The 571,079-nt window shown below is 41.6% G+C and overlaps 3 protein-coding genes across 9 annotated transcripts in view; 2 read left to right on the plus strand and 1 right to left on the minus strand.

Moving 5' to 3' along the window:
* Positions 1-118,392: 118,392 nt before the first annotated feature.
* LOC126353928 (general transcription factor IIH subunit 2) lies at positions 118,393-224,239 on the minus strand. The gene is made up of 7 exons (XM_050003186.1): positions 224,157-224,239; positions 174,896-175,097; positions 166,351-166,479; positions 139,179-139,352; positions 122,401-122,654; positions 118,806-119,067; positions 118,393-118,588 (listed from the first exon to the last, which is right to left on the minus strand). Exons 1-7 carry the CDS (start codon positions 224,216-224,218, stop codon positions 118,427-118,429), a joined length of 1,245 nt encoding a protein of 414 aa, XP_049859143.1. The 5' UTR covers positions 224,219-224,239; the 3' UTR covers positions 118,393-118,426.
* A 228-nt stretch (positions 224,240-224,467) lies between these two features.
* Positions 224,468-367,283, plus strand: LOC126353925 (uncharacterized). 5 transcript variants are annotated; one of them, XM_050003181.1, is made up of 12 exons: positions 225,414-225,533; positions 225,975-226,079; positions 229,159-229,295; positions 238,399-238,626; positions 238,712-238,790; positions 267,272-267,522; positions 280,569-280,945; positions 284,198-284,416; positions 303,765-303,853; positions 316,082-317,280; positions 317,356-318,544; positions 365,853-367,283. In XM_050003181.1, the coding sequence occupies exons 2-12, from the start codon at positions 226,022-226,024 to the stop codon at positions 365,948-365,950; spliced, it is 3,924 nt and encodes a 1,307-aa protein (XP_049859138.1). In that variant the 5' UTR covers positions 225,414-225,533; positions 225,975-226,021; the 3' UTR covers positions 365,951-367,283. The 5 variants fall into 5 exon arrangements, with proteins under 5 accessions (XP_049859135.1, XP_049859138.1, XP_049859133.1 ...); XM_050003178.1 differs by lacking the exon at positions 225,414-225,533 and adding an exon at positions 224,468-224,621 and having other exon boundaries at positions 316,082-318,544; XM_050003176.1 differs by having other exon boundaries at positions 225,445-225,533; positions 316,082-318,544.
* Positions 367,284-521,955: 154,672 nt separating this feature from the next.
* The window catches only part of LOC126353927 (cationic amino acid transporter 3), a 356,276-nt gene continuing 307,152 nt past the window's right edge, over positions 521,956-571,079 (plus strand). The window contains exon 1 of one of the 3 annotated variants that reach the window (XM_050003182.1): positions 521,956-522,145. The gene's annotated coding sequence lies outside the window, so the exon portion shown is untranslated. Of the gene's footprint in view, positions 522,235-571,079 lie in introns of all 3 variants that reach the window. The other 2 variants (XM_050003183.1, XM_050003185.1) reach the window with 2 other exon arrangements.

Here is a 571,079-nt window from a genome sequence, read left to right on the forward strand (position 1 = left end):
GCTGTCAGATGAGTAGAGTAGAGAGGAGAGGTGGGAGTAAGGTAGGGTGTTGGGGGTGGGTAGTTAGTGACTTGGAGAGACACAGCTGGTTTGTTGGCTGGTAATTCAGGAGGAAGGTGTGGCAATTGTACGGGCTAAGAGTATGATGCACGGGTACTGAAGACAGTGGGGAGTTTGTATGATGAAGACTATATAAAGCGGGAGGGTATGGTAAGGCGTAGCAGGAGGAAACTGTTGGGTAGAGGACTAACAAAGGGTTAATGGATACATGGGAGCGAAGGAAGTGTTGCAAGGATAGCTCTCATCTCTGTGTGTGGGGGGGAGTTGGTGCTGGAGGAAAGGGTCCTGATGGTCCATGTTGTGAAGTGGCCATTTAACTCGAGCATGTTGTGCTCAGATGCATATTGTGCTATTGGATGGTCAACTTTGTTCTTGGCCACAGTTTGTCGATGGCCATTCATTTTGGCAAACAGCTGTTTCGTTTCATACCAACATAAAAAGTTGTGTAGTGACTGCAGCAGAGTTTGTATATGACACAGCTACTTTGACTGCCTCTATAAAGGGATAGGATAAGTCTGTGAGCAGACTGGTCTAGGAAGAATTGGGTAGGTGAATTGGGCAGGTTTTCCATCTGGATGTTCCACAGGGATATGTTTCCTGTCACAAGGGATTGGAAGTTTTCAATAGAGATAGATAGGGTGTTGTATAGGTTGACTGGTGATGGAATACTATTTGGAAGGAATGTCATATGGAGAGGGCTGTCTCATTTCAGGGCTTAGATGATAGGTGATAAGCTCTGGCGAAGCATATGGTTGTGGTGTTCCAATTCAGGTTGATATTTGGTATGGGGAAATCTAATTTGTACCTAATTCTTGTGTGTGTGTGTGTGGGGGGGGGGGGGGGGGGGGAGGATTACGAGTGTGTGAGGAAATGTCCATAGGAAGATTGTTTGTGGTCTGTCAAGGCCTTCATAAGACCTTCAACATACTGGGCAAGGGAGTTCTCATCACTGCAGCTGTGCTGTTCACAGGTGGAGAAGTTGCATGGGGGAGATCTTTGATGTGGAGGGGGTGACAGTTGTCGAAATTGCAGGTACTGTTGGTGGTTAGTGGGTTTATTACGGGCAGAGGTATTGATGGAGCCATCAGAGGTGTGGATGTCAACATTCAGGACAGTGGTACATTGAGCTGAGTAGGACCGGGTGAATTGGATGGGGGAGAGGCTGTTGAGGTTCTGGTGGTATGAGGATTGTGTGCCTGGCCCAGAGTCCAAATCATGAAGACGTCATCAATGAATCTGAACCGGACAAAGGGTTTGGGGTTTTGAGAAACCAGGAATGTTCCCTCTAGGTAGCCCACAAAAAGGCTAGTATGTAGTTGCTTATGACTGTGTCGCAGATTTGTTTGCACTGTGTGGTCAGTCTGAAAACTATGCAAGGGTGTAGCAGGGTAGGTTTCACTGAAAAATAATTGCAGAGGAAAAACATTTGATATGTTGTGTCGTTTCCGATTTAAGTTAGCCAATCAGGGGATCACATTGCATTATTGCCGAATGTGTTCTTAGCTTTGTTTATTCAAATCAAAAAAGAGAATGATAAAAAAAATTGGACATTCAATGGTTGGAAGGAGCCAACAGCTCAACGTCTTGTGTGCTACCATCTGTGCTGTGAGAACAGCTGACATTAATGGTACCAGTTTATGAGACAGAATTGTATCTGTTAGTTATTTGACCATATTTTTAAATCTTATTTACAGAATCGATTTTGTCGAAAGTGTTGAACATTTACCTGTGAATTTACATGGAAAAGGTGTGATATGGTGACTGAAGCAGGCTTGATGCACACTTCTCACAGTAGTGAATGTAGTGGTGACATGGTGTGTCTTTGGTATTCCTTCAAAATATGCTTATATGCATCAAGAAGCCCACAAAATTTACAATTTAAGATTTCTTAACCACGGTTAGCAGTTGATAGGAGATTAAGGGACACCATAAATTTTTGTTATTAACAGAGTTGACACTGGACGATGATACATGTGGAACATTCAGTTTGAAGAAAGAGTTTTCGATATAGCTGTTGCAAATCCTACAACCAGCTTGATGGCCATTGGTAATGCTTTGGGAGTAACTAAAGTTAATATTATTCACACACAGGCAGTTAAAACATCAATGAACTGAAACAGTTTCGTTTGCTACTTAAATCTTTGTATATCTCCTTTTGCTTATGGAAGTCACATTAAAATATGGATTTACTCTTTTTTGTGGAAAATCATACAGATGATTTACACAGCTGAAATACATGGAAAAAAGCAGATAATGTTTTTCTTCTGGATTCACCTGTATCTGGAATTTAGGCTGAATCTGTGAGCATTCTCAAAATATCTCTCTTATGTTAGCCTAACTCCCAAATATAGCTTTTGTTCATCTAGCTTAAATTTATCACTTCTAACATAGGCACATTTTAACTGCTAATGAGCATTGGAACAAATGCTAACTTATGGACTCATATTACCGCATTTTAGTGTGTGCGAGAGCTGTCTACAATTACCAGTTTTCAAAGATAATATGTTGCACTCTTCTATAGGACAAATTTTAAAGATTTCTCCTGTTCCTGAACACGTACAGTAGAAGTAATCATTTAAAAACACAAATTGCCAGTTTCAGGTACCCTCGAACCAAATGTCAATAACCCCTTGAATGTACAATCTAACTCAAATTAAAAGTAAAATGCACTTGATTTTCAATTCTGTTCTCGTGTGGCCACATCCAGTACACTAGCTGATGCAATTTGCATTGGTTGTCCTCATATGTTTCACACCACCTCTTGCTGCTTGCTTCGTTCTGCGTGTGCAATGACCTGATTGGCTAACTTCAGTGTTAATTAAATCAGAAACATTGTTACATATCAAATGTTATTCTTTAACAATTATTCATCAATGCAACCTATCCTGCCATCCCTTATCTTCCCCTCAAAGAAGTATTAGTTGTGTGTCAGGATACTGTTGATAAATCCATGTGTGGAATGAGGTGGTGGGTTTTGAGTCTGAAGGACTTCAATATCAGCAAGATCATAGACGAGGAATGTTGGTTTATATGGAGATGACATCAACAGTAACAAGTAGAGGTCCAGGAGGTGAAGGTGTGGGGATGGTGGAAAGTTGGTGAAGGAAGTGATGAGTATCTTTGATGTGAGAGGCTGGGTTCTGGGCAGTTGATTTGAGGTGCTGATCAATAAAAGCAGAAATCCTTTCAATAGGAGCACAGATATCAATTATGGTGGGACATTCAGGATTATTGGGTTTTATGGATTTCGGGAGCATCGAGAAGGTGGGCCGAGGAGGGAGATGATCTCAGGGGAGAACTTCTGGGATGTCCTAATTTTAAGTGTAGAATGATGGAAGACCTAAGAAATGGGCCAAATACTCACAATTTAGTTACTTTTATAAGGCTTCCACAGGTGATACAGAATTTGAAGTTGGTTCAAGGGAACCCACTAAGCCCATCATCCAATCCACCACCTTTTTAGGTTCCTATTCTCAATAGAAGGATAAGGAGAAAGGCAGAGCAGCACTGTTACAGTGTCATCCTCAGCCACAATTTTTTGCTCTGTGGCCTTTCCGGGTTCTGCCCAGTAGGACGTTACCTATCATCACCATTTCAGTGACCATTTTCAGTTTGGATCATCTACCAGATGAAGCAGTTCTTGAAAGGGAATTACTGAGATGGATGATCATCAATGCCCTGTCCCCCCCCCCCCCCCTACCGGCCCTGTCACCCATGAAGTCAGCATCCACATAACCTCAGTCACAAGGGTTGAGATTTGTCAATTAGAGCAAAACAGATGATAAGCTGTACAAAAGTATGAAGAGCTGTCACAAGGAGTTCTGGTAACTGCACAAGGTCTCCCGTAGTAGCTGTCCAGCATTCTACCAGCACCAAGCAACCAAGAAGAATTACATCACCACAAAGTAACCATGTAGACAGGTAAGTTGCACTTCTGATCATATACCAGGTAGTTGTACAACTTCCCAGTGTCTGATGCTAAAGATATTCCCACTGATGATGACTGTATCCAATATAGTGTGCTACAGCAACTTACAAATGAATTAAAAGTAAATACTCTCAGCTCTTCCTAAGAAGTTTGCAAGATGGTAAATTTGGCCACACTATGGGAGGTTTGAATGTGCCTCAGTTATAACAGAAGTGGTTCATTAACGTGTTGATTGCCTTGAGGCCAGTGGTGGGCACAGGAGAGCCTCACATCTGGTGCTGTGGCATGCCCTAACCTCACCTGGCAGTGAAATGTCAATCATTGTGTGTGTAACTGTGTAGGAGAAACTTAAAAGTTAATGGCTAACTGTCAGCTGGTCTAGCTTCTGTAGTATGTTTTCTTTTAGTCCTTTTTATTCCAACACTTTTCAGATACTGAGCTGAGGTTCTGGCAGATTTTAACGAAAGAATGGTGTTTAGGGTTGCCATTTCTAGCTGCGACCTCATTGGGACACTCTGAGGGGGGGGTATAGAAATGAAATAAAAAGTTTGCTTAATATAAAAACTGTTGCATTCCTTTAGTTTCAGGAAAGTACTGAACAACTAAAGTAAACATCTTTTCAGCCTTGTGCTTCGATGCATCGGTGCCTATGCCATAACATGAAACTTCTTGCAATTCTATGCATTTGGACATGGAGTGTGGTGTGAGAATATTTTTAACAGGCACTGTAGATTTGGCCCTGGCTGTAGGTTGCTTTGTGGCAACTTTGGAGCTGGGATACGGTGTGACATTCAGTTTCATGGTACGGTCAAGAGAATTGAAAGACTGCTGATGCTTGACAACTTTATAAGCTGTTCTGCAGCAGCAATGAGTAATTCTTCCTGGATATCTTCTCTAATCATGAATTTAGAAATAGGCTTTGATTTCGATGCCACTGCGAATCTATTTGTATGATGCCTCACATCTGTTTTACCTCCATGAGTTACTGAGATGAAACAGCTACAAATCTCACACTACACTTCCTGATCCATGTGTCCTTTTTTGACAAAAGGTCACACTCTTGTGTAATCATCTGAAAAATTACACTTTCTCTTTCCATCCTTAGACATTTTCATAGGCTATGATAAGTTTATTAGACAGTAAACAGTCAACAGTAACACCTGAGTCATCAAAGTACACATCACTATGTACTTCAAGCCCTATACACCCACAGTAAAACTTCAATCATTAGTAACTTGCACTCCCTGTTCATATTATGTTTAGAAAGAATCATCTTATCAGATCATTAATCAAATGGAAACTGCCCAATTGTTATGTGTGGTGCTGGTTAAATAGTTCCAGCCCTATATTACTGAAGAAGTCTGGTATTTTCTCGAATGATGGTGCTAGATTTAGAAGGTGCTTGCATTGTTGATACACATACATAACATTCAACACCATCTGTGAGACAAACTTGGCAATATAAACTTGATTACATAAATGAAACTGAGGCTGCATTTAAATGTTGTGCTAATAGATGGTGTTACTTCAGTACAGTACTGGATCAAATTTTTAATTAATTAATGTAAAGGTCACTTCATTTACTCTGTAGAAATTTTAGTCCTGGAAACTGCCATTTAAATGTAATGGATATATACTGGTGCATGCATATAATTGAAGATGAAAAGTGTATGTGTACAGGTACATTATAAAACTTACAGCAGAGAAGTATTGTCTAGAAGACATAAGCACAAGTCTGGTAGTTTTAAAGTCTATAAAAGTTTTTTAATAAAGAGATAACTTAGTGCAAAAGTTGAACTGCAGAGATAGATAGCACAACTTGGATATGTCATGGACTGCTTGCACAGCATGCTTATAAACATTTTGATGGATACAGTTACGAATTTGTGGAGTAACTTTAAAGAAATTTTCATTAACAGGGTGGCAGATGTCCAAGAAACTGGTGCTTGTAAGTGTACATTAACTCAATGAGCATGTTTTCTTTTGGATATTTTTATGTGGACTTCAATTTATATTTCTTCAATAAAGTCATAATGTATCCTTTTCTCACTGCATTAAGGATTATGAGGTGGTTTTAGATATTGGCAATGTGTGACTGGTTCTCTTGTATGAGGTGAGCTGCAAAGGTGAATTTGTTTCTTACTTTTTTTAAAAAAATAATTCTATCCTGCTTTGCATGGCATTAATGTAGTAAACGAAATGACATAATAGTGAAGGTCGAGATTTATATGCCATCAGTATGTTACTCACAGAAAGAAAGTGACGGATTTTTTTTATTATTATTATTATTATTATTGTTGTTGTTGTTGTTGTTGTTGTGTGTGTGTGTGTGTGTGTGTGTGTGTGTGTGTGTGTGTCAATTGAATTGTGTGTGGGCTTGTTTTTTTTTTTTTTTTCCAAATTTATGACAAAGTCCATCAGCTATTGTGCTGTAGTAACTGTTAGTTTGTGACTAGGAAAGTTCTTTTTCTACTTCATTAACATGTTGTAGTAGTTTAAGAAACCTAGTTACTGCAGAACAACATATGATCCTGCTCAATATACAAAAGCTTTCTTTTGTTCTGCAACAAACAGGCTCTAAAACTGCCACTACATGCTAATGAAATAGAACTTAGATGGTTATGAAACATAGCCAGAATAACAGCTACCAGCAGGATAGTTCATGAAATTTATGTCACAAAATTGAAAAACAATCAGTTGAAACAAATCAAGTTGCTACATAAAAACCAATTTGTTGTCACTTACTTTCTATGGTCAAGTATCATACAGAATCAGCAAACTTGAACACAGCAACAACAACAACAACAACATACTCATCACATATAAATCTCAAGCATCATTATTCTGTTATTCACTATTATTATTTCACACACAGCATAAACAAAATGCAAAACTTACACCAAAACAGTAGCATATATAAAATTTATTGCTCTGATTGTGTAAAACTAGCTACACTGTACAAACAAGATGGAATTTTAAAACGTGTTACAAAGAACAGAGAAATAAATGCATCTTTGCAGCTCACTTCATACAAAGGATCAGTCACACAGTGTACAATATTGAAAACAACTTCATAATTCTTTATAGAATGAATAAAGGTTCCATTATGGACTTTTTTTGAACAAACAGAAATTAACGCCCACCTAAAAAATCCAAGAGAAAACATGCTCAATGAGGAGGGCACACTTACAAGCACCAGTTTCTTGGAAATTTTCCACCCCATTATTGATATCTTCTTTAAAGTTACTAGCTGCAATTCGTAACTGTATCTAAATGACATCTAAATGTTTATGAACATGCTCTCTAAGACGTCAATGACACATCCGACATCTGCAGTTCCCTATAGTTCAACTTTTGCGGACTAAGAATATATTTCTACACTTGACTTGGATAACCTGTCCACTGCAACTGTGTTAAGATATTTATTAAAAGTCTCTAAATTATAAAACATACAAACTGGAATTTTTAAACAATGAATTCTTATAAACTCAAAGAATAATTATAACATAATGAAATATACAATGTTGAGGCACCCCTATTCTCTCTATATCATTGGACAAGCAAGAATTTAAATCTACCAGTTCTGTACTTAAATCTTTTGTACATTACTTATCTGCAATAATGTTTATAATCTATCTGTACATGTACACAATCAATTATATACATGTATATATCCATTATATTTATATGGGAGTTCCAAAACCAGCTGACAATGGCTTAATAGAAAAGCCGAAACCAGTAGTGGAGTAAATGAAGTTTCACAGAGCAACTGGGGTGGCCTTTTCATCAATTAAACAAACGGTTGTGAAGCATGAGGAGAAACTAATAATTTTTACATGATTACAGCTATACAACAGTTTCACATAGAGGTATAAGCATGGGGACAGCCTCGATTTCCCCCGAGAATGTCCTCAAGATCCATTTACTGTTTTCTATACTAGAGGTTTGGGGCACATGCGAATTTGGGGAAATGAGGTAGCAGATTTGACAACAGAGGAGGCAGCTGTTGAAAATCCCGAGACCCAATGTACTGTTGTAAATACTGTCATCTTGCCGTTGAGGTGTAGCGCCATGGATTTGTGAGTAGAAGAGTGGCTGCACAGACAAACAATAAGCTGCAGCTGATAGTTAACTACTTGACCCGGTGTACCTCTTCCTGGCTACTTGGGGACCTTCTCACTTGTCTACAGGGAAGCCAATGATGCAGTTCGTCTTACTCCAGGGAGAGTATTTTCGGTGTTCAGGTTCGTTATCAATTGGGATGAATGAGCACAGACAGAGTGTGTATACTGGCAACACACAATATTCTGTCATAGACAATGATCTACAAAATGACCATTGTGACCTCAATGCATTGTTTTAACACACATGCTTCCTGGATTGTTCTCCCAGACACCAGTTTCTCAGAACTTTGGAGGAGGGAACTGGCACTGCAATATGTCCTTGGTTCTCGCCACCCGCCTGGCCTTGATTGATATAAATTTCTTCATTCTCAGCATTTCTTCACAGGAACTATCACCTTTAAGCTCTCAGGCTTTCAAATCTCGTCTGGTGCAGTCCCCAACAACCAGTCTTTCCTTTTCATCCCACCTGGTAGTCCCTGTGATCTGGGGTTCAGGCGAATTTTCCATAATTCTCCCTATTTCCTAAACCTTGCCAGTCAATTTTCCTTAATCCTTCTTCCTTCCCCTTCCACCATTCTACCAGAAGAAGGAGCTACTGGCTCCAAATCTTACACATTTTTTAACGTTTTTGTGATTTACTCATGGGCCACTTGGTGAGTAGATCGATTAGGGGTTTAGATTTTAGTATTTTGTCAGGGTGGTTGGCTAATATAGGATTTAAGCAATCAGCAGCCACACTTTTCTGGGTTCGGCAGATTTTAGAACATACATCATTTTCACAGCCTGAGTGACTGTGGCTTCAGCTAAGTTTGTATTTTTTGCTGTTCCAAGTTTTACATGTTTTAACCATATTAGTCTGTGATTCTTTAGGAATTGTATTAATAAGCTGACAGTTACATGCCCTAATTGACATTAATGAAAAGTATTTTTCAAAAGAAATAAGCAACCGTGAGTAGTAAACTTTCAGTAAGATCTGTTAAATCTTGGACAAGGACTCTAATCTTTCCATACAGAAAAGTGCTTTGGACAGATTGTCATAAAGTATAGATTTGACAAATTTTTAATTATTGTACTTTGAAAGTTTTACTGATGAGAAAAAAGTGGTTTAAAGGTTTTTTAGGCCTTTCTTGACAAATTGTTATGTAATTGTAACTCCCAAATAAATACAAATTATGGTGAGAAATTAAATTTTCGGTCAATTATCACATTTCTTAAATAACTGTGTCTACTTCTTTCTTCATGACGATTAATCTTAAATATGGATTTTGTGGTACAGAAAGCTAAACTACATTACACAAACACTTACGTAAGTTTGAGCCATGGTCATTTAGACAAGAGTATTTGTGCACAAAGCAGGTTACTCACTGCAAGCGATGTGACATTGGAATTAAGGAATGTAATCGAAAACATTCAATCACCCTGTATAAAGTACTAAAACTGCTGCATATTTACCCTTAGAGACGGCATCTCCAAGAATTTCAGCATCTCGCAAGTTAAAATGCAAGCGTAACAACGGATTTGAGAAACAATGTCATTTACACGGTATTCAGCGTTGTTTCATCGCTGCGTTTTCTGTAGATACAGATTGAGAGTTGAATTTTCGCGGACATTGTTGGGTAGAACAGCGACTCGCGTCTTTTTTTTCGCTCCAGCGTTTATTTAAATAAGTGCGCGTTCATTACTTTAAATTTCTGTTCTTACTGGGCAATTTGTCGGCTCTATTGCGTGGTTTATTTATAACATTCACTACAATGAAGTAAGATGCATAAATGTCAGCCATATACATATGCACATGATGCGTTTTTGGAATTTGATTATATTAGCTACGTAATTAGAGTTCCGTTACTTTAACATTCGCAGCACTTAAAAAGTTATTTTTCGAAATAAATTACTGAGAAAAGAAGCACAAAACGATGGGAACAACCTGAACATCGTTCGTCTCTTCTTAGAGGGTGAATGAAATATAACATCCATTCAAAATGTTAACATGGGTATCCCCTGCACAGAATGTAACATATCCCTCGTAACTTGTGAATCAGGGTTCACTGCACTCAATACTTGAAAGAAGCAGTGATCTGAAGTAACCGACAGCCTTTACATAGTGGCTGAGAAATACCTAGATATGTAGCAACGCAAGAAAACATACTATTCGTGTTCCAAAATTAACTTCTACGTGCCGTCTGTTGGATTTAACGCTTTACCACGCCCCATCATTATATAAGGAAACGTTGTCTGTAATTTATACCACTACAAGTGACGAAGCAATGACACCAACGATCTTCCAGTTATGTTTCACTGAAACAACTCATTACCTTATCTTTTTCACAGTTGGACGTCTGGACTGCAGCACGCTTGCCGTGTAAACAATGCCACCACAGCGATACGCTTTAGAGAAATCTCGCCCAACAAGTCGCTCCTGGGTGCGTCATACGAAGGTACGCCCACTTCGAGGCTGTTGTAAGGAGATGGTCGGATGGAGGGGGAGAGTTAACGGGGCAGTCAGACATTCCTCGTTATGTAACAGAGCGCTTCCGCAGTACCTGCTGTTCCTATTAGATATAACGGATACAGGTGGGGCACTAATGAGTCAGTTCGGAATATTCGTACGTCTGCCTTACTAATGCATGTCACTACAAGTGAACAGGCCAACAAGCATATATATAAGTGACCAGTCTTCGGAGCGTAGTAACAGGTAGCGATATAATAATGAATACTTTCAAACTGCACGGAAGCGATACTACCTTGCGGGAATACACTGATGAAACGAAAAATTATGACCACATCCCACCATGAGACTGAATGCCGTTTGGTGGCGGTCTTGCTGGCTTTTGAAGCGATAATGAAAGTATACGCTGAGATGACAAGTCATTGGACAGATGGTGTTATTATCGCATACACAAGGTGTAAAATGGCAGTGGGTTGATGAAGCTGTCATTTGTGCTCAGGTGATTTATATAAACGGTTTCCTACACAGCTTACGGCCACACGACGGGAATTAGGACTCTGTACGTGGAATGGTAGTTGGAACTAGAAGCACGGGACCTTCCATTTTTGAAATCATTAGAGAATTCAATATTCCGAGATCCACAGTGTCAAGAGTGTGCCGAGAGCACCAATTCTGGCATTATCTGCCACTACGGACATCGCAGCGGCTGACGGCTTAACGACCATAAGCAGCGGCGTTTGTTTAGAGCTGTCAGTGCTGAAAGACAAGGAACACTGTGAAACAACTGCATAAATCGATGTGGAACGTATGGCGAACGTATCCGTTACGACGTGCGGCGAAATTTGGCGTTAATGGGCTATGGCAGCAGACGACCGACGCAAGTGCCTTTGTTAACAGCACAACGTCTGCTGCGCCTCTCATGGGCTCGTGACCATATCGGTTGGATCCTAGACGACTGGAAAACCGTTGCCTGGCCAGATGAGTCCCGATTTCAGTTCGTAAGAGGTGATAGCAGGGTTCGAGTGTGGCGCTGATGCCACGAAGCCATGGACCCAAGTTGTCCACAAAACACTGTGCAAGCTGATGGTGGCTCCATAAGGACGCGAGTCTACATCGAATGAATCGATCATTGACTGGAAGTGATTACAGTGGCGGTCACAGTTTAGACTGTAGTGGCGGTTCATAGATATACGTTCTTGGTGTTCACAAATTTCTAAATTCAGGTAAACATGAGAGTGCGAAATTAATAGTATCTGCTGTTTATCTAATCAAAATATTTATACAACTTCAGCCCCTTTCAATAACAATAATGATAAAATTAATAATTACAATATGCGTAACTTGTTTAAAAAAAGGAAGATTTGCTTTTTTGGAATTTTGTTGTTTCGTACATAATTAAGTACGGGCTATGGCAGGAACGAAATAATGTTTAAGCTTCCGTTACTCTCCGTTTCGCATTTTTGTGTGAGTGGAAGTTTTCTCGCTTTTTTTATTTTTTTTGGACAGATGTACAAGATCTCTGACATGTTAACGAATTAACTTCTAGGATGAAAATGAGGCATTCTTACGTTGTACCCACAAACCGACTTACGCTTATTAGACAGTTCTTTGTTAAATGTTCGCTTGTAGTCGCACTTACTTGATTTCGTCACTTTCTCAGACAATGAATCTGGTCTGGAATGGCCTAGTTTCTTTGTGGCTAACTTTTCCTGTTAATTTTCTGTTCTGTTAGTGATTAATACTGGTTCAACAGAGTTCATGTTGACTCTCCACAGGAAACCCATTCCTGCACAGTAGATAACCAACTCCAAACACAAACTGCCGTTAGCGGAAATGATTAAATTCAAGTAGTACTACCTACCAACAAGGTCACTTAACTAGAATACAAATGAGACGCAGAGAGCCATAAGGGCCAAAAGCACCCCCGTATTTAAGCGACTATCAGAGAAACCAATGAGACAGATTTTCGTGAATGTTCAAATATAATGTGCAACCTGGGCCTACATTGCAGGTAAACCATAAGATCAACAGATGTCAGAAGCACGAACAAATGCTGGTGTCTCACAATCGACGTTGATGTGCTTTATGGTTCTCAGCGCCTCAAATGGTTTATTCTATGATAAAATCCAAAAATGTATGTACCATTTCTCATCCAGAATCCCACAAAATAGGTTTTCTCTCAGTATAACTATAGTATATATTGATGTCCGATCTAATTTTAGCATATGGTGTGTGATTTCGCATATGTGAGGAGTGTGCTACCACCTGATGGCATTGACGTAAACTAGTAGTTGAATAGTAAGGGCTAGCAGTGCCCGCCATGAAACGTGCACATTGTTTATCAAATCCGTATGTATTTGGCCCATTCGACAATTACTTCAAGCCAGTGGCTCACGCTCAGAAGCTGCTTAAAACGTGCAAAACTGATGGTGTGCTACGGACCCTGATGTGAAGTTTCACCGAGTCTAGTGGAGCAATATGTTGCACAGCGCGGTTGATTTAGTGCCGTGTATTTCAGATTATCGCATCTACATTACGTTTAACAACATTCAAAGAAAAGTAATCAATAAATCCGCAAGGTGTCAAGTTAGGATGTCCACGTGCTCTTGTGCTCTTACACAGCAGCCACCACTGAGTGGTTATATTCGGCTAATAGGAGACCATCTGCAGCCATTCATGGACAATGCAGCACGTCAGTGGGCCCCAGTTGTTCGCAATTGGTTTGAATAACATTCTGGACAATTGGAGAGAATGATTTAGCCATCCAGATCGCCCAAGATCCCATCGTACATTTATAGGACATAATGGAGAAGTCAGCTAGAAAATACTGCAATGGACGGTTATAGAGGCAGCATAGCTCAATAATTCTGCTGAGGACTAACGTCGAGTTGCTATACCACGCCGCGTAAAAGGAAGTCCTAGAATATATAAGAAGGCATCCCATGACTTTTGTCTCATTGTATGAGTGGAGCAGAGATAAATAGGGAGTCATTGCAGCTATGATACGGGCCGCAAGTGGGGAAATCTACTGATATAAACCACTTTGACGAAGAGCAGGTCGTTGTGGTCTGCAATGGAGAGTGGTTGAAGGATGCCGATACCAAGAGTAAAGATGACAAGCTGTTGGACGTCCGCTCCTTCTCACAGGACATCAAGTTAGGAAGCTTGGCCGCTCTGTAAAGCAAGATATGCGACGACCTATAGTGGATTTGGCGACTGTCTACAATGCTGGTGTGGATAGTGTTTCGGTTCATATTGTTCAGCACACATTGTTGAACGTGGGGCTCCGCGGCAGACGACCCCTGCATGTTCCCATGTTGACCCAACGATAGCAGTGAACACGGGAGCATCGAGACTGGACAGTACATCAATGAAAAGTGTCGCTTGGTTGGATGAGTCGCGTTTCTTGTTACACTAGGTAAAGCTCGTGTCCCGATAACCCATCATTCAGGAGAACAGCTGCTCGAAACACCCACCTGTGATAGAAGTCGGTGTGGGCAATATTGTATTATGACTGACATTCGCCTCAACTTCCGTATGACCTGTGGTAGTAATCGAAGGCACCGTGACAGCTATGGACTACTTGAGCATTATAGCAGAAAACCTGCATCCCTTTATACGTGACGTCGTCTCCTATGGGATGTCATCTTCCAGCAAGGTAACTGTCAATGCAACATAGCCGTAATCGTGCAGCAGTAGTTTGTGGAGCATTGTAGTGAAGTGACGTTGATGTCTTGGCCACCGAATCCACATGATCTGAATGCGATGAAACACACCTTGGACGGATCGGGCGCCAGTTCTGCGTCCACAAAACACCGGTCCGTTATTTTACGAGTGTTTCGTGATCTGTGCGTCGACATATGTGCCACATAGCCCTGGAAAACTACCAAGGACTTGTCGAATCCATCCCACGCAGAATGGCTACTATATTGTGGACCAACACGCTGTTAATCAGGTTGTCATAATGTTGCGATAGTCAGTGTTTGACATGTGCAACACGCTTTTAAATAAGTTGTCGTTAGGTTTTGATAGTCAACATTTGATATATGAGAGTGTGTTCACAGTCGAGTTACTACTCCCAGGTTTGCTTGTGTGGAAGTTGACGTGCAGGCAGATTGCAACGAGTCGTTGACGAAACAATACAGGTGTGTTTACATGCGCATGCGACCGGAGCAAATACAAGAATTGATTCGATAAATTGGTAGATTTTGACTGTATCAGGAAACCGGCACGTGCGGTACGTGGGGCGTGGTGTTGACTGTTGGGTAAATAGCAGTGCGTACGTAGATGAACGACAGGATTGCGTCACGAAGTAAAAAGAGTGTAATGAGTCTATTGAAATCTAGCGCTGTAAGCCTTGCCTGTGACGTGAAAATCGCAAAGGCTGTCACGATCGCGAAAAGAAATAAGCTATATCAAAAGCAATTATTAGAATTATTGTGGAGAACTGAGGTCTTCATAGCTTATCCCAGTAGTAAGAAATCTTACTGTTAATCTTCCTATATATCTTCTCAGTCAGGCAAGAAGCAGTCAAAGGGATTTGTTTCATAAAAGTTACGTCGCCTACTGGAAAAAATTGTACCGATCCGTAGGATTAACATTCTGATTTTGTAATAAAGTGAAATATGAATACCAGGGTGTATACGACCCGGGACAACCAGGAGAACCGGGAAAAAACCGGGAATTTTTTCATCCGGAACAAACCCGAGAAGATTTTAGAATTCCGTAAATTTTTAATTGTTTTAGTTTTCAGCTAAATTTTTGTGATTTTGACTGGTAAGAACCAATACTCTAACAAAGGACTACTCCAACTCTGTATCCCGCTATTGCAGAATAATACTGCATCAACAAAACATAAACGAGAGAAGAAAAAAAACGAAAATAAAACTTAGGCTGTAAAGGAAATGCGCCGTATAGAACAACAAAACAAAGTGCTATACAAGCGTCTGCCAGCAGCAAAGTGTGTCAAAGACTTTAGGAAGACTATGCAATGCTTCCTAACAACAAATTGCCTCCGATGACAACTGTTTAAACTAGATTCGTTTGAGCAGTGGCGGGCAGGCTCTTGCGCATGCGTAGTTGATTCGCGTATGAGGAGTACCTTCTTTCGCCTCTGGTTACAGAAGTATGGCTGGGCGCAACTACTTAATATTGCCCCGGTTCGGAAATTAGTAAATCTGGCGCTGATGCCCAGAACAGTCTGACAAGGGAATGGTCAGACTTGTCATGCCGAAACATGTATTGCTTTTTTTTAGCACTGTTATTTAACTGTGCAAAAGGTCCGTATGCAAAATTAGTAGCTGCTGACATGAACTGGAAGTCACGTAAAAAAATCACGCACATGTCTGTTTCCTGCTTGGCGCTTGCAGTGACGGCTGGCCACCCCTGGAAATGGCGAGTCGCGAGCGTTGCGCGCGTGGTCGGCAAGGCGGCCGTCTTATCGCGGCGTTCACTGAAGAGGAATATCGCTGCACGGTTTTGGTGGAAAGGGGAAACGAATATTCGTTTCTGTGGCATGCACGTCCTTTTAATTTCTGGTATGTATTTCGAAACACACCGTCCTGAAACTGGTTAGAGATGTGAAAGGTGTACTGTACACGTTCATCTATACTCCGCAAGCCACTTTACGGTGAACATTCAATCTCCCCTCACAGGTGATGGCGAACCCTGTAAATGTTTTCCTGCTTGCATGGAGATACACCACAGCGGCCAAATGAAGCAATCAACAGCAAACACGCTTGAAGACTATGTGTTGTGCGACATGGTTGTTAAACTTCTAGACGAGCATGTAAATGGCGCAGACATGTGGCTAGAAACAATTGAAACACTCGATGTTGCAAACTGTGAATCTACAGACGGCGAAGACACCGACGAAAGTTGCACTCATGAAGACTCTTCGAGCCATAGTACCACGTACCATCATCAATTATCTCCGAGAGTAACACCAGCAACTAGACATCAGACAAAGAAAAAGCGGTGACGTATTGGTTGAACGAAAGCTGTAAGAAACGCCTACGTGTCAGTACTGTTCAAAATAAGTATCGCTTTGTCCGTTCTGAACGTAAATTGTATAGATGGGAAAAGGAAGTCGCTGGACGACGTAAGAGTCGACTGGAAATTGCAACGGAGATAAATGCGCGACTTTTTGAGCTATTTATCGATGCCAGACAACAGTCATTTAGTGTCAGCGATACAACTTTGCGTGATGGGCGTTAGAGATTGCCAACGCGATAGGCGCTAAAGAATGTACAGCTTCTCAAAGTTGGATTAGTCGCTTCAAAAGATCACATAAAATTGTGGCAAGAAAAATAAAATTTGTTTCGAGAAACAGGTCGGAAAATGAAGTGACACAAATCGAAATGATAGAAGCTTTTCTTACGAATGCAAAAAATAAGATCGCTAGTTTTAGTGAATCGTACGTGTATAATGCAGATGAGTCAGGTTTTCAAAAAGAAATGCGTGCGAAAAGAATACTGTCATTCAAAGGGGGGAAAAATATTGAGGCGATTGCGTTGTCCACGACTGCACTCACCCATTCGTTCACTATAATGCCCATAATTAGTCTGGCTGGTTCATTGCAGCCAGGACTATATGTGTGTCTTCAACAACCAACTGGACGTTTTGGACCACGTGTCAAAAGAGCAATGTGCTACTCAAACAATCTTGTGGTAGACGCATCGAAGTCTGGAAAAATGGGAAATGAAAACGTTACACTTTTCATGCTTCGCGCTTTTCTTCCGTTCTGCGGGAACAAATCTCTTCTCCTTCTAGATTCGTAGTCAGCTCATAAGAGGTATGATTAATTAAAAGCTGTATTTCGAGCCCACCCTGACAAAGAAGTAGAGATACTTCAGATTCCACCCGCCACGACGAACGTAATTCAACCTTTAGACAGAGAATTTTTCCGTCAGTGGAAGGCATTTTACAGAAAACTAACAGAGAAAATTATTGTGTGCAGATCACTGCAATTTCCTGTCTATCACCGTGACAATATTCTCAAGCTGCAATCAGTAGTACATTATCAATTTTCCTCCCCACGGTTTCAGAATCTGATTAAATATTCGTGGCACTCCTCGAAATATACTGATACTGGGCCTGATTCATTCCAACACCAGCCCAGTTTTGTCTACGGACATCTAACAACGTCTGTGAGTGCTTGTATGTTCATGGTGCACAAGAAACCTGTTTTGAACATTGTATCAATATTTCACATTTTTTCGGTAATTACAAGAAATAAAATTTGGACGTGTTCTAAACCGTATATCTCACAAGAGAGCGGCGCGTAGCTAACGCCACCTTGTCCCTAGATGGCGTTGGTATAAGGTAGCGAGAGAGGTCAGGGTTGTACAAGAGGCAGTTATAAGCGCGAAAACCATGCGTCAATAATGTCTTACTTCATAAAATTGTTTACAGACTTCCAGGTCATGTCAGCAGCTAAAATTCTGCATACAGACTTCTTGCAATGTTAACTCGCAGTGGTAAAAAAAAGGAACACAGGTTTCGACATGACAAGTCTGATCATTCCCTTGTGAGTTGTGGTGGGGAGATGGATCGTCTCCACGTGACCTGTGTTTACGTTCAGTGCTCTTGTTGTTTCCTCCTAGTTTATTGCTCTCACGTTAAATGATAAGAAACGGATTTTTGCGGCCGGGAGTTATCAAATGAATTAAAATACGTTCGCATAATTACGGAAGCCCAAAATATGTTATTAGTTCCAGATTTTATTTCCAACTTCCTGAGAGTCAAGCATTAATCGCCTTGCGGAACAGTGAAGTTATTTTTGTCGGTTTCCTAAAGAGATTTGGCTTTCATTAATCTTTTCTGTTTTATTTGAAACGAAGTGTTTAATTTCACACCATTGGCTAGTTTCAACCGTTCGCTGCATTTGAAGTGCACGTATGGCATTATGCCACAATAAAGAACCAAACATGAGATAATACAGTACTGGTACTCCAAGAAAATTTACATACGAATCTGGACATATGAATCTGCATTTTAAGCCGAATTATGCATTTTAGCATGGTTCACGAAGTTCCGATGCTCTTGAAGTATCCTCTGATGTCTTATTTCTGTTATGACATAATGTAAGACTGCGTCATCATAGCAAGCGCGGTGACGCCTATTATCTGGAACTCTCTTCCAACTGCTGAAACGAACCTATTTCTAACAGGTCGCAGGAAAATATTGCGAATGGTGGTTTGAAAAGCGTTACATTCAAACCAAATTTCCTTTTACGCAAGATGAACTATGTGCGAGAATGTACGATGAATTACTTAAATCACAAAACGTTTGACTCTTATAAGGACGACCATTTAGAAGAATTTCGAGCCCAGAAGATCAAACATTTACGTCGTTATGAAAAATTTTACTGGCACATTTATGTGATGTATCTTAAAGTGTAACACGCGCAAAAAAGATCAACATTATATGTGGAAGCTTAGCTTCTCTTCCAGCTTATTAATCTTAGAGACCAATATTATATGTGAATGCTATGTATATTAATTTACACCATTAACTTTTCTTATTTGCGTGTTCGCGCTACTTAACAGTGATCTTGCTATTGGCTTACTACAAATCACGTGTCCGTGCTGTCATCAGCTGGCGAGATCAGGTGACAATGAGCTATGACTAGCTTACAAAAGCGCCTCGGAATCTCAATTTCAATGCTTCGGAAAGTGACATGCGGTGTTTGGTAGAATTCAAATTTATACCTTCGTAATACGGAAATATGCACGTACATGTTGCTGCACATCGAAGGTCTTTCAAAACTTCGGTACATAAAAACATAAACATTCAAAGAATTGATGAATTTTACAGTGCGGAGGAAGAGTATACCGACACTTAACACGGAAAAAGTGTATTTTCACGCAGTAGAAAGTGTATTTTCACCCAGTAGAAAGTGTATTTTTAAACGGGAAAAATCCGGGAATTTTTTTTTCCTTGACCACGTATACACCTTGAATATGTATACATTTTCTGCAACCGTTCTTTATACAACATAACACTTTTTCCACGTATGAAACAGTTGTGGTTTCTCAGATCTAAAACCGTTGCTGAACCTAGAGCACAGTTGTAACAGCGCGTGTGTAGCCTGATTAAATGCTGGAACAGTTACGACGCACATACAGTCAACGTAAAAGATTGTAGGATAATTAGGTATTTTGGGTATGAAGCTCATCGGAGACAAATCATTGTGCTAGCAAGACCACAGATTTGAAGTTTTGACAGCAGCGCAATGTTTCACGTAAAATACAAAAAAAAAAAAAAAAAATTGGAAGTACAACATAATTGTTCTCCCCCCCCCCCCCCCCCCCCCCATGAACCATGGACATTGCTGTTGGTGGAGAGGCTTGCGTGCATCAACGATACAGATAGCCGTACCGCAGGTGCAACCACAACGGAGAGGTATCTGTTGAGAGGCCAGACAAACGTGTGGTTCCTGAAGAGGGGCAGCAGGCTTTTCAGTAGTTGCAGGGGCAACAGTCTGGATGATTGACTGATCTGGCCTTGTAACATTAACCAAAACGGCCTTGCTGTTGTGGTACTGCGAAGGGCTGAAAGCAAGGGGAAACTACAGCAGCAATTCTTCCCAAGGGTACGCAGCTTAACTGTATGATTAAATGACGATGGCGTCCTCTTGGGTAAAATATTCCAGAGATAAAATAGTCCCCCATTCGGATCTCCAGGCGGGGACTACTCAACAGGACGTCGTTATCAGGAGAAAGAAAACTGGCGTTCTACGCATCGGAGCGTGGAATGTCGGCAAGTAGGTTAGAAAATTTAAACAAGGAAATGGATAGGTTAATGCCAGATATAGTGGGAATTAGTGAAGTTCGGTGGCAGGAGAAACAAGACTTTTGGTCAGGTGAATACAGGGTTATAAATACAGAATCAAATAGGGGTAATGCAAGAGTAGGTTTAATAATGAATAAAAAAATAGGAGTGCAGGTAAGCTACTACAAACAGCATAGTGAACGCATTATTGTGGCCAAGATAGATACGAAGCCCACGCCTACTACAGTAGTATAAGTTTATATGCCAACTAGCTCTGCAGATGATGAAGAAATTGATGAAATGTATGATGAGATAAAAGAAATTATTCAGGTAGTCAAGTGAGACGAAAATTTAATAGTCATGGGTGACTGGAATTCGGTAGTAGGAAAAGGGAGAGAAGGAAATGTAGTAGGTGAATATGGATTGGGGCTAAGAAATGAAAGAGGAAGCCGCCTGGTAGAATTTTGCACAGAGCATAACTTAATCATAGCTAACACTTGGTTCAAGAATCATGAAAGAAGGTTGTATACATGGAATAACCTTGGAGATACTAAAAGGTTTCAGATAGATTATATAATGGTAAGACAGAGATGTAGCAACCAGATTTTAAATTGTAAGACATTTCCAGGGGCAGATGTGTACTCTGACCACAATCTATTGTTTATGAACTGTAGATTAAAACTGAAAAAACTGCAAAAAGGTGTGAATTTAAGGAGATGGGACCTGGATAAACTGAAAGAACCAGAGGTAGTACAGAGTTTCAGGGAGAGCATAAGGGAACAATTGACAGGAATGGGGGAAAGAAATACAGTAGACGAAGAATGGGTAGCTTTGAGGAATGAAATAGTGAAGGCAGCAGAGGATCAAGTGGGTAAAAAGACGAGGGGTAGTAGAAATCCTTGGGTAACAGAAGAGATACTGATTTTAATTGATGAATGGAGAAAATATAAAAATGCAGTAAATGAAGCAGGCAAAAAGGAATACAGACGTCTCAAAAATGAGATCGACATGAAGTGCAAAATGGCTAAGCAGGGATGGCTAGGGGACAGATGTAAGGATGTAGAGGCTTATCTCACGAGGGGTAAGATAGATACTGCGTACAGGAAAATTAAAGAGGCCTTTGGAGAAAAGAAAACCACTTGCATGAATATCAAGAGCTCAGATGGAAACCCAGTTCTAAGCAAAGAAGGGAAAGCAGAAAGGTGGAAGGAGTATATAGAGGGTCTATACATGGGCGATGTTGTTGTTCTTGGGGAAGGAGACCAGACAGCGAGGTCATCGGTGTCATCGGATTAGGGAAGCACGGGGAAGGACGTCGGCCGTGCCCTTTGAAAGGAACCATCCCGGCATTTCCCTCGAGCGGTTTAGGGAAATCACGGAAAACCTAAATCAGGATGGCCGGATGCGGAATTGAACCGTCGTCCTCCCGAATGCGAGTCCAGTGTTTAACCTCTGCGCCACCTCGCTCGGTGATGTTCTTGATGTCAATATTATGGAAATGGAAGAGGAGTTAGCTGAAGATGAAATGAGAGATCTGATACTGCGTGAAGAGTTTGACACAGCACTGAAAGACCTCAGTCGAAACAAGGCCCTCGGAGTAGACAGCATTCAATTACAACTACTGACAGCCTTGGGAGAGCCAGTCCTGACAAATCTCGACCATCTGGTGAGCAAGATGTATAAGACAGGAGAAATACCCTCAGACTTCAAGAAGAATATAGTAATTCCACACTCAAAGAAAGCAGGTGTTGACAGATGTGAAAATTACCGAACTATCAGTTTAATAAGTCACGGCTGCAAAATACTAACGCGAATTCTTTACAGACGAATGGAAAAATTGGTAGAAGCTGACCTCGGGGAAGAGCCAGTTTGGATTCCGTATAAATGTTGGAACACGTGAGGCAATACTGACCCTACGACTTATCTTAGAAGAAAGGTTAAGGAAAGGCAAACCTACATTTCTAGTATTTGTAGACTTCGACAAAGCTTTTGACAATGTTGACTGGAATACGCTTTTTCAAATTCTAAAGGTGGCAGGGGTAGAATACAGAGAGCAAAAGGCTATTTACAATTTGTACAGAAACCAGATGGCAGTTATAGGAGTCAAGGGACACGAAAGGGAAGCAGTGGTTGGGAAGGGAGTGAGACAGGGCTGTAGCCTATCCCCGATGTTATTCAATCTGTGTAAAGGAAATAAAAGAAAAGTTCGGAGATGGTATTAAAATCCATGGAGAATAAATAAATTGTAATTCTGTCAGAGACAGCAAAGGACGTGGAAGAGCAGTTGAACGGAATGGACAGTGTCTTGAAAGAAGGGTATAAGATGAGCATCAACAAAAGGAAAACGAGGATAATGGAATGTAGTCGAATTAATTTGGGCGATGCTGAGGGAATTAGATTAGGTAATGAGACACTTAAAGTAGTAAATGAGTTTTGCTATTTGGGGAACAAAATAACTGATGATGGTCGAAGTAGACATGATGTAAAATATAGACTGGCAATGGCAAGGAAAGCGTTTCTGAAGAAGAAAAATTTGTTAACATCGAGTATAGATTTAAGTGTCAGGAAGTCGTTTCTTAAAGTATTTGTATGGTGTGTATCCATGTATGGAAGTGAAAATTGGACGATAAATAGTTTAGACAAGAAGAGAATAGAAGCTTTCGAAATGTGGTGCTACATAAGAATGCTGAAGATTAGATGGGTAGCTCACATAATTAATGAGGAGGTATTGAATAGAATTGGGGAGAAGAGGAGTTTGTGGCACAACTTGACTAAAAGAAGGGACCGATTGGTAGGATATGTTCTGAGGCATCAAGGGATCACCAATTTGGTACTGGAGGGCAGCGTGTAGGGTAAAAATCGTCGAGGGACGACAAGACATGAATACACTGAGCAGATTCAGAAGGATGTAGGCTGCAATAGGTACTGGGAGATGAAGAAGCTTGCACAGGATAGAGTAGCCTGGAGAGCTGCATCAAACCAGTCTCAGGATTAAAGACCACAACAACAACAACATAATTGCTTCAAACTTTGTAAAAAAAAAAAAAGAATTGGACGTCTCTTTGCTGACCCCGGGATTTCTGCATCTTAGTTTTTAGGCTTCTTTGTTTCATGGTTATATGTAAATATACAATATCTCCAGTTTGTTTGGTCATCGGGCTTCTTACTAGTCTCATGCGGCACGCCTGAAAATCTCTCTTGTGCCAGCCTCCTCATCTCAAAGGTGGCACTTGCATCCTATGCCATAAACTATTTGTTGATGTATTGCAATCTCTGTCTTCCCCGACAGTTCCTACTATCTGCAACTCCCTCTAGTACCTCGTGAGTTATTCCTTGGTGTCTTAACCCATGCCCTACCAGCCTGTCCCTTCTTCTTGTAGATGTTTTTCACATATTTCTTTCTACGCCTATTATTCAATAGTTATTAGTTCACCCTTTGCTTCCATTTCTCTTTTCACTCCATGACAGCGTACATTCGTGCAACTTTCAGCACCTAATGTTCAGTTCCTGTACTTTATATTAGTGCGTAGCGAACACACAGTATTAATGCACCTTAGAACATTTAACGCACTTAAGAAATCTAATGTTTTCCAAGGCAGTAACGCTACACGGAGACCACGGATACTGGCAGCATAAGTTGTGACTGGTAGCAAGATACACCTTTTGCCTCATTCTGTGACAAATGCCTGTCTGTAACTTCAGAGTTTATTATTGTGTGTGTCTATATATACAAAGCCGATCTGTTTAGGATAGGCGCGCATGACGGATATTTGGCTCTGCCTTATTGGAAATCAGGGTGCGTTGAACTTCAGTAAATCGGCTAAAAACTGTTCGCGCAAGAGTGATTTATCGATAGGCCGGGGGCAGAAGAACACAACGGGGAAACAGAAATGACACTATTAGGATATATCTTCTGGTAAACCTTCCGGGATGTAAGACCGTGGTCCATGAAACTCTTCAGCTCCTAACGTTTCGTCCAGAGCTGCGCTGGACATCTTCAGAGGGGTGTTTCTCCTCCGGTGAGTCTTGCCGACTGACGGGTCGGACGTCTGAGAGCGACTTATATATCGTAGAAAGTGGGCGTGGCCAGAGTTACACGTGATATGCAGAGATAATCTTTGTCCGAGATAAAACTTAACTATCGATCGTAATCTCGTCACAGATAAAACTGTCTAGCAATTCTGTAGTTAGGAGCTGAAGAGTTTCATGGACCACGACCTTACGTCCCGGAAGGTTTACCAGAAGATATGTCATCCGGTCGTGAAAGCCTTCAAACTATTAGGAACCTTTGAAATGTGTTATTACAAGATATAGTTGAAAGTCAGATGGATTCTTCAATTAAGGAAGGAAGACGTCCTACGAGAAGCTTTAAACACACGATATAATTTTGCCTTTTTACGAGGGCAATGTGTTGTGTTGTATTGTTTAGCAGTTAAGGTTATTAACATCTACATCTATATCTACATGGATACTCTGCAAATCACATTTAAGTGCCTGGCAGAGGGTTCATCGAACCACCTTCACAATTCTCTATTATCCCAATCTCCTACAGCGCGCGGAAAGAATGAACACCTATATCTTTCCATACGAGCTCTGATTTCCCTTATTTTATCGTGGTGATCGTTCCTCCCTATGTAGGCTGGCGTCAACAAAATATTTTCGCATTCGGATTAGAAAGTTGGGGGATTGGAATTTCGTGAGAAGATTCCGTCGCAACGAAAAACGCCTTTCTTTTAAAGATGTCTCCCAAATCCTGTATCATTTCTGTGTCACACTCTCCCATATTTCGCAATAATACAAGACGTGCTGCCTGTCTTTGAACTTTTTCGATGTACTCCGTCAGTCCTATCTGGTAAGGATCCCGCACCGTGCACAGTATTCTAAAAGAGGACGGACAAGCGTAGTGTAGGCAGTCTCCTTAGTAGGCCTGTTACATTTTCTAAGTGTCCTGCCAATAAAACGCAGTCTTTGGTTAGCCTACCCCACAACATTTTTTGTGTTCCTTCCAATTTAAGTTGTTCCTAATTGCAATACCTAGGTATTTAGTTGAATTTACGGCTTTTCGATTAGACTGATTTATCGTGTAACCGAAGTTTAATGAGTTCCTTTTAGCAATCATATGGATGACCTCACACTTTTCGTTATTTAGGATCAACTGCCACTTTTCGTACCGTTCAGATATCGTTTTGCAGTTTGTTTTGATCTTCTGATGACTTTGTTAGTCGATAAACGACGGCGTCATCTGCAAACAACCGAAGACGGCTGCTCAGATTGTCTCCCAATTCGTTTACATAGATAAGGAACAGCAAAGGGCCTGTAACACACTACGAACTATGACCTCTCTGACAGGAAATCACAAATCCAGTCACATAACTGAGACGATATTCCATAAGCACGCAATTTCAGTACGAGCCGTTTGTGTGGTAGATTGTCAAAAACCTTCCGGCCGGCCAAAGTGGCCGTGCGGTTCTAGGCGCTTAAGTCTGGAACCGCGTGACCGCTACTCTCGCAGGTTCGAATCCAGCCTCGGGCATGGATGTGTGTGATGTCCTTAGGTTAGTTAGGTTTAAGTAGTTCTAAGTTCTAGGGGACTGATGACTACAGATGTTAAATCCCATAGTGCTCAGAGCCATTTGAACCAAAAGCCTTCCGGAAATCCAGAAATACGGAATCGATATGAAATACCTTGTCAATAGCGCTCAACACTTCATGTGAATAGAAAGCTAGTTGTGTTCCACAGGAACGATATTTTCTAAACTCATGTTGACTGTGTGCCAATAGACCGTTTCCTTCGAGCTAATTCATAATGTTCGATCACAATATATGTTCCAATATCCTGCTGCATATTGACGTTAACGATAGGGGCCTGTAATATAGTGAATTACTCCTACTACCTTTCTTGAATATTGAGGTGACCTGTGCAACTTTCCAGTCTTTGGGCACCGATCTTTCGTCGAGCGAACGGTTGTATATGGTTGTTAAGTATGGAGCTAATACATCCAGCATACTCCGAAAGGATCCTAATTGGTATACATTCTGTACCAGAAGACTTGCTTTTATTAAGTGATTTAAGTTGCTTCACTACACCGAGGATATTTACTTCTGTTTTTCTCAATTCGAAATTTGGAGTATTTACTTCGTCTTCTTTTGTAAAGGCATATCGGAAGGCTGTGTTTAGTAATTCTGCTTTGGTAGCACTGTCTTCGATAGTATTTCCATTGCTATCGCGCATAGAAGGCTTGATTGTTTCTTGCCGCTAACATACTTCACATACGACCAGAATCTCCTTGTATTTTCTGCCAGGTTTCGACACAAAGTTTCCTTGTGGAAACTGTTATAAGCATCTCGCACTGAAGTCCACGCATAAATTTCGAATTTATGTAAAAGATCGCCAATCTTGGGGATTTTGCATCTGTTTAAATTTGGCATGTTTGTTTCGTTCTTTCTGCAACAGTGTTCTAACCCATTCTGTGTACCAAGGAGGATCAGCTCCGCCGTTTCTTAATTTATTTGGTATAAATCTCTCAATTGCTGCCGATACTATTTCTCTGAATGCTCTACACTTATATTATTAATTAGGAATGAGTGGAGACTGGCTCTCAAGAAGGCGTCAAGTAAATTTTTATCTGCTTTTTTGAATAGGTATATCTTTTGCTTATTTTTCGAGGATTTGGGGATTACGATATTCAATCTCGCTTCGGCAACCCTGTGTTCACTAATCCCTGACTCGGTTTTGATGCTAGTTATTAACTCAGGATTATTTGTTGCCAAGAGGTGAAGTGTGTTTTCACAACCGTTTACTATTCGTGTGGGCACATGAACTAACTTCTCGAAATAATTTTCAGAGAATGCGTTTAGTACAATTTCGGGTGATATTTTATGCGTACCTCCGGAATTAAACATATACACTCCTGAAAATTAAAATAAGAACACCGTGAATTCATTGTCCCAGGAAGGGGAAACTTTATTGACACATTCCTGGGGTCACATACATCACATGATCACACTGACAGAACCACAGGCACATAGACACAGGCAACAGAGCATGCACAATGTCGGCACTAGTACAGTGTATATCCACCTTTCGCAGCAATGCAAGCTGCTATTCTCCCATGGAGACGATCGTAGAGATGCTGGATGTAGTCCTGTGGAACGGCTTGCCATGCCATTTCCACCTGGCGCCTCAGTTGGACCAGCGTTCGTGCTGGACGTGCAGACCGCGTGAGACGACGCTTCATCCAGTCCCAAACATACTCAATGGGGGACAGATCCGGAGATCTTGCTGGCTAGGGTAGTTGACTTACACCTTCTAGAGCACGTTGGGTGGCACGGGATACATGCGGACGTGCATTGTCCTGTTGGAACAGCAAGTTCCCTTGCCGGTCTAGGAATGGTAGAACGATGGGTTCGATGACGGTTTGGATGTACCGTGCACTATTCAGTGTCCCCTCGACGATCACCAGAGGTGTACGGCCAGTGTAGGAGATCGCTCCCCACACCACGATGCCGGGTGTTGGCCCTGTGTGCCTCGGTCGTATGCAGTCCTGATTGTGGCGCTCACCTGCACGGCGCCAAACACGCATACGACCATCATTGGCACCAAGGCAGAAGCGACTCTCATCGCTCAAGACGACACGTCTCCATTCGTCCCTCCATTCACGCCTGTCGCGACACCACTGGAGGCGGGCTGCACGATGTTGGGGCGTGAGCGGAAGACGGCCTAACGGTGTGCGGGACCGTAGCCCAGCTTCATGGAGACGCTTGCGAATGGTCCTCGCCGATACCCCAGGAGCAACAGTGTCCCTAATTTGCTGGGAAGTGACGGTGCGGTCCCCTACGGCACTGCGTAGGATCCTACGGTCTTGGCGTGCATCCGTGCGTCCTTGCGGTCCGGTCCCAGGTCGACGGGCACGTGCACCTTCCGCCGACCACTGGCGACAACATCGATGTACTGTGGAGACCTCACGCCCCACGTGTTGAGCAATTCGGCGGTGCGTCCACCCGGCCTCCCGCATGCCCACTATACGCCCTCGCTCAAAGTCCGTCAACTGCACATACGGTTCACGTCCACGCTGTCGCGGCATGCTACCAGTGTTAAAGACTGCGATGGAGCTCCGTATGCCACGGCAAACTGGCTGACACTGACGGCGGCGGTGCACAAATGCTGCGCAGCTAGCGCCATTCGACGGCCAACACCGTGGTTCCTGGTGTGTCCGCTGTGCCGTGCGTGTGATCATTGCTTGTACAGCCCTCTCGCAGTGTCCGGAAGCAAGTATGGTGGGTCTGACACACCGGTGTCAATGTGTTCTTTTTTCCATTTCCAGGAGTGTATTTTCGCCAACATATCGAGGTTAAATTAAAGTCACCATCAACTATTATCGTATGAGTTGGGTACGTGTTTGAAATCAAACTCAAGTTTTCTTTGAACGTTTTAGCAATGTATCATCTGAATTGGGAGGTCGGTAAAAGTATCCAATTATTATTTTATTCCGGTTGCCAACAATGACCTCTGCACATACAAACTCACAGGAAGTTTCTACATCAATTTCGCGACAGGTTAAACTACTTCTGAAAGCAACAAACACTCCACCGCCAACCGTGTTTAGCGTATCCTTTCGGAACACCGTTAGGTTCTTCGCAAAAATTTCGGCTGCGCTTGTATCCGGCTTTAGCCAGCTTTCAGTGCCCATAAAGATTTGAGTATCAGTGCTTTCTATTAGTGCTTGGAACTCTGGTACTTTCCCAACACAGCTACGACAGTTTACAAGTGCTATACCAATGGATCCTGTATCTACGTTCTTCCTATGTTCATCCTGCACCCTTTGTGACTGAAGCCCTTCTTGTGTTTTCTCGAGACCCCCTAACCTAAAAAACCGCCCAGTCCACGCCACACAGTCCCTGCTACCCGTGTAGCCGCCTCCTGTGTATAGTGGACACCTGACCTATTCAGCGGATCCTGAAACCCAACCACCCTTTGCTGTAAGTCGAGGGATCTGCAGCCTACACGGTCGTAGAATCGTCTGAACCTCTGACTCATACCCTCCACTCGGCTCTGTTCCAGAGGTCCGCAATCGGTCCTGTCGACTATGCTGCAAATGGTCAGCTCTGCTTTCATCCTCTGTTAGCCGCTCGAAACCAGAGAGAATCTCTTCTGATCCAAAGTGATGCCCATCATTGGTATCGACATGAGCAACGACCTGCAGTTGGCTGCCCCCTGTGCTCTTCATGGCCTCCGGGAGGACCCTTTCCACATCTGGAATGACTCCACCCGGTAAGCACGCGGAGTGCACATTGGTTTTCTTACCCTTCTTGTCAGCCAAGTCCCTAAGGGGCCCCATAACGTTGGAGCTCCCAACTACCAATAATCCCACCCTCTGTGATTGCCCGGATCTTGTACGCTGAATGGTTACCTCTGAAACAGGACAGGCGACAGCATCTGGCTCAGCGACAGTGTCAGCTACAGACAAGACCTGGAACTTGTTTGTCAGACAAACCGGGAAGGCCCTACGTGCAGCCGCCTGGAAAGTCTTTCGCCGCCTTCTTCGCCCTGGGGCGACCTCCCACTCGACCACAGGTGCGGGGTCAGCCTCAGTGCAAGCGTAACTGGGTTGGCCACCGGTGAGGACCGAATGGAGGACTTTGACGTGCTGGACGTCCGTTGGATCCCCACGACCGGACCACAACAGTGGTGCTTATCCACTGCAGCGTCAAGCTGTGTAACCGAAGACAACACAGCCTGAAGTGTCATCAACTCGGCTCGCATCCGCACACAACAATCGCAGTCTCAGTCTATACTAAAGAACGTGGAAAACTAAACTACGCAGAGACTATCGGCACGTGCTGCGCAACTCTACTGCAGACCCTGACGAAAACGCACGGACTGTGTCTAGTAATACGCATATATTCAAAAACCTAACTACCGAAGCACTGAGGTGAAACTAAATAAATTTCTCCTGATTAGGGACTTGTAATATGTCACAAAATCGGTTTACTTTCCAACGCAAACGAAAACGCGAGGTGCATATTAGATATTAAATTTACACGCAGAAACTCAACAAATTAAACTATTTAAGCACACAGATGTTATAATAAAATTAACTCCTGGTTACGAACTCGTAAATGTCACAAGAGTAGTTACTTCCCTGTTGTCGCACCTGTCTCGGTCGGCTGCTAATGCCTGGGAAACGTTGCGTCCCAGTCCGGAGTCATTCGACTTCCAATGTTTCCGTCGCTCGCTCCCAGAAAAGGGCCTTGTGCGTATATGAATAGTCAACAGTGAAAATAATTCAGGGGCAGGCCTACATATAAGGCTGATCGTTGATGAAAAGGATATCTGGCAAGCGACAGGACTGGAGATCTGCATCAAACTAACCTTACAGTTAAAGGACCGAGATCAACGCAACAGTTCAGATAAACATCGATTTTGAAATAGTAGGAAGTTTTCGCACTCTGCTTGAAGAAATGGCGGATAAAATGTTACGTAAATCCAGTAATAAGCACAAGGCAAGTGAAAGGTCATTCAGTAGGTTTTATGGAGAACTGAGATCACATTCGTCGGAATTTTCGAACTACACCAGTCTGTAGATCAACCGTTCTCGTATTATGTATTAGAACGCCGTTCTTCATAGTACTTAGATTTTATTTATTTTAAATATAATCGACAAAGTCGATACCCCAATGCTCTCTTTGTTGTATTCACAAACTGCAGTTCACACAGTCGATTAAAAACAACACACAAGCAGGTGGACATGCAGAACTGTATGTGTACGCCATCGACTGGTAATTTTGTGTCTCCTAACAGATTTTAAAGTATTGGTAGATTTTTCGATCGTCCATGCCCGTACTTGTACATAGCACCATTTTGGTAAAAAAAAAAAAACGGTACCGTAAATGACCGCCTGAAAAAATCGTTCGTAGTATAAGCAGGTTTGTTGGCTAGTTATGACATCAGTCTTAACAGCGTCCCTTTCGTTGCGAACCATGAATGAGTCACACACGAATTTACGTTCCATCAGTTCTCTACCTCTCTATTTTATACTGTACATGATCTGCACTGTAACCTGTAGTACTAAGCCGATTAATGCATAATACGTTTAGGATGTTAGTATTAGGTGGCACAGCTCGCCATATTGTTCTACTTACAGAAGGGATTTGTTAAATATATTTAACGCGAGTGAAAAAAGAGGAATATTTATATATCAGGCTTCCCCCACAGAATATTTTTTTAAGTGTACGTTTTACTTCTCAATTTATTGAACATTCATTGTAGAATCTTAATGTAAAGAATTTAAGTTAGCACAATGTCTCATCTCCAAATATTCAGTAAAGTGCGAACATTATAGTTAACTGCAGGAATCAGTTTTGTTGACATTAGGCTGCTAACACGTCTGAAGACAGCTTTCAAAAGAACGAATAATAAAACCTAAGGTTCCTGTTTTCCTTTAAGTGCATCGTGTTGTCGTCATTTACGACCTTTCTCTACATGACGCAACTTATTTTAAAATTCTAACTTTTGTTGCTTCGCTTCGTTAACTAACATTTCAGATCAATGAGTTTATTACCAACTTGATTCTCCTCCATACTAGCTCTGAAGCCAAAAATATGTATGTCTACATTCGTTTTACACTGACTATACAATGCCGTGAGCAGTGACGCAACGGCAATAAAGAAATAAATTTTATGATAACGCGGCGAAAACAGCTGACATTCGGGAAACGTGAAGAGGAGAAGTTACGGCTTAGGCACGCTGTTCAAGCAATGTTGTCGTAACTAGCAGAAGTATAAACGGAAATGTGTAAAACTCACAATGAACATTTCAAAATGCGTTCCTGGAGTCTCTAGTAGGAAAATGAACCCACAAATTTCCATTGCCACCAGCTTCCAACAAAAGCTATTTGGTGTAATATTGAGCGCCATGGAACATTTCATTCGATTGGCAATGAAGAACTCTCATAACAGCATCTGAAATTTAGTAGCATGAGGTCACGAATGCTCTTCCGTTCCCAAATGTACTCTCATTGGTTATTTTCGTTTCGTTAGCAGACCCATTTATCTTAGTATGGGAATTATTAATTAAATCAAATGTGTGTTTTATAAGCCACCGGATGTACATACATTAAGGGCAAAAATTAGGACCACTAAGTTAGAAAAGCTTCGTATTAACTATGTTATATTCTCACCTGGATTTCAAATTACAAATGTTTGAAATTGCAAATAAGTCCAGATATTGGTAAATAAAAGATCGTTACTAGTTGTTTTCTGTTGACAATTTACCATTATGTTAAACAAACGCATGCCATCTTCTTCAGCATTTAGCAGTTTGAAGATGTGCACGACCTGATCAGAGGTATCTTGACATCCCTGTCTAATGCGGAATTGACCACTAGATGTGACGAGAGGCAGATCAGCCAGTATAAAAGGAGGCGTGGAATAGGGAGGCATAAATAGCAAAGTGGATCGGCCACGAGTGCTCAGTTTCCTCTAACGTCGACTAGTGCCGCACATGGTAGCCGAGCGGTCTCAGGCGCCTTACACGGTTCGCGCGCGGCTCTCCCCATCGGAGGCTCGTGTCCTCCCTCAGGCATGAAGTGTGTGTCGTCCTTGCGTAAGTTAGGTTAAGTAGTGTGACCTCAGCAGTTTGGTCCCATAAGACGTCACTACAAATTTACAAAATTCCGTCGAATAGTCACTGGGTGTCACATGAGTAACAAATCCATCAGGGACATTTCAACCCCTCTGAAACTACCCAAGTCGACTGCTGGTTATGTGCTTCTGAAGTGAAAACGTAATGGGACAGCCACAGCTAGACCTCATGTACTGATGGATAGGGACTGTCGAGCACTGCGGAGGATGGTAGTAAAATAATCACATGAAACCAGGGGAAGGGATCACTTTTGGGTTCCAAGATGCTACCAGCAGTGTATCTAGCACAATGACTGTGCTTAGGGAATTAAAACGAATCGGGTACAATGGTCGAACAACTCATCATAAGCCAGGCATTTCTTTAGTCAGTGCTAAGTGACGCTGGAGGTGGTATAAGGAGCGGCATCACTGAACAGTGCATGACAGGAAAGGAATGACTTCGAGGGATGGAGTCCGCAGCTCGTGGTCCAGTGGCTAGCATTGCTGCCTCTGGATCACGGGGTCCCGGGTTCGATTCCCGGCCGGGTTGGGAATTTTCTCTGCCTGGGGACTGGGTATTTGTGTTGTCCTCATCGTGTCATCATCACTCTCATCATTCGTGATTGTGCCTGGATTGGACTGTGGACAAAATTGGACTGTGAACAAAACTGGGACTTCGTACAGGCCCTGATAACTGCACAGTAGAGCGCCCCACAAACCAAACATCATCATCATCGTCATCGAGGGATGGATCACACTATACTTGTGGCAATCCAATGGAAGGGATGCATTTGGCGAAAGCTTGGAGAACGTTACGTGCCAACGAAGAAGTACAGATGAGGTTGTGTTTCGGTATGGGAGTGTTTTTCGTCGTTAAGGTGTGGTCCCCCTTCTGCGCTTAAGTAAAAGCTAAGTGTGAAAAGAGATGAACACTTTTTGTGCATTGTGTACTGAGTACAGCAGAGGAACGGTTTGGAGAAAAAGACTTATTGTATTAGCATGACAGCAAACCATGTCATAAAGCACCATCTGCAGAGGTGAAACCGAGGGTGGGGTTAGTCTATGAGGCTGCAGCACCCCCTCCCCCAGAACTATTCCTATCCTCGCAAAAAAAAAAAGGTAGAGAAGAAGATTCTTTGCAACATAGATTTCTGATGTAAGTCCCGAAAATTTTCTCTGTATTGTAGTTGGAATTGTATTTTAATACATTAAGAAAGCACGTATAGAGAATTTGAAGGTGACACCATGACACAAAATTTCTATGAACTCAGCTCACCTCCCCAGACCAAAATCCTGGATTCGGCTCTGAGCATCTGTGAGGCAATGGTTTGTGGACAATAACATTCCCTGAAACGAACTGGCCTAGCTTGCACTGCCCGACCTAGATTTCCGACTTGAACCGAATGGTACACCTTTGGGATGAGTTAGAACGTCGACTTTGCTCAGACTACAATGTACTACGTGACTACCTTCTCTGGTTTCGACTCCTCAGGAAGAATGGGGTGCCATTCCTCCACAAACATAAAGATGCCACTGAAAGTGACCTCGGTAGAGTTCAAGCCAACAAAAAGGCGAAGGGTGGACAAATCCCGCGTTAATGTGCCCAGATACTTTTGATCTGGTAGTGCATGGTTTCTGCATTATTCATCATCATTCACGTAAGCACATGAAAACTCGGTCACGGCAAATGTTGTTTCAGCTGGCTGTGTTTTAGGAATGGTCAAAGCCTGTATCTATATTTGGAGGATCACCCTCTAAGTTTTCACTAACGGATAGTAGATAGTACTACTTGGACATGACGTTAACAATGTTTTAAAATTAGTAATTGTCAAATAAATTGCAACTCAGAAAATGGCTGAGTAGTTCGTTTACAGTGAACGAGTTTAAATACTCTTTTCCAGGTAAATGAGTTGGAGATACATTTTTGTGATTGGAAAAGAGCATATAGATGCAGCGGCCTTAACAACAACTTCATTTTCACCATATTAGTGTAAGCATAAGGAAAAATTATAATAACTGTTCAAGCATTTGTTAGTTTTCTAAATAAAATCGCTTTCTCTTGCTGCAGCTGTAATTTGTTTCGCCCAGGCGCGTTTTGCCTTTTTAACTCTAAGGCATCTTCAGTGTGATTCCAGTGAATATGCCTTAGAATGAAAAAAATAAAATAAAAAACGGCGAAACGCATCTGGAAAAAATAAGTTACAGTTGCAGCAAGAAAAGGCGTCTTTATTTACAAAACTAATATCTCTGTACTTGCTGCCGAGGATGGCCAAACAAACTTGTTATTTCTTGTTAGGTTTCTTTATTAACAACAAACATTTCTCTTTATACCTGATTACTATCTAGACACCTCGGTCCCACTACATTAATTACCAAATATACTCCTTAGAGCACACCATGGTTTCAAGTCATGGAGTAAACACAACAGATCGATTTTTACATGCACAATTTCTTGCAAATAGATAGATTCCATCGTCGTACATTTCCGAAAGGCATATTAATTTCTTTAAATGATTTCTCAGAATGTTTTTGTAGATTGTTATATGTTGTCTACAGGATGATTGAGAGACAACATGGACTTCATGTAAAAAAGTGGAACAGTGCAATATTATGCTTGATATAATTATCTTATAGTCTATGTGTATGTGCGCGCACTTGAAAGTTCATGATGCCTGCTGAAAATAAAGTGAATATTGTTATTAAAAGTGTTACATTAAGTATCTACCGGCTCCAAAACATCTCTCTCTCCTAGCTTATTCTGAGAAAAGTACACATGCATTTTGTTGTTCAAAAACGATGCTCCTTGTGGTATGCGAACGCACGGCGACTTCCTGTCAGCATACTACGGGTCACACGTAAAAATGCTCGATCTACCAGCGTAATACGCTGCTCAAAAGATGCAGCGGAACATGACTTTGGGCGTCTGCCATACACCTTTTCCGAGATAATTGAGAACCAGGTATGTTACCAAATTATACATTTATCTTTCACAAATTAAGTTCGCAAAAAGAACTGAAAGGCTCGACCGGTGTCGAAAACAATCATTCATCCCATCATGCTGGATGCTGCCTTCACGCTTATCTGAGATGAGAAGGAATTACTGTTCTTGAGTAACGGGAATGTGTCACTGTTTTATAGTGGAAGCGTACATGGGACGGCCACTGTGCTTTTTAACGCGAAATAGTGAAAATTTTTGTATAGTGAAAAAATGTGAAATGTTTATTTATTGTTAACTTGTTACTTGACTCTCAGTTATCATCAAGTGGCCAAACCTATTGCAGTCTTAGATGTCTTGAGGTACAACTGTGTTGAGTCAAATACTGCATGTTACATGCAACCTGTACTGTGGTATGCCTACATTCATGTTCTGAATCAGCGTTGTCGTATATGAGGGGCAGTGTAATGAAAACCGAGCACCTGCCACAACGGGACCATGGAATCGTTCTATTATAGTCACCACATGTATTAGGAGATTTATCGCATTGGGACAACACGAGACGATCAATTCTTGTTTCGTAGAATGGGGCCGACCACTCTTGCACTTCCTCGTCCGATCGAAACCGACGTTCATACACGTTCCTCTTCTTGTCGCCAAAGATGTAAAAATCCTGTGCTGAAAGACACAGAGGATGTTGCAATGTTTCCCAACAAAATCGCTGAAACTTGGCCTTCATCCAATTTGGAGTGTGGGGGCAGGCACTATGGTGCAACATGATGATTCCGTCCGACAGCATTCCTGGGCCTTTTGACTTATTGCGCCTCGCAATTTCTGCAATGTGTCTTCATAGCACTGAGCATTGATTGTGGTTCCACGGTCGAGGAATTCGACGAGCCCTGTTGCATTATAACGCCTGCCGCCAGACTGCCATTCGGACAAAGGCTACGCTTCGGCGATTTTGTTGGAGCGTCCTCTGTACCGCCAGGATCTTTCACCGTTTGATTTTCACATCTTTGACGACCTGAAGAAAGACTTGCGTGAACGTCGGTTTCAGTTGGACGAGAAAGCACAAGAGTGAGTGCGGTTGTGGATCAGTCAGCGGTGAATTGCGTTCTACGAAACACAAATCGCTTCTCGTCTCCCAGTGGAATAAATGTCTTAATGCGTGTGGTGACTATTTTTTAATGGAACCATTCCATTGTCCCATTGTGGCGGATGTTCGCTTTTCATTTTACTGCTCCTGATACAATAAATTGTCAAAGAAATTAGTATAGGCATGTATATTGAAATACAGAGGCACAATACGGCTCTGCGTTCGGCAACGCCTACATAAGACAAGTGTCTGGCGCATTCGTTAGATCGGTTACTGCTGCTTCAATGGCAGAGTATCAAGATTTAAGTGAGTTTGAACGTGGTATTGTAGTCAGTGCACGAGCGATGGAATATAGCATGTCCGAGGTAGCGATGAAGTGGGGATTTTCCCATACAACCATTTCACGAGTGTATCGTGAATATCAGGAATTCGGTAAAACATCAAATCTTGGACAGCGCTGCGGCTGGAAAAAGATCCTGTAAGAATGGGACCAACGATGACTGAAGAGAATCGTTCAGTGTGACAAAGTGCAACCCTTCTACAAATTGCTGCAGATGTCAATGCGGGGCTATCATCAAGAGTCATCATGCGAAACAGGCAACGAACATCATCGATATGGGCTTTCGCAGCTGAAGGCCCACTCGTGTGCCCTTGATGACTGTACGACACAAAGCTTTACGCTTCACCTGGGTCCATCAACACCGACATTGGACTGTTGATGACTGGAAACATGTTGCCTGGTCGGACGAGTCTCGTTCCAAATTGTACTGAGCGGATGGACGTGTATTTGTATAGAGACATCATCATGAATCATGGACCCTGCATGTCAGCAGGGGACTGTGCAACTGGTGGAGGCTCTGTAATAGTGTGGGACATGTGCATTTGTAGTGATATGGGAGCCTTGATATGTTTAGATACGACCCTGACAGATTTCACGTAGCGATGAAGTGGGGATTTCACGTCTGTAAGCATCCTGTCTGATCACCTGCATCCATTCATGTCCATTGTGCATTCCGAAGGACTTGGGAAATTGCAGCAGTACAATGCGACACCCTAAACGTCCAGAATTACTACAGAGTGGCTCCAGGAACACTCTTCTGAGCTTAAACAATTCCGCTGGCCACCAAACTCCCCAGACATGAACATTATTGAGCATGTCTGGGATGCCCTGCAACGTGCTGTTCAGAAGAGATCTCCACCACTGTTGTGTCCTGCGCTCGGCAGGAAAAAGAACTAACAGTCAATTTGAACACACTTTATTATAATTAAAGAAAAAAGCGTCTTCTTGGCATACACTAAGTTTTAAACACAAGAACAACAAGAAAATCCACAACTCTTGTGGTGACAAGTCAAATAAGGAAACAAGACAATGGAAGCCAAATACGGATCAAAATCTATTCTACACAATACAAAATACAACGTGCTACTACATTGCTACAGCGAGTGAATACAATGCTACGCCGACGTAAGTACTGGCCAAAGCTGTTCCTAGCGCTTGGTAAACACTGTCGGTCTAGGCGTGCTTATTCAGCCAGGTCGGCAGAGCGCTACATCGGTCATATGAGCTCCGTTTGGTGTAACACTGTCACATGTTGCCTGGCGAAGTAGTTCCGTGTTTATTCGGAAAGTCTGTTATTGTTTCTGTCCAATGGCGATGTTTCTCTCTGCGCTTCTGAAAGGGGTTTAGCAACCCATCTTGCATGTCGGCTCTGCGCGGGCCCTCTAACAATAAGGGGCCGCTACGACAACCACCTCGTACAGTTCAAATGTGTGTGAAATCTTATGGGACTTAACTGCAGAGGTTATCAGTCCCTAAGCTTATTCACTACTTAACCTAAATTATCAAAAGGACAAACACATACACCCATGCCCCAGGGAGAAGTCGAACCTCCTCCGGGACCAGCCGCACAGTCCATCACTGCAGCGGCTTAGACCGCTCGCCACCTCGTACTCTTACGGATTTATGGGCAGACCTGCAGAATAGGTAGTGTCAGTTCCCTCCACCACTACTTCAAACATTGTTAGAGTCCATGCCACGTCGTGTTGTGCACTTCTGCGTGCTTGTGGGGGCCCTACACGATATTAGGCTGGTGTACCAGTTTCTTCGGCTCCTCTGCGTAGTTTAACACATGATATGCAATACTTTCGGTTAGAACACCCTAAATATAGAACATGTGATGTGAGGGTAGATTCCTTCAATGGCTACTCGTTCGCACTTCCATGAATGATATAGCTGGTATTCTGTAATATACAGTGTTGCCTTCATGTGAATATAGAAATGTCGATGTTAATTTCCACAGAAGCAAAATTCGCTGAATAGACAGTACTATGTAACAGACAGCTATGTCCACAGGATTTGCAAGAGTAATAAATGAGGTACTATTTAGCAAATAATAGACATTTGTTTGCAGCATTATAGTATGTTAACATATGCAGTACTCACAACATCATATTTCACTATACAGGACTTGTTGTGTTGTTGTATGTTCTTCCCTTATTCAAAGGCAAATGTTGCGACCCAGTGCAGTGATTATAAAACTCAGAGAGTTGGAAGAATGTGAACACACTTGACAAGGACGATACGCAGACATGGTAACGTTATTTTCGGTGTACCGTACCTGCACTGAATAGCACAATATAAAAAAATACAGGTATAACATTATCCAGTTAATGTTTTCCTCCTGTGTAAGACAAACACTGTACTTGCAAATCGAAGCTTAATACATGTACACACAAAAAATAGTTATTAAGATCAGCCATTTGCTGCAAGATGTGATACTACCTGCTATACAACAGTGTCTCGGTTTCTTCGTTAAATGATTAATTAAAACTATAACATAGATTGTTTGCATTACATACCCATGTGTCAAACGCATTTGTTTAGGATAAGATCTACGAAATGACTCTGGTTTGCACACTCACTCATAATTCAATAATATCTGTATTTTCCAGTATCATGGTGCAAAATATGTTTCTTCCGTTGCTATAATAAAATACTTGTACCATGGCACTGACGTACTTCTTATTTACTTTTTATACATACCATCCGACTCAACCAGTAAACAGACTTCATATTAATGTCCCTCCGTAGCTTCATATTTCACCATCTCGACAAGTTCTGACAAGTTGGGACTTGCTAAAATACTTCAGTCGAGTCAGTACTTTAACACTAACCCATATAACACCAGTCTGACAGAAATGCATGTCTGCTTTTAACAGGGCAGACTGAGACTTGCAACAATGCTTAGTACGCGAGTACGGGCTTGCTGCTGTCTAATGGACATTGAAACGTCCCCTTAGAAAACTTATACATACACGACTGTGCTTAAACTGACACACAATATTTTTAGCGCAACGCAATCTGACTTTCAAAAATCCCTACGAAAGAATGGCCCTGACTAACAATAACCTATACGTCTCACAAATCACTTACCTCACAAAAATCTTCGTTACTCAAGCTACTGCAATACAGCGAGCGCCACTACTGCCAGCTAAATAAAAGATTCAAACTACTGAAGGCACTAACTACTGATAGGCATAGTTAGCAAATGAAAGATTTTAATACAGAACAAACAATGTATCTACCTTAATAGTCATAATATATATATCAGTTCGTGACACCAATTCTTACAAATTTCAAAACTCCGCCATCTCTCTCCCCACGTCCACCACTGCTGGCGGCTCACCTCCAACTGCGCAACGCTACGCGCTGTTAGCATCCAGCTGCCGCTGCCCAACACTACAATGGCAGACAACAATGCAAACCAGCCACAGACTGCACACGGCACAGCCAGTGATTTTCATACAGAGCGCTACGTGGCGGCGGCGTTACCAATAAAAAAAATCTAAACAGCCTACTTACATAGCCCCCATGCTCCCCACAAAAAATTTACAAATTGTTTTGGGCAGTGGCCAATACAGATTTGAAAATTTTTTTTCATAATTACAATGACAAAGAAATGAAATGCACACACTTATCGATACAATGTTGGTCAAAAGCTAAAATTTTCTCACAGTCCATAAAGACAGTCCTGATCATTCATCAAAGTAAAATTGCAGTGTTTTTCTCAATGTCTGAGTAGTAAAAGAAAATGCACACGGAAGTAGTGGATTTCCATGCAGTCTTGAAGAAGTAGTGTTGTCCTTCCAACGGAAAGACAGTGCTGACTCTTGACATGCAGACAGGTAATGGGCCACAACAGAGCAAACCCACAGCAGACTGCACACGGCACAGCCAGTGATTTTCATACAGAGCGCTACGTGGCGGCGGCGTTACCAATAAAAAAAACCTAAACAGCCTACTTACAACATGTCTGTCATCCCATACCGAATAAATATTAAGTCGTAGTATTAACCTCTAACAAACGCACGGCGGCAGTCAGTCTGTCTGTCTGTCTGTCTGTTGCGATTGCAAACACACAACATATATTACCCATACTCAGAACATTTGAATATTTAACGCAAATGCCCACAGAATGATGAGCGGAGACAGTCCAAAATTCAGGAGACGAGTTTCGACGTAGCAATGTTTCCATCGTGTGCTTATAGTGGGTATTTGCGTGTTAAAAAAGGATACAATTATAGCAAATTACAGAAAATGGCCAAAACTTTGCTAATAATTGTGTTAGATAAGATACAAAACTTCAAGGCCGTCATTAGTTATTAAGCATTTTATGTGTGGAAAGCATCCTGCTCACACACACATGACTAACATTTCTCTCCGTCATTTTGCACTTTAACATGTCATTATATTATACACACACTGTAATTTCGAATTATCTTACGTTAATATGTACCGCTATTTTGCAGAATATGCTATGTTGCCATTAATTTATATTAGCGAAATATCTTACGTCGTTACTTATGATATCTGAAGGCCTTTTTTTTCTTTTTTCTTCCTTCCCCCCCACCCCCCCTTTTTTACGCTGTTGCTGATGGTGTCATCCCTAAGGCGTACAACCCTCGAATGGGGAAACTCGCGTAACTAGAATGATAGAAAAATTAATTTGTCATTATTAGTTATAAGAAATACCCACACTCTGACCTTCTCACTACAGAGTACAGACCCAGAATGGAGAGGAATTTTTACCATGTCATTCTTACGAACACTTTCTAACTGATGCTTTAATTTGCTAGGTTTAATTAAACAGAAAGCAGTTTCAAACACAAAACCCACTGTGCACGCTCGTCACAGTAGTGCACGTGAAACCAAAATATAAGTAGCTAAAGTCACATTTCTATGCAGTGTTTTTTATCTTTCGTTATTGACCTCAGTAAATTCTCGGTTTTTACATCCACTTCATAAATTTAAAAACTTTTCCGTAATTTGCGCCCCTATCAGCATCATAACAATGTAACTATAGGCCTATAATAAAAACTGTTTAAAAACACAACAATCACTGCTGGTGCTTAAGTGTTATACACCATAGAACCAGTTTTGAGGTAATGACTGCTTACGCAAGCTGCCCAGTATTTAAAGTTGGATTGCTCCGACACCACACAAGTTGAAACCAGAAATGAAATCTCCCACAACTATCTTCTTTGCCACTAACTATGAAACAAATCTATGGCGCCCAAGGCAGACATTCATGGCCCACCAGGACACTGCAGGGCACAACGGTCTAGTGGCTAACCTCGGATGCTCAACGAGGCCATTGGCAGATGATGTGGTTGTCTTAGAAGACAACAACGTCAGAAAATAGAAGACCTGTAGCGGATTGATGGATGGTGTGAGGGCTGGCAGCTGACCCTGAACGTAAACCCACTGAGGTGACAAAAGTCGTTGGGTATCTCCCAATATCGTGTCGGACCTTCTTTCGTCCAGCGTAGTGCAGCAACTCGACGTGGCACGGACTCAACAAGTCTCTGGAAGTCCCCTGCAGTAATATTGAGCCATATTGCCTCAATAGCGAAAAGTGTTGCCTATTGAGGATATTGTGCACGAACTGACCTTATTATGTCGAATGAATATTTGATGGGCTACACGTCAGGCGGTTTGGAGGCCAAATCATTCCATCGAAATATCCAGAAGGCCCAATGACATGGCGCATTGTCATCCATAAAAATTCCACCATTGATTGGGAACGTGAAGTCCAAAAACTGCTGCAGTTGGTCTCCTAACAGCCGAACACAACTATTTCTATCTAGTCAGTCACCGGTTCAATTGGATCAGAGGATCCAGTCCAGGTGTGACAATAAAGTAATGAGACTGATTTTCTTCACAAGATATGGCAACCCTGCAGGCTTGTGTAGGCACAATATCTTTGACCTTGGGCTATAAGCTGCATCTAGTCCAAGAGCCCCACATCGATGCAACTGATTAGTCGTAAGCTGTGCTGTAATAAGTTAACACATGTTTGTGTCTTTTGTCACGAAAATGGAACCACATAATATTGAGCAATGGTATGCCATTTCTTTTTCCATTAAATTAGGTGAAAACGCGATGACAACTTACGGTAAGCTTCACAAGGCTTTTGGAGAGGAGGTTATGTCAAGAGCTCAAATTTTTCTTGGGCATAAAATGTTTAGTGAAGGCAGAACGAATGTTGAAGATGAAGACCACAGTGTACGACCAAGCATGATTGTGTGCTTCTTTGACTCCAAGATAATTGTTCATAAAGAGTGGTGCCTCCTGTACAAACAGTTAACCAATATTTCTACAAAGAAATTTTAGAAAGACTTCGTAAAAGAGTTCTTCGTGTCCATGCCAACATTGCTGATAATTGGATTCTGCATCAGGATAATGCGCCATCCCATGCTGCTCTGTCAGCACAGCAATTTTTAACCTCAAAACAAATTTCAGCACTACCACAGCTACCTTATTCACCAGATATTGCTCTGTGCGACATTTTTCTATTTCCAAAAGTCAATACGGCGGTCAACAGACACCATTTTCAAACAACACAAGATGTCCAAAAAGCTCTGATGAGGGTCTTGGAGGCTACTGCAGAAGATAAGTTCCAGAAACGTTAACTTCAATGGCAGAAGCGCTGGAAAAATGTGTGCAATCAGAAGGGAACTACTTTGAAGGAGAGAGCACTAAGCTTGACTAAAACGGTAAGCAACATTTTTTTCCACATCAATCTCATTACTTTATTGTCGCACCTCGTATACCATTACAGAGCCACCACCAGCTTGCACAGTGCCTCGTTGACAACTTGGATCCATGGCTTCGTGGGATCTGCGCCACACTCAAACTCTGAACTGAAATTGGGACTCATCTTACCAGGTCACGACTTTTCCATCGTCCGGGGTCCAACCGATACGGTCACAAGCCCAGGAGAGGCGCTGCAGGGGATGTCGCATTGTTAGCAAAGACAGTCGCGTCAGTTGTCTGCTGCAATAGCCCATTAACGCCACATTTCGGCGCACTGTCGTAACGAATACATTTGTACTACGCACAACATTGATTACTGGATTATCTTACGCAGTGTTACTTGTCTGTTAGCACTGACAACTTTACGGAAATGCCGCTGCTCTTGGTCGTTAAGTGAAAGTCGTCGGCCACTGCATTGTCCATGGTCAGAGGCAGTGCCTGAAATTTTGTATTCTCGGCACATTCTTCACACTGTACATCTCAGAATATTAATTTCCGAAATGGAATGTCACATGTGTCTAGCTCCAACTACCATTCCGCTTTCAAAGCCACTCAATTCCCGTCGTGCGGCAATAAGCACTTTGAAAACCTTTTCACACGAATGACCTGAGTAAAATTAACACCTCTTCCAACACTTTGTTTTTTATACCTTGTGTACACAATACTACCGCCATCTCTGTATGTGCATATCGCTATCCTAATGCTTTTGTCAGTTCAGTGAAAATGTACCGTGTTGCACATACATAGGATAATAAATCCACCACTGTACAATTAAGCTACTGGTGACAAATAGCTGGAAAAAGTAACTGCCGTAAAATACCTGGAGGGAACCGTCGGGAATGACCTAAAGTGGAATGGCCACATAAAACAAATATTACGAAAAACGGACGACAGAGTGAGATTCGTAGGCAGAAATTTAAGGAAACGTAATTCATCCACGAAAAATGTGGCTTACAAAATATTTATTCGACCCATTCTTGAGCATTTGTTATCTATCTTTTACTCTTACCAGGCTGTAGAACATCAAGGTCCAATGGAAAACGGCACGTTTCATTGCGGGATCATTTGGTCGGTGCGAGAGCGTTACAGAGATGCTCAGCAAACTCTAATGGCAGATGTTACAATAGACGCAAGAGAGGCAAGTAGTAGAACAAAGTTTGTACAAGTGCATTTTGTCATTGCAGGTTGCCTACATCAGGGGCAGGTATGCATTCAGCAACAAACCTGTTGTTCTTCTTTGACTGACAGATACTTAACATATATAAAAGGATCCCTCCTCTTGATTGACAGGCACTTAACTTATTGTTCCCCACACCCCTCAGGAAAACTCCCCCCTCACTGCTACAGATACACTTTCAGGTCTGAGATATTGAAATAGCCCCTTTCATGCTTATCAATTTGATTGTCTACAGAGGAAGGCAACGGCAAACCACCTCCACTAGGACCTTGCCTAGAACGGCGGTGAGGGTCTCCCACATCATTCCCCTATGCTCTGTCAAGTAGCATGGGACATCATCACATAACGAAATTGATCAAATAATTAACTTCTCCCTCTCTGGTAAACCCCCTCCCCTCCCACCCTCCCTCCCGGAAAATGGCAATAAAAAGACTCAGTTGATTGGTCATTTGGGGGTTATTCGATTGTAGTGTGTGGAATATTGTTTAAACAATTTAGACAGTGTATGGAATACTGTTTATTTAAACAATTTAGGGGACTCAAGGCAGTGTATGGAACATATGGAAATTGGTGGCTCTTCGATGTAGAGAAAGGATCTCATAACAGGAAATTCAAGGGAACATTGTTTATTTATAACAAATTCCGTTTGTGGAGTTGGATTTCTCTTACTCATCATTCTCTTCCGTTTGGAAACACGTACATCTTGAAAGAAGTAATTACATGGGCAAACATGTTGCATAATCTAATGTTCGGCTCTGTACTCTGGGTATTCTGCTTTTCTGTTCCATGTCTCCCACTCACGCACGCCCTCCCATTAACTATTGTACCGCTCACACCACAATGATATAAAAAATTTATGCAAATTGATTAAATCGGTTTTCTTCAAATGTATGGGGAAGTTTTTTTAATTCGCAGCATCCTATTGGTCCATGAAATCGATGGTATATAGTTTAAACAAAAGATCGCTAATCAAAAACACATCCCACCACCCGACACCGACGACAATGCTGCCGGCTCCGCACACGGCCCCAGGAGTTGGGATGCACCAGTGGCCCCTGCGAAGTGATGACGCAGCCGTCAGCTGCCAAACCATGTGCAGGTGTCGGGTACCACAAGGATGAGTCGGCGGCATCCCTTTGATACAAGACACCTGAGAAATACCTGTCGAAAAACGTGTTCACCTAGGCACCGTTGCTGGCACTATGCCTTTCTACCTGTGGATACTGACGTCACTGGTCACGCTATAGAGATCTGTTCCAATGCTTCCCAGAATAGCACAGGGTGCATTGTTCCTACCTATCCTAACGGGGCACGCGATATCCCTCCGGCCGTGTACGTGCTTACCCAGCCAACACGCATACCTGCTGGTCCAACACAGGCCTAATTGCCAAGTGTAGCTGATGCATCACCATGAAATGCACGTGTAGCTACATACCATCGCAAGTGCTTCTGTAAGTTTCTCAATGTTATACTGATTTCACATGGCTATGTAAAATGAGAGACAAGTCGTCATCTCAGAAATTGTAACAGTATCCCAGAAATAGTTAACGATCGCTTTTGTAGAGCTTTCATGATGTCTCAGCTTGTCTGCATGGAAATTCTTGCCCTAACAGAACCTGTTCACGAAAATAGCACAGAATAAAGCCGAATGCATTCTACCTCGCGGTCCTCACGTGGCACCGCATCCATCATGTGGTACTCCACCTGCTTTCAACCTATGCAAACGTTCTCACCAGTATGTAGAGAGAATCCTATGTCCCAGCACAAAGGATGTCTTGTGTATGAATGGAACATTATGATTGGCCCTAATTGAATTTATCCGCTGAATTACCGATGCCGCCGGTGTGGAAGCACTGTCTGCCTTTTTTTCTGCAGACGAGACTTCTTTCAGAAATATCTAGCGGCGGTAGCATGAGGGAGTTGCAAATACCAGTTTCATAAAAAGTTCCTTAGCCAAATCAGTTTCAAAAATTGGTAATTTTATTGTGAGGTGTAACTGCACTGTTGGTCTGGTACTAAACACTCGGCTATCACCATCTATATAAAGTGTCAAGGTATTTGTCTGGAAAAAACCACTTCATTCAGAGGTAATGCCATAGATAGATATATAAAATCAGTATAGCTTTTAACATGGATACTTGTGTGCACCTGTAGAGCCACGGCCGCTTGTAATGATAATATGGTTGTGCTTTTTTTTTTTTTTTTTTTTAACAGATAGTGGTTTGTAAGATGATTACCCCTCTGTTTCTCGGACACAGTGGTAGCACTCCCAAGAAAAATTTATGAGGCGTGTCCACCCATCTTTGATTTTCGGTCAGTATTATTTTGTAACGCCAGCAACCAGTTATTGACGAAGTATTACACTTAGTAGTAGGAGGTGCGTGATAGGTTTGCCTTGAGCATCAGGCTTATAAAGTATGTGTTTGTGTTCTGACATGTGCAAAGGAAATGACTATGACCAGTTCTAAGGAAGTTATGGATTTGACGTGGAGTACTGTGATAGTAAAGGGAAGAGTACGCCAAGTCATAATAATGGTACAGATATTTCTATTTCCAGAGCCAGATATTTCTATTTCCAAAGCCATTGCCGTCAGCAGGGTGTATTTCCGATTCTTAGCTCATTGTCAAATGTCGTTCAACTTAAACTGCAATCGTAACATTTAATTGTAAGCAAAGTGATAACATATATATGTGACCGATTTCCTAGGATGGTGATTCTGGCTATGCGTGCTTGGCGTGCAGCGACCGTGTCCTATGGCGGGAATGATTCACGTTGTCAATTAATGGCAATGTGTTGGACAGCTTTCGTGATCACGTGGAAATATGAGAAGATTCAATATGGATGTGTGTTTACGCTGGACCATTATTCCCTCCCATGTAATTTGTCCGATTAACTGCTTCTTCTAATTTCCTGTCTTTATTTGATTGAGAGGACATCAATTGTGGTGTGTGTTGAGTGCATCTAGCAGGTGAAAGTCGGGTGGAAGAGATGTTTGCTGGTTTTCTAGACATGAGAAATACCTTAGCCGAATTTGTAAACTATAAGGATGATTTGGAACCTGTTATATCACTAACATCAGTATTCACGAGTGGAAATATCAGTTTGCCCTACTTTTTCGAGTTTTCATGTGAAGGTCTTCGCTGACGAGATAAGTTTCTAGTTACTCAATGATTTACAGCACGCTCCACCTCACTAAAGTTTCAGGTTTGTAGAGAAATAATTTCCATTCTATATCTTTGGAATTACGTTGTACAAGCGATCGGTAGGATACTGCTACATGTGCTTGATATCGAGAAGTATCGCGTAAATGGTATAATGTTCTGGCAAACCATGTGAAAATACATGTTTTCTTGTAATCCCAAGGTCTCTGTGTAAAAAAGCAAGCAAGCCAGGAGGTCGGACACAGAAACAGTAACGCATTTGTGCCAAGGGGAGCTGACCTCAAATTTGTAGAACAGTTCTGAGAGTGACTCAGGACACTCTGGTCACACACCGGGAGTGGATGAGCACCCGACCTCATGGGAAATATCTAGTGCAGCGAGAAGTATACCTATGGTGCATCTGCTTCTGCTGTCTGTCTTCGTGGTATATGTACGAGTTTCTGGCAGTCGATAGCTATAAAAATTATGTAAACGAGGCGATTTTGTATGCTGCGTATGGCGATTTTGTAACACGTGATAGATGGGGTGCCACGTTAGGACCGCGAGGACGAATGCATTCGGCGTTATTCTGCGCTATTTTCGTAAACAGGTTCTGTTAGCGCAAGAATTTCCATGCATACAACCTGAGACATCACGAAAACTCTACAAAAGCTATCGTTAACTATTTCTGGGACACTATACAATTTCTGAGAGATCGACTTGGCTCTCATTTTACACAGCCATGTGACATCAGTATAACATTGAGAACCTTACAGAAGCACTTGCGATGGTGTGTAGGTACGCACACATTTTGCAGCGATGCATCAGCCACACTTGGCAGTTAGGCCTGCACTGGACCGGCAGGTATGCGTGGCGGCTGGGTAAGCACATATGCAGCCGGAGGCGTCTTGCATGCCCTGTTATGACAGCTAGGAACAATGTACCCTGTTATGTTCTGGGAAGCAGTGGAACAGATCTATATAGCGCGACCTGTGACATCAGTATCCAAGGTAGAGACGTGCCTAGGTGAACACGTATTTCGACAGGTATTTCTCAGGTGTCATGTATCAAAGGGATGCTGCCGATGCATCCTTGTGGTACCCGAAATGACACCTGCGCGTGGTTTGGCAGCTGACGGCTGCATCATGACTTCGAAGGGGTCGCCGGTGCATCCCGACTCCTAGGGGTGTGTGCGAAGCCACCAACATCGATGTCAGCATTGGGCACTGTGTGGCGGTATGTGTATTTTATTAGCTATCTTTTGTTTAAACTATATTCCATCGATTTCACCGACCAATAGGATGCTGTCAATTAAAAAAAACTACTCCATACATGTGAAGACTATCGATTTAACTAATTTGCATAATTTTTTTATATCAATGTGGTGTGAGCAGTACAACAGTTAATGGGAGAGTGTGTGTGAGTGGGTGACATGGAACAGAAAAGCAGAATACCCAGAGTACAGAGCTGAACATTAGATTATGCAACATGTTTGCCCATGTAATTACTTCTTTCAACATGTACGAGTTTCCAAACGGAAGAGAATGATGAGCAAGAGAAATCCAACTCCACAAACGGAATTTGTTATAAATAAACAATGTTCCCTTGAATTTCCTGTTATGAGATCCTTTCTCTACACCGAAGAGCCACCAATTTCCATATGTTCCATACACTGCCTTGAGTCCCCTAAATTGTTTAAATAAACAATATTCCATTCACTGTTTAAATTGTTTAAAAAATATTCCATGCACTAGAATCGAATTCCCCCCGAATGACCGACCGAGTCTTTCTATCGCCATTTTCAGGGAGGGAGGCTGGGAGGTTTACCAGTGAGGCAGAAGTTAATTAATTGATCAATTTAATCAAGTAGTCAATCAAGTTGATAAGCATGAGAGGGGCTATTCCAATAACTCAGACCTGAAAATATAACTGTAGCAGCAAGGGGGGAGGTTTCCTGTGGGGTGGGGGAGGGAGAACAATAGGTTAAGTGCCTGTCAATCAAAGGAGAACAATAGGTTTGTCCCTGAATGCACACTTGCCCCAGCACTAACCAGCACTAACAAAATGCACTTGACAAAATGCACTTGTACGAACTTTGTCCTACTACTGAGGTGTTGTGCATCACGGAGAGGGTTACAATTGAAATTCCGATAGAGTACATTCGGAAAAGAGTCGGGCAACATACTACTGCTTCCCACATAATCTGTTTCGTGAAATGACTTCAATGGGAAAATGCGAGAAATTAGGGCTAAAACAGAGGCTTACAGCTCATCTTTCTTCCCATGTGCCATACACGAATGGAGCAGGGGTGTGGAGATCAGACAGTGGTACAACAACTGCCCTCTGCTAATGGAGTATAGGTGTACATGTAGATACTGATAGTTTCTTGTGGCTGCAATACATTTAAAAATCCGTCTCCTGAATTATTGCGAACAAAAGGGATGAAGTAAAATACTCCAGAGATCGGGACTGTAAGGACACTAAACAGGATGAGATTATGGGTATTTTGGGTCTTTTATTCCTAGTTGGAGAGAAGCATGGGAATCGTGCGAGCTGCACAGAGCAATGGAAAGATGGTGGAAAAGGTATGATGGTCACAAGGGTGACATGCAATTACAAGCGCTTCCTGTTCTTGCTTCGATCAATGAAGTTTGATTATCTGTGGAGAGAGATAAGACGGGCAGGCTTGCAGCCGTCCGCAATATTTATGACAGGTTTTTGGCCAACTGTAGGAATAATCACACCCATGATGAATTCACAACAATGTCCAATATACTCCTAGTAAACTGGCCAAATATGGACTGAATTATCATGCAATATGTGACAATAAAACATGTTATACATCAAATTTCGAGGTGTGCTGTGGAAAGCAGAGGCCAGACCCTAGGGACGTATCAAATAAACCCTGCGATGTAGTTCAAGGACTTTCTTAAGATATTCAACCTTCCTACAGGAACATTACAATGGACTGCTAGAACGGTGGTGCTCGTACCACCGTTTTAAGAGAGAGTCTGCACTACCGATCTGATCATGTAAGCGTATAAAAGTTGTGAATTATTTCAAAGAGATAGTATCGACAGCAATTGAGAGATATATACCACATAAATTAATTAATGATGGTACTGATCCCCCCTAGTACACAAAATGGGTCAGATCACTGTTACATAAGCAGCGGAAAAAGCATGCCAAATTTAAAAGAACGCAAAATCCCCAAGAGTGGCGAAGTTTTGCAGAAGTTCGAAATATAGCGCTTACTTCCATGCGGGATGCTTTCGGTAATTTCCACAACGAAACTCTGTCTCGAAATCTGGCAGGAAACCCAAAGAAATTCTGGTCATACATAAAGCACACCAGCGGCAAGACGCAATCAATACCTTCACTGCGCCATAACAACGGTGAAGTCACTGAGGACAGTGCGACTAAAGCAGAGTTATTAAACACGATTTTCCAAAACTCCTTCACCAGAGAAGACGAAGTGAATATTCCTGAATTCCAATCAAGAACAACTGCCAACATGAGAAACATAAAAATAGATATCCTCGGTGTCCAAAGCACCTTAAATGACTTAATAAAAGCAAGGCTTCCGGTCCAGATTGTACACCAGTCAGGTTCCTCTCAGAGTATGCTGATACAATAGCTCCATATTTTGCAGTTATATACAACCGCTCGCTCACAGAAAGATCCGTACCTAAAGACTTAAAGATTGGAAAATTGCACAAGTCACGCCAATACCCAAAAAGGGAAGTAGGAGAAATAGGTTGAATTACAGGCCCACATTATTAACGTCGATTTGCAGTGAGGTTTTGGAACATTATGAAGTACCTCGAAGAACACAATTTATTGACACGTAGTCAGCACTGATTCAGAAAATGTCGTTCTTGTGAAACACAACTAGCTCTTTATACTCCATGAAGTAATGAGTGCTATCGACAGGGGATGTCACATTGATTGCATATTTTTAGATTTCCAGAAGGCTTTCGACACCGTTCCTCATAAGCGTCTTCTAACCAAACTGCGTGCCTATGGAATATCGCCTCAGTTGTGCTACTGGATTCGTGACTTCCTGTCAGAAGGGTCACAGTTCGTAGTAATAGACGGAAAGTCATCGAGTAAAACAGAAATAATATCCGGCGTTCCCCGAGGAAGTGTTATAGGCCCTCTATTGTTCCTGGTCTATGTTAGCGACGTAGGAGACAATCTCAGTAGCCATCTTAGATGGTTTGCAGATGATGCTGTCATTTACCCTCTTGTAAAGTCATCAGATGACCAAAACGTCTTGCAAAATGATTTAGATAAGATATCTGTATGGTGCGAAAAGTGGCAATTGACACTGAATAAAGAAAAGTGTGAAGTTATTCACAAGAATACTAAAAGAAATTCGTTAAATTTCGATTACGCGATAAGTCACACAAATCTGAAGGCTGTAAATTCAGCTAAATACTTAGGGATTACAATTACAAATACCCTAAATTGGAACGATCACATAGATAATGTTGTGGGTAGAGTCAACCGAAGATTGCGATTCGTTGGCAGAACACTTAGAAGGTGCAACATGTCTGCTAAAGAGACTGCTTACACCACGCTTGTCAGCGCAGTTCTGAAGTATTGCTGTGTGGTGTGGGATCCGCATCAGATGGGACTGATGGTTGACATCGGAAAAGTACAGAGAAAGGCAGCTCGTTTTGCATTATCGCGAAGTAGGGGAGATAGTGCCACAGACATTATACATTAATTGGAGTGGCTATCATTAAAACAAAGGCGTTTTTCGTTGGGACGGGGTCTTCTCATGAAATTTCAATCACCAATTTTGTCCTCCGATTGCGAAAACATTCTTTTAGCACCCACCTGCATAGGGAGAAATGATCATCACGATAAAATAAGAGAAATCAGGGCTCGCACAGAAAAATTTAAGTGTTCGTTTTTCCCACGGGCCGTTCGAGAGTAGAACGGTGGAGAGAGAGCTTGAAGGTGATTCATTGAACCCTCTGCCAGGCACTTATTGTGAACAGCAGAGTAATCAAGTAGATGTAGAGATGTAGGGTGCCATTAATTGATATCCTTGCTGAGAAAGGATCGACTGTAATTGGCACCCTCAAAGCCAACAAAAGAGTAATCCCTCCTGAATTTATCTCAAAATCACAGGAATTTTGGCATCTCTTTATCGGCTTCAGTACGATAAAACACTTTTTTCCATCCAGACCAAGAGAAGGAAATGTGTACTTCTTCTATCGACTATTCATGACCGCCAAGTTACCGATTAAATGACAGGTAAACCACTGATCAACACCAAATTATAATTCCACCAAGCGAGGTGTCAATACAGTCGATAAAATGTGCGTTGCTTGCTCAACTGCGCGGCAAACAAGGAGGTGACCTCTAAGAATTTTTTTCAGTTTTTTGGACCTGGCATTAATTCACAAGTGGTGTTTTTCCAAAATAACCCCAAATCCACGATACGCCGTCGCGACTTTCTCAGCGAATTGGCGCTCGAAAATAAGGGCTCTGTTTCTTGTAAAATACAGCCGCGCGGATAAGCCGAGCGGTCTAAACGCTGCAGTTATGGGCTGTGCGGCTGGTCCCGGCGGAGGTTCGAGTCCTCCCTCGGGCATGGGTGTGTGTGTTAGTCCTTAGGATAATTTAGGCTAAGTAGTGTGTAAGCTTAGGGACTGATGACCTTAGCAGTTAAGTCCCATAAGATTTCACACACATATTTTTGAACATTTTGTAAAATACAGCGAGCCACCCCAACCAATTGCAGCCCCAGATACTGCAAAAAGGAATGGACCATGTCATCGATGTGGAGGAAAAAAAGTGCAGTCATACAACTATCACATGTAATGATAGTAAACAATTTGTAAGAAACACTCACGACGTATTGCAACGTGTGAAGATTGTGATACGTCTGAAAATCCTGCATTCTAATATTTTTTATTTATCTCGATTCTCAAGAGGGAACCTTATGAACCTACAAATTATGTTCAGACCGTTAGTGATCTATTCAGTTACTGTACTCTTGCTCAATGTTGATTATTCTGATAATGTTCTCAGCGTAAGCAGCTACCTACTATTTTCCAGAATGAGATTTTCACTCTTCAGCGGAGTGTGCGCTGATATGACACTTCCTTGCAGATTAAAACTGTGTGCCGGACCGAGACTCGAACTCGGGAAGGTAGGAGACGAGGTACTGGCAGAAGTAAAGCTGTGAGGACGGGGCGTGAGTCGTGCTTGGGTAGCTCAGTTGGTAGAGCACTCGCCCGCTGAAGGCAAAGGTCCCGAGTCTCGGTCTGGCACACAGTTTTAATCTGCCAGGAAGTTTCTTACCTACTATTTTGCCTGTAAAATTCTAGTTATATTTTACTATTCGTTTGATTTGTAATCTTGTGAAATTGGCTGTATTCAAAAGGTGTTCGTACTTTCTTTCAAAAGGTTATGTTATCACCAATAACGAAATATATTTTTGCTTTAGTTACTTGCGTTTGATGTATTACAGTTTATTGAGGAACGATTTCTACACTCATGCTCATAAATTAAGGATAATGATGATACATGGTGAAACAACGCTCTGGTGGGCGGTTTGCGGCTTTAAATCACCTCGGGATATGACCATGCGGTGCATTTGACCTGCGGTCGAAGGACTGTGGCGCTGGCAGCAGCCCACATACGCAGAGGTTGTTGGTGCATGTCAGAGTACGGTGCTGCGAGTAAGTGTGCAGACGTTTTAAGACGTGCTAATGGAGACTGTGTGTTGAAAATAGCTCAAAGAACACATATTGATGATGTTATGAGGGGTAGAATATTAGGGCGACTGGAGGCTGGTCAAACACAGCAGGTCGTAGCACGGGTCCTCCATGTGCCACAAAGCATGATCTCAAGATTATGGCAATGATTCTAGCAGACAGGAAACGTGTCCAGGCGCTACAGTACAGGATGTGCACAATCTACAACACCACAAGAAGACCGATATCTCACCATTAGTGCCCGCAGACAGCCACGGAGTACTGCAGGTAGCCATGCTCGGGAACTTACCGCAGGCACTGGACCAGTTGTCTCCAGACACACAGTCTACAGACAACTGAAAAGACATGGTTTATTCGCCCAGAGACCTGCAAGGTGTATTTCACTGACCCCTGGTCACAGGAGAGTCCGTAAAGCCTGGTGTCAAGAAAACAGTACATTGTCATTGGAATAGTGGTCCCAGGTTATGTTCACGGACGAGTCCAGGTATAGTCTGAATACTGATTCTCGCCGGGTTTTCTTCTGGCGTGAACCAGGAACCAGATGTCCTTGAAAGGGGCCTGTACTGAGGTCGTGGTTTGATGGTGTGGGGTGGTGGGATTATGATCGGTGCACGTACTCTCCTGCATGTCTTTGACAGAGGAACTGTAACAGGTCAGGTGTATCCGGACGTCATTTTGCACCAGTATGTCCGCCTTTTCAGGGGTACAGCGGGTCCCACCTTCCTTCTGATGGATGACAACGCACGGCCCCACCGAGCTGCCATCGTGGAGGAGTACCGTGAAACAGAAGATATCAGGCGAATAGAGTGACTTGCCTGTTCTCGAGAACTAAACCCCGTCGAGAACGTCTGGGATGCTCTCGGTCGACCTATCGCTGCACGTCTTCAAACCCCCTACGACACTTCAGGAGCTCCGACAGGCACTGGTGCAAGAATGGGAGGCTATAACCCAGCAGCTGTTCGACAACCTGATCCCTATGTGCCTATGCTATTAGCGCCAGTTTTGTGTAGTGCCACGTTGTGTGGCACCACACTCTCAAATGGTTCAAATGGCTGTGAGCACTGTGGGACTGAACATCTGACGTCATCAGTCCCCTAGAACTTAGAACTACTAAAACCTAACTGACCTAAGGACATCACACACATCCATGCCCAAGGCAGGATTCGAACCTGCGACCGTAGTGGTAGCGCTGTTCCAGACTGAAGCGCCTAGAACCGCTCGGCCACAGCGGCCGGCGGCACCACATTCTGCAATTATCCTTAATTTACGAGCATGAGTATAGTTTACATTGAAAAAATACATTATATTGAAAGGCTGTAATATGCTCCAGAACCAAATATATAATTCAGTTCGATATCGCGATTTGTTTCTAATGATTTTCTGGTGGCAGCAGTGATTGTTGCACGCGCCCGCTCGTACGAATTTCACAGGCGCGCCCACCAGAAGATTAAAGGAAGACGTCGAAGTGATTCAGAGGCGAACTGGTAGATTCGTTGTCGGTAGGTTCGATCAGCACGGAAGTATTTCGGAAATGTCCGTGAACGCAAACTGGAATCCCTGGAGGGAATTCTGAGGGGCATTGTTGTGGAAATTTAGAGAACCGGTATTTGAGACCGACTACACATCTATACTACTGTCGTCAAGGCACATTTCGCGTAAGGGCTACGAAGATAAGACGAGAGTAATATGGGCTCGTACGCAGGCTTCTAGACAGTCGTTTTTTCCTCGTTCTATTTGCGAGTGGAACAGGAAAGGAAATGACCAGTAGTGGAACATTGTACCCTCTTCCATACACAGTACGATGGGTTGCGGAATATGTACACTACTGGCCATTAAAATTGCTACACCAAGACGAAATGCAGATGATAAACGGGTATTCATTGGACAAATATATTATACTAGAACTGGCGTGTGATTACATTTTCACGCAATTTCGATGCATAGAACCTGAGAAATCAGTATCCAGAACAACCACCTCTGGCCGTAATAGCAGCCTTGATACGTCTGGGCATTGAGTCAAACAGAGCGTGGATGGCGAGTACAGGTACAGCTGCACATGCAGCTTCAACACGATACCACTGTTCACCAAGAGTAGTGACTGGAGTATTGTGACGAGCCAGTTGCTCGACCACCATTGACCAGACGTTTTCAATTGGTGAGAGATCTGGAAAATGTGCTGGACAGGACAGCAGTCGAACATTTTCTGTATCCCGAAAGGCTGCAACATGCGGTCGTGCATTATCCTGCTGAAATGTAGGGTTTTGCAGGGATCGAATGAAGGGTAGAGCCTCGGGTCGTAACACATCTGAAATGTAACGTCCACTGTTCAAAGTGCCGTCAGTGCGAACAAGAGGTGACCAAGTCGTGTAACCAATGGCACCCCATACCATCACGCCGGGTGATACTCCAGTATGGCGATGACGAATACACGCTTCCAATGTGCGTACACCGCGATGTCGCCAAACACGAATGCGACCATCGACCATCATGATGCTGTAAACAGAACCTGGATTTATCCGAAAAAATGACGTTTTGCCATTCGTGCACCCAGGTTCGTCGTTGAGTACACCATCGCAGACGCTCCTGCCTGTGATGCAGCGTCAAGGGTAACCGCAGCCACGGTCTCCGAGCTGATAGTCCATGCTGCTGCAAATGTCGAACCGTTCGTGCAGATGGTTGTTGTCTTGCAAACGTCCCCTTGTGTTGACTCAGGGATCGAGACGTGACTACACGATACGTTACAGCCATGAGGATAAGATGCCTGTCATCTCGATTGCTATGTGTAACCGAGATCTGACGGATTTCTTTTGGTACTCATGTGGATGACCTCACACTTTTCCTTACCCAGAGTCAATTGCCACTTTTCGCACCAATCAGGTATGTCTCTACGTCATTTTGCAATTGGTTTTGATCTTCTGATAAACTTACTAGACGGTAAATCGCAGCGTCATCTGCAAACGATCTGAGATGGCTGCTCAGATTGTCTACTAAATCGTTTATACAGGTTTATATAGATTTACCTTTCGTAAAATCAGACCGATCTTCATTTAAGAAATCCTAAATTTTCTTTTGCATGTTTCTGTATATTGTTCTGATCAGCTACTTGGACGCATGATCTGCCAAGCTGACTATGTGATTATAATCGTATATACATACTTGCGATATACGGAACTGAATGGAAGATATTCTTCTGAAAGCGAGACGGTATGTCTCTAGTTTCGAGGTTTCTACACTAACTCTAATAACTATTTGATTGACATTTCTCCCAATGATTTTAGGAATTACGAAGGAAAGTTATTTTTCTTTTCCGTCTTCTTTGAGCGCAGGTTCTCTATACCGCTGACTCTTAATAATGATCCCCAATCTCTTCCAAATCGACTCTCATTTCTTCGTACATAACTAACACTATCTCATCTAGATATAACAGGAGGAGAGGGTTCTTTGTGTACTCTGAATGTTGAGGTCTTTGCTTTCAAATTCTGTGGGAATTATTTTGACTTTTCCGTATGCTGAATCTGTCCTGAAGACCATTTCCTCTTCGATTTTTAGGAAGAGATCACCCATTTTCGAGCAATATTCCAGTTCAGGTTATACTACCATTCCATTTTATATGGGGACGGCAGGAGTAATGTCATAGTTCTGCAAGAGAGCTAATTCGTTAGATGGAAAAACTGGTCATCCGTGTGCTGCAACTGTCGTTAGCTAGTCTACGCGATCCTAGATATTACACTTGCAGTTGACCACGTGTAGCAGAGGTGATATGAGAGATTTCTGTGAGTTGCGCCAGATACAGAAAAATGGGGCGCGGTTAGATGGACCGAGTGCATCAAAGACTACATAGTAATGTATTAGCTATCTCGATAAGAAATGTCCAAGATAAACGAGGTGAAAAATGATGACGGCCTTGCGGTCGAAAACCAGTTAGTGATGGAGGTCGCCGAACCGTGAATAGCATCTAATGCGGTAAAGCCAGCAACTCGAAAAACCTGTTTCTGCCATTACTATTCGGAGCCGGCAGCGTAGACAGAAAATCCGTGGGCAGATAACAACATTAAAACCTCTGATCAAGTTACACAACGCGCTGGGCTTGTGCAATCGGCGTGAAGTTCATGTAACATGGAATAGTGACGATAAGAAAGAGTAATAACGGCGTATAGTTGTTACTAATTTGATATAATGTTTTATAAAAACAGCAGTTTACGTGACCTAGAGCAAAGCTTGCGTTAAATTGCCTTCTTTTGACTTTAAACATCGAAGTAGGTGAGTGATGAAGCTGGCCTCAGATTCACAGCAAGCAAGCTGCTGATTATCCGCGTCAATGAGAACGCGAAACTGTTAGGATACAACCGGGAAACAAAAAATAGATGTCTTTTTACTGGAAACTGCTGTTTACTGTGTTTTGAAAAAAATGTTACGCGTCACGATTAAAAGCCCATGTGTTATTCGCGGCAAACGGGCATCTTATTTACAAATTTTTTCTCAAAATACTCTGTATTTCGTATTAACTGCTTTCAGATCGTTTTCGGGAAATGATCATCCAATATTTTCCGTTTTTGTCTGTTGTTCAATGTCTCCTGATGACGGTTCTAATTTTACAGAGAATCAAAACATCGGTATAGTCAAACGAATTGTATCTCGCTTACTCTAACAACAGATCAACGCGCTCAGTGCCTCTGTGCACGTGATAATGGTTTCCTCGATCAAATCGTCTTCACTGCATCCCACGTCGTGCTCCATTTCCGGTTCGTTGGCATCGCTTTTTAACCTCTTGCTGCTTTTTTTTGTCATATGCCAGAACATTTTCACAGCCAAATTTTTGTTTCACAAGATCGGTCAGACTAGTAGAAGTATCACACTCCTCACTTCTGTAACTGTCAAAGCCACATTCAGTGGATGGTTTTGCTACTTAGTTCCATAAATCAGCCATTGTTGTTATCTTCACATTGTTATTCAAGATTATGTCGATCATGTTCGGAGATTTCCAGAAACTGATCATGTCTGAACCTTCTTATTAAACTTGACATCCGACCGCTTGTTTTGTTTCACAGTCGCAACCACTCTTTGGTCCATTGGTTACATGAGTGACGTACGGTTACACAAAGTTGAAGGTAAGTCACACTAATCATTCTGTCATCCGAAACAAGTACATCATCTGCGCGATGGAAAGATGCAGGAACAGCTATTTCAGGTAAACATTTCCCCTTTAAATATGTACACATAGTAGGAACAAAAGTAGAATGGAACCAGTCTACGGTGGTACTGCCGATCCAGACTCCTTTCTAATGCATTACAAAGTAATAAGTTCGTTATTCCTTTGTATGCGCGTGGTTTTCTTCAGTTTGTGTTAACTCGTTGAATTTGCCCAGAAAAGCAAATTTAGCTTTTCCTTGCTAGGGATATTTCCGACAGCAGTTTGAGCAGCATTTTAAATCTATTCCTGGAGAAAATGGTCATGTTCAATAAAACTGAAGAATCCGTCACTAAAAGTATCGGGTGAGTCTTTATAAGCACTAAGTTTCTCGCTATGAACAGCAATTTTTCGTGTCCCATAGCAATGTTTAAATCATGCAAGCGAGGAGCCGCAGCAGTGTGACACTGTACTCTTATTCTGGAGGACAGCCAGGCTGATTTAGGTTTTCGGAGGTTTCCCTGAACTGCTTAAGAAAAATACTGTGCTGGTTCATTTGAAAAGGGCACAGTCGATTTCCTTCGTTATTGTTCCTAGTCACAGCTATGCTCTGTCTCTGGTAAGTGTAAATGCCTAATTGATAATAGTGTGGCAACAATGAGGTCGACTGATCGAAGTGCGGTGTTGTGCAACGTGATATCTTTATCTTCCTGGTGTCTTCGCATTTTGTGCTTGTAATGTGGTATTGTAATGGCGTGTCTTTCAAAATGTATTTTCTAAATAAATTGTGGTTATATTTTTATTGTATGCCACTCCATCATTTGCAGTTAGGGTAACACCACAAAAGGAATGTTACATTGCTGATGTTCCGACTATTTCATTCGGAATATTGACAAACTTATAGACAATGGATACTCCTCCAAAGACCGCTTCTGCTGCAGGTGTGGCCTAGAATTCGGCTCTCGGTTCACGTCCTGGCACGAGTACCATAACACTAAGCCTGGATGGCAAATTTGCCCCATTACCACACATACGAGGGCTGCTATATATATTTCTGGCCTAATAATGAAAATACGAATATTTATCAACGAAAATGGTTTATTGGTTTTCAAAATATTCTCCATCAAGATTTATATACTTTTGCATGCGCTCAAACCAATTTTCGAAGCACTTTTTCCACTCCGATTGAGACACCTCCAAAACATGGTTTTTGAATGCTGCAACAGCGTCTTCTGGCGACGAAAATCGTTGACCACGCATTTTTTTCTTGATGTGTGGGAATAAAAAGAAGTCATTGGGTGCCAAGTCAGGGCTGTACGGCGGATGACCCATCACTTCGACGTTTTGGCCGGTCAAAAAGGCGCTGGTTTGAGCCGATGTGTGACAGCTCGCATTGTCATGGTGCACAATGATTCGTCTTCTCTTGTTCATTTTTCGAATTTCTCCGAAGACTTCAGGCAAACAAATGGTGGTGTACCACTCAGAATTGACCGTCCTACGTTGCTCAAGCGGAACAGTCGCCACATGACCAGTTTTGCCGAAGAAACAGGCGACCATTTGCTTCGAAGTGCTTCTTCCACGAACAACTTTCGTTGGATTTGGCTCGTCTTGGAAGATCCACACGGTCGATTGCTGTTTTGTTTCGGGCTCATACACATAGATCCATGATTCGTCACCTGTGACGATCTTATAAACGTCTTTTGAAGCACCGCTATCGTATTTTTTCAGCATTTCTTTACACCAATCCACACGAGCTTTCTTTTGAGCGATTGTCAAATTGTGCGGGATCCAACGAGAACAAACCTTTTTTACGGCCAGGTGTTCATGCAATATCGAATGTATGCTGGTGGGAGAAATGCCTAGGCATGCCTCTATCTCACGGTATGTCACATGACGGTCTTGCATTATCAGTTCACGTACGGCATCGATGTTTTCTGGCACAACGGCTGCTTTGGACGACCTTCACGGAATTCGTCTTTGAGCGAGCGTCGGCCACGATTGAATTCGTTGTACCAGTTTTTCACAGTGCTATAGGATGGTGCTTCGTCGCCATACAAAGATTTAAGTTCATCGATGCACTCTTGTCGTGATAATCCACGTGGAAAGTTGTGAAAAATGATCGCACGAAAATGTTCACGAGTTAATTCCATTTTTGTGCCAAATTGATTTCTTCAAGTCCCTGTAAAAGAAAAAAAAATTGTCGTAAGTCAAAAAGTTCTGAGTACATTTATGCTAAAAAATGTCAAACTTTCCAATGGAAATGTCAGATTGCACCTGGCAACACTTAGTGTTGCCTAGGCCAGAAATATATATAGCAGCCCTCGTAGCTCTCTGAGCGCAAGGACGGAGAAGGAGGAGAAGCTGAAAAGTGCCGCTTTCAAATGACAATGCAGTCACACTGCATACGAATGGGTTTATGTGTTAAATTTTCAACAACATAGATCAAAAACAAAATAAATTTTCAGTATTATTTCATTTCTTTTGGCGCGCTGGTGACAATTTTTATCTGGTGCAAACTGCCGGCAAAGGGACCGACGCAATTACACATACTTTCGCACACAGTTTGCCACATAATCGCGTCTTATTTACTTTAATAATCGTTAGAAATTTCTATCAGGCACGTATGTTGACGAAATATTGCATCAGTTTCGCAATCTCGCAACGGAGACCTGGAAACTGTAGCTGAGGAAAGCAAAGTAGACGTCCTTGACAGTTTCAACATGAAGGAATTTACGTAATAAAATGAAACACTTGCAGCCGTGGTTTTGATGTTATTTTATTACATTGCAAACAGTTTTGGTGACTCAACACACAATCTTCAGGCCTTAACCAGCCGAAGGTGGTGTACTCAGTCAACAAAACTGGTTCCAATACAATAAAATAACATCAAAACGATGGCTGTAGGTGTTTTATTTTATTACGTAAGTGAGCTGCAGAAGTTCCGTAGAGTATCAATCACAAGGATGGACGTACAACAACTTAAAGGGATTTGTCTTTAAAGCGGGAATTACGTTGCAGATCAATCAGTTGCATTTGCCCATGCAACGGCAAAAGGTCTCGAAAACAGATATAAGACTGATTTGCAGTGTCTTCAAAACGTCCTTGTAATTATTTCAAGGCCACAACTGAATTCTTCAAAACTAATGTGTTCTTCAAGGTCAGTGATCTTAGGTAACTGAACTGTTTTTGTCAGCATAAAATACGAGGACCGCAATCCACTCCGAATGTTCTAATTTTCGTTCCTTCACTACTTTTTCTTTCATAAATCCAAAAATAGCCCATTTTAAACAAAAAAAAGCTCGTTGCAGGCATGATCATTGACTCAAACAATGTACTTTGCAGTAATACATAAAATATTTGTACTCTTCATTCAGTTACATTGATAAATGTTGCAACTTATAGTGCAATAACGCGTGCAACTTCAGAAATTTTACAATTCGTACTCCCAATTTCCCAGTGCAATGCCTGCAGAATTAGCACAAAGTGCATCTTCATGTACGGAATAATGAACGCCGCCTACCAATCGATGTCATTTTTTGCTCTTTCGTTGTCAGCTAAATCTTTAAATTCTTTCTGTATTTTATGGTAAACGATTCTGTTGAACTGAAGAGAGCTGTGCCGACCAAAAAATGCCACTCTGCAGTTCTAAATGAATTATCGCACTGTTACGGATGCTTCCGGGAAGGACGCAACAAAGCAGAGAGAGGCCGGGCCTTAGCTCGGAAGCGGCTCGTGTGCTGTTTGGCACGTAGCGACCGGCTCTGTTCTACTGCTTCAAACACTGACAGTCCTTCTATCTCTACTCCTGCCACTGCACCTCCAATCACGGATGTGCCATCAAGTTCTCACTCTGATTAGAATTGGCAAAGTGTTTTATTCTGGCTTTGCAGTCATCATATTTAGGTATAAGAAGCTCTCCTTGGAGCGGTTGAGAAGGCAGCAGTGGGAGGATGACGTAATGTGGTGGAAGGTACCGATAACAGATGGTTTGTTAGGTACGGGCATCGTGAGAAAGGCCGCCAAAATTGTGGTTCTCCTCCGCGATTGGCTGCTGCATTCGGAAATTGCGCGCCAAAATGACAATCTTCTGTTATTAATATTAGACAAACTACACAGCGTATTTACTTGAATTTCAAATTAAAACATCTCTCAAAAGCATGCCATGGTTCCATTGTTTCACAAGTATTAATAAGCAGCAGAATAATAAACAACTGCTAATCGAAAATGCAGACGAAGCACTTCGAAGGCGTTCGGATCGATCCTAACTTGGATGGTGGACGAAGTGGGTCTGCTGGCAGATCACAGCTGGTTCGGCAGTGTCGGAGGACAGAAATGTTGTCTAACGCTGTCAGTGTCAGTTAAGATTTCGTTAGTAATCCTTATTTTGTAAAAATAGAGCTGGTTGGGAAGCCTCGAATGACAGACGTGTTGTCTGCCACGGTTAGAGTAAGGCTAAGACTTTATTAGCAATGTACGGTTATATGGACGTGCAGTTCATCAATTTGTATGAAGAATAGAAATTATTTGTGAATCCAAAGTGGAATGTAACTGTGCACCTTCTCGTGTTCTCCCAATGAAAAGCGAGTGGCATGCCTTATAAACAAACTTATTGTAAATTTAATTATTTTTAAAATAACAGTTCCTCGCTAAGAGTTACAGCCTCAAGATACTGATTCACATCCTGCGAGATGCTTTCTCTGCAGTGGACAAGAACTGTGGAAGACTGGAGGTTGGTGAACATTTATTAGAACTTATGCGTTCCACTCAGGGCGATGGAAGCAAATAAGACACCTCATGTGTACTGCAATCTTCGAACAAATGAGAACAATGACACGTCATCTGTGGTAACACAGAACAGCTATGAAGGAGAGAAATATTTTTGAGGGAAGGGGTTCATACACACACATATATCACCCTCTATCTCTTACATCTCATTTTTCCAACTTGCGTAAACATTCATAATGTGAAACTCCCGCCATTCTGGTCAACAAGCAGGGAATTGTGGTTTCTTCAAGTGGAAGAGCCAAGAGAATAGTGATTTCGACAGTTGGACAATTTTCTCTTAAAAAAAATTGAGGATGTGCTACATGAACAGTTGTGAAAAATACGTTGATGGAAGTAGTGGGGATACCTTCATTCTGGGCCATTTTATTAGTGTGGGTTGCATATATCAGGGGGAAGGTATGCACTCAGGAGCGAACCAATTGTTCTCCTTTGATGGACAGGTACTTAACCTATTGTTCTGTTAAGTGCTTCTCCTTGTCACTCCCATTTCCTTTTGATTGACAGGTACTTAACCTATTGTTCTGTTAAGTGCTTTTCCATGTCACTCCGATTTCCTTTTGATTGACAGACACTTAACCTACTGTCCCCTTCGCCCCCTCCCCCAACCCACTCCCCCCTCACTGCTACAGGTACACTTTCAGGTCTGAGTTATTGGAATAGGCCTCTGTCTCAGTCTTATCAATTTGATTGACTACGTAATTAAATTGATCAATTAGTTAACCTCTCTGGTGGGAAAGTGCCACACCCCCCATGCCACAAGCCCTGGTGGGAAATTCAAATTCCATCAGGATAATGCAACCTCTACTAACCTAAGAAAATGGTGGGGAAAAAACAGAACATCCACTAACCTAAGACATCCGACCACCACCTCTTCCTGCTAATTGGTGGGAAAAAGACTCAGTTGATTGATCATTTGGAGGGTATTCGATTGTAGTGTATGGAATATTGTTTAAACAGTTTAGACATTGTGTCGAATATTGTTTATTCAAACATTTTAGAGGATTCAAGGCATTGTATGGAATATATGAAAATTGGTGGAGAGGAAGGGTCTCATAACAGGAAAGTCAAGCGTGTATTGTTTATTTATATAAAAAAATCAGTTTGTGGGGGTTGGATTTCTCTTGCTCATCATTCCCTGCTGTCTGATAAAACGTAGGTGTTGTAAGAAGTAATTACATGGAGCAAACATGATGCATAACCTAATGTTCGGCACTGTACTCTGGGTGTCTTAACATAATGTTTGGGCCTTTGTCGGCCCTTAACCTAATGTTCTGTTAAGTGGTTTTCCATGTCATCCCCACTTTCTTAAAATATTCTGCCGCCATTGATACCAAATTAAGTAATTATTTATGTCTTTCCACCATTTCTTGGAACACTTTTCGAATTTCACATGCTTTTGAACGCAATTTCTGGCGCATTCTTCTTTGCCACACACCCCCTTAAACTTTTGTACTGCATTTTACATACAAATTATGCAAATTAACCTAATGTTCTGCACTTACCCTGCTGTTGTGCTCCATGTCACCTGCTCAAGCACTCCCTCCCATTAACTACTGTACCACTAACACCACATTGATATAAAAAAATTATGCAAATTAATTAAATCGGTATTCTTCACATGTATGGGGTAGTTTTTCTTGATTCACAACATCCTATTTGTCGATGAAATCGATGGAATATAGCTTAAACAAAAGATTGCTAATAAAAAACGCATTCCGCCACTCAACACCCGCCGTCACCCCCGCCGCAGCTGCCGCTGTGAGCCACCGCCATATGCAAGTCAGTGCGAGCCATTGCTCTCACACTGCTGCAGGTGAAAGTTGGGTCTATTTTCATGTATACAGTTAGAATTCTTCGAGTGTTATACTGACATCACAGAACTCCGAGGCGCACTCACGCTGGCTCGATGACGCGTAGCTGTGGTACAGTCCAGCACCGAGAGAGACGTTCCAATGCTTTCCAGAATAGCACTGGGTGAATTTTTCCTCGTGCAACATGAGAGACATGTCTAACATTGCTTAACTGCCCAGCGCGACTGACACAACACTGCTAAGTGCGCGAATTTAGCTACAAACCTTTGCAAGCCCATCTAACAAAGTGTTCAATTTTATACTGATATCACATGACTATGTAAAAAATAAGAACAATGTCGACCTCTCAGAAATTGTATAGCATCCCAGAAATAGTTAACGCTCACTTTCTTGGTGTCTCATCTTGTATGCACAGAAATTCTTGCCCTAACAGAATCTGTTTACGAAAATAGTGCAGAATAACATCGGTTGCACTCTTCCTCAGAGACCTAACATGGTACCCAGTCTATCACATGTTACCCTTCCTGCTTTCATCACACACAAACGTTCCCTCCACTATGTAGAGGCACCTATATCCCAGCACAAAGGATGTGAATGAATCGAGCAATATGATTGACTCTTATCGAATTTACCCTTCGAAATACTGTTGCCACTGGTATCAAAGCACCTTCCGCCTTTTTTCCTTCTGCAGATGAGACTTTCAGCAGTTATTTTACACAGATCACCGTATTGCACCAGCTATTAAGTCTTACAAACTACCATACATATTGTCAAACACAGAAAGACTCTTACTCATTTACACTCCTCTCCCATCGAGCTCAGTAGCTTGAATATTAGAATGTGAAACTGAACTGTGACCCATCAATATATCACCACATACCATACATAACATCAAATATGGAAAAACTCCTACTCAATTACACTACTCTCACACCGAGGACAGGAACTTGAATATTAGAGTGCGAAAACTATCTCCAACCCAGCAGTATATCACCATGTACCATGTCGATGTAATAAACATATGAAATCACTCCTTTTATATCATTTGCACATATACCACAAAGACGGACAACACTGTATATACTCCTCACAGCACTAGATATTTTTCTGCAGCCGACGATCAGAAGTCATTTCCCCCAACGCACAACCAGAGGACCCTCAGTGGACCGAAGTCGCTCCCAGAACTGTTCTACAAATTCGGGCTCGTTTCCCCTTGGCAGAAACGCATTACTGTTTCTGGTCTGAACCTGCTTCCTTGCTTGCATGCTTTTCTACACCCATCTCCAGATTCAGGGATTACATGAACAAATATATTTTCGCATGGTTTGCCATAATATTATACCATTTTTGCAGTACTTCTCGATATCAAGTACTCGGCAGCATCCTACTGAACGCTCGCGTAATATAATTCCCAAGATATAGACTGGAAATTGTTTCTCTAGAAACCTATAACTTTAGCTAGGTGGGGCGTGCTGTAAACCACTAACTAGAAACTTGTATACAAAGACATTTCCTTGGCAACTCGAAAAAAAAAAAGAGAGAAAACTGATATTTCCACTCTCGAATACCGATGTTGGTGATGTAGTAAATTCCAAATCAGCCTATAATTTTCTCATGTCTAGAGAACTGGAAAACGTGTCTTCCACACGCACGATGCACACACCACAATCGATTTTCCCTCAATTAAATAAAGGTGTGAAATGTGCAGAATAAGTCAATGGGACAATTTACATGGGATGGAATAATGGTCCAGTGCAAACACACATCCATATTGAATCTTCTCAAATTTCCACATGATCACGAAAGCTATCCAACACATACTAAGTACTAGTTTGCTATTCGGACATCTAGAGGACAACAGTTAACTCAGCTACATTCCTACACTCCAACAGGCCTTTACATTCAGACGGCTCCAACAGGTAATGGAAACGTGAATCATTCCTGCCACAAGTTACCGGTACTCCACGCCAAGCAAGCATATATAGAATGATCCTATGAAATCGTTCACATATATATTTGATCGCTATACTTACAATTAAATATTACAATTGTAGTTTCAGTTGAATGACATTTGACAATGAGCAAAGTATCGGAAATACATCCTGCTGACGGCTTTGACTCTGGAAATAAAAATATAGGTACCCATTCTTATGACTTGATATACTCTTCCCTTTGCTATCACAGTAGTCCACATCAAATCCATACCTTCCTTACTACTGGACATAGTCATTTCCTTTGCACATGTCAGGACACAAACACATGCTTTATAAGCTTGATGCTCAAATGCGAACATATCATGCACCCCCTACTACTAAATATAATATTCCGTCAATAACTGATCGCTGGAGATACGAAATAGTACTGAGAAAAAAATCAGCTATGGGTGGACATGTCTCATAAGTTTTTCCTGTGAGTGATACCTCTGTGTCTTAAAAAGATAGGCATAATAATCTTACAAACTGCCAGATGTTAAAACATACTACTGTATGTTACTGTCATAAGCGGTCATGGTTCTATGGGTGCACGCAAGTATCCATGTTAACAGCTTTACTGGCTTTATAAATCGAGGTACAACATTACCTCTGAATGAGGTGGTTTTTTGCCCAGACAAATACCGAGATGGTGATTGCAGGAGTATATAGTATTAGACCAACACGTAGCCCATGATGCAACATCGTAATAAAATTACTCAATTTAGAAAGTGATTCGGCTAAGGGACGTGGTATGTTAGTGGTATTTGCGACTCCCTCACACCGCCCTCTGCTAGAAATGATGTCCATTATTTGAAATCGAGTCTCTTCATTCAACCACATACCTGTGTTGGATCCTATTGACAATTCCTTTAATGATTACAACCACTGCTCTGTCATATTTCTGGCACTTCCATTTCTCGAAATGGGTCACCGTTCCCAAACCTAGCTGCTACAATAAAATTCCAATGTAGTTTTAGTCACCCCCTACGCATCTTGCAACTGTTCCCATTTCTACAGCTGTCCGCATGTGACCATTCCAATTTAAGTCGGAACTGAGCAGAAGTTGGAGAAAGACATATCCACCACCTTTTGCAACCCGTGTAGAAACAGAACGACCTGAGTTAGTGTAACAGGACTATGTTTTAACCATTTGGTGGAAACGTGCGCAATGTGGTACATCTCCAAACTAGATACAGATACTACAGTGCGAAGCATATCCGCGCCCATACAAATCAATCAGCCCAACATGTTATCATCGTTATTCTATACCCCCAACAGAGAAAAATTACAAACTATAAAAGCTCCACTAACTTCATCCAATGTAGAAGACACCCAGGAACCAATGCTGGCGCGATGATACATAGCTGCGATATGGGTCTGGTGCAAAGAGAAAGTTATTGCGATGCTTCCCAGAATAGCATTCCTAATGGGACACCCAGTCCGTCGCCGAATTTACCTGTCAAACTGCTGCTGTTGCTGATGCAGGACGATCCTATTAAATATATAGCTTTTGATCCATTGAAGAGGGCATCACCCGTACTATAGGAGGATGGCCATATCCCACAGACTATACTGTAACTCGCAAGAGATGCTCCCTGTGATCTTGTCATTGTTTCAAATATTGTTTTCTGACACACTTTGTACACTGCCATACATTTTGTTTTTCTGCCATGACTTCGATGTCTATGTCAGGTCCTAAATGAAGCAACTGGAATTGTAGTTCCTCTGGCAGTTTAACTAATCACAATGCCCACAGCACTAAGTCCGGCATTACCTCTGTTGTGACCTGACCACACAGGTATCACCTCAGCTGTTAAGAGGTTCTGTCACCTAAACTCTTCTTGTAAATGATGCCCTGGATTGCATCTGCTGGCGTGTGTGAAAGGTGCTAAATTAGGAGTGCACAATTAGAAGCACGTTTGATATGCAAGGGTGGGTATAGCAACAAGTCACTAACAAGATCGGGGTGGTCATGCAAATGGTTCATCAAACAAACAAAATGAGTGCCATAATCTATGATACTGTGTATGTCTAAAAAATTGTCCACGAAGGTAAACCACATCATAGGGTTGTCTATTTGTATCAGTAGCAACTTCAGAAAATGACATGGAGACAGAGCTTGCGGCAGACTCAGTAGGGCACAGACTGCATGAGGGTTTGGAGAAGTACTTGGTTAGTTTGGGGGACAGGACCAAACAGCAAGGTCATTGGCTCCATCAGTTTAGGGAGGCACGGGAAAGTAAATCAGCCATGCCCTTTCAAAGGAATCATCCTGGCATTTGCCTGAAATGATTCAGGAAAACCATGGAAAACCTAAATCAGGATGCCAGATGTGGGTTTGAGCCATCATCCTCCCGAATGTGAGCCCAATGTGCTATCCACTGCGTCATCCCACTTGGTAAGAGAAGAAGCATCCACTGGCCTCAACTGTACAACAGTGACAGGCGCAATGTTCAAATCAATCAGCCCAACATGTTATCATCGTTATTCTATACCCCCAACAGAGAAAAATTACAAACTATAAAAGCTCCACTAACTTCATCCAATGTAGAAGACACCCAGGAACCAATGCTGGCGCGATGATACATAGCTGCGATATGGGTCCGGTGCAAAGAGAAAGTTATTGCGATGCTTCCCAGAATAGCATTCCTAATGGGACACCCAGTCCGTCGCCGAATTTACCTGTCAAACTGCTGCTGTTGCTGATGCAGGACGATCCTATTAAATATATAGCTTTTGATCCATTGAAGAGGGCATCACCCGTACTATAGGAGGATGGCCATATCCCACAGACTATACTGTAACTCGCAAGAGATGCTCCCTGTGATCTTGTCATTGTTTCAAATATTGTTTTCTGATACACTTTGTACACTGCCATACATTTTGTTTTTCTGCCATGACTTCGATGTCTATGTCAGGTCCTAAATGAAGCAACTGGAATTGTAGTTCCTCTGGCAGTTTAACTAATCACAATGCCCACAGCACTAAGTCCGGCATTACCTCTGTTGTGACCTGACCACACAGGTATCACCTCAGCTGTTAAGAGGTTCTGTCACCTAAACTCTTCTTGTAAATGATGCCCTGGATTGCATCTGCTGGCGTGTGTGAAAGGTGCTAAATTAGGAGTGCACAATTAGAAGCACGTTTGATATGCAAGGGTGGGTATAGCAACAAGTCACTAACAAGATCGGGGTGGTCATGCAAATGGTTCATCAAACAAACAAAATGAGTGCCATAATCTATGATACTGTGTATGTCTAAAAAATTGTCCACGAAGGTAAACCACATCATAGGGTTGTCTATTTGTATCAGTAGCAACTTCAGAAAATGACATGGAGACAGAGCTTGCGGCAGGCTCAGTAGGGCACAGACTGCATGAGGGTTTGGAGAAGTACTTGGTTAGTTTGGGGGACAGGACCAAACAGCAAGGTCATTGGCTCCATCAGTTTAGGGAGGCACGGGAAAGTAAATCAGCCATGCCCTTTCAAAGGAATCATCCTGGCATTTGCCTGAAATGATTCAGGAAAACCATGGAAAACCTAAATCAGGGTGCCAGATGTGGGTTTGAGCCATCATCCTCCCGAATGTGAGCCCAATGTGCTATCCACTGCGTCATCCCACTTGGTAAGAGAAGAAGCATCCACTGGCCTCAACTGTACAACAGTGACAGGCGCAATGTTCAAATCAATCAGCCCAACATGTTATCATCGTTATTCTATACCCCCAACAGAGAAAAATTACAAACTATAAAAGCTCCACTAACTTCATCCAATGTAGAAGACACCCAGGAACCAATGCTGGCGCGATGATACATAGCTGCGATATGGGTCCGGTGCAAAGAGAAAGTTATTGCGATGCTTCCCAGAATAGCATTCCTAATGGGACAGCGGTGGTCTCGCGGTTCTAGGCGCGCAGTCCGGAGCCGTGTGACTGCTACGGTGGCAGGTTCGAATCCTGCCTCGGGCATGGATGTGTGTGATGTCCTTAGGTTAGTTAGGTTTAAGTAGTTCTAAGTTCTAGGGAACTAATGACCACAGCAGTTGAGTCCCATAGTGCTCAGAGCCATTTGAACCATTTGAACCTAATGGGACACCCAGTCCGTCGCCGAATTTACCTGTCAAACTGCTGCTGTTGCTGATGCAGGACGATCCTATTAAATATATAGCTTTTGATCCATTGAAGAGGGCATCACCCGTACTATAGGAGGATGGCCATATCCCACAGACTATACTGTAACTCGCAAGAGATGCTCCCTGTGATCTTGTCATTGTTTCAAATATTGTTTTCTGATACACTTTGTACACTGCCATACATTTTGTTTTTCTGCCATGACTTCGATGTCTATGTCAGGTCCTAAATGAAGCAACTGGAATTGTAGTTCCTCTGGCAGTTTAACTAATCACAATGCCCACAGCACTAAGTCCGGCATTACCTCTGTTGTGACCTGACCACACAGGTATCACCTCAGCTGTTAAGAGGTTCTGTCACCTAAACTCTTCTTGTAAATGATGCCCTGGATTGCATCTGCTGGCGTGTGTGAAAGGTGCTAAATTAGGAGTGCACAATTAGAAGCACGTTTGATATGCAAGGGTGGGTATAGCAACAAGTCACTAACAAGATCGGGGTGGTCATGCAAATGGTTCATCAAACAAACAAAATGAGTGCCATAATCTATGATACTGTGTATGTCTAAAAAATTGTCCATGAAGGTAAACCACATCATAGGGTTGTCTATTTGTATCAGTAGCAACTTCAGCAAATGACATGGAGACAGAGCTTGCGGCAGACTCAGTAGGGCACAGACTGCATGAGGGTTTGGAGAAGTACTTGGTTAGTTTGGGGGACAGGACCAAACAGCAAGGTCATTGGCTCCATCAGTTTAGGGAGGCACGGGAAAGTAAATCAGCCATGCCCTTTCAAAGGAATCATCCTGGCATTTGCCTGAAATGATTCAGGAAAACCATGGCAAACCTAAATCAGGATGCCAGATGTGGGTTTGAGCCATCATCCTCCCGAATGTGAGCCCAATGTGCTATCCACTGCGTCATCCCACTTGGTAAGAGAAGAAGCATCCACTGGCCTCAACTGTACAACAGTGACAGGCGCAATGTTCTGATGACAGTCTGGCACTTGTGTAGGAAGGATATGATGCCCAGCACTCACAGGTCAAGTGGGCAAGGGTCCCATATGGTCACACAATGAACACAGTGCGGCCAGTGCCAAAGAATCATGAAGTGAGACAGGTGAAACGAAAGCATTGGTGCAGAGGTTGGCTGCCGGAGACCCAGCGTCTGTAGCGTGTGCAGGAGAAAACAGCACATGTCTATGAGAGAATCCCAATGTGGAACCATTGATGACTAATGTAGATGGATTCCCGAAGGGAGGCACAAAGTCACGAATGAGTGGTGAGGGGTAGAGCGGAACCAAGACTACTATGTCGCATGAGGTCTGCATGGCGCAGCATATCAGGCACATGCTGGAGTATTCTGGCGCAGCTGACTTGAGTGCCCCACCATTGGCTGGTGCGGAAGTGGGCACAATACATGGCAGAGAGTAATCGGTGAAAACATCAGCATCTAAGGAGTACAAGGTTGCGTAATGGCAGACCACACTGTGTACTGCTGAGTTGTCTGTAGTGGAGTGAGATAGGAACTCTGGAGAGAGAAAACCAGAATCTCATTTGGAAGAAACTTCCTGGGGAACATAGAATTCAGTAGCAGGCATCAGTGCATGTGTGTGCTCCACCTGGTGTGGCATGACAAAGGAGGTTGGAGTTGTCTGTTCTGGTGGAGTAAATACTGGAGAAACAAGCATGCTCGTTATATTGGTAGCATCCGTGGAAAAATGCTCTGTTTCACAATCGAAAGCCAATTCCAAGGTAGTGACATCCTGCACTGTCAGCAATGTTGGAGGTTGAGTCACTGTTTCACCTGGTGTGAAACCAGTAATAAGTAATGTACAAATAGAAGTGTTTTCACGTGACTTTGGGTCACCTGTGTAGGTCTCTATTGATGCTGACAAATTCCACTGATAGAAAAAAACCAACATTTACTGTCAAACACACTTTATTCATGCAAAATCACACGAAAAATTTTACAGCATTTTAAAACAACAAAAGTCACACCATTTCCCAAAGCTCACTGAATCCAAAGATAGAGCACTCCTCTTTCCAGAGTCATTGGCAATCAATGATCGCCGCAACTGGAACAAACTGGATATTGTCTTGAAGGGACATTATGAGATAAATCTCAACAACAGGAAAACCAGAGTAACACAGAGTAATCTGATTAAGTCTGGTGATGCTGAGGGAATCTGACATGGAAAATAACCAGCAAAAACTGTGCTATTTGGATCATGAGATAACTAAGAATTGCAGACGTGTAGGGCACATAAAATGTTGACTGACAATAGAAAGAAAGGTTTTCTGAAAAAGAGAAACATTTTAACATCTAATATAAATTTAAGTGTTGCAAAGTCTTTTGTGAAAGTATTTTCCTGGCACGTAGCCTTGCATGGAAGTGAAACATGGAAGGGAGAAAGTGCGCATTTTAATAAATTACTGTATATCTCTTTGTCAAAGATCAACTTATACTCTGTACCTCTACCAATGTTTAACAATCACTGATGTAATTTCATTTTTCAGTTTTTAAAAATAACTGAGGCACTAAGTCTCTCCACTATTGCCTTTTGTCTTCAGTCTGTATTCATGCAAGAACACATTTTCTTGTTACTCAAAGCTTTGGCAATAATAATGACAATTTTTAAGATCAACTATGCTTTTATTAAATAGACATTTGGTAAAAATATCTTTACTATTTTATTCAGAATTTATTTGTCTGTCAGCAAATTAATCATGTTGGGAAGTGATTGGTTTGGTGACGTGTCAGTTACACGCCATCAGTGTGACATCATATGCATATTTGCATTTTCTGCAAGTCACATCTTACAATCTAATTTTTTCATTATGATATCTGACTACTGTTATTGTGTTATGCAAATCATTTTGGTGCATTAAATTCCGTATTATCACATTTCACCATTACCAAGTTTTTCTGCACCCGCATGATTACTCCATACCTAACACTAAAAGAAAACATGAAAAATACATTTAAAGGAACTGTCTCTGGCCATGTAAGACTTACAGTACAATCTGACACTGAAATTCTAATTATTCATGAGTTTTAATGTGCTCATGTTGTGGTTACGGTGAACTGTATGCTTCCAACAATTAACTTTCAAAAGACAGTAAGTTCAATCATTTCACTGCAAATTCATCCTTTTTTTATATGATACATTACAGCACCGAAAGAGAAGAGAAGTGTTTGAAATGTGGTGCTACAGAAGAATCTTGGACAATAGATAGTTATATCAAGTTGTGGTGCAGCAATATGTTGATGAATAAGGAGCTGTAAGATTCATCTCAGTGGCTTTGTGCCCAACAGAAGGCATTGCCACACTTGGAGGTTGTCATTTTTCATCTCTGTGCCCAGTCATTGCAAACCCAGTCATGTGCATGTACATTTATAGATTGTTTAAATCCTGCACCAACCTGCAAATTATTGAAGTCATGTACTGTATACCAATGAAAATGAAATTTTATAGAGCATTTCAGAATAACAATAATTAACTGTTGTTTAAGTTTCAGTTCTATACTTGAAATACCGGGTGATCAAAAAGTCAGTATAAATTTGAAAACTGAATAAATCATGGAATAATGTAGATAGAGAGGTACAAATTGACACACTTTCTTGGAATGACATGGGGTTTTATTAGAACCAAAAAAAAAAACAAAAGTCCAAAAAATGTCTGACAGATGGCACTTCATCTGATCATAATAGCAATAATTAGCATAACAAAGTAAGACAAAGCAAAGATGATGTTCTTTACAGGGAATGCTCAATATGTCCGCCATCATTCCTCAACAATAGCTGTAGTCGACGAATAATGTTGTGAACAGCACTGTAAAGCATGTCCGGAGTTATGGTGAGGCATTGGCGTTGGATGTTGTCTTTCAGCATCCCTAGAGATGTCGGTCGATCACGATACACTTGTGATTTCAGGTAACCCCAAAGCCAATAATCGCACGGACTGTTGTCTGGGGACCTGGGAGGCCAGGCATGACAAAAGTGGCAGCTGTGCACACGATCATCACCAAACGACGTGCGCAAGAGATCTTTCACGTGTCTGGCAATACTTTTTTTTTCCTAATAAAACCCCATGTTATTCCAAGCATGTGTGTTAATTTTTACCTCTCTATCTACATTATTCCGTGGTTTATTAAGTTTTCAAATTTATACTGACTTTTTGATCACCCGGTACATCTACATATGTACTCCACAAACTGCCATGTGGAGTGTGGTGCAGAGAGTCCTGTACCACTACTAGTCATTTCCTTTCTTGATCCACTTGCAAATAGAGCTAGGAAACAACGACCGTATGTCTCCATACGAGCTCTAACTTCTCTTATCTTATCTTCATGCTCTTTAAGCGACAGGTATGTTGGCAACATAGAATCGAATAACTTTAGATATATTCAGAATTACTGAAAGAATTAAAATTTACAACTTTCTAGTGAAAGAACTATTCTGACATGTTAATACTTAGGTGGGTATAGTTAAACTGATTGTGTTCTGAGTGCTGCAGTGCAGGCTCTGTACATCACAGGATGCTGAAATATAATAGGTATGTTCATTAATCAGTGCTCTTGGGGAGTATGTTAAAGAAAATAATAGCCCCTCTTTCTGCTACCAGGTGAAAATAAGGTGCTGTAAGGAGTCAGATTGTGAAATATTTCCTGTTTTGATGTTAGTATGCTGTTTGCCACTTTCTGATGTGTGTTGATATTTTTTGTGAAGTGGCTGTTGATTTAAAGAATTAAGAAGGTTGAAGTTTTCCATATGAAACACAAGAAAGACAAAAAAGCAGAAGAAAGACCATGCACAACTGGTAAAGTTGTTTAATCAGAACAGCAGTACTCCATTGTGGGAATAGTGCCAACAGAGACAGCTGTGAGGAGGCCCCACATCAATAAATCAGCTAAAGAATATGATTAAGGAATTTTAAGAAACAGGTGACTTAACTGGTTACACTGGATATGCTGTGAGCATTGACCATGCTGTGCAGCATGCTGCTGGGTCAGGAGACCATACTGAACACCTGCTGCAACTTATGACCGTATCCTAATAAACACGCCAGAACTTCCATTATCAAGTGTTTGATCATTTCTCCCCTTTTGCTTCAGCCATGCCACATTCTGACTGCTTTTAGTGCCATATTTTCACCTGGTGGCAGAAATAAATGTCAGAACCATTCTTATCATGTGTTTGATTGTCCTTCCCCTTTTCCTGCATGCGTACCACATTCCGACTGCTTACAGCACCATTTTTTCACCCGTCAGCAGAAACTGGAACTATTATTGTTTTCAAGTACTCTGTGAGTGCATTAATTAACGAACATACCTGCTGTGTTTCCGCATTTTGCAATGATGTATGCAGCCCACACTGCAGCACTTGGAACACTGTCAGTTTAATTATAACCACATGGTATGTTTTGTAAATACGTCACAGGATGACTTAAACAATTCATTACTACACATGTAGTTAGACGATATTTGACTATAACAGTAAAAATTATGTAATGCTTAAGTTTTTAAACATTAATTACTATTTTCATTTGGTTTGCATTATTATTTTCGTTTGTTATGCTGTCAGAGTGAGTAAGGAGATAAGTGCAAGTTGTATGCAATGTGTGACTCTTGAAATCTGTTAATAATTATTTATGGATGAGTAAGTGAATCATACAGCAGGGGACAGTATTACCAAGTGCATATCAACTACTACATATTGTGGCTCATCTAATAAATATTCATTACTGCTTGCCAAGATTCATTAATGAATAAGCAGAAGAAGAAGGAAGGAAGGAAGTGACCAGTTTAAAGATCATAGAAACAAACTATTTACTTCTGTCCTTACAAGTAGTAAAGATGAGATCATTTTCAGTTTATCTTTCTCTTCTTCTTTTCACAGCATTACAACCCTGTATGGTTTTTAGCCTCATCAACAAATTTCCTCCATTCTGCCCTTTCCAGTGCAGTTCTCTGCCATCTTTGGACTCTGAGAGATTTTATATCTTCTTCATCATCCATACATGGTTTTTGTGGCCTTCCTCTTTGTCTTTTTCCAGTTGTTCTTCCAGTATCCATCTTGAGGACATGTCCAAGCCAGGCTATTCTTCTACTTTTAATAGTTCTTATAATGTTAACTCAGTCCAGCTCAGTATTCTTCCGAGATCTCCACAAACCATTATAATCCTGACTGCCCAGTACTCTATGTTCAAATATCCTGAGCTGCTGCTCATCAACACTCATTAGCATCCATGTTTTGCATCCATAGGTTACAACTGGCCTGATATGATGTTATACAGTTGCAGCTTCAGCTGCCTATTTAATAACCTAGAGGCCAAGAATTTCTTAAACACGTGGAAGCATCTACACTGAAGAGCCAAAGAAACTGGCACATCTGCCTAATACCGTGTAGGGCCCCAGTGTGCATGCAGCAGTGCTACAAAACGATGTGCCATGGACTCGACTAATGTCTGAAGTAGTCCTGGTGGGAACTGACACCATGAATCCTGCAGGGCTGTTCATAAATCTCTAAGAGTACGAGGGGGTGGAGATCTCTTCTGAACAACACGTTGCAAGGCATTCTAGAAATGCTCAACAGTGTTCACGTCTGGGGAGTTTGGTGACCAGTGGAAGGATTTAAACACCTGGAGTCACTGTGTTGTAATTCTGGATGTGTGTGGTGTTGTATTGTCCTGCTGGAAGTATGTACAGTGGACATGGATGGATGCAGGTGATCAGACAGGCTGCTTATGTACTTGTCATTTGTCAGCGTCATATCTAGACGTATCAGAGGTCCTGTATCACTCCAGCTGCACATGCCCCACATCATTACAGAGCCTCCACCAGCTTGAACTATCACCTGCTGGCATGCAGGGTCCATGGATTCATGAGGTTATTGCCATACCCGTATATGTCCATCTACTCAATACAATTTGTGAAATGAGACTTGCCTGACCAGGCAACATGTTTCTAGTCATCAACAGTCCAATGCCGATGTTGACAAGCCCAGGTGAGGCATAAAGCTTTCTGTCAGTCATCAAGGGTAAATGAGTCAGTCTTCGGCTCTGAAAGCCCGTATGATGTTTTGTTGAATGGTTCACACAATGTCATTTGTTGATGACCCAGCATTGAAATCTGCAGCAGTTTGCAGAAGGGTTAACGCCCGTCACACTGAACAATTCTCTTCAGTTATCATTGGTCCCATTCTTGCAGGATCTCTCTCCAGCAGCAGTGACGTCAGAGATTTGATGTTTTGCCGGATTCCTGATATTCACGGTACACTTGTGAAATGGTCATACAGGAAAATCCCCACTTCATCGCTACCTTGGAGATGCTGTGTCCCATCACTCGTGCGGCGACTATAACACCACATTCAAACCCACTTAAATCTTGATAACCTGCCATTGCAGCAGCAGTGACTGATCTAACATCTGATCTAACAGACACTTGCTGTCTTACATAGGCATTGCAGCCCGCAGTGCTGTATGCTGCCTGTTTACATCTCTCTGTATCTCAATACACATGTCTGTACCAGTTTCTTTGGTGCTTCAGTGTATTACCACTTAGGATGTGCAGTTTTATTTCAGTTGGCTTTGCTTTTCAGAAAAATTGGAAATTCAGAGAAGGGAATCGATCAAGGAGGGAAACTCAGTTACCTTTGAAAAGGTATGAATCTGATGGGCTACAGTATGTTCCAATCGATCAGAACGGAAACCGTTCACATGCTCTGGGGAAGAGAGAGAGAGATATTTTCTCATACTCATCTTGAGGTTGATAGTTCGTATGTCGTATCATTTGGAACTATTTTCAGTGAAAGCGTTGTAATTTACTATTGTTTAAAAGTAGAGTATTTTGAAGAAGACTGAGATCTGCCACAAACAATATTTCTAGAATTTTTGAGAATTTGTGACTTGCTTTTGATGTGGTAAAGAAATCCATATAGCGTACCACGCAGTCAATGTTTTGAAATTTCAGACTATTGAATATTGAAGAACTGTGTAGTGTAGAGCAAGTGTACAAAACTGACAATGATTGTGTGAACTTTCCAACTGTTTGTTATTACTTATGCTCCCTATTACTGAGAGCATGTAAATGCACTTGAAAGTGATTATGAGCAAGTATATGTTTTTATGTCACCAACTGTGAGTTAGGTCAGACTTGGTTGCAGCAAGCATAGCATAGCATAGACATTTTTGACAATATTGTGTTTTATTTAGCAGCCTCAGTCAGATGGATAAGGAACCCTCTGTGCTTCAGGAAGTAGAATATTTTATGCAACCTCCTGACATGTTTAGTCCAGCTAGTCTTTTAAAAAGTTTTTCCAGGTTAAACAACATTGCACAATCCTGCAGGGCAGGCTGTGGTTACAAACGTGAGTCATAGTAACACTGCACCACTACAAAGTAACTAATGAGGTGGTGCTGAACTGAAATCGGAAGAAAAGAGTATTATGGCATAAATTGAGTAGAAGAAAGGACAGGTTGCATCAAACTAGTCTTCAGAATGAAGACTAAAAGAACAACAGGAAACAGTAGAGTATCACATTCTCATTTGATATCTTCTTGCTAGGAAAGATGCAAGAGCGTATGTTATGTAGACTGTCAGGCGACTGATTTGCCATAAAATCAGCTTCCTCAAGTAATCAGTGACTTGAGTGTGATATGCCAGAAACAAGCCTGATGTCAAACGACTACCCTTGTGAGAACTGAGTGTGAAATTGTACAAACCATGTGTGTCCCTTAGATTCTGAGAAATGGCTGCCATTCATGTGTCAGGTATAGAAGTATGAAACCAGAATTTAGTTGGAATAACTAAATATCTGTTGCTTGAAACTGATAAACAATATTTTACTCAAAATAATCTCCATTGCTATCCATACATTTCTCCCACCTCTCCAGCAGGCTATGAATGTCATGCCAAAAAGGAGTTATTCTTTTGAAGCAAACCAGTCAGTAAGCCATTTTTGTACATTTTCATATGAATTAAAGCGTTGTTTAGCTAAAGTGTGTCTCAGTGATGCAAATAGATGATTACTGGATGGAGCCAACTCTGGACAATAAGCCACATGTCTTAGTATTTCCCAACTGAACGCCTCGATCGTTTCCCTGACCCGTTTTGCTGTATGTGATGGGGCATTATGATGGAGCAATATGACTTTGTGTTTCCTGTCTCCATATTCCTGTCATTTTTCATGTAATACTTGATTTAAATCAATCAATTGCAGTTGGTAGCGACCAGTGTTAATCGTTTCATCAGCTTTTAGCAGCTCATAATAGATGACACCTTTCTGATCCCACCAAACAAAGAGCACTGTATTCTTTCCAAAGCGATTTGGTCTTGCAGTGGATGTGGATGGTTTGCACCTGGATTCACCGATAATTTACGAGGCTTAGGATTCTCAAAACATATCCATTTTTCATCACCTGTCACTATTCGATAGAAAAACGACTTCCTTTTGAGCAACATTTCACAAGTGGCCTTTCAATTTGCTTGCTGTCATTCATTCAGTTCATGCAGAACCCATTTTCCTACTTTCTGCACCTTTCCCATAGCTTTCAATCAAAGAGAAATGGTTTTCTGCACCACAATCAATTGTACCGCGTGCTCCTGTTGAGTTTGAGAATCATCTTCATCCAATAAGTTGTGAAATTCATTGTCTGAACTTTTTTGTTGGTTTCCCACGCTCATCATTTCTCATGTCAGAATCACCACTTTTGAATTTTTTGAGACATTCAAAACACTGTGTTTTCCTAACACAGCATGTTTGCTGAAAGCATAAGCCAGCATTCAATGCGATTCTGCAGCAGTTTTCTTCAAATGACAACAGAAAACGAATGCTGCCTACAAATTGTAGTTCATAGGTAAAAAACTCAACAGGTTTATGGGTTTGAAAAGGATACCGATGTATGGAACTTGGGTTACTGTGTGTTGACATTCATCATCAGCCGTTACAGGAAGCAGATGGCACTGCAGACTTGGTCTCACAGGCCATACACTGATGGCTAGCACCATCTATAGGGAAATTCCGGTTTCATACTTCTACACCTAGTAGATGGGTCTTCCATAGGCATATGATCCTTGTGGCAAGGGGTTGGGACTGGGAGTGGCATAGGGATGGAATAGGATATTGTGGAAGTTTGGTGGGCAATGCAAGTTCACTTTAGGAGCGGTGGGAAGTATCTCGGATTCGATGTCCCTCATTTCAGGGCATGATGATAGGTAATCAAAGCACACCTGTGCTGGAAAGAAGCACACCTAAGGCCAAGTGGATATACTGTGGCCAAGGAATATCTGCTTCACTAATTTTAAAATCTGATAAAGACTTAGCTATGAAAATATGATATTGCATTGCTGTACTTCATTGACACCCTGTGTGTTTGGTAGCTAACATTGGTAACAACCAATAAGGAATGTATAGCTGTAATCCTAATAAACAAAGATGTATTTTTCAGTTCAGGCAAAGCTTATGATATGACAGTAAATTTATTAAGATTGTGGAAGGATGTGGTTCAGTTGTTCCAGTCCATGATGATACTGGGTGGCGAAGGGGACACTCCTTTGTGCATGTTTTTTAGGGGTGGTGGGAGGATTGGGGTTGTGAGGGGAAATGGCAGGGGAGATCTGTTTATGGACTATGTCTGGGGGAAAGAGCCTGTCTGTTTAGGCCTTGGTGAGACCCTTAGCATACTGAGCAAGGGAGTTTTTGTCATTGCAGATACGCCATCCCTAGGTAGCCAGGCTATATAGAGGGTTTTTTTGGTGTGAAAGGGATAACAGCTGTCAAAATGCAGATACTGTTGTTGGTTGGTGGGTTAATGTCGATGGAGGTGCAGATGGAGCCATCAGAGAGGAGGAGGTCAACATCTAGGAAGATGGCATGCTGAGTTGAGGAGGACTATCTGAAGCAGATGGGAGAGATGGTGTTGAGGTTGTGAAGGGAGGGTCCTTGGCCCTGGGTCCAGATCATGAAGATATTGTCAATGAACCTGAACCAGACTAGGGGTTGATGTTTAGGGAGGCTAGGCCTTAACATCCCCCCTGAATTCATTTCCCTCCTCACACCAATGACACCCTGCATACCCACCTTCTACATGCTACCTAAAATCCACAAACCCACCAATCCTGAACACCCCATTGTGGCTGGTAATTGTGCCCCCACTGAAAGAATTTCAGCACTCATTAACCACCTCCAATCAGCGGCTAGTAATCTAGCCTCCCATGTCGAAGACACCAACCACTTGCTTCACAGGCTCTCCACCATCCCCACCTCTTTATCTCCTGGGTCCCTACTCGGCACTGTTGATGCCACGTCCCTATACACCAAAAAAATGTTCAAATGTGTGTCACATCTTATGGGACTTAACTGCTGAGGGCATCAGTCCCTAAGGTTACACACTACTTAGCCTAAATTATCCTAAGGACAAACACACACACCCATGCCCGAGGGAGGACTCGCATCTCCGCTGGGACCAGCCGCACAGCTCATGGCTGCAGCACCTTAGACCGCTCGGCTAATCCGTGCGGCCCCTGTACACCAACATTCCTCATGTCCATAGTCTTACCACTACTGAACACCACCTTTCCCAACATTCTTCAGACTCCAAACACACTACCTCGATCCTCATACACCTTACTAACTTTATCATAACCAAATACTACTACTCATTTGAAGGGAAGGTATATAAATAAATCTGTGGCACAGCCCATGGGACCCACATGGCACCCTCCTATGACATTCTTTTTATGGGACATGCAGAGGGGACCTTCCAAGCCTCCCAAAGCTCCGAACTCCTACTCTTGTTCCAGTTCATTAATGATATCTTCATGATCCGGACCCACGGATGAGAAACCTTCTCTTTGTTCCTTCACAACCTCGACACCTTCTCTCTCATCTGCTACACGTGGTCCTCCTCAGCTCAGCATGCCACCTTCCTAGATGTTAACATCCTCCCCTCTGATGGCACCATCCACATCTCTGTCCACATTAAACCCACCAACCACCATCAGCACCTACATTTTGACAGCTGTCATCCATTTCACACCAAAAAATTCGTCCCTTTTGGCCTGGAAACCCAGGGGTGGCATATCTGAAGTGACAAAAACTCCCTTGCTCAGTATGCTGAGGATCTCACCAAGGCCTTCACAGACAGGCACTATCCCCCAGACATAATCCGCAAACAGATCTCCCGCATCATTTCCCTTCACAGCCCAATCCTCCCACCAGCCACAAAGGAGTGTCTCTTTTGTAATCTAGTACCATGTCGGACTGGAACAACTGAATCACCTACTTTGCCAGGGCTTTGATTACCAATCATCATGCCCTGAAAAGAAGGACATCCTACTCAATATACTTTCCACCACTCCACTCAATTTTAATGGGTGCTTCATTACCCGAGCCATCTGTATTCTTCCCTAAACCATGAGCTTTTCTGAACTGCGCAGATGGACGTTATTTTTATAACACATTCTAGACTCCCATAATTATCCTGGCCCCAACCTACTGTAACATACTGTCCCCATATCCTCCACCCAACAGTTTCCACCCCCTGTGTCCTACCATCTCCTCCCCATTCTCGTCTCTCGTCCTGTTTATTTGCAGCCCTCTGCCATTGCATCTACCCATCTTTCATTGCTCTACTCCTTTTTACGTCACCTCCCTGCCCCACAACCTCCTGACATTGCACCTGTTGGCAGTCTAGTCCCTGCACACTCCACCAGACAGTGTTTGTCTCTCTCCCCACCTGTACACTTCTATCCCTTCCCCTTCCTCACCCCCTCCAGATACCTGCTTGCATCCCACGTGATGTCACACTGTGGCCCGAGATGCTGGAGTTGGCGGTTTTGTGTGTGTGTGTGTGTGTGTGTGTGTGTGTGAATTCTGTGTGTGTGTGTGTGTGTGTGTGTGTGTGTATCTCTTTATTGACGAAGGCTGTGGCCAAAAGCTATATGTGAATGTCTTTTAGTCTTGCCTGCCTGCAACTTGACGTGCCTTCTTTACGGTAAGTAGCAATCTGTTTTTTCCTACACTGTTTTTAAAGACAATCTTTTGTGAGATTGTAGCAATGGATTAAGTGATATCAAAACTGTTAAAGAGATCTTTAAAGATACCTTGTCTGGAAACTTGGCATACATCAACACCAACTCTTCAGTAGTATCAAAAGCCATCACATAACTGGAAGCTGCTCGTATTCAGTTGTGTGACGCCATAGGCATTGTGCAACATGCACAGAATGAGCTGGATCAAGCTCATGCTCAAGTGACTGACAAAGTGAATAACAAATTGCAAAGTGTTCTTGAGCAGAATCCTGGGTATTCTACAATGTGCAGAATTAGTAACAGTCTTTCTTGGAATGCCACAACATTCGAATACAACAAGCCAAGGCTGGCTTACAGTGACTGCACTGCCTTCAAATATGCCCCTGTGATGTGGAGGTGAGCTTTTCATGATACAAAACTATCCTCAGTGATAGACATAGATCTTTGAAAATGGAAAACCTGAAATTGCACCTTGTGATCTAGTGCAACTCTGCAGAAATTGATGATTGGACATGTTGACTAATTTGGAATACTTTATACAAATGGTGTGAATTATTTAAAAACATGGTTTTATTGTTTGGACAGGTATCATAGATTTCATTGCACTTCATCTTTTTAGATACATGCAGAAACTTCAAAAATAAGTGGTAGTTATTTCAAACACTGAAAACAGTAAGTAATATACTCACAATTTGTCCAGAAATGAATTTTGTACTACACAGTATTAAAAAAAATCAACAAGAATGTTTTTAAATAAACTCATATAAAATCATATTTTATTATCTTAACTGAATCTTCCATCTGTTCTTGGCAGGACATTATAATAAAAGAACTGAAGAACAAAAGTAAACTAGTGCTTTTCATTTATCACATTTAATTTCTTAAGGTCACAATCCCCCCCCCCCCATGAGCCATGGACCTTGCCGTTGGTGGGGAGGCTTGTGTGCCTCAGTGATACAGATAGCCGTACTGTGGTTGCAACCACAACAGAGGGGTATCTGTTGAGAGGCCAGACAAACATGTGGTTCCTGAAGAGGGGCAGCAGCCTTTTCAGGGGGCGACAGTCTAGATGATTGACTGATCTGGCCTTGTAACACTAACCAAAACAGCCTTGCTGTGCTGGTACTGCAAACAGCTGAATGCAAGGGGAAACTACAGGCATAATTTTTCCCGAGGGCATGCAGCTTTACTGTTTGGTTTAATGATGATGGCCTCCTCATGGGTAAAATATTCCGGAAGTAAAATAGTCCCCCATTGGGATCTCTGGGCGGGGACTATTCAGGAGGACGTCATTACCAGAAGAAAGAAAACTGGCGTTCTACGGATCGGAGCGTGGAATGACAGATCCCTTACTCGGGCAGGTAGGTTAGAAAATTTAAAAAGAGAAATGGATAGGTTAAAGTTAGATATAGTGGGAATTAGTGAAGTTTGGTGGCAGGAGGAACAAGACTTCTGGTCAGGTGAATACAGGGTTATAAATACAAAATCAAATAGGGGTAATGCAGGAGTAGGTTTAATAATGAATAGGAAAATAGGAATGTAGGTAAGCTACTACAAACAGCATAGTGAACGCATTATTGTGGCCAAGATAGATACGAAGCCAACGTCTACCACAGTAGTACAAGTTTATATGCCAACTAGCTACACAGATGACGAAGAGATTGATGAAATGTATGATGAGATAAAAGAAATTATTCAGATAGTGAAGGGAGATGAAAATTTAATAGTCATGGGTGACTGGAGCTTGATAGCAGGAAAAGGAAGAGAAGGAAATGTAGTAGGTGAATATGGAATGGGGGTAAGGAATGAAAGAGGAAGCCGCCTGGTAGAATTTTGCACAGAGCATAACTTAAACATAGCTAACACTTTGTTCAAGAATCAGAAATGAAGGTTGTATACATAGAAGAAACCTGGAGATACTGGAAGGTCTGAGATAGGTTATATAATGGTAAGACAGAGATTCAGGAACCAGGTTTTAAATTGTAAGACATTTCCATGGGCAGATGTGGACTCTGACCACAATCTATTGGTTATGAACTGTAGATTATAACTGAAGAAACTGCAAGAAGGTGGGAATTTGAGGAGATGGGACCTGGATTAACTGAAAGAACAAGAGATTGACACAGCTTCAGGGAGAGCATTAGGGAATGATTGACAAGAATGGGGGAAAGAAATACAGTAGAAGAAGAATGGGTAGCTTTGAGAAATGAAAAAGTGAAGGTAGCAAAGGATATAATAGGTAAAAAGATGAGGACTAATAGAAATCCTTGGGTCACAGAAGAGATATTGAATTTAATTGATGAAAGGAGAAAATATAAAAATGCCTTAAATGAAACGAATACAAACGTCTCAAAAATGAGATCAACAGGAAGTGAGAAATGGCTAAGCAGGGATGACTAGAGGACAAATGTAAGGATGTGGAGGCATATCTCACTAGGGGTAAGATAGGTACTGCCTACAGGAAAATTAGAGAGACCTTTGGAGAAAAGAGAACCACTTGTATGAATATCAAGAGCTCAGATGGAAATCCAGTTCTAAGCAAAGAATGGAAAGCAGGAAGGTTGAAGGATTATATAGAGGGTCTATACCAGGGCGATGTACTTGAGGACAATAATATGGAAATGGAAGAGGATGTAGATGAAAATGAAATGGGAGATAGGATACTGTGTGAAGAGTTTGACAGAGCACTGAAAGTCCTGTGTTGAAACAAGGCCCCAGAAGTAGACAACATTCCATTAGAACTACTGATGGCCTTGGGAGAGCCAGTCCTGACAAAACTCTACCATCTGGTGAGCAAGATGTATGAAACAGGCGAAATACCCTCAGACTTCAAGAAGAATATATTAATTCTAATCACAAAGAAAGCAGGTGTTGACAGATGTGAAAATTACCGAACTATCAGTTTAATAAGTAACAGCTGCAAAATACTAAGGCGAATTCTTTACAGACGAATGGAAAAACTGGTAGAAGCCGACCTCGGGGAAGATCAGTTTGGATTCCATAGAAATGTTGGAACACGTCAGGCAATACTGACCTTACGACTTATCTTAGAAGAAAGATTAAGGAAAGTCAAACTTACGTTTCTAGCATTTGTAGACTTAGACATAGCTTTTGAAAATGTTGACTGGAATACTCTCTTTTAAATTCTAAAGGTGGCAGGGGTAAAATACAGGGAGCGAAAGGCTATTTACAATTTGTACAGAAACCAGATGGCAGTTATAAGAGTCGAGGGGCATGAAAGGGAAGCAGTGGTTGGGAAGGGAGTGAGACAGGGTTGTAGCCTCTCCCCAATGTTATTCAATCTGTATATTGTCAAGCAGTAAAGGGAACAAAAGAAAAGTTTGGAGTAGGTATTAAAATCCATCGAGAAGAAATAAAAACTTTGAGGTTTGCCGATGACATTGTAATTCTGTCAGAGACAGCAAAGGACTTGGTAGAGGAGTGGAATGGACCGTGTCTTGAAAGGAGGTTATAAGATGAACATCAACAAAAGCAAAACATGGATAATGGAATGTAGTCAGATTAAGTCAGGTGATGCTGAGGGAATTAGATTAGGAAATAAGACACTTAAAGTAGTAAAGGAGTTTTGCTGATTGGGGAGCAAAATAAGTGATGATGGTCAAAGTAGAGAAGATATCAAATGTAGACTGGCAATGGCAAGGAAAGCGTTTCTGAAGAAGAGAAATTTGTTAACATCGAGATAGATTTAAATGTCAGGATGTTGTTTCTGAAAGTATTTGTATGGAGTGAAGCCATTTATCGAAGTGAAACATGGATGATAAATAGTTTGGATGAGAAGAGAATAGAAGCTTTTGAAATGTGGTGCTACAGAAGAATGCTGAAGATTAGATGGGTAGATCACATAACTAATGAGGAAGTATTGAATAGAATTGGGGAGAAGAGGAGTTTGTGGTAGAACTTGACAAGAAGAAGGGACCGGTTGGTAGGACATGTTCTGAGGCATCAAGGGATCACAAATTAACATTGGAGGGCAGTGTGAAGGGTAAAAATCGTAGAGGGAGACCAAGAGATGAATACACTAAGCAGATTCAGAAGGATGTAGGTTGCAGTAGGTACTGGGAGATGAACAAGCTTGTACAGGATAGAGTAGCATGGAGAGCTGCATCAAACCAGTCTCAGGACTGAAGACCACAACAACAACAAAGGCTTCTGGAGGTAAGGTCCATGAATGTGTTGTGGGCCTGTTTAGATTCTGGATTCTTTGTGGTGGCAGGAGGGAGTTTTGGAGGGTGAGTTAAGCATAGGTGGTCTGCGAGACAGGGTTTGTCAGCTATGAGGGGATGTGGGGGAGCTTTCAAGGTTGTTGTAGGGGTGGTGGAGAGTGGTACTCTGAGGCAAGAGTAGGAAGTGAGCAGGATGCAGAGCTTTTTGAGGTGGCGTTGTGCTTGTTGCTCAAGTTCCTGCAGGGCAAGTTTTTCATTGTGTGTTATGGGTTCCAGAAATTTGGGATTGCATAGCAGAAGAATTTTGCAGATGGGGAGAAGGTACTGCAAGGAGATTTGGGATTGGTTGATATTGTTCTGCAAGACTATGTTAGTGAAGTTTAAGGATTGGCCAAATCTGAACAGGTGGAGGTTATTGTGGAAGGAGGGGTGGCTGCCAGAGACGAATAATATGATGGTATGGCCATCAGGGGGGAATCCATAAGCCAAGCAACAATGCAGGAACAGTATGTGGGGCTGAGATCTGGCTAGGAATAAGGAAACTTTTCTGTATTGACACAGATGGAAGAAGCAAGGACCCATGGTGGTGGAAAAATGCGAAAAATTACATAAATAATGTAGAATTACGTCTGAAAAATTTTTTCAGAAAAACACCTACATATGCATGAAATTCATGAAAAGGATAAAACGGATGCAAAAGGGGGAAACAAGATGAAATCTGAGGGAGTCAAAGATAGCAAAAGGCGTAAACTCACTAGAACTGGTGAGAAGTCACAAGAATCAAAGTAAGAAATAACTAATAAAAAAACATATATTACTGTGGGTAGCTGGTCGGAGGGTGGATAAGTGTGAAGAAGAGGGATGGTGGATGTGACTGGATGAGGTAGAATTAATGGGGGCAAATTGGGATATAACAAAGAAAGTGTGGGGAGTGGTTCATAGGATGGGATACAAGATTGTGTGGCACCACAAAGTTGCAGGAGTTAACATGAAAAAATATGGGAAATGAAGGAGGGAAAGTGATTAATTTGAAAGTATAGGATTAATTATATCGGTGGGAGTATTGTAGGACATAAGATGCTGCACCAACAGTCAGTGTGGTGTGTTATGTATAAATCTATCACTATTGTAAATAATATAAATAAATATGCTTTTGTTTGAACCATTTAATAAATATTGAAGTGTCTGTGTCATCTCGTTCACCTGCAGACACAACAGATATGAAGTGGAGTGATCAAAATGGCTTCATCACGAGTGAAGCAGCTGACAGACTTGTTAGGATACTGGGAAAATGCAGTCTACTAACAAAAGGAGATTGCTTACTAAATATTTCTGCAAACCATTCTAGAATAATGTGCAGTTTTGTGCAAAATGTGACTAACTGGGCATATTGAATGTATACAAAGAAGGCAAATATGAATAGTCACAGGTTTGTTTGAGTGAAATGCATGTGTCCTGAAATAATGAAAAACCAGCACTGGCAGATGACATTTATCCCACAAATGCCAACTCATGGAATTTCAAAAATCTGCACTAAGTGAGGAATCTAGAGATTGCTAGAATTTTCAACGTATGCTTGCTGCAGAGGATGCAAAGGCAATATTTGACTAATATTAGCAAACAAACAGCCATTTAAGCAGTCATCTTCATCCAATCCACTCATAATCAGGAAGAAACTCAACTAAATTGGGAAGAAATTCAAATATGAGGTACAATAAAAGTAAACCACTCTTATGTGCTTCACAGTGGTTTGCATAAGAAGGTGAACAAAGGCTATTGTTTTGAATTCACTGAATGGATTTAAAACACAGAAAGTGAACATAAAAAAAAGAAAAAGTGTGTAGGTAGTAGATAGGGGAATATCAGATGTCTCTTCAAACTGAGTTAGGTTAAAAGGGACACAAACATATTACTATGAGTAGGAGAAATAGTAAAGATAGTGGGACAGAGAAGTACAAAGTTAGTGGAGAGAGCAGAACAACTTAGCATTTAAACTCCAAAGAGATGTGAGATAGAGATTCTTGACATTTAAATGCTACAGTTGACAGACTGGAATAGAAGGGAGAACCGATAGAGGTACTCAAAGTACCCTCCGCCACATACCGTCAGGTGGTTTGCGGAGTATGGATGTAGATGTAGGTTCAAGTCATAATAACATACATTTTTCAACAACTTCTGTTAATTTTTAAAAATTTTGTAATTTCTCCTTATTTTGGCACTTAATAATGTATCTCATTAATTGCTACATACTCATGCCTGAGACTGAGTCCCAAGAAAGGCCTTTTTTCTTAACTGCAGAAATTTTCTGCTATTTCAACATTTACACCGGGGTCTCATGAGTTTCATCTATGGGGAATGCGTCCCAGGTCACAGATATGACAACCAGTGATCCATTAAATTTTGATTCATTTAGTATTACACTACTTCAGCTTACAAAATAAGTGTCCCGGCTCTAATGGTTAAAACTCAATAAAACTCATTTTCAAACATGGAGATGTAGCTGTTCTATAACCCAACAGAGTTTTCTTATCTCAAAAATTCTAAACCTATGTAGAATTGATATTTTACGGTAACAAATCTAAAGACTGCAAAAGTCCAAGTCACTGAAGAAATAATACCATGTAACAAACAATTGTGACCAGTACTTGGTGAAACGTTATGTATACTCTCACGATGTCTGACATATAACCACCTTGTCATGGTATTTAAAATAAAATAAAAGTGCAACTGGTAATGCAATTTAATGCAAATATATATTAACACATACAGTACTTACAGATTTATGTTTCCTAAAATAGAAGTTGCTATGTTGTCACCTCTTCTTCCGTTATTCAGTGTTGAAATGCAAAATGGTATTTCCATGAAGTGTTTAAAATACAGCAGAATGGAACAGTGTGCACCTTTGAAAACATATGAAGTACATCATTTTCAGTGTATCTGCATTGCAGTATTCCAGTAGCAAAAGCCACAGAGACCACATTACTCAGATCATTGCCAGGAGCTGTTCCATCTCTGGCCATGTTTAAAAGTCCACAGTCAAAGATAACACGTTGCAATGAACTAGTACATGAGATTACAGTGTTGTTATTGAACCCAAGTCCAACTGTTGACTGCCTGTACCTTCAATAGTAATTAAAGTTATGAATAAATGATTAATCATAACTGATCTCTTAGTAAACACTTTCTCATTCACTTGTTGTGTGAACATAATATACTTACTTTACAAAAAGCATTTTCTGAATCTGAGTTTTACTCTCATGCGTAGCCAGTTTACCAATCATGTTAAAATAAATAATCACTGTTAATCACACTAACAGTTTGCCATGCTAACTCTGTGCTTGTTCCCACGTTCAAGAAAGGTGGACCACTACATCCCATTATATTGCTTGCTTAGCAGTCAGGTTATGTTCTTACATGCTCTTCCAGTTGGGACAAATGTACTGAGTGACGTGGTGCAGTGGTTAGCACATTGGACTCGCATTCAGGAGGGCAATGGTACAAAGCCGCATCCGGCCATCCTGATTTAGGTTTTCTGAGAGTTCCCTAAATTGCTTCTAGTAAATGCTGAGATGGTTCCTTTGAAAGGGCACGACCGATTTCCTTCTCTATCCAATGGGACCACTGTACTCTCTGTTTGGCCACTTCCCCCAAATCAACCAACCAACAAATGCAGCCTGGAAAGCACTCAGTATTCTTTATAATTACTCAAATAAATACGTGTGCATGACTGCAAAATAAATAATCAAAATAAAAGACCGCTGCAACAACAACCCACCATAGGCTGATGCATCTTCAGCAGTTAAATAATGGATATGATCTGGACCTTATGCAGATGCTGACAACTCAACAAAATAGCAGTGATCTAGTAATAGTGTTAGTAACATACTGAATGTGGTGTGTGCCTTGATGCCTAAGGGGGAGCAGCAGGGACTCTATACATCTAAAAAGCAAATTAATGTTGTAAGATTAATAATCTATGAAATTGTGACTGATTGTGATATGTATATATAATCATTATTATACGACAGTTACAGAAAAGAAACACTGTAAATCACATTTATAATGACTGCTATTTAATATCATCTCGTAACCATTGCAATGCAGCACGAACAGTGACACAACTAAAAATTGCAGTACTTGTGAAAACTCGACTTAAAGAATTAATTCTATCAATGGAAACTCAAGGTTGAATTATCAACAATATAAGGAAAAGATAGATTGCTACTTACTGTAACTCTGACATGTTAAGTTGCAGACAGGCACAACAAAAAGACACACATTAGCTTTTGGCCACAGTTGTCGTTAGAAAAGGAAATACACACAATTCATGGTAGCAAACACACACACAACTGCCATTCTGTCAACTCAGACAGGAATACAACTGTTACATAGAATGGAAGCAGCAATCTGGAGCGGGCAGGGAATGGATGGAGAAGAGTGCTGTCTGGCAGAGGATGCAGGGACTAGACTTCCAACATGCGCAGTGTTGAGAAGGCTGTGAGGCAGGGAGGTGAGGGGGGGGGGGGGGGGGAGGACAAATGGGGAGCAAAAAAAGGAGAGGAGCAGAGAAGGGGAAAGATGGGCAAGTGTGTTAGCAGAGGGCAGTAAACAAAGAGGGTGGGAGGTGAGAGTAGGAAGGAGGTGACAGAACAGAGAAGTTGGAAACTGTTGGGTGGAGGGTATGGGGACATTAGGTTACCTTAGATTGAGGATGGGATAATTTCAGGAGCAGAGAATGTGTTAAAATTATTCCCATCTACGCAGTTCAGAAAAGCTGGTGGTGGAGGGGAGGATACAGATGGCTCGGGTAGTGAAGCAGCCTATCAAATCAAGCCATCTGCATCCTTCCCTCCACCACCAGCTTTTTTGAACTGTACAGACTGGAGTTATCCTTACAACATATTCTCCACTCCTGAAATTATCGTGGTCTCAGCCTACAGTGACCTACTGCCCCCACACCCTCCACCAAACAGTTTCCACACCCTATGTCCTATCACCTTCTCCTTATTTTCGTCTCCAAAACTGTTTGCCGGCCACCATCTGCCAATGCACCTGCCCATATTTCTCCTTCCCTGGTCCTCTCCTTTTTCACTCCCCCCCCCCCCCTCCCCCACCATTGCCCAGCACAGCCTCCTAAAAATGCACCTGTTGACATCTAGTCCGTGCATACTCTGCTGGACAGCACGCCCCCCCCCCTCCCCCCCTCCCTCTTCGCATCTACCCTGCTATCCCACTCCTTCCAGATCGTTGCTTCCATTTTATGTGACAGCTGCATTGCTTCCATTCTACATGACAGCTGCATTCCAGTCTGAGCTGCTGGAGACTGCCGTCATGTTGCATAAAGGTGCTCTTGCCTATGACTGAATGTATGTTCATTTCCTTTTCTGATGAAGGCTGTGGCTGAAACCTAGTGAGCAAGTGTCTTTTCACAGTGCCTGTCTGCAACATAATGTGTTATCTTAATAGTAAAAAAAAATGAAATGTCGTGTGACGAGGGCCTCCCGTCGGGTAGACCGTTCGCCTGGTGCAAGTCTTTCGATTTGACGCCACTTATGCAACTTGCGCGTCGATGGGAATGAAATGATGATGATTAGGACAACACAACACCCAGTCCCTGAGCGGAGAAAATCTCTGACCCAGCCAGGAATCGAACCCGGGCCCTTTGGATTGACAGTCTGTCGCACTGACCACTCAGCTACTGGGGGTAGACATGGTCTTAATGGTAATAAGCAGGATTAATTCTATAAAACTTATAATGAAATAATGTAAGCTTCATTTATATTTCAGGTTAGTATTGTTGGAAGTAAATTCCATTACATTTTTTGTGCATGTTGGCGCACTTAACACACATTTTTCATGACATAAACTAAAATTGCAAATTTTTTTTTCTTTTTTCACTTTTGTTGTTTGGGTGTGATGTCTGACTACACTAGGGATGCCTATGTGTATTGAGTTGAAGAAAAGTGATATGCATTCCTCTTTCACATGTTGAAAAACGGCCTTTCTTCTTTACAAAAAATAAACTATGAGGATTCTGATACCAGAGACCATCATCAAAATATCAGGATGTAATTGGCTGATCTCTCTTTGTAGCACAAATCAAAGACAATCTGAGAGAATGATAATCATCATGATTATCATCATCAAAGTAATCACACATTTGACATCCTCTTATAATATATCTGGGCTGTTATATTATGATGATTTCTTGTTCAGCTTTGGCCATTAATTTAATAATTAACTGACTGCAAGTGCTGATCATTTAGGGAAGTGAATGATGACTGAGTCAACTAAGTACAATGATTGTCAAGAGCTCAATGGTCTGGATGTTTTACAACAGATAAGCCAAGTACCAAATGCCACCATATGTTACCAATCACATTCACGCTGAAACTTATACAGTAACCAACTGTGGCACGAATAACAATTTTAAGAACTCATCAGCAAAACAGCATAACAATGCTGGCTACACTGCTCTGCTGCAACTAGAACACTTGTGCTCATGTCAAGTGAGAAAAATTACCATCCCATGAAAGACATTGTCTGCGATCACACATTATTACATATCTCTGACGACGGCTAGACCAGAGGTAGCTGTAATACACACTCTAAGGTGGGGTAGACTGATAACTTTGCCATTTAAATTAATAACTGATGTCAAATATCTTGCAGTTTGACGGTATCATACCCTTGCACGCTGCTGGGTAAAGGTCTATCTAGACTGTTCCATCCATTATAGTGTGGCAGCTCCTTCTATCACCTCCATCTGTAGCACCAGCTAACGGGCTGTGGAGACCAGAAACCAGCCCACAACACCTTTACTGCCAGACGGAGAACTTAAGATGGTCATGCTTACATGGGCTTGTGTCGTCGCCTGTCGCATTTTACCAGGGTATCAGCGAATGCAAAATTCTTATCCCATGTTCAGTGTGTGTTCTGTCATAATTTGTTTAACAAGAGGAGCGCTGTCACATTTTTTTCTGTGCCGCCTTCCTGAGCTGCGTCACCATGATGTGCTGCTATTGAATATAGGTGTACAAAGCCTGATGCCGGAAGCCTGGTTTGTCCTCATGGTATCAGGAATTGGAATAGTGTGTGGAATGTCATGCAAATAATGCAGTGCATGCCACTAGTACCAGCAGTGCATGCCAGGAGTACCAGGCAGATTTATTACTATTCTATTCCCCTTCCATTTTGGCACCCCTTTGCTGCCAAGTGCACCTATGAAGTGAGTTTTCTCACACTGTCAGATGTCGTACAAAGGCTGTAAGCCATTCATGATCTAGCCAGTCCATAGCCTCCACCCCAAGCCAAGGCCCTTCTTGATTAAGAGGTATTAACTTGTTGAATTTTGCTGTAGTTGTTAGCTTTGGCTTGCCAGTACGGCTCTTCCAGCATGCCTGTCATTTTTTAAAAATTAGCCCACTGCTTAGGTGTGTATGCCCATTAGGAGCATAGAAGGGAACGTAAATCATTCCTTCAATAGTCTTCAGTTATAAATATCCAAGTTGCTTCAGTATACACACTTGAAAACGTCTTTTGCATATATGATGATGGGCTAGATCTTCATCAGCAAAACTGTTATTTAGGCTGCACAGTCTGTCAAGCAGCAAATTGAACTCCAGCATTGTACTATAAAATGAAGTTCCTGTACTTATCCTGAAATTGGCATTCTGTAGGCTGGCAGTTATTTTTTTCACTGTTAATTATCTAGCCACATCACTACTTTGAAAATATTAAACTGAAAGTGGTTTATAAAAAAAGTCAGTAACCTGATGTAAAGGGTTTGTAGCTCAATAAGTAACGTGATTCACAAGGAAAGGAATGTATGAACAGGTGCAATCAATTTTTAGTTAGCATCCCACTCTCAGACAAGAACAAGGATGAAGTAGCAATATTTAGCTGCAAACCCTTTGCAACTGGTTACTGACTTTTTTTTACAAACACTTTCAGTTTAATATTTTGAAAAAAGTGATGTGACAAGATAACTTACAGCAGAAAAAAACAACTACCAGCCTACAGACTGTCAGTTTAGGATGAGTACAGGAAACTTCATCCTTTTTGTTGTTTTCATACACTGAGAATGTGCCTTCATCTTTGTGAGGATAGTGTGCACGCATTTCTACTGTTCAGTCATTTCATATCATTATGAAAAAAAACGTGCAATGGGGCCCCACTTCCCTCCAAAAGAAACATTTGCAATGAGGAAGCAACCAGTTGCCACAATTTAATTTGATCTGTAAGACATAAACCATGTCATGTGTGTATCGTGCCACAAAACAGGTTGCATTTTTTTTTAAATTCTAAATTTATAATGTAGAATTTCAAATTTGTGATAGTCGTGTCTGTACTTATTATGACCACGTGGAATTATTATTACTGATTCCATTACGTGTTATTCTTTTCACACTACAGTTTGAATAATATAATGCTGTAATTATAACATAATTTTTGATGTAATGTAGGTCGATAACACCCAAGCAGGTGAAATTAGCTAATCACTGATAATGAAATAAAGTGCTTGTTTCAAATTTAAAAAAAACAAAACAACATGAACATGTAGAAATATTAATTTTTACAAGAAATTGGTGGGCTGGCCATACCTGTATGGACAACATACTACAAGCCTTTTTAAAAAATGCTGCCTCAGAAAAACAGACTGGTAGCTTTCAACTGAGAAGAAATCAAAGAAACGAAAGGAGCTGATTTAACAATCAACCAAATTTTTGAGTTATGATACATTGAAGTTTTTACAGACAGATTGTAGTAACGAGTAAAATGGGGAAAAACAGAAGTTGCCCAGAAACTGGAGTAGAATAAGGGCATGAAGAGAGAGAAACCATAAACAGAAATGAAAAATCAGACATAACAGGAAGATATAATATTGGGAAAGAGCAAGGGAACAAATAATAAGTCATGGTAGCGCCCCTGATTACCAGCCAAGCTTACTTTCTTTATTTGTAACTATTTTTGTCTACTGGCATTAAAATTAATCAAACATAAGAATGAGAAGTGTTACTTATACATAACAAGGTGACATACGGTAAAAAAGTAAAAATTAAAAGAAAAATCACCCAACAATACTTGTTTGTTGTTGTTGTGGTCTTCAGTCCAGAGAATGGTTTGATGCAGCTCTCCATGCTACTCTATCCAGTGCAAGTTTGTTCATCTCCCAGTACCTACTGCAACCTACATCCTTTTGTATCTGTTTAGTGTATTCATCTCTTGGTCTCCCTCTACGATTTTTACCCTCCACGCTGCCCTCCAATACTCAATTGGTGGTCCCTTGATGCCTCAGAATATTCCCTACCAACCGATGCCTTCTTCTAGTCAAGTTATGCCACAAATTTCTCTTCTCTCCACTTCTGTTCAGTACCTCCTCATTAGTTATGTGATTTACCCATCTAATCTTCAGCATTCTTCTGTAGCACCACATTTCAAAAGCTTCTATTCTCTTCTTGTTTAAATTATTTATTGTCCACGTTTCACTTCTGTACATGGCCACAATCCATACAAATACAGGGTGTTTCAAAAATGACCGGTATATTTGAAACGGCAATACAAACTAAACGAGCAGCGATAGAAATACACCGTTTGTTGTAATATGCTTGGGACAACAGTACATTTTCAGGCAGACAAACTTTCGAAATTACAGTAGTTACAATTGTCAACAACAGATGGCGCTGCGGTCTGGGAAACTCTATAGTATGATATTTTCCACACATCCACCATGCGTAGCAATAATATGGCGTAGCCTCTGAATGAAATTACCCGAAACCTTTGACAACGTGTCTGGCGGAATGGCTTCACACGCAGATGAGATGTACTGCTTCAGCTGTTCAATTGTTTCCGGATTCTGGCCTTTCGAGTGTCCCCGCAGAAAGAAGTCACAGGGGTTCATGTCTGGCGAATAGGAAGGCCAATCCACGCCGCCTCCTGTATGTTTCGGATAGCCCAAAGCAATCACACGATCATCGAAATATTCATTCAGGAAATTAAAGACGTCGGCCGTGCGATGTGGCTGGGCACCATCTTGCATAAACCACGAAGTGTTCGCAGTGTAGTTTAAGGCAGTTTGTACCGCCACAAATTCACGAAGAATGTCCAGATAGCATGATGCAGTAATCGTTTCGGATCTGAGAAATGGGCCAATGATTCCTTTGGAAGAAATGGCGGCCCAGACCAGTACTTTTTGAGGATGCAGGGACGATGGGACTGCAACATGGGGCTTTTCGGTTCCCCATATGCGCCAGTTCTGTTTATTGACGAAGCTGTCCAGGTAAAAATAAGCTTCGTCAGTGAACCAAATGCTACCCACATGCATATCGCCGTCATCAATCCTGTGCACTATATCGTTAGCGAAAGTCTCTCGTGCAGAAATGGTAGCGGCGCTCAGGGGTTGCCGCGTTTGAATTTTGTATGGATAGAGGTGTAAACTCTGGCGCATGAGACGATACGTGGACGTTGGCGTCATTTGGACCGCAGGTGCAACACGGCGAATGGAAAACCGAGGCCGCTGTTGGATCACCTGCTGCACTAGCTGCGCGTTGCCCTCTGCGGTTGCAGTACGCGGTAGCCCTACCTTTCCAGCACGTTCATCCGTCACGTTCCCAGTCCGTTGAAATTTTTCAAACAGGTTCTTTATTGTATCGCTTTTCGGTCCTTTGGTTACATTAAACCTCCGTTGAAAACTTCATCTTGTTGCAACAACACTGTGTTCTAGGCGGTGGAATTCCAACACCAGAAAAATCCTCTGTTCTAAGGAATAAACCCTGTTATCCACAGCACACTTGCACGTTGTGAACAGCACACGCTTACAGCAGGAAGACGAAGTACAGAATGGTGCACCCACAGACTGCGTTGTCTTCTATATCTTTCACATCACTTGCAGCGCCATCTGTTGTTGAAAATTGTAACTACTGTAATTTTGAAAGTTTGTCTGCCTGAAAATGTACTGTTATCCCAAGCATACTGCAACAAACGGTGTATTTCTATCGCTGCTCGTTTAGTTTTTATTGCCGTTTCAAATATACCGGTCGTTTTTGAAACACCCTGTACTTTCAGAAACGACATCCTGACACTTAAATCTATACTCGATCTTAACAAATTTCTCTTCTTCAGAAACACTTTCCTTGCCATTGCCAGTCTACATTTGATATCCTCTCTACTTCGACCATCATCAGTTATTTTGCTTACCAAATAACAAAACTCCTTTACTGCTTTAAGTGTCTCATTTCCTAATCTAATTCCCGCAACATCACCTGAGTTAATTCGACTACATTCCATTATCCTCATTTTGCTTTTGTTGATGTTCATCTTATATCCTCCTTTTAAGACACTGTCCATTCCATTGAACTGCTCTTCCAAGTCCTTTGCTGTCTCTGACAGAATTACAATGTCATCGGCGAACCTCATAGTTTTTAATTCTTCTCCATGGATTTTAATACCTACTCCGAATTTTTCTTTTATTTCCTTTACTGCTTGCTCAATATACAGATTGAATGGCATCAGGGATAGGCTACAACCCTGTCTCACTCCCTTCCCAACCACTGCTTCCCTTTGATGCCGCTTGACTCTTATAAATGCCATCTGGTTTCTGTACAAATAGTAAATAGACTTTCACTTCCTGTACTTTTCCCCTGCCGCCTTCAGAATTTGAAAGAGAGTATACCAGTCAACATTTTCAAAAGCTATCTCTAAGTCTATTAATGCTAGAAACGTAAGATTGACTTTCCTTAATCTTTCTTCTAAGGTAAGTCGTTGGATCAGTATTGCCTCACGTTCCAACATTTCTATGGAATCCAAGCTGCTCTTCCCCGAGGTCAGCTTCTACCAGTTTTTCCATTTGTCTGTAAAGAATTCGCCTTAGTATTTTGCAGCTTTGCTTATTAAACTGATAGTTCGGTAATTTTCACATCTGTCAACACCTGCTTTCTTTGTGATTGGAATTATTATATTCTTTTTGAAGTCTGAGGGTATTTCGCCTGTCTCATACATCTTGCTCACTAGATTACTGAGTTTTATTAGGCCTGGCTCTTCCAAGGCTGTCAGTACTTCTAATGGAATATTGTCTACTCCTGAAGCCTTGTTTTGAATTAGGTCTTTCTGTGCTCTGTCAGACTCTTCACACAGTATCATATCTCCTATTTCATCTACATTCTCTTCCATTCCCATAATATTGGCCTCAATAACATCACCCTTGAATAAACCCTCTATATACTTCTTCCACCTCCCTGCTTTCCATTCTTTGCTTAGAACTGGGTTTCCATCTGAGCTCTTGATATTCATACAAGTGGTTCTCTTTTCTCCAAAGGTCTCTCTAATTTTCCTGTAGGCAGTACCTATCTTACCCCTAGTGATATACGCCTCTACATCCTTACATTTGTCCTCTAGCCATCCGTGCTTAGCCATTTTGCACCTCCTGTTGATCTCATTTTTGAGACGTTTGTATTCCTTTTTGTCTGCTTCATTTAAGGCATTTTTGTATTTTCTCCTTTCATCAATTAAATTCAGTATCTCTTCTGTGACCCAAGGATTTCTATTAGCTCTCGTCCTTTTACCTACTTGATTCTCTGCTGCCTTTACTATTTTTCTCTCAAAGCTGCCCATTCTTCTTCTACTGTATTTCTTTCCCCCATTCTTGTCAATCGTTCCCCAATGCTCTACCTGAAACTGTGTACAACCTCTGGTTCTTTCAGTTAATCCAGGTCCTATATCCTCAAATTCCCACCTTTTTGCAGAATCTTCAGTTTTAATCTATAGTTCATAACCAATAGATTGTGGTCAGAGTCCACATCTGCCCCTGGAAATGTCTTTCAATTTAAAACCTGGTTCCTGAATCTCTGTCATACCATTATATAATCTATCTCAGACCTTCCAGTATCTCCAGGCTTCCTCCATGTGTACAACCTTCGTTTATGATTCTTGAACCAAGTGTTAGCTATGTTTAAGTTATGCTCTGTGCAAAATTCTACCAGGCGGCTTCCTCTTTCATTCCTTAACACAATTCCATATTCACCTACTACGTTTCCTTCTCTTCCTTTTCCTACTATCGAGTTCCAGTCACCCATGAATATTAAATTTTCGTCTCCCTTAACTATATGAATAATTTCTTTTATGTCATCATACAGTTCATCAATCTCTTCGTCATCTGCAGAGATAGTTGGCATATAGACTTGTACTACTGTGGTAGGCATGGGCTTCGTATCTCTCTTGGCCACAATAATGCGTTCACTATGCTGTTTGTAGTAGCTTACCCGCATTCCTATTTTCCCATTCATTATTAAACCTACTCCTGCAATACCCCTATTCGATTTTGTATTTATAACCCTGTATTCACCTGACCAAAAGTCTTGTTCCTCCTGCCACTGAACTTCACTATTTCCCACTATATCTAACTTTAGCATATTCATTTCCCTTTGAAAATTTTCTAACCTACCTGCCCGAGTAAGGGATCTGACATTCCACGTGCACAATACTTATAGCTTGTAAAAGTCCAGTGTCGATTGCAATAATACCAATGCCCAGTGGAGGCATTGTATTTTTTTATCACCAATAAAAAGATTCCAGATTATTTGCCTATTTGGATGTACAACAGGAGGCTGCCAAAAGGAAGGTGAACATGAGAAAAAGATTGGAAATTCAATGGAAGGGGAACATTTTAGAAATTGGAATGTGTTCAGTCAAAACTTTAAATCTGGCAGGGAAACTAGAAACTCTGAAAGGAAAATGCAGGGGATGAATCTAAGAGAGGTAGGAATAAGAAAAGAGAATGGAAAGATTTTACGAGATCTGCATAAAATTCAGCAAATTATGGCAAAGACACAGTTCGAAAATCACAATAGAAGTACATATACTCGGAAAAAGGCAGGTGACACAAGAAGCTACCAGCTTCAATACGTCTTTCTGAGGCACACTCTCCAAAATCAAGTCTCGGATTGTAAAGAGAGCCCACCAGCAGAAAGAGACTGATTATAATTTGGTAACGATGAAGAGTATATACTAATAAAAGAAATATTTTTTCTCAATGATTCAGTGACTGCAGTGGACATTTTGGGAATCAAGTCATCTAGTGTGCTTAATATATTTCTTTATTTGGCTATAGCCATTATCAGATATGGAAATAAGATTAAAGGGAAGTAAGAATGAGAGCTGTTTCTTATAGGTTAAAGTCCCATGTTCTGGCCCAAGATAAGCAAACCGGAGCCCGAATGACAGCAGAGTCATCCTCTCCCAATTGCAATGGATGCGGTATGGAGGAAAATGTAAGCATATTGCCATGACAGTTGCCATCAGACCTCTCGACCTTGGAACTGCTACTAATCAGTTAAGTTGGTTCTCAGTTGACCTAATGAGGCTGAGTGCACCCTCTACCAGTTCTACCACCAAATACATATTTCTGGAGGTACGGGGGTTTATTACACATTATGGGGTTATACAAGATCATCATTAAAGAAAAGAAAATCATTCAACAAAACACAGAACCCGTAAAACAATTTCAATGTTAGTTTAAATAAAACCTATGGGTAAGCCTGCTACCAAATACCAAATCATACAAGTGGCTGCCGAGACGTGGCTGTAGTGTGGGGTACGTTGCCTTATTTTTTTTCAGGTCATGCATATAAAAAACAAGCTGTCTTTAAAATTACACATACTTCGAGTTAAATTACAAAACACAGTTTAAGTGGATATAGTTGTCACATTTTAATTTTTTTTTATTTTTCATTTTTTGTAAGCTGAAATAATAACAAACCACTCTCATTCTTACATTCCTTTAATGTCAGTCACAAATCTGATAATGGCAGCAGCCTATTAAATCACAAATAAAAAATATATTACGGGATGTAAATGGCTTTATTCACAAAAGATAAAGAATAGGCTGACTTAGTAGACTCTTCAGGAAGAATTGGTTTGCAAGGAAGTAGGATACTTAATTATTGAGTAATGAACTTATGCGTTTTAAAGTTTTCTCCATTGTAGATCGAGGAATGATGAGGTATGTTTGAAGTTCTCTAAGATTTTAGATACTGCATTAATGAACATCACATTAAACAGCTCAGTGGAAAAAGAATGGACAGTTCTGAAAATTATAACAACAAAAGTTGGACAAGTATGGGTACAATAATGGTAATGGCGAAGAAACCTTGAGAATAGAAGAATACAACTAACTGATGAAATAAGGAAACAAAAATTTTTGAAGAAAGAAAGGAATACAGCAATATGTGACTAAGGAGTGATATCAATAGGCAGAGTAAGGAAGAAAAGTGAAATGACCCCAGCAAAAATGTGGAGAAGTCGAAACAGAAACTGTCATATGGAGGGTTTTTGGGGCACAAGAGAATCAAACCCATTTTTGGTCATTTTAAACTTGTTCCAATTTTAAATACTATTTATGAAGCGGTTTCAGAACATAAAACATTTATGTACATGAGTTGTAATTAACTGCACTAGGATTGGCAACACTGTTGAGCACAAAGGGAAGCAGTCTTTTATTCAGAGCACAATGGGAATGCTGGCAGAGTTTGCATGGTTTGTTTTGTTGGTGTATGAACTTTAATTAAAGTGGACAGATGATTATGAGTGATTTGTCTGAAGATATAGAAAATAATGCATCACGAAATTATTGTACTACATCAGGTAAGCTAATAATTACTCTGTAAATTTGATAGGTGAGAATTAACTAACAAATTAATAATCAGACTGAAAATTCTGGAATAATCAGACTGAATGGCTGAGCTTAAATGTATGATAACAATATTTTATGGTACTTTCACTGTCACTGTATGTTATACTAACACATTTTGCTTTTAATGAGGAAGGAGATGCTTCTGCAGAAGTTAGCAATGACTGCAGTCAAGATGAAGCAGAGAGCAGAGGAAAATATTTTTCTCGGCATCCTGAGAAATGGAAGAGGAGTATTAGGCAATGGGAGCATGACTGTGAGCAAGAAAGAATGTAAGAGTTCTACCTACAAGCTTTGCTGCTAATGCACCTTGATGCCAGTTTTAATGCCACAATTAATTTAAAGAAAAAGAGAGAGAGAAAAGACCCATCATTCCTTCTAGGAACTTAGTGATTACAGTTGGCAAAATGTGTACCTTCAGAGGCTCGTTCAGTCAAATCTGATTACGAGGTCTCGGAAGGGGGGTTAGTTAGTTCCAGAAATCATAAGTCTTCAGCTTCAAATACGTCATAAGGAGGAGAGTAAGATCTATAATGATGTATTAAATGTACACGTAATACAATAATGTTACATGCAGACTTATGTCTGTCACTCTTTATACCAGCAACAAAGACAAAGAAACAGGAAGTTGAGGATCTACGATTGTACATTTTATCTGTGCAACATAATTTCTGTTATAAGGAAACACCATGTGCAACTGCCACAAGAGCTTCCTCAGCTTTGCAAGAACAATCAGGTGAAAGTGGAAAGTGAATACATTTGTCTTTGAATCTAAATTTCATAAGTTCTTCTTTGTAAACATTTGTTATGGGCAGATACAGGGAATAAAACTATAATTATAAGCCCAAGAAATGTATTTTCTTTCCTGTTTCCTTAATAAAACCTGAAGACTACAGTAAAGAGGGAGATACAAATACAATACATTCAATTCACAAAAGAATCAAGTCCAAAATTTTACTTTTCCATTCAAAGTAGCATATAGTAGCACTTACATTTCTCCTTCTTCATTACACAAAATCTATTCTATCATTCAAACATTTTAAAATGGTGTAAACTTTTCCCTGTAATTCATTATTCACGAAAAACTTTGTGCCTATTTTTCTCAATTCTTCTTTACTGCGACTTGATTCCCTTGTGCACTGAACATCCCGTATAGAAAAGTCAAAATAGCTTTTGGAGAGTTTACAAGCAAAAGTCAAGATTAAAGAGAGCAAAACAGATTTCATGCTTTCAATGTAGAGGAGAAACTGGATCAGTGGAAAGAGAGCACTGGGGGGCTTCTACGAAGGAAGGGAACTGTCTGATAACATGAAAGAAGGAGAAATGGATGTCAACTTGGAAAGCACATGAGGTACAATACTAGAGTCTGATTTTGCAATCAAATAAGGCAAAATGGATACATAACATTCCTGTAGAACTTCAACAATCATTAGGGGAAGTGGCAACCAAATGATTAATTGAGTTAATGAGTAGAATCTATGAGACTGGAGAAATGAAATTGGATTTTCGGAAGAATATTGTACACAAAAACCCCACAATAACAAGGGCAGATAAATGTGATAAATAATGCACAATCAATAATCATGAAATGGAGGGATTGCTACCCACCGTAAAGATGACACATTGAGTTGCAGGCAGGCACAATCAGAAGACTATTACAAACTAAGCTTTTGGTCAAGGCCTTCTTCAAGAAAGAAAGGAAAACACACAAATGTTCATACAAGCAGGCACACCTCACACACGCATGACTGCTGTCTCCAGCAGCTTTAGCAGTCTGACAGTCAAGTGTGTGCTAGTTGTGTCTGCTTGTGTGAATGTGTGAGTGTTTTTCTTTCATTTTTGAAGTAGGCTTTGACTGTAAGCTTAGTGTATAACAGTCTTTTCATTGTGCCCGTCTGTATCTCAACGTGTCACCTTTATAGTGAATAGCAATCTACAACTGTGGACATTCCAACATGGCTATTTAATGCACAATCAGATTGACAGCCCATGCTTTCTACTAGCTGTCTACAATAACATGAAAAGGGGGGGGGGGGGGATGGCAGACAATCAGTTTGGCATTGTTGTTGTTGTGGTCTTCAGTCCTGAGACTGGTTTGATGCAGCTCTCCATGCTACTCTATCCTGTGCAAGCTTCTTCATCTCCCAGTACCTACTGCAACCTACATCCTTCTGAATCTGCTTAGTGTACTCATCTCTCGGTCTCCCTCTACGATTTTTACCCTCCACACTGCCCTCCAATGCTAAATTTGTGATCCCTTGATGCCTCAAAACATGTCCCACCAACCGATCCCTTCTTCTAGTCAAGTTGTGCCACAAACTTCTCTTCTCCCCAATCCTATTCAATACCTCCTCATTAGTTACGTGATCTATCCACCTTATCTTCAGTATTCTTCTGTAGCACCACATTTCGAAAGCTTCTATTCTCTTCTTGTCCAAACTAGTTATCGTCCATGTTTCACTTCCATACATGGCTACACTCCAAACAAATATTTTCAGAAATGACTTCCTGACACTTAAATCTATATTCGATGTTAACAAATTTCTCTTCTTCAGAAACGCTTTCCTTGCCATTGCCAGTCTACATTTTATATCCTCTCTACTTCGACCATCATCAGTTATTTTACTTCCTAAATAGCAAAACTCCTTTACTACTTTAAGTGTCTCATTTCCTAATCTAATTCCCTCAGCAACACCCGATTTAATTTGACTACATTCCATTATCCTCGTTTTGCTTTTGTTGATGTTCATCTTATATCCTCCTTTCAAGACACTGTCCATTCCGTTCAACTGCTCTTCCAAGTCCTTTGCCGTCTCTGACAGAATTACAATGTCATCGGCGAACCTCAAAGTTTTTACTTCGTCTCCATGAATTTTAATACCTACTCCAAATTTTTCTTTTGTTTCCTTTACTGCTTGCTCAATATACAGATTGAATAACATCGGGGAGAGGCTACAACCCTGTCTCACTCCTTTCCCAACCACTGCTTCCCTTTCATGCCCCTCGACTTTTATGACTGCCATCTGGTTTCTGTACAAATTGTAAATAGCCTTTCGCTCCCTGTATTTTACCCCTGCCACCTTTAGAATTTGAAAAAGAGTATTCCAGTCAACATTGTCAAAAGCTTTCTCTAAGTCTACAAATGCTAGAAACGTAGGTTTGCCTTTTCTTAATCTTTCTTCTAAGATAAGTCGTAAGGTCAGTATTGCCTCACGTGTTTCAACATTTCGACGGAATCCAAACTGATCCTCCCCGAGGTCCGCATCTACCAGTTTTTCCATTCATCTGTAAAGAATTCGCGTTAGTATTTTGCAGCTGTGACTTATTAAACTGATAGTTCGGTAATTTTCACATCTGTCAGCACCTGTTTTCTTTGGGATTGGAATTATTATATTCTTCTTGAAGTCTGAGGGTATTTGGCCTGTCTCATACATCTTGCTCACCAGCTGGTAGAGTTTTATCATGACTGGCTCTCCCAAGGCCGTCAGTAGTTCTAATGGAATGTTGTCTACTCCGGGGGCCTTGTTCCGACTCAGGTCTTTCAGTGCTCTGTCAAACTCTTCACGCAATATCGTATCACCCATTTCGTCTTCATCTACATCCTCTTCCATTTCCATAATATTGTCCTCAAGTACATCACCCTTGTATAAACCTTCTATATACTCCTTCCACCTTTCTGCCTTCCCTTCTTTGCTTAGAACTGGGTTGCCATCTGAGCTCTTGATATTCATACACGTGGTTCTCCTTTCTCCAAAGGTCTCTTTAATTTTCCTGTAGGCAGTATCTATCTTACCCCTAGTGAGATAAGCCTCTACATCCTTACATTTATCCTCTAGCCATCCCTGTTTAGCCATTTTGCACTTCCTCTCGATCTCATTTTTGAGACGTTTGTATTCCTTTTTGCCTGCTTCATTTACTGCATTTTTATATTTTCTCCTTTCATCAATTAAATTCAATATTTCTTCTGTTACCCAAGGATTTCTAGCAGCCCTCGTCTTTTTACCTACTTTATCCTCTGCTGCCTTCACTACTTCATCCCTCAGAGCTACCCATTCTTCTTCTACTGTATTTCTTTCCCCTATTCCTGTCAATTGTTCCCTTATGCTCTCCCTGAAACTCTGTACAACCTCTGGTTCTTTCAGTTTATCCAGGTCCCATCTCCTTAATTTCCCACATTTTTGCAGTTTCTTCAGTTTTAATCTACAGGTCATAACCAATAGATTGTGGTCAGAGTCCACATCTGCCCCTGGAAATGTCTTACAACTTAAAACCTGGTTCCTAAATCTCTGTCTTACCATTATATAATCTATCTGATACCTTTTAGTATCTCCAGGGTTCTTCCACGTATACAACCTTCTTTCATGATTCTTAAACCAAGTGTTACCTATGACTAAGTTGTGCTCTGTGCAAAATTCTAATAGGCGGCTTCCTCTTTCATTTCTTAGCCCCAATCCATATTCACCTACTATGTTTCCTTCTCTCCCTTTTCCTACACTCAAATTACAGTCACCCATTACTATTAAATTTTCGTCTCCCTTCACTATCTGAATAATTTCTTTTATTTCATTGTACATTTCTTCAATTTCTTCGTCATCTGCAGAGCTAGTTGGCATATAAACTTGTACTACTGTAGTAGGTGTGGGCTTCGTATCTATCTTGGCCACAATAATGCGTTCACTATGCTGTTTGTAGTAGCTTACCCGCATTCCTATTTTCCTATTCATTATTAAACCTACTCCTGCATTACCCCTATTTGATTTTGTGTTTATAACCCTGTAATCACCTGACCAGAAGTCTTGTTCCTCCTGCCACCGAACTTCACTAATTCCCACTATATCTAACTTTAACCTATCCATTTCCCTTTTTAAATTTTCTAACCTACCTGCCCGATTAAGGGATCTGACATTCCACGCTCCGATCCGTAGAATGCCAGTTTTCTTTCTCCTTGGCATTAAGAGATATAATTCTGGCATAGTGGTCGATAATGAAAGCAATACTTAAGAAAAATCAAGACTCTTTCGAAGGCTTTGTCGAATGAGAAAAAGCATTTGTCAATGTAAGGTGCAGCATGATGTTCAAAATCCTTAGAAAAAACATGTACGCAGTATGGGTAATATACAATATGTACAATACAAATGGGAGCAACAATAAGAATGGAAGACCAAAGGATAGCTATCAGATTAGACAGATTAGATGTGGTGCAAGGAAGGAATGCTGTCACAGAAGCAATGAAGGGAATAAAATTAAAGGTGCAAAAGTGGAGTTAAAATGCAGGACATAAAGGTATCTATACTAATAACAAAACTATAAACCTGCTTGGCTCTCTGTTTAAACAAAATTAATACACAAATTTTAATGAGATTTTCGCAGGTAGGTTGAGCAAATTTTATCGCACCATCTAGGATTTATTTCAACAAAATAGGAACACAGGAAAAAAAGATACCCTAATTTAAAGTTTTATCTAAAATTGTCTGCTCAGCTTATTAGTTTAGATGTTTAATCATCCCAATGGAGTACACAAAAGAACCAATACATGGTGCTGTTAGTTTTTTTTACATCATTGACATGTATTTTCAGAAGTTTATGTCAGTGACAGACTTAAGTGCTTAACTATACTCATACAAACTAACATTTATTTTACTTGGCTAGGATATATGTGTTTACTGATTTCATTTTGCACAATAAAAACTTAAAAATGTTCCTTTGCTTCTTTTGATAGGTTTTATTTACATTATTTGCTGGGAAAGACAAATTTAAGGAGTTTTAATTTATTAAGTTTGCTTTGTGATTTGAGTGCCTATTCACTATATTTTGATTTCATTTTGTTTAGAAATAAAAATGCCTAGAAAATGGCCGAGTCTTTCTGAACACACAAGGATGACTGAAAGACCAAGGACTATATGATGTCAGGAATCCAAGAATAACTCTGATTGCGAGAATTTTCTCACTCCTTAAAAACCTTCACTTAGAGTTACCCTCTCCAACATAAAATCAAAGAAGCAGAAATACTGATGGGAAATGGCATGGACAAGTTACTCTTTATACCCTGAATCCTGTTTACTCCTAACAATTTACCATTTTGCTTTAAACATGTACAATTACCGGTGAGTTTATGTTAAGCCATAACCATAAACAACGCGCAGGGCCAAACGCTGCATGTTGCAGCCATAGAACTTAGTATGAGTTGCTTTTCACACGGCCACCTCTATGTGGGTCTCACCTGTGTTACTGAGGCAAACAAGCTCTTCATTCATGTTCCCAATCATCCAATGCTGAGCTTCTGTCAGCTAGTTAGTAATATGGTTTGCCAATAACAATGCTGTCCTCTGTGAAAATGAGCAAGAATTACAGGCCTATTTGAATAAGGTGAGCAGTCTATTCAACACAGAATAGTAACTGAGAATAAACCAAAGAGCAGCAGACATGAGATAAGTGAAAAACTTTAACATAAAAACTGAGGAACAACTAGCAGACAAAAAGGAGGAATTCTATTTCCCCAGAACCAAAATAAATCATTGTGCAGAGTGGATATAAGAAGGAGACTAGCACAGGAAAACATAGCATACCTTGCTAACAGAAATCTTCGACTATTATACACAGAATTAATTTGTGAAAGACATTTCAGAGAATGTACATCTGGAGCAGAGCATTGTGTGGAAGTGCATCATGGAATGTGGGACAACTGGAAAATAATGTAATCAAAGCATTTGAGACGCAGTGTTACTCATAAGAAATGTGGTTCTCTGCAGAATTGACAATGATGAGAACGTGTCAAAAACATTAACCAGAAGAAGGGTTAGGATGAGTGTACATGGTTTAACACTTGAAGGATTAACTTTCTTGGTATCCACAGAGGGTAAAAGTCAAAGGGGAAGGCATAGAAACCTTATCAAGATCTGACTCAATATTTGAGCAGATTCTCTCAGATAGTACTTCATTATAGGTAACTGCATCACCTGCAAAAAGCCTGCTTTTACTATTAATATTGTCTGCAAGGTCATCAGTATACAGCATGAACGGCAAGGGTCTCAATACATTTCTCTGGGGCACACCTGAAGTTACTTCTACATTTGACAATGACTCTCCATCCAAGAAAACACATTGTGTCCATGTGTTTTCCCTACCAAAAAGTCCTAAATCCAGTCACAAATTTCACTTGATACCCCACATGATCGAACTTTTAATAATAAGCGTAGATGTGGTGCTGAGTCAAATGCCTTTTGGAAATCAAGAAATAATGCATCTACATGATTGCCTTGATCCAAAGCTTTCAGTATGTCATGTGAGAAAAGTGCAAGATGAGTTTCACGTGATCCATGTTTTCAGAATCCATGCTCGTTGGCAATGAGGAGGTCATTCTGTTCAAGATGCCTCTTATGTTTGAGCACAAAATATGCTCTAAGATTCTACAACAAATCAATGTCAAGGATACTGGACAATAATTTTGTTAATCACTTGTACTACCTGTCTTGTAGATGGGTGTGGTCTGTGCCTTTTTCTATTAACTGGGTATGGTTTTTTGTTCTAAGGATCTTCGTAGATTGTAGTTAGAAGAGGGGCTAACTCAGCCACAGATTCAGTATAGAATCCAACAGGAATTCCATTGGGGCCTAGAGCTTTGTTCAGTTTTAATGATTTCAGCTGTTTCTCAACATCACTGACACTAATACTTATTTCATTTCTCTTTCTTGTGGTACAACTATTACATTAGGGCAATTGTCCTGAGTTTTTCTTTGTAAAGAAACATTTGAAAATGCAGTTAAGTGTTTCAGCTTTTTCTTTTTCAGTTCCTGTCTCAGTCACTAGGGACTGGACACTAACTTTGGTGCCACTAATAGCCTTCATATATTTCTTTGGGTTCTGTGGAAGATCATTTGACAGTATTCTGCAACAGTAGTCATTGAAGGTTTCATGCATTGCTCTCTTGACTGCCAAATGCATTTCATTCAGCATTACCCTACACTTTGTTTTACAGCTTTTAAGTAGTCTCTGTTTCTTTACAGTGACTGTATACCAAGGACATTCCCTTCCACTGTGAACTGTTCTACTAGGTATGCATATATCCAGTGTGTGGTCGACTATTCTTTTAAACTTGAGCCATAGGTCCTCCACGTGCACCTGCCATGTGCTGAAAGTTTAAGGTTCCTCATTGAGATACTTTACTATTGATTTTTCGTCTAGTTTATTCAACATATATATCTTACTGCTTGTTTTAGTTGTTCTTTGTACTTTGGTAATCAAGGTTGTGACAACCACATCATGGTCACTTATACCAGTTTCGATACGGACATCCTCAAAGAGGTCAGGCCTGTTCTCAAAGAAGTCAGGCCTGTTTGTTGCTATTAAATCGAAAATATTTACATTACCAGTGGGGTTCTGAAATAGGCAGTCTGTTCTAGGTAGTTTTCACACAAGGCATTTAGTAATGTTTCAAGGATTTCTTTTCACGCCCACCACTAATAAAACGGTTATTTTCCCAGTTGACTGCTGGATGATTACAAGTCTCCACTGATTATTACAGTAGGATATGGACGCTTTTTCTAAAGTACTCGGTTACATCAGGAGATGAGTCTGGTGGGCGATCGAAGGGTGCTGTTATCGTTTTATGCTCACTCTTGATGCTGAGTCCTGCCGAAACAATCTCACATGCAGCTTCAATTCCTATCGCGTTGGATTTGAGTTTCTTGTCTATAGCGACAAATACACCACCTCCGTGTCCCATTTGCCTATCCTTCTGATATTACTTAAATCTTCCCCAAAAGTCTCACTGCCATCAGTTTCAGGTTTCAACCAGCTTTCTGTATCTATTATTATTTGTGAGCATCCCTATTTTTCATGAGCCCTTTGAATTCTGATACTCTGTTGCAAATACCTCAGGATTTAACCATTAGCATTTTAATACTCTCACTTGTGGGAGGCCTTTCTTTCAATCTTACACTGATATTTCTATGTTTAGCACAGCTATTGTTTTATGGATTGAATGGAGCATCTCCTAATCTAAAAAAACCCTTGTGTGCACCACACACACAGTCAGCCACCTGATAGCAGCCTCTAATGTGTAGTGCAAACCTGATCCATTTAGGGATACTCACTGTTATCAACATTATGGCACAAGTCCAGGAATATGCAGCCTGGCTTGTCACGGAACCTTTGAAGTCTCTGGTTCAGTCCTTCTTCTCCATTCAGAACCAAAACGCCACAATCAGGTCTGGGGATATTGCTGTAACTTGTGGGCTTAGTTGAACCTCCATGCACAAGACTGGTTTTCTCAACCTTCTCTGCCAGTCGCTGGAATGACCCAAGAATGGCCTCTGAGCCCAGATGACGGGCATCATTTGTTCCAACATTTGCAACAATCTGCAGTTGGTTGCAGCCTGTTCCCTCAATTGCTGCCAGAATAGCCCCTTCAACTTGTTGAAGGAGGTCCCCAAGCACACACACAGAGTGCACATGGTCTCTTTTCCTGTCTCTGGCTACTGTTTTCCTGAGGTGTACCACCTTTGGCCATACATTTGAACTGCTGGTGATTAATAGACCCTTAACCTTTTGTGTTTGCCTCCTTCTGACCCCAGACAAACCATGTTTCCCCAGAGAGGTGAAAAAGTCCTACTGGCTCAGATTCAGTTTCAGTGAAAGGCAGCACCTCAAACTTTGTTCCCGTCCATCCTGTACAGGGCACCTAGATCTCCCAGTGACACACCACTCACAGTCAAGTGAACAGGTAATGACAGATCTTGTACTTTCTGCATAGGAGACAGGATCCATAGGAGAGGATAGTACTTGAGGCACCCCTAGTACAGATATCACAGGTACATAATTCCCGCGAGCTCTTCCAACACACTAATTTGCAGCACCTACCATTCGTTTGGCAATAGTCAGGGTGATTTCCAGGTGTTTATGAACGTCAACCAACTCATTCCGTGTTTGAGAACAACATTCACAGTGGGGCTGCATTTTGGCTGGTACAGTGAACAAATAACTTTAAATTAAATCTGCTGATTATATTTTAATCTGTTGAGCTAAAAAGTTGCTAATTCTCTATAAGAACTGAAGCAGATGCACAAAATGAGATTTCTATTACAAATTACTAGTTTCCTAAAACCTTTAGATGTTAATTATAGTTGTTAACATAATGCAGATAACATATAATATCATATATTTCTGCGAAAGTAGGAAATGGCTTTGCCTGCATGCGCCAATCATAGCTGCGTGTGCACGTCTCAGTGTGCTGACCTAACTGCTGATGCTGCCCTCAGTTGGTCTGGCAGCATGGCTCACCTGTTTGAGTTGCTGTGGTCTCTTGTCTGTCGGCATGTGGACCATAGTGCTGCTGCTGTGATATGGAATATGTATAAGTGCAGATATTTTTATATGTGGTACCTTAATATACAGGGTGTTTCAGAACTGATGGTCAATATTCAAGGATATGACAGGAATAAATCATTCGAAACAAAAAAGTCAAGTAAATATGGGGTCTAAAATGCATACCTTAAGAGCTATGAGTAATTCTTGATCTTCAATACTCTGAAACAAATCTCTTCTACTGCAGGCTCTTTGCTTTCCATATTCTGGGAAGTGGTAGTATGGACTAAAACAAGAAAAAAAAAGTCCAGTAAACATGTGCCCTAAAACACATAACAGCTATGAGCACTTGTTCATCTTTGCTATTTTGAAACACAGCTCTTCTAATGAACAGGTGCTCACAACTTCTAAGGTATGCATTTCCGAGCACATGTTTCCTGGACATTTTTTTCTTGTTTTGGTCCATACACCCACTTCTTAAAATATGGAAAGCAAAGAGCTTGTAGTAGAAGAGATTTGTTTCACAGTACTAAGAATCAAGAATTGCTCTTAGCTCTTAAGTTATGCATTTTAGAGCACATGTTTGCTGGACATTTTTTTCTTATTTTGTTCCATACTACCACTTCTCAAAATATGGTAAGCAAAGAGCTGGCAGTAGAAGAGATTTGTTTCAAAGTATTGAAGATCAAGAATTGCTCATAGCTCTTACGGTATGCATTTTAGATCCCATGTTTACCTGACTTTCTTGTTTCGAATGATCATTCCTGTTATATCCCTGAATATTGACCACAACTTCTGAAACACCCTGTATACACACATTCAGTGTATTGGTTGTTTTTTCTTTGTCAAACACTCTTCTCACAAACACGTCACAAACTTTATGACCTGATGTTGTCTGCATAGCATTAACTGCTCCAGTAAGTGGACTATGCCTGTCTGTATAGAGTAACTGTCTTGTGTCCACACTTCAACACCTGGCCTGTTGCCCAGGGAAAAAAAAGCATTAATAACTTACTCTTGCCATGTGTGCTTGGAGGTACTAACCAACATAAAAATGTGTGATGTGTAACAGCTATAATTATTAGTCCGCTAAGGACATAAATACTGATGTAACATTGTTCAGTAAACCAACAGAAATATTTGCACTTAGACCCATTACACCCTGTATGTTGTGCATGTAGCCCTTGGCACTTGGTGCTCATGTCACTACAGCAACAACTGAAAAGATTGTATATAAGACTGTGAATGCTACTGTTTGGTCTCTGGTCAATCTATTTGGGGGTATGTTCTCTGTCTGGTGTCACACTTTGCACTAATTAAAATGCGATAACAGTTGCATGTGCTCTGCTTCTGCTGCGACTTCAAACAGATGACACCACTTGTTGTCAAAGAGGACACTAGGTTTCTGGTCAAATATGTGAGCCCAGAATAAAAATTTAATACTGATACATTGGCAGAATCACTAAAACTCGGATATAAAACTTGTTGTCCCAGCTGTATTGGGGGCAGTCCAGAGAAAGAATTGTTAATATCCCTCCCCAACAAGTGTTTGTGGCAGTTTCCTTTCTGCTTAGGAAAGCAAGTTCTGTCATACTGATGGGACAGCTAAAATGAAGGCAGGCCTCTTGTTGTTCCTGATAAAATTACAGTTTAAATGTTTGGAAAGCCAGAAGTTCACTCATGTCATTTAATCTGTTATCCTACCTGTCACTTTATTCCAATGGCTTTTTTTTACTTTATATACTGTTAGTTCCACACCCTTAATTTGAATCTATTAGTTTGTTTCACATTTACTCAATTACCAATGGCACCAATTGTTTTTGTTTCAACTACACATTCAATTTTTTGTGTGTTCTGTGTTGGGCAGTGTGTGTACTGATCTTAATAAATTGTATTTGTGGACTGTAAATGAAATTTTTTATTCATAATAAAATTTGAAACCTTGTTCATACACAAACATTTTAAAAAAGATACTTGGAATCAGAAAGTACTAGACACATAAAAGATCTTATGGAGCAATTAATTGTTTCTTTGCAACAACACAGGAAAAAATGTAAACACTGCAGTGCTACTGCACTCCCCATAAATGTAATATAACACACAAATTCATACAGTGTTCATTCATGTAACCTCAGGGCCAAAAGAATGTAATAAAAAACGGTTTCAAAAATGATCTGATCAAATGAAGTAATTACATATTTAAATACCAATACGTTATAAAAACAATAACATGATTCAGACTCAGGCATCAAGTATCTCGGTCTTTATTCATATTAAATTCACAGAAAGTGAACTTCCATTATCACCACTTCCCATAAGATGGAAAGTCTGTTGATTTGTAGCACATCCTGGACACGTATGTAATGTATCATGGATAAACAAGTCACAGTCCAAACAAAACACTTGGCTGCAACGCCCACACTCATACACCTGGAAACAATGAATATACAGTCAACTGTATGTACACAACTAGTTTTTATTTGTTGAATAGTACATGGCAGTAAGTTATAATACATAACAAAAAGTTAAGTGACGGAACACACTGTACAATTATGCAAGCAGTACACTATAAATGAACAGCTCTAAAATTAACTCCACTATCTTACAATCATACATTTTTTTCTGTTAATGTAATATGATAACTCACATGTTTATCATGATCTCCATATGATCTCTGACAGGCATAACACTGTTTGTGAAGATCAAGATTCTGTTCCAGTTCAACAAAATTCTCCACAGGAAACAAATGATGGTAGGAACGGGCCAAATGAGGTGCAGACACAAGTGTGAGCCCACATGCTCGGCATTCAACAGGCAGTTCACAATATCGACTACAACACTGAGGGCAGAAGTATCCTGCTCCACTATGGCTCACACCTTTGGCTTCTGCTGCTGGTACATCTAAATGGCTGCCAACAAATGCTTTTGCTACAGTTATAATGTGAAGCGAACTAACCATTACGTTTTAACTATGATTTAAGATAATTATTATTTTAGGGTTAAAAAACATGACACAGGATAAATACAGTGCAATTTTTTTCTGATATTGTCAGACAGAAGAGTAAATGGTGTACATATCTTACGGCATGCATATGAACAAGGAACAAATACAATACTGTTATTAATAGTAAATGAAATCATGATTTTATTAAATTCCTATTTCACGGCCCAAAAAGATGGAAAAACAGGCAAAACAAAAGTAGACTAATCTGACATGTCCTTTTGTATTTTTAGCTATTCTTCTCTTTTTCACTCTTCGCTTCTCTGGAAAATATCATTACACTAAAATTTAAACAGCTAAAAGCAGCAACAACAACATTCTTTACTGAAATAAACAGACATATGAAAGTTCTCACATACAAAATCTGACATGGTAATTGAAGACAATTAATACAGAATTGTTTAGAGTCATTCTAAGTAGTGTCATGTTCCAAGTATTGTATGTAATAAATCACAAACATAGAGAAAATTTTCAGACAGATTTAAATAATGCCAGTGTTTAACTTTTGTAAAAAAGGTAAGAAGGAAGATCTACACAAATAACAATGAATTTTCCTAGAGACATCTTTTCCAAATTTTTTGACAGAGGAATGTACTCAATAACAGTATCAAACAATTCACTTAGTGCAGCAAAATACTACATGCCTTAAATAACAAAGTATCACCAGTTGTTTTTCAGTGATCTGTCCAAAGTATATGACTGAGAAGATCATGACACCCTTTTACAAAAGCTTAGATTTTATGGAATTAACAGTATTACAAACAACGCAACTGAATCAAGCTTAACACATGTAATGTAAAAAGTGGTGCTGAATATTTCAAACAATGCTGGGGAGAACATTTTAGTTACTCAAGAAAATCCTGAAACAGAGTTCAACTATGGATCCACTCATACGCTGGGACTATACTGGAGCAGTGTGGCACGACCACAGCAGCATGACATGCCAAGCTAAGCAGCACTCGCTAAACAAACCAGTGCTGCTAATGTGCACAATTATAGTGGCACTGCAAGTAGAGTGGCATGGAGCAGAGCGGCACTGAGCATATCAAACTTGTTTGTTTCTGGGAGTGGTGACCAGAGCAATTGAGTGACTCTGGCTGCATTCTGGCAACACTGACAGTGTTCAGATGTTGCTATGGGCTGCCGCATCAATACTGTTGCTGGTGTTTGTGTTTCTTTTGTTGCCAATAAAATCGCATTAGCAGACACCATAACAGTAGTTGTTTTTTCTTGGTGTCCTCTATGAGACAAGTGAGAAAAGAATCATTGCAACTGATTCATTTCGGACTAGTTATGTGATGAGATGGAGCAAAATTATACTAAAAGTACAGAATACATTTCTTTAATATCTTATTTCTTTCACTGTATAGAAATATGAAGCAATAATAAAGTTGGTAGCAGAACTGACAAACACATGACAACCATGTTTCATTCTGTGAGAAAAAGTTTGCAAAACTGTCTCTCATCTGAAGCTTTGTTAAAGTTTTGTCCTGTGTGATATGTGCCTTGCACAGAATGCTCAATTTATATTATACATTGTTCATCGACATCAGGCCTCCTCCTAGGCCAATGACAGTGTTGTATGGAAAACCTGTAAATTTCACAATATCGTCAGCAAATTGTGATGAAGTTTCTTTTGGATTCCAAAATATGTGCTCATTATTCCACAAGCACATTCATCACTTTGATCTGAAAAGGTGTTTGTTGAAATATACTTTCCCTGGATCTAAAACAGTTAACTGGATGATTTGATAAAATGCCTCAACAATGGATATGCCTTGTCTCCAATAAATAAAAAAGACAATATAACAGATGTCTTTGATAGTGGAGAGTCTGGCGGTATATTAAGCTCCCCTTCTTGAACCAACCAGAATACACTTGAAGAATGAAATCTATCACACACGCTTTCCTTCCGATATCTCCCAATATCGAATGTAATGAATTTTCTGAGAGCATCTGAAACTGCTTGTAGTACTTTTGAATGAAAATTTTTGTAACTATAAAACATTGTACCAGAATTTTCAGGGCATGTCGGACAAAAGTGTTTTCCGTCAATGTCACTGACTGCATTTGGAAAGTTCTGTAAGTTATACAAATCATTTACAGTATTTAGAAAACCATCTTCAGAAGGCACTCTCATGTAGAGTGGTTGGACACAATTCTACAACACTGATAGTTGACTTACCAACTATTACAATGGTTGTGGATCCTATTGTGCATTTCAGTCATGTCTTGAAAACTACTTCTGATTTCTAAGAACCTGTAATAATTATTTTTTCTCCAGCTGTCAATGACACTTAAAAAATTACATTTTTCCACCAAAAAAATCTGTTGTGTCATGTATATCATGCTAGATAAGGAAGTTATGTACAGAACCTTATGACAACATATTGTCCTCTTTGTGGGCTATCATTTGCCAAAATCTCATTTCGACATCTCAAATAGTTTATGAGGCATGAGGGTGTTATGAATATTTCATTTTTGCTTTAAGGTCTGGGTGCACATATTGAACAGAGTGCCCTATATACAGGCCATTATCTTGAGATAGGATCCAAACCAAGTTCAAAGAATAGTCCAATGTGTTAACTACATTTGATAAGTAGTAACATATGTCCTAATTGGCACCAAATGCAAACTCATAGTGACCTCTATTTTTCATTGCAAACTATTCGGCTTTCTTGCAGCAGCTTAATAATTTTTAAATTTCACAATAATTATGAGAATTACTGAATTGATAAGCAGTTCATCATGAAGCTGACGAAGATGCGCAAGAATCAGTTTTTTTTACTAAGTTATTACTTTGAGAAAGAATGTAGATCAGTCAGCTTGCTTGCTTTGCCGCCCTCGCAGCCAAGCGAGATGTGATGCTACTTCCTGGTCCCACTATATCTAGATGCGAAGCTGCGCTGTGGCAGCTGCCCACTATATCTAGATGTGAAGCTGCGCTGTGGCAGCTGCCTTTCGCGCAGTTCTCCTCTGTTGTGCCACTTCACTATAATCTGGTGTTCTGAACACCGGAAATTTTAATTCAACAGCAATTTTTAAAATTACTTTGCCTGGCAATAATATCTCAGTGACTAACGGTAGTACACCTCACATGAAATTAAGAAACCAAACAATCTGTAGTGAGTACACTTGCAGAAAATAACATGTATATTTCCACCACATAATAGAACATGTAACAAAGAACTGTGAGGAAACTCATCACATGCAGATGACAAATAACTGTGAGGAAACTCACCACATGCAGATGGTGAGAGGAGTTTCTTTGCCCTCTGCTGCACTGTGGTGTGGGAAGCCCATTTTAATAAGTGAAGATTCCAGGCAGGATGCAGCTGGTGGTGGCTCAACATGCATAAAAAGCTGGTCACGGTAGTGGCAGTCATCGAGAACAACACCAAACTCACCCCCAGTCTCTCGGCTTAGCCGACGACATACGTGTACTTCTGCTGCTAGGCCCACTACTGAGCACCGTACACCTTGCTTTTTCAGAGACTGCAAATAAGCAAAGTCTACATTCATTCACAGAGCTCTAAGATACAGTTAACATTCTGTTAAATAATAATTTTAATGATTTATAGGATGACATAACAAATAACAATTGCACTATAACCAACAGATTGTAACGCACTATAAATTATGCCTCCTAGCTGCACAAAGAAGACAAGGCACTACCTCTGCCACTGCTTACACATAATTTAATTGTGTGTTACTGAATGACATAAATCGCTCACCAGGGGAAAAGTGTGTGTTCACAAGAGGGGAAGGAGAGCGCACTTGGAAGAAGGCGAAGGAGAAAGGGTGTGGGGAGAGCGGGAAGGAAGAAAAGAAGATTAGGGTTTAAAGTCCTATTAGAGATGGAGTGTTTGGAATGATTCAGGGATGTGCAAACAAATCGGCTGTACCCTTTGAAAGGAGCATTCTATCATTTGCTTGAAGCAATTTAATGAAATTGTGGAAAGGGATAATCAATGGAGGGGGAGGGGAAGGTAGAGAGAGAGAGGGGCAAGGGGACAGGAAATGGTGGGGGTATAGGGAACTAGACATGAGGGGAAACAAAGTTCATGATCACGAAGGACAGCAAGAAGTGCATGCAAGCACAGAGAAAGAGAGAGAGAGAGAGAGAGAGAAATAACTCTAATGATGTTGCAACAAAGGAAAAGTCAAAGAACTAACTTTTTTTTGGACTTTGTGAACAGCAAGACTGTATGATATAAGAGAGGGAGCTTGGGCGTCAGCACCCAAATTGTATGTTTACTTGCAAGTATGACAACCACAAGTCATGAAAAGTTCATTTTAACATTGATGTCCACATTACTGTAAAATGTAATAGTATCTACCAGAATGTGAATAAAAAGTGTAAATGAGATCGTTTCTGCAGTGTACTTTCAAAGAAACAAATAATGGAAAATCCAGGATGGAATAATGACAATATTATGAAAACGATAGATTGCTACTCACAATACAGCAAAGATGTTGAGTTGCAGACAGGCACAACAAAAAGACTACTAAACACATAAGCTTTTGGCCAGAAAATCTTCAGACTTCTGAATTTGTCAACATACACATACACATTCAAGTAAACACAGCTCACACACATTTGTGATCACTGTCTCTGGCTGCCAAGGACAGACAGCCTGACCTCAGCAGCCAGAGACGGTGGTCAGGTTTGTGAGCTGTGTTTGCACGAATGTGCGTGTGTGTGTATGTTATCTGTTTCAGAAGAAGGTCTTCTGACAGAAAGCTAGTCTTTTTGCAGTGCCTATCTGCGACCCAACTTCTCCCTATTCCGTGAGTAGCAATTTATCCTTTCCATAATATTATCAAAGATATGAATGGTTACTGATAGGAAGGGCTCAATATTATACATCATTTAATTTAATACACCCTTCTTCTCCACAACAACACAAATTGTATCTTATAGTAATGTCCTAATTTCATTGCATGGAAAAAATGTATACTCAAAAAACATTTCTGGTCAGGAACACAAGGAAAGGCTATGCATTGGTATTGTGCATGCAACACTGGCTGGATGCAACCGAATGCAATAATTTTGGAAGCAAGAATCCAAATGTTAAAGAAAGGGACCTTTAGTACACTGTACAGTACAATTTATTGAAGGGAAAGTATATCTGTCAACAATTTATGACAGTGTAGTGAACAGTTACTATTCTAATATCAGCTCTGTCCTTATTTTGTACAACATATGTCCATGGTAGGGTATTGACTGACATCTAAATCATTACACCACAATGAATAAGATGACATTCTTGTACAATAGTTACATATTGCTCTATACTGTCGCTGTATCACTGTGTGCTCCACTTATTTTATGGAGGTATATTTATCGGAATGTTAAAGGTGAACTAATATGATATCATATCCCTTTATCTGAACACATACAAAGGCTGTATGAACTATGATTTGAACAAATCAACTCTCTCTCTCTCTCTCTCTCTCTCTCTCTCTCTCTCTCTCTCTCTCTCTAACACCCCTTGCAACATACTGGGGGAGTAGCATGCACTAATGAAAACCTGTCATGCCTATCAAACTATAATAACAGGAATGAATGCTGCTTTCCCACCGCAGAGCAACTGAACAACGTAAAATTTACAGATGGCTTGTCTACTGAGGTGAGCAGTTGTCCAATGTTGCATTTATGCCCTTATGAATCTCAGTCAATGAATTATGAAAACAAACACATGAACACTCCGGAAAATAATTGTTTTAATAACAATAGTTCGCATCTCAAGGTTCGTCAATATAATATCATCCCAAGTACAAACAGAATTGGTCACATTATCTGCCAGTACATAGAAAGCAGTTTCCAGGCAAATTGTGTACATGCAAATCCAAAAACGATGTTATGTAGTGCTCCCAAGATAACCTACTACTGGTATTCGGAAGCAATGAAATATATATTTCAGTCCTAATGTCCTACATGCAATACTCAGCTGACATACTTGAGCGGCACCACGCTGCATAAACGACCTTACCCGATTAGTGTCCACTGGCAAAAGATTATGAAAACCCCTCTACATCCTCCCAGCTCCACAAGTCACATGATCACTACCCTAGTCAAAATCTGTCTGCAGCCAACCACATTTCATCACAACAGTAATTTATGTTTAACATTTAGATCATATTTATTAAAATTATTATCACAAATATTAAAATATTCTTTCTTTAAACTCATTACATCGCCGGAATCCACACACTCATCACAAATCTTACTATGTTTACAGTTTCTATTTCGACACTACATTATTCAAATGTTACTTTTGTTTTTATACCAGTTTCCAACTTTCCATTCAAAACATATAGTCAAATAATATATGCATTAAAGTAGAACTGTTTCATTGTGGACAACTTGTCTTGCCACTTATTTTTTTCTAAATCACTTTTCTCTCTCTCTCTTGTCGGACATGTTCCAGCAGGCAGTGTCGCAACTGTGACATTTATTATCATGTAACATCGATGTCTGTTATCTTAGAACCTAAGTAGCACAGGAAATAGTGGATACAACATTTTTACGTGGTCTAGTGGAAGCAACTAACAAACTTGCCTGTCAGTGTTATCCTACACCAGAATTCCGCCTGTCTGCAGGGCACTAAATGATGGGTTATAATCCACATTTTAGTAACGCCTCTGGAAAAAACAATCCTTACAATGAATGCTGACTGTGGCATGCTTATTAGGCTGTTTCGTGTTGCTATAGAAGTTACTTCTGGGAGAAGAAGGTGGGACTTGTCCCAGCATCAATGTGGTATCAGAAGCTTTTACTTCCAGCATCCTTGTGATGGCTTCCTTACAGTGTGTGATTAGTACATATTCTCCTCTCTGAATCTGAAAAGAATGTATTTCATTGTGTGGAAAGAGATCTCTTTATTTATCCCGACCATATTCTTTTGTCTAGTGACATCCACCTTTTCTTTTATGTCCACTAGCTCCTGGGTGAGTATTAATTTAGTGTGTTCTCAAAATACATATTTCTTCTATTGATTGGAGAGCAGCCTCACTACATATGCCATTTAGAGACATACTATATAGAGATTGTCATGCATGTACACTTTTAGGGGGTAGAATTCTGGTGTTTAACAGGTATCTGCTAAAAGTGTCTGTTACACCAATTACCCTTCACAATATACATGTATTATCGAATTTTAGTAACTCAACACCGCCAAAGAAACCTCCATCTAAAATAAATAAATATACAATAACCATCCAGCAGACTGTCCACTCAAATAACTGTAAGCATCCTCCTTTTATGTGCAAGGTCGGAATTACTTCTCTGATATCTTTACTATTTCTGAAGCAAGCCTGATCATCATCCAGTGCCTCTTTTATCTTTTCTTTCTGTTTTCCGTGTGTTAATCAAGTCAGCAATTTCCAAAAGTGACATGTGAAATTGATAAGGCCTTTTTAATGAGTGATGTTTCATACTGATAGTCTTTTTGGTGAGTGTCATGATAAAGCCTTTTAGAAACCAAGTAGTACGCCTCGTGTTTTATATAGTTTGGACACCACATCCACTAATGATTTCTGCCAACTTTTTTCAGATCACATAATTAAATACTTTGTCAAACCTATTCAATATCATCCATTACTCCCTCTTCAGGACTACTTTTTTCTATTGCACAAGCTTTCTGTGTATTTCAGCCATCGATCTGCCCTTCTTCTGCACTTATTAGAGATTTCATATCTGCACCTTTTTGTCTGAAAATAACACTTATACCAACAGTAAACGAGAGTTGCTGCAATCACTGGAGAATGTTGTTAGCAATAAGAACTTTACAACTGATGCCGTGTCAAGGGCTACTCATACTGAGCCACACCCTTTAATCCATGAGACATCTGAGGCTAGTGATAGCTAGCTTTTACCAGGTAGTTTTCTGCTTGTCTACTCATATTGTTGATATCTAATACTTGCTAGAGAAGTATTCTGGTTGATGATACTTTGGACCTCGAGCACAATTTTACAGGGATTTGATGTGTGCTGGCTGATTACTCACTCTGACTCAGGTCGATGACGTGATTCAGCACCTTAACTAAATCAGCTTATCATTAATGCATGGTGACTGACATGGCATCCAGCTCAGCTCGCCATTAATACATGGTGAGGGACATGTTCTGGTTATTCTAACCATTCTGTGAATGGATGCACCTTCCAATATGTAGTAAATATGTTTATGACCTACCAGAACAGAGGCTACCGAGTGTTAAGGACTTCCATGCAATCGTAACATTAAAAAGTCAATTTGCATCACGAATCCTGCTATGACACTGTTAATCCAAGAGATCTCTTCAATTCATGATGCCGCATGTGTTTCCAATGTTCCAACCAGTGAAACGAGTTACACATTATGTGCTTCAAAGCACTGAAGGTAATGGGCCCCAACATTTTCAACAGCCACATTAGTAACCCAAACAATATACAGCATGCTGTTCCAAGTCAGCCCCAAGGGCCAAGGACACCCGCAGGCACTAATGGGCTTGCCTGACGAGCAGGTGCTGGGAGGAGAGTTGGGAGGGGAGGGGGGGCAGGCCACCTGAAAGGGAACATTTCACTGTGAAAACGCACTGCTGCATTACGTGCCTGTCACTTAGGTGCATCTTGTGTTTCATAGTGGGCGTAGTGATGACAAGAGTTCTTGAAGCAGCCCATTGCCAATTTTGACACATTGGGAAGAGCTGTTTTTGTTTGTTGAAAAAGATGGGTTGTCTTAGTGTCTTGTCCACCATAAAGTTGTGAATACGATGAAGAAGTACAATGTACAGGATCACCACATCTCTGTATGTGACGCAGTACGATGAGCTGGACAATAATGCAAGAAAGCAACTCACTGTCGCACTGAAGTGTAAATCTGACGAAAATAAATATAATAAATGTAATCAAACTTCCTCTATACACTCTGTATATGTACTAATTTCATTTATTACATATACAAGGTGTCCCGTTTATCTTGGCCACCCTAAATAACTGTTTATCCAGATGCAAATTACAAAATGTTTCAAGCAAATGTCAGAGGAACATCAATCAGCAAGATTGCTTTCATTGTAGCTTTGTTCTTTACAAAGGTACAAATAGCAGCATGACTTTTTTAAATGGCACCGTGAGTTTTTTATTCGGTAATTCATTTCCTGAGCGGCTGCCTGCAAGGGCGGGCAAATAATAGGACAAGGAATGTGGTGCACTATGGCTGCTTGGCACGTACCGTACCATTTCCACCTGCTCAGTGGTGAGCCGCAGGAGCCCATGCCCCAAAAGGGCAGAGTTGGAACAGCCTGCTACAGTGAACCACAAAAACTGACCGGAATTGCAGCATCACAGTCAGCAAAATCATGCCATGATTCATTGTCATCCAGCAACAAGCTTGTATTATCTGGCAGCACTTACTGTTGTTTTAACATTAGCCACACATAGAGCACAAAATCAGTCTAGTTTGTCACTGCGCCATAGCCCAAACAGGTCACCTTGTGAAACCTACTAACAACCATAAGACAGCAAGTCTTTTGTTACAAAGATTTTCAACCTTCTAACTTTTAGTACCTCACACAGATTGCAGCATCTCTGAAAGTATTTTACTGCCTCCTGCTGACTTCTTTTCTATTCATGTAACTCAATGCTGTAACAGACTAGTTCAAATACCGGATCATCCATTCCTTCCACATTAACCACACATTCCAGTACTACACTTTTGAACAGCTATTCTATGTTTCAGAAGCTTTCTCCATCCTAGTGTCATCCATATGTATATATTCTGCACTTACCACAAGTTTCAATATGTACCACTTAGGTTATTTTGTTGCTCAGCTGAAATACCAACATCAACAGCTGACCAAACATGATGCTGCTCATTGATACAATTGCACCTGTAATGGTGCTTTGTCACTGATAACAATACGATGTATGTTGAGCTGCCAACAAAACTACCGATACAAACAGCTGACCAAGGATGATGCTAGTCAATTGCACTTGTACTGGTGCCTATAATTGATAACAATACAATGTATGTTGGGCTGTTGCCCTTGCCTACTCGGATATTTAAAACTGTCAACGGCCACCAGTTATTGTTTACTTTTCTTCCTGTCTATGCTATGAACATTGAGCACTTGCAGTAAAGATGTACTAGATCATGACATTCATGATCTTAACAACTGGAATGGATATCCTTTGTGACTGGTTGTGTACTGGTTGATTACTCATCTTTGTTCAGCTCGCAGACTTATTTCACCATCTTACAAGTTCAGTTCACTGCTAATACACAATGACTGGTTGTGTGCTGGAAATTCTGAAACTTTTTAGTTCTACCAATATTTAATTGATATATAATTAGTCCTGATAGAAAAGTTATGATATTCATTTTTCATATCCCAAAAATTACATTTAATATTCCTGTCTCAGTTTATAACTACAGTATTTTTCAGTATTTACATGTATTTCTCAAATGCTCTGAGTTTCCTTCCCTGCTCTTCTTATTGACTTACTTTCTGAGTAACTTATATAGTTCATTTACAGAATTTCTTGAAATACCAATAGCATTTTTCTTCTCACTATCTTTCCTGTACCTACAGTAGCCTAATTATTTCCTTCTGTAGAACTTTCCACTGATGTATTGAAATGCTCTTACCACTCATATTTAGTCCATTGCTTTAAATAACTTCCATGTTTTATCTTTCATTATTTATTATTATTAGAATTTGGCTAACTCATGGCCACATAAAACAGTTGATTTATGCCATCATATTCTTTTCCTTTTTTGGCTTCTCAGTACTACTTAATTTTTGTGCTCTGTTGTTTTCTTCTTTCTTTGGTCCATGTCCTTCCTCTCTTCTTTTGTGTTTCTTCTGTAAACCATTGACTTTTCAAATTCATGTCTGTTTTCAATATTTTTGCCTGCTATTCCCAACTCCTACAGATCTTTCCTAACTTCTTTAAACCAAGAATTTGGGTTTTTGGATTTTCCTCAGATAAGTTGAATATTTTGTTATCTATTCTTTAAAAGTGGCCATAAAATGTAATCCTCTACTTTCTCATTTCATCAGTTATTTTCTCAGTGTTTTCATAAACCTTTCATAAATTGCTTCCCAGTTTTTAAATCCCATTCTCATACTTTGGAACCAAAATTATTAATATAAAATGTATCTATAGCTCTCTTTGATAGTATCTTGAATTTAAGCTTAATCTCTAATATGTTCTGACTCGATTTCCACTAATGGATACCCACTGTGGTCCTGTGTTTGGTTCCCAAGTCTTCTGCCTACTAATGAGGTAGTCCTGGATATATTTTACTGTAACTCCTTTTCTTTAACAGTTATACCTTCATCTCTCATTATAAACAATTGAAATATAGAAGCATGCTACTAGCAAGCCCCACTGTACCTTATATTGGGGGGGGGGGGGGGGGGGGGGGGAGAACAGCATTCACTGCCAGGTGAGTGGTATGTTGTAACTTGTTTACACTGCTCGAGGCAGAGAGTGAATCTGGGGACTAGTCACCTGGCCTCACCCATTTTACCCTGTGAGTGGACACGTGACCACACTTTCAGAGGGGTCCAAGCAGGTATATGGGGGAGGGGTTTTCTAGTTATTGGGAGCTCTTCAGGGAAGTCGTACCCACAGCTGGGAAGAAGTTCAATGTGCGCTTGGTGTGTCTACTGGGGTAGAGGGCAAGGGTAGACGGCGGAGGAGGAGGGTGCTCATATGAAATGTGGAGTGGGCACTGTCTGAGGGAATGAGATTTTCCATGATTTTATAAGAAATATTTCTGATGGATGTAGTGGACTGGTGGGAAAATCACATACTGTAGTAGCATATAAATGAACAAATGAGATGACTTTCACGTTAGTGGGAAGAATAACATTATATTCTTGAGAATTAAAATTATCTCTAGTTGGGATTATAGTTTCTTACGATTACTTTTTGTTTTTGTTTTGCTTTGTCTATAGAGGTATTCTTTTTGGGTTTTGTGTGGCACTGAGTTTGGTTGAGATGAGCCTGGTGTCACCCACAAGTGCAGCAAAGAGACACCTGCGTAATACACTGATTCAAGGAATACCAATGACCCAAACGTTCAAATACACAAGAGTGTCAGTGGCACTGAGGATTCTTTGTTCATTCATGTTAAGACCTTGTCTGTAAAACGAAATGAGAGTGAAACATCATTTAAAGAATGAAGACTAAACTAGTGTTTTGTCAGCAATCTGTTGAGTTGCCCCCTCAATAAAGTTACAAACAATTACCGAGACAAGTACTTAAGAAGAATCTGTTGGGAGTCCAGCAACGCCTACTGCATCAGAATAGTTTGACAGACATGCACTCTCGCACCTGCAGCAGCTATCAAGGGTGCAGAGTGCAGTCATCTGAAAGTCATGACTCATGTCAGCACCGATGGTGCCTGCTGTCTGGGTTCTGAGCTCAGTCTGTATGTATGACTGGTGAAAGAGACGAAGACTGCCTGCCTTTCTCGAGGGCTGCAAGAAGAGCTTACAATCTGCAGTATCTTAACAAGAACGTAATGAGTTCCTTTGGTTTTGAGCTGAGTGGACTGTCTCAATCAGAGGCACCGTTGATTCTGTGACAGTGATGGCTACTGATGTCTGGACTTGTGCTACGAAGTGGAGAACTGTGCACTACACGCAGGAAACAGATATTTGGGTAGCAGAGTGCTTCTGGGACGCATATGGTTCTTTTTATTTTAGGCTAGGCAATAGTTTGAAGTCCTTTGATATACACTTGTCACATACACAGAGAATGAAATCACATCACGTACAAAGTAAAGACGTAAACTGATACAACATTCGTAACGAAATTCCTGAATTTCCCAACCTACAGAAAATCTGTTAATCTCAAATTATAACTGGAACTGAAATCTGGATGAAGCCCAAAGTAGTAAAGCTTCAAAATATCAATAATGCATGGAATATAAATAAAAAATACTGGCTAGATGTTTTCACAGGAGGGGTGGGCGGAGCGTTCATTGTAATCAACAAAAATATTATGTCCATCAAGGTCAAAATTGAGTCTGACTGCGAAATTGTCGGGATGTGAGTACCAAGCTTAGGTGAACACAGGAATTTTTACCAGCCACCTTATTACACCACAACTGTTATAAATCATTCCAAGAAGGTATATGCTCAGTAGTGTGTAGGTATCCCTGTCATGCGATATTAATCCAAGGCAACTTTAAACCAAACGAGTGTAGACTAGGATGTCTATGGCTTCACTGCAGATGGTACAGACAGACAATCTTGTAAAATAGTTCTGAACTGAGTTCAACTCAATTAAGAACACAAAAATATCAACAGGCGCATGTCAGTAGAAATTTGTTCGTCTATGAAATGATCGAAGCACTTCCACTGTCACATGTTAGTGAAAGATCCTGTTCCGAACCCAAGAGAACATTGACCCCTCTTAAAACTGCTGAGTGAGTCAAAGGCTTCTTTTCAGTCACTCGTCAACAAGGCTGGTGCCATAACAGAAGGCAGCAAATGGACAGCTGAAGTTTAAATTCTGAATTTAAAATATCATTCATGCAGTAGGACTGCACACTCATACCATCGTCTGACCACCACAGAGGTGGGATGTAAAAATAGGGAACACTGGCATTGAGAAACAAATTAAAGAGGTGAAATTGAAAAAGATGCCAGGCCAGAAGGAATCATTTGGCAATGGTCTCTTATGGATACTTATCTTGCATTTACTGCAAATTTCCTGCCCAGTATTAATTTTAATTGATGTTTGCTATAAATAAGAAGCAGCCAACACTTTATTATATAGGTGTTACACATAATGGTAAGAAAAGCAAAAGGATATGTGAAGCACTTAATAGCTGGCAACAGTTCATAATAATACAGCACGGTAACAAGCAATAAATAATAGTACAAATATGCTACTTTTTTTCTGAAATGTAACTGCTACATAATATTCTCATTATAGATGCACTACTACACACATTATCTTCAAATCTTGGGTGCGCGTCTACTGGACATTAAGATGGCACCTATACAAACGATTAGTGTTCCACTCTTGTCAAAAATGGAAAAATTGAACTGTTCGTTATGTAAAGAATGTATAAAGACAGTGATAAAAGGAATGGGTTGCACGAAAAGTGTGCCAAAATAAACCTGAAATATACCAGTGATGATTTTTTTATGAACGTGTCTTGGCTGTTTACATTTCGAAATGTCCGAACTTGAAAAAAGCAGTGAAAACAAAAAGTGAAATTATCAAGATACTTCAAAATGATGTTGGTATGCTGAAAAGCGAAATCTCAATTTTAAAACAAGAAAACGATAAATTGTTATGAGAAAAAGAGTTCGTGTGTCGGAAAGCTGTGAAACAAAAACAAAACAACATTGGATTAATCTGTGTGCACACATCAGCAGTAAGCCAGTAAACAACAAAACAGTGACTCTAGGTAAAGAAAATAACAGGTTAGCAACAGAGAAACAGTCCAGTGTGGGTGAAAGCCGAAAATTGAAACAAAACAATACCACAAAAACCCGCACGCATGTATAAGCAGTACTAACAATCATAACTGTAGGTCTAATGTATTATATGTGCCCGGTGAATTACTGATAACCTCAGTAAGCCAAAATTCAGTACATAAATATAAATGGAAGTCTGTAAGATATACTAAAAGGAAAGGCAGTGGCTCAAGTGTACAAAGAAATGAAAATGAATTTCTACTGGTAGGCGATTTGTTACTGAAAAATGTCGCTGTTCCAGGATGCAAAATTGATGTGTGACCTGGAATTAGAATACAACACCTAAACAATCATCTAAAAAAACATCTAAAAAATATGGAAACAGCAAAACGACATATTGTAGAAAACGAACTTAAGTATAACTATACACGTTGGGAAGATTTCAATAAAAATTAGCAGTGAAGAAGAAATCACCAATGACTCAAGAAACTTAATTAATTTAGCTAGAAGTGGCTATCTATGTTCCCAGCTCAAAACCGGTGGAATAATAAAAAGAAAATCTGTAAGTGGTAAATATGTCTGCAAAATAAAAAGTGCCACAAAAGAACAGTGTGATAGACTTCGAGCAGTGTTCCTAGATCCAAATAAATTCCTAAATGAAAACTGCCTAGGAAAGGATGGACTGAACTTAAATAAAAAACAATGGAACTAAAATCCCTTGATGGGGGTGAAAATGTGGATGAACCAGCAAAAAAATCCAAAAATAAGTATCATCTAAAAACCGAAGGAGAGTAGAATACAGACCTGACAATTGGTCTTTTAAACATCCAAGATCTGAAAGACAAGAAATTATTGTGTTTAAGGAGAACATTGGGCCACTGATGATATAAACTGGGATTTCATCATAGTTTATCAAATTGTTTATCCATTGACTCACTGCATGAATAGTGTTTATCAGAGGGATACTTTCCAGGGGAGCTGAAATTATCTAGGGTGGTTCTTGTGTATAAAAAGGATGACAAAGACAACCCTGCGAGTTTCAGGCCAATATCAATAGTTCCAGTCATGGCCAAAATAATACAATACATCGTCTACCATCAGTTGCCTGCTCTTTCTGCAAAACTTGGAATATTTAATGTAGCACAATATGGATTTAGAACAAAGTTATCAACAGGAGACGCAATAGACTCCGTAATTAAATTTGTTCTTAAAGTGTTCAAGGAGAAGGGATTTGCTCAAGTCATGTTCTGTGACCTGGATAAAACATTTGACTGTGTAGGACATGACACATTTTTATGGCATCAGGGAGAACATCCTAAAACTACTAGTCTTATCTCCAAAACAGTAGGCAAGTTGTGTGTACTGCCGCAGAAAAGTCTACCAAGGAACAAACTAATGTGGGAGTTCCGCAGGGATCTGTAGTGGGACTATTTTTGTTTTTGGTAATGATCAATGACCAACCCTCCTATAAGTTCCAATACACTGCTATATGCAGATGACACTATCTTTCTAAACTACGACAATGATCTAAATAAGTTAAAAGATTTTTCTGACAATACACTCGTCCAAGTGTCATATTGGTTCAGGTCAAATGGGTTTGTTCTGAACTGGAGCATTCGTGTTAAATTATCCACAGTAATCTACTTTTTAAGATGTATTGTGAAATGTGTACCAGAAGCTTATGTTAAAACATCTTTTTTTGCGCTTTTTCATAGTACTAAATTATATGGACTTATTCTCTGGGGAAACTCAAGCCATGTTCAAAACATTACTTCTGCTGAAGAAAGCAATCAGAATCATTACGAGCTTTCGGCAGAAAGCACACTGTAAGTCTTTGTTCTCTGAATGTAAAATAATGACTGTTATAAATCTGTATATATACCAATCTATACAAAAAAGAAGCTACATGAAGCAAAACATACAAATAACAATCATGGTCACAACACAAGAATTAATAATTCCATACATATGTCATACCATAGATTATCAATAGCTATCCACAAAGTATTTAATAAGCTTCTGCAGAGGGTACAAGACCTTCCAGAGTGTGAATTTAGGAAAACATCAAATAAATGGCTTGTTGCCAACCCCTCCTTTGAATTAAAAGAATTTGTTGACTATAACATGGAATTGTAAGCAACAACTGACATGGCCAAGTAATTCTATTTGCTAATGTAATGATTATGTTATACATATAAAAAAATGGTCTATTGCTACAAAGGCCTAATGACAATAAAATTATCTTATCTTATATTACTACTATCTGACTAATTGTTAATGGACAGAACACAAGCTCTCTGCGGGAATAAGACACTCTGCTACAAGTGTAGGTTATAATAGCTTAAAAATTGCATGATGATTTTCTAAGCTGTCATATCTTATGATGGATGACTGTGGTACCAGTGGGATAGTGATCCTTTAAATTTCTTAGTCTTTTGCACGGAGTGACCTACTGGCTGTGATACTGCTTACACAAAAAGAATAGCCAATTTAAATCACCATCTAATGGGCATTAGGTGCCATCTATCACTCATTCAATCTGTAAACCATGATCTTTTGCGAGGATTAAGCTTCAGGGCAGTGGTCACCAAACGTATGAAGCTTCTGAGCTACCATACCGTTTTCCTAGTGTGAGGTACCGAAAGAAACTGAGAAAGAAATAAGATTTTTTTAAAAAAGCTTCCATTTGGTTATTGTCTGTTGACTTACAGTTCTAGAAAATTTGAAAAGAATTTTAATTAAACTGTATATAAGAAATATAAATTGAAATTGAATTGTTCATAAGAAAGAAACGGAACTGCAGTTAGTAACAAATTAAAAATGCAAGATCATTTTTTATTAGTCTTCATAACTTTAATAGAAGCCTGGTGCTCTTCTTTACCACAAACAAGTTGCTTAGTCATGAAAAAGTAACTGTGGCTGCCATTCAGATACAGTTGTCCAAGTGTTTACCAATCAGTCTTTTTCTGTACTTTTTTTATACATATAAATTTCACAGTGGAAGAAGAAACCTCACATGCATGTGTAGAGCTGCACATTGTCTTTTGAGACCAACAGGGACCAAAACCAGGTATTTTTCTTCCGAAATAAGAGGACAACTGTTTTAAGAGCTCAAAGAAAGTGATTTTTAAAGATCAATCATTTTGAAAGTCGAACAGTTCCAACAGCATTACAGTACTGAAAACCAACGCGCTTCATAACACAAGTAGAGAATTCTTCAACATAAGTCTCACTAAAAAGTGATATGACAAACTGAGCAACAATTGAAATGCTTTTGAAATCTTGAAAGCATTTTTGTTGAATTGACTTTTTAGAATTTGAACATATTGTTTGCTTATGGTTTAAATAATGAAAGCTGCACCAATTACTTATGTTTTGATGCTTAGCACAATGTGTTTTGAGAATTTATTCTCATTTTCAGATTCAGTCTTGAAATACTTTGTACTAAGCAGTAAGACATATGTAACTGGTGCAGTTTTCATTATTTAAACCCTGGGTGACACTGTTGCACACTTTCCTGAAACATCTAATATGATGAACGAAATTAAGTTACTGTCAGTTGTTGTAAGGGGCCGTTCAAGAGCCTTGCTTGTCAAGTGTTTGTTTCAATCAGGCAAAGTGTTTGTATTCACTTTGGATGATATTTTCTCCTCTCAGTTCCAGATTCTTTGAAAGTGAAGCAACATCGGAAATTATTCTGCCAATACCTTTATCCTTACTTTGAAGCTGCAAGTTAAGAATATTTAACATTTTGGTAATGTCTGTGAGAAAAGCAAAATTCTGCAGCCAAACCGGTACATCTAGTTCACTGAAGGATTTGCCTCATCCCTTCAAAAATTCTTCTCTGGGTCTGGCCTAGGCAGCCAGAGACTGCAGTTATGTATGTGAGTTGCATTTGCATGGGCGTGTCGTGTACATTGTCCGTTCTGATGAAGGGCTGTTTCGCCGAAAGCTTACTTTGATAGTCTTTTTTTTTTTTTTTTTTTGTTCCTACCTATGACTCAGGACCTCCGCAGCAACTTTTCTGTTTGTAATATTTTCTGATAGATCTTCATTTCCCCTCTTTGTCCAGTTGTTATCTTTGTTCTTTTGTGGTCCTAAAATTGTTCTGAGTATATTCCTTTCTTTCTTTTCCAGTTCTTCTTGTTAACCCCTTTTATTCAGTGTGAGGCATTCAGAAACGTAAAGTGCTTCAAATTTAATTACTGTTGTGTATTGTTTGATTTTTGCCTGGAATAATAATGATACTGTATTATATTGGCTTTGAGTGAATTTGTTTGCTAATTCCATTTTCTTTTATCTTTCTTTACTTGTGGTGTTATCTAACTCACTTAGATTGTATCCATTCTCCCAAATACTTCAACTTATCATTCTTCTGCCATTTCCATTCTGTGTTTGGATACATTTTTCTCTGTTGTGTATACTTTTAATGTATCCCATTTTCTCACATGATATTTATAATCTGGTTTTTGCTGACATTTTGTGAAGTCTTTCTATCATTTCAAAAATTCTATTAAGGCAGGAAGCAACTCTTTAAAATGATCTACTAAGCCAACAACAAACTTCTGCATGCAGCAGTATATGACCATACCGGCAATCTAGTTCATCGGTCAGTATATGTTCAGTTTTGAGGCTGACAATGTAGTACTCTTAGCCGACAATGGCAATTGCACAGGAGAAACAAGCAGTCGCTGTGAATGCAGTCTCGGCTCAGTGGAGCAATACAGAGTAGCAAATAAGAGTTTTACTGCAATCTACCAAAAACGTCCTTGTGAGCTACTAGTAGCTCAGCTACTAGTAGCTCACAATTGACTGTTTGCTGATCACTGATGTAGTGTACAGAACTGGCAGCCTGTGTTGCACCGTGTTCCTTCCCACCACAAGTGCCTGTTTTGAATTGTATCATTTGTAAACAGGTCCATGTAGTCTCTGTGTTAAATACTTTGCTATGTTGGTATCCAGAGAGAGTTCACTGAAGTTCCATACACCTGTAGTTCAACTACCTTCTATATCAAGTTCAAAGTTGAATATTACTGTCTCTCTGTGCAAGTGGCTTATTGAAAGACCACACTATGCTTAACAAGCAGATATATTCAAGATCTAGTTCAGTCCTAAAGGCCTGATGAACAGGACAGCAAGCATGACAGCCACTGACTTTAGCATAAATACTTTTCTTGGCAGACTCCTCCTGATCAGCTCCACTCAGGAATCAAACCAGTCAATTAGCTTACCTTCAATAAGTAAAAGTAATTTTGAGAATATTTTTGAGGCTGCAGTAACAAAATTTCATGTCTTTGGTGCAGTGTTGCTGTCTGCAACCCTTTGACACTGACCATTTTCTGATGCCTGGAGCAAGACGGAACTCTGATTTGTTATCTACTCTCCTGCCCTATCTCCATTAGCATGATGAACAGGCTATTATTTAATAAGAATTGATGTTCTCTAACTCAGATGTCAGGCTTACTAAAACTGCATCCTTATTGCTGCAATAATCGACAATACAGAAAAGATACTTGTTATTAATAGTATGCTTCTCTTGCTGTTCTGAGCATGGAAGAATTTTACTATTTAGATTCTATAATACTTTACCTCTATGGTGACTGTTATATCTCCAGGATCACAAGTAGTAAGGCTACCAAATATAACAAGGACTTCTCTGCTTGCATGGGATGGTAGAAGACGCAAAGACCTCAGAGACAGTTCTAGAGCATTTTGAAGAGAAGGTTCCCCACTGCATGTTGCTTCTGCAAGTTGTCTTACCGCCTGAAAATTAAGGAATGGTACAGTCATTCAGATGCAAGTACTCAAATAAAAGATGCGGAATACAGTCTTGTCATCACTACATATACATTGTGCCCAATAATGCAAGTGGAAAGTTCTTGAAGTGCTTTTACGTCATCAATGGGTGACATGTAAGGACAGACCTAGAATGCATGGAGAAGTTTCAGCCATACTCAATGCACATACCTAGGAACAAAACACAATATGGATAGACGGCACTAGCACTGTTAGAAGTAGGGGTGGAAATAGGAAGGAAGCAACACAAAAAAGTAATTGAAAATGACAGGAAGCAACACGAAAAAGTAATTGAAAATGACAGATAATGTCAAATCCATAGTTTTTGGTGCTGCTAGGCTGACTGCTGATAATATTGACAAAATTTCATCCTTAAGAGTGTGAGTGGCAGATGGAAAGGGAGTGTGTTGTAAACATAATAAAAATGAACTGACATTAGTCAATATAATTCATATTTTGAGAGGCAAGCTATGAAGAAATGGTTGCTTCTGCAGTATTGTTCATACGTAGGGTTCTGACTCATCCCAGTTTTTCTGGGACAAGCCTGATTATTATGAAAATGCCTTAGAGTCAACAAATCTTATCTGGTGATAGCAAAAAAGCCTAAGTTTTAATCTTACATAGCATGGCTATTTTTCCTTTCTAAACTAATTACCTGTCCTGATACAATGATTTGTTCGCCGGAAGCTACTGAATGATGGCATTATGGTCCACTCACGCGAAAAAAACCGCACTGGCTGTAAAGTTTACTATAATATTGCAAGTCTTTTGGAAACTTGATGGTACTGTGATCTTGTAAATACTGCACACGTTCTAACTTTGGTGTGTCATACAATAGTTTAATGTTTCCAGTGCTCACGGCAGTAACTTTGATAAACTATATCTAAATATTTATTACCTGTGTTAATGACAGGAAATTGCAAACTAAGCAACACGATGCTGCTGGAATTCTTGTTTATCAAGGGAAATGGTGAGAATGCTGAGAGTGAGTTTGTCGTGTGAAATTTAGTACTAGACATGGAGGACGCACCAACATAGTGGCCCATATGAAGTCCAGCAAATATAAAGCTGTGCTTCAGGTTAACTCTTTAAGAACAAAAATTGATAACTACTTATTGGTAAAGATAGTTGCAGACATGGATAAGCTACTTTCAGAACACACTTGCGTATCACAGAGTCATGTACAAACAGAATTTCTAGCCATGGACTAAAAACAGCTAAAATTATTCCATTACTTTGCTGGAGAAGAATACAAGAAACTTTTAGGCCGTGTAAAGCTAAATGGTTTATCTCTTCTACCAGCCACTGAAGGAGTCACTGATTTTTTGGAGCATTAAAATTCTACTTTCTGTCCCTTGACAAGTCTTCTTCCACACTGAAGAATTTTTTCAAAAATCTGCTCTCCTTCAATACTTTTCAGCTCTTTTCAAGCAAATTAAGCATTTCCTCCAACAGTATTCAGCACACTGAAATAGAAAATGTAACTGTAACTGAAATTGCAGACAAATGTTTCTAGAAGCCTTAAAAGTCTAAAGACTTTTTGACATATGCAGTAAAACAGCACCTACATGAGTTGGAAAATGAGAGACTAGTGACACTTTATCAGTTTAATGATACCACCATAGCTTTCCATGATACCTGCATTGGATATATTCACAAATGGTGTGAACCAATTGTGGGAGCTCTTCTGTCAATGGAGTTGATCACAGTAAATACAGCCATCAGCTGGATTAGTGTTCCAAGAATTGTATAGTTTTGCAAAATAATAGTGTCTCGGACTTCACTGTGGATGAGGGAACATTGTTTCATGAGTAATGTTGCGTGAGTAAATACACTGAAGTTAAACTGCTGGACTGGAATATTAAATGAAAAATCAGTGTCAGTGAAAAATGACAGTTAAGTTTTACTTGTTTTCATGAAGAGTACGTACGTTTAAAACATATTAGAAGCTTGGTTGGACTCAAAAAATGGTTCAAATGGCTCTAAGCACTATGGGACTTAACATCTGAGGCCATCAGTCCCCTAGACTTAGAACTACTTAAACCTAACTAACCCAAGAACATCACACACATCCATGCCCGATGCAGGATTCAAACCTGCGAAGGTAGCGGCACTGTGGTTCTGGACTGAAGTGCATAGGAACCACTCGGCCACAGCAGCCGGCTTTGGTTGGACTTTCACTACTGTTTCAGGTGCTAACATGTCTACCGAAACAGTGTGTTCACTAATTAGAACTTTCTAGACAGATGGAAAAACAGACTCGTGTTAAAAACAGTGAAAGGGAGAGTTCCCACCTGCACAATTCGGAAAAGCTGGTGTTAGTAGAAAGGATTCAAATGGCACAGACTGTGATGCAGTCATTAAAATGAAGAACGTTGTGATGAACAGTATGCTCAGCAACTGGGTGGCCCAGCTGTTTTCTGGCCACAGTTTGTTGGTGGTCATTCATGTGGACAGATAGCTTGTTGGCTGTCACGCCCACATAAAAGTCTTTGATTGGATGCGTGATGCTTGTGACTGGACTGCGCTAGGTGGTGATGGGAAGATTTATGGGACAGGTCTTGCACCCAGGTCTATTAGAGGGTTATGAGCCATGAGGGAAGGGGTTGGGAGCAGGGGTTGTGTAGGGTTGGACGAGGATATTGTGTATGTTTGGTGGGTGGCAGACAATCACTGTGGGAGGGGTGGGGAGGAAAGTGGGTAGGGTATTCCTCTATTTCAGGGCAAGATGAGAGGTAGCCGAAACCCTGGCAGTGAACGTGATTCAGTTGCTCCACTCCTGGGTGGTACTGAGTCACGAGAGATATGCTCTTCCATGGCCGGGAGATATATGCTCTTCCATGGCTGGATGGTGGGACTTTGGGAGGTGGTGAGTGTCTTCAGAGATAAGGCACTGGAGATCTGTTTCTTACAAGGCTGGGAGGGTATTTACAGTCTGTGAAGACCTTAACGAGACCCTTGGTGTATTTTGAGAGGAACTGCTCGTCACTACAGATGTGGCAGCCAGGTGGGCTAGACTGTATGGAAAAGACTTCTTGGTCTGGAGTGGGTGGCAGCTGTTGAAGTGGAAGTATTGCTGGAGGTTGGTAGGTTTGATAGGGACAGAGAAGAAGGCCTTTTGGTTGAAAACTTATGTGTTTAGTAGTCTTTTTCTTGTGTCTGACTATACTCAACATCTCCGCTATATGGTGAGCAGCAATCTATCCTTTTCATAACACTGTCGTTATTCCATCCTAGATTTTCTATTCTTCTTCTTTTAGTGTTGCAGCAGAGCATTCCTCTCTTCTGTCTGCCTTCCTCTTCATTTCCACGTAAGTGTTACATCCAATGTCATTCTGTTGCATGTATGATATCCTCGGTCGCCTCTGCCGATTCCTTCCCACAATAGCTCCTTCTGCTATTGTTCCAATGATGTTGTGTCAAAGGATGCACCCTACAAGTTTGTCTCTTCTTGTTTGGATGTGCCTCCACAGAGATGTGGTTTCCTGTACTCTTCTAAGCACCTCTTCATTTGTTACTTTGTCTCTCCAGCTGATCATCATCATCCTTCTATAGAACCACATCTCCAGGGCCGCTAGCCGTCTTCTCTCTCCTCTTCCAATTGTCCAAGTTTCACATCCGTATAGGGCCACACTCCAAACAAAACCTTTCATGATACGTTCCCTTATTTTCAGACTGATGTTGTTGCTGGGAGTAAGTTCTCTCCAATTAAATGCAATTTTGGCCTTTTGTATTCTGGTAACAATTTCTTTCCGGCTTATACCATCTCTTGTGATTTTGCTTCCCAGGTAAGTAAATTCCTCTATCACTTCCTGCTCCTCTCTTCCAATTCTCATTCTCATAGTTTCATATTCTGCTCCTGTACTGCATACCATCGGTTTAGTCTTTTCTTGTTTATTCTCATTCCATACTGATTGCATAGAATTTTTTCCAGTGTTCTGAGGACTTCATCTATATCTTCTTTTGTCCCTGTGACTACAGCAACATAATCTGCGCAATGTATCATGTCTATCTTCTGCCCATTAATTTTGATCCCCACCTAAGTAGTTTCTCAAACTTGGTCTATAGCTTCCTGGATGCAAGCATTGAATATAAAAGGAGAGAGAGCACATCCTTGCCTTACCCCTTTTCCAATATTTGCTTCTTGTTCCTGGTGACAGTTCCTATCACTGACACCTCATTCTTATAGAAACTGAGTATCACATGGATGTCTTCATACTTTATTCCACTTTTCCTCAGCATTCTGAACATCTCTTGCCAGATAACGTTATCAAATGCCTTTTCCATGTCTACAAAGGCAATATAAGTTAGTTTATTTTTCTGTAATTGCTTTTCAATAACGAATCTCAGTGCCAGAATTGCCTCTCTTGTTCCCAAGTCCCTTCTGAAACCAAACTGATCTTCACCCAGCATATCCCCCACCTTCTCTTCAGAACTATTTTTATGAGAATTTTTGATGCATGTGATATTAGGCTTAGAGTTCGGTACTGTTCACATTTTGTAGCTGCTGCCTTCTTTGGTATAGGAACAATGATACATTTCTGGAAGTCTATTGGTATCTCTCCGGTGTTATAGATGGACCTAATAAGTTCAAGCAGCATCATTTTCATTCTGTCACCAGCATTCTTTATTAGTTCTGCAAGGATGTCATCAATACCTGTTGCTTTGTTGTCTCGTAGTTCTTTCAGAGCTCTGTCAAATTCTTCTTGCAGAATGTCTTGTCATCTTCGTCTACTTGCTCTTCTCTTCCTATTACTTCCTCTGAAAGAAGTGTTCCGGCATACAACTCCTCTACATATTCTTTCCATCTCTTCGCCGTGTCTTCACCAAACACCATTTTCCCCTCTGTTTTCTATTGTGCCTGAGTGTTGTTTTACGTTTGTTAAAAAATTAATTTTCTGTTCTGTAGGCTAAATCAGTTCTTCCGTTTTGCATATTTTCTTCAATTTCTCTGCACATTTCTTCAAGAAAATTTTCTTTTGCTTTCCTAGCTTCTCTATTACCTACATTTCTTAGTCTTCTGTATTCAGCTTTTCCTTGTTCATCAGTTGCATTTTTGTATTATCTCCTGTTTTCTACAAGCTCAATAATATCTGCTGTAATAAATTTCCTCTTGTTTTTGGGTGCAGTTCTTCCAACTACTTTTCTGCTGCTTTGTGTGTACCAGATTTAATTTGATCCCAGTCTTCATTTGCTCCAATATGTTGAAAATTCTTAGGTAGGTTGTCTGTTTCATGAGCATAGCGCTTTGCCAGTCCCTCAGTTTTCAGTTTTCCTAGTTCCCATTTAAGTTTTACTGGCTTCTTCTTCAAACATCTGAATCTCAGGGAACTTTTCATCAGCCTAGGTTATGATTACTGCCTATGTCTGCAGATTTTCTATTATTACGTCTATATTGATGGTAATTCTTTACCTGAATTTTTGTGTGTTGCTTTGAAAACATCCTGAACTTGGTTAAAAATAACGGGGGGCAGTCAACTCCTACATGTACCATCAAACAGGGTGATTTTGGATAGCTTTGTCGTTATTTTGATTGTAACTTTCATATATATTGTTAGATTAAATTGATTGTTGTGGAAGTGGTAGGGTATACGTGTGACAAACAAAATATCCCAGAACCAGAAAGTGTATATGTAGGTATATTTATCTGAGGCAGTTAAATAAAGTGTCCAGATTCACCCTGTCGATTGGGGTGATTTCGGACATGTGTTTCTTAAATCTCTGTCCGAAGTTACAGTATATAGAGGGCGAGTTCGGACAGTTACTGCCTTTTTTTTTTTTTTTTTTTTTTTTTTTAAATTCTGCATGTTCTTTATTTGATTTTGGTGACATTTTACACACTTTAAGGCAGCCCTTTGTTACGAATAAGTGATATGGAATGATATAATGAATTTTATATATTACAGATAAGTTTTTATTTTGCAAGAATTTAAATAAACAGTCTCTTTGTTCACTTCTGCACGAGCTCATTTAATATTTTCGCTTAAGTGAACGGAAAGATCTTCTGACTGTCATTTGAGGAACAAATGCACCCATTCTTCTCCTGGCAAATTATTACGAATTTTCTTCTCTTTTGGCTAGATTTATTCAGGTAACCATTAACTAAATATCTAATATCCAATTTAGTGAAGGGAAATCCCCAATGTGCAGCCCTCAAGATAACTTTCTTCAACATTTCTTCTTCTTCTTTATTTAGCACTGGTTGTCCTCCCATTTTTTTCAGCTGTGCTTCCTGCACTTTATTTTGTAGGGTTGATTTAGGTATACCATTGCACGAGAAACTCAACAAACTTGTACAGAAATTGTCTCAATGCTGTTAGCTACTGAGCATGTCAACAATTACAGTTGCTGTCAGCTACTGAGCATGTCAACAATTACAGTTACAATAACTTCCCACTTGGCGCAACAATAGAAAGTTTCCACTTTACGATAATGCATAGATTTTTAACACTTGAGACTGTTTGTCAATTATTCACCTAGGGAAACTATTGACGCAAAATAAAAGTTGTGGAAAGTGATAAATGCAATCTTGCGCTTAAGATAAGTGGCACACGGATGTTAACCCATTAGCGCCAGAATTAATTTATTCATGATTTTAAAAAAAAATTGTGTTATTATGTCTGTAAAAGGCATAAATTACACAACAGAGTTGTTTTCACGAAAGTCATTACTGCCATTAGCGAGATATTTGATGTTGCCATATGGCAACGCTAGGCGCTTTCACTACCTAAATTTATATGCATTACAACTTCAACTAAAATAAGTAGGTTATTGAAATTTCTTATTACATATACAAGTTTTGTGCAAATTTATTATTCAGTCTTCATCATACAATTGAAACTTTATAACACAGTACAATTAATAATCAAAAATCAAACCTCGAACTCGGCATTATTTTACATGAAATGGAATAAAACAGTCCATACACAATCCAACATTACACTTTGAACACATTGTTCTCACAATAGATTTACAGTCCTTGTGTGCACACATTTTCTTCTTCTTTCCTTTTGTGTGCTGGACGAGGTAGTCAGTCTTGTCAAACCTATTTGAATCTGATATGCAGCTGTCGGAACATGCCCTTGATGCAGATGATCTCCCGGCTCCTTCTGGTAAAGCTTGGTGTTTTTGCACATACACTGTTGCTACTTCTCTCTTGAAACCAAGGTGAGAAAAAGTTTGGTTTCTTGCTTTATTATACAAAATCCAATTGTTTTGTATGGCGACATCTAACATCCATGTAAAGAGACACCAGTACCATTTCTTGCTTCTTACTGCAATGCGATAGTATGCTAGATTCTGGTCCATCTGATCAGTACCTCCCATATATGTATTATATATATGGCTACCAGTTTTGGTCTGGGAATCATTATATTTCGCTTTTTTAGTTGCAAGAATCTCTTGCCTTGGCCAACTTCTTGTGCACCACATGAAGAAGAGATCATTGTGATAACTGAGTTGTCCAGCCACCGCACATATAATAATCCATCATTCTTCTCTATTCGGATCTGGGGGCTCAACAAACACATCACCTTCAATATCGTCATTATAAAGAATCTCCAGTGCTTCAGCAAGCGAGAAACCTTTTCAAAAACAAAAAAGAGAAAATTCGTCCTTTTACTGAGTACAAGCGCCTAGCATTGCCATATTGCAACACCGACGTTCAAACGGCCTAAATGAATGTAATTTATTTCACAGCAAGCAGTAAACTCCAACAAATATATATTTGAGTATTTAAAGCACTACCATACTAAAAAACCAAATGATATATCGTAAGTTACTGTGTAAAACATACTTACTCGAACTTATACTCGCTTTTTCTTCGCCATTCAGCAAACGACGACTTCCAACACTGCTTATGCCGCAGAATTTAAATGTATTATTAAAACTGTTACATTGTAGTGATCTTTACAGTCTTGCGGAACAGAATCCTGTGCTGCCAACACTCTTGCTTCGTTGATGTCGTGGAATCAACGATTTTAAAAAAGTGTTACAAATGTTGCCATATGGCAACGCATGGCGCTAATGGGTTAAAATAAGTAACTCTTTGTTACTATGCAGTAACAAAGAGCAAATAAGCCATACTGTCCGAATTCGTCGTGGTCTCCAAAATCACCCCATCTGACGGTATGTCCCTTCAGATCAGTTAGAAATGTAACTGCAAGGTAATAAATTGTGCTGGCAAATGAACACTAATGATCTTAACACTTATTATCTGACTCAAAATTTCATATATACAAAGTATTTTATGTGTTGAAAACTGTTGTTTTTAGCTTTACCTCTTTTACGATCATGAATGCTTTCGCTCAATGTCCTATAGCTGTGAAGACTGGTACATAATAAGACAGAAGACGAGACCATTGAAACTATGCATGAGAGCATTCATTACCCATGGAATCACCTATTGCATGTTACATAGGTCATTTACCTTACATAAAGTACACAGCACCAGACCAGCCACAGTCTCCTTATGCACACTGCCTAAGCTCTCCTGACTTCTCCCCATCAGTTAAAACTCTATACGATGAACCTTACTCTTCATGGACTACATATATGGATGCCTTTATGAACAGTACAAGTATTTTCCTTCCTATCTTCCTCCTCTCATTAGCTGCTGTTTTTGTATCATGGATGGTATGTAATGGGTGCTTTTGGTCTTACCAAAGTTCTGCAGTGTCACAGTTTTGCTCTGCTCGATAATAACTTTTTGTTTTCATAATTCTATTCTTATTCCCTTCTCTGTCCTGCCACCTAACTATCCACATTCTCAAATTTCTGAATATGTCTAACTTTTTTATTATTTTATGCAAATTTGTCCTCCAGCTTGTTCTCAGGATCAAACGGAGTGTCCTTCTAATATTAAATTTTTTGTCTGTTTTCTAAGCTATTTCTTGTAGCCAAAGCAACAAGCTTTGTGTTTCATATGTATAAAATAGTTGCCACACCACAGTGCTCACAGAATCTATCAGTGATATTATTTGTATGATCTAACATACATATTACACAATGAAGATATTATGGGAAATATGTGTCAGATTTTTTTTTTTTTTTTGCTGTAGGTGTAATTTACATTGTGACAATGGCCATCAATTAGCTACATCTAAACAAAACATACTAATAACAAGTTGTTTTCTAGAAACAGATTTTGTAGTGAAGTTCTGATAGAATGTAAATACTTGGATAATAAAGGAAATCACTCACAGAGAAGCACAAGCACTGATACTGATTTGTAGGGGGGGGGGGGGGGGGGGGGAAACTTGCTAGCTTTCAGAACAATCATTTCTAGAGCATGCAGCACTTGCCGCCCCCCCCCCCCCCCCCCCCCCCCACACACACACACAAAGGTTCTGCTTTTCCATGTGTGGTCTCCTTTAAACCTAGAGTTTCTAGAAACAGAGATATCTGTGACAGTGCTTCAGTAATATAAATTTTGTTGGTACAATAGTTGATTATTAAGTTAGCATTTAGCTTCCATTACACAATAAACTATAGCATCTCATAGCAAGAAGAAAATAAAACTAACATTATGGGCTACAGGGTGTTACAAATTAACTGAGGCAATGAGGACCATAGAACCTAAAGAACATTGAATTTGCGATTGTAGTGTGTATGCATACTCCTGACATTTGTTGATCTTATAGTGAACCAGCTTCATCTGTATTGGTAGCTCCACACTGTATATGAGAACATTCCCGAGAAGCTGTCTTACCAATTTCTCAAATATTCATTTTCATATGGGTCCAAAGCACAAGGGATAATTATGTTGCACTGTGCTGCTTAATTGTTATCTATGGATGATAATTTAACGTCTACATCAGGTATGGAGTAACATTACTTCACAATCAGAAGTGTTATCAGCAGTTTTATCTGAATGTCAAGCCACTGAATACTCTTAATGAAAATGGTGATAACGAGGACCATAAATTTTTGAAATAGGTTGTAAATATATGTGTGTGTGGTGCAGTTAGAAGCTGTTCTTTATGTTATAGTTTCACATTGATTACAAACTTTATTTACACCTATCAAAAGACACTACTAAGCTCTGAGCACTATGGGACTTAAGATCTATGATCATCAGTCAAAAGACACTACTGTCACTAGCTTACATGTGGTAATTTTGTGCGTTAACATTATAAATAAATATACAGTACAACCCCTGTAATCTATCACCTTTGGGACTGGGGTATGTGTCGGAATGCAGGAAACATCGGATTAACAGAAAGTACAGAAAAATGTTGATTTACTTTAAAATAAGTGCCTTCAGTGCGAAGACTGGCTTGATGCAGCTCTCCACACTAGTCTATTCTGTGCATGCCTCTTTACCTCTACATTACTACTGCAACCTACATCCTTTTAAACATTCTTACTGTATTCATACCTTAGTCTCCCTCCAACTTTCACCCTCCACATGTCCTTCCAATACCAAATTGAGAGTTCCTTGATACCTTGAAACTTGTCATATTAAGCAATCCCTTCTTTTAGTGAAGTTGTGCCACAAATTTCTTTTCGCCCCAATTCAATGACGTAGCATCTCATCGATTACACTTTCTACCCGTCTAATCTTCAGCACTCTTCTTTAGCAGCACATTCAATAACTTCTATTTTCTTCTTGTCTTATCAGACACTTTTCACTTCTGCACGAGACCACTGAATAGACAAATACGTTCAGAAAAGGCTTTGTAACACTTTAATTTATATCCTATGTTAGCAATAGTCCCTTTTTTGGAAATGTTTCTCTTGCTATAACCAAGTTACATTTTATGTTGTCTCTAATTCATCTCTGATCAATTATTTTGCTGGCCAAGTAGAAAACAATTATCTACTACTTTCATCGTCCCATTTCCTGTCTCATTCCTTCAGCTTCACCTGATTTATTTTGATTACATGATATTACTTTTGTTTTCATTTTTTGGATATTCATCTGCTTTTCAAGAAACTGTACATTATATTGAGTGTACTATCCGAAAATTACCTCGAGCAATTAAACAGAGAACCGACTCGTGGAGATAACATCTTGGACCTACTCATAACAAACAGACCTGAACTTTTCAACTATGTAAGTGCAGAACAGGAAATTGTTATAACCTTTAATCACAATAATTGCGTGGATATTCACACTCTCTCTTAGAAACAATAGCTGATCACATGATTACAACTCAGTCTCTCGTATTCGACTGACGTGCCGTGACATGCGGCCGGCGCCGTTCGTAGCTAGGTGGCGCTCCCGCGCTCAGCCGATTTGCGGAGCGCCTCTATCGCCGTTTGTGCGTACTGTCGTGGCGGCACTGTTAAATGTCGTGGCACTATCACAACAGAAATCAGTGATCATAAGGCCGTTGCAGCATCCCTGAATATGGAAGTTAATAGGAATATAAAAAAGGGAGCAAGGTTTATCTGTTTAGCAAGAGTAATAGAAGGCAGATTTCAGACTACCTAACAGATCAAAATGAAAATTTCGGTTCTGACACTGACAATGTTGAGTGTTTATGGAAAAAGTTTAAGGCAATTGTAAAATGCATTTTAGACAGGTACGTGCCGAGTAAAACTGCGAGTGACGGGAAAAACCCACCGTGGTTCAACAACAAAGTTAGGAAACTACTGCGGAAGCAAAGACAGCTTCACTCCAAGTTTAAATGCAGCCAAAACCTCTCAGACAAACAGAACCTAAACGGTGTCAAAGTTAGCGTAAGGAGGGCTATGCGTGAAGCGTTCAGTGAATTCAAAAGTAAAATTCTATGTACCGACTTGACAGAAAATCCTAGGAAGTTCTAGTCTTACATTAAATCAGTAAGTGGCTCGAAACAGCATATCCAGACACTCCGGGATGATGATGGCTTTGAAACAGAGGATGACACGCGTAAAGCTGAAATACTAAACACCTTTTTCCAAAGCTGTTTCACAGAGAAAGACCGCACTGCAGTTCCTTCTCTAAATCCTCGCACAAATGAAAAAATGGCTGGCATCAAAATATGTGACCAAGGAGTAGAAAAGCAACTGAAATCACTCAACAGAGGAAAGTCCACTGGACCTGATGGAATACCAATTCGATTCTACACAGAGTACGCGAAAGAATTTGCCCCCCTTCTAACAGCTGCGTACCGCAAGTCTCTAGAGGAACGAAAGGTTTCAAATGATTGGAAAAGAGCACAGGTAGTCCCAGTCTTCAAAAAGGGTCGTCGAGCAGATGCGCAAAACTATAGACCTTTATCTCTGACATCGATCTGTTGTAGAATTTTAGAACATGTTTTTTGCTCGAGTATCATGTCATTTTTGGAAACCCAGAATCTACTCTGTAGGAATCAACATGGATTCCAGAAACAGCGATCGTGTGAGCCCCTACTCGCTTTATTTGTTCATGAGACGCAGAAAATATTAGATACAGGCTCCCAGGTAGATGCTATTTTCCTAGACTTTCGGAAGGCGTTCGATACAGTTCCGCACTGTCGCCTGATAAACAAGGTAAGAGCCTACGGAATATCAGACCAGCTGTGTGGCTGGATTGAAGAGTTTTTAGCAAACAGAACACAGCATGTTGTTATCCATGGAGAGACGTCTACAGACGTTAAAGTAACCTCTGGCGTTCCACAGGGGAGTGTGGAACCATATATGACCCAGTAGATAGTGTCGGAAGTTCCATGCGGCTTTTCGCGGATGATATGACGCTGTAGTTGCAGCATTAGAAAATTGTAGCGAAATGCAGGAAGATCTGCAGCGGATAGACACTTGGTGTAGGGAGTGGCAACTGACCCTTAACATAGACAAATGTAATGTATTGCGAATACATAGAAAGAAGGATCCTTTATTGTATGATTATATGATAGCGGAACAAACACTGGTAGCAGTTACTTCTGTTAAATATCTGGGAGTATGCGTGCGGAATGATTTGAAATGGAATGATCATATAAAATTAATTGTTGGTAAGGCGGGTACCAGGTTGAGATTCATTGGGAGAGTCCTTAGAAAATGTAGTCCATCAACAAAGGAGGTGGCTTACAAAACACTCGTTCGACCTATACTTCAGTATTGCTCATCAGTGTGGGATCCGTACCAGATCAGGTTGACGGAGGAGATAGAGAAGATCCAAAGAAGAGCGGCGCGTTTCGTCACAGGGTTATTTGGTAACCATGATAGCGTTACGGAGATGTTTAGCAAACCCAAGTGGCAGACTCTGCAAGAGAGGCGCTCTGCATCGCGGTGTAGCTTGCTCCCCAGGTTTCGAGAGGGTGCGTTTCTGGATGAGGTATCGAATATACAGCTTTCCCCTACTTATACCTCCCGTGGAGATCACGAATGTAAAATTAGAGAGATTCGAGCGTGCATGGAGGCTTTCAGACAGTCGTTCTTCCCGCGAACCATACGCGACTGGAACAGAAAAGGGAGGTAATGACAGTGGCACGTAAAGTGCCCTCCGCCACACACCGTTGGGTGCTTTGCGGAGTATGAATGTAGATGTAGAAACTGTCCATGTAGTTCAACTGCTGTTTAAAGTCCTTTGCTGCTTCCTGAGACAATAACGACCTCAACCACAAACCTCAAAATTTTTATTTATTCTCTCTGGACTTAATTGCCTCTCCATATTTCTCCTTGAATAACACCAGGAATAGGCTAGAAACCTGTCTCACTCCCTTCTCAACCACTGATACCCTTCTATGTGCTTTGACACTTATAACTGCCATCTGGTTTCTGTAAATATTGTAAATAGCCTTTCACTGTAAAAGTTCAAAATGGCCTTTCATTCTCTATTTTTCTCCCTGCTACGTTCTTTCAGAATTTCAGGGAATGTACTTCAGTCAACAATCTCAAAAGCTTTCTCTAAGTTTACAAATGCTACAAAAATAGGTTTGCTTTACTTTAATTTATCTTCTGAGATAAGTCGTAGGACCAATATTGCATGTTCCTACATTTCTCTGGAATATAAACTTATCTCCATGGTCAGCTTCTACCAGATTTTCCAGTCTTCTGGAAGAATCTCTGTTAGTATTTTACAACCATGAATTATTACAGTAATAGATTGATAATATTCAAACCTGTCAGCATCTGTTTTGTTTAGAATTGGAATTATTACATTCTTTTTGAGTCTCAGGGTGTTTTGCATCTCTCATATACCTGTATCTTGCTCACTATGTGAAATAGTATTGTCATGGCTGGTTCTCCTAAAGCTCAGTAATTTCTGATGGAACGTCGCTTATTCCAGGGGCTTCATTTCCACTTAGATCTTTCAGTGCTCTGTCAATTTTTTTCTTCACAGCATCATATCTACTTCTTTTCTCTTTCTAAAATACTGTCTTCAAGTGCATTTCTGTTGTGAAGCCCCCTACATGTTTCTTCGCCATTCAGCTTTAAACTTCTTTGCTTAGTACTGGTTTGTCACCTGACTTTTGATATCCACACAGTTGCTTCCCTTTCCTCAAAAGTCTCTTTAATCTTTGTCATCTACCCATTTTTGCATTTTTTTGCCAGTCACATGTTTTTAGACATGTAAATTCCCTTTTGCCTGCTTCATATGCTGCATTTTTATATTTTCTGCTTTCATAAATTAAATTCAGAATATCCTGTGTTATTCATCAATTTCTACTAGGCCTTGTCTTTTTACCTCTTTGATTCTGTGCTGCATCCACTATTTCATCTCTCTATGTAATACATTTGTCTTCCACTGTATGCCCTTCCCCTTTTTTTCAGTCAAACATTGTGTAATGCTGCCTTTGAAACACACAGTAATCTTTAACACTGGGATCGATGACCTCACTGTTTGGTCCCCTCCTCCCCACAATCAAATAATCAACCAATCTACAGTTCTTTCAACTTAATTAAGTCACTTCTCCTTAATTTCCTTCCTTCTTCCAATTTCTGAAGTTTTAACTTACATTTAATAATCAATAAATCATGGTCAGAGCCATTTGCCACTGGAAATGTCTTATAGTTTATAATTAAATCACACACTGAGAAAAATTACATCAGACAGCTTCCTCTTAACTTTCTCCCCCCCCCCCCCCCCCCACGTCCATATTGGTTGGTTGATTTGGAGAAGTGGACCAATTAGTGCGAATCAATCAGTGAGGTCATCAGTCCCATCAGATTAGGGAAAGATGGAGGAAGGAAGTTGGTAGCGCCATTTCAAAAAAACCATCCCAGCATTTGCCTGAAGTGATTTAAGGAAATCATGGAAAACTTAAATAAGGATGGCCCGATGCAGCTTTGGACCGTCATCCTCCAAATGCAAGTCCAGTGTGCTAACCACTGCATCACCTCACTTGGTCCCTGTCCATATTCTCCTACTAGTTTTCTGTGTCTTCCTTTTCCTACTATCAAATTCTAGTCCCCTATAATAACTAAATTTTCATAATCCTTAACTATCTGAATAATTTTTTCTCTCTTCATTAATTTTTTTTCAATCTCTTCAACATCAGTGGAGGTAAATGGCATTCAATCTTGTACAGCTATGGTGGATGCTGACTTCCTTCTACCTCGGTTACAATAATGCAATCACTACACTGTTCATGGTAGCTTCCTCATTTACCTATTTTTCTTATTCCTTATTAGACCTACTCTAACAAGAGCGCCATTTTGTTTTGTTTATAGCCCTGAACTCACTTGCCCAGTAGTCCTGTTTTTCGTTACCACCGCATTTCGCTAATTCCCACTATATCTAACATCAACCTATCCATTTCCCTTTCCAAATCCTCCAAACTCCCTACCCGATTAAGGGATCTAACATTTCAGGTTTCAACTTCTAGAATGCCGATCTATTTTTCCTGATAACTATATCTTTCTGAGTAGCCCCACCTGGAGGTCTGAATGAGAGACTTTTTTTACCTATGGAATATTTTACCCCAGAAAATGTCACCATCATTCAAGCATACAGAACATCTATATGACCCTCAGGAAAAATCACAGCTGTAGTTTCTCCTTACTTTCAGCCATTCACAATACCAGCCTGGTCAGTTAATCACTACTGCCCCTGAAAATACTGAAAAGGGTGCTGCCCTCTTCAGGAATCACGTTTGTACTTTCTCCACTGTGGCTGCACCATCACCAAGGCACTCAAGCTACCTCACCTCATTAAAGTCCATCCTCGGATCAGTCAAAAGATGAACCCCAAATGTCTACTGCAGTCAACAGTTGCTACTCTTGGTGACAGATTTGAAGAACAATAGAAATGTTCAAAGTTGGAATTTATGGCGCCTATACCAAATATCTATTAGGAAATAAAACAAAATGCAGAATAAGTAAATAGAACACAACAGAAGAAGCTAAATTTCATATGGAAAAGTGACTGCTGGTCATTTAACACTGGAGCAAATGTACAATGCGAGTACATGCTGCTAGCCGGAATTGGTCTGAAGAATCAAGAACGAGGACACGAGAAGAAAGGGGCTGTTGAGTAACAGGACATTATGCACCAATCCCATTGGTAAAAAGAACTTTTCGGTACTTTAAAACTGATCCTCTACGGCAGGGGCGGGCAGGAATCCTGCACGTGTGCGATGCACTTTCACGTGTGCAGTTAACAAGTGTTCTGCGTGCACACAGGGGCAAGCTGGCCACCCTCTTCTCTCCACTCCCCACCATACCGTCTCTCCGCTTCTTCCCCTGTAATGCATTTTGTTTCCTGGTCTGCTTCATTGAATGAAGGAATAAGATTAGTAGGAGTGCTTGAAAGAAATCGTGGTTTGAAAGAGTATCTATTACCTACGATACATTTTATTTAATTATCACAGGTGGAGTTTACAATACATTTAACGCCTGGAACAAAATTTCTACATACAGACAAACGCAAACAGTTATGTAAATTTTCATTACTGATGTTTGCTCTTAACCGAGACTTATTAATTTTCACAACAGAAAAAGTCTCTCACAAATATATGTCGAGCCAAACATTCACATTATCATCGAGGCTTCACGATGGAGACGAGGAAACTCTTGCTGTGGAAAGTCGTGATAAAAATCTATTATACATCTAGCCAAAAGGAACTTGTCTCTCAGACAAGAATTATGCTGTAGAATCTACAGTGCAGATCTATTAATTCCATTTGCAAACTGGGATCAATATCATCTACAGAAACAGCAAATTGTCTCGAGAACTATTCAAAACCTTGAGATAAGTGTGATATATCCCCAAATCGCTTGAGGAATTCCTCTTTCATTGCACTAAGTACGGGAACAAATTGAAATTTATTATAATGGCGGTCAATATTAAACTTCCGCTGACCAGCGAGAATACTATCACATATTATACATTTCAAATTTTCACATTTTTGCACAAAGAAAAAATGATTCTCCCATTCCTTTTTAAAAGATAGTAGATCTCCACTTCTCCATTTCCTTGATTCACTCTGCATTTTCCGGTTCTTGAAATACAATGTTCACTACGTAGTGGTCGCTTCGCTTCAACGTCTGCAGCTTAGACTGGTACTACACTGCCGCAACCTGCCGGCTGTCGTCACTGTCCCTTTTGACGATTGCACGCGAGCAGCACACGTGCAGCGCTGTGCGCTCATAAGCCCCGTGCAACGTTTGCCCGCCCCTGCTCTACGGCAATGCCAATTAAAAATACGAAACAACGTGGATTACAATTTTCACAGATTATTTCATCTGATATTATATGGAATACAAACTTCTGTTAATACTGGAAGCTTCAGAGACAGTTGCACATTTTGTGGAGGCCTCTTTCCTCTTGCAAATAATATTACTATAACAACGAAAACAATCTGTTATTGATAAAATTATTTAATTGGAGACAAAAAATATACTCGCCAAGTGACGGCAGAACACACACATAAAAGATTTTGTGATAGGTAAGCTTACGGAGTGAGTGGCTCCTTCTTCAGGCAGAAGAGTTGAAGGGGAAGGAAGAAGGGTAAAGGAAAAGGACTGGAGGTGTCTAGGAAAAGGATTAGACTTTGGGAAATACACCCAGAACCACGTGTTAGGGGTGACTTACCATATGGGACGAGAAGGAAAGACTGGTTGTTGGGGACTGCATTGGATAAAATTTAAAAACCTGAGAGCTTTAAGGTAGAAGACAGGGTAATATGCAAGACAGAGATTATTACTCAAACATCATGCACAAGTTAATAAGAGCGAGAAGCTAAGTGCATTGTATGTGACAAGAGGTAGGAGGAGACGGTGAAAAATAGATGGGAAAGAAAATGATAGATGTGTAAGAGAAAACTAAAACTGAGTGAAGCAAAGAGTAGTTACAGTGAAGAAAATCTGAGACGGAAGAAATTAAAGTAAATTAAGGCCAGATGTGTGCCGAGAGCCAAGGACATGTTGTAATGCTAGTTCCCACCTACGGAGTGCTGAGAAACTGGTGTCTGGGCAGAAGAATCCAGATGGTGTGTGTGGTGAAACAGGCACTGAGGTCACGAAAGTTATGTTGTAGAGCATGCTCCGGAACAGGATATTGCGAGTTGCCAATATATACACTCTGCCTATGCCCATTCATCGTAATTGATAATTTGCTGGTAGTCATGCTGATGTAGAAGGCTGAACAATGTTTACATAATAGCTGGCATATGACGTGTTGTTTTGTAGATGGCTCTGCCTTTGGTAGTATATGTTTTGTCAGTTACAGGGCTATTATAGTTGGTGGTAGGAGGGTGAATAGGGCAAGTCTTGCAGCAGGGATGGTCACAGGGGTAGGAGCCATAGGGTAGGGAGAGGGGTGCGGAAAGCTATTCTAGGTGTGGTGGGCAAAATTTCAGACAGAATGGGTCTCATTTCAGGGGATGGTTTTAGGAAGTCATGGCCTAGTTGAAGTAGCTGATTAACACATTCCAGAGCAGGATAATACTGAGTTGCCAATGGAGTGCTCCAGAGCTGTTTTGTGGAGGGATCAGCAGTACCAGGATTCGATGTGATGGCACGGGAAATCTGCTTTTTAATTAGGCTGGAGGGGTAATTATGAGCAGTGAAGGCTGAGGTGAGAATGGTGGTGTACTGCTGTAAAGAGTCTGCACCTGAACAAATACGTTTGCCTCAGATGGAAGGGCTGTGTGGGAGGGATGTTTGACATGGAAAGGAAGGCAACTGTCAAAATGTAAGTACTGTTGTTTGTTTGTTGGTTTAATGTGGACAAAAGTGTGTAGCTGGCCTTTGGTGGGGACGAGATCAACATCAAGGAAAGTGGCATGGGATTCGGAATAGAACCATGTGAAATTTAATTGGGTGAAGGTATTCAGAGATTTCAGGAATTTTAGCAGGTGAGCCTCACCATGAGTCCACGTAATTGCCCCACCGCCTAGTTAAAAAAACGGCTTTCCCAGGCCATCACATTCAACGTGGTACTGCTGATTCCTCCACAAAACAGCTTCGGAGCACTCCATTGGTAGCTTAGTACTATCCTGGTCTGGAATGTGTTAATCAGCTACTTCAACAGAGCCATGACTTCGTAAAATCATGCTCTGAAATGAGATCCATTGTCTGAAATTTTGCCCACCACACCTAGAATAGCTGCCCATTGCCCTCCCAATCTCCACAACATTCTTGTCAGACCCTATGCTCCTTCTGCACCCATGCTCCTTCTGCACCCATCCACCTACCCTATGGCTCCCACCCCTGTGACCATCCCTGTTGCAAGACTTGCCCTATGCACCCTCCTACCACCACCTATAATAGCCCTGTAACTGACAAAACATGTACAATCAAAGGGAGAGCCACCTGCGAAGCGACACGTTGTATGCCAGCTATTATGTAAACACTGTTTAGCCTTCTACATCAGCATGACTACCATCAAATTCCAATTGGGATATGAATGGGCATAGGTAGAGGGTATATACTGGAAACTGGGGGACAGCTAATAAGACAAGGTTTTCTTTGGGTGGCGTAAAGAAGTAGACAAATGACTGGCTGCTTACAAGAGCAGCAGGTTGCGCAGCTTGCTCTACAACATGACATTCATGACCCCGATGCCTGTTTCACCACACATGCTATCTGGATTCTTCCTCCAGACACCAGTTTCTCAGCACTCTGCAGGTGGGAACTAGCATTACAACATGTCCTTGGTTCTCGCCACCCACCTGGTCTTAATTTACATTACTTTCTTCAGTCTCACCTTTTCTACACTTTTCTCGATTCACTCTGTTTTAGTTTTGTACATCATCCGTTGTCTTTCCCATCTATTTTTCACCGTCCCTCCCAACTCTTGTCACGTACAATGCTTTTAGCTTCTCACTCTTGTTAACTTCTGCACGATGTTTTAGTAGTAATCTCCATCTTGCATATTACCCTGTCTTCCACCTTTAAGCTCTCAGGTTTTCAAATCTCATCTGATGCAGTCCCCAACAATCAGTCTTTCCTCCTCATCCTGTACGGTAAGTTTCCCTTGACCCGTGATTCTGGGTGACTTTCCCAAAATCTAACCATTTTCCTAGACCTCTCGAGTCCTTTTCCTTCACCCTTCTTCCTTTCCCTGAAGAAGGAGCCACTGGAACCAAAAGCTTACCTGTAACAACAGTCTTATGTGTGTATTTGTTGCAGCTTGGTGAGTAGATTTTTGCCCATCCAATTACATAATATATCTAAAAACAAAGATGATGTGACTTACCAAACGAAAGTGCTGGCATGTCAATAGAAACACAAACATACACACAAAATTCAAGCTTAAATAGGGGTTTCCCTATGAAATCCCCAAACCACCTTCCCTACCCTCTGGCTCCTACCCTTGTAACCTGCCCCCGGGGTAAAACCTGTTCCATGCACCCTCCCACCACCACCTACTACACTCCTGTAACCCGGAAGGTGTACACAATCAAAGGCAGAGCCACGTGTGAAAGCACCCACGTGGTTTACCACCTGACCTGCCTACACTGTGAAGCTTTATATGTGGGAATGACCAAACTGTCCATTCGCATGAATGGACACAGGCAGACAGTGTTTTTTGGTAATGAGGATCACCCTGTAGCTAAACATGCCTTGGTGCACGGGCAGCACATCTTGGCACAGTGTTACACCGTCCGGGTTATCTGGATACTTCCCAATAGCACCAACCTGTCAGAACTCCGGAGATGGGAACTTGCCCTTCAGTACATCCTCTCTTCTCATTACCCACCAGGCCTCAACCTCCGCTAATTTCAAGTTGCCGCCGCTCATACCTCACCTGTCATTCAACAACATCTTTGCCTCTGTACTTCCGCCTCGACTGACATCTCTGCCCAAACTCTTTGCCTTTACAAATGTCTGCTTGTGTCTGTGTATGTACGGATGGATATGTGTGTGTGTGTGTGTGTGCGCGCGAGTGTATACCTGTCCTTTTTTCCCCCTAAGGTAAGTTTTTCCGCTCCCGGGATTGGAATGACTCCTTACCGTCTCCCTTAAAACCCACATCCTTACTTCTTTCCCTCTCCTTCCCTCTTTCCTGACGAAGCAACCGTTGGTTGCGAAAGCTTGAATTTTGTGTGTATGTTTGTGTGTCTATTGACATGCCAGCACTTTCGTTTGGTAAGTCACATCATCTTTGTTTTTAGATATATTTTTCCCACGTGGAACGTTTACCTCAATTACATAATATTACTGAATACTTTAATATACATACAGAATGTTCACCATTAAATATTTGACTATGTTTGAAGCTTCCATTATTCACACTAATTTTTATTCTGTATACATACCAAGTGATATAATGTATGCAAATTTTAACACTCCTAAATGAGAATTTTGTGGTTTTAATGTCGACAAAAATTGCATAAACCAACCTGCATCTCAGGTGAGATAATCCATGCAAATTTTAACACACACACACACACACACACACACACACACACACACACACGTTCCTAATCAGATTTATGTGGTTTTCAAGTTGACAAAAACTGCCTAGACCAACCATTAATAAAAACCAAGAAATTTCATCTGGTGATCTGACTATGTTTAAAACTTAGACATAAGTATGTCGTGAAAATTGTGCAAGATATCAGCATGGTGATTTCAGTCCATTTATAATGTTAGTCTGTCACAAAAATGATATTTTAGAACATACTGAGTTTTCTAGAGAGTATGGAATGTTACATGTTTTTGGTAAGAATCTGAAGATTTTTATACCTTCTTCCAAGTTGAAGTTCTACCTTACAACGACCCTGGAGCTCCATGGGTGTTCCATCATTGTGAGAATAAGAAAGAATGCAACAAAAATAAGACCAATGGGGGACAGCTAATAAGACAAGGTTTTCTTTGGGTGGCGTAAAGAAGTAGACAAATGACTGGCTGCTTACAAGAGCAGGCAACTGACGTTAATGACTGGAGTTTGCAGGCCACTAATTCATTTATGTTTATTATACCACAGTTAAGGTACTACATCAAACTGATTTACTGAATAATAAGTGAATATGTACCTTAACGGTCTGACTGAGCTGAGAAAGTAAATGCAGCTGTATGTAGTGAATGTTTCCAACATGCTCACCGTTTCTCGGCTTTTTACTGTTCCAGGCTTTGGACAGGCACTGGGATAGTTATGAGTATTTGTTTATGATATTCACAGTGCTTGCTGCAGTCTGTAACAACAATACAGTATCACAGCAAAGCACAAAAACACAGATGCAACAGAAATTATTAGATGTACATTGTAACGTCATTTGCTGGTTTCACAAAGTCATATACTGCAAACTGAAATGCCATCTGTATGGTCTGCTCAAAATCACTAAAATAAAACTAAAACAGTCATATGGTCATATTCAGTAAATGAAACACTATCTTTTAGGTTAACATGAAACGATGAAGTGTAGTGCGAATTTGCCAGGACCACTGTAATCAAATAGACCTCAAAGTCTCTCATAGTTCAATGATAAACAAGCATATGCCTCAAAACTTCTACAGCACTAGACTGCACCATTGGCATGTTGACACTGAGCTGATGTAGGTGTCAATACCACATCTAGAGCATAGAGCAATTTGAATGATGTCAAAGGATTAACCGGGAAATAAATAATCCAGACTTACAGAGTAATCAGTAGTCATAAGAAATATTGTGAACATGGCTGCTGTTCAAGTGTAAAGTCAATATTGCGAACATGGCTGCTGTTCAAGTGTAAAGTCAGAGGCTGACAATCACAGGAACGTTACAAGTCCGTGACACATTGCTCAAACAATTTCAAGATATAACCGGCAGAAGTCAAACACAATGTGTGTGCCATATGTTGCAATAATGGAACATATAAGATGGTGTCCAAAAATTCCTGAAATATATCAATCAAAATCATTACATCTGAGAATGAAATTTTCACTCTGCAACTTCCTGCCAGATTAAAACTGTGTGCCGGACCGAGACTTGAACTCAAGACCTTTGCCTTTGCAGGGAAGTGCTCTACCAATTGAGCTATACAAGCATGACTCATGACCCATCCCCAATGCCTAACTTCCACCAGTACCTTGTCTCCTACCATCCACAATTCACAGAAAATCTGCGAAACTTGCACGATTAGAACTCCTGGAAGGAAGGATATTGGGAGACGTGGGATATACATGTTCCCAGCATGAAATTTTATCATATGCAACTTCTTGGGAGATTAATACTGTATGCCAGACCAAGACTCAAACTCATGATCTTTGGTTTTCGCAGGCCAGTGCTCTGCTGACTGAACTACCCTAGCATGACTCACAATGCCCCTCCTCCCCTCCAGTCCCCCACCTTTACTTCTGTCAGTATCCCATCTCCTGTCTTCCAATCCTTTTAATCTGTCAATTAAGTTCCATATCAGCACACACTGCTGCAAAGTGAAAATTTCATTCTGGAAACATCCCCCACGCTGTGGCTAAGCCATGTCTCTACAATATACTTTTTTCCTCCAGGAGTGCTTGTCTTGCAAGTTTCACAGGAGAACTTCTGTGGAGTTAAGAAGGTATGAGCAAGGTATTGATGGAAGTACAGCTGTAGGGACAGGTCATGAATCGTGTTTGGGTACCTCAGTTGGTAGAGCAGTTGCCTGTGAAAGGCAATGGTCCTGATTTGGAGTATCGGTCTAGCACACAGTTTTAATCTGCCAGGAAGTTTCTTAGTATGTCTTTCTTAGACCTTTTTCTGCACCATAACCTTCAAAACAGTGCCTTTGGGAGAGAATACATTGATGCCAATTTTTGAGGCGTGTCCTGGAATCTTTTGTTGTAAGTGTGTTTAGAACCATCTGTGGTGCTGATCGAATTACTTCCAATGTGCAATACCTTTGACCATTCAACTTGGGTTTCATCTTGAGGAAGAAGTCACATGTAGCTATGTGAAGTGAGTACGGCAGATGGGGGACAACTGTCATCTTGTTTCCAGTCGAAAATTCCTGAAAAACGTAGGCTGCATGCGATCATGCATTGTCGTGATGAAGTAACCAATCATGTGTATGCGCCATCTGTGGACATTTTCACCTTATGTCCACATCATGATAGACCACTTTACTGTCTGTCTGAATAGGAGGACAAACTCATTATAAACAACCATGTCAATATAAAAAAATAAACAAACATGGACATAAAGTTGTTCTCCACTTTTTGAGCTTTTTTTGGCCGAAGGGAAGAAATGCTCTTCTACTGCAATGATTGCCTCTTAGTTTCAAGGTCAGAACCATAAATCCAACACTTGTCACCACTGACAACCTTTGAAAGAAATTTTGGATCATCTCGAAGTTACTGTTTAAGTTTCTGGCAGACTCTTCTGTAGTATGTTGAAACACTTGCGCCACAAACTTCACCAAAAGCCTTTTTATCTTCAGTTCTCCTGACATAACACATTCACAGCTTATTCCTACGGTTTTGCAGGAGTCCTGAATGGTCTGTCTACAATTCTGCACAACTAGATCCCTCAGTTCCTAAACTTTTCTGGTGGGATACCAGGTGGCAGTCAACAACAATGGTGCCATCATCAGTGTTCACTCTTTTCTGTAATGCTTCACATTCTTGCTCTCAGTCACACTGTAATGTAATACAGATTCTTCAGCTTGAAGTAAAGGAGGTCTTCAATCTGAAGCCTATTACAACCACATTATTTCACAGAATACAGCAGATTCTAAAAGATTTAGGCATATCTGACAGAATTTGTTTTCCTCTACTAACAGGTTTTGTAGCTGAATAAACACTGGATCAATCTGGACACATACTAAGGTTGTAGGTACTACCATCCTAGTTAATCATCATGTTAACTGCAATCAATGTTCACTAAAGAGCCTGGTAAGCACTAAAAAGTTGGCATTTTCGACAGCTAAGTAATGGTATGTTTTGTTTCAATAACACACGGCATACTCAGAAAAGTACAAAATTACAGTAACTAGTTGCTTATGAATAAGGGACAAGTTTGCAGACATCTGTTCACAGCTTAGCATTTTTTTGTAAAAATATAAAACAAATCCTGAAGTATTCAGCTATAATTAGAATAAATGATATTGTTTAGAACAGATTACAGTTCATGTGAATAATTTTTTACACTGGAAGATAATGCAGGCCTCAATTCACACATTGGACATACCTCTAACATTTCATCTTCAGGTAACTGTGGAGATTCTAACCTTGTAATGCCTGCTGACGAGATTAATTCAATATTTCTGCATAGCCCTACTCTAGGAGCTAAAGGTTGATAATTTCAAACCTGTTGTTTCTGGAGATTAATGCATAAGCAACACAGTGGGGTTTCAAATGTGAAAACTGCAATGTTTAATAAATACAGTAAACAGCTTTGTTTTAAAACATACACTCTATACACCATCTGCAACTTGGCATTTTTTAAACTATTATTTCATCTTTGAAGCTATTAGTTTTGCCTCTTGAGTGAAGCTGGGACATGTTTTGAAAGTGTTGAGCATGTGTACTGCCATAAAAAACAGAATGGTCTGTGTTAAAGCAACTTCCAGAGAATTTAACAACACTCACATAGTGCTTGTGCAAAAATGTGTTAAATTTGAAAGGCATCTTTGTCACATTTCATGTTCTACTGATTTCATGAATGTTTCTGCGAAAGTCAAAAACAAGAAATGTATCATAAGTTTCCAATGAAAAATTTGATGTTGATCTTAGTGCATAAAACCAGCAATGAGTACAAAATGGGGGCCCAGGTCAAAAGCAAGGAAATTTGTAAGAGCCATCTAAAGGTGGATCTGTAATCAATATGAAACCAGTAATGTATTAAAAACAAAGGTTAGATTTTAATATATTTTAATATATTTTTCCCATGTGGAAGTTTCTTTCTTTCTTATTGAAACCAGTAAAGGTTTGATTTAAATAAACTTCTGGTTACTATCTAAATTATAAACCTTAAAAAGAAATGTTTGTGTATTTTGGATTATTCATGTTGTCTTGGGTCTGCATTATCTTGGATTTAGTGGTCATAAGTAACTTGAAATTACTGAAGTTTACAAATTTAGGAACTCACAACACAACCTCACACAGAAAATTTATGTTATATTTTTCTTATTAAATGAACTGCATTTTTGTTAATGCTCCTTCTTTGGTACATTTTAAATTGACATGGTATTAGTTTGCGCTGCATTTTAGTACCAAGCACTAATGATCTTTCTTACATTACAACATGTGTAGATTTCTTTGGTGTCTATTTCAAAGTGAGCAAATACTCTTCTACAAAACAAAGTAATAAATCCTGAACACAAAAAATAGCAAGAGATAATAAGAAATCAAACAACTGTTAATACAAAGAAGTTGAAATAATCAAATTTCTGTCAAATGCAGCTTATTATTTACTCTTACTCTCCTCTTTGTTCTCTGGTTCTATTTTTTAGCATTTTTTTCCAACTTTAAATAATCTTACAATATGAAGTCAATATTTTCTTTTCTGTTTTACTTTAAACTTCAAATATTCAATCAAGTGGAATTTATTAATAACCTTTATGTTGAGCTGTTATCCATACCATAAAAATTAAATTTATGTGTATTAAATAACGTAATAATGCTAATAAAACAACCAGTTGACTGCAGTAATTTTATTGAAATGTATTTCTTTTATCTTCTTTCCCAATAGCTAAACTATAAAGTACTGTACCTTTATATGTTTTCTTGGATTGCCTGCAAGTTCAGTAATTTTTTCAGCTCGCTTGTTCCTTGTTATGATTATACCAAGCTGACTAATTGGATTTTGGTCAAAAAATTCATCGATGAATGATTCTAAAAGCTGCAAACAAAGCATTAGATTGTAATACACACATATATGACTGAAGTAACTTGATAACATTCCTTCCTTCTAACAACTAGTCTTAACATTTATCCTAAAATGTGAAGGACATTGTCTTATCACACAACATTTTTTGCATGAATATGCATTACAACACATTTTTAATTAAAAACACCACAAACAGAATTCAGTGAGATGTTCCTGCTAAATCAAGCACTTCCTCATATAAAATTTCACCATGAATAAAACAACACACTATTCTTCTACTTAATTCTTTGTCTAAAGCAGATATGCAAGCAGCATAATATATCTACATATACTTGTAAAAATCATATGTTACACATCACGTCCTAAACCACTAGATCAATTTCAAGCAAACTTGGTAAACATATCACTTACGATATGGAACGAAGCATCTTTCTATAATGCCCAAAGTAATTTCAACCAAATTTAGACATATAGATGACTCATTATTTGTACAAATATACAAAATATTCCACAGGAGGGGCTCCCTTATCTCTCTAACAAGAGAAAATGCCAAGTTTTTACAAATGTACTTCACAGAAGACAAAGACTTGGAGCTAGATCAAAGTTGTCATTCTGTGGCAGGTGTAAGGCATGATGTAGTACTGAACCTTCAAAGAAAGTTTCATGAACAGAGTGAGCCCATCTGTTTCTGAAGTATTGTTTGCAACATGAAATAAATGTTGCTTTCAAAACTACTTGACTTTCTTTTCAATCCACAGTCTTAAGACGAAGGTAAAAAAAAAAAAAAAGGGTCAGTGAATTTGAAGATAGAAATGAGAAGAAGTAACTATCTTATTAAAGGGTTAACAAGTATTCTATTTTCACACAAAAAGTTGAATCATTGTCCGTGGCTTCTTGCATACTTCCCACCTACATAGAATAACAAGTTTCCTCAAGATTCTGATGAAACTGCAGGATGAAATTTGCTGCAGATTCTGGTGTGTGTGTGTGTGTGTGTGTGTGTGTGTGTGTGTGTGTGTGTGTGTGTGTGTACATGCGTGCGCTCAAGGCTTTATGGCCATGGCTGGGATGATTCTGGGAGCAGAGAATTTGTTATAGGGATCACTCGTCTGCAAGATCTCAGCCTCAATCTACAGTAATTCACTATCCTTGTACCCTCCACCCAACACTTTCTACTCCCTCTCTCCTATGATCTCCTTCCAATTCATATCCTCTCAACCTCCTTGTGCGCCGCCTCCCAGCCAGTGCGCACACCGTCTCTTCCCCCTCTCTGCTCCTCTCCTTTATCCGCTCCCCATTCTCCCACTTCCTCCCCCACAGCCTTCCAACATTGCAACTGGCAGCCTTGTCCTGCTACCATGTAGTCCCTGCACATTCCACCAGGCAGTGCTTACTTCTCTCCTTCCCACATCAACACTGGACATCGGCACAGTGGCACATCGCTGCATGGTCTTATGAATCTCAATACCTTTTTCATCTTGCTGATGGCAGGGTGCAAATTCATTGTCTTTCAGGGGAATAGCTCCTTGACAACACTACTGCAGGACAGAGACAAGCTGGGAGTGGTTCCATTATGCTCTGGGGAACATTTACATGGGCATCCATGTGTCCAGTGGAGCTCCCACAAGGTACCATGATGGCCAAGGAGTATCGTACACTGGTTGCAGACCACATACACCCCTTGATGACAATCATATTTCCACAACAGCAGTAGCATTTTCAACAAGATGATGCGCCATGTCGCAAGGCCAGGGGTGTGATGAGTGGTTTGAGGAACTCAGTGGGAAGTTACAATTGGTGTTCTGGCCCTCCAACTCACCAGATCTGAACCCAATCGAACACATCTGGGATGTGGTTGAACGTGGTGTCAGAGCTCATCGATTGCCTCCCTGCAATTCACAGGAATTTGGTGACTTGTGCTTGCAGATGTGGTGCCATCTCTCCCTTCCAGCAACCTACCTAGGCCTCATTGCTGCCATAACATGTCGCCGCTGTTATCCATGCCATCTATTAGGTAGGTGGCCATAATGTTCTGGCTGATCGATATATACATGTTATGGACTGAGACCAGTGTCCCAGACCACCTCCAAGATAGAGATATGTTACACCCTGTTAAAGGCAACATAGGTCTTCCAGGTTCCTGACATGTATGGTGTTCCTTGTGAATGTGGTAGTATTTACAGAGGTCAAGCCATACCCTCTGTTGCCAAGCACTGTGCAGAGTATTCACAACACATCGAACAACGATAACTTGAGATGGCTGTGGCTGAACACTGCTTACAAAATGGGAACCAGGTTTTAAATTGTAAGACATTTCCAGGGGCAGATGTGGACTCTGACCACAATCTATTAGTTATGACCTGTAGATTAAAACTGAAGAAACTGCAAAAAGGTGGGAATTTAAGGAGATGGGACCTGGATAAACTGAAAGAACAAGAGGTTGTAAAGAGTTTCAGGGAGAGCATAAGAGAACAATTGACAGGAATGGGGGAAAGAAATACAGTAGAAGAAGAATGGGTAGCTTTGAGGGATGAAGTAGTCAAGGCAGCAGAGGATCAAGTAGGTAAAAAGACGAGGGCTAGTAGAAATCCTTGGGTAACAGAAGAAATATTTAATTTAATTGATGAAAGGAGAAAATATATAAATGCAGTAAATGAAGCAGGCAAAAAGGAATACAAACATCTCAAAAATGAGATCGACAGGAAGTGCAAAATGGCTAAGCAGGGATGGCTAGAGGACAAATGTAAGGATGTAGAGGCTTATCTCACTAGGGGTAAGATAGATACTACCTACAGGAAAAATTAAAAGAGACCTTTGGAGATAAGAGAACTACTTGTATGAACATCAAGAGCTCAGATGGAAACTCAGTTCTAAGCAAAGAAGGGAAAGCAGAAAGGTGGAAGGAGTGTATAGAGGGTCTATACAAGCGTGATGTACTTGAGGAGAATATTATGGAAATGGAAGAGGATGTAGATGAAGATGAAATGGGAAATACGATACTGCGTGAAGAGTTTGACAGAGCACTGAAAGACCTGAGTCGAAACAAGGCCCTGGAGTAGACAACATTCCATTAGAACTACTGACGGCCTTGGGAGAGCCAGTACTGACAAAACTCTACCATCTGGTGAGCAAGATGTATGAAACAGGCGAAATACCCTCAGACTTCAAGAAGAATATAATAATTCCAATCCCAAAGAAAGCAGGTGTTGACAGATGTGAAAATTACTGAACAATCTGTTTAATAAGCCACAGCTGCAAAATACTAACACGAAATCTTTACAGACGAATGGAAAAACTAGTAGAAGCCGACCTCGGGGAAGATAAGTTTGGATTCCGTAGAAACACTGGAACACGTGAGGCAATACTGACCTTACGACTTATCTTAGAAAAAAGATTAAGGAAAGGCAAACCTACGTTTATAGCATTTGTAGACTTAGGGAAAGCTTTTGACAATGTTGACTGGAATACTCTCTTTCAAATTCTAAAGGTGGCAGAGGTAAAATACAGGGAGCGAAAGGCTATTTACAATTTGTACAGAATCCAGATGGCAGTTATAAGACTCGAAGGCAATGAAAGGGAAGCAGTGGTTGGGAAGCGAGTGAGACAGGGTTGTAGCCTATTCCCGACGTTATTCAATCTGTATATTGAGCAAGCAGTGAAGGAAACAAAAGAAAAATTCGGAGTAGGTATTAAAATCCATGGAAAAGAAATAAAAAACTTTGAGGTACGCCGATGACATGGTAATTCTGTCAGTGACAGTAAAGGACGTGGAAGAGCAAATGAATGGAATGGACAGTGTATTGAAAGGAGGATATAAGATGAACATCAACGAAAGCAAAACAGGGATAACGGAATGTAGTCGAATTAAGTCGGGTGATGCTGAGGGAATTAGATTAGGAGATGAGACACTTAAAGTAGTAAAGGAGTTTTGCTATTTGGGGAGCAAAATAACTGATGATGTTCGAAGTAGAGAGGGTATAAAATGTAGACTGGCAATGGCAAGGAAAGCGTTTCTGAAGAAGAGAAATTTGTTAACATCGAGTATAGATTTAAGTGCCAGGAAGTCATTTCTGAAAGTATTTGTATGGAGTGTAGCCATGTATGGAAGTGAAACATGGACAATAAATAGTTTGGACAAGAAGAGAATAGAAGCTTTCGAAGTGTGGCGCTACAGAAGAATGCTGAAGATTAGACGGGTAGATCACATAACTAATGAGGAAGTATTGAATAGGATTGGAGAGAAGAGAAGTTTGTGGCTCAACTTGACCAGAAGAAGGGATCGGTTGGTAGGACATATTCTGAGGCATCAAGGGATCACCAATTTAGTATTGGAGGGCAGCGTGGAGGGTAAAAATCGTAGAGGGAGACCAAGAGATGAACACACTAAGCAGATTCAGAAGGATGTAGGTTGCAGTAGGTACTGGGAGATGAAGAAGCTTGCACAGGATAGAGTAGCATGGAGAGCTGTATCAAACCAGTCTCAGGATTGAAGACCACAACAACAACAATCTCCTATGTCCTACATCATTCGCACTGCAAACAGACTTGTTTAGGCACTGTAGCAGTTCGTTAGTATGTTACTCTCAACTGAATTTATTTTCAAGTTGTAATCTCAAGAATTTTACACTCTTAACTTCTCCTATTTCCATGTCACCATATTTTATACACACACCAGAAGCAAATCTCTTGGAAGTTCTGAACTGCATATAGTGGGTTTTTGCAAAGTTTAATGACAGTGAATTGGCTATGAATAACTTATTTATGTCAGTAAAAATTTGATTAGCTGCCCTTTCTAATTTTATATTTGATTTACTACACTCCTGGAAATGGAAAAAAGAACACATTGACACCGGTGTGTCAGACCCACCATACTTGCTCCGGACACTGCGAGAGGGCTGTACAAGCAATGATCACACGCACGGCACAGCGGACACACCAGGAACCACGGTGTTGGCCGTCGAATGGCGCTAGCTGCGCAGCATTTGTGCACCGCCGCCGTCAGTGTCAGCCAGTTTGCCGTGGCATACGGAGCTCCATCGCAGTCTTTAACACTGGTAGCATGCCGCGACAGCGTGGACGTGAACCGTATGTGCAGTTGACGGACTTTGAGCAAGGGCGTATAGTGGGCATGCGGGAGGCCGGGTGGACATACCGCCGAATTGCTCAACACGTGGGGCGTGAGGTCTCCACAGTACATCGATGTTGTCGCCAGTGGTCGGCGGAAGGTGCACGTGCCCGTCGACCTGGGACCGGACCACAGCGATGTACGGATGCACGCCAAGACCGTAGGATCCTAAGCAGTGCCGTAGAGGACCGCACCGCTACTTCCCAGCAAATTAGGGACACTGTTGCTCCTGGGGTATCGGCGAGGACCATTCGCAACCGTCTCCATGAAGCTGGGCTACGGTCCCGCACACCGTTAGGCCATCTTCCGCTCACGCCCCAACATCGTGCAGCCCACCTCCAGTGGTGTCGCGACAGGCGTGAATGGAGGGACGAATTGAGACGTGTCGTCTTCAGCGATGAAAGTCGCTTCTGCCTTGGTGCCAATGATGGTCGTATGCGTGTTTGGCGCCGTGAAGGTGAGTGGCACAATCAGGACTGCATACGACCGAGGCACACAGGGCCAACACCCGGCATCATGGTGTGGGGAGCGATCTCCTACACTGGCCGTACACCTCTGGTGATCGTCGAGGGGACACTGAATAGTGCACGGTACATCCAAACCGTCATCGAACCCATCGTTCTACCATTCCTAGACCGGCAAGGGAACTTGCTGTTCCAACAGGACAATGCACGTCCGCATGTATCCCGTGCCACCCAACGTGCTCTAGAAGGTGTAAGTCAACTACCCTGGCCAGCAAGATCTCCGGATCTGTCCCCCATTGAGCATGTTTGGGACTGGATGAAGCGTCGTCTCACGCGGTCTGCACGTCCAGCACGAACGCTGGTCCAACTGAGGCGCCAGGTGGAAATGGCATGGCAAGCCGTTCCACAGGACTACATCCAGCATCTCTACGATCGTCTCCATGGGAGAATAGCAGCCTGCATTGCTGCGAAAGGTGGATATACACTGTACTAGTGCCGACATTGTGCATGCTCTGTTGCCTGTGTCTATGTGCCTGTGGTTCTGTCAGTGTGATCATGTGATGTATCTGACCCCAGGAATGTGTCAATAAAGTTTCCCCTTCCTAGGACAATGAATTCACGGTGTTCTTATTTCAATTTCCAGGAGTGTATTTATGGCAATGTTTGTATCATCTGTTATGGGCCCTCTGGTGTTCCTGATATACATAAATGATACAGAAGACGAAGTGAGCAGTCCTCTTGGATGGTTTGTGGCTGATGCTGTCATTTACGAGTCATCAGATGATCAAAACAAATTGCAAAACGATTAAGACAAGATATGTGTATGATGCAGAAAGTGACAACTGACTCTAAATAATGATGTGCTGGTGCTGAACTACACAGGGAGGAATGACCATCATAATAAAGTAAGAGAAATCAGAGCTCGCGCAAAATAATAGAGAAATAAATTGAAAGTGATTTAATGAACCCTCTGCTAGGCACTTAATAGTGAATTACACAGTAATCATGTAGATGTAGACTTTGTTAATGTCATTTTTTTGATTTTTTCCTAAATGTGAGTCATACTGTATGTCACGAAGGTGGTTTGAAAAGTTCTCTGAATGGAATGGAAAAAAAGTACTTACATCACTTAAAGTTTTTTTTATTTTTTATTTTTCACTGTAGTCTCCTTGTAGATTAATGAACTTGGTTCAATGGTGTTCCAGTGCCTTAATCCCATCTCGAAAATGAGTTTCTTCCAGGCCTGCAAAATAGTTGTCAACTCCAGCTATCAATTCTTCATCTGAAGTGAATCTTTGTCCACCAAGAAAAAGTTTCAGTTTTGGAAAGAGATGGAAGTGTGACGGAACCATATCAAATGAATAAGGCAGGTGTGGCAACAATTCATACCTTAGTTCGTGTAATTTTTTTATGGTAATGGCATGTGTGTGGGCGTGCGTCAAGAGTAGCAGCACCCATCTTTCGGATAAGTTTTTCATTTCTAATTCTTCAGTTAAAATGTGATACACCCTTTCAGATAACATCTGGCAAGCATGAGCAATTTCACGCACTTTCACAATTATTTCTGGAGTAGTGACATATCTTGGCTATCCATTGCGCAGTTCTCCCAGCCAAATTTAAATTCATTTATACACTTGGCAACAGCTGAATATGAAGAAGCAGAGTCCCCCAGTGAATTCTGGAAATTGGCATGACTGTTCTTTGTTTTTGTATCTTTCTTTACGAAGTACTTAATCACGGCTCGAATCTTGATTTTTTCCATCTTCACAAATCACTAGGTGGGAGCCACGTCACCCCCACAGCTCTCTTCCCGAAAGAATAACGTGGCACGTGTTTACACGCAACAGTCCAATGAATATCACATGAACAACTCGTTGCATTAGGGCTGACCTCTCTTGGTGATTCTGAGAACTTTTCAAACAACCCTTGTACACCCCTTATTTGGATTGTTTTTGACTTAGCAGTGTAATTTCACTTTTACAGATCAAAATTTTTTTTTCGTTAAGGTAATCTGCCATAAGGCTCATTATTTTCCATCACTATTATGTGCAACAAATGTGAGCTACCAATAGCAAATAAAAATGAATACTGCTACATATGACAGCGTTTTACTGGCAGGACACTTAGAAAATGTAACAGATCTGCTAAGCAGACTACACTGTGCTTGTCCATCCTCTTTCAGAACACTGCTGCATGGTGTGGGATTCTTACTAGGTAGGATTGATGGAGTACATTGTAAAAGTTCGAAGGAGGGCAGCATATTTACTATTATTGCAAAAAATATGGGAGAGAGTGTCACTGAAATGATACAGGATTTGGGCTGGACATAATTAAAACAAAGGTGTTTTTCATTGCAACGGAATCTTCTCAAGAAATTCCAATCACCAACTTTCTCCTCTGAACACGAAAATATTTTGTTGACACCGACCTTGCTACTTTGTCTCCAGAATCCTGTTAGATTTAGATATACAATTAGAGGCAGTAGGCAAAGGGCTGCTTACATATCTGATACTCCTAGTACTCCAATGCTTTAGAAATATATCCATGATTTTCTTTCTCTTTTCAGCAACGATAGTAATCTTCATATAGTATCACACACACAAATTTCCAAACTTTCTGCATGGTAACATAGTTATGCAGGTCTACTGAATTTACTCTTTTGAAAAGTTTCTCACGGAGATATCTATGTCTGTCTTTTTCCATTTACTGGGTACGTACTTCATAAATGCTATTAAAAATACTCCTTTTTTTAAAAAAAAAATGTAGTGACCAAAATTTGTCATTGTACAATGGCTCTTACTGTGTGATATACCATACATACACAAAACTATTAACTAACCTTAACAGAACAAAGATGTCTTGTTGGTTTCAGATCTTGATTTGACATTGCTTCTGAAAAGTCAACAATTAGGTAGAGATGTCTCATCATACCAAGACGAATATTTCCACGCCTGTCTGCCTGTCTTCGTCTCTTTGCTCTTTGGATGATATCCGCAACAGATCCTTCAAGAAGACCTTCCTCATCTTCCTTGATTGCTTCCCTGAGAAATGAAATAAACCAATAGCATTTACAAAGTGTTTTTCTGAAATAAAGGGCAAAAAAAATTCAGAACAAACCCAGTATGGTATAGAGGGTTCTCATATCAACATATGTGAAGCACAGATTTCTGGATATAAATGTTTTTCCATGAGGAAAGATTGTTGTTGAGTTGTAATACTCATGGGAAATATAGGAACAGAAATATTACATAGGCTGAGTAACTTAACTTTTCAGTAAAAGGCACTGCATAATAAAAGGTTACTATTGACTGCAATGTCCATGAACATCACATGGCTCTTACGAAAATAAACATCAGAAAACATTACATTAGATTACATTGAGAGTCTGCAACCTCCAACTGTCAACCATAGCCATTTACATCTTTTTGCACTGTCCATTCGCTCTTTCATTCACGCATTGTGTTCCATAAATCTCATTGTGAATGTAAGCCTTTGAGGATTTGAGGACATGGTATGAGTCAAATAGAGGCAGCCGCCACAGGCAACGTCTGTGAAGTCTAATGGAAACATATTATGTAGTGCTAGTCAATTCACACTGATAATTATGGGAATTATTGTGTAATTGTGTATGGACGTAGGAGAAAAGCAGCTACTTTGACGAAAGTCACTTCTTCTCTTCCAATAATCACCTACAATATTAGTTTATTTCCAAATATCTTGATGTTTAGAATTTGCCCATCTGTTGTTATGCTGGCAACCTGCACAGGAACTTTTGCACAGGAACATGAAACTCAAGCTGAAACCTAGACAAGAATTCACAGGCAATATGGAAATTATTTTTATAGTTGCAGTTGTGGAGTTTATGTTTCATTCTGAAATCACACTTCTTATCAATCACAAAATACCACTGCGGTGTAGATGTAATGAATGGCACAGAGGAGTAAGAAATCCTAGGATTCAGTAAGGCTTTTGCAAGACGTCTGATTTTCAACTTACCATAATACTATTGTTGTATGCATCTGTAGAAAAAATACTTTCTACCTTAGGTGAATTACAGCAGAAAATTATGCCACTGGACAGTAATGAAAGAAAATATGCAAAGTACATGACTGAAATTGTCCGAGGATCATAATAATTAGAGAGGAAGCAGAAAAAACTGAACTTTTTGCTTGAATTACCACACACTGGTCCTGAATCAGTTCATTATGTATCTGAATGCCTAGTTAAGTCCACACATGGAGTCTCATCCAGTGTGAGCCCACTGATCTGTATTTCTGGTACCTACAAGTCATTTTTATGTGTTTGAAACAGCACAATATGAACCTTTGTAAGATAAAGCATTTAACTGTTAGCAGGGAACTATTTCCACACTTATTCCACTATTCTCCTGATTGTGTATGGTATGGATATGTTTGGGCACTTTGTGCTGGTGTCAGCAAATACAATGGATTTTGGTGGGCTCTCGAATGTGCCTAGTAAATCATTTAATTAGGGCAGGAACAGGAGTGGACCAAGCAAAAAACCTTGCTGTGTACCATGTTTAATTCCAGAAACTCTGCAGCAGAGTGTGTGTTGATCTGAAGCTTCCTGGCAGACTAAAACTACATCCTGGACTGAGATTTGAAGTCAGGACTTTTGCCTTTTCACAGGCAAGTGCTCTACTGACTGAGCTACCCATGCACAACTCATGAGCTGTCCTGACAACTTTACTCCTGCCAGTATCTTATCCAAGCTTCACAGAAGCTCTCTTACAAAACCTGAATGACTAGCAATATTGGAAGAAAGGATGTTGCAGAAGTACGGCTTAACCACAGCCCGGGGGATGTCTCCAGAATGACATTTTCACTCTGCAGCAGAGTGTGTGCTGATATGAAACTTCCTGGCAGACTAAGGTAGGACATGAGGTACTGGTGGAAGTAAAGCTTTCAGAATAGGTTGTGAGTCGTGCTTGGGTAGCTCAGTTGGTACAGCACTTGCCCATGAAAGGCAAAGGTTCCATGTCTGAGTCTCAGTGTGGCACACAGTTTTAAAGTTTAAAGCTAAGTAGAAAATCTTGGACAATACATGAGATATTAAGGAGGAAATACGAAGATGTAGTAAAGGAAGTCAACAAAAGGGAATAAAGACATCTAAAAAATGAGTTTGACAGAGAGTGCAAAATGGCTGGAAGGGAAATGCAAAGATGTAAAAGCATGCATAAGGAAAAGATAGGTGACACCTGTAGGAAAATTGGACAGACCTTCAGAAAAAAAGAGAAGCCGCTGTATGGAGATCAAGAGCTGGGATAGCAAGACAATATTAAGCACAAGGATTGAAAGGATGAATTCCTGTTGGTTGTCATAGTATTCCTAGTTCTATTCTTGGGGCTAATCTCATGGAAAGCTGAAAATTGGAAAGAATATACACCAGGGTTATACAAGCAAATTGAACATATGAACTTAATATTGCAGAAAGGCACACAGGCAAGTGGATGAAGATGAGGGGGTGATATGATTCTGTGAGAAACATTTCACAGAACTCTTGAAAGATGTATGTCAAAACACACCCCATGGAGCAGATGATACTGAATTATAGAGATCCTTGGGAGACCCAGCCATGTTAAAACGATTCTTTCTGGTAGGCAAGGTATACGAGACAGGCAAAATACGTTCATACTTCCAGAAAAATGTAGTAATTTCAATTCCAAAGCAAGCAGGCACTATAAGTGTAAATATTACCGAATCATCGGTTTAAGAAACAATGCTTGCAAAACCGTGACAAATTATATACAGAAGAAGGGAAAAACTGGTGGAATCTGACCTCAGGGTAGATCAGTTTGGATTCTGGAGAAATGTAGGAACATATGAGGCAACACGGGCCCTACAATTTCTATTAGAAGATCGATTACGAGAAGGCAAAGACATGTTTATAGCATCTGAAAATTTAGAGAAAATGTTTGACAGTGTTGACTGGAATACATTCTTTGAAATTCTGAAGGCAGCTGGGATAAAATACATGATGGAAAGATTATTTTCAATTTGTACACAAACCAGATTGCAGTTGTTAAGTGTCAAAGGACATGACAAGGAAGCAGTGGTTGAGAAGGGAGTCACAAGAATGGGACCCACAATGACTGAAGAGGATCATTCAACATGACAGAAGTGCAGCCAAACCACAAATTGTGCAGATTTCAATGCTGGGCCATCAACAAGTGTCAGCAGCCAAACCATTCAACAAAACATCATCAATATTGGCTTTCGGAGCCGAGGCCCACTCACGTACTCTTGATGACTGCACGACACAAAGATTTCCGTCTCACCTCTGCCTGACAACACCGACATTGGAAACATGTTACCAGATTGGATGAGTCTCGTTTCAAATTGTGTCGAGCAGATGGACATGTACAGGTGTGGAGACAACCTCATGAACCCATGGACCCAGCATGCCAGCAGGGACTGTTTAAGCTGGTAGAGGCTCTGCAATGGTGTCAGGAGTGTGCAGTTGGAGTCATATCATACCCCCGATACGTCTACATACAACTTTGACAGGTGACACGTACATAATCATCCTGTCTGATTACCTGCATACATTCAAGTCCATTGTGCATTCTGGCAGACTTGGGTAATTCCAGCACGAGAATGCACGCCCCACATGTCCAGAATTGTTACAGAGTGGTTCCAGAAACACTCTTTTGATTTTAAACACTTCCGCTGGCCCCCAAATTCCTCAGAAATGAACATTATTGTGCATGTCTGGGATGCCTTGCAACACATGTTGTTCAGAAGAAATCTCCACCCTTCGTAATCTTAAGGATTTATGGACAACCCTGCAGGATTCATAGTGTCCATTCCCTCCAGCATTACTTCAGACATTAGTCGAGTCCATGCCATGTCATGTTGCGGCACTTCTGCGTGCTCAAGGGGGTCCTACACGAAATTAGGCAGGTCTACTAATTTTGTTGGCTCTTTGAATCTATACATAATGAAAGCAGTAAAGGAAACCAAGGAGAACCTTGGAGAGGGAATTAAAGTTCAGGGAGAAGAAATAAAAACTCCGAGATTTGCTTATGACATTGTAAGCCTTGCAGAAACAGCAAAGGACTTGGTAGAGCAGTTGAACTGAATAGATAGCATCTTGAAAAGAGATTGTAAGATGAGCACCAACAAAAGTAAAGTAAGGTTAATGGAATGTAGCCATGTTAAATATGGTGGTGTTGTAGGAATTAGATAAGGAAATGGGACCCTAATAGTAGTATGATGCCCTTTGCTATTTGGGCAGCAAAATGACTGATGATGGCTGAAGCAAAGAGAGTGTAAAATTCATGCTGGATGTAACAAGGGAATCACTTCCGGAAAGGAAACAAACAATGGAAACTCCACGTTGGAATGTCAACAACGTACGAAAAGATAGATTGCTACTAACTGTAAAGAAGACACGGTACGTTGCAGACAGGCACAATAAAAAATAACTTAAACCACTCCGGACTGGAACAACTGAATCACATCCTTTGTCAGGACTTTGATTACCTGTCATTGCGCCCTGAAATGAGGGACATACTACCTGAGACCCTTCCCACAACTCCTAAACTCTGTTGTCCACCCAACCTCCACAACATCCTAATCCTAGTCCATCCCTATGTGACTCCCAATTCCAACCCTTTGCCGCAAGAATCATAGCCCATGGAAGACCCAAGTGCAAGACCTGCCCAATCCAGTCACCCAGCACTTATAAGGTGTTGATCTTGTGATTAGCTCGCTCTTAGAAATTTTTGACTGAATTAATTTGTGTTTTGGGTCTACATCTGCATCTACTGTGTTAACCAAGAAGTGTCCTTTTTTTGGTCAAGATGGCACTGACTTTCACAAGCCTACACCATTTCATTATGGTAAAAGTCTACTTAAGTCAATGAAATAAATATCATTTCTGAACAAAGAGGTTTTAAAACTTAGAAGTGGACTCAACTTTACAGAAGATGCCCAAATCTGCTCACATCATAAAGTCCTGCTGATGACAAAATTTCAATTTCTGCAAAATACCTGCTGCAATACCCTAGGAAAAATAAAAAGGAAGTTAAGAAGGATTTATATCTAAATGAAAGTGTTGAAAAGCTGAAACTGTTGACTAACGAAGTTTTCACACCTGACCAGAAGCATTGCATCAGATGTACACAAGATATGTTCAACTACAGCCTTAAGACAAACAAGAGTTAATGGCTGCTGATTGTATGGGCACATGTGACACTTGCTACACAGTCAGTCTTGTGGAGATTGATCTTTAAAGCTTCAATGAATCACCAAAAAGCTTCAATGAATTACCAAAATAGGTTGCGTAATGCAGAGAGTTTACAAAGCACGAGATTGCTAATTTCCACAGATGTTGTGGAAATACAAATGGTGAAACAATGCCAGAAAGCCAAGTGTATGGATATTTTAATTAATGAACTAAAACTTAAAGTCATCATTCAAATCATTTCACCTAAGTTCAAATTTTGACCCTGCCTTAAAGCAGCTAGAGTACACAAGAAAGAGCAAAATAATTCAGCATTTCTGTGAGAATGGTGAAGCAAGAAAGGAAACTGAAGATGGCAACTGGCATCTTGGCAGTACCTGTAAGATGGGAGAGGGAGAGAAGAAAATAAAAATAAATAAAAATAAAAAATAACCTATGATAAAATCATAAATAACGTTCTCAGTTCTTTGAAGGTGATGAATTTCTTTGGCCGTGCCTAGGCACCTATGGTTACATAGCAATAAGAGTGGATGGTGAAAAAATTCATAAGCAGAAACGCCTCCGACTCTAACTTGAAACAAACGTCCAGCCTATTGTTTCAAGCAATGACAGTGAATTAAGCTTCTCAAAATTTTGTGAACTAATGGCAAAGCGGTTTATTACAGTCAGTGCCGCTGGTGCGCGGTCAGTTTGTGTATGTGTAACACATCAAAATGCCAAACTGATGTTGATGGCATACAAGGAACTAATCAAGGAAACTATGTGCTGTTTAGAATAACAAGACTGCATGCTGCAAACAATGTCATGGGAAACCTGAGCTGAAAGCTTACTTGGTAGAGGTTTTCAAAGAATACAACTCAAAAGAAATGATCAGAATAGAAACAGTGGGTTCATACTAACGTGGATACAGAAGAGACATCATCATGTAAAAGTAGAAGAGTTTGTAGAGGAGCTGGCAATGGCCTTGCTGCAGGCGAAACACCGGTTCCGCAAGATCACTGAAGTTAAGCACTGTCGGGTGTGGCTGGCACTTGGATGAGTGACCATCCAGCTGCCATGCGCTGTTGCCAGTTTTTGGGGTGCACTCAGCCTTGTGATGCCAACTGAGGAGCTACTCAACCGAATAGTAGCGGCTCCGGCCAAAGAAAAAAATCATAACGACCGGGAGAGCGATGTGCTGACCAAATGTCATTCCTATTCGCATCCTCAACTGAGGATGACACAGCAGTCTGATGGTTCCGATGGGCCGCGTGTGGCCTGAAGACGGATTGCTTTTGTAGAGTTCCAAGACTTACCAAGCGGGAAAGCGCCGGCAGACAGGCACATGAACAAAACACACAAACACACACACAGAATTACGAGCTTTCGCAACTGGCAGTTGCTTCGTCAGGAAGGAAGGAAGGAGAGGGAAAAATGAAAGGATGTGGGTTTTAAGGGAGAGGGTAAGGAGTCATTCCAATCCCGGGAGCGGAAAGACTTCCCTTAGGGGAAAAAAAGGACAGTGTACACTCGCACACACACACACACACACACACACACACACACACACACACACACAGGTGTTGATATACAGCAACGGGGACAGTTGAAAATGTGTGGCCCGACCAGGACACGAACCCGCATGTGCGGATGGATATGTGTGTGTGTGTGTGTGTGTGTGTGTGTGTGTGTGTGTGTACATCTGTCCTTTTTTTCCCCTAAGGGAAGTCTTTCCGCTCCCGGGATTGGAATGACTCCTTACCCTCTCCCTTAAAACCCACATCCTTTCATTTTTCCATCTCCTTCCTTCCTTCCTGACGAAGCAACTGCCAGTTGCGAAAGCTAGTAATTCTGTGTGTGTGTTTGTGTGTTTTGTTCATTGTGCCTGTCTGCCGGCACTTTCCCGCTTGGTAAGTCTTGGAATCTTTGTTTTTAATATATTTTTCCCATGTGGAAGTTTATATATATATATATATATATAAGGAGATGGTATCTGTTCTCTCGCACAGGTCCGAAAGAACAGATACCATCTCCATATACTTAAGGCTAACCAGCCATTGATCTTCTTCTGTGGATGCATACGAAATGCCCAAACTCTTACAGGACTCGGTAAGATTGGTTGCCACAAGTAATGGGTGCAATGGGCAGGGGCACTGCGAATGTAGTGTGTGGACATTGAGTTGGGAATGTGGGTCTCACGAGGAGCGTGCAAGGGTTAAGTCACCGCAGTCGCACTATGCTCTGTGCCCTCGGTGGCTCAGAGAGATATAGCGGCTGCCAGGTAAGCAGGAGATAGAGGGTTCGTGTCCTGGTCAGGCCACACATTTTCAACTGTCCCCGTTGCTGTATATCAACACCTGTCGACAGCATAGGGTCTTGATTTAATTATCATTTCACCATCTCATTACATTGTTCCATGTCAAATGGGCTAAGGGCCCCCACTTGACCCTCTCCAATACCAATGAAATTTTTACAGGATGTAAAATTACATGAAGCACTGCCAAATTACAGCTCTGTAAGTAGTATGGTTGGGCCGCTAGCCAACTTTTTGCAAAGGCCAGTTTTTTGATATTATGAATTAAAGGAATAAATCATCAACTTTGTTTTACCATTTCTCAGGACTTAAAAGACGTATCATGCTGAAACTTTGTGACTTTGTTCAATTTTTGGGGTATAACAGCTTAGTTGTAGAACTAAAGGTCAAATTATGGTAAGTTCATCATAATGTGCTATCAAAGTGGTTCATAATCCTTGTTGTAACAAACTTTGATTATACTTTATCGGCTTGTATCTACTGAAAGAATAACTTTCTGGGAGGTGATTCTCAACTCATCTGCAGCCTGTCAGCATGTCAAAACGCTCTTCCAAATGTTACCTAGATTGCTCAAATAATACTAAGTTACCTAAATTCAAAGTCTACTCAAAAATTTAATTAGTCAATTTTCGGTCATTTTCAAGAGGTCATATTTCAAAAGCGATCACTCAAATCTGATTTTTATTGCCACCATTGGAAAGAGTTCACTTTGTTTCATCAGAAGAAGTTGTTTTTATTTTTGAGACAGACATGTTTAGTGGTAACAATGGAGTTTAAAAACATGCTTCAACAATGATACTGAAGCACACTGTTGTGAAGCGAAGAATGTTCAGATTCAATGTGAAGTCTGTTGTCATTACTACATAAATATATTTTTCTGTAAGAACAAATTATTTCAAGGTATTTGACTTTTTAGTAATGTTTATCTGGTCATTTAATTTTTTGGTCATTTAATTTTTTCCCAAATTCTCTACAAAAGTTTTCATTATCTATGACTTTAATTTTTTTCCAGTTGGAAACATATGGACTTCTACATTATCAAAATTGAAAGCAACAGCAACTGGTAGCATAAAATGAATTGTAGTTTATCAGAGTGGTCAACACACTTGTCTGCACAAAATGTGAGAATTTTTTTTAGGAAGACCTAGCACTACTCTCAAGATAAAAAAAACCATGGACAATTAAATATTTATATTAATTGCTGAATTTAAGTATGTGTCAAGCATAACTGATATTTCTGAATTAAAACAATTACTTTATAATGTTATAAGTGAGTAGGAAACAATTCATAATTTTGTATGAAAGAATTTATAACAAGAATATTTTTCTTTTTATGATATTATTCACAAATTATTATTGTCTTCCAACACGATTTAACTTCTTCATGACTTTCCATGAATTAAAATTGTCTACAATGTAACAATCAACACAGCACTGTCGAAAAAGATTCATTTTTTCCCCATCTGCTTCTCACTGAACTGGTATGCCTGAGCCGAATTTGCACACAAAGAAGGATGATCCAGAGCAGTACTTGAGAAATGGGAACTGCACACTGATCTTTTGACGATGGCCATCTGAAAGTATTAGCAAGACCATAAGGTGTCATAAAGGAGCCGGTTATATCTTGCAGCTCATAAGAGACACTTATTATCTGTCCCACTCACCACTGATTGTCATGCGCATAAGAAATGAAGTGGTTCACTACAAAGTCTCCAAATGTATACAGTGGTCTTTGCATTTCAGTACAGTAACAGGCTGCACTTCATAGAGAAATTTTCTTGCAACATATGTGCCACTCTGGGATGCAACCCAGTAGTGACTTGATTGAATTCCTACCCCGGACTTCACAGCAGGCCACCATTCTATGGTTCTAACAGAATTCCCTTGATGCACTTTCATTTCGAATTAAGAGTTTCAAGTTTCTTACTAATGTTGATATGATGTGTACAAATCAGTAACCTCTCTTACACCATCACCATCAACAGCTTCATGCTGGAGATTAAATATTGTTGCAAAACGTTTACGGAGAACTCCTACCTAATCACTTGCACTTCTTCCGTGACCTGTTGCTGAAAATATCCATTTTTGCCTTAATACCTGTAGTAAAGTGTTGACCAAGCTCATAAAGCCGAAAGTGATTTTTAAAATGAGATGCTGCACCATCAGTCACATACACATGTTTACATGTTATGCCATCAATTATCATGCTGATGGTGTAGCACACGTGTACATTGTCATGATGAGATTAACACTGATAATAACAAAATAGTGCGATGTTCCAAGGAAGTAAGCAACACATGTGAATACTGATACTTGTGATGTGTGCCAGTCGCGACTTTGAATTTTTTTTCTCCAAAGCAACAAACCAGTTCTCAGCTACGTTGAAATGAAGAACTAATGTGACAGTATTCTGGGCTGTGGCTGATTTTACTTCTGCTATGGCCTGTCTCTGAATCCTCAGGATATGATGGTTAGCTATTCCTTTCATGACAGAATGTCTAACCTCTGTAACAAACTTCTCTGGCTCTACTGTCTTCTTCACCATCTCCCCCCCCCCCCCCCCCTCCCCTCCCACAATGCATAGATTATGTCATTATTAGTATCCTGAACGTGCAATGCTTCAACAATCATCACTTCAGCATCAGGACACATTGCACACTCCTGTAAACAACATTTACCCTGTGTCTCTTGACATACACACAAAAGCATCGGGTCCATCTTTGTGTACTTCTTTTCTGTGACACTGCTTATGGAAAAACAAATAAGATTCACTGGCAGGTATTTTACCCCAGGGTTGCCACAAGTTTCCCCAAGTGAAATTCCACGATTTTTCCTTGAAGAAAGCAGATGGCGCTTCCAGATGTGAGCAAAAATCAACATCTTTTGTAATGAACTGTTTTTAGATAGAGAAAGCAAGCCAAATGGTATACGTGTTTCATTAAAACCAATTATGTTATTTTATTTCGACAAAACAAAACACGTTTGGTGACAAAAATACACACTTCCTTGCAGTCACAAGATGGATTTAAAATACCTTCACAGATTTCAAAAATGACCTATAAAAATAGTAGGTCTCTTGAAACAAGTGTATAATGCGGGGAAGAATTGTGTACAAGAACACTGTAGGTGAACACCAATAAAATGTTGCTTCCGCTATGTTAGTTATCGTCGGTTAATACCTACTGCGTTAAGTCTATTATTTTACAGGTACTGTGTGATTTTTCTTTTGAGAAATGTGTGAATATAAAGCGTACAAACTGCCAGCAACTGACACAATTTTCTTCTTCTTATCGTCCATACTTTCTAACATACACTACTGAATGATAAAAGCAGCTCACTGCAGGATAGGTAGCAGCTCGCTTCAAAGATGATTGCTGAGCCACAGACAGGCACGTGGAAAAGACAATCACACTCTCACAACTAAATTTTCAGTCATAGCTTTTGTTAGGAAATGAGCACACACAAGCATTTACACAATCACTCAGACACAACTCACGGACACATGACCACCATCTCAGGCCACTGCGTCCAAAGTCTCTGAGAATCAAATCAAAACAAACAACTCCTCGCACCTCCCTGCCTCTCATTGGCAGCTGCTAGCCTAGTGGCAAGAAGTGGTGGCAGTACTGACTGCAACCTGAAGGGAATGGTAGGAAGGGGAGAAGCAGTAGGAATGAGGGAAAAGCGAATTGGCGCACATACTCAGCTGTGCCCATCCAGCGACAATGAATGATACATCAGTAAACAAACCATTTCATCTACTGAGACAAAAATGAGAGTTTCCCTGTCTTTTTTTCCAGATTTCCCTGACATGTTTGAAATTTCCTGATTTTCAGAACTTGTGGCGACCCTGTCCGATTTTGGCCACAAGGAGCACAATTTTGTGAAACCAGTTTTTAAAATCGGGTTTTCCTTTTTCATTACAAAATACACTTCTCTTAGTGATCTTGCCACATACATTTTTTTGCCTTTTTAACTTTTTCACCATTTTCACTAAGAGAGATGACATCAGCCTGGTTAGGTCTTTGCCTGCTGCAATCTTTGTCATTACCCAGCAATCTTTGTCATCACCCAGCTGATATTACAGAGCAACAGTAAGTGTATAATATTTATTGTCTTCCAATGGATGCCCACAGTAAGAATCCAGGCATGCCCAAATAATTTTCTCATTCTTTATTTTATGAGCTTTTGAAATCAAATAATGTGAGGAAGTGGGTATCTATTTCTGTATCTGCTGCTTAGAATAGCTACCTGATATCAATGTCAGTAACTGCACCTTCTCAGTATAGGTGGCTGCTGACATAGCAGTATTTAAGTTTTGGAACACACACACACACACACACACACACACACACACACACACACACATCACATTTTGTGCACATATCACTAGCTCCAGGCTCCAGGTTCTGCATGAAGTGTATCTACATTACACACTTCACAAAGTTTTGACAAAGTTGCTTGTGTGAAACTTGTTTCAATCTCTTCCACTTTTCTTTTTACACACTATTTTCTTTTTGAGCTTCTCACCTTTAATAGACATTTAAGGGGTGGATATAGTAGGGGCTACAGAAGAAATGCTAATATTCAATGCACCAAGAACTTCATACCCTGGAATATAAACATCTGCACTGTCTTCTTTAGTTTCACATTCGGGTGATTGTGATCACTCAGGTGGGTTGTGACCAAATTTCTTCTTGTAGTGAGTGTAGCAATTCCTGCGCAAGGGATGTGATTTTAAGACCATTACTTGAGGACCAAGATATTTCTGCAGTACCTCTGACAGATTTCCAACAACTGTGAAATGTTTTTCACTTTTCTTAAACACCACCTTCTTGTGTCTTTTTCCATAGAGCACACACCTCACTCATTCACTACTGTATTTACACACTGACACTGTATCTAACAAAAAGTTCAAACCTAACACAAACTCGATGCAGAATGGTTTATGTGCAAATTCTCACTCATTCGTTATAAACAGAAGAGCACTGGAAATGATGCTACCAACATGCATATTTTACAATAGAAATTCAGAGACACGAGATATGGAAAACATCGAAAAATTTTTAACATTTTACACAGAAAAATACTGCCCACTGTGTTTTCACTGACTACTGGCATCTTAACCAAACAATATTTTGTGTAAATCTCAAAAGTTTTTGGTAGGGGTTTTTTGATTAAATAATTTGTAAAAACTTGTAAAAATGCATTTTTTTTTACATTTTTAGCAATAAATATTTACATAATACAGACAGCTGCAGCAGAAAAGATACTGTTTATAATTACATCAGTAGTATCTGGTAATACGACAGAAAAGATAATGTTCTCTGACTTTCTAAATCATAAAATAATAATTATAATAAATACAAAAATAAAAATGTGGAAAATTAACTTAAATTTCATATTTTTGTCTTAAATTTGTAAGATAAAGGAAACTCCTAAGTGTGTGGGTATCAACTAAATTTCGACACACTAAGAGGGAGCTTTATCACAAAATGTGTGCAGGTTATTTACAAAATATACATGTTAGAAAGGGCTGAAATATTTACAATGGACCTGCACATTCTTTCTAATGGCCAGTAAGGCACAATGTTTGTTGGATTCTATTAACAACACATTTCAGCAACTGAATTACTGAGAACTGAAATATCACGGCATGGGAACCATAAAGAGTAAGTCGGTAGTGGCAAATCCACCATGGACCAACTCTAGACTGTACGACTGTGTATTTTTTCATGTAATAAAAACAACTTTTTTTGATCTAACAAAGTGAGTTCTTTTCAGTGGTGTCCAGAAAAATAAAATTTAAGTGATCCCTTTTGAGCAATCTGGGAGCCATTAGCTGGGCTTTTTGACATGCTCACAGGCAAAGGATGAGTAACGAACCAGCTTCAGAAAGTTATTCTTCCAGTAGATACAAGCCATTACAATATAGTCAAAATTTGTTCTGACAAGATTCATGAGCCATTTTGATAGCACATTATGATGAATTTACCATAGTTTAACCTTTAGTTATACACCTGAGCTACTGTACTAAAAAAGTTGAAAAGGATCACAAAGTTTCAGCAGGACAGGTCTCTTAGATACTGAGCAATGGTAAAACAAAGTTGATGATTTATCCATTTAAGTCGCAATGTCAAAAAACTAGCCTTTATGAAAAGATGGCTACTGGCCCAACCATACTACTTATGGAACAGTAATTTGGCACTGCTTCATTTGAGTCCTATATGTAAATCCTGTAAAGATTTAATCAAAATTGGAGATGGTTGAGTGGGGAGCTTATCTAAATATAGGCCACTCAACATGGAATGATCCCATTTCGAAACACTAAAGTTTGCATCTGAGGCACCTGAACGAAAGTCTTGCAGAGGATAAAGTAATAATTTTGATGGATTTTATTAAGAACTAGTCATTTCTCATTCAAGATAGGCCTACTGTTCCAAGAGTTTCATCGGATGAACAGGAAAGCCACATTTCATCCTTTACTTTGGTGGTAGAGAACTACAGCATATTAGTCTCCATATTATTAGTGACTGCCTTTGTTGTGATACAATTTCAATTCGTACATTCATAATGAGGCTGATAAAATATATGAGGACAATGATAAGCAAAATCAAGATGTTCATTACTTCAGTGATGGATCTCCAGCCCAATACAAGAATTTCAAGAATTTTATCAATTTGTGCCTGCATGAAAAGGATTTCAGCATCTCTTCCTGGTAGAATTCCTTTGGACGGAGCTATGAAAAATCTCCTTAAGATGGAACTGAAGGAACAACTGAAAGACTGGCAGCTTATGCTAGTTTGCAGAGGCCTTGAGATAGCCAAATATTGATGCCTCTTGATCTGTTTAAGTTTTGCAATGACAGCATTTCAGACATAATTTGTTTGTTACACAGAAAGAAAATGGACAAATTCTGTTTGATTGGGAAATAAGGTACACCAAAGGACACACAATTGCCAGAGCGAGAGGAAAAGCACCAGACCAGAGTAAGCACAGTTTCCAATGATGCAACAGCATTCACAGTTAACGCATTTAAAAGATCTGGAGAAATGTCAGCAACTGCAACCCAGGCAGTATGTTGCTTGTATGTATGACACAGCTTGGTGGGTGGAAAATTTAATTTAAGTTTTATCAGAACAAAAATGTGGTGTCACCGCCAGACACCACACTTGCTAGGTGGTAGCCTTTAAATCGGCCGCGGTCCGGTAGTGTACGTCGGACCTGCGTGTCACCACTATCAGTGATTGCAGACCGAGCGCCACCACGCTCCTCTTGCAGTATCACTACGATATCTTGTATCGGTCCACTGCTAAGCATGGAAATGCCGATGTGTTGTCCCGCTTGCCTGTTGATAAGGATAGGACATTCGATTCCTCCGAACTTGCTTGCATGTTCATTGATGCGGAAACCTATGACGTGGTCGAATCATTTCCGATTGATTTTCGTCGTGTAGCTACAGCCACAGCTGCCGACCCTGTCCTTGCTCCCATTCTGCGTTTTTTTGCTACGCAATGGCCCTTGTCAAAGTCACGGATCGGGGACCCGTTGGTTCGCCGATTTTTTGCTCACAAGGAAAGACTTTTTGTACAACGTGGTGTTTTGCTGTTGCGTTCTGATAATGATCAGTCCAGGGTCGTGGTACCACGTCCGTTACAGTCCTCTGTCTTACAGCTTCTCCACCAAGGACATTGGGGTATAGTGAGAATGAAACAACTTGCTTGTCAGCACTGTACTTGGTTCGGAATCGATGCCGCGATTACGAATATGTGCTCTTCTTGCATTGTGTATGCCGAACAACAATCAGCACCACCGCGGAAATTCTTTGCATGGCCAAAACCCACTTCCCCTTGGCAACACTTACACATCAATTTTGCTGGTCCATTCTGGAATGCTCGATGGTTGGTTGTGGTAGATTCATTCAGTAATTTTCCTTTTGTTGTCCGGATGTCTTCCACGAAGACATCTGCCACCATCCAAGCGTCATCCACTATCTTTTGCATTCAAGATCTTCCACAGAGTATTGTTTCCGACAATGGCCCACAATTCATGTCCGCAGAATTTCAGTCATTCTGCAAGGCCAATGGTATTCAACATCTGACGTCCGCACCATTTTCACCACAGTCAAACGGTGCTGCTGAACGATTGGTCAGGACTTTCAAGTCACAGATGTTGAAGTTGAAAGAGTCGCAATCTCGGGAGGACTCGTTATTGCTCTTTTTGTCCTCGTATCGCTCTCAGCCCCGAGATGGTTGCTCGCCGGCTGAGTTGCCCCACGGTCGTCATCATCGAACCTTGATGTCTTTGCCACATCCGCCGCATCAGGTTCCTGTGCAGCGGCAGACACCTGCTTTTGCTCCAGGCGACACTGTCTACTATCGCCACTATCGAGGTTGGTGGCGTTGGATCGAACGGCGCATTCTTCGCTGCCTCGGCAGCGCTATGTATCTGGTTTCGGGGGTCTCTGGTAAGGTGCGTCGGCATCTCAATCAGCTGCGCCTCTGTCATCGCACGGGATCTGCCGCTCGCCATCTGCTTTCAGCGACGCTGCCGTCCGGTCAGCGCCCCGTGGACCCATCTACTGGCTCACCTCAGCCCCAGGTGGCTGCCTTCCATTTTGCCCCATGGCGACGCGCCGCCACCACCGCCGCCCCCGCCTTTTCTCCCACCGGTGACACCCGCAGTGGACGCACCGCTGCAACCGCCAGGCGCCTCCCTGGGTCACGCACCGCCGATCGCTTCCCGAGACCAGTTGTCCTCCGACATGGAACTCTTGCCAGCTCCGGACCATATGTCGTCTTCGTCTGTCGGGTGCCCCGGAGCGATGTAGGTCGACCCTTCGGCCCCTCCTGTCTCTCTACGGGCGCATACACCGCATATTGGCGTGCACCCTGGAGCAGGTTTTCAGGCGTTTCCTAGCTCCCCGCGGTCCGAATCGTAGGGTGCAGGTGGCACAGCCTCGCCTGTTGTTAGGCTCCCCAACCTCGTCGCATACGTCAACATGGGGTCCTCCCCACGGCGGGCAGAAGCCTTATGCCACAACCGTACGCCGATTTGCGGGGGAGGAATGTGGTATCACCGCCAGACACCACACTTGCTAGGTGGTAGCCTTTAAATCGGCCGCGGTCCGGTAGTATACGTCGGACCCGCGTGTCGCCACTATCAGTGATTGCAGACCGAGCGCCGCCACACGACAGGTCTATAAAGACTTCCTAGTACTCGCCCCAGTTGTACAGCCAACTTTGCTAGCGATGGATCACTGACTAAATTACACTCTCATTTGCCGAGGCTATAGTTAGCATAGCCTTCAGCTACGTTATTTGCTACGACCTAGCAAGGCGCCGTTATCAGTTACTATTGATATTGTGAACTATATACCATCAAAACCGACATTCATCATTAATGGATTAAAGTTAAGTATTCCACCAGTTCAACAATCTCGTGGACGGATATGTAAAAAGTTTCAGCTCGATATCTGCTTTTGTACCATTTCTACAGCCCTTCATAGATAGGGGTCTCAAGTTTTCACCAGCTACACACATGCTAAACTGTCAGTACCAGATAACTTTTATGACAGACACACTTAACTTACAAGCTCCTGCTTTTGTATACTTAAACAATTTTTTGTACTTTTTAGTGAGTAGTTGTTTAAATGCATCTGATGACAGATGTATTTCTTCAAAAATGGCAGACAGTTCATTGTTCGACTTAGAGAGCCCGCCTTTAACTATCCATATATTGTTATTTTGTGGATGGATTCAATCAAGAGTTGGTTGTAAGACACACAGCCATGCTGTCTTTCTTGTGCTTGTTGTTTCTAAATTCTAATTTCCTTGTCCTGTTCCAACCCTCACGCCAGCCTGTGTTAGCTAAATCGCGTGCCTTTCGGCCTCCTCTAGTGACACGGTGTTGGCTCTCCTGCCAACCACAACAAAAAAGATATCTTAGTTAGCCTTACACATCCCCATGGTTCTTCCACTGGCCATCTACTAAAGATACTTGATGGGTTCCATAAGAAAATACATTTAAAAATTATAAAATCATCACCACACCAGGAAGGCAATATATTTATAAGATAGTATTGGCAATTTATTCATTCTGAAGTGGGAAAGAGTTGTTCTGATTGTACAGTGTGTTTAAAGTTATAATTTTCAGGATTTTGATTTGTTTTATTGCATGAAGTTATTTGTATGTAGCTACAATTGTATTTTTTGATGCAAAATCAGTTTTCACTGATTTTACTTGTGTTCACTCATTAATGTCACATTCAAGCGCATACATTTTGTATCAAAAGTCATAGCTTTGATGTTTTTCAGCTACAAGCAAGCATGGGTAAAAAATTAAACTTTACATCTTCTGAAGCTTGAATAATTATCTTTCTAGATAAAGTACAATGACAAAAATTGTCACACCGTTAAGATATGAGCCTCCAAGACTACCCAAAATTTAGCACCCAAAACGTTTGCATCAACTTTGCAGGTGCATATACTTTGATAGAGAAGAAACTATTGGACAAAAAGCACAAGAAAGACAGCATGGCTGTGTGTCTTACAACCAACTCTTGATTGAATCTGTCCACAAAATAACAATATATGGATAGTTAAAGGCGGGCTCTCTAAGTCAAACAATGAACTGTCTGCCATTTTTGGAGAAATACATCTGTCATCAGATGCATTTAAACAACTACTCACTAAAAAGTACAAAAAATTGTTTAAGTATACAAAAGCAAGAGCTTGTAAGTTAAGTGTGTCTGTCATAAAAGTTATCTGGTACTGACCGTTTAGCAAGTGTGTAGGTGGTGAAAACTTGAGACCCCTATCTATGAAGGGCTGTAGAAATGGTACAAAAGCAGATATCGAGCTGAAACTTTTTACATATCCGTCCACGAGATTGTTGAACTTTCATTGGATTCGGAAACGATCAATTGGAGGCCATCTCTAAAACTGGGCCACTTGATGTGGAACGACTTCGAAAATAAAATACTAGTCCATGAGCTGTAGGTATATGTCCCTATCACAGAAGATCAAATCCATATCAAAGCTGAACACCCAGAAGCTCCTGAGTGTGGAGTTTTGGGATACACAATGTGTACTTATAACTGACTTTGGAGTGTTGTGGAAGCATCAATGTGAACACATATTGTGACACTTTAGAAAAACTGAACTGTCCTAAGAAAAACAAGCAATATGCTGATGTCACTGAGGTCAGGGGTGCATTACAGAAGTCACTAATGCTCTTGTGCGGTTATATAACGTTTCATGGTATGTGACTTAAGTGTTTGGAGACAGTAGAATAACTGTGGAAATGTAATATAATTTCTGAAAAAGAAAGATGGCATAGTAAATAGCTACAAAAACATCTGAAAGGAAAAATTTGGTATATGCTGCTGACTGCAATTAGAAAGACAAAAATGAATAAAAAAGTAAAAACTATGTACTTACCCCTAAAATTTCAGATATGACACCTCTAACAGACAGTTATTGAGTAAGTCACAATCCAAGCCACAGACTGCTCTATCATTGTCAAACTTTGTGCATTCTTTCAATATGTGACACACTCAGATCTGCACCCCATACGTAGGCCTATCATACCCATTAATGGGTCTTCCCACTGGAGGAGGAAACCGTACGTCAGTAGACAGTGTACAATTCTGAGGTGTGTAATGATGATTTTGTGAAAGAAGTCATGTCACTATCAATCTGTTTCACTGACCACAACTTATATCTCTCTCTTTCAACCAATCTGACACCCACTGGCACAAGATCTTGTGCCTCAAGAATGAAGTGGCCTGATGGCAAACAGGGGGAATCCCACACCGTGTCACTATATTTCTGTTGAAGGCACTCTTAGTGTTAAATCAGCCAGTTCATTTTGCTGAATCCTTATGTCCCCTGCTTTGAAGTGAAACACATTTATATGCAAAGCAATATAAAGTACCATCGATACAAACTTGTGAACGCAGGTAGTTTTGCTGGTCATCAGTTCCTTGTGCGAAAAATGACAGCTTCTTATGATAAAGAGACATGGATGTTTTGAATTTATTTCACTAATGGGTAACTTACCGAAATAAATCCAAAATATCCAGAGCTGTTTATCTTAAGAAGCTGTAATTGGTAAACCCCCCCCCCCCCCCCAATAAAGCCTGGACCTTGTTGTTGGTGGGGAGGCTTGCATACCTCAGCAATAAGATAGCCGTACCGTAGGTGCAACCACAATGGAGGGTTAACTGTTGAGAGGTCAGACAAAACGTGGTTCCTGAAGAGGGGCCACGGCCTTTTCAGCAGTTGCCTTGTAACATTAACCAAAACGGCCTTGCTGTGTGGTACTGCGAATGGCTGAAAGCAAGGAGAAACTACAGCCATGATTTTTCCAGAGAGCATACAGCTTTACTGTATGGTTAAATGATGACGACGTCCCCTTGAGTAAAATACTCTGGAGGCAAAATGGCCCTCATTTGGATATCCGGGTGGGGACTACTCAGGAGGATGTCATTATCAGGAGAAACAAAGCGGGCGTTCTGCGGATCGGATTGTGGCATGTCAGATCCCTTAATTGGGCAGGTAGGTTAGGAAATTTAAAAATGGAAATGGATAGATTAAAGTTCGATATCATGGGAATAGGAGGAGCAACATGTCTGGTTGGGTGAATAAAGGGTTATCAATACAAAATCAAATAGGGGTAATGCATGCGTAGGTTTAATAATGAAGAAAAAAGTAGGAATGCAGGTAAGCTACTACAAACAGCATAGTGAACGCATTATTGTAGTCAAAATAGACACAAACCCCACGACTACCACAGTAGTGCCAACTAGCACCGCAGATGAAGAAGAGATTGAAAAAAAATGTATGATAGATAAAAGAAATTATTCCCGTAGTGAAGGGAGATGATAATTTAATAGTCATGGAGGACTGGAATTCAATAGTAGGAAAAGGAAGAGAAAGAAAAGTAGTAGGTGAATATGGAATGGGGGTAAGAGTTGAAAAGAGGAAACTGCCTGGTATAATTTTGCACAGAGCATAACTTAATCATAGCTAACACTTAGTTTAAGAATCATGAAAGAAGATTATATATGTGGAAGAGGCCTGGAGACATTGGAAGGTTTCAGATAGATTATATAATGGGAAGATAGAGATTTAGCAACCAGGTTTTAAATTGTAAGACATTTCCAGGGGCAGATGTGGCCTCTGACCACAATCTTTTGTTTATGAACTGTACATTAAAACTGAAGAAACTGCCAAAAGGTAGTAATTTAAGGAGATGGAACCTGAATAAACTGAAAGGTCCAGAGGTTGTGGAGAGTTTCAGGGAGAGCATTAGGGAACGATTGACAAGAACGGGGAAAAGAAATACAGTAGAAAAAGAATGGGTAGATGTGAGAGATGAAATAGTGAAGGCAGAGGAGGATTAAGTAGGTAAAAGGACGAGGGCTAGTAGAAATCCTTGGGTAATAGAAGAGATATTAAACTTAATTGATGAAAGGAGAAAATATAAAAAATGCAGTAAATGAAGCAGGCAAAAAGGAATACAAACATCTCAAAAATGAAATAAATAGGAAGTGCAAAATGGCTACGCGGGGATGGCTACAGGAAAAATGTCAGAATGCAGGGGTATACATCACTAGGGGTAAGATCCTCTCCGGGGGACACCACCTTGACTAAGCACTGTCCGTGCGGGTGGAGAGGCTTGCATATCCGCGTGAAGCTGAGGGCTATGCTGAAGGTAGAGTTTGGTTTAAAGGTGGAAGAAAGGACCAAACTACGAAGTCATCGGTCCCTTGTTCCTAATAAGACAATGCCGCAAGTGTGAGAATAAATCGGACGAAACATATAACACAAAACGGAAAGAAACGAAACGCCACAAGAAAGAAGGGAAGGCAACAAACACTAAAAGGAACAGAAGAGGACAAGAAAACAACAGAGAGACACTAGAAACATAAGAGAGTAAAACATGAAAGTAGATTACAGTGGCTGACCAACCACGAGAATAAAATGGGAAAGCCAGGCACTCTGCAACGCATTAAAACCTCCACCATAAAAGCACTAGGGTGGAGGACACAGAGGGGCAAAGGACATGCGCTAAAACCTACACAGAAGTATAAAACCAACTCTCATGGATAAAATGTAAAACTACAGCTGCTGTGGAGGCATTGTCGCCCAACACCGAAGGCAGAGTGCTGGGAAAGTAAAAAGGCTGCTGCAGAGTGGCTAAAAGTGGGCAGTCCAGCAAGAGGTGGACGACTGTCATTTGGGAGCCACAGCGACACTGAGGCGGGTCCTCGTAACGGAGTATGTAACCATGCATTAGCCACCCAAGGCCAATGTGGAGCTGGCAAAGGAACATTCATAGTCTCCTTAATGACATGCAGTTTGTTGTGCATGCTGTTATGCCATTCCGTCTTCCAAAGCTGGAAAACCCTGCTGTGTAAGACAGAACGCAGGTCAGCTTCAGAGATGCCTATTTCCATAAGCAGTTTCCGCGTCGCCTGTTTGGCCAGCCTGTCGACAAGTTCGTTGCCAGGGATTCTGATGTGTCCGGGGGCCCACACAAATTCCACGGAATGGTGGGACTGTTTCAGGGCATAGATGGACTCCTGAGTGGATGCTACCAGAGGGTGGCAAGGGTAGCACTGGTTGAAAGCTTGTTGGCTGCTCAATGAGTCAATACACAGGAGAAATGACTCGCCAGGGCATGAGCGGATGTACTAAACAGCACGAGATGTGGACGCCAGCTAAGCCTACATGACCATCAGCCATTGAGCCGTCGGCATAAACCGCATCAGTGCCCCAGAACACGTCAAGAATCGACAGAAGTGACAGCGAAGAGCGGCAGGATTAACAGTGTCCTTAGGACCATGCGAAAGGTCCAGACAAAGCTGCGGCCGAAGCGTACACCATGGAGGTGTTAGTGAATGGACTGCAAGTAGAGGTGGTAAAAGGGAAGGACTCCAGTTCAGAGAGAAGGGACTGCACGGAAACAGCAATCGTGAGCCTGATCGGGGCCACCAATGCGGGAGATGGATTGCTGCGGGTGGAAAAAGGAGACGTTAATTCAGACGATCAGGAAAACTATGAATGTGTGCTGCGTAACTGGCGAGCAGTTAGGCACGTTTGGTTTGCAGTGGAGGGACACCAACCTCCCACCACTACGCTGGTGACCGGACTCGTCCTAAAAGCTCCTGTTGCTAATCGAACCCCACAGTGGTGCACAGGGTTGAGTAAATGCAATGCTGAAGGCACTGCCAAACCATAAACCACACTCCCATAATCAATTAGGGATAGGAAAAGTGCTCTGTAGAGCTGCAGCAGTGTACAGCGATCTGCCTCCCAATTGGTTTTGATCAGGCAACGGAGGGTATTGAGGTGCTGCCAGCACTTCTGCTTAAGGTGAAGAAGATGAGGGAGCCTAGTCAATCAAGTGTCGAAAACCAGTCCTAGGAATTGATATGTCTCCACTATAGTGAGCGGATCATCATTAAGATAAAGTGTGGGTTCTGGATGAACAGTACGACACTGATAGAAGTGCACGACACACAACTTTGCGACTGAAAACTGGAAGCCGTGGGCTAGAGCCCATGACTGCACCTAATGGATGGCTCCCTGGAGGCACCACTCAGCAACAACAGTTCTGGAGCAGCAGAACGAAATGCAGAAGTCATCTGCATACAGAGAAGGTGAGACGGAGGGTCCGACAGCTGCTGCTAGACCGTTAATGGCCACTTAAAATAGAGAGACACTCAACACAGAGCCCTGCGGGACTCCATTCTCCTAGATATAGATGAAAGTATGAGAGTCTCAAACTTGGACAAGGAAAGTTTGGAGAGACAGAAAATTTTGGATCAAAATCGGGAGTGGTCCACGGAGACCCCACTTCTACAATGTGGCAAGGATATGATGTCGCCAAGTTGTGTCATATGCTTTACATAAAGTCAAATAAGACGGCAATCAGGTGTTTCCGTCTGGTAAAGGCTGTTCGGATGGCAGACTCGATATACACAAGATTATCAGTGGTAGAGCGACCCTGGCGAAAACCTCCCTGACATGGAGCCAGCAAGCCATGTGACTCCAGGACCCAACCCGATCGCCAACATGCCATATGTTCCAGCAGCTTACAAATAATGTTGGTGAGGCTGATGAGCCGATAGCTATACACATCAAGTGGGTTTTTACCGGGTTTGAGCACCAGCATGATGGTGCTCTCCCGCCATTGCAATGGAAAGATGCCATCGCACCAGATCCGGTTGAAGATGACTAGAAGATGTCGCTTGTAGTCAGATGAGAGATGTTTAATCATCTGGCTGTAGATGCGATCAGGTCCAGGAGCTGTGTCGGGGCAATGTGCAAGGGCACTGAGGAGCTCCCACTCTGTAAATAGGACGTTATAGGATTCACTGCACCGTGTAATGAAAGACAGGATGTTCCCCTCCAGCCACCGTTTGAGTGTGCGAAAGGCTAGGGGTAATTCTCCGATACAGAGGCTCGAGCAAAGTGCTCGGCAATCGCGTTTGCGTCGGTACATAACTCGTCATTTATGGTAACACTGGGGACAGCTGTTGGGGCCTGGTAACCGTAAAGATGTTTGATCTTTGCCCAGACATGGGAAGGTGATGTGTGGCACCCAATGGTGGAGACGTATCTCTCCCAACACTCCTTCTTCCGTTGTTTGATAAGGTAGTGAGCATGGGCACGGAGCCATCTAAAGGTTCCAGGGAAGGGTGATGCTTATGCCACTGTAGAGCTCGCCAACGCTCCTCAATTGCTGCAACGACGTCCGGCGACCACCAAGGAACTGTCTTACGCCTTGGGCACCCTAAAGAGCGAGGGATCACGTTTTCTGCCGCAAACACAATTGTGCTAGTCACCTTCTCACCCATCACAACGATGTTACCGTGTGGGGGAAATTCAATGGTGACAACAGAGGTGAAAGTTCCTCAGTCTACCTTGTTCAAAGCCCATCTGGGCAGGCGTCCGTGTGCCTGATGCTGGGACAGTGACAGGAAGATGGGGAAGTGCTTACTACCACACAGGTTGTCATGTGCTCTACAGCGGATGGATGGGAGAAGTCCTGGGCTGCAAATTGATAAATCAATAGCCGAGTAACTACCATGAGCCACACTGAAATGTGTGGTGGCCCCAGTATTTAAGAGACAGAGGTCGAATTGCAACAGTAAGGTTTTGACATCTCTGCCGCGGCCAGTAAGCATGGTACCACCCCACAAGGAGTTATGGGCATTAAAATCTCCCAGAAGTAGGAAAGGTTTAGTGAGTTGATCAATCAGTGTAGCTAATACATTCCGGGGTACTGCACCATCTGGAGGAAGATATACATTGCAGTCAGTTATTTCCTGTGTCATCCTTATTCTGACAGCCACAGCTTCAAGAGGGGTTTGAAAGTGCACATGTTCACGACAGACCGAGTTCAGGACATAAACGCAAACTCCACCTGACACTCAATTACAGTCAGTAAGGTTCCTGTAATATCCCTTATAACTGTGGAGGGCAGAGCTCCACAATGCTGGGAACCAGGTTTTCTGGGGGGCAATGCAGAACGCAGGTGCAAAGCTTAACAGTTGCCATAGCTCAAGCCAGGCGGTGGAAAAAACCGCCGCTATTCCACTGTAGGATGACATCTTGAGACTGGGAAGGCATGGAACATTCAATGAGGCAGTTTGCACCTCAGAGTCACCTGCTGCCACCGATTTATTGCCTGAGCAGTCTATATCCATTGTGTGTGAGGGTCGAAGGCGAGATCTAGGTCCTCAGCGGACGCCAAAATCTCCACCCCATCCTCAGCTGCAGAGCTTGGAAGGTAGCAGTGGTGTGGGTGCCACCACAATTTTCTTTGTCTAATGGGTTTTCTTTTTGGATTTCTCATGGGTTTTCTTTTTGGATTTCTCTCGCTGCTCCTTGGGTTTCCATGGCTGGGAGGACTTCACTGGCTCAGTCTCCGGAATTGAGCTGGCCCTACGACCAGCTGCTTTTGGGCTCTTCAGCCACTGGCGGGTGTCATCTTTCCTACTAGAAGATACCTGGGAAGGGAGTGACCCAAGGAACCCCTTACTAGCAAGAAAAGCCCAAGAAGACTTACGCTTCTCCGGCTTAGAAGTGGGGATGGATGTCCCCGATGGTTGCGGGGGGGGGGGGGGGGGGGGGGGAGGGAGGTGTTGCTCCTGAAGTAGGTGGTGCAGGGAGGGAAACACCCCCACCATCATGGAGGGAGGTATAGTCCTCCGGCTCTGAGAGATGACTTGGGTTGGCAGAGCTGATGGTGCCAGAACTCTTGTAGCGGCGGCGTAAGACGATGTCATAAGCACAGGATGCAGGCGTTCAAATTTTCTCTTAGCCTCAGTGTAGGTCAATCGGTCCAGGGTCTTGCACTCCATGATTTTCCTATCTTTCTGGAGAAATCCTGCAGTCAGGCGAGCAAGGCGAATGGTGCTCTCTGCAGTTGACACAGATGGGGGGCGGAGCACATGGAATATTGGGATGTGATTGGCATCTACAACCTCAGCTTGTGACACTGGAAGCACAGAGGAAAGACACATGGCCAAACTTCCAGCATTTAAAGCACCACATTGGGGGAGGGATATATGGCTTTACATCCCTCCGGTAGACCATCACCTTGACATTCTTGGGCAATGTATCAACCTCTAAGGCCAAGATGAAGGCACTGGTGGCAACCTGATTATCCTTCGAACCCCGGTGGACACGACGGATGAATTGTACGCCTTGCTGCTCTAAATTGGCACGCAGCTCATCGTCGGGCTGCAAAAGAAGGTCTCTGTGAAATATGATATCCTGGACCATATTTAAGCTCTTATGGGGCATGATGGTTACAGAAACATCCCCCAGCTTGTCAAAAGCTAGTAACTCCCGTGACTGGGCAGAGGATGCTGTTTTGATCAAGACTGACCCAGATCGTGTTTTGGACAAGCCCTCCACCTCCCAGAACTTGTCCTCTAGATGCTCAACAAAGAACTGAGGCTTCATCGTCATGAAAGATTCCCCATCAGCTCTCGAACATACAAGGTACCGGGGCGAATAAGATCCGCTGCCTTCCTTAGCCTGATGTTCCTACCATGGTGCGGCCAGAGGGGGTGGGAGAGGGGGGGGGGGGGGGACCAATTTGGGGTCGTACTTCTGTGCATTGAATTGAGCTCATGATCGCTTAGAGACTGCTGGTGTTTCACCACCAGCAAGAGATGATGGACTACGTTTCATCGTGTGTCATCTGCCCTGATGCCACGCACTCCGACCAGAGGCCCTTCTCACGGGCGCCACCCAGCCACAGCAACAACCTGGCAGAATGGCCATTGCCAGGAGTCCTGATGCTCCAGGGGGATGGGCATCTACCCCTTGGCATAAATGGGGTGTTAACGGCGCAGGCACCAGCAAAGTGATCCCTGTGTGGTCAGGGGGCTACAACCAACAGGGTACATGGTGGCCCCACCACAACAAGCTGGTTACCATGCTGAATATCAGGAGCAAAGGAGTCCATGGTCATCGTCGACGCAGAAATTGACATTGCATGATGGAAAACGCTCCCAGGAAGGTGCCCTTGCCCAAGAGATGGAGAATGGGTGGGACTGCTATGCAACGACGAGAAAGTGGGCTAAAGATCTCAATGAAAGATGGACACGACGCACCTTGTAAGGCATCCTTCCACAATTGGCAAGCTCTTCGGGAAAATTTTGAAGGATGGAGATCAAACCCTACAGGGGGCCATCACATAAAGGCCAAAATAAGTAAAACTCCTTTTAGTTGCCCAGACCTGCAGGGGGAGAAGGTAGGGGACCTACAGCCCGAAAGGCCTTAGCTGATGGATCAGACTAAGAGTGTACCACAACGTTGTATCTTCCTTATCCACTCCTAGTCCTTACCCAATCCCCTTTCCCAGGGTATTCGTGGTGTGGACCATGTAGATCCCCATATCTCATGGGACTAAGATGGACACGCCTAAAGAAAATTAATTAAAACAAACTGAGGGGCAAACTGGGACCTCAGACATCCAAACATCAAGATCAGGAATGATGGAATGCATTCCCACTACTGAATCAGGCTGCAGACCTGAGCCAGAAGTGGGAACTGTAATGAGAAGTTGGACCAGATCAAGATTAAAGCCTTGTCTGGGGCCCAGTGAAGGGCACTCCTCAGGGAACAGAGATAAAAGGAAGGGAAAGAATGACTTCCCAAAGACAAGTGGAGGGAACTAAAAGGGCTTGAGCCCAGACCCCCAAGAAAAAACTGTCTCAGGTTGAAGGGGATACCCAGCCCCCACAATATCGAAGACAGGCAGCAAGAGCATAAGGGAGGAATCTAAGACTCCCTCCTCCCTGGATAAGTGAGCCCAAAAAAAAACCGAGGCAAGAAATAGGGAAACAGACCTATAGTACTGCAGTCTCGGTTTTTAAGATGGCAGTTATCCGGAAGGCTAACCACTGGTAGCCATCACCTCATGGCAGGAGGAATTGCATAGATTGCCCTCTTCGGAAAGATTGTGGGGGACACTGATTTAGGACCCAACTTCAGGGGGGTCCATCTAGATCGTGGTGCCCTCATTTTTGTCTGTGAGGGGGTGCACATGGTGGAATGGCTTAAGGACAAGGTGCCCATGATATCCCCATGGAAGGATGCGAAGCTGTTCGTCAAGACAGCAGTGGATGTTCTTAAGTTTACAAAGGTATCAATATGGGAACCACAGATGCTTAAGGACGTCTCTCCTAAGACTCTGTTAGAGAAAATAGGGGTCCAGAACTCAAAACTCTCGACAGAGGACTGGAGAGTAATTAACCGGTAGGTTGTACTGGAAGGACGAAACTGGTGGTGGAGGTTGGAGAGAAGAAGATGATGTGAGAGCAAGACCTGAAATCGTTTTTAGGGTTCTCACAGGTCACCAACAGGGTTATCAAAGACCTCAAAGGCAATGATGGCAGCAAGACAGAGACTGGAGGTGCTTCAGATTAATCTGCAGCACAATAAAGGGGCCTCACAGTAAAGGGGGCTTTGCTGTCCTGAGCCACTGCCTTGGGAGACAGGAAGTGGATGTGGCCCTGATACAAAAACCATAAAAGGGAAGTATCTCGTCTTGGTGACACTGGAAGTAAGCTGATTTATGCTAGAAATCTAAGAAACTCCAGATCATGCATCTATGTAAGAAATGGAGTTTCTTTCATGCCAATGATGGATTTCTGCTCCAGGGACCTAGTGACCATCAGAATGCAGGAATGTGAAGAAGGTATCATGCGGGAAATTGTTTTGGCCTCAGCATACCTTCCTTACGAAGACAGCTCTCCTCCTTTGGAGGTCAGGAGACTGATAGAAGCTTGCCATTGGCAAGGTGACCAACTGTTGGTTGAATGTAACACCAATTTCCACAACCCAGTGTGGGGCAGCAAGGACACTAACAGTAAAGGTTGAGTACCTTCTTGAATTTCTTTTAGCTAACAACTTGGAGGTCCTTAATAGGGGTAATGAACCTACATTCAGGAACAGCAGAAGGGAAGAAGTACTTGACATAACCTTTGGTTCCACGATGATGGGCAGCTATGTCAAACAATGGCATGTGGGGTTACAGCCATCCTCATCAGACCACATGTAAATTAAATTCAAGGTTGAAATGGGAATCAGGCAGACCACGACCTATTTGAAACTCAGGAAAACAGACTGGGAGACATATAGGAGGGACCTTGACTTAAGGTTATTGGAAATTAAAGCCTCAATAAGGAATCCAGTAGAGTTTGAGGAAGTAGCAGAAGCTGTTACCTCTGCCATAGTGACCCCTTATAAGGACAACTGCACAATCATCAAGGGGTGCACAAACAGGAGTGTGCCTTGGTGGAATAATAACTTGTAAACGCAAAGAAAACAGGTATGAAGACTGTTTAACCTTGTGAGAAGTAAAGGACAATGGGCAAAATATTGTGAGGCCCTTGTCAACTACAACCTTGCAAACAGAAAAGCAAAGGAGCCATCCTGAAAGGCATTCTCTGAGGAAGGGGAGAGCACGGCTGCTCAAGCCACACTTCACAGAATCGTCACTAGAGTACCAACCAATCCAGGAGGCACGCTGAGGAAAGATGATGGGGAATATACAAAGACAGCACATGAGATACTGGAACTGCTCCTCAAAAGTCACTTTTCTCAATATGCTCTGCCGGACAACACGGACCAGAATGTGATCCCGGAGAGACAATGGTTCTCAGGCACTTGAAGAGAGGGCTGGGAGTTGGCCAAGGAATGTGTGGACTTCAATAAAATCCAATGGGTAATGGGAACATTCCAAATGTTCAAGTCACCTGGCCCAGATGGAATCTTTCCAGCTGGCCTGCAACAGGGAGGAGAGAATCTCATGAGTCCCATGCAGGTTATTCAGGGTTAGCCTAGCATTCCCAATGCCCGGAGGGCAGTGAAGGTTGTCTTCATTCGAAAGCCAGGGAGAACTGATCATACCAATGCCAAGGTCTGTCCTCCTGCTTTCTCAGAACACTGGAAAAACTGGTTAATGTATACATTGGGGAGAGAAGGATAATTAGGGCTCCTCTACATTCAAACCATAATGCATATCAACCAGGTAAATCATGTGAGACAGCTCTCCATCAACTCATTAGGAGGTGGAGAAAGCACTTCACTTCGAAAAGATAGCTCTCTGCACTTTCCTGAACATCGAGGGACCTTCAGTAACACAACCTTCAATTCCATGGGAAGGGCAGCAGAGGTCCACAGGATAGGGACCATTATATGCAAGTGGACCAGGGCCTTGCTTAGTGGAAGAAAGGTAGAGGCTACCAAGATGAATGAAAAGGTGGTAATTAAAACCACAAGAGTTTGCCCTCAAGGAGGAGTTCTGTCCCCTTTATTGTGGAATCTAGTGATGAACAAACTCATTGAGGAACTAAATTCCAGACAATGCTTTTGCCAAGGATACGCAGATGACCATGTCATAGTAATACTTGGCAAATTTACTGACACAGTTAGAAATATGGTACAAGGTGCACTGGACATTGTGCAAGACTGGTGCATTAAACAGGATCTAAGGGTTAATCCTAAGAAGAGTATTGAGGTGCCATTCATGAAGAGTCATGTCCAACACTCAAATTAGAATCTAAAGGTCTTTCTACATCTACATCTACATCCATACTCCGCAAGCCACCTGACGGTGTGTGGCGGAGGGTACCCTGAGTACCTCTATCGGTTCTCCCTTCTATTCCAGTCTTGTATTGTTCGTGGAAAGAAGGATTATCGGTATGCTTCTGTGTGGGCTCTAATCTCTCTGCTTTTATCATCATGGAGATATACATAGGAGGGAGCAATATACTGCTTGACTATTCGGTGAAGGTATGTTCTCGAAACTTTAACAAAAGCCCGTACCGAGCTACTGAGCATCTCTCCTGCAGAGTCTTCCACTGGAGTTTATCTATCATCACCGTAACGCTTTCGCGATTACTAAATGATCCTGTAATGAAGCGCGCTGCTCTCCGTTGGATCTTCTCTATCTCTTCTATCAACCCTATCTGGTACGGATCCCACACTGTTGAGCAGTATTCAAGCAGTGGGCGAACAAGCGTACTGTAACCTACTTCCTTTGTTTTTGGATTGCATTTCCTTAGGATTCTTCCAATGAATCTCAGTCTGGCATCTGCTTTACCGACGATCAACTTTATATGATCATTCCATTTTAAATCACTCCTAACGCGTACTACCAGATAATTTATGGAATTAACTACTTCCAGTTGCTGACCTGCTATTTTGTAGCTAAATGATAAGGGATCTATCTTTCTATGTATTCGCAGCACATTACACTTGTCTACATTGAGATTCAGTTGCCATTCCCTGCACCATGCGTCAATTCGCTGCAGATCCTCCTGCATTTCAGTACAATTTTTCATTGTTGCAACCTCTCAATACACCACAGCATCATCTGCAAAAAGCCTCAGCGAACTTCTGATGTCATCCACCTTCATCTTTGATGAAACTATACCTGTGAAGTGGATAGTGGCATAGCCTATCTAGGAGTAACATTAGATGAGAAACTAACATGGACCCCTCACATTAAGGGCATCTGATCCAAAGCAAAAGGTACACTAGTGGGTACCAGAAAGGCTTGTGGTAAAAACTGGGGGCTCAGGCCCAGCAGTATGCACTGGATATACACCATGCTGGTTAGATCTAGGATTTCCTTTGGGGCCATAGTGTAGTGGAAGAAGGTAGAACAGCACGTTGCAGCTAAGGAGCTAGCTTGCTAAGGTGCAGAGACTGGCCTCCTTAGCCATAACTGGTGGAATTAGCAGCACATCAACCACTGGGATGGAAGCCATGATGGATGAGCCCACTACACCTTTGGGTCAAGATGGAGGCAGCAGCTAGAGCATACAGACTTAAAACTGGTAAAAACTGGATCTCATTGGAATATCCAGAAACACACACTAAGATAGTGAGTGAGGTAAATACAGGAATGGCTGGGGAAATGCATGCCAACTATATAATAACTCCCAACTGCTTCAACAAGCCTTAAAATATAATAATTGGAAGCAGGAAGCAGAGGGGGGGGGGGGGGGAATAAAAAAAAATCGAGACTGTACAGAGGGCATTGTTTGGTTCCTGAGGGGGTTGAAATCAGACCAAGGCACTGGGGCAGGGATGTATGGTGTTCAGCCAAGACTGGAGGGCACTATCTCTTTAGGAAAACTGGCCTTGGTATTCCAAGCTGAAATTACTGCAATCAGGGCTTGTATGGAGGAGAATATGCGTAGGTGCTACAAGGACCATAGCATCTACATATATTCAGACAGACAGGCAGTCCTGAAATCACTGGCTGCAATGAGATCTAAGATCGTTGCAAAGTGCCACAGGGCTTTGGTGGAGCTAGGGGGAAGCAATAGGGTAAGCCTAGTGTGGGTCCCTACCCACTCAGGGATCTGTGGCAATGAACAAGCTGACAGATTGGTCAGGACGGGGGCAATGACTCCATTTATTGGATCGGAACCTGTTCAGACAATAACCAAGGCTATGATCAAACTAGAACTACGGTATTGGTTTAAGAAACAACACATAGAATATTGGACCAAGGTCAATAAACCAAAACATGGTAAGGTAATGATGCCTAAGCCATGTTCTAAAAGAAGCTCTGTAATCCTGGGATTGAACAGGAAAGAGATTAAACTCATGACTAGACTGATGACCGGCCATGGGAATTTCAATAAACACTTACGCACAATGGGTATAACAGAAGAAGAGCCTAAATATAGGATCTGTGATGAGGGTGAAGAAACTGCATCACACCTAATCTTCGAATGCATGGCACTGGATAGCAAAAGATACAGAATCTTTGGGACAACTAGACCTGAAGAAATTGTGTCTAGCAAAAGACTGGTAAAGGGACTACTTGCACTATTTAAGAGTATTGGTTGGCTTTATTAGATATACAGGGAGTGACACCCCACAATAAACTTGGGTTCGGTGCGGGCAGTGGCAGGTTAGACCAAAGCTGTCTTTGCTTCCCTGTCAAAATCAAATCAAATCAGCGGTAAGATAGATACTGCCCACAGGAAAATAAAAGAGACATTTGGAGAAAAGAGAACCGCTTGTATGAATATCAGGAGCTCAGATGGAAATCCAGTTCTAACCAAAGACGGGAAAGCAGAAAGGTGGAAGGAGTGTATAGACGGTCTATACAAGGGCAATGTACTTGAGGGCAATATTATGGAGATGAAAGAGAAAGTAGATGAAGATGAAATAGGAGATACGATACTGTGTGAAGAGTTTGACAGAGCACTGAAAGACCTGAGTCGAAACAAGGCCCTGGGAGTAGACAACATTCCATTAGAACTACTGATAGCCTTGGGAGAGCCAGGCCCGACGAAACTCTACCATCTGGTGAGCAGGAGGTATGAGACAGGCGAAATTCCTTCAGACTTCCAGAAGAATATAATAATTAGAATCCCAAAGAAAGCAGGTGTTGACAGATGTCAAAAGTACCGAACTATCAGTTTAATAAGTCACAGCTGCAGAATACTACCACAAATTCTTCACACACGATACGAAAAACTGGTAGAAGCCAACCTCGGGGAAGACCAGTTTGGATTCCGTAGAAATGTTGGAACACGTGAGGCAATACTGACCCTATGACTTATCTTAGAAAATAGATAAGGAAAGGCAAACCTACGTTTCTAGCATTTGTAGACTTAGGGAAAGCTTTTGACATTGTTGACTGGTATACTCTCTTGCAAATTCTAAAGGTGGCAGGGGTAAAATACAGGGAGCGAAAGGCTATTTACAATTTGTACAATAACCAGATGGCAGTTATAAGAGTCAAGGGGCATGAAAGGGAAGCAGTGGTTGGGTAGCGAGTGAGACAGGGTTGTAGCCTATCCCCGATGTTATTCAATCTGTATATTGAGCAAGCAGTAAAGGAAACAAAAGAAAAATTCGGAGTAGGAATTAAAGTCCACGGAGAAGAAATAAAAACTTTGAGGTTCACCGATGACATTGTAATTCTGTCAGAGACAGCAAAGGACTTGGAAGAGCAGTTGAACGGAATGGACAGTGGGTCATTCCATGTCAAGTCACCCAGGCCTTGACACCAACCATGTCAGATTTTGATGAAACTTGGTACAATTATTTCTTTTATCATCCTGAAAGCACTTGTAAATTTTTTTTTGCTCTATCTCTTATAGTTTTTTTAAAATAAATTTTTAAAGTTTTTAGATTTGGCGTTGTTTCAGCAGTCGGAAATCGTAACTTAAACGTGTCCTCACAACTAAAAAAATTTGTTTATTATATCTAAATGTTAAAAAAAATTACCATAAGTATATATTAAAATCTTCCAAATGAAAAACAATTACAATTATTGTTTTTATTTTTATTATTTTTTTAAAGCTAATGGATGTTTAGTTTTACAAAAACTGCAATATCTAAAGTCTCAGATCTGATAGAAAGCTCAAATTTGTTTTAAAATACTCTTAATTGTATACGCTATTAGATAAAAGAAGAATTATGTTGGCTTTTTAACCTGTTTAATAGTTATCTAATTTTTAAAATAATATTAATTATATTTTAAAAATAAAAAGTACCAAGTGACTTAGACACCGAAAATAAGTTTTTGTCTTCTTGGAGTAACAATGTACACTTGGATTTTGTTTTGTTACTCCTGTGTTTTGTAGTAAAAAAGTTATTACAGTGTTAAATAGTGCTTGGATAGTATTTTATTAAGTTTATTCAAACTTTCAGTAAGTACTGTTACTTAGTTTACAGAGATTCTTTTCTAATATCCTATAAAAGTAACCAGAACAGTAATCAGACCAAAAGTGAAATCAGTATGTCAGATATTCAAACCTGTAGCGTAGGGTTATTTAAAAAATCTGACTGTTTCTAAACAACCTACACACCTTCAAAAAAGTTACAACCGGTATCTGAACTGAGTGAGGAAGAAAAAGATTTGATCCACTTACGATCTGGAATTAATCTGTGTGAATTTAATAATATATGTTCACACCACAGCTGCTACTTTTTAAATGTTTTTGAAAAGTATCAAACAACATGTGTAGGCCCACTAAAAAAACACAAAAAGCCCATCAAAAAATCTTTGAGAAGTGTAGGCTTGGATCTTTCTAAACAATTACTGACAAAAAATATTAACATAAAACTTGGACAAAAGCTTTGCTCAACATGCCGTAACTTTTGTGAGGAAAAGTTAAGAGTTGAAGTCAATGAAAGTGAAACAGATGATGAAGTCATGGTTGAATTAGAATCATTGGAATCCAGAAATGAATCCCTCGTACAAACAAACATTGCTCTTGATAATTTAGGTTTAACACTGATAAAGCTTCATGGCTTGTCAGAACAAAGTAAAGGGCCTTATTTTGAAAGGAAGGTTAGCAGTATTGAAAAGACTGCAAAAAAGGCGGTTTCAAAAGCATTAAAATATGATGCACCAAGTTCTGATGATGACGAAGAAGATACAAGTGTGGTTGACAAAGCAAAGGATTTTGATGTAACGATTTCTCTTATGAAAGAGAAGATTTCATCTGTTGGGAGGTCTAGAAAAATCCAGATTCTGACCTTGGCTCCAGATTCGTGGAGTCGAAATAAAGTGATGAAAGAATTTAATGTAAGTGAGTACATGGTGTAACAAGCTAGAAAGCTAAAATCTGAAAAAGGTATTTTGGAAACTCCTGGACCAGAAAAAGGTAAAACTCTTTCAGTCAGTAAGACTTGTAACAGATTTTTATGAAAAGGATGAAAGTTCCAGAGTGCTACCTGGAACAAAGGACAAAGTAAGTGTTCAAACAAATGTGTACATGCAAAAAAGACTCATTTTGTGTAACTTGACAGAACTCTATTATTATTTCAAATGGGAGAATCCCGAGGTTCTTTTAAATGGAGAATCCCGAGGTAGAAGTAGGATTTTCAAAATTTTGTTTCTTGAGATCTACATGGTGTATCCTTGCTGGGGCTGCATGCACACACACTGTATGTGTATACAGTATCCACCAGAATGTTAAACTATTACTGGATGCTGTGAAAATTGAAGAATCTTATAAAGACCTAATTAAGATGCTTGTGTGCAACACAGAAAACCAAAACTGCATGCTACATCACTGTGACAGCTGTCCTTCAAATGCTGCACTAACTGAGTACTTAACTGAGAAACTAAGTGAAGATTATGATTTAGAAGAAGAAATTGTAATCAGATGGTGGGTTAACACAGACAGGGCAGAAATGATCAAACAGTCTATCAGTGTTGAAGACTACATTTCTTTATTGGTTAGGTCATTGGAATAGCTAACCCCTTACTCGTTTATAGCAAAATCCCAATAAGCAGCCTTTAAAAGATTGAAAGAAGACCCACCACCCAAAACAGCAATTATTGTGATGGATTTCAGTGAAAATTATTCCTTTGTTATACAAAATGGGATCCAAAGTTACCACTGGAATTGAGGTGGTTGTACTCTACACCCAGTTGGAGTTTTTTTCTAAGAAATGAGGAAAACAATGTTTTTGTTTCCAACCACTGTTTTATTAGTGATGACCAAGAACATGACACTGGTTTTGTTAACTTTGTACAAAAAGAAATTGCAAAGTGGCTGTCATTACATCATACTGACATTGACTCAGTTCACTACTTTACAGATGGTTGTGCTGGGCAGTACAAAAATAGAAACAGTTTTAAAAATTTGACTGAACACGTGAGAGACTTTAATTTGAAGGCCCAACACTCTTTTTTGCAACAAGCCATGGGAAGTCAATTTGTGATGGCCTAGGAGGAACTATTAAAAGAATTTTGAGGAAAGCCAGTCTACAACTTTCAGATGAAGAACAAATAATGACAGCCATCGATGTGTACAAGTTTTGTGAAAAAAATATTGAAAACATTCATTTTCACTTTATTGACAAAAAAGAAGCTGATTTCCTATGGTTAAAACTAGAAAAACATTTTTCAGCAACCCGAACCATTCCTGGAACAAGAAGTTTTCATAGCTTCAAACCACTTCCAACAAACAACCTTGAAATTAGAAGGACTACAGATAGTGTAAAACCCTCCTTAGTCTTTTCTTTCCATTCTTCTTCTGATTGGGTTCGTGTTGAAGCATCCATAAATAGCTATGTGGCTGTAAATTATGATGGTAACTGGTAAGGTGCAGGCTCTAGTTTTGGCCACTAACCCACTTATGGCCACCTTGATCTCAAAGGTTAATTTTTAAGCTTCTCTGGAATACCAGCCAGTTCTACTATAGATTATTATAAACTGTGAAAGGCTCTATTTATTTGTATACATAATCATTATTTTGTCTATTATTGTTTGGAGACACCATTTTGTGAAATTATCAGTGTTGCAGAAGTTGGGTTTTGCAGAAATTTTCTTTAAGCAACACATGATCTGTTTTTTTTTATTATTATTTTTTACATGTTTAAATAAAACATCAGAAGAGACTTAATCTGTTCAGAGGTAAGATAAGACATTATATTTTCATTTCTTTTAAGTTTTATATCACTCAGCCTAAAAACATGTTATCACAAGTATGCGGCCATTAACAGATCCATATTTAGCCCTGGTTCCGTGTTATGGCCATGCATGTGGCCGTAAGTGGAGACATATATATGTCATGTTTTGGCCACTTCTAAAAACTGGTACAAAAACATCAATATTAGTGTTCTGTCCTACATTACACTAGGCTAATTTTATTTAAATAGGCTTATTAAAATATTTTGGGTATTTTTATATCAATATATACCTCATTGTTAGTATTGTGTTGGCATATCATACTAATTTACCTATGCTTGTAAGATACAAAATATGCAATAGGCACTATTCAAATATGCAACATTCTTTAACTCCATCTTTGTGCATTATTTATAGGAAAAATGAGTCAACCGCAGAATAAGAAGTTTCAGTATTCTCCCAGCAAAGTTAAAGATGCTCTAAAGGCTATTGATGAGGGAATGAAGGTTGCTACTGCAAGCAAGTTGTACAAAGTTCCAAGGACAACATTAAGAAACAAAATTTCTGGTGTATCTCCAAAACAATCTACAGGGCACTGTGGTCCACATTCTGTCTTAGGAGAAAAAATTGAAAAAAAATTGGTGGACTGGGTTTTGGACTGTTCTAGCATGGGATTTCCAGTTACTAAAGAAAATCTCTGTGCATCTGTGCAAAAACTTATTGAGAGTGCAGATATGGAAAGTTGTAAGGCTACATTTACTAACAATCGACCTGGAAAAAAAAGTGGTATTATGGATTTCTTAAGAGACACAAGGGTCTGTCACAAAAACATGCAGAATATGTCAATAGGGCTAGAGGTTCTGTTACAGAAGAGAAAATAAGAAACTGGTTTCACGAAGTATCCAACACTTTAAATGATGTGGATGTGCTAAATGACCCAAATAGAATTTTTAATATGGATGAAACTTCTTTTTTCTGGCTCCTTAAGGGGAATTAATCATAGGTCCTCGTGGCCATCATGTTTATGATGAGTCATGTAACTCTGACAAAGATAACGTTACTACATTGTTTGCTGTGAATGCTGTTGGAAAATTTGCTCCTCCCTTAACACTGTTCAAATATCCAAGGATTCCAGCATCATTGGTGAAAGCAGTTCCTCCAAACTGGGGCATTGGAAAAACAGAAAATGGGTGGATGACAGGTGAAAGTTTTTTTGAGTGTATAACAAATGTATTTGATCCGTTCTTGAAAGAAGCTGAAATTCCCCGGCCTGTAGTAATATTTTTAGATGGGCACTGCTCTCATTTATTTTTCAATATTTTTTTCTGCTTTTGTTAAATAACTTAGAATATTTGTTTTTACATGGTTGTAATTTGTAGACTTTGAAGCAATAGATAAGATTTTTTGAAGTAATTTGCATACTTTCTTCTTATACTAAAAATGTTATGTATCTCGAATTGCCCTTAATAATAAATAACTGGGGCCTCGACCCTACTTTGGACTGGTAAAAACAATATTCAATGATGAAGAAGATGCAGAAATTCTGTTTCTACATCCTTCTGGACCAGGTGTATCATTTTATTGGCCTGAAAGAGAAGATTCTTGCATAGTGCTTTTGGAGCACATAGTCTGTGTGGTAGACACACCTCAATCAAGCAGCATTGGAAGAATTTATTACTTCAAAAAAGACTGTATCAAAAGAACTGAAAGCTCTTGGATGACGTGGAAAACCAGTTTCAATAAGCATTAATGTTTATTAAAAAGCCAAAATTACTCAAAAAATTCAATGTTTCAAGCAATCAGTTGGGTTATACATAAGTGTCCTAAGTACACTATCTTTGTACATAATTCTAAAGTAAACTACTATTATTAATAAACATGTTAAAAAGCCATTATTATTTTGTTTTATCAAGAGGCCTATATTTTTAAGAGTAAAGTAAAACAAATTTCAGCACTCTATCAGATCTGAGACTCTAGATATTGCAATTCTTATAAAAAAAAACATTTGGGGGGGAAAAATATTACATAAGCCTATATATTCTTTTCATAGAAAATATTAATATATTTTAATAGTATCATTTTTATCTTCAAATGTGTATAATAAATAAACTTGCTGCAAAAATTCATGATGTTATCTAAAAGAGTTTTTAAGATAAGCAATTTTAAAGTTTTGAATACAAATGAAATTTACCATTTCCGAAGGTTCGGAAAACGCAAAACATAAAAACTTTAAAAATTTATAAAAAAAACCTATAAGAGATACAGCAAAAAAAATTTGCAGGTGTTGTCAGGATGGTATTAGAACCATTTGAGCCAAATTTCACGAAAATCTAAGGAGGTGGGTGTAAAATTTACTTTTTATTGGGTGATTTGATATGGAATGACCCCAGTGTCTTGTAAGGAGGATATAAGATTAATATCAACAAAAACAAATCGAGGATAATGGAATGTAGTCTAATTAAGTCGGGTGATGGTGAGAGAACTAGATTAGGAAATGAGACACTAAAAGTAGAAGATGAACTCTGCTATTTGGGGAGCTAAACAACTGATGATGGTCGAAGTAGAGAGGATATAAAATGTAGATTGGCAATGGCAAATAAAGCGTTTCTGAAGAAGAGAAATTTGTTAAGATCGAATATAGATTTAAGTGTGAGGAAGTCTTTTCTGAAAGTATTTGTATGGAGTGTAGCCATGTATGGAAGTGAAACATGGACAATAAATAGTTTGGACCTGAAGAGAATAGAAGCTTTCAAAAAGTGGTGCTACAGAAGAATGCTGAAGATTAGATGGGTAGATCACATAACTAATGAGGAGGTATTGAATAGAATTGGGGAGGAGTTTGTGGCACAACTTGACAAGAAGAAGGGACCAGTTGGTAGGACATGTTCTGAGGCAAACTTCTCAAAAATGAGATCGACAGGAAGTGCAAAATGGCTAAGCTGGGATGGCTAGAGGACAAATGGATGTAGAGGCTTATCTCACTAGGGGTAAGATAGATACTCCCTACAGGGAAATTAAAGAGACTTTAGGAAAAAAGAGAACCGCTTGTGTGAATATCAAGAGCTCAGATGGAAACCCAGTTATAAGCAAAGAAGAGAAAGCAGAAAGGTGGAAGGCGTATATAGAGGGTCTATAAAAGGGTGATGTACTTGAGGGCAATATTATAAAAATGGAAGAGGATGTAGATGAAGATGAAATTGGAGATATGATACTGCGTGAAGAGTTTGACAGAGCACTGAAAGACCTAAGCCAAAACAAGGCCCTGGGAGTAGACAATGTTCCATAAGAACTACTGATAGCCTTGGGAGAGCCAGTCCTGACTAAACTCTACCATCTGGTGAGCAAGATGTATGAGACAGGCGAAATTCCCTCAGACTTCAAGGAGAATATAATAAATCCAATTCCAAAGAAAGCAGGAGTTGACTGATGTGAAAATTACCGAACTATCAGTTTAATAAGTCACGGCTGTAAAATTCTGACACAAATTCTTTACAGATGAATGGAAAAACTGGTAGAAGTCCAGATCAGGGAAGATCAGTTCGGTTCTGTAGAAATGCCGGAACACGTAAAGCAATAGTGACCCTTACAAGTTAGGTTAACGAAAGGCAAACCCACATTGCTAGCATTTGTAGACTTACAGAAAGCTTTTGACAATGTTGACTGGGATACTCTCTTTCAAATTCTGAATGTGGCAGGAGTCAAATACAAGGAGCAAAAGACTATTTACAATTTGTACAGATACCAGATGGTAATATAAGAGTTGGGGGGGCATGAAAGGGAAGCAAAAAGAAAAATTTGGAGTAGGAATAAAAATCTATGCAGAAGAAATAAAAACTTTGAGGTTTGCCGATGACACTGTAATTCTGTCAGAGACAGCAAAGGACTTGGAAGAGCAGCTGAACGGAATGGTCAGTGTCTTGAAAAGCGGGTATAAGATGAACATCAACAGAAGCAAAATGAGGATAATGGAAGGTGCTACTGACGGAATTATGATAGGAAAAGAGACACTTAAAATAGAAGATGAATTTTGCTACTTGGGGAGCTAAACAACTGATGATGGTCGAAGTATAGAGGACATAAAATGTAGACTGGCTATGGCAAGGAAAGTGTTTCTGAATAACAGAAGTTTGTTAACATCGAGTATAGATTAAATGGCAGGAAGTATTCCCTAAAAGTATTTGTATGGAGTGTAGCCATGCATGGCAGTGAAACATGGACGATAAATAGTTCAGACACAAAGAGAATTGATGTTCTCAAAATGTGGTGCTACAGAAGAATGCTTAAGATTAGATGGGTAGATCACGTAACTTATGAGGAGGTACTGAATAGAAATAGTGAGAAGATGAATTTGTGGTGCAACTTGACTAGAAGAAGGGATCGGCTGGTAGGATACGTTCTGAGGCATCAAGGGATCAGCAGTGTAGTAATGTAGAGAAGCATGAAGGGTAAAAACTGTAAAAGGAGACCAAGAGCCGAATACATTAACCAGATTCAGAAGGATGTAGGTTGTAGTCATTACTCGGATATGAAGAGGCTTGCACAGGATAGAGTAGCTTGGAGAGCTGCATCAAACCAGTCTTTGGACCGAAGGCCACATCAAGAACAACAGCATTCAGGGAATTCCTCGGAAAAGTTCCAGGGCCCCCAAAATTTCATGCAGCACTAAGTGAACTTCGGCAGCACACCAGCTAAAACAGCTGGGCAGATTCAGGAATCAGCAGTGCAGATCCAAAAATGTGTACAACATGACAGTAACGCTAACATAAAATTAAAGTAAGCTGAGATTTAAAAAACTGTTCAGGAGTATTTTTCATTCAGTACTCTACAACTGTTAACAAAAAATCTGGATCTCCTCAACAACCACCAAGGCAATGAATGGTTACACTCGTAGTTAAGAGAAGGCATTTTATCCAAACCTTACTGCAATTATTCATGCATTCCATGGATCCCGAGTAGTCTTGTAAATTACATATAACTCACAAAATATCAGCCATTTTGGGGGTGGGCAATGGTATGAAAAGCTGATGGCTAAGGGGATGACATGATGCTGTCTGCTTGGTGCATTAAGAAGAGAAGCCATATGATGGCCTATGGTGGCTTATCAGCTTTGGCACACAAAGACTGGGAATAACACTGGCCTTAAAAGCTGCTGTTGCCAGCCTAATACCTTAATGCTCAAAAGCGTCAATACTTTTCATGTAAGATTGTTGAGCTGAAGGATAAAGTGCTTTCGCCAGAAAGACAAGAATAAAATAGAAAAAAATTGAGATCATGAAGAGTAGACCTATAGCAGACAGGTCTCAATTACTGCAATTAGCTATTGCATTCCTTGGTAAAAGTAAAATTACGATTTCGAAATGTTCTTTGGCATTTAACCATATGGTGTGATATTTTGGCAAATTAATGTATTACTAACCCCAGGCAGTCCTGAAGGCTGACTATTTTCTACTCAAGGTCAGCACATGACATTCAATCATTGAAGTTGCCTGAGTATGGCAACAAGAGAGCTTTCCAAAATATCACACCAATGCCTGGATGAATACCTGGCAATAAATCAAAATCATGAGATGCAGACAGGAAAACAAGAAACTTCTTTATGAGCACTAAACTCTGACAATATGCAGAAATTGTAGGATTTACATATGGGGGAAAAAAAAGACACACTGAATTTGGGAAAGGTATCTGTAATATAATTAGATAAAAATGGAAGAACCATCTAATACTCTAAAGCAATTGTGTATACAAAAGGAAAATTGTTGTTCATGGAAGACCTGCAGAAAAAAGGTGTTGAAAGAAAAAATGGTGAAAAAATCCAAGATGAAACTGGAAGAAGGAGCAGTATGAGAGCACAGTATGATTTCAACCACTATACAAAAAAAAAAAAAAGAGTAATTTGCCAAACACATGAAGGTGAGGAAAAGTGAACTGACCAAGAAGGATACAACATGTTTCACAATAAGATACTAAAGGCAACACCTTGTTTATTCAGCCATCCTTCTATGTCCGATGCCCACTGTACCATTTGGATGTGGTGTGTAGTTCATTCCACTGGTAATATGGCTATTCTGGAAGTGCCTTGATTTTTCAACGGTATTTTTCCCACTAAGATGATTTTTATGAAGCTGCTATGCCAAGTTAGGCACCCAACTAATTAATTTTTTGTTTATGCATCATGTTAATCAGCACCCTTTTCTCTTTAATTTCTTTTAGTATTTGGTCATTACATTTTATTTCAGCCCACACATTTTTATGGTTCTTCTCCGATCAATAGCTCTAACACTTTTAATTTTTTTGTTTCTTGTTTTTCCAGCATCCAATCTTCACAATCATAGCCTAAAATGCTACAAATAAATAAACTGAATTTCTTTCTGGTTTCTACGCCAAGATGGTTGTTTGTTAATACATACTCTTACTTCTGAAGGCTTGTTAAGTCTTGCGTGTTTTTTTAACATTCATTATTCTTCTGTTGTCATTTGTTATTATATTTCCCAAGTAGCGATATTAATACACTTGCATTCACATGCTTAACACACTGACAACTATACAGCCCAGTTACAGGGTCAAATATTCAATAAGTTGTGTGCTGTGGTACAGCCAACAGCAGTTCTTTCTAGAGTGCCACATCCTTGGTGTATTGCTTGTTTTGTTGGTATCTGCAGAGCCTTGTCAAGTGTGGCTGGCTGCACACATTGGCACACTGGTAACATCACCTGGCCCCCTTCCATCACTTGTCATCCACAGAATTATTATATTCCAGTTAGAAATTTGACGAGCATTCACTCATTACTAATTTGCAACTGAAATAAACTTGGAAATAATGTCAGGAACAAGAAAGAGGACATAGATGAAAATCATAGAGATGTGATTATACAATGTGAAGAATTTGACAGAATACTGGAAGGTCTAAATCAAAACAAAGCATCTAGAAAGACAATAGTACTTCAGCATTACTGTGATCTTTGGGAGAACCACCCATCACATCATTATTCCACTTGGTATGTAACCTACATGAGACAGGTGAAACACCCTGACAAATGTGTATATTACAAAACTATCAATTTAATAAGTCACGGTTGCAAAAAACTAACACAAATTATTCACAAAAGAATGTAGAAATTTAGGCAAAAAAAATAAGTAAATAAAAACTCTAAGATTTGCCAACAATACTGTATTTCTGTCGCACACAGCAAAGGGTGTGGAAGATCAGTTGAATGTATTGGATAGCATCTTGATAGGAGTACACAATGCTGTGCTTACACTGCATTCGGAACATGCGTTGCAACAAACCTTGAAACATTTTCTGTAGTTGCTGCTGGACTATCAAAGTATACAACATGCTGCAAACACAAAAACTGCTATCTGTGGCTGTGCAAATGAACAGGTAAAAGGAAACATTATTTTGTATGACTCTACTGTTCATGTTTTGTCACACATTCTGTAGTAGAGCGTAGACATTGTATTGCCTAAACAATTGAGGGGACAAGACAAGAAGATGTCTGAAGTTATCACTTTTTGTAAGTAGAGAAGTGCCTCTAGAACATGTGAAGTGTTAACTATAAAAATGCCACATTAAAGATGAAAAGCATTGCTGTGCTTAACACCAGCAGCAGTGTTGTAGAAAATAAACTGAGGTATCTGTTGACACAGTATAAGCAAATCGTATCAGCTTCTCTTTGAGGGACTGTTGGATTTATCATCAATGAGTGAGAATATGGACTGGGACTAAGAACTGTACATTCCACTGTCACATTCATTAGTACCGATGTCCGATGGGATGAACAACACAAGCAGATAAAGTCACCAACTATGAGGGCTAGCCTATTCATCATAAAAATGCCATGTTGAGCTGCAGACAGGCACACTGAAAAGGCTGTTACACACTAAACTTTCGCTCAAGCCCTTCTTCAGACAAGAAAGGAAGACATGCACATATGCACATGTGTTTTACTTTTGATGTGTAACTGTCTTTTCATTGAGTCTGACTGCAGCTCAATATATCATCTTTAGGTGAGCATCAATCTATCCTTTTCATAACTGTTGATATTTCAACCAGTACTTTCCATAGTCAGAGCAAATAATCAGTGAAAAAGTAAATCCTGAAGACTATAATGCTGAGAAAACATCAGCTGAAAGAAAGTTGGTGGGCATCGTAAGCAGTGGAAACACAGAGTTCCATTGAAAACTTTGAGATTCAGAACACTTATCTTTATTTAAAGTCAGTCATTTTGTATTGAGAGAGAGAGAGAGAGAGAGAGAGAGAGAGAGAGAGAGAGAGAGAGAGAGAAGGCTAAATATTTTGAGACACAGAAGGAGAAAGAGAAATTTAGGGATGGAAAGTCATTCTACACATAGATTTTGCAGCAATATAACAAGATGAAATCCAGTCTGCAGACTGAATCCACAAGCGAATAAGCATTTTCCACAGTTGTCTGTGGCATAACCAAAACTGAAAGCTTTTGTATGATGCCTAACCTTCACCACTGCTAAGCTAAGCAACATACAACAGCCTACTTTTAAATATGTCTATCTGCTGCTCAATGCCTCCTCTATGTGATGAGCAGCAATCAATCCATATTCAAGCACTGAAAAATTCAGAGTGGTATAACAACAACCAGCTCAACGGAAACATCCAATTACACTCGTCCGCTTTGACATGTGACGTAATGGTGTTGTGGTGTGTGACGTCAGTATGGTGCAGAGTTTTTGAGTTGCTTGTGTTTGTAGATGAGATGCTGTTGCATTTGATGGTTCCCCCACATGGTGTATGTGCTGAGTGTAACACTTTGTATTCGGTTTATTTGAAGTTTAGTTGTGACAGTTGTAACATCACTGATGGTTGTTGGTTGGTTTACGGGTGGTAGAAGTGGATAGTTTAGTAGTTTTCTGTGTGTGTGTGTGTGTGTGTGTGTGTGTGTGTGTGTGTGTGTGTGTGTGTGTGGTGGCCATTCTAGATCGTATTGATGGATGCTGCTGTTAGTAAGTAATTTTTGTTTTGTGTTTATTCTACAGTAATTATGATTTTTTGTGCATTATGGTACGTTGAGTGCATTTTAACTGATGTGATGTATGATTTTTGGGTTGTTGAGGTGTTAGGGTTTTGGTCCAACTTTTCGTAGTTGGTATCTGCTTTTGGTTTGACAATTGTGGGTGAACTATATAGATCACGAGAAATGTTCAATTCCATTTTTTGCAGTTGTAGATGTTGGTTTTTTGATAACAACAGCTGCAGTAAAGGTATATAGATCAATGGAAATGTCTAATTCCATAGCTCAGTTGAACTATATAGGTCAGGGAAACGTCTGATTTCTGTGGTTTTTGTTGGTGTAGCGGAATGCTGAAATTTTGATTTTTTTTGGGGGATATTGTTTGTTTTGGGATCATGTGGTAATTTTTATTGTTGTACATTCAGCTTGCCCCCGCCCTAGACCCCCCAATTTCCTGCAGTTGTCCCATTAGTTTAATTTTATTTTTGGAGAGAGATGTTACTGTGTCATTTATATATGTGTTTTCGCATTTGTTGGCGTGTTTATGTAGTGACGTCATAGTCAACATATTGGAAAAGCTGAAATTAGCGCTTTCTGCCATGTTGATGATATTATGGATCAAAGCGGGTGGGTAGAATCAGACACATTACAGAATACCCAACAACCCACAATGGTATTGTGCCAACCATCCAACCTAAGCAATATCACTGTCTGTTCGTATTCCGTCTCTGCTACTAACCTCCTGCTTAATGGCTCACATTCCTTTAAAGGAGGGCATACTTATCGTAGAGCCAGTGAAAGAAAATCCTGACAGCTGGCAGTGGTTTTGCAAAGCGCAAATGGCTCCAGGCAACATAATAATCATCTATAGAACTGTGACAACAATGATGCATTGCCACAGAGACATAACTTACACAAAATCGCATTACATGATTGGCTGAAGTACATACAAACAAAGCAGCTGTGCCAAACCACTGCAACCATCACTGATACTCTTTTGCTGATGCTGATCCTACTACAGATGCCAATCTGTCCTGTGTCTCCACCCACTGTCATGTACTCCAGTCATGTCGCAGACACTTCCAACCTCTCATGGTTAGGACCATTTGTGAAAGCACCCATGTGGTCTACCAACTTAATTGCAGCCACTGTGCGGCATTCTACTTCAGTAAGACCACTAACAAGCTGCCTGGCAGCACGAGTGGCCACCAGCACACTGGGAAAAAATATGCAGCCCACCCAGCCGCCAAGTGCACCAAGCAACACGGTGTTCTTAACTTCAACAACTGTCTCACAGCTTGTGGCACCTGAATTCGTCCCAATGCATGCTTTTATCAACTGCACAGGTGGGAGCTCTCCTTGCAACTGTTCCTTAGTTCCTCTAAGCCCCTGGCCTCAACTTGCACTAGTTCCTGTTCTCTACCTTTGTCTATACCCTTCCCTGCTCCCACTACACCAACCGTTCTGTCACCTTAGTGCAACAACACAGTTATTTCCCTTTCTCTGCCCCCCCCCTCTTCAGTTTTCCTGATGTTGCACCTAGCAGCCCATTTATTTACTCAATTTGTCCTACCACATCTCTGCACATTCCTACAGGCAGCTCTACAGCACCTGCCCCCCACCCCTTCTCTGCTATCCCTCCCCCTCTCCACCCTTTCTACATTACCATTGTCCTCCTAGACTGGGACCACTACTTACTTCAGTTGGGCCTCAGCCCCTGGGGATGATAGTGGCAAAGCATGGTGGGCATTTATGAATGTGTGTGTGTGCTTTTCTAGATGTGGGAAAAGAGTATGTATGGTAGCTGTGTTTACTTTTAAGGGTACATGGCTGCTGCTCAGTGACTCTCCATCCATATTCACACTGTTTTTTATTTTTATTTATTTATTTTTTTAAAAAATATAGAAAACAGCTTCATAAGATGTGTGTCAACAGGTTCCTAAAATAATCACCGTTTCCCAGTGACTATACACTCATAATGAGATATGGTATGATGATTTATCTAAGTGGATTTATAAATTAGGCCAACACTAACTTTAAAGCATGGTTTAAGTTTATTAACTGATACTTATGATCTCATTCACTTAATTTAGTTATTCATCCAATGGATTTAATTTGTGTTCCTAATAGTAGGCCTATTGCGTTTATGACTTAATTGTTTTCAGAATGTAATGATTGATTACAATCATAGCAGAGTACATGTCATTGTGTGGCAATTATCTGATTACAATCATGCAGAGTGCACGTCATTGCGTGGCAGTTCTCAGTAAACTTGGTTGTTCAAATAGGTGTCTACAAGAAGTCTGAACTGCACATCAAAATATTTTTCCTTACAGTATGTTCTCCTGCTGTGAATACTTTGTTTTTGTGTAGAGAACTACGCCAGTGTGTGTATTCTCTGTGTCATTAACCCAATTAATAATGATATAGGCTACAAAGAAGAACAACAGTGTGATCCGGTACTCTAAATGGATAAACTGATATTTAATTTAAAAACCGAAGCTACGGTAGTTAGTCCCAAGTGGTGAACTTACTATTTGTTTACAATGGCTCTGTATGTAGTTCCTTAGATAACTACAGCACAAGATATGCAATTAAAGTAACAAACCCTATTTAAACAACTTTGGGTATCTTTACGTTTTGTTATAATGTCGCCGAAATAAGAAAACAATATACTTTACCAAGTCTTTTCATATCCCGTTTCCCATCGATATTCCTTTCCGGTTTCTTCTTCTTCAGCCATCTCACAATGTACTATTATTGGCGTTCCAAATCTAACTCCTTTCGGTGCACCAATCACTGAAAAACTTTTGATGCAGCATACGCACAAGCATCACTACACACGAAACGATCCGCACTGATCCGCTACTGATTCGGTAACAACCGTGTGTAATTCTTCCTCTTGGCGAAGCGGAGTTGCACTTCTCACTAACAATGAACAACCAACACGACAACGCAATAAGTACTGAGCATAGCCACTTTGGCGGAAAAGAACACAAAGCGCATATCGAACCTCAGGGCGGCTCGCTTTGCTTCGAGCAATGTCTGTAGGTTGCGGTAGTGCTATTAATGTTATATCACAGGTGTCCCTCAGAAGTGACTGAAGCGACGCATTTCGGAAATAACTGGTATTGCATTATAAGGGCGTAAGTCTGCAATACAATATTCAAGATTTATATAATTTTGTCTTTCACCTTATTGGTTGAAACTTATGCAGTTACCTCTTAGTATGAGTTTCCCAACCCAATATTTACATAGTTTTCCTTGTAATAAAGATTTTTAACGGATGTTATTTTATAACTCGAGAGCATAACGTACTAGTGAATTGCACCCTGATCATTATTGTGTTCACACGATAGGTGTCAGAAGGTATATATTGTGTTACCATTTCTTCCGGTAGGTAGTACGAGTAGCTTATAATTCAGCTGGACGTGTACTTTGTATCACTGTCTCTCAAAAAGCTTTTACGTGATATTGTGGCACAAACATTTTAAAAAATGCCTTGGTACAGGGAATTAAGAATTTCAGGATTTTTTTATTTTATGTTTCATAATATTATACAGTAAACCTGAAGGAAAATTGGAGTTTTCATAATGAACTTAACGTTCTGTTACAAATGCTTTACAGCACTGCCTCAACAAATCCCTGAACACGGACTCGGGACTATTTGGCACGATACAAGATGGTTGGTGTGGCTCTATCTAGCGTCTGGCCACGCGAAACTCTTGACTCGAATAACAAGAAATTTAACAATCGATATATTAGATTATCGTCTTTCTTTCGCCATTAGGTCACCAAGGCTTAATTGTGGTGTTTGATAGAATGACTTTTTTCACTAACTACCTTTGACTTCTTATAATATGGCTGCTAAATTAATAATTTGCCTAAAATCGCCGTCTAAATTGCTTCCCGCCAAACGATACGATGGCGCTGCAGTCGGTGCGACGCGATCGCAGTATCAAATGTTCAGGAATACGAAGTGATGTTCAATTAAAAATGGGGATTGTTTGTCGATTTTAAATAATTAACTTGGATTGACCGTTTGTGGCAATATTGTAGTAAGTGATTTTCCATATAAATGCTAATTTATATTCAGTTGGATGTGTAATTGTGCTCGAAGAATTTGAGGTCGTTATACTGCGTTTTGCCATCTTGTCTCCCCTGCGTTGCATTGGCAGTGATGTTCCTATCTTCAATAGTGTGTACGAATAAGGTTTGAAATATTTTGAAAAGAACTTTGTGTGTTTCACAGAAGATGAAAACATGGTGACTGTTTTGTTGTTTGTGTTGCTGTTTATCATTATGAGAGAAAAGCTTTTTGTGACTGAAATACATCAGAGCCTTTATATATCTCTCTTCAGGAAATGCTGTGTTTGAAGTGGCAATTTTAAACGTCGGTGGTGTTGTGTACTGTGTAATAGTTACATATTTGTTACACTCTGTCAGTGCTCCATTATTTAAATAACGTCATAAATAACGAAATTTAATATACATTGCAGAATTGCGTAAGTTTTGAAGATCTGTTTAGTGTCTACATATACATGAGATGGAAGTGGACGGAGGAGATCCGGCGGGAGTAAACAAAAACCCGAAACTTATCAGAGGTACGTACAATTTTTTATGATGTTCAAAGAATTTTATTTAATTTAAATTATTTTCCAATGACGACATTGTACTGTCAGTTCCTCGTTACTATTTACAATATTTATGTCAAATTTAATAGTTGTTAAAACACAAATTTGTGTATGTATTTGAGAAATTCACACAAAACATAGTTATAATGTTAATATTGAAAATAATCAGTACTGTTCTTATAATCATACCCAATCTATGCGTAAAATAATGTGGTCTATAGTAACAGATGCTTCCATTTTCATTGCTTTGCATTTTTAAACTTTTTAAAAAATTGCACATGCTTCTAGTTATGTATACTTCTTCTCATATTTATTATCTGTCTCCCTTAGTAGTCATGGTACTTAATGGATCTCGTTGCATATATGAGATATTCTTTGAACAAAAATTAACAGTACTTTATTATTGCCCTATTAGCGATTTCCCATAGTGACAATATTCTTTCATCATGTATATTAATCAAGAACCGTCACATATTATATTCTTGATTGAGTTTTTTTATGCTTTGCGCTTTATCCTTTCTTTCATCCAGACTTCTTGCACTGTTTCCTGTGTGGTTTAGATGTCTTCTTTCTAGTGAGAAGCAAGACATCAGAGTCCCACATTAAATAATCATATATTACTGCAAAGCTGCAACATACTTCATAATAGTATTGATAATGTCAATTCTAGACCTGTTGTCACGGTGTTTCTTCATGGAAAGGGGGGCGGGGGGAGATACTGCCCCTATCCCTTTGTTATTAATAGTTCACATGAAGTCTCAGACCGGTTTAAAGGTAGATAAATTGTTCCCAAGTAACAATCTTAGCTTAAAGCATCTCAGGTTAACTACATTCATTATCTTGTATGCAGATGGAATTCCTACTGGTTATTTCATGAATTGTCATCCTAAACTTAGGATAAGAGCTAATTCATAACTTGTAATTATTTTTACTTTGGTTATGGCGAATGAGAATGTGTGTTTCATTAATTTTTACAGCCTAATAAACATGTTCATAACTCAATTCAGAACACTAGCTAGAAACTGTGTGTTACTGGGACACTCAGTATCCAGGTCACGTTCTACATCTACATGGATACTCTGCAACTCACATTTAAGTGCCTGGCATAGGGTTCATTAAACCACCTTCACAATTCTGTATTATTCAAATCTTGTATAGCGCGCGGAAAGAATGAACACCTATATCTTTCTGTACAAGCTCTGATTTCCCTTATTTTATCGTGGTGATCGTTCCTCCCTATGTAGGTCGGTGTCAACAAAATATTTTCGCATTTGGAGGAGAAAGTTAGTGACTGGAATTTCGTGAGAAGATACCGTCGCAACAAAAATGCCTTTCTTTTAACAATTTCCAGCCCAAATCCTGTATCATTTCTGTGACACTCTCTCCCATATTTTGCGATAATACAAAAGATGCTGCCTTTCTTTGAACTTTTTCAACGTACTCTGTCAGTCCTATCTGGTAAGGATCCCACACCGCGCAGCAGTATTCTAAAAGAGGACTGACAAGTGTAGTGTAGGCAGTCTCCTTAGTAGGTCTGTTACATTTTCTAAGTGTCCTGCCAATAAAACGCAGCCTTTGGTTAGCCTCCCTCACAACATTTTCTATGTGTTCCTTCCAATTTAAGTTGTTCGTAATTGTAATACCTAGGTATTTAGTTGAATTTACGGCTTTTAGATTAGACTGATTTATTGTGTAACCAAAGTTTAACGAGTTCCTTTTAGCACTCATGTGGATGACCTCACACTTTTCCTTATTTAGGGTCAACAGCCATTTTTTGCACCATTCAGATATTTTTTCTAAATCATTTTGGAGTTTGTTTTGATCTTCTGATGACTTTATTATTTGATAAACGACAGCATCATCTGCAAACAACTGAGGACGGCTGCTCAGATTGTCTCCCAAATCATTTATGTAGATAAGGAACAGCAAAGGGCCTATAACACTAGTTTGGGGAACACCAGGAATCACTTCTGTTTTACTCGATGACTTTCCGTCAGTTATTATGAACTGTGAACTCTCGGACAGCAAATCAAAAATTCAGTCACATAACTGAGACGATGTTTCATAAGGGTGGTTTGGAGTTAGCAAAGCCAGTGATTTTTAATGCGAAATAAAGATTGTGGTAACATACTGATACTAATTGGTAGTGTAGTTCGATGACCAAGTTTGCACCATATTTAATCGACATTTAGTTATAAGAAGAACATTTGCAAGATAAATTTAAAATATCTGCATTAGATAACGGATGAGCCTCTGATGAGTATTTTGGTACATATTACAAACATATATTGAACATTAATTACAAAAAATATAAATTTTACCCTGTAAAATTTATATCATTTTCAAAGAGATTGAATTCTCTTGTGTTCTTTCTGCTTTTAGTGTTGGAGTCTTATCACTCAACTTTTATTTTGGGATGATGTGAGTCTGTGAGCAAGTCCTTCTAGAATCTATGTAATGTTCCTTTGTTGACAGCGTCATTACATTGATTTTAAAAAAACTCACTCATAGTCAGTGTGTAAGTAAGTCACTAATACTGTAAGATACAGTGTGGTGTGCCTCACAGGGGTGTTTCATTATAAGAAACCTGTCTTTAGTGAACATTCCATGAATTATAGAAATATTAACTCAAGAATTGAAAGAAATGGGATGTTAATGTGAATTGCCATCTCATTGTCAGTGTGTAATATGTGACAACATTGAGAAATACAAAGGTAAGGTTGAATTAAATAAACAAATTTCAACTCATTGCTTTTTCTGAGGCAATGAACATCATTCTCAAATTTTACACATTAGCTATACCCAATTAGTGAACCAGTTAAAGGATGGTGTAGCAAATTGTTTTGTGGCCATCACTTCAGTTTTATTTCAATGAGATGTGATGTTATTGGACTGCCATATTTGATTTTATGCAATTGTGTTATTGTTCTGTTTATTTGAATGGTTGGCACAATTTCAAGAAACAGTCCCACAATCATAATCCTTTTTTGAGCATGTCAAAGTGTTATGCTATGTAGCATAATAATTATTTTTTGTTGGACACTTTCAGCGGCACAGGATGACATTTCAAAGTTAGATGTATTAGTATGTGGATCATGCCACCACGTTTTTCATTTTATTGAAGAATTTCAACAACACAAGGAGAATCAAGAATGTGAGAATCCCACATTTAAGGCAAATTTATCGGTAAGCTATGAATACTTATGTGTACAAATAACCATAATATTTTGCCAGTTGATTGTATGTGGTTGCTTTGCTTGGTACAGTTGCTGAAATAAAATATAAAAATGTCACTTTTTGTTAATCATGGGAGTGAAATACAAGAATGGGAGTAGACCTTTATAGAGTTGTGGTTCAGATCAAAACAACTTAAACATGAGTAGATAACTTTTTTAATCATTGAAGCAGAAAAATTAAGTACTGCTGCAAATAGGCAACTTCTAATGATTCAAAAGTGGTTGTTGCAGCATATTACTATGTATTTTGTGTAGTAGTGTGATTTTGAATGCTGCTTAGTAGTAGATTTTGATTTCATAGGTGTGCAAAAAATGTGCACTTTTGAAGCAACTTTCTCCATTTTGGTTGTTGTTTTTGTTTTTATTTCATAATAGAGGTTTTTCCTCATGAAGCATACTCTTTAATTTTCTGAATTTTTTTCTGAAGATGTTCTTATTTCATAATAGAGGTTTTTCTTCATGAAGCATATTGTTTCATTTTGCGCCCTTCTCCCCTCAACCCCATAAAGGTTTGTAGATATGCAGGTGATACAGAACTGTTTTTGATCTGTTTATGTTTGGTCCAGAAGGTTGATGAGAACTGGAAAAAAAAATTGCACCATTTGCTTTGAATTTATGTGGACTGAGTGCTAAGATGAGACAGTACCAGTAAAAGAGTCTTGTAGTAAGTATTTGGTAGGGGAAGAGGTAGTGTTTGCCACAGCAATAATAATTTAATTTTAATTTTGCTATATAAAATCTTTTTTGAAACAAGTCTTTTATGTCAGTTGTTCTATAGGCTACATACTAATATTGGTGCAGGGAAATGATACTATTAAATAGCATAAATTCTTAAAGGAGTTATTTGTGTATTTTTGCTGAAACATTGACTGTAAAAGTCATCAGAATCCTTACTTTTAGAAACTCATTTGATCTTTATACCCAGAAATGGAGTCTTCACAGAAAGTTTCATGGCACATTAAATCTGTGTGATGGATTGAGACGCAAACTTGGAACCTTGCCTTTCATGGACAGTGCACATATCCTTCTGTGTGTTCAGAGTTTAGAATAGACCTGAGGAGGTATTCGTGCCTGTCATAAGGGGTGACTAAAAGGAGTCTGAAACATTTTGGCCTTTTATGATGGTCCCCTGTAGGCTAGTATTTGACCTCCATTCTCCAGAATTCTTTCAAAGAACGAGCGAGTTGGGGAAGGGCGCTTTACATGGTGCATAATGTCCATCGTGCACTGAGACCTTCAGCATTTGTTATCGCCCTGGCTTTGCAATTTTTCTCATTCTCCAGCAATTGGGCGACGACATATTACTGGGTGCGTTTTCCACCATCCACTGTGCAGTGTTGTTTTCTGCACATACGATGACCATGGACTTCTTCGCACGTCATATCCAGCACAGTAGCCAGTCTGTCGTGGTAGGGCTGCCATGTACGCTATTGGTTGTAGCCTCCTGACTGCTGATGCTTACTTCTTTAACTCCCCATGTATGCCAGGGAGTAGATGCCCATCTCTCCTTGGGGCACCCATGCGAGCCAACCGCAGGGAATCAGTCGTCCTTTGTCGGCTCCGCATTGGCCTCACCCGACTCACGCACAGTTATTTACTGTGTTGTGAGGATCCTCCGCGTTGTCGTTGTGGGGTGTCCTTGACGGTGGTCCATATTCTGTTGGAGTGCGCCCTTTTAACTGTGCTCAGGCAGACTTTTGCACTGCCTGATACGCTCTCTGCGCTTTTATCTGACAACTCTTCCATAGCGGACATAGTTCTGCGTTTTGTTCGTCCAGGGGGATTTTATCGCTTAATGTAAGTGTGTCTTTTTGTGTTTATTCTGGCCTATGGCCTACGATTTGTCTGATTTTTTTTTTTTTCCGGTGGTTGGCTTTTCCCTTTTTGTTTGTATGGTCGGCCAACAACCGTCACACTGTGTGATTTTAGTTCGTCTTGTCTGGTCTTTGTCTACGTTTCTCTTGTTCTGTGTCGTCTGTCTTATCGTCTGTTGCTCGTTTTTATTCTCTGTGGGTGTTTTTAGTATTTGGAAAAAGGGACCGATGACCGTGGCAGTCTGGTCCCTTTAACCCCCACAAACCAACCAACCAACCAACCAACCAACCTTGGGGCACCGGGACTCCTGGCAGTGGCCATCCTGCCAGGTGGCCTTTGCTGAGGCTGGGTGGTGCCCGTCGGGAGGGCTTTTGGTTGGAGTGGGCTGCATCAGGGTGGGCAACAGGCCATGTAGCGTACTATGTCATCTCTTGCTGGTGTTCCAACACCAGCAGTCTCTAAGTAGTAGAAGTCTAACTTTAATGCGAAGAGGAATGACACCAGATCGTTGCCCTCCCTGGTCATACCATGGGATGAACGCCAGGCTAAGGATGGGAGTGGACCTTATTCGCCTCAGTACCTTGTACGTACGAGAGCTAATGGGGTATCCTTCACGTTGATGAAGCCTCAGTTTTTTGTGGACCATGTAGATGACAAGTTTGGTGAGGCGGAGGGATTGTCCAAAATGCAATCTGGGCTAATTGTGATAAAAACAGCATCCTCTGCCCAGTACAGGTATTACTTGCCTGTGACAAGCTGGGGGATGTTTCTGTTTCCATCACACACCATAAGAGCTTAAATATGGTCTAGGGTATTATATTCCACAGGGACTTCTTTTGCAGTGAGATGACAAGCTGCATGCCAACTTAGAGTGACGAGGTGCTTATTTTGTCCAGTGTGTCCATGGGGTCCAAAGGATTATCAGGCAGCCACTGGTGCCTTCATCTTGGCCTTTGAGGGTGATACATTACTCAAGACAGTCAAGGTGATGGTATACCACTGTGATGTGAAGCCATATATCCCTCTCCCGATCCGGTGCTTTAAGTGCTGGAAGTTCAGGCATATGTATTCCAGAATCATATGTCGCAACTGTGGACGTCCATCACATCCCAATACTTCATGTGCCTCACCTCTCATCTGTGTCAACTGTGGCGAAAAACATTCCTCGTGTTTGCCGTTTTGCAGGATTCTACAGAAAGAAAGGAAACTCGTGGAATACAAGACCCTGGGCCGACTGACCTACACTGGGGCTAAGAGGAAATTTGAACAGCTCCATACTGTGCGCATAACATCGTCTAATGCTGCCGCTACGACAATGTTTCCAGCTCCATCCGTTCTGCCATTGACAGTTGGCCCTCAGGGCCGAAAGACTACACCCGCCCCCTTGATGGTGGGGGCACTCCTATCCCTGTTGCTCCCGCACTACCTACTTCGGGAGCAGTGTCCCCCCCCCAACAGTTGGGAACATTAGTCCCCAGTTCTCAGCCAGAGAAGTGTCCGTCATCTTTGGTTATTCTCACTAGGAAAGGGTCCCTTGTGCCCCTCCCTCCCCAGTTTCCCACCAGTGGGAAAGAGGACACCTGCCAGTGAATGAAGAGCCCAAAAGCAGCTAGTCATAGGGCTTTCAGATCCTCATCAGCCCAGGAGACAGTGTAAGTGAAGCCCTCCCAGTCAGAGTAACCCAAGGGAGCTGCGAGAGAAATCTAAAAAGGAAGACCCCCCAAGAACAAGGAAATTGAGGTAGCACCCACACCACCACTACCTACAAGCTGTGTATCTGAGGATGAAGTGGATATTCTCGTGTCCGCTGAGGGCATAGATCTCGCCGGACCCTCAGAGAGAATGGATATAGAATGCTCTGGTGGACTTAGCCGGTGGCAGCAGATGACCATGAGGCGTAAACTGCCTCCTTTATCACTTCATGCCTTCACAATCTCACCATGACGTCATCCTCCAGTGGTATTGCGGTGGTTTTTTCCACCACCTAACTGAGCTACGACAACTGTTAAGCTTTGCATTGCCCTCCAGGAAACCTGGTGCCTGGCGATGCAGATCCCGCCCTGTGCGGCAATTGGGGATATTACAAGAACCGTAATGAATATAATAGTGTGTCATGTGGAACTTGCGTTTATGTCCAGAACTTAGTGTGTCATGAACCTGTGCCCCTTCAAACTCCTCATGAAGCTGTGTCTGTCAGGATAAGGACGACACAGGAAATAACCGTCTGCAATGTATCTTCCCCCAGGTGGTGCAGTACTTCTGAACATACTGGCTGCACTAATTCTTAAGCTCCCTAAACCTTTCCTATGTGTGGGAGATTTTAATGCCCATACCCCTTGTGGGGTGGCACCATGCTTACTGGCCGCAGTATAGAGATGTCAAAAATTTGCTGTCTCATCTCGACCTCTGCCTTGTAAATACTGATGCTCTGCAAACATTTCAGTGTGGCTCATAGTGCTTACTTGCCCATTAATATAACACTTTGCAGTCCAGGACTTGTCCCATCTGTCCACTGGAGAGCGCACGATGACTTGTGTGGTAGTGACCATTTCTACATCTTCCTGTCACTCCTCTGGCGTCATTTGCCCGGATGTCTACCCAGATGAGCTTTAAACAAGGCAGACTGGGAAGCTGTCACCTCTGCCCTCACCGTTGAATCTCTCCCATATGGTAACATCAATGTGGTCATTGAACAGGTCACTAGAATGATCATTTCAGCAGCGGAAAAGGCGATCCCTTTTTCCTTAGGGTGCCCGTGTCGAAAGACAGGACCTTGGCACTCTCCGGAAATCGCTGAGGCTATTAAAGAGTGTAGGCGGGCCCTACAGCAGCATAACGGCACCCTTCTCTGGAGCACCTAATAGCTGTTAAAAGGCTCTATGCCCCGTTCGCCAACTTATAAAAAGATGGAAACATGAGTGTTGGGAGAGGTACGTCTCAACCATTGGGTACCATACGCCGGTCGCCTTCGCAAGTCTGAATGAAGATCAGGTGTGTCTTTGGATACCAGATACTGATATGTCTCCCTGGCATTCACGTAAATGGAGTGTTATCTACCAACCCAAATGCACTTGCCAAGCACTTTACTGTGCACTATGCTCGGACCTCTGCATCGGAGAATTAACCCCCCCCCCCCCCCCCCCCCCCCCAGCCTTTCGTACCCTCAAATGGCAGAAGGAAGGGAAACTCCTCTCATTCACTACACGCCACTGTGAACTGTATAACGCTCTGTTTACTGAGCGGGAGCTCCTTATCGCCTTGACACAGCTCTTGGTCTGGGCCAGATCTGACCCAAACTCACATAATGAAACATGTCTTGTCAGACTACCAGCAGCACATCCTCATTATCTTCAACCGGATCTGGAGCGATTGCGTATTTCGTCTCAGTTGTGGGAGAGCATCATCATTCCTGTGCTGAGACCTGACAAAAACCCACTTGTTGTTGTGGCCCATCAGCCTGACCAACATTCTTTGTAAGGCGCTAGAACATACGGTGAGTCAGTGGTTGTATTGGCTCTTGGTGTCACAAGGCCTACTGGCTCCATGCCAGGGCAGTTTCCACCAGGGTCGCTTTACTGCTGATAATCTACTATTCTTCAAGTCTAACAGCCTTATCCAGACGCCAATTCCTGGTTGCCATCTTTTTTGATTTACGAAAAGCCTACAACACGACCTGGTGACATCATATCCTTATCACATTACTTGAGTGTGGGGTCTCCTAGGCCTGCTCCATATTCTTATCCAAAATTTCCTGTCACTCCGTACTTCGTCTCCAAGTTGGTGCCTCCCATAGTCCCCCCCCCCCCCCCCTCCTCCCCCCATATTTGTGGGGTCCTGTAAGGTTCTATATTGAGTGTGTCTCTTTAATGGCCATTAACGATCTAGCAGCAGCTGTGGGGCCGTCCGTCTCATCTTCTCTGTATGTAGATGACTTCTGCATTTCCTACTGCTCCTCTAGTACCGTTGTTGTTGAGTAGTACCTAGTACCTACAGGGAGCCATCCACAAGGCACAGTCATGGGCTCTAGCGCATGGCTTCCAGTTTTCAGCTGCAAAATCGTGTGTCATGCACTTCACTCGGCATCATACCACTCATCCATAACCAGAACTTTACCTTGATGATGAGCCACTCACTGTAGTGGAGACATATCGATTCTAAGGACTGATTTTCTTTGCCCTTTTGACTTGGCTTCCTCACCTTCATCAGGTTAAGCAGGAGTGCTGACAGCACCTCAATGACCTTTGCTGTGTGAGCAGCACCAACTGGGCTGCAGATTGCTCTAAACTGCTGCAACTCTACAGAGCCCTTGTTCAGTTTTGCCTTGACTGTGGGCGTCTGGTTTATGGTTCAGCGGCACCCTCAACATTGTGGTTGCTACACCCAGTGCACCACTGTGGAATTTGACTAGCAGCGAGAGCTTTTAGGACGAGTCCGGTGAACAGCGTACTGGTGTAGGCTGGAGTCCCTCCATTGCAGGTTAGGCATGCACAACTGCTCGCCAGTTACATCACACACATTCACAGCTCTCCTGAGCATTCCAGTTACCATCTCCTTTTTCCAGCCATGGCGGCTAATCTCCCAGGTCAGGGCTTACGATCGCAGTTTGCATCCGATGCCTTCTGTGTGAACTAGATTACTTCCCTTTACCATCTCCCCTTGGGGTCCATTCGCATATACCTCCATCGTGTATATCTAGGCCACAGCTTCGTCTGGACCTTTCGCATTGCCCTAAGGACTCTGTTCCTTCCGTGGCTCTCTGCTGTCACTTCCTCTTAATTCTTGACGTGTTCTGGGGCTGTGAAGTTGTTTACACCAATGGCTCAGTGGCTGATGGTCGTATTGGGTTTGCCTATGTTCCCAAGAGGCCATATTGAACAGCACTCCTTGCCAGATGGCTACAGTGTTTTCACTGGAGAGCTGGTTGCTATATCTTGTGTTCTTGAATACATCCGTTCATGCTCTGGAAAGCCATTCCTTATCTGTAGTGACTCCTTGAGCAGCCTAAAAGCTATTGACCAGTGCCACCTGTGCCATCATTTGGTAGCAACTGTCCAGGAGTCCATCTATGCCTGGAACAGCCCAGTTGTTCAGTGGTGTTTTTCTGGACCCTAGGACACAGCATTCCAGGCAATGAGCTACTGGCAGGCTGGGCAAACTAGCTATGCGGAAACCGCTTTTGGAGATTGGATTCTCTGAAACTGACCTGCATTCAGTATTAGTGCGCAAGGTTTTTCGGCTTTGGGAGATTGAATGGCATAACCTCGGTCCGAACAACTAACTGTGTGCCATTAAAGAGACTATGAATGTGTGGAAATCCTCCATGCGGGCCTCTCGCCGGGACTCTGTGGCTCTCTACCAGCTCTGTATTGCTGATACTTGGGTGACCCATGGCTGTGCCATGCACCATGAAGATCCCTCTTGGTGTCGGTGCGGTGCCCGGTTGACTGTGGTCCGTATTCTGTTGTGCTGTCATGCTGGGATTGCCCTGCAACAAATCTTCAGCTACTAGACTCATTACTGTAAATTTTCATTGAAAACATCTCATTTAGCTTTTCGTTTTATATGTGAGGGTGGGTTTTAGCACATGTCCCTTATCATTTGTTCTCTAGCCTAGTGCTTTTAGATCGGAGGTTTTAATGTGTCTCAGAGTGACTGGCTTATCTTTTTTATTCTCGTGATCAACCAAACACAGCTGTCTGCTCTCTTGTTTCAATCCCTTCTAACTGTGTCTTGCATCTCTCTGTGCTTTTCTTGTCCTATTTTGTCCATTCTAGTGTGTGTTGCCCTTAAGTCGTTCTTGTGTTTTTTTGTTTTGTTTTTTTCTCTCTCCCGGTAATGTGGTCTCGTTTGTTTTATTCTTTCCCTTGTGGGATTGTTTTAATAGGAACAAGGGACCAGTGAGCAGGCAGTTTTGTCCCTTCTGCCTCAGGCAGCAATATCTATTAAAGGTGTTAATATTAGGCAAAAATAACAGGTCCATCATGTTGACCTGAATGCTATGTAAGTAACAATCGCTATTTGTGATTAAGATATGTCAACAATTGTAGCTAAGTGTACATCACTAACACCACTTGCTATTGTGGTGACATGCCTGGAAAGCCAAGCTTGTTAAAGTGCTACTCCCAGGACATGGGGAGGCGAACATGCCATGAATTGAATCCACCGTGCTGATTAATGATGATGGTTGGTAAGCTGGCCAACTTGATTGTGGTTCTTTGGTGATTTCCCATACCCGGCTAGGTAAATACTGGGCTGGTATCCATACCCTACACAAACATTTAGGGACACATGTTTACAATGGAACATAGATTTGCCTAAAGTGCAGACAGTTGGGTACGCAGATTCTGTCCCACTGGAAGTGGAAGCTTCAAGAAGCGCATCTTGCCACCAACCACCACTAAGATTGCCTCAATCCCTACCCTATAGAAAGAACAAGAAAAGGCACAAGAAGAAGAAAGAACAGTAAATAGACAGTGAGTTCCATTATACATTAGATACTGACAAGAGTATTGGTTTTGGATCACAATAACTGAACAGACCCTTAAGATCAAATCAGTGCCAGCGGTACAAGATTTGGTGATTTAGCTACAATAATTTTGTGTTTTTGCCCTTACTGCAACAGCTAATGGAGATGAATCACTCTTGATGCTGATGTAGTTCAGATCTAATGGTATACCACACATGTTCTCTGGTTGTGTTAAATTTGGTAAGACTTGTTCACAATTGCCATCATTCTCACTGCTCTGCAACTGTTTTTTTTTCTGATGTGCATTCCTTCAAACATGTAGCACAATTTTTTATTTAACTGCCCCTGTAATCACCCTGCTTTCCATGCTATTTCTGTGAGAAATTTTTGTTCTTGTCTGTGAAAAAAAAAGAGAGAGAGAAAGAAAAACATCCTGTACTGTACCCACATCTTCATAGTTGCAGTATTTTAGAATTTCACATTAAAAACTTCAGCAGTGAAACAGGTCGTTAATTGATGTCTCCGTATTATTTATAGTTTTCGCTTTTTTTTATTTTGGATTGCTGTTAAGTTCTGATGTTTGTTGTATGTCTTCTAAATGATGTATCCACAATCAACATTTCACAGCAATATTTTATCCATTTGTTACTACCTTTTTGTTTTTTTTCATAAAGAAATTCAAGGATTTAAGCATTAACTTTATTATTATTATTATTATTATTATTATTATTATTATTATTATTATTATTATTATTATTATTATTTGTACTAGGAAACAAAGCCACAGGTATGGGCATTTTTGCTTTGGAAGAGTGCAGTAGTTGCACAACAAAGACCAGAAGATAGCAAAGAAAATCTTAATTCATGGAAACTGTATCAAAAATGGTGCAAGATGAAAGAAAGTGTTCGAAATTCTTGGGTTGCAGCAGGAAAAACAATCCAGAGTTTTTCAGTACTCTCGAATGCCAAGCTGCAAGAGATCCATAAAAGTTCCCCTGATGTAAGTTCCTTCTGTTTTTAACTAAAGCTACTGAAAATAACCTGTCATAAATACTGCTTTAATGCTTGTAACTGTATTTTTCCAGGGTAAGGGCAAAACAGTAAATTTAAAGCCAGCTGAAAATGATGAAAATGATGTGCTTAAAACATCAGATGATTTAAAAAGTAAGTTGAAGTGTTTATATAATCTTTATACCCTTTGATAACTTCGAATATTATTTATTATTTTATAATATGTTGTGAGGTTGGTGTGTGTCTTACAAGGGAACATTCCCAAGTGCCAATAAATGATCTTGATGAGACATAGTGGGTGTGTGGAGGGGACAAAACAGTGCAACACATATTTTTTTTTTTTTTGTGTGCCCAATTTCACCTTTAAGGGATAAACACACCACAAATGGTAATTGAGCAATTTAGGATTAGAGGGAATACCTTTGAAATGATGATTTTTTTTTTAAAGAAAAGAAATTCTATGTAAAAGTTGATCTGTAATTAATGTTCTTGAAAACGGTGCAATTGAAATTTGTAAGAATTTAAAATTTTGCAAAATACCTCACCACCATTAATTAATTTTGAAAAAATGAAACTTTAGTTACAACATACATAGGAAACTTTCGAACCACAAACATCCCTGCATAATAAAGCTGGTTTCTGAAATATTATTTTTGAAAAACAAGCTGTACACAATGTGCTGTCGGGGTATTTTCAGCATACCTAATTAAAATATCTAAACATTCATTACTATTCTAAATATTTATTTTACTTATATTTGTTTTAGGTCTTAAATTGTTGTTTTATGTTTTACATTAATGGTATTTTTGTTTTTAAGTTTACCGTTTCACACATAATAAGTAACTATTTATTATGATAAAAAATAATTACCGCAATGACAGTCTGTAAAGAAATTCCTAAAACATAATGTTATTTTACACCATGCACATAAAATTTCTTCATGTAATATAGGAGGAAAGAAAGCCGGAATTACATTACCATGGGTGTAGCTTGTGTAGTACTCATTTCTGCCACATGGTGTGTGTAGCACAACTCATTGACCAGTCAGTGCCACCTGTATTGTTGACCTGACTTGTTCTGTTCATCGTCAGTGATTGTTTTTGCTAATGCTGTTTTGTTCTTGTTTCGTTTTTTGTGTTGTTTTCTACGTGGAAAAAATGTTGCTGAAACTGTTTTAATGCTGAAAACAGATTACTAAGATGACACTGTTGGAAAAACTCAAGTGTGCGAGTGATTTGCTTGATTTAAAATTGGCAACATGTTGATTGATCAACATCAAAACAATGCCGATTTGCTTTTAGATGCATAAGGCGTAGTTCATGCAGAGTTTGTTCCCACAGGTCAGACCATTGATCAGACACCCCCCCCCCCCCCTTTTTTAATAAGATTGTGCAACAGTGTCAGTCAAAAAGGACCTGATTTGTGGCAGACAGGACACTGGTTCTTCCACCAAAACAACGCAGCTGCACACACAGCCATCTCCATTAGACAGTTTTTTTGGCTAAAAATGGCATGGTTCTACTGCCCCATGCACCTTATTTGTCTGAGCTGGCTCCATGTGACTTACTATAATTTCCACACATGAAAAGGGACTTGAAAGGACACCGATTGGATGATCAAAACAGTTTTTTTCACACCGACCACCCACCTTTCCACAGTTATAACAGAAACAAAAGGTGAGTTTCGACCGAGAATTTCTTTTTAAAGCCCCAAATGTGGTTGTGACAGCTTCAAAATCTGGTAAACAAATGTGTGACCACATCAAAAGATATTTGAAAGATTTTTCTTTCCCAGCGAGGGAGAAATACCTGTATTATTGTTAGATGTTTGCGGTGCTTGGTGTGAAAGGACCATTTAGAGTATCGTAGTTGAGGACAGGGAACTTGTTCATCTGGTAATTCCAAAAGGCTCGTTGGCACAGGTACAGCCATGAGGATTGTGGCGATGTTCACGCTGCTTTATTTCTTCGTTGATTATTCTTGGTGGACATACTGGCTGTAAAAATAAGAGGTGGAAGTGCAGTACTGTCTACTATAAATGATGAAGCCGACAGGTGCACATTTGCGTTCCTCAGTCATTTACTTTCACTTTTCACAACCCCCGTACACACATTTAATATGGCTAGTGCACTGTTGTTTAACTTTTCATAAGAATCATTAATAGTTTGCTGGTGAACATCCACATACTGCTACAGTAGTTTACTGTTGAACATTTATGAGCAGTAAAACCTAACTACAAAGTTTACAGTTCTTGAAGAATAATCAGGTGTGTGATGAAACTTTGTTGTTGTAATCGACACAGGTTTCTCATCTGAAACTCGGCCGTGGACTGACTGTCTCAGGATAAAAAATCGGGCCCTTATGTATCATCACAATAATAGGTGCTGAAACTATACATTGTTCAAAGTTTAATTTACAGAAGTTACAATTAAAACTTAACTCATTAAATTAACTGAATACATAAAAAATCGGTTCTTTTTAACAGTTTCTTCTACTACAAGGGATAAGTCGAATTATTTGTTTAAATCACGAATTTAACAAATATAAGTATGCAAACAATACTTGGGACAAAACTGTTAATTACTTCAGAACTAATTAAGAGCTAGCTTTGCTAACATGTTTTCGGATAGAGCCAAATCGATCCTCTAAGAATGCTGTTAATTGTTCCTCCTAATGTTGATAGTTAGTACAGAACTTATATCTAGTTATATGTCAATGACAAAGTTTAAGTCGCGAAACAATAACTGATTTCATCCTTTAATGAAAGATACTAATTAGGAATAGTCAAAATAAATTAGAAAATCAATTACATACGTAAAACTAAGCACAAATATATTAAAAACAAAGATTCCAATACTTACCAAGCGGGAAAGCGCCGGCAGACAGGCACATGAACAAAACACACAAACACACACACAGAATTGCTAGCTTTCGCAACCGATGGTTGCTTCTTCAGGAAGGAGAGGGAAAGACGAAAGGATGTGGGTTTTAAGGGAGAGGGTAAGGAGTCATTCCAATCCCGGGAGCGGAAAGACTTCCCTTAGGGGAAAAAAAGGACAGATGTACACTCGCACACACACACACACACACACACACACACACACACACACACACACACACACACACACACACACACACACACATCCATCCGCATGTGCGGATGGATATGTGTGTGTGTGTGTGTGTGTGTGTGTGTGTGTGTGTGTGCGAGTGTACATCTGTCCTTTTTTTCCCCTAAGGGAAGTCTTTCCGCTCCCGGGATTGGAATGACTCCTTACCCTCTCCCTTAAAACCCACATCCTTTCGTCTTTCCCTCTCCTTCCTGAAGAAGCAACCATCGGTTGCGAAAGCTAGCAATTCTGTGTGTGTGTTTTGTTCATGTGCCTGTCTGCCGGCGCTTTCCCGCTTGGTAAGTCTTGGAATCTTTGTTTTTAATATATTTTTCCCATGTGGAAGTTTCTTTCTATTTTATTTACAAACTAAGCACAAAATTAGATCTGGTGTTATATTCTTTAAAACTGAGGGCCAACCTTTCTCTTTTATCAAAATGCAGATTATACTCACATATGTTAATGGTAATTAGTTAAGAGCAAAATGAATTTTAAGGAGGCAGATGGCAAAACAAGATGGGATGTAAAATTATCCCAGCCTGCTTCGTCACAGGGTTTATGGCTTTCAATGTTGGAAGAACCTTAGAGAAGATTTTCAGATCTAGTTCTGTTGAATGACTGACTTATACTTTTATGAAAAGGATAGTTGCTACTCTCCATATAGTGGAGATGATGAGTTGCAGATTGGCACAGCAAACAGACTGTCGAAATTGGACGACACACACACACACACACACACACACACACACACACACACACACGTAGACGCAACTCGTACACACATGAAAACAGTCTCTGGCAGCTGAAGCCAGGCTATGAGCAACAGCACATGATGGGAGAGGCAACTGGGTGGGATAAGGAGGACTCTGGGACAATGAGGGGAAGATATTACAGGGTAGGGGTGGGGGATGGTAAAGTGCTGCAAGTGGGGGCTTGCAGGGATGATATGGAGAGAGGGTAGGGCAGCTAGGTCCAGTCAGGAGATTAAACAGGGGGAGGAGGGGTTGTAGAAAAGGAGACAATTAAAAAAGACTGGGGGTGTTATCGGACTAGGTGGCCTGTGTAGTGCTGGAATGGGAACAAGGAAGGGCCTGGATGGGTAGGACGACGACTAACATAAGTTTGAGACCAGGAGGGTTACGTTAATATAGAACATATTGCAGGGAGAGTTCCCACCTGCGCAATGCAGAAAATATGGTCAGGTATTGCGTTTAGTCTTTTACTGGGATATGGCCATGAGGCAAGAGATTGGGAGCAGTGGTTGTGTAGGGATGGACAAGGATATTGCGTAGGTTTGTTGGGTGCCGGAATACTGCTGTGGGAGGGGTGGGAAGCATAGTGGGTAGGACATTTCTCATTTCAGGGCACGATGAGTAGAATCAGTCCTTTCCAAAGTCTGTTTCCCCATTACCATATTTAGTCGAGCAGGACTTATTAAAGACCTTTTCTCCTTCTTCTGGTCCCTACCGTGGAAACATTTTTTCACCGCTAACCCTACCAATCAGACTCAGCCAAAATCCAGTATTAAAACCTGCCTGACTCAGTTCACTCCTTCATCCAACTGTGATCAATCCCCACTGCCCCCAAATCACCCTATTAACTTTCCAGAATTTCCTAACCTCAAACCTTGCCTCACCATCATTCCCCAAATCTTTCAACATGCAAACTAGCTTTACATATGCAGAAAAAACTACAATCCTGACCTTATAATCCTACCTGATGACAAAGGCACAACCACTGTCGTTTTGAACTGCAAGAATTACCTGCCAGAAGGACTCCACCAGCTGTCACATTCATCACCTACAAACCCTGCCACAGCGAACCCATTCCATAAATCCAGCAGGATCTCCAGTCTCTCCTCTCATAGTCACCTCGCCCACAGTTACGTTTCCTTTGAAGGCATTACCTACAAACAAATTCAGAGTGTGGCTATGGGCACCCACATGCCGCCATTCTATGCAATCCTATTCATGGGACATCTAGAGGAATTCTTCCTAAACACTGGGAATCCCAAACTCATCACCTGGTTCAGATTCATTGACGTCATCTTTCGTGATCAGTATCGAGGTTGAGGACACCCAATCCACACTCCTCCAGGACATCAACACCTTCTCTCTCATTCGCTTAACCTGATCCGACTCTACCCGGAAAGCCACCTTCCTCGATGTTGACCTCCACCTCAAAGATGGCTACATCAGTACCTTTGTCCGTATCAAACATGCCAACCGTCAGCAGTACCTTCACTTCGACAGCTGGCACCCACTCTGTACCAAGAAATCCCTTCCACACAGCCTCTCAAAATATACCAAGGGTCTCATCGAGGCCTTTGCAGACCGTAATTACCCTTCCAATCTTGAACAAAAACAGATATCCCATGCCTTATCTTCCCAGCCACTCACCATCTCCCACAGTCCCACCATCTGGCCACAGAGGGGTATTTCTGTCATGGCTTGGTACCACCTCTCATTGTGCCCTGAAATGAGAAATGCCCAACCCACTATCATTCCCACCCCTACCATGGTGGTATTCTGGTGCCCACCAAACCTACACAATATCCTCATCCATCCCTACACAATCCTTGCTCTCAACACTTTGCCTCATGGCTCATATCCCTGTAATAGACCAAGATGCAAGACCTGCCCCATACATCATCCCATCACCACCTACTCCAGTCCAGTCACATACATCGCCTATCTCATCAAAGGCAGGGCTAGCTGTGAACCAAGTTATGTGATCTACAAGCTAAGCTGCAATCGCCGTGCTGCATTCTGAGTTGGCATGACAACCAATGATCTGTCTGTCTGTCTGCTTGAATGGCCACCAACAAACTGGCCAAGAAACAACTGGTTGACCCTGTTGCTAATCTCGCTGCCCAATACAATGTTCTGCAATTCAGTGACTCCTTCACAGCCTATGTCATATGCATCCTTGCCACCAACACCAGCTTTTGTGAATTGCGCATGTGGGAACTCCCGTTGCAATGTGTCCTACATTAACATAACCCTCCTGACCTCAAACTTCATTAGTCATTGTCCTGTCCATCCAGCCCCTTCCTTGTTCCCATTTCAGCACTACACAGCCTTGTATGCCGCAAACACATTCAGTCTTTTTTACTTCTCTCCTCTCCCCCCCCTCCCCCCTCCTCTCTCTCTCTCTCTCTCTCTCTCTCTCTCTCTCTCTCTGCCCCACACTCCATCTAACCTCCTGACTGGACCAAGCCTCCCTACCCTCTCTCCACATAATCCCTGCCTGCTCCCACCAGTAGCATTTTACTATCCCCCACCCATAATCTCCTATCCCTCGCCCGCCTTGTCCCAGCCTCTCCCTGATCCCCACCCAGTTGCCTCTCATCATGTACTGCAGCTCGCAGGAGCTCGAAATTTTGCGTGTGTGTTTGTGTGTTATTTTATTGTGCCTGTCTACCGGCGCTTTCCCGCTTGGTAAGTCTTGGAATCTTTGTTTTTAATATATTTTTCCCATGTAGAAGTTTCTTTCTATTTTATTTACAATGTATTTATCTTTACGTTTCTTAGAGTTCAGCTTACGAAACTGAGTACTCACAAACATTGTTTGGAGTATTTGCTTGTGCTTTTTCTGTGGTGCCTTATGCATTATTTTGTCTCCACACTTTTTACATTAATTCGGGGCAGTGGGTTTTGGTTGACTGACTGAAGTTGTGAGGCAAAATCAGTGTTGACAGGTAAGGTGACCAGGTGGCTGTGTTGCTGGACGCATTCCTTAGCTGCAAAAACAATAGCCAGGACAACATGTAGGTTGTATTTGCATATATGATTTTATGTGCAGTTACTAATTGCAATACAGCAGCTCGGGAAACTCTATAGAGCTATCTAGTATACTGGGAAATCATAGTTATTTGCAATGATTCACAATAATGCAAGCTGTTTTCACAGTGTTGTCAAAACATTCACATTTTTTTCATTTTCATTGCTAAATATTTCCATTTTTTCTAGTTATATAATGAGGAACAGAAGGATTTATCAGTATGTTGATATTTGTAAATAGGAGAAAGTACATTATGATGATCAGTCAGTGGCATGTCATCTTATAAATTCCTCAGTGTGTTGCAATTACACAAACAGAACAACAGCATTCACCTTACTGTCAGAATCTAGTTTCGAATGGTTTTCTACTGCATGGTTTGAGGTATCACTGCTCACTCCCAGATTTTTTTCCGCACAGTGTTCCCCAGTATGATTTTGACTACCTGACTAATGATGCTTCAGTGCTGTTCACAATTTTTGTCCAGTTCTCACTAGTCACTTAATTGACAGCTTCTGCAAGGAAGTTCTCTAGCTCAGAGGTGATGAATTTTTATTATTTACAGCAATGTAATTTTTATTTGCATCCATAGCCTTTCTATGTCACTGAAGGAAGCCAATTGATTTCATGCCCATGCCTTTTAGAAATTTCATCAATGATTTATGTTGGAAATTGTGATTTCTTTTGACCCAAAAGTTGTATCAATTCAGCCTTCAGATCATCTCTGGGATCTACATCTCATCTTCTAACCATGGAATATCATCATCTTTCCTTGTTGCGAGGTTGATGTCTTATCCTGAGCAAATAAGTGATAAGGGGTGTTACCTGTAACAATAACTTACGTCTTTGTCAAATTTGCGTAAGTGATGTCTCATATCTCATCTGAAAAAACTCAACTGTTCATGTCTTCATGATTATCGCCAAATTTTTGTGAATAAAATTTTAACCGATCGTTTGGTACATCCTCATCTGATGTACCCGCACCTAAAACAACAACACTAGTTAACAAATTTAAACTTTTTTCCGAATTTGGTTTGTAAATGGGTGGATTTACCTAATTTTGGGCTGCTGAATACACTGGTAAAATCATTTTTTCTGTATGATGTCACATTTCCTGGGTACAAAGCAGAATAAAAAATGGTAATCGCGAAAATTGTCGCATAAGTCAAGCAAAAATACACATTCAGAATGTTTGAGGTCAATACTATTTTGCATGTATATATGAGCATGATGCCAATAAAAGGTCCAAATTAGTTCAGAATATATTTTCACCTATAATCGTCTTTGATTGTTGAAAAATGCGATGATGGAGCTCTTCTTTTGTTTGCCATTTCATCACTCTCCCTAACGAGACTTCAGCAGTAGTCACCCATCATTGAAGGGTTCCAGTGGCCTCATTAACTTTGTTCCATGGTAAGAAAGTCTTGGTGAAAGCGTTCACCATGCTCATCGCTTATGGCCCAGAAATTTTCCGGAAAGAAATCAAGATGAGAATGTAAAAAGTTAATTTTAAGCGACATTCTACATCCCATGTTCTTATAATTGTTCAACATATCATTCACAATGGTAACATAATTTTTGTCATTTCTGTTACCCAAAAAGCCCTTCAAAATTGCTTAAAAAGAAGACCAAGCAGCTAATTGGATATCTGTGAGATTGGTATAAAAGGTTGGATATTTCAGCAGTTCTCTTATTTGTGGTCCATCAAATATACCCTCTTTCAGATTTGCCTCACTTAATTTGGGAAACTTTTTTTTAAAGTGATTGAAGGCCTCACCTTCTTTATCCAGAACTTATACAAACTTCTTGGTAGGGCCGAGTTCGATATGAAGGGGAGGCAAAATGATTTTATGGATCTCAACCAATGGGGTATTGTTCACATTTCCAAATTGCTCAATTCCTTTTGATTAAACAGCTGTAGCGAAGTGTCATGATATTGAGGGTAGTAATCTTCTATATATTCAATACTTTCTGATTCACTTGACATGATGTCTGGTTCCATGGCTTTCAGGTTAAAGACGGGAACAGGCAACCCCTCATCATGGGGCACAGGCACTGGAGATACATTTTGATACTTTATTTTGTATCTAACTTCGCTTGAATGTCCTGAAATATTTGCAAGACAGAAGTAACAGTCTGAATAATGGTCTTTAGCTCACACCTCACCATTGGAACAGCAAATGGCATGGCTTGGCATTGGCATTGCTTGGTTGTACCATAGGTTATTCAGGCAATATGGGGTGCAAAATTTTTGTCTTGGTCACCAACAGGACAATCAAAATAAAATTTATATGCCTTCTTAACCAAATTAGTGACTGGTTTTCTTTGGACATTTTGAGTGAATTTCCCACACACAAACCAAAAGTTATCGGGGTGGTTCAGACAGCAACAACATACTAGTTGCCATTTTTCTTAATGTAAGTATTAAACATAAAAAGTTTGCTCTAACTTTCACAGGAAACACTCACTGAGGATCTCTTTCACAACACTGGATTACCACACCAACCATTTACTGATTATTTGTAGATCTTCTAGCTCCCCTCTGCAAATCAAACACAAACAATTAAACATCAAAACAAAAGAACAGCAAAAAGTGAAATACTAAAGACGAAAAATAAAAATAAAACCTTTGAAAACTCAAAAATGGTATGTGTTAGAACATTTTGAAAGGCACATTTAGATTCAACACACCAAAATACATACTAGTTGATGTATCACATCCCAGATGTAAAATGGCTGTTGACGAGTGTAATTTGCCCCTCTTTTTCCAACAGGGACTGCCATTGTCCCCTTAAGGTTTCATCACTCCAGTCTCTAAACATCATGTATTCCTAGCACCTTTAAAAAGATTGTTTCTTCAGAAGTGACACAAGCAGTTTCATTAGTGTGGGATGTTCCATTCTATAAAATATAACTAGACTTCTAGTTAAACAAAGTGACACAGCTGCACCAGTTAACATAATACACTCTTTGGTACGTTTAAGGCATGCTACCTTCTCAAGTACAGCCCTTCATTGGCTGGCTTCCTGTGGTCATTTAGCAACAAAATGATGAGACTGAGCTGTTAGTATGAAAGACTTGTCTACCGGACTGTCATCAGTAAAGCCAGTACTGTAAACCTGGCATCTAACAAAGTGGACACTGCAACTATGTTGTTACACCCATCATTTGTATAGTTCCTCCTTCAAATGGGTCAGAAGAAACAAATACATTGCATGTATACGTATAATACTCTGACTAATTTAAGCATCTGTGTCCAATAGGTTGCAAGATGGAACTCAAAAACTAGGGGAATGGTGCAAATTCACATTTCTGTTGGTGAATTATAACCTGTTAAAACATTAATAAGTTCCAGCTTGTAACAGTTGTGCAATGGGCACAACTCGTTGTTGTTGTTGTTGTTGTTGTTGTTGTTGTTGTGGTCTTCAGAGTCCAGAGACTGGTTTGATGCAGCTCTCCCTGCTATTCTATCCTGTGCAAGCTTCTTCATCTCCCAGTACCTACTGCAACCTACATCCTTCTGAATCTGCTTAGTGTATTCATCTCTTGGTCTCCCTCTACAATTTTTACCCTCCACGCTGCCATCCAATACTAAATTGGTGATCCCTTGATGCCTCAGAACATGTCCTACCAACCGATCCCTTCTTCTAGTCAAGGTGTGCCACAAATTTCTCTTCTCCCTAATTCTATTCAATACCTCCTCCTTAGTTATATAATCTACCCATCTAATCTTCAGCATTCTTCTGTATCAACACATTTCGAAAGCTTCTATTCTCTTCTTGTCCAAACTATTTATCGTCCATGTTTCACTTCCATACATGGCTAAACTCCATACAAATACTTTGAGAAACAACTTCCAGACACTTAAATCAATACTCGATGTTAACAAATTTCTCTTCTCCAGAAACACTTCCTTACCATTGCCAGTCTACATTTTATATCCTCTTTACTTCGACCATCACCAGTTATTTTGCTCCCCAAATAGCAAAACTCATTTACTACTTTAATTGTCTCATTTCCTAATCTAATTCCCTCAGCATCACCCGACTTAATTCGACTACATTCCATTATCCTCGATTTGCTTTTGTTGATGTTCATCTTATACTCTCCTTTCAAGACACTATCCATTCCATTCAACTGCTGTTCCACAGTCCTTTGCTGTCTCTGACAGAATTACAATGTCATCGGCGAACCTCCAAGTTTTTATTTCTTCTCCATGGATTTTAATACCTCCTCTGAATTTTTCGTTTGTTTTCTTTACTGCTTGCTCAATATACAGATAGAATAACATTGGGGTTAGGCTACAACCCTGCCTCACTCCCTTCTCAACAACTGCTTCCCTTTCATGTCTCTCGACTCTTATAACTGCCATCTGGTTTCTGTACAAATTGTAAATAGCCTTTCGCTCCCTGTATTTTACCCCTGCCACCTTCAGAATTTGAAAGAGAGTATCCCAGTCAACAATGTCAAAAGCTTTCTCTAAGTCTACAAATGCTAGAAACATAGGTTTGCCTTTCCTTAATCTATTTTCTAAGATAAGTCATAGGGTCAATATTGCCTCACGTGTTCCAACATTTCTACTGAATCCAAACTGATCTTCCCCGAGGTCGGCTTCTACCAGTTTTTCCATTCGTGTGTGAAGAATTTGTGGTAGTATTCTGCAGCTGTGACTTATTAAACTGATAGTTCGGTACTTTTGACATCTGTCAACACCTGCTTTCTTTGGGATTGGAATTATTATATTCTCCTTGAAGTCTGAGGGAATTTCGCCTGTCTCATACCTCCTGCTCACCAGATGATAAGAGTTTTGTCGGGACTGGCTCTCCCAAGGCTATCAGTAGTTCTAATGGAATGTTGTCTACTCCCGGGGCCTTGTTTCGACTCAGGTCTTTCAGTGCTCTGTCAAACTCTTCACACTGTATCATATCTCCCATTTCATCTTCATCTACATCCTCTTCCATTTCTATAATATTGCCCTCAAGTACATCACCCTTTTACAGGCCCTCTATATATGCCTTCCACCTTTCTGCTTTCTCTTCTTTGCTTATAACTGGGTTTCCACCTGAGCTCTTGATATTCACACAAGCAGTTCTCTTTTCTTCAAAAGTCTCTTTAATTTCCCTGTAGGGAGTATCTATCTTACCCCTAGTGAGATATGCCTCTACATCCATTTGTCCTCTACCCGTCCCAGCTTAGCCATTTTGCACTTCCCTGTGGATCTCATTTTTGAGAAGTTTGTATTCCTTTTTGCCTGCTTCATTCACTGCATTTTTATTTTTCTCCTTTCATCAATTAAATTCAATATACACTATTGGCCATTAAAATTGCTACACCAAGAAGAAATGATGGTGATAAATGGGTATTCATTGGACAAATATATTATACTAGAACTGACATGTAATTACATTTTCATGCAATTTGGGTGCGTAGATCCTGAGAAATCAGTAGCCAGAACAACCACCTGTGGTCGTAATAAACGGCCTTGATACACCTGGGCATTGAGTCAAACAGAGCTTGGATGGCGTGTACAGGTACAGCTGCCCATGCAGCTCAACACAATACCACAGTTCATCAAGAGTAGCGACTGGCGTAGTGTGACGAACCAGTTGCTCGGCCACCATTGACCAGACGTTTTCAATTGGTGAGAGATCTGGAGAATGTGCTGACCAGGGCAGCAGTCGAACATTTTCTGTATCCAGAAAGGCCTGTACAGGACCTGCAACAAGCAGTCCTTCATGATCCTGCTGAAATGTTGGATTTTGCAGGGATTGAATGAAGGGTAGAGCCACCGGTCGTAACACATCTGAAATGTAACGTCCACTGTTCAAAGTGCCGTCAGTGCGAACAAGAGGTGACCAAGTCGTGTAACCAATGGCACCCCTTACCACCACGCCAGGTGATATGCCAGTATGGCAATGACGAATACACGCTTCCAATGTGCGTTCACTGTGATGTCGCCAAACATGGATGCGACCATCATGATGCTGCAAACAGAACCTGGATTCATCCGAAAAAATGATGTTTTGCCATTAGTGCACCCTCGTGCGTCATTGAATACACCATCACAGGCCCTCCTGTCTGTAATGCATCGTCAAGGGTAACCGCAGCCGTGGTCTCCGAGCTGGTAGTCCGTTCTACTGCAAACATCGTCTAACTGTTCGTGCAGATGTTTGTTGTCCTGCAAATGTCCCTATCTGTTGACTCAGGAATCAAGACGTTGCTGCACGATCCGTTACAGCCATGCGGATAAGATGCTGGTCATCTCGACTGCTAGTGATATGAGGCCGTTGGGATCCAGCACAGCATTTCGTATTACCCTCCTGAACCCACCGTTTCTATATTCTGCCAACAGTCATTGGATTTTGACCAAGGCGAGCAGCAATGTCGCGATACAATAAACCGCAGTCGCAGTAGGCTACAATCCGACCTTTATCAAAGTCAGAAACGTGATAGTTCGCATCTCTCCTCCTTACACGAGGCATCACAACGACGTTTCACCAGGCAATGCTGGTCAGCTGCTGTTTGTGTATGAGAAATCGGTTGGAAACTTTCCTCATGTTGTCACGTTGTAGGTGTCGCCACCAGTGCCAAACTTGTGTGAATGCTCTGAAAAGCTAATCATTTGCATATCACAGCATCTTCTTCCTGTCGGTTAAATTTCAAGTCTGTAGGACGTCATATTCGTGGTGTAGCAATTTTGATGGCCTGAAGTGTATCTTCTGTTACCCAAGGATTTCTACTAGCCCTCGTCTTTTTACCTACTTGATCCTCTGCTGCCTTCACTACTTCATCCCTCAAAGCTACCCAGTCTTCCTCTGCTTTATTTCTTTTCCCAATTCCTGTCGGTTGTTCCCTAATGTTCTCCCTGAAACTCTCTACAACCTCTGGTTCTGTCAGTTTATCCACATCCCATCCTCTTAAATTCCCACCTGTTTGCAGTTTCTTCAGTTTTAATCTACAGTTCATAACCAATAGATTGTGGTCTTAGTCCACATCTGCCCCTGAAAATGTCTTGCAGTTTAAAACCTGGTTCCTAAATCTCTGTCTTGCCATTATATAACCTCTCTGAAAACTTAGAGTATCTCCAGGCCTCTTCCATGCATACAACCTTCTTTTATGATTCTTGAACAAAGTGTTAGCTATGAATAAGTTATGCTCTGTGCAAAATTCTGCCAAGCGGCTTCCTCTTTCATTCCTTACTTCCATTCCATATTCACCTACCACGTTTCCTTCTCTTCCTTTTCCTCCTATCGAGTTCCAATCACCCATGACTATCAAATTTTCATCTCCCTTCACTATCTGAATAATTTCTTTTACCTCATCATACATTTCATCAATCTCTTCGTCATCTGCGGAGCTAGTTGGCATATAAACTTGTACTATTGTGGTAGACGTGGGCTTCATATCTGTCTTGGCAACAGTAATGCATTCACTATGCTGTTTGTAGTAGCTTACCAGCATTCCTATTTTCCTATTCATTATTAAACCTTCTCTTGCATTACCCCTATTTGATTTTGTGTTTATAACCCTGTATTCGCCTGACAAGAAGTCTTGTTCCTCCTGCCACCAAACTTCACTAATTCCCACTATATCTAACTTAAACCTATCCATTTCCATTTTTTAATTTTCTAACCTACCTTCCTGATTAAGGGATCTGGCATTCCATGCTCCAACCCGTAGAATGCGTTTTCTTTCTCCTGATGACAACGTCCTACTGAGTAGTCCCCGCCTGGAGATCCGAATGTGGGACTATTTTACCTCCGGAATATTTTACTCAAGAGGACGCCATTAGCATTTAACCATATGGTAAAGCTGCATGCCCTGGGAAAAATTACGGCTGTAGTTTCCCCTTGCTTTCAGCTGTTCACAGTACCAGCACAGCAAGGCCGTTTTGGTTGGTGTTACAAGGCCAGATCAGTCAAATCAGCCAGACTGTTGCCTCTGCAACTACTGAAAAGGCTGCTGCCCCTCTTCAGGAACCACATGTTTGTCTGCCCTCTCAGCAGATACCCCACCGTTGTGGTTGCACCTACGGTACAGCTATCTGTATCTCTGCGGCAGGCAAGCCTCCCCACCAATGCCAAAGTCCATGGCTCATTGGGGGGGTGGGCACGACTCATTAACATATTCATTTCAAGAGTTAAACGAAATTCGGACCCATCATTATGTGACAAAAAATTAAGAAGTAAGTCTTTGACTTATTTCCTCTTGTCTTTGAAGGCTTTCTGTTATCAATTTGAAAAGTAGAGACCAACAGTGTTTTCTGTGTGAATGTTCTTTTCCAGCTGTTCCTTCTGAGCTGATAAGTATGAAGTATTGTTAATATGAATTCATTGGAAAATGGGTGGTCCGGTATTTGGACTCGTCCTGGATGTGAGTCCTTGTTGTGGGATGGGCGTAACGATACAAGGTTTTGCTAAAAAAAAAAACTGGTATGAGATGTCTTTAATTTTATTCCTTCGTAACTTTTACATTATCCCCTTTGAAATTCTTCCTACCACATTCCTTACAAAATTCCATGCAAATTTCCCAATGCTTCAAAGCAGTGTTTGAAGTTATTTTCTGAAAGCATGTTCATGGTCTCTGTAGCTTTTTCTTTCACAGCTTCATCTTCCCAACTCTTTCATTTCAGTACAGAGTTCATATTTTAGGGGGTAAAAAAGTCACACTGAGCAAGAACTGGTGAATAGGGTGGATTTTTCCAATACAGGGAATCCCATGCCTAGCCAAAAACATCTTGACAACCAATGTAGTATGACCTGGAGAATTAACACTGATGCAGAATCCACGAGTTGTTTATCCACAGCTCATGTTGCTATCTTCCTACTAGTTCTTGCGAGTGTAGATAGGACTTCAAGATAATATTCCTTATTTGCAGTTCGACTTTCAGACTCTCGATTCATATATACAGTGCAATGGATATTGAAAAACACAATTGTTGCTGCTTTGCATTTTCGGGGTGTATATGACCCAGGACGATTGGGACTTCCGCGTAAAACCCCGATAATTTACTAAAATTCCGGAAATTTTTTGTTGTTTTAGTTTTCAGTTAAATTTTTGTAATTTTGAATGGTAAGAATTGATACTCTAACAAAGGATATTCTGTATCCCGCTACCGCAGAATAATACTGCAACAATAAAACGTTAATGTGGAAAAAAAATAAAAAAAAACATAAATTGCAAAGGAAATGTGCCATATACAACAACAAAATACAGCGCTCATACAAGCATTTGCCAGCAGCAAAATGTGTCAAACACTTCAGGGAGACTATGCAATGCTTCATAACAACAAATTGCACCCGATGAGCGTGACGTCACAACTGTTTACATTAAGCCTAATTTACAGGACGACACTAGGTTGCAGGCAACTGCACTACCGGCCACTGAACATGTGCGCCACGTGTTTGCATAACTCGTTGGTGAAACTAAACACTTTCGGTGTGTTCCAACTTTGGCGACACTAATTACGTGAGTGTTGAGGTTGTGTGTGATCGTAGAGTGTAGACAAACTCAAATATGAAGTGGGGAACTTAGGATAATGTTTGCTTTTTGGATGTCTATGGTTTGCATAGGTGTGTGTCGGATTTCAGTGATGCTGATTACAAAAATAGCAACATATTGCTGCTGCTGAGACCATGTGCGATCATAACATAGATGGTTTGACTCTGTATGAGCTGCAGGGAAAAATTTATTCAGTTAGAAGCACATATACAACTGAATTAAGAAACATACAAGCAAGTGTAATTCTAGCCATGGCAGTGCTCTCGCCTACAAGACTAAACTCCCATCATTTCGAATTCGCCAACTCTTTGTTAAGGAATATTGTTGACAGGAGGGAAGGCTATACAGATTCAAGAAGCTGCATTCTTTATTCAATATTCGTTTTTTAAAACATAGCCATAGTGCTCCCCATTCAAATATGTTAGAATTTTGATATATTGCTACTGTACAGATCTGTCTTCAAGATAGTAGTTTGTAAACCATTCTCTTCTTAATGTGGCCTGCTTCAAATAATTATTGTTGTGAATGTTAATAATTATTACTGTTATCGTAAATAATTATTGGTGTTAATGAAAAAGTGTCATCACCAACCAAAACCGTATCTTATAGCATGCCAAGTGTTCTTGATTGTAATGCATGCAATGTGATATCTAATTTCAGTTCTGGTGACAGTGCTTCATTGCATTATAGTACCTATATTCCTTATTGCACAATTAACTCTATTTAGATAAAACGTGAACAGTTCTGGTTACATTTTAAGATAATTAAAAGAACTTCTTCGATCTTCCGTTATAAATAATTTCAGCAAGGATGCTGAGCAACCGAGCTGACGTCTTTTTTTTCATCCAGTCACGAATCAAAACAAGTTTCTTATTATTATTTTTTTTTCTTATGCAGTGATTCCATGCAGCAAGTATTAACTCCACCACAACTCGTGCGTTACGCAGCTGCCAAAACTTTCATTTCAGACACGACTCAGGGACCCACAAAACGATGAAACTGAAGTGCATACCGGTGTTGCCATGTCTACAGTCATATATGAAACCACTTGCATTCAACTCATTCCACACAACGAGTGGCACAACCCAATGCCATAGTGTAAACTAGGCTTTAGATTCGTTTTAGCAGCTAGGAGCGGGCTCATGCGTGTGAGCAGTTGAGTGGCGTATGAGTAATACCTTCTCCTGTTTCTGGCTACAGAAATGTGGCTGTTGGCTGTGTAAGCAGCCACAGCAAACAGCCAGATGGAACCGAAAAAAATTTAACTGCTGCGCTGAAGCTGCCAGATTCACGCATGCGCAGCGAGCCCATTAGGGAGTGGGGGGGGGGGGGGGGACTGCCAAATTCATATTCTTGAGGAGAAAAAAAACCTTGTTTCACGAAGCTCCCAGCATCCAGCTCACATTGGTCTATCAATTACTCGTATAATTTTGATGTGCATCCATGTTGGTTTTTGAACACACTCTGTAAATTGATTTCTGAATGAATCATAAGCCGCACGGGTAGCCGTGTAGTCCGAGGCAACTTGTCACGGTAACGCGCAGCTCCCCCCGTCGGAAGTTCGAATCCTCCCTTGGGTATGGGTGTATGTGTTGTCCTTAGCATAAGTTAGATTAAGTAGTGTATAAGCTTAGGGACCGATGACATTAGCAGTTTGGCCCCATGGAAGAAAAAAGCATAAATTAATTTTCGAATGGGTGCATAGTGTATGTGATGTCTCTGTCAGGGGAACCTCGTCGCACCTAAAAATAAACTTTGCAGCAGGCAAAAGGGGACCAGGATATATAAGCTGAACGAGTGAATGCCAATTGCTGTCCGATTATGTTGTTTGGGTTTCCGAATGATCAGCATTGTTATAATTACGAGGGAAATCCATAGATTCAGACTACCAGAGTGAAAATGAACGACTAACAGGAATAAAAGGAAGGAAGATTACATATTATCTGGTGTATCCAGGAAAATAAAAATTTGTCAGAAAATTTTTGGCTAGATAGCTACACTAGTAACGACCAGTGATCCAGTCCCCGTCTAGCAGCCACTTAAGTTCTATTCTCGAAGAGCACGGAAAATGTTTGGTACGAACATAACAACGCCTAGCTAGAGAATAATCAGGGATAACTAAACCAGTGATTCTGGCAGCAGGGTTAGTGAAGTTAATCAGCGAATAAGTTTTGACAAAGGCAGAAATAATTCCAGAATTAGTCATGACAAGATGGTTTTTTGGAACGAGGAAGGAGAAGAAATGGGGACATCACACAAATTAGGGAAGAATATGACAATTCAAAATTCATATAAAAATCTTGTACTACTGCTTTTCAATCTCATGCTCGAGAAACTGGAGCGTTTGAATGAAATGTGAAACTATTTTCTAACATAAAGCTTTTTGCTTGTAGTAGGCCTAATAGGCAGTTTATGTTAGTCTTTGTGAATTATATTCTGTCTTGTTATAAAAATGACCATTTGTGCCAGAACAGTCTCGTTTATTTGGTGTGTGTTACAATTTCTGCAATGTTAGAAAGTCCTATTGTGTTTTATCTAGCAGGCAGTGGCAAAGTAGATGTAATCAGATCGAGAAACTACACCAGTCTTGGGTACTATTTGTATTAACAGCTTACACAGTATCAGACAACGATATTTCTATTTGTCAGGTAGCAAAACGTTTGATGGACTTCGATGAGGTAATAGATTATGTCGCAGGAAGGAAAGCATGCCACGTAAAGCTGTAGCGCGATTAGACAGAAACAATGCTAGGACTGTGTGGAAGATTGAAGTAATATGTACTCTCTTGCTTGTCTCTTCTACTGGTTTCATGTATCATACATTTAATTTTATGTCCCCCAAAACAGAAAGTTATTAGTTAACAGGCAATAAAGAGTGCAAATTTTCTGAAGAGTTCTTGTTCTCCCAGTGAAAAATAATCCCAACCAGTATTAATTGCAAGTTTTTTTATTTTTTTATATTATTAAAAGAAGGGCAGGATGTCAAACCGGTCGACTGGGAGCAGGAGAGACACCACAGGACATTTTAATTTCCACTGTCCTGAATATAGTTTGCTGACATCCAGTACAAAATATACACGTTTCAATTCCACGGAGCGAAATACAGTGATGTGCAACAGAAGAATGCTGTGTGAAGAGGGGTGGCACTGCACTATGGCACACTTAAGACAAATAACATGTCTTAAATTTCCTCGAACATATATGTTTTATGTATCGGACTCTTCAGAAAGATGTGCGCTACAAAATGAAAATATTTTTGAAAATTCGATTTTTTAATATTTTTGACGTCTTAGTATTGCCCCAGTTCGGAAATATCGTAGATCAGAGGCTGATGTGCAGAGCAGCCTGACAATGAGTTATAGTGGGAAAGTGTGTAGTCTCCACGTGACCCATGTTTACATTTAGTTATTTTGCTGTTTCCTCTTTGTTTACTGTTCTCACGTCAAATGAACACAAAATGGATTTCTGTGGCCGGGAGCTATCAAGTGAATTAAAATACATTCACATAATTACGGAAGGCTAACATACATTATTAGTTTCAGATTTTATTTTATTTCCACGTTTCTGACAGCCATGCATTAATTGCCATGTAGAAGAATGAAGCTATTTTTGTTGGTTTGCCAAAGAAATTTGGTTTTTATTAATGTATTTGCCGAGACAGTCAATGTGTTTGAATCAAAGTGTATAATTCCACACTGTTGGCTAATTTTAACTGCTCGCTGCATTTCAAGTGCATGTTTTCACCTAGCACGTATGGCATTATGCCATAATGAAGAATAAAAAATGATGTAATACAGTACTTGTATTCCAAGAAAATTTACATCCCGAAACCCACACTGAAAAGCGAAATTCCGATGCTCTTGGAGTATCCTCTGATGTCTTTTTTTCTTTTATGACGTAATGTAAGATCTTTTAATGTTTTACACGTAACGAACATACAGGCTTCCTGCGTCATAGCAGCTGCCAAAGCACGGTGGCGCCTGTTATCTGGTGATCTCTGACGAGTATTGAAATGAACCTATTTCTAACAGGTCGTGGGAAAATATTGCATTACTTTCAAAGTAAATTTCTGTTTATGTAAGCTGAACTATGTGCGAGAATGTACGATGAATTTCTTAAATCACAGAGCGTTTGATGACGAGCCATTTAGAAGTATTTCGAGCCCAGAAGTTCAGACATTCATGTCGTTATTATGAGCAAATTTATGTAGTGCTACAGGAAGCTCTCTCTCCTCTGCAGTAGCTAATTTGTTTGTGGAAGCTCTCTCTCCTCTGCAGTAGCTAATTTGTTTGTGGAAAGGTTTGAGGACAAATCACTGGACTCAGCTAAAAATTTTACTGTCACATTTGTGTGATATATCTTAAAGTGTAACTCGCGCAAAAATATCAACATTATATGTGAAAGCTTAGCTTCTCTTGCAGCTTATTAGCCTCAGAGACCAATATTATATGTGCAAGCTTTGCTTTTTTTGTAGCAGCACTATGTATATTAATTTAAAACATTAACTATTCCTGTTGGTGTATCTGTGCTACTTAACAATTATGTTGGTATTAGCTGACTACATCACGTGTCCTGTGGTCTGAATATCCGCTGTCATCGGCTGGTGGGATCACGTGACATGAGCTATGACTGTCTTAAAAAGTGCTTCACAATCTCGATTACAATGGTTTGGAAAGTAACATGCGGTATTTGGTGGAATTTGGATTTATACTTTCGTAATACGAAAATATGCAGCGTACATGTTGCTTAACATCAAAAAATTTTCCAAAAAGAGTTTCCTTCCCTGAGTTTCGTTTTCTAAAGTGCTGAGAAATTCTACGCCCATGCATAAAAACATAACCATTCAAAGGATTGATACGTTTTACAGTTCTGAGGGAAAATATACTGTCGCTTAATTACACGGAAAAATTGTGTTTCATTAAGGAGAAAGTGTATTTTTAACCGGGAAAAATTCGGGAATTTTTCTTTCGTTGTCCGCGTATACACCCTGATTTTGATTTTGATATTCGAGCCTTCTTTTTGGTGAATTGAGGCTCTTCCAGTGCAGTGGAGTTGTAGAATATTGCTCAAGTATGTGCAGCCAATACCAGGTAGTACTAACAGGGATATTGAACATATACAGAGAAGGAAAATTGCTTCTCCCTATACAGTGGAGATGCTGACTCGCAGATAGGCACAATAAAATGATTGTCTTAAATAAGCTTTCGGCCAGTATGGCGTCCATCAAAAATAGACAAAAAGCACACACTCTCTGCAGTCTCTGGCATCTTAAGCCAGAGTGTGACTTTAGTTGCTAGAGACTCCAGAGAGAGAGAGAGAGAGAGAGAGAGAGAGAGAGAGAGTGCGCGCCATATATTTTTGTCAAAGGCCATACTGTCCAAAAGCTTATTTGTGACATTCTTTTTGTTGTGCCTACCTGTGAGACACCATCTCCGCTATATGGTGAGTAGCAACTTTCCTTTTCATAATATTGTTACATTCCATCCTCGATTTTCCATTGTTTGATGTACAGAGAAGAGCAACATGAATGGTCACATGTTTGTTTAATCTGTGAGATAGTTTTGTGAAGATACTGAAGGAACTGAATTAGAATACTCTTGAAGATAGACATAAACTATCTCAAGAAAGTCTGTTAACAACGTTGCAAAAACTGGCTTTAAATGATTACTCTAGAAGTATGCTACAATCCCGTAGGGATTATGAGAATAAGATTTAAAAAATTACTGTGCACATAGAGGCATTCAGACAATTATTCGTCCCACATTCCGTACATCCATGTAACAGGAAGGAACCTTAATAACTGGTACAGTGGGACGTACCATGTACCATGCACCTCATGGTGTTGTGCCGAGTATATATGTAGATCAAAAACTTGACACTTAGTTTTCGAATCATTAATGATAAACCACAATTCATCAATTTTTAAAGAAATTTAGTGTGTCAGTAGTAATGTTCATTTGAGAGGCTTTTTGTTCGGGTACCAGGCTTTTGAATAAACCTTCCTCAAGTACTCATATAAATTCTGCCAAACTGTTTCTTGCAGATTCTTGCAATACAAGCAACTGCATGAATATTCAACTGAAGGTCATTTTGGATTAAATATGCAAACTTTCAGTGTCTTCATCCATTGTTGACATTGAGGGTCGCCCTGGACAAGGCTCAATGTTATTCGTCCCTCTTTGAGCTGCTTAAGCAGCTCAAAAACTTGAGTGCATAAAAGACTCTCATCAGTGTCGACATGTTTCACGGGAATGGGCCTTTGTGGTGGATTTTACAGTTCTAGTAAAAAATTCATATTACTTCATTACCCTTTCAGAACACTAAGCGTTTTTTGGACCGACATTGTGTATCTGTTAACAAATCAGTTGCTTTAGTTTGTAGGCAGACTTGATATTGTTGTTGTTGTTGTTGTCTTCAGTCCTGAGACTGGTTTGATGCAGCTCTCCATGCTACTCTATCCTGTGCAAGCTGCTTCATCTCCCAGTACCTACTGCAACCTACATCCTTCTGAATCTGCTTAGTGTACTCATCTCTCGGTCTCCCTCTACGATTTTTACCCTCCACGCTGCCCTCCAATGCTAAATTTGTGATCCCTTGATGCCTCAAAACATGTCCTACCAACCGATCCCTTCTTCTAGTCAAGTTGTGCCACAAACTTCTCTTCTCCCCAATCCTATTCAATACCTCCTCATTAGTTACGTGATCTATCCACCTTATCTTCAGTATTCTTCTGTAGCACCACATTTCGAAAGCTTCTATTCTCTTCTTGTCCAAACTAGTTATCGTCCATGTTTCACTTCCATACATGGCTACACTCCAAACAAATACTTTCAGAAACGACTTCCTGATACATAAATCTATATTCGATGTTAACAAATTTCTCTTCTTCAGAAATGCTTTCCTTGCCATTGCCAGTCTACATTTTATATCCTCTCTACTTCGACCATCATCAGTTATTTTACTTCCTAATTAGCAAAACTCCTTTACTACTTTAAGTGTCTCATTTCCTAATCTAATTCCCTCAGCATCACCCGATTTAATTTGACTACATTCCATTATCCTCGTTTTGCTTTTGTTGATGTTCATCTTATGTCCTCCTTTCAAGACACTGTCCATTCCGTTCAACTGCTCTTCCAAGTCCTTTGCCGTCTCTGACAGAATTACAATGTCATCGGCGAACCTCAAAGTTTTTACTTCGTCTCCATGAATTTTAATACCTACTCCAAATTTTTCTTTTGTTTCCTTTACTGCTTGCTCAATATACAGATTGAATAACATCGGGGAGAGGCTACAACCCTGTCTCACTCCTTTCCCAACCACTGCTTCCCTTTCATGCCCCTCGACTCTTATTACTGCCATCTGGTTTCTGTACAAATTGTAAATAGCCTTTCGCTCCCTGTATTTTACCCCTGCCACCTTTAGAATTTGAAAAAGAGTATTCCAGTCAACATTGTCAAAAGCTTTCTCTAAGTCTACAAATGCTATAAACGTAGGTTTGCCTTTTCTTAATCTTTCTTCTAAGATAAGTCGTAAGGTCAGTATAGCCTCACGTGTTCCAACATTTCGACGGAATCCAAACTGATCCTCCCCGAGGTCTGCATCTACCAGTTTTTCCATTCGTCTGTAAAGAATTCGCGTTAGTATTTTGCAGACGTGGCTTATTAAACTGATAGTTCGGTAATTTTCACATCTGTCAGCACCTGCTTTCTTTGGGATTGGAATTATTATATTCTTCTTGAAGTCTGAGGGTATTTCGCCTGTCTCATACATCTTGCTGACCAGCTGGTAGAGTTTTGTCATGACTGGCTCTCCCAAGGCCGTCAGTAGTTCTAATGGAATGTTGTCTACTCCGGGGGCCTTGTTTCGACTCAGGTCTTTCAGTGCTCTGTCAAACTCTTCACGCAGTATCGTATCTCCCATTTCGTCTTCATCTACATCCTCTTCCATTTCCATAATATTGTCCTCAAGTACATCACCCTTGTATAAACCTTCTATATTCTCCTTCCACCTTTCTGCCTTCCCTTCTTTGCTTAGAACTGGGTTGCCATCTGAGCTCTTGGTATTCATACACGTGGTTCTCTTCTCTCCAAAGGTTTCTTTAATTTTCCTGTAGGCAGTATCTATCTTACCCCTAGTGAGATAAGCTTCTACATCCTTACATTTGTCCTCTAGCCATCCCTGTTTAGCCATTTTGCACTTCCTTTCGATCTCATTTTTGAGACGTTTGTATTCCTTTTTGCCTGCTTCATTTACTGCATTTTTATATTTTCTCCTTTCATCAATTAAATTCAATATTTCTTCTGTTACCCAAGGATTTCTAGCAGCCCTCGTCTTTGTACCTACTTTATCCTCTGCTGCCTTCACTACTATATCCCTCAGAGCTACCCATTCTTCTTCTACTGTATTTCTTTCCCCTATTCCTGTCAATTGTTCCCTTATGCTCTCTCTGAAACTCTGTACAACCTCTGGTTCTTTCAGTTTATCCAGGTCCCATCTCCTTAATTTCCCACATTTTTGCAGTTTCTTCAGTTTTAATCTACAGGTCATAACCAATAGATTGTGGTCAGAGTCCACATCTGCCCCTGGAAATGTCTTACAACTTAAAACCTGGTTCCTAAATCTCTGTCTTACCATTATATAATCTATCTGATAACTTTTAGTATCTCCAGGGTTCTTCCACGTATACAACCTTCTTTCATGATTCTTAAACCAATTTTAGTACAAGGAAATGGTTGTGGTAGAATGTGATCACACAAAGTTTGACATTGGCATCAGAAGGAAGGCCTGTATTCTTGCAGATTTCAAGCATTTTCACAATTTTTTCTTATTGTGTTTTTGTGACTTTTTTATTTATGTAACCTGATGAGATTAGTATTTTAAAGCCTTCTCTTACATTGGACCAGAGTTTGACACATACACTACTTTCTTTGCATCATACTTAGCTAAGAAGTAACATTAATTATATAATAGGAGAAATGATAATAAAATTATTTGAGTGTATTTAGAGATAATGAGAGTAAATAGTGCTGACTAAGGACCAGTAAAATTAATACCAGCTGTACTTTTACTACTGCTTCCACTAATAATGATAACAACAATGATAGTGGCAGATGTAAAAAGAATTCGTAGGCCTTTTTTGGTTTAGCAAGTCCTGGGGAAAAGAAAGTTAAGGTTACTGCACCAGCCAAGAAACTGGGAAATCGGGAAAATGTGGTTGGATAAAAGACTGTAAATGTGTAATGAGTGCATACAGGGGCAAAGATGATCATGATTGTTTCTTCAATATTGAAAAGGATATTTGCTACTCACCATACAGCGGAGAAGCTGAGTCGCAGATAGGCACAACAAAAAGACTGTCAGAAAGTGAGCTTGTATCCAACAAGGCCTTTCTGCTCATCGTCTAGTGGCTAGCGTTACTGCCACTGGATCACGTGATCCTGGGTTCAATTCCCGGCCGGGTTGGGGATTTACTCTGCCCAGGGATTGGGTGTTTGTGTTGTCGTCATCATCATCATCATTCGTAATAGTAATAGATTGGACTGTGTACACAATTGTACCGTGAAAAAATTGGGACTTTGTATGGGTGCTGATGACTGCCCAGTCGAGTGCCCCACAAACGAAACACCACCTCCACAACCACACTGACAAAGAGTGTAGGATCTAAAACTAAAAACTAAGGTTTGCCTGATAGTATCTATGCCCATTGTGACTTTTTGATGCTAGACACGATGCATTGCTGGTGAGATGTCAGGTATGGGCAATACCATTGCACTCCATTTGGGAAGAAATAGGTTTCGTGTAGTAAGAAAAGTTTTTAATCAATAAAGTTTTCTCTTGAACACAGATATTTTAGTAATTCCTTTTTCGATGAAGATAATGGCATATAGTTATATAGTTACATTGATATAGATTTCCACTGCAAAAGGTATCCTGCATTTCAAGTTAAGAATTTGTCAATACTCCGTGTGTATTTTAAGAGGGATGTGCAGAACCGCCATTGTGACAAGTAAATTTTTATGTATTTTTTACCATAATGGATGTTCAAGCACATTTATCCTCTGTACAGAATTACTTTAGGATTGATACTTCAGCAGGAGCACATATAGGGGTGGAACATAATTACTACATCCTGCACTGTGATCACACATGTAATCTTGTATTTTATTCAGCCTGCTCACACTGGTAAACTGTTCAGTGTACAGAGATACAACTGGCTTTTTTGTTTTGAAAGAGGGGAGCTGTGACTTCATTTTGCTTTTATTTGTGGCAATGAAATGAAATGAAATGTCGTGTGACGAGGGCCTCCCGTCGGGTAGACTGTTTGCCTGCTGCAAGTCTTTCGATTTGACACCACTTCAGCGACTTGCGCGTCGATGGGGATGAAATGATGATGATTAGAACAACACAACACCCAGTACCTGAGTGGAGAAAATCTCCGACCCAGCCGGGAATCGAACCCGGGCCCTTTGGATTGACAGTCTGTTGCGCTGACCACTCAGCTACCGGGGCGGACCATTTGTGGCAATAAATGTTTAATAAGTTATATGGGGAGTTCACAGAAATGTGTTTCCTGGTAATGCTATCCAACCTTTGATGCACAAGAAAGTTTTTTGTTGTTGAATTTAGATCACAGTTCCCCCAAATTTTTATCCCGTCAACCCCTTCATAGAATATTTACCTTCTTATCGACCCCCAGATTAAGTATTTAACAAAAACATTAAATATTTTTTTTTTTAATTTCTGATGTTACGACCTCCAGAATAATTATTTAGCAAAAATATTAAATAATTGATTTTCATTTCTGATGTTAAGCAATAAGGAGACCAGCATAACAATCCAACAAACGAATTTATAATTTCCATACCTTACAAAATCCACCCAATAAGTTTAACAGAGAGAAGATAAACTCCAGTGTTGTTATAATCTTAAAAAGTAATAGTAAAATAATGTAAATATGGAAATTTGCCTATAGTTCTTAAACCATACACGTCATAATATGTAAAACCCACAATTATATTTGGAAATTAAGTTATACTGAATGAAGAAGCCTCTTACTACCTTTTTTTGACTACTGTATACTTTAAAAATATTAATGTAGCTTTGTATCAAAGTAATTTATATTAGTGGATGGATGTATCTGAAGAGAATCAGCAAGATTATTGATATTCACTTGAAAATTCGTAAGTTTTAATTGCAGATCACCACGTTTTTTCCAAGTTCAGTTTGTTCCCGTTTCATCAAATTTCTGTTTGTATGGCTAAAACCAGCTACAACCACAAATGAAGTTAGGAATGCAAGTAAGACAGATTCAACTTGTGCTCTGAGCTTGCAATATTTCTTGCAGCAGAATTGTTATTGCACCAAAATTCCCTGAGGTTTTTATTTTCAAGCAATGCTTAAGCTTCGAAATCTGCAAATATTTCAATTAGTTCATTTCTAAGCCAGGTTCACTACCTTCATTATCTATTTTTGCATCAAGTGGAATAGCAAACCATTCTGGAACAAGCATATTCCCCAAGTCTTCTAAACGTGCTTTAAAATCCTTTCTTAATTTATCTAGATGTTTAATGTATATCTCCAAATCACAGTCAGAAATATTTTCATTTTCGTGTAGTGCTCACAAGATTGAAAAGGTAACAGTTGGATCATGCTGTGAAGATATAAATTGCTCCATTTTTACTGGAATGGCCACTGTCATTGTTAGAGCTTGAACAACTATAAAGTTTTTTTTTTCCTTGCAAATGCTTGTTTACTTCATTAAATTTCAAATAAAGGTCTGCCAAAGAGAACAGATTGTTCTTCCACTGTTTTAACACATGATATAGTGATAGATCCAGATTCCTATGGAATTCTGCAGTAGAGTCGTACAAGTCAACAACCCTGTGAAACCTATTGGCAACCATCTTTCGTTTCATCACATTCTTCGCATCACTTTGCAAACAATTGGAAATTGAGAGGGTAACCTTTAATTTTATTTAGTGACCTTGTGCCCACTTTTAGAGTATCACGTTCACAGTTTCGCCATTTAGTTTAGGCAGGTGCTCACTTTCAGGTTTGTTATCATATACTCTTCACAGTTTTTCACAATAAAAGGGGGGGGGGGGGGGAGGTCGGGGTTTAGAGGTATTAAAGTATTCTGTACCACGCACTGTAAAATGGCCTTCAGAATATTGCTTAGATGTATGCATACATATCACTTACAGTAACGAACAATGTTCTATAAAATAATCAACAAATGTTGACAGAAAACCAGGAAAAAAAGGCTGCAAGAAAAACCTTACATCCTGTTGACAAGAATGGCAGCATCAAAGATATTAAACAGGTACAGAATAAGGACATCAAATCATTCACTTCAAAGAATGACATACCTTGTGCTGATGAAACTGAGAAGGCCCCAGAAATGCAATTAGAGTTGAAGGAGAGCCCTCCCATTAAGGAGAAGGGAGGTGATAGCCCAGAAATCGTGAAAAATACTGAGAAAAAATTGGATGAACAGGTAAATACAGCAGCTGTTTTTTAACTATAGCAGATATTTTGATATTTTTTCTTTGTAACATTTTATGATACTTCATTGTCTTCTTCATTTTGTACATGTTGTCGTGTCATTGCGTGCTTTATTCTAATACCTATCTATTTTAAAATATATCACAAACAACAATTGTGTTTCTTTTGCACGTTCATTGAATTACTTGTACCATGGAAACAGAAACGACCCACTCCTTGTGCATTAAAATTTTTTTCCTCTTTCTTGAAGGAAAGAAATGCTAATTGAAGATAAATTCCTGTTTGCTAAGCAAGTGACCATGTTTCATTAACCATCTGAAAATAATGTAGCAATTTCAGAAATAAATATTCCTAAATAAATACCACATGTGTCAGCTTCACTTGAAATTTGAACAGAACTGTACTGTACTGGGCATTGTCATTCTGCATTGTTTTTAGCAGCCTGGTCCCTCCAGTCCCACACACCAACCAACCTACATTGTTTTTCATAGAGCTTTTTTCTTTATCCATGAGTAAATATGTGTATTAACTCACTTCTTTAGTTTTACCGAGAAAGATTCTAATTTATATCCTTTCTCTTTAACAATTACTCCTAATTTATTGAATGAATATGAATTGTGTTAAACGATTACACAATTATTGATTTCTTGCAGTTCTTGTTCTAACATATTGGGGAACATTTGACATGGTTGGGTAAGAGTGTGTGTGGGTAAAGTTGTAACCGTCCTTGTATATCCTAATTAGGTGAGCACCACATGTTGCCGAGGTATGTATTTATCCCAATCTTCTATTAGTTCTTCTCCTGCTTCCACCTCTTCCTGTTCATCTCCTCTCCTTTCCTTTGTGTGTCCCCTCCATGCTCCTCTCTCTTCACTTTCTCTGTCCATTTTGTCATCCCCCTTTGCCTTTTCATCTCCTCGTCCACCATCTCTCTGCCTGTGTTTTCCTCTCCCTGCCTCTATCCATCTCCTCCTCTTTCCTTTCTCTGTCCATCTCTTCCTCCTGCCTACGTCCATCTCCTCCTTCCCCATTGCTGTCTGTCCTCATCCTCCATTCTTTCTCCACTTCATCACACATACACCAATAGGAGGTTGGTGGTTCTTACCACTACAGTATTTCTTTCCAGATTGTAACTAATGTGCGTAACAACTTTGATTGGGATCATTCCAGGGGTTTAGGCTGAGCTTTTCACATGCGGCTTTGGTCACATATGCACATGTCAGATATACTTCACATGTATTTTAAATATTTCACACACATCTGTACACATATTTCACCTGTATTTTTACTAAATTTCACCCTGCAGTTTCATTTTCATGCAACTCTCTGTTTATGACATCATATCTTTCGAAATACGTACTGTACGATGACATATGTTCACAGGTACATCTAGTGGTGTATGTGCCTGCTGTCTGCGAAATGTGTTGCGAAATGAGTTACTGGTACAGAAGTAATAAATTAAAATGCCATGCATGATGTGGCAGTTTTTTCTCACGTTTCAGTATTTGACAGCATTTCTCCTGAACTGTGTGTCAGGCAGTGATGTAATTTTTCTGGTACATTCAGTGCCATTTGTGGATACTATCTGAAAACTGATTTGAATAAAATTAGTAGGAATCTCCGCTATATGGTGATAAGTAACAGCCATCCTTTTCATAGTATTATTACATTCCATCCTGGATTTTCCATTGTTGAACACATCGTAAGCTAAGTGTCGCACAGTGATGTAACTTTCCTGGTACATTCAGTGTCGTGTGAATTCAGTCTAAAAAATGTGTTATGAATATAATTAGTAGTAAGAGGTAATAAATTTATGTATAAAATAGTTTGTTGCAAGTCATCAATTTTTCTGGGCCTCAAATATTGGATGACTAAAGTATGAATATTCTCCTGTTGTGGTCTACACTACTTTTTCATCCACGCCCCTTTCATAGGAGGGTGGTTTTTATCTTCACAGTGATTATTTCCAAATAGCAAATGATATTGTACCAAGTTTGGTTGAAATCGGTCCAGTGGCTTAGGAGGAGATGTGAAATGTAGATATATTTTTATAATTTATATGGATTAACACATAATTTTAATCAGCACTTCACATCTTGGAACTGAGTTCCTTCAATCAAAGCTCTCAGCTTTATATGGGCAGTGCCCACAGTTGCCAATGAGCCACAGCAAAGCATCAGTTCATTTTCATTATTCAAGTAGTTCACGCTAGCTGTCACACTTGGGAGGGAACCAACACTGTTTCTGATCTTCGCCTACCACGGTGGACAATAGTTCATTTTGGCATCGCAAGACAGCCGACTCATTGTTTTATTGAGCCTTAAGTTAGGGCAGTTGACATTCTTTGGGAAAACACTGCAATGGCAGTGAGGTGACAGATTTACATTGGTCTATATGCTTCATTTGTTGATTTTAGGGGAACGAAAAGGAAGATACATGTCTAGAATCTGGTTCATTCTTTCATTCTCTGCCCATAAACAGATGTTCCATTTCCTATCTGCGCATACCCCCATCCCTGAAAACACACACACACACACACACACACACACACACACACTCTCTCTCTCTCTCTCTCTCTCTCTCTCTCTGTGTGTGTGTGTGTGTGTGTGTGTGTGTGTGTGTGTGTGTGTGGCTACATTCCTCGTCAGCCACAATGGGGTGACCTATGCATTACTCAGCGTCAACCCGAACATCACAATTGGCCAATGCTTCTCTTGTAGTGCCCTGAAATGAGGCATATTCACCTTACTATTCTTCCCTCACCTCCCATAGTCACATTTCATTGCATTAAAGGTACATATTGTCTTGGTTAGTCGCAGTGGTCGTCATGCTCTCAATCACCTGTAAGTCCTACATCATAAGCCTGTGGAACATTCAGCTTCAAGGCCAGCCCTATATATCCTACAATACTGCAGTTCTGCTCAGCACCTCTTTTGTTTTGTAAACAACAATCTAACCCATTTACTTAGTTTTTTTAGTCCTGTATTTTCGTTTAATGAGAGCAGCCACTTTGGCTGTACACTAGTATATTAATCTACATTTATTTCTATACTCTGCAAACCACCGTGATGTGCATGGGAGAGGGTATGACCCATAGTACCAGTTACTATTTTTTCCTCCATTCCATTCACGTATGGAGTGTGGAAAGAATGATTGTTTGAATGCCTCTGTGCATGCAGTAATTACTCTAATCTTATTATTGTGACCCCCATGTCAGGAAAATGTAGGGGATTGTAATATATTCTTAAAGTCATTATTTAAAGTGGGTTGTTCGAACTTTGTTAATAGACTTTCTTGGTATAGTTTACATCTATCATCAATAGTTTTCCAGTTCAGTTTGCTTCAGTAACTCTGTGTCACTCTCCAATGGACCAAACAGATGCGTAATCATTAATGCTGTCCTCTGTATACATTTGGTATCCTTCGTTAGTCCAGTTTGGTATGGGTCCTACCTACTTGAGCAATATTCTAGAACAGGTTGCATGAGTGATTTGTAAGCAATCTCCTTTGTAGGCTTATTACACTTCCCTAGTATTTTACCAATAAACTGCAGTGTACCAGTCTGCTTTACCCACAACTGAGCCTAGCTGACAATTACATTTCATGTCCCTACAAAGTGTTACACCCAGGTATTTTTATGAGCTGGCCGATAACAACAGTGACTCATTGATATCATAGCCATAGGGTACTACATTTTTTTGGTTCTATGAAGTGTACAGTTCTACAATCCTGAACAGTTAAAGCTAGTTACCAATATTTGCACCATTTTGAAATCTTCTGAAGCTCTGTCTGAATACTTATTCAGCTTCTATAATTGCATCATTTGCAAAAAGCCTGAGGTTACTGTTGATACTGTAAAAACGTCATTAATATACATCATTGGGGCACATGTGAAGTTATTTCTACATCTGATAATGACTCTCCATCTAACATAATATTCTGCATCCTCCATACCAAAAAGTCTCCAATCCAGTCACAAATTTCACTTGATACCCCATATATTTATACTTCTAAAAATAAGCTCAGGTGTGCTACTGTGTCAAATGCATTTTGGAAATCAAGAAATACTGCACCTACCTGACTGCCTTGAGTGAAAGCTTTCAGTATGTCTTGTGAGAAAAGTGTGGGTTGGGCTTTACATGATTGATGTTTTCGGAATCTGTACTGATTGGCTTGGAGGAGATAATTCTGTTAGACATATTTGAGCTCAGAATATGTTCCAAGATTCTACAACAAATCAATGTCAAGAGATACTGGACATTAGTTTTGTGGATTACTTCTACTACCCTTCTTGTTGATTGGTAAGACGAGTGGTTTTTTATTCCAAGAATTGGGCACAGTTTTTTGTTTGAGGGATCTATGGCAGATTATAGATAGAAGAAGGATTAATTTAGCCACGAATTATGTATAGAATCTGATAGTAATTCCATCGGGCCCTGGCGCTTTATCCAGTTTTAACAATTCAGCTGTTTCTCAACACTGCTGACACTAATACTTCATCTTTTCAGTTGTATGAAGATGAAATTGGAGCAATTCTCCTGGGTTATGTCAGCTTTTGCTTTGAAACGCTCAATTTCAGTTCCTGTGTCATTCATTAGGGATTGGACACTAACTTGGATATCACTAATAGCCGTTACATACGACCGGAATTTCTTTGGGTTCTGTGAAATAACATTTAACAGTATTCCTCTACATTAGTCATTGAAGGCTTCACACATTGCTCTCATCAGCTAAATGCATTTCATTCAGCATCTTTCTATCTATAGTCCTATGCTTTGTTTTACACCTATTTTGCAGTAGTTTCTGTTTGTTTACAGTGAATCAATATCATGGAGGGTCCCTCCCTTTGTTAACTGTTCTACTGAATGTGTATCTATCCAGGACATGGTCAATTATTATTTTAATGTTGAGATATGGCCCTACTGATTTTTTACCTAACATAAAGAGTGTGTGTGTGTGTGTGTGTGAGTGTGTGTGTGTGTGTGTGTGTGTGTGTGTGTGTGTGTCATACAGAATCATGAAAGAAGGTTGTATACATGGAAGAACCCTGGAGATACTAAAAGGTTTCAGATAGATTATATAATGGTAAGACAGAGATTTAGGAACCAGATTTTAAATTGTAAGACATTTCCAGGGGCAGATGTGGACTCTGACCACAATCTATTGGTTATGAACTGTAGAGCAAAACTGAAGAAACTGCAAAAAGGTGGGAATTTAAGGACATGGGACCTGGATAAACTGAAAGAACCAGAGGTTGTACAAAGTTTCAGGGAGAGCATAATTGACAGAAATAGGGGAAAGAAATACAGTAGAAGAAGAAGAATGGGTAGATTTGAGGAATGAAATAGGAAGGCAGCAGAGGATCAAATAGGTAAAAAGACGAGGGCTAGTAGAAATCCTTGGGTAACAGAAGAGATATTGTAGTTAATTGATGAAAGGAAAAAATACAAAAATTTAGTAAGTGAAGCAGCCAAAAAGGAATACAAAAGCCTCAAAAATGAGATCAACAGGAAGTGCAAAATGGCTAAGCAGGGATGGCTAGAGGACAAATGCAAAGATGTAGAGGCTTATCTCATGAGGGGTAAGATAGATACTACCTACAGGAAAATTAAAGAGACCTTCGGAGAAAAGAGAACCACTTGCATTGATATCAAGAGCTCAGATGGAAACCCAGTTCTAAGCAAAGAAGGGAAAGCAGAAAGGTGGAAGGAGTATATAGAGGGTCTATACAAGGGTGATGTACTTGAGAGCAATATTATGGAAATGGAAGAGGATGTAGATGAAGATGAAATGGGAGATCTGATACTGCATGAAGAGTTTAGACAGAGCACTGAAAGACTTCAGTCGAAACAAGGCCCCAGGAGTAGACAACATTCCATTAGAACTACTGACAGCCTTGGAAGAGCCAGTCCTGACAAAACTCTACCATCTGGTGAGCAAGGTGTATGAGACAGGCGAAATTCCCTCAGACTTCAAGAAGAAAATAATAATTCCAATCCCAAAGAAAGCAGATGTTGACAGATATGAAAATTTCCGAACTACCAGTTTAATAAGTCACAGCTGCAAAATACAAACGCAAATTCTTTACAGACTAATGGAAAAACTAGTAGAAGCTGACCTCGGGGCAAGATCAGTTTTGATTCCGTAGAAATGTTGGAACACGTGAGTCAGTATTGACCCTACGACTTATCTTAAAAGAAAGATTAAGGAAAGTCAAGCCTACATTTCTAGCATTTGTAGATTTAGAGAAAGCTTTTGACAATTTTGACTGGAATACTCTCTTTCAAATTCTAAAGGTGGCAGGGGTAAAATACAGGGAGCGAAAGGCTATTTACAATTTGTACAGAAACCAGATGGCAGTTATAAGAGTCGAGGGACACGAAAGGGAAGCAGTGGTTGGCAAGGGAGTGAGACAGGGTTGTAGCCTATCCCCAATGTTATTCTATCTGTATATTGAGCAAGCAGTAAAGGAAACAAAAGAAAAGTTTGGAGTAGGTATTAAAATCCATGGAGAAGAAATAAAAACTTGGAGGTTCGTCGATGACATTGTAATTCTGTCAGAGACAGCAAAGGACTGTGGAACAGCAGTTGAATGGAATGGATAGTATCTTGAAAGGAGGGTATAAGATGAAAATCAACAAAAGCAAATCGAGGATAATGGAATGTAGTCGAATTAAGTCGGGTGATGCTGAGGGAATTAGATTAGGAAATGAGACAATTAAAGTAGTAAATGAGTTTTGCTATTTGGGGAGCAAAATAACTGGTGATGGTCGAAGTAAAGAGGATATAAAATGTAGACTGGCAATGGTAAGGAAAGTGTTTCTGAAGAAGAGAAATTTGTTAACATCGAGTATTGATTTAAGTGTCTGAAAGTCGTTTCTTAAAGTATTTGTATGGAGTGTAGCCATGTATGGAAGTGAAACATGGATGATAAATAGTTTAGACAAGAAGAGAATAGAAGCTTTCGAAATGTGTTGATACAGAAGAATGCTGAAGATTAGATGGGTAGATCACATAACTAATGAAGAGGTATTGAATAGAATTGGGGAGAAGAGGAGTTTGTGGCACAACTTGACTAGAAGAAAGGATCGGTTGGTAGGACATGTTCTGAGGCATCAGGGGTCACCAATTTGGTACTGTAGGGCAGCGTGGAGGGTAAAAATCGTAGAGGGAGACCAAGAGATGAATACACTAAGCAGAGTCAGAAGGATGTAGTTTGCAGTAGGTACTGGGAGATGAAGAATCTTGCACAGGATAGAGTAGCATGGAGAGCTGCATCAAACCAGTCTCTGGACTGAAGACCACTATATCAAAGATTCCAAGACTTACCAAGCGGGAAAGCACCAGTAGATAGGCACAATGAATAAAACACACACACAGAATTTGAGCTTTCGCAACCGGCGGCTGCTTCGTCAGGAAAGAGGGAAGGAGAGGGAAAGACGAAAGGATGTGGGTTTTAAAGGAGAGGGTAAGGAGTCATTCCAATCCCTGGAGTGGAAAGGCTTACCTCGCGCGCGCACACACACACACACACACACACACACACACACACACACACACACACACACACACACACACATATCCATCCATACATACACAGACACAAGCAGATATATGCGCGAGACATGTCTGCTTGTGTCTGTGTATGTGCGGATGGATATGTGTGCGAGTGTACACCTGTCCTTTTTTCCCCCTATGGTATGTCTTTCCACTCCCAGGATTGGAAACTCTCTTTACCCTCTCCCTTAAAACCCACATCCTTTTTGTCTTTCCCTCTCCTTCCCTCTTTCTTGAAGAAGCAACTGTTGGTTGCGAAAGCTAGAAATTCTGTGTGTGTTTTATTCATTGTGCCTATCTACCGGCGCTTTCCCGCTTGGTAAGTCTTGGAATCTTTGTTTTTAATATATTTTTCCCATGTGGAAGTTTCTTTCAATTTTATTTATATCATCATATATATCCACATATCCATCCACACGTGTGTGTGTGTGTGTGTGTGTGTGTGTGTGTGTGTGTGTGTGTGTTTGTGTTTGTGTTTGTGTTTGTGTTTGTGTTTGTGTGTGCGCGCGCGCCTGCTCGTGCGCGCGAGTATATACCCGTCCTTTCTCCCCCCTAAGGTCTTTCCGCTCCCGGAATTGGAATGACTCCTTACCCTCTCCCTTAAAACCCACATCCTTTCATCTTTCCCTGTCGTTCCCTCTTTCCTGACAAAGCAACCGTTGGTTGCGAAAGCTTGAAATTTTGTGTGTGTGTTTGTGTGTCTTTTTTTGTGTCTGTCTACCAGCGCTTTCCCAAAAACCCGGGAATTTTTTCATCCGGGAGAATGCCGGGAAAAACCCGTGAATTTTTGGAATTCTGGGAATTTTTCATTGTTTTAGCTTTCAGTCAAATTTTTGGAATTTTGACTGCAGAATTGATTCTCTAGCAAAGAATGTTATTGTATCCTGCTACTGGAGAGTGATACTGCAGCAATAAAAGATAAACAAGAGGGAAAAAAATAAAACTTTAGTGGCAAAGGAAGTGTGCAATTTACAACAACAAAACACTGTGCACGCACAAGCGTCTGCAAATAGCAAAAATATGTCAACGTAACAATAAACTGCTTGCTATGAGCATGACTTCACAACTGTTCACATTAGGTTCGTTTGACCAGTTGCCAGCAGTCTGTTGCGAATGCGTGTTTGACTCGCGTATAAGTAGTACCTTCTCCCGCTTCCCGCTTCCCGCTTCTAGAAGTTTGGCTGTTAGCGTTGGTAGTAGCAGCAGCAAGCAGCCAGAGAAAAATTTCCCGCTACTAGAAGTTTGGCTGTTTGCTGCATCGGTAGTAGGAGCAGCAGCAAGCAGCCAGAGAAAAATTTTTCTCGCGAGCCCTCGCTGCCAGATTCGCGCTTGCACAGAGTTGTCTGAGTTGTAGGTAACCCGTGTTTATGTTAAGTGATTTCGCTGCTTCTCTTCGTGTACAGCTGCCACGTCAAAATGAAAACAAAACGGATTTCTGTGGCTGGGAGCTATCAAGTGAATTAAAATACATTCACATAATTACAGAGGGCAAAAATATATTATTAATTTCAGTTTTCTGATTTTATTTTATTTCCAAGTTAGCAGTCAAGCATTAATCGCCTTGAAGAACAATGAAGTTATTTTTGCAAGTTTGCTTAAGAAATTTGGCTTTATTAATCTTTCCGCTGAGGCAATCATTTTATTTGAAATGAAGTGTTTCATTATACAGTAGTGGCTAGTTCCAACTGTTCGCTGAATTTCAAGTGCACGTTATCATCTTCTGCCACGTATGGCATTATGCCATAATAAGGAACCAAAAATGAGATCGTAGAGTACTGGTACTCCGAGAAAATTTACATCTTAAAAACCACACTGAAAAGCTTAATATCAGCTAGGACCTACTTCATTGTGAATCTGGAAAAAGCCAGTTTGCACTTCAAGCCGAATTATGCATTTTAGTATAGTTTGCAAAATTCCGCTGCTCTTTGGAGTATCCTCTGATGCCCTGTTTCTTTTATGGTGTAATGTAAGCTCTCTTAGTGCTTTATACACACAAACATGCGGGCTCCCTACACCACTGCAGTTGCACACACACAATAATGTCTGTTTTCTGGCGCTCTCTGGCAACTGGAAAATCGAACCTATTTCTAACACTCTCCGGATAGTATTGCGAACGGTGGTTAGAAAAGCGTTACTTACAAAGTAAATTTCTTTTTGCGCAAGATGAAATTTGTTACGTGTGAGAAAGTGTGATGCATATCTAAATCACAGAGCGTTCGAAACTGAACAGTTTGAGGACCAGCCACATACAATAATTTCGAGCCGAGACATTTATATCATAATTTTACATATACTGACACATTTGTGTGATGTATCTTAAAGTATAACACACGCAAAAAAAGATCAATATTACATGTGAAAGCTTAACTTCTGGTGTAGCGTGTTAATCCTAGAGACCAAAATTATAAGTGAAAGCTTAGCTGTACTGTGCACATTAATGTAAACCGTTAACTTTTCCTCTTGTTTGTTCGCTCTATGTAACCAGCGATATTGCTATTGGCTGACTATAACACGTGTCCTTTGCTCTGAATAGCTGCTGTCATCGATCATTGGCTGATGAGATCTCGTGGCTTGAGATATGACTCGCCTACAAAATGTTTCAACACTCTGGAAACTAACGCGCTGTGTTTGGTGTAATTCGAATTTATACTTTCATAATACAAAAATATGCAGCGTATATGTTGCTGCAAATCAAAGGTCTTTCCAAAACTTTTTTTTTTCCTTAAAAAAAAAAAAGGTTTCTCCTTAACTTCTTTGCCCCGTCTTTTCTTTTTTTTCCAGGAAGTTCTATTGTGATTGTATAAAACGTTAACCATTCAAAGGATTGATAAGTTCTACAGTTCCGAGGGGACAATCTACGGAAAACCTACTGTCACTTAGCACAGAAAAAGTGTATTTTCACCCGGGAAAAAAACATATTTTTTAAACAGGATAGCTGGGAGAATTCCGGGAATAGTCCGGAATTTTTTTTTCCCTTGTCCCCCGTATACACCCTGGTTTGGTAATCATTGTTGCCACTATGGTCACTAATACCAGTTTCTATGTGAAAATCCTCAAAGATGTCAGGTTTGCTGCCATTAGATTCAATATATTTCCATCGTGATTGGGGTTCCTAACTGTTTGTTCTAGGTAGTTTTTAGAGAAGGCATTTAGTTAAGTTTCACAGATTGTCTATCATGCCATCACTAACGAAACTGTAATTTTCCCGATTAATTGTTGGATGATTAATGTCTCCTCTGATGGTTACAGTATGACTGGTTTCAATCAGCTTTTTGTACCTAGTAGTATGTGAGCTTCACTGCTTCTCATGAGCTTTTCAGACTCTGGCACTTTGTTGCGAATGCTTTGGCAGTTAACCATTAGGATTTTAACACTCTCATCTATGGGAGGCATATCTTTCTACCTTACAATGATATGATCTGGATTGGGTGGAGAGTTGCGTAATACAAAAAACACACGTGTACACCCCATACACAGTCGGCTACCTGAGTAGCAGCCTCTTTGATGTGTAGTGCACACTTGACTGATTTAGGGGGACACTGCAGTTCTCAACTGTATGGTGCAAGTCAAGGAAGTTGCAGCCTAGCATGTCACAAAACCTTTGAAGTCTCTGGTTTAGTCCTTCCACTCTACTCAGAATCAAAGGGCTCTGATCAGTTCTGGGAACAGTGCTGCAAATTGTGAACCTTGTTGAAATTCCCGGTGCAAAGCTGGTCTTCTCTACCTTCACTGCCAGTTACTGGAATGACCCAGATGTAACTTCTGAGCCTAGATGACACACACAGTTTGTCCCAATGTGTGCCACACACTGCCGTTGGTTGCACTGTGTCCCCCTCAGTGGCTGCTGGAATAGCCTCTTCAACATGTTAAATGAGGCCCCCCTCATTTTTGTCCCTTGCTGCTATTTCCCCGAGGGATACCGTCATTTGCCATACTTTGGAATCACCAACAATTAATAGACCCATATCCATTTGTGTCTGCCTCTTTATGACACCAGACAAAACAGGTGAAGTGAGTCCCTCTGGCTCATATTCAGCTTCAATGATAGACAGCACCTCAAACTTGTAGATTAGGGGTCGGTACTACACCCTGAGTCCTGTCTGGTCGCTGTCCACTCTGCATGGGATGCCTTGACCAACCATTAATACACCACTCTCAGTTAAGTGGACGAGTAATAACGGATCCCGTACTTTCTGCAGAGGAGACAGGCTCCACAGGAGAGGATAGTACTTGAGGTTTCTGTGGTACCAGTATCACAGGTACAAGACTCTTGAAACCTCTTCCAACACATCGATTCGCAGCAGCAGGCAGTTGTTTGACAATAGTCAGTTGATTTTGTGACATCTCGTCTTACTAACTGACTTTGATACAACTGTTCACATAACAACAGCACAACAATTGTTGTTGATATCCAATTCAAGCTGCGACCTGTATTTCATTCTGAATTTTTCCGGTGCACTTAAAGAGAGAATTACAAGCTGGTGTAAAGCTGTGCATGTGTAGTAGATTCTTTCATTGTCTCCAAAAGAGCTAGGTGACACACCTCGTGAACTTCCTGGCAGATTAGAACTGTGTGCCCGACTGAGACTCGAACTCGGGACCTTTGCCTTTCGCGGGCAAGTGCTCTACCATCTGAGTCTCGGTCGGGCACACAGTTTTAATCTGCCAGGAAGTTTCATATCAGCGCACACTCCGCTGCAGAGTGAAAATCTCATTCTGGCAAGTAAACATTGTTTATTTTTGAAAGAAATTTGTCGCATTTGTTATGTAAGAAGTGAGGGAAGTGGGTGGGGGATGTCAGACTACACTCCTAGGCACCTGTTTTCATTCCTGAGTTCTGTCTATCATTTCTTCTATCAGTAATGTTCCGTTCACTTCAGGCAGTGATTATTTTATAAACATCAAGTTGCACTATGATTCTGATTTTACATTAAGTGGCAGGTTTCCCTGCAAGTCATTTCACAAGTTATAGGATGCCATAAGACTTCCAGTACGACTATCCCTATAGCTGAGATGGTGTAACAAGAGCCCTGGCAGTTCACAGCACTGTTGCCAGCTTTGAACTGTGAAACGCTTATGGCTGCAGGCGAAAAAAGCAACTATCTACAGAGCAGTCACAACAATGAGGCGTTGCTATAGAGATGTTTACAAAATTGTGTCACATTATTGGCTGAGATAGGCTCACAAATATGCCATGTTGTAACTGTCGGCAATCAGTTTACGACGACTCAACTATAGTAAAGCACTGCTGTGTTCAAACCAATCTTTGGGCTGATGATAGCTGTACTTTACCTGTTTTGTCCTTTGTCTTTGTAAACAGTCGATTTGCCGAGGGGAAAATAGGGGAAAATTCTGGAGTGGAAGAGAGAGAAAATTGGCTTCTTCTGGAAATTTATAATTTTTCATAAAAATGTTACAGAATTAATATGACTCCCAAATTTTAGTGTGTACGTATCATAAGAATATTTTTCTTTCTCTTAGGAGAAGATGGAGTCAGAGGAAGTGCAAGGGGAGGTAATGGATAAAAAGTCATCACTACAACCAATTGAAACAATTGAAATAAAAGAAGAAAAACTCAGTGAAGCGGAAGAAGAAATTGTGGAAGAGGATGCAAGTTTAAAAGTTCCTTGTGTTGAATCAACTACTCTACCAGAGCTTGAGCAGAAATCCGATCCAAACAAGAAGATGGAAAATGTAATTAAAAGTGTTGCTGGAAAGGGTATGCGTCCAAATATAAACAAAGGGGCAGATGAAGGCTCAAGTGAAGATGAATATGTAGTAGAGAAAATTCTTGCAAAAAGATTCAATCCAAGAAGAAAGTACTATGAATATTTGCTGAAATGGGAAGGCTATCCACAGTGAGTATTCTGTTTTATCCTCTTTTTAACTTTCCTTTCAGCTATGATTGTACATTCAGTCATAAGCAGTTGAATTAGATACACCTAACTCAACAGCATATAGCATCCTGTTTCACATTGATTATAGTGGTGATGAATTGTACTTTGACCTTAACAGGACACTGAAAGCATGGTGGAGCCATCTTAATCCATAAGTATTCATCTGTTGCCTGCAACTCACGGAGATTGGACAGAACTTGGACCAGAATGCTCACACTTCTGTCATTGATGTTACAGTTATGCTTGAAATGTCAGATGACTTGAAGAGCTATGTAACATTGTGATGAAATTTGGGTGTATCGGGAGGTGTTTTTCTCTGATGAAAGTACAGTTTAGCAGTAAGATGCTGCAGCTGTACATATATGTATGATAAGACAGTAGATGTCTGTATTGGTAGCCAGTGAGAGATGGTGGCAGGCAGCTGGTGGTCTTGTTTTGTCCCGTGTAAATATCTCCTACATAAGAGTACCTCCACCACCTGCCTGATAGGTGCCCTGCTTGTGAGCAAGATGCATCACTTCATTTGCTGTTATAATCTACAATAGTCAGTGATAACATCTGTCATCAATATGTTATTGCCCTTAGAGCTGACTGTGGTGGTGGCAGTTTACTGCATATCGAGGTGCTTACAGTACAGGTTTGACGTGGTGTGTGATGGAATATGCCGAGTACCAAGTAGCCGCAATCAAACTGCATTTTGAACTGTCACATTGACAGCTGGTACTAAGTCTAATTGGCATGTCAGTCACTCACATTACATTTCGTATTGTTCCTTTTACCATGACAACAGTAACACACCCTCCCAAACACTTCAGTTATCTTCAGTTCAATTGTTCATGTGTGTATTACTCCACTTTCATTCATTACTAACTACCCTAAAACTTAAAAGTATTTAATGTCAAATGATTATCTATCCTGCCTATCACATGTGGCCTATAACAACATTGAGTTACATAAATTTTGATGAATGTGCTTTAAATGCCCTTGTAGATGCCAGTATTATGCGACCATAGGTTTAATGAGTCATTGTTGCAAAATACTGGCGTAAATTACCTACAAAAGATTGGAAGAACTGGTAGAAATTAATCCATTGGAAGATTAATGTGGGTTCTGCAGAAATGTAGGCACATGCACGGCAATACTGTGACTTATGACTAATCTTAGAAGATAGATTTAAGAAAGACAAATCTACATTTATATAAGATATATAAGATTCCTAAATTTAAAAAAGCTTTTGAATGGAATATGCTCTGAAACAATGAAGTTTATGAGGAACAAAGTAGAGGGAGCAAAAAGTGATCTACAACATGTACAGAGACAAGTTGTAAGACTCAAAGGACATGAAAGGGAAGCATTAGTTGAGAAGGAGTGAGCCAGACCTGTAACCTATCCCTATATTTTTCAGTCTGTACCTTGAGCAAGCACTAAAGCAAACTAAGGAGACTTTTGGACACAAGAAGAAAAAATAAATATTGTTAACATTTCCCTAGTGATGATACAAATCTGGCAAGAGGCAGCAAAGAACTTGGAAGATAAGATTAATGAAATGGCTAGTGCCTTGCAATTATCAGGCAAACCTCAACAAAAGCAAAGTAAGAGTAAGAGCATGTAGTCAAATTACATCAGGTGATGTTGAATAATAATATCTACATCCGTACTCAAGCCACTATGTGGTGTATTACCGAGGTTACCATGTACTACTACTAGTCATTCCCTTTCCTATTTGACTTATATCCATCTGCACAAAACTTAATTTCTCTCATATTGTCTTTGTGATCATTTAGAGAAATGTACGTTGGCGCCAGAATAATCATTCTGCAGTCAGCTGCAAATTCCTTTTTTTAAATTGTCGTCTTTCCTCCAGGGATTCCCACTTGAGTTTGCGAAGCATCTCTGTAACATTCTCATGTTAATTGAACCTACCAGTAACTAATCTAACAGCACGCACCTGAATTGATGTGTTCCTTTAATTCAACCTGGTGGGGATCCCGAACACTCGAGCAGTACTCAAGCATGAGTTGTACTTGTGTCCTGTAAGTGGTCCCCTTTACAGATAGAACCCACTTTTCTAAATTTCTTCCACTGATCCAAAGTTGGCTAATCGCTTTCCCTGCTACTGTCCTTACTGGTTGTTCTATTTCATATTGTTTTGCAATTTTGCATCTTGACATTTAATTGACATGACTGTGACAAGTAGTACACCACTAACACTGTATTAGAACATTATAGTTCCTAGTCAACTGCATTAACTCACATGTTCTTCATTTGGAGCAAGTTGCCATTCATCACACCAAACAGAAGTTCTAAGTCATCCTGTATCCTTCTACAGCCGCTCAACGATCATACTCTACAGTATACTGTAGCATTCTCACCAAAAGTTGCACACTGCTGCTCATCCTGTCTGTCAAATCATTTGTGTATGTATAGGACAAGAGTGGTGTTCATCACACTTCCCTGGGGCATTCTCTCTGATGAACAATTACTGTCGAGTTCAATGTACTAGGTTCTATTACTTATGAAGTCTCTGAGCCACTCACCTATCTTGAGCCACTCACATATCTAGTAACCTATTCCATATGCTATATGCTCATACCTTCATTGACAGCCTGAAAGGGGTCAGATCTGCATGTGAATGTGTTAATGGGGGGAGGGGAAGAGAGGGGGAGCAGTTCATTTATTGGAATCTGCTCAAATAGATCATGTATCAGAAGGTGTTAGAGTTCGGAATCTGCAGTTATAAATCTTGTGTCAGTCTTAATACAGCCAACTCCAAATCATTAGGTTCATCATTAGATAATGATAGAGGTGAATTTTATTACTTGTGATTAAAGTTTTGTTAAATATCTAGAACACTTTAAATGTTTGTTGTTTCAATTCATCCATGTGTTGTAGCAATGTTATTGCCATAGTTAAACATGATTCCTCTCAATTTCTTAAAAATTGCAGTAAAGCTTCTATGATTAACTAAGTGAACTAGAAATTGTGACTGTGTACTTAATATCATATTTCTTGGTACAGCAATGTTTTTCTTTTATTTTGAATCTTGTTTTCTTTTCCTCCTGAAGCAGTAGTTTTCCATATCATATGCAAATGAGAGCCAATATTGTTTTATTATAAGTACAGTAGATGTCATATTTTAATAAAATATTTCCTTAAATGTGCAATTTAGGTGATTTTAAAATTTGTGTTCAAACTGGTGTGTTGCTGTCACAGTGATCAAAATACATGGGAACCGGTGCATAATATGGCAGCTTGTGACAAATTGGTTGAGACATTTGAAAGAAATTTAGCAAGGCAGAAAGCAGCTCAACAACAGGGAAAGATAATGTCAGCTGCTACACCAAATCAAAAGCCTGTGTCAAGGACGCCAAAACCCCAGGTGAAGAGTATAGAGCCACCAGTTGAACCAGGAAACAGTGGTGGCATTGAAAGGTAAGACAAGTAACCGTGTATTGTGTCTCCCTCCATTGAGCCCCCTCTCCCCCTCCCTTTGGGAGGGCAGTGGTTCAGGGAGGGCAGTGGTTCAAATTCCTGTCTATCCATGAAGACTTAGATTTTCTACAATTTCCTTAAATTACTTAAGATGAATGCTGGTATGGTTTGTTTGAGAGGTCACGGCTAATTTCCATCTCCATCTTTCCTTCCCCAAAATATGTGTATGCTCCATCTCTAGAGACTATTGTTGAGTGTCCTAGGTCTGCTAAAGTGAAATGAACACACTATATTACACTGTAGGGATGGATGCACTGTTATCACCTGAAAGTTCACAAAAACAGTCTCACAACAGTTCGTCATGAAAGTGTAGACACACCAAGATAACAATATAAAGATTCTCTGCAGCCATGTAAGTCTGTCAGCATTCATTTATTCACAATCCAGAGAGTTGTCCAGATTAGTTCCAATTAGCAGACCATTCACATATGCACAGCATCAGTGATATAGATACTGTACTAGAATCATGACACTGCAGCCAGCAGTTGCTGGCGTTCTGTTCTCTGTATGCCTTCTGGTAGTCATTGGTGCAGCAAGTGGGAAGAGATGCCTCTCCCTGGTGGACCTACATTGATGTCACTGGACCTGTGGTTGTTGGACTGCCTCTGTCTGGCATCTTAAAGTTGTAGAGAGATGAACTCCGTCCTGGCTTGAGGTGGAAGCTGCTAGGCGTAGACACAGCTGGTTTGCATGCTGTATCAGCAAGGTGCCATTGGGTGAACATTGGTTGTCCACAGCCAAGTTGGATGATGCCTGGTAGCTCTGCTGGATCTTTCCCTAAGATGTGATCCCATATCTCCATGTCCATAGAGTAGTGGGGGCGATGTTTGGTCTAGCATGTGTTGTTGGCAGAAGGTTCCAGAGTGTCCAGTGTCGGAGATCGTGCAACAGTTTCACTGAAGTGTGTGCCTCGATTGTTTTGGTTGTGAACTAGGTTGAGACCTCAGCTTTGGATTTTTACCCTAAAAGATGTGACGGACTGCCCTGCTTCAGCATTGGAGACAGAGAGAAATGCTGCTGTTGTCTGTTGCGTTATGCCATTCTGAAAGCAGAATCCTGAAACATACTAAGTGAGCTTCGGGGGCCATTGTCCATTATTGTCTTGGGGCCTCTTCAATGGTGAATATTTTCTTCAATCCATTGCTGAGGTATTCCTCGTTCATATGACGAGGGGGGAGGGGGAGATTTGGAGCATGTGCCAATGATAACGAGTCTATTTCTCACAGGAATAGGCAAGAAAAGTCGACATCTACACACCTCCTATGGTGCCACAGTATCTACCAGGCTTGGAATCTTCGACAGGTTGCTGACTTAAGTTAAGAAGCGGGAGGATTGCTTGATGTTGGGCCTGATAGATGTATCACATTCTCAATGCTTCCATGTGCATCGCCCCCAGTGATCAGAAGTGCAGATAAGTTATGGTTGCCTGGATAGCCGAGTGTGTTAACACACCGATTCCTGGATTGCGGGGGACAAATCTGACCTGGGTAGGATCCATTTTGTGGATAGACAATGAGGGCTGGTGAATGTAACCTGGAAGTAGTTTTCATACAGTTCCCCATGTCCCACTAGGTAAATGCAGAACTAGTATCCACATCTCACCTAAGGTATGAGCTACACAAATGTTTAGAAAATGTTCCCACCCTTGTGCGTATGCTTAACTGTAGATATGGACAGCTAGTACGGTAACTCGCTCTACAGAAGTGGACTACGTGCTGGAGGAAATGGACCAAGATGGCCATTGTAGGGCATAATCCTGTTGCAACAGCTTGCTTGCTGTGTGAGTATGCCACTCGTCTCGTCATGTGAATATGCTGGCTAGTAGCGTTTCCCACAGCTGATATAAATACAGTTGCCCAGTGAATGGTCGGTTACCTCTGTACTTGCATGTGATATAATCAATTGCTATAATCTCTGTTCAATAAAAAGCTCACTTGACAGTGGTCTTTCTTTCGGGTCGCGATTTGGAGTCTCTCTCTTTTTGCTCTTGGCCTGTTGACACTGGAGTTGGAGTGTCTCTCTCTCTCTTTGCTCTTGGCCTGTTGACACTGGTGTGGCTAAGGTTTCCTCTTTGCACTTCATTATTTACATAGCTTGCCTTGGTCTTGTCATATCTGTGGCCTGTCCACCATCAGTGAGCCACATTTAGCTCAGCTACCACTTGATGTCATGCTCTCTTCCACAGAAGGCCTCTCTGCCTTATGCCTTCAGTTGTTTTTCTGTTGGGTTATGATACTTCCAGCTAATCATGGATATAACATTGTTTTTTTAAGTAGCTTGGATGCCAAATTGGCTTGCATGCTGGAGAAACAGCAACAGGTAATGCAACAGCAGCTGCTTCAGTTAGACGTGTCACAACAGTCACTTTAGCTTCAGGCAGACAAACTCTGAGCGCACGAGGTCACTTTGCTGTAGGCCTCAGAGTCCCCTGCAGTCGATGCCCCCAATTATACTTTGTCATGTGCCCCTTTGAGTGACACTATTGAGGACTGGATCACATATTTGCATCAGCTGAAGCAACATTTCACAGTGTATTGAGTCACAGATGATTCATTGCAGCAATTGTTATTTCTGTCTTGCATGTTGCTGGACGTATTTTTTATGCCCCACAAATTAGCACAGCTGTCTGATCTCATTTCACTCTTCTTTCAAGAGCTATGTGCTCTGTTTGCTAATTAGTATTCCCAGAGGTATCATGTGGTTGCCTCCAGGCTTGAGTTTCCCCAATACCCTAAACAGCCTTGGACAGTGGTACTGCTACTGGTTCACTTGACTTGCCACAGTCTCAGCCGAAAATGCAATTGCACATGCAGTGATCAAGTCTACAAGGCTTTGTATGCAAACTGCTTGTTTTTTGATGCTGTTGTTCAGCTGGAACCTGATTCTGATGTCCGCACAGCAGCCTTGAAACTAGATAACCCATTGATGGAGGACATCTTGTGAATTACACACTCGTTCAAGCTTGCACAGGCTGCTCTCGCTAAAGACTCATGACAAGGCCACAAGTTTGTGTGCTTAACATGGTTCCGTGCAGTCCACCCCAGCATTGCAGGCCTAGGATGACGCCCAGGTTGCAGCAGCATTGTGATTCGTCATTGTCCGATGTCTCTATGGCATCTGAGTCTCAGGTCAACTATCATTAACTGTCATGCTTCGTGCCCTCGGTGTTTACTGCCCACTCCCGAGCAGATTGTCCAGGTTGCTGGGGGTTGTGCATGTGCTGTGGCAAAGAGGACCATCTCTGCTCAATGTGTCAGAACCGAGAAAATCACCCCATCCTGCGTCATGAGTGCACCAGGACACCATATGTGCACTGCAGCCAGTGGACCCCACCCCCAAAACACCTTCTCACAGAAAATGTTTCTCACTGTTGGCATTGCTTACCAGGACACCCATTTCCAGAAAGACACAGAGGACACCGTTTCCTAATAATTCAGGCATCATAAGCATGATGAGGCTCCTCTAAGTTGTCCCTGCCCCCACACTGTTTGTTGGCCTACAGGGATGGTTCTTTTCCTGTTCATGGGCGGGTCTTGACCCTATGGCCTATAAAAGCATTACACAGCTCATCACATTATTTTTTGTCAACCACCCATCTGCTGCCAACATTTTTATCCTCGACGGCTTTACATCATTTGGGTTTTGTATTTCTGGTGAAGTCAGTATTCAGGGTGTATACGCCCCGGGAGATCTGTTTACATTAAATTCATTTTAGAGTTACGAGTGGGCTTGTGCACATGCACAGTTGAATTGTGTTTGAGTTGCAGATTCTCCCACTTCTGGTTACAGGAATGTGGCTGTTGGCTGTGTAAGTAGTCGCAGCAAGCAGCTAGATGCTACCGGGAAAAGGGGGTGCCAAATTAATATTCTTGAGGAAAAGAACTTGTTTCACAAAGTGCCTAGCATCCAGCGCACGTTTGTCTATCGACAAATGGTTTTGAAACGCTTCCCTGTTGGTTTTTGAACATTTTGGAACACATTTTAAGTTGATTTCTGACTGAATGCTATTTTGATTTTTGAATGCGTGATGTCTCTGTCAGGAGAATCCTCGTCGCATCTAGAAATAAACTTTCCGCAGACAAAGGGGGACGGGGCTTTACGAGCTGAATGGAGTAAAGCCGAATGGATGAATGCCAATCGCTGTCTGATTATGTGGTTGATTGGGTTTGTGAATGACCAGCGTTGTTATAATTACTAGCAAAATCTATAGATTCAGACTACCAAAATGGAAATAAACAACTGACAGGAATAACAGGTGCGAAAGATTACGTATTATCTTCTCGGTATATCCAAGAAAATGAAATTTTGACAGAAAATTTTTGGTCAGATTGCTATACTAGTAAGGACAAGTTATACAGTCCCTGTATTGCAGCTGAAGTTCTATTTTAGAAGTAATGCAGAAAAAGTGTTGTACGAACACGTAATAGTGCCTAACCAGAAAATAATCACGGGATAACTAAACCTGTGATTCTGGCAGTGTTAGTGAAGTTAATCGGCAAACAAATTTTAACAATGGCATGAATGCACAAATTATAGAAGAATAAGATGATTCCAAAATTATAAAAAAAAATTTGTAATACTACTTTTCGATCTCGTGCTTGAGAAACTCATGCGTATGAATGAAATGTGAAACTATTTCCTAACATAAAGCTTTTTGCTTGTAGTAGGTCTAATGGGCAATATTGGTACTTCATGAATTATATTTTGTCTTGTTATAAAAATGGCCATTTATGCCAAAACAGTCTCGTTTATTTGGTGTGTGTTACAAAACTGCTGCAATACTAGAAAGGCCTATGTTGTTTTGATAATGGCTTTTCGATTTTTCATGTAGCAAAACGACTGACAAACTTTGATGAGGTAATACATTTTTTCTCAGAAAAGAAAGCACGCCATGCAAAGCTGTAGCAAGACTAGAGAGAGGAAAAAATGCTAGGAGCTAAGGATTGATGAAATGTGTAATTTCTTGCTTATCTCTTGTCTTTATTGGTTTTATGTATCCTATATTTAATTTTGTATGACACAAAACAGCAAGTTATTAGCTAATAGACAATAAAGAGTGCAAATTTTCTGAAGAGTTCCATTTCAATTTCCACTGTCCTGAATATAGTTTGAAGGTATCCGTTACAAATATACATGTTTCAATTCCACAGAGTGAAATACAGTGATGTGTGGAGAAGAATGCTTTATGAAGTGGCGTGGCGCTGCACTTTGGCACACTAAGTCTAAATAATATATCTTAACATTTCCTCGAACACATGTGTTTTATGTTTCAGACTTTTCAGAAAGATATGCACCACAAGAGGGACATATTTTTGAAAATTCAATTTTTTTAGTATTGACCCGGTTCACAAATATCGTGGATCCCGGGCTGATGTGCAGAACAGTCTGAGTTATAGTGGGTAGTCTCCACATGACCCATGTTTACATTTAGTGATTTTGCAGTTTCCCCCTCATTTACTCTCACAGCAAATGAAAACAAAATGGATATCTGTGGCAGGGAGCTATCAAGTGAATTAAAATGCATTCAAATAATTACAGAAGGCTAAAATATGTCATTAGTTTCAGATTGTATTGTATTTCCACTTTCTGACAGTCAAGCATTAATCGCCCTGCAGAACAATGAAGTTACTTTTGTCTGTTTGCTAAAGAAATTTGACTTTTATAAACTTTTTCCGCAGAGGCAGTCAATGTATTTGAAACAAAATGTTTAATTCCACAGTAGTGGCTAGTTTCAACTGTTCGCTGCATTTCAAGTGCATGTTTTCATCTTGTAGCACATTTGGCATTTTGCCATAATACAGAACCAAGCATGATATAATACAATACTGGTGCTCCAAGAAAACTTAAATCCCAAAAACCACACCGAAAAGCTTAATATCAGGTCGAGGTCTACTTCATTGGGAATCTGGACATAAGAATGTGCACTTAAGTATGCTCTTTAAATGTGCACATTTTAGTATGGTTCACGAAATCCCAATGCTCTTGGAATAACCTCTGATTTCTTCTTTCTTTTATGTCATAATGTATGATCTTTTAATATTTTACACATACGTATATACCGGCTTCCTAAGTCATGATAGCTGCGCAAGCGCGGTGTTGCCTGTTATCTGCACTCTCTGGCAACTGCTGAAACGTGCCTGTTTCTAACAGGTCGTGGGAAAATATTGCAAATGGTGGTTTAAAATGTGTTACTTTCAAAGTAAATATCCTTTTTGTAAGTTGAACTATATGCGAGAATGTACCATGAATTTATTAAATCACAGGGCGTTTGACTCTCATTTAAAAATCAACGGGCCATTTAGAAAAATTTTGAACCCTGAAGATCAGACATTTATGTTATTATTAAAAATTTTACTGGCACATTTGTGTGAACAATGGACCTTGCTGTTGGTTCGGAGGCTTGCGTGCCTCAGCGATACAGATGGCCATACTGCAGGTGCAACCACAACGGAGGGGTATCTGTTGAGAGGCCAGACAAACATGTGGTTGCTGAAGAGGGGCAACAGCCTTTTCAGTAGTTGCAGGGGCAACAGTCTGGATGATTCACTGATCTGGCCTTGTAACACTAACCAAAACGGCCTTGTTGTGCTGGTACTGCGAACGGCTGAAAGCAAGGGAAACTACAGCTGTAATTTCTCCTGAAGGCATGCAGCTTTACTGTATGATTAAATGATGATGGTGTCCTCTTGGATAAAATATTCCGGAGGTAAAATAGTCCCCCATTCGGATCTCTGGGCGGGGACTACTCAAGAGGACATCGTTATCAGGAGAAAGAAAATTGACCCTTGCCTCGTGCCATTTTCTTCCATTCACCCTACTGTTGTGGCAGCCAGTACATATGCCTGTGGCATTGGGGCAGTGTTGGTGCCTAGGAAGGGGCGGCTCTGAATTAAGTTGCCTATATCATACTTGTCAAAGACGTGCAGCAATTCCCAACTCAAAAAGGAAGCACTAGCAGTAGTGGTTGCCATTAAAAAAAAAATTAATGTCTACCTTTTTTGGGACAGTTCTCCCTAATTACTGATCATAAACTGTTGTTGGCGTTATTTGGGCCACTCCAGCCTTCTAGAGTGAACGCTTCCAATGCTTGTTCTTGAGAGCATACAATTATACCATATTGTACAAGCCCATAGCACAGCATTCTAATGTCAGTGCATTGTCGTGTCTACCCACTGGGCCAAACCTTGATTTCACCTAACAGGAGGTCCTCTACTTGAACATTGATACCAAGTGGCAACTTGCATTGGACCATTTACCCATTACGGCCATACGGGTCACCACCGTCATGTGCCAGGACCTCATTTTGCAGCAGGTTCTCAGCTACATGAGCATTGGCAGGTTAGCTTACCTCACCTGAGGGTCAGAAAATAAATTCAGCTCCTGGAAACATTTCTCAGATTCTCTCAGTTGTTGATGCTGTCATTCTTTTGGACACTTTAAGATAGGTGCACAAGAAACGGTTCTCCCAGTAAACTTAACGCCAGTGGGTGGTGAGCTATCATCACCGAGAACATTGGGGTATGTCCTGCATAAGGTGCTAGCTCGCATGTATACTGGCCAGGAATCGATGGTGAAATAAAAGCAATGGTCCATGGCTGCATGGCGTGTGCATGGCATCAGGCAGCGTATGAACACTCCCTGGTCTACACTCACCTGGTCTGAGACCACACCCATCTCGATTTTGTGGGCCCGTTTTTGGACTCGGAATGGTTACTCATTGTGAATGCTTACTCAGAAGTACCCAAATCTTGTGCACCTGCTGTCCTCCATGACAGATGCTACCCTCACTGCCTTGGCTTAGGATCTGTCCATCAAACGGTTACCTCACACATTGGTCTCAGATAGAGGGCCAAAATTCACAACATCTGCCTTCAAAGATTTCTGGGCAGCCAATGGGGTAAAACATATTTGCAGCCCTCCAGGCCTTCATTCCTCAGATGGTGAAGTTGAATGTAACATTTGGACCTCTAAGCAGCAAATGATAAAAGCCATCAAGTCTTCTGCCACTATATTGGTCGCCACCCTGTTATTGAGCAGGTTTCGAACCACACCAATTTCCAACTGTAGATGCGCTGTGCATCTCTATAGGCAGCAGCCACAGACCCTACTTCGTTGCTGCCCTATACAGAATCCCACGCCCACCCCTCCCAACATTATGCGCCTGTCATGGCTGTATGGGCCTGATCGAACGGGAGTAATGGGGCTTGGAAACAGGCAATAATAGTGAAGACCCATGGGCAGTGTGTTACATCGATCCAAACAACCAGCTGTGCTCTCAACCATAGTTGTTGCATTTGCTGCCACTTCCTTCAGTGCCTTACCCAGTGACAATGTTGCCACATGGCCGGCTCCCCCATCCGCTGCCTTCGACTCCGCACAGTTGCACCAGCGATCGCTCCTGCATCCACATGGTTTGGTGGAACCCCCTTTTCCATTGCCAGCGATGTCCTGATGTATGCCGCTGAACATCCTCTCTTCCCATAGCCGGCAGGTGAAGGAACCGGGTCTTCGCCTATGCATCCATTCTACCCTCCACATTACCATCCTGGGCAATACCACCAACATGGGCTGGGTTGGGGAGGGAGAGATATTCAGTTCCGCAGAAGTTAAATCTCCGCTGGAGGACACAGACTTAGATGGCCATTAGGTGGCACAGTCCTGCTGCAGCACTGCACTTGCAGCGGAAGCATGCCACTTGTGTTGCCATATGAATACATGGGCCATTAGTATTCCTTGTGGCCTATGTAAATATGGCTGTCCAGCAGTCATTCAGTTCTGTACTTGTGTCTGATATTACCGATTATTTTCATCACTATACAAAGGACTATTTTATAACAATCTCACTTGGCACTTAGTCTTTCTCTTGGTCACAGATTGCATTTTCTCTCTCTTTGCTGTTGGCCTGTTGATTCCATTGCGGTGAAGGTTTCTGCTTTGCACTTTGTTGTTTATATAGGTTGCTTTGCTTTTGTCCTTGTCTGATCCTGTCTGCCATCATTCAGCCTTGTTTAGTTTGGCTACCACTAGGTCTTGTGTTCTCTTCTGTAGGCAGCCCTTCCACCATGGGACATCAGTTGTGTCTCTCCTGGGTTATGATTTGAGTGCTGATATCTCGCTATTCATGGATATAGCAGATGGGGTGCATAGATTCTGCACAGGTGGAGGATGTGCTTGAATAAGAGACTGATGACCTTAGATGTTCAGTCTCTTAAAATCTCTAATTGGCAGCAGCAGCAGCAGGTTTATGACAGGCTGACACTGTGGCACTGGGATGATCGTCTGGCTGTCTGTCATCAGTGTCAGTTCTCCAAATTCTATGTAGGACCCCATTTTTGAGAGAAAAGTAGGTGCGTACTCGTAAACAGGAGTGGGGGTGGGAGGTATTTCAACCAACCATGGTGAATATATCCCATAATTTCTGTTAGAAGAGTGTCCTCAGCCAATGTGCTGCAATGCAGTTAAGTTAGACAGCAAATTTACAGTCTAGCTGGGTAATATTGCTGATGTTGCAGGTATTTACTGACATATTGCCAATGGGTGACTGGTATTCTCCACAAAGACATAGCATTTGAAAATCCCCCCCCCCCCCCACACACACACACAACTGCTGGCTGTTACCATTGGGACGATTGCCCCTTGGTTTCAGTGTCAGACCTGTGTACATATTTTTTGTCACGTATTATAACCTTCTTTGAAGTTATGGATCGTTGTCAGCTTCGTTCACCAATTCCTGAATGATTTCTACACAACATGGTTTTTGGTTGAAATTCAACAGTTGCAGAACAAACTTATCTGGTTCGTGTTTCGTGCCCAGAACACCAGCAAAAGAATATCCTCACATCATCAGCAACCTCTCTGATGGTGATTTGGCGGATTTCCAAAACCATGTATTTACTTCTTCCACATTGCCATTAGTAATTGATGTGCTAGGGCATCCACGGTGATCGTCATCTTTAACATGTTCTCAACCCTCTTCGAAATGTTTATACCACTCGCTAATGTCTGTGTTACTCAAAGAAGATACATCAAAAGCAACAATCAATATTTTGAGTATAGTGATGCACATTATTCCATTTTTTGAGCAAAATTTAATTCAAGTTCTTTGATCTATCTATTTTGTAAGTAAAAATTTACTGAACACTCAATAACACATATGAACTTTTCAACTGTCAATGATAATTTTTGAAAATTGGATGTATTAAGCATACAAAACTGAAAAATTCCCTTAACTTTTTATTACACATTGTATAATCAGTAGTATGCTGTTTTATGGTCCATGTAAACACACTTTTAGGAAGAGGCCCCACTGTTGGAGGCATTGGGTCTTCGCCCTCCCACCCCCTTCTCTCTCCCTCTCCCTCTTCAGGGAGGCAGTAATGAGGTGACATTTCATGCTGTAAAGAACATTGACTTTCTGAGTGCCAAATGTGGTCACAAGGACTTCTTTTGCAATTTTAGGATAGTGTGTTTGGACTAAAGTTAGCTCCCCCTTATAACATTTCAGCTCCTCAACACCAAATTAAAACGTTGCATTAGGAGGTGTCTGCTTCGTGCAAAAGGTCTTGAGTTCATATTGACGACAACTAGTAATTCTTCATTACAGACGTTTATTTACAAACAGAACTGACAGACTTCACAGACTCAACAACTGACTCTCCGAGCCAACCACACTGCACATCCGAACTGGCAACTGACAACCCCTAGGTGTACTAATATCCTTCCAAACAATGAGAGTCTTTGACAATGCTTTGTTCACAATACGATAGCAATTCACGGCTTAAAACCAAATCAGACATTACAGAATTTTAGTACAGATTAAAGTAAGTAAAAGGATCAGTACATATAAATTCTTACAAGCATAATTTCCAAATAGATTTTATAACATTTTTCTACCAGCTTCTGGATAACCTTCACCAGATTTGTACCGATGTTTCCAGAAATATCTTGATATTTGATTCTGGATATTTCTTGAGTGATTTAGAACAACTATTTATATGTAAAATGATTTAAATCGTGTTTCAAAACGTAAATAAATCTTTTTAGCAATATTTCTTGATACAAATCATCTTTCGAAATTAGGTTATGAAACAGAAAGTTCCAGAAGTGTGCATTAAACGTTCATTTACAGACTTTCTCTTTAGCTGGTGAGTTTTTTAAAAGTATCTTGTCCATATTATACGAAATAATTTAGCTCAAAACTGATAAATTATATGATTAATCAGAGCTACAGCAAACAGTGAGTCTTTCTTTTGCAAAATGAAATATAATTACAAAATTGAATGAAAATAGGTTACTAACACTAATATATATTTACATTAATTCTATTTTTGTTCTTTCTGTGCAAAATGTCCTAATATTGACACAGTACAATATTTAAACATCACCAAAATTTCCCTTTACATTTTGCATATCTGTATCGACATCCCCTAAAAGTCTACAGTATCTAATACTTCAATATGTCCTGTAATGTTACACCCTGCGGGTTCGGGGGTTAGAATAGGCCCGCGGTATTCTTGCCTGTCGTAAGAGGTGACTAAAAGGAGTCTCAAATGTTTCGGGCTTATGTGATGGTCCCCTCTTGGCTTTGACCTCCATTTTTCCAAATTTCCGTTGTTAGTGCGTGTCAGGGATCGCACTACAGATGCCAGAGCTGTTTCCTCCCCATGCATGCGAAGGAGTATGTGCCCATCTTGTCTGGGGCACAGGGACTCCGGGCAACCGGATATCGGCCAGGTACCCATTGCTTTGGCTGGGTGGCGCCCTTGGGGAGAACCCTCGTTCGGAGTAGGTGGCATCTGGGCGGATGTGGCGCAATGAAGCGCAATAAATCACACCAAGCTGGTGGTCGCAAGGCCACCAGCGTCTCTAAGCGAGGCAGAATTGAATTTGATGCTGCGCAATATGACCCTCCGTCGTTCCCCTCGTTGGCTGCGCCGTGGGAGGGACGAAGATCTAGTGCCAAGCCAGAGCCTTACGTACCACAATACCTTGTCTGCAGCAGGACTGATGGTGACTCCTTTCTTACAACAAAGCCTCTGTTTTTTGTGGAACACCTGGAGGATAAGTTTGGGGAAGTGGCGGGGTTGTCTAAAATGAGGAATTGGTCCATCCTCCTCAAGACGTCCTCCCTAGCCCAGTCACGAGCGTTACTCTTGTGTGATAAGCTGGGTGACGTCCCTGTTACTGTCACTCCCCACAGTAGCTTAAATATGGTCCAGGGGATGATTTACCATCGTGACCTATTGTTGCAATTTGACGACTAGCTGAGAGCCGAGTTGGAACGACGTGGTGTACATTTTGTCCATCGTGTACATAGAGGACCCAAGACTAACAGGGTGGCCACCGGTGCCTTTATCTTGGCCCTCGAGGTTGCTGTATTGCCTGAGAAGGTCAAGGTAATGGTTTACCGTTGTGACGTCAAGCCATACATCCCTCCCCCGATGCGGTGCTTCCAGTGCTGGAAGTTTGGGCATATGTCCTCCCGTTGCCCATCCAGCGCCACATGTCGAGATTGCGGACGCCCCTCTCATCACGATTCTCCATGTGCACCTCCGCTTGTATGTGTCAACTGTGAGGAACACCACTCTCCATGCTAGCCGGATTGCCCCGTTCTTCATAAGGGGCGGAAGATAATGGAGTTTAAGACCCTGGACCGGCTTACTTATCGCAAGGCAAAACTGAAATTTGAAAGGTTGTATCCTGTTCCCCTTCGAACATCCTATGCTGCAGCCACGTTATCGTGCCCTCGCGGGCGGCAGTTGTCACCTCATCTGTGCCACCTTCAGTGGACGCTCAGGGCCGTGCATCTCTTGTCTGCCCCTCCTATTGTCTGGGGGCAAGCCTTCCTCTGTTGCCCCTTAGCAGTTGGGGGCAAACCCTCTTCTGTCACTCCCCCCACGCTTATTTCGGGGGTGACACGTGCTCAAAAACCGGGGGGCTCGATCCCTCCCCCTCCTTCTCCACCGGCGTTGCCTCTGTCGGTTCCTCTCTTGCGGAAGGGGTCCCTCGAGGCTCTCCCTTCCTCCGTTTCTTCTCCTACCCAGCCGGATGTCAGCCAGTGGCTGAAGGTTCCGCCACCTGCTGGTCGTAGGGCTTCTGCGTTGTCAGCCTCCGACGCTCCTTCAGACAAGCTCTCCTAGCCCTCTAACCCAAATGATAGACGCGAGAAGAATGAATGGAACGTGTCCAAGAAGAAGGACGTTCCGGCGGTTTCAGTACCGCCTGCTGTACATAGTTCTGGCTCCGGGGATGAGGTGGAGATCCTCGCCCCTGCCGCGGATCTCGCCCTCACGGAACCCTCGGGGGCCTTTCCTATGGACGCAGCTGACTCTCCCCCGGTGGCGGCCATTGGCTCTGAGGCGCCTTCTGCCTCTTAGTTGCCTCCACGCCCTCCCAGTCCCTTCCTGCTTCCATTCTCCAGTGGAATTGCGGCGGTTATTTCCGCAACCTGCCTGAGCTCCGGATGCTCCTTAGTGTTTCCCCTGTTCTCTGCAATGCTCTTCAGGAAACTTGGTTTCTAGCAATGCGAACCCCCCGCCCTTCGCGGTTATCTGGGATACTATAAGAACCGCGCTGCCTGTCAAGGAGCGTCAGGTGGAGTTTGCCTCTTTGTTCACCACTCTGTCTGTAGCTCACCCGTACCCCTTCTGATGCCTTTAGAGGCCGTCGCTGTCAGGGTTGAGCTCTCGCTGGCTATTACTGTTTGCTCTGTTTACATTCCTCTGGATGGGGAGCTCCCCCGACATGTCTTGGCTGCGCTGCTGGCTCAACTCCCGCCGCCATTGCTGCTTCTGGGCGATTTCAATGCCCACAACCGTCTATGGGGTGGGGCTGTCTCCGATGACTGCGTCATGCCGTGGAGCATGTGTTGGCTCAGCTTGACCGTAGCCTCTTGAACACCGGTGCTCCCATGCATTTCAGTGTGGCCCATGGCTCGTTCTCGGCCATCGATCTCTCTCTTTGCAGCCCCGGACTTGTCCCATCCCTCCACTGGAGAGTGCATCCTGATCTGTGTGTTAGTGACCATTTTCCCATCTATTTGTCACTGCCCCAGTGTCATTCTTCTGGGCGCCTTCCCCGCTGGGCTCTCAACAGGGCTGACTGGCCGGCTTTTACTTCCGCTGCCACCATTGAGTCTCCCCCACAGGGTGACATTGACAAGGTGGTTCACGTCTTGACCATGTCAATCTTTTCTGTGGCCGAGGCTGCCATCCCCATCTCTTCTGGACTCCCTCGGAGGAAGGCTGTACCCTGGTGGTCGCTGGAGATTGCTGAGGCTATTCGCGACCGTAGACGGGCTCTCCAGCGTCATAGGCGGCAGCCGTCTCTGGAGACCCTCATTGTCTTTAAGAGGCTCCGTGCCTTGGCCTGTTGTCTTATTGCACGGCGAAAGCAGGAGTGCTAGGAGAGGTATGTCTCATCCTTGGCTCCCGTGTCTCCCCCTCGCTCCTGTGGTCCCGGATCCGGCGGATTTATGGATACCAGACCCCTATGGGTGTCCCTGGGATCTCCCTGGACGGCACTGTCTGCACGAACGCTGCCACCATTGCTGACCACCTTGCCGCGCACTTTGCTACGAGCTCTGCTCTCATCCTGAACTTTACCTCGACAGCCACCTACTTGAAGTGGTGGACACTAGCCGCTTCCTAGGACTCGTCTTTGATGCCTGGCTCACATGGGTTCCTCATATTACTCAGCTGAAGCAAAAGTGCTGGCGGCACCTCAATGCCCTCTGCACCCCAAGATGCGTGGCTCAGGTAGCGGATCGCTGCACGCTGTTGAGATTGTACAGAGCCCTTGTGCAGTCCAGGCTTGATTATGGGAGCCTGGCCTATGGGTCTGCATCACCCTCCGTCTTGACGTTGTTGGACCCCATACACCACTGTGGGGTTTGGCTTGCAACTGGCGCTTTCCGTACGAGCCCCGTGGATAGTCTAATGGTGGAGGCTGGGTTTCCCCCGCTGCGGATTCGCCGCCACTGACTGCTCGCCGGGCCATCCCAGTCATCGCCTGTTTTTCCCTACCATGGTCCTCCATCTGCCCAAACGGTGACCTAGGTCTGGGCTTTACATTGCTGTCCGTGTCCAGTCCTTGCTTTCGGAACTGGGGTCATTCCCTCTTCTGCCTCCCTTCCGGGTCTGTGCACCTACGCCTCCCTGGTTTCTGCCCCAGCCGTTCGTCTGTCTGGACTTAGCACAGGGCCCCAAGGAATCGGTTCCGCCTGTGACCCTCCTCGCCTCATTTTCGGGCTGTGAGAATGTCTACACTGATGGTTCCCTGGTTGATGGTCGTACTGCCTACGCTTTTGCTCACACTGCCCACGTTGAACAGCGCTCCTTGCCAGCTGGCTGCAGTATTTTTACTGCAGAGCTGGTGGCCATATTATGTGCTCTTGATCATATACGCTCCTGCTCAGGTACGTCCATCGTCATGTGCAGTGACTCCCTGAGCAGCCTCCAGGCTATCGACCGCTGCTATGCCTCTTCTCCTCTGGTATCGTTTATTCAGGAGTCTGTTTCTGCCATTACCCGCTCTGGTCGTTCGGTGGTCTTTGTTTTGGACACCAGGTCACGTTGGCATCCCGGGGACCGAAAGTGTCGACAGGCTGGCCAAAGGGGCGATCAACGCCCCAGCTTTGGAGATCGGCCTCCCGGCTCGTGATCTGCAGTTGTTGTTGCGCCGTAAGGTGCTTGGGATGTGGTTTGATGAGTAGCGTAGCCTGACATCGCCGAGTAAACTGTGGGCTGTTAAGGAGACGACCGATGTGTGGCGGTCCTCCCTGCGGGCCTCTCGCAGGGACTCTGCCGTCCTGTGTCGGCTGCGCATCGGCCGTACCTACCTGACGCACGGCCATCTTTTGCGTCAGGAAGATCCCCCCCTGTGTCGGTGTGGGTCCCGGCTGACGGTCACCCACATTTTGTTGGAGTGTCCCCGACTGCGTACCCTCCGGCAGTCTTTTAATCTCCCGGGCACTTTGCCTTTGGTTTTATTTGACGATGCCTCCATGGCTGACGACATTTTAAATTTTATCCGTGGTAGTCCTTTTTATGGTTCCATTTAGGGAGGTCCTGCACCTTTCCCTTTCTGTGTCTCTTGTTCTCGAGTCTCTCATAATTGGTTGCAGATTTTAGTGTGTGTTCGGATGGTTGACTCTATCCCTTTTTTGGTCTCGTGGCCAGTCAACCAGTCTCCGGCCATCAGGACAGCCTAAATGCCATGTCATAGATTGTTCCGCAAAGAATGGACTTAAGATATTGCTTTTACTTTTGAAGAGCCTCCTTATAATGCTGTCACCATTCATTTTGGTTTTTAATTTTTTTTTACATAAATTATTAAAAGTTCTGCTGATCTATGTGGCATTTGGCATAGTATTTGATTTTACCAAGAAAATCCCCCCCCCCCCCCCCCCCTTGCCCCTATCCAGCTACCCACTCACCCACCTGCCTGTCCCCTGCCCCACCCTCCCTCCCCTACCCCCCCCCACCGCTACCCATTTCCACTCTTGCTTTCCCTCCCCCTTCACTCTTTCCTATCCCTTAACTCTCCCAACATTTTTTCTGCAGCACATCTCATCGTTTCTTTACAAATCCAGTGTTGCTTATAATCTTCCCTATCTTTCCTCTTTATTCCTTCCTCTCCGCCTTCCCTTCCTCCCTCATATAAATGGGGTTATTTAAACCCAGTCAAGAATCTGTGGGACCACCTCTATTGGGCCGTTCGTGCCATGGATTCTCAACCAAGAAACCTAGTGCAGCTGGTCATGGCACTGGATGAGACATGTTTCCACATCCCTGCTGGTATCTTCCAAAATCTCACTACTTTGTTTTTGCATGTGCCACAGCAGATGGTTATTCAGGCTTTTAACAGGTGTCCACATTAATGTGACTGGCAAGTGTAATAAATTATAAATGCTTCTTTGATCTGAGTTATTTACAAACCAGCAAAGAAAACACACAACAAAGGAAAATTCACTGTTTTATTTCGTTTTATTTAAACAAAACCCATTGGGTTTTGATGAAGTGAACCCCTTTAGAATTCATATAGGCTGTGTCTGTTGTCAGTCAGTAGATACTTTATTGTTGTTGGTAAAAGACTGTGCTGTGTGTGGAATTGTTGGGTATGAAATGCCGGCTACCAGTCACTGCTAAACACGTCGAGCATGCCAACTGTGCTCTCTTGTCACTGTTCTGAACTATACTTCTCATAGGCTGACCTAAAAACTTGATATACAGAAAGTGCACGCAAAGTGCCTGTATGCAGCTCTGACTCCCAACTTTTAAATCTTCATTGCTCAAGATTTTCCAAAATTCAGTTTCCAAACAATATATTTTGCGTTTAATATTGAGCTACCTCAAGATTTTCCAAAATTCAGTTTCTAGACAATATCTTTTGCATTTAATATTGAGCCTACATATCACAGAACAATCATTATTAATGTTTGTTCTTATTGCCAAATTTTTTATGGCACTTGTTAATTAGTGTTGCTATGAAAAATCCACTCTTCTGTGAGTGTAATATTAACTATTTTAAAATTATTTGAAGTTCAGTGGTAATTCTTCAGCTGTGTGAACATTAAGTGCACTTAACTGACAACACTTAATCACAGAATTTCGTTGTCACTTCAGAGTAGTCATGTTAATTCTTTATAGAATGGAACAGTTTTATAATAAATTCCAAGTGATCACAAAGTCTTTAATTTTTATGTTTTGCAGTTCCTCACCTTCATCACTGTACTGCAGCTCTTCCATTCATGATGATACTGTCTGAATTATTTAAATTTTTGCTGATTCATTCATCATGGTCTATTGAAAGTTGTGGAATATTCTCAAATAGGGGGAAGCAAAGTCAAAATTTCCTGAAGTTTTAAAACTGTATAGTTTTGTCCAAGTCAAACATCTTCACTTTTCTTCTGTTGTCATTCTACTACTTACATCAGATTTTCTTTCCAGAATGAATTTTCACTCTGAAGTAGAGCATGCACTGATATGAAACTTCCTCGCAGATTAAAATTGTGTGCTGGTCCTGAACTCGTACCTGGGACCTTTCCTTCTGATCTGATCTTGATTGCTGTTTTGGTTTTTGGGCAAGAATTGATGGAGATAGCAGTGACAAAATGTAATAAGTGGAAACTGGTCAGAAATGTTTTACCCTTAATGTAAGGAATATGTTGTGAATAATGAAAATTGGTGTCAGATCAAACCTCAGATCTTGTGCTTCTCATAAGCCATCACGAAACCCGTTTAGATTCTTTTGAAAATGGTCTGATAATTCTAACAGTTGAGTTTTCACATCTACTTTGGACATTATTCAACAAAAGAAGTATTCATCTTGCATGGAGCTTTCCTGCAATTAATTCTGCATTTAAAATGTAATGTTCTTTTTCTTCCTATATGCCTATGGCATTGATGGTTTCATACACATTTAACTGCTTATCTCCCATTATTGCATTATAGTCTTTTTTCCCTTCTGCTATCAGTTGTAGGGCATCCTTCATACGGATCCGCTTCAAGAGAAGCACATTCGTGATTGAATTCAGCCACTCCCTTCTTAATAGTTAAAAATGAAGTAGCAAACTGTTCATAAGCTTACACCAACATTAGATGAATTTTGAGTTGCGATATAGTGTGCAAAACAAAATGTATTGTGATTGCATAGTACTTCAGTGTTCCCATTTGACTGAAACATAACTACTTAAAGGAGTTCCTCTTTTTCACTATATTCCATTTTGAAAATTTGTTGCAAATAATTACGTCCATGGAAAAAAATTTACTATTTCTTTACATGTCGAATTCACTGGTTGTGGCCTGAGGATACTAATTCCATTAATATTGTGCACAACAAATTTGCATCATATTATCTTTTTGTTGCATATGTTTGCATTTGTAGCTACAGCATAGTTTACTTTTTCTGTGTGAAATTACTTGTACCACTAGGTTTGTACCTTCATTTAATATTAACATAATTTATGCAACACTTTCCCCATTTTATACAAAACTAGAAATGTTTTATGATAAGTATTATAAATTTAAGTGCAGTTTTTCATTACCTTTTTAATATTATGATTAAAAAGTTAGACATGGGACTAAGAGATGAGGGGATTCCTCCCATAATCATTTGTGGAGTGCACAACTTCAGAGGAGGCAGTATACAAAGTGAAAATAAAATTATAGGAATGTAGTATTTTGTATGAATGAAATTTTGTCTTGAGTTAACAACAGAGTACTACATTTTTTTCATGAAATATAAGTCATAAAATTGCTGCACCACATAACTACAATACTTTTTACAGCCGCCCTGTGCGAAGTAGCAAGAAAAAAGCATTAGCGCAAGTGAAGTCTTGGTGTGGTTCTATGGCAAAGAAGTCTGATTCAGAACTGGGTATGCATCAAAGAATTTTAAATAAATATTAGTTATTAATTTAATCTTAATCTTGTTGCTGTGTAAGCTTGAGAACTAACTCTGTAACGGAAATAAGCTATCTCTAAACATACTCTATGTTATTGTCTGTTACCAATTATTGCCACCTACGGAGTTGCTGGAACGAACTATTTTTTTGGGAAAATCTAGCTAACAGTTATCCACTTTATTTATTCTGTGTACTGTTTTGATGTAATAGAATACTGTGCCCTGTGCATTCCAAAGATCCTCAGTTGCAATCATGTCTCCTTTTGTCACCCCATTCAAGTGAAAATTTCCCCTTGAAGCACTGTCTAGTACAAAGTTATTTGAAGGTGAGTCCTGCCATTTGTGGAAAAGGAAACAATGGCATCAACATATTCAGAACAGGAAAATACTGGAATACTGCATACACAAATTTGCAGTTGTTTCATATGTAATTATTTTGATTGTCTTGTTAAAAACAAAGATGTACTAATTAGGGCTTTATGAGGAACTACCCTGCCCATTTTTCATAATGGTGAATTTCAGTTGACACAACATGCTGTGTGGCTTGGCCACAGCATTCCCAGGGGTAGAATCATTGAGACACTTGTTCATTTAGAGAACATATCAGTGGTTTTCCACACCCCCAGTTCCTTTAAACAATGAAATTCCACGTATAAAACAGTTACGTTTTAAGAAAAGCTAGTTTTTCATGCATCTCAATGTTTATGGCATCATACCTCCTGAACTGTGTTTCATGCAGAGATATAATTTGCATGTATGTTCAGTGGTATATGTGGATACTGTCTGCAAAATGTGTTGCAAATAGAGTTAGTGGCAAAGAATTAGTAGATTAAAATGCCATGCATGTTGCTGATGGTTTGCTGCATGAATATTGAAACTAGCAAGAAAGAGAGATTTTTCCGCTCATTATTTTGTGGGAGTGTCAGTGAGAAAAGATTTCAAAAATGTCTGAAAGTATGTGTAAAGTTTTTCGGAACTCACTTAAGTGCTTTCATTCTCAAACACTGGATGAACTTACATCTACATCTAAATCTATATCCACACTCTGCAAACCACTGTGAAGTGTGTTGCAGAGGATATGTCTCATGGTACCAGTCATTAGGTTTTCTTCCTGTTCCATTCATGTATGGAGTGCAGGAAGGATGATTGTTTGAGTGCGTCTGTGCATGATACATAGGGGTTATGTAGTCCTAGAGTCATTGTTTAAATCTGATTGTTGAAACTTCGTTAGTAGACCTCGAGATAGTTAACATACCTTCAAGACTCTTTCAGTTCAGTTCCTTCAGTATATCTGACAATCTCCCAGGGATCACACACACCTGTGACCATTCATGCCGCCCTTGTGTGTATATATGTTCAATATTCCCCGGAAGTCCTATTTGGTATGGGTCCCACACACTCGAGCAATATTCTAGAACCAGTCACACAAAGGATTTGTAAGCAATCTCCCATGTAGACTAATTGCAGTTCCCCAGTATTCTAACAATACACTGAAGTCTACCACCTGCTCTAGATACGATTGAGCCTATGGTATCATTTCATTTTATGTTCCTACAAAGTGTTACACTCGGGTAGTCATGTGAATACAGCCAGATTGTTGTATGAGTTGGCCGATTTCAATTGTGATTATCTGGCTTAAGTAGCCAGGGACTGTGTCGTGTGTGTGAATTGAGTTCACATGAGTGTGTTTGTGTGTATGTTGTCTATTTCTGATGAAGGCCTTGTTAGCTGAAAGCTTACTTTATGGCAGTCTTTTTGTTGTGCCTACCTTTGAGTCAGCATCTCTGCTGTATGGTGAGTAGCAACTACCCTTTTCATAATATTGTCATTTATATTATAGTCATAGGACATTAAGTTTCTTCATTTTGTGAAGTGCACCATTTTTGTACATTTAAAGCAAGTTGATAATCTTCGCACTACATCAAAATCTTTTCAGGATCTGATTAAATATTTATGTAGCCTCTTTCAGAAAGTATTTTGTTATAGATAAATGCATTATGTGCAAAGCCTGATTTTACTATTGATATTGTCTGCAAGGTTATTACTGTACATCGTGAATAGCAAGGGTCCCACCTGAAGTTATTTCTACATCTGACAATAACTCTTCATCCAAGATAACATGCTGTGTCATCTCTACCAAAAAGTCCTCAATCCAATTCACAAATTTCACTTGATACTCCATATGATCGTACTTTTGGCAATAAGTGTTCATGTGGTACTGAGTCAAATGCTGTTTGAAAGTCAAGAAATACTGCTCTACCTCTCTTCATTGTTCTAAAGCCTTTAAGTAAGTCTTGTGAGAAAAGTGTGAGTTGGGTTTTTTATGATAGATGTTTTCGGAATCCTTGCTGATTGGCATGGAGGAGATCATTCTCTTAGAGATATTTGAACTCAGAATATGTTCCAAGATTCTACAACAAATCAATGCTAGGGATATTGGACATTAGTTTTGTGAATTACTTCTACTACCCATCTTGTTGGTGGGTATTACCTGTGCTTTTTTTTTCCCCAAGAATGGTGCATGATTTTTTGTTCGAGGGATCTATGATAGATAGGAGGAGGACTGACTCAGTCACAAATTCAGTATAGAATCCGATGATAATTCCATCAGGCCCTGGAGCTACATCCAGTTTTAACAATTCAGCTGTTTCTTAACACCACTGACACTAATACTTCATCTCTTCAGTGGTATGGGGATGAAACTGGAGCAATTCTCCTGGGTTATGTCAGCTTTGGCTTGCAAACGCTCAATTTCAGTTCCTGTGTCATTCACTAGGAATTGGACACTAACTTTGATATCACTAATAGCCGTTACATACAACCGGAATTTCTTTGGGTTCTGTGAAAGAACATTTAACAGTATTCCTCTACATTAGTCATTGAAGGCTTCACACGTTGCTCTCATAAGCTGAATGCATTTCATTCAGCATCTCTCTGTCTATAGTTCTATGCTTTATTTTACACCTATTATCTATTATGCTGTAGCTTTTGCTTGTTTATAAGTTTATTTACAGTGACTGTATACCATGGAGGCTCCCTCCCTTGTGAACTGTTCAACTGGATACATTTTTACCCAGTGCTTGGTCAATTATTATTTTAAGTTTAATAATTAATAGGAAAATAGGAATGTGGGTAAGCTACTACAAACAGCATAGTGAACACATTATTGTGGCCAAGATAGATACGAAGCCCACACCTACTACAGTAGTACAAGTTTATATGCCAACTAGCTCTGCAGATGACGAAGAAATTGAAGAAATGAATGATCAAATAAAAGAAATTATTCAGATAATGAAGTCATGGGTGACTGGAATTCGGTAGTAGGAAAAGGGAGAGAAGGAAACGTAGTAGGTGAGTATGGACTGGGGCAAAGAAATGAAAGAAGAAGCCACCTGGTAGAATTTTGCACAGAGCACAACTTAATCATAGCTAACACTTGGTTCAAGAATCATAAAAGAAGGCTGTATACATGGAAGAAGCCTGGAGATACTGACACGTTTCAGACAGATTATATAATGGTAAGACAGAGATTTAGGAACAAGGTTTTAAATTGTAAGACATTTCCAGGGGCAGATGTGGACTCTGACCACAATCTATTGGTTATGACCTGTAGATTAAAACTAAAGAAACTGCAAAAAGGTGTGAATTTAAGGAGATGGGACCTGGATAAACTAAAAAAACCAGAGGTTGTACAGAGTTTCGTGGAGAGCATAAGGGAGCAATTGACAGGAATGGGGGAAGGAAATACGGTAGAAGAAGAGTGGGTAGCTTTGAGGGATGAAGTAGTGAAGGGAGCAGAGGATCAGGTAGGTAAAAAGACAAGGGCTAGTAGAAATCCTTGGGTAACAGAAGAAATATTGAATTTAATTGATGAAAGGAGAAAATATATAAATGCAGTAAATGAAGCAGGCAAAAAGGAATACAAACGTCTCAAAAATGAGATAGACAGGAAGTGCAAAATGGCTAAGCAGGGATGGCTAGAGGACAAATGTAAGGATGTAGAGGCGTATCTCACTAGAGGTAAGGTAGATACTGCCTACAGGAAAATTAAAGAGACCTTTGGAGATAAGAGAACCTCTTGTATGAACATCAAGAGCTCAGATGGAAACCCAGTTCTAAGCAAAGAAGGGAAAGCAGAAAGGTGGAAGGGGTATATAGAGGGTCTATACAAGGGCGATGTACTTGAGGGCAATATTATGGAAATGGAAGAGGATGTAGATGAAGATGAAATGGGAGATACGATACTGCGTGAAGAGTTTGACAGAGCACTGAAAGACCTGAGTCGAAACAAGGCCCCCGGAGTAGACAACATTCCATTGGAACTACTGACGGCCTTGGGAGAGCCAGTCCTGACAAAACTCTACCATCTGGTGAGCAAGGTGTATGAGACAGGCGAAATGCCCTCAGACTTCAAGAAGAATGTAATAATTCCAATCCCAAAGAAAGCAGGTGTTGACAGATGTGAAAATTACCGAACTATCAGTTTAATAAGTCACAGTTGCAAAATACTAACGCGAATTCTCTACAGACGAATGGAAAAACTAGTAGAAGCTGACCTCGGGGAAGATCAGTTTGTATTCCGTAGAAATGTTGGAACACGTGAGGCAATACTGACCTCATGACTTATCTTAGAAGCTAGATTAAGGAAGGGCAAACCAACGTTTCTAGCATTTGTAGACTTAGAGAAAGCTTTTGACAATGTTGATTGGAATACTCTCTTTCAAATTCTGAAGTTAGCAGGGGTAAAATACAGGGAGCGAAAGGCTATTTACAATTTGTACAGAAACCAGATGGCAGTTATAAGAGTCGAGAGACGAGAAAGGGAAGCAGTTGTTGAGAAAGGAGTGAGGCAGGGTTGTAGTCTCTCCCCGATGTTATTCCATCTGTAGATTGAGCAAGCAGTGAAGGAAACAAAAGAAAAATTCGGAGTAGGTATTAAAATCCATGGAGAAGAAATAAAAATGTTGAGGTTCGCAGATGACATCGTAATTCTGTCAGAGACAGCAAAGGACTTGGAAGAGCATTTGAACGGAATGGATAGTGTCTTGAAAGGAGGATATAAGATGAACATCAACAAAACCAAAACGAGGATATTTGAATGTGGTCGAATTAAGTCGGGTGATGCTGAGGGAATTAGATTAGGAAATGGGACACTTAAAGTAGTAAAGGAGTTTTGCAATTTGGGGAGCAAAATAACTGATGATGGTCGAAGTAGAGAGGATATAAAATGTAGACTGGCAATGGCAAGGAAAGCGTTTCTGAAGAAGAGAAATTTGTTAACATCGGGTATAGATTTAAGTGTCAGGAAGTCATTTCTGAAAGTATTTGTTTGGAGTGTAGCCATGTATGTAAGTGAAACATGGACGATAAATAGTTTGGACAAGAAGAGAATAGAAGCTTTCGAAATGTGGTGCTACAGAAGAATGCTGAAGATTAGATGGATAGATCGCATAACTAATGTGGAAGTATTGAATAGGATTGGGGAGAAGAGAAGTTTGTGGCACAACTTGACCAGAAGAAGGGATCGGTTGGTAGGACATGTTCTGAGGCATCAAGAGATCACCAATTTAGTATTGGAGGGCAGCGTGGAGGCTAAAAATCGTAGAGAGAAGATTACACTAAGCAGATTCAGAAAGATGTAGGTTGCAGTAGTTACTGGGAGATGAAGGAGCTTGCATTAGATAGAGTAGCATGGAGAGCTGCATCCAACCAGCCTCAGGACTGAAGACCACAACAACAACAACAACAGCTAATTAACAGAGAGAGAGAATCTCTTTTTGCTTATTTTAGTTTTCTTTTACAGTTTGGTAATCATTGTTGCCACCATGGTCACTGATACCAGTTTCGATGTGGACATCCTCAAAAAGGTCAACTTTATTTGCTTTCATTAGATATATCCATCGTGAGTGGGGTTCCTTTTGGTCTAGGTAGTTTTCAGAGAAAGTGTTTAGTAAAGTTTTGCAGGTTATCTTATCACGCCACCGCCAGCAAAAATTGTTGGATGATTGAAGTCTCCACTGATGGTTACAATATGATTGGGGAACTCATGTGTGAGTGAAATGAGGTTTTCTCTAAAGGATTCAATTACATCAGGAGTTTCCTGAGCCCTTCAAACACTGATTCTTTGTTGTGAATGCGGCTTTTCACGGATGATGCTGTAGTATACAGAGAAGTTGCAGCATTAGAAAATTGCAGCGAAATGAAGGAAGATCTGCAGCGGATAGGCACTTGGTGCAGGGAGTGGCAACTGACCCTTAACGTAGACAAATGTAATGGTTTGCGAATACATAGAATGAAGGATCCTTTATTGTATGATTATATGATAGCGGAACAAACACTGGTAGCAGCTACTTCTGTTAAATATCTGGGAGTATGTGTGCGGAACAATTTGAAGTGGAATGATCATATAAAATTAATTGTTGGTAAGGCTGGTGCCAGGTTGAGATTCATTGGAGAGTCCTTAGAAAATGTAGTCCATCAACAAAGGAGGTGGCTTACAAAACACTCGTTCGACCTATACTTGAGTATTGCTCATCAGTGTGGGATCCGTACCAGGTCGGGTTGACAGAGGAGGTAGAGAAGATCCCAAAGAAGAGCGGCGCATTTTGTCTCGGGGTGATTTGGTAAGTGTGATAGCGTTTCGGAGATGTTTAGCAAACTCAAGTGGCAGACTCTGCAAGAGAGGCGCTCTGCATGGCGGTGTAGCTTGCTGTCCAGGTTTCGAGAGGGTGCGTTTCTGGATGAAGTATCAAATATATTGCTTCCCCCTACTTATACCTCCTAAGGAGATCATGAATGTAAAATTAGAGAGATTCGAGCACGCACGGAGGCTTTCAGACAGTCGTTCTTCCCGCGAACCATACGTGACTGGAACAGGAAAGGGAGGTAATGACAATGGCACGTAAAGTGCCGTCCGCCACACACCATTGGGTGTCTTGCGGAGTATAAATGTAGATATAGATGTAGATCCAATCATCATTTTATGCTCAACCCTGATGCTTAGTCTTGCTGATACAATCTCACGTGCAGATTCAATTTCTATCTCGGTACATTTGAGTTTCTTGTCTACTGTGACAAATGCATCACCTATTTTTCTCATTTTGCCTATCCTCTCAAAATCACTTAAATTGTCTCCAAAAATCTCACTGCTATCAATTTCAGGTTTCAACCATCTTTCTGTACCTAGTATTATGTAAGCCACACTGCTTTTCCTAAGCCCTTCAAACACTGATCCTTTTTTGCGAATGCGTTTGGCAGGTAACCATTAGGAATTTACTATTCTCACCTATCTGAGACATTTCTTTCTATCTTACTCTGATACTTCTGGGTTTTCAAAAGCTATCATTATCTGGATTGGGTAGAGAGTTGCCTAATATAAAAAAAAAACCTTGTGTGCACCCGATACAGCATCGGCTACCTGAGTAGCAGCCTCCGATGTGTAGTGGATACCTGACCAATTTAGGGGGACACTACAGTTTCTCAGAAAGCAGTAATTGAACAAAAAGAAAGTATGTTTGAGGAGGAGGATCATAGGATCATATTAGCCTTGTGATCCACCAAATAGCCAAAACCATCTTACCAAAGTCTAGCAACTGCCCTGGAAGAAAGCTTGTACCTCGACAGGATAAAGTAAGTCACTCAGCGATCAATGCTATGTGTGTGGCTTTGTGGAAGTTCACAGTATCAGTGAAAATCTTCCAGTTTTCCAAATTGTGAGGGCATTGGACCAGCCCAGTTTTGAGTTTGTATACGGAGGGTATTCACCCATTCTCTAAATCAGGCAGTGACTCCTTCACTGTGAGACAGGACCTGGAAATATTATCTTTTCCTCAGTCATTGGCAAGTAGTGTGTTCCACTGTCCAAACTTTGAGCAAATTTTCTGGAATTAGTTGCATAACACTGCCATTCAGGATTTTAGTTGCATTACACTGCCATTCAGGATCTGTGTTAAAGAATGTCTTAGGCATCAGATTTCAGAATAAGGAATGCCTTCATAGTGTCTTTAGAGACCTCAAATAAGCTAGACAGAGAGCGAGAAATGTACTTCAGATACAATTTTAAAAGTTTGTTTTCTTCAGTTTTAAGACTGCATCAAAATTTTATTATTTATATTGATGGATCTAAACAATTTTTCAACTATTTTCCATGATAGTGTCTTTCAGAGTTCGCCTCCTAAAACAGCTAACAAATTGTGAGGCTGATGTACAGTTCTAAAGGCATTGGAGCAGGTGGGAAGCCGTCACACTATAAAGTTTCTCGTCTGCTCTGACTCTCTCAGTGCACTGGAATCTGTAAAACAAATTTATAGAGTAGAAAAAAACTATTTTGATTGCCCAAGATGCTTTATAACAGATATAAAACTGAAGCAAAGAGGTGGTATTTTGCTGGATACTGAGACACATTGGGATACAGAAAAATGATACAGCTGACAAAACAATCAAAGAAGAGCAGGTGTTATGTTTTGGTGTACTGTCATCCTACACACTTATCATCTAATTGCCCGACAGGAAGATTGTGCATCGCTGGGAAATAAAGTGCTTAGAGGTGGTAAGCAACAAACTGTGTTCAGTCAAATCAGCCACTTGGGTGTGCCAGCCACATCGCGGGAAGGAAGTGATGCCCACTAGGTCATTATTCGGGTATTACCAATGGACACAAAGTTTCCTCCTCCTGTTCGATGATCCACGAGTATGTGAAGCTTGTGTATTACCACTGTCAGTGCAAAAGATTTCAGATGCTGGCATAATGGCAATGTTCAATATGGCTGGGTGCCTGTCCATCATCCGAGCTGTAGGGAAGCAGCCTACTCACACCGTATAAAATTCACAGCAGTCTTTCCATTGTGTGCCAGTCCATCCGCTGTAACTAGCTCTGACGTCATAAATGTTGCGCAATACTTTAAAAATCAAGTAAATAACTTGAAACGTTTCTAGCATGTCAGGAGTAATACTAAATCAGTATGTATGGAATATCAGTTCAGTAACTTTAACCACTTTCAAAATTTGGACGTTTTTCTGTAAAAGTCATTGGTGCAACAGAAAAGAGCTAGAAACTTAAAAATTTATATTTAGATTCCTTTTGCATAACAATTTAGTAGAAACAGTATTCTGGGTCTCATAAATTAAAATTTTAGTTGAAATTCATGATTTTCTGTTTTTGTCTTAAAAATTAAGGAAGCAAGATAGATTAAGTAGGAGAAAAAATAAAGCTAGGATGTTTAAATTTAAGTAGAATGGAGATTCGCTATAATCATAGAGATGTGTAAAGTTTCAACTGAATAACTATAAAACTATAGTGATGGCGTATCTCTAAAGGGCAAGTTCAGACCTCGTCTACTGCGTGTAGTGTAATTAAATTAATTCTCTCGCCCAAAATATTGGACTTAGCCATGTCAGACTTTTATTATGATTACTTACCTGTGTGCTGATTGCACATTTAAATTGAGAGCTTCATTGGCCATCAGCAAAGGAAGCAGTGATTTATTCGATAACTTGAAGTGGTGCATTACTAGCCCAGTGGCTAGTCGGGACAGTGGAATTAATCAGGCGTTCCCTTAGTCGTCCACACCGCAGCTTTATATTTAAGAATGCTGCGTGAGGAAAGAAGGCCCCAGTTCTCTCCAGACGCTGATCTGCGCACCACCTGTGCCGGGAGTCGCGTCGCATCAGTATCGTTGCTATAAACAGCCTCGGATGCCGTAATAAGTTACTCGGGATACGCGTAGCCAAGAAATGGTTTTCGAGTGAAGTGTTAATTCTGGGATGACTTTAAATATCTATATTCAGTTTGTGTACGTCGTATTTTCACGTGCTGCCGCGGGACAGACATTCTACCATTATTTAGCGTGACGTTTGATGAACATTATCATCAAATTATGGCAAGCATTCACTTAAACATTTAATTGGAACAGTTATAGTTGCATCAGTGCATTAGACTCTGAACTGCTCTGGTAGTTGGATTGTGTGGATTCTTTTTGGTCTTTGACTTTCAGAATATAGTGAACCTTTTAGAGTGAATCGTTTTTGATTATGAATCCCAGACAATCACCTAATTCCTCAGAGCTATAAGCAGTGGCTATAAGTGTATTTCTCAGTTGAAGTGGGCACTAGGAATTCTAATTACAGGCTTCACGTTTTGCTAATCACTTTCTGGTTGCCAATATTGTAGTTAGAGAGCCAGTGTTGAGAACGGCAAACAACAGCATTAATTAAATCATAGGAACACTTCAGTAACAATAAATTCCATACGCTGCCCCACATATGGTGCATTGTTGGGAAAGACATTCCACATCATTTTTCATTCAACAATTATTCCATACACCGCCCCACATATGGTGCATCGGCCGGGAAAGACATTCTACATTCAATCATATAAATTTCCGTACACCGCCTCACAAAGCTGATAACAGCAACAGTGTAAAATGTATTTGAAATTTTGTGAAGCACCAGGCCCCCCTATTGAAAGTGTTGGGAAAATATTTCAGTGAGTTTAGAGTGAATGGCATGGCTCATGCTTTTTATTAAGTGGTCAGCCATCAGCACGTAACAGTCAGTTCCAGCAGTTTTATTCAGCTGTTTTTCTTCTCATGAATGCAGCAATGAGGAATGTTAATCAAATTTTCCTCAGCTACCTCAGCAGATTTTGAAGAAACTGCAAACAATTGCAGCATCTGATGACCTCTGAAAATGCCTTCCCTACAGATATTAAAATCCTTTTAGTAATAGTAGACACGAAAGTGTATAAACTCCTATACCAATGCCCAAAACCCATTAAAAAAGGGGGTCAGCATCAATTCAGTTTTATTCAGCTACAAAGATAATAGTGTGAGCAGACAGTCTAATAGTCTCATGGAATTTTTTTCTTTACCCCCCCACATTCTACGCAATGTTTTAAGCACATTGGCTAAATTTTGAAAAGAAAAATTGTGTTTCGTAAGAGTGTTTCTCCAAACAGTTTTAATACTTTGTAAGATATCGATAAAGCAGTCATATCAGTGACGAAACATTCATTTATGTTGACATAGCCAGAAATTCTGCAGGAAGTTGCTACTGCGTATTCCTGGGGAATTGTCGCAGCAGTTTCACTCATGATAGCAGCTATATGTTGACACCCAGCAAGGGATGGATGATACTGTGGAGTGCCGTAAGTTCGGTATCATCATCATCATTGTTTGTGGTATCCTGTAATTTAGCACTTTACCAGCAAATTTTGTGTAGGCAAATTGTGAATAATAATTTGTCCAGCATTAAAATTGTTTAAGTATTCTGTTCTTGCCTTCTGATTGGTAAGTAGGACACAAGTAAATATGGTATGTTGCTAGTTGGATGTTTCCCCATTTAAACATCTTTGTACTTCAAACATACCTGCAAACACTTTTGGTAAATTATTTTTATTATATCACAGTGAAAAATACTCATTACATGAACATTCACAGTCAAAATAGCGACATACAAGGCAGTCAACATATGAAGTTACTCTATTTGAATAAAATCCTGCTTAGCCACTAGTTTTTAATTTTTACAAACCAGATCTGAATGAACAAAAGCCTTGATCAGTTTGGATGACGATAGAAAAAAGTAATATTTAAAGCTCTGTCCGAATACACCTTGTTGCAAGTTAATGTGTCATTTCCTGTACTACACTGTCTGGGGGAGGGGGGTGAGGGCAAGGACAATTTTACTACTGCTGCTTAATTGTCCAAAATCACTTTGCACCATAAATGTTTTACACAATTTATGTATTTAGTTTGTGTATGTTTATTTTATTTATTTATTTACAAGTCACACTGAAGTGGATATTTTTATAATGGACATGATTTTTTTCTCTATAATTCTCATTTTGGTTTTATTTTTAAAGCTAATAGTTTTGAATTAATGAAGACTGTGGAAATTTGTTCCCCCTAAAATGTTGCCGGCCTGCTGCCTTTTCCAAACTGCGAAAGAAGTGTGAGCCTCCCACAAGATATGTTTGGACAGTGATATCAATACAACCTTTGTCTGCCATCATCAAAATTGATCAAGGACTGTGTTCATTCAGAATTATTTTTATAAAAAACAAAAAGTCGTTCTCCAAGTAGGATGTAATTCAAAAGTGTAGTTCCATATGCTGGGGGGAAAAAAGAAAAAAAAGACTGCAAAGTAAAACTGATGAAAACCAACCCAGTTAACTACTAGTACATAAATATAATCTCTGTGTTGCAGGAGGCAAGAGGAAAGCTGGTGAGGACAGTGACACAGATGATGATGATGAATTGTCCTTGCCAGAAAAGAAGGTGAAATTAGAACCACTAGATGATGATGACTGGAGCAGTGGAGATGCTGGAGCTTCCAGTGCTTCATCAATTCATGATGACCATGAGAAGCAGCAGCACCGCAATTCTGCAAATTTTTCAGGAAAGCTGTTGGCAGTTCCCAAAAGCAAAGAACAGTATCTTATGGGACCAACAGTTAAAAGGTCTCCTGGAAGACCTAGAAAGATACGGCCACAAGAAAATACTTTGAATGGTGTTACAATTGTTCAGAATAAAAAGGATGATGCAGATGAATTGGCAGTGAAACTAGGATTAGAATCTGATTCATCTCCAGAACATAAAACAAAACTTTCTCAATCAAATGCAAACAAAGATTCAAATGCATCTCAGCCACCTGTATTGGTTGCAAACTCTAAAGGTGTTATAAAAGTTGATCCGCGGCAAGTGCCAAATCTCACTTCAGGAGTATACATAGTATCCAATAAGTCAGGAGTAGTAAAACTGGAATCTGTTTCAGGATCTCCGGCTGTGGGTAAAGCAGTAACATCGAGCCAGTCTGTAAATAATGGAAGTGGTGAGACTAAAACTATTGTGACCCAGTCAGGTATTATAAGAAAACCCGTGCAGTCATCTGGTATTTCTCGTGTTGCTCAGGGCCCTGGTCAGGTAAAATTGTTAAGCAAAACTGCTGGTTCGGTTCGTCCCCAAGGCCTGTCTCCAGGACTAGTACGAGTTTCACCAACTGGTCCGCACCTGAAGAATTTCACACCTCGATTGGCATCACCTGGGCAGAGACCACCATTAACATCACCTCGTGTACTGGGTCCGAGGCTGCAGTCGGGAACCAGACCTGTTTCTGTGTTGGCTGCTCGGCCGGGACTCGCCAATCCTGTAAGACCAGTACTATCTCCTAGAATACCAGGAATGTTACGTGCTCCTCTTAATGCCAAAAAGTCATCTATTGGTATACCTGGTGTCCAAACAAAAATAATGAGGGCAGTTAGCCCAAGAGTGCCAGTACAAGGAGGAAAGATAATGTCTTCGCTGTCTGCCCAGACACGAAGTGGTGTGAAACCAATACAAGCTATGCTTGGGAAAGCTGTTCAAGGAAACAATCCCGTGTCATCTCTTGCTACAGCAAAAATGAAGGTAGGTGAAGATGGAAATTCAAATGTATCAGTGAAATCCGTGACTCAACTAACACCATCTGGGGCTTCATTACAGGGCAGAGGAAATTTTGATGATGACGACGACGAAGAAGATGAAGAGGAAGAAGAAGATGATGACGATGATGAAGATTATTTGAATGAGGAAGAGGAAAGACCGGGGCGGAGCGTTGGAAGAGGACGAGGACGTCGTAATGCGGAAACGTCAAAAGTTGGTGACTCAGATGGCAACAAGCAGCGAGATAGTAAACTAGTGGACACAGATGGTGTTCATATGGAATTCCATGAGGTTACTACAAGTGAAAGTGAGTCTGACGATTCTCTTCCAGAACTGCCTATGGGGGACCTTCCATCTCTTGAACCAGATAGTCCACCAAGACCTTTCACTCTTTGTCCAGAAACAGGAAAGATCTTGGGACGTGCGGAAGGGGAACCCACTCCTCCACCCAGCCCAGAGACGAAATCATCAGGCCAATCTGAATCTTTGCCTGGTGATTCAGGGCCCCCACAAGAGCAAGAACCTGAAGAAATCTTACCTGACCCTAGACCTTCCTCTCCTCTCAATAAAGAAACTCTGTTGAAAGTTGAAATGAGCCCAGGTGGAACAACCGGAACAGTCGTGGAGGGTAATGAGAATGAAAATAGTAATAACTATGTGGATCCCTTGAGGACAGAGCAGGGATTGACAGTGACAAAAATTGCTGACTCTGCAGCAAAAAATTCACAGCAGGGAGTGAATACGACTCAGGTAGTGACACAGACAGGGAAGGGTGGATCTGGTATTTCAGTGCCTGCGAGAAAACTTTATGTTGATGGTGCTTCAGGTAAAATGAGTGGGGATATAGTGACTGTGACTGGTGAAGATGGTGTTGTGTATCAAATATCAACAGATGGTCAGCAGGTTTCAGATGAGTCAGGACAACAGTGTGTTTATGTTTCGACTGAAGGGGGTGAGGGAAGTGAAGAAGGTGCAGTGCTTACACTTGATACAGCAGTAGCTGAAGCTGTCGCACAGCTGATGCCAGAACAAGTGAACGTTATCGGCGGTGCTGGTTGTTCCCAGTTCTTTATAAAGGGTGAAGATGGGACTGTGGTAAATCAGGAGGGACAGGAACGCCAGCAAGAACAGAGTCAAGAGGAACAGCAGCTGGTGATGACCTCAATGGTTGACCAGCAGGCAGCCGATGAATCACAAGCACAAGTAGTGGCACATGTTGTCCAAGAAGGAGAGCTTGACCCAGTCACAGGTAAACAGAATACTCTGTTATTCTTACAGAAAAAGTAAATGTTAATTAATATTTAATTTTACTTTTGGTGAGTGCTATATTAGATTGTACTCAGGCGTGTTGCTCACTAAATAATTGCAGGAGCAGAATTATAGCAATAGATAAACTTGATAAAGGACCTTGTGAGTTAGATTTTTTTCAGTTTCCTCTAAGTTCCATTTTTCTAAATTAAAACAAGTAAAAGTTACATTTGCTTACAGTAGATAGTGTCTAGTGCCTAACACAGTTCTTGTGTTTTAATCCATATACTACTGAAATATCATTGCCAAACTCGGTAAGTTCTTATGTATTATTAAAACTCACTCAACATAATTTGTTATATTGTTGTATATATTTCTCTCTTCTGGTTGGATTAATTAGAACTATGATCTTTTGTATTGTGTTTTGGAATTGCAGGAGATACGAAACATTTACATGAAACATTTTCTACATTCACAAGCAATGATTAAACTATTCATCTGTTTGGTGCTGTGCTAGTGTTGCAAGCATCTGAAAGCAATGTGAAACTACATCCGTTACTTTTTCTGAGAGCATGCAGCTCGACTGTATGGTTATATGATAATGGCATCCTCTTGGGTAAAATATTCGAGAGAGAAAATAGTCCCCAATTTGCATCTCTAGGCGGGAACTATGCAAGAGTGTGTTGTCATCAGGAAAAACTGAAATGATATTCTACGGTTTAAATCATGGAATGTTAGGTGCCACGATCAGGTAGTAGGCTATCAAATTTAAAATGGTCAATAGGGTGGTTGATGTTAGATGTATGGGGCATTATTGAAGTTCGGTTGCTGCATGAACAGGACTTCTGTTCAGGTGTGTACAGGATTATCAGCACAGAATAATAATAAGGTAACACAGGAGTAAGTCTAATAATGAATAAGAAAATAGAAATTTGAGTAAGCTACTGTGAACAGCATAGTGATCAAACTATCATAGCCAAGATAGACAGAAAGTTATCACTCCTACAGTAGTACAAATTATGTGCCAGCTAGCTCTGCAAATGATAAAGAGTGAAAGAATGTGTGATGAGATTAAAAAAAAAAAAATTATTCACATAGATGGTTAATGGAGAGGAAAATTTAAGTGTGTCGGAGGAGAGGAATTTGATGGAAGAAAAGGAAGAGAGAGAAAAATAGTGGAATAAGTACTGGGGCAAAGGGATGCAAGAGGAAGATGCCATGTAGAATCTTGTGCAAAACATAATTCGATCATCGTCATCAGTTGGTTTAAGAATCGTGAAAGAAGGTTGTGTACGTGGAAGACATCTTTAAGGCACAGGAAGATTATAGAGTGAATTATATTACAGAAATTTTGGAACCAGATTTTAAACTGTAAGACATTTCCGGGTGCAAATGTTTACTTCGACAATAATTTATTGTATATTAAATGTATTTGCAGTTCTGAATATGGATAACCATCAGCTGTATAATGGAATGATGCGAATGATCGGTATTGTAATTGTAAACTGTCGAAGCTGCATTGGTAAAGTACCAGAACTTCAAGCGCTGATAGAAAGCACCGAAGCTGAAATCGTTATAGGTACAAAAAGCTGGCTGAAGCCAGAGATAAATTCAGCCGAAATTTTTACAAAGGCTCAGACGGTGTTTAGAAAGGTTTATCTGTTTAGCAAGAGTAATAGATTGCAGATTTCAGACTACCTAACAGATCAAAACGAAAATTTCTGTTGAGTGTTTATGGAAAGAGTTTAAGGCAATTGTAAAATGCGTTTTAGACAGGTAGTGCCGAGTAAAACTGTGAGGGACGGGAAAAACCCACCGTGGTTCAACAACAAAGTTAGGAAACTACTGAGGAAGCAAAGAGAGCTTCACTCCCAAGTTTAAACGCAGCCAAAACCTCTCGAACAAACAGAACCTAAACGATGTCAAAGTTAGTGTAAGGAGGGTTATGCGTGAAGCGTTCAGTGAATTTGAAAGTAAAATTCTATGTACCGACTTGACAAAAAGCCTAGGAAGTTCTAGTCCTAGTCCTAGCAGTTCGATTCTACACAGAGTACGCGAAAGAACTTGCCCCCTTCTAACAGCCGTTTACCGCAAGTCTCTAGAGGAACGGAAGGTTCCAAATGATTGGAAAAGAGCACAGGTAGTCCCAGTCTTCAAAAAGGGTCGTCGAGCAGATGCGCAAAACTATAGACCTATATCTCTGATGTCGATCTGTTGTAGAATTTTAGAACATGTTTTTTGCTCGAATATCATGTCGTTTTTGGAAGCCCAGAATCTACTCTGTAGGAATCAACATGGATTCCGGAAACAGCGATCGTGTGAGACCCAACTCACTTTATTTGTTCATGAGACCCATAAATTATTAGATACAGGCTCCCAGGTAGATGCTATTTTCCTAGACTTCCGGAAGGCGTTCGATACAATTCCGCACTGTCGCCTGATAAATAAAGTAAGAGCCTATGGTATATCGGACCAGCTGTGTGGTTGGATTGAAGAGTTTTTAGCAAACAGAACACAGCATGTTGTTATCAATGGAGAGATGCTGTAGTATACAGAGAAGTTGCGGCATTAGAAAATTGTAGCAAAATGCAGGAAGATCTGCAGCGGATAGGCACCGGTGCAGGGAGTGGCAACTGACCCTTAACATAGACAAATGTAATGTATTGCGAATACATAGAAAGAAGGATCCTTTATTGTATGATTAGATGATAGCGGAACAAACACTGGTAGCAGTTACTTCTGTTAAATTTCTGGGAGTATGCGTGCAGAACGATTTGAAATTGAATGATCATATAAAATTAATTGTTGGTAAGGCGGGTACCAGGTTGAGATTCATTGGGAGAGTCCTTAGAAAATGTAGTCCATCAACAAAGGAGGTGGCTTACAAAACACTCGTTCGACCTATACTTGAGTATTGCTCATCAGTGTGGGATCCATACCAGATCGGGTTGATGGAGGAGATAGAGAAGATCCAAAGAAGAGCGGCGCGTTTCGTCACAGGGTTATTTGGTAACCGTGATAGCGTTACGGAGATGTTTAGCAAACTCAAGTGGCAGACTCTGCAAGAGAGGCGCTCTGCATCGCGGTGTAGCTTGCTCGCCAGGTTTCGAGAGAGTGCGTTTCTGGATGAGGTATCGAATATACTGCTTCCCCCTACTTATACCTCCCGTGGAGATCACGAATGTAAAATTAGAGAGATTCGAGCACGCACGGAGGCTTTCAGACAGTCGTTCTTCCCGCGAACCATATGCGACTGGTACAGAAAAGGGAGATAATGACAGTGGCACGTAAAGTGCCCACCGCCACACACCGTTGGGTGGCTTGCGGAGTATGAATGTAGATGTAGATGTAGATGAAAATTTGTGCTGGACAGGGTGTCGAACCTGGAGGGGGAAGCGGGAATTCCAGGTTCGAGTCCTGGTCTGGCACAAATTTTCATTGTCGTCATTCCATGATAGAGCTGACGGTTGTCCATATTTGCAACTGCGATTACATTTAATGTATTTCATAATGGCTGTAATTACCGCCGTGCCTGTTCCTTTGGACATGCATGCATGACCCAAGGAACCTTACCTCATAAATCGGAATGACAAAGGCACTGCAATATCGTACATAATTTGTTGGTTATGAACTGTAGATTAAAGCTTAAGAAGTTGGAAGAAGGTAGGATATTAAGGAAATGTTACCCAGATGAGCTGAAAGAACCATAGGTTAATGAGAACTTCAAAGGGAGCAACAGTTGACTGAAACAGAAGACAGTAGAATATGAATGGGTAGCTTTGGGAGATGAAATAGTGAGAGCTAGCTTTGGGAGATGAAATAGTGAGAGCTAGCTTTGGGAGATGAAATAGTGAGAGCAGCTGAGAATCAAACAGATGAAAAGACAAGACCTAGTAGAAATCCTTGGATTTCACTGGAGATACTGAACTTAATTGATGAAAAGAGACACTATAAAAATGAAGCAGGCAAAATGGAATAGGGACAGCTATTGGGGTGGTGCCTAAGTTAGTAGCATTTTTCCATAAGTTTAATAAACACAAGAGACACAGGTAACAGATACTTTAGTCATCACTAATACATTCTTCTTCACTATTTGCAACACTCTGCAAATGATGGGCTAACCTTTTAGTTCTGTGACTGTTGAAATCATGTGTTTTGAGGTGAAGAACTCGTCGAGGCTTGTTCGAAGTGCATTTTCATCCGCAAAGGAGGTTCCGTGAAGGTTGTTTAATAGAGAACAGAAAAGGTGAAAATCGGAATGTGCAAGAGCGTTATCAGGGAGCGGCAACACTTCATGCAGTCTTTGTGGTCATTCTTGGATTGCAGCTGTAAGATGCCTCAGCTGTTGGCAATAAATGCCAGCAGTGATGGTTACACTTCGCGGAAGCAGTTTGTAATACACCATACTGTTGCTGTTCCACCAGATGCATGACATTTTTGTGGATGCGCACAGGTCTTTCTGTGGGGAGTAGCGGCTTTGTTTGGCCTCAGCCATTCCTTCCTTTTCCATATGTAAGCGTAGAGACACCATTTCTCATCACTATTAACGATACAGCATAAGAATGACCAGTGTTGTTCATCAGCCTGTTGATGACAAGCAAGCAAAGATGCACATATGTCCACCCGCTTATCTTTGAGATTTTGGCTTAGAGCATTATTATGAGCGTATGGCCTTGGTGGCCAGGAGACCCCTCGAGGGGTGGTTCGGCCGGCTTAGAGCATGTGGTAATTGCGCACCCTATTTTTGAACCTTCACTATGATACAATGATCATTGTTAATCACATTTGCCAGTTCTCGAGTACAATGTCATGGTTCATTGTGGATTAATGCATTTAAATGATCTTCATCAAACCCCAAATATCTTCTTGAAGGTGGAGAGTTACTAACGTCAAAATGATTCTCCCTAAAATGAGAAAACAATTTTCTTGTTGTGCTCTGTCCAGTGGCATTATCCTCATATACTGCACAAATATTTCAATCTGTGCTGCTGTCCCTGCTCCATTGATCCCAAACGAAAGAATGTGTCAGAAATGTTCTACTAACTCCTCTTCATCACTACATTTTCTGGGATTCACAGCTCCCTCTCACCATCTCCAAATGACAAAATGATGAAACTTAAACTCAAATAGCAATAATGAACTACAAATAAAAAATGACAGTTGATAAATAAACACGTAGTAACCAGAATACCAGCATGCAAAACAAAAATGCTATGAACTTATTGCACCAACTTAATAAAAAAACGAGATTGACAGAAAGCGCAACAGGACTAATCAGGAATGGCTAGAGGACAGATTCAAGGCTGTAGAAGCATGTGTAACTAGCAGAAGGATGGATGCTGCCTGTAACAAAATTAAAGATGCCTTTGGAGAAAGGAGAAGCAAATACATGAAAAATCAAGAACTCTAGCGGAAAACTGGTAGTAAGTAAAGAAGGGACCTTGAGCTTTGAAAAGTTTTCATTTATTGGAGCTGTAATTTTAAGTAAGCTTGATATCCGGGCAAAAGTCACAAATGCAAATATGCACATTGGCATAAATGTAGCCTTCATTCCGAAGCCAAGCTTCAACCAAATTGAAGCAGTGTCCAAGTAACTAAACAAACAGATGTACATAAAACAAACCGAAGACTATGACTGAAACTATTTATATTCTAACACATGTATTGTCCCAATTGACAATTGGGTTACGAATTGTAAATTATACGATTATATTTCAGTGTAAAGCACCATAAAGTGATGGCCGTTGAGAAGATGGAGGGCAGCTTGGTGTGTGGCAGAAAGCAAATGGTCTCCCCAACCACTCCACCCAATCCTAATTTCAGTTACTGCAGTTAAAATTTGATAGGTTTTGAACTGTATTAGTTTATAAAATTCTACAAGGGATATAAACACTTTTTCTTTGTTCTTGTAATTAGTTATAAAACCTCTTGAATTGGAGGGCACCAGTCAGATTATTATTGTTGTTATTAATTTTTGTTTAATATTTGTTTGTTATTTTGTTTGATGATTGTGAAATTTAGTGGTCACACTGGGAGTCAGGAACATATAACAAAGTCTGTTGATTGAATTGCAAGTGAACAATTTTTTTGCAAGAATATACTGTGTCATGAACATTGATGATCCTTATAAAAAATAGTACTTGTATTAACTGACTGTTCTGTACTCTCTAGGTTGAATGGTTGATACTTAATGAAGAAAACCATATGGTGCTGGTGTAATATTTTAAGATATTTATTATTTTAGAAACCAGTTTTTGGCTGTTGTGTAAAAAGATGAGTATATATATATATATAACTTACCAAGCGGGAAAGCGCCGGCAGACAGGCACGTGAACAAAACACACAAACACACACACACACACAGAATTACGAGCTTTCGCAACTGGCAGTTGCTTCGTCAGGAAAGAGGGAAGGAGAGGGAAAAATGAAAGGATGTGGGTTTTAAGGGAGAGGGTAAGGAGTCATTCCAATCCCGGGAGCGGAAAGACTTCCCTTAGGGGAAAAAAAGGACAGGTGTACACTCGCGCACACACACACACACACATATCCATCCGCACATACACAGACACCTTTTTCCCATGTGGAAGTTTCTTTCTAAAGAAACTTCCACATGGGAAAAATATATTAAAAACAAAGATTCCAAGACTTACCAAGCGGGAAAGCGCCGGCAGACAGGCACATGAACAAAACACACAAACACACACATAGAATTACTAGCTTTCGCAACCGATGGTTGCTTCTTCAGGAAGGAGAGGGAAAGACGAAAGGATGTGGGTTTTAAGGGAGAGGGTAAGGAGTCATTCCAATCCCGGGAGCAGAAAGACTTCCCTTAGGGGGAAAAAAGGACAGTGTACACTCGCGCGCACACACACACACACACACACACACACACACACACACACACACACACACACACACATCCATCCGCACATACACAGACACAAGCATACATATTTGAAATATGTCTGCTTGTGTCTGTGTATGTGCGGATGGATATGTGTGTGTGTGTGTGTGTGTGTGTGTGTGTGTGTGTGTGTGCGCGTGCGAGTGTACACCTGCCCTTTTTTTCCCCTAAGGGAAGTCTTTCCGCTCCCGGGATTGGAATGACTCCTTACCCTCTCCCTTCAAACCCACATCCTTTCGTCTTTCCCTCTCCTTCCTGAAGAAGCAACCATCGGTTGCGAAAGCTAGTAATTCTGTGTGTGTGTTTGTGTGTTTTGTTCATGTGCCTGTCTGCCGGCGCTTTCCCGCTTGGTAAGTCTTGGAATCTTTGTTTTTAATATAAACTAGTCCATCTAAAGAGTATCTTGGCTGGTTTTCAAATGTGACAGTTGTTAATGTTAGATATCGGACTAAGGAAAGGGGATTTATTTCAGTAAAATGAAATGTAAAATTATTTAGCTTAGATAAAATATGTAACACACTGAATAATGAACTGCATGACAAATTACAGTACTTGTTCTGAGAAGAAAAATAAGTTGAACAATGTAGTAAACTTCGGTGGGATCGTTCAAAGTGTGTAACTGAACAAGTAATCTTGTCCTTGTAACTACAGTATTAACAGTTAAGGTGAAACTACAGAAACTGAAATAAAAGAAAAATGGTGCATATGAGTAGGATGGCTAACTTGCCAACAGTGTAAAGTGTATGGAAACAACATAATCAGTGAAGGTAAAGTATGCCAATGGTACATTATGTTTAAAAGTAGCCTAACTAATGTTCATGATGAAGAACGAGGTGGGTGACAGCATTGTGACTGATTGACTGGTTCGCAAAAGTCGATGAGAAGATTAAAGGAAACCACTGATTCAAAATAACTGAGTCCTCATTTAATTTTACACAAATTTCGCGAAGTTTGTTGCATGAACTCCTTGCACGGAAGCTAGTCTATCATAAATTTTTTGTAAGATGGCTACCCAAAGTCTTGACAGAAAACTACAAGAATCAGCGTATGGCTATGTCATGGTCATTTCTTGGTTCTTTCAAAAAAGCTGTGATGAAACCATTATTGGAGGTGGGATTTCGGTCATAAATGTGAACTGGAAGACCTAATTCCATTCTTGATGAGAAGTTCCCAAAAAACCAAGAAGATCCCTGCAAACATTACCTGCAAGAAAGCTTATGGCGACTGTTTTTGTTACAGGAAAGGTGTGCTTGTTGTTGATTTATTTGAATTTGATTACCGATCGGGTTGGAGATTTTACGTGCTCGGGGTCTGGATGGTGTTTTGTCCTCCTCATCATTGATACGCCAAAATGGCATCTGATAAAAAGACTTGCACTGGTGGCCAAACAACCCCAGGTGTCTGCTAGTCAATAATGCTATCTGTCCTACAGTCTGTATCTTGCATTCAGTAGTTACCATCTGTTTTAAACGTTGAAGACATTGCTTGCAACACAGCAGTTTGACATCCATGTGGAACTGCAGGATGCCGTGTCTAACTGGTTGAAGTGTAAGGAGCCAGAATTCATGAGAATTGAATTTCAAAGCACATATGCCATTAAGGTAATGCCTAAATTCGTGTGAACTGAATTTTATGAGAACAGAATTTCAAAGCTTGTTTGTGACTATGAAAAATGCCTTAATTTGTGTGGAGACTATGTTGGAAAGTAGTATTTAATTGTAAAACATCAGTTTTCCTATACTTTTTTTAATACCAAAATGTAATCTATTTTCTAGATAACCCTCTTGTTTGACTCTGATACCTACTTTCTCCCCAACATGAATCCTATAGCTCCCAGACATTTTTATGGCCTTAGTGTATTCTCATCTCTGTGTTGCCATTTAGCCAGAGAGTTAAATAACTTGTCCAAAATCAGGACCAAGTTTAGACATGGTCATGGTATTATTAATTCAGTTGACATAGTGAACGATATTCAACAATTCAGTTGACATAGTGAACGATATTCAACAACACGAACTTACGTAACGCAAAAAATTATTTCTGTTTCAATGCCAAGATGTACAAACAGTTAAATGGTCTAGTTATGGGGTGCCCTCTCAGCCCAGTCCTAGCAGAAATTTTCATAGAAATTTTGAAAAACATTTCGTGGAAAATAACCTACTCTCTTACAAGATTGGGTGCTGGTTTTCATGTTGAGCTTTTGGGTGGGTACTATGACAACTTAAGTATTCCACAAATATCTAAATTCTAAGCATAATAATATCAAATTCGCAGTGGAGTTTGGGGATAACTCCATAACTCTTTCAACCCTGAAACTTTTTTCATGAACATCTATTTTTAATATGAGTTATAGCCTACAGTTAGAGCATAAAAATACTAAAAAATATCTTTTTTCATTAACTTTACAAGAAAAGGTACCCACACGATCATATGGAAAGGGGTTCATGTATGTAGTGTATGCTGTATCCGTTGAAGGACATTAGACTCTGATTGACCGATAAACTGCGTATTTATCTCGTACAAAAACATTTACATACTTCATTATTTATTATCTACATCTACATAGATACTCTTCAAGCTATCACAGTATGCGTGGCAGAGGGTACCCTGCTAGTCATTTCCTTTCTTGTTCCATTCAGCAAATTGAGCGAGGGAAAAACGATCGTCTGTATGCCTCCGTATAAACCCTGATTTCTCATATCTTATCCTTGTGGCCCTCACACGAAATGCATGTTGGTGGCATTAGGATCATTCAACAGTCAACTTCAAATGCTGGTTGTCTAAATTTTCTCAACAGTGTTGCTTGAAAAGCAAGTCACCCTCCCTCCAGGGAATCCCATTTGAGTTACCGAAGCATCTGTAACACTTACATGTTGTTCAAACCTATCCGTAACAAATCTAGCAGCCGTCCTCTGAAATGCTTCGATGCCTTCCTTTAATCTAACCTCGTGCAGATCCTAAACACTCCCTAGTAGTACTCAAAAATAGGTTGCACCAGTGTCCTGTATGCGGTATCCTTTACAGGTGAACAACACTTAACTAAAATTCACCCAATAAACCGAAGTCGACTGTCCGCCTTCAAAGTCGACTGTCCGCCTTCTCTATCGCAGTCCTCACTAACTTGTTTCATTTCTTATAGCTTTGCAACATTGCACACAGATATTTAAATGACTTAATTGTGTCAGGCAGGACACTACTAATGCTGACCTGAACATTTTTCCTACTCATCTGCATTTACTTGCATTTTTCTACATTTAAAGGTAGCTGCCATGCATAGTACCGACTAGAAATTTTGTCCGAGTCATCTTCTCTATAGTCACCTTTGACACCTTAATGTACACCAAATCATCGGCAAACAACCACAGGCTGCTGCCCACCTTGTCTGCCAATGTATATAGAGAATAATAGCGGTCCTGTCACATTTTCTCGAGGTACTTCTGGTAGTTGTCTAGTCTCTGATGAACACCGCTGACGAGGACAACATAGTGGATTTTATAACATAAAAAGTCTTCAAGCCACACATGTATCTGTAACCTATTCCATATGCTCATACCTTCGTTAACTGCCTGCAGTGGGGCACCATGTCAGATGCTTCCTGGAAATATAGAAATATGCAATCTGCCTGTTGCCCTCCATTCAGAGTTCACTGTATATCATGTGAGTTAAGGTAAGCTGAGTTTCACATGAGCGATGCTTGCTAAAGCCATGCTGATTCGTGGACATAAGCTTCTCAGTCTCAGAAAAATTTATTATATTTGAATTGAGAATATGTTCAAGGATTCTGCAGCAAATTGAAGTTAGGAATATTAGTCTGTAATTTTGCAGGTCCATTCTTTTATCCTTCTCATGTGCTTTTTTCCAGTCAGTTGGGACTTCATGCTGGGCAGAGATTGTTGATGAATGCAAGCTAGGTAAGGGGCCAGTGCTGTTGAGTACTCTCTGTAAAATGGATTTGGGATTCTGCCCAGATCGGGTGACTTATTTTCTTTCAAATTTTTTAGTTGTCTCTCTGACCAAAGATGCTTATTACTTTGTCGTCTTTATGGGAGTCTGTTTGGTGGTCAAATGACAGTACATTTGTACAATTGTCCTGCATGAAAGATTTGTTGAACGTGAAATTTGTGTGTGTACTTGAATATACAGATAAATAATGAATTGAGAACTCATTAGTAATGTACTGTACTAATACAGTATGCTCCATTTATTTGGTGACTGCACTAATGGTGCAGTAGACGGCAAGCATCGAGTGCTCCATTGTCTGATGAATCAGATGCTGTCATATGTCTACTACCACATTAATGAATTTAAAATGTATGCAAATAAATTGTGTGCTGAACCATGCCATGGAAGCAGATGCTGGAACTGTACCTGTAATGTGTGTGGATTTGTTGTGGACACATTATCCTTTAGTGCTCTCCACGAATAGAAATCCCATGGGGTTTAATCGGGACTTTGAACAGGCCAGATATTGTTCCTAATGAGTCTGTCGTGGAACGCATCGTGTATTGTGTGCAAAGAAACATTGGCTGTATGAGCCCTTGCAAATCCTGTTGAAAAAAATGCAAAGCTTCATTCTCATCCACTCAGTTTATTAAAAGACTGTTGCAAAATGTTTTGCACATATCTTTCATTGCTCACTGTCCATTTAAAAAATTAGGCCTTTTATTCTGTCACCACTAACTGCACACCACACTCCTATTTTCTGATTATGAAGGGGACCCACATGAAGCAGAACAGGTCTGTCAGTACTACACTGCACAGTTTTTGAAATTAACATACCTGTGTAAATGAAACAAAGCATCATCTGAAAACAGATGAGATAAGGATCCATTTCACTGCCGTGCACTTGTTTCAGAACCCATTCTCAAAATCTAACCCTGTGCACTGGAATTTAGAAACATAATTTTATGTGCACAACACTATTCGACACATTTTCCCTAATGGTAGAGACAGCACATCAGTCTTGGATTGGAGTGGAGTGGAATATACAAAATCACCTGTAATTATGGCAAATGCTGATTAGGCAAGTCTGGCAGGGCAATATCCATCTGTTTGAAGAAATACTATAAAAGCTGATGGCTTAGAAAAGCAGATTTTACTTTTGTGGATGACCTTCTTAAAGTAGGCATACATACAAGATACAACATGCAGTCTTACATAACGTCCACAAATGGAGGAAGACAAACTGCCTTGAAGTAGCTAAAGTTAATAAACATGTGTCCACTTGCCTGAGCTTAATAATGAATGATCAGATTTGATTCTCTTACACACCACTTGTAACTGCTGATACTGCTAATAATCCCATCCAGAGCACTCTATAAGTTACCCATCATATTCATATGCCCCATTTTTCCTTTATTTCAGTTGCTGTAGTTTCACTTTCCCTGTCAAAATTGTAGCTAGTATACTACCGGTTTAGTCTCACTTGTAATATTTTATCAGTTTTTAATATTGGACTTTCAAGGACAAGATTATCTTGTTCAGTTACACCCTTGGAACATTTTACCAAAGTTTTCTAAATTGTTCAACTTATTTTTCTTCTCAGAACAAGTGTTGTAATTTATCATGCAGTTCATTATTCAGTGTGTTACGTAATTTATCAAAACTAAATAGTTTTACATTTCATTTTACTGAAATAATTCCTCATGCTTTAGTCCGTATCAAACATTAACAATTGCCACATTTGAAAACCAACCAAGATACTCTTTAGATGGACTACTTTAAAATTGTTGGCTACAAAAAAATTTCACAGCCATATGTATTCATCTTTTTATATGAACAGAGGCGTAACAGCCAAAAACTGGTTTCTAAAATAACAAATATTGTAGAATATTACACCAGTGTTGTGTGTTTCTTCATTCTTAAATTATGCTGGTAATGGCAGCTTTAAAACAACCACCACCTTTTCAGGTTTTCCATGTTAAGAGAATAAGTGTACATAGTACCTGTTTTAATTACTAAACCACGACTTCACATCAAAACCAGTTAAAATTTATATGTACCAGAAACATTTATGAGTTTCAGTCAAATTAAAGAGCACGCAATATTTTTATGGCTGTCCATCCACATTGACAATTCTGTTCTCATGCACAATGTTAGGACGATTTGCTGTGATCTTTTCATTACACTGACAGTATAATGGTCTACATCAGGGATGCTCAGGCTGTAGCCCACGGGCCACGTGCCACTTGCCACTGATCTGATGGTAGTCCGCCCCTCAACATTTGTTCTTGTAATTTCATTTTTTGTTGTTCCCCAAAGTGGAGACAGCAGGCCCTTGTAGAACTTCGTTCTTTTGAGCCCAGTTCAGCTGGCATTGGGGCAGAGATTCCTAATTTCGAATAAAAACTTGTATCATGGTACAATATTTTTGAATTTGCGGCCCTCATGTAGTCACAGTAAGGGGTTTGCACCTATTTTACTAGCAAGTCTGTACACCACTGGCCTAAATTGTGCTTGCTGCTTATACTGCAACCAGATTGTAAAGTATTGTTGATGCTGTTTTGTTGTGTATCCACAAGTTTACCTCTTAGTGCTCTTTGTGTTATTTTATGACCTCTTTTTTTAAAAAAAGAAAAAGAAAAAAGATGATACGTGTTCTGTCATACAAGGAAACTTACATCCATTAAATATTTCTGACTCAGGTGCAGGAGACACCCAGCGTTATCCGACTAATATATTCCAAGCTTTGCCTATAGTGGAACATCTGTCATCCTTTGTGAGGGTCCCAACCAACACCTTCATTTTGATAGACTCTCAAATTGTGCCAGACCAGAAATGTGGGATGAAGACCACAATAATGTTCTTATCATTTATAACTTCTTGATTATAGCTTTGTTCCCTACATAGTTTGTGAGCAGCTGAATTGCATGACTGCTTCAGTTTGTGGTCTGTTGGAAATTCGCCATGAAAATTTTAGAGCACTTAACAGTGTGCCATCACTTAGATTTGACATTTGCAAGGGATGAACAGCACGTGGGAGATTTATAAGAGATTTTTTTTTTTTTAGGCAATACTACAGTCTTAAATTCACATTTTTGTCTATGTCAAGGGGACTTACACTCTGTTACATGACATTTCTATTTAGGTTGTTAGTAAAACTGAGAAAGGTAATCACTCTCCTCAGTGCACAGGTCTTATCAAATGGCATTATTAACTGTTACTTTACAATAACATCCATGACATATACAAGGAGGGCATTCCTGAAAGATAAATAGTTAGTAATTTTAGAACATTAATGTTAGCTAACAAAATAACTGCAGCAGATTCTAAATATGTGGGAAAGTGCAAACTTCACATTTGTTTCTCTGACCACTTTGCAAACTATTAAAGTGATTTATAAATATGGATATTGCAGTCAGGTTTGATGTGGACTCTCTTTTCTTGGAGTTCTCTTCTGAGTCCTTTGATGTAGTGAGAAGTTTGATAAGTTTTTTACTGAACTACTCAGGAACACATTCACTTCATCTCGTTTCCTTTGTCATATCAAATGTAATACTACAAACAAATGAAATGATGATGGGTAGCTCAGTAACAGTATTTGTATCAGTAGGGCACAGGAAAGATTTTGTGGATATACCTGAATCAAACTAACAAAGTGATTGATAGTCACGCATGGTAGGGAGTGATGTCAGTACATGTTTGACTGCACAGATGATATGGCTGTAGTAATAGCAACTGTTTACAGAGTCATGGTAGTCTTCTCACTTTTCCAGAGACTTTCCCATCCAGTTGAGAACTTTCTGTCACATAAAGAAACAAGCTGCACTGACAAACAGTGAAAACGGTGAACATAGTTTAATACTGTTATGTTGCTACCCACATGAGACATCTGTGGCAACTGGTATCTGAGGTAGCAGAATGATATGAGAACAATGGATAGAATAGAAGGTGTGTCGAAGCTTATTCTCTGATTGAAGGGCTTTTGCTGTTGTATCTGTCATTTAAACAGCTAACTGTCAAACATTTTGTTATTTATACCCAGGTATAAGACATTGGAATTAGCTAAACTGAAACAAATGTGTTTTTATTGATGTGTGGACATAATGTTAGAGGTGTGACTATACAGAAATTGAACAAAAATTCTGGAAATGCTTAAATTCTGACCAGCCTAAAGTAAAATTTTCAAATTAGTTACCAGAAGTGCAGTCAGAGTTTAATGATGATATATGGCAAGACTAGTATTGTACTGCAGGCATTTGTTTTATAGAACAGCATAAATAAGGAATTTATCAAAATTGTTGTCAAGAAACCTAATTAATGGGCATTAATGGGTAATTAAAGTAAGTCTGGGCTCATTGCAACCACTGTATTAAGATCTCACAAATCAGTTCGTGCTTCTGTGATGGAATCTCGAAGATGATGTATTTTTAGAGCAGGGCACTGCAGGCACAAAATAACAGATGCATTTGAAAGAGCATAATAAGTACCAGGGGTATAAATTGTGGAACTCAAACAACACCCCAGGTCTAATTGCAACCTTGGTAGCAAGCAAACAACCTTTGCTTACCGAACATTAACACTTCGAGAAAACCTCATAAATAATAAGTTTGATTGTTTATGAGTTCTTGCTTGACAGATTTGCCATTCAAGATTGTTCTTTTTTATGAAATCCATTATTGCACTTGTATCGAAGCATGGAGAGCTTATGTGTAGAATCATGGAAAAATGCACCATCCAGTACTTGATGATTTTGTGACTGAGGGTGGTAGAATTGTAATCAGTTTTCATATCCCCTTGACAAACTTTTATTCTTACTTTAATGTATTTTTCATTTCTAGTATTGCATAGATTTAAAAAAACTGGAACCTTCCAATGCCACCACCTGTTCTTAATTTTTGTTGTTTATGTATAAATGCCACCTTTTTTAGTCCCAAAAAAATGTTGCTGTCCAGTGTTGCAGATTTGGTCATGTAGAAATCACAGAAGTTTTCTACCTTTCAGCATGTTTCCTTAGTTTCCAATGTGCTTTGCTTACATAACATAGACTTTCTTTTTCTACATCATTTTTGCAAACTGAATTATTTCCCAATCAAGTCATAGTTCATATTATTGCAGTGGGTTCATGGGAAAGTTTACAAGTTCCAACTTTTTACTGGCTGGTCTTGAAAATGTCTAAATGGTTTGTAGCAGATATCCTATGATGGACGCAAAGAAGCTTGTAATATATTCTTGCTATAAGTGCACCACATGGCGAATAATTTAGAATACACATGCGTCTCTGTTGTCTTACAACAGCTGCCAAAAACTGACTTATCACGGATGAAGGGTTTGTATTTTATACACAAAGCCACAATAATCCATGAGCGCATTTCTGCCTCCTACTCTCCCTCCCCCTCTCCCTCTCTCTCTCCCTCTCCCCCCTCTCCCCCTCTCCCCCCCTCTCCCCCTCTCTCTCCCCCTCTCTCTCCCCCCTCTCTCCCCCCTCTCTCCCCCCTCTCTCCCCCCTCTCTCCCCCCTCTCTCCCCCCTCTCTCCCTCCTCTCTCCCCCCTCTCTCCCCCCTCTCTCCCCCCTCTCTCCCCCCTCTCTCCCCCCTCTCCCCCTCTCTCCCTCTCTCTTTTTTGTGAAACCTCTCAGATGGCTTTCCAGAAGATAGTTTAACGTGAAACAAAGACATTAAATATTTCACATCAGTTTTATCAAGAAAGTTTGTATGTAACAAAATCTGTTCTTTTTTGCACCAAGAAAAGTTTTGATATTCCATGTAGCAGTAATCAATGTTTGTTCTCAATTTCTGTTTCTTTATTGAGTAACCTACTGCAACTTGTACACACTCCAAACTAAACTGTGTCTTACAGTCTTTAACATACTTTTTTGTATACCTTTGTCAAATTTAGTGGGCAACATCCTAAATAAACCTCCCCAAATATTGATGTATGGCTGTTTCCAGGTAGTTATGCCTTTTTGTAAAAATAAGTGTTACCCTTTTGTTACCAGCAGAAAAAATATGAACCTGGAGACTTCCAGTGTCATTTGAAACCTTGCCTTCACTATCCTTCATTGGCCTCAATTTCACATGGGAAAAAATGATTAGTGTGAAATAGTTTGAAGATGATCTCATCATGCCAAAGTGGCACGCACTGATCAGAGAGTCAATTTCTGCAGGTTAAATGTGTGAGATCCAACACTTGGAACTGCTGTAGTATTGGGACTGTTACTGAGGGGCACTTGCACTGTCAGTTTGTCCAAAGAGCAAAACAACCTGCTTTGCTTTTATTATTACAAAAGTAATGTAGTTTTCTCCTGTGGTTATTGCTGCTGATATGCATTAGAGTTATTAGTGACCACCGTTCGTCGTATATTTTGGAACAAGGTTGATACTTCATATTTCTTTTACTAACACATCTAGGAGACATTCGCTGATAAGGCAGTCTGTGACCTGTGAATGCATCTGTGGTTGTAAATAAATGTAAAAGAAGACAGATTTTTATTGTCTTATCGAAAACACAGGCTTTAAATTCCATGTGGTACTTGTGAGACACACAGTTATCGACTCCGTATCAGTGGCTAACAAAAGATAACAAATAAATGGTCGATCTATGTAAATAAAATACATCTTCGTTCCCTATTGTAAGTGCAGACACTTGCAGTGCACTTAGGAGTCTCCTTATTCCAGGTTTTTTGTACTACATTAACGTTTCCTGCATTTTTCTTGAGTGGGTATAAAAATAGATTCACCATTGTAATACAGTCGCACATTGTCGTAATGTAAGTCTAGACGAGATTTTTTTGTGCCATTTCACTTTTAGGCCATATTTCAGAACATGAAGAAATCTTTACAGCACAGCTTCTTTTGAAATGTCGTTATTGGGTACCCAATTAATCATTCTGTGTGGTTAGTTACAGACAGTGAGGCGATGCCAAAGTTTTTGCAGTCAGTTTAAACTTTTTTTTGCTAAATGTAGGCAAGATTAGTGTGGTTTGAATCCACTACAGCTAAGCAATAAAAACACATAAAACTAAGAACTCTTGTAGCAGCTTAGTGTTCCAGGGCATGTCAGTAGACTGATGCAGCAGTCTACTGCACATCTAAGTATATTTACTTAAAATGGTGGGTCAAATCACCTAGGTCATGTCTCCCGCCATCTCAGATTTTCATGAAACGTTATACATTTGCTTGACACTGCTGGCCCATGTGGGTGAAGAAAAATTAGTTTGCCATCTCCATCATCATAACGTTCTTGATGAAGGCAAAGAATCACCTGTCATCATTTACAGCTGCCAAAAAGATTTTTGTTGAGTGTGGGTGCATGTCCATTGTGGGACATTTTCATTGAATGAGAAAATAAATTAAGCCTTTTCAGAACATGTTACTCTTCTAATTTCTAATGACTTACAGAAAGCATTTTGTAATTGTGAAAATTCCTGGAACCAGGTACTCTGCTGATTGTCAAAAATCTGTTCTTGAGGTTCTTGCATAGGAAATTTTCGTTGATTTTTCTCTTAAGAAGGGGAAAAGCATTTGCCATTGTTAGCCTTGTGTAAACTGTAGATATCATATACAATTGGTATTTGTACATCAACCTCAAGTTAAAGCCTAGCTTTCCTCAATAGATGTTTCACAGTTCCTTTCAGTCAATCACACACACGCATTTAGCTTCGTTAGTCACAGAAAAGGATTGTTCAGTGTTGATTGAAAAATCTTTTCTGTGTTCACACAAGTTTTTAAAGGTTTTCTGTTTTTATATTGAGTGGTTATACATCAGCGAAGTCGTGCAGTTTCTTGACTCGTGGGTAGTGTTCAGTCCATAGTTACAAATCCCACATTATGATCCATGTCATCACTTATCTAGCAGTGGTTTACTATTATTTATTGATTTTTCTCATTTATCACATAAATACAAAGAGGATTGTTTGTACAGTTACTTAGTGTTGTGGATTTCATTCTAAATTACAAAGCTGTAGTTTTCAGCAAACATCATTAGCCTTCAAATGGGCACTGCTGCATATAAAGTGTAGAGTCTTGTATCATAAGGAAGCAAGGGAGAGGATGTAGAGTAGAGTACTTGTGTTGTGGTACAAGCTCATCAGTAATGCTCCTCTTGCAGACAATATCGGCGATCTTGCTATAGTCACAAATCTGGTCGCTGTGTACTGTCGTAACCTGGGATGTGAACTGAGCCCGCTCTGCGATTGAACTGTCAGGTGCCAGACTCGAAGATGAGTCAGTGTGGCCTTCCGTTGGCAGTGGCGGCCTAATACATCTAGGCGTTGGTGGCCTCTTGCTTGTGTATGTGTCTCTGGCGTCCCTCGTGATAGGTGTGCTTGATCCTGTGCCAACTGTTGATCTTAATGCTTCATCTTTGCCAACCATTGTGTTGGCGACAGCTTATGCCAACACATCCCCCACCTGCCTTCCAAAATATATATATATATGGTGCACCATTGTAATGTAGGAGGGTGCGGTGTTCAGTGCACTGGACATAGTGATGAGCCAGGAGCTGTGACTGTGGAGGACGACATACTCCTGACTGTATCCCGCCATCTGGCTTGTGAGGCATCAGTAATATCCTCTAGAAAACAGCTACCAGGTCACACATCCAGGTTTGAGACTATGCCCTGGGATGATGATGGCAGTGATGGGTCCATGTCCATTGGGTCGGCAAGCGGGGATGGCAGGGCGAGGGCACATCATCCATCCATTTCTCTTGGGGTGCCCTAGTGACACCAGCAGGTGGCTGCGAAGGCCGCACAGTCCAATGAGGCAGTGAATCTGGGGCAAGAAAAGCAATAGAATCACAGGCCAATGAGACGTACGAATTTGGTTCTGGTGGCGGCACTGCAAATCATCGGGAACTGCAATTAAGTACATAAAAGAACCAGTAAGTTCCTAGATTACGCCTCTTTCCCACTGCCCATGGTTGCCATAAACCCTGAAAGGAACTTCATCGCACGGTTCAAAGCTAAACTTAGCACACCATTGGCAGTGCTGGATGCTGCGGTGGGTGTAGCAAGTGTAGCAGTGTCCAATTACAGTGGTCATGCAGAAGTTCCCCCGGTGATAGTCCGTCTCTTGGGTGGCGAGAAAGAGATGCAGCACCTTTTTCCGTGTGTGGGTGGTGCGAAGCTGGGCCAACTGTTGTTTAACTGAAAGTTCACACAGCGGTCACCAGCTCATAATGAGGCAAATAGTTTGTTAGAACATGGTTGCACAACATTAGGGCAAGAAAGAGGCACAACCATTATATTACTTTTGTCAGAGCTGTTGAAAACACAGCATTCACTGCACATGCACGAGCCTCATTTTCCTGGGAGCTGGCAAAACTGGCATTTTTGTGTCATTGCAAACAAACTGCTGGGACATGGCCTTTCTTTCCACACGTGTAATGCATTGCGTTATGTGATGGGCAGTCCTGTCTTCTATGGCGAGCAAAACATCCAGGGCAAGACTTCGCTAAATTCACAGGCCTCTTTATGTGTCTACATGGTTGTCTGAACGGCTGTGTATGCTCTCGTTGTTGTGGCTGTTTGGGGCAGTTGCGAACAAGGGGCGACTTGACCCACAAATTGGGGCCTGATCAAACTTATTGGCTGCTGTGGCACCCGAATCATAATGCACTAAGATTTGCAGTACTTGAGGAAGTGATGGATTAGATTACTTTATCATCTGTTCCCGTATTCTGCTATCTGGGTCACTGGATGTTATTGTGTCCCTAATCGTTAAATCACTGTACTTTCATTTGTCCTGTTAAAATTGTTGCTAGTATACTTTTGGGCTCAAGCAGAAAATTCCATGCATTAAGTTGTATTTGAAGGATGATCTTTCTTGCATCTTCTCTAGTATGTTAGTGATGCATGTTTACATGCTTTCCTTTAGCAACAACATTTCTACTTCAGATACATTCTGATAAGACTTATGATATTGCAACGATAGTAAATGGGATTACACCGTAGCTCTTTTATTGAATCATCGTGTGCTTTCAAATATGTTTGTTGCTAGTATGTGATTCCATCATTTTTGAGATTTCAGCACCCTCAAGGCGAAAAAACTAATTTCAATAAACTGTTAGCATGAACTTGTTTGAACTCATACTTCAGTTTCTTTTCATTTGTTCTTTTTACGTTTGTTGTTAGTTACACAGTGGCACGAACTGCATGTGTTCTTTTACTTGACTATCTGCACAGTTACAGGTTTTCTTTATTGATGTGGTTAATGAGTTTTCTGCCTTTATTCCAATGCTTAAAAGTGAAAGACCTGCCGAATGTAAGAATTTGTCAAGTTCAGCTGTGCTTTTGACTGACTGACTTTCACTTGATGTGTTCGTAGCATCTAAATGGACTATACATGTACTGAATCTTGTAAATGGACAGAACAGAAATGCCGTAATTAGGAGCTCTAAACCGTGTCTTAAAAAGAAGCTGATTACAGGCATTAACTCCATAACACTAGGTAACGGAACATTGGCAAAGAGCATACATTACCAACAAAGTCACTAGAACAGAGTAAACAGAACATGTAGAAAACATACAAGAACGTGAAAGATACATTACACCTGGCAGCTGGTGTGGATCTTCTCAGACAGCTGTGATTCACTTGTTGAGAATACTAAACTGCAGTGTACACTATGCAACACCGAACTTCATGTTAGCGCATGGCGGCTGATGTGTTGGTGCTTACATCAACCCCATGGGCAGAAGAAACGGTTTGGCATCAAGAAATCATGCTGGGAAGTGCACCTGTTGGCCAGAGTGAATTGTTCGCTCGGAGGAGGGTCTGTGTCTGCAGGCTGATGCTTCAGTGTCAACACTTGGGACATAGCATCTTGATCCAAGATGGGCGATCACCTCGGTTTAGGCGTTGTCATTGGTGTTTTTTGCAAGATATACACTGGTTTAACACATTTCAATGAGACACTTATAGCCTGACCATTCGTCAAAGTGTTCATTGTTTGTGTATGGAGAACTTAATACGGGCTGGAACATTGGACTTGGAGTGGTGGTGTAACGACTTCTTTGCGAGCATAACATTTACAGTGCTTGAGATCTTAGTGATGACGGAGGGTAGTATGCCGTGGTGCGAAGCTTTTGGGAGATGGATCCCGGTAACATGCGCTCTCAACTGACACAAAAGTTCAGCCGATCTTCCGTGACTATCTTTATTGCATCCATGTCAACAAAATCATCGGACAGGTGCAGCATCTGAGTAGCATGACTGGTAATGCTGATGACCAGGTTTATTCATGGCACGTTAGTGCTGCCTTCAAACAACGGTGCCAGTGTCTCTCGCCATTCGTTTGCTGGGTACAGGTTTTGTGACACTGGGTTTCCTGAGCTGGAGACTGGTGTGCACCGCAAGTCTGAGCAAGCTTCAGCTACCACAGTGCAGCTTGACAGTGGAACATTGTGTGTCACAAGGAATGGGGATCTTCGCTTAAAGGTACTGTCTCTGGCCTGCAGAAGCATGATCTTCGAGAATTTTTTCTCGGGGTGTGCTATAGATATCAATGTCAGATTTGGTCAGAATTTTTATCAATATTTCCTGTACAAACTGGAATTTTCTCAACTGGAAATGTCAAAGAGCAAAGGTGGAAGTGCCATCGGAATGAAACAAAATTATGATGTAGACCTCAATGCGCGGTATGTCACAGGTCAGCTGGCTCGTATGAAATCAAAATTGATTTGACGTTAGTGAAGTATATAAGAGTCTTTAGGAGTTGTAACTCTCTTAAGTTATTTGGACCACAGGAAACAAAATGGCGGCCATTTGGAAAAAAGGGGGGGGGGGGGTGTTTCATAGATTCTTCGACTTCGTCGGCCAAGTAAAAATATTTTAATTGAAGGATTGGAATAAAAGTGATACAACTCGTAGATGATTTAGTTGCCATCGTCGCAAACAAAGAATCATGCCAATTGGTTCAGTAGATTAAAAAAAGCCATTTCGAGAAAAACTCGTTTGAAGTTTTGACTACATATGAATGCAATATTATGCAACTTACTTTTAATCTGCTATTCTGGGTCCATGAACTAGTCCTTCCTCTTCCTCATAGAGTGCATTCTGCTCGATCTGGGCCATCATGTGCTCCTCCAGAGCCGCTCGTACAGCCGGTGACAATCAGTTTTCGGCTGCTTGAATCCGGTGGTCGTCCGAATGCTTGGCAAACTGCGTCAAATAGAGCCACAGGGTGATGTCCATCTTTGTCATGGTCTTCAGAATTGCTGAATACCCTTCGTTGAAGCTGCTCACTGCCAGGTAAGTCGCAGTCTCCACAATCTTTGCACCAGAATGCAAATGCTTGGGGGCTAACTTCCAAACACACATATTCAAACTGTCATTTGAATTTTGTGTGTTTCCTCCCAAGCACTGGTACAATAACTCGTCCTCAGAAAGGTCCTCATAGATCGGAGAATCGCTTTTTGAATTTCTTTGGAGAGCAGCTGGTCGTGTTGATATTCGTCCAAATGTCTGGTAGCCTCTGCAATGCACCTCTTGCACAACTAGTTTCCCCAGCTGGACAATTTTTGTGTTGTGGGTGGTCATCTGTTGAACACTTCTGGAAATACGTTGCCCAAATTGCCTTCTTTATCTGTTCCACTGAATTGGAATGCCTTCGGATTGCCAATTCGTAGTATGTCGTAAGCTCCTTGATCACTTTATCAGTTTTAATCATGGGGAAGCACATAGAATAATTTTTTGCGGCTATAAAATTGAAATTTACAGGCGAGGGGAGGGGGGGGGGGGGACTGGTGTGTGAAAAAGGCAGATTTCAGGCTTGTGCACTTTTTTTTTGTTCGACCGTGAATGACAAACATTTCCATTCTGTATTTGGAAAAACCATTTCAGGGGTGATTCTAAACACTATTATGAATCCAAAAATGAAATTTAAAGAAATGGATTTTTTGAACCAAATGATAGTAAATCTCCCCTTCACCAGTCGGATCATGAGGATGGTAAACCTTTATTAAAAAAAACTCTCAATCTCAAGGCGTGCTGCATGCCGATAAGATGCATGGCTGTTAAGGAGGAACAGTCATTAGCGGGCAACTCTGGGGGACCTGCCACACCTGTTGTATACTGCTTATTCAGGTATCCAAGGCCTAGTCTGAATGGATCCTTATTTCCCTAGCTGTTCATGGGACCGAGATGGAACCCTCGAAATCTCCTTTTACTCCCAAATGTACTGCCTGGAAATACTCATACAAATTCATCTGAGCGTATGAGAGAGGCCTCCTCATAATTGGAATAAGTTGGACTAGAGTAACAAGGCTCAAGCAAAGTCAAAATGTTTTTCCAGTGATAAAGCAAATGGAGGGAACATTAGAAAAAATGTCCCCCTTCTAATCCATAAAGGCTTAGGAGGAGGAGGAGGAAGAGGAGGATTTCTGGCACCTTAAAGTCTATTAAATGTTTGCGTAATGGTTCCTCGTTCATCGAAACTAACAAGTCAAAACAGGTGGTATGATATGATTGATGAGGTGTGTGTCTCTCATGTGCTGTAATGTCATGGACATGGATGTAAGAGAGCTGAAGTAAGAGTGGATAGGGGATAGTGGATGTGGAGAAGCAAATCTGAAGGAATAATGGAGAAATTGAGAACACCTCTACTTTCATTTTCATTGTCACCTTTAATTCTCCATTGCTTCCTGGACATATTATGGCAGGGTTCCTCCAACTTACAGCAGGTCTTACATACCTAATCTTATGTGGTGCTATAAATGGCAGTGTTTTGCCCATAGACCGATGAGTTGTAGAGATGAATTGACCTGTGGAAGTATGGAAAGGTGGCCTATGGCGCTGGGACTGCCTGCCTGTCTCCGGCAGGCTGCATCAACTGCTCTGGGAGACACTCAGTCTGGAGCCGAGACTGTCTTGTTTATGCTGAGGAAGGCAAAATTCAGGAAATAAAAGTGTCCAAGCAGGTCCTGTATACTAAAGACAATAAAGAATATAAAGCAACAAAACCCCTGCCTTTGCCACTTTGTATTCTTTTGTGGTGCAGAAATCTGTTCCCAAGATGGACGATGGATGCTTCAGTGCAGACAACGTCCAGCATACCAATATCGACCACAAGCACCTGTACTTGTACATGCCCAAAGCAAAGCAAGTAAGAACATATTAATCCAGGAAGCAAGAACATAAGAGACCAGCAGCAGTTCCACCGTGAGCATTAACATGGCACCCAAAAGCAGAGTGTCTCTCTACACCCCCTTTTCCCATCATCCTGTTAAGGGAATGGGAACTGGAACAGTCATGTTTGTGTCGAAACCTTTCCCGAGCACCAGCAGACTTTGTTCTGTCACGTCTGACTGGTGAGGAGGACATCATGCAGTCAGGCACCTCGCCACCAGACCCAGACAGCCCCTCCACTCCCCAGCGCTCTAGAAGTGCCTCACCTTCCTGGTGCAAAGAAATCGGCAAATTAAAACCACACTGGTGAAATAGTACCTGTACTACAGTGAAACCTGAATAGGTTCAGGACTCGAGGAGGAACTGAAACTCCTAGCACAGGAACACCCCCAATGCTTGTGTTTGCAGGAATTTTGAAGCATCTGATGCCATTTTACTAAGGGAGCTAGATGTTCATGTTACAAGGATGACGTGATGAGGAAAAGTGCCAAGTTAGGGGTCCCTGTGTTTGTCAGTAATGTGCACCACTCCTTTGCTCTCCCCTGGTTACTGACCTGCAAGCAGTTGCAGTTGAAATTCATGTGTGTTGAAGGGTCACTGTTTGCTCACTGTATTTACCTCCTCAATATGCAGCAGACTCTGAGGCTGTCATAGAATTTACAGAAAAACTCGTGATACAATTAATAATAATAATAATAATAACAATAATAATAATAATAATAATGCTTCGGCAGAAATACCTTGCCTACTAATCCCTAAATGTGTGGCCGACTCTTGTATTGCCCATTGTATCACTATTCCTTATCATCATATACACTTGGTCAATTTCTGTGGTAGATCCAAAACTATTTCATCCTCATTTGAACTGTAGCTGGACTCATCCTAGCCTAAATATATGTGTATTGCTGTGGAAACCTCATCACTGCTTGTAATCACTCGCAAACCATCTACCATTTGTTGCTAATAATGTTTAACCCAATCGTTTTCAGGTAGGCATCAGCTACCTAGCAATGCAAAGTGTGCTATTGCCCCCTGAGGTTCCTCTGTTTCTGATGAAACTTTTTGATATCAACATTATACAATCCATTGCTCTGTCCTGTCTTTGAGTTGGACACCTCCACAGCACTAGGATGAGCCAGTCTAATCATCCTATACGGAACCTCATGCATATCATGGAACTTCTTGGTTTCTGAATCAATTTTTGAGGACCTTGGTCTTGACTTAATTAGCACCATTTCACCAACTTGGTACGATACCTGTCTGAATTGCTGATCATGTTTGCTCTTACATTTAACCGTATTTTCCTTTATCCTCTTTAATGCCAGGTCTCTTTTGTCCTGGGTAGATGATTAATCTCTGGGTGGAAAGCTAGCTATTTACTTGATAATACTGGGCACCCTTTCTTCTGTCATCAATTCCTGTGGAGGTAGTTCTGTGGTCGATTGAGGCAACTCGATGATTATTCTTTCAAACTTTTCAATATATTCTACCCATGTATAATGTTTCTTAGCACAATAGGTTCTAAATAATCTATTGAGCTCTCTCATTGAGGATGGTAGTCTGAAATGTACATGGATTTTATATCTAAGTCATTCAACATTTGCTTCCTGTACGCAGAGGTGAACAGCTTTCCGTTATCGCTAATGATTCTCTTGGGTTTGCCTACCTTGGTAACATAATCATTCTTTATTTTGTCTGTTACTACTTAACAGTTGCCTTTCTCAACAGATACAGTTTCACATGCTTTGACAACATGTCCAACACCACAAATAGATATTTATATCATCCTCATGGTGTTGGAAGGGGGGCATATGAATCCATGCAGACCCTTTCTAATACGTTGGTCGGGATCATGTTATGCATTTCCATTCTATTGCTAGAATTAGGTGCCTTGATCTTTTGTCATCAAATGCCTGCTTTCAATAATACCCTGGCCTTCTTTTCAATATTGCTGAAGTAGCAGTTTTCCTTTATCTTAACTGCTACTGATACTGTGTTTCGGCCAATAGACCTTCCACTGCTTTTTCTCAGAATTTGCTCTCCTTTATAAGTCCCTTTTATATATCATGTAATATTTCCTGATTTTACTGGATAAGCTTAATATCATGTTCCCTTTTTAGGTTTTGTAGGCTGACTCAAATTTTGTCCTCATTCTTTGCTTGTGTGAGGTACATAATTGATACCTCCTTTGCCCTGAATCATTTAAGTCTGCTTTGTCCATTCCAACACGTAACCTAGATAAGGTGTCTGCCATTATGTTATTTTATCAAGGCAAGTACTCAATAGTAAAATTATACCCCTATAGAGCAATGGCCCATCTGGTCAATCTGTTGTGGCTCAGTCTGCAATCCATAAGGAAAGATAATTCTTCATGATCCATGTAAACCTGAGCTTTACTACCCATGACATAATATTTGAATTTGTTGAAAGCAAAGACTACTGCCAAAGCCTCCTTTTCTGTGGCGTATTCTGAACTGTCAGCAAAAATGCAGAATGGCTCATTTAAATTCAGATTGGCTAACATGATGCTGTTACACTATTCGTCTTTGATTTTTTAAATCTCTTCCCCGCACTCTTTAGTCCACACCCAAGTGGCATACTTTTTAGTTAAGCCCAACAACACCTGATCATCGAGTGCCTGATTGTTCGCAAATTTGTGATAGAATCCGGTGAGCCCTAAAAATCTGCCATTTTGTCTTAGCTTGTGGGACATTTCTAATGGCTTCGAGTTTGTGAGTATCAGGGTTGATGCCTTCTGTCGCGTCCCAAGCGTGGGTTTTGCGAGGGATTGAGCGACACGGTTCGTAAATGGGAATTAGCCGGTTGACCTAATTGAGAGGGAGACTTTTGATCTGGCTAAGATGTTAAATTCCCTGGTGTGAAGGTACAAGGCTAGGATGTTGGTAGAAGTAAACTCGTATGGACGTTATAAAAGTTCTAATTTATTCCTAAAGAATACAGATCACCCTAACTGCGTAATGATTGTACCAAAGAATAGCCAAGCCCATTACAGAGACGGTGACTGACTTCCACCGTTCTGGCTGTCTGATAGAACTTTCCAGCACTTTGCTGCCCACACTAGCACCCTACGTCAGAGTCCCGCGGTCGCTGCCTAAACGCTCATCGGCGACTATCTCCAACTGTCTGGCTGCAGCCCGCCCTCAGCCCAAGTCGGCTGCTACTCACGCTGACTACCGTCGTTGCCTAAACCCGAGAGAGAGAGAGATCTCTGGAGCGGCGTGCCTCCGAGTTTTGTTAGCTCTTCCCCTTCGACCCCGCCAGCGCTTGGCATGACGTAGCGTCGAGTGCAACTTTTCCTTATTAGGGATTGTTTTAGTATTAACTTCAGTACTTTTCTTCAGAAGCTGGGTGGAGGGGTAGAGGGGCCTCTCCCTATATGGTCACGCACTGCGTCCTGAGCCCTTCATTGGCTCCTCATGACGTAGTGCGGTCCCCACCTAGGGCCCTCTTTCTTTCTCTCTCCGCTCCCAGACTTCTCCCTCTAGCCAAGAGTGTTGATACTGCAAGTTATTGTTTATTAAGGGACCTGCCCAGAGCGCCCTGTTTATCTTAATAGCTGAGTCTGCTTCCTTGCTTATCACGCGCAGCTGCCTGGGCGCTTGGAGCACCGCCTCGGCTATCTGGCTGCGTCGTTATCTTTTGTGACCCCTCTGACACGCCTGGCGTCCCCTGTTAACTCTCTCTCCCCGTATGATTTCTGGTGTATCGTCTGAGAACAACTGCATTTAGACTTGGCTTTTCTGCGGTTACAACACCTCCCCCGCCAGGGAAATTGGCGTTACTCCTCAGAGTAGCGTCAATTGTGACTCTATTATTTTTTTTTCCATTACATGCTTAACAGATTTGTTTATTACATTAGCATCTGATATGTTATATTTTTCATTTTCATTTAGTAAAGTCAAATTCATTAAACACACAATAATACAATTACATTATACATGCCTAACATTCAGTTATGTCAAAAGCATTTGCATTAAAATCAAAAGACACTTTCATTGATACATACATTCACATTTCAATTAGAATTACATTTCAAATACAGTTACATTTCAATTACATATTTCAAATACAGTTACTTAACGTCTGTTTCTGAAAGCGACCGTATCACCTTGGTCTTTTCCACATCTTTCATAAATTACTATCTCTTCAGTTTCTTTATTACTGTGTCTTCTAGCTGAACTAGTCTCTGGGTATTGGTTCACTATGGTATTTCTTATACATACTTTTCCACAACAATCACTGTCTTCAAAATATTTCCATATACTTTTAAAACAGTCTTTACAACATTTACAGTTTTTACAACAGCATGTTATTATGATTAGAATAACTATTGATATGGCTACATACGTAGTTATGGAGTAATGTGTGAAGTACCTGGAGTACTTCATTTCCTCCTCTTGTCTCTCTACCATCTTCTGGACATCATCCAGTCTTTTTCCTGCGACTTTCAAGTCGTCTAACTGTGTTATTACCTGGTCCAATGGCAAATCTAATGCTAACATTGAGACATTCCTTTTTTCCTTGTTTACCACGCAACAATCGAATTCTAGATTGATCTGCGGAACTATGTCTTTCTTCGTCACATTACTCTGGATCACTCTATCTGTTTGTATGAACACTCTAGTGCCATACCCCTTACATTTACTGTAAAAACTAATTTTTCCTACCCCTTTTATTACTAGGTCCTTTGGTGGTTCCCTTCCACACAATACTGTTAAGCCTTCTTCCTTCGGTGCTACATATAGCCATTCGTTACTGTTTAGATGAGTCCAAAGGCTCTGATTCAGTGCGACTATTTTTCGCACACAGTCTTCCGGAATTTCTCTTACCGGTTGCAACAATTTGGCTTCGCACTCTTCGTCGTCGAATGTTGACAGCAAGGCGAATGATTGTTTGCACAGTCTCCTATTTTTACTTAGCTCCTTGCATTTTAGTTCCTCCGCAGAAAGTTTTGCGTACTGCCTTTTGGATTCATCTATTAGTAAGAATTCTTTCTCTGGCTGTATTTACACATATTTACCTTTCATGTTTGGAATTTCTTTTGGTAGTGGGAGTACTCTATACAAATTGAAATTGTTATTATTTATTAATGGAATATTAATTACATATTCTAGTATGCTACCCGAGATGAAAACATCTAAATCAATTATTCTTAACAATAGATAACCTGAGGACTCCGTAAGAGGAACAGGAAACTTTACATCTTTTAGTTCTTCCCGTATTAAACTTAGGTATTTTACAATTTGGACTGGATTAATTATATGAGGCTGTAGTATTCCCTTCTGAGCATTTACAATGGCATTTATCATTTGTTCGTATTCCTCTTCGATCTGACCAAACACTGCCGATAGTTGTAATACTTGCTCTGTTACTGTGGCAAAGGACGCTTCACGTTTAAACCCTATATCGGTTTCCTTCACGTATTCCTTCATGAATCGTTCTAGTCTTTGCATACCTGTCTTCAGAACGTGCTCATTTGACTCTAGTGTATATACCGTCCTGTTTACTCCCGCCAATGTGGCTCTTACCACTGCCACCTGTTCCTTTGTTAGCCTCAACAACCCTTCTGAGTTTTTCTCCATAGCGTCTATTCTTTCCTTATAGTATGCTGCATCTGCTTCGTCCAACGTCCCGAACAGTATTTTACTTACCTGCCCGACGAAGTTGAATACTCCTCTCTTCCTTCTGGTCTCGTGTTTCGTTAGCTGCTGTACTAAAAGTTGCAATCCTGTGATTTTTTCCACATGATGGGTTACTTGTTGGTCTAGTACCCTGCATTCTATTAATCCTACATTTAATTGTGTTAGTGTTTCTCGGCACCTTTGTACCGCTGCCCTACCATACCTCTCTGCATTCTGAAACCTTTCTGTTATTATATCTAGATTTACGTATGTGACTATTCTCCATGTGGTACTGTATATTTCTACCTGTCCTCTATTATCGTAATATAGTCCTGACGAACTCGGAAATGGCGTCACTTGGTACTCATTTGTTGCATGCTCTGATGCAGTGATGTAGTATGCTGTTATCACTATGACGAATTTCACGACCTGCCACTTGAGTGCCATACCTGAAATTTAAAAGAATTGTTTCAGCCTGTTGGCATGTACTTTTGTTTCCTTATTTCTTTTAATTTTTATTACTACGTTAGGACCTTCCACTTTTACTACTTCAAATGGACCTCTCCATTGTGAATCTAATTTCCGAGATCTACCCCGTCTCACCGACTCATCGTGCAGTAATACTTTATCTCCTACCTTGAAGTTTTTTGGATTTTGTTTCATGTTATACTGTTCCTTACTGATTTTCTTACTTCTTATAATCGAGTCTCTGGCCACTCTGTGGGCTTCCTGCATTCTCGCTCTTAGTTTATTTACATACATTTCATAATTGTAACTTACCTGCTGTGTTTCTTGCTGCAGTACTCCTGGTATGTTAACCTTTCTTCCGTATAGTAATTCAAATGGTGTGTATCCTCTGCTGCTGTGTGGTGTAGTGTTGAACACAAAAATTGCATACGGTACCCATTTGTCCCAAGAACTTTGATCTCCTGTTACAAAGTGTCTGAGATACTCTACAATAGTTCTATGACTTCTTTCTAGTGCACCATTTGATTCCGGGTGGTACGCTGTAGTATTTATACGCTTTACCTTCAACAATTTACATACACTTTTAAATACATCACTCAGAAAGTTAGACCCTTGATCTGTTAATAATACTGATGGAATTCCATACCTTAATACTACGTTTTCCACAAATGCCTCAGCTACTGTTTCGGCATCTTGTTTGTCAATTGGGATTGCTAAGGTAAATTTACTCAGATCGTCTTGGAATGTTAACATGTACCTTTTTCCTGTATTAGATACATCTAGTGGACCCACTATATCCATCGCACACTTTCCGAATACTGTTTCTGCTGTGTCTGTAATTTCTAAGGGCATCCTAGTTTTCATTTGCGTGTTTTTATTCTTGTGACACGATGGGCATTTCCTAATGTAATTTTCAATGTCACGCTTCATTCCGCGCCACTGCTTGTATGCTTTAATTCTTTCGAGTGTCCTGTGAATTCCTTGGTGACCTCCCAAGGGATTGTCATGCATTTCCTTTAGTATATTTTCTTTTTCTTCGGGACTAATTTCCTCACCACTATCCGTTTCCTGTTCTATTTCACTCGACACTTGTGCTTGCCGCACGTTTACGGAACTTTCTTCCCCATTTGCTTTTGCTGCCAAGATCTCTGTCTCCACCTTCTGCTTCGCATCTATCTCTTCCTTCCCTTCATGCCTTATTCTACTCAGCGCATCCGCATTACTATTTAACTTTCCTGGCTTGTATATTACTTCATAATCATACTCCTCGAGTTTCAGTCTCCACTTCAGGAGTCTCGAACTCGGATCTTTGACACTAAATATCCACGTTAGTGGCTTATGGTCTGTCACTACAGTGAACTTTCTGCCATATACATATGGTCTGAACTGTTTTACTGCGTAAACTATAGCCAACAACTCTTTTTCCGTTGTGCTATAATTTAGTTCGGTTTTGTTCAATGCTCTGGATGCATATGCGATGGGCAAGTCTTCGCCAATCTTCTTACCTTGCGATAACACTGCACCCAAGGCTGCGTTACTCGCATCCATTGTAATGATGAACGGTTTCGTAAAGTCAGGGTACTGAAGTAACGGAGGGTTTATTAATTTCTCTTTTAGTTCTTCGAACGCATTGTTCTGACGTTTGCTCCATCGGTACTCCACTCCCTTTTTTAAGAGCTCATGGAGAGGTTTCGCAATCTTGCTGAAGTTAGCAATGAAACGGCGGTAGTAACCTATCAATCCGAGAAACCCCTTTAGTTCCTTAGTTGTCTTTGGCTGTGGGAAGAACTTCACCTTCTCCACCTTCGCCATATCTGGTGATATTCCTTTGTCAGTGATGCAATGACCTAGGAAGATTACTTCCTTCCTCAGGAATTCACACTTGTCTGGTTGCAGCTTCAAATTGTGCTCTCGCAACCTGTCAAATATTTCCCGGAGCTTTTCGTTATGCTCCTGCAGGTTTTTCCCATAGCATACTATGTCGTCTAGATATACAAAGCATTTCACTCCTTGTAAACCTGCCAAGACTGTATTCATCAGTCTCTGAAAACATCCTGGGGCTCCCTTCAGTCCCATCGGCATTCGTTTGTATTCGTAATGCTGATAGTTTGAGCTAAATGCCGTTTTCTCACTGTCCTTCTCGTCCGTCAATATTTGATGGTACCCGCTTGCGAGGTCAAGCGTCGAGAAGTACTTAGCTTGCCCTAACTGATCCAGTATCTCGGAGATATTCGGTAGTGGAAATGCATCGCCTACAGTGATATCATTTAATCGTCTGTAGTCCACTACGATTCTCCATTTCTGTTTGCCACTAGCGTCTAGCTTCTTTGGAACTAACAGTAACGGTGCGTTCCAAGCGCTCTTACTCTCGACAATTATGTCATCTCTTAGCATCTGCTCTATTTGCTTCCTTAGCACTTCCTTTTGCGCTTCCGGGATCCTGTAAGGTCTAGCGTTTACTACCTTTCCCGCGTGTTCCGGTGCAATCGGTATTCTGTGCTTCACTGCGGAAGTATAGGACAGGTTGTCCCCTGGTAGATGAAATACATCTCCGTATTCCGCGCAAACCTCTGCTAGAGCGCTTTTCTCTTCAGCGTTCAAATGATCCATTCTTAATTGCCTTCGCAACACACTAGTACGACTTTCTGTCTTTCCTATGACATTAGTACAACATTTTACTTCGCGTATTTTCCCTACTTTTTCTAATTCTTCCGTCATTAACCTGACGTTTCCTAACTGCACTCTGTCTTCTGACAAGTTTAATGCACTTACTATGCATTTCCCATTTCGCACTTTTACTAACGCTTCAGGTACATGTACCCCTTGTGCAATCTCCTGCCTAGGAATAATCATTTCCTTTTCGATTCCCCTTTTTACATTTCCTTCCACCTTTAATAACATTATTTTTTCCTCTCGGGGCCCTATTTCCCCGCCTACTTCTGAATCTTGTTCGTTCTCATGTCCCTTTGGCTCTTCCTCTACTACTAAGGGTATATCTCGCCCTTTTAGTCTCACTATTTTACCTGCATAGTCTAACTTAACTCTATGCTCTGTCAAGAAATTTCTGCCTATCAGTCCGTCGTACGGAATATCTAATCCTCTCCCGTACACGTGAAATTTTTGCCCTACTTGCTCAGAACCGTCCACACTTAAGTGTACCTGTACCGCACCTATTGTGCTGACGGCCTCACTGGTTACACCTTTTAGCCGAAGCCTTTCCGCTTCATTAATTGCAAGTGTACTATTTATCGGAATACTCGTTCTCTTGAGCAGACACAACTGTGCTCCAGTGTCTATTAGCAACTTCAAATATCTTTTTAATTCTGTGCAGTATAAAACCAAAACGTCATTTTCTGTTGCACAGTCGATTACCCTAACTGAGGGTTTACCTATCGCAACAAGGCCCGACTGTGCGGCCTTGCCGCCTCTTAGTTTCCCTGCACCACTTTACCGGTTTTGCTCGATACTGGCACCCTGCCTTTTCTCCATGCGTGCCAGGGCCCTGCGTGACAATCTTTCGCGTAATGTCCCGGCCGCTTACACTTGAAACAAGCAACGTCTTTTACCCTCGTACACAGAACTCCACAGTTCCCTGGTAGATTACATTGTGGGCACCTCCACTCTCGTAACCCTCCATCAGCTTCCCTATGATTTCCTCTAAAGTCTCTTGTATCTATCGGCTGAATTTTTCTTAATCTTACCCGGCATTCCGCGTCTGTATGTCCTGGCTTGTCGCACCCGTAACAAAAATTCGTAAACTCTTTGCCCGTCATTATCCGTACTCTTCCCTCTGGCCTATTCTTTCTACACTTGCTTGCCATGTGCCCTCTCAATCCACAATTGAAACATTTCAAATCTCTAATATCTCTGGTATTCTTCACCGTTTCCTTTTCCCGGTTGAAAGTTACTCTTGGGGCTAGTCCCCACTCTTTCATTGACAGTATTGCACTTTCTTCTTGCAATGCTAGTTCCACGGCCGCTGCTAGCGTGATTTCATCGCCTCTACTTCTTACTATCGTCTGTATTCTATCATTGCTTAACCCTTGTATAAAGCATGCTCTTCCTAGTGAATCAACCAGTTCTATTGCGCCCTTTAAGTTCTCCCTAGCCGTAACTCTGCTTACTGCTTCCCTGAAATCCCTTTGCATTTCATCTATTCGGCTTGCCCATGTCGCAATTGGCTCTCCTTGTCCCTGTCTCGATTGAAATATCTTGCACGCGTAGTAGTCAATGGTACGCTTACTCGCATAATTTTCCTCTAGAACATGTTTTACTTCCTGCCATGTCCCCGTGCGTTCCCTTACTTGCAGCCTCGATCTGGCCTCTCCGGTTATTTTGGCTTTAACAAACTTCAGTAACGTTTCGTGTTCCTGCGGTTTCACAAGTTCAAATGCAGCGTCTACATTTTCAATAAACTCCCTAAGATCTCTCTTATTTCCTCCGAACACTTTTGGAACTATACACAAGGCTTCTTTCACTGATATCTTACCGCTACTGGAGGATGACGGAACTTCGTTAGTTTGGGCCATCTTACCAACTTAACTATGTTAGCACTTTACAATACAAGATACAAAATTCTTAATATAATTTTATATGTACCGCTTCTCTTGTGGTGCGCCGTCTGTTCCGCTGATCCGCGTTGTGCTGCGCTGCTCCGCGCTGTCTCTGTGCTCTCTATGCCCGCGCTGCCGCGATGCGTCGGCCGCCGCTCTGCTGGGCTGTGCCGACCCCGTCGCTCGCCTCGGCTGCCGCTGCTACGGCTGCTGCCGCTGCTCGGCCCGGACCCCCGGTCTCGAACGCTGGCTGCTTAGGCACCTCTGTGCCTCGTCGCTCCGCGTCGTGCTGCCGCTATCCTGCGTTGCCCTGCACCCGCGAGGACTACTTCTCTGGACTCTGTCGTAGTGGGGCTACTAATGCTGAAAGTTGCTAGTCGCCACAACTTCCTGCTAATTGCCACAGTCGCTGTAGCAAAATCTACTGGCTCCTATCTCCGTTTTGCCTATATGCCTTTGTGGTACCCCACATCTGACACCAAAACTTTTATTTATGTCGCGTCCCAAGCGTGGGTTTTGCAAGGGATTGAGTGACACGGTTCGTAAACGGGAATTAGCCGGTTGACCTAATTGAGAGGGAGACTTTTGATCTGGCTAAGATGTTAAATTCCCTGGTGTGAAGGTACAAGGCTAGGATGTTGGTAGAAGTAAACTCGTATGGACGTTATAAAAGTTCTAATTTATTCATAAAGAATACAGATCACCCTAACTGCGTAATGATTGTACCTACAGAATAGCCAAGCCCATTACAGAGACGGTGACTGACTTCCACCGTTCTGGCTGTCTGATAGAACTTTCCAGCACTTTGCTGCCCACACTAGCACCCTACGTCAGAGTCCCGCAGTCGCTGCCTAAACGCTCATCGGCGACTATCTCCAACTGTCTGCCTGCAGCCCGCCCTCAGCCCAAGTCGGCTGCTACTCACGCTGACTACCGTCGTTGCCTAAACCCGAGAGAGAGAGAGATCTCTGGAGCGGCGTGCCTCCGAGTTTTGTTAGCTCTTCCCCTTCGACCCTGCCAGCGCTTGGCATGACGTAGCGTCGAGTGCAACTTTTCCTTATTAGGGATTGTTTTAGTATTAACTTCAGTACTTTTCTTCAGAAGCTGGGTGGAGGGGTAGAGGGGCCTCTCCCTATATGGTCACGCACTGCGTCCTGAGCCCTTCATTGGCTCCTCATGACGTAGTGCGGTCCCCACCTAGGGCCCTCTTTCTTTCTCTCTCCGCTCCCAGACTTCTCCCTCTAGCCAAGAGTGTTGATACTGCAAGTTATTGTTTATTAAGGGACCTGCCCAGAGCGCCCTGTTTATCTTAATAGCTGAGTCTGCTTCCTTGCTTATCACGCGCAGCTGCCTGGGCACTTGGAGCGCCGCCTCGGCTATCTGGCTGCGTCGTTATCTTTTGTGACCCCTCTGACACGCCTGGCGTCCCCTGTTAACTCTATCTCCCCGTATGATTTCTGGTGTATCGTCTGAGAACAACTGCATTTAGACTTGGCTTTTCTGCGGTTACAACACTTCCACTGAAATGACATGCCCTAAAAATTTTATTTCACATTTTCTGAATTTAGACTTGTTTGGGTTGGCGCTAATGTTGTTGTTCTCAAATTGATCAAGAACCTGTTTCAATGTTTCATTATGTTCCTCCCAACTTTTGGCAGTAATTAGAATGTCATCTATGTAGACTGTGATTTTGTCTAACAGCTGTTCTCCTAGCACTTTGCCCAACGTACTTGAGAAGGCTGATGTTGATATTTTGAGACCAAATGGCAACACTCGGAAATGATAACTTATTCGTCCATATACAAATGCAGTATATTTTCTACATTTCTGAGCTAGAGGAGTTTGCCAGAAACTGGCTGTCAAGTATATGCTTGTCAATATCTTGACGCCATAAAACTTCTTCAGCAATTCCTCCAACATTTCAGCCAATCCATTTGTGGTTCTATTATTTTGTACAAAGCCTGGACATTGAGCATAATTCTAACTGAGGTATCCTTCTTTGTTACAATGATGAGAGGGCTACTAAGTGGGTTGTACCAAAAGTAAGGTTCTCATATTTTTTACGAATAGAAAACATCATTTAAAGTTGTTAATTTGTACATAGTTAAAAAGCTTACACTTTCTTCTATTTTTTCCAGTTTTTGTATTCCTAAGTCGAAGAAGTCTCCCGCCAACCTGTTGAGAGAGCGTGTGACCTCTGCTTGGACTTCATCGTCACTCTTGAATCATTTGCCACCTAAGTGTTCCTTTAGCTTGGGGAAGAGGTGATAATCACTGGGGCTAAGTCCAGGCTGTATGTCAGATGAGGAGGCATAATAGTCCACCCAATCTTCTTCAAAAGCTCCAGTCCTTGACACGCAGTGTGGGGTAAAGCATTGTCGTGAAGAAGTTCTACTCCCTCCTTCAGTCGTCCTCTCTGGTGATTCTGGATTGCTCACCGGGGATTGGTCAGTGTCTCACAATATCTGTCTGAGTTGATTGCCGTTCCAGGTTGAATGAAATCAATGAGTACCCCCTTCCAATCCCAAAGCACAGTCGCTATAACCTTTCTTGCTGACTGCGTTTGTTTGAATTTCTTTGGTGGTTGTGAACTGGAGTGACGCCATTGACGAGATTGTTGCTTTGATCTGGGGAGGGTTAATGAAACACCCACATTTCATCTCCCGTGATGATAGTCCAACAACTTCTCCTTGTTGCCTCCCCCCTCACATTGTTGAAGAAACTTGCGAGCACAGTCAAGGTGTGTCTCCTTGTGTCAATCAGTCAGCATCCGGGGGACCCAGCAAGCACACATCTTGCGATAACCTAACGTTTCTGTTACAGTTCTTGCAGATGTGCCGTGGGAAGCTTCAGGAATGCATTCAACAAGTTCACGGACAGTGACTCTCCGGTCTTTGAGGAGCTCACTGTTGATCTTCTGGACAATCACTTCTGAAACCAGTAATTTCCCATTCCATTCTTCATCGTTAACGTCTGTGCGACCCTCAGCAAAAGCTCTGCACCATTTGTGGATGTGCTGAATAGACATGCGCTCTTCACCATAATCCTCAGTCAGTTGCCAATGAATCTTCACGGGTGCTAATTTGCTTGCGTGGAGAAACAAGATTACTGCTTGAACCTCACTCTTGGTGGGAGCTATCAACACTTCTATATCTGACAGCTGCCAAGCTAATACCAAGCGATATAGTGAATTGCGGGTGGGCGGGCTCAAGAGTGGGGACACCACTGCGCACGGCACTGTTGTCGGATTTAGCCTAGCACCTTCCCTTGAAGCTGTAGCTCATTGGGAATCTTACTTTTGGTACAACCCTTGTATAATTACTTTGGGAGCACTCTATTACCTTGATTCAATTATATTTTTAATTTCTTTGCCCACCGCTTCTGTTTTTGCCAGTTGAATGGAATAGAGCTTAAACCTAAGGGGGTCATGTGCCTTTACTTGAAAACAATAATGTAGTGCTTCATGCACCTTGGTTTCTTTGAAAATTGCTCTTTTGTGCTGTAGTAGTATGTATTCTAACTTATAGGCTTGTTGCACAGTTAAACCCTTAATGCTTGTGATCTTTTCTTTGATCCTAATCTCGATATTTACCTCCTCCTGTGACTCTACTGTTGTAAAGAAATTAAGGATTTCTCGCAGTTTGAGACCTCAACTCATTTTTTCCCTGAGTATTTGTATTCTGGCATTACTTTCATCACGCTGTGGTCCCAGGTTCCCTACAAATTTTATTACATTTTCCTCCTTTCCCTGTTTCATTTTCATTACACCTTCAGTAAAATTTAGCATTTCTCTATTAGCAATTAACCAATGTGCTCCCAGGATTAAATTGACTTACAGGCCGATCACTGCCATGGCATTAACTGTGAATGTCTCTTCCTGCAGTGTAAGTTCCAATAACATCAGCTTCCTTATAACCTTACTTCGAGCCCCAAAGGCAGGAACTATTGTTACTCCTTGTACAGATAGCTCTGGTACTTGCACAGTTTTCTTTATTCTCTTGTCACTTGAGGTTGCACTAACTTCGCTACGCGAGTCCAGAATCACAACTGTCTTAATGTTTTGCACTTCAATTTCTACAGCTGATTGGTAAGTTTTCTCTACCTCTGGCCTATCCTCTTCCATAATTGCATCTTTACTGTTATCCCTCTCCTCATATTCCAAGAATCTCATTAGTGGACCACATGTTTCGGCCATTCACAATTGGACCATGTCCAAACCGCTTATGCGTTTTCATACTCCCCTTGATTTTTTTCCTTCTCCGGAATACGATCTCTGCCTGGAACTAATCATTATTACTATAACATTCCCGGCTAGCGTTTTAGTTATTTCCTCCCCTAAATTCTTTTCGAAATCCACCTCTTCCCCTTCTAGATGGACTACAGTTACTATCGTGAGGTCTGTCTTGCTCCATTCAACCATGCTTGCTGTTACTGTTTGACATGTTATTCCTGTTTTGAGTTGTAGTGGCGGAGGTCTGTATGCCACCTGTTTTTACGCCAGCCTTCCAGCACTTGCCTGTTGCCGAAAAGCGCGTACAGTTGTTCTAATACATACAGGAAGTTGTTAACCTCACTCTTCTTGACATGAATTATTTCTACTAAGTCAGATTAATGTAAAGGGTCAGTTCAATACCTGTTATTTTCTCAGTAGTACTGAAAGAACTCCGTATAACTATTGCAGCCACTGTTTTCAAAGCTCGTAGCTTCAAATATTTCTGATTTTATACTGTTTTGTGTACTTGTGGACCAGTATTGATTTAAGAATGCTTTAATAAATTCTTGGTATATTTTACATGTGTTTCTGACTCCTGTTCCCCATGATATTGCGTCTCCTTTAAAATGACTGGCTACAAACTTTATTTTCTGTTGTTCTGTCATGTTGTCAAGTATGATGCCCTGAGACTGATGAATGAAAGCAATAGGATGTATACTACATTTGCTAGAAAAGTTATGAAATTTGTAAGCATTGGTATTACTGATTACTTCATGAATAAGAACAACACCCTTACATTTTTGCTGTTCAATTCACGTTTCGAGTTTGTGTTTTAACGCAACTTCCATGGCACCTATGTTTTTACTCATCTCACTTACTTGACCTGTTTATTCTACTTTCTGTTCAGTTTCTCTCAAACGACCCTGAATCGTATTTGTATTACCATTACAAACAGATTCTATTCATGATACTTAATGGCTAAGGACTGCATTTTTGTCCTTTAAGTCTATGACCTGTTTGCTTTGCCTTTCATAGGTATCTTTGCAAGTTTTGTGTATTTTACACTGATCATTGTAAGTTAATGACTTCATTCCTAACTGACAATACAAAAGTATCTTGAGTTTGCATGAGATCATTTATTTTCACTACTTCATCATCAATCTTATGATTAACTGCTTGCTTACGCTTATCTAATTTTTGGCCCCATTCTTTACTCTCATCCTCAATTCTTAATTCTTCTTCTTCTTTTCTCTCTCTCTCTCTCTCTCTCTCTCTCTCTCTCTCTCTCTCTCTCTCTCTCTCTCTCTCTTTTTTTTCCCAAGCACCTATTCTAGCTTCATGAGAATCGACCTATGTCTCTAAATGTTTAAACTTACGATTAATTTTTGATATCTCCTCGTTTGTTGTTTCTAATTCATCTACAAGTAATTTTTGCCCTTTCTTTAATTCACTTGTATCCTGTATTATTTTCTTTATTGTTTGTAACTCCATTAACATTTAAATCACACTTTTGTTTTTATCTTGTGTAGGACACGTATCAGCTGATGCTGTTCTATGGCGTAACATTTGTTCTACTTGTTGATACATTAGCAGTGTTGTAGTATCGTTACACATACATTTCTCAAAACAAGTGAAATTTAAAGGGTAACCATGGGAATTTGTCATACTGAAAACTGGGTTAAATACAATGAAAAGTTTATAAATAATTAATAAGAAAAGTTTGCCTTTTTGACACCTAACACTCGAATATGCTGACCAATCAGAAGCAAGTTCAGTACAATTGGCAGACTATCCCATAGGAATAGTACTTACTGTACCATCTGCTGCTTGTACCTCACTCCACTTTTGTACCATACACTACTGCTTGTGTATCAAGCTGCATCAAGATGAGCTTGTACGGTGATAAAATACTGGTGGCCGTAGCCAGGAATATCACACCAGGTGTAACACTTTTCACTTTCTCTGTTATCTTGAGGCATATGAGATAGAGTGAATGTGTGATTGAATCAGAGTGAAATGGGAATGAGTGTATGAGTGTTGTTTTGTGGATTTCATTCTTCCTTTATGCATCAATTTATAATTTTGTCGACATTCATTCCTTTTAAAATTGTCAGGGTGCTGATAACCTGCTGTTGAGGGCCCATAGTAAAAACACACACACACACACTCCTCTGTTGACATTTCCCACTCAAGGAGCTGCAATAGTTCTGTATGTCACTCGTGCAGTTATAGTATGCAGTGCCCTGCTTAACTGCTGTAAGTTACCTAAAGAATGGATTGTTGTTCCTAAAAATGATTTCTATTTCGTAGTTTCTTTGAAAATGTGAGAAGTCAACAGTAACTCTCAGTTTTATAAATTTAAGTTCTGTAAATACATGACAGTGCATCATTTTGTTCTTCATTGCTGAATTTAATTGCTTATGTCCTTGGGATTCCTTCATTATGTACAAAAGCCTTTTTCCGTCACTGGTATAAAAATGACTTCCTGTCCATAATTATAATTTATACAGTAGCTTATTCTAAAAAAAACTTTGATATTCAGTTGAAACAATAGTGTGCACGTACGCGCACACTGTGTGTGTGTGTGTATGTGCGTGTGTGTGTGTGTGTGTGTGTGTGTGTGATTCAGTATTACCAAGCACAACTACCAAGAACTAGAAGTATCAGGATTGATAAAGTATTAAGTTGTGGTTGTTCATTAGATTACGAGGACTTTGCTAGCTTGACCGTAATACTGATGCAATCAAATATTTTTCTCTGTTTTGACTGTGTGTGTGTAAGATTTTCAAAGGATCCATTTCATTTTCTAATAACATCCGCTGGCGAACCTTTCCAATGTGGCTGCAAAGATTGGTTACATTACCATGTTCTGAGCTGTTTGTTGCAGAGTTTGCATGTGGCGGAAGTATTAGAGTTCTTTTTGAAATATCTACAGACTTTGCTTTTCAATTTAGATGGTGGCATTTTATCAACTAAGAAAATATTTTATCATACTAAGTAGATGAAGTGTGAAAGGTGTTTAAAGCTGGTTTTCTAGATGGGCGCTTACCACTATCCCATGTTGGCTGACTTGCGTGAAAATTCCAACTAGATGCTGTCACGATTGGTGTGTTATACTGAAAGCACATAGTTGCTTTCAAATGTTATTCTTATATGTAGCAAAGACTGTGAAAGTAAATTTAAGATTTTGTTAGATGACACAATGAGAGGAAGAAAAAAAAATAGCTACTATAAAGTCACAACCATCAGGTCTTTGAAGTCAGCAGTAGTTGAAAACAGAAGACAATCAACAAGTGTTCCTAATCATGCCAATAAGGCACAAAAACAACTTCGGTGCCATTGGACGGCTTGTAGTGTGGTGTAACATGTTCATTTTACAGTTACCGTTTTACATAGGTGGACTGCCAATTGTTGATGTGTTCTATTGTTGGTTGTTTCGAATGATGCACGAGTAACGTAAACATGTTCAATATAAGTGGAACATGATTCTTGAACTGTGAGTGCAACTTATAGAACAAACCCAAAAATACATTTCAATAATACAGTTATTACAGAAAATCACAGGAAATGAAAAATAGAGAAATAAAACTTGCTTTATGATCTAATAATTTACATGTGCCTGTAGCAGATAAAAATATATTCACTGTTAGCTTATGCTATAGAAAAGCGTAGGAAATAAAAATAAAACAATACTGCTGTTTTACGATCTAATAACTTCAGCTGAATGTGTAGCAGGTGAAAATACATTAGCTATTAATACATTCTTCTGGATAAAAACATGAGAAATGAAAATAAAATAAAACCTTTGTTTTGTGAACTAATAACTGAGATAAGTGTGCAACAAATAAATCAAATATAAAACTGCATGATTACACTGAAACTCATAGGAAAATAAAACTTGTTTTACAATCAGTGATCTCAGCTTTGGCTTCATTGACATTGCTCATGACGTTAAGAACTCTTTATTACAATCATTGCTACTGCCTCTACTGCTATTTTTGTAGCTCATATGAGCCATGTTAGTAAACAATTTCGCTATTCTTCATGACAGAATTGAACCATGTTCATTAAAAACGTTGGCCATCCATTTCAGCATATTGTTAACTATAGGCAGCAGTAATAATGTGCTATCAACATTAATGTGACTGTACAATATCATGCCATGTGCATCATTCATGTATTGCCGGATGCCTTTAGGTTACGTCCTTAGGCTGCGTTCACAGTGCCACTGGCAATGGTCATCAGATGCTGTCACCAGAGATTGCCCAATATCATCATTCGTTGTGCATCCTATCTCATTCATCAGTTTTTGATGGGATTGAGGTGGTTATGTATGCATTGAGTTAGATTTTAACCTCCGAGGACGGGATACATGCCGTGATGCCTCTGTGTTTGGAGATGGTGCCATAGTGCGGTGTTTGGTATTAAGAAGATTCTGACTGCAAGTAAATAAGCTATATCTGTCTCGAAAAGAACATGGCAAGTTCTGTATATCTTGTCCTCAGTTACTGGAATTACCAGACGAGTTTTATGAACGTATGAAATGGAGGGAGAAACACCATGCCACATTTGTTAAAAACACTTTAACTTTGTGACGCCACCTCACCAGCGATTAGCATCAGAAGGGACCACCACCTCAGATATTAATAGGCCGAAATTGATATTTTTCATGTTTATACACATGTCCCGTCAGATCACCAAAGTTATTTTCTGTCGGGCTGGGCTAGCAGTTGGATGGGTGACTGTCCGGTCTGCCGAGCGCTGTGGGCAAGCGGGGTGCACTGAGAGCCCTTGTGAGGCAAATTGAGGAGCTACTTGATTGAGAAGTGGTGGCTCCCGTCTGGTAAACAGACAACGCACTGGAGAATCTTATGCTGACCACATGCCCCTCTATATCCACACCCAGTGATGCCTGTGGGCTGAGAATGACAGCAGCCAATCAGTACTCTTGGGTGTTCATGGCCTGTACGGGCAGAGTTTAGTTTAGTTTTTATCACGAAAATATGTAGTTTCAGTGATACATTGCACTAATGATCTCTCCAAAACACGTTATTCAGAGTGGTTTATTGTGCTGCAGTGGCAGGATGTATGTCATCGGTATGTAAAGTTTTTGCCAATGAGGTTATGAGCACATAATGGTTAATTTACACGATAAAAGTGCATGTTTCTGTTGTACATTAAAAACAAAGATTCCAAGACTTACCAAGCGGGAAAGCGCCGGTAGACAGGCACAATAAAATAACACACAAACACCACACACACAAAATTTCGAGCTTTCACAACCGGCGGCTGCTTCGTCAGGAAAGAGGGAAGGAAAAGGAAAGATGAAAGGATGTGGGTTTTAAGGGAGAGGGTAAGGAGTCATTCCAATCCTGGGAGCGGAAAGACTTACCTTAGGGGGAAAAAAAGGATAGGTATATACTTGTGTGTGTGCGCGCGCGCGCGCCCGCACACACACACACACACACACACACACACACACACACAAGCAGACATATTTAAAGGCAAAGAGTTTGGGCAGAGATGTCAGTCGAGGCGGAAGTGTGGAGGCAAAGATGATGTTGAATGACAGGTGAGGTACGAGTGGCGGCAAAACACTGTGCCAAGATGTGCTGGCCGTGCACCAAGGCATGTTTAGCCACAGGGTGATCCTCATTACCAACAAACACTGTCTGCCTGTGTCCATTCATGCGAATGGACAGTTTTTTGCTGGTCATTCCCACATAGAAAGCGTCACAGTGTAGGCAGGTCAGTTGGTAAATCACGTGGGTGCTTTCACACGTGGCTCTGCCTTTGATTGTGTACACCTTCCGGATTACAGGACTGGAGTAGGTGTTTCTGTTGTATGATACATAGATAAAATAATTGCATAAGAAAAAAATGTCTTATTTAATTGATGAAAGGTAGATTTGTGGTTTCACAGCAGCTCACTTTATTCTGAAAATGGTGAACATAAATGCAGTGCTGGCAGAACATTCAGGTAATCAGATTCTAGTATACTTCACTGCTCTCTAAACACCCAGTGGATCTGACAAAGGAAGTGACAATATTCCTGGGGCAGTGTTATTTCAGATTGAAGGTTGCTTTTAATAAGAAAATTGACAATATTCCAGTGTCTTACAGCGCACTTGCACAGCTCCAAAAGTCGATATAGGACAAATTAAAAATTTCGTAGTACAGGTATTTGAGATGCAGAAATGTTGTTCTGCAGGCTAACGTCAATTAACCTTCAGTGACAGTCACTCTGTATATGTGTGAAGGGTAAACATGAATTTTAATATAAGATATTCTGAATGCGTAAAACACTGAAAAGTGGAAATAATTACATCACCGCCTATGGAAACCAGTTCAGGTAACAGAATCACCATCCTATTGCCATAAAGACAATGCCAGTAAGCAGCAACAATAATTTGTTGACAGCTGATGTCCACCTACCAGAACCCAAAAAGATCCACTACAGCAACTTTAAGTAAAAGATAAGCCAACCTTGTCATTTGAATAAATTATTTTTCCAGGTTTAATCCACACTTAAAATTTCTGATAAAGATTTTGCCCACTTGTGGTTTCCAATAAACCTGCAGTTTCAGTCCATAGATTCCGAACTCTATCCTGGTTATGATATTTTTTATGCTGAGGATGCCACAAACTCCATCTTTGACTAAAATTATCAATTTTTCCGAGTTCTTGTGTTGTGTTGGACATTATGACTGAAATCTTTTCCCTTTTGGTTCGCTTCTTTCGTTTTCTCTTTCGGTGTGGTTCCCCGTTAGTTTTTTGCTCTTTTAATTTCTCCAACTCCTTTTGGGAATTGTTTTATCTTGAAACTTGTTTGCCTGAGGAAAAAGGAACTGATGACCCTGTAGTTTGGTCCCTTTATACCCCAAACCAACCAACCACACATAAGGAAAAAACTGATTTGAATTTCACTGGTTGTGTCCGATACATACGTTTGGACGATGAGGTCGGCTACATTGTGACATTACACGTAATGGCATATCTTTGGCCCATGTCAGTCGTTGGCGGAATGCATTGGTATCGTTCCTCATTCTGCCATCGGCAATTTTAACTAGTCTATATGAATTAGCTCAGTTGATTGTTTGAAAAACAACACCGGAGTGGACAAGCTTGTATTAACGACTACTGGCATTGATAAACATGCCTGAGTGAACCTTGCTTTAGTCTCTTATCTTGATAATATTATAAATGTTAAAACTTAAATGTTTGTATATGCGTCATTGAGTCAGACTTAAGTGGCTGAATAGAATTGGATGGAATTTGACAGGCCGTGAATGGGACTGGATAGTATTTTTATTATGTATGGCCAGTGTTATTCATAATCTTTTCATAATCCATGATGAACTGTAGCAGAAAATTTTTTCAGAATAATAGCCAAAAAATTGTTATTGTGTATTAAACATAATGTCCCCATTTGTGATGAACTGACATTGTTGTATGATATTTCAGGAAAGAGGAGGGTGGTTCTTCTGCTACCAGACGGTAATTTAATGATGACGGACGTTGATGAAGAGCAGTATGCGGCACTGAATCTTGAAGAAAAGTGATTTAAAAACTTAAAATTGAGGTACAAGTTAAAGCACTGTCAAGTGATAGAAACGAAAGTGGGGGCATATGTGATAATACTATATCCTGTAATTTATTTTAGCAGATGACACAGTATTTATGTGTATAACTTTCATTTCGGAAAGTTGTCGTGCTTTTTCATTTGAAGCAGGCTCCAGGAAGAAAATGTTAGATCTAATATCTTTAATTTGTAACCTAGGATTTTTTTCCTTTTATTTAGCCAAACCGACAGTTTGACAGATCAGTTCAACTCAACAATTTATCTAAATAGTGTGTATATGTGTACATAAAAATTATATTTTTATATAAGGTTTAAAACTATGCAAATATGTTGTACAATTAATTATTTTTATGTAATTTGTGGAGTGTAGCAGCACTTGTTTTAATATTCCCTTCCAATAGTTGAGGGACAGCCCACAAAAGTAAAATAGATTACTGGAATGTGGTGTGTGAAGTCACATACTTGCCTTCAGTTTCTTGGTGTTTCTTCTCTTTTTAAGTTTTGTAAAAAGTGTATTGGCTGCCATAAATGTGATGGCTTCTTGCAGTGTAATTACAACATATGTAAATGAAATCTTGTTACAATTGCTGTAAGTTTGTACAAAAGACCATTTTGTAGCATAAATGTAGTTGTTTCAGAGATGTTTACGTATAGTGTCCCCAGATTTCTTCAGAAACCTTTTAATTTGATTTGTACAAAGTAGAAATACTCACCTCACATGATCATTGTTCACATATTTCATGCTCATTACACTCACAAATAAGAGACATTTTACATTTATTGATCTCTTTTACAAAATAGTTCTGTCATTCTAAAAATTAGTACCTATCCCTTATGTTATGACACTTCATTTGTGTTATATGCAAGATATCCTGTATATTATTGATTGCAATACATTATGAGTGGCATGTTTGTAATATACTTGTTTGTTACATAATGAAATTGTATAGTATTTCATACAGAGTGATATTGTGCACGAAATAAAATCTATTTGTAAATATTAAAGTTATTTTTAAAACAAAGATGTGATTCAAATTAATTTATGTGAATAGATTATTTGATTACGAAGCTTCACTCTTAAGTGTATCTTAAAGAAAATAGCAATAAATATGTACTGACTTTCTCTGTTTGCCTGTTGACATTGACTGTTGGCTCGTAGCGAGGTTCAGATATTTATGTTTTGTATGATATGTATGTGAACACATTCTGCAATTTGTTGTTGCCCAGATACCCATCATATTTGCAGTAATTGCTGCCTAATAGTATTAGTAAAGAAAAGTGAAACTGAAATTAAAATTGAAGTGTTAAATATATGGAGTGTCCATGTTTTGTCAAGACTGCCCATGAAAATTAGTTATTGGAGCATTTCACTCTTTTCATTCAACCCTCGTAATGAATATATAATTTCATTATTTAATTTTGTTTAAAAAATTCACTTTACTAATCTTCATTTTAAACTGCTGTATATTGCTTTTAGATGGGCTGAGTGGTTTAGTGATAGCCTACTTTCATTGCAGTCTGTAAAGATCAGTGTATTTCATGCACAGGGCAGTTGTCATAAAAAAAACTACCAGGAGCATTGCTATTAATACTCAGGTAAAAGTCTAATAAATGCTGTCTGAAAATCACATAGGATTCAGTGACTGTAATCAAAACTCACTTTTGATGCACTAGAAAAGAAATTCCTTGTAAATAATAGCTTACCAATAGACATAAATGGTTTGCACTGTCTGTTATCAAATTTTTGTGCATGCACACTGGGCAAGCATTTGTTTTCATTCACCCTGTACTTTCCTATGGAATTTTCCTGTGGGGCTGCACAGGTAAGATCAAAGAAATAGTCTATAAAAACGTGGAGTTGTAATTTGAGGGGTGGTCAAAAAGTTTCTAGCGAAGATAGTTACTGTAATGTTTCACACAAACACCACCACCTACTTTTATGGTGACCCTTTGTGGGTATGCAAGTCAAATTTCGCAGCTCCAGCTTCGTTAGTTTTGCCACCAGGATGCATTGTATACCGTAGTGGAAACAAAATGGCGAATATCGAGAACAGGGCTGTGAGTGAATATCTTCATTTGAAGAGAACGACACCCAAGGAAATTGCGGAGGACGTGCAGAATACACTTGAGGACAGTGCTCTGTCTTATGCAACAGTGAAAAACTGGTTGTCCAACTTCAAACATGGAAGAACGAGTGTGGAAGATGTGCCAAGGAGCAGAAAACCTGTCACTGTTGCCACTGATGAAACATTGACTGCAATTCACGATACGATTTTGCAGGATCCCCGAACAACGTTGTAGAATATTGTAGAATTCGATATAAGCCGATGTACATGCCCTTATTTAGGGTTTAAATTGGAGTTTTGTATTCTGGTGCAAAAGTCTGTAACATGTTGGCAGTGACAATTTACAAGAAAAGAAAAAGGGGGGAAATAATATCTCATTAACCACTCATATAATTTTTGAGAATATATATTTTCAATAATGAAAGTATGCATAACTCAAATGCTTGCTTTAAACAGGTCGTGACTTCATCAGTATGTAGAGAGCTGATAGTGGTTTGTGTAAAGTTAAATAAATTCTTTGAAGTATCTCATAAAAAACAGCAATTGAGTTGTGGAGTAGGGGTTTGTTTTTTCCTAATGTACATATGCAGGAAGGGCAAAAGAAAACTGACCCAGAAAATACAGTATTTATAAGACTGACACACAACAGACCCTTGTTAACGAACTGGAGTAATGCCCATCACTGTAAATACGGGAACTGTGATTTCAGTGCAGCAGTTGATTACTTACTTCACATCTGCCCACACGCTCATCTCTTGGTTGCTCCGTTCAGAGTACTTAACTTTGTCAATAAGTCTGACAGTGTGAGAGGTGCAGATGTTTTTAGTGAATGCAACATAAAATAGTGCTTGTGATTAAACAGTGTGGATTCATTGTAGAGTGTTATGCTAAGCACAAATTGTGGACCAAGCGTGTGGAACTGACTCTGCAAGAGTTTAAGACTGGAAGTGCAAAACTTCATGGAAGAATTGCATGAAACTGTAGCAGATAAAAATCACAATTATCCAAAGAATTCTTGTGAATACACTGGTATGCAAAACTCAAGGAAGAAATTAACTGTTATATCATGTCATGTCTCATGACAAGTAACATAGCATGAAGAAACATGGGCCGTTAATGGAAAGAACTGCTACAGTATAGCAGAGAAGTTAACTGAAAGAAATACACAATGTTCTGAACAAAGACAAAAATTACAGTTAAATCATTGTGATTTATGATGGTTTGCTGGACAGTACAAAAGGCAGGACTTGGTTCTTACAGGGACCAAAGACCTAAGCAGTTTGAGCCCATAAGATCTTACAACAAATTTTGCTTGGTTATTAATAAGGTGTGTGATAACTACAAATGCCAGTGGGTGCTCTGCAGTGTGCTCACTTGCTACCCATAAGGTTGGTGGGCTGTTCCATTCCCCACCAGTGCCGTTAACAACTGCTGGATGGCTGTTAGTGCTTTGAATGTGTTGCAGTATGTCTGTCCAACACCTTCAATATGTGTTCAATGGGATTTAAGTCTGAGGAGAATGGGCAGGTCAGTCCATTCGCCAAATATTCTCTTGTTCCAAGAGCTGCTTCAACTGTGTTTATTCGATACAGTCACACATTATCATCTATGAAAACAAAGCCAGGTCTGAATGCGCCTCTGAAAAGTATCACATGGGAAAGGAGTACAGTGTCACAGTAATGTTGACTGGTGAATGTACTGTGTTCAAAGATTTGAAGGTCAGTGCGCCCATCTCACATTGTGCCTCCCCACATCATAACACCTGGACCATCAAAATAATAATGTCTGACAATGCTAAACGTACCCTAATGTGCTAAGAGGTGCGGACACATAATGCACATGATCGCTATGATGGTACACTTGGGATGTTGAGAGGCATATTGTTGTGTGGGAATACTGGCCTCCAAATCTTTGAGCACAGTACATTCACCAGTCAACTGTTGTGACACTGCACTGCTTGCCCATTTGCATCCTTTCAGGGAGGCATTTGACATTGACTTCATTGTTATAGATGACAATGTGTGAGTGCATCCAACAGTGGAAGTGGAGGAGCTCATGGAACGAGTGGCTATTTGTCGAATGGACTGGCCTGCCTGTTCCCGTGACATTTCCCATCAACCACATGTGGGATGCATCCAGGAGACATACTGCAGCACATTCACATCCACTAATGACCATCCAGCAGTTATCAGCAACTATGGTGGAGGAACAGAATGTCCTGTCAGAAGAACTCTTTACCAATTTTGTGACCAGCTGGCAGCGTGTTGAAAACCATGTATTTTTGTCTGAGGTGTTTACGCACCGATTTAGGAACCATTTCCTGCCTTTTACAATGACCAGGGGACCATCATAAATCAATGGTTGCAGTATAACTGTTGTATTTGAATAAAAGTGTCATTTATTTTTGTCTCATTGTGTATTTTTTCCAGTTATGTTTCATACTATATTCTAGAAGTTTTTTCTATGAATAGTCTAAGTTCTGTCAAGTTATGTACTTGGCAGTGACACATCATGCAAAATGAATACTGGGATGGTTTCTTAAACAGTCTGTGTCTGAGAATTTGCAGAATGTTATTCTCTCTTTCTTTCTATGAAGGTGTAGTTACTATAGTTAGAAGCTCTGTATTTCTTACTAACAGTAAAAGCCTGGGCAAAAAAATCTGTTTTTATCACTAATCAGAAACACTGCAGTCAACTGATATTGATTCATCAGGCTCTTTTATTGAAAAAGGGGGCACTTTTTTTGTCATGTCTGTTGGCCCAGTTTTTGCAGGATTGATGTTCTCATACTTGTTTGGTCCTCGTAATTTTGTAGTTTCCCTGAAACGTCTTTTGCAAATGTCATGATGGTTCCTTTGCAAAGGCAATGATCAGAAAATCTCTGTTGGTGACCCTACTCTTAAGATTGACAAATGAAATGTGGAACTCTGTGTCAATTCTGGGACTGATGAGTTTATCTGGGTAAAAGAAAAGTATGTGGAGGATTCTCTCTATTCCCAACAGCACTACTTCTCCACAAGGTAATTTTTCAAACTAGAACAAGCAACCATATGATTATTGTTCACTGGTTTTGTGATTGATTTATTTTCTCAGGATGATGATAAGTGGTTAGTGCGCAATTTAAAGTGCCCTGATTCAGAAACACTTTGCTATTATCCCTTAATTCTATGGCCTCCTCCACTCCCATCTGCCCTTCTCTATTGTTGGGTGAGAAGTGAAGTAGTTAGTTAAATGGACATCCACAGCTTCAATAAAATTTGCACAGGAACCTTATAAATATCTTATGCAGAGTACTTATGAAGTTACTTTAATGCGCTGCATACTAATACCGTTTAGGTTCAGTATTTCTACTGGCAGGCAGCTAAAGATAGCAATATTCGATTTGTAAAAAGAGAATATATATATAGAGGGAAACATTCCATGTGGGAAAAATATATCTAAAAACAAAGTTGATGTGACTTACCAAACAAAAGTGCTGGCAGGTCAATAGACACACAAAATTCGAGCTTTCGCAACCGGCGGTTGCTTCGTCAGGAAAGAGGGAAAGATGAAAGGATGTGGGTTTTAAAGGAGAGGGTAAGGAGTCATTCCAATCCCGGGAGTGGAAAGACTTACCTTAGGGGGAAAAAAGGATAGGTATACTCTCACACACACACCCATCTAACACTTTTAGCATACAATTTCCTAATCCAATTCTCTTGGCATTGCCTGATTTAATGTGACTATGCTCCAATGCTCGTTTCACTTTTGTTGATGTTCACTGTTACAATCAACAAAAATTGGCAAGGGAAGAGCATAGATGATAATGATAACATGAACAACTTGTGGCCTGTAACCGAGATGACAGTGTCAATAAATATTGATTACCTGCCTCCTTACTAAATATTCTGCACCTGCAAGCACTTGCACAGCATTAGTACTTTGATTAGGCTACATCAGATTAGATTTACTTCCATTCCAATTGATACGTAGTGAGGAGGTTCTCCAGGATGTAGAACATCTCAGAAAAACAATAATACATGACAAATATTTACAACTAAAACAAATAAGCTAAGTGGAATGATCGTCCTTTCTCTTTTTTATTTTGTTTTTTCAATCAGTATCTCATGAGATATTGCTGTGCAGGTTACTTAAATTACTGGCATGAGTACGTTCAATTAAAATACTTCTTTCACTATCAAACAAACATTATTTAGTGTTTAGTAGTGATATGACTGTTCTGCAATTACCCTTGACTGGCATTAGCAGGAATTATGTATCTTCTTGGTGGTTTCTGCACTACAATTGGTTTTAACAAAATAGTAACATAAACAATTCAAAAGCTGTTCACTATCCTCATAACTAAAATAGTTTGTGGTTTTTAAATCAGAAACCACTTCCTCAAAACTTCTCGAGAAATCACTATGTACAAGCACCTGTTTATTGGAAGTAAAAGTAAACCTGCTTATTACTGCAGTTCAGTGATGCGCACTGTGTCTCCAGTCTTGAAAGAGACAATGTGGCTTATCCACACTTTCCAGTCTGCCAAAATATCTTGAAGGGTCATTTCAAACTTAGACCGGAACTTGGCAGTAAGAAGGGTTGCCAGTATGTGACATTACCAGACAAAGTGGCACCCAACACCAATTCCATTCTAACTATTGTGAGGCACAAAAAATTGATAATCTTCCTCTTAGTGGCCACTCACAGTCAACAACATAAGTCAATGACTGTTGTTGCTTGCAGGTAGCTGGTTTGCAATGCATGGTTCTCTTGGTCTAAACGTGGAGATACTCTTTTTTTTTTTTTTTTTGGGAACCCCAAGTAGAATTCATAGAACTGTGTGATGCGTTTTTGGAAGGAACTTGTAGGGCTATGTCCATCCAGGCAGTATACAGTCATCTGCTCCAAACATCCCCCACTTCCCAGTACCATGGTGCATGAATATGAGGCACCAGAACTCCTGGAATGTATCGCAGATCATTGACATCAGGTTCATTTTGATGTCAAATGCAGAAATTGTCTGACTCTCGATGATCGTTTAGAGCAGTGTGCAGGTGGCCTGGCCCAGTGCCACCAAGCGAGGTGGCGCATTCTGTGCTTTCACCAAATCACTCCAACTAAATGCCGGGACGGTTCCTTCGAAAAGGCACCACCGATGCCCTTGTCCATCCCTAAGACAATCCGAGCTTGAGCTCCATCTCTAATGACCTCGATGTCGAAGGGACGTTAAACTCAATCTTCCTTTTTCCTTTCTGGCCCAGTGCCAATGTATATCACAGGCATTTGGTTCCACAGGTGCAGCAGAGAGGAGTGTCAGTCATTTGGGCTTGCATCATGTTCTGATGTTGGATTCTTTCATCACTGTTGAAAGTAGTTTGAGGATTGTCGATCTTCAGGACAAGGTCCTACAACCTACTGTCCAACTTTACTTTCAACATTTCAGCAATCGTTTTGTCTTTCAGGAATGAATTTTGATCGATGACAATTCCTTGATTTGCCAAATAGTCGCCCCAGCGTTATTGACCCGATAAATACACTCCTGGAAATTGAAATAAGAACACCGTGAATTCATTGTCCCAGGAAGGGGAAACTTTATTGACACATTCCTGGGGTCAGATACATCAGATGATCACACTGACAGAACCACAGGCACATAGACACAGGCAACAGAGCATGCACAATGTCGGCACTAGTACAGTGTATATCCACCTTTCGCAGCAATGCAAGCTGCTATTCTCCCATGGGGACGATCGAAGAGATGCTGTATGTAGTCCTGTGGAACGGCTTACCATGCCATTTCCACCTGGCGCCTCAGTTGGACCAGCGTTCGTGCTGGACGTGCAGACCGCGTGAGACGACGCTTCATCCAGTCCCAAACATACTCAATGGGGGACAGATCCGGAGATCTTGCTGGCCAGGGTAGTTGACTTACACCTCCTAGAGCACGTTGGGTGGCATGGGATACATGCGGACGTGCATTGTCCTGTTGCAACAGCAAGTTCCCTTGCTGGTCTAGGAATGGTAGAACGATGGGTTCGATGACGGTTTGGATGTACTGTGCACTATTCAGTGTCCCCTCGACGATCACCAGAGGTGTACGGCCAGTGTAGGAGATCGTTACCCACACCATGATGCCGGGTGTTGGCCCTGTGTGCCTCGGTCGTATGCAGTCCTGATTGTGACGCTCACCTGCACGGCGCCAAACACGCATACGACCATCATTGGCACCAAGGCAGAAGCGACTCTCATCGCTGAAGACGACACGTCTCCATTCGTCCCTCCATTCAGCCTGTCGCGACACCACTGGAGGCGGGCTGCACGATGTTGGGGCGTGAGCGGAAGACGGCCTAACGGTGTGCGGGACCGTAGCCCAGCTTCATGGAGACGGTTGCGAATGGTCCTTGCCGATACCCCAGAAGCAACAGTGTCCATAATTTGCTGGGAAGTGGCGGTGCGGTCCCCTACGGCACTGCGTAGGATCCTACGGTCTTGGCGTGCATCTGTGCGTTGCTGCGGTCCGGTCCCAGGTCGACGGGCACGTGCACCTTCCGCCGACCACTGGCGACAACATCGATGTACTGTGGAGACCTCACGGCCCACGTGTTGAGCAATTCGGCAGTACATCCACCCGGCCTCCCGCATGCCCACTATACCCCTTCGCTCAAAGTTCGTCAACTGCACATACGGTTCACGTCCACACTGTCGCGGCATGCTACCAGTGTTAAAGACTGCGATGGAGCTCCGTATGCCACGGCAAACTGGCGGCGGTGCACAAATGCTGCGCAGCTAGCGCCATTCGACGGCCAACACCGCGGTTCTTGGTGTGTCCGGTGTGCCGTGCGTGTGATCATTGCTTGTACAGCCCTCTCGCAGTGTCCGGAGCAAGTATGGTGGGTCTGACACACCGGTGTCAATGTGTTTTTTTTTCCATTTCCAGGAGTGTTAGATGACACTGGAATTGGTAAAAATACGGGAAGCACTAGGACTGCCGAAACCAAGTGAACTTCTGTTTCAGATAAGAGAATCTTAAGCAAAGTCGTTGTTGGCTGCCCTCCTTGTAGGAAATTTCTTTGATGTTAGTGGCAAGAAATTGTCACATAGTTCCATATTCGACGTAATTAGTTGAAGGTATGCCCATCATAAAAAATTAGACTAGTCTCAGAGAAGATACACAAGAAAAACGTGCGTAACCATTAAAGATTGCACACGAATCACTCTATGAAGGAAGCCATTTGCAGGCAAGTGACAGAGACAGTTTTGAGTGGATTAAAGGAAGCCCTCTGTCACCAACGAAGGAGACATGAAATTCGTGATAAGAGATTGGAACTCGGACTAGAAGCAGACAGTGAGTATAAAAGTCTCCAATTCGCTGTTTCAAACTTGTATGCCACTGAATAGTAGCGAGAACTCTGTTGAAGATCAAAGTAATGATTTTAACTTCTGATCACTGAGAATTTCTGTTTCGTATCTTATCCATTCAAAAAGTTGCGAGACTGAACTTAAGAAAGATAGAGAAAAATTAAGATGGTGGCTTTAATGCTTCAGGTGTTCTGCAAAATGTTCCTTCACTTGAGTACAACGCACAGAACGTTCGTACAACCATATGAAACAGACAGAAAAGACCTTCTTTAAAAAAATTAACTGTGAAAATACCGTGCTACATTTTATACGCTGATCTTGAATCTACCATAGCGATATTTAGAAACAAAGTAAAAGTTTATCAGATTAGGAATAATTACGAGTAGATTAAATTCACGAGGAATCGATTTATGTACTTGTGCGGTTTGGCTGTTAAAGTGGTTCCAATTTGTGTATGAGAATAGAGTGTGAACAGAGCATCCCTCTGAAAGAACAATTTTCAGGATATGGTTGACGTTACAGGAGCTGTATTACTTTGATTAGTACAGTAGCATCCATTTCTTCCTTGTCGAACTTTTGTATTGTACTGGAAAACATAATAATTTCTGCTAATGAAGTGCCACAGATTAAGAAGTAGGCTGCGTTGCATCTTCTGAAAGGTGGTTTAACCACGGTCGGTAACACAAATTTCCCTATCGCCTATGTGAGCGATATCGAGAAGAAGTGAAACAGGGAGGAGACTAAAAAATAACAGCAGCAGATACCGTTCCTTGTGGTGAATGTTTACTGTTAGTTCCCGACGTTCCCGCTAGGCCACATATGCAAATGAGTTATTCCAACATTCATCATGGAGTCTTATAATGATGCAGAGTGTACACAGTGTTGTTTATAGTTTCATGAATCCAAATCCGGTGCTACATTTCAGAGACAATTCATGACTAATGTCGGCACTACCTCAAAGACAAATGTTATTAATTAGTACAGTCGTTTCATCAAAACTGGCTGTGTATTATGAAGTTGTCGCCTATCTCCGTTCGAATGTGATGACTTGCACTGGACGTGGTAGAATAATATCCTGGACTCCACGATCACCTCATTTAACTCCAATTGACAGCTGTGTATAAGGTTACATTAAAGGCAGAGTGTTTGCTCCTCTGCTTCCAGGAAACATCGACGAGCTCCGACAACGAAAAACACAAGCTGTTGCCACCACACAGCAAGACTTGCTGTATAGGATTTGGCAGGAAACTGATTACAGATGGGAAATTTGTTGTGTTACAGGAGGTAGCCACACTAAACATCTGTAAATAAAACTTGAAGATATATTGTGTTCAGTGCTGTATTAAACATTGTGGCGGATGCACATATAAACCGAAGATCGATTGTGAACTGGCCAGCCGGTGTGGCCGTGCGGTTCTAGGCGCTTCACTCTGGAACCGCGTGACCGCTACGGTCGCAGGTTCGAATCCTGCCTCGGGCATGGATGTGTGTGATGTCTTTAGGTTAGTTAGGTTTAAGTAGTTCTAAGTTCTAGGGGACTGATGACCAAAGATGTTAAGTCCCATAGTGATCAGAGCCATTTTTTTGATTGTGAACTTGCATGCTGGATGCACCGGTATCGACGATTGTAATCTCTTTGGTTCTTTTTTGTCTAACGTTTCTTCACCAAAAAGTTTGTGAAGTTGTGCTCTGCATATGTGGTTATTTATGTAATTGTGAATAATAAAGGTGCTGACATCAGAAAGTGTGTGTTAGACGATCATTGAATATTGTTCTCCAAAGTGGTGGCTCCGTACTGAACGGATATTTCTCATTTTCTCCAAGGTGATGCACTCCATTCACAAATGAATCTCGCCAACGTGAAGAAGGAAGATAAGTTTTCCCATCCGCTTCTAGTATTGTACAGGTGTCTGTTGCTCCTGCATACGTCAACAACGGTAACAGATTTTCAGACATTAAAATTCCGCCCTTCTGGCCCACACGAGCACAACTTCGGCTTACGCAAGTGGAAGCCATTTTCACGCTGCATGGCTTTGCTTCAGATAGTGACAGATTTACTTTGATTATTTCTCAACTGAATCTGAGTGTTACTGAATAACTGGGCGGTATTTTGAACTAATTGTATGCATTGTTCAGAGAAACTGTGCTACAGTGTTTCCTTTTACCGGCAGAGGCGCGGTTGCAGCGTATTGTTGAAATAGGGTTTGTGTTAGTGATTCCCCGTCCCAAGTGCTGCGTTCGTTGCACGTGTTGGAGGGAAACTAACTGTTGCTTCAAAATGTACTGGCTATCCTCTGCTTTCTCTGACCTCTGTCTGGATGAAATCGCGCGCAAAGCTGATGCTGTGGCAATTGCTAGTTCAATTAATAATTACTGTGCTGTGATGAGCACGGCTATGGACAGCGGCCCTGAATCGCGCATGCTAGCGCTGTCATCTGCCCCCTATCCCTGTATTTCACAGTGCTCAGTCAATTCCGCGGCTCTGGAGCCATCTATGAACAAACTGCTCAAGGAATTGGCTGAGCGTACAGCTTGCGAGAAAGGATAGCAACAGTAGCAACGCTCGTGACTCCACCGCACTTCGTAATTCTTGGTGTTGGTAGCAAAGGTGTTTCGGAAAAGCTGAAAGACAGTGGCCCCGTCCTTGCAACTACCCAAATGCTGTCGACGAGAGCCAGTAGGCGCACGCACTCGTCTGGATTACTCACAGCGTCCACCTCATACACTGAATGCTAACGTGTTGGCAGTAGACTGATCTGCAATATTATTCATTACTGACAGAACTTCGGGGATTCATTTTCTTGTGGATTCTGGCTCAGAGAGTAGTGTTGTTCCAGGAGAGGAAGATGACCCCCAACAGTCCTGCGATCCACTTACAGTTCCGGTTTTGATAGCGGCAAATAATTTGCACATTCCTACATTTGAGGAAAAGACTTTAAAAGTTGACATTTGACGACAACTTTTGCCCTACGTGGACGTTTGTAGTTGCTGATGCTTCAGGCCCGATATTAGGAGCAGATTTTCTCAAGCACTTTTCTTTGGCACCTGATTTGGTACATCGCTGCCTGTTGGGTATATCTGTGTCTTCTAAGCTGGCGACCGTCCCGGGCCGCTGACTGCGTGATGCCACCGATTTCGGCTGCATGAAGAGTTTCGGGTCGTCCGCTCCTACCGCTGCGCATGAGTTGTTACCGCCTCCGTTTTCACCTGGACTTGCCACTGGCAGACAGCGACCTCTGTCATCTGCTTCTGCGAGAGTTCCAGGCATGCTTCCGCGAGAGTTTCCAGCACTGACAGCTCCTGTTATGGCCCAGTGTAAAGGGAGGCACTCTGCTATGTACCACATACACACCACTCCTGGCACGTCAATGGCTAGTAGGCCTAGGCACTTAGCTCCTGAAAAATTACACGCTGCTAAAGATGCATTTGGTGATGGGATGGTGTCTAGATCACACAGTGCTTGGGCATCGCCATTGCAAATGGTGAAAAAGGAAAATGGATCATGGCGCATTTGTGGGGATTACAGGGACCTCAATAATCGCTCTATGCCTGACAGATACCCAGTTCCCTTTGTGTCTGATTTCAACAATGTCTTGAGTGGTGCTAGTTTTTTTTAGTATAACTGATTGTGGTACGGCTTGTGCACAGATTCCGGTGGCAGATCGAGACAAACATAAGACAACTGCGACATCGGCATTTCGTCTTTTCCAAATGTTATGCCTTTCGGCCTTCGAAATGTGGCCCAAACTTGGCAGCGTTTCATAGATGAGCCATTGCGTGGGCTGCCTTTCATTTTCTGTTATGTTGACGACACGCTGGTTTTTTTCTCATACAATGGAGGAGTATATCAAGCTTTGTGTGGAGTACTGTCAAGACTGGACAAGTATGGAATCAAGATAAATATAGACAAGTGTGTCTTTGGAAAACAGAAGATTGAGTTCCTTGGTTACATTGTCACAAAGTCTGGCATTTCTCCCAAACCAGGTAAGGTAGTAGGTAGCATGTAGATTCCACTTTATATAAACTTTGAAGGCCTGCACCGATTTCTTGGAATGCTCAATTATTTCTGCCAACATTTATCACATTTAGCTAAGACGAAAGGCCCTATTAATGAAATGATTAAGGACAAGGAAGCAGCATAGTCCCTTGCAATCTGGGGACCATTAAAGCTTACGAGGCTTCGAAAATAGCTTTAGTGGACGCCACACTGCTTGCTCACCCTGTCCCTGGGGCTCCCATCGCCTTGATGGTAGAAGCGAGTCTGACGACTGTGAATGCTGTGTTACAGCAAATGGTTTCGTCCACATGGCAGCCTTTGGCATGTTTTACTTGGAACCTGTCAGAGAAACAGAAGTGTTGAAGTGCTAGTGACTGGGAATTCTTGGCCATTTACTTGTCAGTTAAACACTTTAGGCCTTAGGTCATGATTGGAGAGCCAAGTGTTCAAGATTTACACAGATCACAAATCCCTGGTTGGCATTTTCAGACATGTTACTGAGCTCAACTCATCCCGCCAGGTATGTCAAGCTGATTTCATCGTGCAATTCTCTATGGCTATCCAACACATTCCAGCACAGCAGAATGTGGTAGGTGACTGTGTATCTCGTAACTGCCCCGCCACCTGTTATTGACTGGAGAGCAATGGCTGCTGAACAAGAGGCTGACCCTTTCCTCCTGAATTGGCAATCAAACCATGTTTCCAATGGACTGCATCTTGAGCAAGTGCCACTACAGGCATCTGGTATGACATGTCCCACTAGGTTGGTACAATGCTGTTTTCTATTCATTCCACAATTTATCACATCCAGGGATCAGGGCATCCACAAAGTTCATATCAGATAAAGTTGTGTGACCAGGGCTGTAGAAAGATTGTTATCGTTGGGCATGAAGCTGCTTTCAACGTCAGAAGTGTAAGATCGCCCAACACATATCTGCCGCTGTAGAAGCTTCTCCTACACCATCAGCAAGATTTGCTCACCTTCATGTAGATACTGTTGGTCCCCTATCCGCTCAGAGGGCTTTTGTTTCTTGGTTACTATGGTGTAGCAATCCTCTAGACGGGCTGAGGCAGTTCCTGTTACCCAGATCTCAGCTGTTTCAGGTGCATGTGCTATTGTTACCTCTTGGTTTTTCCATTTTTGTATTCCTCATTTGTTACCATCAGATAGAGGCAGGCAGTTTGATTGTCAGCTGTTTGAGGAACTCTTGCGTTTGTGTGGATGTAAGTATCTCGAAACTATGAGCTACTCCCCCTGTCAGTAATGGGATGGTGGAGCACATGCGCCGGCCGGTGTGGCCGTGCGGTTCTAGGCGCTACAGTTTGGAACCACGTGGCCGCAACGGTCGCAGGTTCGAATCCTGCCTTGGGCATGGATGTGTGTGATGTCCTTAGGTTAGTTAGATTTAAGTAGTTCTAAGTTCTAGGGGACTGATGACCTCAGAAGTTAAGTCTCATAGTGCTCAGAGGCATTTTGGAGCACATGCACCACACTTTAAAGGCTGCTCTGTCATGCCAGGCAGAGTCTAAGGACTGTTGTCAAGGTCGATTTGGGATGTTCCTCCACCCAGCTGGTGTACGGCGAGGCTCTGAGAGTACCTAATGAATTTTTTCCCCTACCCCTCATTCATTTTGTGGTTGGAGAATATTTCGAATTTTTGCAACACTTCCAAACTCGCATGCATAGCCTTCAGCGTATACATTCCAGCCGACATGGTACTACGCTAGTTTTCTACCACAGGGACCTCTTTACTTGTAAATTCGTTTGGGTCAAAGATGATATGGTCAAGCCACCCCTTGCCTTCCCCCTCCCCCAGTATGTGGATCTCTTTAGGGTGATTGATAGAAAGAAATTTTTTTTGGCATTGATAGGAATGAAAAGTGGGATACGATATTCGTTGACTGCCTTAAAATAGCATATATTGAGGATGAACAGCCTACCCTTGAGCATGAGTTTTTGTCTGCCCCTAGCCATAGGGATCCCTTGAGATTTCGATATTTCTTTCTTTCCACAAGCTATCTCATAAGAAAGACGTTTCCATGGACTTCTGGTGCGTCTGGATTTTCATGCCAGATGAACAAGCAATTCCTGTGCTTTCCTGTAGGCTGCAGGATATATATATTACTTAAGTGGCTATGTTGTTTGTTTCAGTGTGTGTTTTCTTGTGTCAACAGTTTCTTGGTCATTATGCTTTTATCTGCTATTACCTTGTTCTCGCAATATGTTCATCTTTTCTTGTATTGTGCATTGTTTTGCATTTATAATACTTATTGCTCCACAACACTGTAATATTATGTTACTGTTTTTATGCCTACCATTATGAACGTTTAGCAAATATGGCCAAGCTACAGCTCTCCCAAGAAAGGGGGAGGGGGTGGGCTGATATGGTGGATGCACACATAAATCGAAATCGATTGTGAACTTACGTAGCATGCTGGATGCACTGGTATAGACGACTGAAATCTCTCTGATTCCTCTTTGTCTAATGTTTGTTCAGCAAAAAGTTTGTGAATTTTTGCTCTACATATGTGGGTATATATATATATATATATAACTGTGAATAATAAAGATGCTCACATCAGAAAGTGTTTGTTAGAGGATCACTGAATATTGTTCTCCAAATCATTACTGTAACTTATTTACCATTTTCACAGTTGAAAGTTACTTTTGGATAACTAATCTATAAACACCCCATGTTCTGGCAGCCAGGCTGCTTACAAGCATCACTATTACAACATTATGAGGACTGCATCCGCCATTGAACCACATTGCACAGAATTCCTGTGGCAGCTATATGTCAGTAGTAGGGAAAAGCTGAGATCAGCACAGTTTGTTAGTGCAGGTCGCCTGCTTCAGGCGCAAGTATACATTCAGGGGCATACTTATTGTTTTCTTTTGATTGACAGATGGTTAAACTATTGTTTTGCCAAGTGGATTATGACCCCCTGTCGATAATCTGTCCTTCTAAGAAACCCACAACCCTTCTACTCCTCCCCCTCCACCTTCTCCTCTACCCCTCTTCCTCCCCCACCCCTCTCAGAACTCCCCTCACCAATACAAGCAGACTTTTTATATCAACTTGATTGACTAATAAATTAAATCGATCAATTAATTAACCCCTCGCCATCTGGGAATTCTCCTAGCCCTCCGCCTCCCCCCCTCACCTGGGAATTGGTGGGAAAAAGACTTTGTTTATTGGCCATTTGGCGGGAAACCGATTGCAGTGTGTGGAATATTTAAACAATTGCGCCTCTTTTTCGCTCCAATTGTGTAAGGAAACACATATTTACACTATCACAGATTGCTTAAATGCATCTCATAAACGTTCTTCTGTCTTGCCACCTGCACAGGCTGTGCAGAGCCGTGATGAGCCAGAGTGACTTGGGACCACCATTGTCCATGCCGGCTGCAATAAGTAGCAGCAAGCTAATCCCTGGGCACAAAAGCACATTTCCCATCAGTGTTGTCTGCCATCTCAAATGGTCTGTATGCGTGAATCAACGTGTCAGATGCCAGCAAATGCGGGAGACACCTTCCTTCCAAAGCAAATACCTGACTGTGGATTGATCCATAAATACTGCTAAAGTCAATAAATAATTAATTTCTGGTCACATGATTGTGATGTAGGGTATATAAGGCAGATTCAGTAGCTATTTCACACACACACACACACACACACACACACACACACACAAATTGATGATGTCACAAAACTGATGGCAGGCTGACTCGAAATACACTTAAAAAGGAAAAAAAATTGCATACAAAGAGCACAATGGAGAGAGAGCTGTAGTTTGCTTTTCAGATGACACAGGAACTAGCTTGGTATATCTAAAAAAACTGTGGCGCTTTTTCATTCTGCTATGGAATCTAAACTGCCCAAACATTCCTGGCACATTTTCTTGCAGTACACTTCACAAACTTCTTCTGGTATGGATATCATATCTTGAAGATATCACAAATGTTGCGCTTCAGATATGGCACAGAAAATATTAAATAAATCGTTAATACAGGAGTTTAAACAATTTACTTCAAACACACACACAATTTAAAAATACTCAAAATAAAAAAAAGATCAACACTGCACATTAGTCTGCACGCATAAACAATAATGTTATGTTTTTGTCAAGAAATTTCATTAAATAGTCCAAACCATTTATTATTTGACATAACAGTTGGAAACAGTGATGTGTGAAATGATAGCTAGAATTTCAAATTTCGATGTGATTTATGTGGTTTCACCGCCAGACACCACACTTGCTAGGTGGTAGCCTAGCATGTCGCCACTATCAGTGATTGCAGACCGGGCGCCGCCACACGGCAGGTCTAGAGAGACTTCCTAGCACTCGCCCCAGTTGTACAGCCGACTTTGCTAGCGATGGTTCACTGACTTCTACGCTCTCATTTGCCGAGACGATAGTTAGCATAGTCTTCAGCTACGTTATTTGCTACGACCTAGCAAGGCGCCAGTATCCGTATTATTGATATTGTGAATCATGTACCATAAAGAGCGACGTTCTCCATTGTTGTTGTTGTTGTCTTCAGTCCTGAGACTGGTTTGATGCATCTCTCCATGCTACTCTATCCTGTGCAAGCTTCTTCATCTCCCAGTACCTACTGCAACCTACATCCTTCTGAATCTGCTTAGTGTACTCGTCTCTCGGTCTCCCTCTACGATTTTTACCCTCCACACTGCCGTCCAATGCTAAGTTTGTGATCCCTTGATGCCTCAAAACATGTCCTACTAACCGATCCCTTCTTCTAGTCAAGTTGTGCCACAAACTTCTCTTCTCCCCAATCCTATTCAATACCTCCTCATTAGTTAAGTGATCTATCCACCTTATCTTCAGTATTCTTCTGTAGCACCACATTTCGAAAGCTTCTATTCTCTTCTTGTCCAAACTAGTTATCGTCCATGTTTCACTTCCATACATGGCTACACTCCAAACAAATACTTTCAGAAACGACTTCCTGATACATAAATCTATATTCGATGTTAACAAACTTCTCTTCTTCAGAAACGCTTTCCTTGTCATTGCCAGTCTACATTTTATATCCTCTCTACTTCGACCATCATCAGTTATTTTACTTCCTAAATAGCAAAACTCCTTTGCTAATTTAAGTGTCTCATTTCCTAATCTAATTACCTCAGCATCACCCGATTTAATTTGACTACAGTCCATTATCCTCGTTTTGCTTTTGTTGATGTTCATCTTATATCCTCCTTTCAAGACACTGTCCATTCCGTTCAACTGCTCTTCCAAGTCCTTTGCTGTCTCTGACAGAATTACAATGTCATCGGCGAACCTCAAAGTTTTTACTTCTTCTCCATGAATTTTAATGCCTACTCCAAATTTTTCTTTTGTTTCCTTTACTGCTTCCTCAATATACAGATTGAAAAACATCGGGGAGAGGCTACAACCCTGTCTCACTCCTTTCCCAACCACTGCTTCCCTTTCATGCCCCTCGACTCTAATAACTGCCATCTGGTTTCTGTACAAATTGTAAATAGCCTTTCGCTCCCTGTATTTTAACCCTGCCACCTTCAGAATTTGAAAGAGAGTATTCCAGTCAACATTGTCAAAAGCTTTCTCTAAGTCTACAAATGCTACAAACGTAGGTTTGCCTTTTCTTAATCTTTCTTCTAAGATAAGTCGTAAGGTCAGTATTGCCTCACGTGTTCCATCATTTCTACGGAATCCAAACTGATCCTCCCCGAGGTCCGCATCTACCAGTTTTTCCATTCGTCTGTAAAGAATTCGCGTTAGTATTTTGCAGCTGTGACTTATTAAACTGATAGTTCGGTAATTTTCACATCTGTCAGCACCTGCTTTCTTTGGGATTGGAATTATTATATTCTTCTTGAAGTCTGAGGGTATTTCGCCTGTTTCATACATCTTGCTCACCAGCTGGTAGAGTTTTGTCATTACTGACTCTCCCAAGGCCGTCAGTAGTTCTAATGGAATGTTTTCTACTCCGGGGGCCTTGTTTCGACTCAGGTCTTTTAGTGCTCTGTCAAACTCTTCACGCAGTATCGTATCTCCCATTTCGTCTTCATCTACAATCTCTTCCATTTCCATAATATTGTCCTCAAGTATATCGCCCTTGTATAAACCTTCTATATACTCCTTCCACCTTTCTGCCTTCCCTTCTTTGCTTAGAACTGGGTTGCCATCTGAGCTCTTGATATTCATACACGTGGTTCTCTTCTCTCCAAAGGTCTCTTTAATTTTCCTGTAGGCAGTATCTATCTTACCCCTAGTGAGATAAGCTTCTACATCCTTACATTTGTCCTCTAGCCATCCCTGCTTAGCCATTTTGCACTTCCTGTCGATCTCATTTTTGAGACGTTTGTATTCCTTTTTGCCTGCTTCATTTACTGCATTTTTATATTTTCTCCTTTCATCAATTAAATTCAATATTTCTTCTGTTGCCCAAGGATTCCTAGCAGCCCTCGTCTTTTTACCTACTTTATCCTCTGTTGCCTTCACTACTTCATCCCTCAGAGCTACCCATTCTTCTTCTACCGTATTTCCTTCCCCTATTCCTGTCAATTGTTCCCTTATGCTCACCCTGAAACTCTGTACAACCTCAGGTTCTTTCAGTTTATCCAGGTCCCATCTCCTTAATTTCCCACATTTTTGCAGTTTCTTCAGTTTTAATCTACAGGTCATAACCAATAGATTGTGGTCATAGTCCACATCTGCCCCTGGAAATGTCTTACAACTTAAAACCTGGTTCCTAAATCTCTGTCTTACCATTATATAATCTATCTGATACCTTTTAGTATCTCCATTAATGGATTAAAGTTAAGTATTCCACCAGCTACGACCGTTTTTCTCAATTCTAATTCCCTTGTCATGTTCCAGACCTCACGCCAGCCTGCGTGAGCTAAAACGCGTGCATTTCGGCCTCCTTTAACCATACGGTTGGCTCTCCTGCCAACCACAACATTGGCGACGAGAGTGAAAGTGTTCTTATCTAAATTACCCTGATTTACTTGTGTAATGGCTTCGTCACAATCTCCAGATGTATTGTCCGAATTTTATCGCTTACAGAATCAGCAGACGCAGGCCTTACTGGATGCCCTTGGACAGCTCGTCCAGGGTCAACGTGCGATGCAAAACGATGCGGCTGCAGCCGCTTCACCGCTAAAGCAGCCACAACACGCTGATGCACCTACTTTTCGACCTTTTGATGCTGCACTGGAAAGCTGGACGGAGTGGTCACGCCAATTTGGATTCCATCTCGCCGCCTACAGAATTCAAGGTAACGAGCGGCAGCCTTTTCTCCTTTCTTCAGTAGGTTTGACCATGTACCGTGTGATAGTCAAATTATTTCCCCGATGCGACGTAGCAACTCTGTCCTACAAAGAAATTTTGTCTGTATTAGATGCATATTTCAAAGAATCAGTCAATGTAGTTGCGAAAAGGTATACCTTCTTTCGTACAAAACGTACGGCAGGTGAGACTAATCGGGAGTGGGTTGCAACCTTGCAAGGTCTTAGTAGGGATTGTTCTTTCGAGTGTCAATGTGGACTCCGTTATTCAGATACTATGGTACGTGATGCAATTGCACAGAACGTTTCTGATGTTCGTATAAGGGAACCGATTTTGAAACTGGTAAATACCTCCCTTCAACAAGTGATGGACATATTGGATCGGCAGGACACAGTTGACTTTGCTCAGGAATCATTTGAAACTTCGCCGGCCGTGTGTCAGATTCACCGGCCCGCCGGGCGAGCTGCACGGAGCAGTAAACAGCCCTCGCGCCCGGCCGCGCCGCTGCCGCCAGGCTCTCAGCCACGTGTGTCGCGCCGGCAAGCAAATGCAGTGATCAAATCATCCCGCGGTGTGCTACTAAACATTCGCCTGAGAATTGCCCGTCACGCCAAGCTATTTGCTTTTATTGTAATAAAACAGGACATGTTCAGAGTGTTTGCCAGAAGAAGCTCAGATCAGAAGCTCAAAACCATTCCAGGCCCTTTGCTTCGCGCCGGATTCGGAATAGAACCAAGGATACTCAAGCTCGCGAAACTTCGCCCATGGAAATTCATGTAGTTCATTCCACTCCGCCCAGTGCCACTCTCTCTAACAGTGACTGTGTTCGTCCCAAAAATAGTGTGCGTCGACATCGCAGGAAATCCCGTCAGGTTGCACGTGATTATGTACCAGTGTTAGTTCACGTTGCACGAGACAATCGCTCTTGTCGTCAGCAGGACAATAAACTTTTTGTAGACTTGGACATTAACGGCAAAGTGATCCCATTCCAGCTCGATACGGGAGCTGCTGTTTCACTGATCAATCAAGACACTTACAAACTGCTGGGCACACCTCCGTTGCATGCCGCAAATGTTAAATTAAGTAGTTATTCCGGTCAAGATATCCCTGTGTTAGGACAGTGCAGCCTTCTTGCAACATACAAAGGACAAACAAAACTTGTGTCATTTTACGTCCTTCGTTCTTCTTCTGCGGTGAACTTGTTTGGTTTCGATTTATTTCAGTTGTTTAACTTGTCTATAGTAAATCAGGTTCTCTCAGTGAACCAGACTGTGCCTTCAGACAGTGTTTCTCGTCTATGTGAAGAGTTTTCAGACATTTTTGCACCGCGCCTCGGTTGCGCTAAGAACTATAAAGCACATTTGGAACTGAAAGTCAACGCGCAACCGAAATTTTTCAGAGCGCGCAATGTTCCCCACGCATTGCGTGATGAGGTCGCAAAAATATTACACGATTTGGAATCACAAGGTGTAATTGAACGTGTGCAGGCTTCTCTCTGGGCATCACCCTTAGTAATTTTGCCTAAACCTTCCGGAAAATTGAGACTTTGTGTAGACTTCAAGGCAACAGTGAATCCACAACTAGTCATTGCCACTTTTCCTTTACCCCGCCCGGAAGATCTTTTTAACAAACTGTACCCAGGTAAATATTTTTCGAAGTTGGACCTAGCAGATGCGTACTTCCAAATACCGGTGGACGAAGAATCCCAGTGCATTTTGGTGGTTAACACGCATCTTTGGTTGTATCAATTCAAACGACTGCCATTCGGGTGTGCATCCGCCCCTGCATTGTTTCAGCAATATCTACAAACTGTTTGTGCGTCGGTCCCAACTGCAGCAAATTATCTGGACGATATTGTAATCTCTGGAAAGACGGAAGAAGAACATTTGGCCAATCTCCGAACTTTATTTCAGGTCTTGCGCCGAAATGGTCTTCGCTTGCGGAAGGACAAATGTGTGTTTTTTGCTCGGGACTTGCCATACCTGGGACATGTAATCAATGCCCAAGGCATACATCCCAGTCCCACGCACCTTCGTGCCATACACGACTTGCCTTCGCCGCAGAATTTGAAGCAGCTACAGAGTGTGCTGGGAAAAATAAATTATTACCATCGCTATGTGCCGCATGCCTCTTCCATTTCAGCACCGCTTCATCGCTTACGCCGTAAAGGTGTTCCGTTCGTCTGGACGACGGAATGCGAACGCGCCTTTCGCCAGTTGAAATCGGCGTTGCTTTCCAATACTTACCTTACACCATTCGATCCCCAGACGCCCCTTTTGTTGGTGGTGGATGCATCGGATTTCGGGATCGGTGCTGTGCTTGCTCACAAAGATGGATCGCACGATCGCCCTATTGCCTTTGCGTCCAAATTGCTCTCGTCTGCGCAAACAAATTATTCACAGATCGAGAAAGAAGCATTGGCTCTCGTATTTGGTGTTACAAAGTATCATGATTTCTTGTGTGGTCGTCACTTTACCATAATCACAGACCACAATCCATTGACATCGCTTTTTCATCCGACCAAGCCTGTACATCCACGTACAGCTCAGAAATTCATTCGCTGGTCTATTTTTCTCTCGCAGTACTGCTACGATATCTTGTATCGGTCCACTGCTAAGCACGGAAACGCCGATGCGTTGTCCCTCTTGCCTGTTGCTGAGGACAGGGCATTCGATTCCTCCGAACTTGCTTGCATGTTCATTGATGCGGATACCGATGACGTGGTCTAATCGTTTCCGATTGATTTTCGTCGTGTAGCTACAGCCACAGCTGCCGACCCTGTCCTTTCTCCCGTTCTGCGTTTTGTTGCTACGCAATGGCCCTTGTCAAAGTCACGGATCGGGGACCCGTTGGTTCGCCGTTTTTTTGCTCACAAGGAGAGACTTTTTGTTCGACGTGGTGTTTTGCTGTTGCGTTCTGATAATGATCAGTCCAGGGTCGTGGTCCCGCGTTCGTTACAGTCCTCTGTCTTACAGCTTCTCCACCAAGGACATTGGGGTATAGTGAGAACGAAACAACTTGCTCGTCAGCACTGTACTTGGTTCGGAATCGGTGCCGCGATTACGAATATGCGTTCTTCTTGCATGGTGTGTGGCGAACAACAATCAGCACCACCGCGGAAATTCTTTGCATGGCCAAAAGCCACGTCCCCTTGGCAACGCTTACACATCGATTTTGCTGGTCCATTCTGGAATGCTCGATGGTTAGTTGTGGTAGATTCATTCAGTAATTTTCCTTTTGTTGTCCGGATGTCTTCCACGACGTCATCTGCCACCATCAAGCGTTATCCGCTATCTTTTGCATTGAAGGCCTTCCACAGACTATTGTTTCCGACAATGGCCCACAGTTCATGTCCGCAGAACTTCAGTCATTCTGCAAGGCCAATGGTATTCAACATCTGACGTCCGCGCCGTTTTTGCCACTGTCAAACGGTGCCGCTAAACGATTCGTCAGGACTTTCAAGTCACAGATGTTGAAGTTGAAAGAGTCGCATTCTCGGGAGGACGCGTTATTGCTCTTTTTGTCCTCGTATCGCTCTCAGCCCCGAGATGGTCGTTCGCCGGCTGAGTTGCTTCACGGTCGCCCTCATCGAACCTTGATGTCTTTGCTGCATTCGCCGCATCAGGTTCCTGTGCAGCGGCAGACACCTGTTTTTGCTCCAGGCGATGTTGTTTACTATCGCCACTGTCGAGGTTCACGGCGTTGGCTCGAAGGGCGCATTCTTCGCTGCCTCGGACGCGCTGTGTATCTGGTTTTGGGGGCCTCTGGTGAGGTGCGTCGGCATCTCAATCAGCTGCACCTTTGTCGTCGCACGGGATCTGCCGCTCGCCGTCTGCTTTCAGCGACGGTGCCGTCCGGTCAGTGTCCCGGGGACCCATCTACTGGCTCGCCTCAGCCCCAGGTGTTACCGACGCTGCCTTCCATTTTGCCCCATGGCGATGCGCCGCCGTCACCGCCGCCGCCGCCTGTTCTCCCGCTGGCGACACCCGCAGTGGACGCGTTGCTGCAACCGCCGGGCGCCTTCCTGGGTCACGCGCCGCCGATCGCTTCCCGTGACCAGTTGTCCTCCGACATGGAACTCTTGCCAGCTCCGAACCATGTGTCGTCTTCGCCCGTCGGGTGCCCCGGCCCGATGGAGGTCGACCCTTCGGCCTCTCCTGTCTCTCTACGGGCGCATACACCGCATGTTGGCGTGCACCCTGGAGCAGGTTTTCAGGCGTTTCCTCGCTCCCCGCGGTCCGAATGGCAGGGTGCGGGTGGCCCCCACCTCGTCGCATACGTCAACATGCGGTCCTCCAAACGGCGGGCGGAAGCCTTATTCCACAACCGTACGCCGATTTGCGGGGGAGGACTGTGGTGTCACCGCCAGACAACACACTTGCTAGGTGGTAGCGTTTAAATCGGCCGCTGTCCGGTAGTATACGTCGGACCCGCGTGTCGCTACTATCAGTGATTGCAGACCGAGCGCCGCCACACGGCAAGTCTAGAGAGACTTCCTAGCACTCGCCCCAGTTGTACAGCCGACTTTGCTAGCGATGGTTCACTGACTTCTACACTCTCATTTGCCGAGACGATAGTTAGCATAGCCTTCAGCTACGTTATTTGCTACGACCCAGCAAGGCGCCAGTATCCGTATTATTGATATTGTGAATCATGTACCATAAAGAGCGACGTTCTCCATTAATGGATTAAAGTTAAGTATTCCACTAGCTACGTCCGTTTTTCTCAATTCTAATTCCCTTGTCATGTTCCAGACCTCACGCCAGCCTGCGTGAGCTAAAACGCGTGCATTTCGGCCTCCTTTAACCATACGGTTGGCTCTCCTGCCAACCACAACAATTGATACTTTCATTGTTATGGAGTTCCCAACCACTTCAGGTCTGCAAAATTTATTTTCTTTTTTAAGAGTACTGTAGAGCTGATGACATGTGAGGAAAAATGGGGTAACCCTCAAATGTAAAAGCTTAGAGATAAGTATTGCCGTCTGTTGCTGGATACAAGAACAATCAAAATTGACATCGAGCTCACACCTAAGTGATATGTAGGTGTGATATCAATATCAATTTTGATACAGGGAGAGGAAGGAGGGCTGGCCGGAGTGGCAGAGTGGTTCTAGGCGCTACAGTCTGGAACCGCGTGACTGCTGCGGTCGCAGGTTCGATTCCTGCCTCGGGCATGGATGTGTCTGATGTCCTTAGTTACGTTTAAGTAGTTCCAAGTTCTAGGGGACTGATGACCTCAGAAGTTAAGTCCCATTGTGCTCAGAGCCATTTGAACTATTTTTGAGGAAGGAGGGACGAAATGGTCTACGATGTCATACGATAGTAACAACAATGAACATCACTGCAATATGTTGAGAAACATGATCCATTTACAGCTAGATGCCCGAGGTCGCTAAAAACACTCTTACATCCCATGTACTCATCTTCCAGGTGTCCACATGCAGTGCACTGTGCTTACAGCCAATGCTCAGAGATTGGAGAAAACTACCACAATAAATGTGGCCCATGGCTGCAGCCACAGGAGCATGTGTCAGCCAGAGGGAGGTCTGCCAGCTCTGGAGGGTCTCCCTAGGAGGCCCTGAGTGGTAGGAATTCGAATGCTGTGAATACTCCCATCGCCAACACATTGAATCTCCTAAGATCTCCATGGAATATACTTGCAATACACGTGGGCCCAAGATGGCTCAATGCTGACTGGGTATTAGTTCACTATTCACCCATCCAGGGAGAGCCGTGAGCCAAATCACCCTAAGCCGTGACAGACCGGAAGCTTTCTCAGACCTCCGAACTGGTGTATGAAGGATGGGCCAACCCCAGGCCAGAACAAAGGCGTCCACTGAGATACTGTTTCCTGCACTGACCTGCTTACATGCTGTTGTGCTTTCTACGGCCGTCTTCAGACTCACAAGAAAGTTGGGAACCAGGCACATATGTATGAGTGTAATTGCAATTAAATATTACAATTACTGCTGCAGTCTGACACTGAGTGAGGTACAGGAAATGGATCCTCTTGATGGCTGTTGTTCTGGGATGAATTTCAAGTTGAAATATCAGTATCTGTAGTGCACATAATTTTCCGTGTAAAATTCCTCTCACACTCTTAAAGCTATTGATGTTATGAATATATATCGCCCTTACGACTGGATAAAACTTTTTTAATTATTTTTTTTTGCACATGTTGGAACAAAAGCCACAGTAACTTTACACTGCAACATATACACATTTCATGCAGGCAGTGTAGTTGTCGTTTATATGTGTACAGCATCTGCAAAAATTATTGTATGCCCACACTCACACTGGCTAGGTGTCTCGATTCTTATAAGTTATAGGCCGCTATTTGACGTTTAAGTCCTCCAGTTAGCGCCTCTGGAAGATGCTACATTATGCCAAGACTCTCTCAAACAATTGTTGTAACGCACAGGCGTCCAGCATTATGTCATAATCAACAGCGCTCCCATGGATGAAAGGTTTGGATAGACATCACTGATACAGGTTGATGTACTGTAATAACAGTCGATAGTGCAACAAAGGAAACGTGAGGTTCTGCTTAGGGGAGCCGATGAGGGGACGTTCTGTGTATCCATTTTTCCCGGCTTGTTTGTACACTACAGCAGATCCAGTTGAACCCTTGCATTGCTATGTTGCGCAGCTGTTTAAAAAATGAACCTAACACCTCTTATGTCAGTATGTACTCCTCAATGTGTTGAAATCACCATTCACCATTTCAAATCTATCCACCTCTTATGACCAGACATAAATAATTTTTTTGTGTGAATGATAGTCTGATTACTTTCCACAAACATCTGGTGATTTGTTGGAACATCAGCCACAGTATCTTTACATTCAAACAGCATAACATTTCTGACTATCTTTTTCACGTGTATAAAAAAAATCATGTTATGGAAAGAAACTTCCTGCCATTACACATTTATTTGATGAATAAACCTATGTAATTACAGTTTTAAAAAGCCCTAGCGTCTTTTTTAATTTTATCAATTCCACCACTTTCATTAAACCTTTTGGTATTTTTGACACTTGTAAATCCAGCCAACATACCGTGGTGTCTTACATATGTTCAACCACCAAGTTGGGATTCCATGCATAGCTGTGATAGACCTACCTGTCACGCAGATCATACAAATTTCCCTTGACTAAGAAATCTCTGCGAGTGTAGTACATACTAGAGTATGGCCATTGTAAGTTAATTTTCAGGGGCCACGCAGATGGATGGAGAAATCGCAAAACTGCTCTGTATCGAGTCTAAGCACAATTGCTGCTGCTAAGCACTGTACCTATTCAACACTTTGGATCAGGAGGAGGATCACTGTGTAATGGATCTGCTGTTGCAACTGGCAAAATTGAGTTTGAACAAAAAAAGCAAAAGATCCTGTTAGAGTGTCATAGAGAGATATTGTTTGTTACATGTGCAAGAAATGCGACTTGATGATACATACTGTAGAATCTAGCACCATAGAAATAAAGGGAGAGGATGTTGTTTGATGACCAATATCCTCTTTCTACAACACAACCACATAAATCTATTAAGAGGCTTCTTTAGTTACATAAGTAGGAAGCTACTTATTTTTAAGAGAGTCTATCTGTTGTGGTACTAGCTGTTCCATAACAGTCCACATTAGCCTCGCTGCTGGTAAAGTACAAGTCTCACCATGTGATGACTGACAGGCGCCAAACCAGAGTGCGAGTTGGTGCGTCAGTGACTGTGCTAGTGACTGAGCGACTGTGCTAGTGACGGACTGACTGAGCACTCCGGTCCACAGCAGCGACCTAAGTACTTGTGGTCGAGGGGGAGTTGGCGGCATGTTTCTTGTGAGTGTGTCTTTGGCGTCTTGAGATAGGCGCAGTTGATGCAGTGCCTACTATCGATCTTCTTGCTACATCTTTGCTGACTGATGTGCTGTCCATTGGGTCGGCGAGCAGGGACAGCGGGTGTAAGGGTGCATCGTCAATCCACTCCTCCTGTGCCCCAGTGGCACCAGTGGGCAGCTGCGTAGACCACATGGTCCCGTGAGACCGTGAACCTGGGTGAAGAAAAGCAGCAGAATCACAGGGGAAATGACACACACGAATTTGGTTCTGAGGGCGGCGCTACAAAGTGCTAGGACTTGCAATCAAGTACGTAAAACAGAAAGTGTGTTCCTTGATCACACCTCTTTATCGGCGCCCACGGTTGCCCTAAACCCTTACAAGAACAAGATGGTGCATCACAAAACGATTCTTGCGGACCATTGGCGGCGGCGGATGCTGTGGTGGGTGTAGCAAGTGTAGCAGCATCCAATGGGAGCGGCCATGCGAAAGTTACGCTAGTGATGGTCCGTCTTGTGGGTGAGAGCGTTAGGAGGCGAGAGAGAGTTGCAGTGACTGTTTCTGGGTGTGCATGGTGTGAAATTGCGTACGAAGAGTTCTGAATCTCTGTTGGACTGGGGGTGAAACAGAGCACTTGTTACTTGACGGATACCATTTCGTTCACAGAACTGTTTAAAATCACATGAAGTGAACGGTGGTCCATTGTCCAACACAAGTTCTTCTGGCATATCTTCTATGCAAAATATGGAGGGCAATGCGTAAATGGTGGTACGGGATGTGGTAGAGTTCATAGGCACTGCGAATGGGTACCTACTAAAAGAGTCTTCCACTATGAGCCAACGAGTGTTCCAAAATGGCACGCAAAGTCAATGTGCACTCATTGTCATGGCGATTGAGTCTTAGGCCAAGCTGAAAATATCTGTGGTGGAGCGGCTTGGTTTTCCACGCAGGCGCGACACTGTGGCGCCATCTATTCAATGTGGGCGTCCACGCCCTGCCAAGTACAGTGCCGTCGCGCTAATTGTTTAGTGCAGACATCTCCCCAATGTCCCTGGTGGAGCAATCGCAAAACATCCTTTTGCAACACTTTGGGAATAAGCATATGCGATTGTCCACTGTCATTTTCAACTGTAAGGTTATGCCGACGTGCAAAATATTGGCGTGCAACTGATTCCTAGATACTGGCCGGCCGGCGTGCCCGAGCGGTTCCAGGCGCTACAGTCTGGAACCGCGCGACCGCTTTGGTCGCAGGTTCGAATCCTGCCTCGGGCATGGATGTTTGTGATGTCTCTAGGTGAGTTAGGTTTAAGTAGCTCTAAGTTCTAGGGGACTGATGACCTCAGAAGTTAAGTCCCATCGTGCTCAGAGCCATTTTGAACCTGGATACTGTTCAGAGAACGAGGCCAAGATGTGCGAATGTAATGCAACAAAATCTTGAGATCATGGTCTGCTTCCGTGGCCTGTGCAATTTTTCTGTAGTGCAAGGGAAAAGATTCCAGCAATTCAGAGTTCTGCGCATCTATTTGGCAACAAGATGCGGCAGATTCAACAAAATCAGATTCTAGGTCAATCGGAAGACGAAACAGGGCATCTGCATTGCCATGCTTTACGGTAGGTCCGCACACAATTTCATTATAATACTGCGAAAGCAACAAAGCCCATCGTTGCAATTTTTGAGCAGTGCGTGTAGCAACCGTCTGTGACGGATGAAAGAAGGACTGCAAAGGCTTGTGATCTGTCAGTAAATAGGACTTGCGACCATATAAATAGTGATGGACTTTTGTCACACCATACATAATAGCGAAAGCTTCTTTTTCAATTTGTGAATGATTGCACTGAGTTGGAGTTAGCAACTTTTTGGCAAAGCAATAGGTTAGTGTTGTGCACCAATTTTGTGTGAAAGCACAGCTCCGATTCCATAGGAAGAAGCGTCAACTTGCAAAACCACTGGCTCGGCAGGGTCAAAATGTACTAAACATCTGTCACTGAGGAAGGCATCTTTGAGTCTTGACACTCTTTAGTCCACATAAAAGGCACAATGGAGCTGTGATCTGAGCAGCATTACGTGTGAACCGAATGTCATCTTTCCTGGTACTGACTGCAGTTTAGACACATTGCGAGGAACAGGCTGGTCACGAATTGAAAGCAAATGAGATCGGAGGGGGTGTACACCCTGACTGTTTGTCACGACCTAAGTACTGTAGTTCAGTTTGACAAAGGTTACACTTTTCGAGACGACACTTCGAGTCCTGCGTCTAACAACACTCGGAAAGATTACGCAAATTGGCAACGTGTGCCTCTGGCGAACGACCTGAGACGATACTATCGTCAAGGTATTTTGAACAAAATGGCACTTTTGCAATCAGCTATTCCAGGTAACGTTTTAGAATGGCCGCAGCACTGCCTAAGGGCAAACGAAAATAATTGTACAGTCCTAAACGTGTATTTATAACAAACATTTCCTGTGGTTCTTTATTCAACGGAATTTGCAAGTAGGCACCACGCAGGTCTATCTTAGAAAAGTAACGTCATGCACCAAGCCTTTCCATGAGTTCCTCAGAGCGAGGTAACGGATAAGTGTCAACTACTGTCTGTGGGTTGACTGTAGACTTGAAGTCAACATAAATGTGAATGCGACCAGAAGGTTTAGGCAACAAAACGAGAGGATTCGCCCTTGACTAGCTTGAATGGGAGCGATTACACCTTTATCTTGCAATTCTTTCAATTCATAGGCTACTTTGGCTCTTGGAACGGGGCGAGCCCGGAAAATTAGACTGTGCAATGTCTTTCAATGTAACATGCGCTATAAAGTTAGTAGCTTTTCCCATTTCTTCTGAAGATAGTTCAGGAAATTCTTTAAGCAAACTAGCTACAATGTCTTTGGGACAAAAGCTGATACTGAAAGTGCATTGTCTTGGATGCTAAGTCCAATCAAATCAAAGGCATCTAAACCGAATATGTTCTCACTGTCTCTCGATTTCAAGAGAGTAAAATTCACTGTCCTAGTGTGAGATTTGTAAGTGGCAGGCAAACTACACTGTCCAAGTACTAGAAAAAAAATCTTCAAATGTGTGTGAAATCTTATGGGACTTAACTGCTAAGGTCATCAGTCCCTAAGCTTACACACTACTTAACCCAAATTATCCTAAGGACAAACACACACACCCATGCCCGAGGGAGGACTCGAACCTCCCCCGGGACCAGCCGCACTGTCAAGCACTAGAGTTTCCTGTCCATTGTAAGCAGTGAGGTGCTTGCTAGACTTAGAAAGGCATGGTGAGCTTAACTGTTCGTATGTGACACGATTAAATAAAGTTACTAAGGCATTTGCGTCCAAATGAAAGATCACACGACGGCCACGAGCCAAATAGTTTGTTAGAACATCGTGGCACAGCACGAGGGCGAGACAGTGTCACAACCTTAGTCTTACTTTTGTCAGAACCTATTGTATGTTTTGAAACCACAGCATTCACTGCATATGCACGAGCCTCTTTTCGCTGGGAGCGGGCATAATTCGTGATTTTATGCTGTTGCAAACAAACTGCTTGGACATGGTCTTTTTTCCATATGTGTAACACATTGCGTTACATGACGGGCAGTCCTGTCTATTATGGCAAGAAAAAACATCTAGGGCAAAACTTTGCTAAATTCACAGGCCTGTTTAGATGTCTACATGGCTGCCCATGCGGATGTGTATTCGCTCGTTATTGCAGCTGTTTGGGGTGGTCGCGAACAAGGAGCGACTCAACCCGGCAAACCGGGGCATGGTCAAACTTACCGGCACCAGAATCATATTGCTCTAAGATTAGCAATACTTGGGGAAGTGATGGATCACAGTACTTTAAGATATGTTCCCGTATTCTACTATCTGGTACACTGAATGTTATTGCGTCCATAATCATTGTATCACTGTAAAAGTTGCCACAACTACACGTAAATTTACACTTCCTAGTCACGCTCATTAATTTTGTGTACCACTGGCGGTACGTCTGTTCGGGCTCTTTCCGCAAGTGAAAAAATATTGGAGCTATTTGGATTTGTTGGTCATAATATTGAGTTAAGGCAGCGATTACTTGGTCTTGCTGAGTTCGTCGGAAGACGCGGTTGGAAATAGTTTTTGTATTAAGCTCAACACTGGGGACCCCACAATCGAAAGGAAGTATTGTTACCTCGAAATGATGAACTTGACTATGTGCTTGGAACATGCGGCACTTGTTGGGCTGGTTGATTGGTCGGTTGTGGTTATGCGGCCGACGCAGCATGTGCAGCCAGAAGTTGTTTACCATCGTTAGTAGGGTAGTAGTTTGTTGGTTGTGAAACTGAAAAACTTGCGTTAGATCCATTGAATTGGCCATCTGCAGCTGAGCGGGGGTAGGGGGTGGAGGGGGCGGGGAATTCGTGGTTTACACAAATACTTTATAGCAAAAAAGTAGGCAAAGCATCTGAGAAGGGAAATTTGATTATTTCTGTGGCTCCCCTCCTGGAATATATGCAAGAACCCAACAATAAATTAGTAAACACCTGAACTTGAGCACCCCTGTAAGCTTAAACACAAGGGAAGCAAGCAAAATCTTTGGTCAAATTGATTAACTTCGATAGTTACTGACTTATCCTTGTCACTACTGTAGAGTCTTGCACCGTAGGAATCAAGCGAGAGGATGTTGTTTGATGGCTGGTATCCTCTTTCTACAACACAACTGCACACGGGTATTAACAGGTTTCTTTATTTACATAAACATGAAGCTACTCACCTTTAAGAGAGTCCATGTGCTGTGGTGCAAGCTCTTTCATAATAGTCCACGTTAGCCTCACCATTGCCGGCGGTGTGGCCGTGCGGTTCTAGGCGCTTCATTTTGGAACCGCGTGACCGCTACGGTCGCCGTTGGTGAAGTACAAGTCCAGCTATGTGATGAATGCCAAATGCCAAAGTAGAGTGCTAGTTGATGCGTCAGTGACTGTGTTAGTGACTGAGCAACTATGCTAGTGACTGAGACTGAGTCCTCCAGTTGCGGTCGAGAGGGTGTTGGCGGCGCGTTTCTTGCAAGTCTGTCTTTGGCCTCTCTCCTGATAGGCGTTCTTGATGCAGCGCCTTCTATCCATCTTCTAGCTACATCTGTGTCGACTGGTGTGCTGGTGACAGCTTACGCCACCACACTACACGTTTAGATACTATAACATGTGTGTATGGGAGCTGAAATTTCGAAAAGGAGTACCATGTTATGCAGAAACCTCCTGCAAACTAGAATGCAAAGAATACTTTATTCCAAGCGTACAATAGACTACTGTTTGTCCCTTTTAGCCAACCAACTGTATGTAACTGAATAATCACTATGAATCGATCGTCCTTCAGTTATTCAACTTCAAGTGTGTGCAGGATATCTCTGAATGAGGTAATACCATAGTTCTAATAGTGAATTTGAATAGTGTTAGTAAGTGTGTTGTGCAAAGTATGGTCATGCTTTAGTTATCGTTGTTAAAAGGGGGTAGTGACTACAGAACTCGGCTTATTCAAGGACACAGCTGTACCCATACATTCGGAAAAAATATTCTAGAGCTCTTACCTTCCTCAACATGTTATGACAGTTAACCTTGAGAACTATGGATTCATTGGGGAAAGAGAATGTTAGCACTTATGACTTATTTTAGGGAGTTAAATCAAGAAATGTGTGTAATGTGCTCTCGGATATTGATATGAAACTGATTAAGAGTCATTGCTATGTGGACACTCTTGATTACTACTCGTTCCTTACACAACTTGTGGCACTACTATGTGATATGTATTGCACAGATTGTATTTGGTACCTGACGTGTTTAAAAGGGATGAACTCATTTCAAAGTATGAGCCCTGCTTTAAGCACTATGACTTGAATGCACGATGCCAGATTGGTGGGCAACCACCAGTAAAAATGTATTGTATTTGGCGTACAGCTAAAAAGATCAATAATAGTAATATAATGTGTATTCTGTAGACAAGTAAGATGATACTACTTTTTAATGACATATTTCTTTACTTCATGGTTTCTCTGATGCTGAGCATAGACAGTACATGTTTAAAGATGCATTTGTAGTGTACACAAAAGATTTTGGCTCAGTTGAGATATTCTCAGCAAACATTGCATCACTGAGGTCTTTCAAGAATGTGAAATGAGCTAAAATAGAGAAGAGTGGAAGGTGGTTAACGCATTCTACCATAGATTTCACTGGAATGAGCCTGGCATACACTATTTAGGCTATGGTGACGGCGCTTCGATTATTCGACCACACGCTTACCATCATCTACGTGAAGAGGAAGGAGAAGATCGCGTGGATGTGTCGAATCTTCAATGTTGCGGCTATTCAAGACCTGGAATTCGACTGGTGTCCTACTCCCCATCGACTCCCAGAGGAAAATGTATGAAAATACAATCTGTGTACTTTTTCTTCACACCTCGATAGTCTAGATTGTATGTCTACAGTTATCTTCAAGCACAGGCGATATCATTTTAGACATGCTTGCTATATGTATTGGAAGAGGACACTATCATGTGCCTCATGCTTCCACAACTCAATAACCGCTGCATTATAGGCATAATTCCATGCAACCATTCTATATATTGTGTTATCTATCGTCTTAAACTTCACTTCCCTGATAACACATCTTCAGAAAAAGTGTCCTGCATAGCCTTTATATAAATACATAATGCAATAAGGGATAGATTACCCATACGTAACAATTACAAAGACGTATGGTAATAAATTTTTCCTTTTATTCAGTTCACATGGATACAATACAATCCTGAGAGTACAACTCAGTCTTTGACAAACAAATCAATTCTAGAGATTAGGATTCAGTTCTTGAGGTACAGTTTAGTTCTTGAGGTACAGTTCACTTCTTTAGGTATAATATACGCTACTGGCCATTAAAATTGCTACACCACGAAGATGACGTGCTACAGACGCGAAATTTAACCGACAGGAAGAAGATGCTGTGATATGCAAATGATCAGCTTTTCAGAGCACTCACACAAGGTTGGCGACGGTGGCGACACCTACAACGTGCTGACACGAGGGAAAGTTTCCAACCGATTTCTCATATACAAACAGCAGTTGACCGGCGTTGCCTGGCGAACTGTTGTTGTGATGCCTCGTGTAAGATGGAGAAATGCGTACCATCACGTTTCCGACTTTGATAAAGGTCAGATTGTAGCCTATCGCGATTGCGGTTTATCGTATCGCGACATTGTTGCTCGCGTTGGTCGAGATCCAATGACTGTTAGCAGAATATGGAGTCGGTTGGTTCAGGAGGGTAATACGGAACACCGTGCTGGATCCCAACGGCCTCGTATCACTAGCAGTCGAGATGACAGGTATCTTATTCGCATGTCTGTAACGGCTGCACGCAGCCACGTCTCGATCCCTGAGTCAACAGATGGGGACTTTTGCAAGAGATCAACCATCTGCATGAACAGTTCGACGACGTTTGCAGCAGCATGGATTATCACCTCGGAGACCATGGCTGTGGTTACTCTTGACGCTGCATCACAGACAGGAGCGCCTGTGATGGTGTACTCAACGACGAACGTGGGTGCACGAATGGCAAAACGTCATTTTTTCGGATGAATCCAGGTTCTGTTTACAGCATCATGATGGTCGCATCCGTGTTTGTCGACATCGCGGTGAACGCACTTTGGAAGCGTGTATTCGTCATCGCCTTACTGGCGTATCACCTGGTGTGATGGTATGGAGTGCCATTGGTTACACGTCTCGGTCACCTCTTGTTGGTGCTGAAAGCACTTTGAACAGTGGATGTTACATTTCAGATGTGTTACGACCCGTGGCTCTACCCTTCATTCGATCCCTGCGAAACCCTACATTTCATCAGGATAATGCACGATGTTGCAGGTCCTGTACGGGCCTTTGTGGGTACCGGAAATGGTCGACTGCTGCCCTGGTCAGCACATTCTCCTGGTCTCTTACCAATTGAAAACGTCTGGTCAATGGTGGCCGAGCAACTGGCCCGTCACAATACGCCAGTCACTACTATTGATGAACTGTGATATCGCGTTGAAGCTGCTTGGGCAGGTGTACGTGTACACGCCATCCAAGCTCTGTTTGACTCAATGCCCAGGCGTGTCAAGGTCGTTATTATGGCCAGAGGTGGTTGTTCTGGATACTGATTTGTCAGGATATATGCACCCAAACTGCGTGAAAATGTAATCACATGTCAGTTCTAGTATAATATATTTGTCCAATGAATACCCGTTTATCATCTGCATTTCTTCTTGGTGTAGCAGTTTTAATGGCCAGTACTGTACTTCTTGAGCTACAGTCTGGAACCGTGCAACCACTACAGTCGCATGTTTGAATCCTGCCTGAGGTATTGACGTGTGTGATGTCCTTAGGTTGGTTAGGTTTAAGTCGTTCTAAGTTCTAGGGGACTAATGACGTCAGATGTTAAGTCCCATAGTGCGCAGAGACATTTGAATTCTTGAGATACAGTTTGCCTCTGATATTTCAATGCAGAGATGCTATTAACATACATGCCACAACAGTAACACTGGTTGAGAATATTTTTATAATTTTTTTCCAGTGGCAGCGGATAAGAATGTTTTTGCACTTTTTTTAAAATCTACGCTAAGGACAAATGCAGAGATACTTTTTTTTTACTACTAAAACTTAATTCCACGGTCACAGTAGCATAGCTTTTACAGTAATTCTGATGGTCTGTGTACACTTAGAAACTAATTTCCACAGCCCCAATATCAACGGTTTTTTATAATAATTCCGATGGACTGTGTAAATTTAAACTAATCTGACTCAGATGTCTAGCAGCAGATGAGGAGCTTAAGATATATATACAGGGTGGAGAGAAATTGTGTCACAAAATTTTAACCCTGGATAGCTGACGCCATTAGGAACCAAAAATAGGAATGTTGCGTAGGTCGACAACGCGTCATTGTTAAACGACAGAAACTTGGCGCCACGCGCGGCGACTGCCCTTGGGATTTCCCTTCTACCGTTCGTCGGTTGACGTGCAGAGCTATGGTTGTCAGTTCACACATAGAAACGTGCCTCGCACTGTCACTGCCCCAACGTGATACGACACATGTCGAACAGGTCTTGCTGTTTGTCTCCACCTCACGTCACAGGCATTCATTCACACGTAAGCTTCGCTTTGGAGCACATACACGTCAACCGCGATTTAGTCATACAGTAAGCGTGGTGGCACAGTATTCGTTAGAAGAAAAACGAGATATGGTTTTTGTTTATGGACTAGCTGACGATAATGCATATGAAGCTCGACGGTTGTATGAGGTACGGTACCCAGCAAGACGCCACCCACACCCGCAAACGTTTACAGCAATTCGCTGGCGACATGGCGGAACAGGCTCGTTAGCGGCATATCATGGTGATACTGGAAGATCTCGAACACGATAGGATGCTGCCATTTGAAGAGACTGTTCTCGAGATTTTCAAGGAAGCACCTACGACAAGTACTCGAGCAGTTGGGCACATGGTGGTCATTATCAGTTAGTCTGGGAGGTTTCGAGGGATGATGGCCAGCATCCATTTAGTTTCCACCCTATCCAAGGCCTAAATTCTGTGGCGGACTATGAACAGAGGCAAGGGTTTTGCCGATGGTTTCTGCCACGTGTTGCACGATATCCCAGCTTCCCCGCCATTGTGTTGTTTACCGACGAGTGCACCTTCCATCGGGATGGCCTTTACAACACTCGAAACGTTCATTACTGGGCAAGGAGAAATCCTCATGTCACGTACGTCTATGGACACCAGGAACGATTTTCGCTCAACATTTGGGCAGGCATTGTGGGTGACCATCTGATTGAGCCGGTCCATCTACCTCCTCGATTTACCGGGGCAAATTACCTTCACCTTTTGCCAGAAACTCTACCCAGCCTGCTGGAAGATGTTTCCCTGGACATACAGATATGCATGTGGTTGCAGCATCATGGGGCGCCCTCACATAACAGTTGTGCTGTATGTGGATATTTAGACGAACTCTTTGAGAGCCAGGCAATTGGCAGAGATGATCGTAGGACATGACACCTGCAATCACCAGGTGAAACTACAATTGATGTGTTGGGACCCTGGCAGATTCGCTCCCAGGCCCCCACAGTGGAAGGATGGCGTGCTCGCACTGAGCATGCGGCCGCCTTGGACACATCGCAATCTCCGGCAGGCAAAGGATTCGCTGTCATGCGTTATTTAGAGCATCCAGCAACAGGGAAACCCCTCGGCCAATCGGAGCACGTGGCGCCTAGTTTCGGTAGTTTAAAAATTGTGCGTTGTCAACCTATACAACATTATTAATTTTGGTTTCTGCCGGCATCAGCTATCCAGGGTTAAAATTTCGTGGCACAATTTTTCTCCACACTGTATAAAGTTAAAAAATACCGAATATATATATATATATATATATATATATATATATATATATATATATATATATATATATATATGTTTTTATCTTTTTTTCAGACCATGCGTGTATATTTACACATGTACGTAGTACATATAAATAAATATTTACATCACACACACACACACACACACAAACACACAAAACTACTTACACTACGCTAAAAGGGTGATACTGCTACTCTGCAGACTCTTTCTCTTGCTCTGTCTCTCTCGCTCTTTCTCATTCTCCCTCTCTCACTCGATCAGAGTCCCCCACCCCTTCTCTCGCTACTAGTGTGAGTACGGGAGAGTTTCAATCCCATCATCACAAATGGCCGTTTTATCATCGTGAGGCAACAGGTCGATTTTTGGCTACAGCACAATGTGTACCTAGTAACCTATCAATCGAATACTCATTTGCTGTACCATTTGTGGCATCTTTGGTGCACCAGGCACCAGAAATAGTCTGTGGTAGAGAGAGCTCTTGATGCCATATGATGCATACCCTTAGTCTACCTCTGTGTGGCACTTTACAATGTGTGATGCACATACATTTTTGATTGCAGACCTACAAGCTCCACAATTGGCTGTCCATATGCCTTAACTTTGTTGTTCTGTGGAAAAATACCGTAAGGAATAAGGCCGTCCATAAGAACGTGTCGAATTCATTACTGTGGTACCTCATTACTTCACATGGACTGCAGATCTTCACTCAACAGATGAAGCTATCTCCAACCATATAAAGCCATATTCTGCGAAATGAGTTTTTGCAAACTCAAAATGAAAGCAGTACTGTGGAGTCTGGACAGGTCTAGAATGCATGTCCCCACATAAATAGGTTTGGTAAACTCTACTGAAGTTTTCGCCATTTCCACAACAGCAAAGGTCTTATTGAATATGGTGACCTGTTTAAAATTTGGTCTGGCAATGCATATTCTTACGCCATAACAACCATCCCATTCGTTTACAATCAAAATTTCACATCGTTCCCTGGAATTCTTCATAGTTTTGTCGAAAACGGCATTATTTATTAATTTATAAAAATTTCTCTCGAAGTCATACTTCACAGATGCTCTCTGTCTTGTATTCAAATCAATATACTCCTTCAACCAGTGGGACTGCTAGAAGGAGACAGCGCAAGTGATTCTAACCAGCTCCATCCTGAAGCTGAGACGCTGCTGGAGATTACGATAATGTATAATGTGTCTCTGCTTATTCCCCAGTATTGCCATCAGTTTTGGGGTGGAGCCTCCTTGCGGAACTAGTTGCTCTGGAAACAGTGGGAAATTGGAGTGCTCAGCATGTAAGGTGGTGTGGTCTCCTGACCTTCATTTCTTACATATTCCGACCTCACCATCGTATTATGCTTATCACGATGTTTCATTCAAGCCCAAACTCGATAGGGAAGAGTCAATTTTACATATTTCCATTTAATCAACATGCAAATCTAACAAATAAATTGCAAGTGCGCACCGAGATTAAAAAGTCGAGGCTGGCGTACACAAACATTCAAGACACGAAGGCCACAGGAGTTTTTGTTCGGTGGAGGCAACCAGCAAGCTGCAAAGTCCGTAGGAGGGTGAGTTAGCATGCAGCTGCTCTGGCCAACCGACCGCCCAGGGACCAAAACAGATTTTTGCCAGAGAAAACGGATAATGGCCTGTGTGTTCACCTTAAAAGCAAAAGTCGCTGTATTGTTTGGGAGAGTCCCAGCATACACATTATTGACGGACCTAGCGCACAGTTTCAGAGCTCTCACAGGTGGAAAGAAAACGCCTAAAGCAGATGCTATATATTTCGGGATTAGTCGGTTTAAACGGATTGTCATTCTCCCATTTGTAAGAGTAACGCAGATTGGCGGACTATTTCTTACGTAATGAGCTGGAGGCGTGAGGGAAAGAGAATGGGTGATATACCCCTTTGCTTTTGGCATGGAGAGGGGTCGCTCCAGAGTTGCTCTTGAAGTGGGAACACATAGCAGGAACGAGTGTGCTCGTGCGTGTATGCAGAGAGGAAGGAACAAAGTCTCTACTCAGTACTGCACTGAGAGAGCACCTCTATCGCTAGCGAATCAGACTGATACTCTATATTGAGTCGCTCGTGATTAAGCGTTTGTTCACTGTGTTGGCAGCGACACTTAATGTGCGGAGTGAACACAGAATATTAGTTAGCGCCTGCCAGCGAAGATTGAGTGGCATCGCAGTGGACTGGTTATCTGACCGGTGTACCACGCCGATAGTTACACTAGGGGCAGAGAGGAGTCCTTGACTTCATCAAGGAGTAGTGAGAGTTCGATTGGCGAAGGTCAATCCAGATAGAAAGAGATAGTTTTGTTATTTTTCAGTGGCAAACAACGCAGGCAACAGTTGGCACAGCTCACAGCATTGTGCGCTACAGTGTAGGCGAGCCCCATCTTTCCTCCACTAGAAATAACATACTTCATTCACATCATTCCACTACATTTCTCATGCAACAGCCTTGACCACACTTAGAAAAATTCAATTGGATAATTATTCACGTTGAGTAGGCGCAGCTCTCAACCATTCTGCCGAGTAAATAATATTCTTATAGAAAAGGCATAAAAGAGCTTTCCCACACTTTCATTAAAAGGATTCCTATACATAAGAGGTAACCTCCTATTCCGGAAAGAGCCCAGAAATTTGTGTATCAGTTTATAAATAATAGTTTCACTTGATTTTCTCAGCTTTTGCGATAAATAATATTTTCTGTTCGTTTAATGTTTTTCATACACTAACTACCAATACTGCAGTACCCAAGTATCCCACTAGTTACATAAGAAAATAAAATATTTTTGTGTCTTTCTTGCAGTGGACGACTCCAGAATATATTTATTGCTGAAAGTTTTTCAGGCCTTTCTTTTTGGTATGTTAGGAGCATCTGTCTGACTTCTGTAGTAGTGTGGGGTGGAAATTCCTTCTTGCAGGAGCCAGAGGGTACTTGTTAGATTAATCTGTTGCACAACCCATCAACATAACACCCACATACTGACAGAAAATGGCGACCCTGCCAGGGTAGGTAATATAGGTAGGTTACCAATATAGGACAGTGTCAGAATAGGTGACAGATGATAGTTAGGTACAACAGTTTGAAATCTTAGTAAAAAATTTTTTGCGTGTGTTACAGAAAGTTTGTTGATATTTATGCAATGTTAAGTTAAGTGAGAAGCAAATAATTTAATTTGTTTTGGAAAAAAGAAATTTAGTTAATTTGAGAAAAAATTTCTATGTTAGGGTGCATTATCACTTTGAAAAAATTTCTTTCATATCTTAATGTGTTATTTGCAAAGATTCAGTATTAGAATAGATACAAGTAGCATGGAAAGCAGAATTGTAGTGAAAAGGTCTTGTGTTATTGTGTTGGAATTTTTTTGGATTTCTACGATTTTTGAGTAGCTGTTAGGGTATAGGATTTTCAGGTGATAGGCACAGACGCAGAGTGATGGAGAGACGCAGAGTGACGCAGTATCAAATAAGTTAGAATTAAGAAGTAACAGTTTTACTCCCTTTACAAGCAAACAGGTGGAGATGGAGACTGTAGCAGAGCAGACAGAACAGTAGCCGAGAATTCACGACGTTATTGTTGTTGGTTTAACCAACTGGTAAGTGGTCGTACTGTTTTGTAGATAGGGTTGTGGTGTGTTGAAAGATCTTCCATGTTAAAGAGAGCACAAGCCAAAAGGTTACATTATAGACAGCAAGTAGACAAGATGGGGGAGAATCAACCAGATAAACAGCAAGTAAATGAGCTCGATGAGAATAGGACAGACGCTGAACCAGAGAATAGGACAGTCGGTGAGCTGCAGAATCAGTAGGCTCAGATAGATCTGAATAGAACTGAGACAGATCAGACAGATGGGAATCAAAAGGACTAGAACACCGAATTTTCAGAATACGAAATTCCGTGTAGGGCACATTCTGAGCCAGAAGTAGACAGCCCACGCAGGAAATGGCAAAAATTAGCAGCGAAATGAGCTCAGGAAACAGAGTAACAGACAGGATGAGTTTCTAATTACTCAATGGTTTACAGCACGCTCCACCTGGCTAAAGTTTCGGGTTTATAGAGAAATAATTTCCAGTCTATATTTCCAGAATTATGTTACGATCGGTAGGATACTGGTATGTGTTTGATATCGAGAAGTACTGCGAAAATGGTATGATATTCCGGCAAACCATGCGAAATTACATATGTTCTTGTAATCCCAGATTCTGGTAATGGTTGATGAAAATCGAGCAAGCAAGCAGGCTGGGGTCAGAAGCAGTGCCGCTTTTGTGCCGAAGGGAGCCGACCCCGAATTTGTAGAACAATTCTGAGAATGACTTCGGACTGCTAAGAGTGCTCTGGTCATGTGTCAGTAGTGGATGACCACCCAACCTCGTGGTAAATATCTAGTGCAGCGAGGAGTATACCTACAGTGCATGTGCTTATGCTGTCTGTCTTTGCAGTATATGTACAACTGTCTGGCGTCTGATAGCTACACCAATTATGTAGAAACAGCTGCACAATATAGCAATGCAAATGTTCAACTGGTTCTTCTTTAGTGTACAAACAGGATGGGCAATATGGCTGTAACAATATGTCCCCTCATCGGCAACCCCAAGCGGTATTCATTAATGCCGTATGCCTGTCATTCATAACACTTGTTTGGGAGAATCTTGGCAGGATGCAGCACTTTCCAGAACTGCTGATTCGAAGACTTTGTCAGGTAATTTCCTAAGACTCAAGAGAATCGAGACATATAGCTGGTGTGTGTGTAGGTATACCATAACTTTTTCGGATGCTGTACACATGTAAAAGATAACTGCACTGTTTGTGTAAAATGTGTATGTATTGTGGTGTAATGTTGTGGCATGACCAAACAAAATGAGTGTGTGTCCTATCATGAAGGATGTATAGATTCAGCACAGAGAGAGACTTTTATGTGGAAATTATGTGTGCTATAGATACTGAGATTCATTCCAGGACCACAGCCATAAAGAAGAGACATTACCTGTTCATCGATTGGTATCAGACTGCAGCAGCAATTGTAATATTTAATTGTAGTTACACTGGTAAATATTTTCCTGGTTCCCAACATTCTTGTGAGTCTTACATGTATTTGATGATCTGTAGACAACTTTTGCGGGGTTTAACTGCTGGCGCAATATGGCTATGCATACAAAATAACTTTTGACACTGAAAGTCTCATCTGCAGAAAAAAGAAGGCCTTGCAATGCTTCCACACGGGCATGAGCTGCAGCTTAACAAGTAAATTCAGTGATGGATTGATGTCCCTTTAGGATTGCTAGAAAGAATGCACCCTGTGCTTTTCTGGGAAGCATTGCAACATCTCTCTTAGCACTGGACCCGCATTGCAGCTATGTGTCATTGAGCTAGCAACGCTGCCTAGGAGAACATGTATTTTGACAGGAATTCCTCAGGTGTCAAGTATGAAAGAGATGCCACCTTTTCATCCTTGTGGGACCCAAACTGACACCTATGCATTACTTGGCAGCTGACAGTCGTGTTGTCAGTTCGTGGGGACTGCCAGTGCATGCCGACTCCTGGGGGCGTGTGCGGAGTCGGCGTCAGACATAAAATGACAGGATGTGTTTTTTTATTAGTGATCTTTTGTTTAAACTATATTAAATCGATTTCACCAACCAATAGGATGCTGTGAATTAAGGAAAAAAACTACCCCATACATGTGAAGAACATCAATTTAATTAATTTGCATAAATTCTTTACATCAACATGGGGTTGGCAGTACAACAGTTAAGGGGAGGGTGTGCACGAGTGGGTGCCATGGAGCAGAACAGCAGGTTAAGTGCAGAACAATAGGTTAATATGCATAATTTTTATTTAAAGTACAGTACAGTAGTTTTATGGGACGGCTGACAAAGGAGAATACCTCATAAATGGCGTTCTAAAGTGAGTGAAATTCGAAAAGTGTTCTACAAAATGGTGGGAGTACATAACTACTTACTTAATTTGATATCAAAGGCAGGAGAATAGATTAAGGAAATGTGGCTCACATGGAACACCACTTAATAGAGCAATAGATAGGGGCCAAACGTTAGGTTAAGACTTCCAGAGTACAGTGCCAAACATCAGATTATGCAATATCTTTGTCTCATGTAATTGCTTCCTACAAAACCTACATGTTTCCAAACAGCAGACAATGATGAGTAAGAGAAATCCAACCCCTGCAAATTGATTTCTTTTATATAAATAAAGAACACAACCTTGACTTTTCTGTTATGAGAGCCTTCCTCTCCACCAATTTCCATATATTCCATACACCGCCTTGAATCCCCTAAATTGTTTAAATAAACAATATTCCACACAATGTCTAAATTGTTTAAACAATATCCCACACACTACAATCGAGTGGCCTGCAAATGATCTGTCAACTGAGTCTTTTTCCCACCAATTTCTGGGAGGTAGTGTGGGAGAGGAGGGGGTTTACCATAGGGAGAGGTTAATTAATTGATCAATTTAATTAAGTAGTCAATCAAATTGATAAGAGTGAGAAGGGCTATTTCAATAACTCAGACCTGAAAGTGGGCCTGCAGCAGGAAGGGGGCAGGGGGAGGTGTAGGGGGCAAGGGAACTATAGGTTAACTGCCTGTCAATTATAAGGAAGGATCCTTTTAGCATTAACAATAGGATAAATACCTGTCAATCAAAGGAGAACAATAGATTAACTACCTGTCAATCAAAGGAGAACAATAGGTTTGTCCCTGAGTGCAAACCTGCCCCCGATGAAGGCAACCTGCACTAACAAAATGTGCTGGCGTCCTTGTTGCCCCACTACTGTGGCAAAGCACTGCGAATGCCACCGTACAGATGAAACATCCCCTTAGAAAAATTATACAAGTCTATGCTTAAACTAACACACAATATTTTTAGCGCAACGCAATCTGGCTTTCACAAATCCCTAGGAAAGAATGGTCCTGACTAACATTAACCTATACGTTTCACAAATAACTTACCTCACAAAAATCTTCGTTACTCAAGCTATTGCAATACAGCGAGCGCCACTACTGCCAACTAAATAAAAGATTCAAATTACTGAAGGCACTAACTACTGATAGGCATAGTTAGCAAATTAAAGATTTTGATAGAGAACAAACAATGTATTTACTTTAATAGTCATAATGAATATAGCAGTTCATGACATCCAGTCTTACAAATTCCAAAACTCCACCATCTCTCTCCCCACGTCCACCACTGCTGGCGGCTCACCTCCAACTGCGCAATGCTACGCGCTGTTAGCATCCAGCTGCCACTGCCCAACACTACAATGGCATACAACAATGCAAAGCAGCCACAGACTGCACACGACACAGCCAGTGATTTTCATACAGAGCGCTAAGTGGCGGCGGCGTTACCAATAAAAAAACCTAAACAGCCTGCTCACATAGCCCCCATGCTCCCCACAAAAAATTTACATATTGTTTTGGGCAGTGGCCAATACAGATTTGAAATTTTTTTTCATAATTACAATAACAAAGAAATGAAATGCACACACTTATCGATACTTATCGATACAATGTTGGTCAAAACCTAAAGTTTTCTCACAGTCCATCAAGACAGTCCTGATCGTTCATCACCAGTATCTTTACAAGTAATGAGGGTGTCGTATTTGCAATGCTTTCTTCACAGGAATGTCAATAGCGAGGATAATGCCCTCTTTTTTTCCACCAAATGGCTTTCTTTTGTCAGACGACTACCTCTCAGCTGGGCGCCCAAAACGCCAGTTTCCGCTACAGTGAGAGTCTCATATAAAAATATTTCACAGGTCAAGAATTTGCGTTACTAATGTGTAGAAAGAAATTCTATAAATACACTCCTGGAAATGGAAAAAAGAACACATTGACACCGGTGTGTCAGACCCACCATACTTACTCCGGACACTGCGAGAGGGCTGTACAAGCAATGATCACACGCACGGCACAGCGGACACACCAGGAACCGCGGTGTTGGCCGTCGAATGGCGCTAGCTGCGCAGCATTTGTGCACCGCCGCCAGTTTGCCGTGGCATACGGAGCTCCATCGCAGTCTTTAACACTGGTAACATGCCGCGACAGCGTGGACGTGAACCGTATGTGCAGTTGACAGACTTTGAGCGAGGGCGTCTTGTGGGCATGCAGGAGGCTGGGTGGATGTACTGCCGAATTGCTCAACACGTGGGGCGTGACGTCTCCACAGTACATCGATGTTGTCGCCAGTGGTCGGCGGAAGGTGCACGTGCCCGTCGACCTGGGACCGGACCACAGCGACACACGGATGCACGCCAAGACCGTAGGATCCTACGCAGTGCCGTAGGGGACCGCACCGCCACTTCCCAGCAAATTAGGGACACTGTTGCTCCTAGGGTATCGGCGAGGACCATTCGCAACCGTCTCCATGAAGCTGGGCTACGGTCCCCCACACCGTTAGGCCGTCTTCCGCTCACGCCCCAACATCGTGCAGCCCGCTTCCAGTGGTGTCGCGACAGGCGTGAATGGAGGGACGAATGGAGACGTGTCGTCTTCAGCGATGAGAGTCGCTTCTGCCTTGGTGCCAATGATGGTCGTATGCGTGTTTGGCGCCGTGCAGGTGAGCGCCACAATCAGGACTGCATACGACCGTGCCACACAGGGCCAACACCCGGCATCATGGTGTGGGGAGCGATCTCCTACACTGGCTGTACACCTCTGGCGATCGCCAAGGGGACACTGAATAGTGCACGGTACATCCAAACCGTCATCGAACCCATCGTTCTACCATTCCTAGACCGGCAAGGGAACTTGCTGTTCCAACAGGACAATGCACGTCCGCATGTATCCCGTGCCACCCAACGTGCTCTAGAAGGTGTAAGTCAACTACCCTGGCCAGCAAGATCTCCGGATCTGTCCCCCATTGAACATGTTTGGGACTGGATGAAGCGTCGTCTCACGCGGTCTGCACGTCCAGCTCGAACGCTGGTCCAACTGAGGCGCCAGGTGGAAATGGCATGGCAAGCCGTTCCACAGGACTACATCCAACATCTCTACGATCGTCTCCATGGGAGAATAGCAGCCTGCATTGCTGCGAAAGGTGGATATAAACTGTACTAGTGCCGACATTGTGCATGCTCTGTTGCCTGTGTCTATGTGCCTGTGGTTCTGTCAGTGTGATCATGTGATGTATCTGACCCCAGGAATGTGTCAATAAAGTTTCCCCTTCGTGGGACAATGAATTCACAGTGTTCTTATTTCAATTTCCAGGAGTGTATAAGAGCGTCCAAAAAAATTTTTTTCCTGGCATTGTGATACAGTCACGCATGTACATACATTTCATAACTCTTAAAAGTACGATTCTCGGTTTATAACATTCTTTTTCACAAACCAGAGTCCCTAACCGCTACTCAGTATTCCTTGCTTTATTACACATATACATATTCATAGACAATTCTTCAATAATTCATCATAATAAATACGTAGCATAATCAAATTCCTCATATAGCATCAGCTTATTGATCAAAAACATACCGCAACAGCGTAATACATATCGTCATCATAACATCATAACACCTCAGACAAATCTCAAAATCGTAGTAGCTTCCTCCATTGATTCCAAAACCTAAAAAAATTCTCTACTCATGTCAAATGTGTCATCTGCCTGAAACGTACTTTAAAAATCATGATCCCATACCAAATACATCATGCAAAGCTCTCATAGTATCACAATGGTTCCGAAAAATATGAAGGGTTCACAAAGTACAGACAAAATACAATTTCATAAGTGTGAAATTATCCAACTGTCTAATTGCGTAAATATCTGTCACTGACGTAGCAAAAAAAAAGTTTGTTTCTCTGTTAAATAACCAGGTAGCTGTGTAATTCTGTGTTGGAGAAATATGGTACCGATGTGTAATGTTGTATAAGCAAATACCATATTAGCTAGGGCTCCTTGTGGTTACCAGACACATGGTACACAAAGTAAGCGTGTACCCCCCTGAGGATTAACGTAATTATATCCTCAGATGTTACAGATTACAGCAATGGAATGAAATGTATCATGAAAAACTTTCTTTGTAATTCAAATATGTTGAAAAATAAATGTTTTAAGTACAAAATTAATCACTCAAATACGTGTACTGTAGCGCTAAACTGTGCGTCTTGCTGTAAGACAATCTCTGTGGAAGTGTCGTAGTTATTGTCCTCCGAAAGCTAAGTTCTGCAGAAGTCAATGTACTTACCTCATGATAAACGAAAGTGAAATGCTTTGGGTATAGGTATCTTAGTTATTACGTTTACTGCCGTGATGAAGTAAGTACTGTATTGTAACGTATTGTCGTGCTACAGAAAAGGCTGTCTCATTGTAGCTATACCACAAAAGTTACCACTAAAACATGTTTTACTTTCCAGAATAATTCAGAAAAACTGTGCAGAAATAAAACAGATACACCGCAAAAGCACAATGTAAATTGTCTCACACATCAGTAGCGTCGTGATATAATCGTGTAGCTATCAAAGAAACCAAATGCTAAGTCATCTTTAATCTCACAGAAAGTACTTCACATAAAGAATGTCTTTTCAAGTAAACCCGAATGTTGCATTAAAATCTCATTAACAGTATATGTTCTAAGTATGTAAGTCTTATAGTCGTTACGTAATCGTGCAACTAACAAGCAAGAATGTTCCAATAACAACACTGTGTCGTCTGTTCACTATAACAATGCATTCGTAATTTCTGTTTAAAAATGTTCCCTAAGTTCTAGACTGGACATTTAACTTCAAACATTGTTGCATAGTAACAGTTTCTTAAGTCTGACAAAGCATACTAGTAACGTGAAGTGAAAAATTTTATGGCAGAGACCAAGTTATAAAGCAATCTTTCACCCTTTATAGTACTCAAAGTTTCAGCTTGAACGCAATTATCATGCGATATACGTCGGTAAAGAATACTGGAACTTTTCTCAAGGTTAGCGTCTATGTTATTTTCGCTAAGCCAGCCGGCGTATGCGGCTGCCTGCGGTGCGAGTCATTGTCTGCCTCTTTGTTGGCGTGCGTCGTTATTGGGATTAGGAGACCTAACTTCTACAAATTCACCTTGACGAGAGGGCCCTGCTCTGTTTGAATCTCGCCAGTTCTGATGCAATTCAGGTCTGTCGTTACGATCATATCGTCTGTCGTCATGTCGGTGATTTCTGTAATTTCTTTCTTGTCGGTTAAGTGGTGGAGAATTTCTCCATGAATTATCACTGCGCGGTGGACCCTTGCGTCTGAAATTATTCTGTCTCCCTTGATAATAATTATTTTGGTTCTCATATTGTCTGTTACTTTGATTGTCTCTGTGATAGTCACTAGAGCAGAGAGGTGATCTTTCCCTGTAATTATTACTACACTGCCAACAGTTGTCATACGGGTGGAGTCTGTTTTGGCCACGATTTGTATTGTGAGAATAGCTTTGTCGAGCCCAGTTATTATTTCTTTCATCGCGGAATTGTGACGGATGTGACCTGTAATTGTTGTGTTCCTGTTTTTGCGTTCCGCGATTGTCAGTGTCAATTTCCAATTCTTGTAACTGTCCCTGAAAAGCTTCAATGTCCTCTTTGCAACGTCCTGCCAAAATAATACGTCGTAAATGTTCAGGCAATTTGATTAAGCAAATGCGGAAGAGTTCTGAGGGGCTGTATGGGTTTGACAGGTACTGATTCTTGCGCAACATGTCTTCAAAATTTTTCACAAGACTGGAAAATTCAGATTGTTCGAAATGTTTCGTCATTATGATGCTATGTTTTATTCGGTCTTGTGTAGCTTGGGACCAATATGCTGAGAGGAAGGCATGATAAAATTCTCCTTCACTGTGACAATCGTGAATGACCGATCGCATTCTTACAGCTGGTTCATTCTCCAAGTAGCCACACATAAATTCTAATCTGTGCTCTAATGACCAGTTGGGAGGAAAACAATGAGAGAATTGATGAAGCCACGCTTGTGGATGAATGTCGTTGCCAGAATTCTTAAATGTTTTGAATTTATGTGTAGTAATGAACAACTTATAGTCAAAATCATCATGTCGGCGAGTCGATGTCGGTCATTGTTACATCGTTTCGGCGGTTCCATCTCAAAATTCAATGCGCCTTGCCAATTTCTTTCATAATTTCCGAAGTGTCATGTGTTATTATTTTGTGGTTGTTCTGTATTTCTATGTCCCTCTTCCCGTATTGGAGCGCGAGTGTCCTCTGAAATATGTAATTCTTGTATTACTTGAGCCAACTGATCTTGTACTTCCCGCGTTTCTCTTTTGTACTGTGTGTTGATTTGATGTTGATTTTGTTTGAATTTTCTAATTTGTTCATACTCTTCAGTGTCAGTGAAGGCTACAGGTTTTGTGTCATTCAGATCATCATCTACCTTTGTGGATAAGTTAGTGAACTGATCTGAAAGTTCGGCTACTTTATCCGATAGCGAAATTATTTCCTCTATGTGTTTTTCTTCACCAAGTTTCAGAGTGTCCATTCGTGTTAAAATCGTATCTACTGTGTCCTTTAAGTTTTCCTGAGTTTTTGCAAGTTGCGTAACCGAATCGGTAGATGCAACTGAGTCAATTTTAGCTTGCAAGGTCTTATGATTTTCATGAACAATAGCTTGCAGTTCTTTTATGGCTGCTTCCTGTTTCTGTAATGCATTTTCATGCCGCGAAAAAATAGGTTGAAAATGCTCACAAATTTGTGTTTTTACGTCATTACAGACTTTTTGGCATTTCGATTCAATGTTATGTAACTCATTAGTTAAATCTTCACGTGTTTGTTCAAGTGTGGTGTCTAACTTTTGAAGCTTTTACTGTGTTTGCCTCTGATTTTGTTCCATTGTGTCTAACTTTTGAAGATTTTGTCCCATTTGTTGCATTAATTGTAATAACAATGCACTGGTGTCTGAAACATGTTCCTCAGTGCTATTCGGCAATGCATTTGAACCGCCAATATTCGCAGTTTGAAAAACAGAAAATGTGTCTTGACTTATTTGAGAAGACGGTGAGGACGCAAAACCTGAATCTACAGTATTTGCAAGATTGTGTCCTGTCATTTCGGAATCCTGAGGCGAGCTGTTGCCGACCGATCGATCGATAATGCTTCCCTGTTCACTAATTGTTTCACTGTCTACACCAATATTTGCAACCCACTCCATTTCCCTATGCACAATTACCAAATTACTACTTTCAACATTAGTTAATTCATTACACGGTGGCGCTAACACACTGCTTTCATCTTCACTGTCATTTCTCAGTTTACTTTGGAGCCTAGCATTACGTTTTTCACACGCCATTATTGTCACAATATTTCACACGATAACACAGAGAAGCACAATTTGAAGAGCAAAAATAAGAAAACACATTAATATAGCACTGAAAATAATATCTAGTTAATTGCAAGCGCAGATGCGAAATACTTGGTGCAAATCTACATGCATACCAAAACTGTTTTACGGTACAACAATGAAAGACTGCAACTACAGAGGAAATTCTCTCTACAATTACGCGCTAGCAATAAACAAAGGCTACACTAACTACACAAACTACAAGAAAAAATCAGAAGATTCCAGTGAGGTATCCTCGGCTAAGGGTCGACATATGAAACGTCCCCTTAGAAAAATTTATACACGACTGTGCTTAAACTGACACACAATAGTTTTAGCGCAACGCAATCTGGCTTTCAAAAATCCCTACGAAAGAATGGCCCTGACTAACATTAACCTATACGTTTCACAATACACTTACCTCACAAAAATCTTCGTTACTGAAGCTATTGCAATACAGCGAGCGCCACTACTGCCAACTAAATAAAAGATTTCAAACTACTGAAGGCACTAACTACTGATAGGCATAGTTAGCAAATGAAAGATTTTGATAGAGAACAAACAATGTATTTACCTTAATAGTCATAATGTATATAGCAGTTCATGACATCCAGTCTTACAAATTTCAAAACTCCGCCGTCTCTCTCCCCACGTCCACCACTGCTGGCGGCTCACCTCCAACTGCGCAACGCTACGCGCTGTTAGCATCCAGCTGCCACTGCCCAACACTACAATGGCAGACAACAATGCAAACCAGCCACAGTCTGCACACGGCACAGCCAGTGATTTTCATACAGAGCGCGGCGGCGTTACCAATAAAAAAACCTAAACAGCCTACTTACACAGACAGTGCAAGTAATCTTTGGCAGTGGCGACTTGTGATGCTGCATGTCGCACACCCTTAGCTTGCCTCAGGGTGGTTCCATCTGTTTTACGATATGCATACATTTTGGGCCATAGACCCATGAACTCCACAATCGAAATTTCATGAAACTGGTAAGCTTCTTGTTCTAAACAACAATACTGTAACGATAATCAGCTGCCTATCCTGATGCGTCGAATTGATTACCATGATGTCTATTACTTGATATGGATCGCAGTTGTTCACCCAACCAGCTATCTATACCCATATAAAGTAACTTTGGTTTCACGAAATGAGTTTTTAGCAAGTTCATAGGTGGAAGCAGTACATGTGGAGTTTGGAGTTGACCAGTATACACATACCCAAATACATATGTTTTGTGAAGTCTACTGAAACCTTCGAATTCTACACACCAACAAAGTTTTCATTGAAAATAGTCTCCTGCTTAAAATTTGGTCTGGCGACACTCTTTCTTACACCACAGTGCCCATCCCATTCGGTCCTAATCAAAATATTTTACTCGTTAATTACATTCTTCATGGTTCTACCGAAAATGGAATTATTCATTAATTTATAAAAATCTTCTTTGAAGTCACTAGTCATTTCCTTTCTGTTTTCATTATTTGATTCAATAAAATCCATCAACCAGGGGGACTGATTGAAGGAGATAGCCTAGGTGGTTCTGCCTAGCTCCACCTAAGCTGAGGCACTGCTGGAGTTTATGATAATGAACTGTGTACCTCTGCTTGTGTCCACCACATACCTACATCAGAATCAGCCACCGGACCAAATATTTTTCCATTTAATCTCCTTCACTTTCAGGCACCCACTGCAACCAAACACCTGGCAGAGGCTGCATTATGGTGTGCCTATAACATAGAATATAAGTTGAATTGAAGGATGCATTGAACCTTGTACCCATATGTGGATTATTTGCATAGGTGTGTCCATGAACACACTGGCAAAGTCCTCCATCCATCCTGCGCTCAGAGAAAATCAGCATAAGTAAAAAGTTCAATGTTGCACCTCGTTTTCTTGAACATTGCATCCCAGGACAGCCCAAGTGCCATGTAATAAAAGACAGGCTCCAGAGAGTATATGGCAATGCATACACTTTGGAACCTTTCAAAAACATTTGCAAACAAGCACATGTCAGTGTCCACGCATAGTCTTGTTTATTCACCCAAATTGTAAATGTTTCGAGTCCCACCAGACATTAATGGCATGCTCATAATCTGCACTATTATGGCATCACTTGTGAGACTACTGGTAAATGTATATATGTCAGGTAGCCTGGTTTCGACTTTCTATTCAGATACTCATAAGGAAAAGCTCCTTTCCTAGTCACAAGCTGAAACTTTTCCTCATCGAGGTATGCAGACTGGGTGATTTTCTTATCCTTCCGAGGCAGAGTTTCAACGAGTTTCTGAAGTGGCTCCTGCATAAAACATAATATGTCAAAGAAACAGAGCATAATTTGTAGCGTCTTTCGTTTGGAGAATGAAAAATATTTCTCAATACTCTTGGGCAGGACACTGACCTGATTTTTCTCCCAGTCGGACTCAACCAACAGCTCAATTAGAAAGTGAGCATCATACCCACTTAAATTATGGAAGAATACGGGTATGTGCCTTGGTAACTGGTATTTCAAATTGCATGTATTGTGAGCTACACGTAAACCTTCCCTGTGAGATGACAATTATCTCTACAGGAGTTTCAGCTATTCTATCTAATGGCAGCCCACAGATATGACAGTTAACCACATCATTGTATATTTTTTTTATTTTACTCTGGTTCAGTCATGGGATGTTGGCGCTGTAAAGCCTATCAGCATCCCATGAGAGTTTTTCAAGCTCAGGCTTCCATGCTATAGAAAATTTCCCTTAGTGGGATTTGGTATTTCTCATCTCCACAACAATGCAAGTTAGTTTCTTGTTGGTTGTTATTCTTGATATTCACAACAATCGGTTTACTTTCAGAAGAAGTGATTGAAGATGTCAATCAGCTGTTATTTATCTTGTAAACTTGCAGTGAGTTAGTGTAGTTCCCAGTAGTCCTACAGTAGCTTTGGTGTCCTACACAACAAAAATGAAGCCAAGTAAGAACTTACAGTTGTTGTCAACAATGCACCAAGATAAAGGCACTGTTGGAGGAGAGAAGAATAAAATCGAGATAAATGTATATTATAATTCCACTAAAGGTGGAATTGATACCATTGATCAAATGGCGCGTATGTACACCTGCAAGAGGCGAACGAAGAGGTGACCTCTATCTGTATTTTACTCTCTCATCGACATTTGTGCTATCAATGTAACCACCTTATTCATCCAGCTACATCCAAGATGGAATGAAAAGAGGCAAAACAAACGGAAACTTTATCTTCTGCAAGCTGGGATGGAACTAGTGAAATTGCAGGTAGAATAAAGAAGTGCCGATGCAAGAGGGTTATCTAACTAAATTGTTCAATCAATGGAGACTATTCTACAAAAGAAAATCAAAGAAGTGACAACAGAAGCACGACAGCCTGCTGCAGGGAAAGGTCGGTGCCATGTTTGTGTAAGAAAAGCTGAAACAAAGAAGCAGAAGTACAACAATCTAAGTAAATCAAAACAGTATTGTGGACAGTGTCATAAACATGTGTGTAACACACATTCAGAAAAAATTGTGAAGTGTGTCTCTTGCCTTGAAGTTGAGGAGTCAGATTAGTCTATTGTACATGAACACATTTGTATTTTGTACTGTAATATGTCAATTTTTTATTCACTCAATCCAATATTCATAACAATTAACAACAATTATAAACTGATGCCTTAGTTAAAATACATAAACCATTTTGAAAGTTATAATTTTTCGTCAGTAAACTTATTTAATACCTGTGGGCTCGCCGAACCCTCCCCCCCCCCCCTCCCCGCATTAGGCATCCAAGTTAGAAAAAAAGGCTTGGGCGTCCCAGGATTAATGCATGCCTTCCTATCAGCTATATACTTTGGGAGTTTCATATAACTGGACCTTTCAGTTAACAGATCATAGAGATGAATATGGATGTCGAGGTGTTGTATTTGACTGAGTGCTTTAGGTGACCCTCTTGGAAAACTGAGCCAGTATAGCACCCAAGGTGGAATCATGACACCACTCGGCAATTGATGTACCCTGAGATATAAGGTCATTATCACCGCACATGTAGTGTAGGATTTTCTCCTCAGCAGCTCCCTCATCTTTGTGGGAGTGGGGGGGGGGGGGGGGGGGAGGTGAGTCAACTGGCAGTGGAGCACTGCAATACATTTAATGGTATCATATCTTCGATCATCTTGGGCTTGAGGAACTCTCCCTCCAGCACCAGGAGGCATGCTTCTAGAACCTCCAGCTAGATTCTGAATTATAATGAACGAGATATGCTCCTCAAAGGCTCTAGCGACCACCACATATTTAAGAGGGGTCATGACGCTGCTAATCTGATGGCCTCCACTATCAGGATGGGATAGAGCACTGCCACTAGCCACAGGTTCATTATCATTAACACTACAACTAGGAGACGATTGCTCCCGTGGCAGCTGCCACACGTTTGGCCGTTTTCCATCACCACTGCCGCTGGCATCGCTACTGGCTGGCCAATTCATGTTGTGAGAATCGCATGGACACAACTAAGCACTGTCAAAGACTGGTGATCATTGTGGTGAGCTTTGGGCTTTGCATACCTTCAGACTCGACCCTATATTTTGCAGATGTCTGACAGGAAATCAGAATGCCATACCAGCAAGTTATGACCTGCCTTATTTTTTCTTCAAGCAGGCTGAAGGAGGCTTGGTGCAATTTGCTACTTCGGGGGTGAAAAAAATTCTGGGACAAGCAGACAGGGGAGCTATCGAAAACATCCTATGTTTGCTGGCAAGTGGCTGCATGTGGCTGGAAAAATGGATGAAGCTGCTACATTTAGAAAAACTCTCTTTGTTCACTCTGGGACAAACAGACGCCTGACATTTGTGATGTCAGCTACATCCCTCGAAATACATGTTGTTGTTTGTTAGTGTACAGCCTTGGGAGGAAGATGCCAAACTTCAAAAGCAAATGTATCGTTTGTGGTAGAGGCACACCGCCATGTGGGGGCAGCTCATATTACAGCCATCTGCTGGTTTCTCTTTGACCTCTGGCCAGTCTCTCCAAGCACTCCCTATGGCGCTATGCACTGGTGGAGGGCAAGAAGTCTGGGCAGGAGGTGGAAGGCGGGTACGGTAACGTCAGGCATGGAGAAGCAGCTGCAGCAGCCATCACGAATGCAGCACAGTTGAGGCAGACTGAGCCCCCAAGGTGGCGCAGGGCAGTTGCAGCCTGATGAGGGGTGGGTGGCACAGAGCAGGAGGAGGGGAAGGGGGTGGAGCCAACCACACCAGTGGCAGGAGGGGGGAAACGTAGGAGGGGGCTGCTGACATGCAGTTAGTAGGGTCTGCACTGTGAGAAGGTCTGTTCACACACGAATACCAGCACTAGGCACACACAGTCAGCATGCTACTTTCTGTTGCGCTTGCATCCAGCAGTGCATCATGAAGCATCTTAATGACTTCACGATTATAGTATACGATGTGATCAGAAGTAAAACAAGAGTATAACTGTCCTATGAAACGCAAATTATGTCCTCTGCAGTGCATAATTCCCCCATTTCCGTTATCTGACTTTTTTTGTTTCTAGCGCCTATTCCCATATTATAACAGTCTCCGTTAATATCACGTCCTCTGAATTGACAATTGGATTTTACAGTGTAAATTTGAAACTCCCGCCGAAATTCGCAATTCCCGCCAATAAGGTAGGTGTGGTAGGGGGATGTGGAGGAATGGGGAGGGGAAGGGAGTGGGGACCCAAGTGCTGGCTGAGGAAAACGGACGATGTCATCTGGGGCTGGGGGTTGCGGTTAGTGAGGTAGGGGGGGGGGGTTGGTTGGAGTGATGGTGAGGGGGTAATAAATTGTTCAGTTTAATTAATTTGCATATGAATTTGATATCAAAAGTGTCCTGGGAGCACCAGTACCCTACTACTGTTATTATATATGATGTGTACAATAAAAATTTATTTTACTGTCTGTGTGTTCAATTGTCTCCCTGTTTGTGAAGGGAGAGATAAGGCCAGAGACAGTTAGTTCACGATCAGCAGTAGAAAGAAACATGCCTCTTGAATGAACTCTCCCATTTATTGTTATCCACCATTATATATGGCTAAATTATTTCTACACTACATGACGTAATTATCTGGAATTATTTCATAGAGAAGTGTATGAATAGAGCATTATCAGACTCAGTTTTTGATGTTGCTGAGCAACAGTCATACAATAATTTTTAAATGAACACACCGCCATTTGACTTTACTGTTGATTGTTTAATTACGACCCAGGTTTCGGTCTTTTATGCCATTTCCAGGTGGCATAAACTCAGTCACTTGAAAATGGCATAAAAGGCCGAAATCTGGGCCGTAACTAAATAAACAACAATACAGTCAAATGGCAGCACGTTCATAAAAAAAAAAGATTATCAGACTGTTCTGCTCGAAGCAAAATAAATAGGAAAAGGTAAAGAAAATCCCGGTTGCCTCTATCTTCAGTATTTTATCATTTAAAATAAATTTTAAGATCCTAGAACACTGTTCAAAGAGGACAAAAAGTAAAAGAAACTTTTTACAATATTCTCTCGACCTGAAAAAAGACGATGCAGTCAATTGTCAAAAACTTGGACTCTAGTTAAAGATATAAGTAATCCAATCAAATAATTAATGTAATTCTGGCAGGGGATGATATATGATGGTCAAAAATTTGATAAACTTCTGGAAATGGTTGCCCCTTTATTTGTTCTTAGAGTCGTACATTTCGATGTATTCTAATATGAATGATCTTTCTTCTTGTTTTGAACTAGTTTTAGTAGATAACCACAACAGTAAATACAAAGAGGCATAGAGTCCGAAAAGCTTATGTCCACGAATCAGCACGATTTTAGAAAGTATAGCTTGTTTGAAACTCAGTTTGCCCTTTCCTCACAAGATACACTGTGTTGTCCTCGACAACGACTGTTCATCAGAGGTAAGGTATCGTCAGGAATGTGCCAGGGAATGTCATAGGACCGCTATTATTTTCTAAAAACAAAATTGATCTGGCAGACATGGGGGAGGGGGGCGGCAGTAATCTGTGGTTGTTAGCTGATAACACTGTGATGTATGGGTAGGTGTCGAAGATCAGCGACCGTAGGACGGTATGAGATGACTCAAACAAAATTTCTAGTGGTGTGATGAACGGCAGCTGGCTCTAAGTGTAAAAAGATGTAAGTTAATGTGGATAAGTAGGAAAAAACTGTAACAATGGCTTTGAGCACTATGGAACTCAACTGCTGTGGTCATTAGTCCCCTAGAACTTAGAACTACTTCAACCTAACTAACCTAAGGACATCACACACATCCATGCCCGAGGCAGGATTCGAACCTGCGACCGTAGCAGTCGCACGGTTCCGGACTGCGCGCCTAGAACCGCGAGACCACCGCGGCCGGCGAAAAAACTGTAATTTAGGATAGTAGTGTCGTGCTTAACGCAGTCACATCGTTTAAATGTCCGGGTGCATAGTTGCAAAGCGATATGAAATGGAACGAGTACGTGAGGACTGTGATAAAAAAGGCGATTGGTTGATAAATAAGGCGAATGGTCGATTTCAGTTTATTGTGAAAATTTTAAGGAAGTGTGGTTCATCTGTAAAGGAGACTGCATGTAGAACACTAATGTGACCTATTCTTGAGTACTGTTCCAGTGTTTGGGATCCGCACCAGATCAAAATAGATGAAGGCATCGAAGTAATTCAAAGGCACGCTACTAGATTTCTTACAGGTAGGTTCGAACAATATGCAAGTGTTACGGAGATGTTTTGGGAACTCAAATGGAAATCCCTGAATGGAAGGCGACGTCCTTTTCAAGGAACACTATGGAGAAAATTTAGAGAATTTGCATTGCAAGATGACTGCATAACGATCCTACAGCTGCCAACATAAACTTCGCGTGGGAACCATGAAGATAAGATTCGAGAAATTAGGGCACTTACGGAGATATATAGACAGTCATCTTTCCCTCTCTCTGTCGGCACGTGGAACAGGAAAGGAAACGACTGGTAGTGGTACAAGGTACCCTCCACCACGGACCGTACTGTGGCTTGCGGAGTATGTATGTATCCGTAGATGTACTTCCACGAAGCACGCGAGCGCGTGGCTGCGATATTGTCAGTTCTATGCACAGACAGCACAATAGATCCCAGCACAACATATACACTGATCAGCCAGAACATAATGAGCACCTACCTAATAGCCGGTATATCTATCTTTGGCACGGGTAACAGCGGCGACGCTTGTTGACTTGGAAGCAGTGTGATCTAGGTAGGTCACTGGAGGGATTTGGCATCACGTCTACACACATAAGTCACCTAATTCCAATAAATTCCGTGGAGGGAGGGCGATGAGCTCTGACACTACGTTCAATCAAATCACAGATGTGTTCTATCGGATTCAGATCTGGCAAGTTGGCGGGGGTGGGGGGGGGGGGGGGCTGCAACACAATTGGAACTCGCACTATGTTCCACGAACCGTCCATCACGATCCTCACCCTGTGACAGGGCGCATTATCTTGTTGAAAAATTCCACTGCTGATCGCCATGAAGGGGTGTACGCGGTCTGCAGCTAGTGTACGATGGAGCCACTGCTCGCTTGTCTCCATCCCGCAGTACAGGTGTCAAGGAGTTGTTCCACTTGACAATGACGTATTCGCACCCCATCAGCATAACGAGGAAGGCATGGGATTCATCAGACCATGAAACGCTCTGTCACTACGCCAGCGTCCAGTGCCATTTCAGTCATAGTTGCCAATGTAGATGTGTTAATATTGGCACATGCATGGGTGGTCGGCTTCGGAGGCCCATCGTTAGGAGTGTTCGGTGCACTGTGTGTTCAGACACACGTGTACTCTGCCCACCTTCAGCACTATTGCAGAATCGGAAAGCGATAGCAGTTTGCCGATGGTTGTAGGAAGGAGAACACCATTACGTATGAAAAAATTCCCAAGAACACTTAGAAAGTGCTTCATCAGTCGCTGAGTAATTTTCGTCTCAGACTGTAAGGTTGAGACTTTTTTTCGACATTGTTAATAGTTACCCATTGAGTTACTACGTCACTAATTGTATTGCCTGGAAGGGTTAATGTCGGAGTACACATCCAAAGGTCTACGACTCAATCCTCATACGGTCCTAGGATTTTTTTCTGTCAATTGCCGCTTCTTTCGTCTTTAGTAATGACCTGCATCTGTAAAAAATGTCAACTTTCATCGTGTTTCAGAGTCTAGATTAAACTACTGGCCTTCTATAATGGTTATATACGTCAGTCGCAAAAGCCAAAGAAAGGCAAGAACATATCACTTTCATAAGAGAATTCTTAATAAAGCACAGCGGTGTTGACTCTAGTCCCTTTTAGCTATTTTCCTGCTGCTGCGATAAGGTGTCATGGCATTTGGATTACGGTGCAGTACAGTGATCTGTCGATTCTTGCCCTGATCAATTAATGCTTGTCATGGTGTTTGGTTTGCTGTGTCATTGCTCGTTTGAACCAGAGGTCATCTAAAATCTTTTAAAATTTTGTATGTCTGTAACGTTGATACCATGTGATTGCCTACTTTTATTTATTTATTGGTTCAACAGTGTTCTGGCTGTTCCCCCGCGACCCATCCCAAATTCGACTCCGGTGTGAACCTCATCGAAGATTAGCACTTACATCCAATGCCTTCAATTATTTATTTGATTTTATTCCAATCTCTCTCTTCATAAAAAATGCCACAATCGGATTAGGTATTGTTCAAGTTAAAACTCTAATATATTCCTCCTTCCTAACATGTAAGGTAATTAAGTCGTGGTGACACAGTTTGTGGACTTTGGTTAATACGATACCGCACTGCACTCGACATATCATGTCCAAGATGTAATAAAATATCATTTATCTTAGTGGAATTCAGTGATTGTCATTCGACGGCTTTAAGTTTAATAATCGTGGAATTCAAGATCCACAGGAAACTATTATTCTGACAGGCTCCGATCATATTCGTCCCCCTCGGCGTTTCAGATACTACTGTACATTGCAGCAAATATACAGGGCAACGTACTACAAAGACTGCTAGTAAGTATTAATCGTCACTACCATATTACGTAGCCCTGGCAAAATAGCACCAAAAGAAAGTTACCTGATACTCTTAAAATGTGTGTTATAATTCCACCCCAACTGGCCTACATAACAGGTATTCCAAAACGAACGATATAGTCTGTAGATTTATGTCGTCTTACAACTATGTCTTACAACTATCATTGTGGTTATATGTGACAAATCGAAACTGTATGCTGAATGAGGATTATATCCCGGATGCCATCTCTTTTACGGGCAGTGCCCTACCAATCACTTCATTCTAGCATAAACTTACAGATTGTCCTTTAAGCTGAACGACGTTATAAACCGCAATCAGAATAACTATGTTCCCAATGCATTAATATTAGGTTTGTGCATAAATTCGTAACGTTTTTTCATAAGTTTAGCAAGCAACCACTGCTGACATTTATAGTCTTGCAGGCGCAACCCAAGAACGACGACCTGGGTTAGCGAACTGCTCTCCTAAAGTGTAACCATCACTGCTGACATTTATTGTCTTGTAGGCGTAAGACGACAACCAGGAAGACCCTGGGCGTCGTTCTTCGATTGCGTCTGCAAGACTATAAATATCAGCAGCGATGGTTACACTTTGGGGGAGCAATTCGCCGCTCTTCCATCAGATGCAAAACATTATCTTTTGTGGGTGAGCGGAGATCTTTGTACGGGTAGTTGCTGCTTTGTTCGGGTACAGGCATTCCTTTCTTTTCCTAGTTTTAGTATAAAGACACAATTTTTCTTCAGCAGTAACGATACGGGATAAGAATGGTTAGGTTTTTGTATTTCCATCCTTGTGAGTGGAGGTCTGGGGTACCGCAGCCGTTCGCTAGTATAAGAAAATGAAACACTCAGAGTCGTCCTTATGATGTCATTTACTGTGTAGCTTTCAGTTTCAGTGCTTCAATGCACCATCTTCGCGCTTTAGTTGATGCTGAAGGGGTTATCACCACCCGTTTATACGATGCTCAGCGGCCAACATAACTGCTTTACTCAGGCTACCTATATCTGTGATGTCGTCTCTCCAACCTTCAACTGTCAACTAGTCTGCGTAAATCAGTTATGTTCGCCACTGGTGCATATGGATGGTGATAACCCGTTAAGTATCAGCTAAGACCTGAAGATGGTGCACTGAAGCGCCGAAACTGGTAGCTACACAATAAATGACATCATAAGGACGGCTGTAGGTGTATCATTTTCTTACAGTAAGGAATGGTCAGTGTTGTTCAAGCACCAATTGATAACGAGCAAGTAGAGATGAATATGTGGTCAGCCACTGATTTTTGAGATTTTGGCTTAGAGCATGCGGTATCCCTAAACTCGATTTTTGAACCTTCCCCACTCCGTGCAAATGTCGCACAATAATGGAATTATCATAGTTCATCACATTTAACAGTTATCGAGTGCGCTGACGTGGATCGTTGTGGATTAATGCGTTTAAACGATCTTCGTCAAACTCCAAAGGTCTTCCTAAAGGTGAGAGTAACTAATTTCTAAACAGTCCTTAAAACGAGAAAACCATTTTCTTGCCGTAATTTGTTCAAAATGTTCAAATGTGTGTGAAATCTTATGGGACTTAACTGCTAAGGTCATCAGTCCCTAAGCTTACTCACTACTTAACCTAAGTTATCCTAAGGACAAACACACACACCCATGCCCGAAGGAGGACTCGAACCTCCGCCGGGAATAGCTGCACAGTCCATGACTGTAGCGCCATAGACCGCACGGCTAATCCGGCGCGGCGCCGTAATTTATACACTGAACGCTATTCCCACACGTGACGCTAATTTTTCTGGCTGCCTCCGCTGCTTTCACTCATCTACTGAACTCAAACAGAAGAATATGCCGGAAACGTACCGATTTCTCCATTTGGCACTCAGTTTTCTAACGTCCACAGTTCCATTCACTATCTCCAAGTGGCAAAATGACAATATGTAAATTCAAACAGCAACAGTCAACTAAAAAAAAAAGGCAGGCGATGAACAAACCTGTATCAACCGGAATACCAGGATACAAAACAAAAACTTTACGAACTTATGCACCAATCTAATAGCTACTCCGACAATACACGGGTCCAAACTTTCTTTTCAATGTCTTGTGGATCTGTCTGGTGCAGAAACTGAAGATGTCAAACATAAAGCAGAAATATTAAATTCCGCATTAAAAAAATTATTTACTTAAGAAAATACGTCTGGCAACCGCATTGACCGATGCATGAGTAATGTCGATATTACCAATCCCAGCATTGGCAAACAGTGAAGACTTTTTAATGCGAACAAGGCATTAAGACCTGCAGTTAGAATTTACAGTGGAAATTCTAGTAATTAGCTTCTTTTCTAGCTCATGTTTATCAAGCATCTCTCGATCCATAATTAGTCCCGCTTGAATGTAAAAGAACAAAGATCACTTCTGTTTACAAAAACGTTGGGTGAAAATTTGGAAACATCGCGCGAAATGCTTGCTTGAACATAAATGCAGACGCCAGCCAGGCCTGCAGGCTGCGCTGTTGTATTTGACTACGAATGACACCTGCGCAACGTCCTCAATAGGCTGCGACTCTCAGTCGTGGTCTGAACTGTGTCCTGTGTAGATGTCAGCGCATTATATCGGAGCCAGGTGAATTAGAACACGGGCAAACTGTTGGTGCTAGTATGGTGTATGCTTATGTAACCAGGATAGCCGAAGTGTTTGGTGCTTGAAGAGGCACCGTACCGACGATTTATAGCGCTTACAGGGAAAGAGGAGAAACATCATCCACTAAGTCACAATGCTGTTGAATAATCGTGACAGACGGTCATTGCAGAAGATTGTGACGACAAGTAAGAGAACGACAGCTGCAAGAGAAACTGCAGAGTCAAACTGGTCCAGCTGTCGTCCTCGCGAACCCTGTCAGCACCGAAAGAACACGGTGGGAAATACATAAGCAGGGATCCGGAGGTCGAGTTGGAATTCCAAGACCAGTCATCAGTGATGCAAATGCCCGTAACAGAAAAGCGTGATGCCGAAGCCATAAAACCTGGACTATGGAGCAACGGAAGAAAGTCATTGGGGCGGGTGAGCCTTGTTTCACACTGTTTCCAACTTATGGTCGAATTTACGTCCCAAGCCAAGAGAGAAACATGGCGGGGGATCGGTGACGATTTCGGCAGCCACATCGTAGTATTGCATGAGCCCCATAGGTACTCTGCAAGGTCACATTAGTGATAAAAATTATGTGACCATTTTGGCTGAGCAGCTCCATCCCATGGTACAGTAATTGTTACCCAGTGCCGGCACTGTGTTCCAACACGACAGGGTCCCTGTTCATGCAGCTCGCATCGTTCAGGTTGATGAACTGTCGCATCTCCCTTGGCTACCATATACGGCAGATCTCAATGTTATTGAGCCTCTGTGGTCTGCTTTGTAGAGACCGATGCGTGTCGCTGTACCCCTCCGTCGTCCCTACCTGAACATCCCGTTATTTTGCAGCAAGAATGGTACAAAATTCCCTTGAAAACCATAGAGGACATGTAGTTATCCATTCAGAAAAGACTGGAAGCTATTTGGAATGCCAAAGAGTTCCTTACACCACATTATTGGTTCAAATGGCTCTGAGCACTATGGGACTTAACATCTGAGGTCATCAGTCCCCTAGAACTTAGAACTACTTAAACCTAACTAACCTAAGGACATCACACACATCCGTTCCCGAGGCAGGATTCGAACCTGCGACCGTAGCGGTCGCGCGTTTCCAGACTGAAGCGCCTAGAACCGTTCTGCCACACTGGCCGGCACACCGTATTGGACATGATAATGTGTGATGTTTTTGGTGTTTCCATATTTTCGTTCATCACCGTGTACATCAGGTATTAATCAGATAGGATCAGCACCACTATAAGATACCAGAATGAAGTTTTCACTCTGTAGCGGAGTGTGCGCCGATATGAAACTTCATATCAAATTAAAACTGTGTGCCGGACCGAAAATCGAACTCAGAACCCTTGCCCCTCGCGAGCAAATGCTCTACCAACCGCGAAGTGCAAAGGTCCTGATTTCGAGTCTCGGTCTGGCACACAGACACACAGTTTTAATCTGCCAGGAAGTTTCATATCAGCGCACACTCCGCCGCAGAGTGAAAATTTCGTTCTGGAAACCTCCCCCAGGCTGTGGCTAAGCCACGTCTCTATAATAGTCTTTCTTCCGGCAGTGATAGTTCTGCAATTTTCGCAGGAGAGCTTCTGAGAAGTTTGGAAGTTAGGAGACGAGGTACTGCAAAGCTGTGAGGACGGAGCCTGAGTCGTGCTTGCGTAGCTCAGCCGGTAGAGCACTCGCCCTCGAAGGACAAAGGTCCTGAATTCGAGACTCGGTCCGGCACACAGTTTTAATCTGCCAGGAAGTTTCACTATGAGATTGTTCGCCTTGGAAGTAAATCGGCGTAGAAAACCTTTATTTGAAGAAGACTTTGCGACCATTTATTTGCTGCGTAGGGATCGTGGGAACAAGGTAAGATGGATTATTTGATCTGTTCCATAGCTTTGACAAGTTTTAGAAATGACATCGTGTAACACCTTAAGCTGCTGTTCAAATTATGCTTTAATAAGCGAACGGTTTCGGTCAAAGGCAATGTTTCAGCACTGCTTCGATTAACAACAAGAGTTGCACTGGAGTACAACGATGTCAAGAAAAAGGAGCAAAATGTTAAATCGTCAACTGAGAGCTGTAGAGACGAGCGTTTTTTCTCCCTACACAGTTCCCAATGGACTTTCTGACAATGTGCCCGTCTTTTGGCGTCATTAAACGCCAATTCAACTCTTGCTTTTAATCCAAGCAGTGCTGTAAAATAGTCTTTACCGAAACTGTCGCTTATTAACGTATGCTTTTAACAGTAGCTTACAGTGTTACTTGTTGTCATTTCTAAAATATTTCTGTATTTTTTTTATTTATCCTGACCAGATTAGGGCCTTCAGACACTGTCTTACATCGGATCATGAACTAGACATCACATGAAAATGTTATAAAGCATTCTCAGTTCCGGTGCGTGATTGGGCCCCACTTATATAAATCTGAAAATTATTACGAGCATAATCATAAATGCCAACACAAATAATAATAACATTCGCAATAGTTAAGAACAACAGGAATAATAGTAATTAGTTTAGCTGTTTCGAAGCCGTGTTAATATCATCATAAACGAAAGGGATGATAGTTGAAATGCCAGTAACAGTAACTGTTAAGAAACAGCAGACCTTTTCAATAGAGTACTCAGTAGACAAGGGAATGGGAAAGTTTTTGGAGAGGGGGACTGGGTGGGGGTGGGGGGTGTGTGGAGGGAGGAGTGAGGGTGACTAGAGTGGAAAAGAAAGCTATTACGATATGGCGTTTGAAAGAAGTTTAATTGCTCTGGTATTTTGGGGAAGTTCCTTCCAAAGTCGAGTTCGCGATACAGAAAATGATCTTTAGAAGGTAGTTGCGTTACGTTGTGGTACAGAGATGATTTTGCGTTTTTTAAGGACGAGTATTTCCCCTCTGCTGTTCAGACAGTAGTGCTAGAGTTGAAGATAAATAAGAGAGAGTGCAATGAGGCTGACCAGACGGTAGAGCAAACAGAGGGTATGATAGTCTCCCCGCTTATCTGCTCGTATCCACGATAATTGTTCGTAGGCAGGAGTGATACGGTCGAAAAAACAGACGTCGCAAATGTAGCGGCCATAAGCGTCCATCACCAGTTGCATCTGGCATGAGCTCTCACATAAAACTACTTGAAAGTCTTTGAAGAATAGCGTACCATAATTGAGAACTGGAAGTAATAGTGATTCAAAGAGTTTATTTTTTAAGCTCGAAAGTAAATTTTTGACATTTCTCTACCGAAGTCCTTTTTACAGACTTCAGTTGTGTGTTCAGTCCAGGCTACCTGGTGGTCCAAAAGTATAGCCAAATGCTTCGCAGGAGGAGAAAAAGCTATTTTTGGATTGTTGGGAAAAGGCCTGAAAGTGATTCTCTGAACTGAGAGGTAATAAGTCTTTTGCGGGTGACTAATACTACTTGCGTATGAGATGAATTAAGTTCAAGACTTACATTCCGTGGCCACTGTGATAAGGCAAGCAAAGCGGCATTTGCGTTCCGGATAGTAGTGCTAAGGTTTGTTGGACTTGCACTTACAAGGGGAGGCCGCCAATTGTGAAATTCAGATTCGATTCATACTGCGCATAATAAAAGCTCATGGCCAGAGGTGTAATGTGGCAAAACACCAAGATGCACTTCTCAGCCGTTGTCGAGAAAATCGACAGTTAAAAGAAACCGTTGTGGTGAAATGCTCTCTACGATTAACAATTTTCTACAGCGTCGTGGCGCAGCGGTAAGCGCTCGAGTTCGTAATCCGAAGATCTCCTGATCGAATCTCGCGCCCTGCAAATTTATTTTTTTGTAATTCAAATATATATATATATATATATATATATATATATATATATATATATATATATATATATATACTATTAATGAATTGCTGATGCATGTTGGTGAAGGCGGATCGCTCTCCAATTGTACCGCCTCCATTTTTCCGTTTGTTTAACAAGGTGTAGCAAAGCTCTCCCGTCCGCACTGATTTTCGACGATGTTATAAGTTGCGCTAGGGACCACATCTACCTTCTTTCGAAGTTAACAGGCAACTACGCTGTTATGCGGCAGCTCTTTTCGGCCCATTCAACATCTGTCCTTCAAGTGTAACGAGCGAGTAACGGAGTTTATATTTCATACCTGCCACAGCAAATTTGTGTTCGTGGGGTCTCTATTCTAATTCGAACGTTTGACTTACGCTATACGTATTCGTTTTGGAATATCGTTTCTACGTCTTCCCTTAACTATACGTGGTTAACATTATGAAGAAAGTTAATAACATTTGTGAGATACAACTTTGTTTACGGAAAACATAATGATGTTCGAAGTCTCCAGTTTTTCCACGACAAACTACTTTCAACAACTTATTATATGCATAATTGCTGCAATTGATTGCCGGGAATTACACACACACACACACACACACATATATATATATATATATATATATATATATATATATATATATATATATATATATTTGAATTACAAAAAACAAAAGGTTGCGTGGCTCGAGATTCGATCCGGTGACCTTCGGATTACGAACCCGAGCGCTTACCGCTGCACCACGAAGCTGTTGCAAATTATTATTCGTAGAGAGTATTTCACAGCAACGGTTTCTTTTAACTGTCGATTTTCTCGACAACGGCTGAGAAGAGCATCTTGGTGCTTCGCCACATTACACCTCTGGCCATGAGTTTTTATTATGCGCAACATGAATCGAATCTGAATTTCACAATTGCTTGGTTGGTTGTTTGGGGGAAGAGACCAAACTGCGAGGTCATCGGTCTCAGCGGATTACGGAAGGACGGCAAGGAAGTCGGCCGTGCCCTTTCGAAGGAACCACTCCGGCATTTGCCTGGAGAGATTTAGGGAAATCACGGAAAACCTAAATCAGGATGGTCGGACGCGGGATTGAACCATCGTCCTCCCGAATGCGAGTCCAGTGTGCTAACCACTGCACCACCTCGCTCGGTATTTCACAATTGGCGGCCTCCCCTTGTTAGATATAATTGAAGTTCATCGGCGTATAGAGGATACTTGCGATAGGAGCGGACAGTTGGCACGTTATTTACGTAAAATGACGATAGTAATGGACCTAGCACTGATACTTGCAGGACTTCTGATACTACGTCCTCCCAGTGCTACTTCTTGCTCCTATCATTATACACTGTTGTCATCAATACACATTGTTGGTGGGATGTAAGGTGTGATTGGAACTATTTCACAGTACTGTAAGAAAGATTTTAGCTTGTGAGTTTTGCCAGTGGAATGTCAGAGTCGACTGTCTCGAAAGCTTTGGTGAAGTCCAAAAGCACATAACAGTCGCCCTTTTTTGTCTACAGCAATTCTAATAGTTTTAATTCATACGTTAGTTCTGATTAAGGGAGCTGTCGTGCTGCAATTTTTGCTGAAAACTGGCTGGCATTCGTCTAAAAGTTATCTGTGGTTAAGTAATCGGTAAGTTTATCGTCAATCATGTATTATAAAGCCTTAGATAATTATAACAGAACGCAAATGGGCCTGTGGTCAGAGGCTTCTTTGGGTGACACTTTCTCGCGTAGTGGTTTTATAAGTTCCTGCTTCTAGGCAGTTGAAAATATGCTGGAGATCAGAGAGCAGTTAAAGATATCAGTTATTTTGGTCAGCGGTGGATCGACAATGAATTTGATCACTTGCATTGTAAAATCATCATTTCTTGCAGTTTCCAAATAAATTCGAGCAACTGGTTTCCTGACAGTACGCGCTAACAAAGAAAATGTTGTCCTTTGTCCCAATCGCTGATTATTTCAGGATTGTGCTCTTGCGGGTTGGTCTTTGCGTGACGATACGGAGGCATACGGACAGAGAGTTCTCTCTCACTTAATACTTGAATAGAATAGAGGAAAAAATGGATAATATTGATACGATGTACTCTCCGCCATGTACTGTCAGTGGCTTGATGACTACATACGGGGTGACAATTATTGAACTATATGAAAAAACGGAAATTAATTACAAACTGTGGCGTGTACAGACTTTATTTAACATGTAAACGTCACTACAGATATCCGCTTTTAGGTTATGACACGCTCGATATGCCTACCATCATTGGCGATAATGTGGCTCAGACGAATGGCGAAATTTTGCATGACCCGCTGAAGAGTCGGAACGTCGATGCTACTCCTGAACTGCTGTTTTCAGCTCAGCAATCGTTTAGAGGTTATTGCTGTACACCGTGTCGTTAATATAGCCTACAAAAAGGAGTCGCATGTTTTCAGATCCGGAGAGGGTGCCAATCAAGGCTCAAGCCAGTGGGTACCCAGGGCCACTGCCACGGGCTTCTGGGTACCCCAGAGCCAGAATGCGATCCCCAAAGTGCTCCCCCAGGACATCAAACACTCTCCTGCTTCGGTGGAGTCGAGCTCTGTCTTGCGTGAACCACATCTTGTCGAAATCAGGGTCACTTTGGATAGTGGGGATGAAATCATCTTCCAAAACCTTCACATACCGTTCGGTAGTCACCGTGCCATCAAGGAAAATCGCACCTATTATTCCATGACTGGACATTGCACACCACACAGTCACTCTATGAGGGTGAAGAGACTTCTCGATCGCGGAGTGTGGTTTCTCAGTGCCCCAAATGCGCCAATTTTGCTTATCGAAGAACCCATCCAAATGATAGTCGACTTCGTCGCTAAACCAAACCGCGCATGCGCACACTAATTCATGTACCGCGGCCAACCGTGCAGTTTGAACGCCCTAACCCAAATCGTTCAGAAATTATGACTATTTTATTTCATATAGTTCAATGACTGTCATCCTGTATGTAGATGTAGACGACAGTTCCTTCTCCAATACGATCGCAAACCCACATATTGGAAATGTGGCCCCTAGTTATCTGAGAGAGTAAGGCTAAGTTCTAAAAGAACACGTCCCCGCTTTTCATTTTCTCGTCTGTATACATAGTGTAAAAACACTATGAATACAAGATTATTGTATGTGTAGTGGAGATAAAAAGAAACACTTCTTTATGTGACAAGAACGTTACAGGTGAACTGTTTCCTCGCTAGGCGGCCAGCCATAAAGGTTCTGACAATAGTGATATACAGAGATTGTTCGAACTACAGTCTGACGAATATTGTTTTAGAGATGTTGCTGCAACGGTTGTCCGTTTACATCAATGCACAACTGTCATCAGCGTACTAGTGATTGTCTCATACATTGAAAACAACCAGATATTTCACGAACAATGACTGCTACCTCAGCCAAATGGACGACCAGCTCTTCTGCAGCATCCCCCAAAAAAGAAATCCATTGAGGGTCAACAACGTATCTAAAACAATGTTCATCGCACGGCACTATGAACATCGCCCCTGAACATCACTAAACATGGATCCCTAGCGGGGAAACGGCGCACCTGTGACACTTTTATCACATAAGAAAAGTGTTTCTATTTATCGACTGTAAATACTTTAAAATTTTGTATACGTAGTTTTCTTTTACACCCTGTATAGCAAATGATACAACTAATACGTAATACACGAAATCTCTAGCTGGAAAGTCGAAAGTCATCAGCGTGAACAGAACATATCTGCTAACAATTCCGAACAGAAAATGGTGTTCTCAATTGCGATTCCAACCCAGTCGTCGCCGAGAGTTTTTGTCGGGCAAAACACTGTACATATACAATACCAATACAAATATTGCACCTATGTATACACTCGATACTTATGTTTTATTGCACTTGCAACTTACTTTGAATGCAAGTGATGACTACTGCGTCGCGAATACAGGCAAACATATCGTTGGTCACTGAAAGCAAATAGTCACTATTCGCAACCGGGCATTCCATTACAGAATCACAAAGATGGTGTTGCTTTTTACGATCGGCTGTCTTCTAAATCTATACGACCACCCTGCAATTCACACTTAAGGGTTTTTAAGAGGGGTCATAGGACAGCTTTCAGACTGTTTCATGACCGTTCCACTCTCGAGTAGCGGGTGGGAAAAATGAACTAATTCTTTCCGTGAAAGCTCTGTTTTCTCTTATTTCATTACGGTGGTCATTTCTCCATGTATATGTGAGAGTGAACAAAATACTTTCGTGTTCGGAGGAGGATGTTGATTGATACTCTGTGTAAAGATCTCGCCGCGACGAAAACTGTTTTGTTTTAATGACAGACGCCCTGACTGGCGTATAACGTCCGTGACATTCACGTCCCCGTATCCCGAGATAACACAAAACTTTTTCGATACCCCTAGTCAGTCTGTCTGGTAAAGATCTCGCACAGTGCTGCAATACTCCAGAAGAAGACGGCTAAGAGCCGAGTAGGCAGTTTCTCTACGAGTTCCGCCAATAAAACGCAGTCTTTGGTTCGCCTTCCCCACAACATTATCTGTGTTATGTTTCGAGTTTAAATTGTTCGTAATTGTAATCACTAGGTTTTTAGTTGAATCGACAGCCTATAAATTTGGTCAATTTATCGTGTAACCATAATTTTACGGTTTTTGTAGTGCTCATGTTGAGGAGCTCAAATCTTTTTTTGTTTAGTGTCAACTGCCACTTTTTGCGTCATATACAGGGTGGTCCATTGATCATGACCGGGCCAAATATCTCACGAAATAAGCGTCAAACGAAAAAACTACAAAGAGCGAAACTTGTCTAGCTTGAAAGGGGAAACCAGTTGGCCCTATGGTTGGCCCGCTAGATGGCGCTTCCATAGGTCAAACGGATATCAACTGCGTTTTTTAAAATAGGAACCCCCATTTTTTTACGTATTCGTGTAATACGTAAAGAAATATGCATGTTTTAGTTGGACCACTTTTTTCGCTTTGTGATAGATGGAGATGATATAGTCACAAACATATGGCTCACATTTTTGGACGAACAGTTGGTAACAGGTAGGTTTTCTAAATTAAAATACAGAACGTAGGTACGTTTGATTTTGGTTGTTCCAACGTGATACAGGTACCTTTGTGAACTTATCATTTCTGAGAACGCATGCTGTTACAGCGTGATTACCTGTAAATAACATATTAATGCAATAAATGCTCAAAATGATGTCCACCAACCTCAATGCATTTGGCAATACGTGTAACGACATTCCTCTCAATAGCGAGTAGTTCGCCTTCCGTAATGTTCGTACATGCATTGACAATGCGTTGACGCATGTTGTCAGGCGTTGTCGGTGGATCACAATAGTAAACATCCTTCAACATACCCCACAGAAAGAAATCCGGGGACGTCAGATCCGGTGAAAATGCGGGCCATGGTATGGTGCTTCGACGACCAATCCACCTATCATGAAATATGCTATTCAATACCGCTACAACCGCACGCGAGCTATATGCCGGACGTCCATCATGTTGGAAGTACATCGACATTCTGTCATGCGGTGAAACATCTTGTAGTAACATCGGTAGAACATTACGTAGGAAATCAGCATACATTGCACCATTTAGATTGCCATCGATAAAATGAGAGCCAATTATCCTTCTTCTCATAATGCCGCACCATACATTAACCCGCCAAAGTCGCTGATGTTCCACTTGTCGCAGCCTCGTGGATTTTCCGTTGCCCAATAGTGCATATTACGCCGATTTACGTTACAGCTGTTGGTGAATGACGCTTTGTCGCTAAATAGAACGCGTGCAAAAAATCTGTCATCGCCCCGTAATTTCTCTTGTGCCCAGTGGCAGGACTGTACACGACGTTCAAAGTCGTCGCCGTGCAATCCCTGGTGCATAGAAATATGGTTTGGGTGCAATCGATGTTGACGTAGCATTCTCAACACCGACGTTTTTGAGATTCCCGATTCTCGCCCAATTTGTCTGCTACTGATGTGCGGATTAGCCGCAACAGCAGCTAAAACACCTACTTGGGCATCATCATTTGTTGCAGGTCGTTGTTGACGTTTCACATGTGGCGGAACACTTCCTGTTTCCTTAAATAACGTAACTATCCGACGAACGGTCCGGACACTTGGATGATGTCGTCCAGGATACCGAGCAGCATAAATAGCACACGCTCGTTGCGCATTTTGATCACAATAGCCATACACCAAAACGATATCGACCTTTTCCGCAATTGGTATCACGAAGCAAATACCATCCGCACTGGCGGAATGTTACGTGATACCACGTACTTATACGTTTGTGGCTATTACAGCGCCATCTATCACAAAGCGAAAAAAGTGGTCCAACTAAAACATTCATATGTAATAAAAATGAGGGTTCCTATTTTTAAAAAGGCAGTTGATATCCGTTTGACCTATGACAGCGCCATCTAGCGGGCCAACCATAGCGCCATCTGGTTTCCCCCTTCAAGCTAGACGAGTTTCGTTCTTTGTAGTTTTTTTCGTTTGATGCTTATTTCGTGAGATATTTGGCCAGGTACTATCAATGGACCACCCTGTATATAACTTACCTAAATCATTTTGCAGTTAATTTTGATTTTCTGATGACTGTGCTAGGCGTTAACATCTGCAGACAATTTAAGAGGACTGCTCAGATTGTCTCTTAAATCGGTCACATAGACGTTACCTCGTATGTTCCAAAAACCCGTTGCAGATCGGTGTGAATGATATGGATCTATAATTCAGCGGATTACTTCTATTTTCTTTCTTATGTACTGGCGTGAATTGTTCAGCTTTCATGTATTTAGATACCGGTAAGTATCTTTCGTCGAGTGCACAGTTGTATATGACTACTGAAAATGGAGCAACTTCACCAGCTTACTCTGAAGAACTTAGTTGGTATATAATCTAGACCAGAAGATTTGCCTTTATTGGGCGATTTAAATTGTTTCTCCACACTAGAGTTACTACTTCTAACTTACTCATGTTGGCAGCTGTTTCTGATTCTAATTCTAGAACATTTATTGCATGCTTTTTGGTGAAGGAATGTCGAAAAACCGTGGTTAGTGCTCCGTGTTAGTCGCGAAATGGTGTTGCTTGTGTTTGGCAGCTGGTATACTTTACATACGACCAGAATCTCTTTTATTTGCTCCCAAATTTGTGGATAGAGTTTCGCTGTGGAAATTATTAAAAGCATCTCCTACTGAAGTCCACGTTCAGTTTCAAGCCTCTGTAAACCACCGCCAGTCTAGGAGATTTTGCTTTCTTTTAAATCTGGCGCGTTTTCTTCGTTGCTTCTGCAACGGAGTCCTGATTTTTTTTTGCGTACTATGGGGGACATTCAACTGCCCGCAGCTCACACCTGGTCAACATTTACATAATTAGTTTGGAAGGACTGGAGATAGATTATTAGGAAGACGTCAAACGAATTTGTATCTGCTGCTTTGAATAGATACATTTTGCTTTTATTTTCGGTGTATTTAGATGTTACAGTATTAAATCTCGCTATAACGACCTTATGGTTATTAATTCCCTTGTCTTGCAGGACGCTCTCTGTTTGCTCAGGACTGTTTGCCGCTAAGATATCTAGTACGCTGTAGTAAATATTTTCACTTCGTGTGGACTGATGAACTAAATGCTTAAAATAATATTCGAAGAAAGCATTTAGTATAATTTCGGATGAGGTTTACAATCAGTAGAATAGCCGTCTTAGGTTATTTGCAGATGAGGCTGTCGTTTATCGTCTAATAAAGTAATCAGAATGTCAAAACAAATTGCATAATGATTTAGAAAAGATATCTGTATGCTGTGTAAATTTGCAGTTGACCATAAATAATGAAAAGTATGAGGCCACCCACATAGGTGCTAAAAGGAATGCGTCAAATATCGGTTACGCGATAAATCAATGAAATCTAAAGGCCATAAATTCAACCAAATACCTAGGAATTGTAATTACGAACAACTTAAATTGGCAAGAACCCATAGAAAATGTGGTGCAACAGGGGAAGGAAAGACTGTGATTTTCTGGCAGAACACATAAAAGATGCAATAGATCTACTGAAGAGAGTCCCTACACTACACTTGTCCGTCCTCTTTTGGAGTACTGCTACACGGTGTGAGGTCCTTCCCAGATAAGATTAACGGAGTATATCGAGAAAGTTCAGAGAAGAGTAGCACGTTTGGCATTATCAAGAAATAGCGGAGAGGGTGTCACGAATGTGATACAGGATTTGGGGTGAACGTAACTAAAACAAAGGCGTTTCTCGTTGCGGTGGAATCTTCTCACGAAATTTCAATCACCAGCCTTCTCCTTCGAATACGAAAATATTTTGTTGACGCCGGCTTTCGTAGGATGAAATGATCATCATAATAAAATAGGGGAAATCAGAACTTATACAGAAAGATGTAGGTATTCGTTTTTTCCGAGTAATAGAGGGTGGTTGTGAAGGTGGTTCGGTGTACTCTCCACAAGGCACTTGAGTTTGGTTTGCGGAGTATTCCTGTAGATGTAGATCTAGATTCATCAGCCAACGTCTCCAGCTCAGCGCCAGGTTGGTGGCGCCCGCACCAAATCAATTTGCGGCGAAAAGTGAGCTGCGGGCGCGGAAGAAATTTTCGTCACCAATAGCACACAGACTTGAAGAGCGGGGTTGCCGCTGAGCAGAGCCTGATCTCCATACTTTCCACAACTGCCCCGGCTTTCTCTCGACGGTATCCTTCGGAATAAAGGTACGGGTGGCGTTCTGCGGGGTGGGACGTTAAGCCTGGTGGATACTTTGGTGTTACTGAAGAGAAGTAGGCTATGTGCTGGCGACATGTTTTCCTGTCATCCTTTTTTAATTCCCATCTTCTTTTCTTCAATTCCCATCCCTCATCTACTTCTACATGGATACTCTGCAAACCACATTTAAGTGCCTGGCAGAGAACCACCTTCACAATTCTCTATTATTCCAATCTCGTACAGCGCGCGGAGAAAACCAACACCTATACTTTCCGTGCGAGCTGTGATTTCCCTTATTTTATTGTGGTGATCGTTTCTCCCTATGTAGGTCGGCGGCAACACAATATTTTCACATTCGGAGGAGGAAGATAGTGATTGGAATTTCGTGAGAAGATCCCTCCGCAACGAGAAATGCCTTTTTTTTAATGATGTCCACCGAAAATGCTGTATCGTTTCAGTGACAATCTCTCCTCTATTTCGCGGTAATACAAAACGTGTTGCTCTTCTATGAACTTTTTCGATGTACTCCGTCAGTCCTATCTCGTAAGGATTCCACACACCGCAGCAGTATTCTAAAAGAGGATGGACAAGCGTAGTGTAGGCAGTCTGTTCAGTAGATCTGTTACATTTTCTAAGTCCCCATGCCAATAAAACGCAGTCTTTGGTTAGCCTTCCCACATCATTTTATGTGTGTTCCTTCCAATGTAAATTGTTCGTAATTGTAATTACCAGGTATTTCGTTGAATTTACGGCCTTTAGATTAGACTGATTTATCGTGTAACCGAAGTTTAACGGATTCCTTTTAGCACTCACGTGGGTGATCTCACACTTTTCGTTATTTAAGGTCAATTACCAATTTTCGCACAATACCGCTATCTTTTCCAAATTGTTTTGCAATTTGTTTCGATCTTCTGATGATTTTACTAGTGGATAAACGGCAGCGTCACCTGCAGACAACCTAAGACGGCTGCTCCAATTGTCTCCCAAATCGTTTATATAGATAAGGAACAGCAAAGGGCCTATAACACTACCTACGGGAACGCCAGAAATCACTTCTGTTTTACTCGATGACTTTCCATCAGTTACTACGAACAGTGACCCCTCTGACAGGAAATCACTAATCCAGTCACATAACTGAGACGATATTCCATAAGCACGCAATTACACTACAAGCCGCTTGTGTGGTACAGTGTCAAAGGCCTTCCGGAAATCCAAAACTACGGAATCAATTTGAAATCCGTTGTCAGTAGCACTCAACACTTCGTGCGAATAAAGAGCTAGTTGTGTTTCACAAGAACGATGTTTTCTAAATCCTTGTTGAGTGTGTGTCAATAAATCCTGATCCTTAACAACGCATCCTAACACTATATTACATAAGCATTCATGACAGTCAAACTCGAAATATCAGTACGCGCTTGACACATGCTAAGGAACGAGACAAACTGTCCATTCCAAGTCGAGATTATAAAAGACGGAGCACAAACTCGGAAGGGATCATTCAGCTTACTGATTTACAGAAAACACGAAAAATTTAGGTCTGGGTGACCAGTTCCTTCCGAATACTATGTTGTTGTGGTCTTCAGTCCTGAGACTGGTTTGATGCAGCTCTCCATGCTACTCTGTCCTGTGCAAGCTTCTTCATCTCCCAGTACCTACTGCAACCTACATCCTTCTGAATCTGCTTAGTGTGTTCATCTCTTGGTCTCCCTCTACGATTTTTACCCTCCACGCTGCCCTCCAAGGCTAAATTTGTGATCCCTTGATGCCTCAAAACATTTCCTACAAACCGATCCCTTCTTCTAGTCAAGTTGGGTCACAAACTTCTCTTCTCCCCAATCCTGTTCAATACCTCCTCATTAGTTACGTCATCTATCCACCTTATCTTCAGCATTCTTCTGTAACACCACATTTTGAAAGCTTCTATTCTCTTCTTGTCCAAACTAGTTATCGTCCATGTTTCACTTCCATACATGGCTACACTCCATACAAATACTTTCAGAAACGACTTCCTGATACATAAATCTATACTCGATGTTAACAAATTTCTCTTCTTCAGAAACGCTTTCCTTGCCATTGCCAGTCTACATTTTATATCCTCTCTACTTCGACCATCGTCAGCTATTTTACTTCCTAAATAGCAAAACTCCTTTATTACTTTAAGTGTCTCATTTCCTAATCTAATTCCCTCAGCATCACCCGATTTAATTTGACTACATTCCATTATCGTCGTTTTGCTTTTGTTGATGTTCATCTTATATCCTCCTTTCAAGACACTGTCCATTCCGTTCAACTGCTCTTCCAGGTCCTTTGCTGTCTCTGACAGAATTACAATGTCATCGGCGAACCTCAAAGTTTTTACTTCTTCTCCATGAATTTTAATACCTACTCCGAATTTTTCTTTTGTTTCCTTTACTGCTTGCTCAATATACAGATTGAATAACATCGGGGAGAGGCTACAACCCTGTCTCACTCCTTTCCCAACCACTGCTTCCCTTTCATGAGCCTCGACTCTTATGACTGCCATCTGGTTTCTGTACAAATTGTAAATAGCCTTTCGCTCCCTGTACTTTACCCCTACCACCTTCAGAATTTGAAAGAGAGTATTCTAGTCAACATTGTCAAAAGCTTTCTCCAAGTCTACAAATGCTAGAAACGTAGGTTTCCCTTTTCTTAATCTTTCTTTTAAGATAAGTCGTAAGGTCAGTATTGCCTCACGTGTTCCAACATTTCTACGGAATCCAAACTGATCCTCCCCGAGGTCCGCATCTACCAGTTTTTCCATTCGTCTGTAAAGAATTCGCGTTAGGTCCAGTGTTTTAATTAGTGAGGTAACACGAACTGTAAGAAGGGCTTTATTCAGTACTTTTGGTATTTCTCACGAGTACCCCTGAAAAATGGTCAAAACCTTAACACCATCAGTTTTATATAACACCTAGACGGGCAGAACGTTGATGAAGATGTGTGATTTTCACCACTCACGTCGTGTAAGTTACGAATAAGACGTTACTTTCTCACTCTTGACAAATACGATTCTAGTGATCCATTTCGTATAGTAGTACTCAGAATTTGTAATTACACAGTGTGTTTCAGGAGGATGTGTCCACATTTTAGGATGTTGTAAAATAGTCTGGTTACCGGTAAAAAGTTCTGTTATTAATCTAAGGCCATATTAGTCTCTAATTGGATTCATTTTGGACTCCGCAAGACCTAATGTTACTGCTTGCCTTATAAACACTCCACTGTCTAGGGAGCTTAATCTACCTCTTCGACAGATGTTCCACGTGTCATCGAGATTTCTCTGCTCTGTGCTCTGAGGTGAATCAACACTATTTCTTTTACGATGTGAGGATGAGTGCACTCTACTAGGGAAGATATAAGTTCTGGCATTTGTCCGTGAATACTCCGGCAGATTGTCTGTCTTCGAATTTGCTGTCAGGACAGACACAGGAGCAGCAGATAATGACTCCAAGGTCAACGCCGCGTTCCTTGACTTCCAGAAGACGATCGATGAAGAAAATACGCCCGTACAGAATACTACCTCAGCTGTGTGACTGGATTGAAGAGTCTCTAGCAGACAGAACACAGTATACCATTCTCAATGGGGACAGAGCTTCAGACGTAAAACGCAATTTCGTGTTTACCTCAAGTGGGCGCTATAAAGACTATACTGCTCTACAGAAATAAATGATCATTTTTTTGAAACCCTGTAATTGTCGCTCTTTGCGACGCATAAGTTTGAAATTTGGCTCGAAGATGCCTACAAACTTCCTCTGTAATGGTGCAAAAGCGTCACCCTCGGGTTCCACGGCATTTCAGATAGTAAAGACTGACACATGCGAAATATAGGCCACAGCTGAGAAGTTCACGTGAAGTGTAAAGTGAGTTGATGAGATCACACTAGAGCCGAATATCGCCACAATTCACCCAACGCCAACTTTGGACTTGTCACACGATAGGAACGTCGTCGCAGCCCCTGTTACCCTCATTTCACCCCTCCTTTTGAAGCCTGAACGTTGGGTGTCAGAACCGCGACGCACAGTGTTTAAATTGCACAGTTTTCATATGAGTGGCCGAGGAAAAACGTTTGAGACAAACAGTCGCCCAGAATCGGCACGAAAAAGCCTTGGGGTATTGTATAGAGGGCGTAATTAAAACCACGACTTTCCTTGGGACGTTGATTCCCACACATTCTACAGTCTAAAACGACAGTTTGCAGCGCGATGAGCAACAAGAAGACGTTCTTGACAATCTTTGATACTGCTGACATCTCTCTGATGCTCCAACACTTCTCTAAGGACACAAGGCCTAGCAAACCCCTTGAACGTGATCTCACCACTTTGGAACGCATTGCTCCCCCAATGTTTGTTCTGGTGTACAGGGTGGAACCATTAGGGACTGACGAAAACCATTCGACGAAATTTGAGCGTGATCCGAAACAGTAATTGGTTCTTATGCTTTTTCAGTGCCCCTGTTTCACGCCCTCCGGTTGCGTGATCACGGAGGAGTGTGACAGTGAAAAGTGCCTGAATGCAACGGCAAAGGGTCCTTCTAAGGTCCCCAGCTCGGCAATAGACTCGGTGGAAGCTGCTCACATTTACTGAGAATTTTAAAAATGTGCCTTTGCAGAGGAAACGTGCATATTATGCGTAGTCTTATATGCCTGCTGGTAGGCAACTGGCGTCAGAGATGTTTGAATCAGTTGCCTGGCTGCAGACACATAGGGCTACTTCGCAGGTTTAATCTTGTGAAGATACAGCCATTAGTGATACACAATTTTTTTCTCTTTTTTCTAGCGTATGTTTCGCTTCTTACGCTATGTGATCAAAAGTATCCGGACACCTGGCTGAAAATGACTTACAAGTTCGTGGTGCCCTTCATCGGTAATGTTGAAGCCTTGATGTCAGTTTCTACTCTCGCAGGCACAGGCCTACGTTCAATCAGGTGCTGAAAGAATGAGATTTTCACTCTGCAGCGGAGTGTGCGATGATATGAAACTTCCTGGCAGATTAAACCTGTGTGCCCGACCGAGACTCGAACTCTGGACCTTTGCCTTTCGCGAGCAAGTGCTCTACCATCTGAGCCACCGAAGCACGACTCACGCCCGGTCTCACAGCTTCACTTCTGCCAGTATCTCGTCTCCTACCTTCCAAACTTTACAGAAGCTCTCCTGCGAACCTTGCAGAACTAGCACTTCTGAAAGAAAGGATACTGCGGAGACATGGCTTAGCCACAGCCTGGGGGATGTTTCCAGAATGAAATTTTCACTCTGCAGCGGAGTGTGCGCTGATATGAAACTTCCTGGCAGATTAAAACTGTGTGCCCGACTGAGACTTGAACTCGGGACCTTTGCCTTTCGCGGGCATGTGCTCCACCATCTTTTTTTTAAGTTCCATTTTGTTCTCTTTAGTTCGTTGCATCTGCTCTGGGCGGACGTCGTAAGACATCCATTTAAGTTCGTTGTTGATCTGTTAACTCAGTTTTTTTTAATTGCAGAGAGCACGTTACCCTCTGTCCGAACACGCTGACCTACCGTGCCGGCACTATCTGAGCTACCGAAGCACGACTCACGCCCGGTCTCACAGCTTTACTTAGGCCCATTCTTCATGGAGTGCTGCACTGAGGAGAGGTATCGATGTTGGCCGGTGAGGCCTGACACGAAGTCGGCGTTCAAAAACATCCCAAAGGTGTTCTATAGAATTCAGGTCAGGACTCTGTGCAGGCCAGTCTATTACAGGGATGTTATTGTCGTGTAACCACTCCGCCACAGGCCGTGCATTATGAACAGGTGCTCGATCGTGTTGGAAGATACAATTGCCATCCCCAAATTGCTCTTCAACAGTGGAAAGCAAAAAGGTGCTTAAAACATCAATGTAGGCCTGTGCTGTGATAGTGCCACGCAAAACATGGGGTGGAAGCACCCTCCATGAGAAAACAACACCACACCATAACATCACCACCTCCGTATTTTCTGTTGACACTACGCACGCCGGCAGATGACGTTCACCGGGGATTCGCTATACCCGTACCCTGCCATCGGATCGCCACATTGTGTACCGTGATTCTTCACACCATACAACGTTTTTCCACTGTTCAGTCGTCCACAGTTTACGCTCCCCACACCAAGTGACGCGTCGATTGGCATTTACCGGCTTGATGTACGGCTTATGATCATTAAATTCAAGTTTTCTCACCTCCCGCCTAACTGTCATAGCAGTTTCAGTGGATGCTGATGCAGTCTGGAATTCCTGTGTGATCGTCTGGATAGATGTCTGCCTATTGCACATTACAACCCTCCGGCGTTCTCTGTCAGTCAACAGACGAGGTCGGCCTGTACGCTTTTGTGCTGTACTTTCCCTTCACGTTTCCACTTCACTATCACATCGGAAACAGTGGACCTAGGGATGTTTAGGAGTGTGGAAATCTCGCGTACAGACGTGTAACACAAGTGACATCCAATCACCTGACCACGCTCGAAATCCGTGACTTCCGCAGAGTTCCCCATTCTGCTCTCTCACGGTGTCCAATGACTACTGAGGTCGCTGATACGGAGCAGTAAGTGGCAGCGCAATGCACCTACTATGAAAAATCTATGTTTGGGGGGCTGTCCGGATACTTTTGATGACATAGCGTTTCTTTTATGGTGGAACTTAGCTGTATTCGGTGATCATGTAGAGAAGTAATTGCAATTTACTTCTTTTTGTCTAACGGGTGAATATGTTTTCTTAATATTATTTGAATATGGAAAGTCTTTAAATTCTTTTATTTTTATCTGCATTTGTAATATTAACTGAGACGTGAAGAATTTCTATGTAAATCGTAGACATGAAAGCACATAGAGTGATATCGAAAGCACAACTGAGCAGTGATATGCAGTGAGGGAGTGCCAGTCAGTGTGTGTGTGTGTGTGTGTGTGTGTGTGTGTGTGTGTGTGTGCGTGTGTGTTTGTGTGTGGCTGTATGACGGGACGATCGTTGGTGTTTTGAGATGTAAAAGCTTCTTGATACAGTGAATTGTGGAAGTATATGACTGACGATTCGGATTTACCTTGCAGTGGAGTGCGTAGTGAAATTTGAAGTGATCGTTATCGAGAGAAAGATCTTACGGTTTGAGTAATACTAAATAGACTCTGTCACAACCTGGTACTGACAATGCTTTCACGAGCAGACATGGTAATTATTGCTACCATGTGAGTGAAACTGCTTTTACGGTTAACCGCATCGCGAGACCCAAGGCTCCATAAAATTGTGTAATAAATTTGTCTTTTTAGTGAAGAGCCGAGTGTTTGAAGCCGTAACTTTTGCGGTGAACATAATTATAACTGTGGAGCAGGTATAACAACGGTTTTAGTGACTGTGAATTTGCGATCGCGGTAGTCGTATGTAAATGCGACGAACAGTTATAACGCGCGGAAGGAAATTATCACGACCAGTGTATGAAGTACTGAAACGAGGTCTAGACGTGCATAACGACGTGCAGATGCCAAACCTGTAGAATCACCAACGATTAAGTCTATTCAGGCACTGCGGATGACTTTGCAGCCTAACCAAGAAAATACTTCACCTACATAATTCGCTGGGGAAACAACAGACGGAGATGCTACAATAACTTCGTGTGCAACATCACGAACCGGCGCCGTCAGCTCAACACGCCGCCACAGGTCTCCAACAACGAACAGAAAAGCTGTGCCCTCGCCCCAGTTGAAGATTTCAGCAGTTCAGATTGTAAATCATTTGTTTCATTATAAAACTATTTTGCTACGTGAATAAAATTGCTTGAAATGGATGATTAACTTTCAGTGTAGCTTTGTTGCCCCACCATCAGTCGTAAGTATTTTGCTTTTATTTAAACTATCTCTTTCTTTTAAATTAATGTTGCTGCAGTGGTATGTGTATTGTGTGCTTTTGAGGGCTTGTGCTACAAACGCGTGTGCAGTGTTATCTTCAGAGTGAGTTGGCATCCCTTATGTTTCAGAGGCCGCGCGCGAAAATCGTGGCGTCCACCGTTAGTTTCTGGACCTCGACCAGTAGAATTAAAGCTACTTATTCGCTATTGGTCTAAGCTTCGCAGCGAGGGTAAACTGAATGTTACAACTGTCAAACCACGCAGGTTATGTTTAAATCGTACTTAGAGTCATGTTATCATACTTTCACGAGTGATAACTTGGTTATCGAAGGTTGCGGATATAGGTCAACAGATGTATAGTCTAATGCAGGGCCGCACAAGGTGCATGCACCGGTGCATCGCACAGTGCAGAGTGCAGAAGACGGCTGCGCTATGTTGACGACGGTGCAGACCCCCCACTGTTCGGCTTTGCGCACCAGCGCTGCCTCTCACTTCCTTAGCTCGTGTCGCTCGCGCCGCCTGTCTCGACCTGTTTCAAAGCTTTTACCCTGTTGTCTTCGTCATTGCCGAATACTAAAGTACGCTAGGTGGAGTGCTTAGTTTGGTGTACCGGTACAAAAGAGATTTATATAATAACTGTAATGGTAACAATTTTAAATGTGGTTTCAACACAAATGTATCTTCCTATGTGCTCTTTATTTTATTTGCAATTATGCTACTAAGATCTGGAACAAGAGATTGGCTGACTGGCTGACAGCAATTCTGTAAGAATTTTTTTAAATTACAATTAGAAATACTCTCACGCAATCTAGTTTTTGTACAAGACAAAACAGAAAAAAACCTTTCACATACGCAAGTGGAACCAAACATAGGAATAATCTTCGCTGCTTCACTGTGTAACTTGGGCAATTCTTCCTTCGGCAAATCCTGGTAGAATAGGAGCAAACCTTTTGTATTGTAAAACACATCCTTTCTGTGAATATCGTTTTGCAAATCAGTTGGTTTGAAATGTAAATCTGAAGGCGCACTTTCAATATCCATCGAAAAAGGTTTCACAAAACATCGAGAACTGGCTGCAGGTAAGTAATTTCCTGAAACAATAACTAAGCCAATGTTACTAAATGAAAGTAATGTAAGCCGTTGTTTCGAAGTACTAAAATGAGATAGATTTTAATAAACATGTAATGTGTACTATTGGTTTTAATGTAATGTTACACTTGCATATGTAACGCAATCTCCTTTATTTAGGTGTATGTCATATACCGGCACATTACCTGGAATCGGTCGTTAAACGCATTTTCAAGGGATTGTAGCACCTCGACGTATTTTTCAAAGCGCGCTCCTTCCTACACAGATGATGTCAAACAAAAACATAGTACCGTTTTGATTAGAGCGGCTATAAAAACCAGGCTGTTTTAATAAAGGTACAATTTATATCTCGCTTACCTAGTTTAGGAAACTGTTGCGTATTTTTTTCTGAAAGGTCGTTTTTGAGGAGCTTCAGTTTATACTGGAAAGCGTTTATTTTGCTGATCATATCGTTGATGAGATTGTTTTCTTTTTGTAGTTTCAGCCTTAAAGCATTTAGAAGAGCCATAATGTCTGCTAAAAATCCTAAATCAGCTACCCATTCAGGTTCATAAAAAAGTGGCTCCGGACGTCCTTTGCTCTCCAAAAACTGAGTCACAGTGTGGCGTAGTCGAAAAATTCGGGAAATCACTTTCCCTTTGCTCAGCCAGCGCACCTCAACGTGGTAAGGAATATCTGGATACTCCAAAGGAAATCAAAAATTCTTTGAATTGACGATGAGTGAGTCCATGAAAACGAATGTAGTTCACGATACGCACCACTACCCTCATTACATCTTGAAGACAGATAACTTTCGCACAAAGAGCCTCTTGGTGTGCAAAACAATGAACGGAAGATAAATTCGGCATGTGAAGTTTTTTCCGCAGTAGGCCAATAAACCCCTTTGCTTTAGCGCACATTGCTGGTGCCCCGTCTGTGGTTACGGAAAACAGCTTTCCCCAAGGGAGTCCCATTCCTTCAGCTGCCATTTCAACAGCTGCTAAAATATCCCCCCTGTAACAGTGTCCTTCAACGAAATCAAATCCAGGAGCTCTTCCACGCAAAAATATTGCTAACTGAGCCGTGTCGTTAATATCCGTGGACTCATCAAGTGCGATGGAGTACGCTAGGAAGTTTTCAATTTTGGCTGCCAGTTGTTCATGCAAATTCTCAGCAATGTCGTTGATTCTCCGATATATTGTCATTCTGGAATGTGGTGTTCTGCTGTACGCGGGAGCTAATGTGGGATTCATTGTCTCTAATACGTCCAACATAATGTTTTTTATTAATGGTCCGTCCATAAATGGCCTCCCAGCTCTTGCTAAACGTAGAGCAACTTTGTAACTAGCTCTGAGAGTCATTTCGCCACACCCCTCACCTTCTTCACCCTAAAGTAGAGAAAAAAGATGTGTTAGAAACAATTTATGCGAAAACGAAAACTAAGGAATCTAAACAAATTTTATTTCGTTTCGCATGACCTTTAACCAAATTATGCATGCTAAAGTACTTGCAACAAACCTCGTTTGTAGACACAGAATTCTCTTCTGCAAGAGTTTGCAACTTCCGTAATTCTTCCTCTCTGGCATCCCCTGTTATATCACTATACTTTTCTGAATGCAATTTGCTGTAGTGCCTTTCAGTAGACGATTTTCTGACACACGTAATTAGTGTACCGCAGATTAGACATTTGGCTTTAACGTCACAACGCACAAAAAACTTTAAATTGACTTTCGGCAATTTTCCCTTTTTTTGGAGCAGATGGTTCCATTATTCCGGTAATTGTCTTGCGCTTACGTATTCCAATGTTGACTCAGCCGTCTGGCAGCGCATTCGGCAGCGCACAGCGTCGGCCTCACCTAGCAAGTAGCCCGCATCTCGTGGTCGTGCGGTAGCGTTCTCGCTTCCCGCGCCCGGGTTCCCGGGTTCGATTCCCGGCGGGGTCAGGGATTTTCCCTGCCTCGTGATGGCTGGGTGTTGTGTGTTGTCCTTAGGTTAGTTAGGTTTAAGTAGTTCTAAGTTCTAGGGGACTGATGTCCATAGATGTTAAGTCCCACAGTGCTCGGAGCCAGTTGAACCATTTTTTCACTTAGCAAGCAGAGTTGAGGCGAAGTATGCCGAGTTGAACCGATGCACAGTGCACGCACTCGCTGCAACTCGCTTTGCACGCGTTGTTTGTAGAATTAGTAACAGAACTGTGTGTGATTTACATAATTTGGTATCTAGACGGAATCTACGTCAACACAATCCGCTAGAAAAATGAATTCTTATGCCGCGCGGGATTAGCCGAGCGGTCTGGGCCGCTGCAGTGCCTCAGTAACTTTCTTTAATCGTGTCACATATACGAACAGTTAAGCTCACCGTGCCTTTCTAAGTCTAGCAAGCACGTCACAGGACAGGAAACTCTAGTGCTTGACTGTGCGGCTGGTCCCCGTGGAGGTTCGAGTCCTCCCTCGGGCATGGGTGTGTGTGTTTGTCCTTAGGATAATTTAGGTTAACTAGTGTGTAAGCTTAGGGGCTGAATACCTTAGTAGTTAAGTCCCATAAGATTTCACACACATTTGAGCATTTTTTTTAAAATTCTTCTAGGGCGAAACGATCAGACATCAACTCAGGTTATTTCTAACAAAACTCCGTATAAATACATGTTCTGTAAGCTCACGAAGTACGCCGGTGAAATCCATTTTCTGTACGCTCTGTAAAGGTACATTTTTTAATTCTCAATAAATATAGGCGGCTGTCACCGAGGAGGATGCCGAACCGGGGCCTTAGAGGAACCCTTTGCCGTTGTATTTACGCGTGTGTCAATGTCGCGCACCTTCGTGATCATGCCACCGGAGGCCGTGAAACACGGGCACTGAAACGCATAAGAACCCTTTGCTCCTTCGGATTACATTCAGATTTCCTCGAATGGTTTTGAACGGTCCTTTGCGGTTCCATCCTAAACACCAGAGCAAAATTGGCGGTCGCTCTGCACTCCAAAGGGGTGAATTCACGTACGAAGGGGATGCTAGACCAAGGTGTTCTTAAGAATGGTCTAAGCGTCAGAGAGCTGTCAACAGCATCAAAGGTTGTCAAAAACGTCTTCCATTTACTCATCGCACTGAAAGCTCTCGAATTCGACTGAAAACTGTGAAGGGGTCAACGTCCCAAGAAAAGAGGTCGTTTCAGTCAGAGGCGAGCAGCGAGCCTGCGCGGCCCTCCATGACTGCGCGTCGACCCTCGACTCGCGCTGCCAGGTGGTCAGAACGAGAGACCTGCCGGACACCCTTGCGGCTCAGCTGCTCGTAACGTCGCGCCAACGACAGACACCACACCGCCGCGGGCGCAACACGAAATCTCTCCGGCCCGTATGCTAGCAGTTTTTTGCTTCGCACAGTATTTACCGATTCAGTACTTAACCTCCGGGGTTGCATTAAGACAGCTGATGGTTGTAACACCAGGAACAAGATGGGTACACAAATCTCCACCATTGCTTTTAATTGTTAAATCAGCTTATTGTTAGGTTCTTATAAAAAGCTCTATACCTTACGATGCAGTTAATTTTATTAAAGGTCGCCCTGTTAATTACCGAATTTTTGTGATACTACACTCCTGGAAATTGAAATAAGAACACCGTGAATTCATTGTCCCAGGAAGGGGAAACTTTATTGACACATTCCTGGGGTCAGATACATCACATGATCACACTGACGGAACCACAGGCACATAGACACAAGCAACAGAGCATGCACAATGTCGGCACTAGTACAGTGTATATCCACCTTTCGCAGCAATGCAGGCTGATATTCTCCCATGGAGACGATCGTAGAGATGCTGGATGTAGTCCTGTGGAACGGCTTGCCATGTCATTTCCACTTGGCGCCTCAGTTGGACCAGCGTTCGTGCTGGACGTGCAGACCGCGTGAGACGACGCTTCATCCAGTCCCAAACATGCTCAATGGGGGACAGATCCGGAGATCTTGCTGGCCAGGGTAGTTGACTTACACCTTCTAGAGCACGTTGGGTGGCACGGGATACATGCGGACGTGCATTGTCCTGTTGGAACAGCAAGTTCCCTTGCCGGTCTAGGAATGGTAGAAAGATGGGTTCGATGACGGTTTGGATGTACCGTGCACTATTCAGTGTCCCCTCGACGATCACCAGAGGTGTACGGCCAGTGTAGGAGGTCGCTCCACACACCACGATGCCGGGTGTTGGCCCTGTGTGCCTCGGTCGTATGCAGTCCTGATTGTGGCGCTCACCTGCACGGCGCCAAACACGCATACGACCATCATTGGCACCAAGGCAGAAGCGACTCTCATCGCTGAAGACGACACGTCTCCATTCGTCCCTCCATTCACGCCTGTCGCGACACCAGTGGAGGCGGGCTGCACGATGTTGGGGCGTGAGCGGAAGACGGCCTAACGGTGTGCGGGACCGTAGCCCAGCTTCATGGAGACGGTTGCGAATGGTCCTCGCCGATACCCCAGGAGCAACAGTGTCCCTAATTTGCTGGGAAGTGGCGGTGCGGTCCCCTACGGCACTACGTAGGATCCTACGGTCTTGGCGTGCATCCGTGCGTCGCTGCGGTCCGGTCCCAGGTCGACGGGCACGTGCACCTTCCGCCGACCACTGACGACAACATCGATGTACTGTGGAGACCTCACGCCCCACGTATTGAGCAATTCGGCGGTACGTCCACCCAGCCTCCCGCATGCCCACTATACGCCCTCGCTCAAAGTCAGTCAACTGCACATACGGTTCACGTCCACACTGTCGCGGCATGCTACCAGTGTTAAAGACTGCGATGGAGCTCCGTATGCCACGGCAAACTGGCTGACACTGACGGCGGCGGTGCAAAAATGCTGTGCAGCTAGCGTCATTCGACGGCCAACACCGCGGTTCCTGGTGTGTCCGCTGTGCCTTGCGTGTGATCATTGCTTGTACAGCCCTCTCGCAGTGTCCGGAGCAAGTATGGTGGGTCTGACACACCGGTGTCAATGTGTTCTTTTTTCCATTTCCAGGAGTGTATATGAGGAAATGTCAAGTATCTAAAAGTTTTTGTCGACGCACACTGAAGTTAGAAGGTTCTATCACGGCACAATTGTTCTCACATTGCACACCCTTTCCACGTTTCGGGTGTGTCGGCACTGAGGCTGCGTTATCTGTATGACTTTTTCCAAAAAATACATCACACCAGCATCGAGGACAAATATGTTACATCGCGTTACTGTTAATGAATTTGGTGCATTGTTCACATTAATTTACGTCTTTTCACTATTGTATGACGAAACATCGAGGACGTCAGTATTGGCAAAATATTTACTAAGTATAGCTAAATAACATTACAAACAGAAGCTAAACGATGTCAAACTTAGTGTAAGGAGGGCTATGCGTGAAGCGTTCAGTGAATTCGAAAGTGAAATTCTATGTACCGACTTGACAGAAAATCCTAGGAAGTTCTGGTCTTACGTTAAATCAGTAAGTGGATCGAAACAGCATATCCAGACACTCTGGGGTGATAATGGAATTGAAACAGAGGATGACACGCGTAAAACTGAAATACTAAACACTTCTTCTCTAAATCCTGGCACAAACGAAAAAATCGCTGACATCGAAATAAGTGTCCAAGGAATAGAAAAGCAACTGAAATCACTCAACAGAGGAGAGTCCACTGGACCTGATGGGATACCAATTCGATTGTACACAGAGTACGCGAAAGAACTTGCCCCCTTCTAACATCCGCGTACCGCAAGTCTCTACAGGAACGGAAGGTTCCAAATGGTTGGAAAAGAGCACAGGTAGTCCCAGTCTTCAAGAAGGGTCGTCGAGGATATGCGCAAAACTATAGGCCTATATCTCTGACATCGATCTCTTGTAGAATTTTAGAACATGATTTTTGCTCGAGTGTCATGTCGTTTTTGGAAACCCAGAATCTACTCTGTAGGAATCAAAATGGATTCCGGAAACAGCGATCGTGAGAGATCCAACTCGCTTTATTTCTTCATGAGACCCAGAAAATAGTTATAGGCTCCCAGATAGATGCTATTTTCCTTGACTTCCGGAAGGCGTTCGATACAATTCCGCACTGTCGCCTGATAAATAAAGTAAGAGCCTATGGAATATCAGACCAGCTGTGTGACTGGATTGAAGAGTTTTTAGCAAACAGAACACAGCATGTTGTTATCAATGGAGAGACGTCTACAGACGTTAAAGTAACCTCTGGCGTACCACAGGGGAGTGTTATGGGACCATTGCTTTTCACAATATATATAAATGACCTAGTAGATAGTGTCGGAAGTTCCATGCGCCTTTTCGCGGATGATGCTGTAGTATACAGAGACGTTGCAGCATTAGAAAATTGTAGCGAAATGCAGGAAGATCTGCAGCGGATAGGCACTTGGTGCAGGGAGTGGCAACTGATCCTTAACATAGACAAATGTAATGTATTGCGAATACATAGAAAGAAGGATCCTTTATTGTATGATTATATGACAGCGGAACAAACACTGGTAGCAGTTACTTCTGTAAAATATCTGGGAGTATGCGTGCGGAACGATTTGAAATTGAATGATCATATAAAATTAATTGTTGGTAAGGCGGGTACCAGGTTGAGATACATTAGGAGAGTCCTTAGAAAATGTAGTCCATCAACAAAGGAGGTGGCTTACAAAACACTCGTTAGACCTATACTTGAGTATTGCTCATCAGTGTGGGATCCGTACCAGATCGGGTTGACAGAGGAGATAGAGAAGAGCCAAAGAAGAGCTGTGCGTTTCGTCACAGGGTTATTTGGTAATTGTGATAGTGTTACGAAGATGTTTAGCAAACTCAAGTGGCAGACCCTGCAAGAGAGGCGCTCTGCATCGCGGTGTAGCTTGCTGTCCAGGTTTCGAGAGGTTGCGTTTCTGGATGAAGTATCGGATATATTGCTTTCCCCTACTTATACCTCCCGAGGAGCTCACGAATGTAAAATTAGAGAGATTCGAGCGCGCACAGAGGCTTTCCGGCTGTCGTTCTTTTCGCGAACCACGCGCGACCGGAACAGGAAAGGGAGGTAACGAAGTAACACGTAAAGTACCCTCATCCACACACCGTTGGGTGGCTTGCGAAGTATACATGTAGATGTAGACGTAGATTTAACTCATAGTGCACCACATCTGGAACGTGATGCCGCATAAACTCTCTGTCACCCAACCATCGAGAACTGTTTCAGATTACGTACCTATGGTACTAGAAATACTGCAAGCAAACCCATTGACTTTGTTTCCATTTTCTCCCTTAAGAGGTTTCGCGTCCTTGCTTTCAGCAGTGCTGCTTCCCGAAAATGTTTGACAGTATTGAAGCACCACCGTCTGCTTCAAACACGACCTTATATCCAATTATGAGTGTTTAAAATATTTAAAGAAAATATAAATTTCATTTATAAATGCGTCGTCTTACACATACGGGAGTTCTTACCTCACTGTCCGCTGCACTCTGAGCACAGTGTTCCTGTCGCTGGCACACCCATTGCACAAGCAACTGCGACGTCGAATCACTGTCGGCTTCCATAACCTTGGTATCCCTCTGGATAAAAATTAATCTGTCAGCTACCTGGTCATTTCAGTTCCCAAACTAGCGTATTTTTTTCGAAATCAAGTATAACCTCAGCAATTTGTTCATGATGCATAAACACGGATTTTTGCGTGACACACAACGTATTCCAGCGGGTCTCAACGTGCTGGTTCACGGTAAATTACAACCGTGAATCTATCATATGACCACTACTTTTTAAGTAAGTTACGGAATATTTCCTTGATTCCAACGGTAGGTAAGGATTACGACAATATTGCTTTAACCTTTTTTCCTCAAAGGTGTGGCGAAGAAAAGTGCTGAAGGAGTGGTTGTTGTACGGAAGGAGGCACCAGTTCTCTAGGAACTTTCTCATATTTGTCCCCTGATCGGTGACGAACGTAACGTACACGAGATGGATCGCAAATATGCTAACTTCCTTACACCAATCAAAATTAGTTTTGCATCACCTCGGTCCCCAGAGTTCCGGAACCTGCACAGAAAATTGGACTATAGATCAACATAAACATCATTTCCGCCCTTTTTATTGCTCATGAAAACCACACATTGCATGTTGTACCACCATACAGCGAGACCTTCAGATGTTGTGATCAGATTGCTGAACACACTGGTACCTCTAAAACCCAGTAGCACGTCCTCTTGCATTGATGCATTCCTGTATCCGTCGCAGCACACTATCCACAAGTTTATCAAGGCACTGTTGGTCCAGATTGTCTCACTTCTCAACGGCGATTCAGCGTAGATCCCTCAGAGTGGCTAGTTGGTCACGTCGTCCATAAACGGCCCTTTTAATCTATCCCAGACATGTTCTATAGGGTTCATGTCTGGAGAACATGCTCGCCTCTCTAGTTGTTATTCTGAAGGAAGTAATTCACAACATGTGCATGATATGAGCGCGAATTGTGTCCATGAAGACGAATGCTTCGCCAATATGCTGCCGATAAGGTTGAACTATCGGTCGGAGGATAGCCTTCACGTATTGTACAGCCATTACGAGGCCTTCCATGACCACCAGTAGCGTACGTCGGACCCACATACTGCCACCCCAAAACAGCAGGGAACCTCCACCTTGTTACACTCATTGGACAGTTTATCAAAGTCGTTCAGCCAGACCGGATTGCCTCCAAACACGTCTCCAACGACTGTCTGGTTGAAGTCATATGCGACACCCATCGGTGAAGAGAATGTGATGCCAGTCCTAAGCGGTCCATTTGGCCTGTTGTTAGGCTCATCTGTACCGCCTAGCGTGGTATTGTGGTTGAAAAGATGGACCTCGCCACGGACTTCAGGACTGAAGTTGCACATCATGTGGCCTATTGCACAAAGTTTGAGTCATAACACGACGTCCTGTGGCTGCACAAAAAGCATGATTCAACATGGTGGCGTTGCTGTCAGGATTCCTCCAAGCCATAATCCATTCAAAGCGGTCATCCACTGTAGTAGTAGCCCTTGGGCTTCGTGAGCGAGGGTGTCATCAACAGTTCCTGTCTCTCTGTAACTCCGAACAACATCGCTTTGGTTCACTTCGAACGCCTGGACACTTCCCTTGTTGAGAGACCTTCCTGGCACAAAGTAACAATGTGGACCCGATGGAATTGCAGTATGGGCAGCCGTTATGCCCGAGCGGTTCTAGGCGCTTCAGTCTGGAACTGAGCGACTGCTATGGTCGCAGGTTCAAATCCTGCCTTGGCCATGGATGTGTGTGATGTCCTTAGGTTAGTTAGGTTTAAGTAGTTCTAAGTTCTAGGGGACTGATGACCTCAGAAGTTAAGTCCCATAGTGCTCAGAGCCATGGCATGCGTGAACTACAGACAACATAAGCTGTGTACCTCCTTCCTAGTGGAATGATTGGAAATGTTCGGCTGTCTGACCTCCTCTTTCTAATAGACGCTGCTCATCCATGGTTGTTTACATCTATAGGTGGATAGTGACATCACTGAACAGTCAAAGCGCCTGTGACTGTGATACAATATCCACAATAAACATCTATCTTCAGGAGTTCTGGGAGCCAGGGTGAGTATTGGGGCAAAGAGGGTTCTGCCCCACAGGGTGCCCCAGAGATTCTGTCATTATGTCATCCAAGATGACGGCGATGACCTCATCAATTGATGTCAGCTGATGATGTCATCCAAGATTCTGCCCCACAGGGTGTCCCAACAGTTACATCACAGTGATGTTTATTTATTTATTTATTTACTCGTCAAGTTCCGTAGGACCAAATTGAGGAACAAATCTCCAAGGTCATGGAACTTGTCAGTACATATACTTACAACATAAAAGTAATAACAGATAAAAATAAATGTTCATGAATCTGCAAGAAAATCAGTCCATAAGTTTAAGCAAACGCTATCAGCTACACAATGAGAATCAGCTTAATTGTTCAAGGAACTCCTCGACAGAATAGAAGGAGTGACCCATGAGGAAACTCTTCAGTTTCGATTTGAAATCGCGTGAATTACTGCTTAGATTTTTCAATTCGAGAGGCAGCTTATTGAAAATGGATGCAGCAGTATGCTGCACACCTTTTTGCACAAGAGTTAAGGAAGTCCGATCTAAATGGAGGTTTGATTTCTGCCGAGTATTAACCGAGTGAAAGCTGCTTATTGTTGGAAATAAACTAATATTGGTAACAAGAAACGACAATAAGGAATATACATATTGAGAGGCGAATGTGAACTCGTGAACAGAGGTCGACAAGAGGTTCGTGAACTCACACCACTTATTGCCCGAACCGCCCATTTCTGAGCCAAAAATATCCATCTAGATTGGGAAGAGTTACCCAAAAACATAATACCATACGACATAAGTGAATGAAAATAAGCAAAGTAGACTAATTTACGTGTCGAAGGATCACTCACTTTCGATACCATTCGAACAGTGAAAATGGCAATATTAAGTCTTTGAACAAGATCCTGAATGTGGGCTTTCCACAACAGCTTACTATCTATCTGAGCACCTAGGAATTTGAACTGTTCAGTTTCACTAATCATATGCCCATTCTGTGAGATTAAAACGTCAGGTTTTGTTGAATTGTTTGTTAGAAACTGTAAAAACTGAGTCTTACTGTGATTTAACGTTACTTTATTTTCTACAAGCCAGGAACTGAGGTCATGTACTGCACTACTTGAAACCGAGTCAATGTTCACACAACATCCTTTACTACCAATTTAGTGTCATCACCATACAGAAATATTTTAGAGTTGCCCATAATACTAGAGGGCATATCATTTATATAAATAACGAACAGGAGCGGTCCCAACACTGATCCCTGGGGCACCCCCCACTTGACAGTACCACACTCAGATCCCACATCACAGCCGTTATCAACATTGTGAATAATGACCTTTTGCTGCATGTTGCCAAAATAAGAGGTGAACCAATTATGAGCTACTGCCCTTATTCCGTAATGGTCCAACTTCTAGAGCAATATTGTGGGATCAACACAGTCAAATGCCTTTGTTAAATCAAAATATACGCCAAGCTTTCCAAACTTTTTGTTTAGCCCATCCAATACCTCACAGAGAAAAGAGAATATCGCATTTTCAGTTGTCAAGCGACTTATAAAGCTGAACTGTACATTTGATAGCAAATCGTGTGATATAGAATGACCAATTAACCTTACATACACAGCCTTTTCGATAACTTTTGCAAACACTGATGGCATAGAAATAGGTCTAAAATTATCTACATTATCCCTTTCTCCTTCTTTATAAAGCGGCTTTACTACAGAGTATTTTAATCGCTCAGGAAACTGACCATTCCTAAAGGAAAAATTACAAATATGGCTAAATACAGGGCTAAGATGTGCAGCACAGTACTTTAATATTCTACTAGACACTCCATTATAACCATGAGAGTCCTTAGTCTTCAGTGATTTGATTATTGTCTCAATCTCCCTCTTGTCTGTATCACAGAGGAGTATTTCAGACGTCAATCTCGGAAAGGCATTCGCTAAGAAATTTATATGATTTCCTGTAGAAACCAAATGTCACTCAATATGGCGGTGAAAACGTCTCCCCAATCCAGGAGAGTTCTACTCCACAGGTGCCCCAACAATTCCGTCATACAGCATGGCGGCCAAGACGTCATTCAAGATGGCGGATTTTGGCGAAAGTTTGAATTTTGGTGGGAAGGTAGGTCACTTGGGCTACCGCCACTAACCTAACTCCCTCACCCAGAAAGGGCGAGAAGTTCAAATTCCGTCAGGACATTGCAACACAACTCTACTAACATAAGAAAGTGGTGGGAAGATAGGTCAATTGGGCTACCTCCACTAACCCAATTCATCCACCTGCCACCTCGTCCTAGGAAATGGCAGGGAGAGGACTTGACCTGTGCTAGACGTAAGTGTTTATTATTTTGCATGCACTATTTATTTAAACAATTTGATGCAGTACAGCCATCTGGTCTGTTCACTATGAGGTCTGGACTCCAACAGAACTAGTAAACAGTACCACCGCCAGAGGGCGCTCCTATCTCTGACGTAATCCAAGATGGCCTCCATGACGTCAACTGATGGTGCAAGTACCATTATCCAAGATGGCGTGAAGAAGTGTGTTTGCCACGAGGCCCAGGTCTAGTGCACAGTACCACCACCAGAGAGCGCTGTCGTCCATTCCACGATGTAATCCAAGATGGCGGTCTGGAGGTGAAGAGGAAGGGTCTCACACCAGGAAATTCAAGGTTATATTGCTTATTTATAAAAAAAAAATCTGTTTGTGGTGGGTGGATTTCTCTTGCTCAACATTCTCTGCTGTTTGGAAACACGTAGGTCTTGTAAGAAGTAATTACATAGAGCAAACATGTTGCATAACCTAATGCCTGGCTCTGTATTCTGGGTGTCTTAACCTAATGTTCGTCCCTTTGTCATCACTTAACCTATATTTCTGTTCAGTAGTTTTCCATGTCACCCCCAGTTCCTTAAACTACTCCACCGCCATTGATACCAAATTAAATAATTAGTAACGTCCTCCTACCATTTTCTGGTACACTTTCCGAATTTCACATGCTTTTGAACGCCTTTTCTGATGCATTCTTCTTTGTCACCCATCCTCTTAAACTATTGCAATGCGTTTCACATAAAAATTATGCAAATTAACCTAGTGTTCTGATCTTAGCCAGCCGTTCTGCTCCATGTCACCCACTCAAGCACACTTTCCCCTGAACTATTGTACCCCTAACACCACGTTGAAATAAAAATTTATGCAAATTTATTAAATCGTTATTTTTTACATGTATGGGGTACCATTTTTTTAATTTGCAGCGTCCTATTGGTCGGTGAAATCGATGGAATACAGTTTAAACAAAAGTTCGCCAATAGAAAACACATCCTGCCACTCGACGCCCGATGCTGCCACCACTCCCGTTGCCACCGCAGCCACTGCCGTAACTGTTCCTGGCTCCAACCCCACCCCAGCCGTTGCTGCCACAGCACTGTTCTGGCGTCCAAGTACTGCCCTCCCTGAGGCTAGCGGGTTAGGGCTACAGCATCCAGGCTGCTCACAGCGGCCCGATTCTGCAGTGTCTTCTCCTCCACCGTCACATCCTCGCCGATCACGTGAGGTACAGCACACACCCCTGTCCACCTCGACACAGAACTCCAAGGCACGCTCACACTGATCCCATATGCGAAACACCTCTGGGCAGCATGTGTGTTTACTGTTGCTGACGCTATACCTAGAGAGCCCTAGAGAGCCTAATGGGTCATATGACTGCGTCCAGCCTTGCTTACCTGCCCCCCCCCCCCCCCCCCCCCCGTTACTGACGCCACGTTTAGTTGTAAGTACAGCGATAAAATATATTAAAATATATGTATATATGTGTGAACGATTTCGTAGGATGATTCTGTCTATGTATGGTCTGTGGTGGGCCTAATTCAGGTTTCCCATCAATGGCAGGAACCGTCTGAACACAAAGGTCTGTCGGAATGCAGGAATGTAGCTGAGTTAACTGTGTTGTCCTCCAGACGGGAGAATAACGAACGAATACTTAGTATGTGTTGAGCAGCTTTCATGATCGCATGAAAATTTGAGAAGATTGAATAGGGACGTGTGTTGGCACTGGACCGTTATTCCCTCCGATGTAGATTGTTTGGTTGACTGCTTCTGCACATTTCGCGCCTTCATTTTGTTGAGGAAGCATGGATTGTGGTGTGTGCATCTAGCAGGTGAAAATTTCGCCCCTTTATTTAGTTGAGGGAACATCGACTATGGTGTGTGTATATATCAGGTGAAAGATACATTTGCCGGTTCTCGAGACATGAGAAACACCTTTGTTAACTTTGTAAATTATAGGGATGATTTGGAATCTATTACATCACCAACGTCGGTATTTGCAAGTAGAAATATCATTTTCCTCTATTTGTTTCGAGTTCTCACGTAAAGGACTTCGCAGATGGGACAAGTTTCTAGTTACTCAGTTGCCTAGAGTACACTCCACCTCGCTAAGGTTTGGGGTTTGACGAGAAATACTTTCCAGTCTTTATCTGGGGAATTATGTTGTGCGAGCGATCGGTAGGATGCTGCTGTGTGCTTGATATCGAGAAGTACTGCGAAGATGGTATAATATTATGGCAAACCATGTTAAAATACATGTCTTCAAGTAGTCCCTGAGTCTGGAGATTGGTGTAGAAAAGCGACCAAGCAAGCAGGTACAGACCAGAAACAGTAACTTGTTTGTGCTGAGCCGAAATGTGCCCGAATTTGTAGAACAGTTCTGAGAGTGACTTCGGTACGCTGAGTGTGCCCTGGTCAACCATCGGGGCTGGAGGACCGTTGATCTCACATGGGAATTTCTAGTTCTGCAAGGAGTGTATAGTGTGCTGCCTGTCTTCTGGCATATGTACGAATGATGTAAGAGGGATGATTTTGTACGGTACAGGATAGGAAATGTATGTTTACTACATCGGCACAGCATGCGATGATATATTGCCACGTTGGAGACCAGTTTCATGCTCTAATATTCAAGCTCTTGTCCTCAGTGGGAGAGCACTGTAATTGAGTAAGAGTCTTTCTGTATCTGACGATATGTAGGAGCCCTTGCAGCGCATAATTGTCGGTGCAGTATGGCTATCTGTGTAAAATAGTTTCTTTGCCACTGAAAGTCTCATCAGCAGAAAGAAAGAAAAGGTGGATGGTGCTTCCATACTGGCTGCATCAGTAATTTGGAGGGTAAATGCGCTAAGAGCCAATCATAATCCCCCATTCATTCACACAACATCCTTTTTGCTGGGGTATAGGAGTCTCTACATAGCGATAAGAACATTTGCATACTTTGAGAGCAGGAAGGGTAGCATGTGATGGACGGGGTGCCACATTAGGACTGTGAGGAAGAATGCATTCAAGGTTATTCTGAGCTATTTTCGTGAACAGGTCCTGTTAAGACATGAATTTACATGCGGAGAAGGTGAGACATCATAAAAGCTCCTATAAAAGCGACCATCAACTAATTCTGGGACATACTACAGTTTCCGAGAGGTCAATTCGGTTCTTATTTCACATAGCCATGTGACGTCAGTATAACATTGAGAACCTTTTAGATGAAGAGTCGCCATGCAGGAGTTTCGCGGCGAGGCATCAGTCACGGTGGGGCAGGTAAGCAAGGCTGGACGCAACTTGTATGGCCTGTTAGGATCGCTAGGGTGAAAGCTGTGCTATACTGTAACATATTTCTATAGCATAGTCTGTGACATCAGTATACACAGGTATAGCGTCAGCAACGGTAAACACATGTGCTGCCCTGAGGCATTTTGCTTATGGGATTGGTGTGAGCATGTCTTGGAGTTCTGTGTCAAGGTGGACAGGGGTGTATGCTGTACCTCACATGATCGGCGAGGATGTGACGGGGGAGGAGGAGACACTGCAGAATCGCGTCTCTGTGAGCAGCCTGGATGCTGTAGCCCTAACCCGCTAGCCTGAGGGAGGGCAGCCCATGGACACTAGCACAGTGGTGTGGTGGCCGTGGCCAGCTTTGTGTCGGGGCCTGGGGCAGCTGTCGCAGCGGCAGTCGGCGGCAGGGGCAGCAGTGGTGTCGAGCATCGAGTGGTGAGATGTGTTTTTTTATTAGCGATCTTTTGTTTAAACTGTATTTCATCGATTTCACCGACCAATATGATGCTGCAAATTGAAAAAAAAGGTACCCCATACACGTGAAGAACATCGATATAATTAATTTGCATAATTTTTTATATCAATGTGGTGTTAGCAGTACATTAATTAAGGGGAGGGTGTGTGTGAGTGGGTGACATGGAGCAGAACGGCAGGCTAAGTGCAGAACACTAGGTTAATTTGCATAATTTTTATGTAAAACGCAGTGCAATAGTTTAAGGGGATTGGTGGCAAAGAAGAATGCACCAGAAATGGCATTCAAAAGCATGTGAAATTCGAAAAGTGTACCAGAAAATGGTGGGAGGACGTTACTAATTATTTAATTTGGAATCAATGGCGGTGTGGTTCCTGGTGTGGGTTCCTGTAGTCATGTCCTAGTTCATGAACCACAGGCAACGTATGAGTGGCCAAGTAGGTGGTCCCGACAGTCAGGATACCATTCGATGAGATTTCGGGATTGCAGCCGGATCACGTTGACTTCTTGCCACGATATTTCGGCTGGCAATCGTCCAGCCATCTTCAGGTGAGTGTGCGTCACTGGAGACTGCAAGTTCCGGGAGTCAGCTTTATAGCAAAAAATTGGCGCGAAAACGCATGCGCATTGGCCACCGTCACAGGAGCGTCCTCTGTCGAAGTCCGCGCCCTCTGGAGCTACTGTTCTATCTTTGGAGCGCAGGCACATGCGTAAAGGTGAAAACTACATGTCCGCCCTCTGTCGGAATGCGCGCCCGCGTCGCTAAAAACAGACGTCAGATGTCGCTAGACGTGTCATTTAGAATAAACCGTCTTCTCTCAGAGGAAATTAGAGAGATCACCGGGTCCCAAGCCTTGTCCAGTTGAAAACCGCCGTCACGATTTATAAGATTTTGCGCTAGGCGTATCTCCACAGATTCTTTAATAACGGAATCCCAAAAAGTTTTCGCTGGGGCCAAGATTTTCGTGGCCGAAAATTCCATAGCGTGTCCTGTGGTAATACAATGCTCAGCTACGGCCGACTTACTGGGCTGCAAAAGGCGAGTGTGGCGTTCGTGTTCAACGCACCTTTCATGTACTGTGCGCGTCGTCTGACCGATGTAAGCTTTGCCACACTGGCAAGGAATTTTATAGATTCCGGCCTTCTGCAGACCCTGCATTTTATCCAGACCGCCGCTGCAAAATTCATTACACGAAAGGCGAGCTTGGCATTAGTGAAGGAGAGGATCCGGTTTACTCGGCGTGAACTGGACGCCATATCGAAACAGCTGTTTCATCTGCATATGGAGATTGCATCCAGCCTGCCATCACTTTCCTGGGCATGGGTCGATGGCGTGACCTGGGCTAAATCGGACTGGGTTCATAAAGAATCTACATCAAGACAGGTTTCGAAGTTCACCCGGCTGTCAGCAACGTTACCGCAAGAAGATGCTTTACGACGCTCCGTGGTCAATTTAACGGATAAAGTTTTGGACAACGTAACACTGTCTGTGCTTGGGAAAGGCCTGAACTTCGCTCCTACGCCGAGGACCCTGCCTTTAACTGATTTTATTAGTGCTGTTGAGGAAGCTGTAAGACCTCTTCCTAGTGATGCTGCAGAAGAAATTAGACGTGAAACCTGCCGTGCACTCACGAAAGCTCCACGTCAGAAGAGCAACATTTCTGCCATGGAAAGGGCCGCATTACGAAAGCTACGAGAAGATCCTCATACAGTGATCTTACCAGCGGATAAGGGAAACGCTACAGTGCTTTTGCCACGTGAGGTCTATAATCAGAAGATTTACAACTTGCTGAATGAACCAATGTATCGGAAGATTGGCAAAGACCCCACAGCGAAAGTGGAAAGGAAAACATCAGCACTGCTGAATTCTTCTTCTATTCCGCAAGAAGTGGCGAAAAGACTAAGACCTCACAGTTCTGTGCCACCCAGGTTATACGGTCTTCCGAAGATCCATAAGAAAGAGGTTCCTTTACGGCCGATCGTCAGTAATATCGACGCCCCCACGTATGATTTGGCGACACATCTCGCCTCTCTACTGAGACCTTTTGTGGGGAAGTGTGCGCATCATGTTCGCAATTCGGCTGACTTTATTAGTAGACTAAAGTCACTTCGGCTCAGTGAAACTGACTTACTAGTCAGCTTCGACGTCATCTCACTTTTCACTAAGGTTCCTCTTATGGACTCTTTGTCTCTCATCAGCAATAAGTTCACGGCCGACATAACAGCACTTTTCCATCACGTCCTTTCCTCAACCTACTTTTTATTTAATAACGAGTATTTTGAGCAGACTGACGGTGTTGCCATGGGAAGTCCTCTCTCGCCTTTGGTAGCAAACTTTTTTATGGAAGACTTTGAGGAAAGGGCACTAGATTCAGCAGAACTTAAACCGAGTGTATTCTGGCGGTACGTAGATGACACTTTTGTAGTGTGGCCCCATGGTGAAGAAGAACTGTCACGGTTCTTGCAGCATCTGAATGCAATCCACAATAACATCCAGTTCACGATGGAAATAGAGAAGGATGGTTGCTTGCCGTTTTTGGACGTCTTGGTTACCAAGAGAGTGGACGGGTCATTAGGGCATTCTGTCTACCGTAAGCCCACACATACGGACCTCTACCTGCAAGCGTCGAGTTGTCATCATCCTTCACAAACTACTGGTGTCCTTAGAACGTTGGTGCACCGGGCTCATGTTGTTTCTGATGGAGACAGCCTTACAAAGGAGCTGGAACATTTAGAGTCGGTGTTCAGAGGTAATGGTTACTCTCCACATCAGATTAGAGCAGCGCTAAGAAGGAAGAAACGTGACCACTCACATCAAGAAGATAAGGAGCTTTTCAGGTCCAGGGCGTTCCTTCCATACGCCGGCAACCTTTCATCTAAAATAGGCAGGATCCTAAGGAAACATCAAGTAAAAGTAATCTTCCGGCCACCGGCGAAGATTAGTGCCCTTCTCGGTTCGGTAAAGGACGATCTGGGTCTGCGGAAGGCCAGAATCTATAAAATTCCTTGCCAGTGTGGCAAAGCTTACATCGGTCAGACGACGCGCACAGTACATGAAAGGTGCGTTGAACACGAACGCCACACTCGCCTTTTGCAGCCCAATAAGTCGGCCGTAGCTGAGCATTGTATTACCACAGGACACGCTATGGAATTTTCGGCCACGAAAATCTTGGCCCCAGCGAAAACTTTTTGGGATTCCGTTATTAAAGAATCTGTGGAGATACGCCTAGCGCAAAATCTTATAAATCGTGACGGCGGTTTTCAACTGGACAAGGCTTGGGACCCGGTGATCTCTCTAATTTCCTCTGAGAGAAGACGGTTTATTCTAAATGACACGTCTAGCGACATCTGACGTCTGTTTTTAGCGACGCGGGCGCGCATTCCGACAGAGGGCCGACATGTAGTTTTCACCTTTACGCATGTGCCTGCGCTCCAAAGATAGAACAGCAGCTCCAGAGGGCGTGGACTTCGACAGAGGACGCTCCTGTGACGGTGGCCAATGCGCATGCGTTTTCGCGCCAATTTTTTGCTATAAAGCTGACTCCCGGAACTTGCAGTCTCCAGTGACGCACACTCACCTGAAGATGGCTGGACGATTGCCAGCCGAAATATCGTGGCAAGAAGTCAACGTGATCCGGCTGCAATCCCGAAATCTCATCGAATACTCAGTACGCCGGGAAAACTTCAAGAATCACAGTCAGGATACCAGTTACTTTGGAATAAGGCTGGGCATCTCGGACATATTCTGAGTCGTGGTCACCTTTGTGCTCATACAGCAAAGACTACCAAATCCACCGGTTAGTCCCTCAACCGTTAGGGGTAAAACTCAATGGGACTCGGGGCAAGTAAGACTAGCAACCTGCTTCCCCGATACTTTAAATATGATGCTGGCAACAATCAGAGCAAAATGCCTCGGACCTTTGGAGGTGACGGTGTCCCACCTCTAACTGACAAACCAGGGACTCCTAAGATACGACTTGGCAAACACATGGTAATGAGATGGGGAGCTATTAATATCAATGGGGGCTACTCTGGGAAGAAGGTAGAACTGGGTAGAGCTGGCAGAGGCTGCAAGTAAGATGGGGCAGGACGTTTTAGCTGTTAGTGACATTCCGGTAAGGGGTGAGAAAGAAGAGGAAGTGGGAGAATACAAAATCTACCTGTCAGGAGTCAAAGCAGGAATAGCACAATGGGGCGTAGGGCTTTACATCAGGAAAGAAATGGAACCCAGCGTAGTTGCAGTAAGGTATGTAAACGAATGACTGATGTGGATAGATTTGACAGTGTCTAGCAAGAAAATTAGGATTGTGTCAGTATATTCGCATTGTGAAGGGACAGATCAAGATAAGATGGATAGTTTTTATGAGGCACTCAGTGATGTAGTTGTTAGAGTAAAGGACAAGGACAGAGTTCTGCTCATAGGTGATTTTAATGCCAGGATTGGAAATCAGACAGAAGGGTATGAAAAGGTTATGAGTAAATTTGGAGAGGATATGGAGGCCAATAGGAGCAGGAGACAACTTTTGGATTTCTGGGCCAGTATGGGCTTAGTAATCACAAACTCCTTTTTTAAACATAAGAACATTCGCTAGTATACTTGGGAAGGCAGGGGAACCAGATCTGTCATTGACTATATAATAACAGATCAGGAATTCAGGAAGGCTGTGAGGGACACATGTGTATTCAGGGGATTCTTTGATGACACTGATCATTATTTAATCTGCAGTGAAATTGGGATTGTGAGGCCGAAAGTGCAGGAGGTCAGGTCCATATGTAAGAGGATAAGAGTGGAGAAACTTCAGGATAAGGAAATCAGGCACAAGTACATAACAGCGATCTCAGAAAGGTACCAGTTAGTTGAATGTAGTCAATTACAGCCATTGGAAAAGGAATGGACAAGGTACAGGGACACAGTACTAGAAGTGGCTAAAGAATATCTTGGAACAGTAGTGTGTAAAAGTAGGATGAAGCAAACAGCTTGGTGGAATGACACAGTCAAGGCAGCCTGTAAAAGGAAAAAGAAGGCGTATCAAAAATGGCTGCATACTAGAACTCAGGTAGACAGAGGAAGTTATGTTGAAGAAAGAAACAAAGCCAAACAGATAATTGCAGCATCCAAGAAGAAATCTTTGGAAGACTTTGGAAACAGGTTGGAGACTATGGGTCAAGCTACTGGAAAACCATTCTGGAGTGTAATTAGCAGTCTTCAAAAGGTAGGTAAGAAGGAAATGACAAGTATTTTGGACAGGTCAGGAAACTGCTGGTGAATCCTGTGGATACCATGGGCAGATGGGGGGAATATTTTGAAGAGTTGCTCAATGTAGGTGAAAATACGATCAGCAGTGTTTCAGATTTCGAGGTAGAATGGGATAGGAATGATGATGGAAATAGGATCACATTTGAGGAAGTGGAGAAAATGGTCAATAGATTGCAGTGCAATAAAGCAGCTGGGGTGGATGAAATTAAGTCAGAACTCATCAAATACAGTGGAACGTCAGGTCTTAAATGGCTACACAGGATAATTGAAATGGCCTGGGATTCGGGACAGGTTCCATCATACTGGACAAAAGCAGTAATCGCACCAATCTTTAAACATGGAAACAGAAAAGATTGTAACAACTACAGGAGTATCTCTTTAATCAGCGTTGTGGGTAAAATCTTCTCAGGTATTGTTGAAAGGAAAGTGTGAGTATTAGTTGAGGACCAATTGGATGAAAATCAGTGTGGGTTTAGGCCTCTTAGAGGTTGTCAGGGCCAGATCTTTAGCTTACGGCAAATAATGGAGAAGTGTTATGAGTGGAACAGGGAATTGTATCTATGCTTTATAGATCTAGAAAAGGTATATGATAGGGTTCCTAGGAGGAAGTTATTGTCTGTTCTACGAGATTATGGAATAGGAGGCAAACTTTTGCAAGCAATTAAAGGTCTTTACATGGATAGTCAGGCAGCAGTTAGAGTTGACAGTAAATTGAGTTCATGGTTCAGAGTAGTTTCAGGGGTAAGACAAGGCTGCAACCTGTCTCCACTGTTGTTCATATTATTTATGGATCATATGTTGAAAACAATAGACTGGCTGGGTGAGATTAAGATATGTGAACACAAAATAAGCAGTCTTGCATATGCGGATGACTTAGTTGTGATGGCAGATTCGATTGAAAGTTTGCAAAGTAATATTGCAGAGCTAGATCAGAAATGTAAGGACTATGGTATGAAGATTAGCATCTCCAAAACGAAATTAATGTCCGTGGGAAAGAAATATAAACGGATTGAGTGCCAAATAGGAGGAACAAAGTTAGAACAGGTGGGCGGTTTCAAGTACTTAGGATGCATATTCTCACAGGATGGTAACATAGTGAAAGAACTGGAAGCGATGTGTTGCAAAGCTAATGCAGTGAACGCTCAGCTAAGATCTACTCTCTTCTGCATGAAGAAAGTCAGTACCAAGACTAAGTTATCTGTGCACAGTGCAATCTTTCGACCAACCTTGTTGTATGGGAGCGAAAGCTGGGTGGATTCAGGTTGCCTTATCAATAAGGTTGAGGTTACGGATATGAAACTAGCTAGGATGATTGCAGGTACTAGTAGATGGGAACAGTGGCAGAAGGGTGTCCACAATGAGGAAATCAAAGAAAAACTGGGAATGAACTCTGTAGATTTAGCAGTCAGGGCGAACAGGCTCAGATGGTGGGGTCATGTTACATGCATGGGAGAAGCAAGGTTACCCAAGAGACTCATGGGTTCAGCAGTAGAGTGTAGGAGGAGTCGGGGCAGACCAAGGAGAAGGTACCTGGATTCGGTTAAGAAAGATTTTGAAGTAATAGGTTTAACATCAGAAGAGGCACCAATGTTAGCACTGAATAGGGGATCATGGAGGAATTTTATAAGGGGGCTATGCTCCAGACTGAACGCTGAAAGGCATAATCAGTCTTAAATGATGAGGATGATCAATGGCGGTGTAGTAGTTTAAGGAACTGAGGGTGACATGGAAAACTACTTAACAGAAATATAGGTTAAGTGATGACAAAGGGCCAAACATTAGGTTAAGACACCCAGAATACAGTGCCAGACATTAGGTTATGCAACATGTTTGCTCTATGTAATTACTTCTTACAAGACCTACGTGTTTCCAAACAGCTGAGAATGTTGAGCAAGAGAAATCCATTCCCCACAAAAACTGTATGCTTTTTTTTTACTTATAAGCGATATACCCTTGAATTTCCTGTTATGAGTCACTTCCTCTCCACTACCAGTCCGCCATCTTGGATTATGTCACGAAATGGACGACAGCACTCTCTCATGGTGGTACTGTGTTCTATAAAAGAAAGAAATGTGTGTGAAATCTTATGGGACTTAACTTCTATGTGTACTAGACCCAGACCTCATGGCGAACACACTGTTTCGCGCCATCTTGGATATTAGTGCTTGTGTCATCAGCTGATATCATGGCTGCCAGCTTGCATTACATCATGAATGAGAGCACCCTCTGGCAGTGGTACTGTGTACTTTGTCAGTTGGAATCTGGACCTCATGCTGAACACACCAGATGGCTGTACTGCATCAAATTGTTTAAATAAACAGTGCATGCAAAATAATAAAGACTTATGTCTAACACAGTTCGAGTCCTCTCCCTGCCATTTCCTAGGACGAGGTGTCGGTCGGATGACTTGGGTTAGTGGAGGTAGCCCAATTGACCTATCTTCCCATAAAAATTCATACTTCCCGCCAAAATCCGCCATCTTGAATGACGTCATGGCCGCCATTTTGGTTGAATTGAATTTTTGGGGCCCCTATGGGGTAGAACTCTCTTGGGGTGGAAATGATGTCATCGCCGCCATCTTGGATGATGTCATTGTGATGTAACTTTAAGGACACCCTGTGGGACTGAACTCACTTGGGGTGGCGGTAAAATTATCGCCTGCCATCTTGGATGAGTTTAGCGTGATGGAACTTTTCGGGCACCCTCTGGGGCTTAATCTTGGATGACATCATCAGCTGATGTCAGTTGATGACGTCATTGTGGCCTTCTAGGATGATGTCATCATGACGGAAGTTTTAGAGCACCCTGTGGGGCAGAAAGCTCTTTGCCCAATACTGTGGTGATGCAAAACTTTTTATGTGTTTATATTAGTTACTGTTTCGTCCTGTAAATATATAGCACTTCCCTTCATCAAACAGGATCTCTGCAACAAACAGGACGTGAGTTTCACATAGCAACTCTTACGATATTGATTGCGTAATAAGAGCAAAATAATGCCTTTCAGTGTACACGTCTGTCCAGCGTGTCAGTTGTACAAGTGCAAGCACCACCTTCCATATCCTGCAACACTTCAGGAGGCCACTGCCACACGGTATTCGTCTGCTATTTCTTTGTCATGGCGAAAAATTAGTGGTGGGTGAGGAGGCACATCTCTTGCAGTTGCAGTAGGATACGGCGCTTCCACTTCAGGCAGTGTCTGTGAAAGATCTAGAAAGCATTCTCCTGCCTCTCTGATGAAGGGCCACAGATCTCTTTGTGTGTTACACACTTCTTCAGGTCAAAGGGTTTTGCCGACGCCGGAAGGTTACCAATACCACTGATCTGACTATTACGAGAAGCTTTGCAGTTATTCAAGTGTCGCAACAGGGTCCAAGAATTTTCTTGCACGTGGCAGCAAGTTCTAGTTGCTTTCAATGTCGTGAAGGAGTAGACCACTGATGACATCGAAAAACTATAAAATCGTACCACAAAAGATATTGTTGTGGAAAATCATCCGAGGACATTGTAGGAAGAAGAACATAAAAAGTAGAGTGTATGAAGAGAGCGTTGAAACATTTTTAGGCGAGATACGACTGTAGACCTAGGTGTAATAGAAACTTAAATACAAAATCTAAGATCAAGTTTCATAAAAGAGCTCAGAAAGGTAGAGGTTTTAGAAAGAAGCGGAGAAAAGAAAAGATGAATTGCATAAAGTAATGAAAATTAGGTTGCACTATGTTCATTACTGTATTGCGCATTAATGTGTTACATCCTTTATTTTACATTAAGAGTTATTTTTCTTCGCAAAGGCTCAAGAGTAGCCTCTTCCTAGCATATCAAACCTTCAGTGTTCTCAGAGGAGGGCAAGCGATTCAGAAAGCTATTCTGCACGCATGTGGTCCGTCATTGCCGTTTTCCCAGCGCTTTCCATTTCCCTGTTGCACCAACCCCTGTTAACACCCGGGCCCGACAGGGTAACCGGATGAGCCGCGGGCGTCGTCGCCGCATCGCGGCGCGCGCACTCTGCTCCCGATGAGTTAGGCCTGAATGCTCAGGGTGCGGGCGCTCCAGGCGGTCTCAGGTGGGCTCGGGCGGGTAAACGTGTCGCGATGCATGGCTCTGTCAGTCACGCCCTTTATGCCTCCCCGGAGGCCTTTTCGTGTCGAATCTAAGCGGCGGCGTGTATAAAATGTTTTGCTCAGACGCTCATCTGAAAACCGAGTAATTTCAAAGCTGTGCGTCGCAGTTGTGACCACCGTTACTGAAGGCGCGGGGTCAAATGTGGGTAAGAGGATCTTCGATGACGTTCCCATTGCGTGACGCGCTCGCGTTGCGATGGCCCGAACTGTGGTGAAGTTAGGCTCCAGTGTGACATCATTAACTCACTTCAAACATCACATGAACTTCGGAGCACTGGCCTTTCCTTTGTATGTGTCGGCGTCTTTCTATTCGAAGAGTCGTCGAGACTCCGGGTGACATCACAGGGCGTCACGCATTCGCACCCCAAAAGAGGAACGTTCATGGCACTTTCGAGACAAATCTGGAGACATTTACGTGGTTTCGAAAAAGAGATCGTTTATTTCTGATGAGCGTATATATACACCGAAACACCAAAGAGACAGGTATAGGAATGCGTACCCAAATGCAGAGACATACAAACAGGCCGAATATGGCGCTGCAGTCGAGAACGCCTATATAAGGCAACAAGTGTCTGGCGCAGTTGTCATATCGGTTACTGTTCCTACAATGGCCGGTTATCCAGATTTATGTGGGTTTGAACGTGGTGTTACAGTCGGCGCAAGAGCGGTGGGATACGGTATCTCCGAGGTAGCGATAAAGGGGGGATTTTCCCGTATGACCATTTCACGAGTCTACCGTGAATATCAGGAATCCAGTAAAACATCAAATCTCCGACATCGCTGCGGCCAGAAAAACATCCTGCAAGAACGGGACCAACAACGACTGAAGACAATCGTTCAACGTGTCAGAAGTATAACCCTTCTGCAAATTGCTGCAGATTTCAATGCTCCGCAATCATCAAGTTTCAGCGTGCGAACCGTTCAACGAAACATCATTGATATTTGCTTTGGGAGCCGAAGGCCCACTTGTGTACCCTTGGATAACTGCACATCATAAAGCTTTACGCTTCGCCTGAGCCTGTCAAAACCGACATTGGACTATTGATGAATGGAAACATGTTCCCTCATCGGATGAGTCTCGTTTCAAATTTTACCGAGTGGGTGGACGTGTACTGGTATGGAGACAACGTCATGAATCCATGGACTCTACATGTCATTGGGGGACTGTTCTAACTGGTGGAGGCTCTGTGATTGTGTGGGGCGTGTGCAGTGATATGGGACCCCTGATATGTCTAAATACCACTCTGACAGGTGACACGTACGTAACCATCATGTCCGAACACCTGCGTCCATTCATGTCCATTGTAGATGCCGACGTACTTGGGTAATTCCAGCAGGACAATGCGACACCCCACACGTCCAGAATTGCTTCAGAGTGGCTCCAGAACACTCTTCTGAGTTTAAATACTTCCACCGGCTACCAACCTCGCTTGACGTGAACATTTTGAGCGTATCTGGAATGCCTTGCAACATGCTGTTCAGAAGAGATCTCCACCCCGTCGTATCCTTATGGATTTATGGACAGCCCTGCAGGATTCACGGTGCTAGTTCTCTCCAGCAATACTTTAGACATTAGTCGAGTCCATGCCACCGTGTGTTGTGGTACTTCTGCGCGCTTGCAGGGGCTCTACACGATATGAGGTAGGTATATCAGTTTCTTTGACTCTTTAGTATATAAATAAGTTTTCCATCACCCCGTTCCCCAGAACTCCTGAAGACAGGCGTTTACTGTGGATATTGTATCACCGACACAGTCGCTTTGACTGTTCAGAGATGTCACTAAACCCGCCCAAAGTTGTAAACAACCACGCACGAGCAGCGTCTATTAGACAGAGGGGGTCCGATAGCCGATCAGTTCCAGTCCTCACTGTTACTTTGTGCCAGGAAGGGCTCTGAATAAGGGAAGTGTCCAGGAGTCTCGGAATGAACCAAAACGAAGTTCTTCGGACATGGAGGAGATACAGAGAGACAGGAACTATCGATGACATACCTGGCTCACGTCGCCCAAGGACTACTACTGCAGCGGATGACCGCTACCTACGGATTATGGCTCGGAGGAACCCTGACAGCAACGCCACCGAGTTAAACAACGCTTTTCGGTAGCCACAAGACGTCGTGTTACGACTTAAACTGTGCGCAGTAGGCTGCATGATGTGCAACTTCACTCCCGACGTCCATGGCGGGGTACATCCTTGCAACCAAGACACCATGCAGCGTGGTACAGATGGGCCCCACAACATGCTAAATGAATCGCTCGGGATTGACATCACATTCTCTTCACCGATGTGTGTCGCATATGACTCCCTTCAGGATAACGACATCTCTCGACTAGAGTCGCCAGAATGCTCTCCAGACATGAGCCTTATCGGACATGCCTGGGTAGGTTGAAAACGGCTGTTAACGGACAACGTGACCCACCAACACTCTGAGGCATCTAAGCTGAAACGCCGTTGTGAAGTAGGACAATCTGTGTGTCGCATATGACTCCCTTCAGGATAACGACATCTCTCGACTAGAGTCGCCAGAATGCTCTCCAGACATGAGCCTTATCGGACATGCCTGGGATAGGTTGAAAACGGCTGTTAACGGACAACGTGACCCACCAACACTCTGAGGCATCTAAGCTGAAACGCCGTTGTGAAGTAGGACAATCTGGACCGACAGTGTCTTGATGAACTTGTGGATAGTATGCCGCGACGAATACAGGCATGTACCAAATCAAGAGGACGTGCTACTGGGCATGTGCTACTGGGCACAGCAATCTGGACCAGCAGCTACGAAGGTCTCGCTGTATGGTGGTACAACATGCAATGTGTGGTTTTCACGAGCAAAACGAAGGGCGGAAATGTTGATCTGCATTCCAACTTTCTGTACATGTTCCGGAACTCTCGGAACCGAAGTGACGCAAAACTTGAAGCGAAATGCAAGGACACCTGCAGAGGATCGACGCTTGGTTGGTGCGGCAATTGTCCTTTAATCGTCAACATAAACAAATGTAACGTTTTGCGCATAAATAGGCAGAATTTCCTATTATTGTATGATTACACGATTGCAGAAAATTAACTGGAAGCAGTCACATATACAAAATGTCTACATCTACATCTACATGACTACTCTGCAATTCACATTTAAGTGCTTGGCAGAGGGTTCATCGAACCATAATCGTACTATCTCTCTACCAATCCACTCCCGAACAGCGCGCGGGAAAATGAACACCTAAACCTTTCTGTTCGAACTCTGATTTCTCTTATTTTATTTTGATGATCATTCCTACCTATGTAGGTTGGGTTCAACAAAATATTTTCGCATTCGGAAGAGAAAGTTGGTGACTGAAATTTCGTAAATAGATCTGGCCGCGACGAAAAACGTCTTTGCGTTAATGACTTCCATCCCAACTCGCGTATCATATCTGCCACACTCTCTCCCCTATTACGTGATAATACAAAAAGAGCTGCCCTTTTTTGCACCCTTTCGATGTTTTCCGTCAATCCCACCTGGTAAGGATCCCACACCGCGCAGCAATATTCTAACAGAGGACGAACGAGTGTAGCGTAAGCTGTCTCTTTAGTGGACTTGTTGCATCTTCTAAGTGTCCTGCGAATGAAACGCAACCTTTGGCTCGCCTTCTCCACAATATTATCTATGTGGTCTTTCCAACTGAAGATGTTCGTAATTTTAACACCCAGGTACTTAGTTGAATTGACAGCCTTGAGAATTGTACTATTTATCGAGTAATCGAATTCCAATGGATTTCTTTTGGAACTCATGTGGATCACCTTACACTTTTCGTTATTTAGCGTCAGCTGCCACCTGCCACACCATACAACAATCTTTTCTAAATCGCTTTACAACTGTTACTGGTCTTCGGATGACCTTACTAGACGGTAAATTACAGCATCATCTGCGAACAACCTAAGAGAACTGCTCAGATTGTCACCCAGGTCATTTATATAGATCAGGAACAGCAGAGGTCCCAGGACGCTTCCCTGGGGAACGCCTGATATCACTTCAGTTTTACTCGATGATTTGCCGTCTATTACTACGAACTGCGACGTTCCTGTCAGGAAATCACGAATCCAGTCGCACAACTGAGACGATACCCCATAGGCCCGAAGCTTGATTAGAAGTCGCTTGTGAGGAACGGTGTCAAAAGCTTTCCGGAAATCTAGAAATACGGAATCAACTTGAGATCCCCTGTCGATAGCAGCCATTACTTCGTGCGAATAAAGAGCTAGCTGCGTTGCACAAGAACGATGTTTTCTGAAACCATGCTGATTACTTATCAATAGATCGTTCCCTTCGAGGTGATTAATAATGTTTGAATACAGTATATGCTAAAAGTATACATACGGAGTGATGTAAAGTGAGACTATGTGAGCGATTTAAATGAGCACGTAAAACTAACCTTAAGTACAGCAGACGCCAGACATGAAATGCCCCCTTAGAAAAATTATACATGACTGTGCTTAAACTAACACACAATATTTTTAGCGCAACGCAATCTGACTTTCCCTACAAAAGATTGGCCCTGACTAACATTAACCTATACCTTTCACAAATCACTTACCTCACAAAAATCTTCGTCACTCAAGCTACTGCAATACAGCGAGTGCCACTACTGCCAACTAAATAAAAGATTCAAACTACTGAAGGCACTAACTACTGATAGGCATAGTTATCGATGGAAGATTTTGATAGAGAACAAACAATGTATTTACCTTAATAGTAATAATATATATAGCAGTTCGTGACATCCAGTCTTACAAATTTCAAAACTCCGCCATCTCTCTCCCCACGTCCACCACTGCTGGCGGCTCACCTCCAACTGCGCAACGTTACGCGCTATTAGCATCCAGTTGCTGCTGCCCAACACTACAATGGCAGACAACAATGCAAACCAGCCACAGACTGCACACGGCACAGCCAGTGATTTTCATACAGAACACTAGGTGGCTGCGGCGTTACCAATAAAAAAACCTAAACAGCCTACTTACAAGAGATTCGTTGAGAGAATCTTCATAGAGTGTAGGCCACCCAAAAAGAAAGAAGCTTACAAAAACCTTGTTTGGCCAATATTTGAATATCGCTCGTCAATCTTCGATACATACCAGACAGGCTTTATAGAGGAAACAGAGAAGATCTAAGGAAGGACAGTGAATTTAGGTACAGGTTCATTTAGAAAGTGTGATAGCGTCACGGTGATGCTTAGTCGACTCCAGTGGCAGACGCTGAAAGTGAAATTCTTCCATCACGATGTAGTTTAAAGTTAAATGTTACGAGAGTGTACGTTCCTAGAAGAGTGGATCGTCCAAGGCATATCTCGCGGAAATACCACGAAAGTAAAATAAGAGAGATTCGAGCTCACACAGAGTATGACTGACAGTCGTTCTTTCTGTTGTCCATTCGCGACTTTAAAAGGAGGAGGGAAAAGCGACAGTGCAACACAGAGTACCCTCAACGACACTCAACGTCCGCTGGCTTGCGGACTTTTAGATGTAGAAGCAGTCACAGGAATTGCTTAATGTTATGTTAGTTAGTTAGTTACATTTTCCACAGATCATTTTAACGATTGCTTTATCGAAAGCATGTGGAATGAGTCACTTTACAGGTATACATCATACGTGACTAATTTAATACTAATCACGACATTGTTTTAGCCCTATTTTTGCCACTACACTTAGAAACCAGTTTTCTTTCTTTTTACAGATTACCGGTGTCAAATTGAAATTCATCCGTGGAACAGAAGGAGTTGTCCAGAGAAATGACTTTAGGTTTGATTTAAAACTTGCTTTGGTGCCTTTCAGACGCGGTACTCCTTTCTGAGCCACTGACAGCCTTAATAATAGTAACGAATGTCATTTTTTTCGTCCAGTGTTTCAGGTGTGGATATCACTATTCCTCTCAAATTGTGATGGATTACTTACGATGAATTTCACTAACGAATATATGTACTGTAACGGTGCAGTTAAAATGTCAAACTCCTTGATGAAGTACCTACATGACGAACGCAGGTGAAGATCACAAATTACTCTTATTGCTCAATGCTGAGTTATCAATACTTTCTTCCTGAGTTACCCCAGGAAATTATTCCATAAGACATTACTGATTGGAACCTTAGTAATACACTTCCTCCAGTTCAAGTTCCCATCAATACGTACATCCAAAAATTTGGAGCATTCTAAAGTATTTACTGCTCTTGTTCATGAGCTGGATCGATTGTTAGTATGACTATTTGTTGTACAGAATCGAATGTAGTGTGTTTTCACACAATTTAGGAAGCGTCTATTTTCAGGGAAGCACTCACTAATTCTTTGAAAAACATCATTAATAATCTGTTCCGTTGCCTTCCCTCTAACGAATTTATGGAATTTATTATAGCACTAGTACATCTGCAGATGTATACATTCTACTTGTTGGATGTTAAAGCACAGGAGTAGACCCAAAATTTTAAAAAGCGTTCCTCAGTTACTGTCGTGGTTGCTTCTAGCATATATTGCGCACCTGACTAAACGCAGGGCGACTTTACAGGAGTCCACCCAGTAGCGTAAGCCGAGGAACCGGCTGTCGAGCATCTCACAGAATGGACGAAGGCTCTGGTTTAGGCGTTTAGGCCGTTCGTTCATTTCCATTCCAGGGGGCACGATGAGCCCGCGGAACGATTCTGCATATCGGCTCCTGTACTGAGCCCTGCAACCACACGGCCTACCCGCGTGTCCCGCACGCGACTGCATACGCCTGCGCTCACTTACGCATATCCTGCTGGAATTGTCCAAGCCCGTCGAAATGCACAAAGGACATGAATGGATGCAGGTGATCTGACAGGGTGCTTACGTACGTGCCACCTGCCACAGTCGTATCTAGACCTATCATAGGTCCCAGTCACTCCAAATGCACACGCCCCACACGATTACAGAGCCTCCGCCAACTTGAACAGTCGCCCGCTGACTTGTAGGGTCCATGGATCCGCGAAGTTGTCTCCATTGTCTCCATACCAGTACACGCCCATTCGCTCGATACAATTTGAAACGAGACTCGTCCGACCAAGCAACACGTTTTCCACTCATCAACAGTCCGATGTCGGCCCCAGGCGAGGCGTAAGTCTTTGTGTCGTGCAGTCATCAAGGGTACACAAGTGGGCCTTCGGCTCAGAAAGCCCATGTCCATGATGTTTCGTTATGTAGTTCGCACGCTGACACTTGTTGATGACCCAGCATCGAAATCTGCAGCAATTTGCGGACGGGTTGCAGTTCTGTGACGTTGAACGATTCACTTCAGCCGTCGTTGGTCCCGTTCTTTTTTTTTTCCGGTCTCAGCGATGTCGGGGATTTTACGTTTTATCGGATTCCTAATATTCACGGCACACTTTGAAAATGGCCGTACGGGAAAATCCCCCCTTCATCGCTACCTCGGAGATGCCGTGTCCCATCTATCGTGCGCCGGCTGTAAAACCACGTTCATACTCACTTAAATTGTGATAACCTGCCATTGTAGCAGCAGTAACTGATTTAACGACTGCGCCAGACACTTGTCTTATATAGGGGTACCATGACTGTCGGTAGTTTGTAGGAACTGGGAGAGTTTCCAGTTCTCAAGGGGCGAACGTATGTCTTCAAATTTATAGCTCTTTCTGGCACAATATTTTGTAAAACAGAGCATGCATTTATTATTTTGAGAATACATTGAGAAAAGAAAAATTCTCCGTTCTCCATTTATTTGCCAGAGTGCCAAAAGTGCAGTCTACACTGAAGAGCCAAAGAAACTGGTACACTTACCTAACATCGTATAGGGCCCCGCGAGCAAGCAGAAGTGCCGCAGCGAAACGTGGCATTGGCTCGACTAATGTCTGAAATAGTGCTGAAGTGAACTGACATAATTAATCATGCAGGGCTGTTCATAAATCCGTAAGAGAACGAGGGGGTGGAGATCTTTTCTGAACAGCACGTTGCAAGGAATCCCAGATATACTCAATAATGTTCATGTGTGGGAAGTTTGGTGGCCAGAGGCAGTGTTTAAATTCAGAGGAGCGTTTCTGGAGCCACTCTGTAGCAATTCTGGTCATGTAGGGTGTTGCATTGTCCTGCTGAAATTACCCAAATCCGTTGGAATGCGCAATGGACACGAACGGATGCAGGTGATCAGACAGGATGCTTACGTATGTGTCACATGTCAGAGTCGTATCCGGACGTATCATGCGTCCCATATCACTCCAACGAACATGCACCACACGATTACAGAGTCTCCACAAGCTTGAACAGTCCCCTGCTGACATGGAGGCTCCATGGATTCACGACGTTGGCCCCATACCTGTGGAAGTCCATCAGTTCGATACAATTTGAAACGAGACTCGTCCGACCAGGCAACATGTTATCGCTCATCAACTGTCTAATGTCGGTGATGATTTGTCCAGGCAAGGCGTAAAGCTTTATGTCGTGCAGTCCTCAACAGTATATGAGCGGGCCTTCGTCTCCGAAAGTCCATATCGATGATGTATCGTTGAACGGTTCACACGCTGACACTTGTTGATGGCCTAGCACTGAAATCTACTGCATTTTGCGGAAGGTTTGCACTTCTGTCACACTGGACGATTCTCTTCAGTCATTGTTAGTCCCGTTCTTGCAGGATGTTTTCCCGGTCACAGCGATGTCGGAGATTTGATGTTTTACCGGATTCCTGATATTCACGGTACACTCGTGATATGGTCGTACGGGAAAATCCCCCCTTCATCGCTACCTCAGAGATGCTGTGTCCCATCGCTCCTGCGCCGACTGTAACAACACTTTCAAACTCACGTAACTCTTGATAACCTGCCATTGTAGCAACAGTAACCGATCTAGCAGCTGCGCCAGACACTTGTTGTCTTACATAGCCGTTTCCGACCTCAGCGCCGTCATCTGCCTGGTTTCTTGTATTTGAATACGCATGCCTATACGAGTTTCTCTGGCACTTCCGTGTATAAACCGCCCAGTCCGAGACAGTCTGTTTTTGAAAGTTCCTTTATTGTTTGTTAAACCCCTTCCTACATAAGGACGCATTAAATTTTCAGATATTCCAAATGCCTCGTCTCCGACAATGGAGCACGGTATCGGTACTCTCTAGTTAGTATGGAGCTTTTGTCCGATGTTCGTAAATTTTTACTAACGACATTTTCATGAAAAATTAATTGCGTAAGAATATTGCAAATTTATTTTTCGTGTGCTGCAACATCTGTGACTGTCAGGTGTCTGTCTACATTGGCTGCTTAACACTGCGGCTGCTTTGTGCTTTATAGCTCAAAGTGGGTGAAAACCATTCGCATGATTCCGCGTGTGCGTGACGTAGCCGAGCGGCGCTCACGCGGATGCAGTGCTTTACTGTTAGTGAGATTAGCTATCTACACCACTCCAGAAAGGACCGGGAACGGTATCGTGAAGTCGTTTGTCTCGACGTAAGATGCAATTTACAGCTAACTGCATTCTGTTCTCTGAGTTGCTTCAATGATTGACCATCTGGTGCACAATTGCTCCCACGGTAGACGCCAAGTGCACATTAAAGAGTAGTTACCCTTTCGTGACGCAGGTTCCCTTAACAGGAGCCATGAGATGGCCAACATTTGACCTGCCTACAAGTTCTTTTTCCTCGGTAGTTGCCCGTACCTCTACAGAGAAGAGATCGTTGCTCGAGGATTAAAGACTGCTTTACAATGGAGTGAACACAGGCGAACCATCAGTCAACCAACAGTCATTCCACTGTAAATGGTAGGCGAGCACAAGCAAACATTTGGTTATATGTTTTTTTCAATTTTTTGTGGAGGATAGAATATTACATCATCTTCTGGGCGTGCCTGCGACATAGCAATATTTCTTATTCCGATATTTCGGGTGATAATCTTCAAATCGACTCAATGACAGAATTAAAACCTTTTGACAAAATGATGACCGTGGAGCAGCAAAAAGCTAAAGAATGTCTTTACGATTATATGAGAAGAAGAAATACTTCTGACCTTGATGCGCATCCAAGTGTTGGTGGAAAAATAACAATCAGTTGTGTTTGGTTCACATTCACAGGTGATTACTCGCGTTCTGCTGGTTGTCGGTATTTCAGAGAACCATGAAAAAACGTGGCATGCTCCGCTTCGGCGTTCGCAGCACAGAGCTGTGCACAATCTACTGTGGTTCCATTCTTGACATGAGTTGCGAGTGCGATAAAGTGTTCAGAATAGAAAGTAATGCTGCTGACAGAAGCATGTACATATCATAAATGCTTCTAGAATCCAAGAGTTCCACACTGAAAACGCCGATCAAAAAGAAATATGTTTGGTAAAAAATTGCTGAAGCACTCAAATGTCCTACAGAGGACTTGGAAGACGATAAATTCATTATAGTTCCTCTGTCAAGCGGGAACTGAGTAAAAACGCACATGCTTTATTATTTCTTTTTATTAAAAGAAAAAAGCACAATAAATTTATCCAAAAGAAAATAAACTCAAATATGTATCTATTGTACTGATTAATCTAAGATAAAAAAATTGAACACCTCATTATTCTCGTGGCTTGCTTTCAAGGTAGCTGTAATTACATCACAGAACGTCACTTTTATTTTATTTAGGAACTTTCGTCATAATAACCGAAAGAATAAAACTGGCTCTTCCCGCAATCACGCTATCCCCCGCCCTCCCTCCTCCTACATACCGGATAGCAGATTTTATCAGGAACCCTATGTGACAGGTGGATTGTGTGTTTGACATTACATTACTCGTACTGTTATTTTTTTAAAAAAATTAAAAATATTTACAGCATATTTTAACTGTCTTGATCACAAAAATTTGTGATACAATCGACTGTGGTTTCGGTTACTAAGTAACCATCTTCCGATCATTCAACGGCATTGTGTCTATACGTACTGATGATCCAAAACATTATGACCACTGTCCACCGCGAGGCTGTAAGCTGCTTGGTGGCGCTGAGGGCAACTGTGCGGTAAGAGAAGTATATGAGTGGAGCAGAGACGAACGAGGAATCATTCTAGCAAATAAGGAAATCTACCTGGTTGTTGTGGGCCAATGCCTGGGAGCGAGCATCTCGCGAAGCTGGTCGGCTGTTGGCGTTCTGCTGTTGTGAGCGTCTATGGAAAGTGGTTGAAGAATGCTGAAACCACGAGTATGCGACAAGGAGTTGGACGTCCTTACCTCTTCGCAGAACATGAGGATTGCCCGTCCTCTAAAGTAGGGTAGGCGCCGATCCTTGGCAGATCTGACGTCAGAGTACAGCGCTGGTGCAGGTACAAGTGTTTTGGTGCACACCGTTAAGCGCACGGTGTTGAACATGGCAGTCCTCAGCAGAGGATGACCCAAGAACATCGTCAGTTCTGATTACATTGGGAACAGGATCATCGAGATAGGACCACGGATCAATGGAATTGTTACTTAAGAAGAAACAGTTACGATCGCAAACATCATTTATTTAAAATGGCCGGTTTCGGCACATACATTAGGCAATCTTCAGACTGGTTGCACCATTTGATGGAGCTGGCGACTTTCTGAGCCGCTGTATGTTGTCAGGCCGATAGCTGCTCACATACAGTAAGCCATCCTCAGACTGATTGCACGATTTTCTGGATTTAGCGACTTGCTGAACAGCTGCATGTTGTCAACAGCATAACTGCTTGACAACGCGCAGCTGCTCAGCAAGTCGACTACTCCAGAAAATGGTGCAATCAATTTGAGAATGGTTTGCTGTATGTACCGAAACCATAGAGTAAATGCCTCTGGAGTGAGCATTGCGTTCTGCGCATGTTGTCAACATTAAACCGGGATTGTCACGTGTTTTCCGGACTTCGCTGTGCGTGTGTGCTTTCCGCAGAGTTTGAAGTTTATGATATCAAGAGTTTTTGTTGTGTTTTCACCGTTTGTTGATAGTGTAATAGCGATGGTGAATTATTGTTGTTGCTACAGATGCAAAGAAAAATGTATGAAAGGAGGGATAGTAACTTTTCATGGGTACTATGTTTAAAAATTTCGAGACGCATTATAATCAAGGCTTGATTCTGTGGACCTATTTTTCTACGATTTTATGACTATATAATAGACATTACGGCTCGTACAAAAGCTTACAAACAATCGCTTCCTCTCGTAAACTTGCTAGTGGAACAGGAAAGAGAATGGTTAGTTGTTTCATTAAATACTATTCTCCATGCATTTATCAGGGACTTGTCGATTATGTATATAGATTTGAAAGACGGGAGAAAGATAAATTCAATGGCGCGGGAGTCTGCAATTGTCTTCGTATAATATGTGTGTCCAAACCTTTTTGTTTACTATAACGTTACAGCAGAAGACCATGTTAAGTGTGTCTAGGACATGGAGAATGATTATGTGTGATTTATATTTTAGTTTCCCGAAGGATGAACAACGAGTAGAGATGTGACTCCAGAAAATAAGGAAGAGTAATTTTGTCCCCACAAAATATTCCAAAGTATGTTCAAAACACTTTGAAGAGGAATGTTTAGACAGAGAAAAATTTGGACGTGTGTGGCTGAGGGCAGATGTTATACCAACTATTTTTAATTTTTCACAGCACCCACTACCAATTTCTGCATTCAGCTTAAATATATTTTCTGCACAAATCAAATAAAAAACACAATAGTGTAGCTAATCAAAGTACACATTCATCTTCTTTGGTGTATTTTGCCTTCAATTTATTTTCTTCACCGTTTGATTAAGAAGCGTAAAATATTATTAAAGATGTCCCCAAACTCTTTCATTTGTGTCACTTTCCATTTCCCTTAATGGTGTTGTATGGGTTCTGTTACATGACCAACTGTACTTGCTTTACAGTACATTTATTCTCCGATCACCTTTTTCCCCCTTCTTACTCACTCTACTAATTATTTAATAAACTGGGAGCAAGTCCGTAAAAAGCGTTAAAGAAACACTTCAAAGTGTCACCAGTAAGAAAAATTGTGCTTTAGGTCGTAGAAACGAGAAAATAAATACGCAGAAATAGCAGAAAAAAAGGACGAATTAGTAGGGATATAATCGCTAATGTGTGGCAAATTCGGTATATTTCGGACACTTGCGAAAGTACTAGCGTACTGTCAAGACGTTTTGCGAGAATATTACTGCAAAAATGCACGTCAGGCTCTGTAATACTATAAAGTGCTGTACCATACCGACAACTATTAAAAATCGAGTGCATCTGAACTGTGACACCTGTCGGAAAGAAACAGAGTGCAGTATCACTTGCCCTTAAAAGTTACGTAGCTGGTTTATTCCCGGTATCAAATGGATACTGTTAAAATGTCTGCGCAACATATATAAATAATCCAAGACACGTACGAAAAGAATCCGTCCCTACTAGAGATGTAGTAACATTCGAAACATACAGGGCGCTATGGGGACAAACACACGACGTCCCGAGAACACGTGACCAGGCCGGCAATATACACTCCTGGAAATGGAAAAAAGAACACATTGACACCGGTGTGTCAGACCCACCATACTTGTTCCGGACACTGCGAGAGGGCTGTACAAGCAATGATCACACGCACGGCACAGCGGACCAGGAACCGCGGTGTTGGCCGTCGAATGGCGCTAGCTGCACAGCATTTGTGCACCGCCGCCGTCAGTGTCAGACAGTTTGCCGTGGCATCCGGAGCTCCATCGCAATCTTTAACACTGGTAGCATGCCGCGACAGCGTGGACGTGAACCGTATGTGCAGTTGACGGACTTTGAGCGAGGGCATATAGTGGGCATGCGGGAGGCCGAATTGCTCAACACGTGGGGCGTGAGGTCTCCACAGTACATCGATGTTGTCGCCAGTGGTCGGCGGAAGGTGCACGTGCCCGTGGACCTGGGACCGGACCGCAGCGACGCACGGATGCACGCCAAGACCGTAGGATCCTACGTAGTGCCGTAGGGGACCGCACCGCCACTTCCCAGCAAATTAGGGACACTGTTGCTCCTGGGGTATCGGCGAGGACCATTCGCAACCGTCTCCATGAAGCTGGGCTACGGTCCCGCACACCGTTAGGCCGTCTTCCGCTCACGCCCCAACATCGTGCAGCCCGCCTCCAGTGGTGTCACGACAGGCGTGAATGGAGGGACGAATGGAGACGTGTCGTCTTCAGCGATGAGAGTCGCTTCTGCCTTGGTGCCAATGATGGTCGTATGCGTGTTTGGCGCCGTGCAGGTGAGCGCCACAATCGGACTGCATACGACCGAGGCACACAGGGCCAACACCAGGCATCATTGTGTGGGGAGCGATCTCCTACACTGACCGTACACCTCTGGTGATCGTCGAGGGGACACTGAATAGTGCACGGTACATCCAAACCGTCATCGAACCCATCGTTCTACCATTCCTAGACCGGCAAGGGAACTTGCTGTTCCAACAGGACAATGCACGTCCGCATGTATCCCGTGCCACCCAACGTGCTCTAGAAGGTGTAAGTCAACTACCCTGGCCGGCAAGATCTCCGGATCTGTCCCCCATTGAGCATGTTTGGGACTGGATGAAGCGTCGTCTCACGCGGTCTGCACGTCCAGCACGAACGCTGGTCCAACTGAGGCGCCAGGTGGAAATGGCATGGCAAGCCGTTCCACAGGACTACATCCAGCATCTCTACGATCGTCTCCATGGGAGAATAGCAGCCTGCATTGCTGCGAAAGGTGGATATACACTGTACTAGTGCCGACGTTGTGCATGCTCTGTTGCCTGTGTCTATGTGCCTGTGGTTCTGTCAGTGTGATCATATGATGTATCTGACCCCAGGAATGTGTCAATAAAGTTTCTCCTTCCTGGGGCAATGAATTCACGGTGTTCTTATTTCAATTTCCAGGAGTGTATGTTGACAACACAAAATCTGTTCTGCGCAAGTGAATGCTCACTCCAGAGATATATACTCTATGGCCGAAACCAGTGATTTTAAACAAATGATATTTTGCGATCGTGACTGCTTCTTCATAAGCAGTCATCACAAGTAAGATCACTGACACTCTCAACTATGTTTGATATATTCAACAATGGAATCGTGTCGCCTGGTCGGATGAATCTCGTTCAATTGTTAAACCAGGTCGATGGCCATGTTCAGATAAGCCGTCATCCAGGAGAAAGGCTACTCGTCACGGACGCAGGCTCGTGGGAGCAGTATTATGTGACGGGGAACATTCGCCTGGGTCTCCATGGGACCTGTGGTAGTAATCGAACGCACCATGACAGCTGTGCACTACGGTAATATTATTAGGGACCACTTGTAACCCCTTATGCTTGATGTCTTCGTCAACAGCGTTGGCATTTACAGCAGGATAACTGTCCATGCCACAGGGCCGGAATCGCAATGGTTTTAAGAGCATGATAGTGAACTCGCGTTAGCGCCTTGGCCATTAAATTCACGTCATCTGAATCCGATGAAACCCAACTGGGACGCTAAGGGGAGTATTGTTCGCACTCAAAAACCAACAGCCCGTGAATTACTGGAAGTGTGCGATCTGTGCGGCATTTGGTGCCACTAACTTCTGGAAACCTATCAAGTACTTGTCGAATCCATGGCGCGCATTCCAGATGTGGACGAAAACGGTTGTAAATAGATGGTCACAACGTTTTGGCCCATCAGTGTACACTGTGGACTAGAACGCTATGGTCTGATATCATATATGGGTACATGGTCATTAATGAGCCAAGTTCCAGTACACTGCTGATGTTCTAAAAGCTTCAAATGGGGACAAACAAGCTTGATCAATTTTGCATTCCGTTGTGTGTGTGCGTGTGTGTGAAATCTTATGGGACTTAACTGATAAGGTCATCAGTCCCTCTGCTTACACACTACTTAACCTAAATTATCCTAAGGACAAACACACGCACCCATGCCCGAGGGAAGACTGGAACTTCCGCCGGGACCAGCTGCAGCATTCTTTTGTATTTCATGTTCTTGTTATTGAAATCTATGTGTCTTAACGAGGATGTGTAAACCTTTTACTAAGCCTCACTTCTTAAATACCGTGTTTCAAAGATGTACTCTATAACTTCCTTGGTATAACCAGCAGAGTAATGAAACTTGGCTCATTAAATGAGCATGCTACAAGAAAGGCCAATGATTTCAGATGATGGTGTTCTAATTGTTGGATGTGAGGTCCGCCAGTTACGCAAAATACCGCTTTCCAAGTTCCTAAACATGTTTCCTCACTTCTGTGCCATGATCAGTGGATTTCTATTTTATTTAATCTTTAATGTGAACATTTTTACTAAAGGATTACAAAATTACAGGAATATTTAGTTCAAGACTACGGTGTATTTAACGCAGTGTCTTTACCACGAACGATCTGAAGATTGTTGTTCAGCAGCGGAAACTAGTAATAAATTGTAAAGTAACAATTTTTACGATCAAGATAAGTAAAAGATGACGAAAAACGTTTTAAAAATGTATAAAATCGCTTTCCTTCATCACCTGTGTTGTCGTTAGTTTCCTTACACAAACTTTAATAAAATCTTCGAGGGCTTCGTATATGTAATTGCAGTTATCAGGAATTACCTGAGATATAATATCTGTTGGAATGCGAAAGAATTACTACAGTAACTATCTCCAATTGTTAGCAGCAGGAGTGCAAATGCTAGCCTTTCTTTAGGTTATGTTTCTCGTTTGTAATTAGTATCCTAATGTTACATTCCTCCCCGAAAAACAAAAGCGAGGTGAAAGCGACAACCAACACATATGCAAGGTTTGGAATAACGGTAAGAAAGACTGCAATTCAGTTATAAGTGTACTACCACTGCAAGTTTCAAGCTCGTGTAAAAATTCCTATAGCATTTTGCTTGTTTCATGATAAACAACCCGCTCTCAGTGTAAAAGAATCCTGTAAGAATATCACTGTTCTGCATCCAGCTATAGCTGGCGTTGGCACGAGTCGATTTTCAGTGTCAAAAAGAACAATAGTATAGTGTTTGTTGCGTTTGGAACGCTAGTCTCGTTCTCTTACGTTCCGTCTAGTTTGAACGCTTATTCACAGGTACATGGGATAGATAGTGAACACTGGCGAATTTTGTACGAACGTTCGTTCGCTTTCGGTCGCTTGTCTTCGTTCCCGTGTGAACAGGGCTGTTGAGTTAACCGCAAGCCCCACGACGAGTCTACAACACCCATAACGATGCTGCAACGGCCACGATACATTCTGGTAAACCTGGTCCTACAAAGGACGAAAAGAAGTGAAGACATTATGTAAATAACAGTTCTTGCTAACTTCCAACAAGAAGAATGTAAAAAATTTAAACTACGCGCGATGAACAAACTCTGAAGTGCAACTGCTGTGAACGTCGCTGTTGGACAGCAATGCTGATCTGGAGCGCTATGTAAATGTGTGTTGTGCTGACAGAGTCGTAAACATAATAACTCGAAGCAGCTACCTGTGGACATAGCACGAGTCGCGTTCTGAGCATCAAAACGCTGTGTTTATAAACATCGTATTTGACATCTGGTAAAAGTACAGCACCAGGGAAAGCTCTGACAAAGAGAAATGCCTTAACATCGAAAATACATTGAAGTGTTACTTCTTTACTTTACGCTATCAGACCCGGAGAACCGCGCACAGATGCGAGGCTCGTCTTTGAATGTATTCTGTTTTCTGCATTCTGACGCTAATCACCCTCTAAGCCGACCTGCAGCATGTCGTGGATACCATCCCTCCCCCTTTTCTTCCGTCTGCCCAGCGGTCTTCTTCCGGGAGACATGCCCTGCCCATACAAGCTGTTTGGTTCCCGTTAGACCTACAATATTTGGTCTGTTGTAGATTTCATCCAGCCCACAATTATGCCGTATCCTCCATTCCACAGTGATCGTATTTTGTAGTGGCCCATAGGTCTTTCTTAAGACTTCCCGCTCGAAAACGAGAAAATATTTTTCCCGGGTACTCCCAGTTTCACAGCCATGCAGCCAAATGAGTTGGATCAGTGTTTTGTACAGCTAGAGCTTGAAATTCCTTGAGAGAGTGCGTGATTTAAAAATATTGACTCAGACCTAAGTAGATCAGTTTGCGGCTTGGATCCTCCCTTTGACTTCTGTTTCACACGAAGTGACCTCTGTAAAGGGTAACGACGGATATTGGGTATTCCAAACTCGGTTAGGCAATTCGTTCTGCTTACAATGTGGCTACAGTTGTATGCCTTCTTAAAAGATATGAAGAGACACGAAATTCTTCGCCCTATTTTCTCGTCATCTTGGTGAGCTGTCGCACTACATAGAGGTTGTCACAGTCGAACGGCCCTGTCTGAAACCCACCAATCATTTCTTCTGCAAACGGCTGGACTCTCTCCAGTGGACGTTCAGAAGGGCGATTTCTCTCTAGGTGGTGCAGTGTTAAAAATATTTTTATTGTATTTATATGAAGAAGTAAAATATCAACGATAAACAGCACAGACAAAAAGGGTACGGAATCTTTTGAAGCGTGGTGTTGATGAGATGGGTAGATAGGACAACCAATGAAGATGTACGGAATCGAGTGAGGAGAAACTAAAAAAAAAAAAAAAAAATCTAGAAAATGCGATTGGCTGACAGAATATATCCTGAGACATTAAGGAATGGCTATTATTGCAGTGTTGGTGTGCGTAGAGCGAGATCAAAGTTGTTTTCGTCTTGATTCTTGCAACAACTAGTATTTTGTTGGTTAAATAAATGGCTCTGAGCACTATGGAACTTAACTTCTAAGGTCACCAGTCCCCTAGAACTTGAAACTGCTTAAGCCTAGCTAACCTAAGGACATCACACACATCCATGCCCGAAGCAGAATTCGAACCTGCAACCGTAGCGGGTCGCGCGGTTCCAGACTGTAGCGCCTAGAACCGCTCTGCCACCACGGCCGGCGTCAAATAAATAAATCACTGTACATATCCTCTCTATTTCTGCCACTGTCAGTTATTTTCCTGCCCAAATATCAAAAATCGTATCTAACTTTTAGCGTTTCATGTCCTGATATTGGCTTGCCCATAAGTTCTGGAGTTTTTTTTTAATTATTGAATTTTAGATTTCCATGAAAATAAACAATAAATTAACAACAAATTAATCAATAACACATTATTCGTTGTTGTTCACAGCTTCTTCCCTACGTTCAAGAAGCCATTCACTGCCTCGATGGTAGAAATCATCTGGTTTCCACTCAAAGAAATCGTCCAGGCAAGACTTGAATTCCATGTCGTTACTGAGCGGGACGCCACCCATTGCGTTCGAGAGAGATCTGACCAGATGGAAATCCGAAGGCGCCAAATCGGCAACATGAAGGCACTGACGTGTTGCAGAAGAACGGCTTGTCGCCGATCAGGTCGTTTTTACTGGATAGCATTGTTGAGTCGTTGCATTTGGGGGACGCAAAGTTCCGTATTCACTGTTTGATTCCGATCGGGAATTTCGTGGTGGAGTATGCGTGACTTTGGGGTCGAAATTGCTGTCTTCGAATCACTTAAACCAATTTTGAGCCGTGGTGGTGTATGCGTGACTTTGAGTTGTTGGAAATGTCGACCTGACACACCATTTTAATGACTTGGTTTTTGAATTTAATCGAGGTTCCAAGGGCATAGGCGCTGCTCGAGAAATTCGTTAAGTGTGTGGTCCACTTCAGTGACGTGAAATTTGGGGCTGGTTCTTCTGATAATGCGAGCATAGTCCACTGGAAGAAAAACTCGTTAAATCTTCCTCAAACGCTTTTGTATGTTACCGAAGACTCTGTTGCATGGCATAAAGCTGTGACCCGGTTCTGGGAATTGATGAACGATCTTCGTAAAGCGACCACTTTACGCAAGGTAAAAGAGGTACTGCGTTAACTAATGATTTTTATTTTGTCAGACACAGTTATTGGAAAATAGGTAAAGTATTTTGGCATCGTCTGTTAGAACGTGGATGATGTAGTGATGTATAAAACTTATTGGTGCATTGGGCGGGCGTCTTTTCTCCGATGGTTTCATCGTTAGACATAAAAATGAGGTTTACCAGACGAAATCGCAAAGCTATTGCTCCATAACTGGCATTTATAAAATGCGTCCCCAGAAGGAACTAGTTAGACCGAGCCCCCACGTTCAATGGCAGGAAAATATATAGATTTGTTACAATCAACACTCAGCTTGATTGAGCGGCCCAGAGATGTGGCTGGTCTCAATGGTTGGCTACGTCTTTCGTCATTGGGTACCAGCACACACATGTCATAAACTTAATTTTCAAGCTGAAATAAAACATAAAAAAACAACGCAGGCAGGTATTGCGGTGAAATTTAAAAATATATTGAAGTAGTTTATTTCTATTTTTTCACGAATAGTCTTCATATATTGACTAAACACTTAAAATGCAGTCTAAGGGGCTTTAACCAAATGGCGGCCGTTAATAACTGATGCTACAACACTTCACTATAAAATTCATATGTCGCGATCACGGCACTCGACGGTCTGTTCACAGTTCACAAAATACACTGTTGTCTGCTGACCTAAAGCACCACATTGCGCTCAACCTGATCGTTTTCGAACATGGCTACCAACCCACTACTACCCCCAGATGGGCGGCACATCCGGCTTTCATCAAAAAAGGCCGCCCAATGCACCATCGAAACGACTGCCTAACTCAAAACAATGATGTTGTTGTTGTTGTGGTCTTCAGTCCTGAGACTGGTTTGATGCAGCTCTCCATGCTACTCTATACTGTGCAAGCTTCTTCATCTCCCAGTACCTACTGCAACCTACATCGTTCTGAATCTGCTTTGTGTATTCATCTCTTGGTCTCCCTCTATGATTTTTACCCTCCACGCTGCCCTCCAATACTAAATTGGTGATCCCTTGATGCCTCAGAAGATGTCCTACCAATCGATCCCTTCTTCTAGTCAAGTTGTGCCACAAACTCCTCTTCTCCCCAATTCTATTAAATACCTCCTCATTAGTTATGTGATCTACCCATCTAATCTTCAGCATTCTTCTGTACCTCCACATTTTATAAAACATCTATTCTCTTCTTGTCTAAACTATTTATCGTCCATGTTTCACTTCCATACATGGCTACACTCCAAACAAATACTTTAAGAAACGACTTCTATACTCGATGTTAACAAATTTCTCTTCTTCAGAAACGCTTTCCTTGCCATTGCCAGACTACATTTTACATTCTCTCTACTTCGACCATCATCAGTTATTTTGCTCCCCAAACAGCAAAACTCCTTTACTACTTCAAGTGTCTCATTTCCTGATCCAATACCCTCTGCATCACCCGACTTAATTCGACTACATTCCATTATCCTCGTTTTGCTTTTGTTGATGTTCATCTTATATCCTCCTTTCAAGACACTGTCCATTCAGTTCAACTGCTCTTCCAAGTCCTTTGCTGTCTCTGACAGAATTACAATGTCATCGGCGAACCTCAAAGTTTTTATTTCTTCTCCATGGATCGGAATACCTACTCCGAATTTTTCTTTTGTTTCCTTCATTGCTTGCTCAATATACAGATTATATAACATCGTGAACAGGCTACAACCCTGTCTCACTCCCTTCCCAACCACTGCTTCCCTTTCATGCCCCTCAACTCTTATAACTGCCATTTGGTTTCTATACAAATTGTAAATAGCCTTTCGCTCCCTGTATTTTACCCCTGCCACCTTAATAATTTGAAAGAGAGTATTCCAGTCAACATTGTCAAAAGCTTTCTCTAAGTCTACAAATGCTAGAAACGTAGGTTTGCTTTTCCTTAATCTAGCTTCTAAGATAAGTCGTAGGGTCAGTATTGCCTCACGTGTTCCAATATTTCTACGGAATCCAAACTGATCTTCCCCGAGGTCGGCTTCTACTAGTTTTTCCATTCGTCTGTAAAGAATTTGCATTAGTATTTTGCAGCCGTGACTTATCAAACTGATAGTTCGATAATTGGTACATCTGTCTACACCTGCTTTCTTTTGGATTGGAATTATTATATTCTTCTTGAAGTCTGAGGGTATTTCGCCTCTCTCATACATCTTGCTCACCAGATGGTAGAGTTTTGTCAGGTCTGGCTCTCCCAAGGCCGTCAGTAGTTCTAATGGAATGTTATCTACTCCCGGGGCCTTGTTTCGACTCAGGTCTTTCAGTGCTCTGTCAAACTCTTCACGCAGTTTCATTCTTCATCTTCATCTACATCCTGTTCCATTTCCATAATATTGTCCTCAAGTACATCGCCCTTGTATAGACCCTCTATATACTCCTTCCACCTTTCTGCTTTCTCTTCTTTGCTTAGAACTGGGTTTCCATCTGAGCTTTTGATGTTCATACAAGTGGTTCTCTTTTCTCCAAAGATCTCTTTAATTTTGCTGTAGGCAGTATCTATCTTACCCCTAGTAAGACGAGCCTCTACATCCTTACATTTCTCCTCTAGCCATCCCTGCTTAACCATTTTGAACTTCCTGTCGATCTCATTTTTGAGACGTTTGTATTCCTTTTTGCCTGCTTCATTTACTGCATTTTTATATTTTCTCCTTTCATCAATTAAATTCATTATTTCTTCTGTTACCCAAGGAGTTGTACTAGCCCTCGTCTTTTTACCTACTTGATCCTCTGCTGCCTTCACTACTTCATCCCTCAAAGCTACCCATTCTTCTTCTACTGTATTTCTTTCCCCCATTCCTGTCAATTGTTCCCTTGTGCTCTCCCTGAAACTCTGTACAACCTCTGGTTCTTTCAGTTTATCCAGGTCCCATCTCCTTAAATTCCCACCTTTTTGCAGTTTCTTCAGTTTTAATCTACAGTTCATAACCAATAGATTGTGGTCAGAGCCCACATCTGCCCCTGGAAATGGGCATTATATAATTTATGTGAAACCTTTTAGTATCTCCAGGGTTCTTCCATGTATACAACTTTCTTTTATGATTCTTGAACCAAGTGTTAGCTATGATTAAGTTGTGCGCTGTGCAGAATTCTACCAGGCGGCTTCCTCTTTCATTTCTTACCCCCAATCCATATTCACCTACTACGTTTCCTTCTCTCCCTTTTCCTACTACTGAACTCCAGTCACCCATGACTATTAAATTTTCGTCTCCCTTCACGATCTCAATAATTTCTTTTATTTCATCATACATTTCTTCAATTTCTTCATCATCTGCAGAACTAGTTTGCATATAAACTTGGACTACTGTAGTAGGCGTAGGCTTCGTGTCTATCTTGGCCACAATAATGCGTTCACTATGCTGTTTGTAGTAGCTTACCCGCATTCCTATTTTTTTATTCATTATTAAACCTACTCGTGCATTATCCCTATTTGACTTTGTATTTATAACCCTGTATTCGTCTGGCCAGAAGTCTTGCTTCTCCTGCCACCGAACTTCACTAATTTCCACTATATCTAACTTCAACCTATCCATTTCCCTTTTTAAATTTTCTAACCTACCTACCCGATTAAGAGATCTGACATTCCACGCTCCGATCCGTAGAACGCCAGTTTTCTCTCTCCTGATAACTACGTCCTCCTGAGTAGTCCCCGCCCGGAGATCCGAATGGGAGACTATTTTACCTCCGGAATATTTTACCCAAGAGGACGCCACCACCATTAACCATACAGTAAAGCTGCAAGCCCTCGGGAAAAATTACGGCTGTAGTTTCCCCTTGCTTTCAGCCGTTCGCAGTACCAGCACAGCAAGGCCGTTTTGGTTAGTGTTACAAGGCCAGATCAGTCAATCATCCAGACTGTTGCCCCTGCAACTACTGAAAAGGCTGCTGCCCTTCTTCAGGAACCACACGTTTGTCTGGCCTCTCAACAGATACCCCTCCGCTGAGGTTGCACCTACGGTACGGCTGTCTATATCGCTGAGGCGCGCCAGCCTCCCCACCAACGGCAAGGTCCATGGTTCATGGGGGGAAGCTCAAAACAATGTTTGACAAAAAAAACAATGTTTGACAAAAAAAATTACGAATATTCTAAAATAAACACCAAAACACACATGACGCATTGAAAAATTTGGAAATTTTCCGGGCAATAACAATCTAAAGTGCAACTTTTTTATCTGCCGCCGTTTTTTCACAAATAATGTTCTCGTGGCTTGACTTTCTTTTCCCAGATTTTTGATACTAAACATAAATAAACAAAAAAATACATACTTAATTATTCACCTACATCTTTAAACTTTAAAATGCTGCCGCTAGTTTCGTCTCTTTAAATTTATTTATTACCAAAAACACAGTTTCTCTCAGTCGAATCCCATATTCTGATCTCTCGTTCAAAGATGGTACATATTCTCATAAATTGGCTATGAATCCTCGATGCAGCTCTACTAACTGCATCCTTAAACACTTTGTTCACATTAATCGACCAAAGCATTGCCGGGATATTAGCTTTTGAAGGTTAATAAATTTACAATTTTTAAGACAACAAGAACTTTTAAACTATTATATACACACATCAATAAAAGTTTTGCATCATCCTGGTTCCCAGAACTCCTGAAAATGGACGTTGGCTGTGGACATTGTATCACACACACAATCCCTTTGACTTTTCAGAGATGTCACTAAACCCGCACAAAGATGTAAACAACCATACACCCGATGAACCCTATCGAACATGCCTGGGATAGATTGAAAAGGGCTGTTTATGGACGACGTGACCAACCAACCACTCGCAGCGCCTATTAGACGGAGGGGGTCCGACAGCCGATCAGTTCCAGTTATTCCACCAGGAAGGAGGTACACGGCTCGTGTTGTCTGCAGTTCAACCATGCCGAGACGGTCAATACCGCGGTTCGATCGCTTTCGCATTGTTACTTTGTGCCAGGAGCGCTCTCAACAAGGGAAGTGTCCAGGCGTCTCAGAGTGAACCAAAGCAATGTTGTTTGGACAGAGAGGAGTACAGAGAGATAGGAACAGTCGATGATATGCCTCACTCAAGCCGCCCAATGGGATGACCGCTAAGAGGAACCCTGACAGCAACACCACCATGTTGAATAATGCTTCTCATGCTGCCACAGGGCGCCGTGTTACGACTCAAAATGTGCGAAATAGGCTGAATGATGTGCAATGTCACTCCAGACGGCCATGGCGAGGTCCGTTTTTGCAGCAACGACACCATGCAGTGCAGTACATATGGGCCCAGCAACATGCCGAATGGACCGCTCAGGACTGGCATCACGTTCTCTTCCCCAATGAGTGTCGCATGCGCCTTGAACCCGACAATCGTTGGAGACGTGTTTGGAGGCAACCTGATCAGGTTGAACGCCGTATACACACTGCCCAGCGAGTGCAGCAAGGAGGAGGTTCCTTGCTGTTTTGTGGTGACATTATGTGGGGCAACGTATGCCACTGATCGTCATGGAAGGCCTGCAGTGGCTGTACGATATGTGAATGACATAGTCTGACCGATAGTGCAACCATATCGGCAGCATATTGGCGATGCATTCTTCTTCATGGACGACAATTTTCGTCTACATCGTGTACATCTTGTGAATGACTTCTTTCAGGATAATAACATCGCTCGACTAGAGTGGCCAGCACGTTCTCCAGACATAAACCCTATCCAACATGCCTGGAATAGATTGAAAAGGGCTGTTTATGGACGACGTGACCCACCAAAGACTCTGAGGGATCTACGCCGAATCGCCATTGAGGAGTAGGACAATCTGGATCAACAGTGCCTTGATAAACTTGTGGATAGTATGCCACGACGAATACAGGCGTGTATCAATGGAAGAGAATGTGGTGCTGGATATTAGAGGTACTGGTGTGTACAGCAATCTGGACCACCACCTCTGAAGGTCTCGCTGTATGGTGGTACAACATGCAATGTGTGGTTTTCACGAGGAATAAAAAGAGAGGTAATGATGTTTATATTGATCTCTATTCCAATTTTCTGTACAGGTTCCAGAACTCTCAGAATTGAGGCGATGCAAAACTTTTTTTGATGTGTGTATTTAGTGGCGCTTGTAGATGATTTAGCTTTACATATTTTTCTGTCCATGAGTGCCAACTCGCTTGTCTGTATCACTCTTACTTTTGTTTTTATCAATTTTTCTCTGGAATATAAATTCCTTCAAGTTCGCAAACACGTCATATGCCCTCCTGCCTAGCTCCCCATTCGGGTTTTCCAAGGCTGCGTAAATGGTAATCGCTCGCCATGGTCCCATAGCAACCACCAGCCATGTGCTTTGCCGCGGAAAACTGCCGCTCTAATCTCCCACCACAGCTTGTACACTCACACTGGACAAATTTTGTTGGCAGTCGAAGCATAACACCTCGGTGTCAGTATTACGTTGTGCAAGTGCCGTCTTGTCTTTAATATCTTGATAAAAAGAATCCACCCGACTTTGATGAAATATCTTAAAAGACATCATGTTTATGCCAGTGCCTGTTAAACTATTTATTTCCACTATTGCAATTTCAGCCTTAGGCCATTATCAAGTGCACAAGTTTTGGCTTTAAGCCATGTCTACTTTATACAAGCTGACACATTTATATGTCGTTGTCGTTTGTTGTTATATACATTCGTAACGCTTGACATCCTGGAGCTCTTTACGTCTCTAATCTGAGGTAGAAGTGGCATTGAGTTCCTTTTGTATGTTGGCACACTTTTGATATGTGTCCGATCTTGGGTGCTTGAATCTGATGTTGAAAAAGTGGCTCTGAGCACTACAGGACTTAACTTCTGAGGTCATCAGTCCTCTATAACTTAGAACTACTTAAAGCTAACTAACCTGCCCGAGGCAGGATCCGAACCTGCGACCGTAACTGTAGCGCGGTTCCAGACTGTAGCGCCTAGAACCGCTCGGTCACTCCGGCCGGCTCTGATGTTCAAGTGTGTCTTGAAGTACCAAAAGTAAAGGTCATATTCTATTGGAGATTCTGAGTGCTTCTCTACATACAAATGATGCATTTATTTGATAATGAGGTCGGCAGGTAAGTATTGTCTATTGCCATTGTCTCGTCGACTGTAATGTGTTTCTCGCCTAGGAAAACTGTCAGTGTGACAATGAACCATTTATACAGTTTCATCTGGAATTTTGTTGGTTCTTGTTTTATACTTTCCCCTGCCATCTGCCATCTTCCATGAAAAGGAAGTTGCTTTGCGATGTTCTCCACTCGCTTTCTGGACATACCATGCATTGACGCAAACGCTTTTTTACAGACTCTTGCATTGCTGTCACCGAACAGTACAAACATTTGAAAACGCCCTGGGCTTTCCTGTTCCACTTTATGGCCTATTTCTTTTAACAGGTAAACCTTTAATGCAACCAGCCAAATACACATCATGGGTATGTTTCGCCGTTAGGCCATTAAAAGCATTAATAATACGATGCCCTGCTTCAACATCGAATTCAGTAAAACACTTGTATTTGCAACTGCAATTATTACCTGTAGTCCGGCGAGACCTGTTTTTCTTCCACTCGTGCTCTTGTAGAGGTTTCCATCAACCTTACGCTGTTTTCTAATGTTCCGTCTCCATTGTTCCTTGTGCGATCCTTTTTTTTTCTCTTCAGTGGTCCAACTGTGTCTCTGTTTCTTGAATCTTCTTATGAGTCAGTAGATGTGTCCTCTGGCTCATAGTTTTCTGAAGAGTCACAGTTAAATAGTTCTTCCTCTTCTGGTTGACTTATACTGACGTTACAAAAACATAGCCGGCCGCGGTGGTCTCGCCGTTCTAGGCGCGCAGTCTGGAACCGCGCGACTGCTACGGTCGCAGGTTCGAATCCTGCCTCGGGCATAGATGTGTGTGATGTCCTTAGGTTAGTTAGGCTTAAGTAGTTCTAAGTTCTAGGGGACTAATGACCACAGCAGCTGAGTCCCATAGTGCTCAGAGCCATTTGAACAAAAACATATCCTAAACCTGGTAAAAAATGTCCCTCACAGAGAACGCACAGTGTCTACACCAGTCTGCTGAACACTACATAACATAACCTCCTTACTGCAGTCGTTTGGAGGGAAAAAAGAGGCAACTCCCGGAGCTGCCTCCGTTTTCATGCAAACTCTGAGTACAGGCAGTTCCATCTGTAGGATTTCTCTGGAACCAGCGGGTGGAGCTGCCTCCACTTTGCTCCAAACGAAGCGGCTTTTTTTTTTTTTTGTATGTGATAAGATGTTCAACTCGGTAGAGGCAAAAAGTGGAGCTGCCTCCTTCTTGCACCTAATCCTTCAATTGCGAAAGTGTTGCTGATGAAAGATCTCCTGCACGAACGGACGTCTTGATTATGTCCCATAAATGTTCGATGGGATTCCTGCTGGGCAATCTGGATGGCCAAATCATTCACTCGAATTGTCCATGATCATCTTCAGACCAGACGATCCACAAAACTTCTATCGTTGTTTGGAAACATGAAGCCCATGAATGGCTGAAAATGATCACTGATCGGTTCAACTGGACCAGAGGACCCAGTCCATTCCATGTAAACACAGGCCACACCATTATGGAGACACAACCATCTTGCACAGCGCCTTGTTGACAACTTGGATCTATGGTTTCGTGGGGTCTGCGCCACACGCGAAACGTACCATCAGTTCTTACCAGCTGGAATCGGGACTCATCTTACCAGACAACGTTCTCCAGTCGTCTAGGTTCCAATGGATATGGCTAGCTGCTGGTGATGTTGTGCTGTTAGCGAAGGCACTCGCGTCGCTCGTCTGCTGCCCATTAACGACAAATTTCGCCGTACTGTCCTAACGGAAACGTTCGTCGTATGTCCCTTACTGATTTCTGCAGTTATTTCACGCAGTGTTGCTTGTGTGTCAACACTGACAACTGTAGCAAACGCCACTGCTCTCGGTCGTTAAATAAAGGCTGTCGGCCACTGCATTGTAGTGAGAGGTAATGCCTGAAATGGAAATGTCGTGTTCCCGGCGCACCATTGACACTGTGGATCTCGGAACATTGAATTCCCTAACGATTTCCGAACTGGAATGTACCATGCGTCTAGCTCCAGCTACCATTCTGCGTTCAAAGTCTGTTAATTCCCGCCGTGAGGCCATAATCGTGTTAGACACCTTTCCACACGAATCACCTGAGTACAAAAGAAAGCTCCTCCAATGCACTGCCCTTTTATACCTTGTATATGCGATTCTACCACCATCTGCATATATGCATACCTCTATCCCATGAATTTTGTCACCTCAGTTATCCTGAGACATTAGGGAATGATTAATTTGATAATGGAGTAAAGTATGGTGGTAAAAACTGTAAAGGGGGGTCAAGGCTCAGCTATAGTGAGCAGGTTGAAATGGATGTATGCTGCAACAGTTATGCGGACATGAAAAGGACTGCACTGGACACACTAGCGTGGAGAGCTGCTCCAAACCAGTTTTCGAATTGAGAACCACAATAATAACAACAAGAGTGATCTGTTGTTCCCAGCATCATATGTTCCAGACATCCCTAGAAGGTGTCAATAGGTACAACACGAAGGAAATCGTTTTGAGGCTAGGTGTGAGATGTTATCTGGGTATTATTGTTGATGCTGGTTCTTCAAGGAACCTGTGAAGTCCATCATCCTGGTTTTGGATGGCAGTGGTTGCACCGAGAGAGCAGCCACTGTCGATTGTAAGGCAGCTGAGGCAGAAATTAGGACCCACATTGCACCCAGAGCATCAGCTAGACCAATGAAGAAGCGTTTCTTAGAAGCTAGGCCAGTAATAAAATCATCGTTCGCCAAACTTATTATCACATGTCGTCCGCATGTTGGCCAACTCCGATGGTGTAGCTGAAGACTGGTGTCACTGATGGCTGTTTACAAAGTATGGCGTCCACGAGGAAAGCAGCAGCTACCTATGAGGCAGCGGCACGAAGGCTAGCTTCTCCCATCTTCATATTGAGGTGGTTGGCGTATTGTGGAGGATGGAGTGGAGAAAATAACGGACACCCTAACACCTCTCTTAATTTTTTATTGAAGATACGTAGAGCACTGCAGGACCTGTCCAGAATATCACTTTGTCCAGAGTGACATGCTCCACGCCTCTGGGTAAGGGGTAAAATGATCTGATAATGATCCTATAAGAGATCGAAACCCATCATCAGATGAAATAAAAAATAACTTATTTGTCATCAAGACTGATTTTATTAAAATAATTTTATTATAGCTTTATCTATCGCCTTTTTTCGACAGGAAACCTTCCAAAAATGCATAATGGGCATTCATTTGTTGATTCTGAGCCAACACGTTCTTCGAGAGCTTACTAGGCCACTGACCAGTACCGTTACCATATTGCGCATAATGAGCTTGAATGGAGCACAGTGGTCAGCCTTTGGTTGAATCTGAACCAATGCGTTCTCCCAGAGCTTATATGGCCACTGATAGTTACCATTACCAGACTGTCAGTATCAGGCATGGGCAAGCTTTGATGAACAGTTCTTTGTTGAGGCTGACCCAGTGCTTTCATCAAGAACTTACCTGGCCCCTAACCAGTACCATCACCAGACTGTCGGCAGTGAGCATGGGTAAAGCACAATGGACATTCATTGGTTTTTCCTCGACCTAAGCGTTCTTCCACAGCTCAACTGGCTCCTGACCAGCACCACCAACAGATAGGCTTTTATTACTGCTACTTCTTCCAGCCAACTGCAACAACAGATCAGATGGAAGTAGTGTAGCACATTATCTCCCATGATAGCAGCTGTATAGCTTTACACACGATTAGAATCTGCGTTATAGCTTTCGTAAGCTATACAACAAATGTTTTGTCTAAAGCCTATTCATAGATATGTTACCCTGCGATTACAATAATTTGTGGAGAACGAGCTCTGCTATGCGCGAATAAAACTTCATTAACTCACATAATAATAATGGCGTGTGACGAGGGCCTCCCGTAGGGTAGACCGCTCGCCTGGTGCAAGTCTTTCGATTTGACGCCACTTCGGCGACTTGCGCGTCGATGACTTCATTTTTTCAAGGTGTTCATTTTTCATTTTCCGTTAGTGCGTACAGTAAAAACAAAAGTTCCTTCTGCTAGATAGCTATGTTCTTGTCGCATGAATAATGAAAATAAATGAGCCAGTTTAACTCTATAACACGCTTCCTCAGTGTTGACTATTTACCTGATTTTATTTTACATTAATCTCAAGCTGCTTTCAATATTTTTTTTTTGTATAGTAACTTATACCTTTGTTCACCCTCACGCACATATTATTATCTTACACTTTCAAAAATTCTTCTGTGAAGTGGAGGAAGATTTCAAGCAAATTTAATTTCATTTTGTATTAATTTTATTACGTGTTGGTATATTCATATCATTGGCTAACTAGTCAAAGGATTTTATGGCTGAACACCTCAGGCTGTTCTGTGCCACAACAAGGCTTAGTGCTGGATTCTGTAAGTCGTTTCTCCTCATAGCGTTACCTTTATGAATGTTCGGCCGTCCTCAAAGGCAGCTGCCAACGAGTAACTCGTTTGTGACGTGAGTTGACAACATCTCGCTCGAGAGTCACTTCATGTGCGATTCAATGGAATGCCGCACACGGCGCTACCAGTTAGAAACCCATAGGTAACCGGTTTGTGATCAGTTCACGGCGAGTCACAGTGATGGTTGCCAGTGACTGCAGTTTCACAGTTTCGAGAATTCAAACGCATTTTCACCGTGCCAAGAGAAAGTTTTTTTAAATAATGAAGTTCTCTGACGCGCTCCCAAACGCGCATAGAACCCTTTCCTTAAAATAAAAAAAAATGTTATCATTATCCAGAGTTTATTTGGCGAACAGTTTCGTTAATAGCGTGATAAAGTGAAAGTTATGTACGCTATAAAATAATGTGGAAAACTGCTATCATTCTAATTGTACATTAATATCCATAGACTTGCATGCATTATATAGCGTTTAATTGCTAAAAGAGTGAAATATTCATCCATCACTGTATCTTCCAGCATACCTGGTCTCCATTATAGTAAGTAATCCATCAGCACCGCAACATGGCTTTAAATAACAGAGTGGTATGATTTGCAATTGGAGAATGTTGAACCACTATCCACCAGATTTTCATTCAGACATGCACGCCACTCAGTGCACCAGTGTCCTTCACATGAGTCCATAACAGGCCAAAACATTTGGCAATCTTATTCCAGTCCTCTACATTCCCTTTAGTGCATCCCAAAATGGTTTAAATGGCTCTAAGCACTATGGGACTTAACATCTGAGGTCATCAGTCCCCTAGACTTAGAACTACTTAAGCCTAACTAACCTAAGGACAGCACACACATCCACGGCCGAGGCAGGATTCGAACCTGCGACCGTAGCAGCAGCGCGGTTCCGGACTGAAGCGCCTAGAACCGCTCGGCCACATCGGCTGGGCACCCCAAAATATTTTTGTTTTCCGTTACGATACATTTTGTCCTCCTACAAAATGCTACGAAAATGAAACTAACGCACAGTCTGTGGCCACCTATCTGCAAATGAAACACATTTGCATAGGCTTATACTACCCAGTTATATCGTAATTAGTTGTTTTTCCATTATTAGTTCTGATGACTGAGCTCATATCTTTGCTCGAATCCAAGGAATAAAGAAACACTTACGAACTGGCTTTTTTTCTTAATAAGAAAGTTGCACTATTTTACTGCGTGTAAAAATTGAATCAACATCTTTTTGCCGCAGAGTAAGTAAGTAGTAAGACATCCTCTCATGTTCGCGTTGCACAGTTTTATCAACTCTGTTAAAGCACTGTACCACTATTTAGACAGTTTACAAAAAGAATCAAAACATTCAAGTACCAGGGGTCAATATTGTTGAATAAATTGAGATAGAGGAGGAAAGTCGACAAAAAGTAATAAATGCGGACCGGATGTACTATATTTTACACCATCAATACATGTCACGCAGTCTATCCCTGGAAAACAGCGACGGTATATGTTGTATACTTGTGAGTCATGGGTAACTACACAGACAATGGAAGAGAGCATCCGTGCATATGAAAGGAAGATTTTAAGAAAATTTATGGTCCGCTATACAGTTCAGGAACTGGAAGATGGGAAAGAAGGGACAATGAAGCTCTGTCTTGGCGGTTTAAGAAAGCTATATTGAGAGTGATTGCAAGAAAAAGACTACAGCGGGCAGAACATGTTCTCTGAGCAGAGGGTACCCTCCCTAACAAAATATTAGTACATCAGCCAACTGGTAGACTTCCAAGAGGTCGTCCGCGAACGAGGTGGAAAGACAGAATTTCATGACATTGTAAGAAGCAGATCCAATAGTCAGCATTGAGGATGCTCGAGACAGAAGTAAATGGGCAAAAATATAATGTCAATTTTTGTGATGCTGAATTTCTGCTTATTAATGATTCGTGGACAGGGTATGTTGATCATTTCGTTAAGTTTAACGTTTATGTATTTTTTTCTTCTTTTGCTATGAGCCTAGATGGCCTGTTTATGTGCACTAAATGTTGTTGTTGTTGTTGATGATGATGATTTAGCCTCTGTCTTGTGCAGCTCCTTCGCTTCTACAAATAGCCTGCAGCTTACTTTTTTCTGCATGTATGGATGTCAACAAACTAACAAACTTCATAGACGGGTAAATGTATTGTGATGCTTTTGTTAGTTTGCCCATTCTTTAAACAGCTGTTTACGAGATATCCTAGAGTAACCACCAAATGTAATAATTATTACAATCGTTCTACAACAAAAACTTCCCTTCTGATGTTTTCGTATCCTAGAATATAACATTGCTCAATGGAAATAAGTCAACATTCTGACTTTTCTATCTCCCAAGTCTGCTAATATCCTTAAAGCAAAAGTAGTAGAGCATACACGTTTCAGAAGATCTGTGACATATGCTTTACAGTTCAAAGTCTTATTAACAGCCGGTCGAGTCACATCAGTGTGACCACCAGTCAGAATCCCGAATAACACCTCTTGCAACATGGACGTGCTGGAACAAAATCAATGATGTTCTGGAAGGTACCAACCGGCATCTGGAGCCAGGCCAATCCCATTGCCGTGGCCGGCTTCATTACGTTTTTCGGTTGAGGACCCATGGCGTGAACAGCGTGATCTGTGTGGTCCCATATATTCTCGATTAGGCTTAAAACCGGGAAGGGGGGTGGAGGGGGGGGGGTGAGATTGGTGGTGGTCAGGGAGCAACGGTGCTTTCGCGTTCTCGTCAGTACGGTACCAGAACGTTTAAGTTCTACCACTGTAAAGCCGGAAGATCCGTGATTCGAAATGTCAGAACTGTGCAGTAAGTAGCGGCAGGAACGCAACGACAAAATTACGTAGCAATAACACTCCAAACTATCGACTCTCGGAGAGAGATTTTAATCGTGTTCAGCATAATGGTAAAGTATCGAACTATTTTTCTTCGAATCATACAGTTTGTGGGGAAAGCAGTGAGAATAATTACTTTTGGAAACCTTTTATCAGACAAAGCCTGTTATAACAATAAACTGTTTCGTTTAATAAAACGGCTGCCAGCCCAAATCGGGCACAGTGTCTACACAAAAAGATGAAGTCAATTTTCGGCACTGAATAAATAACTACTTTCACTTACTACGTAATTTAAACACAACCACCTAATTTCCATTTACTACGGTCACTTGGCAGTAAGTACTATTAATTCCACTTTCTGTTACTTACGGAATTTATCACTAAACTTCAGTAATTATTTAAAGAAGACACACATATGTTTCAACAAGGATAAAAAAAAATTAAACTTATAGCTACCATTCATATGACTAAAACTATTATTTAACACGACTAAATTTCATTTCTTTAGGACTGTTATTGGTTAACGTATTACTAACACCAATATTTGCCTGGCTTTCTTTGACATGGAGAAGCAACACGAACAATTACTGTTAAGATTGTTGCAGTTAAACAATTATGTTACTTTACTTTCAGAAATGGTATTGAAAACCTATCCCCATGGTCACTCAAAGCGGTGGCCCTTAAACCGATACGTGCAAGCTTCAGTATTTAATAATGATTTTCGGAATTTACTACCAAAAAAGTAATATTACCAGTAATTTACTATTATTCAAGCTTCAATAAACATCAGGATTCTTGGAATAAATTCGTTTAGGTAAGGACCCTACTGAAGTAAATGAAAGAGGAAAATTGCGGTTCAACACAAAGGTACATTTAACACTTACAGGGTGTTTAAAAAATGACCGGTATATTTGAAACGGCAATAAAAACTAAACGAGCAGCGATAGAAATACACCGTTTGTTGCAATATGCTTGGGACAACAGTACATTTTCAGGCGGACAAACTTTCGAAATTACAGTAGTTACAATTTTCAACAACAGTTGGCGCTGAAAGTGATGTGAAAGATATAGAAGACATCGCAGTCTGTGGGTGCGCCATTCTGTATGTCGTCTTTCTGCTGTAAGCGTGTGCTGTTCACAACGTGCAAGTGTGCTGTGGACAACATGGTTTATTCCTTAGAACAGAGGATTTTTCTGGTGTTGGAATTCCACCGCCTAGAACACAGTGTTGTTGCAACAAGACGAAGTTTTCAACGGAGGTTTAATGTAACCAAAGGACCGAAAAACGGTACAATAAAGGATCTGTTTGAAAAATTTCAATGGACTGGGAACGTGACGGATGAACGTGCTGGAAAGGTAGGGCGACCGCGTACGGCAACCACAGAGGGCAACTCGCAGCTAGTGCAGCAGGTGATCCAACAGCGGCCTCGGGTTTCCGTTCGCCCTGTTGCAGGTGCGGTCCAAATGACGCCAACGTCCACGTATCGTCTCATGCGCCAGAGTTCACACCTCTATCCATACAAAATTCAAACGCGGCAACCCCTCAGCGCCGCTACCATTGCTGCACGAGACACATTCGCTAACGATATAGTGCACAGGATTGATGACGGCGATATGCTTGAGGGCAGCATTTGGTTTACTGACGAAGCTTATTTTTACCTGAACGGCTTCGTCAATAAACAGAACTGGCGCATATGGGGAACTGAAAAGCCCCATGTTGCAGTCCCATCGTCCCTGCATCCTCAAAAAGTACTGGTCTGGGCCGCCATTTCTTCCAAAGGAATCATTGGCCATTTTTCAGATCCGAAATGATTACTGCATCACGCTATCTGGACATTCTTCGTGAATTTGTGGCGGTACAAACTGCCTTAGACTACAGTGCGAACACCTCGTGGTTTATCCAAGATGGTGCCCGGCCACATCGCACGGCCGACGTCTTTAATTTCCTGAATGAATATTTCGATGATCGTGTGATTGCTTTGGGCTATCCGAAACATACAGGAGGCGGCGTGGATTGGCCTCCCTATTCGCCAGACATGAACCCCTGTGACTTCTTTCTGCGGGGACACTTGAAAGACCAGGTGTACCGCCAGAATCCAGAAACAATTGAACAGCTGAAGCAGTGCATCTCATCTGCATGTGAAGCCATTCCGCCAGACACGTTGTCAAAGGTTTCGGGTAATTTCATTCAGAGACTACGCCATATTATTGCTACGCATGGTGGATATGTGAAAAATATCGTACTATAGAGTTTCCCAGACCGCAGCGCCATCTGTTGTTGACAATTGTAACTACTGTAATTTCGAAAGTTTGTCTGCCTGAAAATGTACTGTTGTCCCAAGCATATTGCAACAAACGGTGTATTTCTATCGCTGCTCGTTTAGTTTGTATTGCCGTTTCAAATATACCGGTCATTTTTGAAACACCCTGTATATTCCACTGATTGAAGATGGATGGTTCATACTGTGATGCACTTCTAAATAAAGTACTTTGCCTGTTACTGACGTCGAAGGTGGCGTGAGGCGGGGCTGCGTAATAACATTGCGCAGGTACGGCTCTTGATATACATAGCTCTGTCTTCCTCTTGGTGGCGACGATAAAATTGCGAATTTCTGAGCTATTAATTTATTGCCGTACTGCGCCAATCAGATAGAACACGTCCGAGGCCAAAACCCTGTCTTGCAGGTAAATTCGGGATCTCTAGCGCTTGACCAACGTAATACGTGTTCACCACTTGCAGGGCAGCTACCGACTGACAGAGCCACTTGAGAGCCAATTCTCACTCGCGCGGCCCACCACCTTTTCCATTCCACCACAGAACGGAGTTCCGTTCTACCTATGATCCCTACACCTTTTCAGTTTACACTTCTGCTTACAAAAAACCCTAAGTATGAACCATCTACAATTGCATGACAGCATATACATACAAAATTGACATAATTAATTACCATTGTACTTGAAGTATTACATAATTATTTACAAAATATGTTTTAATACATTTATTCCACCTACGTCAAAGAGGCTATTTTAAACAGATAAACGTCACTTAACGAAAGCTTACTCTCGTTATAGTATTTGCTTAATTTTTGAAAATTATTACGGAACAAAATTTTTTAAAATATACAGATTAATGGCAGTATTATATTTACAATAGCATTACAAGGGCAGTACGGCAAATTCATCCTGGTGTTCTTCGAACTACGCACAAACACTACGGGCTGTGTGACAGATTGCGTTGTCCTACTGATAGTTTCCATCATGCCGCGGAAAAATAAACTGCATGTATGAGGGTATATGATCGCCAGCGATAGACTGAAACTTGGCTTGATCCATTGTGCCTTTGAGAACGACGAGATTAGTCAGGGAAAGCCAAGAAAACATCCCCCAAACCGTAACGTTCCCTCCTCCGGTCTGTATCCTTGTGACGATTGCTGCAGGGCAGTACAGGCCAAACAAAGGTTCTCTGTCCGATGGAGCATAAAACGTGATCATCTGGAAAGGCCACCTGTCGGCATGTCCAGTTGGAGTACTGGCACGCTTGTTCTAGCCTCGTCAGCGATGAACAGCCGTCAGAATGGGTGTGTGGAACAGGCACCTGCTGCGGAGGCCCATACGCGGCAACGTTCGCTGAACGATCGTTGAGGAGAGACTACCGGTAGCCCCTTGACTCACCTGAGCGGTCAGTTGATCAACAGTTGCACGCCTATTCGCCCTTACTCATCTCCACAGCCGTCGTTCCCCCCTGTCATCTGTGGCCCGTGGTGCACCGCAGTTGCCTTGGAGCCGATTTTGGATAGCGCCATTTTGCAATGTACGGTATACTTTAAGCACGGCGGCACGCGAACAGTTTACAAACTTAGCCGCTTCGGAAATGCTTCCAGCCTTGGCACAAACGCCAGTGATCAGGCCCTTTTGGGCGTCAAATAAATCGCTCCATTTCTGCATTACGACAACAACTGAACTGTTATCCGCCAGGATAGCCGAGAGTGCTAACGCGCTGCTTCCTGGACTCAGGTAGGAGCGCCGACCCTGGATCGAATCCGTCCGGCGGATTAACGACGACGCCCGGTGTGGATGTGGTTTTTAGGCGGTTTTCCACATCCTACTGGTTAATACTGGGTTGGTCCCCACGCCCCGCCTCATTACACGACTCGCAGACATTTGCAACACATTCACACTATTTCACGATTTACACTAGACACGAACAGCTGGGGTACACTAATTCCGTCCCAGCGGGAGGGGGGGGGGGGGGGGTGAGTATGGGGTGGCGGCAGCGAGAGCATCATCAGGCCACCCCTTAAAATTAACCATGCCAAATCCGTACTTAACCCTGCTGACACTGAGCACGATGCGGGATAAAGGCAGTAACAAAAAAAAAAAAAAAAAAAGAAAGAAAGAATCCGCGTTCCCCCTACACGATTTTTATACTCTCCATTGCTAGTGCTACCACCTGCCGTACGTGAGTGGTTATTACACGTTGACTCTGAACGTAGACGGTGGTCGTATTATTGTGAGCCGCGCGGGATTAGCCGAGCGGTCTTAGGCGCTGCAGTCATGGACTGTGCGGCTGGTCCTGGCGGAGGTTCGAGGCCTCCCTCGGGCATGGGTGTTTGTGTTTGTCCTTAGGGACTGATGACCTTAGCAGTTAAATCTAATAAGATTTGACACATATTTAAGTTTAAATTTATTATTGTGACTGGATCGTGTATAAGCATATAATAATTTAAATTTTTCTGAGTCTTTTTTGTATTTTGCCTCATTAATTTTTTCTGACTGTCTTGTCAAGCTCTCTGTAGGATAGAACTGAGTGTTTTATCTTTGTTCAATGTCGGTTTATTTTGCAGTGGAATAATTTAGTAATTATTCCAAGAAATTGTTTCTACATTTAAGTGTTGGAGTCCCAGTTGCTTATCGTCATATGCTTCTTAGCTGTACGAGGATAGATCATTTAAATATGCACTAGTCAGCAAGAACATTATGACCACCTACCCAATAGGCGTTATTTCCACCTTTGGCACGGATGACAGCGGCGACGCGTCGTGGCATCGAACCAATGAGGTCTTGGTATGTCTCTGGAGGGAGTTGGCACCACATTTACACACACAAATCACCTGGTAAATTCCGGGGAGGGCGGGGGGGGGGGGGGCGATGAGCTCTGACGCCACGTTCAATCACGCTCCAGATGTGTTCAAATCTGGCCGGTTGGCAGCGCATTCTTCAATTGGAAATCGCCACTGTGCTCCTTGAACCACTCCTTCATATTCCTGGCTTTGTGACATGGTGCATTATCTTGTTGAAAAATACCACTGCCATCGGCAAACATGACCGTCATGAAGAGCTGTGCGATAGTCCTTGAATGTGATTTTGCCTTGCGCGAGCGCCACTGGACCCCAAGATGCCCACGTGGATGTTCCCCAGAGTATAATGGAGTCGCCAGTTTGTCTTCGTCCCATGCTGCAGGTGTCAAGTAGCTGTTCCCCTGGAAGACGACGGATTCGCGCCCTCCCATCGGCATGATGAAGAAGGTATCGGGATTCATCAGACCATGCACCGTACTGCCACTGCACTAATGTCCAGCGCCGATGGTCACGTGCCCACTTCGGTCTGTTCGGCTCACTGTGTGTTCAGTCACACTTGTGTTCCGCCCAGTATTAAAATCTGCTGGCCGCAGTGGCCGAGCGGTTCTAGGCGCTTCAATCCGGAACCGCGCCTGCTCGACCTGTTCAGGAGGTTTCGTTGGCCAGTTGATTGGTCACTTCTAGTCCCGTCATACCGCACATGTGGTCGATTGGAGACGAGTCCGGAGATCGTGTTGGTCAGAAAAACTGTTGCACGTCTTGCAGAGACGTTGAGTTTCATGGGCAGTGTGTGGGTGAACATTATCCTTTTGGAACAACGTCACCTTCCTGTTGCAAGCCGTCCGTGGAGGCCGAGCGGTTCTAGGCGCGTCAGGCCGGAACCGCGCTGCTGCTACGGTCGCAGGTTCGAATCCTGCCTCGGGCATGGATGTGTGTGATGTCCTTAGGCTAGTTAGGTTTAAGTAGTTCTAAGTTCTAGGGGACTGATGACCTCAGATGTTAAGTCCCATAGTACTCATAGTCGTTTGAACCATTTTGAACCATTAAAATCTGATGTTATTCCGCCACAGTCTGTCCTGCTTTACCAGTCAGTATGGCGTACGACGTCTGACATCTGTGATGAGTGGTGGCCTCCCAACCCCAAGACATTTGGACTTGATTTCATCTCGGTTTATCCACGTGCTGAAGACGTTCGCCACAGCACTCCTCGAACAATCGACGAGTTGTGGAGTTTCCGAAATGCTCACGCCGAGGCTCCGGGCCATCACAACCTGCCCTCGGCCAAACTCGGAAAGACCGCACACCTTGACGCTGCTATCACCTGGACGGGTTTACATCGCTAACAGGTCGGTGTTCATAATGTCTGGCTGATTAGTGTACATGGTGTGTTGTAATTTATATCGGAAACTGATGGTTGAGAGTATCTGACTATAGAAGAGATAACATTCCAGTAAACGTGGCTCTACTAATGAGACGTTTGTGAGATAACTGCAAATGTGTGGTTACGAGGCGTCACTGAATTCAGTATGAAGTATTGGTCTAGTTAGAGCAAACGTATTTGAAATGTAAATAATTCCTGTTTGCTGTGCTCCAATTTCAATAGTGATCTATGGTTGGGGCATGATGGTTCACTGGCGCAGTTTGTTGCTAATGTAATGCGGTCCGAGATGGGCAGTTCGGGTAGGCCTGTAGCATAGCTTCCAAGATCACTTCACCTCTGCATTTTTCTGTCTCGAGGTCATCTCATAAATGAAATGTAGAGCACTCTCCTTAATAAGGTGGAAGAACTGGATCAGCTAGTGGTACAGCCGTTCCAAGATTTACAGGATGGTCAGGGGTTGCTTGAGAGACTTAATAATTCGCTACAGAGTCGAGCCCAGGTGTTGATGTTCAGTAAATATGCTGAGGTAACATTGTATTTTTCCTAAGGTAGCCCGTGGGCGACACTTGTGCCAAGTTAGATTGGAAGTTGCCTACCTAATGGCTTCCAGGGGCAAAAGGAATTTTATTTTCAGTATTTCATACATCATAAATAGTCACGAAACATAAAAAAATAATACCCTGACATAATTTATGAAATGTTCATCACAATGAGACAGGTATTACAGTTATAAAATGTGTGTATGAAGCGTGGCTATAAAATAACGGGACTGGTGCTGTCACAGAATAAGTACGCATGTTGAAATGTTCAAATGTGTGTGAAATCTTATGGGACTTAACTGCTAAGGTCATCAGTCCATAAGCTTACACACTACTTAACCTAAATTATCCTAAGGACAAACACACACACCCATGCCCGAGGGAGGACTCGAACCTCCGCCGGGACCAGCCGCACAGTCAGTGACTGCAGCGCCTTAGACCGAAGTACGCTTGCTCCAAAGTGAACTGCCAATAGCTGTAAAGCGTAGAGCCTTCTCAGTTTCCCTGGTGTCTGTAGTCAAATCAGTGATCAGCATGGTCGTGGCCTTTAGTTGTGTAGGAGCTGTTATCTCGTTTTGAAAAAAATAAAAAATAAAAAAAAGATACGTGTAACGATAGTCGCAACGAAGTGCAGTGAAGTTTCACGTGAAACCTGAAAATCTACCACTGAAACCTATCTTTTGTTGAAAGAAGTGTATGGCAAAAACTGTTTATCATCTATGCGTGGGTTTTGACTGGTTCGTGTGTTTCAGGATGACCGAAAATATGTTGATGGCGATTCACGCCCGTGACGTCCTTCAACATCAAAAACAGATGAAAATATCGAAAAAGTAGATAATCTGATTCGATCTGACCAACGGTCGAGTATTCGATCGATTGCTCAAACTGCAGGTATTGACAAAGAAAGTGTAAGGCAAATTTTACATAACCAATTCAACATGGAAAATTGTGGGAGAAACTGGTGCCGCAAATTCTCACGGTCGAGCAAAAACAAATTCACGAAAATGTTTCTACTGGCACTTTGAATATCACAAAAATGATCCAAATTTCTTGGAACGAGTGATAGGGCATGAAAAATCTTGGTTTTTCACTAATAATCCAAAGACTAAACTCCAATCCATGCACTGAAAGGGTCCAACTTCACCGAGAGCAAAAAAAGCTTGAATGAGCAGATCAAGATTCAAAGAGATGATGATTGCTTTTCGCGATGTTCGTGGAATTTTGTGTCTTTACTGGGTTCTTGGAGGCCAGATTATTAATCTACATTCATACATTGAGGTTCTTGCTCAACTCCATGAGAAAATAAGGAAAAAACTACCCGAATTGTGGAACAACAATACATGGGTTCTGCACCAAGCCAACGCACCGGCTCACGCCGCATTGTCTGGTAATAGATTTCTAGTGAAGTACCGCATCCCAGTGTTAGACCATCCATCTTATTCGCTTGACCCAGCATGCAGCAACATCTGCATGGAAAGGAACGAATGGCCGCGCGGAATTAGCCGAGCGGTCTTAGGCGCTGCAGTCATGGACTGTGCGGCTGGTCCCGGCGTAGGTTCGAGTCCTCCCTCGGGCATGGGTGTGTGTGTTTGTCCTTAGGATAATTTAGGTTAAGTAGTGTGTAAGCTTAGGAACTGATGACCATAGCAGTTAAGTTCCATAAGATTTCACACACATTTGAACATTTTGAAATACAATTCTTTACAGCAATACTCACTTCATCTTATAACCGCACCTCGTACGCACTGAGGCGGCATAGCTGAACGTGTGCAAATACTCAGACAGCATTCATCCAGTATTTGAGAAGGAGAGCACTTTCTGATTTGCAACAAACTTTACACAGAATTTCAAACCTTTACTTAATTTTTTCTCTGTGACAGCGACCTCAAAATGAAAGGAAAAAGATTTATCACTTACTACGTTTTCGCTGTTCATGCAATAAGACTGCCGCATCAGTCATGGCGTTCAGTTCTTTTTTCTTACTAACTATATTTGCGACACATTATGCAGGCAGTGTCCACATGTAGCCGGCCGCAGTGGCCGAGCGGTTCTAGGCGCTACAGTCTGGAACCGCGTGACCACTAAGGTCGCAGGTTCGAATCCTGCCTCGGGCATGGATGTGTGTGATGTCCTTAGGTTAGTTAGGTTTAAGTAGTTCTAAGTTCTAGGGGACTGATGACCTCCGATGTTAAGTCCCATAGTGCTCAGAGCCATTTTGTCCACATGTAGCACTCAATGTGCTTGCAAAACTATATCAGTATACGACACTTCATGAGACGTAGTGTCATAAACACTGAGCTCGTGAAAAACTAGCTTCTGCTTAAAACGTAACGCCTGTTACAGAGTGTATACTCACCCAGTGCTTTATAATGAGAGCGCTTAGCGACTTCCAATAAACTGTAAACAAGATTTTCTTTCTCGCTTACATGCGTAACGTCAAATATGCGATACGTAACTCACGTGTAGTAATCGGAAATTTAAGGCTCCTTTATATGTGGAAATCCGATTCTTTAAAGAATTAGGTGTTTACTGGTGAAATATCCGCTTAGAAAAATTTATGAATTACTGTGCTGGTAAACCCTTTACGTTATTTGATTTTCAAACAGCTGAGCAAAACTGAACGTACTCAGACATTACTCCCTTTACTTATTCTGATCAACACTAAACTGACACACAATATTTTTAGCGCAACGCAATCTGGCTTTCAATAATCCCTACAAAAGAATTGCCCTCACTAACAATAATCTATACCTTTCATGAATCACTTACCTCACAAAAATATTAATTACTCGAACTACTGCAATACAGGGAGCGCCATTACTGCCGCTAAATAAAAGATTCTAACATACTGAAGGCACTAACTACTGATCGGCATAGTTAGCAAATGAAAGATTTTGATAGAGAACAAACAATGTATTTACGTTAATAATATTCAAAAAAATATATATCATATATATAAGTTCATGATATCAAGTATTACAAATTTACTCTTTCTGATGGACACACGTCCAGATCGTCCGCTCTCAAAATTCTGCTCTCTCCCCACAACCACCACTGCTGGCGGCTCTAATCGGAAAGTTATAGCTGCTTTATACGTAAAAGTCCGATTCTTTAAAGAATTAGGTGTTTTCTGGTTTGTACTAACTAGGACAATATGTCACGCTGAGATGTGAGACTACAGGTAACCACACTTTCGCAGCTGCCTCGCGGACCCATGTTTAATGGGATGGCTTTTTTTTTGTTTTACCGTACATTTGTACCCGCGTCAGTTTTCATTGTTAATTAAGATACGCCTAGTATGACAGGAAGAACGGTGGATACAATATTTCCTGTGTTACACCTGTAACTCTGCCACCTTCTTACAGAATGGAACGATTTTCGACAAAGCGATTGCAAGACTATGCAAAGGCGTGAAATCTGGCACGCCGCTGAACACTCTCACAGGACGTGAGTCGGCGTAGGCGTGAAACCGTGTGGTGAACGGCTGTGGCCGCCGATGGTGGCAGGGAATGCCCCGAAGAGAACGTCACAACGGCGACAGTAGCGCCGCCACCCCGAGGCGGACGCGCGTCGAAGCGGCCGACTGTGTTCGGCGCTGTCCTCGCGAACAGTGCGGTTGTGGCTCGTGCACCTGTCTGTTGTCCCGTGCCATCCTGTGAGCGTGTGCAGCGGCCGCCGACGCAGCCACAGCCGGAACCAGCAACAGGTGGGTACCCTACCCACCACCCGAGACGCCGCCGCAGCAGTACGGCTGGCGCTTCCCGGAACCCGCCGATCGCGAGCAGTCGGCCACCGGTAGGTGGACGCGTTTGCAACTGTAAACTGGGAGATGCAAAGTGTTTACTCGTAGGTGTCGACCAGTCCCTCTTACAGTGTGACCGCGCCGTCTTCCCTCCCCTGGTTGCGGTGACAGACTGATCTGTAGTCTACTCCTTGGTCTAGGTTGCAAAGTTACGCTTTGGTTGCGAGTTGGCGAACCGAACGAATGCGATTAAGAAATAAAGATTTTGGTAACAGATGAATGTGTTTCGTACCCCGATGCACACGTTCGTCGCAGGTGAAATTTGCTCTAATTTAGTACACGTGATTTTGACGAAACGTGAACTCTGGTTTGTGACTGGCTCAGCAATTGTAGATTTCATTAGCAATATATCACAACCAAAATTCGCTCAAATTTTGATTTCTTCTACGTAAATTCTTAAAATGCATGGTAAATTAAGAATTGATGTATTACGTAATTGATAAATAGTATTTTGGTGCATACTACGCACCTGTACCGTACTTAAACTATGGAAACAAGGGAAAAGGTGGTCACTATTTAACTTATACCTAGTGCTTTATCCTTTTATCTGCACTCGAAAACTGAATCCAAAATTCTGTTTTGAATGTGGGCCACAGAAAGTTTCCTAGCCCTCACGTATTCCTTCGTCTGCCTTAGCGACGTGTGACGTCCAATTTACCAAACGTAACATCCTAGTATTTTTGCCACCACTATGTTTCAGGTCTGCTTTTTTAGGTGTATTTCTGCCTCAGGGCTCTCAAATGGTATCATTACCGGTTTCGACTTATTACAATGTTGTCAACATCAGATCTGTTCCAAAAGGAGGAAAAGGTGGCAGCAAACTACTAGGAAACTAAATACTGTACAGAACTACACGTACCTGAAGACATCTGATAAATCGGTAACAAATTGAAATTGGTAATTATACTACTGACTGGAGATTAAAGGAAAAAAGAAAAAAAATCGATGTTTAGTTTAAGGCAATATGCCTACTGGGTGTAAGGTCATGGTTTGTATTTATCATTATTTGATGGTTGTATTTAACTTCACAATTACTTCATTCCATGTGTAAGAGATTATAATATGATTAACCTGTAACAAGGAAGAATATAAATAAGCACTAGTCTCCTGCATTTGTTGACAGTTGGATAGAACCTCAAAGCGTTACATAGACATTCTTGTCAGAGTTTATGAACTCTTATAAAATATTGCGTCATCTGTTTTCTGGAAAGAAATTCTACATACATGGGAATCGTTCCATGCAAATTCGATAAGTGACGTAGTTACAGTAACACATGTAACACCAGTGATTGCGAAACGCTTTTTAACGAATCCGTTAAGAAATCATTCCAGAAGTCCTCTTAGGATGTGGAAATGTTCTTAATATAATTTTTTCGTTCTTTCGCTTGTTTCGAGCTGTTAATTTAAAAAAAATCCTAGTACGCAGCGTTGATGATGGATATACTAAAGCTAATCCTAGATAGCGTTTACTCCGGCGCTCCACCCGCTTATACTTTTCAAAACTTTTGCACATGGTAAATACGTATCGATACTGGCCGTGTGTAAACAATGGAACAATCAGATCGCCAACTACCTAGCGCTTTTTGTTTCTAAACACTGCTCTTCACATTGAATGTGTTGTTGTTCTGCAAACATAAATGATACATACATAAAACGTTATACTAATAAGAGTGACCATTTTTCATTGTTTGCGGTAACTGGGCTTACGACTGGCCCCACTCAAACTGAGCTAATGTGGAATTTTTTTCTTTGTCATTTATTCACCCAGATTCGATATGTGAATTCTATCGTAAGCTCTATAGAGTTTCTCAGACAATCTAAAAAGATTTTGTAGTCAAGTTAATATATGTGAAGAATAAGACGTTTCATTTTTAATGTTAATGATTGGAAACAGAGAACGTTCTAGTGGATAAAATGTGTACTTTGTTTATTGGAATTGGGATAAGAATAAGGGTGTGCCTTGGAAGAAGATTGTGTATTAACGAAATCACGTGGTGGAGGAAAGGCCCCCAAGAAATTAATTCGGCAGTGACATCAGAAAATAGTGCATAATAGTTTTGTTTCTGAGTTCGACTATAGGGAGTTACTGAACGATGTCCTTTCTGTCAGTGTGTTAAACAATAGGCGTCTTATAAAAAGAATTGCCGATTCAGTGTATATTTTACTTTGGTCACAAGCGTTACTGAAAATAATGGTACCAGATTGTAAGAATACATGCACATTATGCGTATTTGGACTTCGACCTAATAGGACAATAGCCTGATTTATGACACAAGTGAAACTTTGGTGACAGATTACGGGCCGGAGTTCTGGGCAAGAACGTCGTTAGACACACACAGCTTTCGTGTCTCACGCTAGTGTGAAAAACTACTTCTATTAAAGTTACTTTGACTTTGCCAACGTTAACATTAGCTCAGAATTTTCACATATTATGCAGTTTTTGAGTTATTTATGTATCCTGTATATAGTTTCATAAAAAAACTTTATGAAGTGGAGCGTATAAATTAAACAAACCTTCGTTTTAATATAATTACATACAGATAGTATGGGTATGTTAACTGCTACAGAATTCTATGGCTTAGAGTATTATACTAAGAAGATATGGCTATTTTGTTAGAGAAGGAAGGGCATCGCCTGCTACAAAGGCGGGCCCTCTAAATGCAGACGAAACGTAAAATTCTAATAGCACTCCGTACAGTTTCACTGTTAGGAAACTAAAAATCGTAATTTATCCACAAAAAAGATGGCCAGACAGCCGCTTGTAGCAGCTGTGAAAGAATACTTAAATTGCTTCTGTAGGGAGACGGCGATTACAAGTTTTATACGTACTGCAGAACCTCAGACACTGAGGAAGTTCTGAACTGATAGGCCCTGGAGGAGATTTATTTACAAATTTCTGATAACCAATTTGTTAAAACGTTATCATTGGAGTGCAGTGATAAAGACACTGTTTGTATATAAAAAAATAAAGGTTGCAAAAAGAAATTGCGATCAAGACGGAAATAATTTTTTGTAATACAACTAGTTTCAGCGTGAAATACAGGAGTTGCAGTGTGATATACAGGAGTTGGTCTGTTCCGTACATTCTTGAGCCCCACCAGTCTTCCACCCTCCATAGTGACGTAAAAGTAAGAATTTTTTTCCGTCGTGTCAATCGATGGTCCTGCGTTCCACCCGGGAAGCACCATGATGCAATCACTGGCCATTAGCGCTGTGTACATGCGGACTACAGGGTGAGTATCCTTTTAAAGACCTTAGCGCCGCGTAAGGTTTAAATTTCCGTAGGATTCAGTTGATACGACGAAAAACATCAATAGAAAAGGACTTTATTCAGTAACATTCTTTAACACCCGCGCAGCAATTTCATTCAGACATGTTTAGAGTTGTACTCAGTATACGATGTGAATCTAGATTTGGTTATCAGTTTTAATTGGCAGGGAAGGTCTGTGGATACTACTTTGTTTTTTGAGTTTTATATTTCTTGTTAATAACTTCGTAAGAAGTATTCTGTGAATACTACTACTGTTTTATTGAGTTGCATATTTTAGAATAACTGCTTGACACATTCGGCACAACTCAATGATAGCCTGCCTCTATTATTTCCACATCAAGTAATAAGACATATTCGGTGAGTGCACTAAATTGACATAGAGAGGGTACCAAATATGTACACACATTACAGAAAATAAACTGTGTTAATATGACGACATTTCTGGAATGTCGTGATTACTGGTGGCCTTATAAATTTACTGCAGCCTCTTCGACCGCTCCAGATAATCTCCTGCACTTCAGATTTTGGCGAACGGGCACATTTTGTCAGTGACCTCACTACAATAACTCCATAAACGGTTTAAATTTTTTCTTGAAGCTCTGTCGGTGTGCTTGGTGCCATACGGTATGTAAGAGTGGTAGTCGAACCACGGACCGCATGCGGCCGGAATAAAGTATTCGTGCGACCCGCGGTTCTCAGTATTGTGATAGCTAACATCTAACAGCCGAAGTAGACAAAACCATGAACTGATCTTAAGAAGTTCTTAAGAGCGTAATTTTCCTGTTTAGTAACAAAAAACTACTCGGAGACAGTATTTTAAGATGTACTTAATTGTAATTGATCGTGTACGCCGCCGTGAGCTAAGTAAATTTGACCTCTTACCTCAGAGGCAGATGGTAAGCAATCGCGCCCATCGCGGAATTAGATGTGAGACGGGGATTGTTCTTACTGTTCAGACAACTCAGCTGTATGGGATAGTTGCTGTGGTATAAATTTCGGATGGGAGTAACTCGGGTTCGTGAGTGCGCATTGTAGAAAAGTTCATTTTCAAATGCGCAGTGCTGCGTGTTAGAGTGCATGCAGTATGGTGTAGTTATCGGCACTCGTTGTTGACGTAAGTCACCATTCCAAGTCCAACTACCAGCAGTTATGTTGTTCAGTGTTTTTGAAATACGTTAAGTTTGTATTTTCTGCAACTTTAGATGTTTGTAAAAATAGTTGACTCTCCATCCAGGAAGTCAATTCTCTTCCGGCCGTACGTTGGCGTTAGTGAAGAGCGTGCTTTCAGTGCTAAGTGCTGCACTTCACTGGCAACCCTGCTATTGGATCTGGGCTTCACTGCGGTGTCAACGTGAGATGGAATATGGAACTGAATTAAGGCTGTTGTAATAAATACAACGCTGTGAGTAGACGAGAAATGACATTCAAAACATTTAATAAAAATTTGTGTGCTTGTCTCATCATGCATAGTCCATTTAAATACAAATACAATTACTGGTATTAATCAGTTAAACATCCTCTCACGCAGGTAAAACAGCAGCACTTCGTCAGTCGATGACAGTCGCACCGCTTTGGGATCGCTGAGGTCGGCAGCAATCTGAAACAGAGAAAAATAGACATAGTGCCCAGTTGATGCTAACTCTCAACGATCAGTAGCTATTTAGGCGCCAGCGACCATCTATTCACGCCATTACCGTAGGTAGTCTATTGGGAACTCATAACATACTAATGTAGGTAGGTTAAAATTGAGATCGGTACCTATATGGTCACGGTTTCCGCACCGTAATATCAGTATTGGCTCTTAAGCAAAGCTGTTCGATGACCACTAGTATAAAACTTTCATTACTGTTCCAGACAGCTAACTGTACTCAGTCGACAGAATGTTGCCCAAACACAAGCGCAACTTCTCGTCTCAGCTGGGGTCTTGGAAAATACTTACAGATCTACACTGATCAACCAGAACATTATGACCACCTACTATGGACATAAATCCGTCCAGGTGGCAGCAGCGTCATCTGGCGAGGAATGGCTGCTTGTCAGACACATGCACAGTACATGTAGTGTCCATTAAGCGGGTTGACCGTGTGTAGGATGGGATGGCCCGATTTCAGTTCTACCGAGGGCAACTTGTGATGGACCGGAGACTCAGCATGAGCTTCTCGGAAACTGCACGACTTGACAAGTACTCCAGCAGTGCTGTGATGAGTGTCTTCAACACGTGGCGAAAACTTAGTGAAACCGCGTCCAGACTTTGCAGACTGTGCCCCCCTCCCCACTACAGATGTCGGAGGCTGGGCAACTTGGGAAACAGGACAGGCGGCGAACTTCGGCCGAAATAACATTTAACATCAGACTGTAAAGCTGGGCAGAGTACTCGCACAAGTGTGTGTGTGTGTGTGTGTGTGTGTGTGTGTGTAAACACACACGGTGCACCAAATACTCTTAACGATGGGCGTCCGTAGCCAATGGCCCATGCATGTGCCAGTGTTAACATTACGACATCGGAAACTACGAATGAGCACGTGACCATCGGCCCTGGACATTGGCGCAATGGCAGAGCGTTTCGGCGTCTGATGAATTCCTGTATTTCATCATTCGAATGGAAGGGTGCAAATCCATCTTCCAAGGGAACAACTCCTTGTCACCTGTACTGCGGGATGGAGACAAGGTGGCGGTGGCTACATTATGCTCTGTGGAACATTCACGTGGTAATCCTCGAGTCCAGTTGACCTCGAGCAAGACACAGCGCCCTTCAAGGAATATCGTACATTGGTTGCAGACCAAAGCCAGGATTGTGATGGAGTGGTTCGAGAAACACTGTGACGAGTTCCAATTGATGTGCTGATCCCCCAGCTCGCCAGATCTGAACCCGATTGAACACATCGGGGATGTGATTGAATTTACGGAAATTAGGTGACTTGTGCGAACTCCGTCAAAGTGATCTACCAAGGCCTCACTGCTTCTATGGCATGACGCGTCGCCGCTGTTGTCCATGCCAAAGGTGGACATAGCGGCTGTTAGGTAGGTGTTCACAATGTTCTGGTTGATCAGTGTACATTAGCACCTCAACTGTAATGTCGTGGTACGGAGTCTGCAGACTGTGCTCCATCCAATTAGAAGGAAAACTATGCATCCCCACAAAGCCTATTTACTGTTCCCTCTAAAAGAACGGTCCGATTAAACACCCAGATGACAGTCCTAAACAGACAACAAATTCTCATCAGCTGAGTTGCTTTTTTTTTTTTAAGATCTAGTGGCACACATGTACATAGTACATGTTGAGGAAGCCATCGAATTTCTCTTGCATACATAAGTACTCGAACGATTTTGGCTCTGTCGCAGACTCCCAGAAAATTATTATAGTGGCAATCCCCAGTCCTGAGTGAGTCAAATACCACAACTGGAACCCCCTCCCACTACAACCCACTATCAGATTTCGAACAGCCCATCTTTGCTTCATGCCATTGAAAATACGTATAACACGCACACTGAGTGTTTGACCATACATAGGAAGGAGGGCGTGTGGAGAAGAATGATAAAGCAAATAACCTAATAAACATAGGTCTGTAAAGCAACTGTTTCCCCGATACGGCCAAACTTCCTATCTGTATGGTTGTATGTACCTTTATTTCCTGCAGCGCAATCTAGTCGTCGATTTGGATGATCTTTATGGTACATGCATGATGGTGTACCGGCTGTTCGGGAATACGCAGCACGAATCTTAAAAAGCAAGTGCATTGGTCGTTAATCGTAAATACCGTGGAGTGGCAGGTCCCCCGACTTGAATGTCGGATTTAAAAGAAAAACAAAACCTTTCGTTTCATTTTGGGTGGTTTTCAATGCTTTTGGAACGCGCCTGGCAGTCTTAAACGTGTACGGGTAGAGATGAGATGTAGTGAAACCCGATTTCACACGAATGGTGGTGTCAGTTTCATTTTCGTAATATGTAGTTGGATATCCCGGACAAAAAAGTTTGCTTTGTGTCGACGGAAGGCGTCTGTTTTCCGTTGCACACAAAATGATTTTTAAAGCGGAATTTTACATACCCATTCGATAGACCGGTCCCATATTAACATAGAGCGACATTATTTTTATCGTTACGTACTAAGGATGCCTAAATTTTTTGTAACGTGGATATCTAAGGTTGGGGGGGGGGGGGGGGGGTCGGTGAACCCACTAGTATTAAAATGGTCTATCGATAAAAAGTTAACTTTCAAAACGTTTATGTATTTTAATTAAGGCGGTCACCTATAAATGTGGGTAATAGTTACAAATATTACGATGAGTCAAAATTGGTATATTACTCTACGAAATATGCGTTGATGTATTACACAAATTACTGAGTTCTCAACTTCAAGGCAGTTCTTTGTGAATGTGTGTTACGTACATCATTTACACTTTCCTCAGTATTGTTTTGATTTACTCGCATTGTTGTACTTATGGTTCTTTGTTTCAGGTTCTTTCTCCTCCCGTCTTTGATTTTCTTTTACAGAATACAATCATTGACGGAACAATTAGGTTAGTAATTCTACTACCAGTGGTTTCACTAGTTCCAACTTAACTCGCAGAAGAAAAAGTTTCCGTTTGTTTCTTCCCATTCCATCTTGGATGTTGCTGGGTGAATTTTATGGTTACATTGATAGCACAGATATCGGAGAGACTGAAATACTGATAGAGGCCATCTTTTCTTTACTCTCTTAGCAGATGTATACAGGAGTCATTTGATCAATGGTACCAATTCCACCTTTAGTGGAATCATAATATGCATTTATTTGGGTTTTATTCTTCTCTTCCTTCAGTGCCTTTATCTTAATGCATTGTTGATCAATCAGGGAGTTTACTGGGTTTTGTTTTACTATGTAAGATACCAAAGTAACTAGTGGCCCACCTGTTGATCAATCTGTGAACAGAACGTTGACAATATAGCTCCCGATTCTTCATTATGTCTGAAATGTAGTTCCTGTTTGACTGAAGATTTCCTTCTTGTAGTCCTAGTTTTACTTCTCCGCCTATGTGTAGTATCATTTCATAGAAACATTTCGACCAGTATTTTCACAGCCACTACCAGATGTTTCACGACAGCTGCTAAACCTCGTTTTTCCTTAGACAAACTCTGTACTTTACCTGCATAGGGCTCCATATTCATTGCATCTGACATCATGCATACAAGAATGCTGTTACAGCCCAGTTTCTCCTTCATGTGTATACTCTAAGCAAGCTGAGACTCTCATGTTTTATACAGTAATTGTTTTGTCATTACACCTAATGATTCCAGTAAGTTCCTTGAAACGTTCTCTTGCTATAATAGCCTTGTAAACACCCCGACGCGTCAGGTGTGACCAGATACCGTGTACACTGAGGAATTGTCCTTATTTGCACCCACAAGTATCTTTATTCCTATAAAGCCACACAATTGTTTCTCGTTAGTTGAAGTAACATTTATCCTAACTGCCTCTTCATTTGAATTTTTTACTATAACATGACAGGTGTAAAAAGTAACTCAGACTTACCCAGGAGAATGGCAAACACCGCTTGGAGTTACTTTTGCCCCCCCCCTCTCCCTTACTTTATTTGCAATAAACCACCTAGGTACTCTCGGCTCTGTGATTATATACTTTCTTCCAGACTTGGCCACAATCACATCCTGATGGTCACTACCTGAAGCTACATTATCTTCATCTTTAACATCCACATCACTTTCACGACCTGAATCATACTCCATAACATCCTCATTTTGACTTTCACTCCCTGACTTAGAACCGTCTGAAATTTCATTCAGAATTCTTTTGAATGATTTTACGTATTCTGAGATATTTGAGTCTCGATGTAAACAGCAGGGAACTAAACTAACTCACAGGAAGTATACAAGACGACGATAGCTGAATATCAACAACAATCGCTTCCTCTGAAAATAAAATGATTGTTGAGAATATCAAGAACCCCATTCAACATGCAACATACTTACACTGCTATGGAGGTGGGAATAAAAAAACGTCACATAGAAAATTTTTCTGCAGCATGGAAACGTAAGGGGGAGGGGCGGTACTGAACCCGTATTAGAAGTTTCACCTTTTGTTCATTTCAAAGGTGCAGCTTTCTATAAAATTTATTAACACTAAGATTTCAGGCAACATTCAATAAACAATAACGCAAAGGGGAAAATGTTGTATGACCTTCATGCGGTCAGAGACTAAGGAACATAAATAGTTATGGTTCAACGAACCTGTACTCCCCTCCCCCCTCCCTCCTTCCTCACCTCCCCCCTTCCCTCCTCCCCCGCTTAGGCGTCATAGGGTTAACAGGGACAATAAAACACGAAGAACAACCAGTACTACCGCAGCGACGCCCTGACGTGCAATACCACACGAACTCCTCTCCTGTGCTAACCCGTCTACTGCCGCACCTGGTGCCACAGAAGTTATTCGCTGATGTCTTAACGTATGCCCGATCATCCTGTCCTTTCTTCTTGTAAATGTTTCCAATATCTTCTTTTCCTCGCCGCTTCTGCGGGATAACCACCCCATCGGTCCATCTAATTCATGCTTCCTGTGTTACTGTTCCCGTTAACGTACATCGATAAAACGACTATCGCAATACTCTAAAATGGGACCGCTCTATCTAATGGACTCGTAAAATCCCGCTTTAGAAATCATTTTGTTTCTAATGGGAAACAAATGGACGCTTTCCGTCAACGGACATCGTAGGTAAGGCGTGATAAGCAGTGTTCGTTTGAGCTCAATAATAATAATAATAATAATAATAATAATAATAATAATAATAATGTGTGTTTTTATTTTTCTGTCAACTTACCACTTCGTTCAACTCTGAAATGTTTGTTAATGTGCAAAAATAGCACTATTTTCCGTATTTTGAATTTTCCCTTAACTGTTAAGAGCCCAGTAACTGCCTGAGTAAGGCAGTTCAGATCGGAGAAAGGGAAGGCATATCACTGCCATGCCTAGTAGTCCACTGTGCTGTTCAAACTAATCTTAAACGTATGATGGTTTTCAGATACAATGAACTTAAACTGCCAGTCCAGATGAAACCGTTATCCATACGAAGAAATGCTCTTGTAACACGTTCCTAAACTGCCTATACTCTTACAGTACAGCGGCCTTTGCTCGAGCTACCTTCAACACTATCTGATTGAGAGCACTGGCACTGAGTCGCACAACTCTTCCGCTATTTTATTTGCGGAGTCAAGTCTTCCGCACGCACTCGCACTCGTTATTGCGCTGGGAAATAAAGACTGTACTTTAGTACGTCGCGCTAATAACCCCCTTGTAGGGGTACTCGCGATATTCGGGTTTGAAACCGAGGCGTCAGCAGGAGTTTCGCATGCGTACAGCCATTACTCAGACTTGCTTTGCCGAAGACGGGGCCGTCCGCGCGTGTGTGGTCTCCACAATGGGGCTCGGCGTAGCCACAGATAGCACAGCCGTCGTGCACATTTCTTATCGCCTGCTTTTGTCGACCAGCCTGTTACACACGAACCGAAAGTACTTCGGGGACTGACTGGATAAAGGTTTTTCTGTTTGGCTTGTTCACTGCTTCTACCAGGGAACAAACCTCGGTTAGACTGCAAATAAAATACCGGAACAAGTGACGCGAATTTATTACAAAAGCCGCAAAACTACTCCTTCGTATTACATCTCCACATAGAAACTATACAGATTGCAGCATTTCCGTATTTCTTAACGAACTGAGAGATTCTTCCTGCCTAAAATATTGCCGCCTGTGACTGGTGACAGCGTATTACGTTTACGTTTATTTATTGTTGACTACATGAGTAACTGAATTGACCGTTATTAATATTACATTTTTGTAACAAGTAGCTCTACACCACCCGGTTAGCCGTGCGGTCTAAACGCATTGGTTTCTGGGCGAGAAGGCGTGCCGGTCCCCAGCACGAATCCACCAGCGGATTAGTGTCGAGGTCAGGTGTACCAGCCAGCCTGAGGATGGTTTTTAAGGCGGTTTTCCTTCTACTTGGGCGAATGCGGGCTGGTTCCCCTTATCCCGCCTCAGTTACACTGTGTCAGCGGTTGGTGCGCAAACACTTTCTGCACGTACATGTACACCATAATTACATTGGGGTTATACTAGTCTAGTGTGGGACGTTCCCGGGCGGTCCACTGGGGGCCGAACCGTACAATAACCCGGGGTTCGCTGTGGGACAGCGTTGGGGTGAGTGGACTGCTGTAGCCTGTTGTGGAGTTGTGTACCACTGCGGGCTACGGCAGGGACGAAGCCTCTTCATCGTTTCTAGGTCCCTAGTTCCGTACAATACAAGCAGCATAAAACCATTGTTAATTCTTAAAACACTTATTGTGTTTTGGCCACCTTAAGAAATTAATAAAAACTTAGAAATAACTTTAGATTGAGCAAGTCGAAGTTTAAGATTATTTGGTTAGGAAGCGAACAAGAAAGAAAATGACAAAATGTGTAACATTCCTCGATGAGTGCCACTGTCGATACTAGGGCATAACTAGTACACTTCGAGCCACTCGCCTCTGGGTGGGATATTGACTTTTAATTCTACTGGTTGACTGACCGTAGGGAAGCATCTGAAACTTAACGTGAAAACGCTGCCTTTAATCTACCACGCTGTTCTAATTTCTGTTTTGTTCTAATTTCTAGTCTGTTCTGATGTAATCTAAGTCTATGCATTCTCTGGTAGCCAAGTCACTTTTCTCACTTGCATGAAAAGATGCAAAGTACTTGAAGCGAAGTCTGGGTTAGAAGACAGACGTTCCAAAAGGTCCCATTTCAATTGACGCAGCAGTTCTCATTAGCTGGGCAGTGAGCGTCAAAACGTTGTCGTTAACAACACGACACCGATATGAATGGCTCTTTCAGTTTCATAATGTCTCATCTCATTAGATTGCGGGTGACTGTTCCATACACCAAAACATCCACAAAAAGGACGTCGTACTGCTTTCTTGACTGTGAGATCCCGAGGGGTCGTTCAGCTGCCTAATTGGAAAGGGTTCAGTGTCAGTACATCCACCAACCGCTAACTTATTGTTGGTTGGTATGTTTTCTTATAACATATCTTCTAATGCAGCCACGAAATACTCAGAATGTCACCCTCTGACAAAAGAGCGGAGGGGCTTTTCTTCCGCCACAGTGGCGTATTTCCACACTGTATGAAAGGTTTCTTGTGTGTGTGTGTGTGTGTGTGTGTGTGTGTGTGTGTGTGAGTGAAAGAGAGATTTTGGCTTTGATGGCCGGGAGATCATCTGGGATTGTTCGGGCACCTAGTGAAAGTCTTTTTAGTTGACGCCGCTTCGGCGAGTTGCTTGTCGATGATGATGATGATGATGATGATGATGATGATGATGATGATGATGATGATACACCCAGCCCTCGAGCGAATAAAATTTGACCCGGCCGGGAATGGAGACTGGAGCCGCTACGTGACAGTCGGCTACGCTGATCACTCAACTACGGAGGCGGACGGCTTCAACATAGGAAACCCGTAATGGTCACGAGCTGTCAGTACCATGTATCTCCTTCTGCGTCGTAACGGGAACAAAGGCAAGAGAAGCACCGATCTGTTGAGTTTTGTTGTTCTCGGGAGTGACTTTGGAAACATAACGAGGACAGAACTTGTGGTATCCTAATTCTTTGGTTACTGTCTCATTCAAAACACTGACAGAAAAGTGGGGAAACTTGTCAGACAGTTGAGATATCGTGGCACGGTAATTTTCGTGACTTTTTCTTCCATTTTATGTACCATCCAGCTGCTGACTAAAGGCGGAGTGCCACTTCCGTCACTGTCGGGAGCACGTATCCTTCCACTCTTAAACAAACGATACACCATTTACGCACGCCACCGCACGTCACATTCAGCTTATATTCAACAAAAATGTCGCGACAGATTTCGCAATGACTGCCAACGGTTTTGAATTTTTTTGCCACTAAAAACCATATTAATGGATGCATTTCACGATTGGCAGTATTTTCAATATTTAACTTTTAGGGGGTACGAGAAATAATGTTGCTTTCTCGCTGTTGCACCTCTACGCACACTGGCCTGCTGCTTGCCACAGTTCCGTTTACCCATAAATTCTTGCTACCATTAAAAAAAAAAAATCATTGCTTGGAAACTTTTAGGAGCATTGTGATTTGATGATGGCTGTTTAGCAACTCTGTTATTTTGTTAGGCCATAAATAAATGTTTGGCCGCCTTCTTTCGCTCGTAGAAGTTCTTCCCACGTATGGATCAGCATTGCAGTATCAACAGTTTTATCTGCTTCATTGATTCGTGAATGAAGTGTAACCACTCGTTAATCAGTCTGTAGCATTATAAGACAGTAAAAGGAAAGCTGAAGTTTTAAGTTTCGCGTTTAACAAATCATTCGCACAGTAGAGTCGTAATGCTTCCTGAACTCAAATGGGGGTGCCTCGAGAAATCGACGTTCTTCTTTCGAAAAGCTATCTGTCGCCAATGTAAATTTCACGTAAGGGCCATGAAGTTAAGAGAAGTTATGGCTCATACGAAGGTCGTTTTTCTCTCGCTCTATTTACGAGTAAAACAGGTAAGGAAATGACTAGTAATTGTGTGTGTGTGTGTGTGTGTGTGTGTGTGTGTGTGTGTGTGTGTGTGTGTGTGTGGCCCGCACACTTCTTAAATAATAGAACCCTGTACGTTGTCCTCGACGGCGACTGTTCTTTAGAGACGAGGCTATCGTTGGAGTCCCCCAAGAAAATGTGATAGGACCGGTAGGCTGTCGAAGTTGAGTGACTGTAGGAAGATAAAAGAAGACTTAGTCAAAATTTCCAGTTAGTGTGATGAATTCTACTAAGTTAATGCGGATGAGTACGAGGGGTCAAACCTGTAATGTTCGGATACAGTACCACTAGTGTCCTGCTTGACAGTCACGTCGTTTAAATATCTGGGCGTGAAGTTGCAAAGCGATACGAGGTGGAATGAGCATGTGAGAATTATGGTAGGAAAGGCGAATGTTGTTGTTACAGTCTTCAGTCCTGAGACTGGTTTGATGCAGCTTTCCAAGCTACCCTATCCTGTGCAAGCTTCTTTATCTCCCAGTACCTACTCCAACCTACATCCTTCTGAATCTGCTTAGTGTATTCATCTCTTGGTCTCCCTCTGCGATTTTTACCCTCGACGCTGCCCTCCAATGCTAAATTGGCGATCCCTCGATGGCTCAGAACATGTCCTACTAACCGGACCCTTCTTTTTGTCAAGTTGTGCCACATACTCCTCCCCAATTCTATTCAATACTTCATTTGTTACGTGATCTACCCATCTAATCTTCAGCATTCTTCTGTAGCACCACATTTCGAAAGTTTCTATTCTCTTCTTGTCTAAATTATTTATCGTCCACGCTTCACTTCCATACATGGCTACACTCCATACAAATACTTTCAGAAATGACTTCCTGACACTTAAATCTATACTCGATGTTAACAAATTTCTCTTCTTCAGAAACGCTTTCCTTGCCATTACCAGTCTACATTTTATATCCTGTCTACTTCGTCCATCAGTTATTTTGCTCCCCAAATAGCAAAACTCCTTTACCACTTAAGTGTCTCATTTCCTAATCTAATTCCCTCAGCATCACCCGACTTCATTCGACCACATTCCATTATCCTCGTTTTGCTTTTGTTGAAAGGCGAATGGTCGACTTAAATTTATTGGGAGAATTTTAGGCAACTGTGGTTCATCGGTAAAGGATACGGCATATAGGACGCTTGTGCAACGTATTCTTGAATAATGCTCGAGCGTTTGGGATCCGTACCGGGTCGGATTGAAGGAAGGCAATTCAGAGGCGCGGGCTGCTAGATTTGTTACCAGTAGGTTCGAACAACACGTAAGTGTTACATAGATGCTTTGGTAACTCAAATGGGAATTCGTGAAGGCGACGCTCTTTTCCATAAACACTTTTGAGGAAATTTAGAGAACTTATGTCTGAAACTGACTGCCGAAGGAGTCTACTGCCGCCAACATACATTGTCCTTAAGGACCACGAAGATATGAGAAATTAGGGTTCATATGGAGGTATATAGACAGTTGTTTCCCTCGCTCTGTTTGCGAGTGAGCAGGAAAGGAAGTGGCAAGCATTGGTACAGGGTACCCTCCGCCACACACCGTACGGTGGCCTGCGAGGTAACCATGCAGGTGTAGACGTTGCTCATGACCCATCCACCTCTCAGATGTTATTCAGCACATCCGCACATTCAAACTGCAATGTGGAGGTGTACTACCATGCTGGAAAATAGACGGCTGCAGCTCTTCGATCTATGGTAACAGGCATTATTGACCGTGTTCAGGTAAAAATCCCCTTTATGGTTTTCTCTGCGAAGTACAATGTGCCTGTCACCGTCTCGTGCGTTAGGTCTCGCCGAACATTAATGCTACAGGCAATAAAGGCTGTGTTAATTTGTGTTGTGGGGACTTCGGGAGTCCTAGACCAAATGTTGTGGCGTTTCACACGTCCTGAAATGTGGAACATTGCTTGGTATGATAACAGGCGCCTTTTCAGAAACACACTGTCGCCATCTACGCAGGCCAGTATGGAACACGCGAATGCATACGGCAGAGGACGATCATTTGACTGCAGTGCTTCGAGCATTTGAAGTTTGTACGCAAAAAGGCATAACCACTCGCGTAACACTTTATGGACAATTGATCTCTTATCTGAAGTTCCTGTGATGCGTGACGAATAGACTTTTAACTTTTAGGGGCTACGATGGAATGCAGTGTGCACTCTCAAAATGTGCTCGAGACACAGAAAGCCGTCCGTTTCGAGAGTGACTGTCTCTTTAGGGTTTTTGAAATAGGTCATGCTTCTTTCGCTAGTGGTGCCCTTCCATATTGGTGGCAATAAGTTCATCAGCACTGTTGTCACAGATTTTTATTTGCGTAGGATATGGCATACTGTGCTTTCTGCTGCTTTGATACACTCGAAGACACAGATCAAAGGAAAAATACTTTGAGAGCTGCTAAACGTTTAACAAGCCACGATTCTCTCTATAGTTCCAAGTTACGATTTTTAGACACCCTGTACTTCCCATGCTACACGAATACTGAGGTATTATTCTCGGATAGCTTTCATCTGTGCCTGTTGTAATGATGCGAATCGGGGATTCGTAATCTGCACACTAACAGAATTGCTAAAATGTTCAGTAATGTGTATAGCTCAGGATAATCTCTAATTCAGACAACACTCTTAAGGAGTATTTATCACAATCTACCAGGTGTAAGCACTTCACTCAATCCTTAACACAGCTACAAGCTATTTAATTTTTGTTCAATTTCATTTAGATAATGAGCTGTTTCGTGCGTCGCTATACTGATTTTGTAAAGAGTAGCTCAAAAACTCCGAAATAATAAAAAGGAAAAACAGCTAATACAGATTGTTCAAAGCAGGTGACAGTTGTAACTGATGAGTATCCCTATAAAGATTAAAACCGTATTATACTGAACATGTAAACACAATCAAATAATTACACAGTAGGCATACTTGTCACTACTACAGTAGTTGTTGCATTTGTTTTCAAATCTATATCCGTTCTAAATCTTGAAAATACTGTCTCGGACAGACGGAACTCATTTGGATAATGTCGAAATCAGTATAGGAATGTATGATTTGCTTGAGCTCGACTTTCAGTAGCGTCTTTAAATTTAAGTAAAAATTCTGAGTTAGTAAGTTACAACCATTTCCTAATTCGTATCCTAAAATCTTGAAATTACGTATAATTTCTTTTAATTTTTTTTCGATGGATGTTATCTCTCAAACTTACGCCCAAGCAAATCTATTTACTTCCAATGGCGTAACACTCAGTGGGAGTACTTCTGAAGAGCTGTAACCTCACTGTTGACATAACTAGTCTAGTAACTTATTTACTTTAAAACAGTCAACATTTTCTTTAATGTAAGTTTCAAGGTTACTGTTCTGTGTTTCGTATGCTTAAATCGCGTTGGTACATAAAGGCCGGCCGTTGTGAACGAGCGGTTCTAGGCGCTTCAGTCTGGAACCCCGCTGCAGCTACCGTCGCAGGTTCGAATCCTGCTTCGGGCATGGCTGTGCGTGATGTCCTTAGGTTAGTTAGGTTTAAGTAGTTCTAAGTCTAGGGGACTGATGACCTCAGATGTTAAGTCCCATAGTGCTTAGAGCCATTTGATCCACAGTGACTGTCTTTTATTATTCAAATCACGTTGAAAACACCAGAGACAACTATCTCGCAACAACTGTTTCAGAGATAATACCGATATTTGCCAATCCACTGAGGTGCCGTAAATGCATTAATACTCTTTTAAAAATAGTTATTAAGCAAAATGTGAATTGTTAATATTTTGTAAGACTCTCAGCATTTGATCATTAGGTTTTAATAACGTTGAAGTAGCTCTTTTTTCTTTTTAATACTCCATACCTCGAAATTCATTTGTTGTTTCCTCTCAAAGCAGTATCAGTATTTTTGAGATCACTTACTTCTGTATCAATTTGCTAACAGAAGGTAGCTCTTAATGACTAAATACTGGAATTCATCCTTCGTGAAATACAAATAGGATTATTAAACCTTCTCTAGTGACTTTTAATGGATATCTGTTCACCATAAAATCGGCAATTATCCTTTAATATAGATATAAATAAAAAACTATAATTTTCTTTTGTCTTCCACTTTGCCTTTTTCTTTTCGAGCTCTTTATTGATTAGGTGCTTTCCTTTAGATACAGCCTATATAAACAGTAGCTTTATGGGCGTATCATAAATCTTAATGTCCCCAAATCTAAGCATAGACCTCGCCTATCCAAAAATAAAAATCTGGCGCCATCGCCTTTTTTATCGTAAAGTTAATTACAGTAGCAGAAACTCTGCCTCTTCGGGCGTTGACTCCCTGTCTATAACAGACCATAGTAGTGTCATTTTTTAAGTAAAACAGAGCTATCAATGTTAGTGGTCATGTTTTGTGGACGTTCTGGCTTATTTTCCCGTATAGTTCCCAACACTGTTAATTTCCTTTTTAGGAGCTGTTGTGCTAAATTATATGAAGAAAAAAAATTGGTCGCAAGTGATATTCCAATCTCGCAGGTCAGAAGTAAGGGCAGCAACAATTTACCCTCATTCCCTGATTTTATTTTGGTACCTCTATCTCCTTCTCGGTAAAAATTTGGGCTAGCAGTACGTATGAAGATATGTCATATTGTCCACATTTTGATCCAATTTTTTTCTCGCTTTACTTGCGATGCACTGCCTGAATGGACAGCAATCTCCAAATGTCACTAACTGCTCATCAATAGCTGTCGAGTATTTACTCGTGGATTAGAGTTCAGGAACGACTTTTACTTGCCGTATGCCACAAATTGCAGCAAGTTTATCAGTACGTCGTCTTTCCTCTCTAGTGGATTTGTTATGAAATCACTAGAAACTTACCTTACAGAATGTTTCATTGGACATTATTCAGAGTAACATGTTCCGTCCAGCATCCTTATCCCACAAACTTTCTGTAGATTCCCCATGTGACAGATATTCAACCGCAAGGAATAGGAAAGAGTCCTAATTATGCGTCAAAAGCAGCATAGTCAATGTATGTCATTTGTTCACCGTGAACTTGCTGCCCCTCAGTGTTTGACACGTATGAATTTATTCTGACGTGCTGCACAAGATATTACTTGAAATGATTTTCTGCTAGTTGCATACCTGGTAACTCCTGGGCTACTTCTGGTTACATTCGAAGTTAATAGGTGGCCATGTGGTGATGGTAGGGGTAATTGCCACTCGACATTCCCACTTTTACATAGAAAAGACTGTACACTATTTTGTACAGGCTGTGGACTGTGATCACTATCAAAAGAACTGCTTTCAGATGCATTGCTGACATGATCTTAAAGTGCGGAAGTGTTCCTTCATCTGTCGAGTAATTTAACTCTTCCAACTCAACATCAGACAGATCTAATTGCCTTGGTGTCACAACACAAACTGAGCAAAAACAATAAAGATTCAGATAATTGAGAAGTGCTAACATTTTTTGGAAAATTCAAGAAACGAGCCCATTGTTTAAAGTGCAGTGGGTTTGTTGATTATTCAGAGTTTAGTCGGAGCGATAAAAATCAATACCATAACGTATAATAGAAAACTACAAAATATTTGACATTGCGGTAACCATATTTATCTCGAGTGATGACCCGAACGTAATGGTTCTTACTATAAAGGGTTATGGCCAAACTACTTAAAATAATTCGAAATACTTTCATACATACGTTTTCAAAGTCGCAGAATTCATGAAGTTATCTTGGTATTTAAATCGTGAGAAAGGAAGTATGTAACCAATTTGTTTCATATGTACTTGAACAGAATAGGGTTAAATGTTTTAGTACAATGAGAGAAATATTAGTTATAAACTGTGTATTACCTTAGTCTTAAGGTAGTGTAGCTTACTACGCGGAAATTGTCCCGGCTATATTCATCCAGTATTTGAGAATGAGAGCATTTAGCGACTTCCAACTACTTTCAAACACGATTTCAAACCTTTTGTAAACTTTTTCTTGCTTACGTGGTTAGTGCCAAATATTTAACACATTGACTTATTTGTAAAGTCACGTGTTTTATGCTTGTAAATTAGTTACATTCTTCAATGGATCTGCTGTTTACTGGTTTGGCCTAATGAAGCAAAGAGTTAGACCGTGCTCTATGAAGCAGCGTATCCAAACAACGTAAGGCTGGCGGCAGTTGCTCAGTGCGATGCACGAGTTAACTTTCTATGGTGTGCAGAGACACTGGGGCACCACAAATAGTAACGCTAGACACGCACACAGAGCAAAGATGTGCACTGGCTGGTCCATTGGGCTCGCATTAGAGCGGGCTGCATATCCATCCAGCATTAGGTTCCCCTTATTTAAAAATAAAACATCAGACAATAGGCTCTTTTTCCTATGTTAAAAGTAAGGTTCTGATTGCTGTTATTCTGATCATACCATTCAAGCCACATTTTCGGTCAATATTCTTACCAAAATGTTGGTTATTTGTATGTAATTAAAGAAAAAAAATAGTTAAGGGTTTCAAGATTTGGTTATGTGATAGAAAACGTTTTTATTGGTTGAAGCTCTGGTGGCGACACAGGCTAGAAGTAGACGAAACTGCATGTGCTATAGGAGTGTTAGCTGAAGTTACTAGCCCGCTTCTGTACTTTTTGTGCAAATAGTGTAGTCATTTAGCGATGGAAAAAGCTTTTACAACTTTTAAATAACAATGGAAAAGAATTTTGTGAAGCCCGATTGTGGAAACCTTCCCAAAGCTGATGCTTTCATGGTCTCTTCGTTCATCACAAAGAACCCAGATGATGTTCCGGAAATAAGAACTGTGAAAACTGCGTTTCTTGGCATCTGTGCCGCAACAATAAGTTGCAGAAATGTCTTAAAACTGAGAGAATCTGGAACTGGATTACTTGCTCGGACTGTGCGGAAAGATTTTCAGGGCAACTTGTGAAAGCCAGCACAACAAAACACAGTGGAAACTTTATCATTTAGAAGATAATTCTGACTGTTAATTTCTGTGGCTGTGGCCGGAACTACTACTGTTTTCCAGGCACTTATTTTTCTCAATTTTCAAATTCCTAGAAAGCGTTATAACACTAGTGGGGAACTGCAGAGTATCATCGTGATTGTTTCAACAAGTTTACACAAAACAGTTTTTCTGTTCTTCCAGTTCTTTAACTTAGAACACCGGAAAATTATGTCTGTAACATATGCAGTTAACGCAGCAGAACCTTACAGTATCCTCTGTACAACTACATACATAACTGTTGCTGAAACGTTGATTTAAAAGTTCTTCGGAATGGCCAAATTTCATTTTGTCGTGACACTTGTCTTATATTTCATCGTAGGCTCCAAGCAGTGTTACGGTTTTGTCTTCGTCATAATCATACATCTTTACAACAGGCTCACTGGAGAGAGTTGGAATTGGCAAGTTACAGTCTTTGACAACTTGTCCGGGTAGAATAATGCGATCGGAATTTGTTAAATGGTATCTTAGATTCTTCAGAATTCGAGCTTTATCAGGCATGAAATACAATTTCTTAACACCACCCTCCCCCCGTGAACCATGAACCTTAACGTGGGTGGGGAGGCTTGCTTGCCTCAGCGATACAGACAGCCGTATCGCAGGTGCAACCACAACGGAGGGATATCTGTTGAGAGACCAAACATGTTTCCTGAAGAGGGACAGCAGCTTTTTCAGTAGTTTCAGACGCAACAGTCTGGATGATTGACTGATCTGGCCTTGTAACATCAATCAAAACGCCTTGCTGTGATGGTACTGCGAACGGCTAAAAGCAAGGGAAACTACAGCCGTAATTTTTCCCGAGGGCATGCAGCTTTACTGTATGGTTTAATGATGATGGCTTCCTCTTGGGTAAAATATTAGAGAGGTAAAATAGTCCCCCATTCAGACCTCAGGGTGAGGACTACTCAGGACGACGTTGTTATCAGGAGAAGGGAAACTAGCGTTGCACCGATCGGAGTGTGAAATGCCCGATCTCTTAATCGGGCAGGTAGGATAGAAAATTTAAAAAGGGAAATGGATAGGTTAAAGTTATAGTAGGAATTAATAAAGTTCAGTGCCTGCCGGCCGGAGTGGCCGTGCGGTTCGGTTCTAGGCGCTACAGTCTGGAACCGAGCGAAGTTAAATCGCATAGTGCTCAGAGCCATTTTGAAGTTCAGTGGCAGGACGAACAAGACTTCTTGTCAGGTGAATACAGGGTTATAAATACAAAATCAAATAGCGGTAATGCAGGAGTATGTATAATAATGAATAAAAAATAGGAGCACGGGTAAGCTATTACAACAGCACAGTGAACCATTATTGTAGCAAAGATAGACATGAAGCACACGCCTACCACAGTAGTACAAGTTTATATGCCAACTAGCTCCGCAGATGAAGAAGAGACTGATGAAATGTATAATGAGATAAAATAAATTATTCAAATAGTGAAGTGAGACGAAAATTTAATAGCCTTGGAGAACTGGAATTAGATGGTAGGAAAAGGAAAAGAAGGAAACGTAGTAGGTGAATATGGAATGGGGGTAAGGCATGAAAGAGGAAGCCGCCTGGTGGAATTTTGCACAGAGCGTAACTTAATCATAGCTAACACTTGGTTCACGAATCATGAAAGGAGTTTGTATATATGCAAGAGGTCTGCAGAGACTGGAAGGTATCAGATTATATAATGGTAAGACAGAGATTTAAGAACCAGGTTTTAAATTGTAAGAAATTTCCAGGGGTAGATGTGGACTCTGACTACAATCTATTGGTTATGAACTGTAGATTAAAACCGAAGAAACTGCAAAAAGGTGCGAATTTAAAGAGATGGGACCTGGATAAACTGAAAGAACCAGAGGTTGTACAGAGTTACAGGGAGAGCTTAAGGGAACAATTGACAGGAATGGGGGAAAATAAATACAGGAGAAGAAGAATGGGTAGCTTTGAGTGATGAAGTAGTGAAGGCAGCAGAGGATCAAGTAGGTAAAAAGATGAGGGCTAGTAGAAATCCTCGGGTAACAGAAGAGATAATGAATTTAATTGATGAAAGGAGAAAATACAAAAATGCCTTAAATGAAGCAGGCGAAAAGGAATACAAACGTCTCAAAAATGAGATCGACAGGAAGTGCAAAATTGCTAAGCAGGGGTGGCTAGAGGACAAATGTAAGGACGTAGAGGGATATATCATTAGGGGGTAAGGTAGATACTGCCAACAGGAAAATTAAAGAGACCTTTGGAGAAAAGAGAACCTCTGATATGAATATCAAAAGCTCAGTTGGAAAACCAGTTCTAAGCAAAGAAGGGAAGGCAGAAAAGTGGAAGGAGTATATAGAGTGACTATACAAGGGCGACGTATTTTAGGGCAATATTGCGGAGATGAAAAAGAGGACGTAAATTAAGATGAAATAGGAGATACGATACTGCGTGAAGAGTTTAACAGAACATTGAAAGACGTAAGAAGAAACAAGGCCCCGTGAGTGGACAGCATTCCATTAGAACTTTTGATAGCCTTGGGAGAGCCAGCCATGACAAAACTCTACCAAGGTGAGATAATTACCGAACTTTAATAAGTCACGGCTGCAAATACTACCACAAATTCTTTGCAGACGGATGGAAAAACTGGTAGAAGCCGACTTCGGGGAAGACCAGTTTGGATTCCGTAGAAATGTTGGAACATGTGAGGCAATACTGACTAAACGATTTATCTTAGAAGATAGGGTAAGGAAAGGCAAACCTACATTTCTAGCATTTGTAGATTTAGAGGAACATTTTGAAAATGTTGACTGGGATACTCTTCTTTCAAATTGTGAAGGTGGCAGGGGTCAAATACAGGGAGTGAAAGGCTATTTGGAGAGCAAAAACTAATGGTCGAAGTAGAGAGGAAATAAAATGTAGACTGGCTATAGCAAGGAAAGCGTTTCTGAAGAAGAGAAATCTGTTATCAAGTATAGATTTAAGTGTCAGGAAGTCTTTTCTGAAAGTATTTGTATGGAGCGTAGCCCAAGTATGGAAGTGAAAAATGGACGATAAATATTTATGACAAGAAGAGAATAGAAGCTTCCGAAATGTGGTGCTACAGAAGAATCCTGACGATTAGATGGGTAGATCACGTAACTAATGAGCAGGCACTCAATAGAACTGGGGAGAAGAGGAATTTGTGGTACAACTTGATTAGAAGAAGAGATTGGTTGGTAGGACATGTTCTGAGGCATCAACGGATCACCAATTTAGTACTGGAGGGCAGCGTGGAGGGTAAAAGTCGGAGAGGGAGACCAAGAGATGAATACACGAAGCCGATCCAGAAGGATATAGGTTGCTAGGTTGCAGTAGGTACTTGGAGATGTTTGCACGGGGTAGAGGAGCATGGAGAGCTGCGTCAAACTAATCTCTGTACTGACTACGACGACGACGACGACGACGATAAGACCTTTGTGATTCATGTCAAACTGATCAGGTGTAAATGAAACTAATAAATTACTATAAAATTTAATGTGATATAGAAGTAAAGCTCTTAAACAACTGCTGTTCAAATAAAGTAAAGGCGACAGTAGTATTAAGTGAAGAGAACAGGAAGGAAAAAGAGAAAAAAAACTTGTTCCGAATGAGGATCGATCTTGAAAACATTGTTGGAAGAATGAGATTTCACGCTGCAGCGGAGTGTGCGCTGATACGAAACTTCCTGGCAGATCAAAACTGTGTGCCCGACCGAGACTCGAACTCGGGACCTTTGCCTTTCGCGGGCAATTGCTCTACCAACTTAACTACCCAAGCACGACTCAAGCCCCGTCCTCACAGCTTTACTTCTGCCAGTACCTCGTCTCCTACCTTCCGAACTTTACAGAAGCTCTCCTCCGAAGACTGTGGCTAAGCCATGTCTCCGCAATATCCTTTCTTTCAGGAGTGCTAGTTTTGCAAGCTTCGCAGGAGAGCTTCTGTAAATTTTGGGAGGTAGGAGACGAGGTACTGGCAGAAGTAAAGCTGTGAGGACGGGCCGTGAGTCGTGCTTGGGTAGCTCAGATGGTAGAGCACTTGCCCGCGAAAGGCAAAGGTCCCGAGTTCGAGTCTCGGTACGGCACCCAGTTTTAATCTGAAAGGAAGTTTCATTGTGTTAAAAGTCCAGCACACTAGCTATTACTCTACAACAGACAGTGCATTCGTATGGAATGTTTACTTACACCAAAATGGAAATACGCATGTAATGGCCGCTGTCTCATTAGGAAGTCTGCGAGCGGGTTGTAATCATTTTTCATATGTCTTCTCTTCTTTGATACCCTTAAATAATTTTTCATTTTTTTTATGCACTTGTGCGGTGGGGTACTACAAATTATTTATAACCCATTTTCCGAATCGTAAATTCCAAAACAAGACTATACTATGAATGAGCTTTACGACAGTAGAGGCAGCATGTTAGCCAGTGACGGCACAGGCAATGATTCAAATTATTTGAATTTCATTTTTGTTACTTAGAAAGTCATGAGAAGAAAACAGTTTGAGCATAAAAAGCATTTAACATGCTTTCCCGAAAAGAATTACATAATTCCGGTGGTGTTCCTTCAAAAAGGCGTTCAGTAATTTGTCCTTGTTCAATCTGAACATGGGGTCAGTCTACCGACATCGATGACGGTTACACCCTAAACTTATTCAGTGAAGAAACACAGAGATCATTTTCCTTAAGAGGAGAACAGTGTGTTTCCTTAATAAAATGTACTATACTTGCACGATAAATTAATGCTGCACTCGAAATTTCATTTGTCGGTAAAGTTGCTCAGTGGTAGCCAAGACCGACGAGGAAAGTTAAACTAGAGCTTAGAAAGCTGACTGCTTATTACTGCCTGTTTAAAAAGCGCAGATAAGTTACAGATAAGCGGCTTTTTGCTTCTGTCACGCTTCTACATCACACATTTCCACCACATACCAGTATCGCAGTGGCAGACTGATGGTGTGCGCTGGAATAAAGGTTGGCTTACACTCATCATCCATAACCATTCTTTCGTGCTCAAAACTACAGAAACTGATCCTTCAGTCTGTTGCATAATGTGGACGTAGGTGCTCGTCGCCATAGAGCTCAGGTGATAATTTTTCCGTCTTTGCTGTCGTTTGAGACGTTATTCGGTAGTACTGTACAGTTTGATAACACAAGCATGTAACGTGTGTAGAAATATTAAAGTAACAAGAAAAGATAAAGATTTTAATATTTACATTCAGGCAACTAATGCTACAAATTAACTTCCAAGCTTTTCAACCATTCTTCGGAGTGGTCTGTTGACTTACGCAGTCCGCTATTCAATCACTTTAAAACCAACTCCTGCACAGGCTGTTCTCATCGCCTACACTTCGCCACAGTTACATGTTGTACTTAAGCGAGGGGCCACATCACCATCTGCCAGCTGCATCTCCCCTCGTCAATTCGAAGAATGTTTAACGTGGTCAGCGTTTGTCTGAGTAGCACAAACCTGGGTAATTGATCAGTCCCATCATCAATCATCACGTACTTTTCGCATCTTCTTATCTGCCAATATCTCTCGAAAGTCTTCGTAACAGGGTATAGATCTATGAAAAGACACTAGATTTGAAGCGACTTCTTTGCTGCAGAAGTAGTAAATGGGGATTTTTATGAATAGTCTGTTTTATTCTCCGCGATTTTTGTAGGTGTCTGATATGTGGACATGCTGCTGCTAGGAAAAGGATTTCAGAGCTTCATCGGATCGCCTCGTTGTGCTGTATGTAAATCTTAATGTGTAGGTAGTCAGCTGCGCTATGTCTTTGCATGTCCATCCTTCTGACTGGAGGATTGAGGGACTTCGGCCGTTCACTTATGCAATAAAATGGAACACTCACAGCCGTCCATTCGATGTTATCTATTACATTGCTACCAATTTCGGTGCTTAGTACACCATCTTCAGGCCTTAACTGACGCTGAGGGGCTAAGTCCAACTGTACACAGAATTCCACTAGTGGCCAACATCTATGAACTGAAATGACCCAATCTGAGTCTTCACTGGTCTTACATGATTTTAAGTACATAGACTGAAGCGGCGAGTGAAAATTTGTACCAACGCCGGGAATCTAAGCTGGATCTCCTGCTTGCTAGGCAGGTGCGTTAGCCACTGAGTCACCTTGGAACAGCCTATCACACAACTACACGGATTACCCTGGCACGCCTTCCTCCTTGATCCAAATCGTCATTGCCAGCCGAGTCTACATTTTAAAATTTCCGCTTACACACGAACAGAATTTCCGAGGCTCTATATGTTCTGGGATAGCACATCAGCATCGTAAACCTACAGGGATTCAGCCCAAAACCCAGGTGCAGGTACTTATCCAAATGAAATGACGCAGTTTCACACTTCTTATGGTCTCATACAGATATTTTACATGGAGAGCCTCAGAAATTCTGTTCGTGAGTAAGGGAATTTTAAACGGTAGACTGGGGCGGCAATGAGGGTCTGGATCGAGAAGGGAGGCGTGTCAGAGTAATCCGTGCAATTATGTAAACCGCTGTGCCAAGGTGGTAGTTATAGAAACGTCATCTTTGTTACAGATAGTATACGAGAACCAGTTCATATATGTTGGGCACTGATGGAATCGAGTATACGATTGGAGTTAATCCCTTCAGCCTCAGTTATGGCCTGAAGGTGGTGTGCTAAATCATCGAAACTGGTTACCATATAAGAAATAACATCGAAAGGAAAGATGTCGTTGTTCCACTTTATTACATAAGCTACATAATATATCCTAATTATGTAGACAAAGAAAAAGACTGAGTTCTCAAAGTGTCAGTATCAGTGCCCCACATCATCTCTGCAAGTTTATTTAAATTACTTCAGATTTTTCATTTTTTCTGTGTATATTTTGCATGATACCTATGCAACGGTGGGGAATCTAGTTTAACCACCCCGGTAAGGAGGAGCTGAAACATAATTAATTGGTTGATCCTTGATTCTATATTTAAGGCTACAACGAATTTTCCTGTGCATCATTGAACACATCGTCAGAGCCGAATTTAGCGCTAGCAGTCATCCTTTTCAGTACCGTGAGCAGTATATTTTCCATTCTTTCAAATGTTGCCTGTGCTGCGATCAGATCGTCGGCAACGTTAAACGCCTGATATATACAGATTGTGGAGCCTAACCGTCAGTACTGTCCCCTCGGATGTATCGTTTATTAATAACTTACCTTGCTGCTCTTGCCGTTCAAATTTACTGTAAATTTGGTTTCTCTTAAATTTGTGAAATGTGTGTTCTGAAGTTTACCCATATTGTATTAAATGTCGAGGTGCATCAAAATCGTGGAATAGTGGTTATGGTTAGTACCTGCTTGCAGCACCTTTATACAACAGCTGTCTCGCACCATCTTTGACTAAATGGTTCCAGACTACACAATATAGCTCTCTCAAAGAAAAATGTTGTACACAGAGAAGTGGGTCTCTAATTTTCCTGACTTTAGATAGCTTTTCCAGTTTTTGTATAGCAATGATTTTAGACTCCTTAAAGTTATTTGACGATTTACATGTTTTTATCTCTGTGAACAGCTGTTGTTAACCGGACTAAGCCATTTAGGGCTTACACTTATCAAGAATAGCAAGAGAGTTTGCATATCCCTGCTGGTATCCTTGTTTAGGTTTGTTTCAGTATCTTAGACATCTGAGACAATATTTTACATGTGCCTCCTTAGCACAAAGTTTTAGTGATTTCTCTCTTTTCATTGGTCACTTTTCCTTCTGGGCTGTCGCCTCGGATCTGGTTACACGTAACGGAGCTCAGTTTTCTTCTTTTGGTATGAGTGTAGTCCAGTTTTTTTCCAAAAGACCCCATCTTTTCCGATTGGAGCATTCGGAGTATTGGTTCTCTGCTCTTTCGTGTCATGTCTTTGTAAGTCACATGTTTAGATGGATTGTGCTTAATTATTATGATTATGGATTCTCAAATCATATTTACCTGTCCTGTGCAGTCCTTTGACCAACACGAGTGCATTTGTTGTAAACCCCTAGTGAGACGACATTAGCGGTCATGTTGTGAGGAGACATGTAACACTTCCAGAACTATGGGGAGTTGAATGATATTCATTTTATCTCTGTCTGGAGTCTAAATAACAGTACCCAAATTTTGTTCCTATGGTTCCAACGAAATATAAGTTAGTTCTCCATGACACTCTTTTTAAAGCCAAGCTTGGTGACTGTGCTATGTCCACTGTTTGGTGGCCTTGTTAAAACTCTTGTATTTCCTGGGTGCCTGCTGCCTCCCCATTACGATAAGACAGGTCACACGTGTACGAAATTCCACGGGTTCGTGCATGGAAGCATGAATGATGCTTCCCATCGTAAACTGAGTGCCTCTTTGTTAGCTTCCACCCAGAAATTCAAACTTGGTGAGAGATCTCGAATGGGACCTCCGTTCCAATAAGCATGGATCCTGATCCCAACTCGTTCTTTTCTCACGTGATACCCTGAAATTTAGAGATCAATGGGGGCAAATACAGTATTTATTGACTTGACGTACGCAGCAGGTGGTAGGTCGTTCTTTTGTGATTTAAGGAGCATATTGATTATTTTGTTGTTTTCCAGACTCCTAGATCGATCAGCTGTCACTCCTATCGAACACATTTAGGCTGCTTGGAGCGTCAGTTCTGAACTCAGAAAGTAGCCCGTAGTAATCTACAGGAACTGCCTTTATATTTATGACCACCTGTAGCAATTTTCCAATAACTTTAGGACACACTGGCATTAAAATGTTAGTACTTTCCTCGGAGAAATGTGGGCCAACATACTATTACGTAAGGGGACGTTATAATCTGGCAGAACAGATGATATAGTATATGAAATTAAAGACATGAGAAGTAGTGTCATCAAACAGGAGTCATGAATCTCTGTCTGTCTGTGCGTCTGCTGTTGTTTTCTCCAATGGAGTGAGGGTAAATGATTGTTTATTGCCTTGGTACACGTCCTGATTAGTTGATCTGTTACCTTAGGCTGCAGTCTTAGTTGCACCGACATCGATCTCATCTAATGCAATCTCTTTGCTGTTACGAACGACCTACATAATCCAGTAAACGCCTGTTAATATTGTTACTCAGCGGATACACTGATACTGATGGAATCAATTTGTTTCGATAAATTTGTGAAATGCTTTTGTATTGTACGTTTAACTTTTGAATTTACCAGCAAAATGGAAGCCTATTTTTCCATATGGAAAATGGCAAGCACGACACGAAGAAAAATCTAAAATGTAACAAATTTCACAAACTTATCACAACACACTGGTTTCCTTGGCACTAACGTATGCTCTGCAGTTGCTCAGACCTGTGAATAATTTTTATAGTAATGTCGTTACCAGACGTTTACTGCATGCTGTATCCATGTGCAATAACAGAGGAATACGTCCGCGTTAGTTTACTGTACTCTATAGGTCGCTCGTAATAGCAAAAAGCTTGCAGAAGAAATGTTTCACAGTAGCGAAGATAGAAAAAAGCTCATAGCTCTTACGGTATGCATTTTAGAGCCGACGTATATAGGAATTTCTTGTTCTAGTGCATACTACAACCTCTCAGAATATGGAATACATTTTTAGCACCACACCATGTACGCAAATTTTACAGATATAACGGACGTTGTCATACAACTAAAAAATATACTCACAGGAATACATGAAACAAAGTAAACGAATTTTTATGTACACCGATACACAATGAAAACGGTTGACAACGAACAGTTTGGTGCAGTGATAAAGCACTGGACTCGTGTTCGTCTGAGGGCGGTTCAGATCCCTGTCTGGCCGTCCACATTTATAGGCTGTCCTTGATTAAAAGAAAGATAGCGACCCACTAGGCTCCACTTTGAAATTGTACTTTATTAAGCACTAACAGTTTCGAGCGTTGCTAATTCCCAAGTGCATCTTTAACAGACGCGGGTACATCATCCTCGTCAAACAGAAATCGTGCGCTGTGCGTAGTTAGCATACCGCGATCGGCAAGGTTCAGAATCTCGCGAAGCATAACTATAAGGCACAGCCGCAGCTGTTGTGTCTCTGTGTCTTGGGGCTATGTGTCGCGAGATCGTGTACATTGCCGACTGTGATATGCATGCACGCATAAGTAAATAATCACTCAACTGACATTGAAAATGATTAAAACACACGATCGAATGTTAATGACAGCCACTGTTGGATTCCTCTTTTTTCCATGCATCTTTTAAGACACATGCAGGCAGAGTTTCTTTAAGAAAGGACTCGGACTGTTTCCTTTGTCATCCTGTTACACCCCGAGCTTTTGCTTCGGCTCTAGTGATCTCGTTGTCGATAAAACGTTACAACCCTTACAGTCGTCTCTAAACACTGAGGGCCATCAGAGGTGAGCAGATACAGCGCAGCCTGCAGTTCGTGGTTGTCTTCTTGTGGCTTGGTATACTGAATTAAATATTAAATCTTAGGAAGCGACGGCTGTAGACATAATCCATTTCAGTAATAGTTCGTAGTAATAGACGGAAAAATCTTCGCTAAAATAGAAGTAATATGTGGCGTTCCGTAAGCAAGTGTTACAAGCTTTCTGCTGTTCCTGATATAAATAAAAGGTTTAGGAGGCTATCGGACCAGATCTCAGCTGGTTTTGCAGATGATGCTGTCATTTACCTTCCAGTAAAGTCATCAATAGATAAAAACCAGTTGCAAAATGACTGACACGATTTATGTATGGTGCCAAAAGTGGCAACTGACTGTATATAACGAAAAGTGTGCTGTCATCCACATCAGTACTAAAAGGAATCCACTGAATTTCTGTTAATACGATAAATCGCACAACTCCAATGGCTGTAAAAACAACTAATTACTTGGGTTAACAATTACGAGCAAATTAAGAGAATGGAACAGGTCTGCTAAAGAGACTGCCTACTCTGTTTGTCCGTCCTCCTTTTGGAGTAGTGCTGCGCGGTGTGGGATCCGCATTAGGTAGTTTTGGCAGAGGTCGTCCAAAAAGTTCAAAGAAGGGCGGCTCGTTTTGTACGAGGGGTGTTCAATAACTTATGCAACACATTTCTTCCTCGACCAGTTTCGGTCGAAAAATGCTGAATATGTTGTGGGAGATGGAGGAATATTCTTGCTTCAGCCTCTGTAGTTCCACGAAGTTCTGATAGGCGGTGGCACTATACGTAGCTTTCAATGTGGCATCTGTAACGAAGGTGCGTCCTAAGCAGCGACCTGTCATTTTCTATTTGCAGAGCATCAGAGCATCGCAGGTGTTCACATTCACTTGCGGAATGTCTACCGAGACTTTGCAGTGAGCAAAAGCACGGTGAGCTGTTGCCGGAGGCGTCTATCATTACCGCAACAAGGTCGCGCAATCCTGTCAGATCTCCCGCGTGCCGACCGGCGGCACTCAGCTTTGACCAGCGACCGCTCAGGATTGACATCACGTTCTCTTCAACCGGACAATAGTCGAAGATGTGTTTGGAGGCAACCCGGTCAGGCTGGACGCCTTAGACATAAGGTCCAGCGAGTGCAGCAGGGTGGACGTTCCCTGCTGTTTTGGGATGGCATTATGCTGGGCCAACGTATGCCGTTGGTGGTCATGGAAGGCGCCGTAACGACTATACGAAACGTGAATGCCATCCTCCGACCGATAGTGCAACCATATCGGCAGCATATTGGCGAGGCATTCGCCTTCATGGAAGGCAATTCGCGCCCCCATCGTGTACATATTGTGAATGACTTTCTTCAGGAAAAGACATCGCTCAACTAGAGTGGCCAGCATGTTCTCCTGACATGAACCCTATCGAACATGCCTGGGATAGATTGAAAAGGGCAGTTTATAGAAGACGTGACCCACCAACCGCTCTGAGGGATCTAAGCCGAATCGCCGTTGAGGAGTGGGACAGTCTGGATCAACAGTGCCTTGATGAACTTGTGTATTGTATGCCACGACAAATACAGGCATGCATCAGTGCAAGAGGATGTGTACAATATTCTCCACCACCATCCATGAAGGTCTTGCTATGTGATGGTACAACAAACAATGTGTAGTTTTCATGAGCAAAAAAAGAGCTGAAATGATGTTTGTTGATCTTTACTCCAATTTTCCGTACAGTTTAAGGAACTCTCGGAACCGAGATGATGCAAAACTTTTTTGATATGTTTTTCTGTGCTTGCTGAGGAGGATGGTTACGCAAACTGTTACAAATATTTAATATTTTCCCTCGCGCTTTACGAGTGTGGAATGGTAGAGAGATAGTGTGAAGGTGGTTCGATGAATAATGAGCCAGGCACTTAATAGTGAATTGCAGAGTAGTCATGCAGATGAAGCTGCTACTTAGGATCAGCGCCTCTGAAATGGCTATTTGCTGAAATCGAGTCTTTTTTTCTCTCCACCTTCGTTCAATCTTTCTTTCGTTCCTTTCTACCCTCCTTCCCTTATGTCTCCTTCCTTCCAGTGACAGCTTAGTCGATGAGACCAGACGGTCCTACATTGAACACTGTCTGCGTGGGAGCAGTGTCAGTACAGTAGCACCAGCGGTGCTGGCCGGTAGGGCGCCGCTGGCGCTGCCGCTGCTTCCGTGCCCGGCTGGCTGTGAGCGTCGCGGTTCCCAGGCGCAGAACACGCCGCCCAGCCCAGCAGTTGCGTCAGCCGCGAGGTTTCTCTCTCAGAGAAAGGCGTCCGCTGCCTTTGACTGGCAGAAATGCCGCATAGCCTCCACTTCACACTCCCGGCTGCTGTTCGCAATCAATACAACCACAATCCTTAGCCGAGTCATGGCTGAGGATTGCGTTACGTGTCGTATTCGGAAAGTAAGGGCTGTCGGAACATATAAAGACGAAATGATGCTTAATTTAAATAAGGTACTGCGAATCTCTTACCCAGCGGACAGTTCAAAGCAACAGTAAAAAAGCGCTGATGAATCACGTATGTAAGAACAGTAAAAGAATGCACCAGAAAAATTACAGACTGATATACTTAACATCGGTTTGATGCAGAATTTACGGGCATTTGCATCCACATGACTACTCTGCAGTTAAGTGCTGGTAGATGGTTCTTAGAACCACCAACAGATTTAGAAACTTCCAGCATGCTGGAGTAATAGCAGGTCAGTAACTTCTGTTAACCAGTACAACATGAAACCAGCCAAAGTAGCAAATTTCGCTTTTATTTACTCCATATGTAGTTTTGGTCCGGTCCCATTTTCAAATCATCGTGTCAGTCAGTCAAAATGATATTTCGAAAAATAAAAAAACCATATCAAATATGTATGTATTATGAAGGGTAAATTGTAAGGCGGGGCTATCATTTTTATTTCTTAGTTATCGATGTGCACATCAGAGAGAGAGAGAGAGAGAGAGAGAGAGAGAGAGAGAGTGAGTGTGTGTGTGTGTGTGTGTGTGTGTGTGTGACTGTTAAACAATCTTCCATTTTATTGTGCGACAGTCTTTGCTCTGCGTAGTCTGATACATTCTCAGTTGAAGTGTGGCAGGCAATAGACGTATTCAGTAGTGCTGTGTTGACTTGTTTGTTTCTTTTAGATAAAGAAAGACCTCTTGTAAAGGACTCCAGGGATGAATATGGTGTGCGTATTGGAAGGCGAAAAGAATATAAATTTTGAATTACGTTATTGATTTTTGAAGGAAGGTAGTATGAGGTAAGACTGAAGCACTGCGCAGCTAGTCGGAATTATTGTCAGCTAGTTAACTTGCTCAGAGCTGAGTGAAGGACCACCCCACTTCCCTGAACCATGCGTTAACAAATATATCAACTAATTATGTTGTTTAGTGTTTGTAGAAATTCTGTTAACATTGTACCCTTTTCAAATCATTGTTCACTTTAAGCATAGTGATGTTCAGACCAATGTTATGTGGGATCATGCGAAGCCATACTGTCTTTTTGAGTACATACTTCATTCGCAACTCCTTGTCTTGGAATATCATTTCATAGGAATAGTTGTTGTCTCTATGCCCACTGTTTAAAGAAAGTTTATCATTACGCATGACCACATTGCACCATATGGTATGCAACAGTTAAAATGTTGTTCGGAATATTAAAAAAAATAGAAACCTAGCTTAACCGTTGCCTGCTTGCTGTTATGCTTTCGAAAAATCTGCAACAATGTTGGTCAAGAGACGAGGCAACTAGAAGTAGATTAGAGCCAGATAATTGTTTCATTTCACTTGCGCCTGACTGATACGTTGATTTGAAAATGGATCCCAGCCAGAAACTAGTGAGAGAGTAAACAAAAAGTGAAACATGCAACTTCGGCTGGTTTTTCGTTGTACTCACTTTCAGACTATTTCCCTACATTTTCATTCTCTAACGGCGCGTGGGAAAAATGAACTCTTAAATGATTGTGTACAAGCTCTGATCTCTCTTTTATTACGTTTATCATTTCTTCCTTTGTAGGATGGTGACAATAAAATACTTTTACATTCAAGAGTAAGTTGATGATTGAAATTTAGGAAAAGATCCTGCCGATACGAAAAACACCTTTGTTTTAATGACTGTAATCCCAACTCGCTTATCATATCAGAGACACACTCTCCCGTATTTCGCAATAATACAAAGCGCTGTCATCCTATCTGGTAAGGGTCCCATACGGCATAGCAATGCTCTAACAGACGACGAACAAGCGTAGTGTAGGCAGTCTCTTCAGTAGACCTGCTGCATCTTCTAACCAGTCCGCCAATAAAACGTAGTCTTTGGTTTGTCGTCCCCACAACATAATTTATGTGATCGTGTCAAATTAAATTGTTTTTATTTGCAATATCTAGGTATTTAGTCGGACTGACAGCCTTTAAATTTGTGTGATTTATCGTGAAGCAGAAATTTAACGGATTTCTGTTTATACTCAAGTGGATGACCTCACTCTTCTCCTTACTCAGACCCAATTTCCACTTTTACCACCATACAGATATCGTATCTGAGTCATTTTCCAATTGGTTTAGATCTACTGATGATTTCACTAGAATGTAAATGACAGCATAGTCTGCAAACAGTCGGAGATCTGCTCAGATGTCTCCTAAATCGTTTATGTACTGTAGGAACAGAAGCGAGCCTCTAACACTTCCTTGGGGAACGCTAGATATCACTTCTTTTTTAGTCGACGATTTCCCGTTAATTACTACATGTCACCAAGTAAAACAGATTGATGAAAGTTGGACCAAACATAGAAATGCTGTGGTATAGTAAACAAAGTAACTGAACGAAATAAACAATGAGACGAACAGAAATGACACTTTTATTCAAAGACAATAATGACACTGAAATCATGGCGATTTATGATGGTTCCATGGACATTACAAAAAGGGGGACATGGTTCAACGTGCTACCCTGCTGGCCATGAGATTGGTAAAGAGTGCTTGTGGTAGGTCGTTCCCGCCCCCCACCAGCGCGGGTGATAATTTCTGGACGGTACATACATCTCCCCAACACATCCTAGACGTGCTCGATGGGCTTTAACTCGGTGATCCGGCAGGCCAGTCCATTCGCCGAATAGCCTCTCGTTAAAGGGCTGCTCCACATGCGCAGTTAGATGTCGAAAGCACGCCTGAAAGGTCGCTCATGGGGAAGAACAATGTTAAAATAACATTGACTGGTGAGAGCACCATGTTCAGAGATTCGTGAGTCAGTATGCTCACGCATCATTATGCCTCCCCACCTCATAAGACCCGGCCTACCAAAATTACAATCAGGTAAGGTCGGTTGTAGGGATAGTGAATGGTAGGCTTAGTTTTCGTGGAAAAATTCTGGGAAAGCGTAGCTCACCTACAAAGCAGATCACTTATGTGCCCCATTCTTAAGTATTGCTGGTGTGTTCGTGATCCCCACCAGATCAGATTAAATCGAATCAATTAAGAGACTTGTTGCTAGATTTATTACCGGTAGGTTCGACCAACACAAGAATATTACGGAATTGATACGTCGACAGCGGATCCCTGGAGATAGGAAGACTTCTTTTGGCGAAGTTGGCGATTAAATCTAATACAGAGCTCTCAAAGATAGTCACCTAAAAGACGCATCATTCCGTGTAAAAGAGAGTTCTCTATAGTTCCCAAAACAGTTCAGTAATGCCCTAAGTCGCCAAATATTAAACCAGTGGGGAATCGTGAAGATGAACTCTATAGAAATACCAACAGTACTACAATCCAATCAAAATATGTGAGAAGTTGAAGGAAGAAGAGGAACCAGTTTGGGCCTGTGTAGTTCTGGCTTCAAATATTCTACCCGAATTCAAGAACAAGTATATTGTGACCGAGTAGTAAATAATCCAAAATTTTAAGCTGTGGAATACTGAGACATTATTAATGAAAATATGTTCTTATTGTGTTACTTACGAAATTATTTGCCACACTCTACGTCTATGAAGAGGTTCCTCTGTTCATTTATTAAAGTTTCATTAGTTTGTTGTACACACTGTTGACCCATCACATTACGGCCATCTTAATATAGTATTGGTTCACCTTTCGAACGCAGTCCAGCAGCGATTCCGCCTGGCACGGATTTAGCAAGAAGTGCAAGGTTTCCACGCGCAAGTCACGCAATTCTCGAAAATTAGTGCAGGCGACATGTCGAGACGCAGCTAGCGTTCGATAGCTTCACAGGTGCATTCCCTCGGGTACAGATCAGGCGAATCTGGGGACGAAGGCATCGACGTGAGTTCACTGTCACGCTCCTCAAACCACTATTTCAAGTTTCTGATCTTGTGACGCTGTCAGTTATCTTGTTGGAAGATCCCTCCGCCGTCGGGAACGTCGTCAAGCATTAATGGATGCGTGCAGGTGGTCCGCAACAATGTTCATGTAGTCCACATCTGTCGTGCGCTTCGGTTACGACCACAGGTCCCACTGAGGCCCAGGTGAATGTCTGCCGTAGCCTAATACTGACAAGGCCAGCCTGCGTGTGTGGCGCAGTGGATGTTTCGAGTAACTGTTTGCGTATATGGTGCTGTATCCGGATACGAGCGTCCAGTAGAGTTGCCAACGTTCTTTGTCAAAATAATGGAGGCCTTGACACTACAAAATGAACAGGCCTAATGAACATCTTTTAAAATCTTAAAACAGGTTTATTGCGTCAACCAAAATGCCGCATTATTCTGATTAGGAGGAACTAAAACTAGTATCACCAAATTCTAACAAGTAAATGGCTACGTGGGTCGCGACACCATGTTAAACATTTTGTGTTCGCTACGTAGCCATGTAGTCGTATTCATATTACTTCGCCATATCGATTAATCGATGTTGTAATTAAATCCAGCCGGCCAGTGTGGCCGAGCGGTTCTAGACGCTTCAGTCTGGAACTGCTCGACCGCTACGGTCGCAGGTTCGAATCCTGCCTCGGGCATGAATGTGCGATGTCCTTAGGTTCATTAGGTTTAAGCAGTTCTAAGTTCTAGGATACTGATGACCTGAGATGTTAAGTCCCATAGTGCGCTGAGCCAATTAAATCCAGAAACGAGATTTGAAAAATATGTGGCAGATTAATCGGTGTCGTTTTCTAGATACGGGAAATACAATCGCCCGGATAAAATAAAATCGAGAGGCAGGTTTTGATTTACAAATACAGAAGAATACGAGACTTCCGGTATAATACTGGAGAGTGGAAACCTCTATCGATCTGGTGTAACAAGAAACGTGATTTATCCGAGCAGTAGATACGTTTCCATTGATCCATGGTCCACTCTGTGATTCCGTGTTAGCAGCAATGGTAGTTAACGATTTCGCTGGGTCCACATTAGAAGTTTAGAGCTCTTTTTGCATCCGAGCCTCATTTTCAACAATGTGCGATGAACGGAGTGCTCCCACGCCAGCATTGTCCTGTCGTCAGATCTTCCACAGATCGCCGCATATCCTGCTTTAGAGAGAGTGCAGGCTTCGAGGCGTGTATGTCCAACGCCTTGTCGCCTACTCTTGGTTGGTCACCGCCCTTCACCGATTTTCCATAAATTTTCACAACACGCGAACGGCTGACCAATTTCGATGTTACCGAGAAGCTCGTTCCCAGGCTGACTTATCAGTCGTTCATGCAGTTGAATTTCCCCATTTTCGGACCGCGTCGTCGCTAGAATGATTCCCCATTAGTCTCTTTCCGCTGATAAACTTTCCTAGTCGCGTTACGTGCCCGCAACGGGACCAGGTGGCAAGCAGTGACAGTGGACAGTGGTCCTAATGTTACGGCTCATCGGTGTCTACATTCGGAAAAGGATTTTTCTCACGTAATAGCAGTCACCCTACGTAGAAAGTCGCCGCCTAGTTAATTGAACTAGTTGACAACGGCTGTCTTGTTTCCTAGTTTTTATCAAATAGTTGTTCATCGAGCTATCGTTTCCAGTGCAAGAAGAGTAACAGTCGCTGGGTGCGAGGTCGGTACTGTAGGGTAAGCGGTAGAAAAGTTTCAAACGGAAATGCTAAAACTTATCACTGATACAAGCAGCGGAGTGTGTGTACTTGTTCTCCTGGATCAGTACTTTACCGGAAAACGGTTTCCAGTGCCGTCGATTTTAGTTAACATGTCCGTTTGGTGAACTTTTCACAGTATCCTTCAGATGTAATTGCTGACAGCCGTTCCATGAAATCAACCAGAAACCCAAAGTCATACTTCTGCTAAGAAATGTTATACTTCTGGCTATATTTAACAAGGGGAATACCTACACCTTACAGTCTTTCGCCTCATAATGTCACGTAGACTTCCTTCTACTAATAAACTATGTAAGTATTGTCTGTTCTGTCGGACATGCGATATGTGAAAATATATGCCGGACAGAGATACGAACCAGGATTTTCCGCTTCACGTGAGCGGTCACCTTAACCGCATTGGCGATCGATGGTAGTGCGCGGGATAGAGAGATTTGGGTGGACGGGAGATGATAGGATAGCCGAAGCGGTTAAGGCGACGACTCACGTAAGTCGGGAAATTCGTGTTGGAGTCCCTGCCCGGCACATACCGGGTGATCAAAAAGTAAGTATAAACTTGAAAACTGAATAAATCACGGAATAATGTAGATAGAGAGGTAGAAATTGACACACATGCTTGGAATGACATGGGGTTTTATTAGAACCAAAAAACACAAATGTTCAAAAAATGTCCAACAGATGGCGCTTCATCTGATCAGAATAGCAATAATTAGCATAACAAAGTAAGACAAAGCAAATATGATGATATTTACAGGAAATGCTCAATATGTCCACCATTCTTAAACAATAGTTGTAGTCGAGGAATAATGTTGTGAACAGCACTGTAAGGCATGTCAGGAGTTACGGTGAGGCATTGACATCGTATGTTGTCTTTCAGCATCCCTAGAGATGTCGGTCGCTCACAATACACTTGCGACTTCAGGTAACCATCAAAGCCAATAATCGCACGGATTGAGGTCTGGGGACCTGGGAGGCCAAGCATGATGAAAGTGGCGGCTGAGCACACGATCACTACCAAACGACGCGCGCAAGACACGCGTCTAGCAATATGGGGTGGAGGGCCGTCCTGCATAAACATCGTACGTTCCAGCAGGTGTTCATCAGCCAGGCTGGGGATGATGCGATTCTGTAACATATCGGCGTACCTCTCACCCGTCACGGTAGCAGTTTTACTGTCCAGCGCCATCTGTCGGACATTTGGTGAACGTTGTTTTTTTGGTTCTAATAAAACCCCATGTCATTCCAAGCATGTGAGTCAATTTGTACCTCGCTATCTACATTATTCCGTGGTTTATAAAGTTTCAAATTTATACTGACTTTTTGATCACCCTGTATTTTTATCTGTCGCCATTGAGTTACTTCAGTGCCCCAATGCACAGAACGTTCATACAACCCGGTGAAACTATAAGAAGATTCCTTCTGTGAAACTTCCTGGCAGATTAAAACTGTGTCCCCGACCGAGACTCGAACTCAGGACCTTTGCCTTTCGCGGGCAAGTGCTCTACCAACTGAGCTACCGAAACACGACTCACGCCCGGTACTCACAGCTTTAGTTCTGCCAGTACCTAGTCTCCTACCTTCCAAACTTCTGATTCCTTCTGTGGTTTGTCGTTCAACCCGTGCCTAACATTGCCTTCAATGTCGGTTATCTCGTCAAGGCGTTGGCCCTGATGCAAGTATCTGCACTTTGTCGTTTTGTGGTACGTTATTATTGATAACACCAGTTTTTGCCACCAGTGACAAACTTTTGTAAATGACTTATCCGCGTTTTCGCATTTCAAATTACTCATCTTTTCTCTGTACTCTCAAAAGCGTACAAATAAATGTATTCAGTGGAAAAAGTTGTACAAGACGTCCCAGATGCCATAATTGCATCTTCGAAATCAAAGGAAACGTCTGGTGTGTTTCGGCACACGGAAGAACATGAGAAAACGATGGAGTCAAGGATGTGTGCTCAAATGCCATGATTTTGTGAGTGCTAACGTCCTGCCCCCCCCCCCCCCCCAAAGTATCCTGTTACCTCGCTGTCGTGCAGAAGGATCACGAGTCGCTGGGGATACGAGTAATTGAAAGAAGTACAAGCTTTGGCCAGCAAAATAAGTAAGATGGCGATGGTTGATCTCTTGCCAACCATTCTGATTGAGGAAAATGACGCTCGCTTAACAGGCTAAGAGCAGCACTACCAATTGACACAGAGCCTCCTCTTCTCGTAAGACGATCAACCAGCAACAGCTTTTGAATGTTGTGGGTACTTATTGCGATATAACAGATATCGTTAAAATATGTTTCATTTGTTAAGGGGGCAGTTCTCTCCTTTTCTGGAATCTTCCTCCGAAATTTACACAAATATAGCAGATTTCTTAAAACTTTCTGAAGGTATCCATCTTGTTCGTTAGTGTTTGAAGGGAAGACTCTCCGAATGGCTAGATCTTTTCCTATTTTGTAATTACCACGCACTCAGCAACACACATTTTCCTTCCTAAGATTTAAAGCTCTATAGTAGCAATAGGAGGTCCTGCAAGCTGTTGATAACAAGGCTTGCAGCTTTGGAAGAAACAATAATGGTTAAAAGTGGCAATTGGTCGCTACACTGGATAACTACTAAAACTTTTCGAGAACCCGTTTGCTCGTATTTGTATCTTAAGCATCGGTGTATTCTTTTGCAATCTAAAGTGATTACTTACTCTCTAAGATTCTATACTAGTCCCTCGCTAGGTAGCAACGAAAGAGTTAGCGCTCTTCACATTTGTTAAGAACATTCAGGGAGTTTTAAAATTTCAACGTGCGCTTCTTTCGCTTTTACCGACACGGTAGCTCTGCGTGTTCGGTTAGGAGGCTGGGTGGCCTCTGTAATAAAAAAAACTGAGTGGAAGGACCAACATACGAACTTGACCGGATGTCATGTGACGTCCGCAACGACCACACACAACGATAAAAAACGATCAAAATGCAAAAAAGTGCTGAAAATTTCCCTTTCGTTTCCGCAAGATCTGCGTCTCTAGCGTCATCTGGCTAAATTAAACTTTCTACTCAGTGTTGATAACGGGTAGTAGTTACCACTTTTCAGTTAGTGCTGTTAAGGGCTTCTTTCGCTTTTCTCAATATTTGCCGCTCCTCAGCTTAGATTTTGAAATTTATTCTCCTTGTATTCTTTCGGTAAACCGTCCTGTAGATTGTATCTCATCTTGAGGAACCGAGGAAAGAAATTCTCCGTCCGTTTTCCTTCAGTTTCGTCATGTGTTTCCGGCCAGCCACCTTTCCGATTTCGTAAGTCATGATGTCTCACATGTAGTTAGTGCAGGACGCTACAAGGCATGCTCAGCGGCGACCTTAGGAGGTTGTTTTTGTTCCCATGCATCAATTAGGCGAACTCGTGCAGCCTTGAGTGACACCACGTGAAGGTCAGACTCGACAGCTACTGCCCGGCCAAAAAAAAAATAGCAGCAGCAACTAAAATTGCGTAAACTGTCAAGTGGGCTGTTTTATTGTAAATGTGTCCTGGTTTAATCATCCACGTATGGCATGAGTCGTGACTCCTAGTGCAGGTACGGTTAATGAATGGGGGACATCTGATGCTCTAGTTCGAACTCGTACTTCTGTACTTACCGTCAGTAACGCTCGTTTTTTGCTAAGAGTTTTCTGACTGGTTTAATGCGGCCCTCCACAAATTCCTCTCCTGTGTCGATCTTTTCATCTGAGAGTAGCATTTGCAAGCTACATCCTCAATTTCTTGCTTCAGTGCTAGGTATGCGTACATTTAAAGGAAAGGAAATGGGATTTTCCTGGCCTCCACGTAATTCAGACCCATGATCTGCCAATAGCCGGCCGCTTCAGTCCGGAACCGCGCTGCTGCTACGGTCGCAGGTTCGAATCCTGCCTCTGGCATGGATATGTGAGATGTCCTTAGGTTAGTTAGGTTTAAGTAGTTATAAGACTAGGGGACTGATGACCTCAGATGTTAGGTCCCATAGTGCTTAGAGCAATTTAATACATTTCAATCTGCCAACATTGTGGACGAAGCTGTTTTGTCGGTTCGGCCATACGGCAATACGCTGTCACATTGTGTGGTCCTTCGTCGCTGTGTACGACCCTATTTTTATCCACTGATTCCCCCAGGCAACACCGTTGATGCATTGTGGCCTGAAGAGCTACAACGTTAAAGCGCAACAAACCCCTTGCCCCAAGACTGATCATTCTGTCCCGTTTAGTGACAACCTCAAAATTATCAATAACAGGAACTGCTTCACAAAAGCCGGGGAGCCTGGAAATTTATTTTGGAATCGGCATATTGTGCTACAGAGTAATGTACGAGGGTCAGTCAAAAAGTAATGCCTCCTATTTTTTTTCTACGTTTAATTGTCAGGAAATTTAAATGCAATTACATAGGTTGAAAACCACAACATTGAGGATCATTTTGTCATTTTTCAATGTAATCTCCGCCCATCTCTACAGTTTTGGTCCATCTTTGAACAAGGGCATGTATCCCAGCACGGTAAAAATCACAGCTCTGCTTCCTGAGCCATTGACGCACGGATGTTTTGACGGCCTCCTCATCTTCAAAATGAATCCCACGATGAGCTTCTTTTAGTGGCCCGAACAGATGGAAGCCTGATGGTGCCAGGTCAGGGCTGTATGGGGGATGAGGCAAAACTTCCCATCCAATTTTGACAATCTCGTCAGAGGTGTGACGACTGGTGTGTGGTCTTGCATTGTCATGCAAAAGAACAACATCTGCCATTGATTTTGTTGGGCGAACTCGCTGAAGACGTGCTTTAAGTTTTTTGAGGGTTGTGACGTACGATTGAACAGAATTTATTGTGCATCCCTGCTCCAAAAAATCAACCAGAATCACACACTCTGTATCCCAGAAAACTGTTGCCATAACTTTCCCTGCCGATCGCAGAGTTTTGAATTTTTTCTTCCTCGGCGAGCTTGTGTGACGCCACTCCATTGACTGCCTCTTTGATTCGGGTTCAAAAAAATGCACCCATGTTTCGTCCCCAGTCACAATTTTTTTCAGAAACTCATCTCCCTCCAAACGGAAGCGCTGCAAGTATTGGGAGGCTATTGTTTTCCTTGCCTCTTTATTCTGATCGGTTAACATTCTTGGAACCCACCGTGCACAAACTTTTGAGTACCCCAATTGTTTTATAATCGTGATCACACTGCCTTTACTAAGAGAAATAATGCGACACACTTCATCTGCAGTCACCCGACGGTCACCACGAATGATGTCATCAACTTGCTGAATGTTGTGTGGAGTCACTGCACTCACCGGCCTGCCGCTCCGCTTTTCGTCAGTCAACGGTGTTTGCCCTTCAGCTTCCTTACAACGACGAACCCATCGTCTAACAGTGCTGACATCCACTGTCACAACACCATACACCTTCTTCAGTCTTTCATGAATGCATATGGGCGTTTCACCTTCTGCATTCAAAAATTCAATCACACAACGCTGTCTCAAACGAACATAGATGTCGGCCATCTTACAAACTTCTGCTGTGCTGCCACCTGTTGACACAGAAAGTTACTACTGCAGTGGATTGCAGAAGAAGGTTTGAGGAATGGCGCCAAATTCAAATTTTTCACTTAATTTTTTTAAGTAGAAAAAAAATGGGAGGCATTACTTTGACCGACCCTCGTAATAAGTATGCTCTAATCTCAATAGGAGCATACAATAATTCATTATAAATCTGCTATGGCTCTGAGCACTATGGGACTCATAAGTCCCCTAGAACTTAGAACTACTTAAACCTAACTAACCTAAGGACAACACACACATCCATGCCCGAGGCAGGATTCGAACCTGCGACCGTAGCGGTCGCGCGGTTCCAGACTGTAGCGCCAGAACCGCTCGGCCACCAGCGGCCGGCATAAATCTGCTATAGTTTTAAACAATGATATATAATTGCTACAAATACAATGCAATGACCTTGAAGTGATTTTCAGTGTTATCGAGAGGCGTTTCCTTGAAAGTGTATTTTTTGACAGAATGTACTGCTCAGAATAGAGCTGAATTGTTAGGAAGGTTATAGCTATAAAATTCCTAACAGGAAACGTTTTATAACTTGTACTTGCCCATTGAAGTTCCTTTGAGTGTGTCCAAATGATTCCTTTCTTTTCCGCCGAGCAGCTGTGAGAGAAAACACACATGCAGTAGTTGCGGTGCTACTAGAACACCAAAGAAAAGGTCGCAAATCTTCAAAATTTCGGAAAATGTTTCGACATTTTGACGCTTTTTAAACAAAGAACACGACTGTTGTCCCAATGCTGTTTTCACCCTGCATTGAGGAGCTGTCACAATTCATGATATTGCAGAACTGATCAAACAGTTCCGAATCATTATTTTTACACCTTTGGTTTGTAACTACTGAACACATGGGAGTTTGTCTTCAAAGCAAAGGCCGTTAAAATCTTTGAGTTAAGCCATTTGAAGACTTGAATTCTTCCATTGACTGCTTCCATTATTAAAGGTATTCAGTATACGCTTCTTAGAAACAAGATACATAGACTCACTTCCTTGACGCTCGCTAGATTCCAATTTCACTTGTCACTTCTCCCCTGCGATTACACAGTACCTTGTTTGCTCTGAGGTCTTCAGTCCGATCACTTTCCTCGCCGATAGCACCCTTGTATCCCATATTAACTAACAAATAATGTAACTATACAAATGTGTATGAATTCCTAAGGGACCAAACTGTTGAAGTCATCGGTCCCTAGACTTACTCACTACTTAAACTAACTTACGTTAAGAACAACATACACACCCATGCCCGAGGGAGGAATCAAAACTCCGGCGGGAAGGGCCGCGCAATCCGTGGCATGACGCCGCAAACCTCACGGCCTCTCCTCGCGGCTAATATAATTGTCACGCATTTCGTATTTAACTTCACTTTAATTTAGTCCAAATACAAAGCATAGGTATTTTCCTTTTAATTTGTCTGAGAAATTGAACTGGCTTTTAATTAGGAGGATGCAATCGTGTAAGCGACAGTGCTTCACTAAAATTCTCAATAAAATCTCAATTATTAACACGATAACCCCTACGAAAGTTCCAACTTGAAATGATTTATTAACGAACTTTTGTTTCATAGCGTGGAAATATTCTGACAACGCTTGACAAACTAAAATATCTCGAATCGAGATATCGTACACATTGACTACCAATACAACGTTCTACCAATAATTATACCATTGGTAGTGAAAAGATAGCAACACGCGTGCAGTTTTTAAATATATCTAATTACATTATACTGAAATTTGTTAGGTGATGAAATACATCTTAGTTACCAGAAAAGTCACATTTTCCACAAAACAAAAATGCAGGCCAGACATTAAAGAAACCGTCAAAAAGCCGGGTATGTCCGGAAAAAAGCCGAACCGTTGGTAACTCTAGTCCTGTACGAACTCATACTTTGAACTCACTCACACTTTGAAGTCATCAGGGCATACCGGTACGTGGCTGCAAGATTCCACCTCATTTGACGGCTCTGCAGCGACTGAGCGTATTTTAACATTTATCTTTCAGAAGCTCTTGGTCTTGTGGTTAGTACTGCCAACTCTCGATCACTTTTCCACTATTCTACAGATCTCCTATTTTTTGAATGATTCAGATCATTCGTTCTGGGTGTTATAATCTTACACAAACAGTAGTGCAGATAATTCGGAACGCTAGCTACAGTGTATGCAGCAAGCGTTGTTTAGCTACAAATTTCCTTGTATGTTTTCAAAATTTGTTAAAGATGCGACATCATTGTGTACAGCTGCGTTCTCCGCGAACAGAGCGAACGACAGATACGGGCTAACAGGTCATTCACGTAATCGTGGCTAGCATTGGTACAGCTAGCTTCCTTGAGGCTCGCTAGATTCCCCTTTCACTTGTGACGTGTCCCCTGCGATGACACAATACCTTGTCGTTTGCTCTGAGGCCTTCAGTCCAATCACTTTCCTCGTCTGATACTAGGGACAGTACAAATTTCATTTACTAATCGAAAGTGCGGAAATGTATTGAAGACGTTACGGAAGTCAGACGTGGAATCCCCCTGACCGTACCACTACAACCTTTTGGGCCTCTTGAGCATAAACATTGGGCTAGGTTTCACGCGATCGGCTTGTTGAACCTGAGTTGTTCGGATTCCAAAATGTCACCAGGCGCAAAAAAATATCATTGGATATTTCAAACCACTGTCGCAGAAGTGTTGGGTTAATTTTATGATGGGAGACATCAGACCAACGATCGTAAGCTAAAGGTCAGCGGCGATTTGCTGGCGACAATTGACTGCATCCGCGGCTGCCACGCCTCGTCGCGCTATCCGTCATGGGTGGGGGTAAGTGCCGTACACGTATCTAGCGTTGCGACGTGGCCCTGTACTGCCGCACCAAGAGCCTTCCTACGTGTTTAGTTCTGGACTTGTGAACGATACGACTCGAATCTAGGCACCATTCTATTAATGTATAGTATTACATGAACTAGTTTGGAAAAGGAATTAAACTTCAGGAAGAAGAAATAAAAACTTTGACATTTGTCGACACTGTAATCCAGTCAGAAGACGTAGATTATTTATCGTTCGGCATAAACACTTGAACGTGCGTGGTACGTTGGAAGTTTAAATTAATCCTGATGAGCTAAGAAAAAATATATCAAATTTTATATCCATTAGTTATAAAATAGATACATAAAATACGCAGTAAAATGAACAGCACAATGTGTGATGCAGTGGACTGTAACACGACCTGTACAAATGGCCTGTGAGAAGAGCCAATAAAAGGAACAGTAAATTATATGTTGAGAAGACGAGTTGATTGGGCATTGAAGTCAGTAATACAGAGAACAAGAAAACGACAAAAAGTAATAAAAAATGAACTATATATTCACTCTAATGAAGTTCACTGGATTACAAGAGATCAGCAGTAAGCATAATTCTTATATATTGTCTACAACATCCAACCAAGAAACTGCAGCATCCTTTAGTTCATACAAATCTGTTTTTGGGTCTGGGTACCCACTGAGGTTGGAGTCACATTGTGGTCAACTGTATGGCGCATAGCCCCAGTCAGACTGAGGGCTTGAGGATTTGCCCTTTTATACAGAAAGTCCTGGCAGTCGGTAAGACCTGAAACTACTGTTGAGTGGAGTAGTGAACAGTCTTGAAAAGAGACGGACACTTGGAAATGTAAAACAACGGTAATGGAAATGAAATCCGGCGATGCTGAGGGAATTATTACGAATTGAGATATCAAAAGCAGCAGATCAGTTTCCCTATTTGGGCAGAAAAGTGATGATGGCTAGATCAGAAGGATGTAAAATACAGACAGGAAACAGCAAGAAAAGCATTTCTTAAAGAACAGAGTTTATCTATTGTTGCATATAATAAAACTGTAAATGGCCTATGGCTGTACATAGATATTTAAGAAAACTTAATATGAGGAGTCTTTGTAACAGCAGTAGAAGCTAAAAACAATTGTTTGTTGAATTTCTCTTTCTCTCTTTTCTCTCTCTCATCTCTCTTTCTCTCTCTCTCTCTCTCTCTCTCTCTCTCTCTCTTCTCTCTCTCTCTCTCTCTTTCTCTCTCTCTCTCTCTTCTCTCTCCTCTCTCTCTTTCTCTCTCTCTCTCTTTCTCTCTCTCTTTCTCTCTCTCTCTCTCTCTTTCTCTCTCTCCTCTTACTAACACGCGATCTAGTGT

The sequence above is a fragment of the Schistocerca gregaria genome, chromosome 3 (genome assembly GCF_023897955.1).
Source record: "Schistocerca gregaria isolate iqSchGreg1 chromosome 3, iqSchGreg1.2, whole genome shotgun sequence".
NCBI classification, from domain to species: Eukaryota; Metazoa; Arthropoda; class Insecta; order Orthoptera; family Acrididae; genus Schistocerca; species Schistocerca gregaria.

Bases quoted from the DNA above. Each gene is read 5' to 3' on its own strand.
- LOC126353925 (XM_050003178.1), top strand. From the start codon at position 226,022: ATGGAAGTGGACGGAGGAGATCCGGCGGGAGTAAACAAAAACCCGAAA. The intron at 267,523-280,568 runs GTAAATACAGCA...TCTTTCTCTTAG, and splicing joins AGAAAAAATTGGATGAACAG to GAGAAGATGGAGTCAGAGGA. The intron at 303,854-316,081 runs GTATGCATCAAA...TCTGTGTTGCAG, and splicing joins GAAGTCTGATTCAGAACTGG to GAGGCAAGAGGAAAGCTGGT.
- LOC126353928 (XM_050003186.1), bottom strand. From the start codon at position 224,218: ATGGCTGAAGAAGAAGAAACCGGAAAGGAATATCGATGGGAAACGGGA. The intron at 122,655-139,178 runs GTAAAGTATTAT...GCTTATTTGCAG, and splicing joins ATATAACAGTCACCATAGAG to TCTCTGAAAAAGCAAGGTGT. The intron at 119,068-122,400 runs GTGAGTTTCCTC...ATTTGTTGGCAG, and splicing joins CCTCTCACCATCTGCATGTG to CCATTTAGATGTACCAGCAG.